Source organism: Lutzomyia longipalpis, chromosome 4 (assembly GCF_024334085.1).
Source record: "Lutzomyia longipalpis isolate SR_M1_2022 chromosome 4, ASM2433408v1".
Taxonomy (NCBI): Eukaryota; Metazoa; Arthropoda; class Insecta; order Diptera; family Psychodidae; genus Lutzomyia; species Lutzomyia longipalpis.
The window spans coordinates 6179596-6735395 of record NC_074710.1 but is presented as its reverse complement, the minus strand read 5'-3'; the positions used below and the strand labels follow the sequence as shown (position 1 = coordinate 6735395).

The following is a 555800-nucleotide window of genomic DNA, read 5'->3' as shown; positions in this document are numbered from 1 at the left end:
AAATTTCCTGGGAAAGTCATATGGGGATGGTGGTTGACATTCTAGGATGGTGAGAGTGATTTTGAATTCAACTTGGAGGAGAGTCGCTGGATCCTGACAGAATCATTTAGATGGGGATACTTTCATCATATTTCCTCTGCTTCCGTACACCTCCCTCTACGCTGCCCTTATGCTTCTACCCACTACCCCAGAGATTTCACCATTCTCGAAACAATTTGATGGTGGAGTTGCAATTGACAATGTATCACAACAATGGGACCTCACAGTGCAATCTCATGAGAGACTTTGAACTGGAGGACATGTCCGTGTGGTCATATTGCAACTTGCAAAAGGGAACGACGAATATTCATATCTGTTGCAGATATAACGTTTTGGACTAACTTTTCACTTGTCGCGGCAAAATGTGAATGGATGCCATGGAGCGCTCAAACTTTGTACTGCATAACAAAACATATTTCAATAGTCATTCAGCAATGCAAGTGAACATTGAGGATACTTCAACCCCTTCTCCGTGCATATACATACATATAAATTCCATGAATTGCAATTTTCTATTTAAATTGTACAACCTCCTTTCTCTCAAGTTCAAACTTTATGAAAATTCCTCAGTAAATTTCCTTTTAAACATTCTGTATTGATTGCTTTTCAGGGTATATTGTTGATAACGCTTAAAATGAAAATTTTTTTTGGGGAATTTCTTTCAAGAATGATTCGCGAAAAAAGATCAAAAATATTCCGCTGATAAACCCCTTTTGGTTTTTAGTCACGAAAAGGCTTATAATGAGAAGCGAAAGCTTATGAAACTCAATTCAAGCCTAAAAATTACTAAAATTAACCCTGAAAAGGACTATATTTATGCCTAAAAAATTATTTATTCAAGCATAATAGGGACTCAAATCAAACCTAAAAGTTCTAAATTCAAGCCTGAAGGGCACGCAATTCAAGTCTAAAAAAAATTATCTAGTTTTCAATCTCAAAAAGAATCAGTACCAAACCCCAAAAAGGATTAAATTCCAGCCTAGTAGATATACTAAATTCAAGCAGAAAAGCAATTAAATTTAAGCCTTAAAGGGCTAATTCAAGAATAAAAAGTATTAAATTCAAGCCTAAAAAGAATACTAAATTCAAGCAGAAAAGGGACTAAATTCAAGAAGAAAAAGGACTAATTTTAAGCCTGAAATTATTTAATTTAAGAATAAAAAGAATTAAATTCAAGTAGAAAAGCGATTAAAAAGCCTAAAAGATCTTAATTATGAAAAAAAAATTAAATTCAAGACAAAAATAAGTTTTACGGTGTCCAAAAAGAGCCATTTATATTAATTCGTATAAAAATAATTTTTAATCTTAAAATCAAATATTTAGCTTCATCATCAGGCAATCTTCTGTTTATATTTGCATAGTAATGAAATTTTTTTAACCATCAATTCAATTTCTCTTCTCTATCTTCCCTTATATGACTTTGAATTGCGTCTCTTGAGATGCTATTCTAAAGGTCATTGAATTGAAGTTGTCTCAGGAATGGGTTACATTTCCTTCAAAGAGGAATGTAATGAGGGTACGTTATTGTGGTAGATAAAGGGGAAGAATTTTAGAATAAAACTTGTCGCAAAGTGTCACTCCAATTGGGGAAAATGAAATTGGTGGATGCCCTTTTGCCCGTCGATGGGCAATCTTATGTATGGAACTAAAGGGCCGGGGTGTTATGTACTTGAGATAAAAGTTTCCACCCTGTGAATTAGTGTACATGACTCTGGGGGGCAACTCTATCACCCCCCACGCATTTCTAACACACAAAGCTCCACAAAATATTTGCCCTTTGACCCAAGGGGTGACGCAATGAAATCAGAAATTTATCTGCCATGGCAATTCACCACCACCCCATTCATTGTGACCATTCCAATCATTTCCAAGTGCGCCGTATCGATTCCTCCATCATATCGCATATCATCAATTTACGACTTCACCCAAAATGAGAATTTTTCCTTCATGTCTCTCCAGCTACAGGGATGGTTGGTTCATATCATCCCTTTTGCACGCCGTATCGTTTTCTTTGCCCGCGCTTTTTTTCTTCTTCTTTCCTTCAACCACTGAGGAGTAGAATGAAGAGAACTAACCCTGCAGAGGAATTTTGTGTATATATGTATGTGGATCGTCTCATTGGCAACATTTCGCTATAACATGGAAAAATAAGTACTACAGCAACTTTCTTAGTTAACGACTCTCATGCAGGAAGGATTTATATTGTCGTGAAGAATCACAATATGCTACACTCTGCACGACGGCAAAAGCATGGCGGAATTGATAAATGATAACGCTCCTCGAGATAATAAGCTTCACTCCCCAGCACAAGAGGAGCGCGCACGACTAAGGGTGAAATTTTCCCGTCTCTTTTACTATGTGGCTGGGAGGAGGGGGTGGGTGGAAAACCCACCACGTTGAACCCCCGCAGTGGGTGTGCCGTTTGTGGAAATTTCATGCGTTGGATGTATGAATTTTTCACACGAAACGACCCTCTATGATGGTCTCGCGCAAAGGGAAAAAAGCCACTCTGCCAATTTTCATCGTGAAATTTTAATCATTTCATCTAAACATTGTTGCTCCCCACACACACCCCCAATTTCATTTATTGCCACACGTCAGTTCAGCAGACATGGCAAAGTGGATGATCTCGAAGACAGCAATGAACTTAATTTGCCTTGTCCAATGTGATTGATTGAGTGCTCTTTTCACCCTGTTCGTGATTTTGCAGAATAAATCAAATTAAATTTTATAAGGATTCTCCCCATGGAGGAGATGAAAATGCGAGAGAAGTTTTTTCATGGCTATGTATTCTTGTAAAATTCTCAGGAAAACTTTCTTTACTCACGATTTTTTAGAGAATTCTTCATAAGAGAATCTCAACTATAATGCGATAAATTGAAGGGTGATTTATTGCTTAATTTTTTTCAATAGAATATTTATGATAATTGTGATTATTCGGAATATGAGTGAATTTTAGAGGAGAACAGATTTTTTTTGTTTTTTTTTTAAATGCTTTTGACTCTCTAAAATTTTATTTCATATAACCTCAATAAAAGTGAATAAACTTCTTTCATTTATTTATTGTATCAATTTTTCATTATGAAAGTAAATTCCCAGAATTTTAATTCTTTTATACAAAAAAAAAAACTTTTAACCCTTTGACGTACTTCAACATCCATTTCATATGTATATTGTTTTAGGACAGAATATAAATCAATTAATTCACATTGGAGGTAATCCTAAAGTTACAAAGCAACAAAATTCATGTTGCAAGTTGAAAGTGTCTCATCCACTTTGTATGTCCCAAAGTGAATTTAGGAGGAGAGCCGAGGGGTTAAATTGAAAATTGATTGACTCATCGTTTGGGGATCAAAAATATGTCTATGTTCAAGTGCTTAAGTTGGTTGAAGTGAAAATGAAATTGAAAGGAGTTCGCTTGGGGTAAGTTTTGAATTTAGGGGGTGATATAAATTTTGAATAAACATCCAAGTTTTAATGGGTACACCGAGGTGCAGCAAATATTCTTGTCATTCTCTGGAGTGGAAGATGAAATTTGCTTCGGAAACTTCCATCTCTTGTGATAAATTTGCAGTATTCTCTCTCATCTAATACTCAAAGCAAATACTGTGGTATATGGATGCAAAAGATTAAAGGAATTGGGATCGAGTGTAAAGTACATATTTATACTCTAAAATTTTAGCACTGATCTCTCAAGCTTCTGCATGAATCTTAAAGAAAAGATGACTCAAATGCGACAATTGGGAGTTTGTTATTTAAAAAATATTTTCTTAGAGGAAAAGATTCAATAAGCTTTTTCTCAGAAATATTTCTCTATAAATAGCTTTAGTCTTGAGTCAAATTCCTTCATCCAATTCTTCTTAAGGGTCATAGACAAAGTTAAGTAGAAAAGGTTCGACATGAGACATTCCTCCTACACATAAAACTCCTAAAATCTTTTTTTTTTTTGTAGAATTCAGTAAAATATGTCAGCAATTCATCTCCGCACATTGCATAATTCTTCTTTGTTATTTAATTTCTCATTTTAATATGCCTCACAATAACCATTTTCGTCATTAAGTAACACAGGGGTGGATGTGGAAAAAAGTCCTCAGTAGTACGGAAAACTCATTTATAAATAAAATATTACAACTTGCGAGAGCAATTGTGGCTCTCTTTAATGAAATTCACCTTTCCGCACAACATTTACATTTACCTTTCCACCTTCAAACAAAAAAAAAACGAGAACTCAGTTGAAAATTTTTAATGAAACCACCATATTGTCCAGTCTATGCACTGTCAAAGACACTTTATGATTTTTTATCTCCTCTTACACATCCCTTTTTCTATTTATTTTGTACTTTGTTTTATTCCTTTTATGCGCACAAAAAGTTCCATTGAGAATAATTTGTTTTAATGTGAGTACTCTATACTATATTTTATTGTTTTTAAAATAAAATATATTTCAAAAGGAAAAGTTTTAGGTATATAAAGATTTTAAAAACAAAAAATATTGTACATTATTCATGCTTAAATTTTTTATTGATTTCGAAAATGTAAGAAAACTTATTAAATTGCAGAAAATAATAAAATAGATGTTTAAATACATTTTTGGAAACTTTGCAGGAACAAAAAGCCTGAATGAGGACAAAAATTTGTTTTGAAAACTAAATAAAAGCTTAATTCTAATCAATAATAATACAGGAAAATTATATTTTTTTCACCATCTCTTAGGGTGAAATTTACTAGTCAGTCTTAAAATCTCTTAAGTTTTTATTTTAATTTTCATAAATTTTTTGAAATTTTCTGAAGGAAAAGTTAAAATTTCTTAAGCTTTCTTAAGAATTTCTTAAGAAAGGCCTAAAGTTTTTGAAGTATTCTTCAGGCTGAATCGGGCTAAATATTTCTCGAACTTTTCACGAATTTAGATGCCAGAGCACGATCAGGAAAAATCTTCGATAAATAAGCCTTTAGCTCGATTCTGTCCAACTTAAGAAATGCTAATTTTTGCTTAAAGAAAAACTTATGAAATCTTTAAAAAACTTGATTTTTTTTTAGAAATCTTTAGTTTAAAATCTTAAGCCTTTCTATGGAATCTTAAGACTGTCTGACCAGTGAATTTTACCCTTAGTTTGAAAATTCTTCCTCCAATTACCTTTTTAAAAAAAATTCTTGAAACTTTAGAAGTGAAAAGTTAAGATGAGCTTTCATGGTGCATTGATTGAAGAATTCCTTGTACGTCCAGCTAATATTAAAAGGAACTTTTATGAAAGAATTCTCGTGCTCCATCGAAGCGTAAGGGACGAGAATATTAGACGCTCCATTCGAAAGCTATACCAAGGAAATTCGATTGAATCGACATGTTGGAAGACTTGCAATATATTTTGGAAATGTTATTTTGCAAATAAATTCTTCATGCGAGATCAATCATCCACCTCCGCATTGGTTATCATTTTCGTGGTTGATTTCCCACCAAAAATGGTCTCTCCTAGTCTATTTGTTGAGGATCCATGTGGTGGATTGGATAGAGATATGAGTGATGTTGATGGATTGGCGGTGTGGGTGTATTTTGCCGTAACGTCTCAATCGACTTTTCCTTGCATCATCAATGGGATTATATTCCACTTAATTGACTAAGAGTTACCATTCTATGGGCAAAAGGAAAAACCCTCCCCCAGAAGCTCAAATTCACTGAGGGGATGAATGAGGGATGAATCTCTGTTTGGTGAAGAACTTGATGGTGGGATGGGGGAGAGGGGAGACAAGCAAAGGGGCTCACTTTTGATGGAATTCTCTCCAACACTTGATCAGCAAGTAATGACATTTTCGGGTGAAACTCCTCCAATATTCGTTACTTTCGTCTCATTAATTAATAGCTTGTTTTCCGCATGTTTGAGAATTAGAGGGTCATTAAGCAATGCCTAAACGGGGTGTTCAGAGCACCCAGAGAGAGCCCAAATAGGGAGTGCCTCCAAAAATAGATGCTGAAAGTACTCAAGAAGTCACCTCTCATCGTCTCATTGACTCATCAGTATTCAGAGGCTCGTTTTTCCATTCGAGCAGACGAGTGGGTGGTGTTGACTTGAAGTTTCTTTTGTGTGTCTAATGAGCCCGAAACAGGAGAGAGACCCTTCAACAGTACCCCCCTACGAGTTGCAGATAAGCCAACAATTTCCTCTAATTGCCATCATATATAGGCATAATTGTATCTTGAAACTTTTCCCTCACACCCATCAAATGAATCTATCGCTTTCCCATGGATACATGTGCCATCAAAATGACGAAGAAAAATCATTCAAAAGAATATCACAAAGTACCAATAAATTGTAGGTATCCATCTAGGTGAGATTGGTGAGGCAGGAGCTTTACAAAGCTTATTTTGCTCAAAAGATGCAAACAGACTCCTTTCCAATTTATTATTATGAATTAAATCACACAGATTACTGTTACAATAATTTAAAATTTCCCTAATAAAATTATGAAATAGCACAGAAAGCGTTAGAAAAGCTAAAATAGCATAGAAAACACATAATATTGATATTACGAAATTTCCAAGAATAAATTCAAAATGCTTCCAAAGGGATATTTTCCCGGAAAAGATATCATTTTCATCATGACTTTGAACTACCTACATGGTAACTATGTGCATTTTACTCTAAATGGGAAATTGGTTGTGTGTGCCCATATCGCTTTTCAGCTTGTTTTGCAAAACACGAGGTAGAGTTAAATCGTATCAGTGTGGAGTGTATCACATGAGAAACATCAATGGTATTGTCAACAAAAGCACAAAAGCTCTGTGACTATTTGCACAGTTCACACATAAATTATAAGGAAATTTTGATGGTACCATAAATGGGTGTGTGGGGGGCTTGGTGGAAAATTGAAACAGTTTACTCAAGTATCAGTTTCATCATCGTCCTCCCTCGCTCCATTCACGCAATTGTGGAAGAAGAAAAGCTTCCGGGAATGTGATGTGTGTTGTATACATTAAGTTAGGTTTGGGGTGGTTTCAAGGTAATTGGGACACATTTTATGAATGTTTTTGTCTGTTTTTCCTATAATTTTTTTTTGTAAAAAATTGAAGAGAAGTGAAATAAGTAATTGTTTGGGAAATTATCTTAATGAAAAAAAAATTCAAACGTCAGAAAAGTAACGTCAAACATATTAAGAACCTTAAAAATAATTATTAAAGTTTATAAAGAAAATATATTTAATTATTAGTAATTATTTGCTAGTATATAAAGGTCAGATGTTAATCGTAAAGCTTTTAATTTAAACGCAAAAGCCGTTAGTAATTATTTAAACTCTCTCAACGTTTTTAAAATTTAATTCTGCAATTTTGGGGATATTTTGTACATCTTGATGTGATGCCTTCCGGATATTTTGAAGCAAAACCGAGTGGGAAAACAAACAAATAATTTGCAATATGTGAGAACGTTTCATCCTACGGCACGTATGATTTTAAATATTCTATACAAGCGACCAATGTGCTTTGAACCACATTATGCGATACATAATAGTTGTCCAAATTAATTCCACGAAAACATTAATTAACTAGGTCATCGTTCGTAAATGAGATTCATATTTTAAAAGTTCTTTTAAAAATAATTTTATTTTGCAATAAAACAGATTCATGTGAAAAACAATTGATATATTGAATAATAACTTCTCATTTACAGCTCCAGAATATGGGAGAAAGCATAACAGGTGTGGGGGAAATTGGGGAAATCACATATTCAAAATCAATCTTTGCTATTCGGGAGGAATGGGGAGGGGGCAAAAGGGAAATCAGGGCAATTTCCACATCAGTAAATCATGTATCCCCAAAATGCAACATCTGTTTTGATTCCACAAGATTTTCCTCGGAAAAGCTTCCTCCTTTCTCTCCAAATGTTCTGGGGAAAGCTTTCATCGTGTGACTTTTTGCCTTTTTTTTTGTTTTTCATGGGGTGGTGTTTTGGTGTTGTCGCCCATGGATTTTTCTCCCAACCAAAAGGGACGCAAAATCGACAGATTTTTTTTTCTTTTTCATCTCTCCAGCAAAAATATTGACAGAATGACTTTGACAGAGAGGAAAAACACACTTCACCGATTTTCCCGAGAGAAAGACATACAAACCCCCAAAACTTTTCCACCCAAAAAATATTCCTGGGAAATCGATGCAATTTCGGTGCTTTGTACAGGGGGCAAGAGGAAAAAAACTAGAAGGTCCTTGTCTACACTCAGGTCCACTTTAGGGACATGAGATTTTTATTACGCTCAAATGGACAAAAGTTTTGGAGACTTGTGAATCATTTTTCATGCTTCACCAGCTCTTAACCCATCTGCCAAAGTGGGTAGGACTAAAATGCACGAAGGAACACAATGTATGGATCTACAAGCAATTTTGAATCCATTTAACGCACCATTTATCTTGTTTAAAACCATTTGTTCTCCACACAGTGCACTTGTAAAAGGAACTCACCGATATATTGTTAACCATTAATTTTTTTTCGCCGTCGTCGAACTTTTTTTCCTCACACGGACTGCAGCATTCCACCCCATTCACCGAGAAATGTTCTTTTGGGGGTGATATCCAGTGAAACTTTTGCGTCTTTTTCTATTTCCCACATACTTTACTATATAGGGGATGATGGTGGTATTTCTACCGCTAAAAGAAACACAAGTTTTATGAAGAAAACTTCAAGTTGTGTTGTGGCTAACTTTTATTGCTGCTGTGCGTACGGGGGGATTGCGTAGAAGACTTTTTTTCTCTTTCAATCCTACTTTGAGTTTTCTTCATACAAACTTACCGTTTAAAAACTTTTAGAAAAGCTCTAAATTGTACGGATAAAACGGACGAATTATAGCTTAAAGTGGGAAAAATTTGTTGGAAAAAAGAGATCTAAATTTTAGAATTCTTTACCTGATTTTTTTTTATTCTTGTCTGAGGAAATAAAAAGTTTCTAATTCCATCCTCGATTGAGGATTTTTTTTTCATAGAGAAATGAATTAGTTTCTTTTCTCAATATGTATTGCAAAATTTTCAAATTTCTTAGAATTCTACTCGTAAATAAAGCTCTTCTTTCCACAATTCTTAGAAAGCAAATAACCAAGAGGTACACACTGTTAAGAGCACAACTTCGTGTTGAAGGAGAGACAGTTTTCTATGAGAAATTGCTGGAAAAGTTGAATTAAAAAAAAATATAGAAGAACATAAAATGCATTTCACACGAAGCTTTTCGTCTTTTGTGTATTTTGTAAATCAATTTCCACGACATGCATTGACGTCCATTGAATAAACTCTGTGGGGGATGTTTTACATTAATTCTCATCCACATTCACGTACACATAGTGGGGGAGAGGTAGGGGTATAGGCAGAGCTTGATTCTATTATAAAACCATAGAACCCCATCCCATGTGGGGATGACAATGTGAAGACATGGAGGGATTCTTGAGACAAGCTCTTGCACATGATTGGATTTTTCAAAGTGTATCGATCGCGACACAAATTCACTTTTCCGCTCTTCTACATCATCCACCCTTAGTAAAGGAAGGGGTGTGTGACGGGGTGGAGTTTCAAAGGGAGTTTCTAAGGATGTTGGGCCCTTTAGCAGGGGAGGTGTGGGAAGGTGTATTGTTTCAATTTAGCTCAACACCTCGTCTCTTTGCGCGCTCAAGTGAGAAAAGCTCTCTCTTTCACCCCAAAATAAGGCCCGTATAAGGCGCGTTGTACGTTGAATCCAATTCTAATAATAAGGTAGAAATTTGAGCAGAAAGGCGGATGGAGGAAGTAGAATATTTTGTATTTTGTAAACACACATGTCTATCAAATTCATACCCTTCTTAATAATGGATTTTCTTTGGGGCTCCCAACACCAGATGAGGATGAGTGTTCATTTTCGCGTATTATCCCTCCACATCACTTTGGGTGTTGAGGGAAATGTAATATTACACACTTCATCGACAATGAATTTAATATTCCAATAAGACATTCTTTCATTTTCTCACCCTTCACACGCTGCCGCTCTTACGGGCATGTACCCATGACGAAAGTAAAGGAAAATAAAGGAATGTGCAAGAAAATTTCGTTGAAAAATTATTTTTCTTTCTTTTTTTTGGGATGGATTCAGCTGAAAATATTTTCTTTCCTATATCTATTTTTAGGGCGGAATATCAAAGATTTTCTTTTCTTTAGAGCGAATAAGGGATGAAAATGAAAAGATGTGAAAACTCTTGAGGAATGAGTTATTTAAAATGTTGAAAATTCAAATAAATTGATAAGAACATTATTTTCAAAAAAGAAAATACGAAATTTTTATAATTTTGATCAAAAAGAATTAAATTGTTTTTAAAAATTTAGTTTTAAAATTGATTTAAAAAAAGTAGAAGAAGCGCTCAAGCTTTCCTAATTATCCTCAATCCTTAATTTTTTTGTAAAAACTTTCCCAACTTCTATCCCCTCTTAATGAGCTTAAAGCTCTGTTTGGAAAATAGGTCAAAATAGCCATAAAAGTTATTTTAAAATACTTTGATAATATTTCTTAAATATTCATTAACTCTCCTTTTATCTTTCTTACATACATTTCATATCATACCGTATTCCTATTTAAAATTCATCCCATTCAATTTGAAAAACTTTCTTTTGAGCTTATCCGCTGCCATTTGCTTCTCTATCTTCAATGCAAATTCTCTTTGCCCTACAATTCCTTGTAAAATGTAATTTAATACTCTTTGAGGAAATTTCGAGGAAAAAGTACTTCGCATTTCCCTGATAAACCCCCAATGATTGCTGTGAGAATTATTATTCTTCTTTTTGTACAATTTATTGCTTTTCCTGCGTATGAAAATTTTTTACGCAATTTGCAAATTATCACAAATTTTTCAAAATAATTTCCCAAAGGACTTTCATTTTGTACATTTTATCCCCGTGCAACGTTGGCAATTATCTGCCTATGTATTGTGGATTTTTCACCCTTCCAATCGTCACACATCTATGTAAATTCCAGAGAAGATTATCACCCATTGTACACACACTCTGGGAGTTCTGTGGTGGAGAAGAAATTTATCCAGATGGAAGAAAATCCACACAGGAGGGTGTCATGTGGAAAGAGTGGAGTAAAATATGGGATTCCGCATGGGCTCTTCCGCTGTGTATATGTCCTTTTTCCCTCGCTGCCACACAGGAAGAGAAGTTTTCTATTAAAAGGATATAAGGGCATGGCACTCAATAGCCAATAAACACTCTGTCCGCCAAACAAACACACGAATAATACTTTTTCTCTCCTTTTTTTTTCAAAAGCAAAATACCATGAGGAAGTTGCGTTGGAAGACCTTTTTTGCAGACGGAGGTCCTTCCAAGTGCTATTGTTGAACCTCAAAAAGGACGAGGAGGGAGCGTTTTGGATGGGGTAGGTGTGCTAAGAAAGGCACCAGCCGATTATTATGTGAATTCATCCCTCGTTTTTCTCCCCCTTTTTGTCGTCCTCATGGTATTTCCTTTCACAACATCCCCCATTCAAGCCATAAGCTCTCCACATTCTCCCAAAGTTCTCTCTCCGCAGTTTTTCCCGGGGAGCTTTCCGCATTTGCTTATTTACTCCAACCATCTCCCTCCATCCAATCCTTTGGCGCCAGTAATCACTATGCATTGATTTCTCACACATAGTCCCACACACACGCCCTCTCACCCTTCTTTTGTTACCACCCCCTAAGCTGTACAATGGACGAAAGAACTGCTGGAAAAAAAATTGAATCCGCTTTCACGTACTTAATAAAAAAAAAGAAAATCATTTTTACCTTCCATTGAAGAACATTTCACAAAGAGTAAAAATATTATGAAGCTTAATGGGGCATTTCTTTATGGGTATACTACAATATGCATCCCCCCTAATGCTTCGCTGTGCAATTTGGCAAAAGAGATGGAAAAGCTCAAAGAAAATCGCATGAGTAAATAAATTTGCAAAAACGCTACAACTTTTAATGAGGATCAAAAATTTCTCATTTATTGCACTCTGAATGAGCTTTCCGGGGCAAAGGACCATTAGTTGGTAACTTTAGCTTTTTAGTCCGCTAATAAATGTTTCTTTGAGCATTTTCCAACATATTTGTAATTTTATTTTAATTTTTGAACTTATTCAAAGGGAAAATAATAATATTTATCTTGTAAAAGGGATCCTTTTCACAAAACTTTAATGAATTCCTTAGAATTATTTTGGAATTTATTATGAAGACGAAAATCTGTCCAAAGAGTCAAAGATCATAAATAATTTTTCAAATTTGAGAAATCAGGAGAAACAGTATAAATTAAGCTTAGATAAATATTTGATTGTTGAAGAATAAAAAAATATCTTTTCATAAAACCACTCAAAATGAACATCCAATGAAATGAACATCTCCCTCTCTCTGTGTACTTGCGTGTTAATTTTCCATGTAAAACCCATTCATGCGGTAAACCACCCCCACGGGACCTCATTCTTCACCAAAACGAAACAAAGTAAACAAACAAAATAAAGTAAACGCAGAAAAGCCAGCCGCAGAATAAAAGTGAATTGTTCTTTTTCACCGTGTCCATCGTGAATGTTTTTCTCATTTCCACAGGTGTAGTCTGGAAATTAAATAGAAAGCTCTCTCACTCTCTCTTACTCTCTCTAAAAGTTCACCTTGTCAGTTGTCGTGAAAGGTACATACCTACATATATAATTTATAGCTCCACTATAGGTATATTTGCGTCAACACGTAGGTATTCCCCCTAAAGAATATTCCTCAAATACCATGTAGTAGAAACTCTTCTCTTGCCAACCTCATGTTCTTTTCTCCCTACCCAACAATGCGGTTATCCGGCGCGAAATTGACTTGAAGGCATTTTTCCATCCTCCTTTTGCACACCAGTGTTGTGTAGGGGTAGGGGGGTCGAAGGTTGGGAAATTCAATGAAAAATCCCCATAAAACTTGCTCCATTTGAATGCGATCAATGTATATTGGGTGTTTTTTTCGGCAGAACGAAAAACTCACCAGGAAGTCGCATGTTTTCCAATGAAAAAGCACGAGCAAAAGGGATTTATTTACATGATTTCCGTGTTGCCGCCAAAGAAATGGGATCAATTTTGTTGCAAACATGAAGAGTGGAAAGCCAAACTTTAAATGAAACATTTTTTTTCATGTTGGAAAAAATTCTTTTTCATGAAAATTTGTTAATTATTTTCTGTTTTTTTTTTAATATTATAATTCAAAAGAAGAGTATTCATTATTGTTAGTGTCGCGACATTTCTCATTTGAAGAAATTAATCAGAGGAAATCTTGAAAAGGATTAAAAATTCCGTTAAAGAAAAGATTTCGAAAAAAAACTGAAATCACTCTTGTTTACTTTTTTTTCTGAACCAAAGAAGCATATGCATGAGTGATTCATTATATAATATTTTTATCATCAAAAGAGTCAGAAGATGTTAAGGAAAAATCATTTACATGGATCGTTAGAATAGAAGAGTATAAAAGAGCGTCAGTTGAAGCACTAACGCATATGTTTTATTCATTAAAAGGAAAAAAAAAAACTATGAACAATTAGTAAACAATAAGAGTGATTTTTGCATACTTTCTAGAACTTCAAATTCAGCTATTTTGAAGATTCACTGTAGGTTACAATTATTTTACCTTTTTATCATTATTTAGGAAGCTATTAAACCTAAGTAAACTGCATTGTTATCTCTCTTGTACCCCTGTAGTGGTTATGATTTTCCAAGCACTTGGAGCTTAAGTGTGATAGCTCAGTTTCTCACAAAATAATGAGCCTCTAGTCAGCAAAATAAAATCTCTGATAGACGTTATAAAGCATACGCTTTACAAGAAAAATGCCTTGAAGTGGAGGCGTGGTTTTGCCTTTTCAAGTAAATATTTTCCAGATGCTCTTGGTATTTATTGTGCAAAATATTTCATATTTTAGTTATCAAAAAAATCTTTAATGAATGAAGATAAATTATCATCGATAGTAGTAATGCAGCATATGCTTTATACATTAAAAAGTAAACTTCAAGTTAAATTGGAGGCGTGGTCCTTTTTTGTAAATGTTTTATGTAAATATTTTCACTTCTTTTTTTGACTGTTACAAAAACCTTTTTTTTCTATAAATTCATGATATGAATAAAAATGAATAGGCTCCTTAATAAAATAAGGAAAAGCTTAAATAAAGAAGGGGGAAATAACTAATAATTCAAAAATCTCTTGTGTAAAGTGAAAAGCATTATTAGTAAATGATAAGATTAGGTAAATCTCAGAGAGGCACTCTGAAAGGGGGAAGATCATTGTAAATTACAAGTTGTGGGAAAGTTTCTTCCGCGTGGGTGTTGTACCTATGTATGTATGTGCGGTGGGAATAAGCAGAGGTAAATTGCATGTGTGCCTAAATGTGGCGGGGGGGGGGAGCTTTGCGGGATGTCTCGTAATACAAGCTGAGTGTATAGGGGTGGGTTGGGATGGGGGTGGGTGTAAATTGAGTTTCTCAGCTTACACGGGTAGGGATGTGCAATCAGGACCACAAAAGTACCATAAATACGAAATAGAGCAAATTCGTGAATGCGAAATGGCATGGCGAAATTGTGTGACATCGTTCACATGGAACGTCTCTGTGAGCCCTGTAAATTGGACATCAAAATAAAACGGAGGGGCTTGGGGGATGGGGGAACTTTTGCATTATGAGCTTGCGATTCAAGCCACCCCCTCTCCGAATGGGGGAGGTCGAGAGAGGATTCCCTTTTGCTTCCAAAACCACAGCGAACAGCCGGTGACCTGAAAACTTCTCCTCACACAGAGCATTTTATGTGCTGAAGCACAACTAATTAAGAAGTTTTAGCTCAAGAGAAGAGGTGTGTATACTTCCTCCATGTAGCCGCACATTACTAAACTTTTGCACCAGGATATCAATTTAACTTGTGTTTCTATAATGATGATGTGCTCCCTCGTGAAATAAGTGAATAAATTAGGAGGAATTCCCAGTATTGAGCTCAATTTGGCAGGGATGTTGGTATCTCCACTTGCTTCTTCCTCTCCCACCCATCAAATGCTTCGATAGACGCAATGTGTAGGACGACAATTGCAGATGGTTTGATGAAGCGGGAAGAACTTGGGGAAGAAGGAAAAATCCACTATAGGGAGGAAATTTTCTAATTGATTTTGAGAACGAGAGGAAAAATTCTTTCCATCCTGTATGTACGGAAATCGAATATCGACAAAGACCATCTGGCAAAATTGTCTCTTCGGGGGGTGGATGAAGGGATCTCGTACACCGCACAAATGAATAATTTATGCTTTACAAACATTTACACTTTGTCTTACACATTTATACATGTTTTGGAGGAATTAAAACTTTAAGCATTAATTTTATGTTCACCCTCACCGTACAAAGTTGCTTCCAATAAGCCAAATTCCCACATATATAATAATGTACAATTTTCCTCATTTTGCCCTATTTTTGGTATAAAGCGCTTGCAAGATATTTGCTCTGCCACACCGCAGTACCGCCCACACACTGCCAAGATTAATATTGATAGATTTGTTGAATTTACGATGATCAAATATTGATTCGCCATGGAGAGAGGATATGGAAATGCCTTGAGAGCTAATATTGATATTTTTCACACGATCTTTTTGCAATTTGGCGTAATTAAATGGCAAGCAAATGATGCTTGTATGCTACATAAATAAACATCGTGAACGTTCTTATATAGATCAACTTTATTAATTTGCTTTTTAGGGCTATGAATCAAGTGGGGAAAATTGTAATATTTCTCAGGAAAATGCCGGAAAATCTATTTTTTCTATCGTCCTAATTACAATAAAGAATAAAACATAAAGTTCTCTAGAATTTTTCAAACTCGATTCTCTTTATCTAATCGATATTTTCCAACAATCATACAGTGGACGAAGTTTAAATAGGTCCGGTCAGTTTTAGGCCATTTTTCAGATTTTTGCCCAAAACTTCCCTAGGATAAAAATCCTGTATGGCTATACTTTTTGGTTGATTTTAGTTTAGGTTTCCCAATCATCTGACTAAAATCTAGCAAAAACTGACCAGACCTATTTAAACTTCGTCCACTGTATCAGGATTCCGAAATGTAAAATTTTTCTTCAGTGATTTTCTTATCATTTTTATTTCATTTTTCTTCCTCATTCCATTTCCGATTTAGCCCCACCCTATATTTCACTCACACTTCTTCATTAAATTGTATGATATTTTCATGTTCACAGCATACAACCATCTGGAGCTGAAATCGTGATGTTTTCCTCCCCCAAACTGTGTATGTGACTTTTCTTTCATTTCCCATCCATTTCTTCGTAATTTCTTACTAAAAACAATCCATCTGTGAATCATTATAATTTTGTGAAACTCTGGGTCTTAATTTTCACACATCACACACGCGTAAATCCCTCCAATTGTAGCAATTGCTTATGCTTGTGTCATGGGAGGTCGCATTTTGGGTGAAAATCAAATTGGTTTGAAGTGTACTTGGCACGTGAATTTCATCCGATTGTTAAAGATGCTTAACTCGTTGGGTTTGACAAGAACTTCTAAGGAGAAAGTATTGGGGTGTGGGATGTATGTTGTGAGAAGCCATAAGAAGCTTTCTCGTGCAGACGTGATAGATGAAATTGCAATGCAAGTATTATGTATTGATGGGGAAGCAAGAAAACTTTTCTATTTGTATTAGAAGCCCTCTCCAGAGAATATTTTCATATTTTAGTGCGGGAGTTAGGCAGGTGATATTTTTTTTTCTTTTATACCCACAACTAAAATGAATTCATGGGGTGTGTGTGGCTATAAAAGTTCCAGAAAGCTCCACAATTCCATTTGATTTATTGCGCTTTTTTATGCTCCTTATGTATATTAGTTGGTGTTCCACTTCGTGGCCAACACCAAGTATTGTAATCGTCGGAAAAACCGACCACCTCAGATCGGGCTTAAACTTGGTATGAGCACGTTTTAGACATCCCACATTACGAAAATGGTGGTGGAAAATTTTTGATCCGGCCGGCCTGCCGTCCTGCCGTCCTGCCGTCCTGCCGTCCTGCCGGTGCGCCAAACTTTGCCTTATAGCTCAAGAACGGTAATAGATAGAGACTTCCGGTTTGAAGTTTTCTATAGAAATGTGGGTGTAAAATTTCATTTTTTCGCATTTTCAAAATCCAAGATGGCCGCCGTCCGCCATTTTGAAATACCGTCAACCACTTCCCTTACCGCTAGAGATCTGAAATTTTAGTATGTTGTAGAGCTCAGTGAAACGTTTTCATCAACAAATCATACTTGAAAGTCGGTCAAGCGGTTTAGCAAATATGGCGGCCTAAAGCAAAAAGTGTTTTTTCGATATAACTCGAGAACGGCTTGACCGATTTTGATCATCTTGGTATCAAATGAAAGGTATTGAGAAGCCCTACAACTGTTTAGAACATTTCAAGTTTTAAAAACATCCGCAAGAGGCGCTAAAAACAAAAACAAAAATTGCCTAACTTTAAAGGGCTATATCTCCGAACATCTGTTATAGATTTCCTTTAAATTTTGATATGTTGTAGCCTGACTCAATATCTATCACCAGTCCGAAAATGAAGAAATTCTATGTCGCCGTTTAGAAGATATCGCAGTTTGAAAAATTCTTGAATTTGAAAAGTTCTAAGAGCCATATCTCCTGAACTACTTGTCTGATTTTGCTCAATTTGGTATCAAATTAAAGGTTTTGCAATTATCTACAACTTTCTAGAACATCAGAAACCTCTAGAACCATTCCTTCAAGACGAAAAATGCGAAAAACTCTTTTTGTGAAACAAAAATCCGCCACTTTGTGTTCTAGAGGTGACCTTGAAAATCATTGAGATATATGTCAAATTATAGCTTATTTCAAGACCTTTCTAGAACTAATCATGAAATTTCTGTAGGTGTTATAGAACTAGAGATATGAACATTTTTATGCATCAAATTGCTGAATTTCACAAAAAAAAATAAACTTTGCCTACTAATATTGCTCACAAATAGTATTACAACGCATAAACAAACTTCTACACGTTGTGGGACACCAACTCTTATAACTGGACGCGTTATGATTGACTTTCTCTAACGATACATAGACATCTCCTTCCAAAGCCTATGGAGGGGTTGAGGCATTTGTAGTTCTCTGTGTTTCTAAAAGTGCAGGCAAAAGTGAATTGGGTGGTGGTTAAAAGGGAAAGGGGAATGATATAGGAAGTGTCTCTGAATGAGTTGAAAGCACGCATGTTGATCAATGAAAAGGCACTCAAGTTTTTTCTCCATTTCCCATTTCTTTCATGATTTATTGCAAAGATTCTTTTTATTATATGCACCACATAAATAAAATATTGATTTGAAAATTTTCCAACTTCCCGTTTAAAGGATATTCTGCGTGTTCTCAAACGGACGCTTTTCATTGGTTTCTTGTAATTTTCATGTGTCTTTGACAATTTATGGTTTACAAGTGAACTTAAGGAATATGCTTATGTTTATGAATCTCTTCAACATTTCATTTGTCAGCGGATACGAGGAAAATAACGAGGAAATTCGGGCGACATTCAACTGCCCCGCAGCTCAATATAGTTTGTGAGTATTATCTTACATAAATAAACATATAGGCATTATGTTTAAGCGAAAAGCTCTCCTAACTATGTATGTAGTCGAGCGTATATAGCTATTGTGGAGAGCTTTCACTTTATTCAACATTATCCTCTTCTGTGGCTCAACTATTTCAACTCTCCCCCTCCCCATCCTCTATTTGTCGTTAATTTATGTACTTTCTCACAGTTTCCCCGCAGTGTGGTGCTTCATCTTCTCCACGAGTGCCTGAATTTTCATCATCCCATGGGGTACATATTCTTTGTACCCGCAGAAACCGAAGAGGTATATAGCACGATAGTGTAATAAGCATTCTCCTCGATAAGGCAAACCTCACATTGTGCTGCAATGCGTATAGTACCGTGGATTTGCACCTCTTGTTGTTGAATATTAGTTTGAGCTTCATATACTGTACCTAATTCTCAATTTTCGGAGAGAAAATCATCCTGTATAGAGACAATGACTCCAAAAGATAAGGAGACCTAGATCCTCAACTTATGTATATTGTATACACAAAACAGCAACTTGATGAATATTTATCGTGAAGGAGGAAAATTGTGAATCACAAAATGATAAATGACTTGTGATAATTTTATTGTAATCACAAACAGCACTAAATCCCTCCCAAAAGTAAGTTTCAAACACACCGAAGGGTTCAACGGAATTTTATCTACACGCTATCATTCACCCTTGAAAGGAACTTTGTAAGCTGAACACGCACACTGAAGCAGGTGCAAAGAAAATCCCTCCAAAACCCCTTTAAGGCTTTTGAAAGGAAAACCATTGATTTTGTATATTTTTTAAGTTATTAGATTGTTTTTCTTAAACGTTCGTGGTTAGAGATAAATTGAATTGAACCTACATGGATTTTTTTCAAAAGAAAACATTAGAAAATTTCCTACAAAAATAACTTAAATGATTTTCTTAATTAAAATTGAAAAGTTTCGTGGATGTCAAAGAAGTAGGATTACAAACAGAAGGCAAAGTAATATGGTGCAATAATGAAGTATAAAAGCATAAATTAAATTTCATTCCCACACAGCATTTAAAGGTTCCCTTCAGCCATATGTGGTGTGGTTGTGTAATTTTAATTGAAAGCCCTCTAGCTGAAAAGCTCGCCTGAACATACTGATGAAAAACTTTTAAAGCATGAGATTTTACTCTCTGTGTGTGTAAAGAAAACTAAAAGTTTTGCTTTCACAATTAATACTAGGTTTTCTTCTTTCGCTGAAAGCACATAGTCCGTAGAAAAGCTCTCAAGCTACCAAATAATTTTCTACTTCTTGCAAAATGGACGAAAATTTTCGGCACCAGCTATTACCTACTTTTTTACTCCTCGGCATTGCAAAGCACGATTAACAGTTGGTGAAAATGTTTATCTTCACCATCCCCATTCTGGGAGAAAAACCGCACTGAGCTGACAGAAAAAAGGGCGATGCAAGTTGGAATTTTCAGCCAGAGAATTTGAAATATTTGCATCAAAATGCTTTAGGATTTTGCATCACAAAGAATTATTTTTTTATGATGTTTATGAACAAATGGAAATGGCGTGTAGAAAATATATTTCTCCCACAAACTACCTCCTACATAGCTCTACTAAATATTAATGGAAGGATAATATTTTTTGACAGAGTGTGAGGCGTAGGAAAATAGTTCCATGATGGAGATATAAGAGAAGAAAAATTTTTATCTGTATCGTTTATTTTTTATTGTTTATAACGTGAAAAATCACTCAATTTAATGAAACGATTATGTTTGATTTATTAAAAGAAAAAAAATTAAAATTAGGGGCGTGTGAGCTCCTTGAGTATTTTCTATTAGACAATTTATGGTTCAATGTTGAATAGTGCTGAAAAAATTATGATTTAAGGGTTAAACCAAAAGAGAAACAAAAGCAAAATATTCTGTATTATATATACATAGTATTATGTACATATATAATGTATATAAAATGCTAAAGGATGAAATTGGTGAATGTTTAGAGAAGAAATAGCTCCGGGGACTCTCCCTATGTAGTCACAATTGTGTGTAGGGGCCAATTCAAAGCTTCAACAGCACTCTGTCGGTATGAAATATTTGGAAATGTGGCTTTGAATATTAGAAGATCATTTATAGATACTCAACATCTAACAAAAGTCGCATCTTCTGAATCCTCTTGGACCAAAATGAGATTTTTGGGAAGACTTCAGCAGAAGTTTTACTCTGTTTTGCGTATATTGGAATGCAAAGCTCACTTTGCTACGAAACCTACCCCCCCAACCCCTATTCTGTGGCAAGTATCCCTAGTAAAACAAGGGCTAACGCAACTTTTGCAATGGATAAATTCCCACAAAATTTATACCTCATTCGCCCTTTGGGTTAATTTAAACTTTTCGGTTCATTATCAACGAGGGACGATGGACTTATGGGTCTTTTGCATGGGAATAGGAGAAAGTTCAATCCGCAAAGAATGCAGCAATTTTCTCATTCTAAAATAATACGAATTCCCTATTAATTAAAATTAAAAGAATTTCATTGTGTGTTGAGTAAACTTTTAGGGAGCTTTTGAACTTTTTGCTCAATGCCTTTTAATTCAATATAATTTTATGGAGATTTAATTGATCAATTAAACTTGACCTTAAGCATAACAAAGAAGTAACAAATCGAGAGATAAACTGTTCTTTAGGGTTTAAATTATTTTAGTATTAGATTATAGCTTCATTTTGCAATTTAATTCTAATTATGCAAATATCAAAGGAACAGTTTATGAGATTTAAATCCCCAAAAACCATATTAAACCCAAAGTTGCTGATTTTGAACGAGAAAAGGGGTGAAAAGGGTAGTAAATTGAGTTGTAAATTATTTGGTTCAATTTATGGAATAGTTTTCAGAAGCAATATTCAATTAATGCACACACACACACATAATTCCCCGTTGGGGTATGCTTTTCACTTTGTACAATTCAACTGTATATGTTTTATGTTTACACTACCGCCAATCTGGCTTAATTACTACTATACTGTTTTGAAGATTTAATTGTCTGTATTTAAGTTTTCTGCCACACACTGCCCATTAATACAATTTCGGTTAAATATGAAATATAGCTCTGTTTGATACTAAAATATTCCTCATTCAATAATTAATAATCTATATTAAACCCATATTTATATTTTGCATACAATCGTTTGTAGTTAGTTTAAACTAAATTGACATTTAAGTATCGAAATTAGGGATTAGAACATTTTAGAAGTAAATAAGAGAAAACTCTCATTTAATGCTCCCGCCCTCCATCAATCAATTTTACGCAATGTTTTACGCTTTAATGTGAATTCCATTAATGAGAAAAATATACCCGAAGCGTTTGTGGCGTAAATAAATAAACTTCCAATTATTTCGGCTATTTTTGCATAAAATACATTTTTTATTTGCCACAAAATTCAGGTATTTGTGAGAGAAAAATTTTTTGTATATGTGCAATTGGGTCACAAAAGTATATACATATATTCAGCTGAAGAGTATAGGTGGGCAATGATGGTTGAAGTGTGGCAAATGGGGTGTGTTTTGTGGGTGATAACACCAAAAGCTCCTCTCATATATTTTTGGGTCAACATTTATCCACATCTGAAAGCCAAACCCGTCGATACTTTTTCCAAAGCTCTGCAAAATATTGACCATTATTGTTGAGGAAAACCACACAGAGGGTTGCTCAGTAATCGAATTGAATCCTCATCAACCCTTTGAGAGCTAAACTCTCTCTCTCTCTCTAAAAATTGATTTTCATATTGGGAACAAAAAAAACCACAAAGCTTTTAATGTGGAATCAGGTGTGGAATTTATGAAAGTCAAAATGGAAATTTGAGAGGTGGAGAACATGAAACGCGGGTTAACACATATTAATTTTAAAATAAATTCCACATAATCAGATTAAAAGGTTAATGCAAATCATATGCCAACATTATGCAAATAAACAAATTAATTTATAATAGGGTGTTTGGCATTTTCGAAAACATGACAGGGAGTTTTTTTTTGAACTCTCAGGGGTTTATTTGATTTATTTATGGATGAATTACGCATTATTCATCAATACAGAATCAAGGGAAAAATGTTGAAGAGTTCGAGAAAAATGCTTTTTGTTTTGTAAATTAATATGTTAAAAAGGCATTGTGCTGATTTTTGTTCTTTTTCGCTAAAATTGTAATTTTTATCATTTTTTTTACAAAAGGAGATTATTCAAGCCAATATGAGTCTAGCACACAATCTAGTATCGCCAAAGTGCAATCATTTTCCACTTTTTTTCCTCTAATCAGCTAAGAAAAGATGACGAAAATTTGTTAAAAAATATAGACAAAGATGCCATCATAGTGACCATTTTAAATGTTTGAAACATTCTCACTGATGTTTCATCAGTGATGTTTTGACAGGATATTCTCGAAATACTTTTTTTTTTTTTTTAAATATTTTTGTTTAGGAAAATGACTAGAAGAATTTCACAAGAAAATCTTTTTCAAACAAAAAAGTTTTTGAAAGTGCTTCAAAAATATTTCGACAAGTTTTATTGATGCAATTTTAGCGCGTATGTTTCACACATTTGAAGAAACAAAGAGCTCTTCAGTGGTGTGAGTTTTTGTACTTCTGAGTATGTCTTTGCTGGCTAGAAATTAGATTTTTTACGATTCTTCGCAGGTTCGAGTGTCTCGATTGTTACCTTGTAACAAGTCATGGCACAGACATAATTGAATAGGCTCCTTTTACTGAGGATTGAATTTTGCTCCTCTTCTTCAAGAATTTAGGAAGATTAAAAATTCACCAAAATTCATTCTATAATTGAGAAAATGTTTGCATTGGTAATTTGCTGATTTTCCCACAAAATTTATTTTTTTTTCAAATTACATGCAAAAGCGCTTTTACCCCACATTCCCCTATACATTGAAATGCCATCACTTTTCCCCTTTTTCATTAAATAAATATTCTTCCTTTCAGATTTTCTTTTTTTAATTTTTTCACCTTTTTCCGCTTTTCCCAAAAGTACGCACGTATTTATTCATCACAGTAAAGTTTCCAATTAAAAATCACCTTCCTATGGAAGGGGTGGAGAAAGAACTTCTATGTAATAAGGGGTTGGGATGATGTGCAATATTGTGTAATTACCAATGTAATTTTATCGTGGCTGAAATTCCCTCTCGAGAGTGAATCCCCATTGCTTCTTTTTTTGTGCCCTAATTGGATCCCATTGGGGGAAAACTTTTCATGCTGGCTTGGGAGGTGGGAGTGCTGAAAGTTTTCCCTTCATGAGCACACCGCCCCTCGTGAGGGGTGAGAAGAGATATGGGTTAATTTAGGGGAAATCAATTTTTTCGTGCCTTTTTTCCATTTCTTTTCCACCCATCAGCCAGCCCCGGAATACTCTAAATTGAGTTTGGCAAAAATTTTTGCTAATTTTTCAGTAAATCAATTAAGTGTAAACGACTTTGGGGACTTTTTGAGGGGTGGGTTCAGCTGGGAAAAACTCATCCCTCTAGTGGGGGTGTATTAAGTTTTTTCTTCCTGTCATTTTTGCACGCGGTTAGTCAGTTTTTTTCATCTTATTCTTCTCCAACAATCAAGCGGAGATGAGCAAAGATGAAGTATTCAAGGGAAATATGTTGAAATTATTTTTTACGTCGTACATCCTCATGGCCTTTGACTTCATTTTCTGCGATATTTTATTATTTATTCATTCAAGGTTCATGCAAATGAAATTTCACGGTACCTTTGGCGGGGAGTCACCGTCATTTTGAGAGTCCATGAAAAGACAAAAGGAGGGAAAGAGGAAGAATCGTAAAAATGAGAATCCAAAGAATGGTGCCGGGACATTTTGTTACTTGAGAATGCGGACAAAGTTGGAAGAGAGACTTTATTTCCTTCCATCTGTCTTATAAATCATTTGCGCCCGTACAATCTGGTGACTCATTTGAATACCTAATTGGCGATATAACATGGCTATACGTGGTGGGGGAGGGCATGAAGAGCGTGGGTGGATGCCCTCGTAAATTTGCAGAATTATTCTTGCAGAAAAAAATTTCAAGGGAAAAATTTTGCAAAGAGAACCTTCGGCTTGAATTGCGATTATGCTTGTCATCTATCTCGATTGGTGAGATAAATGTGAAAACTTGGAACTGTTTTGCCTAAGGGAGAATTTCTAAGTATAAATTATTAGTTTTTAACTCACATTTCGCATATTAAGTAGAAGAATTGTTGCCGAATTTGCAATTTTATGTGGACTTATAATTCATTCATTCATTTTCTATGATTTCTTTTCAAGAATATTGAGAAAATTTCATGAAAACCTTAATGAAAATTGGACGAACATTTAATTTTATTATTAAAAAGTTAGGCTTGAACCACAGCAATAGTTTTTCCAGAGCTTTCGGCTCTCTTAAGAGCTTTATTTAGAAAAATAAATCACTTCTTTACACAATTTTACAGAAAAATGTACATTTTGGCCCCCATCTAGGTACGAGATAAAACAATTACGTGCCATCACAATCCTTACCCATTGTCCTGTACAATTCAGCAGTTGGACGGCGTTGGCTGGAGAGAAAGCTTCCGTCATAAAACACCCCACGATGGACACTTGGTGGAAAAGCTCAACTTTTCGCCTCCAATTTATACGAGTGAATTTATATTTTATCGTTTCACTTGCGAACATTCCCAATGCAACCATCACATATAAATTTTACGATATTCCCTCCCCATTGGGGGGTGAAGGATGGTGGTAGCCCTTTTGTCTTGTCCTGAGAAAAAAGGGTGTCAACTCACGGTAATTAACCCATGAAGCTGTGGCCGTAAAATCTCATCCAAGTCCAAAGCTCCGGGGCGTAAGAAATCATTAGGGGGCTTTTATTGCTCAATTTTCCACTTCTTTCGCTTATAGCGTGACTGTCCAATCATACCCGTGGTCATCAATTTCATTCTACAAAAGAGATTTTCCACAACAAAATTCTGTCATTTTGCATGTGGAGCGATTTAAAATTTATGTGTTATATAGAGCTTTTAATCTGGGTGGAGTTTATTGTGGTGGAAATACGAAATGCAAATGATGCAAATAATGGAAATATAATGGCATTTCAAACACAATGAAATATTAATTAAAGTGAAAATGAGGGAAATTGAGGTGCGGCAAGCTTTGCAGAATAGTTTTCTCTTTGTGCCAGAAAATAGTTTGAGGGAATGATAGAATACATAACTCAAAAAGTTGCGTAAAATTCCTATTTATTTTAGAATTTTCAGGGGTCAAAATTTTCAGTCATTTCTCAATTGCCTGCCATTGTGTCAAAAAGATAGTTAAAAGTCTATTTCTAGTCATTGTTCTTAGCTGCTCACGAATTTGTTGTCAGTTTTCCAAAATCTTTAGCCGTTTTCATGCGGAGCCTATTTTCTGGCAATACAACATGTGGGGTAAAATGAATCACCAAGGATTTAAAGAGCGAAAATTGCGTTAAATGTTTTTGAAAGCAGTTTAAATATTTTAAATAAACCTCAAACTACATTTCTGTTTTCTTTAATACAATTTCAGAAATTATTTAAAGCAAAAGGTACCAACTTCTCCCCATTCTCCCCTATATCCACATCTCTCATAGAAAACTTATTTTACAATATTAAAAAAAAATAAAGGTTTGTGAAAAAATCATAAAAAGCTTTACTCTGTAAACTCTCATTTCAGTCCTTCTGCAACAAAACCACAACCACCCCCTGGGATATATCACTACACCACCACCCTCTTTTCAGCCCACATTTTTAGCGAACGATTAATAACAAAAAATGTCCCCTTTCTCAGTCTTATCAGGCAGTTTTTTTTTCATTCTCGTCTAGCTTATAGCCTGAAAAATGAGCCATCATCCACATTCTGGTGCAACGTCTGTCGTGCTGGTTTTGCTTGCCGCTTCCCCCAGATGGAAAGTACAAGACTTCGGACGTCATGTGACATTGGAGTTAAATTGTAAAGTTTTTTTGTCCACACGCCCTCGGTGTGGTATAAAATTTCAATCCTTTTTTTTCAGCTGTGATTTCTTCTTTTTTCCACCCGCAAAGAATGGGGAATTTCCGTGCGGGGCGGGGTGTGGGATGGGAAATTCAGACGGCGGGGGATGGTGCAACGAAGAGAGAAAGTATCGGGGAGATAAAGTTTTTGGCTCAATGCCCGGAAGAGCCAAAAAGAGATTCTATAGATGGTTGGATATTCTCGTTTTTTCTTCTCACCATAGAATCTATTTGGCGGGAAACAAAGTAAAACTGCCAACCACTTTGGATGGCCCTTTTTTGTGCTTCATTCTTTATTTTCCTTCTCGACTTTTTTAATGGATCATGGAAGAAGTAACGCCAGCGGGGGTTGAGAGGTGAAAGTCAAGCAAGACAACACTCTGGCAGAGTTGAGGCGAATAACAAAAAAAAAAACGAGAGAGAAACTTTTCGATTATGAGAGCTTTCATGCGAAGAGGTGACTGGGTGAGAAAGCTCTGTGGGAGCTTCTGTGGGGTGTTAATCGGTCATGTCTCTGGGTATATTTTTGCACACGGGGTCCACGGGTAAATCCGCCCCTCTTTAGAGAATTAATTGATGAGTGTGTCTTCATGTGGTTAAATTTGCTTGTTATGGAATGAGAAAGGACGAAAAGGCAGACTCAATTTACATAATAATAGTCTGCCGCCGTCGCCTGGGGTTTAATTAAATAAATAATAACTCCCCATGTTTTGGCGCTAAATCCTCACAGCCCATAGACAACTTTTAAAGCTCACGAGAAATCTCCATTTAGCCACATTTTAATTTATCATCTCTTCCCTCCTGGCAAAGGGGAATCTTTGGAGCCATTTTTACGGGGAATTTGTTCTACGAAAAATTAAGGAAAAAGAGTTTATTGTGAAAAGAATGTCAGAAATCTTCTATTTTCAACAGCTTTAGGGAGCTTTTTGTTGTTGTTACGTTACAACTTATTTTCGAAAGATGAAATAAGAGAAATTTCTTAACAGACGTTTTTTTTTTAATTTTTCTTTCATGAAAAATACAATTTTTAAGCTTATTTTACCTTTTTATTGATTTTTTTTTAATTGAAGAATTTTTATTTTTTTTGTAGTGCTCGTTTCTACATTTCGTTCAATTTTATCGCATATTTAATGCTTTTGTTGCAAATAATTGCATGTTGTACAATTTTCGTCGCATTTTGTACTCTTTTACGCATTCTCATAATATTTTTTTCACTTTAATTTCCATCCTTTTTTTTTAAAAGCTCTCTTCATAATTAGACAGTTTTTCCTAGCAAAAATTTTTTATTTCTCCTCTTGAACAATTTTTACGCATTTCATAGAGTGTTTTCGCATTCTTGCAATTTTGTAAATTTCATTCCCATTATAATGATTTTTATTTCACAAAAATCTTTGAAAATTTTTCCAAAAGAAAAGAAAATTTTCTGCTCAGAAGCCTTTTTAACCCACTTTGCTCTATCTCGAAGGATTAATATGAAATTTTTGGCTTTCCATTACCCTTAGAATTTAACTACGTTTACCTGTTGGGAAACTTAAGGTCGCAATCTAGTAAATGAAGAAGAAAATTGAATAAAAGCTTGAGAAAATTTAATAAAGTTTCCAATATGCTTCTGGGGGCGTGATATAGATTTGCGGTTAAATCATCTTTAACAAGTTAATTCCCTTTGCTGGATTATACCCTCTGGCGGCTTTTGCTCTCTCTCTCTCTCTCTCTCTTAACTCCCTGAAACACGTGCTTTCAATCCAATAATTTTAATCATTTCTACGAAACTTTTCCCCTCAAAGATGCGTTGGGGATGATTTTGGTTTTTATGCAAATTTAGATAAATTGAAAGCATTTCATCACAAGGAGAGAAGGTAATTTTCATGATTTTCATTGAGGTGGTTCATTGCAAACCAATATAGAGTGGTGAGAAAATTCCATAGAAGAGAATCCTTTTCTATAGTAGAAAGGAACTTGGGTGGAAAATTGAATTTCTCTGTTGAAGATTTTCAAAGAACGTTCAAAGCTCGCTTCAATGATGTATTTTTGAGGAATTCTGCTGAAGTACTTCTCGTGGCTTTTCACATTGCACTGCTAAACCACTCGATTTTGACTCTGAAAAGCTCTTGGAAATGTGTGAAGTTTTCTCCTAAATTTTTGGCGGAGAAAATGTAGTGGGAGGTATTTTGTGGGGTGCAAGAAAATTCCGCTTTTGCCATCTTGGCGCTACTTTTGTGGAATTCTTTTGGTAAATTCTCAAAGTTTCTTTGGAGCTTTCTATTTTACATAAATTAATATGAAATTTTGTTTAATTTTAAGAAAGAATTTTCAGAGAGGATTTTCCTAGAATCCTCGTGAACGTCGTGAAGAATATTTAATGCAGTACGCCAAATTTTCCAAAGCGGAAAATAATGAATTATTTTTCAATTGTATGTCATGTATTTTGGATTATGCGCACTCCGGGTGAGCTTTCCCCTCTGTATGTGCGAAGAAGCTCTTCGAGTTCTTCATGCTTGAAGCTCACTTTAGTATCGTGCGGGATTTAAGTTTGCTCACAACGCAGAGCCGCGTGGAAAAATCGCGGAGGATACCCATAAAAATTTCCTCTTTTGTGGAATATCAGTGTGGGATTAAATTAAACGTCACCACGAGACAGATATATGTGTAAAACATTATGCTATGTCCAAGTGCGATAACCCCCAAAGTTTATTTTTAGAACTTTTTCTACGTTGAAAGCTCATTTAACGTGTGAAAATTCCCCAACATCCGGTAGAAGTTTTCCCTCGAGCTTCGTGGGTTTTTTTTTCAAATTTATTATTACATTTTTTTTCGATATCAAATTTACGCTTCATTAGGCCCCTACACACGGCTGTCAAAGTGATTGAGTGCCGTAAATAAACTGGCAGGAAGCCTACATTGTGCAGAGACTCGTGCCATCATCACCATACCACCCCGTGTAGGATTTTATACGGGGGGTGCTTTCCCACTGTGGTACTGATGCGCGTTAGGGGAAGAAATAATAATAAAAAACAACCTCAATAGTGATTCAAGCGTTGAGTTTTAATGATTAAATAACCCCCAATAGAGCGATACCGGACTACGTGGGAGTTCTACTTCGACGAATTTGTTTGTTAATTGACAAGGGATAAATTCTAGGTGGGTGCAACAATTAAAGGAAAATTCTACTGTGGGTGTAGTGATGTAAAAGTGCAAGAAGGGTTTTAAATTCCCACAGAAAATAAATAAAGGAAAGTTTTACATGTGAAGAAGACTCCGCCAAAGAAGCAAAACTACGAGAAAAGCCCTCGAGAAACCCCGCGGATGTACGTTGGAAGAACTTTCATCAAAAGTATATAGATCATCATCGCTGTGAATGTGTGAGTCCTCAAATTCCTTTTAAGTATGTATCGCGCGCGCGGGAGAATTTGAGGGAAAAGTTTTCTTCTATGAGAGAGTTGAAGGATATACGATCCCCAACTCCACGTAACAATTCAAGCTATATAAGCGTGGGAATGTGTACAAGTGCGAGACTATAATACCATGAGACATTGTCTAAACTTCCCCCCTAAGGAAGCAACTTTCTGCATACTCTCCTTTCTTTCTACAACACATAGTTAGCTATACCTACGATTTTATTGCCAAACCATCCAAGGTCTCATTGTAATGTAAATTTATTGTGTGTCATGTGATCTAGTATTTCGCTTAAACTTTCTCTTAATACTCTAAATACTCAGACCTAAACTTTGTTTAACTTATGCATCCCCTAAGGCTACCTTTGTACCATCCCCCACTGGCATATTCAAATAAATTCCCACACATTTTCTTCAAACAAATACACCTCTTAGTTTCAGTTGGCAATCACCCAAAATATTTATATGCGGATTATCTCCTCCATGCACATAGAAGCGTAGCAAATAGGTAACCAGATGCTAAATACAGGATATTGATTTTCCATTGCATAACTCATACCTATGGCTCACACCCCGGAAGTCTTACAAGGGCGGGGGTGTATGGAATGGACACTCGAAGATTTCAAAATGCCCAAAACTCAATTATATAGCATCCCCACAGTACAATGCAAATACACTCACCGTTTGTGATTACATTTTGGGTGATGCAATGAAATTCATGGGTAGGGTTTGATCTAGTGCAAGAGAAAATCACCCCCGAATTCCCCCCTCAGCATGTGACCTGATTGGATTTTAATGAATTTCCCAATTTAATCCATCTTCCTAAATTCAACTTGGCACAAGTGTGGGAAAATCTGGCACATTTCGACAGAATCCAGTGAGAGATGGATGCATAATTGGCACTCGCTTTTCCGGAAATGTCTCCACTCTGGGGGGAACTGCAACAGGCTTTGAGGAATTAGAATGATTATCGGCCCCAAGGATGGGTTTGCATGTTCTTCAACTTAAAGTACTAATTCAAATTCATGTGAGATAAGACTTTAAGGTAAAGAGCTTGATATGAAGATGTGTTCAAACCTTTTTGGTGTTATAGGAAAATTCCTTCCGATTGCGTTAGCCAAGGGACGGTAGGTCAACCCAAACGTATCTTTTCAATTTTAGGGCCAAAGCTTTCGACGCTTCTGTGCGTCTTCCTCAGTGGTCAATTGTGTCTTTGTTTGGGAATCGTGAAACGTCTGATTTTGGTGATCATGCGGATTTTTATGCAGGGGGATTATCTTTTTTCAACAATTTTCTTTCACTTATCTATAACTGACTTTTCTTTGCGACTATCTGAGGCATAACTCAGCGTCGAAAGCTTTGGCCCTAAAATTGTAAGGATGCGTTTGGGTTGACCTACCGTCCCTTGGCTGACGCAATCGGAAGCAATTTTCCTATAACACCAAAAACTTAAAACATTCCGTCAGATTCCACTTGAGTGTTCAAACCATTAGGCAATTTCTCAGGATTTGGAGAAAGGAGTTTATTCATTTATGAATAGGAAAACCGCATTTTCAGGCATCTTTGCCGCCTTATCCGAGTTGATTGGAAAATGGTTAGTCTTTTTGGAGAATTCTGGCTCATATATCAGTTTAAATCCGATTAGAGTATTTTGATTATTGGTAGGTACTTAAAAACAAACAAAAAAATTGGTTAGGAGAGAACCATCTTCCGGTAGCGTAAATAGAATAGTTTGGTAACAAAAGGTGTGCTCCTAAATAAATTTTCATTTGAAATCCTTCGGAAAAACCAACGTATAGAAAATTATCTAAAAAATTAGTTACGGAACTAGAACCAAGTTGCAAGTAGTACTGTACTGACCCTTTAATCGAACAGGTAAAGAAAAGAGTAGAAAATCTTCAAACACTTTTCCCTCTCATCAGAAATGCTCACCTTGAATTAACAAGCAGATCAATTAGAAATGAATCAGACCGTCGATTAAGGGCCAGGAATTTTTGTTGGGAATGCTTCTCGTGGTCAATTAAAGGCATCACTTCTTGGCAGGGAAAATCTTGGGGATAGATGCGGCGACGGTAGGCAACTTTATTTTCTAAAATGAAATTTATCTACCACCCCATATTTTTTTTTTTAATACAAAGTCCTACTATAATTTTTCACAATATTTTTCAAGACATTTCTTTATTTCTTTTATTTTTTAATAATTTTTTCAAGATAGAATTATTTTCTTTTAGATTTAATGAAACGTCAAACGTTAGAATTGCACAAATATACCACAAATATAGAAATGTAGTCAAACCCTGCTAATTCAGGTTGTAAAATAAACGTTAAAAGGTGGAAGAAACGTCAAGCGTTAGAAAAGAAATGTCAAATATTACAAATAAATTGTTAACATCTCCTAATTTAGCTGTTACAATAAACGTCAAAAGTTTGAAAAAAATCGTCAATCTTTAGAAAATAAATTTCAAACTTCAAAAGAAGTAACGCCAATCGTTAGAAAAGAAACGTCCTACGTTAGAATTACTCAAATTGTCAAAAGTTGCTAATCTTATCTTTATACATTTTATTTCCTAAATCGGTCTTTTTGATCCAATTTTTGGCGTTAGACGCTATTTTAATAGAGCTGCTAAAAAATCGTTACAGATAAATTGAATTCCATTCCAATGTATGTATGTATGTATATTTGAAAGTTCTGCTTTCATGTGAAGAAAATCCCGTTTGGGAATGTAAAAGAAAATCTACCAAGAAAACCACAAGGAGTTCCTCACAACATGTCTTTGGGTGACAATGGAAGTGTCGTGTGGCGGTGAAAGTCCTCAAGTGTCTGAAAGGAAGCACAAGAGGAAATTGCTGGCAAAAGTGTGACGGGATGGGGGTGGTTTTGTGTGGTGAGAAATAAAAATTAACTTTGAGAAAAGAGGGAGTTCCGTGTGCACTTTTCCACGATTTTTCGCAAATGCTGTTATGAAAAGTACATCATTGTTCAAATTGTGAATTGAGTGGCTGGGTGGAAAGGAGGGGTTTTAAAGTGTGTGCGGACGGAGGAAATGATGATAGTCGCTCTGAGTGCGATAATCACGATCTTATCGCTGCAATATGGGAGATACTTAATTATGTGCACTGGAGAGGGTTAAATTGCTTCGTGTGAAAATCCATTGCTCGCGGGTGCTCCGGGAAAGGAGTTTTTTTTTCGGGGAAAAAGCGAATGGTTGAGCTTGGCTTGAGGGGTTGGGGGTGTTATAAAAAAATGGAGAAATTCTCAAAGAAACATGTAATTGCACATGGCGTTCGTCTATTCATTTCGCTCACCACCTCTTTTCATCATTTTTCCCGCCTAGCATTTTCATTTCTGCACCTCACCCCACCCGCACTTCATTCAGTACACTCGGGATTTTTATCGCAGCGAACTGTGCAACTCACTTCCGGCTGGAGGTTTTCTCCCATCGTCGCTCATTGAGGCGCTTTCCCCAACCCCCTCGCTACAAAAAAAGGAACGGAAATGAGCGAGGAATGGTGCGCTCCACGAAGGACGTTTCCCTCGATCTCTTATATTGCTTATGGGAAGCTGTGTGTATACAATTTTGAGCACTCTGTGGTTAAGATAATGGGAAAACTGTTGAAAGCGAAATAAGAAAGAATTATTACCCACTCCTGGTTGAGGATGCTTTTGCGAATGAAGTTGAAATTACAAGGGACTCCCCAAGCCAATGCGTCTTAACCACCCCCACAACCATCCCTCCCATTGTCGCGCCCATGAATTCACCATACAATCCCTTTTCATTCCCCTAGTCTTTGAGGACATAATTAAAATTCAGCATATTTTGCATTTAAATCCATACCGAGAACCAAGACAGTCGCAGTTTTCTTTTTTTCCAAGAGGATAGAAGTATTATTGCCTCGACTTTCTCTCGTTCTTTCAAATTTTCTTTTATTATACGTACAACTCGATAATTTCGCACCGGTGAACACGCGCAAGTGGGGGCGGTGGAGAAAATTTATGCTGTGAAAGTCATGCGACATTGCAGAATTAAATTATGAATTTTCGTATTTTGGGGAAAATGTAGGTATATCCCAGAAAATATGATGACATTTACTGATTCATTCATATTCCAAAAGGATATCTTTTCCCTCCCCGTAAGACGAGCTATTTTCATAAATACCAGAAAAAGAATCTTCCTCAAGGACATGCGGAACCATTTTCAGGAGGAAGCTTTTTCAGTGTGTAGCATCTTATCGCCATAATATTGATAATTTATTGTCCGACTCATTTGAAATGAAGCAAAGATGAACCCCACTGCATACGTAAATGTTTATAGGGGTGAATAGAATCAGCAATCATGAGAAAAAAGGGGTATAACTAGAAATTTATTCAACAACATGATGAAAATTATATATTTTTTTTATTTTAAGGCTTTATAAAATTAATTTTAAAAAATGTCATATCTTTACTATTGTTTGACATTTCTTTTCTAACGTTTGATGAAAACTTTTAACATTTGATATTTCTTTTGTAATATTGGACATATTTTTATCGTTTGACGTTTCATTTCCAATGCTTGACATTTTTTCTAATATTTTACGTTTGTTTTATCTTCTCATGCTTATTTTCTAACGTTTGACGTTTTTTCTGACTTAACCCTTTCGTGTTTATTTGGTCATACGTAGACCCAAACGTGAAACATTTAATTTTTCCAACTATTTATGAATTTAATTGTTTTTCCAAGTTTCAAATTCACGCAAAAGGGGTTAAAGAAGACGTTTTGACTTAGAAAAGTTCTCTCACAGCACCTAGACAATAAATATCGTGATTAAAAGAGCTCATGTTTCAATATTTCACGTGGACATGAAAGAGTTAATATTATTTGAAAATTTCCTTTTTAAATATTTTAACGTAATTTTCAATTTTCGACATCTAAAGAAAAGCCTGAACTTTCAGAAATTTTAGGGGGTGTTTAGACATCCAAAAACTCTCTCTCTCTATGTCCATAAAAAAACAAAAATAAGGGGCATCTGATAATGAAGGTAGTGGCCTTTTTCTTAAGAAGAATTAAGGTAAATTTCTAATTTAATAAATGTTTCAATAAATGAAACATTGTTTCATGAAACACGAACTTCGTTTAAAATTATTTGATAAAGGCGCGTATTTAAAATTAAAAAGCCCTTAATTAAAAAATCATGTATTTTCTACCGAAAATTCAGTAATGGAAGTAGTAATCATTTAAGTAGTGTTAAGACGATTGAATAAATCCCCGAAAAATCTTCTTAAAATAAACCAAACGTGATTTTAAAGTTTTCAAAAATATTGAAACTTTATCAATATTCTCCGAGCTTTTCTTTTACAACCCTCCCACTTACATTTTGTGGAACTTTTCTGTGGCTTTAGGCTTTATAATGTCTTACTACAAATATTGCGGTAAAATATCTTGAGGGTTAGGAAATGTGTTAAAGTTTGTGATGTAAAATATTCAATTATGTTTTCAGTATAATGGGGTATTTTTCAGTAAATTTAACACCCCCGCAGTGGCGATGAAAGTTAGTAACTTTCGTGGTGCATATAAAACTTATATTCAATGCAAAATCATATTTTTCATGCCATGGGAATTACATTCTCCACTATATAAGTTCATTGGTGGAAAATGTGGTTGAAAATATTTTCTTTGAATACCAAATGAGTTTCTTTTTGGGGGGTACATGAGTGGCGAGAGGGTGAGCTTGGGGACGAACATGTTGCGTTGCTTGAGGGGGAAGAGTATGTTTTCGCTCCCTATATATGGTAAAATGGGTGAATATTGCCATGAGAAATTGTACGAAAGGCAAGCCCGGGGGTGAGGCATCCCTGTGAAAAATGGTGCGTGAGTTGAATTCAAAAGGCAAATCATACACATGACTTTCTTATTCGCCATCCCATCTACCCCCATATGGGTTCAAAATTGTGAATTTTCCATGCTGGATGATAGTGATAGAGGGATATTTGCTTCCCATTGCTTTTTGGGAGAGGAAGAATGGAGGTGAATCCCCGTAAAAATGGAAATTCAACCCTCACATACATCCGGATATACAATTTGGGGCACTGGGGATCCCATCTTTGACATCACTTTAAGGTCACAACCAGCAATGATGATGAGGATATTTACATGAATATATTTTTAATGAATTTTACCGTTTCACCCATTCGCAAAAGGCACCCTCAACTACCACTTCCTATACATACATATATAAAAAAAAAATCCTCTCGCCAGGGCAAGCCGAAAATTTCCCCCTATTGGAGGCTTTCAGTGAAATTTTCACTCCATTTATCCCCATTAAGGGAACGATTGTGTGCGAAGGAGTGATGCTGAGAATATTTTACATGTGTCTCAATTGAATATCTCCCTTCCCCCCGTACTCTACTGACGAATAGAAGAAGAAGAAAAAATGGCACAATTTTACTACTTCACCATCGCGCCTAAGAACCCCATTTTCCTTCGCCACATCCACTGAATAGTATTACTTTCACTACACTAAATCCCCCAGATACAGCCCATAGTAGTAGCTCCCCAGCTCAAGTGGCGAAGCTTTCTCTCTCTCTAAGAAAATTGAGAATGATGCTGAATATGTAGTGGGGGGGGGGAATAATGCGATTTTTATGCGTAAGCTTTTGTAGAAACTTCAGTAAAAAATAACGAAAATAAATCTATAGTAGAGTATCGTTATTCATCAGTTTAACGATAAAAGTTTATGGTTTAAATTTAGGAGAAAAATTGAAAAAGTATTTTCTACTGAAACTATTTCAATTAATAAATTTGAATAGTAAGTAACAAAAAGATGAAACATAGAAAAACAATGTTTCATGAAACATCGTGTTTTTGTAGTTCTACAAAATAAGGAAATTTTTCTTGAAAAAAAAAAAAGGTTGTTGTGTTAAGAAATGTGGATGAAATTTTGAATTTTAAATATGTTTTTTTTTTTCATTTCTAAGGCAAAACTACATAAAACATAACATTGAGCGTTGTTTTTCATTTTAGTTTCCCAGAAGAATTTATCTGTTAAAAATCAATAATTTTCCAATGATAAAGAATAGGAGATACGGAGGCTATTTAAGCCGGATTTTTTACGCTATAGGCAAATTTTCTCTGCTGATTTTGGGCGCTATCAAAATGTAATAATTTTTTTTTCATAAAATTCGAATCGATTCAGTTTAATGAAAAGCTTTAGAACATATTAGGCAAAATTTCGAGACAACTGGTTTAGAATTGACTTTTCTGGATAGCTTTGAAGTAAAAAATCACGAAGATTTCCTAAAATACTTGGAAAATATTTAGGTTAAGCTTATTTGGATAGAATAAAAATTAAAATTTTATGTTAAAGCCAGTGCGCAGTAGTAAAGCTGAAGGAAAGCAACCTTTTTAGTAAAGAAAACCTATATAACACCATTTTCCTTACACTCTTTTATTAAAAAAAAACTTTCAAGTGGTAGTATACTGAGAAAATTCTTTTAGAATTTCAAAGAATTTATTCTTTTAGGAATTCCTTTAACTACAGTTTGTGCGATTATGGTGAATGTAAGTTCAAGAAATATTTATAAAGTAAAAAATGAATGTCTTTTCATGGAATCGATCCTCCCTATTCATTCGTATTCTACATTTTATTCTCTTGTGAAAGTTCCACTAACAATTTTCTTCAATCAACCGAGCAAATTGCTGGTATGATTGTACGTACATCTTGTACATGTACTGCTTTTGCGTTACTTTGGTGCATTTAATGGAATTTTTTCTATGAATTTGAGAGAGGGCGTATTCTTCTCATTCACTCCCACCACAATTGTAATAAATAAAATAAAATTCCTCTAAATCGAATACAGCCAACTCCCTCGTATAAGCACAAAACTCTATATATGTACGTATGTATATTTCATTCTATATAGTCTCCCGCTATTCATGCCTCAATTGCTATATGCTGCATACGCGCTCTACATATTCTATTCCCCACACACATACACAGCTCTTCACTATTTAAAGTCGATTATCTGGGAGATATTGAAGGGTTTTGGTGGAGCTTTTCAGCAGTGAAGGGATGAAATTGGGAACTTCACCAATGTGAAACGAGTACAAGGGAGAGAGTATAATCGAGAGAAAATTCATAGAAAATTATGGTGAAAGTGTCATGAGATTGGGAATTTATATGAGGTGGTGACCCTTGAATATAACGACTTCATGACCCTTTAAGAGCTGCAAAGGGGAGGAAGGACCCCATTTGAGATTGGTTTCCGCGCGTTATTCTTCTCTGTCTCCCCCTCAACACCCTACGCAGTCACTAACCCCCATCCATCACCCCTGTCTCCTTGCTATATACCTTCGTTTTAAGCGCACAGAGTCAAGGATGTGGTTGGGAAGCTTCCGTCCTCTTTTTTGGCTCAATTATATTCAAGCAAATTAAATAAATTATTTAACTTCCGTACAACGACGGGGTGTAGGATGAAAAGAGGAAATAAATTGAATTTTATTTCCACGAGACACCACAATACTGTTCCTTTTCCTTTTTTTTCCTTTTACATTTAAACCACACACAGGCCTCTTGTATTTTCTCAATTCCAAATTGAAGCTCTGCTGAACACTTTTGTGCTGTAAAAGGAGCTTCATTGCTGAGCTTTTTCCTTGCAATAGCCACACTCCCTGTTCTTTGTGTGACGCAATCCCAACTTCAAGTGAAAGATTTATTCATCTTACACGCACTCACGCGAAATTCAATACAAATCCCAAATCCCCCAATCCGATACTTTTTGACTTCTTTCCCAGGAAAATCCTCTCGTTTTTTTTTCTTTTCTTCGAATGGATTACAAACAGTGCCAGTGCTAAATTTTTTAAATTAAACACACATAAAATACATTATTATTTCGAATACACTCTCCTTGTGTCACCCCCATTGTTCTCTATGAGAAACTCTACGATGAGGGGCTGCAAGGGGGAGTGGAAAGAAATAAAATTTTCCCACTTGAATATTTTCTCATTATTCCACCCTCGCTTTACTTGTTCGCTGAGCAAGACATTAAAAAATCCTTTGGGTGTGAGACGTCAAATTAAAAAGGAAACGAGAAAGAAAACCTCGTGAAAGAAAAATCATTGGTAGGAGACGTGGGAGGGAGGGGGTAGATGGAGTGAAGAATCCCATGAATAAATTTAATTTGACCAACACTTGCATCCCCAATCATCCCCTCAATCCACCGGCAGCCCATCAACTCTTCCATATACAGTAGAAGTCCACATCAACGAACAATAGGATGTACTACTCTCGCGCATTATTTTTTAATACGCGAGAGTAGTACATCCGATTGTTCGTTGATGTGGACTTCTACTGTAATTTGAAAGCAAGTTGTGAGAGAGAAACGTTGCGCACGACCAAGGATTCCCTATAATTTTCTAATTAATTGCCTCGTTCTCATGGCAAAAGTACGTGACCATAGACCCATGGGTGGTGTTTCAGGTGAGGGCCAATATCGCAATTCACTTCTTGTGTACAACAACCCTCGGCAATTTACTCGGCACTCTGTTTGCACACAGTGAACTAAATAGCGGCTTAAGTGGAGAACCCATTGCGGCTTGTGCAAGACGACGAAGAGCTTTTTAGGCGAAGCTCTCTAGAAAGCTTTCTCAGGGAGAATGAAAAATGATGACTATAAACACGAAGTTTTGTTAGCTGAAGCTCTTATTAAATGTTATTTTGTTAAAACTCTCTAAAATGCTTTTCAAATCTGCAAGAAATTTTCTAAACATTTTGCATTCTACTGAGGTTACTTATGTAGTTAACACGTATCTCACGTAATTTAGAAATCTTTTTTTACGCCATGAAAATTTATTTATGTCAGCACGGTGGATAAATCTTACCCGACAGGACAAAAGTTTATTGCTTTCAAATAAGAGAAAAGTTTTAATATTTATTGTTTCCTTTACGATTTATTTTTAACCCTTTTGCGTCCGTATAATACATAAGTAGGTACCTAAAATTGTTAAATTTGTTTTTGTCAGTCAAAACGTCGTCTTGAGCCTCTTCTACAGAAAGGAATTGATGGCCGAATGTATGAAGGATGATCCTCTATCACAGAACAATTTTAACCCATTCCATCTTGTAGAGGATCAAAAAACATTGAAGAATCGCGAGAGAAACTCCCCAAAATCCACTGGGATCACATCGAAAAGTGCAAATAAAAATTGCCAAAAAATTCAAATATTGCGACGCCATTCGACGTTTTTTTCCCTATAAAAAATGTTTCAAAAGTTTTCTGTAGACTTGTCGCTCATTTTCTGTAGAGTTTTTTTCTAGTCAAAATAAATGTTTATTTTTTCGTTTCTGGAGTGATTTCTACATCTGAATCAAGTGATCCACAGCGAAATGAAGCTGAGGGAGGTTGATAGAACCAGCCCCTTGCAAATCAAAACAAATAATTTTTACATTTTTTTGGGCCTTTTTGGCAGTGAGAATTTAAGCAAATCTTACCGAGTTGAATCCCATCCAGCGCAATATACCTGATTCAGATGTAGAAATCAGTTTAGTAGTCAGTATCCGGAAACATTCGACGGAGTCATCAAGCAAATCATGACCAGCACGGAAGACATTTCTGAGAGTCGCAGAACTAACTGCCCTCAAAGCTATTCTGGGATTCCTCCGGAAAGTCTCCTTCCGCGGATTGTAACACTGAGGAAGTCCACAAAATCTTCATCACCGTCTTCCCATACATCTTTCCCAAGAGCAATGACTTCCTGGAGCTGACAAAAGTGATTCTCAACTCTCATTTTGCCTCTCAGAGTTCTTTTCTGCAGAATGCCCACGAGGTTTTGCTGTAGAAATTGGGACTTCCGAAAGCGAAAGATTTGCTCCGGCACATTGAAATTGAATTAATGGGCAGTGAACAGAAATTCCATGTCCTCCTCCTTGTTGCATCCACTCTCGAGGAGGCTGCAATGTCAAGACATCCGGAAGTCTCATGAAATTATTCACAGCAATAAACTCGCAATTAGTTTGTTTTCTCAGTGCTTTGAGAGTATCATTAGATGCACAGACTTCCAAGGAGCAGAAGATTTCACAGATTCAGATGTAGAAATCACTCCAGAAACGAAAAAATAAACATTTATTTTGACTAGAAAAAAACTCTACAGAAAATGAGCGACAAGTCTACAGAAAACTTTTGAAACATTTTTTATAGGGAAAAAAACGTCGAATGGCGTCGCAATATTTGAATTTTTTGGCAATTTTTATTTGCACTTTTCGATGTGATCCCAGTGGATTTTGGGGAGTTTCTCTCGCGATTCTTCAATGTTTTTTGATCCTCTACAAGATGGAATGGGTTAAAATTGTTCTGCGATAGAGGATCATCCTTCATACATTCCGCCATCAATTCCTTTAATACATTTTTAACTTGGGAAAAAATGAAATTAATTTAAATTCACTTAAAAGCAATTTTTCACTTTATGGTCAACATATGACCCAACAGACGCAGAAGAGTTAAGATGTAAATATTTTTTTCTTTTTTAAAATTATCGGATTTTTCATTTTCTGTGAAATTGTTTTCAAGTTTCTTATATTCTAGGAGACTTTATTTTTTTTCATTCTGGAGAATGTTTTTGGTGTTTCATGTTGTGCGAAACCTTTTAAAAATATTTATTACGGGGACTCTTCTCGTTTCTTGTGTTCCACGAAATGTTTATAGATTTGTTTATGTTCTGCTGATTTTTTCCGGTTTCTCGTGTTCCACGAAATAAAGCAATGAATTTTTCACATTATGCGAGATTCTTTTAGAATTTTTCGCAATTTGTTGTGTATTTTTGTGTTTCTCATGTGCAGCGAAACATTATTTTTTTTTATAATCTTGCATTTTTCTTTCTGGTTTTATGTGTTCATTGAAACTTTTATTATTCTTTGTTTTTTTTTTCTTTTTAATTTCGAGGATTCTTGTGTTCCGTTAAACCCTTTTTATATTTTTCAAAAATTTGCATTTTTTTTTTTAATATTTAGTCAAACGTTTTTTTTTTTGCTGTGATTTTACGTATTTCGCGAAACTTATTTACAATTTTCACATTCAGTTATTAATATCTCATTTTCAATTGTGGATATCAGTGGTGAAAATAATTGCAAAATAATGAAGAGAAGCAGAAAGAAATGCAAATTCCAAAATTTCTCAAAGTTCCATAAACTCGCTGTGAATATGTATATAACTCCTTGGCACATTACACTTCAACATTGCTTTCGTGATATTTCCACCAGTTTCTTTGGCATCGTCAGGGCTTGTCCTCAACCCCCCTCCCCCCTCTCACCACCCACTACACAACTTAATGCGTTGAGACGTACCATTTCCTTTTGCGTTTTGGATAAAATGAAAATTCCTAATGTTCTGCACAAGATCCTTTTGAGAAAATTGAAGCGGACGTATTGTTGAATTCTTAATTAGTGCAAGCACCGCAAAATGAATTGCGGTGAACATTTCTACTGTGAGGCACACACACGCCCACACTTCGTCCACAATCTCCACCCCAAAAGCTCAGGGTGTGTGGAATATTTTATACCAACATGATGGGTTGGGATTAACCAGTGAGGGGAAATTTATCCATTTGCACACAGTACTTTGAGCCTTTTGCCGCATAATTCGTCCATAATAATCTCAGAATGATTGAGAGTGAATGTGAGTGGGTCCATCATTTCCACCGAAGAGTTTTGCGCAAGATTTAGGCAAAGGAAAAAAAAGAGGTTTTCCCCCCACAAGTGCGGGGATGGAAGAAAATCCATGGCATAGCCATTTACCCTCGTTTAATTATTATGACATTATCTTATCTCCGCATCTCCGTAAGTTGTGTTTGGTTATAAAATATTTGTGTTGAGGCTTTTGCCCCTCTCAAATCCGTCATTGTTTGATGGGTTGACGCTCATTGCTATCCTTCCAAGATATCCATCGAGGCCATGGCTCCCATCCCTATCCCTCTGCGGGCAATCTCGCAGCACTTTCCATATGTGACCCCCAAATACAATTCATACATATGCGGCCAAATTTGAACAAATGACCAACTTCACTAATTGATGGGCCATCGTAAAAGTCCGACACACGATTTATCTCGAAGCTTTCGCTTTTTCGGAGAATGCTTGTCGCCATTTGGGTAGGATAGTCAAGGATTCGGTGGGATGGGATAGGGCTACCGGGCAATAAATTGAATATTGGCCATTTGCGGTGGAGTTAATTGTGCGGCAATTTGGGTATATGCGAATTGAGAACAATGGCGGAAAAGTGCTGAGGCACACTTTGGCCCATCTCCGAAAGGGACGATGGAAAATTGACCGATAGAACCTCGCTGAATTCCCTTCAAAGGCAATTGCTGCACATAAACTTTCTTCAACGACCCAACTGAGGGAATTTCAAAAGGGCTAATCATTTTGCCACGCATATCATCCTTCTGAGGAAGATTGTGAAGAAAGAGAGAAAAAAAGCGGAAAAACTATTAATTTTTATAAAGATTTTTTCAGTGTAACATGATTATTTTTGTTATTGTGCGCATTATGGAAAAAAAATATTTTATTTTTCCGGAAAATCAGAGAAGAAAATGAAGAAAAATGTCATTTCCCAAAAAATTCATCCAAGACTAATTTTGGCCAAAATCAGATATCTAACTATCTTATTTTATAGAATATGGAAAAAACGCAATTTTCCACACTTTTTCCATTGATCTGACTTTTTTATTTCATTTTTCCAAAGTTCTAAATACATTTTTTTACTGCACACACATTCTCGAATTTCTAAAACAAGTTCATTGAGGGTGAGCGGAGTAAAAATGTCATTAAAGGGTTTGGAAAAAGCTCAAAATATCATTTTTCCTAGCTAGATAAAAAATTATTAGAGAAGGAGTTGTAAAACAAAAAATGTCAAAATATGATATTTGAGCTCTTTCCAAACCCTTAAGTGACTTTTGCTTTACACCGCTTTCCCCTAAGCTTTTTTAATATATTGACAGCATTTCGTTAAATAACATAAGCTTCTGAAAGCTTCTTAAAGCTTTCAAAAGACCTCAAAAGTAAATTTTATCTGTCAATATTTTTTTTAAGATTATTTCTTAAGAACTTTCAAGGAATTTCTTCAATATATACTTTCTAGACAAGTTAGGCAAGTTAGCGTCTGATGGCTAAACTGGTGATGATGTAGGTACATTTCTGCTGTGAATGATACACCCCCTGCCCTTAGTTATTTTGTTCGTCCCATTTTATGGACAGTCAAAAAGTATACTGCCCTGAATTGGTGGGCGTCTCAAAGAAATGCCGACAAGTGCCCCACAAAGTGTCATCACCTTCCGCCTTCCATCCCCTCCCCGCCAAGATCATTCGTTGGGAGAAAATACTTCTGGGGAGCACCCGAATTTTCCCGCATGGTGGACAGAATCACTTTAACATCGAGTGGATAAGGGTAGAAAATCGTCGTGGGTGAATTTATGGATTTTTTTTCTTTTGAAGCACTTTAAGCCACCCCCATCTTATCGTTCCCTTTCTGACATGTTTACGCTAACACGAAAAGTCGCTCGAGGGTGAAAAAGTGATTCCATTTTAAATTGTCTCCGAGTCACCCTTGATTAAATTTCCTCGACAGGTTCTGTAGTCCGTAAATAAAATATGCAAGAAAAGACCTCTGTAAATCTTTTCCTCTTTTTTCTCCTTACCAAGGACTCATTCAATCTTTCATGCAGCAAGTAGATTATAAATAATGCATCGAGACTTCCGTTTTTTATGTACGTAGTAGTAGGTACGTACGTAGATTATCGGGTGCGTCAATTGAAAAATGTGTTTTATAGCTTCCTAAAGCTAGGCACAGAGAATTAATTAATTTCACAGCCATTCCTGCCTTTGGAATTCTCATCCACCTTGTTTTTTGCACACCAAGTGCTTTTAGTTAGATCAGAGAAAGCTTTCATGGTAATGAGAATTGGAGGAGAGCTCTGTGTGCCATTTCTTTTTTTTTCCTTTTTCTTTGCTGAATTTCACATTTAATTGACGCGCCAACGCGGCTGACATCTGAAGAAAAATGTTTGCAAAAAAGAGCTTTAATATTTTAATGTCATTCTCTTCAAGGATACATGCAGGATTATTAGTGGGGGTGTCTCAAAATGGGTATGAAAAATTGCTTGAAAAAGAATTTATTTTTCTTTCAATTTTAAGGACGAACTTTGGAAACTTTTGGGAGTGGGTGTTACGTGAACATTAAAAAAAAAACATTATTTCAAAAATTTATTTAAGAAGATTTTAGAAGTTTAAAAGCCAATAAGAGAGTTAATTTTTATGAGTAATCTAAGTCTTTGAATCTTGAAAGATTCTCTTACATAAAAGATCTTTAATAAAATCGAAGAAAGAAATTTTTCTATGCGAAAAATATTTTTTAGGGACATTCTAAAATTTTCCCAAATGATTTAAGAAAGATTCTTTAAAAAAAAACAAGATCCTTACGTTTTAATAAAATTTATAATTAAAAAAAATTTTTTTTTGAATGTGAATTAATACAAAAATATCAAAGTGAAGGAGCTTTTGAACTTCTCAACTGAAACCACCCCTTTTTTTTAATATTTTCTTTTCCATTTGTGTTTGCTTCGGCATTCCAAGCCCAATCAATTAAATGAAACGAAGATGGGAAACTCCGAAGGACGCATCGACAAAAAGTGGATTAATGAAATTCCGAAATACTCTCGATTTATTCAGCGACCTATTTGAACTCACGGATCTGTGGATGGATTCTTACGAGAGAAGGGGCACGCAACGAGATGAAAGCACTATTAAGCCTCCATTGAGCAATATATGAGAAAGTTTTGCTGACGCATCCACCCTACTCAAGATTTTGCCACCACCACTTCCCTTCTCTTTCCAAAATCATCCAAACTATATACACGAAATTAATTATTCCTTGATTGGGGATGGGGATGGGGATGAGGATAGAGGGGTCGAAGGTGCTGAAAGGGACCTGATGGTTTTGCTATGAGAATTAATTGATAGAAAAAACACTCGAAGGGTAAATGAGTTACAACCAATAGCATGATCAGAAGATTTTAGTGTAGATGAAACCCAAATAGGGGTAGTGGTTGAGGATGTTTCCGGGAGGTTTATGTTGGGAAATGGCATGCAAATAAAATGGACATGGATGGCAACAAATGCAATAGCATTCGGTGCAATTTGTGAAGTCTGGAGAAGAGGAAAATGTGTCGTATAATGCCAATGCTTCTTGTGCATGGAATGACACAAAACTCCAACCCTTCACCTCAGAAAATCACAGCTGAATCGGCATTCGGTGGGGTGAGTGTTGTATTTATCCAATCTGTTGGCAAACTCCACTGTAAATCCCCCCCCATCGAACATCCACCCCATCACATTTCTAGTTTCAAGTCCAATGGCCAGTGACTTGGAAAAAGCTAACGAAGCGGATCATGACGGAATTTTGTGTCTTGAATTTGTCTCGTTCCCAAACACAGAGACCCAATTTCAAGAGAATTTTTTGTTGGTGTTGCTTCTATTTATAAGTTAAAGCTTAAAAGGGAATTTTAAACAGGAGTCTTACATTTGTGGCACATAGTTGAAAGATATGGGAAGTGGCTTTTTTCTGTTTTTAATTTACGTGAAGTTTGGGAGATGTTTGCTTCCTTCTTCAGGTCTGTTGGAATTTTCTAATAAAAAAAACTTCTTCATGTTTGTTTCGTTGTTATTTTTTTAAAGAATAATAATTTTTTTTTAAATTTAAATAGGAAAGTTTATTTGAAATTTTCTTTCTTCATTTTCTCTTCATTCTCTTTTAATTTATATAAGCTTTTGAATATATACATATGTACCGCTATAGCTAAAAGCTTCTTTGCTATGTTGTAATATTTATTGGGATTTTTCGCAATTTATAATGAAAGATAGAGAGAAAGGGAATTGGCAAAAGGACCATCAATCAATGTAACGACTGCGGATTGAAGCATTGCGATGAAGTACCCCTTGGAAGTTGTTTCGTGTGTACTCACATTTCTCTTGGTGCCTATGTACGGAAACATATTTAATGAGCTTCATCTCCTGATGCTTCCCAGCACGATAAAATAGCAGCTGCTGGTGAAAAAGCGGTACATGCGGAAGCACTTCCACACGACAAACCTACCCCATCCCATCTTACCCAATTTACCTTTACGGACCAAATTATACTCCGAGGCTGCCACTGGAATTGCTATCCGGCACGATTTTGTGGTGTTTCGTCACATAACAAGGGGTGGGGTTGCTCTGGGGGTGAAGGCGATGAGTAAACAGGGAGGACCAAAATCACAGTACCACGGCAGATTTATATCCTTCACGTGCTCCAGCTTGTTTCTTCAATCTCCCATGGGCTCCCCAATGGGGGTGTTATTCTACTTTATTGACCACTTTATCGAGTCAACAGGGATGGCCATACGGCATGAGCCCCACCCGAAGAATTTATTGAACCACCCCTCCCAGCGACAAGGGGTGCTTTTTTTCAATTACACCAACCCCCACGATTATATCACTCCTTTTTCCTGCCCCATGGCGTCATTCTCGTGCCAATTTTCGACCCATTTTCCCCACACACATAGAAGACATTCCCATGAGAGAAACCCTTACCCACATACGATGGATAAATTAACGTGCAAACATTTGAACTCCATAAATTTTCCCAACACCTTCTTCTAAGCTCTTTCGAGGACACTCTTCTGTGCTGCAGCTTCAACCCCCAAAAATTCTCGCATGCCATGACACGAGGAATTCCAGAGACCTATATATGTTTCGAAATGTGGTCAAGTTCAGGGGAAAGGTCATCTAATGTGGTCAAAGTACACCAAACTCTTCCCACAAAACAACCCCTCAAAGTTTCTCAAAATATTCGGAAAATTTTGAAATCATGTTTCTTGAATAAAATAGAAAAGCTCAATACTTCTTGGGGAAAAAACAAACTTTGCTCTTCTGGGAAAAAGAGAACATTTTATGCGAGCTTTAATTGAGAAACTTTACTGTCCTTGTGGTTTTAAATTCCAACTTACCGCGCTCCTAAATCTCCAATCGAGTGGAAATACATCCAAGAGAACTTTGGAAATTCCCCTATTTTCTCCCACCCGAAACTTCTTAACGTGATATCTTTAACAAATTTCCCAATTTTCTCCTAAATCGCCTACCAAAATTCCCTTCCTGAATGGTGCAAAATCGTACACCATTTCCGGGAAATTTCCGCCCCTTGGTACCCATTTACGGATGTCAAAGAACGAGGTGGCATTTGAAATAGATTGCTAAACTTTCTCCACGGGCGCGTCGAAAGTGCTTTAGGGGGGTGGGTGAGTAAAATCAAAAGTTTTCGGGCAAACACTGAAGGGGATATTTGGCGCCCAATTTCATTCCACACACTGCCGCATAGACGTCCCCCGCAAGCCCCCGCATAAGTCACAACCCGAAAAAAGTGGGACAAAAGTTCCAACTTAAGAGCAATGTGATTAATAGAGTTTATCTCACACAGAAACTTGAGGATTGAGGAGCGAAGAAAAAAACGTCGTGGATTGAGGGTGAAAAATCAGAGTGTTTTTGAGAGATTTTCCAAACACGCGTTTGGTATTAAAATGGTGATGAGGGTTTGGATGTTCCTTAAGATTGTTGTGAACTTTTCTTTTTGAGTTATCTGACTAATTCGTCACGTATAGTATACCTGTTTGTTATTGGCAGGTGAGATAAATAAATAAAGAAAACATTGATCGAAAGAAACTTTAAAAGCAAACTTTAAAAAAAAATTATTTTCTTCTCTTGTAGAAAAAGCTTGAGAGCTTTAGATAAATGTTTCATTCCTAAAATTATAATAGGAAAATTTGCCTAAGTAGTTCTTATACAAATAACCTTTGCTGATGTTTTTTTCTTTATTTTAGGATTTCTTTTTGTCAAAATTAACATTAATAAATTAAGAAAAATGTTTGTAAAATTTAAGTCCGTGGACAAAGGGCGGAAACATTTCTTTAATGTTTTATAGAACGCCCCAAGAGAGGAAACAAAATCAGTACTTCAATGATATTCTAATTCTATATGAAACAATAAATAATTAACACTTTAACGTCCAACGTGAAACATAAAAACATTGAAACATGCCCTTTTTTGTCGCGATTTTTATTCTATGAATTTTTTTAGAGGACTTTTTTCAGTCAGGACGTCTTCTTTGACCCCTTATGCGTGAATTTGATGCATTTGTAACATGAAAAAACAATTACATTAATACATAATTGAAAAAATAAAATGTTTCACGTTTGGGTCAGCGTATGAACCAAAAAACGTTAAAGGGTTAAAATAATTAAATGCTTTCGCATGCACGTGAAACATTTTATTTTCCCAAAGTTTACTTAATATAATTGTTTTTCAAACTTACGTACAATTTTACATAAATTAGGCCAAAGAAGACGTTTCTGAGAGCATCCATAGAATAAATATCGCGATAAAAAGAGCGCATGTTTCAATGTTTCACGTGGACGCAAAGGGTTAATTTTAACAACAAAAATAAATAATAAAGAGTAACGAGTAATGTTCTTAGAATTATCTAAGGAGTATTTGTTCAAATTTTCATGACTAGCGTAAAACTTAATACATATTGAAGAATATCTTTAAAATCTAATGGAGCTTTTTAAAAGCTCTCTCTTTCATAGATTTCGTGACATAGTGCCAATATTTGCTTCACTTTTTTTTTTTCTATTTTGACTTCCATTCATCCATTTATTGCAAAGCTTTCGGTCTTATGTGACCATTAGACTGTGAATCTAATATTCCTCGCCACTGTATAATGGAGATTAGGAATATCATGACAGAATATTCCATAAACTTGACACATTTGTCGGAATTTCTTTCCGAACTATGTACAAATCTCAGTCAATCAATCAAAAAGCCACCCCTTCTGCCCCACCCCCTTCCACACTATGCTGTGAATTCATGTATTCGTCCCCAATATCTCCACCACCCCCCATTATTCCACTCAATTCACGCATTGTTGGCTTTTCCACCCACCACAAAAGAATCAAATTCCTACTCATGTCGTATCTGTGAGACATGGAATTTTATTTGAATTTTCTCCGTCAATCAGGTGGGTGGAATTTCATGTCTCTCTACCGTACCAATCCACAAATATACAGATTTTTCCACCCACCACTGTGCAATTTCCCAACGGAAGACGCAAGGAGGGAGAAAAGAATTCATCTAACCAGCCACAAAATGAACCATCCTCCTCACTGAATGATAGCGATGAAGGAACAGAAAAATTACACCTGTAGGGGAGGGCGGGGCTAATAAAGTCACTTAAGGGTTTGGAAAAAGCTTAAAATATCATATTTCCTAGCTAGATAGAACAAAATGATCTGAGAAAGAGTTATAGGGCAAGAAATATCCTAAAGAATTGAGCTATACATTTTGCTTTATCTGTTTGGGAAATATGATGTTTTGAGCTTTTTCTAAACCCTTAAGTGACTTTTTTAACCCCGCTCTCCCCTATTCTAAATGAAAAGCTCCATAACATGCTGGGGAGGAGGGATGAAACTAAAATGGGGGTAAAATGGTGGAAGTAGTGTTATGATTTCCAATCATATTCCCTATGTCGCCATATAGCACCTATGTACACACAGAGCTTTCTGTGTTGTAGGGGTAGTTCTTCTACCGCGAGCAACTCCTAGGGGGTGTTTTATGAGCAGATAGGATACCGTGTATTTACGACAACCTGTACAACGCACCCCCTATGCCTCTTTCCTTCCCATCTTACCCATTTATGTGTTCTCGAGGGCAATATTGAGGGTTTACACTCCACTTCACTTTATGAGTCCTCCGCTCTGTATATTTTCCCACATACACATCCCACACTCTTTTAGGAGACTTTCATCCACACACACTGTGTACCATTTATAGTGGTGAATCTTCTTGGTGTTGTATACGTCCTGAAAGATCCTTTGTCTGACAGAAGGAAGAAAAAAAAGTAAACTAAGAATATCCCCTTTCATCGCCAACAAACAGCTCAAGGATCTAAACTTCTTGTACCTCTCTCCGTGTACTGAGTTTTCTTTGAAAGCTCTAGAGCTTTCCAGCTTTCTATCCTTACTTCTGGAATATTTTTAAAAGATAAACTTACAGAGTTCTGAAGAAAAGATTGTGTTCCAATTTCATGAATTTTTTCCTTAAAACACCATCAAATGGTTAAAAGACTAGTTCTAAATTTGGGAAAAAGCACAAAAATGACTCCAAAATCTTAAATTATGAGCTCGTTATGTTCGATTAATGTAATCGGTTTAATGATTACGCAATGACTTCGTTAAAAACCAAATCCTTTCATATATTGCTGCAAACTTTTGCTATAAAATTTCATACAAAACGCAATTCAATCCAAAGTCCCCACATGAGACAAAGTTTTCTTCTTTTGCAATTTAATTTTCACGAGATCACCATGAAAATTGAGAAACTTTTCTGCAAATCGGCAAGAGAATCACCAAGTTTTCTTTGCAAAAGTTGCAACAGATTTTTCTTTTTTAAATTTTCGGATAAACTACACAATCAAATTCTCATGAGATTTCCCTGTGAAATCCCATTGAAAATTGCTTGGTAGAATAAAAAAAAAACTCTTCTAGTCCTGGATTAGAAAATATCCACATGGGAAAATTGAACGGGGGCTGTGCAGAAACTTGTTGAAAGTTATTCCTGTCTGTGTTAAACAATTAATTTGTTGGAGATTTTCCAAAGATCTTCATCTTAAAATATTTACTGAGGATTTGGTGAAATTGAATATTTTATAAGCCTTGTGGTTGCATGAATTATATTACAGCATATTAATTAGGTTACAATACGTTGCTTTTGGAGCTTATAGAACATCTTTAGAAGTTATCTTAAGATAAGTTTAACGTAGAAATTGATCAGGATGCCAATGTAACAAAACTCTTCTCTGAATGTAGTCTTTTGTGAAAAATATCTCTACCATTTGCGACACTTGCAGATATATTTGCATTGTCCTTTTGCCTCTTTTTGGTCGGGATTTTCGTTATTTTTTTTTGCCTTCCTCACAGCATCCTTCAGCTTGAAATGATACCCCCAAAAAGCATCCCACTGCTGGTGCTCAATATGTGCAAAAGTATACATAAATTCAGCCCAGAAAATCTGCTAGAGATGGCCCAGGGAGGATGCTATGGGGTGTGGAGTAGATAAGGAGAGAGAGGGAGTGAGCATTTGTCACGCCCATCGAATAATTCATGCACCGATTCCATTATCCACTTAGTAGAAATCAAAAATGAATGGTACTTTTGGACCCGATTGCACACTCAACCATAAGCTCATAAGTTTGAAGTTGGTGGGCGAAGGGTGCACACACCCATATTTCTCACCCACTGTCACAGCCATTCAATGAGAGCGCAACACACGAAAGGAAAAAGAAAGGAATAATTTATCATGCTCCCATGTGGCACACATATAGTCCCCTACCTTCTCTCAAACCCCTGCGTTGAAAGCTTCCCTTGAAATCAACCCCCATCGTACCCACGAAAGAGCTTTAGGGAAAAGCTTCCACCAAATGCCGAAGAGACTTTGTGAATAAATTGCAATTGGACGTTGAATGCAGAAAAAAAACACAAAGCTTTTCATTTTGCTTGCAGCTCTGTGTTTGCTGGGACACTCCTCAGGAGCTATAAAGTGGTGGTGTGGGGGTGTTGATTTTCCACAGCACCCCCTCTGTAATCACTGCAGCCACTGAGCTCCAATTAGCTGGTTACCTCTCGAGGGTAGTATTTTAGTTTGATATTGAAACACCACCAATCACCTGCCGCGGGATTAGGTGTAGTCTACCAGCCAAAATGACAACGTGATTGATGAATTCACCCTGCATGATTTAGTACTATCGACTTTTTCCACCAACACTCACTGACTCCATTCACCCCATAATACAAAATTCGATTGATTTCCATTCATTCAGAGCCGATTCACCCTCAATAGCGTGGCAAAGCATTCGATTGACGACCACGCCCTCGAGGTTGCACTACAATAAGTGCCGAAAGCACCCACTGTGTGTCCATTAAACATGCAACATTCTGCTTACGATGCGCTCAAGGGAGTCACACAACTACTACTTTGAAATATGTAATCCATAGAAATAAATAATTTTTTTTAAAAACTACTTTTGTCTGAATTTAATCCTTTCGCCTTTTACTTTCTCGAATTTGAATAAATTTAATTTTTTGTTCAAAGTTGTAGAAATACGTTGAATTTATGTACGTAAATGAAGCCAAATAAAACGTTCTAAGTGAGCGGATATTTAAATGTTTCAATGTTTCACGAGGACGCGAAAGGATTAAAGCTTTGCAGAAAACTGAATCAGTCCAACGATCGTGCTAGTTAATTGTTTTTCAACTTAATTTATATCCGTTCTATATACTTCTAAGTTGATTTATAATTATATAGAATTTAATTAATTAAAACTTATTAAGTCAAATATTTTGAATTATCAATATATTATACATTATAATGTTAAACGTTGAATTATAAAAAAATCAAACTTTAAAATTTTCATTAAATTACAATGGTTAAAAAAACAATATTAAATTTTTGAAAACTAAACGTTAGAAAAGTCAAATACTAAAAAAGAAAAGTCAAATGTAAGAAAAAAAAACTCCAAACTAAATTTTCAAAAAATTAGAAAAGAAATGTAAAATATTAAAAAAAAAACAAACGTCAAACATTAGAAAAGAATCGTAAAAATGTGGAAAAACTATCGACAAATATTAAAAAAAAAGAATAACTTTAAACATAAGAAACGAAATTTCAAGCGTACAAAACATTATGGTGAACGTCAAACGTTAGAAAAGAAACTTCTACATATTTGAAGAATGTTCTATGTATGTAATCATGGCGTAGCCCTAGCCTAATTTCAATTATTTATTTCTTTTTAAATGAATCTAAGATTTCTTCTAAAAAAAAATCTAAAACGTTTTCTTTTTCTATTTCAGATATTAAAGCAACAATGGAGGCTTACAAGAGATCACCACCCCTGAATGACACTCAAAGTTTCCATTAAGGAACACCCCAGCAACCCCTATCGATGGCATTGTGAGTGCAGTTCATGAACTGTGTGTATGTGGTGGGGGGAGCAAAGAAAAAGAAAAAGAGGAAAATAAGAAGAAAAAATTGAAGAAAAAAATTCCGACAAGTTGGAAATTTGCGTGACAACCATTCCATATGCTGGGGGCCAGTGATGATCCCCTCAGGACATTGTAGAGTACGATGCGGGCCCCAGTCGGGCCGATATCAGCTCACCTTGCCGGGGGGCTTCTGTTGCAGCTCCTGGGTCTCCTTGTAACATTGGCATCTGTGGTTGCTGGACCGCGATACAGTTCGCGCATCGTTGAGACCAAGTCCGGTGCCATTCGGGGTGTTATTCTCGAACTTAATTCTAAACATTTGGAACCCGTTGAGGTTTTCAAATCCGTACCGTACGCTGCAGCCCCTATTGGGCCCTATCGCTTTGCACCACCTCGCAAACTCATCCCGTGGTCGGGAACTAAACTCGCAGACACCTTTAGCCCTGTGTGTCCTCAGGTAAGAATTCATTTTGAATTAATTTTAAAAAAATGTCAATAAACCGATATTTCCGAATAATCGTTAAATGTGTTCTACAAGCTCCTAAAAACGGTAGAACTTTTACAAAAGAAGAAATCAATTTTTGCCACTTTGTTCTTTGCCAATTCGGTTAAATGGGGGAGATAAGTATAAAAGATCTAAATGGGACTATTTAATCGTAATTTTCCAAACTTGAATGATTCTACTGAAAATGGGCGAAGCTATTTGAAAAGACGAATAACCCGCAATAAAAGTTGAAAAAGTGTAATTTGTCTAATTTTATACGTTTTTTTTTCTTCCTTTCTTCCCTTCGAACACATTTTCAACTTTAAAGAATTATCCAGACGTTGCAAATCGAAGTGCCGCATTAATGTCGATGCCAAAGGGACGATATCAGTATCTGAAGAAAGTCATTCCACTTCTTATGAACCAGAGCGAAGATTGTCTCACACTCAACATCTATGTTCCTGGCAGTGGTGAGTACGACCGTCATATTTTCTGGCACAACCTTCCATTGGGGTAGGAACGTGAATTAAAATCCTCTGCAGAGGGTGATTTATGCCATTTATTCTGTGGTACATGCACTGTGAAAAATCGTACAGCTAAAATAGGGTGATTTTGTTGCAGAGATAGAAGGCAAATTATCTGCCTAATTAATGTCTATACATTTACTAAATTTTTAGAGAAAAAATTCAATCAGGTTACTTTACTAAAAAAAAACATTATTTATTAAAACTTTAAAATCAATGGATATTCTTAATAGAATTTAAGGAAATTCTTCAGAAATTCAAATTCTATAGTCAGTTAGATAATTTTTGACTCCAAAAGCAGCATTAGTAATTTTTAGGAATATATTCGTTTTTTTTTTTAATATTAATTTTAATATATTACGAATTACGCTGAAAATATTCTCAAATTATTATAAAAATTCTCAAAATATTTTGAGAATATTATTAAATATTGCGAATATTTCTTAGTGTTACGAATAATTTAAATATTCTCTTTTTTTTCATTATTCTTTTTCGGATGTACTTTCTGGTAAAACTACCTTAGAATTTTCCAAAAATAAGTCATACTTATTTTGAAAATGTTAGGAAATTTAAATATTTCAAATATTAGCCCAATTTCGGTCTCTTTTTTTAATCCGCTTTTATTTAAAACCGATGAAACTTTAAATGTAGAAAGTTGTGGCAGTTAAAAGAGCATTAAATGGGATTTAAAATGGTAACAACATTGTTGGGATGTTACCTTTAATTGTAATGATGAAGAGAATTAGTAAATCCTCCGGTTCGATGAAAGCCCGGGAGGATGTTGAAATCTCCGGATTGGCGCCAATTTGTTTGGGAACGAATGGGTCCGGATGTGGTGCACTTTGGAGAAGCACTTCCAAGAGGGGACAGCAATTGAAACTTAGGGAATTTCTCCTTAATTTCTATTTTATTTTAATTGAAATTGACTGCACAATTTTTCTTTGTCCGCACTCCTGGGGAATGATTTCTCTTCTCAACGGTTAAAAATAGTTTCTTTATGTGCTGCTGGGCAGCCTTTTCTATTTCCCGCTACTTATAAATTTGGCGCTTCAGTTGAGGGGAATTCAACTGGAATTCGCGCCAACAAACATTAAGAATATTGCTTTTTATTAAATACCATTATTTTCTCATTCTACATGGAAGTTTGAAGGTTGGAATTTATCCACCTTCTCCTGAATATTCCGAATAAATGCAATATATTACGAATATTTTTTAAATAACAGAATATTCACAAAGTATTACATTCAAATAAATATGTAATAAATATTTCATAATATTCGCAGAGAACTTACGTAATATTCTTCAAAAAGCTACTGAACTTTAAAAAAAATAAAGCTCCAACTGATTTCTATCAGTGTACCATGCTTCTATTTATTGCACTTTATACGATATTTTTTCTTTAAAATTGCACGAGATGGTGGCTTTTCTTGTTTATTCTTCCATATAGCATCTTCTCCGTGCTTTTGCAAACTTTTCATCATCTTGGGATGGTTTCTTTTTATATTGTTGAGCTGTAGTTAAATAAAGTAAAAGCCTGAGTCAGACCATGCGGAGAAAGTGGCTGTGGATGGAATTTAATATGATGTTGCTTCTTTTCCTTGAAAAAGCAAAAAAAAAAACGCTTCTGTGGGTTTCATTTATGTTAGCACTCTCTAGAAATGATTCTTCGTCTAATTGCTGTCCATTTGAAGTGACCAACTAATTTATATGGTATTACATTGAGTTTGTGTGTGTTAATAATTCCTTTGAAAATTCACCATGGAATTGTGGGGTATTATTGATGTGGTGCAGAGGGATGTTGTTGAGAGCATGCTCCCAGTGTGTGCTCCCCAATGAATCAAAGGGAGATGTAATTTGTTGGGCAAAAAGTCCCGTGACCTCTTGCTTTTTCACCACCCACCCCCACTCCCTCCTCGTCCCCTGCGGAAGATGGATGGGATCGATCAAGAAGATGCCCCAGACTCATATCTCTTCCTCCCCATCACCAATTCCATGCCAACAAAGTGCTACAATTTCGGATGAGAATGGCGTATAAACCATCAAGTGGTGCGGGAGGAATGGGGTGTGGGTGGGTTAGTGCAAGTTTTCTCTGCTGCGTTCGTAGGGATTTTTCGGGGGTGAGTTTTCCTTGGGAAACAAGTTAACTTTTGCAACATACCCATCGCGTAGATTCCCAGGTGGATGGTTTCGCCACGCTGGGATTGGCGGATGTACCATAAAAGTGAAACAAGAACCACCAGAGAAGTTACCGCAAGACTGCAGGAAAAAACCCCCAATGCGAAGATTTTCAGGATGATACATTCTCTTGAGGAACTTTTTGTCTCTTTGCCACCTTCTTTTCTTTATTTTTTTTTTACCCATTCTGCGATACACCTTTCCGTCTCTCTTGCTCTATCAACTTATACTACTTTCCTCCCGTGCTCATACCACCCGCGGGAATGGTACAAAATTCTCAACAAGTTTCCCCACACTATTCTTCACCAAGTTTCCTCTACTCGCACCAAGAAGAATATTTCGACATTTTTATCATCAAACAACTTTTGACGGAGCACACAAGCAGTGAAGCTCCTTCAAGATGTATCGGGAGCTTTCTTCGCTAGAAAAGCTTCAGGGTACATTGTCTGTATAATATTGCAATACGGAAAAGATATATAAAATTGCAGAAAGTTAAATATCAAACCATGAAAATCAATCTTGACATTTTCAGTGGGAAATTGTGAAAATTCAACACATTTTTATTGAACTTTGAACTGTATTATTTTAAAGTTGTGATGGCGTTTGAACAAAAAATCTAAATTCAGATAAACTTTGCACCAAAACTTTTAAAGGAAACTACAAGTAAAATTGCTTGAAGAAAAAGGAGTTTATTCACTTTTATTTACTCAATAAAATTATAAATAGATCTCATTATTCATTTCTTTTATTTCCCTTCTTCCCCATCAAAGACAGATCAAATTCTTTTACGGAGACTGTAAAAACAACCCCTTAAAAATTATCCAAAGAAAATAAATTCGATGGACTATGAGTAGAATATATCCCCGCAGTATATAAGTATATAAGTTATTGATAAAGTGTGCGAATTTTATTGAGAGATGGCAGAAACGAAACGATGTTTGGTGCCACATTTGATTGTGGGCACCAATAAATTTTGAGAATTAATATGTGATGAGGGTGAATGGGACTCGGGGAGTGTATCAATAATAAATTCAAAATGCGATTATTTTGAGCTTTTACGTCACCCTCAAAATGGTTAAAGCTCAACCCTATTGGATTTATTGCAAATACACACATAAAACATTGACTACATTTCCACACAAAATATTTCCCTATTGCCTTTTATTTATTACATACACGGACCATTTTGTGGTTTCAACCCCATGGTCTGGGGGAAATTGAATAAATCCACTGCGGCTAGATGAGACGTCTCTCACGGATAAATTCAAAAATTTCTCATGAAACATCAGTGTCTTTTTGAAAGTTTCCCTTTTTTTTCCTTTCTATATTTATGCATTTTGTGTGCAGATAAATTTTTCAAATAGTCAGTACATTAAAGTTTCAAGCAAGAGCTTATTTTTAGATATTCTATATAGTGCCTAAAGGCGGGACAAAAGTTTCTTTTTGAACTTTTCGTTGAAAAAATATGAGAGACACTGTGAAAGCTTTGGGGGACTCTGAGGTAGCATGAATAAAAGATTTTTCTCGGAAGAAATAATCAATTTCAAACCCGGTACACTGACCTAGCGTGCATAATGCTTTCAATTCTTTCTTCACCCTCAGGCACAATAAATCAGGTCATGTGGAGACCTTTTCCAGCACATAAGTATAAGGGGTGTTTATCTGGTGGAAAAAAACTCGTATACTTGTAATTTGTAAAGAATCTTCGGGAAAAAATACTTAAAATTCCATAAACTATGTTAGAAATTTGACTAAAACCAATAAAGTTAAATAAATACGATCAATGGCACATCAAATTTCGTTCAGAACAAATAGGGTTTATCGTTTCAGCAAAATTTTATTAAAATATACTATAAGCTTGTGTAGAATATTAAGAATATGATTCTTAATGGGAAATACTTTAAAATGATATTAAATTTTCACTACAAATTGTTCTTATTGACATACTTAGCGCTTAATTAATATTATAGTATTACATTTCTAGTTACCGGTCCTAATACCTATTAAATGTTTATCTCATATTTTAGGGACAAAATGTGATTTGAAAAATGCCAAATAGTTCAGTTAGTATTCAATAAAAATACGCAATATGCGTATAAAATTGTTGTAATGCTAATAAAATGCAATAGAATTGCGAAAGAATAGTTCAAAATGCAATAAACATGGTTAAATGTTTAAAATCTGGCTTATAAAAACGTATTAAAACACGTGGAATGAAGAAATTTTTTATAGGGCATTTTTAATTAAGATTTAAATGACTTTTGTATATGATTTTTTAATATTGAATAAAAAATCCTAATAAAAAAATATTTTTAATGGCTCTGACACATATGTATGTAAAATATAAATCACTTTTATTACATTTCTTGTTTCATTGTAATAGTTATTATTATTTAGTAATAGAAACTACCACACAAATCGATAATGTTCGGATTTACCTGCAAAATTCAATATAGAATATCCAAATTTTCATCAGGTAAACGCCTCTTTCTCACAAAATTGTCTTTGATTTACTTCAAAGAAGCACAAGTTCTGGGTCCTTGACTAAACTATATATGCGCTAACAGACAATGCCGATTCTTCAGAGAAGAAGCTTTAAGAATACCATGCATTAAGTTAAAATTTCCTTTCTATTCTTCGTTGCATTCACTTGTTGTATTCAATTGCATCTATGCGACTTCCTCCATTGAGAAGCTAATTGGTTCTTCTGCACTTTGGGGGGTACTTCCCTCAAGTAGATGGCAATTAGAATAATATTGTTTGCCAGCTTTGTCATTTTCACCATTAAGAGGTACACAGCAATATTAGGTTCTTAACAACTATTTATATATTTAGCAGAGGAGCTTAAAAGATATTTCTTTTTTTTAATTGTTTTTCAATTTTATTGAAAATTAATTTGAAAATTTTGTTTTGTGTGTGTTAAAATTTGATCTATTTAGCAAAATGAATTCACCCCTTTATTCCCTGTAGTAGTTAGCACCTTTATTCTCCATTGAATAATATTCGCAATAGTGATGAGGAAAATTTAAATATCATAAATGCAAATTAGTTGTTCCATGTAATGAAATGAAATTCACATGCACTGCTCCGAAATTAGTTCTATTTTACATGCATTATTCATTATGAAAACAGCAATTATGATTATGGCAATCTTCATTTAATATTACTCTCGAGGGAGGCGCGATCTCTCAGGGGAATCATGCGGGAGGACACAATCCACAAAATAGACCACGAAAAACTCCACGTATGCAATATTTTTGCTAAAACCCACAAAAAAAAAACCTCATAAAATTATTGTTTCAATAAAATAATTATTTTAAAAACAACACCACAGGGACTTCCTTTATCACATAAACCATCCGCATTTTGTTATTATTATTTGTATTAACCATCATATTGCTAAAGGTTTTGAAAAGGTGTATGTTTGTACAGTATACTATTGGAAGTTTTCCACGCGGAATAATTGCGAGAGTTCTGTGAGAAAATGTGAAATATTTGCATAATTGGATTGAATATGGTTGTCATTACGATGGATTTTCTATGGGCTGCATGTAATTTTGTGCGCATTTCAAAGGAATTATGTATAGTATCGGAAATTCATGTAGCTTCCGTCATCAAAGTAATATCTAAATATAGCAATTTCAATTGTTTCTTTTCATGAAATTATCCCACTTTTTTAATATTCAAAGGGCTATTCTCAATGAAATATATTCCATAGAACAACTTTCTTTTCCTGACTATTGGGAGCACTTTTCCTGACCGAAAGACTAAATTTCCAGATCAAAAAATACATAATATTCTGCTATTTAATTTATTATTTTAAAATATAAATTTATTCTCTTCTTTTATTCTATTGTTTTGTTAAAAATTGATGATGATTTCATTAAAATTCCCATTGTTCTAAAATCAATTGCAATTATGTACATTATGTAGGTACCATGGGAAATTCAAATTTTATCTCGCCAACAAAAAGCTACATAAAAGCTTAAAATCATAAATGTTTCTGACACTTTTTATTGGAATACTTTTAATATTAACCCGAATGTTTAAAAGTTTATTTTTTATGAGGATATTTTCATTTTTTTTATAAAAATTCTGATTATGTGAAATATCAATTATTAGAATTTGAAAGTAATATAAATTTATCTTCTTTTTTTTTTAAGTTTTTCAGGCCGCATGTCAATAAGGCTAATAAAAATCAATCGATAGGAAAGAAAAGAATGTCACAAATAAACGTCAAACGTTAGACATAATATGTCAAATGAGAAAAAAGAAATTTAAAAGGTTATAAAACAAATGTCAGAAAAGCTGTTAAAAGTTACAAATTTTAATACAAAAATAGTTAGTATGACTTTAGTAAGAAATATCTGACATTAACGATACAAAATAGACGTTACAAATATCTATTGCTCGAAACTGCAAACATCTGAATGAAACGTTAGAAAAGAACCCCAAAACGCTAAAAAATAGCAAAATTCTGGTAAAACATAAGACATCAATCAAACGTTAAAATTAATTTTAAAAAACTGCCAAAAGCCTAAGGCTATAATGCATCAGATGTTAATATAGTGTTAAAGTCTCAATTTAAATAAATATAGACTTTTAAATTGTTCTTTTAATCAATTCTAGCATTTCTTTTAAACTAAAGAAATATTCTAAAACCGACACTTAAACATTTAGCTACTTATCCTGGTGAATCTACAAAAAATAAAACGGAAGAAAATCTAGTTTTGGTCTCATCAGGGTTAAATGTTAACGTTGGATGTTTTCCAAAAAAGGAAAGTAAATATTTATTGTTTAATTTTGACCATTGAATAAATTTTGAATACAACACCAATCAGTTTAATTTATATGAATGTAAAATATATATTAATAAGCCCATATAGATATTTCGTGTATTCGCTGTAAAATTATGTTTATTTCACATAATAGGTCCTGTTTTGCTTTTGGGGCTTTACAATTACTCGTTTATATGGTTGTATATGTACATATATAACTTACATTACTATGTATGTAGTTTTATAGTTAGTTTATCAATTTGCGAATGGGTTTTTGGGGGAGTCTATATATGGTTTGGTGGGTGTTTTAACTTCATTCACAGTAGGTGGGTTTGATTTTACAATTATTAATTAGATTATTCGATAAATTTGCATTTTATGGAGTAGAGTGTATAGCGGGGAATACTGCTCTGTGCCACAGATGCCACACAAAAAATAAACATTGTACTGAAAAGTGTTGATTTTGCATACAAACATACATAAAACAATATAATATAAATTAATGAGGGTTTAAATTAAATTAGAATATTGTGTTGGTAATATAATGTTACCCTAAAATTTCAGGAAATCGTGGCCTGGAAGCACCATATTCGGTCTTCTTCTACATTCACGGTGAATCCTTTGAATGGGGCTCCGGAAATCCCTACGACGGCTCCGTGCTAGCCAGCTACGGTCACGTAATCGTGATTACAGTCAATTATCGCCTTGGAATTCTTGGTAAGTTCAACACACCCTCTGAAGACCCTTTTTTTTGTACCAGCCCCTAAACTTCCCTCAAATTCTCTTTTATTGCAATAAATTCTTTACCATTGAGCGATGTTTTTTCGTCCTTTAATTTTTGAGGGAAAATTTCTGCAATATGTTGAGCAATTGAACAGAATTTATGGTTTTGGGTAAGATTAAGAAAATTATCCGGCATTTTGTGCATCATGGCTGAACTTTGCAACTAAATGCAGCCACCTTGCACCAAGAATCTCCATTATGTTCTTGATTAAATTCAACCGCATTACTTCCTCGTGAATAGTTAAAAGTTTCCCATGAGGGGTAGCTTTTAAGCTCCCTTTTAGATCTCCAGGGGGTTTATGCTGCAAATTATATGCGCAAAGAATGAATTTATTCTATATAGTATAATCTCACAGTGATGGTCGTTTAAAATCCCTTTTATTTATTACACCTACATTTATTTTATTACTAAAGCACTTAAAATACTGAGACGTCTTTGAATATTTAAAGAAACAATTTGTAGTTTTATAACCTTAAGAATAAATTTAATACACGTTAATTGTTTTTTACGCGACATGGTAAAAAAGTTAATCACGCTGGATAATCCGCAAGACAGAAAAATACTTTGGTGTTCTTTCTATCTAATAATTCGCAATGAAAAATAAATTTCATTCAACGTCTTGAGGCGTTTAGTAACCCGAAATGTGATAGCATAATAAAAAAAATTTTATATTTTAATCACTCTTGGGCCTTTTTCAATATTGAAGAATCAATTTATAAATTAAAAAACCATAGATTATGCCTTGGATGTGGGTGGTTCAGCTCGTTCAGCTATATACAAAAGAGAGGTGAAAGGATGCAATTTTTATATGTAGTTAATTTTTTTATACACGGATTTCTCATATATTTCACTGGAAAAACTCCAATAAAAATGCAATGAAAACGGTAAAAAAAAACTACAAGAGGGCAAACATTGACATAATCGTGTTAAATGGTGTTATGGTTGCAGTGAATGGAGATTTTTTTAACAAAAAAAAATACGAATTCAAACAATATTCATTCTCTTCTGTGTGAGTGATATAAAATCATACAATTGAGTGAATTCTTTCATTTTTTCCAAACATAAATATGTACAATTCTATTTTTTTCCAATTCAGTTTTACTGGGGAAAGTCGTATCACGACAAAGCCAATTTGCACCCACCCGTGAACTCTTGAGATCCTCAGTTTGATATGCAATGCTCTTCTACCTGAGCTTTCGCTGTATTGGTTTGAATTTCAGGGGCGGGAAAACAAGCAGGGGTTCTCGTAATTTAATTCACTAATTAGTGGTGGAAACTGGCAAATTGAAATACTAAATGGTGAAAATTTCCAAATTGCTTCCACCACTGATTATCTCTAGAATTTTGAAAGCTTCGCGAGGTATGAGTGTCTTTCCGAGAACGGGTATATACCGTCGCTAGGAGCACAAACAATTAATATATTAGGTTATTATATACCATCCTTCTCGTGGCGTTTTAGCCACCCCTCCTAGCCACCCTTTTCGCTCTAACCCAAAAACTCAGCCTTATGCCAAGCAAACAGCATCGCTCAATGTCGTAGAAGATGATGAAGTGAAGGCAAACTCATATATGCTCTAATTGGTGTTTGGAGCATATTTGAAATTCCTTTTGAACTCGGTAATTTCTCATTACATCCCCCTACGCTATTTTCCCCACGCTCAAACCTCCCACAGCCCCACACACATCAACCACCCACCACATACAGCGTTCCAGAAATTCTCCAGCCTCTTCTGTGCATGCGGAGGGGGGGCGGAGGTTGTGGGGATTGGTTGTGGTATCCCGTCGCTAATTCCCTGTCTCATCGTTGCAGGTTTCATTAAACCAAAAGCCAGCGCCCCAGGGGGCAATTTTGCACTCTTGGACATCTTGGCTGCTCTCCAGTGGACACGTGACAACATTGCAGCCTTCGGTGGTGACCCCAGCCGCGTGACCATTGTAGGGCACGACACTGGAGCGGCTCTTGCAAATTTGGTGCTCATCTCTAAGGCATCCAAAGGTAAAAAAGGGATCCCATATAGCGGTGGTATTTGTGGAATTTCCATAAAAGAAGAAAATGGAATTTTTATGTTTCGTTTAACATCACAAACACACACACATGCCCCAAAAATTTCCTGAAAGGGAACGAAAAGTGAGACGAAGAATTTTTGCCCAAATGTAACCCTGTTGCTACATAGAAAAAGCCACCCACCCCCTGATATAGAGCGAGGGTCGTTTTGTGCTCAACAGGGGTGAAGAATTGGAATTCACGGTGACATTTCTCAGAAATTCATACAAAAAATGTGATATGAGAAACTATAAAAAAATCTCATTGAGAATTCATAATTCCTCCAGGTAAAGGCAATTTGACAATGAGAAAAAAAGAACAGGTAAAAGAACTAAAAAAAAACAGACACTAAAGTCAATGTAATGAAATTTTAACCCAGATTTTCCCATTATACTACATTTAGTTGACTTGAAAAATTTTCTTTGTTGACTTTGAATGCATAAAAATCGCATAAAGGTCTTTACTTTCCTCAAAACTTAAAAAAAGATTGTAGTAAAAAATGAGTTTGAAGAACTTTTTATGAGGAATTTAAAGAATTTTTGTTGAAAATTTAATTTTCTAGACAATTTTTAAAAAATCAAACTTAATGAAAATTTCAAAAAAAAATCCTAGAGATGGGCCATAATCAGCGATGCAGAAATCCTTGAAATTTCAAGATTTTCTTCTGAAATTTCAATGATTTCAAAGATTTCTTGTTTTCAGAATTTGACTCCATATCTGGGTTAATAATAATTTTATTTATTTATTTATTTGATGAAGGGGATGCCAACATTCCAGATGATTCCCCTCGAAGTAAAAATAAATATAAGTCGAAAGGAAAAAGGAGATTATTCATTTTTGCCGCATTTTATAATATAGTTTTAAAATCCATTTAAAATAAAGAAAATCTCGTAGATTTCGTGCAAAGACGAGATGAGTTGAAATTGAATTGTTGAAAGTAATTTAGAAGTCGCTTTAAGTGCCTGAAGATTATGTGGATGATTCTTGTTGGGGAAACTTTAAGAGTTATTTTACTGTTGTCTGTTTGAGGAGTATGTGTTAATTAAATTTATTCTATATGTGTATCTCAAAATGTCTTAAATATTTCATCTCATATAACCCCATTGGAAGTTTTCTGTGAGTTATATGAGTTTGGATTTTCCAGGAAAAATTTCTGAATCAGAAACTTTTTAATTGATTGAATTATGTGCAATTTGATGAGCCCCTCGAGAAAACCTCATCAAAATAATGAAAAAAAGTGTAGGATTTCTGCATTAAATTGAGAATCATGAATAGCTTAGAGGTCTATGAGGAAGCTTTAGATGAGTTTTAAAGGGAATCTCATTTCACATCCATGCTTAAGATACAAATTACAAAAGGACCCTCATTAGGCTTTCTCGAGCAAACAAGCAACATAACTTCCATTTTCTTCATCAAAATTAAATACTTTAAATACCCGTAGCACGTCTAAACGCCCGTTCTCCTCCCCCTCGTCTTTTTTGACAGGCCTGACCCATCGTGCCATCCTCCTAAGTGGGTCAGCACTGAGTCCATGGGCAATTATTCCCAACCCCGACAGAGTACGTGAAGAAGTATCGCAGCAAATGGCCTGCCATTTGGACACGAGTGGCGTGAAGAGGAATGCCAAGGACGTGACGGAGGATGTGAGTGAGTGTTTGAAATCGAAGCCCCTGGAGGCACTGATGGGTGTACGACTGGAGACGGTGAGGTAAGTAGCTCTGGTGGAAACTTTTCAATCAATCGCACCCCCATTCTTCCATTTACCACGCCACCCCCACCCAATTTGTCCTACCCGTGCGTCGCTTACGTGAGTGGGTGGGATCCTACGGCTGCCCCATTGTCATATTTTATCAGTCTGATGGGAATTATGACAAGGGTGGAACCACAACAGCTTGTTGAGGGGGTTTCTTGTGCCTCCGGGGGGTGTTTCAAAGAGAAATCAAAAGGCATGGAAATATATAGGTACATAAATATGCTAAAGGAATGTTATGTATTGTGTTCCTATTTCCTATATATGCTGAGCTTTAAAATGTCAATGCTCTTTTTAAAGTTTAAAATACGAATTTAATACAACTGATTTCAGTGCAAAAGTTCAACTAATGGGCCTTACTCAGCGACCAAGGAACCCTTAAACCTTTGAAAATTTAACTGAATTTTCAAGATTTGAAGCGAATTTCAAGAATTTCTTTGGCGCTGAATAACACCCGATATTTGATAAAAATTATGATTAACAAAATTCATATTTATTTGCTTCTAGATCATAGATTTATTTTAAATTAATTTAAGAAACAGATTAAAAATTAATAAATTAATAAGAAATATTAATCTGAGAGAATTATATTGAATTATTTATATTTTATATGCCTAGAGGGATAATCTCAATAATTATGAAAATTCTATCGGAGAAATTATCATATAATAGAAAAAATTCAACATTTTTTATCGAAGATTTGAAAATATTTTTCAAGAAAATAAAGAAAAACAATGGATTGGAGTACAACGCGTGCTAAATTTTTCAATTTTAAACAAGGTTTCAGTCAATATTAGATATTTCTGAAATCTCACATAAGAGGAGTTAAGGTAAAAAGCTTAATTAATAGCCCCTCGGATAAATTGAAAATCCCCATTTTTTGTCATACAGCGAGGCACTACTGCACGTAAAGCAAGTAGAAAGAAGAAAATAAGGAAAATCCTCAGCTGAACTTTCAGCTTAAAGTCCATTTAAGTTTGTAAAAAGGGCTGAAAGGAAAGGTCTTGGAAAAGCTAGAGCTTCGCGTGTTTCTGGAGCACACCCCCTAAATGTGAAGCAACAAGACTTGAATTAATCAAAAATCACATCAATACTTAATTACACAGTACTTCATTTGGGCTCCGTTTCCACCCCACTGTTCCATTGAATATAAAGAGGAGGTGGCATCTCCTTAATTTGCAATTTGTTGAGAATTTCTATTTATTTTTCATGAAACCAGCCTCCCTCCGGAGTTGGGTGCTGAAGAATGCCTTTTTGATGAAGGGAAACCTCCTCTTGGCTAGATAATTAATACAAAATTAGGTGCGCTTTAGTATTCTCTCGTTCAATGTAAGAGTGAGATTCCATGAGAAATTTGTATATCAATCTCGCTTTTGCCATTCCCAAAAGTTGAAATAAATTTCTTTTTAATGAATCAATCGACGTGGAAAAGGATGAATTTCACTCAAAAGAAAAGATAACATATAAATTGAAATTCAACAGAGATTCATCTGGAAATTTAATTAATGCTATTCCTTGTACACCGGACATCTTGCCCTGTGTTATGTGTATACCGAAATCTGTTGGAGTTCCCTAAATTGATTTCAACCCCCGACCTCTTTAGCTCCGGCTTTGGGGGATGGGGAAGGGGTTGTTTTGTTTGCCAATCTCCCCATAGAGCTGCTAGAGGGTTGGGGGATAAGAGGGTGTTTTGCTCACTGTAAAGCATCCGAGATTTCAATCAAGGGATTTTCATTAAGACGACCGTGCATTAATGAAAATTGACTCAACACATGTAAGCTAGGGGGTGGGGGTGGGGGAGTGTTATGGGAAAACGTGCCATAGGACTTATCTGCATCCTCAAGAGGCGTGACACATCTGATAGAAAATCTCACATCCCTTTTCTTATCCCCAATCCCTGGGGTAGGTTTATGCCATCATGGGGACCAACAATACCCCTCGATGATGCTCCTGATCCGGAATTTGCCATGGAGCATAGCAGTGAGAGCTTCATAACCAGCGAACTCATGATCGGCATGACCACAACTGAGAGCTACAATGATTTTAGTGCATCGGATATTCAGTACGGGCTTGAGGAGGAGCAAAGGAATCGCTTGTTGCGCACCTACATACGTAACGCCTTCACTTATCATCTCAATGAGATCTTCTCAGCCGTCCGGAATGAATACACCGACTGGGACAAACCCATACAACATCCAATTAATATCCGGTATGTATAAGATCTTATAATCTGCTACATATATACATATATTGTGTACAGAGATAATAACATACATACATACTTACCTATATACAAGACATTACATTGCTTATGGCATTCACGTGGCATCCAATGTAAATAAATTGTTTCAACGTAATATAATTCTGCAAAGCTCACCCCAAACATAACATCTTATTTCCTTAGAAAATAAATAAAAATATTTGTAAAGGAGTTTATGTATTTTTCATATTTTCATAGCATTATTGAAAATATGAATCAAATAAAATATTTGGGTTGATTCTGATAAAAATCTTTTCTTTCCAAAAAAGTTAAAAGTTGTAAGATTTTGATAGCCGATGTTTTTAAATTGTTGTATTGTCGTTCTATAAATGAAAAACAAAAAATTTGTTGTTTTAAGAAAACATTCAGTGTGATTCTTAAAGAGTCCTGGAAAAATAATTTTTCTTCAAAAACCCGCTTAAAGAAACAAATAATATGTCAAAATCTTATAAGTTTTTTCCCAGAATACCAAAAATCTTATAACTGAAGAGAAATTAAAGTTTATTATTTAACAATGTACCTATAAATGCTTTTTTGGAAGAAGTCTAGAAAATCAGGCAATTTTTTTAGTGGTGAAGAAAAGATTTTCTAGCGACGGTGAAGAAATGTCGTTTAAATACATTTGAAAGTTTAGAAAAAGAAATACCAATAGTTAGAAAATACGTTTGAACTTTTTAATAGAAATGGCAAACATTCGAAAATAAATGTCACAAAATAGAAAAGAGCGTCAAGTGCTTGAAATTAAATGTCAAACGTTAGAAAATATGTCCGATTTAAAAAGAACTGTCACACACTAGAAGAGAAATGTCAAATTTTGAAAAAAAATAACTTCAAATGTTTTGAAAAAAAAATGCCAATAATAAGAAAAACCTTAAATTTCCTAAATAAATGTTTAACGTTAGAATTACAGGTATTGTAGTAAGCCGACGTGAAGGAATGAATTGAATTTTGAAAATTTTTTAGAATTTTTAAAATACAATTCGTTAGAATTACACTAAGCTGGTAATTTTCAATTAAAAAAAAAACAATCGTAAACATTATAATTTTAATGTTCTTTAAATTAAAAAAAAAACTCTAGCATCCCTTTGAATAAATTTCTTTCTATGCCCCTGATTTTTAGAAAGAAAATCTAAGAGAAAAATCTTTTTTTTTTCGTCTATTAAAAGCTTTGGATAGAAAATTCAAATACATAATTCTCACCACATTTATACAAAATTCTAACAAGTTAAAAAGAAAAGAGTAATACAGAAATTCAACTTTCAAAAGATAGATAATCCTTTGAACTTTCTCAAGTTCACCTCATCGAACAGAATTCTTTTTTTTTTTTCTCCCTATAAATCCATTGCCAATAAAACTTGCAATTTTCAATAGAACTTCAAGACGCCTCTCCGTGAAAAAAAAAACTTGTACAACATTCAACAACCCTTCAGTGTGTGGAATTTTCACCCCGAAAACTCCACCACCCATTGAGTTATTGTCTCACACAGATATTTCTTTATGGGAAACTTTAATAATAAAAAAGAGAGTCTCAAGAGTAAAGTGATGCCACGAAGGAAGAACTTTCTCATGTCTTTTGTGACATTGAAAGTGATACGAGTAATACGAAGGGAGTATAATGTTATACTATGAGTGGTTTCTCCCAAAAGGGATTCAACAATGGAGGCACTAAGTGATGGGCATACAGTTGCACCACTCATAAAGACTGGCTACTTGCACGCACGCCGGGGCGCCAAGACGTACCTCTTTCACTTTGGCTACCAGACGAAGGATTCGGAGTATCCACAAGTGAGTAATTAGTCGTCTGTACACATTGTGCGTCCGGTTTGTAGAGTGGGGGGAATATGGAATTAGCATGCAACCCCCTTCCAGAAAGGGCGAACAATTTGAGGGAATGGGAGTGGTACCTAAATCGATTGAGCTCAATCACGCAAAACTGCCCAAGAGCCACTTGTTGCCACCATACCGTGTATATGTGTAGTATATATAGCAACTAATCAATCCTCTTTTGAATGTGCGGGAGGAGGTGAAACGATGAAAGCTCTCTGAGGCTTTTTGGACGAGCCGGCGAGTGGTCGGGAATGGAGATGGAAAAATCCCACCCAAATGGATACAATGGTCGTGTTCCTATTGGAAATTTCACCATTCGCATACAAATGAAGCAATTAAATCTCTTCAAATAGTAATTAAATTAAGCCTTGTTTGTGCTCAATTCTCTTGTTTGTTCACCTCCAAAAAGGCGCCGAAAGTACACAAAATTCCCGTCCTTTTTTAATTAATGACATGGCACAAGGCTTTTCACAGAATTTTCTTACATCTTGTAGAGCTGAATGAGAAAAAAAGGCTATCATGTGAAGAAAATTTGTAATTTCTCAATTTTCTGAGAAATTGTATGTATAATTTTATTTTTGAAAGAGATTTCCCATGTAATTTGTGTGAAAATATGCGTAGAGAAATAATTTATTTATTTATTTAGTTGATGAAGGGAATACCATTGTCCTTAATAATTTCCCCTGAGAGAAAAGAAAGAACTTTCAAAGCAAAGTATGGTGAGAATATTGAATTTAAGTAAAATGGTTTTTTTTTTAATGAATATAACGAATATTTTAAATATTCGATCCTATTCAGTGACTAATAAATACTAGAAATTCAAAACTTTCCATGATTTCTTAATCCATACAACCCATTTTCAATATATTTTATATTTTCCTAATATATTCTTCAATATATTCGTGATATTCTTCACATTTTTCTAAATTATTCTCAATACTATTCTATAAATATTCTTCAAATATTTGGTTCTATTCAAGGACCAGAAAATCTTTGAAATTTCAAGATTTTGTACTAAAACTTGAACGATTCCAGCGAATTTTTGATCACTGAATAGGATCAATTTTTAATATTTTCGGTATTTTTTTTTTAATATTTCGAGGTACCTGAGGAATATTGTCAATACTCCCCGAAACAATTCTAAATAAAACTTTAAAAAATTAGACCTTACGTCAATTCTTTGAAGGAAATATATGAAAATTCTTGAAATGATTGCTCAAAAAATACCCAAAATCCCAAATCTTCTTATCTCCAATTATTTTCTTAAATTTTATCTAGAATATTAACATCTCTGTTATAAGTGAACAACGCAATTTTCCTTTTAACTTTAATGTGAAAATTCAAATCCTTTTGCGTCTTTTATCCGTATGATCTCATAAAACCCTTTTGAATACAAAAGTTTTTAATTGAAAATCTTCACCAAAACCTTTATATAAAATTTCTTTCACAGAGATTGGGATCTGTTCGTGGTGAGGATATTCCGTACATTTTTGGGCTCCCCCTTGTTTTGGGGATGCCCAATTTTCCCCAAAACTACTCACGCCAAGATATGGGAGTGGCTGAAGCTGTTCTAAATTTTGTCACAAACTTCTGCAAAACCGGAGATCCCAACGAAGCTGGGCATCAACAGGTAAGAAAAAAAAGCTCTCACGTGTGGGAGGTGAATTTCCACCCATTTCCACGTACATGATCCCTTCCTCCCGCCGCATATACACATCTACGGGGTAAATAAGCACAATTCTCATTCCCCAAAGGCTATGCTCCATCCGGACTATGGGACAGCGCGCGAGAGGACACGCTACCGGGGACTCACCTGGGAAACGTACGAGACAACAACACAGCAGTACCTAAGCATATGTAAGTTGAATTTTCAATGTTGGCTTTTTTTGCCCCATCTTCATCCATGTCGGTTGCGGAATTTCACATGAATTAAAAACAAATTCATTGCGAAATAGGGACTTTTTTCTGCCCCTGGACGACTTTTTGGCATGGATGGCAAAAGTTGTGTTTACTCCGGGTGTATTCTCAAAATCTATTTATCTAAATCCCAATTGAGTCATGCATGAGGGAGGTTATGGCAGAATGAGGGTAGCACGGGGGAAAAAAGAATGAATTTTTCATGATACAATGAAAATATTTTATTGGTTTGTGGAGGCACCGAATGATTTTCTTTTCCTTTTAAAAACAAGAAGATAAACCCTGAAAGATGTGATTCATTCCACTGTGAAGGAGGTTGGAAATAAACAAGAGTATTTTTTTTCGTGTGCAGAAAATCGAATTATTTTATAACCCGAGCCCCCAGTCATGTGTGAGAAAATTTCATTAAAAAAGCTGTAATAGGGGAGCGAATATTAAAAGAGGGATGTGTAGGTAAAGTACCTCAAAATATTCCTTCAAAAAAGAAACCAATATCCTCCCATTTTTGTAGGTAAAATAGAGAAGTTTCACGATGAAATAGCAAATTTGTATGAAAGAGGGTTATTATTGCAGCATATTAGTGGACGTAGTGAAATATAAAAATTAAATTAAATTAAATTAAAATGCTTTAAAAAAAATTATTAGAACACGTTATCTGATCCTTTAGCAGGTTTAAAGTATAAGTTAAACGGTTTTAACATGGTGGCGGTATGAGGGAAGGAGAGGGCGGAATTTCATCACGATCGGCCTAGCCGTTTCGGAGGAGTTCATTTGCCACAGATAGACAGACGGACTTCCTTTCTATATTAGGATTCTACCCACAAAAAATATTTTGGTATTTACCATAAAATCAATAATTTTTAAAATAATTGAGCTTTCTCATATTTCATTAAATTAAATATTAATGCTTTCGACTATGACAAACCTGATAAATAAAGTATTAGATCTATCTGTTATGTCTGAACATCCAAATAATTCCCAAAAGATTTAATAATTTCAATGGTTTGTGTGTGAAAACATTGAAATTCAATTTTCTTACTCACCCTTTTGCATTTTCCGCCTTTTCTTTTGCCCTTCCGCAAATAAGTTTAAAAAAAAACAATTAAGAGACAAATTTTCCTTAAAGTGGAATGAAGTGCAAATGGTTCGAATGGTCTCTGAATTGGGGCGTGATTTATATTGTTTCCGTATTTAATGGTGAGACTCATTGGCAGCTTGCCAAGAAATCAGCACCATAAGGTTTTGGAAGAAGAATTGCATTTTTTCCCCTTCCCTCCAACCGAATCTTTTTGTTCTTGTCTGCCGGTCTGTGAGATATCTCAGAAGGAACGCTACATATCTCAGGGGTCAGAGGGTGATTCAATTCTCACTTTTTGCTACGACCCTCACACTCCTCTGGTGCACTCCAATGTGCACCGTACCTCTTCTGGAAAATCACTTTAGCACCACCATTGAATTGTTTAAAATATGTATGAAATGTAATGTGAAATATTGAATGTGCTGGAACGTGGGAATTATATGCACCACACCCTCTCATGCTGGAGTACATGTACCTACACTACCCCTGGTGATTTATTTAAATAAGCCACACAGTCTCAATTTGCTAGCGGAAATGCGCGCACGTTTTCCGGTACTATGGACAAACAACAGCAAAAAAAATACTCACACACACATTGATATTATTCCCAGAGCATACAAATATTCCAATCCAATACAATCAACAATATAATCCAATTAAGCAAAAAATGAGGATTTTTGCGTTCATGGAAAACAAATATGATTTTTCAATTTACTTTGGTGGGATTTAAAGGATGAAAAAAAATATTTAATACATCCTCTTTATGATATTTTTCTCGTTTATTAAAAAATGGATTTGAACAAAAATTTAGAAGGATTTTATGTTGTTTTATTATGAATTTAATTGAGAATCAAACCTCTCATTTGTGTACTTTTGGAAAAAAAAAAACAAAATAAAAAGTTTGAACAGAAAAAGAGAGCTTTTAGTGAATTATATATAATTTTTTAGATTTTTTTTAGAGAATAATCACACCCATTTCTACAGAAATCATGAAAAAAGCCACCAAAAATTAATTTAAAAATACAAACGATGACATCAATGTTATATTTATGTTTCTTTAAACATGTGAAACATTTGCGAGAATGTTTCTTGTGTGTTTTAATTGATTACAAGATATAGCGCAATTAATTAAAATTTTGAAAGAATATTAAGAAAAAGATTTAGTTTCTTTTCACAAGATTCATTTAAAACTATAAGGCTATAAGACTATAAGCTAGCATGGCTTAACCTTTTAACGTTCATATGAAACATTGAAACATGTAGGTAGTTTTTTGTTACCATATTTATTATCTAGATGCTTTCAGAGGCCATTTCTGAGACATAACGTCTTCTATGACATCTTCTACGTAAACTTAACGTAGTATTTCTAACTCAGAAAAATAATTAAATTCTTTTAAATTCGAAGAAATGAAATGTTTCACGTTTGGGGCAACGTATGACCCATTGGACGAGAAAGGGTTAACTTCCATTTCAAAAGCAAAAGAATATGTAATTCTTTACTTTCTTTTGCGGTTAAATATTTCAAGGAAGACACCTTTGTGGCTTCTTAACAAAATCACGTCGTTAAAAGCACCAAAGTACCCATCTCCCCTCATTTTGTGAGAAATCCCCATGACTTTGCCTAAAATGTGCTAAAAGGTAGATTATGACGTCACACACTGGCACATCCTGAGTCGTCACGGTCGTCATGCTTTCTAATTCAAATCACGCCATGTAGTGATTTCCAAGCGAGGGACTTTTCCGCATCTTCCTTTCGGGATGGGAGAAAATCCATGGGCGGCGATAAATTTTCCATGAAGAAGCAACTAAAGAAGAAAACTCCGTTCTCTCCCTTTGCAGCTCTCAAGCCGAAAATGAAGAGTCACTATCGTGGCCATAAAATGTCCGTGTGGCTGAATCTCATCCCTCAGCTCCATCAACCGGGTGATCCTGAAGTATCTATGCGTCATCACCACTTCAGGGAGCGTGATCCGAGTTACTATGCCGGTGAGTGTGTCAGCATAAATATTCATCTTATAGTATATAGGGAAAGAGGATTGAGGAGGGGTCAGAAGGATATTTGGACTGACTACGAATTGTCCCCCTTTGAATGCATTGGTAGGTGCCGTTCGTGCTGAATCCTTTACTCGTCCCAAAATCCTCTACCCGGCTGATCCAGTTAATGGTGTCCAGGAATCGCGTCAGGAAAACTATAATCCCGAATGTACGCCCGATCCCACCTTTGGGGAAGCACTCCAGGACACCGAAGATACAACACTCTCCGCCGATGAGGAGGAGGAATTACTCCAAAAGCTCGCCACACGACATTACTACAGGTATAGATCTCATAAGTTTTTTTTTCACATTCCATTTGTGATTCCTTCAGGAATTTCATCCCTTTGAGGAAGAAAAAAAAAAGAGCTTTGGACCTTTTTCCGCCCCGTTTTGTTCCACATCGACAAAAAAAGAAAATTCAGAGGATTATTCAATTTTATCTCCTTGCTACTCATTCTACGATTATGCAACAAAAAATGTTAACAAATCCAGAGAGTAAAATGCAAAAAAAAATTATTCGCATTCCTCACGAGATATTCACTAAATGTTCGTTTTTATTCACATTGTCTGAGGGGCTTACAAATACTTGTTATTATGTTAAATCTCGAGTTTTTCGTTAAGTTTTAATTTTTTTGCTAAGGTGTTTAATTTAAAATTAAAGTTTATTGAAATTATTTATTTCTTGAAGGAATATCGAAAGAAAAATCAATATTGTGGGTTTCGTTAAGTTTTCGTTAAGTCACAAAACAATGTTCTTTTTCACTTCATTTTAATAGGATACGAGAATTATTGTCTCTGTATGTAATATTAAAGAATTAGTCAATAAAAAAAGCTCTTGTTCATAAATTAAATATTTTTGCCTGACTTTTCGTTAACTTTTCTAGAATGTTTAGTGATTAATTTCACATCTGAAAATTTTTGACGAAATTTGTTGCTTGATGCGGAGAAATTAAAAAATAAAAACAATATATTATGAGATTAGTTAAATTTGTTGAGTTTTCGTTAAGTTGAATAATTTCTACCAAAAAAGATGTGGGTGAAATTGTTTTTATGGCAAGATTCAATGATTAATTAATTAACAAAGCTTTCGTTCAAAATTTAAAGACTTTCGTTAAGTTTTCACACAGTCTTCACATTTTTATATTAATTGTTTTCAAACCCCTTTTGAAAATATTAAGCAATTTTCATGACTTTTCATTTATATTTTTACCCTTTCAATTCTTTTGTACGAAAAAATCAATGAAACAAGTTTTAAGTAGTTACGTGCCCCTTGGACACAACAATAGCACTAAAGGTGGACAGGTGGAAGAGTTAAAAAAAAAATCATACAATTCCCTTGACCAATGTTGTACATGGAGAGAGAAAATCTCCCATTCAACGTCCACGAATCACCTCATTCAGAGTGACTAAAAAGGCCATTTGGTGAATTTTCCGGAATGCTGCAACACAATCTTCCCATTACATACAATATGACATTTTTTCTGTCTTCCTCCCTCATCCCGGAAGCAGCTACACTGCCGCCCTGGGCGTCACGGTGGGCGTGGGTTGTCTCCTGCTCATCCTCAACATGCTAATATTCGCGGGGATTTATTATCAACGGGACCGCTCTCGCCGAAAAAACCGAACACTCCGTCGCCATCAGAGCTCCAGCTCCGGACACGGGAGTCCCGTGGATGGAGGTGAGTTATGCCCACAGGACCCAACCCCTTTTCTGCAAAATCCCGCTGGCAATTGTTTCGCGCACGACCACAATTCCAATTTCTCCACCCCCCCTAAAGTTGGGGGAAAAGCACCACACGAAATATTCCATGAAATGCATATGAAAGTGACAATGCAAACATTTTCCCAGCGAGCTTTGTGGAATTAAAGATGCGGGACGCGCCCAGCTCATTCTCCCATTTGGGAGATAATTTGCAAAATTATTTGGCCAAATTTGCCTTCTGGGATGAATTGCATAATTTTGATAAAATCACTTGATTTGTTCACAACATAATGTATGTTGTGAGATCAGTTTTGCCTTTATGTTGTAACTGAATTTAATTTGATGAGAATTTTGGATTGGAAGCTTTGGGAGAACAGATGGATTTAAAAAAAAATAGTAAAATTATAAGAAAATTACAGAGAATCGCGAGTTAATAGACTTGGAAATAAGGGAGAATCAGCGAATCTAGAGGAATTCTAGAAAGAATCAGGCATACATAGAGAGAGAATCAGAACAAAATCAATGCAATTCTTTTCTAAAACTGCCTTTTCACCTTTTAAGTGTCCTAAATTATGCAATTCAATTATAAATTAAAAATAAATGAAAATTTTAAAATAATTGAATATATACCTTGTTGATTATAATAATTGATTTTAATATTCAAATTTTATGCATTAAGTTCCTTTCATATAATGTTTTTCATTGCGTAATTGTTGCTCAATTAGGGGAGACCGGGGTAAAAAAAGTCATTTTCGAATTTTCAAATGCCAATTTCTCCGAAGTTATTAATCGGAAAAATCGGAAAAAATTCTGGTGGAAAGCCCTACCAACCTATAATTTTTGACAGTAATTTGGAGGTTATGCGATCAGTACTTTAGGAGTTAAAAATGAAAATAGATTTTTGGCCTATTTCCCAAACTTTTGCGTATTGAGAAAAACGCGTTTTCCGATACTTTTCCCTTAGTAATTTTCCAATCTGATAATTTTTCTCACTACCTGGGTTAGTGCAGAAAACGTTGCCAAGGTGTATTTTTCATTAACTTTTAATGATTTTTCTGAACAATTATTTGAATCAAAACATACCTCTTGGGGTAGATCGGGTCAACCCATGTAAATCATATGGGAGTTCGAAAATCGCAAAATTCTCTATTTTAGTGCGTATAAAAGTGAAATTCCTTGTCGCGGATCAAAAGGTGAGAAGTTTAGCTATCAACTACTATCAATCTCTCAGGTGGAAAATCATTGGAAATGTCGGAAAATTCGACCGACTTTATTTAGCCAACTGGTGACTATATTTACCCGCCGCGTTTAAAAAAAGTCAGAAGCGGAAGGGTTCAGAAAAAGCTCGAAAACTCATATTTCCCGTGGAGATAGAGAAAAATGGTCTGAGATAAAGTTGTAGGCCAGGAAATTTCCTATAAGAATGACCTATCGAGGAAATTTTCTTGTCCTTGGGGAATCCTGCAAATAAGGATTTATGCAAATTGACTTTTTTTTACCCCGGTCTCCCCTAATCTGAATTCAATTAAATTCAAATTTGTGGAAATATTCTTTCAACTTTTCCATCTAAATTTTCAGTCATTACTTGACTTTTCTTTTTTTATATAACTACGAGGTAAATTGTCGCTTCGCTCCAATTTTCCTCGCCCCGCTTCGCGGGGGGTTTTGCGCTTCGCGCAAATTTTAGAGAGAAAAAAATTGTGATGATTTATACGTAGATTGGGGTTACTCATCAACCCCAAAAAAATTGCAAAGAGAAGAAATCATTTTCATACAACATTTCGGGCGCCAAATTCAAAAATTCGCAAAAAATACATGAGAGTTATATGGGGGCTACCTGAAGGGGGGCTTTGGGGGGAAAATGGATACGGCCACTCGAAAGCGCCTGATATAAGGAGCCTCTGTACCAAATTTCATCACGATCGGTCAAACGGTGTAGATTTGTATAGCTGTACAGACACGAAGATTACCAACAAACAGACCTTTCTTTATTATATAGATATGAACTATTGTGCATAACGTCCTTTATTTCCCTCCCATGTAATTCTTAACCTCTAGGCCGCCAAGCGGGGTCGTTGAACGACCCCAGCCCTATATTTCGTGCTATAACTTAATAAATATAAAAGATACCATTCCCATCTTTTGGAACTAAGTTCTTTGGTTATCTGAGGAGGTTGTGTAAAAATTTCAGCTCAATCCGTCCACCACAAGAAAAGTTATTAAGGAAAATGTAGAAGAAGGGAATTCAAAAATTGGTGTAACGGCCATGCTGCGGAAAATTTCTTAGAATGAAGTTAGTCACATCATAAATCATATGGTTGAAGGGGGTTGAAGGGTTGTGTTTACTTTCTCACTTTACCATCTCAGTGTCAGAATTATCGCGAATAAGTAACATAAACAACATAAAACATAATTAGAAGCATATAAATGTGCAAAACAATAAAGAATATTCGAGAAATATTGCCATTTATCACGGTGCGGGAAGTGAGGGGAATGTGGGGAAGTAGTGAAAAAAAATAGCAGTTGCGGTCAACTTCGTGGCAAATTTCTCACGAAGAAATTGTGAAAAATGAGTGAAAAATGTTTTTCCCTAATATCTTCTTCTGCGTGTTTCCGGATGGCGAATTTGTGATGCAAGGGGCAAGAGGACTATATAAGGAGTCTAAAGGTAGTGACCCGACAGTTCCCGGTTTTATAGTTTATGAGAAAATCGACTTCCTTCTTGGGGTCGTTCAACGACCCCACCTTGGCGCTCTAAGGAAGCTCCAAGGTCTTGGCGGCCAGCAGGTTAAAAGAAAACTCCACTTTCCTTTCGAATTGTCTTATCAAAATTTTATTTGAATTTTTCTTGAAAAAAAAATCAAATCAAATAAGATCTCAAAAGCTCTGCATTATTGCTTCCATATCGCGTTTATATTTTTTTTCTGCAAGACTAATAAAAATCAAATTCTACACACAGACAGGAGATTTAGTATTGTTGCATTTTTTTTTATTCAGCCCAATCCCGTGATTGCACATAAATTTTTTCTCAACAACAATAACCACAAAATATTATTCAGTGTGTATGCTGTGTGGGGAAAAAATGAAAGCTTTTTCCTACATTTTTCGCGCAATACCCAATATTTCTTCCTGATTCATTCTCTCAATATATCTCATTGTGTCATTGGTGCATGAAACAACTGCCGTGTACCATTCGAAACAAAAGGCGAAATGTTCATTTTGTACATTTTGAATGTGCCCCGTGTGGAAGGAAGGAGCATTGGGCATTAAATACGTGAAATTTCTTTTTATTTTTTTTGTACCTCCCCACCTTCGCTATGTATTTTTCACCTATTCTTGTTTTCTCGTCTATTGTTTAGAAATTCCATTAACAGTGCGCCCCAACAATTCGCCAAATGGGAAAAAACTGTCGGAGCCACCGCCCAACTATACAACCCTTCAGAAACGTAGCCCCAATACCCTCAGGAAGGACCAATGTGAAACACTAACGCGAAAAGGGCACTCGGAAAAATGCAAGCAGGTAATTACTGAAGCTTTTTTTTCATCTCTTCGTCTCTTTTTTTTTGTTAAATTTTTAGATCATTGATTGGGGAAGCTTTGTTGCTATATATAGTATATTTTTTTGGAGCTTCTCATGCACGCGAAAAACAACTAACTAGGTAGCAGAAGCAATGAAAGCTCTCAGAAAATACATTTGTTCTAATCTGACACGCGGGGTGTTTTTGTGAACGAATAAATTTGGGGATGCGCCAAAAAGCTCGAAAATGCTGCACACAAAGAAGCTTTCAACATAAATAAATTGCATTCATAAATTCGTGACATATGGTTATGAAAAATATATTAAAGATAATTTTTTAGCTGTCACGTTCAATGGGCATATTATTTCGATTCTTTGGGCTTTTTCTGAGGCCTCAAAAGTTGCGAATTTTCTTGTTTCTTTGTCTCCAATTTGAATAAAATTCAAAAATCGCGAAAATTCACAAATAAATTGAGATATTTTCTTTTAACTGAGAGATGAAACGGAAAAGCCAATGAAAGGGGCTTTAGAAATGTGCTTGCTTTCTTCACTTAAAAGGGCCACCATCACTCCGCATCGTGCCCAAATCAACATAAATGCTCATCAATGGCAAAATCTCACCATGGAGCTCCGCCACAGCCGCCAATTCGAACGTCCAGCAATCCAGATGGAAGTCAAGGTGGTGCGGGTGGGCCAAACATGATGGACATTGCCCACCTTCACGTACCCTCGGCAATGGCACCGAGTAGTAGTCCAACGGCGGGCGGTGGTGCAGGAAATACATCTACCCTGAAGAAGAGGGTGCAAATACAAGAGATAACCGTATAGCACAGGTACAGCACAGCCGATCTCAGAGAGGCTGTGTGAGACCCGATCAAACCCCTCCTCATACATATAAATTCATCCCCTCTACATACCCACATAAATACATATATATAGGACAGGTATAAACATAATTTTTATCATTTCATTTCATTCACATTACAAAATTTCACCCCTTTGGAGGTTTTTTGAAATGTTACGCAGGAGCCAATACACTGTGAGAAATCGTTTGAGAACACAATAATTTTGTTTTTTACAATATAGGCCGTGATATTTTAGCGTGTAAACTTTTGTAAAATTATATTTAAAGAAAAAAACTAAAACACATTAAGATTATAAACCACGTTTAGATAAAAAAAAATTTGAATAAATTCTTGTGACTCAAAAACACATTTATCATCGTGATATAGGAAGAAATAAAAAAGAAATGAAAATTTGTATATAAAGTATTTGAAGACTCTTTAACATTTTCATGGGGAGGTGTATGTACGTAAGACAGGGTGGCCATATACTATTAATCAAAATGAGGGAAGAACATTCAAAACTTTTTGATAAAGAAAAAACTTCTTGAACTGATGAAAATTGATTGATTTCTTTTAAAATGATTTAATTATCAATTCAAATTAAGAAAATAATAAGAAATTCTTTTTTTTTTTCTTTTTAAAAATCGATCAAAATATAATATCTAGGTAAAAAAAAGTTAATCTGTGTTTCCCTGAGAACATTTCTAATAGTTTTTCAAAAGGTCTTCTGTGCAAGAAATCTGCAAAATATTCATAATGATTTGAGAATAATATAAAAAAAGGAGCTTATTAATTTTTGTATGGAACAAAATATTTAACAATTGAAGAAATATCTAGGATACACGTTAGTCTTATGGATGAAATGAAGGAAAAAGAATAAAAAATCACTGAAGAGACTTTGCGTTTTCCACAGGGATTATCTGGGAAAAACAGACAAAGATTTGCCCAAAAATTCAAACAATGACGTCACCGTTGTATTAGTACGTACTAACTTTAATGCTAATGTTTCGACGTTGAGTTTTAACGTGATATTCAAATGATTCGAGCATTAAGAAAGATAAAAATCGCAATAGTGACGTCATTGTTTGTATTTTTGACCAAATATTTGTTTCCTTCTTCAGCTGATCTCACAATAGAATTAGAATAGATTTATTCTTCATTTATTTATATATTCTATAAGATTACGCGTATCTCTATTATTATTTGGAATATTGGATTTTTTCATACTAAAACGAATAAAATCCTTAGGGAATATTCGTAATCTTTATTACAAATATTTAAAAATATTTTTCTAAAATTTGAAAATATCGATATATCTTGCAAATATTACGAATATTTGAGGTAATATTTATTCTTAATTTCCTCTTTTTTTGTATAATAAATTCGTTTAATTGGTTTAATTACTCTCCTTTTTTTTTCTTTTTTTTATTGAACAACAACCAGCAATTAATTCAGTCCGGAAACATTTTTCATCAGACTTTTATCCTTTATAAAAAATATAGCTTTCAAAAAGTAAAATAAATTGCAAAAAAATAATTGATTGATGCATTTCGTGGTAAAAAAAAATTACATATTATTTCCCTAATTGTGGATGATGAGCTCAAAGGAAAATATTTATCATTTGCAAATATTTTTAATAATTCTCAGAAATTTTATTAAAATGTGGGAGAGACTAAAAGGCTACTTTCAGGGAAGCACAGAGAAATTCAATTTTATCATTTTTTTAATGAAACAATTTTCTGATAAAACAAACTACAACTATACATATTCAGTGTACTTTAAAAAGCATGACGAGTTGGTAAAAATGTGGCCACAAGACACAAAAATTACAATTAAATGAAATAAACGGAGGAGAGATACCTATAAATGAGAAAAACTCTGAAGAAAAAAAAATCAATGGACATGTTTAAATTCCATCGTTATGGCCAACGTGTATGAAATGGAATTGTTATCATGTAAATTAGTTTTGTGGGAGGAAAAAAGAAACAATGTGTACATAAATTCATATATATATATAATAGTTTTGGGTGGGAGCGAGAAGTGGGGTTGAAAAAAAAACATATAACAAGTAAATAAAAATTGTGAAAAACAAGATTAAATAGGAAACTTTGTTCATTTCATTTTACGATTATTCCGCACGCTTGTAGTTATCGCATCGGTGGGTGGTATGCTTTTCACAAAAGCTCCTCGTCATTTCCAGCCACCAGCATTTTCCAGCTATCGTGGGAGATTTTATTTTTATTTTTTTTTATTTAAGAGTGAGGGTGGATGAGATTATTTGCAGAGAAAAAATCCACCAACATATTGGGGGTGTAAAAATCAATAGGAAAATGATGAAAATATATTTGTCAATTTATCAGCGAAAATGTCTTATGGTATTATCCTTTCTGCGAAGAAATGAATTTTGTTGAATGGCTGGGGGTGGGAGTAATTTTCGCCTGCCGTAGGGTGGGATGACAATGCAGCAGCAGCCGTACCCTTTGCCACAACCTCATCAACTTTGAGGGGGAGAATTTCCTTTAATTAGTATCACTTTTTGCACTGGACTTTGCCAATTGTTTCAACCCCTGAATCCTTAACCCACCCCATCCCTGGAAAAACTTTTAAGTACACACCCCCTGCTCCCCGCCTTGAGAGAAAAGCAATTAAGCAAACTACCACCCCCGTATTGGATGGAAGACGAAGAGTTCACCAACAAGAAATCAACTTTCCTCACTCTCGGAAGGGACGTGGAAAAGAATCCCAAAATTGCCGGAGAATCAATCATAAATTTGCTTGTGAGAAAGTCTCTCTCTCCCGAGAAAGCTCCTTGATATCGATATTTTGCAATTCGCTAGTAAGTTCTTGGAAAATAAAGTGGTGGTGGTAGTGCAAAAGTTGCCAAGAGCGGTAATTGATTGCAAAATAAAAAGAGAATGTTTTTGTATTGAGTGCTTTACAAGCAATAAATCAATTATGGGAGCATTCAGGAAGGGCAGAGGGGGTGAGTCACAAGTGGCAAACTTCCTTCCCCCATGAGTTATGTTAAATGATTTGTAAGTCTTGAGTGCAGACAGATTGCAGCATCAATAGAATTATCGTGGAGATCCAACCAAAGTGGTTGGGGGAGATGTTGAAATAACATTATGTTTGCTCTGCATAGTACGGCGCATAGATTTTTATCCATTTTTTTTATATTCCTTCCTCTTAACTCATTTTTTTCACTCTTATATTTTTATTGAATGTAATTTTCCCTACTTTTCCCGTTTTTCTCAATTTTCTCAAATTAGGGATATTTTTAGATGAGATTTTTCATTATTATTAGATCTCGTCTTCAATAAGGAAAAGCTTCGATTTAATACTTATTAAAAAGATGTCTGTTTTGAAACAAATAATCAGTTTTAATTTACCTTAAGGAGAGAAAATTTATGCAAAGAAAATCGGAAACATTAATTTTTTTAACCAAATTTCCAAAATATTTCTCTTTTTTCAAGCATCTCAAAAGGACACCTCGTAACTGATAATTTATTTTTACGAAAAAAAATCTTCCTTTAACCATCAATTCATTTGATTTATTTGGAAAATATTAATTTTCCTTTTGAGTTTTTTCCTCAAAGCTTTTGAATTAAATCATCCTCTTCTACATGTGAGAATAATTGGGTATTGCTGTGAAAGTAACGTGGGATAACATCATCATGCCGAGAGCTGAGAGTGTAAAATATGTGGCATGTCATCATGAATAATTTTCCAGGATGCTCCGCGTGAAAGATGAAGGCTGTGTGTGTCTCTAATTAAATCCTTCAACTTGGCACATCCGCCGTTATATACATCTCACTGCGAAAATTCACATATTAATCCCTTTTCCGCTCAGATTATCCTCGCGTGGTAGCACGAGAGACTTTCCCGGAAACATCCAAAATGCAGGTACTCATCAGTCACACACTTATCTCATTCTGGGAAAAGCTTCGTTTCTACCCCCTCCCCAGAAAGAGGTAAATGCGAAGGGTTTATATAGAGAAACTTATTGATGACGAAATGAATCTCATTTTACAAATCCAATCTCTTGATATCTTGTGAATTTTATTGGATTTATTTCCTCAAAATTTATTCAATTTATTCTGGAAATTTTTGCAATTCTCATTACTTTATTCATCTGCCGAATCTAGAATTTTTTTAAATTTTAATCACATTTTCTATAGAATTTCTTTAAAAGCATTCTCTGCATTTTTATAGAGTTATACTCTCTTTTATTGCATAATGTGCCTAATATTTTGTTATTTATGTAAGATTGTGATTATTTTCAGGCTTATTTTTTAGGTATACCTATAAGTCTATAGACAAATTGAATTTGGTAATATAAAATCATATTTTACGCACTTTTATTGCCATTTTGTAACGTTTTGATTGTAATTTTATCCTACCTTAACACTTTCTTGCATTACGCGATTTTTATTGTACTTTTAGCACAATTTTGCAAATTTTTATCGTATTTGGCGATTTTTTGTGCAATTTTTACTCTAAAATATCCTCCTGGCAAATTCAACGTAACTTAATCGTTGGAAGTTTTTGCAATTCTCAATACTTCATTCATTTCCTTCCGAGTTTTGAAAAGAATTTTTTCCAGAATTTTTTGAATTCTTGTCACATATTTTAGAATTTTTTTAAAAGCATTTTCTGCATTTTTACTTAATTTCCTTATTTTTGATTACATTATGTGGATTTTAATTGGATTTTGTAATAAGAAAAATCGTACACACAAAAAAATGCGCGTAGTAATAAATACTGTTCCCATACAAAATTCCATTAGATTCTACTGCCTATAATGCATATTGTAGCTTCAAAAGCTATTGCATTTTAGAATCTACTATGTTAGCTTTTGAAAACGCGCCAATAATGCATAATGTAGTTTGTACTATGCACAGGTCAAATCAATCACAAGCATTTTTAATTTAACTACGTACAATGTTACATACATTGCGTGTACCATATTGATATTATTTCGTGTTGCTTTAGGTATTAAAATACATTGTTTTTCATTTCATTTCATTTATTTTATTTCCACCTCATTTTTTTAATACACTTTTTTCTACACACACGTAATTAAACACATCCTTTTTGGTTTCCTTGCTGCCAGGACTTGTGCTCATTTCTGTATCTTCCTTCTTTAGCCTTTCCAGCTTGATGATTTGGGGGAAATTGCAGCATTTTTTCCTGAAAAAAAAAGAAACAATGTTTTAATCAAATGATTGATCAAATGAAAATAAAATATTAATTATAATACATACCATCCACGTCATTCCAGGATAGATTTTTCAGTAATAGTTTGTCGACACCGCTATCCTTGTTGATTCACAGATCGCTCACTTTTCCGGAAAACTTTTTTCTCCATCATCCTGGCTATTGAAAAATTTTTGAAAAACAAATTCGTTTAATATACTGAACTGGAGAGCATTTATGTTGTATATGGAAAGTCTTACCTTTTTATCAAATTAAAAAGATTGAAAATTTTTACAATGGAGACGCCCGAGACGCCGCAATCCACTTTATACTTTTATTTTCCATTTTTTAAACTGTTTTCTTTTAACTTGTCTTCGTATTGAGTCGAATTAATTTTGCGTATGAGAAAAAGGGATTTCAATACCGAAAAAATTTAACAGTTAATATTCAGAATTAGGATCAAAAACAAATATTTTGAATCTATCTACGAAGAATTATACTTTTAAATATTTTACATAGTAGATTATTATTTGAATATGGAAGAAATTGAATCTAAACCTAAAAATATACTTTCAATATTTTACGTAGTAAATATTACTATATGAATCAATAATTTGGGTATAGTAGTTTTTAAATTGCTTAACTTTTGTTTCAATCGTTCTTATTTTTGAATCAAAAGCTTTTCATAATATACTTTACAATAATCGCGAATTTTCGTGATTGAATCAAAATTTTTACACATTTTAAAAACAAAACAGCATTTTTTTAGTATTCACTGCTAAAATTTTTTTGTGTGTATTTAATGCACTTCACTTGCACTTTTATTGCCATTTTCTAACGTTTTAATTGAAATTTCAGCGATTTTATCCTATCCTAACATTTTCATTAACTTAACACTTTATTAACTTTTCCAATTTTACGTCTTTTAATCGTATTTTGTGCGATTTCATCGCATTACGCGATTTTTATTGCATTTTTAGCACAATTCTGCACATTATAATCGCATTTGGCGCGTTTTTTGTGCAATTTGACTCAAAAATATCCTCCTGGCAAATTCAACGTAATTTAATCGTTTTCTTAAGAAAAGAATATCTTCAAAATATCCTTTCATTTCCATAACAAAAAAAGGAATATTGAACAATGCTGCCTACCCTCCCTTAAGCTTTTGCTGCATTTAGGACATTTAGTTGTGGGCGTGGGTAACGTCTTAGGAGAATGGCGATGTTCTTCATGTGATGTGATTTATCTAAAGCCGCCTCATTATGTCACAAATTTTCTTATCCTTCTCCCAAAAACCATCGTGTATTGTAAGCTGCACACTCGTACCACTTTCCGTGGACAAGGGATGACAAGGAAGGACCCGCTGTGTCAGTGCTTTGGGATGGATGGCTAAATAGAATAACATTTATCACATGCAGAGACGACCAAAAATGTCGCCCGTCGGAGGTCGTTTGTTAGCTCCCATGTCGTTTTTGGGTGCACAGACACACCCCCGAATGTTGGATTAATTCAATTCTGACGAGAGAACACTTGTGCTACATCTCCCTTTGGTGCTTGGGATTAACATTCATGCAATATATGATGGGTCTGGGTGGTTTGCCGCTGAAAAATCACCACCCATCACATAGCTTGATTATACACCAAACCACCCCCGCCGTCATACCACGGAGCTTTCTTTTTGATGAGCTTTGGGGGCGTGGGGGTGGTGTGCTTTCTGAGCACGCACGTGGAAGTTCAACAAGCACTTTGCAAATCTAATATACTTTGAAAATTACGTGGTTTCCGTTTCGATATTTGCGTGTAGAAGAAAAAAAATTGCGGTGTACATCATTCGACAAAATGTGATTTGCCATGTGCAAAATGAACATTACATCCTGCCAATTTGGGTATTTCTCTTCGCTTTTTAAACTTCAAAAGAATGTGAAAAGTGGGTGGTTGGAAAAATCTACAAAATCAAACTTTTAGAGATCCATCATCACCCTTCGAAGAAAAAAAATCATTGTATTTCCCCTTGATTTTTCCTGTGAGCAAATATTTGCTGAAAGGTGGATTTTTCCTTTCATTTGATATTCTAATGATAACATTTTCAGCAATTGGAATTCGTTTCTATCTCTCACTGAAATTGTCGTCCAAATTATAAGAATTATCGTGTGAAGGGAAAACTTTGGATGGGGGAAAACTTCCTTGTTCCCCATTTTCGGGGCAATTGGAATGAATCGCCCCTAAAAAGTTACCCTCAATTGATTTAGAAAGCCCTCCAGGAGGCAATTGGCAAGGCCCTCTGCTATATGGAATTCAATTGATACCTACTATGTGTAAGCCAATGAATGTTGAGTGTGCAATAAAATATCATGAAAATCTCCAACTGTAGAGATCACCATAATGATGATTCACAGTGGTGAGCATTAAGATAACACACGTCCTGGTTCCTGAAACTTCACCCTCTGTCTCTGTATGGGTGGCACAGCATAAATACCTTCTCCTGGATGTATTGAGTAGTGGGTGGGGGATCATTGGAGAAAGTTCGCGCCAAATGGCATCACATTTAGATGCGAAAGAGAGAAGTCATTTCGATCGATTTGTGAAACTCAACGAATCCCCAAATGGCCATCATCGTGTTCCCCCCTTTTCACTCGCTCATGCATCTCCCCTGGGGGGACGTTTTTTTTTTTTTTGCTCATGTTCATGGCATGAGTAGCACAAGGAAGGACCACACCATAGGGTCCGATATCCGAAATCCATTTGCGCGGAGACAGTCTATTTTTCCAACGGAGTGGGTTGAATGGTGTTTGGGATGAAAATCATCCCCCCAGTATAAGCCCAATGGATGGCCTCTGAGGGGGTTATTTTTCCACACTGTCATGTATATATATATATTTCGTGTGGACAACACTGATATTGATGGCCCTTCCGTATATATACTGTCCCACACCCAAATATTCAGCACTTTGCAATACTTTTGCGAGTTATTTATCATGAATGAAACTTGTGGAATTTATTTGAATCGTCATATTGACATATTTCCAAGTGCAATGCATTCGGATTTATTGCTCATGTGTGCTATATATAAATGTACATATACAAAGAAAAAGAATTTTAGAATATAATTTTTAGGAGAATCATCAGGGATGATGTCATCTTCTTAATCAAAGAAATTAATAAATAAATATTTTTAGAATGAAAAAAAATGTACTGGTAAGCTGACCAAGCTTACGAGAGCTATGTTTCTTTCAATGTATTGTGAGAGCCAACTAGAATGCAAATTAATTTAAATACGCGCAAAGTCGGGAAAAGTAGAAAAGTCATACCCTAAGAAATTTTTAGAAGGCCATATCTCGAGAACGGATCCAAAGATTTTCTTCATTTTTGGCATGAAGCTAGATAATATGGTCAGCTATAAATATCAAAAAATGACAAAAATTTATATCGCCGTTCTCGAAATATTCATCGAAAACTCATCGAAAATTTTGTTTTTGATTTTTGGCCCCATAGCGGTCACTTTTGAGATTTCGGATGTTCTAGAGAGTTGTAGGGTTTGTTGAAAGCTTTCATTTGAGCCCAAGTTGATCAAAATCGGTCAAGCCGTTTTCGAGTTATGGTCGATTTTCGATGAAAAATTGTGGCGGCCATATTGACTAAACGGCTTGACCGATTTTCGAAAATGAGGTATCGTTGGAAAGGTCTTAATGGCCTCTACAACATATCAAAATTTCAGATTTTTAACTATTACAGGGGCTGAGATATAGGCAAAACAAAATGTTGAGGTTATTCAAAATTGTGGACGGAGGGGTGGGGGGTAAAATTTGACGTCATACTCGGATGTCTTCCGGTCGATATTTAAACTGCCGTTTACCGCAAGTCTCTATCTATCACCGTTCTCTTGCAATTTAGGTTTGTACTACGGCCGGCCGGAAAAAAATTTTTTTGGCGCATACGTTTTTTTTTTTGGAATGTGGGGACCCTAATTCGTGCTCATCCCAAGTTTGAGCCTGATCTGACGACTTTCGATTTTGCTCGGTACACAAAAGCTGTGTCTGAAAGAAACACAGCTAAAACGTTAGAAAATAAATGTCAAATGTTAGAAAGAAAATGACAATTATCAGAAAAAAACTTAACATAAAGAACGTCAAATATTTGAAAATCAACGTAATATTCTATGTTAAAGATAATTAAATTAAAAAGTTGTCATAAGCTGCTAATTCATATGCTACAGTCTTTATTATGATTTATTAAATAATCCATCTTTAATTTAAAACAGATTTCAGCTTTTTTATAAAAACAACTTCTTTGCATTGATTAACGCTCCTGCATCTGATGGAGCCTCTATGTGCATTCTTGTTGTGAATATAGAAGTTAGAAATTAATTAATTAAGCCAACAAAAAAGAGATTTTTGTGTGCACGCGTTCATCCACTCACTGTGTTTTGCAACAAAGTTTGTGTGTGAAAGCTCAAGGCAAGACTCAAGGCATGAGGAGGTGAGCTTTTTTAATAAATTTTCCACAATGGAAACTGTGAGGAGTGGGTGTGAATGTCCCAACTTTTTTTTTATAATAAAGCGAAGAAAATGCGAAATTAAATTTTATTTTGAAAGTTTCTTAATTAACTGCTGACAGAGAAAACTTGAGGAACTTTTCTTTTCAATGAATTTTTATTATAATACAGGAACATTTTGTGAGCCCCCTTGTACAGCCACCCATACAATCTCCCCTTAAAGCTGGGAAAAGCGACCTCAACTTTGAGGAGGATGTGGAAAATTCGCCATACAATACGAATTATCTAGCAGTTTGCTGAAAACTTTCCCGCCAACCTTTCCACGTGTGTGTGTGTAGTCATGAAAATCTCGCCACGCAATCATCAAGCTATTTATTAAGCTTTTATGCGAAAACACCAACTGCCACTGGCAATAAAATCATGATTTATGCAAGGATAATGGAGTTTTCACAACAATTGTGTCATCCCCGCGGGGATAAATCGTTCAATTTTACCTTCCCCCCGTTACTCTGTGTCAACATATGGGGTAAAAGGGGAAAATGTCTCAAAAAGGTAATTTTGAGGTGTGTTAGAAAATTTTAAAACACGCGCCTACCTCACACCTTTTCATTTTTACAGGTAGCTAAGCTATGTTTACACCCTTTACTCCTGTTGGCGTTTTTTAAATATTTTCTTTTCATGTCACTCTGACAGCTAATTTAGGTGACAGCTAATTTACATGACAGCTCCACCTCGTCGGAAAATTTATACATTTCCCTGGGAAAAAAGATAAATTCAAGAGAAATTTCACAGCAATTTAGTAGAGTTGAATAGTAGAAAACATTTTTTAAGTGAATTCACGTGGAAATTCATGAATATCTCACGTGAATTTCATATGAAATGTTGAGGAAAAATACTTCACTGTCACAATCAGAAAGTTTCTGTCAAAAGATTTGTCACCACGTGTCACATATGGGGACAAAACCATTGCTACAAATATTATTTTCATCTAACACAGCACTATGCAGTGAAGCTTCTGGTGCGGAATCCATAAATCTATGTTGATGGAATATTAGTATCCTCCAACGATAGGCAGGAAGTCCCATCTATACCATAGCTCGATAATTGACACTTTTACCCCTAAAATGTGACATTGCACCCCTAAAATTCATTTTTTTTTTTTTGTAAAAGCTCTCTGCCTGCATGGAAGGTGAAAATTCACTTAATCTCATGTCGCATTATGTCAATTTGAGCGCGAAATGCTAAATCGATTACATATTTTGGAGAAATTTTCATTCATTTCCCAACAACATTTCCTCTTCATCCCAAATTTTCCCCACCCTACAGTACAAGAAGCGCAAAGATGGGAAAAATGTGGTACATCGATGAGTGTTGACGTGCAAAAATGATATGCATTGTTGAGATTCACCCTGTATATGTATGATAAAAAATTCCCATCGAAGCTGTTTTTTTATCCTCGCTGAAAAGTTCATTTTTCTCACACGCGCCACATTCACATACACAAAAGCGACGACCGGAAATACAATATGGAATGGTGTGGTATAAAAAGGCGCCACATGCGGGGGGCGGGAAAGGAAGAAAGAAAGTTTTACCTGCGTCAGACACCCTCATAATTACTTTTCCATTTCATGTATAGAAAAAAACCCGGGAGTAGCAGTGAAGCAAAAGGTGGAATGTTTTTCGCATATATACAAGAAGAAAATGCCAAATGTATTCATGAAAATGATGATTCGTCGAGAAGTTGAATCGAGGTTTTTTCACTGCTGTGAGAAAAAGCTTTAGAAAAGCTCACAGATATTGAAAGTAATAGAAATTTTTTAAAAAAAATCAGAAGTAAATAATTGCGACAGAAGTGCTCCGTTTAACGTATTTTTTTATTTTATTTTTTACATTAAATCATTTTTGGAACATTTATTTCTGCGATGATAGGAATATAAAAAATAAAATTAAATAAAGATAGTTGTTGTTGATGCTGTAGTTGATTGTTTTATAATACGCTTAAAAATCAAAAATTCCTTGTTCAGCTTATCAATTCAATTCCAGCTTTGATTCAAAGTGAAAATTGAAAATAAAACACGTTAATCAGAACTCTGCTGTATTTGTCTTCAATGCTATTTTTCTTGTCTTTCACGCTACTTTTTCCTATTTTGCTCATTTTCTGCAATTTATTGTGTTATGTTGAATACTTTCTACCCATTAACGTACTTTCTGTACTTTCCGTAATTTTCCTATCTTTTTTTTTGTCACCAAAAGGGGTGTTAATGTGAAAGAAAATATTTAGATTATTCGGGAAAAAAAAATAAAATATTCGGTATAGATAATCTTAATCGTAAATAAACTCAGATCAAGGAGAAAAAGCTCTTTAAAGCTTTAAATTTTTTTAACAACTCGATTTTTATATGACTGTAAATATTGGCATCTTCGGGATTATTTGTACATATTTATTTATTTATTCACCATTCTTCGTATGATTCGTCAAAAAAATTCAAAATATTCAGTAGGTAAAGACCCCTTATTTTAATAAAAATTTTCTATTTTTTTTATTTAAAGTGTTTTTCATCTTTTTTTTAATTTTTTATTTCTTTAATCATTTTTTAAGCATTTCCATTCACTTTTTCAATTTTTCTCACTCAATTTTGCTTAATAACAAATTTTGCATAATAAAGTTGCTGAGCTGACAGAGCTTTTTCATACTCATAATTGACCGCTCTAAATACAATTTTGTGTAACAAAAAATCATATTGAATAAAACTTTAAAAAAATCGCAGAAATTCGAAAAAAATATAAAAATTTTATATTCTCATTTAAAAATTAATCAATTTTTAATTTATTTAATCTACCTAATGATTATTTTTAAAGTTGAAATTTTTTCGTTTTAAAAAAAGCTTATAAAGTTTTTTTTTAAAGAATTTTCTTTGGCACACAATTGAATCCCAAATACAGCATGACTAAAAGGCAATTGCATGCGGATTGTGTAAGGATTTTTCCCTTTGCATTTTCAAGTTGTAAGAAAAATATAAAGAAAGAAAACACACAATCGATAAAATGTATTTTTATACATCTCCCACGATTCCTTTAGCTCTCATTCACACACAAAAATACCTATATATATTCCACATGAGCATTCCTTTATTTCACATGCTACCTGTATTGAAATATACATATAAATACAATTCTCAGGTGAAAAAGAAACACAAGTGAGACTTTTTATTGGTGGGTAAAAGGAACTTGTAAAAATTTTTAGAAGAATGCTATATTAGATTTCGAATTCTCCCAATATGCGGATGCAACAATTTTCTTCTGCATATTTGAATATTTTTGCTTGCAAAAGAAGTTCTTTTTGCCGTTAAAAGAGAATGCAAATAATAGAAATTTCCTTGGGGATATGCATGGGAAATTGTTGAAATATGTATGCAATGCATTCGCTCCATCCATCGGTCACCCCTAAGGAGGTCTCCGTGGGGGGAATTCCATCTCCTTGCACTGCCTGTGTGTGCTTGATGTACCCTCCCCCACTCCTCTTCCACCCGGAAAACTTCCATTGCAGCGGTGAAAGTTTGGCCAAACATGGTGAATTTTCCACGTCTTTTTCCACTCAATTTCCTTTTCTCTCGCGCGCGCGATGAAAAGTTTTCTCATTTGCGCACCCATTGCGATCAATTGTGAATGGGAAAATATATTGTCCATCCCATCAAATTGATTTGATGAAGCATCCAAGAGAAAATGGAGTCATCCACAAGGCGTGTAAATCTGCATTTGGGGCTCCATCCACCCCAAAGTAGGTCGTCTTCCTTGATGAGACACTACAATGGGGCGAATTCTCCCTCAAAAGAGGCCATATTATTGCCACATGTATCGTGGGGTTTCTTTTTTACGATTGATACTGTGTGGTCATATCAAATAAATCGAAAAGCTATATGTGGATTGGAAGCAGCATCCATTGAGTGGATGAGAAATGCGTGAAGATTCTTCGCCATGCTCCCAAAATGTATCGACTCCATGTAGGAGATGGTCAACAGCAACAATGGACACAAGCAATTTCAATCCTCTCCCATCCTCCATACTCTTTTGTCATCATTGTAACCATATAATATCATCCCTGAGCCCTAAGGGTGGAAAGTAGGGCACATCTCCTTGCATTTCCCAGCAAAATATTGTATATCGCATTTCAGACGCCATTGATGGACTTTTTTCTGTCCACACAGAGCATTAAGAAAGACCAACAAAAGTGACGTGACTTCCACAATAAAGAAAATTTGTAGCATAACTTTTGCCATGATGAAAACTTAATTAGCTGAAAACTATGAGAGTATAATTCGAAGGGAAGTTATTCATTTTGGGCCAGAAAATCCTTCGAAAAGAACACGCGAAACAGAACATAACAGTAGAAGATTAAAAAAAAAAAGAATACGAATTAGATCGTTAAGTAAATTGAGCTAAACTCCAAAAATTCAAAGAATGACGTCACTTTTGCGTTTTTCCTCTCTTTTTTTGTATGAAACTTTTTTTTTTACAATAAATCATTTAAAATCGTAAAATTGGCGTACCTACCTAGATTTTTTTAAGTCAGATTTTTTCTTAGACTTCCGGTTAAGAAAATTAAATTTTAAAATATTGTGAATGTGTAAGATCTGCGTGAGCTGTGGCCTATACTGAGTTTGAAAAATCCCCTCAGTGGCCAATTTCGTCGAAAAATACACTGGGTGTTCTTCGGGTGCGCCACCAACACAACCGCTTTAATTTGAATTTGATTTACAAAATGGCCGACTGTCAATCTATCGATCGATAGATTGACAGTTAGTCAGTCTCGTCATGGCCGCCATGCGGTGCGGACGTGTTGGTGGCTGTGGGTGGCCCGAAGTTCGGCCCACCCCCCTCCCACGCGTTTCTTACAAATGAAACAAAATGGCTGGTTTTATTAGAAAATTTTAATCAAAATCATTTCAAGTCTATGAATAAAATTTATTGTCCGGCTTAGTTTCTTTCATGAGCCAGACTTAAGTTTTTAAAACAAACTTTATGAAGTTTTTCAGGTCAGGCCTAGGTTTTTCAAAAGTCAGATTTTAAGGTTTTAAGTTAGAGTCAGTCTTTTTTAGGGTTTTAATGTAGGGTTAGTCTAAATGAAATAGAATTCATTTTTTGGATGATTTCTTACGAATTTTGATGCGCGAAGACGAACAATTTATGCATCAGACCGCACCTTATTCAGCTTAACCTAATCCTAAAACCTCAAAATCCTGACCCTAAAAAACACAAGTTTAGCTTGAAAACTAAAGCTTAGCTGATTAAAAAAAAAACTTGAGACTTACCTCAAAATCTTACAAATTGTTTAAAAGTTGTAACTTAAACATTAAAGAATGGTTCAAGAAAACTAAAATCTGGTTTAATAAACTTAAGAAAGGTTTAATTAGTGAATTTCTCATTATATCTCTCATTGCCATTTTTCATAAAAAGATTTTTTTTCCGAAAGTAGGGAAACTAATTCGTGCTTATTCCAAGTTTAATCCTAAATTGACGACTTTAGATTTAGCTCGGCACACAACTCAGCAACTCTAATCACTTTGTTTGAAAATTAATCAAAGAAAGAAAATCTATTCCATTAAAAAAATAGAAATGACTCTAAAACCTCAAAATAAGTCTTTTTCATCATTTTTTTTTATTAAAGAAATTATTTTGAGTAAAGATACGTTTTGTTTTCACGAATTTTTTAAACATAAATCAACTCAATAGAGGTTAAATATTAATGCCCACAAAATTATAGGAAATCGTTAGTCTTAGATGAAATTAAATTCAGGATTAAATCAATAGTTATTTAAACTTAAAGTATCTAAACGTACGTGCCCGTATTGCTGTGTTGAGATACAAAATGATGAATACAACCCTCCTGTGTGGGATAAGTGAACCAAATGTGGATGGAGATTTTGCGGTAACCCACCCACAGAATACTCGAGCATCTGCCCATGGCTCAAGTCAATTGTGTTTGTAATTTAATTTAAGATTCATAGAGATAATTTTGCCCCATTCGTATGTTCATGGATGTTTTGTTTTATTTTGATAAAAAAATATCCACCCATTTGATTGTCTTTTTTTTCCTCAAGTTTCAAGAGTTTTCTGGAATGAAAAAAAAAACGCACCAACCCCAATGTTGGGGGAAAATTGTCATGGAGAATAAGGAAGGGAAAAAGTTCTAAATTGAGAAAAATTTATTTCATTCCTCAAACCCTCCCTCTATTGTCGAGGGAGACGATTCTAAATTGTGGACTTTTTATTCTTTACCCCCGTTGAGAGGGTGAACTTTTTTTTCTTTACCACCTCAATGGGGTTCTTTTAATGAGGATTGCTCTATAAGAGCACCCCCGCAGAAGGGTGGAAAAAAGTCTTGGTAATTACATTTGGCATTAATTCATCATATTGTTCTGCTATCTTGCTGTGAGTTCTGAAATAAAATTTATGACTTTAAATTTAAATGAATATTTTAGAGAAAGTATCTAATTATTTAATGTCACTTCAAAACTAATCCTTCTGCGACAATATGGAGTAAAATATGATCAATTTTTATTCATAATTTATCTATTATTGTGGGGTTAATGGTTAAAATTTAAGAGGTGAAAATTTTTTATCCATCCTAAGGTGATTCTTTTAATTTTTCTCGGTTTTAAAAAAATTCAAAAATATTTTATTTTGCATAATTTTAATTAAAAAGTAAAAAAGAAAATTAGCTAGAGTTTATTGAGATTAATTGAAATTAATCCAATTTTTCTATTTTAAGTGAAACTTGAAGTGAAATAAAATTTCTTTAAATGAATTTTATAAGTTTTTCTTATCGAATGACCGTATATATAATACTTCATTTTCTTCCTACGGGGGTAGTAAAAGTTTTCAATGAATTTTTGACACGAAAAAGAGTTTTTTTTTGTACAAAAGTGCACTGACTTAGCGAGAAAGAGGGGGTAACGAGAGAAAAGAGAATTCTGTTTTTTTTTTCTGAAACACCGTCCACATGGATTTTCTTTTTAATATGACACCCATAACTTTATTTTATGAGCTTCTCCCCTGCGTGCTTCACTTCTTCTTTTCCCCCATTCTGCAGAAACTTTAATCACTCTAATTAATCCAGTGGTGGTCGTTCGAAGAGCCCAAGAAAAGTCTCCTTTTTGAGACTTTCACCAAGAGAGTGTCACATTTTTCCATGTCAGTAATTAAGATTTATTGCATATCCCATGAGGGTGGGCGGTGGGAGCTTTTTTTTTTTCTTTAACCCAATTTATATCCAACCCGTGGAAATGGAGAGCGACGTCTTCCATCGTCAATGCATAAAGATGTCAATTTTCATCCCTCAGACCTCAATATATCACCGAATATATCCTCATCCATTCTTCTCTTTAAACTTCCCCTCAATCACCCCCCAAAACACCCTCAAAGTTTGATAACATTAAATCGCATCTTTTTACTTTTTCCCCACTTCTTTTCCCAATTTTCAGAGTAAAGAAAAAAACCAGGATAAACTGGTGACGAACCAATTGTGTGGGGTGAGTGGAATTTTCTCATCTTTTCCCATCATTAATCCAAAGAAAAAAAAAACATTTATTTTATCTGTCACCTATTTTACATCCTTTGCACACTGCTTGTACTTCTATTTCCACCAGTTTTTCCGAAAAAAAAAGCTCTGCTCAGATGAAGCAATTTACAATTCGTGGAAACAAATTTTCTCTTGGGTTATGACACCCTCGTACTGCAGGTAGAATTGAATGCGACCCAGATGAGCTTATTCTTTCATTTTCCCTGCATGGATTTCCATGTGCTTTTGATATAAATTACATACACAACCACGACAGAGAGGATTTATATCGCAAAATGCTGATATCTCTGGAATCGCAATTGGAGCTTTCAAGCTTTGTTATTTGACTTTTTTTTTAAATATAATTTCGAAACAATATATGGTTTTGTTGGTTTGTGGAATTACCCTTCATTTGCAGAATAAATACAGTGTGAAGAAAAATATTAACAGCATTTTGGGGAAAAATTTGGATATTTTTAGAACAGGTGATTTTGCAGTAAAATGGAAAAAATATATAATAAAGGAAAATTCGGAACATCGCTTTTTTACACTGGATGGAAAAGAAATTTTCCTATATTTTTTAAGGGTTTGTAAAGTTTTTAACATACCTACAATATACAAGGTAACACTACATCCTCACACAAAAACTTCGCGTGAAGAGATTTTGGTAACAATCTCCAAATAGAAAGTTTGAGATGGGAGACTTTGTAAAGTTTCCTCTCCGTGTACCCACTTCCTTGAAAACTTTTGAACCGCATGACCTCTGTCACCAACACCAATTACGGGTTGTTTATTTAGGATTCAAGGTGCAAAAGGCATTGACATGTCATTATAAAATAATACCAAAAAGGGATCTGCCCCCCCCCCCTATACAGAGGTGAGATTAATTGCCAATGAATTTGACTAAACTAAAAAAGCTTGTGGGTTAAAATTGAATTTTGTGGTGCCTTTTGGGGGAGGGGAGCTATTGCCTTTAGCCTTTTGCATTTTGTGGATTAAAAGCAATTTGAATTTATGATTATCATGGACCTATTTTTTGTGCTAAATAAACCTTATACATAATGTATAACTAGGGGGTGGTGGGTGGGAGGTTTCTCCTTCAACCTCGAAAACATGCCTTTTCATATTTATTTCCCTCGTAGCGTGCGTAAATTATTCCATGATGCAGAAATAACGCACACAGGCACAGAGCTTTTTTGGAAGAAAAATTGCCTTCAATTTACTTTTTATGTTCACTCATCAAATACATAAAGAGAATTGAATACGCACCACCGCTCATAATGATGAGATTATGCAAATTGAATTGGCGGATGGCTTATGAGATTTGATGGTGGCAACATGACTCATCAACACTGGCTAAAGTTCACCAAGCAACTCCTCTTTGGGGTCAAAGAGCCAAAACCCACCCACCCTTGAAAGCTCTGTCCGCGCTCCAGGCCATGTGGCATTCGGGCGCTTCTACGAGGTGCGGGAGGTTGGATGAAATTAAAATTATTTTATTAATGCTCACTTTGGTGGTTTTTCTTCGGTAGATTCGTCAAAAAAATTTTTTTTTTTGGGAACGAGAAGCCATCAAACATTGCCCTGTTTCTGGGGCTTTCCTTTCAGGTCACCACAGCGATGATCTCTCTACAAATTTCACAATCTTCTACTAATTCAAATTCATGCAAATTTTCTCGCACCACCGCAGGCTTTCATCAACAATTCCCTTAATTTTGTGGATTTTTATGCGGAAAACTCTCTCTGTTTTCTTGAATATAGGAGAAAGTTTAAAAAAAGTGAAGAAAGAATGAAATTGAATGGATAATTCTGTGAAATTGATTAAAAGAGAATTGAAATTAATTTTACAATAAATTTGGTAAAATCTTATAAAATTAGAGGATTTTCCTTGAAATTTTCTAGTTTTCCTTTAGCCTTAGGTAGGTAATTAAATAAATCGGCAATTTTAAGAGCGATTTTCGAGCTAATCTTGAAATAAAAAAAAAATAGTAATTAGATTAGATTCTCTTTAAATGGCCAAATATTGATCAAAATTTAAAATTTTCACTTTAAGAAATAAATTTTTCTTTAAGAAATAAATTTATTTCCAAAATTACTTGAATACCCCTTGATTTTATTAAGTTAATTCCTAATTAAATCATTTACTATACAGTGGGGCTTCCCTAATTTTTTTTTTTTTAATTTTAACTTTTAGTTAATATCGTGACTTTCCGGAAAAGTTGAAAATGGGAAATTTATGTTAAACCATAATTATTAATTTCCGAATCTCGAGGAAGGTTCAATATTTATCTCACTGTCAGAACACTCAAAGGGATAAATTTTCTCATTGTACTATATTTAGATTGCTCGGAAAATTTTCTTTGATGGCTTTTTTAAGCGCATAAAAAGGCATAAAACATTTTTTAAGAAAATAAGTGTTTTATAATGTTTTTCTTAAAAATATTTGAAATTTTCATAATTTTAAATTCAAAGAAAAATTCTGGACATTATTTTAGGTTAATTTTTGCTTCTAACAACTAAACCTGAGAATTTATCAAACTATTTTTTGCACAATCTTAACGAATCCTTTTTTTAATTTTAAATAATTTAGTTTTTATTGACATTAGAACCCTTTGAAACAAACATCAATTGAATCACAACAAAGGTATGCAATAATCTTGATATTACATTATTGAAATAGTAGAATAATAGAGAAATTCATGAGATGTGCAGTAATCCGCTTCTGAAATTGATATTGAATGACATGAAGGAAATTCATAAATTTCCAATTTAAATTTTATATGTGTGTGCTGTATATACCTACATATATCTATAGATATTTGAGATGAATTTTCCGGGAAAACATTAAATTTCATGGGATGGAGATTAAAATTAAATTGCGATGGACGAGATTGTGTAACAATCAGATGAGATTCCCCTAGCTTGGAGAAAGGTGAAGAAATTCCCATGGGAGGGGAGGTATGCTTCACGTGCGCTCCTCCCGACGTGATGGTTCGCAACCACAAAAGGATGTGTGTCATAAATCATGTGCCTAAATCAAATTTCAAAAGTAAAGCGAAATCCATCCCACACCCCCTCGCAGGGGGCTTGCTAAATCAATGGCGTGGTGCCTTTTACCTCGACGTGCAAATCGAAATTGGGGAGGTGGGACGACCAGCCTATCCTGTGGAAAAACCACACACACACACACACACATCACCAAGTGATTTATGATCAATTGAACAAGACTCAACATCAATTTGTCATCGTATCCATGTTTATGCCCATTATTTATCCAAGAGGCTGCACATCACGAATCTGGCGGCAATGAAACTCCAGGGACCATGGCTCAACTGATGCGGAGAGAAGACTATGATTCATCCGCATCATTTCAACCAATAATCACGATGGATTTCCCATTTTCCGGTATAAACCACCATACAGCAATCAACCGCACCCACTTCCATGAATTTTCACATTACAGTGAACGTGGAGAAATTGCCGGATATATCGTCACATAAGAGGGATGAGCCTTACTTACTGAATTTCATCATCAGTACATGGCATTCTCATTTGAATTAGCTTCAATTTTAATCATTTATTTAACGCTTTCACGTCCATTAGGTCACATACTGGTTTAAACGTGAATATTATATTAACTCGAATTTAAAATAATTTAAGAAAAATTCAAAGTTGGAAATACAATAAATTTTCATAAAAGAGCCCAAACAAGGACGATTTGACAGAATCCTCTGAGTAACACCGTTCTTTAGGATACGTATCGTGGTAAGATCGTATGTTTTAATATTTCCAATATTTCTATGTTTCATGCGAACGCTAAAGGGTTAAACATTTAATTTTCGGATATTCACGTTAAATCTATGAAAAAAAATCTGATATTCATTAAGATTTTAAAAATTAAAGATATAAGTAAACTTCTCAGATTATTTCCAATCAGTGAACAGTTAGACGAAATTGAGAAAAAATCAGACTAACAACATAATCATGCGACGTTTTGCCAAATTCATTCGCATCTACTACAAGCTTTATCTATAGAATAAAATATATTAGAGTTTTTTTTTCATTTTCTTTTGATTGCTCACCGATTGGAAATAATTCAATATCTTGCAAGAGTCGTTAATTTCTCAACTTAAATATGTATTTCAACATTGAATAATTTTTTTAACTACCAAGAGGCTTTTATTAGTTTCCTGTCGCTAATTACAAAATTGGACAATGAAATAAACAACATATTTAGAGAAACCAAAATTAAGCAGCATATTGGCCAGTGCCTCCCCCTTCGAACATTGAATAATGAAAAAAAATGCAACGTTGTCAAAATACATCGATGAAACATCAACGCCAAAGTTTCATGCACTGATAGAAACAAGAAATACAATTGTGACGTCATTGCCTGTATTTTCCGATACTTTTCATCCATAGACATAAAAACAATCACGAAAAAAAATAATTAAAAGAATTAAAGAAAAAACTAAAAAGTCAATTAAATTATAATTGAAAAAAATCTCCAATGAAAAGTGTCCAAGTAAATTGATTGTGCTTTTTGCACTTCCAACTGAAGAATGTTGACGAACATCTTGAGCAAATTTCGCATTACTGCTGGAGAGGAAAGTTAATTCTTCGTACAGTTCTTTTTTTTTTCATCTTCCACTTCCACCCCCCTTTGGGCGAAGCATGTTGTGTGCTAATTTAAGAAATGTCACTTGCATTGCACTTATGCAAATGGGATTTAAATTATAGTTTTCTGGGTGAGAACCTGAGGTTCCTCTCTCTCTGGTACCACCCACACGGTCCCTATGCACCACACCAGAGTGTACAATGTGTCCCAGAGATTGGGGCTGGAACTGAGGGCACTATTAAGCATCCGTTCTGCATTCACGTACACCATCCTTCAACTCTCTCGCTCTCTCTTCTTGGCGAAATTCCCCCAACTTGGATGGGGCTGGTGGAGATGTTTGAACTGAAGCTCTTCTGGCACAATGGTGAGAGTGTGACTTGAATTTTCAATTACAGACACTGCTTTTTCAACCCAAACCCCCCCCCCCCCCTGGTTACTTCCTTCTCCCTCTGGACACCCTTTTTGCCCCGAATATCCCCATTCTGATTGCCAAATGGGGGCCAAGCGTTGTGGACGCAAGGAAATGAGATCACAGCGAGGTGGACTTGGGTGGACTATAGGCGTGGATTTTGTTGTAAGAAGAGGAAAAATTTGTCCCCAATATGCCACAAAATTCAAATGTAAACCAGCAAAGTTTGATGACACTTCAAAGAATCAAAGAATTTTTGTGCGGGAATTCACTCAAATAGCGAACAGATTGTGACAAATACTGCACATCATTTCCCTTTCCCCCATTTCAAATGATATTTCATTCTGCTCTCACTTGACGTCTCTGTGTGTGTGCCAGGAAAGATATCTTATACGTATTTGCCAAGGATATCACTGGAGCTTCTCATAATGACATATAAAGCAATTATTTGGCAAGCAAACATGCATTATCTTAAGCAAACTTTAATAGAATTGTCCAATAACTCTGTGTTTGTTTATAATTCTCTAGAAGTCCATCATTGTGAAACCGTCTTTCCTCTCAATTCCACTATTTGATGGATGATATTGTTAAGAAATATCAAAATATTTATAAAGAAAATTAAGTAAAAGTTTGTATGAGAACTAAAATTATTTAATTATATAAAAATTTTAGCAAACTTTGACAAACTTTTTACAAATCATTTTTTTTCTCATAGAGTTTTGCGGCTTAATTCAAAGAACTTTGAATGGATTTTGTCGACTTATCTCACATGATATTTTTAATTTTTCTTCCTTTTTCCAAAAGCTCTCACTCTTTCTTTCACAAATCTCATTCTTCTTCTCCTCAAAAAATTTTCCAATGCAATTTATTGGCTTAATTTTATCTATCTTAACCCAATAATTACCACCCTTAATTCTCAATTGCGGAGAAAAGGGGATAAAGTTTACAACGAATTTCCCATTATACTTTTTCTCCTTGTTTAATATTCTAACAAACAATGTCTCTATAAATCAATTGAAATGCCATAAAATGCTATTGCTTAAATCTATTGTTCTCCCTTGTAGAACCACACACTGCTAAAAGCTTTTCCCTCCGTCAACTTTTAATTCACTTCCGCATCCATTCATGGTATATAATGCAATTTCTACGCCTCAAAACACCAACAGGATTGAATATTTGAAACTCTTCCCCATCGCCCCCACGCCGCTCCCTCCCCTTTTCATGTGCAAAGGGTGTTTCCCGGTAGAGGGAAAAATAGTGATTTTAATGCAAAAAAATAAGTGAAGTGAATGTGCTGGGGCAAATTGAAAAAGTTCCACGTTTCTGGGACCATTTGTATTCACGAAAAGCAGGGTCTCCTCTCTATTGAATTAATTATTTTACGATTCACTAACTTTTTCCCACACAAAGACAAACAAAACACTCCAATTAGGGCTTTCACCGCAAAAGCTCTCAATCAATATTTCAGGTACCTTTCATAATACATATAGTTTGATATATAGAAATGTTTTCTTGTGTCCACAGAGGAATTGTGTAGAGACATCGTATGTGCCACACATTTTTGTTACTATACAAACCATCAACACCCTGCCTTAACCCCTCATTCCACCTAAACACCCCCAATCCCCCTTATAACTGTGCGGAGCTTTTTCTTTCTCACCGAGCTGTCTGCACGCGGGGAGGTTTTTGGCCCCAAGAGGGAGTAGTGTGGGATTAATAATGGTGCTTTCCGTATTATAATTTGAAATGTCTACGGGGCATAACACAAATATTAGGTGTAAGCCAAGAGACAAGCTGAGGAAACGTGGCGGAAGAGGGATGAAAAAAGCGACAAGAAGTTGTATGTTTGTATCTCATTATTCATTGTAATATCCCAGGTGAGAGACAGACAAGAAACACATATACACACAATTTATTATTAATCCAATGCCATGTGGGGGTTGTTTGAAGAGAAGGGTGTGTAGTATGTGTATATAGGAGGGGGCTAACAACTTTCAACACTCTTTTCACAGTGACTCAACTAATTGGACAAAATGTCACGTTGAGGGATTGAAAATTTCCCAGAAGCAAACCCAGTATTAGTCAGGCTAATCATTGCTTAAATTGTTTCAGGAAAATTCAGGGAAAAACTAATTGCAATGGGGGATTGTTTATTTATTTATTTTTTTTAACTCTTTCGCGTCCACGTGAAACACAGAAAAATGACCTCATTTCATCGCGATATTAATTCTGCAAATTCTTACAAAGGACATTTCTCAGAAAAACGTTCCCTTTGGCATTTTCTGCGTGAATTTCATACATTTTTAACCCTTTCGCGTCCACGTGACACATGGAAATATTGAAATACGGGCTCCTTTTGTCACGATATTTAATCTGTGGATGCTTTCAAATGACTTTTCACAGTCAAAACGTCTTATTTGGCCTCTTTTGTGTGAATTTGATGTATTTCTATATTGGAGAAACAATTCAATTCATTATTTGGAGAAATAAAATGATTTACATTTGGGTCAGCGTATGACCCAAAGAACACGAAAGGGTTATCGCCTTTTTTGGTGGTGGATTTGACGCTTTTTATCTGAAATTTTAAAGTAAATAATTAGTGCGATTTTACTTTAATTATTTTGAGCTTTTCACAAAATCTCAAGTAATTTTTTCACCCCTCTCTCCCCTAAGTAGAAAATTTCTCAATCTCTTGTCCAAATTGGTAAAAATCTTCATATTCTTAGCCACTTTTCTGAAAGACTTTTAGTTCATTTGAAAATTAATTTTAAAACTTTACTAGTTTTTTAATAAAAATTCCTTACTTTTATGAAGATTTTCCACACTGTGAGAGATGAAATGAAGCAACTTAGTCGCCTCTCTTTAGCACCACATTACACAATATATATATTGGATGGATGGATGGCTCGAAGCAAATGGTGAAATTCTCCTGTAACCACCCGCTGTGTGTGGATGGTTTGGTATAAAGAAAGTTTGAACGTGCGGTGAGTGAATTGAAGGTTTGTGAGTGAAATTCTGCGTGTCATTGGGATAGACGATGAGAGAGAAATTTCCCACTTATTTGTGTCTTTTGCCCAGGAAATTGGGACACAAACACCCCCGCTAGCAGATAACCCCGTCAGATGAATTCCTGAGGCGACTATCAACATTGCTTTCGTCCTGGAATCTGCTCATCATCACCCAAAAGGGAGTTGAGGGTTTTGTTTCACATTGAGCACATGTATGATGCGTGAGAGGGTGGGGGAGAGATGTATTTAATTAGACGGATGTTTCATAAACTTCATGTCCACTGGATGGGGATGGTGGTTCATGCATGGCTCCCCCAGCTCACAGTGAGCAAAGGTGGATGATGTAAAAGCTTCTGCAAAGTATTTAAAGGGGAATTTTTCTGCATGAGAAAGTTCACATTTTTCGCGAGGTGGTGGGTGGTGGTAACAACGAAAAAAAAAATAGCGAGTGATGTAATGAGGAGATGTGACAAATGTGAGAGCATAAATCAGTGGAATTATCCACCCTCACACTCGTCCAAAAACAAACTTAAGGGAGGGAAATGGCAGCAAAATTAAACCATTAAGCCGTTGTGTGGAAAAATTATACAAGAATTTATGAACATCATTTGCCACTTTAAAGCAATTAGGACTGGAGAGAGAGAGAGACCTTCTGACCCCTTTTTCTCACCTCAACCCCCGTGGGAACACATCATACAGCCCCCCACTTTGTTCCACCACCCACTCAATCTTTCCGCCCGGGAAGCATTTGAAATGACTTCATTCACATAATACCACCAAGCGGGTGTAGAATGAGGAAAATTTCTTGTTAAAATTATGATTAGAAACTTTCGAATTCATTCCACGATTTTAATCGCCATGGTGGAAAGCATTATTTCCGTTCGCAGTAACAACAAACTCCACTTAATTTTGATTGAGGCGCAGCAGAGGGTACACAAATGAGAATATCATCTCCGCATTTACAACCCCTTTACCACCCCCTAGGAGTCACCTAACTTTCGCATCATGTACATGGGGAAAGCAAGTACCATTTCTTCTTGTACAATTTCTAATTGTAATTCTTGAGTTACTTTTCAATTTTCTTATTTTCTTTATACTTTACATACAAACAGGGTGTTTCAATATATTTCCTTTTTGTGATTCTAAGGAGATTCCCTTAATCTCCGTACGTGAATTCCTATTTTTGAAAGAAAATTGCAAATTCAATTGCGGATTTATGATTGGCAGGAGCTTTTGTATCCTTCAGAAAGCATCGCGTGAGCTTTTTCCTCTTGACAGCTATATACGAGCCATCTACGATGATTTCTTCTGGATTAAGACATTGTTGATTTTTACCCTTTTGAAATAAAAATTGAAATTCTTTTAAAAAATCATTTTATGCTTTGTTCAATGTCTTTTATTTCAAAATTATCTTCAAAAATTTAATTAATTATCCGAGTTCTATCGCAAAACCATCAAATCTATTCTCATTAATCGTAGATGAGAGAAACAATGCGTGGAATTTGCCTAATTAAAAAATATTTTATTAATATTCAAATTTATATTTGGAGCACCCTGTATACATGAATATATTCATTCCAACCACCCGGCGGTTCCATCGAAAGCTTATTTCGAGATACATGAAGGAATTAAGATAATTTAGAATTGGAAAATAAGCTATGAAATAATTAAGAGAAATGGAAAATAATTGCAGGAATTCCGGCGCAATGTAGGAATATCATTTTCCACGAGACTGAACACAATGTATTAAATGTAAATTTAAACAAAGCGCGTAGTTCAATATGAAGCTCAATATTCACCATATATTGGAAAATCAAAGGTTTCGCAAAACCAAACAAAATATTTGTAAAGTTCAGCAGAAAATTCATTTCAAAACAATCTAAATAGAGAGAGGGGTGTAGTGTTGGAAAAATATGGGATTGATTCATTGGAATTGAGAGAAACATATTTTATCCTCTTTTGTAATTTAAGTTTTTAATCAAATTTTAATGCTACAATATAGAGAACAATATTTTTTGATAATAAATCAAATATAGGGAATATTTATAAAATATTGAGAACAAATTGAGAATAATTAAAAATGTGAGAATTCTCATATTTATTAAAAAAAAAAATAATATCGTGAACATTCGTAGTTGGAAGAATTGGTAGGTATTTCGAAATATTTGCCTGATTCGGGGAATATTTGTAACATATTGAGAGATACTTAACAAAAAATTAAGAATATTCATAACGTTCAGAAAATATTTAAAGTATATTCTTTAAGCTTTTTTGGAGGGAGTTGATAATAATAGCTGATCTTTAATATCTAGAGAATATTGTAATTATTAGAGGATACTTGGAGAATAAATTAAATTATCGTTATATTCAGTTTTTTTACCTGTGTTTTTATATTTCTATTCTTATCTATTCTTCTACATAATTTGAATAAAATTGATGAATTTATTAGTTGGTATACCACAATCGTGGCATACCAATTTTATTCTATAATGTATTTTACGAACATTGGGAATTTTTTACTTAAAATTTTAGAATAAACTAACTAAATAATAATTATATTAATTTAATAATTTAACTAATTTTCAACAAGTTGCAATGTTACTTTTTACGACAAGTTGTATGTTAGTAAAGCAGCCCTAACTTTTCCTACAGAAGTAACAATGTCAATTTGGTTGTAATCCAATGAATTTGCAGTTCTTCTCAGGTACAGCCACAAGTTGAATTGTGAAACCAATTTGTACTCAAAATAGTCTCAAAATATGTACATTGTTGCATTTAGTCTGCAGAATGCTTTTCCAACCATTGCTTTGGGGTGTTTATGAGCATTTTCTCTTCACATGAGCTTGCCCCATTTTGGCCGGAGAAATACTATTGCGCAAATATTTTTGCCCTCAACCCCCAAAACACTTGTGGGGCACACAGTCGTCTGCATAGCACCCCTCTCGTCCAATTCATCCCCGTTAAATAATTCACCCAATGGATTGCCATTTCATAGAGAGTGTGAGGAGGTGCAGTGAATTTTGGGTAATGTTTTGACATGGAGTTTATTGCCCGGGGCAGAAGTTGTTGTTGCACACATAAGTACAACGTGATGAACGACACCCTAAAAGCTCTCCATTTTATCCCCCGCCCGTTCTCCCCTTAAAATTGCCAGCCATCTTACCATTCTTTGGGTATATAGTGATGCACTACACAGAAAGACATGCAATTGCAGTTACAATTTCTGACGTCACCACCCCAAAAGAGGGGTGTGGTGGGCAACAGAGAACTTCACTTTGACCATGTTGCAATATACGATGGGTAGAGCACTTTTGCATAACCACACTCACCCCTCTTTTTTGGCTCGCTCAAGCTCAAGGAGAAACTTTAAAAGACACCACAAGATTGCAAAGAATCTTACTCTGATTCCTTCTTACTCTCTCCCTCCCACTTCCTCTCTGACAAGGCCTCACAAAGAGAAACACTTTAATTTGCACTTATCAAGTCATTCACAAGAGAGAGCTTTGGAAAGTTTTCAGATGAAGTATTTTTAGCTGTGTTTCTTTCAGACACAGCTTTTGTGTACCGAGCAAAATCGAAAGTCGTCAGATCGGGCTCAAACTTGGGATGAGCACGAATTAGGGTCCCCACATTCCAAAAAACATATGCGCCAAAAAAAAGATTTTTTCCGGCCGGCCGTCCGTCCGGCCGTAATTTGAATAACCTCAATATTTTGTTTTCGCTATATCTCAGCCCCTGCAATTGCTAAAATCTGAAATTTTTATATGTTGTAGGGGCCATCAAGAGCTTTCCAACGATACCTCATTTTCGAAAATCGGTCTAGCCGTTTAGTCAATATGGCCGCCACAATTTTTCATCGAAAATCGACCATAACTCGAAAACGGCTTGACCGATTTTGATCAACCCGGGCTCAAATGAAAGATCTCAACAAACCCTACAACTCTCTAGAACATCCGAAGTTTCAAAAGTGACCGCTAGGGGGCCAAAAATCAAAAACAAAATTTTCGATGAGTTTTCGATAAATATCTCGAAAACGACGACATAATTTTTTTTCATTTTTTGATATGTTATAGCTGATCATATTATCTAGCTTCATGCCAAAAATGAAGAAAATCTATGGATCCGTTTTCGAGATATAGCCTTCCAAAGTTGGCATGTCATATCTCGGGTTCTACAAGTCCGATCTTGATCAACTCAAGCGCAAATGAAAGGTTTCGAGAAACCCTACAAATGTCTAGAAAATTGCAACTTCGAGAAATGACCACAAGAGGCGCTAAAGTCAAAAACAAAGTTTTCGAAAATTTCGAACTCGAATTTTTCGAAAATGGCGACATAAATTTTTTTCATTTTTCGATATGTTATAGCTGACTTCAAGACCTTTCAAACAAAAAAAAATTATGAAAATCTATGGATCCGTTCTCGAGATATGGCCTTCCAAACATTTCTTAGGGTATGACTTTTCAACTTTTCCCGACTTTGCGCGTATTTAAATTAATTCGCGTTCTAGTTTGCTCTCACAAAATTGGTACACTGAAAGAAACACAGCTCCCGTAAGCTTGGTCAGTTTACCAGTACATTTAAATTTTTTTTTGAAAGGAAAATGCAAAAAAATTGTATATGTACATGGAGGGTGGGAAATTCTGCGAAATTTTAAAGTTTACTAACATATTTGTCTGCTTTGTATTGAGAAGTAATTGGGGGCTATCATTTGTTCAACAACGTGTGGGCATTTTCAGTGATGGGAATGCAATATTACTGTGCTCTTTAGTAGTCAAATTTTATTAATTCTTCAGTTGATTCTGAGACTTCTTTTTAATGAAAATTATACCTTGAGATGAAAAATGAAAAATCATTTTCTAAAATTTCACTTAGAAATTTCCTAAACAATCTTTGGAAAGTAGAGCTTTCGTTTTTCTTCTAGAGCATGACATATGAACGATTCAAAAATATGAATTGTCTTCAAAAATCTTACAAGAACTTTTTATTTGTAGGAAATGAAAAGATTTTTGGCAGAATCTTCCCCAATATTGAAGAATTAATAATTTTCCAAGAAACCCCATAAATTCAGTTATCACTACAAGTGGGTACGGAGGTACTCAAGCTCATGAAATTCCAATTAAATTCACAATCATTGCAAATTGGTCTTGTTTGTGAAATAATATCCTTACGAAGTAGGTGAGTGTATTGAAAATTACAAACGTACCTCTCTGCCATGAAAATTTGGGATTGAGAGATAAATTTGGGCACAACGAGTCAATATTTCCAAATGTCACCTAAATGCTCAAAGCTCACAGTGCGGAATTCATGCCAATTATTGCACGACAATGCCTCTCTATACAAGACTACAATATCCTATGCTATCCAATTTCACAGCTGGGTAAACATTCAAACCAAATTTGATGCTCAAGTGTGTACAAAGTTTCACAAGTAGACATGCAAAAGGTATATCGTACAGGTGAGAGAATTGATCTTTTACCTTTTTTCTCGTATTCTGTGGATGTTTTTCTTTCTTATTTTCAATTTACAATAAATGGTGGATTTTTTTCCCTGCAGAAAAAACCTTTTCTACCAATTAATTCAAATTCATTTGAATGCCGTTTATCTTTAGAATTTTCATTTTCTTCCCATATTGATTGCACAACCACACGGGAGAAACTTTCACACGAGATGTGGCTTTTAGTAAGAGAAAGTCGTTGGTTGGGGATTTTTTTCTTATCCTTCAAGTGCTCCTGAAGGCTGACACAAGCAGTGGAAGGTGTATTGTATGTAATTCGTGGGAAAACAACCTCGTGGAGATGTGACAGTGATTTAGAACCTTAGCGACATTCTGAAGATTTGCACTTCATCCCCTGGATATTCCCCCACCCCATTGTCACTATGTACAAATTGCGAAGATGAATGTCACTGAAATGCTTTCTTTTTCTTCTCCTCCTTCATCTCGAGCTCCATGTGCGAGGTGCAAAAAAGAAGAAGAACGATAAAAAACCTCCACACATGCCAGACAGAGATTTATATCGTGCACGAAAGTCTACGGAGAATTTTTCAGGTGCTGATTTTTCCAGTTTTGAAAAGAAATGTATATACCAGGCAACTCCATCGAATAACCCGGCCACCCCACGTCATTCTACCATTTCTTCTTAACCCACCAACATGTATAATAAACCGCAGAATCTCAAGATAAAAGCTTCCGCGTATAGAAAACTCCCACGAAGAAATCAACTTCAATCGCAAAGGTATTTGGAGTCAAAAGGACCATATATATGTATATAGTACCTACACCATTCTCCGTGCCAAATGCAAAGCCCCCATGCTGTGAAAAATGGCACAAAGCTTACGGAATAAACATGGAAATTGATGAATCAAACATGAATGATGAGAAATGTATACCGCGAGAGGGGGAGGGGTGGCTTTTGAATTTTGAGTGAATTGATTCCCAACACACCTTTGCCTAATGGATTTCACTTTTTCCACCATCACCAGCTGTTTTTATGCATGTCCCATGAATTTTCCTACAACCACCCACGAACCATCGGTAACAGTGAGCTTTTTCTCTGCGACATAAATCACGTGTCGTGGAACTTTTTTGCAGCGTGAGCAATGCCATCCTCTGAGAAATCCCACGAGGCACATTGCTAATGAAAAACCATCAACGTGCTTCATTCTCTCAGTGTTTACGCAAAAGTACCTACCAATGGGGAAGAAAATCTCAATTTTCAAATCATTTTCACGGATTTGTTTATAAAATAGGCATTAAAAATATAGAAATATTAATGATAAAAGGGAAAAAATAAAAGAATTTTAAAAGTTTATATTAGTTTTTAGTTTTTGGATGGAAATCAAAAATATATCAAGCTTATTTCAGAGAGGGAAGTTAATTCAAGATTAATAAAATTGCCCCTTGTTAGCTATATATAATGTTTCTCTGGGGAGCTTTAACGTTTATTTAACATGAGCCATTATACTAATATAGTAAAAAATTGTAATTTTTTTTGAATTTATAATTGAGTGTCATGCAGTCATATCACACATCTCCAACAACTCACAGGATCAGGAAGGACGAAAAACCAAAAATTAAAAAATCGTAGTTTTGGCCAAAAATGTCTCATTTAAGCCTAAAGAAACACCTAAAAAATATTTTCACGTTATTATCCGCGCTGGATTCTTTACGGTCCTTAAGGGGTTAATTCCCCAAGTCTATTTAATCCATTACTTAACTTTTCTACATTTTCCCTGTTTATCTTTCGCGGAGATTTTAATATTCCCACTTTTGTATCCAATCTAGAGCAATTCCAAAGCACTGGGAAAGAAAGCTGAAGAGCTGCGAAAGAAAATTTATAGACAACCAACTCCCACGCGTGCTTTCCATACTGTGTGGCAGTTTTGGATCCAAATGTCGCGCGCTGCGATTCTCAAAACCACATTTTGGGCGGAAAGCCACAAAGAGTGTGTTAAGTTCTTTATCATGGAAATTATTCACGCCGAAATAACGCAATGGTAATTCATGATTCCGCTTGGTGTGTGTGGGGAGTGGGCGGTGGGCAATTTATGGGTGGCACGATAACGGAGGGGCCACGGGATGGGGATGGCATAAATAAAAGCCACCAGAGCTTCCGGTGCACAGAACTTTAGCACTCAAACTTCCCATCCTGTGCAATATCAGCTTCTGGTTAGCCGCAATGTGGCCATTTCTCGTAATTCTGGCATTTCTTGCCTCAGCCACTCATGGTGAGTATATACCACTCTTGAGATTTCCTCTCGCAATGGCACCTCCTTATCTCCGGCACAAACCCCTTTTTTGCGCCGCTCGTGTGGCCCCCTCCGTCGCGCCGCCCAGCGCTTTCCCACGAAAAACCCAAATTTCCCAAGAGGATGCTCTCCACCGCATTCCTTCCGCCTTTTCGCAATTTAATCATTTGCATAATACCTCCCACTCCAGCGTGAAGATTAATTTCTTGTTTTTGTGCATTTTCATGCAAAAGAACCGCGTACTCAGTGCTTAATTTTCCCTCACACACACACCCGAAATCACTTATAATTCACATACAGTGAGGAAAATCTCATAATGATTCGTCCGTGTGTACACCAAATTGGATTTATTGAGCAGAGAGTGTTCTGAAATAAGTTTTTTTTGTGCATTTTTTAATCGGAAGGGATGGTGTGAAAAATTTAATAAAAATAATTGCGGAAACTCCAATTGCAATAATATAATTTTATCATATAGGTATGGGTTTTTAATGGGATTCCAGGAGGATATATCCCCCCTCCGGATCACATAAATGCCCCAATGATATTTTACAATTATTGCTTCGTCAATCGGGGTGGATGATTGATATGGGGTTTACCGCCTGAGTGTAATGGTGTGAGGTGAAGTACTTAAAACGATGTAACAGGAAGTCACGTGCGCCAATTACGTAAAACACAAATGGGCTTTTCCTGATGAAGCATAAAATTTAACGTTACAAAATCGATTTTAATGCATAGCGAGAATGTAGCATGGAAACTATGCCAATGCCTCTGTTTGTGTCAAATGAGTGATTTTATATTGAAATATTTAGTTTATGACTTTACGAGGGTTTTATAACGAAGTTTTACAGATTATATGTTTAAAATATTCAAAATTAAACCATTAGCCGGAAATGGGATCAATGCAGCTTCTATTATGGAAAACTGATAACCAAATTAGAAGATTAAATTTACATACTTAACGTTTTTTTTTTCAGTTTCAAATAATTTTCTTCCATTGAAAATGTGCTTAAAGAAATGTCTAAATTCATATTGAAGAAATTATTTATTCTTTGAAAAAATTAGTCTCAATTTAAACTTATAATTTCAATTATGAAAAAGCTTAATAAAATACTTTTTCAAATAAATTTTGAACAATTTTTTTTTAAATCATTTGCCATTAAAAGGAATTTTTTAAACATAGAAAAAAGGACGTAACATATGAAAAAAAAAGAATTTAAAGTTAACGTCAAAATTATCAGCTGAATTAGTTTTTTACTCGATATATTACATTAATTTAATTATCTACCCTTTGAAAATCAATGTAATAAATTATATAGTTAACAATTTTTGTATTTTGTGCGCCATTAATGAAAGTGCTTTGTGTGCAAAATCGACTATTTACATTAATTATATTACCTCATTTGTGAATTTTCATAATTATTCCCATTTCCTTATTACTTTAGGGGAGACCGGGGTTAAAAAAGTCACTTAAGGGTTTAGAAAAAGCTCAAAATATCATATTTCCCAAACAGATAAGGCGAAATGTATAGCTCATTTCTTTAGGAAATTTATTGCCCTACAACTCTTTCTCAGATCATTTTGTTCTATCTAGCTAGGAAATATGATATTTTAAGCTTTTTCCAAACCCTTAAGTGATTTTATTAGCCCCGGTCTCCCCTACAGCTTTCCCATTTTTAGGACTTGACAGTACTTTCAATTAAGGGACATTATTTGCGCGACTGGGATCCAGTTTAGTACCTCTTTTTTTTACATTTGCAATTTTTTTTCATTTTTTTTTCTTAATTATTAATTTTTTCTATTTTTTTTTCTTTTTTTGTAATTCTTTTTTCTTTTCGTTATTACTCACTTTCTTTTTTTTTAATTTCTCTTTCACAACAAAATATTGTAAGAGGGACAGACCCTAAATTTTTGTTGGAAAATAAATAATAATAATAATAATAATAATAATAATAATAAATTACAAAATTACTTTACGTTAAAATTTATCATTTTTTTTTAAAAGATTTTCCATTAAATTTTGCGCCTTTTTATCGCGTATTTGCCAACTTAAAAAATTTTACGTTTGGGTCAACGTATGATCTAAAGGACGTCAAAGTATTAAACGAATTTTTTTTTAAGTTTATTTGATTTTATTTAAAGAATTTAATTTATCAAACTGGAAAAGTTTATTAACCTACATAATTCTATAAACAACATAGAATAATCTTGACCCTCTTGGCACCTCGTGCGAGGTCGTGTACCCCGTTGATTAATGGTGTTACGGTAGGTAACTTCAAGTTTATTACTTTGAGTGTAAGATAAAGTGGAAAGGCTAAATTTTTATTTAATGAAAACACCTTCAAATGGGGTAATTAATTACTTACAAATTGATAGCGATTCTTTAAGAGGGTGTTGGATATTCCTAAATTAAAGCAAAATTGGTGTCATTCTGTTTATTAATTCTGTTTCAAAATAGACAAACCTCTTTATTTGGCACACTGAATCTGCTTTTGATTTTCTGTTTTAATTAGTTACTCTTTCTATCAACAGGTGCCAACTTAAATAGAGACATCTTAGATGGAGACTATCGTATTATCGGTGGGCAACCCTTCAATGGAACAAACTTTGTTGGCTACAGCATTTCACTGCGAATCGTTAAATTCAACTACCACGTTTGCGGTGGAGCCCTCATAGCGTCACACTGGGCGCTCACAGCTGCTCACTGTGGGTCAGCAACAATGCTGGGACCCCTGCAGATTGTGGTTGGTGTTCTGAAGCTTTCGGACTTGGGGGAGCGCTACGACGTGGCTAAATTTATAATTCATCCCCTCTTTAACAATGCCACCCTCCTCAATGATGTTGGCCTCATAAGGACGTCCACTGAAGTTAAATTCAGCCAAAAAGTTCAACCAATTCAAATGGCACCGGCTGACTTCTTTATAGGTCCTGGAATATGGCTTCAGCTCATTGGATGGGGATTAACAAAGGTTTGATTGAAAGAAATATCATATAAGAAATCATTAAGAAAAAGGAGTTTAATCATTTTTTAGTGTCTCATAAAATATTTTCGAAGGAAGATTTTGTAGAGTCTAAAAACCCATTTAAGAAAGTAGTAAAGACTTGATTTTTTTCACTAAGATTTTAAGGGAAAATTCTGTTAATATTTGTCTGAAAAAAAAAATAGAAAAAACCTCGCCTCAGAAACATTTTTCGCAACTTTTCCCATCAAACCCAAATGAAAAACTTTTTTGGGAATCAATTTTGTGTTTTCTCGAATATTTTATGACTCAGCAAAAATCAAGGCAAAAATAATATAACAGCATGAAAATGAATAAACTCCTTTGTAAAAGAAATTTTCTTAATTCCTTGACAAACCGAGAAGAAAAATTCTTTACCAAACGTCATCATTCATTCTCTACAGTTATAAAAAAAATATTCCAATGTATGATCTCACTGAAACAGCTCTAATTAAAGTTCTTAACTGATTTATAATCTTAACGTGCAAAATTGATCCTATACAATTCATAAATACGCCGTATTATGAAACGCTTTGATGTATTTTAGTAAACTTCGTCGAATTAGACGTACATTTTGCTCTTTTTAAGGACAAGGCTTATGCGAATGGGTATTTTCATTTCAAATGGGAAAAGGGTTGTTATGCCATTTAATATTTTGCTCATTAACATCGTATGATAAATTTAATGAGGACATCCCTTTGAAATTTAACCATTTAAAAGCCACGTTCGCATCTATTCGAATATCATGGCGCATTTCAAAAGAGCAGCCCAGCTTGCATACTAATTACGACGGAATGTTCATTGATTTTTCTATATATACACACGTTATATAGTACCCCGATGGAAAAGCTCCCGATCACGTGAACTACATTCAATTGCATTCAATCACAAATGCAGCGTGCCAAGTGAGGTACAAAGGGACACCAGTGCCAAAAATTCATATTTCTCAACTATGTACATTCAACAAAGCCGGTCAGGGGTCATGCAAAGGGGACTCTGGAGGTCCCCTTGTATCTCAGGGTATCCTCATGGGGATTATCTCGTGGGGTGTACCCTGTGGGAAGGGGTATCCTGACGTACATACACGCATTGCCTACCACAGAGCATGGATTGATCAAACTATGGCTGAAAGTGATAAAGAGGAGCACGAGGAATCATTGGATTTCGTCATTGGACCCAACGAGGAGAGAGTTGATGAAGTTTTTGGCGAAAGATACGATGGACTTTCATTTTTGTAAAGAAAAATAAAATGTTCTTTACCTGCCATACGACAAATTTGTAAAATAAATTTAAATAAAAATAATTTGCGATGGTTGATAAATTTTATTTTAATATCAAAGATTTCTTTTTAAATTTAATCGACTTTGAAAGTCTTTCTTTTTTTAAAGAATATTTTACAAAGAAAATCCTATATTGGGTCATGTTCAGCGACTAAAGAATCCTTGAAATCGTTGAAATTTTAGAACAAATTTTTGTTTTCAGGATTTGTTAGTTGCTGAAAACGACCCATTAATAAAGATAACGCGAATCTTCGATCGGATATTTTGGTTAATCTGCATTTCGCCTGTCCCATGGAAAAGTATAATAACTTCATAGAAAATACACAGTGGTTACTATAGTTTTCTTTGGGTGAAGCGATTCATTTTATCAATGACATTTCTCAAGAATTTTTTAATCAAGAATATTAACATTTGTATAAGAATTCCTTTGTCAGGGATACTTTTTAAAAATTCTTTTATCAAGAACAATTTAAAGAGTAATTCTTAATCAAGAATATTTTATAAAACTCCTATTATCAAGAATGCTTTTTTTTAAATTTCTTTATCAATTATATTTTATAGGAATTCCTTTATCGAGAATTTTTTTTAATTCCTTAATCAATTTTTACAAGAATTCCTTAGTCAAGAATATTTTTACTAAAAATTCGTTCATCAAGAATATACCCTACCCTTATTTTTTGAATTTCTTTAATTAAAATTAAATATGTATATGTAAAAAGAATTTTTTTTGAATGGATTCAAATTCATTTCAGAAGCTTCCCCAAAAAATTCAGAGAAAAACTATATTCATCGTCTCTATATTAAAAGAATAGTTCTGGAAGAACTTTACCAATGAAGCTCAAATTGCAACGATTTATTTCCGCGCATTTCAGTCAATTCAATTCCTTGAATGACCTGGAATGTTAAGTGCGGAAAGCTAAGAAAACCAGCGGCATGACTCAGCACAATGTCCCCCTTTATGCGTCTTTCCGTGCAATATGATTGTAATTACATTAGAAAGTGATAATCAGAATGAAATACAAAAAAAAAAAGAAAATTACTTCGAGTGATTGTAAAGAAATGCCGCTCAATGAGTGTTAGAATTCCTTCAACGTCTTGCCTTCGTTGTTCTTTCCTCAAATAGATTTTTTTCCCACAGCCACTCTTTGGCAAATAACCATTTTTTATTGACTTAATTGATAAATGTGTTTTGCTTGCACAGAAATAGTAAACTTTTCATTGAATTCACACCACTCACACAACACTATATTTAGCATTCAAAATGGGTTAAAGAAAATGTTTAATGTGCAAATTATTTACTTTAATTTTTGTGGAAATTTTCCATTGTTTTTGTGAGCTTTTTTTCTTATCCCAATAAAAACCAAATATTTCTGCATTGAATACCATTGAATAAAATTTTTCAAAAAAAAAAATCTTAAATATACTGATGGAGGTAAAATTGCAAAAAATGTATTCACGTGAGGCTTGGAAAATTCCGTGCTTTAAGAAAAGCTTCATCATTCGACTCTCATTGCATTTTGCCGGAGGAATTGCGACTTGAAGTTTCCCGGATAAATTGACATTACTCTCATCGGGAAATTTTAATTTGATGGAAAATGTGTAATTGAGCTTTTTTCTGTCTCGTCATACGATACTTCATTCATTTCAGCATGTCTGTATTTGCTGATAAAAGTAATTTCTTCCTCTGTCGCTAAAATGGAGCTTGGTGCGAGACAGGTGATACTCTCGACTGCAGTGCACTGCACTCGAATATTTTATTGCATTGCGATGATACTTGAATGACGAAGAGTTGTGGTTGGTTAAAGGCGGTACACACCCTTAGTACACACCGTTCAAGAGGCTTCAAAAATAAAAAGAAATGCAAAACAGGCAACTTTCAAAGTAATCTTCAGGTCTTGCATCATTCAACTCGGCTTTTGGTTGAACTATTTCCTTTAAAATCATATTCATGTGAAAATGTTTCCAAGGGATTTTTAACTGAAGAATTCTTGGTAGTTTTTCACGAATTTCTGGAGAAAAATTTTCAAGATTTTCCAAAAAATAAAGAAAATGAAAGCAAAATAAATTTTCTGAATATTTATGATTTTTTTATTCAAAATTTTTGCAAAATACATACAGCAAATCTTTTTCCAAGTTTCCTTTCTACGAACTTTCCTTCACACAGATGTAGAATTTAACACGAAATGTTTAATAGATTTTATTGCTATCACGAATAAAAAAAAAGTCAAATTGGCCACAGTGGTCAGTAACATCCTCCAAGGATTAAATAAATCATCCCTCGGATTGTTCAAAAAGAATAACAAATTGAAATTCCACATTAATTTATTTTTATTGACAACGTTTCAAAAGAAAACGAAGGAACACCAACTAATAAGAAATAAAATATTAATTTATTGAAAGGAATTCTTGACAAGTTTCTTTTTCTTACGATTAAATTATTTTTCCTACAGTATTCTAAAGAGAAAAACCTAGAAGTAATTGCAAAAATTCCTTTTTCTTGATGAAATGATTGCCATTGCGCTACTCGAGGTGATGCAAAAAGGATCTACGTGCTGTTTACGACAAAAAGGGATGTACACGCTGCGTTCCGGAATTAGTACTTTCATTATGCATGAGCCCAGGAGCTTGTTTGTGCTTTTGAACCATCCTATATTATATGTACCATGCTTGCAAATTCCCTGCAGAAAACAAAGCAAAAAGGTTCCTTGAAGCAAGAAATCAAAAGCTTCCTCCCTGGAATTCCATCCTCCCTTACGCCCCATGTCTCCCCCCTGTTCCTTTCGCTCTACGTATCACTTGTTCCCTGCCAGAGGGTTAGAATTACTTTCCCCTCACACTAGTATACGCATCGCTGGGATTATGTTGAAGAGAAGATGTTTATGTGGAAGAAAAAGGAAAGAAGGGCGCGCTGAACATTCGCAGATGGATCTCATTGGGTTTGTGTGTGTGTGTATGGGGGGTGCAGAAGAAGGGAAAAATGGGTGAGACCCAGAGATTGGGCCACATGAAATATTTATGACATCAACAATTGCCATAGGGAAAAACACTCCTAAAGCACGAATTCCGCGAGAAATCCATCGAATTGTAACCATAGAGAGGTGTGCTTAACATTCACTCTTAAGCAAATACTTCGGCGGTGGTAGGAAAAAAAAACGAGGGTAGTATAACACCGACAACTCCCACCCAGAGTGGATGCTGAAAGAGCTTTAATAATATTTGAATAATAAATCGCCTTATTCTTCCCTTTTTTTCTTTTTCGGTCCTCATTCCTTCTCTTGGCATCTCCTCTGGTGCTTTCAATTGAGCTCACAACCATTTTCAACATCAATTTATCACGTCAAAATTCTCACTGTTCTCATTGTTCCTCTAATCCCAAAGCTCTCTCCTGCACCCACCAGTCAATGCTGATCAATACATTCCTTTCCTTCGACGCCGCACAACTCAATATAACTTGTAATTTTTAATTTTGCCCACAGAAATTCCCAAAGGGGTAGTTCATTAGTTAATTTTAAAGTCAAATTTGATGTTTTTTATTCTTTCGAATTAGTAAAATTTCTCTTCAACCTTTTTATGATTGATAAAAATTGAAATAAAGATTTTTTTACCAAACGTAAAATATTCGACAAAAACAGTAGTTGGTAAAAGATGGTACCTAAATTTTGAATTAAAAAAGAAATTCATAAAGTTTAAGTTTTTTTTTTAAACAAAATTTGCCAAGGAGTTGTATATAAGTCACAAGGAAACTTTAAGTTAAATAAAAGATTACCTACTTTTATGAATCATTATTAAAATACCAAATTTTATTTTACCAACATTTTACCATTTACTTAAATATTTCTTAGAAGACTTTCAAGTTTTTTCACGAACATTGTAATGTATTTTTAAATAATATTTATAATAAGAAACCGGATCATTGACATTTGTTAAGTCAAAACATCGCCGGAAAGAAAATTTGAGAAGAGAAATTTTGTATCAGATAAAAAATTTGAGCTCTCGTTTTACCAACTTTTACCCAAACTAGTATTGGATTTTCTTTTCTATGTGAGTCACCAAATAACAATTTACCGAATTTACCGCTAATAGTAATATTTAACCACAAATACAGTTTAAGTAATGAATGTTGGTCACTTTTTTTTTTAAATACCATTAAAAACAAACATTAGTTTCCAATTAAGTACTAACATGTAAAGTTCTTTTCCTAAAGCAGTGAAGTTTTACCATTACTACCAATTTGTTGATATTTTTTTCAGTTTAAACATTTTTTACCAACTTCTGCTATTGCTAGTTATTTAAATGATGAACTTTCCAGCAACTCATTTCCAACTAATTGCTTGTTTCTTTAAAATACCTACCTAAGTTTTACCAACATTTACCAACATTTTGGTTTTATGACTAACCCTTTACAAAATCCAAGGGCAACTCTGAACTGAATCCCATTTTCCAGCATTTTTCCTCATGTTTAAATATAAATGATTTTTTTTGTTTAATAGTTTTCTTGATAAAGATACCTTCTTTACGATGTAATGATTACCCCCTTTACCCACCAGATTTTGCTGTAAATTTTTATGGCGTCTGATAAATGATTCCCGCGAGCTCTCTCTCCCTTTTTATACGTTTTGGGACTCAATTTTTCAATTATGCACAACACATTGGTTACATGATGGTGTACCCGTGTACCCCAAGGGCGTGCGACTTTCCTCCGCGAAGTTGTGCGCCCGCGGTGGTACAAGTGGGGATCGCTGTCGCTGCAATATTATACCCCCATACCCCTATACGAAATAGTGAATGTGTGTAATGTGTATTTTATTGCAAATGATGTGGCAATAAAGATTATTTATCGAATGTTGCAACTGCTACCCCTACGTACGCATGGTATGGACTATAGGGCACATTATTCCGTGTCGTTGGTGAGAAAAATGCCTGCAATTGCCGGATCAGCGGATGGTATGGAGTATCTCGGTGTTTTTGGTGGCTTTTGGAGTCACTCTCTATATTAGGCTCAATGCGGGGGAGTGGGATTGTGGACAAAATGGGGGGTGGGTAGCCACACAAGCCAGGGGTTCAACTTTCAGCGAAATTGTCAGCTAAATTGAAATTTATTCCCCATTTTGGGGTATTCAGTTCATTTAGTTGGATTCGCATTTAATGAAGCATCCCCACCCACCCACGAATGGTGATATTTATCACCAATTTTCAATGAGTGAGGCTCAATAAATGACGATATGCCATTTCCCAAATTTGCAAGGGTGACATTTCAATCCCACTTTATACGGGGATTTCATTGATTTTTTTTTCATTAGTTAGTTTGTAGATGTAATGAGAAATTGATTGAAAAAGCAAACCATATAATCTCCCTTTTTGAAACACGACAACATACAATGAGGAGCATAGTGACAAAATTTTGGCTACAAATGCTACTCAAACAAAATGTCCTACATAAATGCATTGAATGGTCTCAAAATAGCTGAGAAAGTCATCTCAGAATTCCCAGTCGTCCTGTCAAGTTCTCTGTTGGAATTTCCGCCCCAAAGGGCACTCCACACCCGTAAAATGTCTCCTCTTGATAATCAAAGTGAAATGGCGAGAGAAATGTCTCCGAAGAGCGTGTCGTAGCGGAAGGATGGCTATGAGAGAGCTTTTGTGATGAACTCCAAATGATGAAGAGTTTTCCTTCGTGAGGCGAGGGACTTTACACAGTGTCCTCACTTCTCTACATAGACACCAAAAGTAAGTACAAATATTTCAACTCAAAGATGGAATTTATTCCTTGAGAACTTGCCTCTCCGCAATGAAAGGAAACTCTCACATTAAAAGTGCCTCTATGGTTCTTTTTCTTGTCTTCAAGTGGATGCGAACTTCTTATGCGTTGTCATATCGTTTTCAGATCTTTCCTTTATCTCTTATATTGATTTTTTTCTTAGAGAGTCTCTTGAACTTCTTTGTACACTGGAAATTTTAGTAATTTTACCCAGAAAATTCTTGGATAGTAGGTCTGGGGGTGATGAGGGAGGAATAAAACCTTCGAAACGTCGCAGCCAACATTGTGTTTGAGAAACTGCTGAAGGTCGTCGTAAACCGTGCCCACACACCCTACAAAATGTTTTTTTTTTAATATGGACACAAATATCGATCAATATTTGATCAAAGCACAAAATTTTAACAAAACTCTTTCAAATTTTTATTTGTCAAAATTTAGTCAAACTAAGGGCAATATTGATTGACTAAAACATTACCCAACATTTTTTCTTGACTTAAAATAAATCATATATAATTTCAATAAAATATTTCAGCAATATTTGTTAAATTCTTCTATCAATAATTTTGAATCTTTTAACTAACCATATCACACCAAACTTTTTTTTTATGGGGGGGGGGAAGGTAAAAAAAAAACCAAACTTATTTACCAAAAATTAAGTGATTAGGCTTATACGGGTTGTAATGCTCAGGGGATGCAGACCCGTATACCCATCAATGAGTAACAGCCTAAAGTGCCAAATATTTGCCAAACTTTGCGCAAATTTTGGACAAACTTTGGCCAACAATAACTCAATAATTCCTCCAACTATTTGTCATTTATAACGGCTTCAGCACTTGCTGTAATAAACCGAAAACTTTTTTTTTAAACATCGTTCAGTCCGTAGTTTGCGATCCAAAGTTTGATCCATATTTGCTCAATTTTTTTTACTATGTACTCGATCTATTTTTTCGACAAAAAGAATCCTTATTAAATTCTTGTTCATCATTCTTTTTAGAGGATTATTTTGAAACTGACCTGTGTACAAAGATACTATCAATAGTTTCCGCGTATTTAGTCTCAAAATTTAACAATTCAAACTCCATTTCATCTCTGGAGAATCTAATTTTGTGGGGAAATTCAACTCTCTCTCTTGCAAACGCTACTGACCAAATAATAATCACTGTGAATTCCGGAATGCATTTATTGTATACTAAATTGCACGGTGAAGCTTCCCCGGAATTGTATTCCGAAATCCCCAAATTGGTGCTGCGGGGGTGGTCCTTACATAACGCCATGAACCTCCGTATATGGGGAATATAGCGAAAGGAAACAGGAAACAAAGTGAGGGCAATAACTCAGTGAATGATATGGAGGATTCATATAGGCACGCGGGTACAGGAAATCAATCTGCATCGACTTGAAAAGGGTCAACCAGCAGTGATTCACCATGAAAATCCAATTGAGAGGTTTCTCAATAAGAGGACATCTACGCTATGTACATACATAATATTCCCCAGTCTCTCTGACCTGGCACTGACCTTTGTAAGAAGCTTTGGAATTTTCTACTCTGTGTGTGTGTTTCCATTGAGCGGATAAACTACGGACAATATCATAATTTTACGTAGACATTCTGAAAGCACCGGGGAGGTTGCTGCTACAAAGACCCTTTGGACGATAAATTCGTAAAAAAGATTAATAAGAGAAATATTTTTAGACGAAGGGAAAGGAGTAGAGCGACCTTCTTAAATCACAAAATCTCCCCCAAGGTGAGTTAAGGAAAAACGTTTGTTGTACTTGTTATAAGTAAAGTTTAATGATCTATTTAAGGGGTTAAAATTTAACTTTAAATGTCTTAGTAATGTAGAAATAAATTAAAATTTACTGTAGATTTAAGAAATATTTTTAAGACAGACTTAATATATAAGTAACATCCTTGACTAATTTTATGTCCGTCTACTCATCACGTGAACTCATAAAAAGCCTGAAAAGTTTCGAAGTAAGTTTTAATTTGTTAAAAATAAAATTCATTTAATTCTAATCTTTTATAATAATTTCTTTTTTTTTTAATGTAGTACATAGTCTTTTCAAATAACTTTTCATTTGTTTTCTATAGTTTATATTTGAGAAAGCTTAAAAAGCCAATATCATGCATAATACTCGGTAAAGTACAACACCACACCGCATAAATATTCCTCACTTGTGCTTGTATAAAGGGTCCATTGTGGAAATCTCATTTGAAAATTCACTTCAAGGAGACGATAAGGATGTACAAAAGGAAGAATCAAGCTCACTTTACCCCCTCTCTCCTTCCCGGGTAAGAAATTTACTTTTCCATCGTCTCCATATCTCTTATCTTTTATTATTTATTTTTAGATAGTCAAATATATTGTTGAAGATTTTAATTTAACCCTTTCGTGACCACAATGTTTTCAATGCAATAAAGGAGTTTATGAATGTTTAAGAAAAAATAATAAATAACCAAACAGACCATTTTCTACTGTGAAGTTGAACCTGGATTAAATCCATAAAGACTGACCAAAAATGCAAAAATGAAGTCATATATTTTTTTTATTTTTTTAAAAAAAAATGAAAAAATCCATATTTGCATGAATTTAAAGAATTTAAAATCGTCCTTTTTTTTAGTTGAAATTAATTCTATTTATTTTATAAAATAGGAGAATTTGAGAACGCTGTTTGAGAGATTTATAATGAAATTGAGGTGGAAAGAGTTTATTAGTTACCTATTTTATCAGATTACCTTTATTAGCTTACATCGTTAAATACGTTAGAGTGAAGCCTCGAAATAATGATACCATTTTTCAATTAAAAGTTTTAAAATAAATGAAATTATATCACTTTGAGAGCTTTTCTAGTATTTTATATGGATAAAAGCTAATTAAATAAGGTCAAAATACATGAAAAAAATTAAAACATTTACGGATTTGTTAATTTAATTATATGTTAATTATATTTTGTATTCTCTGTCATTTCGATAAATTTCAGTGAAAAAGCCTTTATTTTTTATAAATTTCAAAAGGATTCATAAATCAGGAAGAGTTTTAGAATTATTCGTGCAAAGAATATTTGCTGAGAATTAACTCTTCTAGATGATTTAATTTAGAAAACCTCATGGGAATTCAAAAAAAAATTGGCAGAAATTTTCTTGTTAAAAAACATTTTCTGAATATTTTAATTTTTTTTTAAGAGTGGAAGTTGAGTTGTTATTCGAAAAATTTATATTTTCACTTGTGCAACTTTTCATATTCATATCTTTTATTCAACACTCGTGATTAATAGCAATGTGAATAGTTTGTCGCATGGACATTCCTACAGGGCTCACGTAGGGAGGAAAATTAATTTTCAAACTTCCACAAACGACAAAAGAGAAAAATTTTGTAATGTTTCACAATATACACTCAGAACAAAAAAAAAATATTGAAAATATCATTTGTTCCTTCTTATTTTAAAAATTTATTTTTCCTTTTACATTCAATTCTATAAAGTTGCAATGAAGCTTGAAGTTCATATGAATTTCATTTTAATTCAATGAAAATTATGATTTTGATAACAAAACTTTTCATTTTTACTAAAAAATAAAATTTTTATTTAAACAAAATTTCCAAAACTTGTTGCTCATTGAAAGGAAACCGATTCAAACTTTGTATTGGGCTGAGTACACACACTACTCGGTATTGCATATGGAGAGAAAAATGTCGTTGTAGCTGGGGGAGAGCTGTGAAAGCTCTCAATGTTCTGGACGTGTGCAAAAAGCTAACAATATTGCTGAGTAATTTGTGTTTTACATGCATTTCCAACTATAAAATTGCATTGTATTTTACTCGTATGCAATTTATATGAATTGTTGATGAAAGTTTGCCGAGGAGGGCCATAAAAATTCGATGCAGCACCATAAGGGTTGGCAGAGGGGTACGAGGGTGGCAAAAAACATCCAAAACACTCCCTGTAAAAGTGCATTGAATTTCCACGCCCCGTATGGCGGAGAAAATCATATATTGAGGAAGGTCTGATGGGGATGGGCAAAAGCTCATCCAGCTTGAAAGCTCTTCGGGTGATTTCTACCCTTAAACACCCCAATATCCCACGGAAAATCTCTGTTGTAATTTATTGAGCAACCATTGCGCCATCGCGAATTCTCCCGATGGTAGAGACTGGTGAAAAATATGAAAATAGCTCAAAGGTTTGCGAGGGAGGGTGTGAAGGGGTGAGTGTGGATAATTAAAAGACCTCTCAGCACCAATTTGGCAAAAATCCTCATGCATGCGATAAATTAGAAAGTTGTATGTACCTTTCCCCGCGAGACAACGCCAAAGACTAATAAGGTCGGGAGAAACTAATGGAATTTCTCATTCGCTATCCCCCATTTTCCATTTTTGGGACGGGGGTGAGTATACTATATTATACTACCGTGAGGTTGACATCGACAAAACACACGGTGCAGTACGTGAAAATTTAATAACCAATAAATTCCACGGCAGCGAGATAGGATCAACTTTGGCGAATATCGAATGGAAAAGTTGGTGGTGAATCTCATGAATATGCTTCGTTCCCACCGTTCGCGCACAAATGTTTGATTTTAATTCAATTCCACGACATATTCCGCTAAAACTTATGCCAACTTCCACCTTTTGCGCTTGTAAGTTCTTGTCTTCACTGCATACATAGCAGCACATCTCATGTAATGTGATGAGTACACCTTGGGAGGAACTTTAACGCTTTCAGGCCGAAAGGTAGGTTGGAGGTTGCAGTAAAGACTTATAAAACGATATACAGAGATTTCATTTTACTTGTATTAAGTCCTGAAAAATTTAGGACAAATGCATGTTTCATTAATCCTGATTAATATTGCATTAATTTCTGAAAGGTTCACGAAGGATGCATAAAGGATTCATCCAGAAAGTACGAAAGACTTATTAAGGATTAATTGCAGGTTTCATTAAACCTATAAGGAATTTAAGAGTGGATGCATGTATGATTAATTAAGTCAATCCTGAACTGATTCTCGAAGGATTCACACAGGATACGTGCAGGATTCATGAAGAACTTATTAAGGATGGAAACAGGCTTCATTATTCTTAAATTACGTTATGAAGAATCCATGGAGGATGAATATTTCATTAATCCTGATAAATTCTGAATGATTTTTTAAGGAATTCACTGAGAAAACGTACAGGATTTATGAAGTGAACGCACAAGATTTATAAATCAAAAGAGCGGACTTTCTAAGATCTGTAAAGAACTATGAAAAAATTGTTAACTGCTCTATTAATCCTGCATAACAATATGAAGAATTTCCTGAAGCATCTATGAAAAATGGAGCAGGCTTCATTCAGGATAGAGCAGACTTCATTAAGGATACAGCAGGCTTCATTTAGGATAGAGCAGACTTCATTAAGGATACAGCAGGCTTCTTTAAGGATACAGCAGGCTTCATTAAGGTTAGAGCAGGCTTCATTAAGAATAGAGCAGGCTTCATTAAGGATAGGAAATGGCAAACTAGCTTAATTAAAAAGGGCAAACAGTTCCATCATTAAGTTCATATTAGTTGTCCTTATATGAATCCCGCATATTCAAACAGAAAACATTGTTCCATTAAAATAGTAAAAGCAGTAAAAAAACGAAGAAAACATTCGAATAGAAAGAACGATCAGTGATCATTTTTCCTGGAATTCCATTGACGTAAATAAAATTTAAAAGCAAAACTCATATTTAAGCAGAAACAAAACTTTTCAAGTTTAGTTTCTTTCTCAATCAAAAGTTCCGAACAATGACTCAATGCAATAACGTTATAATGATCTTTCTTGCGGAATTATATTTGATCAGATGGTCCAGAGAAGAAGAAAACTCTCAAATATTTAGTCTTATCAATGGGAAGATAAATATTCTTATTTTTTCCAGGAAAATAGATGTTATTGAAATAAAAGGTAAATAGAAGAAAAAAATAATGGCACTAATGTAGGTAAATAAATAACTCTATTAATGTAAGATAGAGCATGAGACATATATTTTTAGTATCAACCGGAAACACGCGCAAATTATTCAGAATTCCTTTTACGCAATTTCTATTTTCAGTTAATAGTAAAAAGAAATAAATAGAAGATAAGACGAATTTATTCTGATTTTATGTATTGCGATTATATATAACAATTTATGGTAATTTATGCTACTTTCTAAGCTTTCACTAATACTATAAATTTTATTTTTTCCAGCACTTTTTTGCAGAAAAATTACAAGAAAATTCTATAAAAAATATCTAATTGATGAAAATGTCAAGAATCAGTTGAAGATGAAATGAGCTTTAGAACTATATATAATTTCAATGTAGGTATGAAATTGACGTACTCCCAAAAAAGAGTTCTTTAACATCAGAGCGCACCTGACAACCTCCCCCATTCGTAATGCCATCTCATGAGGTTTGTTTTAAGAGCAAACTGATGGCATGCCGTGGCAAGCAGACGCAGCCGTTCGCGCGTCAATAAATATTTAAGCTACATGTGCTGTTTATGCAGGTTTCTGCGTGAGCAGAGGCTCAGACTTTTCGGTGATCACAGCCAATTCTTGCAGCTTCTGGTTTCTCCTAGACAATCTGTACGCCTCACTGCGCATCCATGGGACAAGAAGTCGTTGATTCTCCAAATCACATCCACCCGTGAGGAGACTCACAGGGATGCCAACGAGGAAGACCAAGAGAATCCCAATGGGTGTGTTGTACCATGTGCTGATGCGGAAGAACCACGGCACGGTGCTCGGGGTTGGGTCCATGTGATAGACAATGGGTTCTGTTACATTCAAGAGTGATGCATCACATCCGTCTGTACTGAAGGGAAGTGGTGCAGTCGGGGTGCCGAACATCTGACTTCCAATGAGCATTACACCGAGAACGCAGAAGGAACAAATTGCTCCTGCAACAGCTCCCTGAAGGATAAATCCGAAAAAAATCGATCAAAACTTAGATGAAGATCAAAGAAAATGTGAAAACGAAAGAATAACAGCTAAAATTGATAAAGAAAAAATAAGGAAAAAAATCTCACCTTATTATTGGCTTTTGGAATGAACATTCCCAGCAGGAAGAGCCCAAGGAGAGGTCCTGTGGTAATTCCCGAAACAGTGTGGTAGATGTACATGATGGCATTGACTTTTTCAACCACAAAAACAAGTGCCACCTCAATAATCCCCACAATTAGCACAATAATCTTCATAATATTGCTGGATTTCTTCTCACTCATCTCCGGGAAGCATTTCTTGGCTAAATCTTCGTACACCGTAGCTGCTAGGGAGTTCAAACATCCCGCCATTGTGGACATTGCTGATGAGAAGATTGCAGCAATAAAGAGTCCCGGAAGTCCAGGGATTGCCGAACCCACATCCATTACAAAATAAGGAATAATTTGATCGACTTTCTTAATAATTCCCACACTCGATGGGTCACAGCTTTCGTACAAGGCGTACGCAATGAGACCAATAAAGGCGCAAATAATGAATTGAAAAATTATTCCAATTGTCGCCAAGAAGGCACAACGACGAGCAGCATTGATGTCGGGTACAGCAAGGCACCTCTGGATTGTTGTTTGATTGAGACCAATTGTGTAGGTGAAGAGGAAGGTAATACCGAAGAGGACACTCCAGAAGGATTGACGAATCAACGGATCTGGATCCATTCTGCGGAAGAGAAGGAAAAATTCAAGTTCAAAAATGTTTTTTTTTTGGAGAAAATTTTAACTTGATTCTGCCCACAGTCTATTCGCGTTCACTGATTGTTTTAATTTTTCTGCGTAAAAAAATCTCAAGGAACATTAATGAGAGCCCAAAGAAATATTCGCAGGAAGGAAATTCTTCTTGTAACGATTTCCATTTAATTTTTGTAGAAATAAAAATTATTATAAATCATTAATTTAATTTAATTCAATGGGTATTAAAGGGTTAACGTAGAATATTAATTAATTTTTGAAATATTAGTGAAGTTTGCTTTGAAAATTTTCAAGAAAAGTTAATTTTCAACCGAACTTCTTATTTGGCTAAAGAACCTATAAAATTCTTTCTTATACCGAATTTGTTCGATTTTTAATTAAAATAAAATCTTTTTATGCTACTTTTGTACTTTCAAAGCCAAAAAAGAACATTTTAAATGACCATCACTGTATTATAAGAAAAATTGAAGAAATTTCAAAGACTTACGTGAAAAATTGAAGACGATCCCCTCTGGAGGCTGCTTCCCAGACTCCTGAAAAGCCTCCAGTGAGTCTCAGGCCGAGAATTGAAATAGTAACCGTTGCCACGAGAATTGTGGTGAATTGGATGGTATCTGCCCAGCAGATAGCCCTCATCCCCCCGAAGAGGGTGTAAAAAATGCACACAGCACAAATAACTGGAGCAATCACATGAATACTAACGCCTGAGACTTGATTGAATGCCAATGCGGGTACGTAGATGTGAATGGGGGTGGTGATAATCACGAAGACCGTGTACACCACACTCGCCATCACGCGTGAGCTATTGCCAAAGCGCCGTTCGAGGTATGTGAATGTTGATGGCATTTGGAGATCACAGAAGAGTGGCAGGAGGACTTTGTACAGGAAGACACCCGTGAGCCCCATGCAGATCACCGCCATGGCAAATTGTGTCCCAAAGGCATACATCTCCGCTGGGACACCCAACATTGTGATCCCAGACACAAAGGTAACGACGAGGGACATGGAAACAGGAAGAATCTTCATCTGTTGACTCCCCAGCAGGTACTCCTCCGCATTGTTCTGCTTCCGTTTGGAAATGAACCCGTAGAAGACCCCAATGAGGGTGGAGAGGCAGAGAGCTGTGGTCAGGATGATGTAGTCCAACACCCCGAATCTCTTATCTTCAAGCAATTCACTGTGATGCGTTGTCATCTTTGCACGACTTCACCCACTCAGCGGTTGATTGATACTGATGACTTCCAGGCACAGTCTCACTTACTTAGTTTATCTCTCGTACCCCATCCCTAGCAGCCGTATAAAGGTGCAAAAGTACGCAATACCATCGCACGTGACGCGGTATCTTCGTAGAATTGAAGCTTCTTTACATTTTTGTTTGCGATATTGTTGCATCTTCCGCCAGACATTTTATTGGGAAAAATACAGAATTTTTTTACGTTCATTTACTCACTTTTTGCGTCCGCGACAATCCAGGTGGGGGAGAATCTTATTTATATGTATTTACGGTAACTACATATACTCCGTATTTGTGATCTCTATTTTAGGGCTCGAAAAAACATTTTTTGGAGTGAGTTTTCCGATGAGAATTTGTTGAGATAAAATAGTAAAATATGGAATAAAAATAATATTGTAGCAGGAATAGCAGAAAAATATATACATACATAGCAGGAAAAGAAAATTTTAGAGCAATATGGAAAGACGAAGCAAAAAATATGTTTAAAAAACCTGTTTAAGCCGAAGGAAGCAAATTTTCAGAAGGAAAATCAGGAAAACTTAAAGAAGAAAATTCACAAAAAAATTAAAGCTCAAAATTTGAAATAATCACAAAAAATGTTAGAGAATGAAATGCAAGGAAGTAGACTTAAGACTTTTTAGACAAGAAAACGGTAAAAATTAGAACAAAAAACAATGGAAAACATTTAAGTGAGAAAAAGTAAAGAAAACAAGCATATGCTGGTAGAAATTTTGAAAAAAATAAGAAAATTTTGAAAGGAGAAAAGCAGAGTTTGAAAGGAAAATTGAATCATGATTCACTGCAGATGGTAACTTGAATGGAAAAAGTAAAAGTTGGATTTTTTTAAAGTAGTAAAATTTTAAGAAGATAAAGAAAATTTTCTGAATCAGGACAAAAAGAAAAACAATTTTAATAAAAACAAGCAGAAAATTTGATACAGAAACAACAAAGAATCACAGATAAATAGGAAAAAGCATAGAAAATGTGCTGAAAGAATAGAAAATTTGGAACAGGAAAACAGAAGAGATTTTGGAACAGCAGAAAAAAAAGAAAATTTGTAGGCAGTACAAAAAAAATATAGCATAAAAATTAGAAAAATTATTAAGATTAGAAAAAGTAGAAATAAAGTATGAAAAGTATTAAATTCTGATGTCTGGAAAATTGTAGAAAGGAGAGCAGAAAAACTTTTAGAAAATATCAGAAAGAAAACTTCTAAACTGAAAGAAAAATTTGTCGAACGATTAAGCTGTCTCTTATGACCATTTAAATTTTCTGGCTCACCTTCTTTTCGTGTTAGCGAAACTTTAAATTAAACCCTTAACTTCTCTACAAAATAAATAACAGCTTAAACAAATAATTATTTTGAAGGCGAAAATCCACCCAAAATATACCTTTTAGGCACAAAACTGAAAGTTTTTTAAATGAATAAATCAATGTACAAAAAGAATATTATCTTTTACTTTCTCAAAGATAATTCTTCATAACGTCTGACAATGAGTGTTTTAAATTTTGTGCTTTCTTCTATTAAATTTATATTTTTAGCAAAGGATGGTTTACATCACTCTGCTATGAGATGAAATTGGTGCTTGCTTTAATTGTTTCCATCACCTGGACACTCTTTTTAGCCATCACCTGGTGTTTCCGCGTGCTTTTTCGCACACACACACACACACACTCAATCCCTCGCTGTACAACGCGCCTGGGGCTCTACAACCAATTCGTACGCGAGCTTTTCATTTTTACCCCTTTATGTATATGGAACTCTTGAAAACGTGCGCCAGAATTCATTTGCCATGGGGGGGGGGGGGGTGTTAGGTAGATGTGTGCATGAATGTAGTCTCACACTGTGCTACATCCATCAGCCATTTGTTTCTTTGATACAAGGGCATGTCGAGCTTGGCCTGGTGCGAAGACCATTTTACAATAGAGAACTTCAATGGGGTGTTTGCCTTCCAAACATCAGAGCAACACACCAAAAAGGGCCTTCACATCCAGTGCAAAAGTGTATTCATTTTGAAGAGAGCGCGTGTTTTCCCAAAAAACTTGATACATCCCAGAAAAAAAGCAAATAAAACGATGAACTATAAATCTTTTTATGGGGAACGGGAGGAGGAAATGCTGGGGTTGAATGGCGAATAAAAAAAATCCAATGATGCTTAGTGAAGCATCTTCAATTGGGATGCTGCAACGCGCAATGTTGATTGGAATTTTTGATTGGTGACCCAACGTTACGATCACAAATTCATTTCTTTCAACATTGTTTGATAAATTCGGCAATTTTCAACGAAAACTAACCTTCATATATTTTTCAATGCGATGATCTCGTGCTAAAGGGGATGAACATGGGGACACCGCTCTCTGAAATCCCCCATCCTCCACACCCAAAACTCCCCCACACGTTGGCAAATTGTTGGTGAAGGAGAAAAGCGTGGAAAATCGAATCAAGATGGAAAATATCCAATGACACTTATATTTCAAATTGACATGGAAATCGAATGCTATGTGCATGCTCTCGCGCAAAAGTAAAGCCATTCTCATCTTACGGATGGAATATCATATAAAATGGGATTTGAATTGTATTTCAAGCATGAATGCATGTGAAGGATTCGCCGCCCTTCTTAAAGACGTATGCAGAGAATTCTCTTGGAGAAAGAATTTGAAGAAAATTGAGCTTTGCACAATATACTGAAAAACGATATCTGAGGAAAATTGTAAACTATATAGCGAATAAAATGTAGTCATAAAGAGAAAAGAAAAGGAGTCTATTCACTTTTGTTCTTGCTATTATTATATCTCATTTCCCCTATGAAACATATGCATCATTGCTTCAAATGAATGATTATTATTAATTATTTAATATCAGTCGATGGCAAAATTGATCGAATCATTGACGCATATGCTTTATGCCCTTTTAAAAATGCTGAAAAGCTCGGGAAGATTCACCTACGCACTCTTAGAAGGCCAAAAGCCATGCCTCCATTGTATCTCAATTCTCTTTGTTAACATAATATGACATTACATTTGTTGACAATATTTTTTTTAATAATAGTATGAAATATAGATTATCAATAATAAAATCAACCATAAATGCATATGCTTTAAGCATTTTAAGGAAAAATAAGTTCTAAGAGGTGTGGCTTTAATATTTTCTAATGTAAATGTAAAGAAGAAAGTCAATTTGATTCTTAAGTGTTCTCTTTAAACCCTTTATAAAATTTTTTTAGTGATATTTCTTATCCAACATGTATCTTCACATAAAATCACAACACAAATAAAAGTGAATAACCTCCTTTTCAAGATAACACTATGAGAAAATGCAAAAAAAAATCCTTCTACAAATTTAATTCAAATTGAGTTAAATCTGCAGCTTAAAGCTCATTCTGTAAAAAAAAATGTTCGGATTAGTAGAAAATCCCCAAAAAAAAGTGATGAAAAGTGAAAAAGGGAAATTGGTATTGATATTAAAATATTCAGATGAACATACACCACCTATCTACACCCTCAACTCAGGAGAAATATTAACTTTTATTGAATTCACCCATGTGTTTCTCACTGTGTGAAATAATATGCAATAATGGGAGGCATGAATACAAGCATATATATTCAACATAAATCACTCAACACACATGGAAAAATCTTATGCAAAAAAGGGACGAATGATGCAAAAAAAGGGCGGAACCGAAGACAATGGAGGCGCCTGGTGATTGAATAAATATGAACCCCTGAGTGTGTTGAATTATTCAAGCGCTTCATGAGGCATTCCATTGGGGGTTGTTCCCATTTTTGATATCTCGCTCTTCCCGTGTTTGAAGTTATTCAAAATTCCAATATATTGTTTGATATTAGATAAAAGAATCCCATCTTCACCGGTATACAATGCTATTTTGGAATATCAATTGCAATTCAATGGAGAATTTACTTCAATTCAACTATTCGTTGCGTTTGAATTTTTTAAATTCTTGAAGAACCTTTTGGAATAAATTACTAAATATTTTTGGGAATAGAAATTTAAAAATAGCTTCTCGACTTCAAAAATTAACATAATTTTCTTTTATCAAAATTATTTGTTTATTAAAGTTTTGATCAAAAGAATTATTAAGAATGAATAGACTCCATTGGAAATTATATTTAAAAAAAATGTTTAAATTCTTTAATAGACTGTCAGAGTAAATGAAAGGAGCTTTCATTATATTTTTGTTAGGGTTTGAAACTAACATTGTTTATAAGGGTTACAGAACAATATTGAATATGAGAAGTATAAAGAGTCAGAAAAAATGTAGAAAATAATGTATAGATAACCTAAAAGCTCCATTCAGTTATTTATATTGAGAAATATGAAAAAGAAATACGCAAAAACGAATAGGGGAGAACAGCCTAAAGACGACCTATTCCACCCAATTCTTCATTAAGAATAAATTGAATTAAATTTTGTTAAAACAATATATTCAAAAAATAATTCTCAGGTCGATGAACATGTCTACGCAAAAAAAGATTAAATTTCTTTGCCAATAAATTTAAAGAAATCACACAGGGTCGGATTTGGGCTCCTTCCTCCCTTTTCATTGATGTGAGAAAAATTTGCGAATTGCGAAACACTTTCGCTGAGAGAGCTTTGAGTGACGCTGTTGATTATGACGGAGCTTTTCCTTTTTCAGAGGAATTTCGATGAATGAGCAAATGACTCAATGTTGAAGCTCCCTTCGCGCAAGGAGAGAAAACACTCCCCAAAAAATATACACAAATCAACACTCTAATCACGTTCCAATGGTAATATTGAGTCAAATACGTCGCAATTCTTCACGAATCCACTTGTATATCTTATAATAAGGAGGGGTAACAGCGAAGCATCTCCTAAGACTTTCCACACGCTGCTGTATATATAGCTCCTTCAAATAAAAAGCTCATCAAGACACTTTTCTTCTTTATTGGGGGAGGGTTTGGAAATTTTAGAAATTATGTAATTAGATACGGGGTAGGCGTTTTCATTGTTAGCAATGAAGAAAACCTCTGTAAATCATGGGGTAGAATGTAGAATATAGGGGGTGGAGGATGGCAAGGAAAAGGGTTATGTAAAATTACGGGGAACAATAAAAAAGAATCTTCTTAACTTCAAAGCTTCCACTTGAAGAACATAAAATACCCTCAATGCATTCTTTATGTTGAAATACTGAGAGACATGAGAAAAAAGCCCCCAAAGAAGGTTCGAAAGGAAAAAGAAATATGTATTTTTTTGTCTCTGCTGGAATTTCTTCTTTGCAGGGAATAATAAGATGGGAATCTCGAAGGAAATTGTGAACAAGAGAACCCTTTGCTGCTGAACAACAAAAAAATTATACTCTTTCCGTGGGCTTTTTTAATCGCTAAAGTGCTTCTTTTCATGTCAATTGACATTACTTAACAATCCCATCTGACCCTTTTGTCTTTTAAAAAATATGTATTAGCTTACGAGGTCACTCAAGTGGCTTTTCTTAGAGAAAATAGAGCTTCAAAGCTTTCTTTTCTTTAATTTTCTCAAACTAATTTCTTCGTTAAAAAATATATCAAAGATACCTCAATAAATCACTTTCTCTTGTTAATTAGTGTTCTTTTGAATTTTTTTAAAAGAATTTTCTACATTCTCGTAATTACATAAAGAACCCTAAAAACAAGCAAAATTCATCAAAAAAAAATGTACGTAGTAGCAAAAAAATCACACAAAAGGAATACCTAATTTTACAAACTAATATACAGAAAAAAAGCTCTAAAAAAATCATACAACTACTAAAAATCTCAACACCAACTGGGTATCCTGTGGATTGCATTCGTGCGATTCAAAATTGAATAAATTACCGAATTTGTGTGTGGGGGAGCAGGATCGGGGGGTTTATGTGCACAAATGCGCGAATAGGAAAAATCACGTACGGGAAACATTTATTTCCTCCCTAACACAGATACCAAGCGGATACTGCCAGAAAAAAGAGCATCAGCCGCGCAAGTTGAGGACGTGCCTCAAAATATTCCAGCATCACATTTTGATTTGACATCGTGTCATGGACCCAACGTGGTACACACACAAAAAAATAACCCACCACGATGACTAACAAGTGACTGAGGGGCTCTTTTATGGCTCAGCACCACCCACTCTAGAACTCTGGCGGTGTTGCAGAAAAAACATTGTATATTTGAATTGGAACGTTGCAATATTTGAGTGATGAACTCACTCAAAAATAAAGTAGAAACCACAAGGGTGGTACAAGTTGTGGTTTGGCGTGTACGCGCCACGCAACAATTGTTCCAGAGAGAATCGAGAGAATTCAAATTACGCGCGGAAAAGTCGCGTAATCAATTACTTTTTATCTATTTTTTTAAAACATATTTGCTTAATAAATCAATTTTAATTATTTTAATAATTTAATATAAATTTTGTTTAACAATTTCTAAAGGAGTCTATTCACTTTTGTGCCTTTTCGTACATAAACAATGTTAGAAATATTTGATTGCGGATGTTCTGATGTTAAAGCACATCCCATATAAATTCGGGAAGTTTATGCTTTTATTTAGAAGTTAAAAGAAAATATTTTTATGCTAAAAATTGAAAATTTAATTTTCAAACGTTAGAAAAAATTCAAGAAAAAACGACAAATATTTAAAAGAAACATTAAACGTTAAAAAAAGAAAAATAAAGCTTTTAATTCATGATGTTTGGAAAAGAAGCTTCAAGTTAAAACAAACGTTAAATGCTTGATAAGAATTGTTAAACGTTTAAAAAGAATCGTCTAACGTTTAAAATTAACATCGAGAAATGTCAAATGTTTACAAAGTAATGTCAGAACACCGTTTAACCCATTTTTAATGTCTGCAAAAGTAGAGAAAAAGAAAGCAAAAAGTTTCCTTAAATAGATGTCTGATTACGCTCCTGTGATGCATATACTTCATGCACTAAATAAAAAAATGAAACAAGTCAAAATTGAAGCCTCAAAATAAATAGACTCCTTTTCATTAAAATATATCACAAATTTTCACCTATAGAGGAACTTTTCAAGCTCTAAAATATAAGGCACTGTACACAATTTTTGAGAAACTCATCTCTGCCTTGATGTAGTGAAGCTTTCTTGGGTATGTTTTTCTTCGTCGCACTTTGCCTCTTCACCCTTTTCCTTGAGGAAAGAAAATCCACAAAAGTTGATTTTCTCATGGCGACAGCGCACCGAAAGAAGAACGAGATTGGATGATAAAAAAAAAACGAAAAAGCTTGTGGAAAATGTGCCATGTGCAAAAACAACGACAATCCTAAAGAATTAGGGAAAATGTCAAAAAGAAAAAGCTCTGTGCCGAGAGCTTTGAGTGTACTCCCCCAAATCCTCTTCTCATTGACAGGGGATTTAGTGTGCATAATATTTATTTAAATAACACCACCCCCACACACTTTGGTAATTTAATTAAAAACTTCCCTCGAAGAATGTGGAAAAGTCCAACAAAAAAATTACTGATGTTTATTGTGTGTGTTGTATTCATTTTGTTGGGAATTTGAGTGGCGGAGCGTCAATATTGGGAAATATTTCAATGGGTGAAAAATATTATATTTTCTATCTGCTTTTTGCCTCTCGTCAGAGGTTGTGGATTATTGGGGGACAAGGGGTGAAGAGGGAAATCCCTGTATTGGGCTTCAGTGTGTTATGTTGAGAGTGAATAAATTGGTGGGGGTGCCGTTTGTGTGAATATTTATGATTTTACACGAAAGTTAGTGGTGGAAAATTTATGAAAACTGTGAAGCTTTTAAGCTCCCCACGATTGCGAATGTTGCATATCAATGAAGATCAAACGGAGATGGGGGGGAAAAAGTTTTCATGATGGTGTGGAGAATGAAGTGCAAAGGAAAAGCGAGGGGGATTTACACACACACCTCTTATTACTAGAAAAAAATAACCACCCTTCTATACGTGTCGGAAACATCCCATATATATAGGTCTCTGTGTTATTGAAATATTTCATCCATTAGCAAAAAGTAGAGAGGCACAGACCGATGAACACTTTCAGCACTTTTCAGGAAAAAGGGGTTTGACCAAAAGCACACCCTCCTTTCGGACGTCAGAGGACGAGGCATCTCTGCAAAATATAGAGTGCCATTTAATTCGTCGGATGTTGGCAACACCAAAAATTTGCACATCAAAGCTTCATCCCCTATTTGCTTAGCAATTTAAATTGCGGTCCCACGCCCAAGTCTCGCAATATACATAATACACCACATGAAATTCACTTTGCTTCCAACAAAGAAACATCTCTGTGTGTCCACTTGTAACAATATTTGCAGGGGATGATGGATTAAAAACTTTATAAACTATGTGGTTTTTAATTTATATTTTTTGTGGATGGTGAAAAAAAAACATTGTCACCCGTTTGGGGATGAAAAATAGTCCCATCGTTGATATTATATGACAAAGCTGTTCATTGAGGGATTGAGCTGTTCATACGTCGGAAATCGGTACAATACTCTAAAATTACATTTTTTACATCACATGTAATAAATTGTGTAGGAAAAGTTTACCCAGCTAGACCATATTTAGCTGGAGCTCTTGTTACGTCTTAAAATTATTAAAAAATTATATTTTAAAAAATTAAATAATTTGTTTAATGAGTTTTTTTTACTTACGTAGGTCTCTCCTTATTTAGCAAATTAAAAAGCTATTTAGTTGAGTAAGAAAAACTGAAAAATGTTTGCAAGTACATTAGTTAGTCAATAACTCCCATTAATAATTTTAGAGACTTTTAAAATTAAGGGGGGTCTCTTTTGAGAGCTGGTGAAATTAAATATTTTAATTTTTCTTGAGGTTTTTCTTAAACTTGGTTTTCAAGTGTTGGTGACATTTAAAGACTTATCATTAAAGAGTAAGAAAATCACTTTCCGCCATCTTAGATGCGACGCCATCTTGAGATTTTCCTCAAAACACAAAGGTAGGTTTTTCTCAGGATCTACTGGATGGATTTTGATGGGGTAAAAAGCAAATGAAAGAGGAAATACCAATGCAGATTTTGATGTACCAGAATTTTGAATTTCCACTCTGGGGCTGAGAAAAGTGGAAAAATGTGACTTTTTTCAGAAATTTTTGACGTTTTTTCACTTTTCTCAGCCCCAGAACGGAAATTCAAAATTCCGCTACATCAAAATCTGCATTGGTATTTCCTCTTTCATTTGCTTTTTACCCCATCAAAATCTGTCTAGTAGATCCTGAGAAAAACCTACCTTTGTGTTTTAGGGCAGTTCTGCGGAAAAGTCGGAAAACCACAAGATGGCGTCGCACCTAAAATGGCGAAAAGTGATTTTCTTACACTTCAATAACTAGGCTACAAATGTAACCATAATCGGATATTCAAGTTTAAGAAAAACTCCAAGAAAATGACAACATTAAAAATGTGTAAATTCTAACAGATTTCCCAAGAGACCCCCCTTAATTGAATTTATTTAAAAATATTTTCCTAAAAATATCTACACTACCCGTCATAAGTTTACGGGCAAGCCAAATTGGTGTGTTTTTTAGGGCAAATTTCAAAGGGTTATATCTCAGGCTGTGATCTAGCGATTTTGAAAAATCCACCGGTTTTGAAAAGATACATTTATCACCTTTTCAAAATTGATAATTTTTTGGAAATCGATCAAATTTCAAAAAAAAATCTACAGAAAAATTTTAAAAATTCACAACACCATGGCCAGCTGGGTAATTTATTACACCGTGTATCGAAATAAAATAATAAAAAAAAACTTTTTGTGGAAGTTTACTGAGGAGTTCGCAAGCCCGAAATGTGCTAAGTAAATATCAATTAAAATTCTTACTTAAAACCCCTCAAAAGTAGAATAAAAAAAACTCCCTCAAATAAAATTAGAAATATTTATAATGATGTGAGTCAACGTAAAAACATTATTTTGATTTTTTTTACAATAATTTCCTTAAGTTGAATCAGAATGGCATGCACTGCACAGCAATAAAAAGTCGAAATGGAGTGAATTGGTGAAATTGTCACCATTGGAGTTATTAGCCATTTATGTTGCTGAATAACATAGGAGAAAGTAATGACAGCAAAGTATACACCTCTTGCAACTTTCTTTCAATTATTTCATCCCCATACAACACAATACTTCTTGCGCGATGAAGGTGCAAGAAGAATTCCAAGTGTTTCTCTCTTTATTTGCTATATTACATAAATGAATGTGAGGCTGAGGGTAGGTATATAGCTTCACTACGAATGTAAGACGAACGAGTAGAATAGGCTACCCTGAGGCGGGTAGGATGGGGGTGTGAGGCACAAGTTGAAGATGAGTTGTATGGGGGAAAAGTAGAGAGGAATTCATTGTGTAAAGTACCACAAAATGGAAAAGTTTCATTTCAACTGGTGTTAAACTCACCCCTTGTATTGTTACACATAAGTTGAGCTTTTAAATTCCGCGCCCCATCCCACCTCCATTGGATTATTGTTATACCTTTTTTATCCAGCCCCGCTTCGCAAACGCCACCACGTCGTCTTCTTGCCTGAGCTTTCGGCACCCAATGTCCTATTGTGTGTTACATTGTGCAACAACTACCCCATTGTTGGACTATTATCACTCACGAGTGTCCCCCGCTATTCATTTGAAATAGCGCACCAGTGCGAAAACTCTCAACTTTCCCACCCACACAAAGCCCTCCCACAAAAAAAAGCTCACACGATTGTCTCTTCAGGCATTGCCAATAAATTACTTCACACAAAGGGTAGAAAAATTTCGTTAATTCTCTTAAATTATAAATTATTTAAAGATGAGGGGATGTTTTGTCATTAAATTGAATTTTTATTAAATTTTGTTAAAAGAATAAATTAAAATGAACAGGAAGGAAAAATCTTCCTGACGATTTTTTACCGATTTCGACAATTTTTTGCCAATTCCGCTTTTCCACCAATACTTCCGGTTTTCTGCCGATCCAGCCAAATATTTTTATTTTTTTTATCGTTAAAATAAGGATTATTTGACTCAAACTAAAACATAACGTCCATAAAAAAAATTCCTTTTACTTACATAACTTCCTTTTCTTGCTCATAAATTCTCTTCAGCAGACTAAATGAGTCGATTTTTTTAGAAGCCTTTCTTACGCGTCGTAAAATGCCTAATTTGAGACCCTCCTCCCTGCAATTCATCCATCAAAGTGACCAAAAGTGTGAATGGGACATATTACAGTAGGATGTGAATCGAAAACTTTTCAAATGGATCCAACTTTCCCACCTTCCCACCAACATTGAGGACTCGACAAATTTCTAAGCCCACTTTTGGCCATTTCCATGCCAATTCCTCGAGTTTCGTTTCTGGAATTTGCATAGCTCTCATGGTGAGGCGCTCTGGTGGGGGTGGTTACATGCCAAACGGACACTAGTCAGTCACACAAATTAAAACACATTTGCACGAGTGTCACTTGCAGTGTGGGGTATAAGAGATGGGCTGGAGGAGGTACTTCATGCTGTGAGATGGATACCCAATATGGGCAGAACTGAAATTGCATTCCAAACTCCACATGGGAGCATCCACTCCCACACTCTATCGAATTTGGGAGCTTTTTGCAATGCTATATAACCTACATTGGCGCCTACTAAATTTTCTTTGTCTTATATGTAGTAAAGGGCAATTTAGGGAAAAAGCTCAAATATTATTAGGAGATTTTTAAAAAAAATAAGTCTCTCCAATGGAAGTTTGCGCTTCTTTAATGTATAATTATGTATAAGTATCAAAAGCTTTTACTATATATGTATCAGGCGTTTAATAAAGTTTAAAGTGTAATTAAATAATATTTGTTCAACAAAAAAAACACATAAATAAATAAAATGAATAAAGTATTATGAATGCATTTATGTTTTATGTTTTCTATCATATTACCCAGCTAAATAGTGGGAAAATATTACATTTTGAGCTTTTTCCAAACCCTTAATGTGACTTTTTTGCCCCGTTCTCCCCTAATATTTTTAATAAACTCTTATTGTAATAGAAATTATCATGATAATGTTCTTCTGTATCTTTTTAAGTCATTTATGCGGAGCTTTTGTGCGTAAATAAATCCCTTTAAATCAAATCAATTCCCCAACATTAAAGCTTTCCATAATCCCCGCAAGAGCTTATCCGGAAATGCTTTAAAATTTTACTACTCCCCCGGAAGGAGTTTCAATTCCCCACACACCCACTCTGGGGGGTTATCTTGGCGCCGTGTAATCTCCGTGTATCCCCCGATAGAGCAATCAGGTGTGTATTTATTGCTCCCGCGCGGTGATTAATCAGTCTTTTAGCTATTTTTGGAAAAGGAAAAAGCTACGATGGTTTTTCCCGCCAACTTTTATCTCATGTCGTAAATGGCTTCACATGGGGTCTCTAGAAATGTCTGACTGCAAAAAAACCCCAACTCCTTATCTAGAATGGATTTGTTTTGAAAATTTACAATTTTCACGATTAGATGAGATTATTTTTTTTTCATTGCAAATTTATTATGGCGCGTAGAGATTAAATTCGATTTGCAAATCCATCGATTGGAGCTGCGTTGGTATATAAGATGGAGGCTCGACGGCAGAATGCCATCAATTTGCGAAGCTCTAAGTGAGTTAGTCAAGTGTGTGAAGCAAAGATGAAAGTTTTCCTTCTTCTTGTTCTTGTGGGTGCCACATTTGGTGCTAGTAAGTATAAAAAAGCTTTCTAATACAGATTTAAAATTATTATTTAGACATAGAAAATATTGTAAAGGATCTAAAGGAATAATTCGGAAAATTGTGAGAACTTTCTTCAACACTTTTTGCGTTTTATAAATCCCTTCTATATTTTTTCGTCTTATTTTTAAAAACTTGTTAGTGTTTACGAAAAAACATTAATTAATAAATTAACACTTTTTCCGGAACAAAATCTTTTTACCTTCATTCTTGTTGCCTTCCTTATTCCACCTTTCGTTTTTACCGCCATAAATGTCTCTTTTCCCCACATTTCCCTTCTTCACCATTCGTATTCACCATCTTCCCTAATATCTCTCCTCGAATGCGCGCCAAATTTAAACTCATATTTTTTCATCACATTTCGTAATATTTGTATAATAAGAATATTTAACCATAAATTGACTAAACTCCTTTAATTTTTTTTTTTTTAATAAAATCTTCCTCAAAATTTCTCATTTCTTCCAGAAATTCCCGCACCATTGATTTTTGAGGAATGGGAAGGAAGAATTGTTGGCGGGTCAACAGCTTCTCCGGGACAATTCCCGTACCAAATTTCCCTGAGAAATGCCAATAACGCCCACTTTTGTGGTGGTTTCTTAGTCAACACCCGCTGGGTTGTGTCTGCAGCCCATTGCACACGTGGCCGTACAACTGGAAATACCTTCATCATTGCAGGGGCGCATTCTCGCGTTACGGGTGGTACGCGTTTTGGGACCTCCCGCATCGTCAATCATGGGCAATTCAATGCCAACACATTGGCCTTTGATGTGTCTGTGTTGCTGTCTTCGAGTACAATGAGTCAGACCAGCACAATTCGTCCCATTGGTCTCAGTTCCACACATCTCGGCGGTGGCGTGAATGCCGTGGTTACCGGATGGGGGCAGACATCGCACCCCGGAAGTGCAGCCAATACCCTACAATTCCTCCAGGTTCAAACTATAAGCAATCCCAATTGCGCCAGTGCTCATGGATCTAATGGGGGACGCATCTTTAGCCACAAAATTTGCACGCATGGCGTCAATGGCCGTGGAACCTGCATGGGGGATTCAGGTGAGCATCGAAGAAAAATAAATTCATTTCAAGAGCAAAAAATAATTAAAAACAAAAAAAACTTAAAATTAATCTTTCCTCAGGTGGCCCACTTGCTGTTGGAAATTCCTGCATTGGCATCGTCTCCTGGGGCGTTGCATGTGCTCGAGGCTTTCCTGATGTCTTTGATCGTGTCTCGTCGCACAGAAATTGGATTCTGGCTCAATTTTGAGATGCATTAAAACTTCCAGTCCCAATGGAATGAATTTGCAACGCCATTTGCTGTTGAGCATTTAAAATTGGATTGTTTCTTTTAAAAAGTGAAACACTTTTTTTGGCACGAGTCTGTATAATAAAAAGGCTTAAGAGTCTTAAAAAAATTCCTGGATGTCTAAAAAGTGTAAAATAAACTGAAAAAAAAAGAAAAATAAATAATTCTTTTCATAATTAAAATTTTTTTAAATTATTTTGAGAATTTTTAAAAAATGATAAGAGGAAGAGAAAAGAAGACTATTTCTTCAAAAAATAAAAACTTTTAAAAATAAATTGTAAAAATTTATTTTAGTGTTGTTATTTTTAAGTACTTGAAGGGTCCTTACGTAGCAGTACACTCGGAGAGCCCATGTAATAGCATTATTAGTAAAAACTAATAGTCCAGCCGGGTTATTTTTTTTCAACGTAACACTTTATTTGTAATTTAAGAAATGTATTTTTTTTTCAACAATATTTCTTAACGTATTAGGAAAAAGAAAGTTTTTTTTTAGTTTTTCATAAATTTTTTTTTAAACAATATAATTCTACATATTTTTAAGTAATATTCAATGATTAAATTACCTTTCAATAAATTCTGTCAATTTATATTATGTTCAAAGATTAATATTTTTAGTTCAAAATAAAAAAAATTAAAAAAAGTTAATAAGGAAAAAAAAACATAATTTACAAAAACAGAAAATAAATGCAAAATTTTACAAAATAATAAAGAGGAAGTAATGAAAAATATAGCATGGATGGAACAGTATAAAGCGAAAGAACGGTAAGTAAAACTTACGGGCTGTGATTCTTTCTTTGTCAGTGAAATGTGAAGATGGCTGAAAATTGAAGATGGGCAAATTTTGAGGAGAGAATTACTCGCGAGCCGAATCACAGCCAACGCGCAGAAATTTTAAAGAAATCCTTAATCGTGGCGGGCGTTGGCTGTGATTCGGCTCACGAGTAATTCTCTCCTCAAAATTTGCCCATCTTCAATTTTCAGCCATCTTCACATTTCACTGACAAAGAAAGAATCACAGCCCGTAAGTTTTACTTACCGTTCTTTCGCTTTATACTGTTCCATCCATGCTATATTTAATATTTATCTTTGCATTTTTATATGTATATATAATGTATATATCTATGCATTTATATATATTTTACTTTACTTTTATATATGTATATATATGTTTATACATATATATTTATACTGGTTTTATACAACTCAAGATATGACATGTTAACTTTGAAACGCGATATCTCCGAAACGGCTACATAGATTTTCTTCATTTTTGGCATGATAAAAGATATTATAGCCAGCTATAACATATAAAAATTTGAAGCAATTCTATAAAGCGGTGCTCGAGATATTCATCGAAAACTCATCGAAAATTTTGTTTTCGATTTTAGCGCCACTTGCGGTCATTTTTTGAACTTGCAATGTTCCGAGCAGTTGTAGGGCTCATTAATATCTTTCATTTGAGCCCGAGTTGATCAAAATCGGTCAAGCCGTTCTCGAGTTATGGCCGATTTTCGATGAAAAATTGTGGCGGCCATATTGGCTAAACGGCTTGGCCGATTTTCGAAAATGAGGTATCGTTGGAAAGGTCTTGATGGCCCCTACAACATATCAAAATTTCAGACCTCTAGCTATAATAGTGACTGAGATATAGCGAAAACAAAATTTGGGGGTTATTCAAAATGGCGGACGGGGGGGTGGGGGGTCGGATCTGACGTCATAATCGGATGTCTTCCACCCGATATATGAACTTTGCCGTTGACCGCAAGTTTCTATCTATTACCATTCTCTCACAATTTAGCGTTATATTCCGGCCGGCCGGCCAGCCGGCCGGCCGGCCGGCCGGACACATTTTTGGCGCATACGTTTTTTGGAATGTGGGGACCCTAATTCGTGCTCATCCCAAGTTTGAGCCCGATCTGACGACTTTGCATTTTAGAGTGTACACAGAAGCTGTGCTTCTTTCAAGAAAGAATCACAGCTAAAAAAAACACAAAGGTTGTTCTGTTTTTAATAGTAACGAGTAGTAATTGAAAATGATAATACTTGGTATGCCACGATTGTGGTTTACCAACTAATTACCTGAGGAATAATTTAGTTAAGAGTTCTAAATTAAATCATACTTTACCAAATTTTATAAATTCAAAACATGAATTTAGAAGACAAAAAAAAACTTTACAAACTTGCTGGATAAAGTTCTTTTTAGCGCGAATATTTGAAGAGTTTATGACCAAAAAGCTTTTCGAAAAAGCTCCTGCAATCTTTTACTAAGAGTTCCAGATCTAACTGGTAAAGTAAACTTCGAAGCTTCTGTATCAGTAGCAACCATATCATAGGCTTAGGTACTATCACAATCAATTCAAAAAGTACGTTCATTCTCACGCCAGGTCTTTGATTAAAATCATTTGTAAGGAAACCAAATGCGAAAATAGTAGAGCTGAAAAACCCCAGCCATTCATTTATATGATTTACAACCATCTCTGCCGAAAGTTGATGTCGAATGAGTTTCGCAACTGAGAATAAAGGTGGAAAACCCCAAAAAACTGAAAATATACTTTCGTCTCTATCAGTTTTCAATGGGAGCTAAAAGGTTAAATGATTAGATAATTTTTTTTAATTTCAAAACCCAAACATGGTTTCATATAAAAGGAGAAAGTTTTTCCGAGACGGTTAGTCAGTTTGATTTTGAAGCTAGAAGATGATTCGTCAGGTCTGCCTTGTTGTACTGTTGTGCAGTGTTGGAGTTTTCTCCAGGAGTAAGTAGTCTTTACATATAAAACTGAATGTTTTTTAAGATTTAAAAATTTGCTAACGTTTTTTTTTCTTTTAAACAGCTCTGGAAGCTCCAGATGATGATTGGGCTGCCAATTGGGAGGGTTTCATTGTTGGTGGACAGAATGCTGCTGCAGGACAGTTCCCTCATATGGCTTCTCTGAGATCTACTGCTAACTCCCACTTCTGCGGTGGATTCATCGTCAACACCCGCTGGGTTGTTTCAGCTGCTCACTGCACAATCAATCGCACACCTGCTAATACGTGGATTGTTGTTGGAGGTCTCCTTCTCAACAGCGGTGGAACCAATGTCTTCACAAGCGCTGTTGTAAATCATCCCAACTATGTTGGTAGCAGCCTGCAGAATGACATCTCCTGCCTCCAGACACGCGACACAATGACCTTCTCCGGTACCGTCAATGCTCTTCAAATGGGAGCTGACTTTGTTGGTGGTGGCGTTCAGGCTACTGCTGCCGGATGGGGACGTATTGGAGCTAACTTGCCCCTTGCCAACCACCTTCAGTGGCTCAATGTGTTCACCCTCACCAATGCTGACTGCCGCAGTCGCCACAGCGCTGGCAATGCTAACTTTGTCCACGACAACACCATCTGTACCTTCACCCAAGCTGGCCAGGGCATGTGCAACGGTGACTCCGGATCTGCCCTCTTTGTCGGCAACACTGCCATTGGTGTTGTTTCCTGGGGTATCCCATGCGCTCAGGGCTTCCCTGATAACTTTGCTCGTGTGTCTTCTCACCGCGCCTGGCTCGTTGGCCACACCGGATAAATTCCAGCATCAAAAGACTTTTGCATTCTGTTAAACATCGTCTCTTCAAGTACAATAAAATTGCTTTTAATATATTTTATCAATGACTGATATAGCTCCGACTATGACGAGCCGTTCGTATAAAAATGTTTAACAAAAATCATAATTTTCCACTTTTCTCAACCCCAGAATGAAAATTCAAAATTCTGTTCCAGTAAAGCCTGCATTGATATTTCCTCTTTCATTTGCTTCTAACTCCATCAAAATCCATTCAGTAGATCCTGAGAAAAACCTATTTTTGTGTTTAAAGGTAGTTCTATGAAAAATGTCGGAAAATTACAAGATGGCGTTGCATCTAAGATGGCGAAAGGTGATTTCGTTACTCTTCAATAAATAGACTTCACATCTGATCAATATCGGAAAAACTACTTATAAGACAAATCCCAAGAAAAATTAAAACATTTAAATGTATCAATACCAAAGATTCGTCCAAGAGAACCCCCTTAATTCTTCTGTAGCCCACTGAATTTCCCCGCAAAGGTATCCGTTCATGAAAATTATTTTGAAACTCCGTAGTCCGTAGCATTAATTTTTGATAAGGTTGTACGCCTCAATGTTATAATTACCAACAATGAAGATTGATGGATCTAATGATAAGAAATCAAGTATTGAAGCTACTCTAAATCGCTTTTAAGAAAATGAATGATATGACTTGATAAACTTTCAGATCGTCGCAAGATGTTAATAAATTTAAAGAATATCTACTTACCTTTTTCCTTGATTCGAATTTTTTCCAACGCGAAAACGAGAGTGGAGACGAACGAAAAACAAACAGAAAACAAGTGGAAATCAAAGAGAGGAGAAATACGAACAAAATTTGAAGATAGAGAGAAGAGAAAAGACATAATTTAAATTTAAAATAAATATACACAAAAAATAAAAGTTCGTAACATCGTTCGTCAAATTTCGTGAAAGGTTCGTAACTCCAATGCTTTTATATGGGAATATTCACCTCCAGGTTCATAAAAAGGGATCTCACTCCCAAGGAGGTTAACCCCATTTTACGAACCTGGAGGTGAATTTTCCTATGTAAAAGCATTGGAGTTACGAACCTTTCACGAAATTTGATGAACAATGCTACAAACTTTTATTTTCTGTGTATAAACATTTAATGAGACAATTTATGATTATGAACAAAAAAATGTACAACAAAATATGTATTTTACAATTTACTGAATCATATAGTCCAAAAGTTGAATTTATTAAAAAGATATGAAATTTAGCAAAAAATTAATCTAACCTTAATCTAATCTAATCTATTATCCTTGGCCCTGATATTCCCCCTTCTCAAATTCGTGAACTGGCTCGAGTATACAGTCGTGTCTACGTGGTAGGACGGACATCAAAAAGACTTCTCCGCGGTATAAGGGCTTCAGAATAAGGAAATTTGCCTCCAGAGTCGGACAATTAGTACCATTGAAAAGGCAGGATAATAATTGTCCAACTCTGGAGGCAAATTTCCTTATTCTAAAGCCGTTATACCGCGGAGAAGTCTTTTTGACGTCCGTCCTACCACGTAGACACGACTGTAGTCAAAAAGTTTAATTGATTAAAAAGATATGAATTTTAGCTATATATTAATCTAACCTTAATCTAATCTATCATCCTTGGCCCCAGATATCCCCTTGTCTTCTCAAATTCGTTAACTGGCTCGAATATATTCATTCAAAATCTCTATCTTAATGGATGGTTACATCCTCGTCCCTATCTTAACAGCCCTCGTTGTAGCAAAAAACTGGTTCTAACTCCGACTCTTCCGGCTCCTACTATACCAATTATTCCTCAAATATTTCATCCAGCTCCTCAGTGAACCTATCTAATTCTTCTAAAGCCGTTTCCATGAAAGATTTCTCCGCTTCCGTGTCAAACTCTTGAGATACATCGTCGACGTCCATTGCTTCGTTTCCGTTTTGGAGGAAATCGAAGTTAATGTTGTCGAATTCATCCCAAAAGTCTAACTCGATAGCGTCGTTGTCGTTCACGAAATCTCCCTCCTGATGCTCCCGCACGAACCCCTTACACAGCTCCTCGAATTCGTCAATTCGCCTTCCGATGCACATCTTGGATGTCTGAAAAATATAAAGAAAAAAAATATTAGTGAAAAAAATCGACTTGTGTGCAAAAAAAATTTTCTTCAGGCAAGAGGACTTATTCTTAAGATTGATGTTGCTCTGAGCAGTGCTGCGCAAAGAATGATTTAAATGCAGAAATGCAGCCCCTTTTATAGTCCACCGGAGTATATACCTGAGCAAGATGGCGCTGGTAAAAAGCAATTAGCATCCATTAATAGGCGTGGCCATTTTTTTTTACCTGCTGCGCGACCTAATCTCTTCGAGAAAGTTCTTAATGAGCTTTTGATTAGAAACTAATTACATATGTGCATTAAGAAGTATTTAAAAGATTTTTCCAGAACGGGTTCACGGATTTTAACCGAATTGAATTTAAACAGGTAAAAAGTTCATTTTCTTGGAATTTTTTTTATTTCTAAAATATTAAATAAAATGCCCAGAATTTTCCTAACGACCCTTCACTGTGATTTCTGTGAGTTCATTTGATCTTTCAAATTTCCCCATCTCTTGAGGAATTGCCCAATGAATGAAGTTTTCTTACGTTTCTTTCTGTCGTCAATGCGATAAAGCGACGGCATGGAGATACGCTGGAAACACCCACAATTTCACGAATTGATTGATTTATAATGCTTCTTAGTGAATGAAGTGACTTTTTGTGGGTAAAATCCTTTGATTAGGAAAATCTCATGACCATCAGATAAGGATGTTTGTTTTTCAATGGCAATCGGTATATAAGTACCCTGCCTTAGTGTAAAGACTTCAGTTCTTGCGAGAGTTCACACAAAATGATCCGCCAAGTTTGTCTTATTACTCTTCTCTTCGTTGCTGGAGTCTTCTCCAGGAGTAAGTTCAAATTACATTGGAGTTGTTGAAACGGGAAGAGTCTGAGTGACCTAGTTTTTAACTATAATTATTTTTTTTGTAGGCGTGATCGAGGAGGATCTTCCTGAGAATGACTGGGCTGCCAATTGGGAGGGCTTCATTGTTGGTGGTCAGAATGCCGCTGCTGGACAATTCCCCCATGTTGTCTCCTTGAGATCAACTGGAAATGCTCACTTCTGCGGTGCCTTCATCGTTAACAACCGCTGGGTTGTTTCAGCTGCTCACTGCACCATCAACCGCACACCTGCCAATACATGGATCATTGTTGGTGCTCTTACGCTCAATGCTGGTGGAACCAACGTCTTCACCAGCCGCATTGAGAACCACCCCAACTATTCTGGTGTCACCCTTGCCAATGATGTGTGTGCTCTTCAGACCACAAACACCATCACCTTCTCTGCCAATGTTCAAGCTCTGCAAATGGGATCTGTACACATTGGTGGCGGACAACAGGCTACAGCTGCTGGATGGGGACGTGTTGGAGCTAACTTGCCCCTTGCTAACCACCTTCAGTGGCTCAATGTTCAAACCATCACCAACGATGACTGCCGCAGCCGTCACAATGCCATCAATGCTCTCCGTGTTCACGACAACACCATCTGCACATTCACACGCCAGGGTGAAGGTATGTGCAACGGCGACTCCGGATCAGCTCTCTTCATTGGTAACAGCGCCATTGGTATTGTCTCCTGGGGTATCCCATGCGCTCAGGGCTTCCCTGATAACTTTGCTCGTGTGTCTTCTCACCGCAACTGGCTCATCGGCCACACCGGATAAGCGCCACAAACGATCATCCTTTCCAAGCTCCCTAATGAAAATATTTTAAAATAAAAATTCTATAGCATAAATATTTTTTTCTTTTATTAATTTTTTTACATTTTTGTAAATTTTGTTGTCGTTATTTTGTCTCTTGATGAAGAACTTTGCTCCATCTGCGTAAATATATGGATTATCATACGTTGTGAATATCTTCGTCAATAATAAACTTTTGAATGATTTACAACCGGAGCCTTCAACGAAATCTTCCTATGTGGGAAAACCAGAGGAGATAAGAGAATCTTTCTTAGGCCTTGATAAGATTACTCTTGTGAGCCTAAGAACAGGTATAAAAACCCACTGTTTTGCATCACATTCACTTTAGTCTTCCTGGAAGTGTTTAAGATGATTCGCGAAATCTGCCTTATTGGTCTTCTCTGTGTTGCTGGAGTTTTCTCCAGGTGTAAGTTTTCTTTTTTAAGTATTAACTCGAATTAATCAGGAGCAATTTTCACGATGTTTGAACTTTCTTGTCTTCCTATAGCTCTCGAGGATGATGTTCAAAAGGACGTCCCATCGTGGTCTGAAGGATGGGAGGGTTTCATTGTTGGTGGTCAGAATGCTGTTGCCGGACAGTTCCCCCATATGGCTTCCTTAAGATCAACAGCCAACAGTCATTTCTGCGGTGGCTTCATCATTAACAACCGCTGGGTTGTTTCAGCTGCTCACTGCACCATTAATCGCACACCTGCCAATACGTGGATTGTTGTTGGAGGTCTTCAGCTCAGCACTGGTGGCACCAATGTCTTCACAAGCGCTGTTGTGAATCATCCCAACTACGTCCCACAGACACTCGCCAATGACATCTCCCTCCTCCAAAGTCGTGACAACATTGCCTTCAGTAATTTAGTTCAAGCTATGGAAGTTGGATCCACCTTCATTGGTGGTGGTCTTCAAGCTACTGCTGCTGGATGGGGACGTCTAGGAGCTAATCTTCCTCTTGCCAATACTCTTCAGTGGTTGAATACACAGACTCTCACCAATGCTGAATGCCGCACCAGGATGCCAGCAGGACCTGCCAACAGTGTCTTCGACAATACCATTTGCGCCTTCACCCAATCTGGTCAGGGTATGTGCAACGGTGACTCCGGATCGGCTCTCTTCATCGGCAACAGTGCCATTGGTGTTGTTTCCTGGGGTATTGGGCCATGTGCTGGAGGTTTCCCCGACAACTTTGCCCGTGTCTCCTCCCACCGTGACTGGATTCTATCCCATGCTGGTTAAACCAACGACCATTTATGCTATCAGTTGATACGTGAATAAATTCAAATTTTATTAACAGATTAATTTGTTTGTTGTGCTGAGATATCTTAAAATTTCCAAGAAATATTTTTCTTTAATCTTAAAGTCTCTACGAATTCTAAGAAAGAACAACGATAAGATGTTCTAAAGCTTGATAATATTTCTTTATGCTTCATCTGGTATAAAAGTGCAGCCAAGTTGTTGTTTGTTTGTCAGTACTCTGCAATGCTTCATTTAAAGTTCTTCTGCATCCTTTTCGCCTTGTTGGGCCTTCATGGTGAAAGTAAAATATTTTTTACTTAATTTTGAATCATTTATTTAGGAAACAGTGATATTATTAATTTTTCTTCTTGATAAATACAGGGAATGTTGAAGGCAGTCCAGTTGCAGCAACTCAGTTTCCCTTCGTAGCATCTCTGAGATCTGCAGCAGCTGCACAATTTTGCTCCAGCTCCATTGTGTCCGATCGATGGGTCCTTACAACAGCGCATTGCATCGCAGGACGAACTCCTGAGAATACGAGAGTTTGGGTGGGAATTGAAGACCCCAGTGGCCATATCAACCACATCACAGTTGTCCTAGTTTTGCACCCAGCATATCAACCGTCTATCCTCATCAATGATATTGGCCTTATTCAAACTAGAGATCAAATCGTCTTCAATGACTTCGCTCAACCCATTGCACTTGGAACAGAAGAAATTCCCGGTGGTGTATCGGCTGTAAAAGTTGGAGCAGCCTTTGATGGAGCCCGCTGGGAGTTTTCATCAACTATAACTAATTCAGAATGCCTCCAAACCGCCGGTTCAGGTCAACCGATTTTTGATTCAACTGTCTGTTCGATGAGGTACGAAGAGGATAATTTTATCTTGACTGGAAGTGTTTTGGTTGTTGGCAATAAGGTTGTTGGTGTCTTTACGTGGAGAATCCCAAGACCATGGACTCCGGATATAAACTCCAGAATTTCCACATTCCACGAATGGATTCAGTCAGTTATTCAGTAAAAATTTAATAAGATGGAAACTATGGCAAAAATATAAATTTATTCTGCAAATTATTATTCTTGCTATATTTTTCGTGCTCATGTCTCATCAGCGGTATTTTTTTTTGATTTTTTTCTCATAGTCTATTGATTTTAAATATAATATTTAATATTATTAATTTTTAATGAAACATTTAATGAAACGTATTTCAATAATTTATTAAAGGTTAAAAAGGTTTGCTTAATATCAAGAAATAAATTTAAAAAAAAGGAATTTCAATTTTTAATATTTTCCTTTATAAATGACAAATTAATAAATAGACATTTGCCTGTTTTTTTCCTGGAGTGAGTTTTGAATTTATAATTAAAATTCATAAATTAAGACGTTTAATTAATTAATTAATTAAATTGAAAAATGTTCCAGCAATTTTCAGTCATTAGTTTTCCTGCCCTGAATCCCTGACGTACACAATCATCTTTTTTATCGCACCAAACTTGAGAAAGCCCTGATGAATTAAAGTCTCTATCAGATTTTCCAAAAGCCCCCGTACTTTGATAAGAAAATGTCCCCATCTTCGATAAGATTAGGTACGTTTTCAACGTTAAGGAGCTCCATTATAAAGTGTGTTAATTGTATGAATCAGTGTAATATTCCTCATAGAGCTTTCACGAGTTTTCCAAAGATGATTTTGAAAATTTTATTAGTTCTTATTCTTGGTTTATTGGGAGAAACTTCTTCCAAATGTAATAATTTTTCCAACGCAATATTCTATAAGAAAATGACAAAAATTTATTTTTATTCTTCCAAGATATTCCTGGTGGTGAAAATGCGATGATGAAGGAAAGTAATTTGGATGGATTTATTGTTGGTGGTCAGGATGCAGCTCTTGGACAATTTCCTCATACGGTTTCCATAAGGAATACTTCAAACGTCCATTTCTGCGGTGGATCCATCATTTCAGCTCGTTGGGTAATTTCTGCAGCACACTGCACCATGTTTCGTAATCCTGAGGATACATGGATGATTGTTGGAGCACTATATTTGAACTCTGGTGGTGTTAATGTCTTCACGGATCGCATACTAAATCATCCGGATTTCTATCCGGACGAACCTGGAGATATATCGCTTCTACAGTCGAGGGATGAGATAATCTTCTCAGCCACAGTCAGCCCCTTAAATCTCGGACAAGCTCACATTGATGCAGGAGTTGTGGGAACAGTTGCTGGTTGGGGTAGAACAGGACCACAGGATGACTTTCCCAACACCCTCCAGTGGATACATAAGAATACAATAAGCAACGAGGAGTGCTTCGAAAGATTGCCCGGAGCTGATGCAAACATTCTTCAGGATAATATGATTTGTACGGTAAATCAACCAGGTGAAGGGATGTGTTCTGGTGATTCAGGATCAGCGCTTTTCTTCGGAAATACAGCCATTGGGATTGTTTCCTGGGGTATTTGGCCATGTGGTGGTGGGCATCCTGATGTCTTTACGCGCATTTCCACCTACTACACCTGGTTAGTGGAGCAAATGAATTCTTAGAGCTTAACAAATTAAGGAATTATGATTCTCTTCCTGTGGAATTTTAATTGAGCTTCTCAAGTAGACAAGACAGTCGCAAGATAAGATCCAGACCCCTTGTAAATTATGGGAAGATAGTGGACAGGTGTCATCAGCGCTAGTCTATCATAAACAATTTGCGACTAATAAAATGTTACGTCTTTTAAGTTTAAAGGGCCTATTTTATTTCTTACACTTTTTTTATTTTTTAACATTTTTTTTAAAAAATTTTTAGTTACTTTTTAAATTCAGCTCGGTCTATCCTTTACGAAGATGATTTTTCGTACAAATCTAAGTATTGGAAGTAAGTAAGTAGGTACCTCAAATTAATCACTAAAATTCACTCCTAAGATCCTAAAAAAATCTTTTTATTTATAATTTAAAAATATACATGTGTAAGTAATAAAATATCAACATAAAACAGGAAAAAAGCAGATTTTTTCAATGGAATTAATTTGTTAATTACTACACGTTGCGTAAAATAAATCTCTAAGGAGAAATTAACGTCTTTAAATACTTATTGGATGATATTCACTAATAAGTCTGACTTCGTACCTTTTTCTTGTCTAGACTTAAGTTTTTATGCCAAATATTAGATTTTAAACCAAATAAAGTTTTTAAGATACATTCAGCCTAGTTAGACCTTAAAAAGCCTGACTTTATAGAACTTAAAAAATTGAAATCCAATTTAATATTCGAAAGAATCACAGCTAAAAATGTAAGCCAAGGCCAGTCCAGTTATTAGACAGTTCTACAATCCTGCTACTAGAGCTAAGTAATATCGATTTAATTATTTTAATAAAGTCTACCCCCTCCGCGAATTTTGCGGATAAGTTGAGACATTTTTCTTTTCGTATAGGACTATCTAAATAGCTAGTCTGTGGTCAAAGATAAACAAAAGTTGTTATAAAATAAGTCCTAAATCTAGCTTTTAAAAAACTTTTGCTTGGTCTAGAAAATTGTGAGTCTAATTAAGGAACTTAAGCCAGACATTTTATCACTAGAATCCGTTAAGAAGAAAAAGAATTTCCTGTCTTTAATTTTTCCGTCATTTTTGCGATATTTCTTGGAAAAATCTTTTATGAAATTCAATTGAGATAGGCGCGGTGTGTTAGCTTCTGAGGAAGTAGCCAATCTCAACTAAAGATCTCCTTTTGGGCAATAATGAAGAAGATTAGATAGACTGAAATTGTGGCTTTTATGTCTTAACAAGTGGAGAAACCCATTCATTGTTCGTTGTTCGCTCTTTAAGTTAATTCCTGAATTTACTTTGGACTGTCTCTCAGAAGTTAATCCAACCACTACCACAAAAACCCTCAAATAATGGGCACCCCATTTTTCTTTCTTCTTCTTGTTCCCTTAATTGCAGGTAAATTTTTTTACCTTATTAGTTTTAATTAAATCTTAAGGAAAGTTTTTCTTAAACTTTTTTTTGTGTAGAATGTGCCCTTATCCCATCGGCTTCAGATTTCGAGAGTAGAATTGTGGGTGGCTACAGTGCGGCTCCTGGTCAATTCCCATATCAAGCTTCAATCCAAACTCCTGATTTTGTTCACGACTGCGGTGGATCCATTGTTAGTGCTTCGTGGATTCTTTCATCTGCCCACTGTGCTAAGGATAAAGCACCTGGAGAAACAACAGCCCTTATTGGGAGTCACCTTGTTAGCCTCGGTGGGGTTCGGTATGGGATTGAGAAAATTGTCCCCCATCCCGATTACAATGCACAGAAATTCCTCAATGATCTTTCAATGATGAAGACAGACAGCCCAATCACCTTTACGGACCTCATTCAACCGATAAAGCTTCAAACAACCCCTGTGGGGAGTGATATTGAAGCTGTTGCTTCAGGATGGGGGACTCTAGCTGTGAGTACTTTTGCATGTACCCATATTCGCATTTTAAAAAAAAATCCTAATTTTATTTTAATTTTTAATTAATTTTATTTTCATTCAGTACCCAGGAGCTTTTGCCAATAATCTCCAATATCTTCCCGTCACGATAATTGACAATGATATCTGCAGCACCCTCCACACATCAACGAATGCAGCTAAGCTCTACCCCGGGGTTATGTGTGCTGAACCAATTAGGGGTACAGGGATGTGCGTTGGGGACACAGGATCACCCCTTGTGACGAAACTCGAGAGTACGGACATTGGATTTGTGCAAATCGGTGTAGTTGCCTGGGGGGTACCATGTGGGGCAAATTACCCCGATGTCTATACCCGCGTATCAGCCTACGTTCCGTGGATAGCACAAGTTTCCGATGCTTTCATCATAGAACGAGAATAAAGAAAAAAATGTGCCCGTGTATAAATTCCAGTGAAGAGTCAATAAAACAGAGTGGAGATTCTCTCAAAAGTACCTTTGAATGGAGAGTAGGAATTATACGGGTGGGTGGTGGGAAAAGAAAAGCAACAAACGAAAGCTTCTTATGGGCTTTCCAAATTGATAAACGAAAAAAATTGTTGAGCCTATCACACGACAATAAAAAATATCTTGTAAAGCATAAGCTAGAGTTACAGCAAGGGTGAGAAATTTTCGGTTTTAGTTGTACGTTGATTTTTCTTTTAATTTTCGAATTTACTTTAACGGGAAATTCTTAATTTTTATTTACTAAATTTGCTAAATTTGAATTACTTAGAAGAAAAAAAATTTCACCGTTTTTTAAATGAGAGATATTTAAAATGTCGCTCATCCACAAATTTTAAGCCCGATCTGAGGATTTTGAAAAATTTGTCAATTTGATTTACTGATCGGAAAAGCAGTTGAGTCAAAACTAACGCAAAATACAAGAAATCTGTACAAATCAATTTCTTCTAATTCTATTTGAATTTTCAGCCGTTAAAATATCCTGAATACATTTAAATTTTTATTCTTACATGTCAATATTATTTGGTCATTAGTAGATCATTAAATTGATTTAATGATCTATTAATTACCTATCTTATTTAATCTTTAATGCTAAATCTGCTTCTAGAAATTTCTAATAATAATAATGTTACCTAATTAATACCTGCTTTGGTTTGATCCCTTTTCCCTACTCCTTGAATTCTTGGATCCTTTTTACCTCAGCCATTCCTATAAATAGAGCGCTCTGTCTAGCAGAGAGTCATTCTTATTTAGTTCCTTGCTTTTGCAATAGTTTTCGCTTTGGAATAAAAAAAAGAAAGTATCTTGCATTAAAGATGAATACTTTGAATAGTTCTAATAGTTGGTACCAGAGGGATGGCAAGCTTATCTACGATACCTGCCTAGTTGTGAAGAATGTGCTGGAGCGTGTTATTGATGGTGATTGTGATTTATTCAAGAATTTGGGGTTTTCAATGCTTAGCGACACGCTTTCTCCCGAAGAACCATCCGTATGGGCAATGACGGAAGACGAGCGGATAGTTCTGGAAGCGAAAGCCAAAGCCTCGCATAAGCCAACGAAACTGGAGAAGATAAAAATGGAACTGGAGAAAGCTCGGAACAAGAGCTGCAACTTAGACCAGGAAACTAAACCAAATATGGAAGTAACTGAAATAGTTCAGGTCAAGAAGATTCCTAAAGAAGTAACTGAAATAGTTCAGATCAAGAGGATTCCTAAAGAAGTAACTGAAATAGTTCAGATCAAGAAGATTCCTAAAGAAGTAACTGAAATTGTTCAGATCAAGAAGATTCCTAAAAAGGTTAAGCGAACATACGCCGAAGTCTGCGCTCAAGGATTGGATACATCTTGCAAGAAGGACTCCAGCAAAATCAACGCGGAAATTCACCAGAAAAAGGCGCCATTGCTGAAGAATATAAAGCAGACGAGAAAATCAGGCCTGGAAGGCCTGGAACGACCCTATCAACAGCCTCCAACAAAGATGCAGATCACCATGCTTCCTGCCAACGCTTCTAATCTGATGCAACAACCGCAATTGGTGAACTTCAACATTCCTCCTCCTCCTCTTGGCTTTATTCCCTTTCTCAATGCTCCCGTGAAATCATGCATTCCTTTCAAATCCTACAGCATTCTTGCTGGAGTTGTTGGCGCAAATTAGAAATTTTCTTTCGTTCTGTAAAGTTTTAAACTATTTTGTCCATATGTACATATATATATTGTACATATTTCTAAAATGTCTCTATTTTTATGTATTTGAGTATGATTTTTTGTAATGAATAAAAAACATTTTTATGTAAAAAAATTTATGAATATCTTTTTTTTAATAATTTTTCTGGCGTATTATGTTGCTTAACATCGTTGACATCTTCTTCTTCTTCTTCATTTTAAATTATTACGGCTGTTGGATTCCTTCCGTATACATATAACCATCGTTGACATCAAGGATTTTTTTTTCTTTCAGCATTTACAGAGCAGCTTTTTTGAAGTAAAAAAACAAAATTAAAAAAAAAATAGAAAAAAAGTAAAAAAGAATAAAACAAAAAGGAAAATTAAAAAAAGAAAATAGTGAAAAACAGAACATATAATAGAGAATTAAAAAATAAAGAGTTAAAAGAAATGAAAGACAAAATAATTTTAAAAAAAAGAGCGCAACAAATAAACAAGACATGAATTAAAAAAATTAGGTACTTAATAATAAGACAAAATATAAAAAAAAGAAAAGAAACAGTCTAGATTGAAAAATCTATCAAGCTCAAAACTTTCAGACAGAGAACCTTTCAACTTTAGAATCATTCAGCACAAATTCATAAAAATAAGTTTTACAAATCTAATTATATTTCAAAGCAAATTCTTCCAGAGTTTTATGCTCAATTTTCATTAAAAGCCAGGTCAAAAGCTCTTGTACACGCCCAAAGAAAGTTACCACACCTTGCTTTAAAAGCTCCTACGTTGCATTTTGAAGTGGAACACCGTGCTACCAGCTCAAAAAAAAATCCGCTTCTGTGTAAGAAAAACCCAGGGAGATGTGAAAAAATTTATAGCCTCCCAACACATTGTTTTCGTGTCTTATCGGACGATTCAAATGTGTTCAATTCGATTAGGTTAAACGGCCAGATAAGCACGAAGTTTATCGTCTTTTTGGCAAATTTATATCATTCGATTGGGCATCGATTGTAATATAAAAGCACTCCAGCTGAGGCACGCTTTTCAGTATGGCCAAAGTGTGATGAGAATGCGATATCAGTGGAGTTTTTTTGTGTTCACTGCCCTCTTGGCACTCACGGTGGCGCGAAGTAGGATATACCCTCGTGTTGTGTAGTTCAAGACTATTTAATTTTGTTGATCAATGCAAATCCTTGCAGGTGTGCCAGAGGAGTATCGTGAACCAAATACAGGCTACATTGTTGGCGGTAGTAATGCTGCCAGGGGACAATTTCCCTATCAAGTCTCGCTGAGAACACTGCCTGGGATTCATTTCTGCGGTGGTGCCATTGTGGGTAGTAGGTGGATCCTAACGGCTGGCCTCTGCCTCTCCCGGCGTACCCCAACGAGTGTTAATGCCTTTGTGGGATCGCACCTTCTCTCGGACTCAACGCGGTACCTACTGAGTGATCTTGTGGTGCATCCGCAATTCAATGAGAACACCATGCTTAACGATGTGGGTCTAGCACGTACACAGGAAGCTATTGTGTACTCAGCTCTCATCCAACCCATTGCCCTCGGATCAAGCTACATCGGGGGATCTGTGATTGCCATTGCAACAGGATGGGGACGTATAACGGAGAACGGACCTACTCCCAATAATCTGCAGTGGGTCAACCTGGGTACCCTTACAAATGATGACTGCAAGAACAGGCTCCCTCCTCCGCATGTAGGTCTCATCTTCGACAGCACTCTCTGCACGTTTACACGCACCGATGAAGGGGTTTGCTACGGAGATACTGGAGGACCTCTCAATTCGGGAAATGTCGTTATTGGGATTGTTTCATGGGGTAAGAAGTTCTTCGCTAAAATTCTCCCTTCAAAATCCTAATATTTATTCTTTAAAAAATTCCTTCAATTCTTTCTTTAGGCGTTCGATGCGCTATTTCCTATCCCGATGTCTTCACGAGGGTTTCTTCGCATCGAACATGGATCATGGAAAATATAACTGATTAAAGGAAATCCAACTAAAAATCCATTAAGGATTTTTTCTAAACTTCAGTGTGACCTCTAAAAAATTAACAAATCATGACTTTTTTTTGGACAATTCTCTTTTGTACTTTTCTACTCAATAAATATGTGATTGAACATTAAAAAATCGATCTTGATTAATTTTTAATCCATATAATTTAGAGGAAATTTAACGATCTTACAATATTTTTAACGATTTTTAGCACTAAAAAATATAATTTTTTATTTTCCATGGATATAAGTTTATTTTCCTTTCATTATTTTCATTAAAATTGTGAAAAAAAAAATAAAAACCAAATATTTTAATAAAGATGGACGCGCTTGGTTATTATAAAAAAAAACTTTCTTAAACAGAGTACAAAAAACCAAAAAAAAATATTTTTATTTCCTTTTTTTTTAAATCGTGTTTTTAAAGACATAAAAAAATGATTAAAAAATATAATTATTATATTTAATTAATATTAATTTAATTAATGTAATCCAAATTATTATACATATTTATTATAATTTTAAAAATTGAAAGACAATTAATTTTTTAATTTATTGAAATAAAAGTAGTTTATATTTTTTTAATTTTCGTAAATCTTTTAAACTTTCAGAAGCTTATTCTAAAAAATAAAATTGTTCATTTTTAGTTTAAAATTTTACTTTTGAGACTTTACATGAAATATCTTATTTATTTTCTCTAAATTTTTTTTAAATCTTTTCAATCTTGACCATTCTTGTCGAAATTTTTATACCTTAGTTTTCAAAATTCTTTTTCATTTCTGATATTTTTGCAAGCATTTTTGCAATTTTTACAAATTCAGGATCATGAAATAATTTTTGGAACTGAGGAAAGTTTAAGACTGATTTTCGAGTCAGTTTTCAGGAAAACAATTAAAAATGTACTGGTAAGCTGACCAAGCTTACGAGAGCTGTGTTTCTTTCAGTGTACCAATTTTGTGAGAGCAAACTGGATTGCGAATTAATTTAAATACGCGCAAAGTCGGGAAAAGTAGAAAAGTCATACCCTAAGAAATCTTTAAAACGCCATATCTCGGGAACGGCTCCATAGATTTTCGAGTTTGAGCTATCGTTGGAAAGGTCTTAACCTCAACTATAATATATTAAAATATGAAGTAAATCGATAATGGCATTTTCGAAATATTCGAGTTCGAAATTTTCGAAAATTTTTTTTTGACTTTAGCGCCTCTTGCGGTCATTTCTCGAAGTTGCAATGTTCTAGACATTTGTAGGGTTTCACGAAACCTTTCATTTGCGCTTGAGTTGATCAAGATCGGACTTGTAGAACCCGAGATATGACATGCCAACTTTGGAAGGCTATATCTCGAGAACGGCGACATAAATTTTCTTCATTTTTGGCATGGAGCTAGATAATATAGTCAGCTATAACATATCAAAAAATGAAGCAAATCGACAATGGCGTTTTCGAGATATTCATCGAAAACTCATCGAAAATTTTGTTTTTGATTTTTGGCCCCCTAGCGGTCACTTTTGAAACTTCTGATGTTCTAGAGAGTTGTAGGGTTTGTTGAGATCTTTCATTTGACCACGGGTTGATCAAAATCGGTCAAGCCGTTTTCGAGTTATGGTCGATTTTCGATGAAAAATTGTGGAGGCCATATTGACTAAACGGCTTGACCGATTTTCGAAAATGAGGTATCGTTGGAAAGCTCTTGATGGCCCCTACAACATATCAAAATTTCAGCCCTCTAGCTATAATAGCGGCTGAGATATAGCGAAAACAAAATTTTGAGGTTATTCAAAATGGCGGACGGAGGGGTGGGGGGGTGGATTTGACCTCATAATCGGATTTCTTCAGGTCGATATTTAAACTTTGCCGTTTACCGCAAGTCTCTATCTATCACCGTTCTCTTGCAATTTAAGTTTATAATCCGGACGGACGGACGGCCGGACGGCCGGAAAAATTTTTTTTTTGGCGCATACGTTTTTTGGAATGTGGGGACCCTAATTCGTGCTCATCCCAAGTTTGAGCCCGATCTGACGACTTTCGATTTTGCTCGGTACACAAAAGCTGTGTCTGAAAGAAACACAGCTAAATTTCTTCCGTTCTCGTTAAATAAATTAAAATTTATTAATTTTATTTTTGAAAAAAATATTTCTCAAAGTTTTTAAAATTAATTGACTTTTACTTATTTTACCACTTTTAAATTAATAAAAAACCCATTTTCAAACATTTTCATTCGGGGAAATCATCTTTTACTTGAAACCCGCATATAAAATTTTAAAAAAATAAATAAAAGAAATTAAAAAACAACTTTTCATTTGATTATTTCTATGAGTGTTTTCAGTGTTCCCACACAAAACACTTAAGGAGAAAAAATTGTGATAAAATCTGGTTATTGATTTTAATTTTAGAAAATAATCACTCAACGCCGGGAAAATCCTCTGAAAGAATATTTTGAAATTTTTACGCAGCACCACTCAATGTCGAGATGTGAGAAATTGTGATAAAGTTGCATCACTCAACGTAGACGCCAATCATTCTACCGATAAAACATCGATGGGGGGTTTTGGGATTTTCCTCCCACTCTTATTCATCGCGATGTTATGTGCCAAAAATAAATCTCAAGACTGATAGCATATCGCCTTAATCAATTGCAATTAAAATTTTATTTATTTTTGTGATTTTCATTGCGGATGATACGCGAGGGGAGGGGAGGAGGCTCTGTGGACTCTTTAGTGGGTCGCAAATTAAATTTTCATGTTTGAATTTAATTGCAAAGTCTGGTAAGACATTCCTCATTAGATGGGCAGTGTGATAATGATGCGAAAGCGCGGTGATAAAAGGGCTTTTGGAGCTTCTTCGTGCTGCGAGTTAATTGAGAAAATAGAAAGAATGCGGCGGATAATTTGTGTGGTGATTTTCGTATTTGTGGCTGGAGTTTGTGGGAGGAAATTGGGGAGGATAATTGGTGGGGAGGATGCCGTTGTTGGTCAGGGAAAGTACCAGGTATCACTGAGAACACTCATGAATCAGCACTTCTGTGGCGGAGCCATCCTTACGAGCACTTGGGTCGTTACAGCTGGTCACTGTACGCTGGGCAGGAAGCCCGGGGAATTCCAGGCAGCTGTGGGATCTCTGTCAATCCACGAGGGTACTGGACATCGTGTTGGCTATGTCTTTCGGCATCCTGATTTTGATGCTCATTCCCTGACGGATGATATCGCCCTCCTGGAAACGGAGACTCCCATTGTCTTCAATGATCTCGTGCAACCAGCAGTGCTCAGTGAAAGGGTGATTCCCGAAGGGATGGAAGCTCTGCTCACTGGTTGGGGACAACTGGAGTATCCGGGGAGTGTTTCACGTACCCTCCAGGCCCTGAGGATGGTTACAATGACCAATGAGGAGTGTCACGAGAGGCACAGCATTGATGTCTATTCCCCACCCATTCGAGATTCCAATATTTGTGCCTTCCGGGAGAATGCTGGGGCGTGTATGGGAGACTCCGGATCACCCCTTGTGCTGGGCAATGAACTTGTTGGTATCGTAAGCTGGGGTGTTCCGTGTGCTAAGAATTTTGGGGATGTCTTCACGAGGATCTCTTCCTATCGCAGCTGGATTATCACCTCAATCAATTCAAAGGATCAACCGTAAATTCTTTCCCTTTGATCTCATGAATTTTATCACAAATTTTTGGGATTTTTCTTTAAAATAAATCCTCTCAAAAAAAAAATATTGTATGAAATTTTTAATAAAACGAACAATATTCAATAAATAATTACCTATTTATAAATTTTTCATTATTCTTCTGGAACTCTCAGTGGGAAACATGGAAAAAGGGCATTTTCCATTGCAGTATATTCAACAATTTTCAATTAATTTCCCTCATTTTAAATTCCACTGGACCAATTTGTAAAATGCAATTAATTCAATCAAACCCCTTTGCACCGTGTAAATAATAATGCATTAAATTTTTCTAAAGGCTATTGTGCTATGTATATTTTGAACGGTAAATGGGAGGAAATGGTAAAGTGTAGGAAATTAAATTGCATTGATGAAATAATGGGAAAAATTTATGATCTCATGGGAAAATCAACACAAGTCATCATATGGGGAAAAATGCTGTCATGAAGTTTTCCCGGATTGGAAGTATTTGAAGGGGAAAAATGAGGTGAAAATTTCATGAGAAAAATGTCATGACGTGGTAGATGTGGGGAAAAGGGAGAATTTTCTCAAGTCACGTCAACCCGCTGAGACACCTTGAATTTCTTCCGGGTGAGGTATAAATGAATTTTTCTCAATGATATCCACAAAGTAGGGCGGTGGCCACCTCATGGAATCATCTAATTTTTTCCCCCGTTTTAAGGAGGGAATTTTCATGAAACTGTGAGAACTACCCCTAATGTCACCCACATAGACACAAGCACAGTCTAAACTGTTGACCAAAGTTGAGGATATTTTTTGGTCAAGAGATAAACCTCAGACGACAGGACATTGAAATGGCACCCCATGTTGTTGAGTTGGTCATTCTGTGTGTTCTGTGAGGGAAACTCTGCTGAAAATCCCCATTTAATGATGCAAAAGCTGTATATCCCAGAGAGCTAGCGAGCGGGTGTGTTATTGCTACGGGAGATCTTTGCAACCATTTGTTGGACATGAGATGACCCATTGGGAAAGGAAAATGGGGTGAGAAAATCAACTGGCACATTGATGCCCCAACTGTTCGTAATTGACTCCATGGGATGGACGCAGAGTATCCTCCAGGACGTCATATAGAAGCATTTCCCACCCACTCGTCCATTTGAGAAACAACGAGAGACATTAAAAAATCCTGGGGAAATTTTCTCTCTCTCCGGAACTTTAAGCAAGAGACGGAAATTAATACTTTTAATTACTTTTAAACTTACCCACCACAAATATCACCTTTATACCCAGTTCCTATACAGCTTTAATTCCTATTTACTAAACACATCATTTCAGTGTAAACGAACAACTTTAAATTGGATGTTACTTTACCATGAAAAACTGCAGTGAAATGTTTGAAAATTAACCTGTTTACCTGGAATTTGTAGTTAAGTCTTATGGATAAGACAAATTGATAGGATTTTAGTTTGTAATTACCTGCAATGTGGACACACTACTTTTAGGAGGTTTTGGCATTACCCTGGGTATTACAACGTAAAGGAGTATATTCACTGTTGTTCATAACAGAAAAATTGTGAAAAAATCTTTTTTAAAAACAAATTCATTTATAAAAAAAGGGTCGAGTTTAAGAGAAATTAAAAATTATATTATGAATTATTTATTTGTTAAACAATCATATATACAAAAAACAATTTTTGCTAAAGAAAAAGGAGAAAAAACTTTATATTATTTTCAAAAAAAAAAAAATATTAATTTTAAATTATTTTTTCTTACAATAACTAATTTTTATTTATCTATACTATACTATTTTATTACTTCAAAATATTATTGTTTTATATTATTTTATGGGTTGCCAACCATATTATCAATCATAATTAAGATAGAACAATTTAATTCAAAAGAATCTCTAATTATCTGCCAAAACCACTTCAAATACCCCTTAAATGTGGTTCTGATTGCACTCTAACTCCGAGCATTCTATAAATTATGTCTTCACCACATAAATTTCTCGTGAATTGGTAGCTCTTGATTTGTGTTTTGGGGTACATTGTAGCAATCCTGTATCAAGTTGTAAAAGCTTCTACATACTCCTGTTAGTAAGTAATTTGATTCCTTTAAAAGAAATTTTCCAATAATTGATTGCATTTTATGCAACAAAGGAGAAATTTATGTGTTCCGAGAAAGAATAATTTAATTTATTGGTGTCAAAGGTTACCCATTTGAATTCACAATATTCGAATACTTTGAGGAAAAGCTCGCATTTCATTGGCCTTCGCAACTACAAAAGGGTGGAAAATAGAATATTGAGGAAAAATGTCAAAGTCAGGAATCGGTTTGTATATTATATGCACAATATTCCATTGAACTGCCAAGGGGTTTGAAGTTTCCTTCAAAATCTTGCTATTTTATTTATTTTTTTTGTTTATAAATTTAAATCTCATTCAGGTCCTTACGATTGCCATGAAATAATAATAATTTTCATGAAATAAAAAATCTTTCCAGCGAAAAAACATAAAGAAAATGGAAAAATAACCAAAATCATTAAAAGGAGTTTATTCATTTTCATGTGGATCATAAAAAAACATCATTTGATGCCACAGGACATGCATATATTTTGTAGAGAAAACAAGCTTAAAATTTGCCTTTCAGTTCAGCAGGAAAAGTTAAGAAAAGATTTTCCCAAAAAATATTTCTCAGTTCAATGGCTGGTTTGCAGCCCCTTGAGGTGCATAAATCGAAAACTTCTTCTCCAATTCACATCAATATTATACACCTTTAGAAAGCACTATTGTGGCATAGAAGCCAAAGCTCATATTTCGCACTGTTCACAATTTATAAGGTGATATTGAGAATAGTGTTCTGCACGCGATTTCCAACCTCATTTTCATCCCCCTCTGTAAGCTTCTTACGTAGATGGAGTGGGGTTGTATGTATATGTGTGTGGGGTACTAATGTATATCCATTCATCCCAAGCATCTCACCTCAATGAATGGGGGGAGCTTTTCATGGAAAATCCATGCCAAATGCACATAAAGGAAAAATGCAATCAAGTGAAAATGATGCGTATTTGGTACGTTGTACGTACATAAATCAATATAAAAGGAATCTCTCTAACAAACATTAATAGAGCATTGATTGGCCTATTTGCTTCAATTTACCCCAATAATTGCAACACAACAGCTTTGATAAATAGTCAATTAACTCCTAATTTTGTTAGGAAAAAACGGAGCGAATCAACAGAATTAAACAAAAAAGAGTTTTTGAAAATCTAAAGTTTGGATCACTTAGAAAATTTTAATTTACACTTTATTGCAAATAAATCTTGTAAATGCTACACACGCACAATTTTTAAAAGAATTGTCGGCAAATTGTCTGGATCGCAGGAAATTGGTGAGTAGCGACGGATGCCAACGTAAATTATTGTTCGATTAATTTCGAGTGGTCTACAGAAGGATCTCTCGATTAGAATGGAACCAGGACGAACTCTGTGTGCCTCTCGCCTCGGTGCGTAGTGATAGAAGTACCCACACACATGCCTGGCAAAGGGGACGACTGGCTTCAGGAAGATAACCCCCTGAATTGCTCCATATTCGTTGTACGTCGACAAGGTGTACGGCCGTCCAGGGGGCAATCTGCGTATGTGCGGATAGATCACGGAGTACTCCCAAGGTTGGACAACTGGATGCAAAAGCTCATCGGGGCTAAGTGGCAGAGTTTCCCGCATAGCTGGTTCATTTGGCAGAAATTCCATCATTCTTGTTCTCATGCACAGAGGTCTATTCATTCGTGGGCGAACAACATCTCTTCTCACCCTATGCCTTGGAAAATCTTCATTATCACTATCTGAGTCATCACGATCTTCCTTTGGATTCGCGCAAGATAGAAAGAATTTATTAGGAATTGGCATTTTATATTTTATAATAAGACTTAACACAGATATTTTAACAGCACAAGCAAAGAAACACAATTGACCTCTTCTTTTCTTCATGTCAACGTATATACCCTAAGAGATTTCACGTATAGGGGAGAGTGGGTCAAAGTCACATGCAAAAAGTCCTAAAGAAATGAACTATGTATACATTTTGCTCTATCTGTTTGAGTTATGATATGTTGATTTTATTTAATTTTATTACGGGTTCCATCCGTTTAGATGATTTCCCCGATGATATGTTGAGCTTATTCCGAACCCTTAAGTGATTTTCTTTGCCCCACTCTCCCCTACTTTGTCTCGTCTGCTGGCTGATGATGTCATTAAGAAAACATTTAAATCTTCTAATGACTTACATCTTAATGATTAAAAAATGTCTGACGGGATTAATTGATTTTGAATATTTTTTATATTGTCATTAAAAACTTACCTTTACATTATAAAGAGTGACGTCATATTTTGCATTTTTAGGTCAATCTTTGTTATCCCTTCACAGATTATTTCAGTGGAAAATAGAAAATTTCTCTGGCGATTTTATCCTTTGAATTTTTTTCCATATATCATTGATTAAACTCCTTTGCGATAAAGGTAAATTTAGCTTTAATTCACTGCAAATTAGATAAAATTATGCAATGAATTTGTTATTCTTACTCACTGTGACTCCTTTTTGGCATTTTGATTTACTCTATTGCGGGGAAAATGCATTGTCAGTTCTGGGAAAATTGAAATTTTCTCTGACCCATCATTTTGCGTGGGTCACTGCACAAAATTTCCACGTGAATTTGCAGAACAAAAGGCAATCGGTCTCTCAATAAATTTGTATTTTAAGGGAGTAACTGCGCGAAAATGGGTGAGTTCCACGAACAAAATCGCATCCTGTGGCAGGAACTTTCATATCACATCATATAATTGGTGAGCAAAAGGGATCAATTTGGTGGTCATTGGACCATTCTCGTGGCTTCCATATAATATTGCCGAAGATACATTCACTTTTGTGCCAAACACGGAGCCTCGAATGGCTTCAAATTTAAATTTATCGTCAGCCATTTACGCCACAATTTATGCCCTGTTTCACCAGTTAATTGTCACACTGGTTATGCTCATAATATTACATACTATTTTAACCTGCTATATACATTCCCTGGACTTATGAACATATACAATACAGTAGTTCCACGCATCCAGTCCCACAGCATGCGTGTGGGAGGTACATATGAGAATACAATTATTGTGAATCAACCACACGGAAATATTCAAAAGAAGCTCAAGTTGCAAAGTTACAAACAAATTATGCATTTAATGTTGGCGTCCTGCATAGGGGGGCGCCACAAGAGGGCTCTGGTCAACTCCCCCAGTAACCTCAACCCTCGTATTTTCATAAATATCCTTTTCAAAGTCAAGTACAACGAAAGTATGTTAAAAAAGAAAAGAAATGATAAATTGTGTACCTGAAAAACCACAAAGCTAATTTAGAAAGGACTTATTGTAAATAAAATTGGTGATAGACCCGTCCTTTTTGCAAAATACATACTGGTTGGGTTCTTAGCTTTCAGAGGTTAGTCGAGATTTCGTCCTCCCAACACACATTCCCAGACGCATCTTGAAGACCAAACCCTTAAGGCCTAACCAAAGGTTTTTGTAAAAAGATGGTGTTCGTTGTTTTTTCTCACTTGTGCCTTGTCAAATTGTATTGCGCTGTCACTGTCAAACAAGAAACGCGATTTCTATGTTTTATAACCGCGTTTCTTGTTTGACAGTGACAGCGCAATACAATTTGACAAGAAGCAAGTGAGAAAAAACAACGAACATCGTCTTTTTACGATGTTGTATGGTTACCGCTTTATTGTCTTTCTTTTCGTTTTGAATTTTCGTTTTTCGTTTAACCTGCTGGCCGCCAAGACCTTGGAGCTTCCTTAGAGCGCCAAGGTGGGGTCGTTGAACGACCCCAAGAAGGAAGTCGATTTTCTCATAAACTATAAAACCGGGAACTGTCGGGTCACTACCTTTAGACTCCTTATATAGTCCTCTTGCCCCTTGCATCACAAATTTTCCACCACAGAACACGCAGAAGAAGATATTAGGGAAAAACATTTTTCACTCATTTTTCACACTTTCTTCGTGAGAAATTTGCCACGAAGTTGACTGCAACTGCTATTTTTTTCACTACTTCCCCACATTCCCCTCACTTCCCGCACCGTGATAAATGGCAATATTTCTCGAATATTCTTTATTGTTTTGCACATTTATATGCTTCTAATTATGTTTTATGTTGTTTATGTTACTTATTCGCGATAATTCTGACACTGAGATGGTAAAGTGAGAAAGTAAACACAACCCTTCAACCCCCTTCAACCATATGATTTATGATGTGACTAACTTCATTCTAAGAAATTTTCCGCAGCATGGCCGTTACACCAATTTTTGAATTCCCTTCTTCTACATTTTCCTTAATAACTTTTCTTGTGGTGGTCGGATTGAGCTGAAATTTTTACACAACCTCCTCAGATAACCAAAAAACTTATTTCCAAAAGATGGGAATGGTATCTTTTATATTTATTAAGTTATAGCACGAAATATAGGGCTGGGGTCGTTCAACGACCCCGCTTGGCGGCCTAGAGGTTAAATAACCAAATTATTCTTTTTTTTTTAATTAAGAATCTGGTTGTATTTTATTTCATTCATAAATTCTGTTTCCAAAAAATGCAAACGTATTTATAAATTATCCAATAGAGATATATAGCTGTAGAAGTCTGTCAGATTTATCGAGATCGATTTAACCAAAAAATTTATAAAATTTAGAACAAAAAGTATTCTAATTGTAACTTTGATTAAATATTTTCAATTTTGAATAAAAATTGAAATAATTTAAATGCAATTTTCACGACAATAATTTGCACAGATAGATTCTGCAAGGGGTTAAAAGATGATATAGCCATCGTGAGAGTTACTACAATTGGATTGTTAATTCATGAAAAAGGAATAGAGAACCATTTCCATGGAAAATCACTTTACTTGGAAAAGCCAATGCCCCCCCCCACCCCGAATGGCAAAACCACTACCCCACATACGATTCACTCAACGGGTGGGCCCCTCGACGGACTCTCTATCTGGGACAGTGGTTGTGCAAAAATGAGTGAACCCGTAGTGCATCAGGCGGGAGAATTTAGCCACCCAAATTGGTATTGATTGTGGTTTGTGCTGGCAATTTCTTCCTTAGTGCATCTGAAATATTGCTGGTGTTAATTAAATGGCATGGGGGTGATGGAGACGGGGAGATGGGGGTGGCACTTGAGCGTACTTTCACTTCAAAGTTGCCAAAGGAGAAAATCTGTGCACCCACACACTGCACTATATATGGCATCTAATTGACTTTTTAATTAAATTTTCGAGAGAAATTTACGATCCTACCGACTGCATGGATGGGTGTGTGATGTAGGAGCATGAGGAATGGGGGCTGGTGGTGGATAGTCCCCAGGAATGACTAGGGGTACCCATTTGGAGGTGGATATAGAGTTGCATGGCAATAATAATTGAGCAACCACAGCACAATGAGGCGTGCTCTGTGGCAAAACACAATGGAGTCCACCTGTTCTCATTCTCACACACAACTCTCGAAATGGTCAAATAATCAGGAATTAGGGTTTGGAGCTTACGTAAATTTTGCCACAAATACCCCACACACTGGAGCTAGACAAGCGTACGAGGACGATTAATTGATGGGTAATCTTGTATGATAGAACTCCCTGTTGTTGCAATTGTAAAGGAAAAATAATACAATCAAGATGAGGTAGAATATGAGAAGCTTCAGTTGCCTGAATATTCAGATAAATTATCTAGTAGAGAGAAGACTGAAAAAAGTATTTTCTTGCAAAAAGAAAAGTTTATTCAAATAAAAAACAACTAATAGGGGTTAATAGGTCTTTAAAGGGTGAAGCCTGTAAACCAAACAATCGATCATCAAAACCTAATTTTCAGTATCTTTAACGCCCAATCCGTTGTAAGTTTTTGATTTTCTAATTTTTGAATTTAATGTAACGATTTTTGCTTCCAGCCTTGGACGTCGGGTACATGCCAGCTACGAGATACGAGTAATTTTGTAGATAGGATAACAAAAATTTGCCTAAAAATGTTAGCAATGACGTCACAACGATTGTCTTTCCTATATCAATGAACGTATTTTCTGTTAAAAATCATGATCTTTTCTGCAAATTTATGTAAAGTCAAGCTCTCCAGGCAGACTTGAAACTTCTCCCTTTATCTGATTTTCTTCTCATCAAAGCCCCATGGGAAACCCAAAGAAATATATTATAGGGAAGTTTTTTTTACTTCTTTTACTAAGAAAGTGAATATTAAGGCTCCATCTTAAATAAATCTTCTAATATGCTAATGAAGTGGAAAATTTTAATTAATCCACTTGAGAAATCTCGAGATGTTTACTCATGCCTGAAAGAGAACTTTCCTTTTGGCGGAAGCAGCTGCAAAAAGCTCCCAGCAGGGGGTGGGGGTTGAAGCTTAATTTATGAATGAAATGAAGTCAATTAATTGCACTTTGGTTTTTTTCTTTCTTTCGCTTCTTCTGGATAGGTCGCAACAATTGAAAGCCATGCCGAGAGGAAAACCATTTTTCTCCCATTGGCAGTCAATAAGTTCATTGAATTTTCCGTATGGTAGTGGGAAGTGGGACTTTAATCTATTTTTCCAAATGCCAAATAAATTTTCCAAGAGAAGATGGGTGGAAAAGTGAAAAAGGAAAACTTACCACTCCATTAAAAACACTGCACATTCCACATGGGAGGAATATTCATTCTATACAGCACACCCTTCACCCTCAACTCGTTTTCAAGTTTCTTTTCCTCTTACTGATTTGACGGCAAGACACCAGCGTCAGATTTTCCAATACTTTTCTCATTAAATTGCTTTAAATATTTTAATTAATTGAATGGTTTTTTTTAAATCGAAAATTTTTATTAATTAAATATTTGATATGAATTGTAAATTCTCTTTAAATTGTACGAGCATTAAAATAATTTATAAATTATTGCATAGCTATTTAACCAAAAAAAAACTTTCATTGAGGAATTTTTAAAATATGTATTTGCAATTGAGAATTTGCAGTGGGAACCTCAAAAAAAATTCAATGGAAATTTATCGTACAACCGCTATTGAATTTTCGACATTTTTTATTGCTCGGAAATTTTATGTATTATGCATAAAACTTGATATTTTACATAAATATTCATGCGGCTTTGAGTGAAACAGTTCCCAACATCAAAAAAAATTTAATGGTATTTAATTAATTGTCCCAAACTTTTCATCTACATATTTTACATTTAATATCAATTTGGTAAATAAATTAAATTTATGTATTCAGCGAGGAAAAACCAATAATATGAAAAAAAAATGGTTGAAAACTACCTTCATAAATAATATTGAAGAAAAGTTTAACATACGAGCTTTGCTTATTTTCTGCACATAAAAGTTCTATTCAAAAAGAGCATTGAATGCACTTATAAGTCTATAGAAACAACCCCTCAAAGTGCCCCTAAACATTTTCCTAATTTCAATTTGAGATTTTGGCCGTATGCCCAACATTTCCTCCACAAAACTTTTCACTAACCACAACACTTTTCAAATTGCTCCAACTAAGTTTCTCTTGCTGCAAAGTGAAGCTTTCGATGATCCCCAATGGATTGATTTGGGAAGACTTTTGCTATGTAGCTAAGAAAACATCTCTGGCGCAATTGAGATTAACTTAAAGGGTAAGGAGCAAAAAGCAAATTTTTAATTGATCTTTGGTGAATTTTTTTTAATTAGATGAAAAAGATAAAAAAAACTAAAATTTTAAAGGAAAGTTACAGACCAATTGAATTTTTTATATATAATTAGATAGACCGTAAATGAAAACAGAAATTAACTCATTGATCCGACGGTTTTCTAGACTTTAAAGTTTTTTTTTTACAAAAAGCTTCGACAAGATTATTATTTTCTCGATTTTTAAAAGCTTTGAAAAGCCATCCGATCCAGAAAATAGATCCGAAGTCTCCGAAGTAGATTAGGCCCAACCTAGGTTTAAGGATGAACTGCGTGTGGCCAGCACAGTTCACCCCGCACTCATTGATCTTCGCATAATTGGTATTCACCAATTAAGGTCCCAGCGGTCGCCCCTTGGAGGCGCCAATGAGCACTTGATGAGTCGCCCGCCCTCCACAACTAGCCAGACGCTCACCCTGTAACTTACATCCTCCTCTATAGAGGAGGATATAGTCACTCCCGCCAAAAAAGGTTTTTTGCCTTCCACGGCCATCATTCAGGAATTAATTAATTCCTTCGTCAGTTCTCCTCATCGTCATCCATGTTCTCAATTTGCTCGCTGTCGCAGCAGTTCTTGTTGCTTGGAAATGAAGAATTCCTCCAGTTCTCGTGTAACTCTGTCCGTCTCGTCCAGGATTTCTTTCATTAGCGGCACGTCTCTTGTCTCAATGGCTTCCTCAATCAGCTCTCGGTTCGTATCCAATGTAGTTGTAGGCAACTTCAATGGAGTCGAAATCCAGAGCTTCAAAAGCTAACCAGGTCGCTTCGTCTTCTTCCTCTACCACGTTGTCCTCGAACGGAATCCTCTCTGGGTACTGCTCCATAATGTCCCAGTACATCTCTTCGAACTCTTCAACAGTACGTCCAATGCACATCTTGAATTGTTGGCTTTTTTATTTCTTCAGGCAAAAGGACTTTTTTTCTAGATGTGTACTGCTTAGCGATGGGCAAGAGAATGATTTCAGTAGAGAACCACAGGCCCTTTTATAGTCAGTCGGAGTAGGTACCTGAGGCGGGCTCTAAAGTAATTAGCCTATAGAGGCAAAGGAAAGGGTAAGGAGGGTTGTGCGTTAATTAGCCTGTCTAGTTTTCTACCTGCTAAGCCATTAGCTGAAATCTTCTAGAAGGTTCGTTGCAAATAATTTATCCTCATTTTTCCCCTAATGTACCGTAAAGAATTTCCTTTAAACATATAGGTTTTGAAAAAATGCAAATTTTTGGTAAATTCATTTACCGACGGAGTTTTAATACTGATTTATGTATGTATATATTTTTTAAGATCATAGTGGTGAAAAGGATGAAAATTAAAATCCTTTAAATTTTTCTTTTCGTTTTCCGAAACAATACTGAAGACTTAAGAATAAGACAAAGTCAGAATTTTAATAAAAATCAGTAAAATTTTTCATTTAGCTTCGGTAGTTTTTCTAGAAAATTCTTCACAATTTTTTTTCACTACCGACGGTACTTAAAAAAAAATGTCAAACTTTTTGAAGAAAAAAATTAAATATTTTGCATAATCTTTCATAGAATCAGCTGGAAGAAAGTTTAATTAACTATAAATATAAAAAAAATATGATAAATTCAAGATTTTTTTTAGGTATGTCTTCGGGACTAAACTTCATTCTACAAACCGACGGGAAAATCTCTAGCAATTATCATGGAAAAATAATGAAGAAAGTCGCATGACAGGAAGATATTCAAATGAATTATTTAATGAAGCGGTGATAGTTGAGATTTTATGGCGGAAGCAAAACAGAATTTTCTTCATTTTCTCTCTTCTTGCACCACGAATACCCCCTTCACCGCACCCCTAGAGAGTTTCCTCGAGAACTATGGTGAGTTGCTGTCCTTCACCATGATTCCTCTGGAGGAGGCTACACAAAGTGCAATGAAAAGAATTAACTGTGACACTCGCGAAATTTTTCTTTTCGTTTAGAGCCATTTAAAAATGAGATGCAAGAGTCCCTTAAGAAGTTGCCGAGAGTTTTCCTCGTAAAACAATTTATCTACATTTTCCACTGTTGGGGAAGGCACAAAATTGAAATGATTTTCCCATTGTAGGACGATATTCCTACATGGGCTAATAACTACCCTTATTTGAAGAGCTAACGGGTCCCGAACTGAATCGGACGAGCAACAGTGGGCTACTGAACCTATGAGTGCCTGATGAGCGGCATAGAGCTAACGACTCATCTCACTCTTTCACCCAGAGCTGTCCAACCCTAGACACATATAGTGCCATAGCTCAACATTATATACGGTAGAAGGGTTTCTCTACCGGGGCACCTAGCATTGTTCTACACCATGAACTTTCCGATATCGAAAGATTTAACTTTTCAATTCAATGAATTTCCATTAGAAACATTGATACATTTCATTATTTAAATTAACAAATTGTACTCTATATTGATAAAATACATAGAACGAATTTCCCTCATTTTCCCGGCTTTCACTGCTAATGATTTTAGTTGTGCCGTTTTTGGTGGAAAACTTTCATTAAAACAAGTTGAAAAATTAATTGATAAATACATGGTTTTTGGGGAAATAGCCATCGCTGTAAATCTTTGTAAATCACTTCCATTTCCATCCCTAAACTAATCCCAAAATCATTCCTAATTGAATTTGTGTGCTCACATAGACTATTATGTAATCCACTCTATATGCCCATTGAAGTTGATTCAATTGAAATACCCCATTTAAATGAATTTAACTTTCTATTTGCTAAATTCAATAAATGGCGGGATTGGTTTTTTTTTCGCGACGATGAAAAGTATTTAAATTGCAAAACCAAATACATATATTGTTTTTTTTTAGTTTTGCTCTAAGCACAGCAAATGAATTGAATCATTGTATATGGAGTATTTTTCGAGGGTTGTGAATGGGGATTAAAATGTATGGGATTCTGTTAAGCAAAAAAAATATTAAAAAAAAACAGATTTGAGCATTTTATATCGCGAAAAATTAAATACATAGAACTTCCGGTGCTCATGAGAATTTCTAGGAATTCTCATTATGATTTTTCCCCGAGGCATCATCCATTTTCCTCGCACAGTGAAATGTTTAATTTGCCATTTCGGCGAAAATTCACTGCGACATCCCTACTTCCTGCCACTTTTGAGACACGCGCCAACTCTCCTAAGGCGCGTACCAGAGTTTTAAATTAATAAAATGACTACCTCCTGGACCTACCCACAGGAATTCCGTAAACAACCACTCGCGGTATCCCTCTTTCATCAATAAAAAGAAAACTCCCACACCCTCCGTGTGACACTTTAGCACACCCCCAAAAAACACCCCCGCCCATGCTACAAATATATCCCACAAGAAAATTGATGTAACGCACCATGAAAGCCCAATAATAGTCTAATTAATACGACTATGCGGAGAAAATCCACCGTTGTGTGCAAAATGCCCTCAGCAAATGTATCGCAAGTACTTAACTAAATTGACTTGAGTTAGGTATCCCAACGTACGAAGGAACTTTTGGGGTGCTCAAACATAAAATATTGGCTCATTTGTATGCCACCATATCGTATATGTGATTAGGTGATAATTAATTGATAGTTACTGCCTTAGCTTGCTCAGCAAATCCCCCCGGCCCCGTATTGCCCACATGGGGTGTGTATATGAACACAAGTCGGAGGCATTTTATTCCATTTGGCATCCTTAAACAGACAGCCGGATTTACCGAATTTATAGAGAAAACACAAATTTTCTATATAACTATATTCATACATACATATGTATTTTAACCACTATTCTACATACCTGGTTGGTGAGCTGTTTGCTTGTTCTCAGTCTCATTAGCATTGTTGATGAAATTCATCTAATCCCCGTAATTGCTCTTTGATGGGTCAAGATTATAGGGGAATCTCAATCTTTATGGGAAGAGGAAATTTTTAATCTTTTGGGAGAAAAATTCTTTTTAAGAATTCTAAAAAATTGACATTTGAATCAACGTCTAAGTACCTTTAGCATACGTCATTAAATTCTTTTTTATTAACCCTTTAAGGACCTTTTTCAAAGGCTTGATTTTGAAAATGTTTCATTTTGTATAGCTATTTTAAAATTAGTACAAGAATTATGTTTTATGACCACAAAAGGACATCCCCAAGGACTCACAGGATCAGAAAAGACAAAAAGACCGTAAATTTTTGAGTTCTGATTTTTTGCCAAAAATGTCTTATTTGAGCTCAAAACAACCCACAAAAATTATTTTTAGTTCAATCAGCTCGCTAGATTGATCACAATCCTTAAAAAAAAAAGTTAAATTCATAAAAAATTAATACGTGACTACCTGAGCTAATTAATTTTCCAAAGTCAGCTTACAGGTATAGGGATGAAAACCACAATACCTTTAAATGGAGTTCTTTAGAACAACTTATTAAAAATTAATTAAGAGGATTATCCTTTTCTAATATCCCATAAAAAAAATTTTAATGGGAATTTATTATCCTTGACAAATTTTTTTATTATTCTCTGAAATTCTCATGACTTTTGGAGAAAATTAGTTAAATTAAAAGTTTTTTTTTTTAAGTCTTAAATTTGACCGAAATTGTTAGAAAAAAACATTTTCATTTTCATAAAGAAATGAAAGAAAAAACTTTAAAATAACTTCTGATTCTTAAGGAATGCCTTTTATGCCTTCTTTTATCTTCAAGCTTCTCCTAAACTTTCCTCCGACTTTCATTACTTGAATTAGCAATTAAAATCAAATTTCAACTAAAGAAAAATTCTACCCATGCTAAATAATTAAAAACAAATATCTAATCTATCTATCTACTAATCTAAATTGTTTTTTAATGTCGTTGATTAATTTATATTTTTTGCTCTGAATAAAATAATTATTTTCTAGTTTGCTCTTCTGCTAATACAGCAAAATGATTGGGTTACTTACCTGCGATCCTTCCTTTTTGTGCCCAGCAAACCCATAAAAGGACTTTGTTTCTTTTGCATTCAAATCATTCCATCAGTGTCTATTGAGCAGTGCAGAACTAAAAGTATGAGTCCTTCTTGCCAAAGAAGCTTTTTTCTTGTGTAGTAAGAATTTGTGTTAAAGTTAATTTTAAATCTAAGAAAAAGAAAACATCCAAAATGTGCATCGGAAGACGTGTTGATGAATTTGATGAGCTGTATAATGAGTACATGGAGGAGTATCCGGAAAGGGATCCCGATAACAGTGACAACGAGATGGATTTAGAGTTTTGGAGCGAGCTTATCAGTGATGCAGAGGAAGACGAAGATTTATCTGACGAATTTTCTGCAGCACTTGAGGACTTGGAGGAAATAGCCTTCATAGAAAGTGTTCTGGAGAGACTACATAGAATCACTGAGCACCTAGAAGAGATTGTGGATCAACAGGAGAATCGGGCTGCAGGAGTAATCGAACAGCAAAAGTCAGATAATCAGGAGGTGCAAGAGCAGGAGTCAAAGGGAGTGATTCCGGAAGAACCAGAGCAAGAACAATTATATTTGGTCAAAGAGGAGTATTTTGTCATCGATGACTATTTTGTGGACGTCATTGACGAATCAACAGATAGCGACGCGGAGTCAATCATCGAAGACATAGAATTCGCGCAAATATGCTCGGGCCTCTACACAAATCCAGATCTAATGGACCTTGATGGGTATTGGGCAGACAATGAAGAAGAAGACAAGATCATTGATGTACCTCCAATGACAATACCTCTGAGGGAACCGCTTAAACCGATGGACTTGGAAGTATGTCGACCTCCCGAGACTTCAATCAGGCTCCGGAAGTTGGCACCAAATGGTATTGAACGGTCTGCGTGGCTCTTCTATCCTGATCCGGACAACGACCCAGCAGTACCAATGGATCTGCAGAAATTCATCCTAAGCTACTGTCGGCCAATCTACGAAGGTGACCAACTGTACTATGTGCCAGTCTTCAGAGTAGCCCACGAGCGATTCATCTTCAAGCAGGCGGATGGCAAACCCCGAGAAATCAGCACTCTTCTTGACGCATCGGTCTCTTCCGATCAGAGGAAGGGATTAATTTGCTCAATTCAACTTCCAATTAAAACTACATTTAATTAGCTTTCGATTAATCTTTATCTCATCATCCGGATTGACTTATTAATAAAAAAAGTTAAAGTGTTTCTCGAGAATCTGTCGAGATTGATCGAGATTCGAGAAATTCCTCATACATTTTGTTCCACAAAAAGTGACTTTTCTTCACAAAATAGAGATTATATACCATCTCCTTCTCTTCAAGCAGGGAAAATGCTACAGGAAGTAGTAGGAAGAGAGTGGGTAGTAGATTATATAGCGACTGAGAAGAATCACAAAATTATATAAAATCTGTTATTTTTCCTAATAAACTACAAGTTTATAAATTTATATGATTGTCTTTTCCATCCTCTTCTTTGACTTCCGCTCGTATTTCTCCTCTCATTGTTTTCCGCTTGTTTTTGTTTTCTACACATTTCTCTTTGTAACAAAAAAAAATACAAAAAGCAATTTAAAAAAATAATGAAAAAAAGATACAGAAAAGAAAGAAAAAATAATGAAAAAAAGATACAAATACAAAAAAGGAAGGAAAAATATTTAAAAAAAAAAAGATACAAAAAGGAAGAAAAAATAATAAAAAAAAATGAACAATTAAATATCAAAAAAAAAGTTTAATATGAGACTCTTCGTGTTTCATTCAAAATATTACTAAAGAATGAAGAAAAAAATTAAGAAAATTCAGACTTTTCAAAAAAAATATTTGAAAAAAATCGTGTAAATAATTGAGAAAAAATAGGATAAATAAAGCTTTCAAGAAAGGAATTTAAAAAAAAAACCATTTAGAAATTATTTTTAAAAGAAAGTCTTTTTTAAATATTTTTATAAAAAATAAAATATTTCTTTCTATAAATAAAAATTCGACATAATTTCCGGAGAAAATAGTTTTTCTTTTAGCAATAAAAAAACAGTCAGCCATTTTTTTTTCAAAAGCATTTCTTGTTAAAAAAAAAAAGTTGTTAACAAAATCGAGATATTTGTTAATTTTCTTCTTTCTTCTTCTTTATAATAATTTTTACTGAATCACCCATATTTGATCCCTCCCCCCATGTTTCGTTATTAATAAATAAATCCTCAAGGTTTAAATAGAGGGTGGTGTGACCATTAAAAAAATCTTCTACAACGAGGAAATCCCCAAGTTGATATTCGTCGTTGAACTTTTCATATCTTTCCCTCCTACGGGTCCTGTGTGCAGTGCATTTCCCTCTTGGGTGCCACAATTTGAGCCCCGATTGTGCAGCGCGCAAAGAGAGAAGATAGGGGTGAAACAACTGGGGGTAGATTTGCAGGAGAGTTGTCTTGTTGACTGACTATTAAAATGAAAGCGAAAGACGGCAAAAGCTCCGTGCAACATCCCCCTTCCCTGCAACTCCTAAATGGGGCTGACTCTGTCCCGGAGATTCATCTTGTGGGTGGTGGGGTTTTGGGTGACAAAAAACTAGGATTACGGTTGTCGTGACAATGGGGTTTGTACACAGTACTGTGATGCTCTTAAATTCATCCCCGACACTGAGGGGGAGGGTGAACTATCGCATGTTTTCTCTGGGAAATTCATATGAGTATAGGGGACACGTTGCATGAAATGCCCAGGATGTATGGTATCATGGGGGTGGGGGAGCTCTAACACACAGACAAAATAAACTCTTTAATCATATATAATACACACAACATACATCAGATAAGTGACACTTTGATAATGTTTTCCACCCGGACGACGAAATATAATGTGCATTTGCCAATGGCTATCCTGTTTCATATATAGCTTTCACACTATTCTGGGAATAATGTATTTTCTCACTAGCATAGCATAAAAGCGGAGCTTTTTTTCAAAAAGATAATTTAAAGAATGACTAAATTGTCTGCTAAATTTTAAAATTGAAAAAAAACTAAAAATGAAAGCTTCTCAGTATTTTAGAGTAAAAAATCTATGCTGTTCCAAATAATGCTGGAGCTTTTGCTGCTCCAATAAAATTAAAATAAATAAGTTTTAGTCCGACTCAAATTTTGCCAACTTAGGTCTCTACTTTATTGTATTAAAATATTCTTTCATCCCCTTAAGGGATATAAAAATCACCCGCTACGTTCTTTCAATTGAGCTTTCAGAGCTTTTCCTCAGAGCTTTGACTTGTTTGAAGTAAAATACAAAACATTCGCTTTTCCCGATAACCCATTGATGGCTTAGCACATTTCAATTCTTGTTGTTAAATTAATTTTCTCTGTTCAAAAATTCAACACAGCGTCACCCCTCGCCCCCCCACCCCAGATTTTTCCACTCTAACAATCATGTCAATTTGCCGCTTGTTAAATTAAAATGTATCGATGTGCCGAATTGTTCTCCTAAATCTTTCTCTACTATTATATTCAAAATGATTAATAGTCAAACCCTTTTTTTTTACGATGGAGGTGAGATCAGGGGTGCGCTATGTGTGGATTCTGAAAAATTTTTCCATGAAAAATGGGGGTGTGAATAGAAATTGCAGAAAAAAAATCTCCATCCGCCATATTTTGTCGATTGTGTGGAGACATGTGAGGCGGTATGAATTAAAAAGTGACAAATTTCTCTATGAGTTTCAATAAATTGCAAAAAACTCAATTTATTTCCTTCCTGGGGAGTCCCCGATAGTTTGTCCATCCCCCGCATATATCTCTCAATGGGACAATGGGGGTCAAAATAGACATCATACTGCCGGACTAACTTTTTTTTCGAATGGTTCAATAATCATTTTATATGTTGAATCCTTTTTTTGGCGTGAATGTGTCCGTATATTATATCCGTGTAACATTGGTACTATTATTGAGCACACCCCAGTGGGCATTCATACACGCTGAATGAGAGAAAAAAGTCCACCAAACCGATATCTGTCGATTATTATTTTCATATCCACAACATTTTATTCTCTTCACGTGCATTTATCCTTGTTAATAATAATAAAGCACCCCCCAATGAATGTTTATTTTGGTTACATCGGCGTCGATAAATCATTGTGGGACTTTTCTGGGCGGGGGCGGTGAAAAAACAACGCTGAACAAGGATTCCATTCGTGCGCAATTTTTCCGTGCAACATTTTGGCCAATTTTAAATGTGAATGCATTTTCATTTAATGCTGCACAGATAGTGGGGAAAAGAGGTGAAAATATTGCTGTTAAAATCAGTAAATTATATTCCTGAAACATCCCACTCACTGAGCGTGTGATTAATGGTCAATTGACCAGGGGTTGGAATGGGGGTCACAGTATCAGATGCATAGTTGAATTTATTTTGATTAGAGAATAAAATAAATAATCCCTCCACCTCTATTCATTAATACACGACGGATTATGCGTTGAAATAATGTTTTTCAGCAGACGTGATGCTGTTTTGTAAATTAGATATTTTAATCAGTTTTGCTTATTTTGCAAAATACATAATTACTTATTGCTTTACATAGATATATGTGAAAAATCAGAGGTTATAGAATTGTTTTTTTTTTTAAATTAATTTCATGCTCTGGACAATCATCTCTTGCAATACAAACTGTGTTTCCAGCTCAGACGGCTATAAATCACTTATACAATTAATACATAATTAGGAGAAACTTCTAAAGGAAGGAAAAAAAAATAATATTATGAAGTTGGAAGAGCCTTAACGCTACTTCACTATAATTACGGAGTTATGGAATTGCTAAAGAACTTTTTATTAAAGCTGAGACTAAAGCATATATCATAGTGGGAGCGAATTATAATAATTTTTTATCGAAGTTTTGAAAACTTTGTTTAAACGAGAAATTGAATTATTTAATTAATTTTTCGAATTTAGAACTTTGATATACCTATACAGCATTTTAGAGAATAAATTTGTATTTTTTAGTCCTATTCAGTGATCAAGAAATCCATGAAATCGTTGAAATTTCCTTACAAATTTCAAAGATAGCAAGGATTTCTTTGTCGTTGAATAGAACCCTTTAATGCTACAAATTTAAAAAATTCTTTTACCTCTGAATTAAATGAATTTCTTTCCCTTCAAGCAGGTACTGCTTCAGAGTGTCTTGATGAGAATAATTGATTATTACTTAAAAAGAAAATTTCAATTGAATATTACTCCGGCTGGTGGTTAATTGATTTTCAAAACTCTTACAGTTTTAGATATAGAGTAGTGAATTATTTTACCAATGATGATATTCTATTTGTCAAAATCGGTGCACTATTGGCCGAGATACAAGAAGTAGTAAAGAAAATTTACAAGAAAATGAAAAAAAAACAGATTCACAAAGGTTCATCAAAATGGTTGTAAAAAGAAAAAAATGAAGAATGAACCTTTCCAAAACAGTTGGATTTTTGAAAATCGTTTAATCACAGCCTGAGTAATTGATTAGATATTGAATTTTTCCTTAAAAAATCGTAATTTTTGCTCATTTGAAAAACCTTCTGCATTTAGTAAAGGTTATGTCTGTACTTTACTGTTAAGAATCTCACAAAACACATTTCTGTGAATTACAGAAAATCACTTTAACAAGAAATCATCTGTAAACAACCATCTTTGACACCTACAGCAACTTTTCATCTCAAAGTAAGTAGGTAAGAAAATTAATATAAATATCTCTATCTTTGAAGAAAGTTTTTTTAAACTTTCTTTTACATAATAAAGTGAGTTAAGTAAAGCCAGAAAAACTATTAAAGAACACAACTTTACCCATGAAAAGTAAACTTTTCAATGAGACAGATGTCCATTAATGGTAAATTATGGTTTGGAAATAATGAAAAAGAGAATGTTTATCATTCGTGGGATTTTCCCTTCGTCACATTTGACCCAAAGGACTAATCCATCGATTTAAGTAGAAAAGAATGAAAAGTAGTAGAATGGGAATCAACTTTTCGCTTCTATTTGCTATTCTTACTCTGCAGTACTCACAATGGCAACATTGTGCTAAAAATGCGGACGATGGGGTAATACATCAGGGGGATCATGCAAATTATCACTGAATTCAACAAATTTATTCAAAAGAAATAAATTTAAAAGATTGGAAATATATAAATAGATTTTTTAAGACATTTCCCAGTACGCTGTATACGTACATGCTCTTTACAAAAGAGAAATTAATTGAAAATGAGAAACGTGAATGATGATGGGGTGTGTCGTCTCAATGACACATTAATGGAATGATGATTTATGGTTATGAAACTATCAAGAGGTGTCGAGTGAAATGACAAAGATGGAAATGGTGTGATATATCTCAATGATCTCAATTGCATTCAGGAAGCATGTGGAGGTTGAGAAAGACATATAACATCAAAGCTCATTGTCTTGGCGTAAGAGGAGACTTAGAATCAACTACACGATGATTTTATATTCATTGCAGAGTCTTAAAGGGAAGAATAAAATGCAAAAGACATTAAAATTCCCATTAATAGCATCAAGGAACTCATTTTTGTTAAAGAATTTTCCTCCAAATATATTCAAATCAATTTTATACCGAAGTTTCAACAGCTAGAAAGAATAGAAACGGTCGTGAATTAATCAGAGAAAACTTCTTTCTATGTGCAAAATTGTATTGAGTTGAAAATCATTAACGTTAGGAAATTTCAATGGGAAACCCAAGGAAAGTGCATTAGGTTAATTGCAATGGTTCACAATAGTTTGAGCTAAAACTGTTTCCCCGGGAAACGCAGCTTTGGTTCTAACTGATACACTTATTCTCTCTTGATTGCTCCCACACTGCTGATGAATTCCCGCAGATCCCAATGTTTTATTTCCCTCCAATGGTGTGTGCACGAAAATTTCCCATTTCCCCCATCATCCACCCATCCATTCAAGAGCTCCCCACTGGACCATCTGTCTATTTGCAGATTCCTCACAGAGAATCGTTACTTTTTATTGTGATGAAAATGTTTCTCACACATCTTTCCCAATGATTACCACGAGATGCTTTCCACACACCCACTCCCTTCTCATGTTTGGTACATATACAAATTAATTTTCCAACTGCCCCCATTCCTTCATTTCTTTCCACAAAATTGCACAGAAAAGGTGGAAATTCACAAAATTTCTCTAACGAATTTCCACCATAATAATTGCAATGAATTTATTTTATGGCTATCGAATGAAGAAATAAGATTGATCAAGTCTGATACAATAAATTTTCCAATTTTCAGTGTATTGATTACTAACAACTTCTAAACAAAAGCCATAAAAATTGTGGAAATTCAAACCTCTTTTCTCTTGAATATAAATTCAAATTTATATCTAAATTCAAGGTCAAGAAAACTCATAAAAAATGATTTTCAAAAATTTTTAATTAAAATTCAACAATATCAATTTATCTGTCAGACTTCAGAAGAAAAACTATTAAGCATTTTCCTCAACATTAGAAGATAATTTAATTTCCTTCCTTATGTACTATTTTCTCAAAAACTTTTCTCCTTTCAAATGCACAAAAGAAAAGCAAATTAATAAATTAAGTAAGAAGAAAAAATATAATTTTCTCACCATATTCCGAAAGCTTTGTTTTTTTTCTCTCCCATCGAGACGATTTTTCTGAGAGAAAAATTGGCTTGAGGCAAAAAGAGTAATGCAAATGAAATTTAGATGGGGAGAGGGATGGAAGAGGCTGACAAAGGATGCTCATTTGCGGAATAATTGCAAAATTGAATTTTGCGTGTGCTAAAGGAAAACCACAAATTTATATACATCTCACACAATTTATCTGATTTTCCACAGAAGGAGTTCCATTTGAGCAATCTTGAAAATTCTCATCCATCGTGGTTATTTTCATAAATTTATCTCCATGGTGGGGTACCCCTTTTATTTATTTTTCAAATTCTCTCAAATTCAATTTGAATCTGATATTCATCCGCCACCCCTTTCTTCCCATGATGATGCAGCAAGAATAGGAAAATTTGTGGGGTAGATATGTATTTATTATTCCGAATGAATTAAATTTGAAATTTAGCAGATCTCACCGAAAAGGAAAAGGGGTTTCTATTAAATATTTCTTATCAATCTTTGTGGGGAGGGGGTAAAACGTTAAAATGACATTTTATACTAATTACGCTACGAGTACATTTTGTAGAGGAAAATTCAAGGAAAAGTCGTCAATAGACAAACAATAAAGCCAAATATTCGATTTTAAGTTCGATTTTTTGGGATTTGGAGGGAATTCGGTGCACTAAATCAACAAAAGAATAAATTTAACAAAAAAAATCCTTTCACCAAAAGAAAAGGAAAACCTCCCCAATGTTGGTTTTATTTATTTTCGTACAAAAACTTTTCAATCGTTTCGAAGTGAAAAAAAAACCTCCTAAATCACAAAAAAAAGCTTCCACTGACTTTCCCCATCACTTTGCACTCGAATGCGATTCCATTGAGTGTTTTTTCCTTGCTCCACATCCCTCCCCGTATCCTTATTTTATTTTCTTGTTGGTGTGAGAATAAATTTTCACGGAAGGAAGAAAAGTCTCTGTGTCATTGGAAATGTGGGTGCGTGACTTGAATTTGTGCTGGCGTGTGAGCGGAAAAGGTGAAATACTCAATTGGATCCTCCAGCACACACTCACACAAAATGAGACACCTTTCCGGTTTGCCAATTACCTCGTCATAAATGGAGGTGAGAAAATCAATCTCTTAACCATGAAGGAGTTCAAGGAGAGGAATTGAGCAAGGAGTCACTTCACCCAAGGAGAGTATGACTGTTTAACAAGCTTTTATACACCCTTCCATGGTATATATCGAAATGCTAATTTACTCGATTGATTGATCATAAATTTATGAAATCAATGAAATTCATTTATAAAGGTAAAAAAAAGTAATTTACGTAATTTACTCATTAAGGAATCTCTTTAATCGCTAAACTTCAAAGGATTTCTGGATCTTTCATTTAACTTATCCAACCGTGTGCTTTTTGTCGTGAGCTTTTCTTTAATTAACCCCAACAAGGGTGGAAAAATCATACGCTGTGATGTAGTAAATATTATAAGAACTTTTAACTAACAGAAAATTCATCGCCTTTTCCATCAATTTTCTCGGTTTTTAAAGCAATTTAAAAGAATTTAAGCTGATACACAGAGAGAAATACTTCCTTAAAACACACTTGAAAGAAGAATTTCTCAAAGAGTACAGTAGAGGCGCAGCAATCGAAGATTATACAAAATTCAAAAATTTCATTTTAGTTTAATCAAATTAGAATATTCATTAATTTATTAAGATAGATTGAAATAATGCTAAAAATGACAGAGATTTTTGACATTGGGATCAATTCTGTCAAAAATATTTTTTTGGTCGTGAAGATTTTGACAGTTTAGCAGAAAAAGCTTTATTTTTTCCAAAAATCCTTTAAAGGTCATAAAAAATTTAGGAAAAGTATTTTTCTTTTTTACATCATAACTAAGGAAAGAAATTAATTTTTCACAGCATATATAAAAAAAATTAACTCTAAAATTGTAAGAAAAGAAAAGGTTTTTCACAGTAACGCCCAGTTGAAATTTTGGCAGAATTCGTTAATTAGATAGCTGTTACATAAGTCAAAAAAAATTGTCGTTAGAATAAAGCTAGAAACATCTGCTTCCAATATGCTAAACTTTGAAAATCCACCACCATGGGCGTTTACGGAAGATGAGGGCGCTGGTTGTTCGTTTCTTATAGCAATTATGGTTGATCATAATATAACAAAATGTTAGAAATCAAAATCTTTTCTTCTTTTTTATTACTATTACTATTCTTTTTTTAGAAAAAAAAATCTACTATAACGTAAGTCTTCGCGTTTTTATCTAATTTTGTTTGCTTGTCTGTAAAATTTTCTCAATGTAGTAAGAAAAAGCGGAAATTAACCGTTAAATATTTAAATTTTTTGCACAATTATACCCGAATATTGGCGAATAATTCAAATATTTTAAAGGATCCGAATATTTTCATTCACACAAAAACTTCTTGTTTGTAAATTCCATTCTCATTTTACGCCTCTTATACTTCTTTAAAACTTACGCATTCTCTTACTTTCTAAAGTGATCCACCCTATACGATTTTAATCATATAGAGATGGAAATTTTACTGAAATTTTCTTTCAAAGAATTTTTAAAGCATTTCCCAGCAAATATGGTGAACATTATGAAAAATTTTCACTCCTTGGGCATTATTCAAATTCCAAAGTGTGACGGCAAAATTTTCCCCGGGGGTGTGAATTTAAATAGCGCCAAACTCACAGAATAATCAATTGAATGAAATCGACCACTTGTATAATGAAGGTGTGTGGGTGTACGCCGTCCCAAATTCACGCAAGATGTGAACGATGGTGTGAAGTTTTTTTTTTTTTCAGAGTTTCTGAATGTTGGAAAATTTCGGTGAAAATCCCCCTTCGCGCGTCTTTTCCTCCGCTGGTGGCGTGAAAATTATGATGACGTGAACGGTGGGCTCGCAAGAATTTTCCACCCAAGCTAATTCAATTACAAATTTCCCACACCACCAAGAACGGCGTTGACACCATTTTCCGGGGTGACGCTCCCTTGGTAGCGCGTTGGAAAATTTCCTGGATAGCACTCCGCCTGTCGTGTTTTCCGTACACTTCCTGGCCAAAAAAGGCTGCACAGCACACACTACAAGTGGGATAAGCTACCCAACTAAAATGGAAAAGCAATGCGGGGGAGAAGCATCAGCGGTGTATGAAAGTAATTTTAAAGACATTGATTTTTCAAAAGGATTTTTCAGAAGGTTTTCTCTTGCAATTCACAATGCACAGCACACCTCCCGTTGGAAATTTCCACGAACCCCCCTCAAATTGATTGGCTTGTTTGATGAAAAAAAATGAAGGAAAATTCGGAAAATCCGATGTAAATTTAATTAAATGACACCAAGAAAATGAAGTGAGGAATCGTGATTATTTCTACCACCACAATCGTCATTTTTCCATTCTTCTCCATCACGCATGGATGAGAAAAAAGAAAAAATTATGTGAGAACTGAAACCACGAAACTTTTCATGTAACAGAACATGCGGAAATTAGATTATCACAGAAATGTAATGAAATTCTTTTTCATATTCATGTGCAAATTAAATTCCCACCCTCACGTCCATCTTCCAATGAAAATCTACAGGGTTTGCTATATCGCATTAATTTCACGAGAAATTGTTAAGGAATAAGAGGGAGTGTGGGGGTGGGGTACGCCCAAAGGGGATGGATTCAATTTGATTGCAATACGTGAAGTCATGTAGTTTGAGCTGAGAAGCCAATTGGCAATCAGACACGAAGGGAATTTCATTCCATTCTTCACTCCAGCATTTCCCACCACCCACCACTCAGCCCCCATGGGGAACTTTATGCAAGATATGAATATCAGCATTAATCCCAGGCATTGCTAAGATTTTTCCTTTTTGGGCTCGTACATCCAAGATTTCCCGCGTGATTTCTGCACGAATTGAGAATGCTAATGAACGCTACAACCAAGGGATTTCCTTCCGATTGACGTAAGTTAAAGAAAATTCCAAGGAAGAATCGAAGAAAAATCATGAAGAGGTTGATGAATTTTCATTGCATTTTCAATGCTTCACATAATACAGTTTATTATAAATTTGTGAAACATAAACGCTAATGTTTCATCAGAGATTTTTTAATCTTTTACGTTATTTGGGTTACCAATCATTGAATTCAACCCTTTCAGGTTCTTTAGATCATACGTAGACCTAAACTCCAAACATTTTATTTTCCTATTTTTTTATGAATTGAATTATTTTTCCTAATTGGAAGAGGACGTTTGTTCTGAAAAATGTCCTGTGAGAGCATTCATAGAATAAATATCGCGATAGAAGAGCGCATGTTTCAATGTTTTTATGTTTCACGTTAGACGCGAAAGGGTTAATTGAGTTTTTGTAAGTTACAAATGCATTAATTTCATTATAATATCTTAACGTCATCGATCGTATTTTTGTGGCAAATCTCCGCCGCTTTTTCCAGTGTGGAAGTTTCTTTTATGATTTGTTATTTTTTTATCCTCTATAAGATTATGCGATGTCGACTATTTCTGCGAAAGAAAGCTTTTCTCTGAGAGAAACAAATAAATTCCTTTATCCAATTAAATGCACTTCCTTTGCATCCCAAAGCCACGTACACAGGAATAAAAAATAAAGACGAATTCCGATGAATTTCTTTTATTATCTTCATATCGTCTTTACAAAAAATTAAAGCTACTTAATTAAATCTTGTGATTAAAAGAAATTTTCCAATTAACTTCAGCCTTTATAATAGAAAATAAATTAACACGTGAAAGTCACGTATAATACTCAGAGAAAGCATGGATTTTATTACAGGACGTGTAGTAAATAATTTCGCTGAACTTCAGCAAAATCCGGTGGATAAAATGCAATTTCTACTTATCCTCCTTCATTGTCGACATAATCAAGCGCAAAAGAAGGCTTCGAGACACATAACAATCACCACACTCATCAGTTACAATTTGGTGGTCAAATTGAATTTAATGTGAAGCCTGTGAAGCAATGAGATTTTCCTCTCTATGACGCCTCCACCGAGCATTTCCCTTTGCCGGCATATTTTTTTTCCTTCCTCGCGCTCTATCGCATGATTGGGAATTAAATTTGCAGCACGTCAATTAGCGTAATTTCATTTAAATCCCTTTCAAATTTAATACCATTACATTTTGAGTCAATGAGTTGGGGAATTTATGGGGGTGGGATTCATCCGCGGAAAGGAATGCGATCAAATAGCTTTTAAGCTCACAGTCAGTCGCCCTCACGCAAAATGAGATGTGGCACGAGGGAGCTTAATCACGTATCTGGGGGGAGGAAGGCTGTGTGGGGATGGGAAATTTCACGAAAGAGTGAGTGGAAAACTTGAAAATTATTATCAAATTGAATTTAAGCATGACGTCATGGCAGCGATGGTGGACACCCGCTTTGAGCATCGTGTTTTTTCCGCAGTATCGGCAGTACGAGGTGGCTAAATGAGGGCATTTTCCCACCAAAATTGGCGCCTGTCACATCGCACTTTCGCACCACCTGTACTGGACGTGATTCAGACAACGAGGACTCCTCAAAATCACCCCGCAACAAGGACATTTAGCGCAGAAGAAAGTTTATCAGAGTTGAAAAGGTTTTTTTTTAATTCTGAATTATAGATAAAATCGCAAAAAGTGTTTAAATTTGTGAAATTTTTAAAGACTAAAATTTTATCTAAAATTTAATTTTTAGATTAAATTTATTTAGATTAAATTTATTAGTTTATCAAGTACCTTAAAAGTTCCAGCAATTTAGATCTTTTAGAAAAACGAAGCACAAGAAGAAATTTTAAATGTTTTATAAGAAACGTCATAAACCATATTAAACGTCAGAAAACGAACGTCAAATGTTAAAAATTAAACAAAAAAACATGTGAAATAAGTAACGTAAGAAAGAAAACGAGAAACTTAGGAAAGAAACATGAATCGTCAGAAAACTTGATCAAAAACTTAATAAGGAATGTCAATACAGTCAAACGTTAGAATTCTACAAATTAACTAAAAGCTGTCTGTTTCATAAACTTTTTAACAAAACTTTAGCTAAAAATATGAAATAAAAATCATTTTTTAACCCTTTAAGGTTTTTTGGGTCATACGCTGACCCAAACGTGAAACATTTGATTTTTTCAATTATTTATGAATGTAATTGTTTTTCCATATTACAAATGCATCAAATTCACGCATAAGGGGTCAAAGAAGACGTTCTGAGTGAGAAAAGTTCTCTAAAAAAATTCATAGAATAAAAATCGCGATAAAAGAGCGCATGTTTCAATGTTTTTATGTTTCACGTTGGACGTTAAAGGGTTAAAGTATTTTGAGAATCCTTCTGATTTCAAATTTATAAAAAAAAATATTCAAAAAGCCCATCAATTCTTCATTAAAAATAATCTTTAATCTGTTTCCTTTGCAATTCTGTGTGTAAAAGAAATTGTAGGACGTGCTCAGGAGTTAATTGAATCTGTGTCAACTGCGGCAAATCGATTCGGCAGATTTTTCTCTCTTACAAAACTCCCTTCAATGTAATTTTCCCTGCATCGGCATGTCCTTCGCCCCCCTCCCATTCTTTACCAAAATAAAAATGCTAAATAATGTCAAATTTTATCCCCAAATTGGCATTACTAATTTGGAGACTTTGAAGATGTGTTAAAAATAAAATTTGATTGGAAACTTCGCAATTTTTGTGGTTGATTGGAAAATGCTGAATTCAATTTGATTATAATTTGCTGCTGGTGAAAATATTTTTCAGGGGTTTTAGCGGTTTGTTGTGCGTTTTGGTCCGTAAACAAATAAATGAATTGCAATGAGGTTTTTCAATTAAATGCTGTGGAATTTCTGCGTGTTGCATTTCAAACAGTTTAAAATGGACACCACACAGTTTTACAATTTGAGGAGAGATAGATTTTCCACAATTTTCCCGAAAAGGGGTATGAGGTGAAAATATTCAATGAAGTACAACTTTTTTTTAAAGAATTTATTTATTTTGTTTTGTAGTTATTGTTAAATTTTTGTACATACAATATCTAGGTATAAAATTATAGTTTTTTTATTTAATTAATATTTTGCTTATTTTTTAAGATTTTTCCATGACTATACAATGTGGCAAATATATTGGACTTTGCTCTAATCACTCTTATCAAATTTAAAGGCAAATTAACCTACCTTATTTATTATTATTATTATTTAGTATTTAATTAAAAGGAATTAAATTAGTTTTAAATAAGATGAAAAACCGTTAAATTCCGTTAAAAACTTTGATTTCAAACAATCCCTCAAGCATCAATTTTTATAACTAAATCCGTTTTGTTGAACTTATATGCCCCTTAAGTGTAAAGTAGCGACCTCATCCTCCATTGAAATTAATGTGGTGACTTCCGTAAGCTTACGTTGGAAACTTACCATTAAATACACGTATTTTTTAGATTTATTTAGTGAACAAAAACAACTTGAAAAGAGCTCAAAACTTTTAGTTTAGCAGTTGATAAATTTCTCCATTTATTTGGTAAGTCTATATTCTAAGTTTCCTCTTAAAATTCCCTCCCATTTTGTACAAAAAACTTACATTATACAGTTAAAACTGATGAGAAATTTTTCCGGGAGTTTTCCCTCATTTTGACGGAATTTCCGTATGAATTCTCAATCCGTGCATATCCTTAATTTGTTCCTTGAGTGTCTCAGTTATTAGTCGGTGCTGCTTAACGGTTGTGAGTCCCTTGAATTCCTTTGAACGAACGAAAATTTCAAACATAGCTCCACAACCTCCGGAAATATCCTCAACGGCTATTTCCTCAGCAGCTGGAAATTTCTGGCTGAGAGTTTTCTTCAAATCACTCTCTGTGAACTTTACTGGATTCACCCCACTTGTTCCTGACCACATCCGTGAAAGAAACTGCCAAAGAATAACCACAAAATGATAAGAAATTATAAAATAATTCTTAAGGTAATTTTCACAAGAAGACATTAATGAATTTTATTAAAATTATCATGAAATACTCACGGAAGTGTACTCCTTGGTATTTTTCGTGAAAATCCTCTTCATTTCTTGTGGGAAATTATGTTTTCACCTAAGAAAAATTACACAACGAAAATACCGCAAAAAGTGCGGTTAAGAACTTCGAAGTAATGGCGGAAGGTTATCGAAAAGAAAATCGAAGATGGACGTCAAAATAAAACGTTTGGTTGTTTTGAATGAAAGCTTCGGGAGCTTTTTGAGCTTTTGCGCTATATATAATCTTGTTCCAATTGTTCTACATTTTCATGTACCGTAAAGAAGGGCAATTTTAACCAAAAAAAACTTGATTTTTTGCTCTGTTTTAATTACTTATCTTTTTTTATAATTATGTCACTTTTGATACTTAATTAAAAAAAAATGTATATAATTACGCTATGTACATAATATTCTCAAAGTATGTTTACGATCCACGTGCAAGTTATTTTTAAAAAATAAATTGCAATAATTTAGAGAGAGTTCACCAAATATTTCCCACCCAAAATGTATTCCAAAGATTCCAAAATTCTCTCATAAAGAACTCCGAAATATCTCAAAAGAGAAGCGGCAGGTGTTTCTTTTGTTCCCTTCTCCTTAATTTTCTTTCTCTGGTGTAAGACTTTGTAAGAAGAAAGACAAAACCTCATAACGCAGTCGATGCAGAAAAAAAGACAAAAACTAAAGCGCTTTTTTGTTGGTATTTTAGCGCACAAAACGAGCGTTAATTGCATGTAGGAGATAAAAAAAAAATGAGAACAACTTCAATGTGTTTATTAATATCTTTGTACACGAGTAAAATTAAATTACATACTAACACAAATGAACGTATATTTACCAACAAACCCGGTGTTTTTAATCAACATCAATGGTGTGTATGAGTGGGAAAGCAAAACGTGCAAAATGCCAGAGACGTGGCATGAGCGTATAGTTGATGTTTAGGCTATATCCGCAGATTGAAATGAATAATACTTTGTTTTTCTTTAAAATTAAGAAAATCGTCAAGAGGGTCAGAAAACATTTAAAATATGTTAAATGTTTTTTTTTCTACTGAATACAAATGATGATTATTACATGTTTGACATTTCTTTTCTAGCGTTTAACATTTGTTTCAATAGCCATCAATTTTTAGAGATCGACGTTTTATTTTTAACTTTTGTCTTGGTTTGACGTTTTTTTCTAATATTTAAAATCGTATTTTTTAAGCTTAATTAGAAGTTTTTGACAATTTGTACAATTATGACGTTTGAGAAGATTTTGACTTAACGTTTGACGTTTAATGATTAATCGTTTGCTTTTTATTTTCGAATGTTTAACATTCTTTTCTAATGTTTAACATTATTTGTAAATAAATTTAAATAGAATTAGAAGTTTTCGACAATTTGTGCAATTATGACGTTTGAGAACATTTTGACCGTTTATGACGTTTCATTCCTAAATGTTTAAACTGTTTATTTTTAAATGCTTGACATTTTTTGTCTTGTTTAACATTTATATTTAAAATATGAAATAGAATTTTATGACATTTTCTGCAATTCTAACGTTTGACAAATCTTATCTTACGTTTAAATTTTTTACAAATTTGAACCATTTTTAAACTTCTCATAAATTTTTTTTGTCGAAAAATAATTTTATTTATCTTTTACAAAACGTGATCACGATCTATCTCGATTTAAGCATAACGTTAAAATGAATAAACTCCCTTTCTTCGAGGGAAAATAATAAGAATGATTAAAAACGAATGTTTGTGTTTTTGAAACAATTTTAAAATCAATAAAACAGCTCAAAATCATTATATTAAACACATCAAAATAATTCAGAATAAAGTTAAAGATTGGCCAATTAGGCACAGATTTATTCAGGTCCATTGAAAGATTTTGACCCAAAGAGCCAGAAAAAAACGAACATTTTATGATGCATTTTACAACAAAAATGCGGCTTAGCCGTTGTGTGAACCATTTCTTAGGAATCTGCGCTTTCTTACCGTTTCTTGGGAAGATGCTTGTTGTTAGCCATTCTTTGTGTTCAACCTCCTGGCCACATACTCGAATTCCCAATATGTGTTGCCGTTTTGTGTTGCTATCTGAGAAACTCGTTGTTTGATTTTTATGTATGAGTCACTCCATATTGGCATTTCTTCCCGCATGCCCTCCGTGGTTATACTCTTTTGCAACAATGTAATGCTAAGGAACAAAATATACATAACATACAGCAAACATTGTGGCCTCTTGGGATGGTGAGGTGGGGGGGGGGGCAACAAAGTAATGGAATGATGATGACTTTCATTCACACAAATCACTCAACAATTCTTCAAAGCTCCTACATCATTTAGCTTGTTCGCCGTCAGAGAATTCGCAAAGAAAATGCGACTTTGCGCAAAATGGCCAAACAAAGGCGGGGAGAGCGCAAAACAATGTAATATTATATGTGGAATCGTGTGTGAGAAAGCGCGAAAAAAAGAGAGAGGGACTAATAATGATGCATTAATATTCCTTCATGTTTTTCTTTGCCATTTATTCGATACCTTTCCATCATTATATACAGAACATTCTTGTATGGACTTTATTCTAGATTTTATACTGATGAGAATGTTTTTTAATGAGATGAGAATCGTGTATTTAATTGGCTTTGTAATTGATTTTGCCTTGTTTTCTTGACCACACACTTGACACAATTTTCACTGACACTTTTTGTTCATCATTGAGGCAAACTTTATTATTATATTGTGTGTACCGCGATGTATATTCTCTGTTATGCCATTCAATTCACATATATACACGAGATTTTCACTCCAGCACCAATAGAGAAAATGTTTTTCTTACAAATTATCAACGTATACACAAAATACACGCGCTATTTGACTTTTGTTGAGGCTTTTTTTTATTATTTCAAAGAAGGTGATTTCATAGTTGGAAAAAAATGAATAAAAAGTTTCGAGGATCACCTTCAATATCTCGAGATGTTTGACTATTTGTCCCTTGCAAGGGCACAACATAGTACAATGTAACCATGTAACATATCAATTTGCAAACATCCTGTCGATGACATTCCAGCATCCAAGATAAAAAGCAAATATTTGTATTGCTATTTGTGGGTAAACATTCAGGTGGAATTCAGATTCTTTTTCAATAGTTCTTATCAATAATTCACAGCTTTTGCTTGGGAAAATATCACAAACTGCAAACAGAAAATATTTACATGGTCTGGAAAATATTTTTCCAGCTTATCTGAAAATATTTTTACGTTGATAGATTTTTTTTTATGAATTTTTTATTTAAGAATCGATATTTTTAATCTCAAAACTTTGAAGGAACTTAATTGTCTCTCAATAAGAAAAGATTTTTCCAAATTTTCTTTCGATAAACTTGAAGTAATTGAACTTTTGAATTAAAAGTCGAATTGGCCACGATGGTCAGCTACATATATCCTCAAAGGGTTAAAATAAATTGAATCAATTGCTTCGTTGTGGAAGAAAATCATAGATAATTAGAATTTTCTCCATGATTATGTTGTAGGAGGATAAAAACACATATTATGAAGGTGAAATTGGTCATTAGTATTGAATAATTTCTTTTTCATCCTCTGAAGCACGAGGAAATATTTTAAATGACTGTTTTTTTATGGAAAATTTTCTACCCAAATTACTGAATTAAAAATTTTTATTCAACACATGCCAATCAACCATCAAGAGCAGTAAATTGAATTCTCATTAAACGTGTAATTTGTTGAAAAATATTTGTAACTTTTAACCTCCAGAGGCGCATTTTCATGAATTAAAAGAATTTCTCTTGAGAATGCTGCCAAACCTCATTCTTCAGCAAAATAAATAACTAGAAAAAATACCCCACAAAACTTCATTACATAAGACAGAACATGAAAAAATAAATAAATAAAATGCATTTAGTTCAATGAACGTTGTACTAGAAATGTCGTTTTGTTGTGTCTCACACGCGAAAGGAAGACATTTTATGTTTTGAAAGAAACTACAAAAAAAACGGAACAAGAGGTAATTCCATTTAATTGGACGGAGAAAACATGACAAAAATGAATATAATATGTGTGAAAAATAATTAACAATTATCCCGTTTATATTTTTTTCATTTTTTTCTCCACCCATCATGCGCGTTGTTTCGCATCCATAAATAATATTGGGTTTGTTGTATATACATTGCTTTTTTGGCGTTCACTCTGTGCCCGAAAGTTCAAAGCTCCCAACAAAATAAAAATGCGAGATGGCTGATTCTTGGCCCCCTTGTCTTGGTTTGTCTCACTCCGTGATTATGGCGGTTGTATGAAAAAAAAAAAAACTTAAGAAAACATCTCGTGGTGTGTTGAGAAACCGTTGAATTTGATTAAAGAAAGAGTCAACTTCTTCAGGAGGAAATGCTCATGAAATACCAACGCAATCAGGCAATATAATGAAATAATTGTTGCAATATTTCGTAATGAGAGATGAAGTAGAAAAAAAAACTCGCTGTTGACATTTTCAGTGTGATTTAAATGTCTAGGCTTTGTGGTAAAAGGTGGTTGAATCTACGTCATTACCAACTTGGATGCAAGAAAGTATCACAAACTCTTTATTTGCCTAATTTGTTACTGTCTGGTGGAAGAAAACTATTTTTGCTGCTCTCTCAGCTTTTTTTGCCTGAAAAAATTAATGAATTTTTGCACATTTTCTCAGAGAATGTTTTTCTTTGTTTTTAGTGAGACACATTTTGAGGAGTCTCTTGAAAAAAAAATTAAAAATCATTTTAACCTGCCTTGTAAACCATCTTTGCTTAGAAACTCCAACCTTACAGGTAAAAACTTATGAATTTCAAGTAATGAAGGTAACTTTTAGTATGTAGGTATTACAATAACGATTACACTGAAAAACAGCCCATTAGGAAACATTGTCCTACCAGAAATTAACTTTAATAGTTTTTCGTCCCCAGAAGAAAATTTTAATTGCTATAAAATTAAAATGAGGATGTTTCACTTAAATAAACGGAAAATTCCTAAGAGACGATTTAAATGTGGTAAGAAATACATTTGAAAATAATTCTGATTAAATCAGTTATCTGGAGAACATTTTACTTTTTTGTAGAATATTTTCAGAATATTCTTCATACTTATTAACGATTTGATAGAATAAAATTAATTGTTATCATGTAAGTAGTTTTTTTTCTTAAATCGGTTTGATCAATTCTGACCAATTTGTCTGTGATTTCCTAAGAATTTTACATAAGTTTTCTTTTCGAGGGCTCCGAACCGACTTAGCCGTTTTTACAATGTAGCCCTCGTTTTACAAAGTTAATGTTATGAAAACATTTAATAAATTAAAAATATTCCCTTAAACAAAGTAAAGGGATTAAACCTTTTAACGTTCTGAAGAAGTAAACAATCACCTTCGAAACGTCGTACAAAAAAACGAAAATGGGAAAGTTTCTATGTCTAAATTAGAGACTTAGAAATCTTTCCAAGGAAGTGCTTTTGAATATTTTTTAATTAAAAAAATGTTGAAATCTGATTAAAATTTTTTTGACATTTCTTTATAAACGTTTGACATTTTTTTTCTTATCTAAAAATTTATAAGATTTATTTTCAACGTTTGACTTTTCAAAAGTTCAATGTTGCTTTTCTTACGTTAAAGTTTTTTTTTAAAACAATTGTCGTTCGTTTCAATGTCATCTCTTTTCTAACGTTTGACATACTTTTTAATGTTTGACGTCTAATATTTTACTGTTATCTTTTATGTTTGAAGTTTCTATGACAGTTGAAAATTCCATTTCTAAATTAAAAATGTTAATTTTTATTTTTATTATGAAAATATTTTCTTTTAACATGTAAAGAAAAGGCTGAACCTCTTGAACTTTTAAAGGGCGTTTATAACACCTTCCCTACACACCTGCTAAATTAACTTTAATAACTAAGAAGAGTAAACTTTGTGTTTAGGATAAGAAGAGTAAATACTAAAAAGCAAGTTCAAAATAAATCCCTAATTTCCATGTTTTAAATGATAAATTCTTCGTGTGAGTTTTGGAATTAATTTTTAAACAATTCACCGTACTCTGCTGGTGGTAAAGTCGAATCATCGGAAACATAAATAAGCCCTCGAGAAGTTTGTATTGTGAAATTGTGCGGTGCCGTCAAAATGTACACACAACTACCTACATTTTGTGTATACATAGCACAGTATGTACTGTACATACATATAGATGAATGGTGGGTATACAACATTTTAAAGTGCATTGGAATGATGAATTTGAGAATGGATACATAAAGTTGAGGGCATCCTCTATCCCACTCTCCCATGCCCCAATGCATTTGCGGCATTTCATGTGCACGACAAACGTTTGCTCTTTACATTTGTGGGAAAGGAATGCAGTGCATTTCCAAGAAAAATTGACAGCCAAAGGTGGTGGAGAGGGTGTCATTGCCACAGTATACAAGTGGGAGCGAGATGGCGCCTTATTTATTTTTTATTATTATTATTGTTGTTTGGATTTTTAATGATGTGGCTGGGGTTGTATTATGTACACATGCATTTTATATATAAATGTTATTTTGAAATTTGAAGACAAAAAAAGGTGCGCGCGTTATTCAACCGTTTTGCCACATTGAAACGCTAATAGCATTGTAATGAATTTTCCACGGTATATTTGCTGAAATTATTTAGAAAGAGTTGGTCGATGAGGGAGAAAAAACACGACCACACGTTATATAATGCCCGTTTGAAGGAGATTTATGTTGTACAACATCCCAATTGCACTCCCTTGGCAAATGCCATGGTTTTCTCAAAGCTTACGCAATGGCGACAATGTGATTATGATGACGACGAATGAAGTGCAAATTGTAGGTGGGGGTGTGCTCAAGGGGGTTGTTCTATGTAACTGAAAACGTGACATTGTGGTCTGTTGATATAAATATAGATATATGAGCCATTTATGGAAACAATGAGGTTGCGGAAGTAAATATGGAGCAATCAAGCTTGATTACAGAGCGAGGAGTTTTTTTGTTGTTGGTGAAATCGCTTTCTTCATTTAAAGGTGTCATCGTTGATAAGATGTTGGCGTCGTAGTTTATTAGGTATTTCTTAGAATTCCCGTGACAGCCCATTCGGTTTTGTCGCATGTAAGTCATTGAGTTTTAGTGGAGATAAGTAACTTTACTTGCAGCGGTACACGAATGTTGGTCCTATTTTGATAGCTTTAAACTGTTTAACCCTTTCGCGTCCACGTGAAACATAGAAACATTGAAACTTGGGTTTTTTTTTATTACAATACTTATTCTGGGGATGCTCTCAGAGGACTTTTCTCAGCCAAATCGTAATTCTTTGGTCTCTATTGCGTGAATTTGTTGCATTTCTAACTTGGAAAACTCATTAAATTCTTAAAAGTCCGGGAAAATAAAATTTTTCACGTTTAGAGTTCTACGTATGACGCAAGGAATGCAAAAGGTTAAGAAATAAAAACATAAAATTCTTATTTTTCACATTTGAAACTTTCCTTTGATATATAGTGCTCAGAAAAATAATAAAATCACTGATATTATAATAAAGGTAGGGGAGGACGGGGTAATTTGGCCACTTTGGCGGTTTTTGGGATATATCAAGCAAGTATGGTAGTATGAAGAAAACCAAATAACTCTATTTTGTAGGAAATTTTCCGGCCTACAACTTTCCCATATAACATTTTTCTCTATCTCGATGAGAAATGGGTGAATTTTCCATTTTCCTGAACCCTTAGCTTAGCGGCCAAATTACCCCGAGCACGGGTAATTTGGACAGCGCACAAATTGTTAAATATGAAAATTTTTGGACAATAACAAATTTTTATTTTTTCGATTATTTTATTGGCAGATAGGATATTTATCTAAGATTCGTTTCCAGTAATTTGCCAAAAAGGCCATTTTTCAAATTATCCTATATTTCTTTTTTTAGCTAAAATTTTTTATCCTATTTTGCTTATAATCTTTAAGAAAACATTAAAAGGCACAACCACAATGAATATCTTGAACGTGCGTCGGAAAATAGTGCCGGAAAAACTCAAGTGGCCAAATTACCCCACTCCAATTTTCCGGATAAAACCATTTCCACGGGAAAATCTGTTTGTGATATCGGAAAATGGATGTGACTATCGTGTTTATGAGGGATCAATGACCCTTAATGGCTTAAAAGTTAATTTTTAGGTTTTAAAAATTTTTCGAAAATGACGAATTCCCAAAATGCCAAAAGCACTTGAAAAAGTGAAAAAATGATTTTTCTTAAACAAAAGAAAATCAAATGATCGGATTTTCCTCAAACATGGTACAATTGAATATTTCTATGGGGAGTATAAACTGTAGAGAAATGGATTTTCTAGCATTTACCATTCTTGAGATATTGCCATAAATGACTTTGCCAAAGTAGCCAAATTACCCCGTCTTCCCCTACCCTTGATTTCAATTGTTAATATCTCAGGCAATGGGCTACCGATTTTTAAAAATAGCATAGATTCTGAAAGCTACATTTATCCACTTTCCAACGGTGGTGGTAAACTTTCGAAAATCAATCAATCTGTTCAATTTTATTATTCAGTTGAATCGGAATTGGCATTTTTGTTATGGGCTTCCTTAAACGACTGTCAAAAATCAGCCCGTCAACCGATTTTGATCACCCCGGCAGTTTTGGACAGGGGAATTTCAGAGTTTTTTTTTGAGATTTTAAAAATCGGACACCTAGAAAAAAATTTAGGTGGATTTTTGTAAGTAGTTCTACTTTAATAAATCAATGGTAAAAATGCCTAATAATTTATCTAAAAAATTCCAAAACAGTTTAAGGGCCAATAAGCTATAGCTTTTCATAATAAAAATGTTAAAAAAAAATTAAAATTTACAAAAATTGTTATAAGACTTTGTGTAGGTAAATTAATAAGCATTTTCACCCTTAATTTATTAAAATAGAACTACTCACAAAAACCATTATTTTTCTCGGCACTGTGTATGGATATCTTTATAAGTTGATGATCTTTTAAAGTAATTTTTTCAACATTTACTTTTTTTTTAAATGTTGTGCATAGCATACACTACTTACGGTATTAACCCTTTCGCGCCCATTTAGTCACACACTGACCAAAACGTCTTCATCTTTTAGCTGTGATTCTCTCGAAGAAAAGAATAGAACAGCTCATACCAGGTTTGAGATCGGGCTCAAACTTGGTATGAGTACGAAAAAAATGTTCCGGCCGTCCGGATCACAATTGTTTTTTATTTGATTAGTTTTTTCCACTTGAAGAAGTCACTTAATTTTCTTATCAGATGCCAAGAAAGGCGTTTAGAACGAAGAATCATTTCTGAGAGCATCCGCGCATTAAAAAAAATTGTGAATGAAAGGTCAAATATTTTTTGGATTATGTGAATGCAAAAGGGTTAACGAGAATTCAAAATAAATTCAATTTTCCATGAATTTTACATACTTTTCGTGTACCGCTGCAACTTGGCATCCCTTTGAATTTCACTTCCAAGAAGAAGGGACCCTTTTTTTTAAAAAAAAAAAAAGCAAAATGCGCCTCTTGGAAGGCTTTTGTTTTGTAACCTTCTAGAGCCGTCTTATGTTTTATTTTTATTGTTGTTTTTATCCAACTTCCTCTGAAGCATCTCTTTTCTCATTACTTCCATTCTCCCATAGCCTCAGTCTGACCCGAATGTTGTCTTCTTTTTTTTTTCGGGGCGTATGTATAAGAAAAGATTTTAGCTGCCATGCGTAAATATGATGCGGGTGTGTGCGTGCTAACCTTGAATATTCTTCATATACATGAGAATATATTAAAACAACACGCCACATCGAGCCATAAAGCATAAGTGGGAGCCATATTGAATTATAAAAACACACCGTGGCATCTTGAATCCGTTGCGAATTGATGGCTCCCCTCTTTGTATGGAGCATTGGGTGTCTGGTTTTTTAAACTATGTGCCAACTTTTTTTTTCTTCTTCCATCATACTTCCCACATGACATAAGCTTCTAGACATGATTCTTTTGCTATGTAGTTTTTTTGTGGGTGAATGGGGTGGTTTTTGGAGGGGTAGGAGAATATTATGTATAGAAGGAACTTGGAAAAAGGAAACTTCCAGAATGTTTCTGTTGCAGGAAGCTTCCACCCACAACTAGCATAAACTACATAGCATGTCTAATTTGGGAATATTACTAAATGACTCATAGTTTAATATCTTGTTTTACCAACCACGCACTATGTCTGTGCAACATATATAATTTTTTTTCACGTATAGACAAAACAGTTTACAAGAAATTGTTGAAGGTATGCTCGATGTACGGTATTACTTGCAGAAGCAATGCCGTCATAGCCTCGATACTCGCTGATTTCTCTTTGTTGAATTCATTGAGTGGTTTGTCGGTTGTGTCGAGTTCCAATTTGGCCAATTGCCATGTTGGGTGAGACTTGCGAATTTTTTTTTGCAACAACCCAAATGATGCAAATTCCCAACAAACTCATAATGCTAAAATGCTCCTCATAGCATTCTTTCTCACGTTATTTTCAACATTAATATGGTATGACATCTTATGTTCTAACACTTGCCTCCACATTTGTCATTTTCTTGTGAGAAAAACTCACATTTCTTCTCGTTTTTTGTTCTTTCGCACAGAAACATTTTCTCATATTGTAATAAAATTCTAATAAAAAAAACCTAGTGCTATATATGCTGTAAATTCGAGAAAATGGGTATAGTAGGTATGTATTTGTGATGTTTTTATATATATGGCTATGTAAAAAACATAGCTGATGCTAATGTATGTGTGCGCGTGTCTATTTAATCAAAACAATAACAATACCACGTCATCTTGCTATACCGCAGTCTCCTTCACAAAATATAATATATAAAAACCAACACCATTCTCTTTCACATTGAGGGCATCGAATTACGTGAGAGGCGCTCCTATGTATTAGGTCGAAAGCCCCAGAATTTGGGGTTGCCACGCGTACGAGAAAATTCCCACAACACCATGATGTTTACATAACAAAGGCAACCAGTCATGAGTGGGAAATTTACTTTTTTTGCAAATTTAATGCCTTTCCTGCACATTTTCCACGTCTCCCCGTGAAAATTGCCGTCTAGGCGTCAAAACTTAATGACTTTTCTTTTGGGAAAGTAATTAAAATTCCATAAATATTAGACTCTGGATGCAATCAGGTAACCCTGTTAGGGGAAAATTCAATTCAACACAACAATGCTGATTATATGTATTTCCTATATATACACATTCAGCCATTTTGAAAGTAAGACAGTATGCGTATGTTTGAGGGTACATTTGGTGGGAAATCGGCTGCTTCTTGTTGACGATTGAGTAAAGTCGGTTCAGTCGGTTAGAAGATCTTGTGACGGTTGGACCTCAGCGCAAATCGGCTCCGCTGTTACAACAACAACAATACCAATCTATTTGCAAAACATACGGAGCAAAGATTGTGTGGTATATTTGTGGCTCAAAATTTAACGACTTTTTGAGGATATTTAATACCAAAATTTAATTTAAAAAGAAAAAAGAAAACCCCAAATAGAGGTTTTCCAAAAAAAAAAAGTGAAAAGTTCGTTAATTATTTTCAAAAATTGTGAAGTGAAGAGGAAATTTTCCAACACTTGTGCATTTATAGCTGTTTATTTCCGGATCAAAGACCGACCGATACCATTTATGCTCTTATATCAACATTGTTGGGTGTGGTAGTTAGCAGAGACTGTAGAATTGTTTTTGCTTTTTGGCGTAAATCGACCGACATTGTGGTGTTTGTGTTAGTGCGCGTGTTTCTCGTTAAAATACGAAAAAAAAGAAGGACAGCGATAGCTTGGCTGGCTTGTAGTACGACAGAGCTGGGTGAAAACTTATAAATAAACTCAACGATTTTTTCGGTGGATACAAACAAACCCAATATACGTGAGAAAGACAAACAAAGCCGCTGCGGAGTTAGCTGAAGTGAGACGGAGATTGATGTTTAGTTTTCAACTATAAGGGCACCTATATTGAAGCAAGAGCTAAAGTGTGTGCACCATTGGATAAATTCTTTCGTTATATTTATACAACATCGTCTTCTGAGAGCTACAACACACTGTGTACAAATACCTCATTTATTCTACTGAACGAGGTGAAAATACTTTCTTGGTGGGTAACAAAGCAAGCTTGACTACGAAACCAGCTACAAGTCTACATTACTTTGTACATCATTACTTAGAAGAACTTCTAATAGATTTTTGAGGATCTTTAAAAATAAATTCATAAGGAAAGGAACTCACCGGGAAAAACAAGGAAAACAAGTAGGAAAACCAAAAAACGGAAGATTCACAAGGACGATTTTAAAGGAAGATAAAAATTAAAAAGGAAAACGCTAACATAGGGGACGAAAAGGAGCCAAAAATGCCCAGCAAGCAGGCAAATGATGTGTTGGCTGTTGAGGAATTAGTGCATGAAATAAAGGAGAACCTTCGGCTTAAAGCAAGACCATCACATCATCCAAATCGTAGCTCAAGACCATCACCATACCACATCCCGTGTCGGTCGTGGAGTGATGGTTGCAACGATAAAAATCACCATCATTCCACGGGGAAGAAGGAGGTTGATCCTGCCAATATTGATGACCCCTATGAACTCCTTCAGGCTCTCATAAAGAGCAACAATTTAGTTAAAGAAGCCGTACGGCGTCTTCAGCTCAATCTCTCACCCAAGCAACGATACTTCTACGAAAGTGACGATGAATCGAGATCACCCCTACTTAGGATGTGTCACCTTGAAATATAAATACAAGGAGTCTTGCGGGGTCATACCCACATTCTCCCACAGTTCACCCCACCTCTTTGGATCTATCATGTCATGGCAGGAAGACGTTAATGTGTTTAATTTAAAAACAAATTGTGTGTGTTAAGTGTCTTTCTGAACTTGTATCACCAATTGATTGCCCCCCAAAACTGCAGTGCTGTTGACTATTTAAAAGTTAAGAAGAAAACTAAGATGAAGAACAAAACCTCCCTCAAACGTGCTTACATCTGCTAAAAACATTAAAACATCCCACCAAACAAACAAAAATATTAACGTGTGAATGAAGAAGCAAGTTGAGTCTACAACACTGTACTTCAGACACAACATCCAGTGTTTGTTGCCGTTGGGGAAAAAACCCCAAAAATAAGAACAAGAAATGATAATATCAAAATTTTCATACCTGACAAACAACATGGATAATAAAGCGGCGATGTGGAAAACAAGTGGTGACCAAGATGGGGAAAACAACACGATGTGGTGTGAGTGTAGCCAAAATGGCCGTCATGGAAAGTTGAAAACAAGACGGAAAAAATATGTTGCTCCACGCAGCATAGATTTTTCCAGGAAATGGGTCAAAACATCATGATCTTCTCAAGTATTTCGTGTTGTGGATTGGATGACATCCGGAATGGCAGGATGAAATGGTCTGGAAGAGGCTCAAATAATTTACCACAGACATAGAGGGCAGCAATAATCATAAGGTGCGATTTCTGTTAAGTATAAAAATTTGTATATGGCAACCCTAGCGATAGTTTGAGGAGGATGAAAATAGCTGCAAAAAAACAAAGAATTATGTTGCACTCAATTGATTTCCATTACTCATTGCCTAACACCCCATAAAGACAACGATAAATGATAAAAGTCACTAAATGTTGATGATGCAATCGTGGTGGAAGTTTAACTATATAGGAAAAAAAATATGGCGTAAGATGTGTTCTTTTGAATGTTTATTTTGCAAATTTACAGTGGGTGGGGTGCGATATAAATGTCTCCTTCACTTTGTTTTGACTCATTTCCTCTCGTCCGCTGCTTTTTTTTTCGACTGCATGAGTCAAAACACAAGATGGCACCCCATCCCCAACATAACCCAACTTTTTCTCAATTTACAAAAACAAAAGAAAAATTACAAAATGAATCAAATCTCTCACAGAGCGACGTGGCTGAGAAAAGATGTTGTTTTTATTTAAAATCACGAGTAAAATGAACATTATATTGTTACCTATAGTTGTACATGACAGTCATTTATTTATCGCATCGCATGACGTCAGAAACGGCGCATTGGAGGCGCACTTTTGTTTTGTAAACACCACACACACACGTGCATACATAGCTATATGTGTGTGTATGTTGTGTTTGCATTAAAAATAAGGCGAAATGTTTTCTCAAGAAAACAACATACAAAAGAGGCTTTCTACCAACGAATATTTAGTTGAATTGGAAGAAAGAGACGGAAATTGAAAGAAAGATGGTGAATTGCAAAATACCCATCGATTTATTCTTACCTTGCTTTTGTATTTAATACTGTTTTTGTCTCTTCGTGACGCCATTTCGGGTGAAAATATGTCGGGCAATAAACTCATCTCCGACATTTCACAACGCTTGCATCATTCAACATTCTCTGTGGAAGTTTTTCAATTCAAATTAACTCTTTTTCTGTTGTTTAAATTTTAATTTTCTTTTCTCCTCAAACAAAGGTAAACCTCAATCGAATATTAGATTTACTTTCCAAGAAAACAAAGAATAAAAAATTCAAATAAAATGAAAGATTTCGAAATCATTTCAATTTCGACATTTTTTAATTTAATTTAAACAAAAAATATTTGAGGAATGGAAACAAAATCTGCTTTTGTGATATAGTTTTATATAATTATGAGAGAGAAATTTTTAAAAAAAAAAAAATGAAGTATACTTATCGACAAGAAATTCTATATATAAAAAAGAATAACTTTATAAAAAATATAAACAGAATTTGGTAAATTTTAGTAAATCACTATTAAAACAATAATAAAATTGAAAAAAAATGTAAATATATAACATTTTTAATATAAAAAAATGCAAATCAGTCGCAAATAGTCAACAGCATGGATAGTTTTTCTCAATCAATAAACTTTCCTAAACATAAAGTTTCTTTGAGGTTCTTTATTTTTTAGTTATTTCCATTAAATAATAATTTATAGGAAAACATAATATTAATAAATTTATAAATCAGTATGTAAATTTCCAAAAAAAAATCGTAGTTGATTGAATGGTAATTATTTAATTACTACATACTACATATATATAATACTACCTACTATATATTCAAGATCTTTAGCAATTAGATAGTTTTTTTTTGTAATATGAAATTTGAAAAAAAAATGAAAACAACAAAATGTGAAATATAATCTAATCGGATATTGCCGAATATATTTGTGAAAATTTTCGAGGGTGAAATGGATGTGGAGAAAGGAAAAAAAAAGAAATGAAATATTGGAATATTTTTCCATACGACTGCAGTAACAAAATATTAAATTTAATAATAATAAATTTTCAATTTATTCATTAAACTTGTACGCGATTATTTTCTTTAAATCTTTTGTATATTTTCCAAATTGCCCCTCTCACTGCAAAGAAAATAATATTTTCCAAATAATGCTTAAGTAACTTTTTTTTGATGCGAAAGGAGATGAAAAAGAATGATAGACTGCAATAAAAGAATAAAAAAAACTTTAGAATTTAACTAGAAATCAAAGTAAATTTGTAGGTAGGTTCTGTATGAAATGGATTTAGGAATTGGGTGTAGGAGATGATACCAAGAAATTGTTTAAAAAGAAAAGGAGGCATAGATCGGCTTAAAAAATATTTTTAACCTCAATCTCTGTGTGGTGGAGCTTACGTTAGGCAGAATGGCTTATGTCAAAATTAAACATCTGTCAAATTTTTGACTTCTAACTTATGTCAGTTATCTGTCAAACGTTTCCCGTAACATAGTAGATAATATCAATGGAAAAATATGATAAAAAGAAGTGAAAAATCCTCATTTTAAACAACTTGAAATTTTACGCTTAACATTTAGATTTTATCTTGGATTTCAATCACAAAACTATCTAAATGGACAAAAAAAAACTTTCAAAATTCTTTAATTATTGACATTGTAAAAGAAATCACTAGTAAATGATAAGATTTCCAAATGATAATAAAAAAAAACATTTTTATGTGTGTATTTGTGTAATGCATGCAAATGATACAATTTTTAAAGAATTATTATAAAAGATCTACATGAAATTTATCATATTTAATGATAAAGAATTAGACATTAAAAAAACATTCAGGAAAGTCACATTATAAAATATAATAGTGATGAAACGTAAATGATAACAAGGGGTTAACGTAAGCTGGGAAATTTTCTATTCTATAGTTTTTTTCTTCTAGATACAAAAAAAAATATTCCCAAAATTATCATTTTCTTTATTGAAAACCTGTCATGTTCACATAACCCTAAAATGCTTTAGGACATAACCTCATTTGTGAAAAATTAAATTTCTCAGTTTACGTTTACGTAACCTTACAACTTACCCCCTTCTTTTACATTTCAATGTGATTTTCCTAATTGAAAAAAAAATCTTACAACTTGTACAATGTTTACAGATGATATTTCAAATAAGTGTCTGAAATAAGATCACTTTGATCACGCCCCTATCTGAAAAAAAATTAAATAAAAAAAAAACAAAAAAATAGAAGGAAATTCATGTAAATTTCTAAATGGAAAACTTTTCGGAAAATACGGTTTGGGAGTAAGAGGATACGATGTAGTAAAAAGAATGTTCCTTTGTACCTAATTAAAATTAAACTACAATAAATGGCAAGGATGGAAGTGTTTGAAAAAAAAAAGAAAGATTTGATGATTTACAGGGTGAAAAAAATAGAATTTTTATGAAAACATAAAACAAACTGGAAAAGATAAATTTTGTAAGTTTTAGTTTTGAAGAAAGAGAAAAACAAAAAAGTAATTTTTTATAATTCTTAGACTTATTGTTTTTACAAATCTTTCTCTAAAAATTATTTGATTTATAGGTAATTTAGACGAATAATTTTTTTACGCTTTATTTCTTTCATTTTATGCTAAACTGTCTTTTTTATAACATTCGTAGGTACTTTTATATTAAATCAATTCACTCCCACTCGGAACACTCACAAAACTCCATAATTATTCAATATAAGATGCGAAATAGAGATGAAAATGAATTATAAAATTTTCAGTAGGAATGTTAGTGAAAATATTTAAATAGCTTAACGATAGTTTATTCAAAACAACAATACACGTCCAATATATTACACAACATTTTTTGCAGAAGAAATCGACTTTTTTCATTCATTTAGGAAACACACAAACCATTAAATAAAAGAGATGGAGAAATTAAAATCCAAGAAAATGCAATAACATGAGAAGAAAATACAAAAATTAAATGAAAAAAATGTGAATTTAGCGTGTTTGCGTGATTGTGGAAGAAAGAAAATCCAAATAGGGTTTTTTTTTATTTAAATAATATTTTCAATTGAAAGAAATATTTTTTTCTCCCTCTGTTTATTACTGTGTATCCACTATACGCGCTAGTGGCTATATATTTTCGAAACACCGCGATTTTTGCTTTATTGTATTACCCCTTTTCGCTTTTGCTCCCCGCTATTTGCATACAAGCAAAATATTTAAGAAAAACAACAGAGAAGTAAATCAATAAGGAAACTCTTACCATATTGTTGGTTTTAATTAACATTTTGGCATAAGTATTCGTGTTACCGTGCAACAATCCACATACAGTTCACGCAAAGGTCATAGAAGAATAATAAAATGAAAAATTTACTAAAAGAGACCTTTCATAAATTTTCCTGCATTTAGAGCTCGATATAGTGGAGTTAGAATTTTTGTTTTAATTATTTCACAGCTTACGCTGCCATTGGCTTGCTGCTACTACCATAGGTAGGGTAATACCCTAAAGAATAAAATTTTGGGGCTTAAAAAAAGGCTCCTTCTTGGTTTAAACCTTTATCAAACCTTTAACAAAGCTTAATAAGCTATCGGCTTTTAAGGACCGAGTAAAAGTGCAAATCTTGCCTTATCAGAATTCTAGGTCTGCAATGTAGGCTGACTTCTGAAAGGATATTAGTTGGTTTTTATAATTACTTAGCATTTATACCAGAATTCCTTGCGTGCTACTGATTGGATTGTTTTTACGAAATACTTAAAAATTAAAAGAAATATACCTGTATTTATTGCCTAGACTGATGCGCCATCTGTGCAAGAAGCTACAAAACTCTGGTTAATTTTTAACTATTAATTTCAACACAACTATGCCAATATTATTTAATTTCAACATAAATCTTTTAACAAAGATTTTCAATTCCAAAACCTAGAGCATCTTATGTTAATCATTACACAAATGCCATCAATTTTCACCCCATAAAGCATTAAAAATAATTAATAAATAAAAAAATATCGATTTGGTGAAGCAAAAGGAAAGAAATAAAGTAAATATAACTCACATAATGTACCTACAGTAATAACATGGAGATAAAAAAAGTAAACAATATGTCTTTCTGTGTGTATAGGAAAAAAATAGTAAGAGAAAGTGAAGATGTGCGACAATTTGATGATGAAAAAAATATCCTGCATGAACGGCAAAAAATAGTGAATCATTTAAACAAATAGAGAAGAAATAATAATTATAGATATATATTAAATTTAATAGAAAGTTTCTTCTAATTTACTCCTCCAAATATCCCCAGCCCATATATTTTTTTTTCTTAGTAACCGTGCATGTTTTAATGCATATTTAATTACAAAATATATATTTTATGGCAAAAAAAAAGTTTCTTTTAATTTAGAAGATTTAACAAAGGAAAAAAGAAACAATGAATTCTTTTTGGAATGAAACCTTATTGGTTTTTAATATCCAAGAGGTTATACCCCAAAATATAATATAGATATATATGGAATGATATAGAAATGAAGAAATTGTAATATGAAATAATTGAACTGTATTATTTAGTGATAAAGATGAAAAAAAAACTAATTAATATGAGAAAAAAATTGAAGAAAACTATTAAACACAGTTCTCTAAAGTGGTAAAAATTGGTGTTTTATTTCAATGGTCTTCTACTTGTTCTTAAGTTTGGTTCTATAACGTCTTCTATCGGATGTTTCTGCTCAGGGGAGGTTCCATTCTTTCAGCAGAAATTCAGCTTTAAAAACTTTTTATTGTGGTTCAAAAGGTAAGAATTGCTCTTCAAACTGAATTAAACTGCTCGTTCTGGCTCACCCCACCGCTAACATCACGAGAGCCCCCTATTACTCAATAATACAGAATAGACACAACATGATTTATTTTTAAAATATAAATATTGATATTTTCCCAATGAAGTCACTTTAAGTAAGCAATAAGCGCCATATATCTGTCCTCATCTTGAGTTTCAAAAGCTAAAGCTATTGGAATTTCAGAGCTGTTGTCATGCCTGAATGGTCAGATAATCTCTCTTCTTGTCACACTCCAAATATACAACGTTCACCGCGATAAATCGATTGGCAATCATGGTATTCCGCCCCTCCTTGACTCAACATTTTTATAAATATTGTCTTATCTCCCTTTTTCTGTGGGATTTCAACAGACTACAGAGGAAAATTTCTCATCAGTTTCCCACAAAAACCCATCAGTGTAGTGTCTCTCTTTCTCAATTTTAACATCAAGCGTTTTATTTTTATCCTTTTCCGTGAAGCCATATTCCTTTTTGAATTCTGAACCATGTCTGGATATTTCCGTATGGGACCCGAGACTCACGCCATCTCCATGGAGATGTATCGGGAAAATCGTGAGCGTACAATGAAGGCCCTCAAAACTGCCACACCAGGTATCAAGGAGGGTTCTGTGGTTCTCCTTCAGGGTGGTCAGGATAAGAGTCTCTACGATACGGATGTGGATTATGTATTCCGACAGGTGCTGGCTCTTTAATTTCTATTTCTTTTTGTGAGGAATTTTGGTGGAAAATGTAATTTATTTTAGGAATCATACTTCACTTACCTCTTTGGTGTCACTGAACCTGGATGCTACGGTTGCGTGGATGTCTTTACGTGTCGTAGTCTCCTCTTTGTACCACGTCTCCCGGAAGAGTATGCAGTATGGATGGGACGTCTTCTAACCAAGGAGGACTTTAAGCTCAAGTATCAAGTTGATGAAGTTTACTACGCTGATGAGGTAAGTTCAGAAAGATTTTATAGAGATTTCTTTTTATTGAAAAATGTTCCATCTGAGCTATGATTAAGGGTTATAAAATTTTTAACGAATATCTCTCATTATTCCGAATATTTGTGGAAAATTTGAATAACATCGATTTGATAAAGAATTATTCTCAGTTAACCCTTTAACGTCCAACGTGAAACATAAAAACATTGAAACATGCGCTCTTTTATCGCAATTTTTATTCTAAGAATTATTTTAAAGGACTTTTCTCACTCAGAACGTCTTATTTGACCCCTTATGCGTCAATTTGATGCATTTGTAACATGGAAAAACAATTACATTCATAAATAATTGAAAAAATCAAATGTTTCACGTTTGGGTCAGCGTATGACCCAAAAAACGTTAAAGGGTTAATGTGAATTTCTTTGATCTTTCAAACAATCTTTAAATTTAATTACGGGAAAAACATGTTTGCTGAAGTAAAATCAGTTTTTCCTTCAATCTAAAACCCTTTCTTCAGCTAAATCGCTAAGGGGGCTACATTTAGGTCATATGTTGTTATTTTTATTTTCCTTTCAAAATGAAAACATCCTGCTCAGCAAAACAACTTTTATGTAGGAAAATTTTAATGGGGAACCTCGTAAAAAAATGAATGGAGGAAAAAAGCTGTTGAATGAACCACAAAACTCTTGAGACTTGTATAAATTCTTCTTCACCTTCATAAGCAGTGGTATCAACGCAGAGTACTCACCAAGTCCATTGACCGTCGTCAATTCTTATGAAGGGGGGCAACATACAGAAAGAATGATCCCTCCCGATAAATTCTTTGAGTTCTAAAGAACAGAGACGTTCTGTGAGAACGAAAATAAAAAGAATAATTTTTCCTAGAGCGTGATCTTCTAGTGCGTGGGGATCAATTGAAGCTCCGCCAACATTTTGTGGATAAAAAGGCGGAAGCAGTGGAGCGCGGAGTTTCCGAGAGGGTCAATACACATCCAGTGTCTATGAACAAATTTATTGTTAATTGGCCACGGTCTCTGAAATTTGAAGGTTAAATAGAAATCTCGCGGTTCTTTGCCCCCATCAAAAAACTTTAAAAAAGAATCTCACATGACTTTTTGTTTTCTCGCGATTTCTTGCCGGAGAATAAACTCCGTTCAAAGTGTTTTGGGAACATGAAATTAATAAATGAACATCGGGTAAATGGATATTTTACGGCCAAATACAAAAATGTGAAGCAAATGAAGTAATAAAATTAAAGGAAGTTTGACGTAAATCATTTTATTTGGTCTATCTGGAATCTCTTCAGCTAATATTAAATTTTAAAATTCATCTAGAAAAGGGAAAAAGATTGTTAAAAAGACTATTCAAAACATTTTGAGAATATTCGTTAGATTTCGAAACAAAATATTTGTCAAATATTCGGAATATTTAAATATGGGGTCAATTCTATTAAAAATCTTTTCTATTCTTTTTTTACAACTTAAAAGTTGTTGTTAAATTTCCACAGCTGATGTTTTTAAATCGTTCTATCGTGGTTCCATATAAGATAAATAAAAAAAGAATTTATTGTTCCACGAAACAGTCAGAAAGATTTATAAAAAAGCTCTGTATGTTTAAAAGTAATTTTCCTAAACACTCCTAAATCGTACTGTTTGTTAGACAAGTACTTCGATTATTTTAAGAATTGATCCTGTTCGGGAATCAAGAAATCCTTGAAATTTCCTATAGTCGCTGAAACGGCTCAATATTTGAAATAATTTATAAATAATTAAAATCTTTGAAACATTTTCAAAATATTCCATCAATGACCCCTATTCAGCGACCAAGAAACTCTTAAAGTCTTGGAAATTTGTAATGAAATTTCAAGACTTCAAGCGAATATCGGGTTTCTTGCTCGCTCAATAGGGCCCATATTTGAGTTATTTAAGGAATATTTTAATAACTTAACGAATACTCCCCTAACATTATTATTTAAAGCATTTTAAGAAGATTTTCAGTCAATTTTTCCAATAAATATTTTTATTCATAACCCAATTTCCGTTTAATTATGGAAAATATTGAAATTCCAACACCTAAAATTTTTATTTCGATTCCAAACATCGAAATAATTAATATTTCTTATTAAATAATACAGCAATGTAGTTTATAAAATTTTAAACAAAGAGTAAAAGCTTTCTTTCTGCAAATCAAACTACATCACTTTCAAAATGGCTCTCCAACTCCAACACAATTGTGACCTTTTTGTTACTTTTATTCCACCATTTGTGGGTTTTGTTGTGAGCACTTTAATAACATTGTGAAAGGTAAACATGCCAGTGATTTATTTGAGTGGGAAAAATATAATTTTACAAACGCAAATTCGTTCACTTCACTCCTAATACAGCCAATACACGAAGAGGCGAAGATGTGAGAAAGAAAAATATTTCCGCAATTTCCTCCGCATGGTATTTATATATTTATGCAAATACATGAGAGAATTTTAATATTCCATTTGCAATTTTCTTTGCAAAACTTTGAGGAAGAAATGCAGCGATTTCTTTATAATTTTAATCAATTTTATTTTAAATGTAATTCGCAAAACGCTTAATCTTAGATGGTAATTGTTTAATTTTTTTCAATGCTTATCATTTTTTTTAAAAAAAGTATTTTTATGACAAGCCTTAGGCGACCTATTACATTATTTTTCAAGAGAATATTATTTTGAAATCTGTTGTTTTGATATTTTTCAATTGGAATCCACCTTTTTTTTATTTCAGGTAAACACGGTGCTTGCGTCAAGAAATCCAGCCGTTATTTATGTTTTGGTGAGTTTTATTTTTCTTTTCGTATTTTTTCTTCGCGGAATTTTATTCTCTCTCTTCTGTTTACTCGACGGTTTTGGCATGACTAAGCCATAGTTCCATGAACTGTGTAAAGAGCCAGCAATAAATATAAGCAGGAAAAACACAAAAAAAAAATTGAACTTGCTTGCGGGTGTTCGAAGAAAACAATAAACCTTCCCGAAAAAAAAATAATGATAAATTGTATTGGTGTTGGGAATTCATAGAAAAGTATTTTTTTTATTATTTGTACACAAAACATTGCAAAATCTAAAGCCATGTGGCTGAGAAAAAATTTGGGGAGAGGCTGAGAAACTATATAGAGGAGGGAGTAAAGAAATGGCAGAGCAATAAAATGGAGGCAAATCTAATAAAGAGACTTTTGAGCAATTTATATAAAACAACAAAAGTTCACGTAGCTTTCACCACACCATCGTGTTTTTGTTATTTTTTCTGACTTGTCCCGCAGTTTACTTCTCATTATGTATACCTTAATAAACTGACGAGATTCACGTACAAAATGTGAAAGAGATATGCTATTTCTGTGCTATATATTTAATTTGCTCATACGACTCCCCAAAACATCTTGTTCTTTGTATATCATTTTTGCCGTTGAAGATCTTTTATTTTTCTTACCTGTGTGAGTACTTGATGACCGCAATTCTCCTCAAATAATGTTATTCATTGTTTCATGCTAGAAGTTTCATTTATTTTCTGAGAAAATTCATAAAGAAAAGTTTCTCTAATATTCACCCAAAATTTTTTTATAGAAACCAACAAAAAATCACAACGAACGTCTCAATAGTTTGTCGAGGGTGTTAACTTTTTCACGCAATTAATACATAAGCTTGCTTCTATAAATAACACCTCAAAGAATTTTCTTCGGACTATTTTCATTATAGTTTAGTTTGAAGACATGGGTAAGGAAGAAAAATTTCCGGCACATAATGGTAGATGACGTGAAAGAAATGATAAAGCTCTTTCGTTTTTGAGGATTTTCCATTAACACGATAAAGACGCGAGAATTGATTTTTATGCAAAGTGTAATAAATAAAATGAAAACTGTAGAAAAATTCAACCCAGCTGTTTTACGTTTGCTAAATTTTGTTAACTTAACCCTTTAAGGTTTTTTGGGTCATACGCTGACCCAAACGTGAAACATTTAATTTTTTTAATTATTTATGAATGTAAGGGGTCAAAGAAGACGTTCTAAGTGAGAAAAGTCCTCTAAAAAAATCATAGAATAAAAATCGCGATAAAAGAGCGCATGTTTCAATGTTTTTATGTTTCACGATGGACGTTAAAGGGTTAAATTACAAGAAAAAACGATTTTGAGCTTTCTATGACTATAAGTGAAAAGCTCCCGAAGACATTTTGTAGGGCGGGAGTTTATTACGGGAGTTTTTCACTCTTGTTACAAAGTAAAGCCCCTAATGATTTTTCTTGTCATCCTTTTACACGTTTCTCGTGTTTTCTTGTTTTTTGTTTGTTTCAAAATCACGTTTTGCTGCTTTTACCGAATCATTTTCCTGATTTTAAAGGATTATTTTCTGCTTTCTAAATGTTTATTTGTTAAAGACGTTCTGAATGAGAAATGTTTTCTGAGAGCATCCATAGAATAAATATAGCGATAAAAACAGCGCATGTTTCAATGTTTCTGTGTTTCACGTGGACGTGAAAGGGTTAAAAAAAAAGCTTTCAAAAGTTTTGCATCTTGCACAATGTTTTCAAAAATAGAGATTCCTAAAAGTAGGAGAATTATCTCCCAATTTTGCTACAAAATCAATTTCTATTTATAAACAACTTAATATGTACATAACATTTATGTATACATTGTATACGACACTTTTATTATCATATCGTGGTGTATATAATATAAAGTTTACTTTGTCAAGACGCTCAGATGTCTAGTGGAAGCTCCGCATTAAAATTAAATGTACAATGTGGGCTTTTTTCGTGCTTCTCTTTTCTTCAAGTTTGAATTGGAAAAATTTTCCACACAAATATGAATCATTTTATCCAAAAAAAGAGGTTTTATACACACAAAAAAAACACGCCATAAATTCTCATGATAATCGGATGAGTCAGATGAGGAAGAGAATTTATATAGGTGGGAAAATATCGATGGGTTGGGATGTTTTCGGGGAGGGCGTTCAGGGCTGCAAAGCACGCAACAAATGAGCTTTTACGGCGCCTCCACTGCCAAATATTTACATCTCTCCGAAATTCAGCGTTGTAATTTCGCAATTTTTCACACTATTTCCCATCAATTCTCGCATTTTTTTTTGCCTCCAACTTCTGTGTCATCTAACATGGAATTTTTATTACTTTTTTGTCTTCTTCAACACTCTGTAAATTCTCTTTTCATCTCTCAAATATATCACCATGGTTTTCTTGAATATATAAAAAAAAACAAATAAGAATTGAGTCAATTCCTTCAAAACAACAAAAAAAAAGTCTCAATTGTGGAGGTTTTTCGTTGAATTAGAGAGTCAAATTGTAGAAATTTTATATGCAAAAATACAAGAGAAGTCCTCTGAATAATGGAATTTGAAGGAAATGACATAAAAAAGCAACACTTTTCAATATAAACATACAATGTGGGTACATTTTCTTCTATCTCGTCTGGGTTTTATGTTTTTTTTTTCACTGTACGGAGGAGAGATAAAAAATACACACACACACATAGCTCAAGAGCTCGACCCAAATATTAAAATAAAAACATTGCGCAACACCGTGTCTTGTGCATCGATCATGGACTAGAAATATTCATTGCGCGTAAAAGATGAGTGATTGGTGTTCTCGCCAAGACACATAACACCTTTCCCCACTTTACTTTATCCACGTCAATTAATTTCATTTAGCAACTTTTCCGACTTTTCCTGACCATATTTGTGTGGTGTATATGAAAAACATGCGGCAATCTCAAAAATTAAACATCACGTGCTACATATGTTGATGATCTTTGCGCGTGATTTTCGTCATTTCCTCAAAATTTCCCCCAAATTCTCATCCAGACTTTCAACAGGGTCATTAGGATTTTTTTTCTTGTGGATTTCCCAAGAAGAAATCATAATTAAAATAGACAGAGATGTGAATATGGGTGGAAAGAAATAATTTTGTGTTGAAAGAAATTCGTTTTTGTTGAGCAGATAACATAGAGAAATCGTAAAATGTTTCACGGAACTCAAGAAACCAGAAAAAATGAGTTCAATTGAATATAAAAAATCTGAAACTAGTTCCACAAAACACAAGAAACCAAAAAAAAAAAGAGTTCCACAAATATACATTTTCACAAAACACAAGAAACCAACAAAAGTTCCACAGAACATGTAAATTCGATACTAATTCCTCTAAACAGAAAAAAAGCAACAAAGGTTCCACAGAATGAAAAATATAATACTAGTTCCACAAAACACAAGAAACCAATAAAGATTGTACGGAACGTGAAGATCTGATACTAGTTCCACAAAACACGAGTAACCAAAAGAGGTTCCACAGAATTCAAAAAAATGTTACTATTTCCACAAAACACAAGAAACCAATAAAGGTTGTACAGAACATGAAAATCAAGCACTGTGCACTGGTCCCACAGAACACAAGAAAGTTTTCAACAAAACACAAGAAACGAACATAGGTTCCACAGAACGTTAAAAATCTGTTAAATTTGGAAATATCTGATTTAGATAAAGAATTAAAACATATTTCTTAATTTACTGAATCATTTTCAGAATAAACATTTTTATTAAAGACCTAAAGTAATATTTAGAACTCAATGGATATCACAAGAATCATATCATGATGAATTTGAAAACAAATTAAATGTTTGTCAGGAAAAGCACTTTTGTAAAGTAACTCTCTCTGTGAAAATCCATTTTCCCATCCACACAAAGCATTTTCATATCAAAATTCTAGGAAAATGAAATTCAATAAACAGAAATGAAATTGAAGGAGAACCCACAGCTTTTATTATTCTGGAACTCGTGCTGAAAACATTTCTACTTTGATGTGAATTTACAGAATTATATAGGAATGTGCAAAAACATATAGTCACAAAAGCTTTTATGTACATTCTTATCAATAAGCGAATTACTTCTCTCAGAAAGATCCCCACAACATGTGTTCAGTGGATAGATAGCAAACTTGATATTAAATCGTATTCATGGGCAAAATGCAAAGCAATAAGTATTAGAAATCACTTTGTGTTTAAACTTAATGCTTTATGGAGGTCTTTTTGCTAATTTAATGCTCTGTATTTTTTTGCATGTCCCCACTGTCATTGCAAATCGAAGACATTGTGAATGTCGCAAATTATGTATTTTTTTTTCCTTCGTTATTTGAATGATTATTTTTTTTGCATTTTTGAGGGACTCCCATGACCCAAAAGCACGTGAATGTGTGAATGTGTGTGTCTCATTGAGAAAGCGCAGGTACGGTGAAAGAATATCCACCTGTCCTCCTCCTGTGTGTGACTATTAATAGAAATCCTTCATTCATGTCATTCTATTGAATCTCCCCCACGGGGAGCCCTTATCTACCTCTCTACAATGTCCCAAAGAAAGGAGCCATGGATGGTGATTTTTTTCAAACACCCCGCTAAATCATTTCATATAAAAACCCATCTTTTGATGCAGATTTATGGGGGAAGGAAAAAAAAAGAGAGCGGAAGAAAAATAAATTACTTTTCTGCAAGTCACTTCAATTCAATTAAAAGAAGAAAACTGGAACATAAAAAAATAGCATAATTTTGTTGTAAGGTATGAAGCTTGTACCGTTGCGTGGGATTCACTAAAATTTAATGATTCTGTTTTATAAAAGCATAAAAATCATAAAAACATAACTATATTGAAGAGAGAAAATTAATTCTTTATATTCTGAATGAGTTAGAATAGTATTACCGGGATTACCATGCAATTTATGCTTCATCTGCATATGCTGCAAAACTTGCTTCAAACCCTTCAAACAGTATTTTATGTATGGTAAAAATTAAGAAAATTTGTTTGTGTAAACAAATTATATTTGTTTAAGCTTTCTAGAATATTTTTATACTCTGAACAATCCCAAATTGACAACAATAAAAACATTTTATTCATTTACATTAGTTGTAACTCAATAACAATCCCATAGAGTTTGATTTTTGTACCTAAAATTAGCACATTTGATACCACAGCAGAAGAATAAAAAATGGATTTTTTCCACATTATTTACATGGCATAAAAATTCATTGAGAGAGTATAGAAAGAATGGGAGACGCAAATGGCTCGTAATCGATATCGACGCAATTTTTCTTTTTGGAGTCGTAGCTTTTGCTTTGCAAACTTTTCTTTCCGATAAGCCTCACAAAGAAGTGAGAGAGAAAATGAATGAACATCACGCGTCAATCCCTATAGCGTCATGGCAAGACAATAATAATGTGATTTGATGAGAAAATGTGGTTCAACATGAAAATATTGACAAAAAAGTTTGCGATGATACAACGCAATCACTTGTGGAAAATGCTTGGGGAAAACTTTTCCCTGAGAGTGAGAAAAGCATGACGTGCGAGAAATTTACATAAGAGAAAATTATGAAGATGTTTGGAATCCTTCAAATGCCCCCCGCTCCAGCTGAGATTTCTCATTCTGTGAGACATTATTCTTGCAAATGAATTGAGAAAAGTGCCCTATTTTCGCAAGGCAAGCAAAAACAATCATCAAGGTGAAGACTGCTAATGCTCAAGCACTACAAGTACGCAAAATTAATCAATTGCGCATTTATTTCTCCTCTATACCACCGCAATTTGTTTTTGCAGGGAGTGGGAGGGGGTTTTTGATGTTTATTTTTTTTCGGGTACATTATGGTCCAGTAATTTGGGATTCAAATTCGATTGGGGTAGAGGCGAGACGTTTTAATTAATTTTGTCTCACAGGAAAAATTGACTAATTGTACGGAATCTAATTTTTATTATCAAAAACAAAAAAAACTGAATTATGTTAATTTAATTTAAATTTCAACGGAAATAATTGATAACGATACAAAAGCCACGCCCCCATTGTAAATAAGAAAATAATGTAATATAAAAAAACAGCATGAAAAATTTTTTCAAATGAATCTCCAAACAATATTTTGAAAAGGAAACAGAATAATAAGCATAGGGGTTGATGCATTAAACATATGCTTCATTGCTTCAATATATTAATTTTTAACTTTGAAAAACAGAAGATCATTGATGCATATGCCTTATGAAACTTTCTCTATTCTACATGAAGCATAAAAATACTTTAGCCAAAATTTTCCAATGAAATATTAGCTTGAATATTTCATACATTTTGTAAGGGTTTAAAAAACACGATAGTGACGTCATTTCATGCATTATTTTGGCAAATTTTTGCTGGCTTTTCTCAGTTGATTGGAAATTTGTAATTTTTTTCTTCGGTGAATTCTTATTCTTTTGATTCTCTACAAAATCCGGCATATCCTGATTGTTTCTTGAAGTGAGGATTTTTTTCATATAGAAATGAATGGACTCCTTTGACTTTGTCATTTTAATGCTTTTAATATTTTTCCTTCTTCTACGTTATCTTCAGTAAATTAAATATTCGCTCAATAATCATGCCGGAAATTAGAAAATTGAGTTTGTATTTTCTACTATTTTATGAGAAAAATCAACGTTAGCTTTTTTTGTTAGTTTTTTCCAGGAAGCTCCCCCAAAAAAGAAGCTCATGAAGGAATTTCCTCTTTGCAAATTGCTTCATGATTGAATTTTATATTGCGAGTGAATAAAAAATGCATTTTCTGCACTCTCTGATGCAGTTCAAAAGGTCAAATATTTTCTGATATTGATGTTCGCTGTTCGAGGAAATTTTAAATTGATTTTTCCACATTTATGTGACTCTACATATTTCCGGATGTAGCGTTTATATGTGCTACAGCCATACACAAAGTATTATAAATCGCCTAAGGCACGAGGCCTGATTCACATTCGATGATAAGAAATATGTGTGAGATACCTCATAAAAGGCGTTCTAAAAATTCTCCTATCGTTATTTGTTTTCTGGATGTATTATCTTTGTGCGCGGAAAAAAAACAAACATTCAGCCCCAAATTCTTCCTCTGCGTTTATTTATGCTGAGAGGCTTCATGGAAAATTTTCTCACACATATCTCGCTGATTTTTTTCACTTCACTTCGCTTTGAGAAATAATTCTTCTAAAAATAATATTTCTGTATTAATGGACAACTTGAACTTTCGGACGTTGTGCGCGCGATAGCCCACACCGCGAGAGATTTCGTGTACACGGCGAAATGTGTGCTGTCTCTTGACCTCTGACCTCTTTCGCGATCACGCGGCTTTTTTTTTCCTTTGTTGTGTTTGGCAACAAAAGAATTTTCAATTTATAATTGAAAGTGTGTTCCATTTTTTTTTTTGCGTGTGTGCCTCCCATGTGTTCGTTCAATCTGGCGAAATTGTACCATGGCAAGGCAAAAATTTTCTTCATTGTGAGCAATTTGTTGTGCCTCTTTTTTGTTGTTACATGCGGGGGTATTGTGTGCAAATGCGGGAGAAAAGTCGCTGACTTGGCGAACGAATGGTGCTTTTACATAGGGGAGACCGGGGTAAAAATAGTCAATTTGCATAAATCCTTATCTGCAGGATTCCCCAAGGGCAAGAAAATTTCCTGGATAGGTCTTTCTCATAGGAAATTTCCTGGCCTACAACTTTGTCTCAGACCACTTTTCTCTATCTCCACGGGAAATATGAGTTTTCGAGCTTTTCCTAAACCCTTCCGCTTCTGACTTTTTTTAGACGCGGCGGGTAAATATAGTCACCAGTTGGCTAAATAAAGTCGGTCGAATTTTCCGACATTTCCAATGATTTTCCACCTGAGAGATTGATAGTAGTTGATAGCTAAACTTCTCACCTTTTGATTCGCGACAAGGAATTTCACTTTTATACGCACTAAAACAGAGAATTTTGCGATTTTCTCAAACACGCCATTTTGCAACAAATGAATAGAAAATATGCCAAAAATTTCGATCTCCCATATGATTTACATGGGATGACTAGATCTACCCCAAGGGGTATGTTTTGATTCAAAAAATTGTAGAGAAAAATCATTAAAAGTTATTGAAGAATACACCTTGGCAACGTTTTCTGCACTAACCCAGGTATTGAGAAAAATTATCAGATTGGAAAATTGCTGAAGGAAAACTTCGGAAAACGCGTTTTTCTCAATACGCAAAAGTTTGGGAAATGGGCCAAAAATCTATTTTCATTTTTAACTCCTAAAGTACTGATCGGATAACCTCCAAATTACTGTCAAAAATTATAGGTTAGTAAGGCTTTGCACCCTAATTTTTTTCCGATTTTTCCGATTTATATTTTGGGAGAAATTGGCATTTGAAAATTCCAAAATGACTATTTTTACCCCGGTCTCCCCTACCCACCAAAAAAAAATTAAGTGAGAACAGACATCAAAAATTGCGCTATTTTCCTTCAATTTTCTCTCCACGATTTTCTTTTATTTTTTTTTTCTTTCAAAATTTCTCAATGAAAAAATGAATAATTTTGTAAATAATTTTATCGGCAATATTTAACCTTTTCTTGTGCAATTTTCATATGTAAAGATGAATTCCCAAGTTTATTATTCTGATAATTATTTAAATTTCACAGAGAAAAGCTTTCAATGTGCCACAGAATAAATAATTTCTTTGAGCCATTTATTTGCTTATTTTTATTGCAGAGGTTTATAAAGTTTATCGCTCCACGATTAACCCTTTGACGACCAATAATTTTAAAATTTTGCACATTAAATAAATATTTAAATGATTTAAAATTTATGGCCAGGCTAAGGACTATCTTTATCAAATCATTCCAGAAAGGCAAGAATTCCGATAGTGGTCTGATTGCTCAACCCGCTGATTTCGAAGGAATCGATAAGTAAGTGCTATAAAGCTTTTCTTGCAATAATTCAGAAATTACTTATCTTTTATCTGTTGTAGATTCAATGTGGATTACGATGCTCTGTTCCCAGTCATTGCTGAATGGTAAATTTTTTTTTTTAACTATTTCTAGGACTTAACCCATTATCAGCCATTTTTGTAATATCGATTTATTTAAAAACCATTTTTTAAGACTTTAAATGTTTTATTTTTGCAAATCTGTTTGACAATTTTCTTTATGAATTAAATACTTTACTAACGAAACAAACAATAATTCCATTTTTATTCACTAAAAAATCTTTACAAACTATTAAAAATTATTGTTTACGTTTTGCAAAATGGCGCCCAATGTAAACATTTTTTTCTTAATTTGTAAATCATCAGCTAAACCGAACGAAGAAAGATTAGAAATAGAGTTTGTACAAATCGGATTTATTTTCTTATAATTATTGAAGAACATTGGAAAATTCTACCAAACATTATCTCAAAAACTGTTTAACCTAAAAATTCCTAGTTGATACACAAAGCTTCCTTAAAGCCCAAAACTATCATTCCGGAAAATTTCAAATTCATGAAATTAATCATATTTTTGGAGCACACATAAATGGGTTAAAAAGCATTTTAAATTAAGAAATTAACTCTCAAAAATAGACGCTTTAAGATGAATTTTCTAAGGAAACTTTTTGGCGGGAATTTTCATACACCCCAACACTGTTGCAACATATTTCAAGTGATAATAAATTCACCTTGACATTGTTTATCAACTACAATGTTATAATTATGCAAATAATGTGGTACTTGTGGCGCATTTTGCAATTTAATTTGAGCTCAAAAAACCCAAGAAATGTTTTTATTTTTACCAAATGTGTTCTATAAGTTCCACACATGGTCCTGATGTTTCATTGATGCATCCCAAATCTCTCTCTCTCTTTCTTGCGCAGCAAAAAATTCATTTTGCATCTTTTTCTTAAGCTGAGATTTGAATGGTTTGAATGCTTTATGATTCGTTATAACGAACTTTAAAGAACTAAAAAGACAATTTTAATTTTTTTATTGAAAATTTTATTATTTTAATGAAAAATATAAATTTATTTAATTCTTTTAATTTTAAAATCAATACTAATTTAATTTTCACCTCTAGTCGAGTCATTAAATCACCGAAGGAAATTGAAGTCCTTCGCTATGTCTGCAAAGTATCTTCTGACGCTCATAAGAAGGTCATGAAGTACGTCAGGTGAGTCCTTAAGAAAAATAAAACTCATTTCAAATGATTTTTATTCATTTTTAATGATTGATTAATGCTTTAGAGACGGTGTGTCTGAGTATGAGGCCGAAGCTGTCTTTCTGGAGCATTCCTATCGCGTCGGCGGTTGCCGCCATGTTTCGTACACGTGCATTTGCGGGTCTGGCGAAAATTCCGCCATCTTGCATTATGGCCATGCAGCAGCGCCAAATGATAAAATCCTCCGCGATGGGGATATGTGTTTATTTGACATGGGTGCTAACTATGGGGGCTATGCTGCTGACATTACATGCTCCTTCCCGGCTAATGGACGCTTCACAGCGGATCAGAAGATCATCTATGAAGCTGTTCTTGATGCACGCAATGCTGTTCTTGAAGCTGCACGCCCTGGAGTTTCCTGGGTTGAGATGCATCGTCTGGCCAATCGTACAATGCTGAAGAAACTCACCGAGGGAGGTCTTCTGAAAGGTTAGAGAGGCTCAGAATTAACAACAGAGCATATTTTTACTGAGAAGTTTTCTTTTTTCTTCTAACTCAGGTGACGTCGATGAGATGATGCGTGCTGGAATTAATGGCGTCTTCCAACCACATGGTCTTGGGCATCTTATTGGTCTCGACGTTCACGATGTTGGGGGCTATTTGTCGCACTGCCCTCCGCGTCCAACGGAGCCAGGCTTCAAGAGCCTTCGCTTTGCTAGACCTCTTCAAGCTGGAATGTACGTAACCGTCGAACCCGGTTGCTACTTCATCGACATCCTCTTGGACCGTGCTCTCAAGGATCCCCAGCAAAGTCGCTTCCTCATTCCGGAGGCTATTGCCCGTTTCCGCGGATTTGGAGGTGTCCGAATTGAAGATGATGTCCTCATAACGGAAAATGGTTGTGAGAACTTCACCAAAGTGCCAAGAACGTGAGTTTTATAACCTCAAAAAAATCAAGAGTATTACTAAAATTTTATTTTTCTCCCAAAGTGTTGCTGAAATTGAAGCCTGGATGTCTTCCAAGTAATCCAACTACATCAAGGATAAAATTACAAATACACGGTGCAAGAATTAAGATGAATTAAATATATAAATTTGATGAATTATCTGTGAGAAATTTCATGACAACGCCCAAATTCTCCATGGCTGTTCTCTTGAGATCGGCGTAGTTGAACTCCTTGCGATTTTCCTCAACGGCTCCACGGAGCATTTTACTTTCTTTCCTCAAATCTGTTAGTTTTTCCTCCAAATGAGCAATTTGACGGTAAGTTTCATTGCTGCGGAGGCTCTCTTTTATCTCACGAGAACGCTTCCTTGACTCCTCAAGGACGCCTTCTGTTACGCGTTTTTTGTTACGCAACTCCTCTAAACGTGACGTTAACTCCGACATATTTTCCGCTGCCTCACTGCGAAGGCTCTAAAAAAAACAAAATGTCTTCCCTTCAAGTAAATATTAAATGAAAATAATTGTCTTTGCTCACATCTAAATTAGAGAATTTTGATATCTCCTCAGAAAGCTCCATCTCTTCCTTCTTCAGTGCGCCATGTTGATCTTGAGTTCTCTTCTCAAGAATCTGAAGTTGACGAAGCTGAATACTGAGCTTTTTGTATTCCTTCAGTAGTCCTCCTTGCGATGTTAGATCATTCCTTTCTCCAAATATATCGCCACGTCCATCGCGGGCTAAACCTCTCAGATTAATCCCTTGCAGAGTCATTTGTTCAATGGCATAAGCAATCTGATTCTTCAGGGTCTCAATTTCTTAGGAATAAAAAATAAAGACATTTTCAATTTGAATTTTGAATAATTTTCCGTTAACTTACTTTGCTTCTGCTGCGACATAGCCTGAGGGAAGGTGTCAAGGAAAGCCGTCATTGTTTCATCGCGTCTCTTTAGTTCGCGATACTTGGCGTGCCTGTCGCTATTTCCTTCCTCAAGATCATGCTCAACTTGCAAAAGAAGTTCCCGTTTCTCATTCAGCTGATCTTCCGTCAACTTCAGTTGACGCGAAAGGCTTGTCAGGGCTTGATTGTTGGCTCTTACCTCCGTAATGAGTTTCTCCCTTTCCTGTGCAGGAGATAGCCTCGTTGCCTCTTCATCACGAAGACTAGCCCGTTTGGCCAGCAATCCCGCCAATTTGCTTTGGAGCCTAAAAGCTTCCAAACGTGGTTGTGATGATGCCAAACTAGCCATCATTCGATCACGTTGTTTCGTTACAGCTTCAATATCATCATGCAGTGCTGCTGTCTTACCCTTAAGCTCCTCAGATAGTGACTGCAGCTCCCGGTACTGCTGCTGCTCCGCCGGAGCCAATGCGTAGATCATCTCGGTCACTTTGTGACGCTCCCGTGCGATATCTTCCTCCAAGCGACGATTAGCCTCCTCCCTGGCCTGTCGCTGTGTAAAAAGTCCCTCAAGCTGCGTCTGGACGCTTTCATTGCGCTCCCGTATTCCAGATGCTTCACTCTGCATCTGCTGCCGAGAAAATCCCGAACTATAGCCATCCAGGGCGAGATTCATATCCGTTAGCTGAGCTTGGAGATTTGAGAGCTCTTTCGCGGATTCCTTGATGCGCTTTTCGTACATCTTCCTCGCCGATTGATCCCTTTCGAGGGTTTTCTTATCGCGCGCAAGTCTCTCAGCTTCCAGGGAGATTTCCTGAATTTTCATCTGCACAACTCCCTGCCAGTAGCGGCGATCTTTAACTTGTCGCTGCCCTGCAGCTGTACCCACGCGTCCACTTGCTGTTGAGAGACCACTTAGGCCATGTTGTGTAATTGGACGCTCCAACATGGCGGCTCCAGCTACTCCAAGAGCTAGAATAAATCAAGAAATCATTGGCCGCCATATTGATTTTGACACCATTTTCTGTGAAAAGCATATTTTTATCTCACCAAGAGCACTTCCAATCCTCTGAGCACTTGCAGTTGGTGGTGGCCCCATTGAACTAGCAGCTGCTGCCAATCTACTTGCAGTTCCACTACGAATTGACGATGGGGGCCTTGTTGAGCCTCCGCTAAAACACAAAATTGTGATTTTGTCTTTTCTTTATGAAAAATTAAAGAAAAAACTCACCGGAAAGCTGTTCCAGGACGAAGGGGCCCCAAGGGAGTCCCCGTGGGCACTGCACTTGATGGTGGACGTGAGAAATCTTCCATAATTAGGAAAAATTGAAAGAGCTTTGCGGAAAAAGATTTGAAAATGAGGAAAATTCCCTATTTACTGCTTAACGGTCACCATGGAAACAGACGTTATTTTGAAAATATTCAAATTTGGCGCTCAGACGATTAACGGCCGTTAAATGCAAGTAAAGAATTGGATTTGGAGAAAGAAGAAGACTTTCATAGGACGTGTCTGATATTACCTCAAAAAATCTACTTTATTTCTTTTATTTTAGTTCATTTGAAACAGTTTGAATAGAATAATTAATTAAATATTTTGACTTTTCTGAACAATTTTTCAACATTTCCGTTAAATTAAATTTATTCTTGATTTAAAAGTTTCAAATTAAACAAAGTTTAGATTTTTGTACAAAAGTCGCAAACCTCCAATGAGGCATCCTTGGAAAATCGTCGGAAATGTCCAACAACACGACGAAATTTCAATGGGGCACAAGAAGTTGGTTTTTTTGTCAGTTGCATGCGATTGCGTGAGGTGAATGGGTGCGTTTGTTGCTTTGTTAGGTGCTCCTTATTGTTAACAGGCAGAAGGATATCTTGAGAATTCCCGGAAGTGCTTGAGAGAGTGCAGAAGTGTGAAAATTTGCATGAAAATTGAGAAAATCGGGTGAAATTCAAGTGAATTTCTTGAATGCAACATCAAAGCGTCATTGTTTTGTTTTTCTTTTTTGCCGAGCGTCATGTTCTAAATTTAAATTACAAACTTTTTGCATCTGGCGACAACTAAAGTGCTGTGAACTTCCCAGAGGGAGACCTCAGCTACATCCCAAAGGATACGTGTGGAAGTGCAACAAATTGTGCCAGAATGAATGGACTTTCGGCAATGGATGAAACAGGGGAGATTAAGGAGTTCAGGAGTCCCATGAGACGTCTGGGATCAACAAGGAAGCTAATGCTGTTCAATAGTAAGTCGCCAAATGATTATTAATTGTCCAGACGCACTCAAGTGCCCCAATAGAGCGCCATGTCTGGTGTGGTTGTTGCTGTGAAGTCGGTCTATTCTTAAGAGGTTGCGCGCTCGGTTTCTTGAGTCAATTTGCAGAGGCCAAGTTGTTCAAACACAGCCACACACACACAAATCATTCTCCGGCTTCTCAAGCAAAAGATTCGATGAACCAAAGAATCCCCTGAATGAAGTGCGAGATCTTCCCATCCGGAGATGGCTTCAATTGCCACCAATTAAACCGGACGCGTGGGAGGATACGCAGCAGCTTCGTGTGGCAGGAAGAGCATTACTGCTGCTGCTGCACAGAAGCCCCCCAGGCGACCGCGAAAAAGGTATTCATGGGCATGGGGAGAGAAGGTGCGGAGAAACGTGAAAGCAGGTGGTGTGTGTGTGCCTGTCTGACATTGAGAATGCGCCTCTTATGCCCACTCCCATCCATGAGATAGAGAAGCAGATGTTTTCATTGTTTCCATGCCACAAATGGCACTGTTCTGACACTTCCTTCCCATCCCACCATCGTGATGTTAGAACACTCTGTACAAGAACTTCTGTGAGCTGCACAGGAAGTTCCATTCCAGGGGAAAATGCGAGAGAATAAACGAAAGACTTCGACGAAAGTTTTGGCGCCAATTTTCTCTCGTGAAAATTGAACAGAGCTGAGATTCTATAGATGAAAAATTTGGATATTTCTTTTTCTAAGAATTTGTTATAAGATCTTGTATTCAAGGAAAAATAAATGAAGTGTGAAATGTTCTAAAAATTTAGTACTTTTAAATTTTATATGAGACATTTAGGCTGCTCAGAGAAGCATTTTGCAAAAAAACAATCTTCCCTATTTTTTTATTACTATAAGATTTGATAGTTCTAAAAAAATTAGTACTTGTTTAGATTTCATAACTAAACACACTAGCGACGTTTTACTTTAGATAATTTACAGTTTTAACCGCTTAAGGAACGTAAGGATTCCAGCGGGTGGAAACAAATAAAAATAATTTTTGGATGTTGATCTTGTAGCTCAAGAAAACACTTTTTTGGCAAAATTTCACAAAGAATTTTTGAGTTTTCATCATTCCTGATCGGCTGAGTCCTTGACTGATGTTTTTTGTATTAACAAAATGTTCAATGGCTAAATGTAACCCTGTATAGGTTTAGGGTTTTAAAAAACAAATAATCTAAAATGAAAAAAAATGTCCCAGCAGCGGTCATAAGGTTATGCTACACATCTTAATATATAAAGCTGAAAAGTCTGTCTGTCTGTTTGTGGCACATGAACTCCTCCGAAACGGCTGGGCCGATCTTGATGAAATTTGGTATGGGGGTAGAGGGAGTCAATACGAGTTGCAAGCGCTATATGGGATTCCACTCCAACCCCCCTTTATAGCGCCCCCACAGAAAAATTGATTTTTTGTCAATTTTTACCTGCTGAAGGGTCAGATAACGGGATTTTTTTATTCTAAAAATTTTTCGGGGAACCGTATTATTCTTTCCCCCTATACTAATATACGCCCCCCTTTTATAGTTTAGAATGGAGTTTGTTCACACGTGATTGGGGGCTCGGGTTGACTAGTAAGAAAATATTTATAATTTGTCAGATATTTATGGGCTAAAAAGAAGAATTTTTTCTTGTGGTGTCTTAGCTAGAATGTCTAACTAGTTCTAATTTTCTTTAGAACTGCCGGATCTTTTAATTAAAATACCAAAAAAAATCACAATTTGCGAATTATTTAAAAGAAACTACAAGATTTTCTATAAAATAAACTTCTTGGAAATGAAATCGTTCATTGGTAACTTTATTTATTCAACCATTGCCTATAATACGATATCCCAAAAAAAAACATTGATATCCTGATAATTGATTCAATATCCATTTAATTCCATAAAATATCGGCATAGGGCTTTCGTGTGACTTCACCATATCCTTGAATTTTCAAAAATTTCTTATTATCCTTGCTATTTGTAACTGTTACATCAACACGATACATTCCCGATGGGACTCCGGGAGGAAAGTTGGTCACATCATGCATGATAAAATCTTTCAGGAAATACGTTTTATCCTTGGAAAAAAAATTAGGATAAAATGAATAAATTTTCAATGTCAAATTACTACAAAAAATATTACCTTAATAAATGGACAGCCATCCATTATGTTAGTTTCAATATCTTTATATTGTTCTTTAATATTATTCCATGCCAAACTCGTCATTGTGGACATTGATTTATTTTTTCCTTTTATTGCTCTAAATATTTTGCATGGATTTTCCGTGACATGAATAAGGAATTGTCTGTAGGTTACAAATTTCTTAAATAATGTAATTGTAACCACGGGATCTACTATGTCTGACACCAAAGCACTCCCCTGTGCATTAATGACAGATGATGTTCTATTTAATAAGTTAATTGTACATGATACATTGATGTAGTTTTCTATTAATCCAACACATTCTGCCCTCTTTGGAACAATATCATACATAGTCTTGAATTAGAAAATACATAAAAAAGTTAGGAAAAGGAGAAAAAAATGTCAAAAATAATAGGTTTTCCTTAGTTTTATCGAATTACTCACAGAAGTCATTGAAAAGCTAATAAATGAGTATGCAACTAACACTGCTAATGCAAAATTTTTAATCATATTGAATTTTATAACTGCCTTCAGCGACTTCTCTTTAGATTGAATATGTATATATTATTTTTAGCAAATAAATAACGAATGCAAAAATTACCGTCGTCGTTGAGACACAAAACCGTAATAAGATGGAGTTTTTGAATTTTGGTAATGAACTTTTATATTTAGTTTTAATATGTGATTTAGTTGATCTGATATCACCATAATGACTTACAAACGATCACAATTAAAGTTGAGTGATTGACATTACGTTTAAAACAATTCTTAAAATTTTTTTATGCAGTTCATTTTGAGCCAGTAAACTATTCGTTTTACTTAACTGAGAAAAACTATTATCAAGATTATTTAATTGACAACATTAGAATGAAACAAAATGTATTCCCATATATAAATTCAAGACTACCTTAATAGCAAAAGAATTGGATAGTGATTAACCAAAAAAAATTGACAAAGATCTCACACATCGTCAATTGTAAAAAAAGATTTTTTTCCAAAATTACTACAATTTTAAGTAGTGATCATTTAAAACCAATTTCTACAATTGGTTATCACACTGTGACTGTACAATATCAATATCCCTTTTAATTCCATAAAATATCTGCATGTGGCTTCCGTGTGACTTCACCAAATGCTTGAATTTTCAAAATTTTCTTATTATCCTTGCTGTTTGTAACTGTTATATCAGCGCGATACAGTCCCGATGGAATTCCAGGAGGAAAGTCATTTAAACCGCTTACTATGAAATCTTTTAAATAGTACGTTTTATTCTTTAAAAAATATGAAATATAATCATTTTAAAGTCAAATTATATAATAAAAAAAATCTTACCTTAATAAATGGACATCCATCCAGTATATTTGTTTGAATATCCAGACGATCTTTGACTTGATTCCATGCAAAACCTGTCATTGTGGAAATTGATTTATTTTCCCCTTTTATTGCTCTAAATATTTTGCATGGATTTTCGGTAACATGAATAAGGAATTGTCTGTAGGTTACAAATTTCTTAAATAATGTAATTGTAACCACGGGTTCTACTATGTCTACCACCAATGCACTCGCCTGTGCATTAATGACAGATGATGTTCTATTTAATAAATTCATTGTACATGATACATTGATGTAATTTTTAAATAATTCAATGCATTCAATTCTTTTTGGCACAATATCATACATAGGCTGGAATTAGAAATTATAAGAAAAATAAAAAGGATTTTTAACCTTTTTTTTTTTTAAATTCTTCTAATTACTCACAGAAGTCGTTGCGAAGCTAAGAAATAAGTATGCAACTAGCACTGATAATCCAAAACTTTTAATCATTTTAAATCGAATAATGTCTTTCTGTAGAAAAATCTATTAAATTTATAGCAAAAATATAACAAATAATATTCGAAATTATTACAGCACTGTCGCTCATTGAAACCAAATTCGTAATGTGGTGAAGTTTTCAACTTGTTAATGTACTTTTATAATAAGTTTCTGGGAAATTTTAAATGATTTTGTTCATCTGATATCACCATAATGACTTGCAAATGATCGCAATTGAAGTACATTACAATACTTTACAAATTTTATTTTATATCCAAAAATGTCCCAAATATCTTAAACAGCATACCTTATGCCAGCAAACTATTCGTTTTTCCTTAATTGGAAATATCATTATCCAGTTTACTAAATCGGCCAACAAAAAATACTTTTGTGTGATTTAAGTGCAAAAACTTTATTTAATGTTTTACGAATTTAGCAACTCTGTGATAAATCCCACATTAAATCGTAAAATGAAAAGATTCTTCAGTATTTTACTGGTGTTTCCTCAATCCATATAACTTCGCTTGTAATGCTAAATAAAGCTCCCATTAGGCTTTCTATTTGTTGATAAATGTTAATTCTACAAAAGATAAACGAATACTTGTGAAGGCTCTCATAGTTCAGTCAAGCACATCAATATTTTCATTTATATAGGAAAAAGTGTCTTGACTAAAAATCAGCCCACATTTGCTATAAAATTGAAAAACAGCGCCATCATCTTTTGTAAAAACATATTGTGATAAATTTCTAAACTTAAGAATTTACTTACATTTAATTCCATAAAATATCTGCATGTGACTTTCGTGTGATTTCACCATATCCTTGAATTTTCAAAAATCTCTTATTATCCTTGCCATTTGTAACTATTACATCAACACGATAGTTTCCCGATGGGACTCCAGGAGGAATATTAGTTACACCACTTAAGATAAAATCTTTCATATAGTACATTTTACCCTTTAAAGAAAAATATAGAATAAAATTGTTTCCGATTCTGAACTTATAACAAATTTTACCTTAATATATGGACATCCATCCAGTATGTTTGCTTGAGCATTAAAATATCCATCTTTTATTTGACTCAATGCAAAACTCGTCATTGAATTAATTGGTTTATTATCATTTTGAATGGTTTGAAGCAATTTACATGGATTTTCAGTGACATGAAGAAGGAATTGTCTGTAGGTTATGAATTTTTTAAATAAAGTAATTGTAACCACGGGATCAACTATATCAATCACTGAAGCACTCGCATTTATATTAATCAGAGATGATGTTCTATTCAGTAAGTTAATTGTGCATGACACATTGATGTACTTTTCTATTAATTCTTTACATTCAAACCTCTTTGGGACAATATCATACATAATCTAAATAAGAAAGTAGATCAAAGATTAAGAAGAAGAATAAATTGTTAAACTTCGTAACATTTCTTAACTGTATTAAAATACTCACAGAAGTTGATCCAAAGCTGCAATATAAATATGCAACTAACACTGTTAATCCAAAACTTTTAATCATATTGAAATAGTAGGTATATAATTTATAGCAGAAGAGAAACAAATTCCAAAATCACCGTCATCGTTGAGACATAAAACCGTAATGAGATAGAGTTTTTGAATTTCGGTAATGAACATTCATAATTCGTTTCAATGTGTGATTTAGTTGATCTGATATCACCATAATGGCATGCAAACGATCACAGTTTAAGTACACTAATCGTTATTACTTTTAAGCCTATATCCTAAATTTCTTAGTCAGTTTTTTTGTGCCAGCAAACTATCCGTTTTACTTGACTGAAAAACCAGAGTTAAGATTCAATTTTATAAATTCAATATTAACTTAATCGCGATAATTTCGAGAGACTTTAATAGTTATTAAAACAAAAAGTTTAAAAAGATCTCACAAATCGTGAATTGTAAAACTTTTTATTTCCAACATTGCTACAATTTTAGCTATTAGTGATTATTCAAACCAATTTTTTAAACACTCTGTGACTGTAAAAATATCCGTTTAATTCCATAAAATATCTGCATCTGGCTTTCGTGTGATTTCACCATATCCTTGAATTTTCAAAAATCTCTTATTATCCTTGCTGTTTGTAACTGTGGCATCAACGCGATACATTCCCGATGGGACTCCAGGAGGAATATTAGTTACACCACTTAAGATAAAATCTTTCACATAGTACATTTTACCCTTTAAAGAAAAATATAGAATAAAATCGTTTCCGATTCTGAACTTATAACAAATTTTACCTTAATATATGGACATCCATCCAGTATGTTTGCTTGAGCATTAAAATATCCATCTTTTATTTGACTCAATGCAAAACTCGTCATTGAATTAATTGGTTTATTATCATTTTGAATGGTTTGAAGCAATTTACATGGATTTTCAGTGACATGAAGAAGGAATTGTCTGTAGGTTATGAATTTTTTAAATAAAGTAATTGTAACCACGGGATCAACTATATCAATCACTGAAGCACTCGCATTTATATTAATCAGAGATGATGTTCTATTCAGTAAGATAATTGTGCATGACACATTGATGTACTTTTCTATTAATTCTTTACATTCAAACCTCTTTGGGACAATATCATACATAATCTAAATAAGAAAGTAGATCAAAGATTAAGAAGAAGAATAAATTGTTAAACTTCGTAACATTTCTTAACTGTATTAAAATACTCACAGAAGTTGATCCAAAGCTACAATATAAATATGCAACTAACACTGATAATCCAAAACTTTTAATCATATTGATATTGAAAACTGTCTTTTCCTCTTCCTTTTGTAAACTTATAAAATTTTCAACACTAAAAGAACAATAATAGGAAAAAAATCACCGTCCTCATTGAAACACGAATTCGTAATGTTGTGGAGTTTTCTACTTGTTAATGTAGCATTTATATTAAGTTTCTGTGTGATTCAGTTCAACTGATATCACTAATAATGACTTGCTAACGATTGCAAGTACAATGAACGATTTTTTTTACGAAAATAAAAAAATGTGCACGTTTTTTCAATTTACATTTTTTTGCAATTCGATTTAACTCCTAATTTTAATCTTTAATCTTGAAAATTTATTAACTCTGTGGATGATTCCATATTCAGTCACAAACTGAGGATTTATTCTTTTTTCCAAGTGCTTTCCCTGCATACACTTTAATTCAATATTTCTCCCCTTGTTCGAAGTTCTCATTAAGCTTTCTCGCACACTGTGAAAGGGGTTTCCATAAAAGGGGGATGCCACACTATCAACCCTTGACCTTTACAAACAAAGTACTTCATTCACGAAATTCTCCTCGATTCTCCTCACCTGAGATATTCCTGAGGTCATGGAGAAATGCGACATGTGGCTCACAGAGAAATTTTCAATAAGCAATTCGAGTTAATTTCTTCAACAATTTTCACAAATTAGTGAATGTGTTAATTTAATTGCCATGCTCTTCATGAATTTCCAATGCAACGAAAGACCACAGACTGAATACTCTGCTGAACATTACCCCGCAGCAGATGATGATTTTTATTATAAATTACAATCTTGACCGATTGTTTGGTCTTTTTTTGTGTTTGTATTTTGGAGTGGTTCAGCAGACAAACAGATGTTTCTTTTTTTCTCAGCTCAAATTGCAGCTGGAAACCCTTAAGGGAGACCCTTCGCGTGTCAGGCCAATTGTGAGGGATGGGCTAGGAGTGTATTGTCGTGAGGAAGTATGTTCTGGGAGACTCCTCTGCACATATTTTATTTATAGAACATCGTTTTGATTCTTAATCTGATTTTGTGGAAATCCGAAGAGATTTTCACGTGATGACATTTTATCTGCGAGATTATTTTCGTGGGCGATTCTTTTCTTCATTTTATTTCCCAATTCCATCTCATTCCATAGTTATGCCCACGTTTTGGTTGGAATGTAAAGGAAGAGATGAAACTGAAATGAATCGTCAATTCAGAAATCTGCAATGGAATTTTGACAATGAATTCCTCTTCTCTTTGATTTTTTTTAGAGAGAATTAGTTTAGAGAGGAAAATTCCAATGAATTTCTTTTTCAAATTGATTCACAGGAATGTTCGAAAAAACAGAAGTTATGAAATATAACAGAAAAGCTAAAAATAAAAAAATAAAAAATCGATTTGGCATAAAATCTTCTTTCTTTTTATCTTAATTGTATTGTGTAGGGGGCGTTCTGCGAATAAGCAGGGATAACACAACTAAGGAACTATTCAAATGGCCTCCGCAAATTTCGAAGTACTACTCGAGAATCGTCAAAATTGTAAACAAACATGACAATTCTCGAGAAGTTCGAAAAGGCCATTTGAATAGTTCCTTAGTTGTGTTTTCCCTGGAATAATAAATGAAAGAATTGAATGGTCTAAAAAATTAGTACATCTTTTAGATCTCTCAGGGGAGACACATTTCGTTCTGCCAAAGCATAATTCTGTTATATTTCGTGAAAAAAATTTATTTTCTTTACTTTATGACTAAACTTAGCCTTAAGGATTGTAAAAATGTAATTTTAATCTATTTACAAATTATAATAAAAAAAAAAACAAAAATAGAATTTTAGATAAATCTAAAATTATGTATTCAAGTCTTAAGATCTTATGTTCTTTCTTAAAGTTTTTCGAATCTCAACAAGACTTTTTTTTTCTTAAATAATATTCTTAAAATTCTTATGACTTTTTTACAAATTCTTCGTCTATATATTGTAGAAGGTTATTGTACAAATATTGAGTTATGTCTAGACTAAAGTTTGTACGTTTAAAAAATTATATGTATAGAAAGAGTGAAATAACTCAATAAAGCCTTTCTATTTAGGTATTTGTCTTCTTAAAATTCATAAATTATGAGATTTCTGTCAGTTAATGATTTGCTCCTCTGTGAAAAAATTGAAAGATTTGACAGATCTAAAAAAAAATGACACATTCTTTTAGACCTCATAGCCGAGACACATTTCGCTCTGTAAGATAGCTTTGATTTTTTTTTAAGTTATGAGACTGAAGATGTTGAAAAATGAAGATTTTCAATATATACATAACAGTTCTATGTATTTAAATATTTTATTTCAGTCATATTCTACACGCAATATTTTGGCAATCTAACCTAGTGTAATCCTAGTTAGATATCTTATCATAATTCCCAAACATTCTAAACTCAAAGAAGTTTGTAACAAAGCCATAATGCTGTTTCTTAGCACAAACTTGCATAACCATTTTGCTTTCACCCCCATTAAAATTATTTTAAAAGGTTAATTAAAAAATATATATTTATTTCAAAATCCTCCAGGTATGTACCTATATAATATTTCTCACCATTAATAATTTTTACTGTAATGTATAAAATTTTCCGTGAGATATGACGCGTTCTCTTTTTTTGTTTTGTACTTACATTACTCTTCTCTTCTGAAGAAGTTTGCTGTAGTAAATGTACCCACAACACAAATTATGTTAATTATGGTGCAATTATCGAGGTATTTCTCCACTGATCTTTTTTTTCTCTCCCTGATTCTTTTTGTTTTGCAAGCTAAATACTCGTTGTATTTATTCTATGACTCAATAATCTTTTCTGCCAGAGGCTCAGCGTGTGCATACTTAATGAGTTTTATGATGGAAATTTATCCGCGTGTTAGTGGTTGATCGTGTCATGATCGAAATTTCCCTTTCGCCGTTGTAACGTTAATAAATCGGAAATTGTCAAAGGGAAGTGGAAATGGATTTTAATATGCCATAAGAACGTGCAGAACCTTTAAAAGAAGATTTACTTTTGTGGATTAAGAGGGTGAAGACAATTCAACCTTCATTTTCAATTGAATGTAATTTTCATACACAAAACAATTGGCTGGAATTAGGTGGATTTTTTGTTGTTGATGTCATTGTGGGTGCTGTTCAGCTGGGTTGCCGGGAGAGCAATAATGTTTTAGCCACAAACAGTTGGAGGACGGAAACAGGCGGGAAAGTTCCCTCCAACATGGAAATTAGATGGATAAAATTGCAGTGTATTTTATCATTTGTGATCACGACCTCAATTTACGTTCTCTCGGACATGAGATCACATCGGCAAAGATGGCGCGAAAAGAGCGTGAAAGATGTCGATTTACAATATAGAATAAATTGTAAATTGACATGCAATTTTCTTACTAATTTTCCGGCATTTTCTTCTTATTTATTTATTTTTTCAACTGTCTCTCCCCTTCTTTTCGAGAGAGCCTCGTGGTTTGTGCTAATTGCCACGTGATTTATTGATCTACAATGTGTGTGTGTTGCGAAAGAACAATCGCGCAGAGCAATTGGGGGGCAATTCATTCTCAATCACAATGTACAATATCATTCTCCCCTCGAGCATACCAATTGATGATGATTCTGTTTTATATTTTTACTTTATGTACAGAAGTTTATTAATGGACTTGGGGTTAATTGCTCTTCACCCAAAATATATAAGTACAACAAACCCGAAAAAGAGGCCCATGAGAGTGAAAGAAAGATGAAGCATGTCAAGCCACCAAGAGAGTTTTATTTGACTTTTGATTTATTAATATTGCCTTGAGGTACGGGTAAATCCAATTATTCTCAATTTGTGGTGTAAACATCATAAGAAGTGAGAGTAAAATGATGTCAAATGCCATTTTGAGTGTTTTGATTATATCAACCCACCAAAAGAGATTCCAGAGTGAAAGTAATTTGGACTTTTTTTTTCTTACATTTTGTTGATGTTTAAATGAAATTGAAATGAATCCCAAACAGTGTGTTGTTTTGACTTCTTTCAATGTCAAAATATCATTTAAGTAAGTTAGATGATTGTTTTTTTTGTGATGAGAGAAATGGGATTGGAGTTGATATGTCAGGAAAGGCCGAATTATGCAAAAATTTTTTTCTTAATATCTGTCAAAAGGAATGAGCTTTTGTAAGAAATTTCTTTAATATATTAAATTGTTTTGAAAATTAGGATCATAAAAAAACCTAATTTTTTATATGAAAATGCAAAAGGAACAAAAGGAATTTTCCTAAACTTAGTTCCGGGAAGATATAATTAAGGCTTCCGGAAAATCTTTAAGAAAAATGTAAAGATGTTTTCCTTTATAAAAGATCTTTGCACAACATTTCCATTTACTTTTTTACAACAATTTTTTAAAAAGTAATTGATGTTTTTCTTCGAAAAAGACCTAATTTTACATTGAAATGAAATTAAAGAAGAAGAAGTATGTTTCTTAGAAGTATCCCCTAATTGGTCTAAATAATTCAAATACACATATCATTCATTGGCTAACTTGAGTCCAGCTCCTCATAGTTCTTATTTTATTGCTGGAATCTCAGTGTAATGTGCTTGTGAATAGAAATAAATTAATAAATTAATTTTAAGTCTGTCAAAATTCTCAATAGCAACCCCTTTTCTTTTTCAAAGGAATGAAACCAATGAAACCTCAATCCAAATCGTCTGTGGTTCTTGATGTCTTATTGATTTGCAATTGAAGAGAGTCTTTGAGAAATAAATCAACCGTTAGAATACTTAAGCAGTACCTATATATATTATTTGTATGGGTTTATTTTTTTTTCCTCGAACGTGCCCCTTTTGTTGGAGAAAAGAAAAAAGAAGCATCTTTTGGAAACTCATCAGCACCCAAAGAATGGGCTGTAAAGAATTCTTCTCTCGGTTCGTGCTTTTTTTTTATTTGAACATTTCTTCATGTTTTGTTGGCTAAAGTGGGGAGGCTATTTCTAAGCGTGTTTCATGCTAGTTGGGGCTTTTTTTTTGGCCAGAGATTTATGTGAAACGAAATACTTATTTCAGTTTTGTGTGTGACTTGGGATTTGTTGGTTGCTTTAGGGGGAACTGCCGTGTGCAATCTTCTGTGATTTTTTTATTTGCCTCATGAGAGAGAAAAAAAACTTTTCAAAAAGTGAAAGTTTTCGTTTATCTTTGCAAATTAAAAAATTCAAAACGATCAATCTTCCCAAATCTCGTCTAATCTTATTTTTTTTTATTTCTGTGTTTTTTGGTGATGTTTTGATTTTGGAACCGGTAGACTTGATCGCGATCGTAGCATCTTCGAGGTGCGCGATCGAAGACGATCGTTTTTTTCTTTACGCTTTTGTGAACGTCTGAAATGTGAATTAAAATCTCTGCTGTCTCTCTGGAAAGAGAGAAATTATAATGTATGACGATGCCATTTGCCTCTCTCCTCTCTGAATTGTAATATATACGTTTTATTTGTGATTTTTGTGCAAAGGAACGATATATACGATGGAAAGGAAGGAGAGTGAGATAGGGAGATTCCGATAGTTGAAATCAAGCGCATGAGCAGATGTGAGGAATCGTCATGAATGTATGTTTCGTCACCTACAATACTATATGTAGAGTCCTAAGCCGTGCTAGTTTTAAGCGGCTGGCATCTTATAGCTGCTTTTATTACAACTTAAAGGAATTTATGATGAATTTGATGAAGTTTTGAGACAATTATAACTTTATTTTAAAATGGTTGTTTATGAGAAATTGTCAAGGTATTCGTATTTTGTAACAATTACAGTCGTGCTCTCGTGGTAGGACCGTCGTCAAAATGACTTCTCCGCGGTAAAACGGCTTCAGAATGAAGTATTTTGCCTTCGCAGTGGGACAATTAGTACTATTGGAAAGGTAGGATACTAATTGTCCCACTGCGAAGGCAAAATTCCTCATTCTGAAGCCGTTTTACCGCGGAGAAGTCATTTTGACGACGGTCCTACCACGAGAGCACGACTGTACTCAAATTTGGTATATTGTAATAAAATATTCTCATCAGTCCGATTTCTGTCATACGTCTATCTGTTTGTCTGCCTGTCTGTATATGTTTCTGTCATTGTATGCCAGTTTCCTTCTCTGTTTGTCATTCTTTCACTCTGGCCGTCTGAGGCAAATGCAGTTTGTTTCGCGCTGTCACTGTCAAACGCGTTTTATATTTGACAGTGACAGCGCGACATAATTTGACAAGGTGCGAGTTTTTTTAAGACGTTAAGACGTTTTAAAACGCGTTTTTTTTTTAAGAAAAGGTATGAATTGGGCCTTAAAGTTTTAAGATCGGTTAGTAAACGCCAAAAACGTAAGTTTGCGTATTAATAGACAAACAAACTGCGTTCCGCCGCGATTTTTTGTAAAATCAAACCGTTGCTGCGTCGCTATAACTTACCACGGCTTAGGGCTCTACTACAAGTTGCTTTTAGCATCGTTTGGAGCAATTCCTCTACGAAACGCCACACTCACACACATTTTCTCAATCACCTATCTCTTTTTTTTCCATATCTCCTTCTCACTTACACTTTAATTGTGTTCCAAATGTTTTCTCGTGAGTTTTGTAATTCTCTCGAACATGCCTGTCTCGTTCTTTTTAATTCATTAAATTGCGAACACACAGGGGGGCCCTCCTTGTCCCACCAGCGGGACTTTATGGCCGCGAGAAGCGCAATATTGGGAGAGAGAGAGAAAGAGCGTAAGGCAGCAGATGGAAAAGTAAAGAGAAATAATAGTAAGAATATAATATGGCGGTTGTGTGTGGAAACGCGTTGTGTATTGTTGAATTTCCTGCGGGAAAATTTCATGGATTTCTTACCAAGAACATTGCAAAAGAGTGCTAAGTGTGTGCATGAAGTGCTTCATAATTAACTAGCTCAAGTGAATTAAATCAACGAAGGACAGAATTAACGAATTTTTCACGAAAAACGAAATTAAATATGATTTCTTCGCATTATAATTCCTCCATCGAAGATGTGTGTGGAGTTTTTTTTTTAATTCATCTCTTGTATTTTATACTTTTTTCTGCAGACCTTCCCTTCGATTTTGCACACAAAATTAATCATTTGTGAAGAATAAATAATTAAAGGAAAAAATAAAAATTTGAATTCAACATAAAAGAACTCCAGAAAAAAATTTTAAAATCTTCTCCAAAAAATATGGATAAAATAAGATTTCGAGCATAAGCTTTATTGCTTCAATAAGGACAATAAAAGTGAATTATTTGTGTATTCCATAACGACTATCTTCCTCTTCCTGCCCGGTTATGGGTGTGGACTCCAATCTTACGGGGTTATCGCGGTCTATTTGATTTATTTCACAGTGATTTCCCAAAAGGAACCCAACTGTAGACGTTCTTTTTTTGTTATTTAAATTAATTCCACGCTAGACGGTTTTATTGCTTATCAAGTTAAATATTTTCTTTTTTTGCCTCTTTGCTTTTCTTTCATACAGACACACACACACAAAAATCGATTTATTTTCTTCCTTCATGTAAAATAATGGACATTGAGTTTGAGAATGGAGGGACTCTGGGTAGAAGCCCTTGGGGTGAGTCATCGGGAAGTGAGAGAGCGTTGAGGAAATGAAAAAGGGGAAAACAAACTTATGTGAGGGAAGATGGGCTGTGCAAATGCTTCTATGTGGGTGGAATGCTTCACAACTCTCACCCTTGAGAAAATTTTTGAAATACATTTACCATGTCGAAGATGAATGGTGTCGTTATTCTCGGTCTGGAATAAAAGAAAAACAAAAAAAAGCGATAGTCATCTTTCTCTTGCTTCATTTAGTTCTTCCAATAGAATCATAAAAAGTATCGTGAACAAATATTTCTTTTACTTTAAGAAGAATTTTCTTTACTCTTCATTCCAAAAGAAGACGATTTTTTTCAAAATATTAAATTTATTTCCTGCAGCATATGCAGGAGAAGCATAAATCTTATGAAACTCCCTGCATAACTATTGTAACTCAATTATAACAGCACAAAAAATTCAACTACTTTAGGATATTTTTATGGATATCTTTCCTTATAAACTAAGACATTTTTCTTCCCTTGAGCTTTCCCAAAAGCATAAGAAAAATTCCTCAATGAATCCCCATAGAATCACTAACAATTTACAATGTAATATTTCACAAGAAACATAAGCCTATATTTCCGAATTGAAGATGATTTTTGTTTGTAAACACGAGCAAGTTGAATGGGCTGAGTCATTCAGTTGGGAAATCTGTCGCTATATTTTCTTATTTTTCTCCCACAGTGTATTTTTTCTTCATCAAAAATAAATTTCACATGAGAAGATTTGAGGATTTATATTGTGAAAGTGTTGACAAATATTTGAGAGATAAATTTTGTATGAGAATATTGCAAAGATTTAGAAAAGAAAATATTTTTCTTCAATTCAAGTGGAAAATCTTTACATTCCTTACCGTCTTATCTATCGCATTTATCATTTTTTCCCTTGTTTATTTTGAATGTTTTTTTATCATTGTTATGTTTTCACAATCATATCGCAAAGGAAAGAATGATAATAGGATTATTTTTTTCATGGTTTTAGTTGAGTTTGAAAAACCAGGTGAAACTATTTTAAAAATTGATAGAAAAAATATTCTTTTGAAATAATAATTAATATTTTTCGATTGGTGAATTATTTCGCATGTAAATATTCTCAATAGATGGCGCTTTCATCATCCGTTTTTATGCATAGGTGGCGCCTCAATACAAGATTTTTTTCACAATCTTAGAGCTTATGATTCATGCGAAAATCAGCTTCAAAGATTTTTTAGTTTTAATTAAAAAATCAGCAATATAAATCTTTCTAACCGGAAGCTGTTGCACATATTTATGGAGCGTCTGTCTATGTTCTATGTACTCTCAAAAGTAACGACAATTCATATTTTTTATTGGAATAAATCATTTGTAATTCAGTGTAATGTGTAACACTAATTTAATTCAATTACTTTGGTTGTATTTTATAATATATTATGGTTTTATTTCTTTGCTGGGAAAAGGGGAGAAGCATGAGAGTGAGCATAGAGTGAGAGAGGAAGCATAAAGAGGAAGAATCTTTTAAAATATCGCTGTGATTTGACACATGGAGTTTGTGGATGTGAAAATGTAATATTCAGGGGTGTACGAAGGGGGGCAACGCAAGGAGAATATAAAACGACATGCTATAAATTTTAATGTTTTTAACCACAAGAGAGAAGCTCAAATGACTCTGAAAAAAAGGCATTACAATGATTTTTACCTCACAGTCTGTCTCCATGGTATTCTCATTTTATTCTCTTTCTCTCCCTCTCATCGTCTATATTGTATTTTATTTATTTAAAATGCTTTTTAATGTTGATTCCAGTGCGTGCATTTATGATTGCATCCTGTCTCTCTTTTTTTTTCCTACGTAGCTGTCTTACAATTCTGATTATGGATGGAATATTAGAAATTGAGCAGAATGCTAAATATTTTACTCTTTTTTTTTTTCTTTTTAAATGAAATGAATTTTCTGCATATAATTTCCTTTTCAATGTTTTATTCCTCTCTGTTGGTGGAAATTTCACTCTGAATCAATTGAATTTCAAATTACTAACTGACGGGAAAGACTTTCTCATTTTTTTTTGTGTGTTATTTCTCCTCCTTGAAAGAGATCATCCAGTAGAAGTAATCGTCACGGTGAAGATCATTCTGCGATCACTTTCTGCTGCGATCTATATTTGCAGAAAACACTATGGGTTGGATGTTTGTTTTTAAGACGACAGATAAGATAGGAAGAGAGACATGTTAGCGATCTTTAGTGATCTCTCATCACGATCGCTACCATTTTGAGCGATCGAGCGACTTTTTGTGTTGCGTTTTGCTGTGTTTCTCTTTTTGGTGTTCCCTTAAAAAGACGTCGCGCACAAAATGATTAATGGAAATTAATTACAATAACAAATTCACAAGAAAATTGTCTTATGTCTGTCTTATCTGTTGTGGGGCTCTCCTGTAAACCCTCTCGTCTCTCGATCAATGATCTTTCTCATCAATCGTTTAACACGAGTCATCCAACATGTTTCATGAGAAACATTGCAAATGGAAGTGAAATGATAATTATCGTGCACTCAAAAAAACATTCAATATGTGGCTAAATAGAGTTGCGAGGCGGCTTTTCAATGATACACAGCAGAAAGTGAAAATAAATGCGTGACTCTCTGCGCGCATTGCTTCGATATAAAAATGTCATAATATAATGAAGAAAAAAAATCAAACTCCACGAAGAAAATAAAAAAAATATTAATTAGGAGAAAGAGAAGAGTGGAGATTAGATTGAATTGGGAATTTTATGTTTCTCTTCCTCATGTTGATTTTGTTTTCAACTCAATCGACACTAGTTGACAACAAAATAGAGCCATATTAATTAGTGATGGTTGAATGTAGTTTATGTTGCTGTTTATTGACATGTTTTATGCTAATTTTTCGCATATTTTGTTGCAATTTTGTCTCAATAAAATTAATTATTTTGATGAATTTATTAAAATTATATGAATATTCAGGAGCAGTTCAAGTACTTCAATTACTTCAAATATTAAAGAATACTTCAAATAATTAACATTTTCATAAATACTTCAATTACTTTAAATACCTATCCATGGATATTTTAAATACCTACTTTGAATACCCACGAATACTTTAAGTACTTTGAATATTCACGAATCCTTCAATTACTTCAAATATTACAAATACTTCAATTACTTGGAATATTCACAAATACTTCAAATGCTCTGAATATTACCAAAAAAATCCCAAAAGTTTCCCATAATGGTGCGACTTTATTTTTCTGCCAGCTTATGTAAACTTCTTGGCGGCGTCTATGAGTGAAAGATTAAGGAGAGACGAAAAAAAGCGGAGAAATATTCAAAACAGATGGTCTCTGTCACATCAAGTTGTGCTCCAATTGCATTTCTTTGACTCCAACAATCAACCGAAGAACATTATTATGGCAATTGACTTGCCTTTTCATATTAATTCTTGTCAATTTTCTTCCTTTCTTCAATTCACATAAAAATATTGCTTATGCCGCAATACACGCCGTGCAAGAAGAAATTATTACCACATCAATATGTTATTTTTATAAATTGCTTTTTTGACACCTAAATTGATGATAAAACTGCTTGGGAGTTTATTATCTTTTGTCTTTTTTTTTCCTCCGACAACGTTGGAAAATAAAAGAAGTTGTGTTGTGTGCGCAAGGAAAGAAAATAAAACAAAGACTCTTTTAACTTTCACCTTTCGCGATTCCCAACATAAAGAAATTGTTGTATATTTATAACATTAATATATTTATATCATCAACTGAAGTGTTAAGTTTATTCTTATTTTACCATTATGCAAAAATAATAATTATAAAATGATTTTGTGTGCAAAAAAGCGATGAAGAAATTGCTCATCGAAGGTTTGAAGAATATCTGCAGAAAGTATAAATGTTCCAACATAAATTCCTCCATAAAATCATAATGTATTTGCAGATGAAATAAAAATGGCAATAATGATGAATTAAATGTGAATGAAAAATTGCTCTAAAAATCTCAATAAAGTGTGTGTGTTCAGTGATGAATTTTCCGGTAAAATGGAAAATACATAAAGGTCTAAATTAGCGAAAAAAAGAAAAGAGTCTCAAAACACAAAGAAGCAACTTATGGTTGTGAATTTGCACAAAGTCCAAACTCAGTGAAATTTTCCATAAAAAAGCACAACTTTAAAAAAAATTAAAAAGTTTTCCCAACAAGAAAGCACGTGAAAATGTTCCAGTGTATCATACAGCAACGAAATGGGTGGATTCATGCACCAAATCCTGAAATGCGAGATGTTTTTCCAGGTATATCTTTTTCACTTTTTTGTACCATAAATAGCATATAAGCTCTGCATTTTCTCCGGAAGACCATTGCTTGAATAAAGGAGACTATTCATTTTTTAGTTATTGATGTACATGGAGAAATATTTAGAGACGTTAAAATAGTTATTTAATTTTTTTAAGCAGTCTGTGTTGAAATTTCCTTTAAAGGCTCAAATACACTCAAAAACGTTAAGAGGAGGATTTTTAGATGATTGAAAAATGTCAAACGTTAGGAAAGAATAGTCAAACGTTAAAAAAATGATAAAAATTTGAAAAAAAAAACATCAAAAGTTGGGAAAAGAACGTTAAATGTATGAAAAAATATCAAACGTGTCAAATATTTGTAAAAAAAAACTTAGTTGGTCAGACGTTAGCCAAGAAACGTCAAATTCAGAAAAAAATGTCAAAAACGTCAGACGTTAAAGAGAATGCTAAAAGTCAGGAAAGAAACATCAAACGTTAGAAAAATATTGGTAAGCGTTAAAAAAGAAATATCAAATTTCAAAGAATTATATTGTAATTTACTGACATTTCTAAGAATTCGAAGAGAATTATAAATGACGTCATAGGAACAAATGTCAAACGTTTGAAAAGAAATGTCAAACGCTATAAAATTACCCCCACATGTTAATTGTAAGCTTTTAAATTCAATACAACAGCGAATTCTCAGTCATTCTTTAATGCAGTTTCAACGCTTTTAAATTTATTTTTTGATTCTAAAAATACTTTACCCAAATTAAACCAATTGACCAAATCGATTGACCAATTTTTTCAGCTTATCTTAATTGAAAATAAAAAAAAATCTGTTTGAATTTTCTGCAAGAATGTTTTCTCGTTTATTCTGCAAGATATTCATCTTGATATTCATACTCTAGTATGTTTATTGAACTGAGGGGGTATAAAATTGATTAGACTACTTCACTATCGGAAGAACTTTCTGTTTGCAAATCACTGGGAAGTTGAGGAAGACGAACAAATTGATATTAGAATCTTATCAGTTTATTGATGACATTTAATTTAGTTTATTGATGTTTGCCAATTAAATGATTAAGGTAAATAAATGTTTATAAATAAATCTTCAGCGTAAATAGCAAACATCATCGGCTCGAGGGGTTCAATGTCAAGTTTGCGTGCTTTTGAGTAGTTTCTCAAAAGGTATATAACTATATGTATGTAGGTACAGTGTATTCCTTCGTAATGTGGATAAAGTGCAGATAATCCACCCACGATGTCAATACGTAAAGGTTCTTGTAATGATTGTGGGTGGATTTTGCTGCTGAACATTATAGAGGTTTTCTTGCAAATATAAAAGAAGTCTCGAATGATGTGCAAAAAAAAAAACAATCCAAAGTTTTTATTGCAATATCACGACGTTTAAATGACCGTCACTGCTGCGTGGCAGGAAATCTCTCTCATTTTCTCTCTCCATGTGATTCTCCTCAAGGCATCCCATCTAATGAGGAGGATGACGATGATGTGAAGAATAGACGTCTATACTTATTTGTCTTCTATATTTGTAACACTTTGTCCTGAGTATTTTTCTTTTTTTTTATTTTACTTACCATCTCTCTATAGCTAAAGTGTATTGAAGAAATGTTATATATAGTTATGTTAGAAATTTTTGTGTGGGTGTAAAAAAAATACTTAACATGAGGGGGAGAAAAAATAGTGAAGAAAATACATCGTTTGCTGAATCATCCACACTTGGATGTAATCTCTTGGAGGAAAATCCAAGGAAATGGATGTTGGTTTTTTTAAATTATTAAGTTAAATTCCTGTTACATTTTCTTCAGAGAGAACTATGAGAATAATTTAATTTTCCCAACATGTCCTGAATTCAAACTTTCAATGTTAAATTGAAAATTTTCGCCTCAATTTCCTCCTTTTTCCTTCACTGCAAACTTGCCGAATATTATCCGAAATTGCCTGTTGTATGAAGTAAGAAAAAAAACTCGTTAACAGACACCTAGGGTACACTTGAGTGGTTCTAAAAGAGTTTTCGCCACTCTGCGCCCAATATTGCACGAGGAAGAGCAATATGTGATTTTTTTAAAGACGTCAGTAAACACTCTCTTGTGAGCACATTTTCCACTTGATCATGTCAGATGCAATCATACTGTGAAATATACCAGAATATGCATGAAAGTCTGTATGGCCTATAGAGCATAAAATTGTCTTATAAAGTCTCTCATGGAAGAAGGAAGATTTCTTGGAAAGGATTGATGCTCTCTGTTGCAAAAAATCATCCCACAAGATTCCTCATATAATCCACTTAATCATGATGATCTTTTATGTGAATCTCATCTGTTTCTCACATGTGCTAGTTCACTTTTATATTCCCAGAATTTCCCCATCAATTAATCTTCACAAACATACTAAAGGGGAATTTTTTTATGTATGTTGTACCAACAAATTTGGCGTGATTCTTCATCATCATACAATACAATGTACTGAACCTACTGCAAAATGCATTAGGAGGTAGAGAATGAAGGAAAAGCTCTCGTGCACATCTATTTTTGTCCCCTATATACTCCACAGAGTAGCAACAAATATTCATTTTGGGGGTAATTGCTCATTCCATGTCGAATTCTCTGTTTTCATACCTATTTTCACTGTAAGACAGAGAGAGTGTGTGAGAAGAGTGCTTGTCAGGGTATGAGTAATCTCATGGGGCTCCGTAAATCAGCATCCGGACACTTTGGGTGGTTATTTGTGATATTGTTGTTCTTGTTGCCTATTTTTAGCCATTTTCTTTGGCCCCTCCATCGTGGAAGAGAGGATGTTCCATTCCACATGATGGAAATTTTCCAAATGCTTTTCCGCGGGTACAATGAAATCCAGAAGAAAATTAAATCTAAAATCAGAAAACTGAAAGAAATTTTGTCTAAGCTATAACGCTAATACGGCGATGACCGCATGGACAAATTCCAACAGAAATATGCTTTTTTCCCCCAACTAACTCTCAATTCTAATGAGAAGTTTTTATCATGAAGCAAATTCATAAGAAGGATGCTTTCAAGAAGAAACTAATATGAAAATTTCTTCTATTTTATCGCATATCCGGTGCTTGTAATGAAAGAAAAAAATCTTTAATCCGAGATAAATTGAGTTTTGTCGTTGAATTCCTTGATAATGCAACCACAATAACTAGATTCATGTAGTTTTATGTCGTGAATAGAGATGCTTTGTTTGGGGGGATTTGCAAATTTAAGCCTTTCTCCATGCCAAAAATTAAAGCATAGAACCCATTTAAACTTCTGTTGTATTCATATCTTTGGGCATGATTAATTTTCCACGCTAAATGTCCTTTGGGCAAGTGTCCCCTTTTAAATTTGCCAACCCTTTTGGCCTGGATTAAGGATATTAATGCAAAATATAATTGTGTTTTAGTTATAAACGTTGTGAGAAGCTCACACATTCAGTAGTCAGATTAAAGTAAGATATTCCCCTTTTGAACTAATGTAGTTCTCTATGTCGCTTCATCTTGTTTGCCAATTTCTCTGCTTTGTTTCAAGCTCCATGCGTGGGTGAAATTGATTGAGTGCCCGGGATTGCCGTGTGGTGACTCCAAGGAGCTTAATATACACACATTCAATGATGCAATACGCTGCCCATAATTGCATTCTGTTTTCCTTGTTTCTCCTCTCGGAGAACCTTGTGTTGGCAAGGGGGGTGTTTTAGGGGGCGGGACACCGCAATGTGGTGTTGATGATGCACTTTGTCTCATGTCCAATTTAATAGAACCAAATGCACACGAAGATCAAGACAGTGCTGTGTTGTAAATCATTCGATTCTGAGACTCATCGTGTGTCTTGTCTTCTTGCTGCAAAATCTAATCTGTATAGAATTTTGCACAACTTTAATTGCCATAAGGGAATTTTGCGTCTGCCAGATGACGATGGCTCCTGCAGAAGATTGAACAGAGATTCTCAACTCTGTGTAGAAGTGATCAGACCGATGTGTTTATGACATAAATTATATGTCATAAAGTTGAGTAAATAAATCAAAAATAGGGGTAATCTAATCAATAATTTGGGAATTTATTATTTTAAGGGGTAAAATGAGATTTGAAATGATCACAATGTGCAGCTGTGGCATATTAAGGGTGGTTTTTCGTATATCTCAATGTACTAAAATTTAGAGCAAAGGAGATTTCTTTAAACGTCTAAAGAAATTATTCAAAAGTTAAAAATTCAATGGAATTTAAAGAAAAGAAAAAAACGTTAGAATAAACGTATAACGTTAGAAATAAATTAAGCTTTAAGTTCGTCAGACGTTATGAATGTCAGATGTTAGAAAAGAAACGTTAAACAAAAAAAAGAAACCTCTAACGTAAGAAATGTAACATCTAACGTAAGAAAAAAACGTTAAATCTTATTTTAAAATATTGTCAAACGTAAGAAAAGTGAAGAAACGTTAAAATAAACGTAAAATTTTTAATAAAAAAAGTCAGACTAAGAAAAGAAACGTCTAATGGAAGAAAAGAAATATCAATCATTTGAATGAACGTAAAATGTCAAAAATTAGAAAATGAGAAAATAATATAAAAAGTGGAGAATGTAAAAAGAGCGAAACGTTAAACATTACAAAATGTCAAAATGACAAATAAATTGTCAAAAGCTGCTAATTCGAATGCAAAAGCCGTTAATAACGTTTAGTAATCTAAATCGCCATAGACCTTGACTCCTAAATCGATTTTCTACATTCCTTTTAACATTTCACACAGAGGAAAAGTATTTAAGAGAACAACCCCTTGAATAGATAAAGTAATGAAAGGGTAAAAAAAGTGCGCAAAATGCAGTGAAAAAGCACAAAATGCCGATGAAAGTGCAGAAAATGCAATTTTCTTTTAGAAAAATTACACAAAGAACATTTATTAAAGTAATAAGGTTGCACCGTGTAAACAAAGTGATGTTCAAACACATCTCTTTACTTCTTTTTTTACTTCTTGCAACCCATGTAAAGAACTGCCTTGTTTCTCTTCAATACACTCCCCCGGCTGGAGTGAGAGATGAGAATGGATCAAAAGACCGGTATGGGGAGAACCGGGAGAACCTCAACGTGGAAAAACTCTTTTGGGGTAAATGACATACAAAGAGAGGAAGCAAAATGACTCAGAAAATATGGGTGTGTGTTTGGCAGCAAATATGTATTATTTCACATCACAAAGTGTCGTCGTTGGGGGTGGAGTGGGGTGTAGAAAAAAAAAGAGAAAACAGGAAAACTTTCATGTTGGTAACAAGAGCAGTTGGCAACGTTTTAAAAATAAAGCTCTCGTGGACAAGAATCATAGATTGGCGGGGTTATTTTAAAATTCTCCAGAGGGGTTGAAACAACCCCTTTTTGCGAATTTTAATCCACACGGAATTGTCGTGCCACCCTATTTAATGCAAATTACTCACGAATCAATGCCCCGGTAGACACCCTCGATGCATTTTAACCCCCCATGTTTTTTACAAGCCAATTATTTGGGGATCTGAACACAATTTTGTCCTTGATTTTGAACTTTTGGTTGCTAAGGGGGATACAGGTACGCCTGAATTTTTCCGGGAATATTGATATTACTTTTATTGGTGAGATATATTGCACGGATTCCTGGTAAGGGTTGACAAAAGGATATTAACGCGTTATATTGCAATATTATTAAATTGCATTGAATTGCAATTTAAAGGATATTCTCAGAAATGAAAATTCATTCAATTTAATACGATTATTTGCAGAGAGCTTTTAAGCAGAAATTTCCTCATTGATTTATTGGATTAAATTTTGTGCAATTGAAATAAATGTCGTCAATAGCTAATCTCAAACCGTTAGAATTTTGTGGAAATTTCGCAAATGAATGAATTATTTAGCAGAGCTTACGTCAATAAATGGTTCTATGTAGGTAGCAAGCAATAGAATAAGAATCCTTAAACTAATGATGAAATAGTCCCAATATTCTACGAAAAAGCTTTCCATTTGCATCGCATGTTATTGTCCACGTTAATATCGCTACAAATGCTCCAATAAAATGCCTTTGAACCACTAATTATGCCAAATTTACTTGAGAAAATGATGAATCATTTTTTCTCTTTGATATTTCGGGGAATTTTATTTGCAAAATTAAAAGTTTTAAGTGCTTATTCAGCAGCATTTTACCAGCCTATTTTTAATTATTGAGAATCTTGTACAGTGCGTGTGTGGGTGGAAACAATTTATTAGAATTTTGTGAAATTAGACGAAACAACCAAAACGGCAGAAATGAATCGAAAATGTGAATGACGAAAATCAAAAATAAATTGCATGTGCATATATACAGAGCTTTTCACGGTCAATAAACAAAGTTTAATGTTTATTTGGGCATTGCATTTTGTGAAAATGCGGTACACAGAATCAATAAACATTGACCATGATTCATGATGACTTCTCTTTATTAATTAATTTTCAAAATGAAATATATTTTATTTACAAATTCTCATTTGTACAAATTAAAATTCCAAATGCTTGTTAGGTATATTATGCATCAATTGAAGAATTTTTTCGTTGAAATTTATGACAATTTATTCAATTGAAAATCAATGAAAATTCCACCTTACTCTCCCTCTCAATTTTTCTCTTTAATTTCATTTTCTTCAGTTATTTTCAGTGCAAAAAGAAGAAAAATAAATCATGAAACGTGAGAAGATTTCTTTTGTTGAGATATTTAAAAAAAAAATGTTGCAATTATTTAAGCATAATGACTTGTATGAGGGAGAGAGAAAGAGATAAAATAATAAATGTTGAATGAAATTAACTTGGCATTTATTGGAATCTCTACTCATGTACCTACACTCTCACCATGCGTTTGAGATAGCAAAAATTTAATGTGGGAATTGCATTTTGTTGTCCCAACGCGGTTTTTTTTTCTCTTTAAACTCTTCAACCCACGCTCACACCGGCAATTTTTTTGTTATTCTCGTATAAATATTGTTTTAGATTCTTTTATAGCGCCACAGTGCATATAGAATAGAACAGCAATAGAGGGAAATGTTGGCAGAATTGCCAGAGAGGAAAGAATGTGCAGTAATAATTCTTTTTAAATGCTGCAAAAATACTTTTCAGAATTCTACAAAAATTCTCTAAATATTTTCAGAGTGATTCGAATATTTTAGATTTTTAAAGAAGATTCTTTAAATAACGACGAATATTCTCAAAATTTTTACAAATATTTTCCAAAAAATCTAATATTCATCACATATCACGAAAAGGAGGCTATTCAGGCATATATACCTCGTTCAGGAACGAGAGAGAATCAAAAAGAATACGAAATCGCTAAAGAAACTCCCCATTTTCCAATGGAATTACATTAAAAAAAATCATATGTAGCTAATTTTGTCCCTTTAAATGTTTCAAAACATTCACTGCAATGTTTCTTCGATGAGTTTGTCGCTATGAAACATTAACGCGAATGTTTTAAAACATTTAAATTAAATGGGTTGAATTCAGCGACCAAAAAATCCTTTGAACTTCAAGAATTTCTAGAATTTGCAGTACATATTTCACACTTTACCCTATTGACAGTTTCCCAATCAAAAGGGATAGAAGATTCCTCCGGAGATTAAAACCCAAATTGATCAGCTTGAGAAGAAAATTGAAGTGTAAAATTAGTTTGTATAAATCAAGAAGACAATCACCAATTGTGTGGCAATTGAATGGATATTTCGTGCATTTTGTTAAACCATCAATTGCCACACACGAGCCGTTGTGAATTAATCGATAGCCGAAGAGTTGAAGGGGGTGACAATGCGACTGTCGTGTGTTATGTCCTTTTCCCCGCGCGTGGTGTCTCCCACCCTGGCCAGACACTTGGATGGGGACACACAATGCCTGAATTTCAATGTATGCTGGAATAAATAAACACATTGGCAGTGAGGCTAACAGAATTTATGTCTGCATGTCTCTCCCATTCTCCGTGATTCTCCCGGAACACAGGGAAGCCCCAAATAATCTTAAACTATTAGTTTACTTGTAGTATATTGGGATTCATTTGATTGCAACGGAACTCTGGAAAAACTTCTGAAAAACCTCAGCAACGTTTAGTTTGCAGGCTCGTAAACTATCTAAATCAATGTTGAAAATTTTTTCGGTAAAAAAAAATCATAAATTGCACTGAATTATTTAAAAATCAATGAAAATCTGTGTCAAACATGCAATAAAATTGGGGGTTAATCATTGTTTTATTTTCGGAACTGTAAGTGAACGCTGACGTGGCAGTTGACGCCAGTAAAATGAGAATGCCAATTAAATAAAATACAAACCTAATTAACTATAAAAAAAAAACTTTTTGGAAAAAAAATCTGATCACACTGAGAATCGAACCCAAGAAGATTAGTTTGATAAGAAACAACCCTAGCACCACTAAGAAGGAAATCAAGCATAAGTTATTACTTTTTAAAACTACCTTGAAGTCATAAAAAATGTCATTTAAGTGTTTTTTGAAATGAAAACTAACCAACCTAACGTTAGAAAATACCTTAACCTATTCAATAAAGCTCTTTTAATCAAAATTTGTCTTTCACAGCTCTAGTAATTGATCGAATAAAAACTTTTCTATAAATTATTACTCGGCATTAATTTAAAGAACTCTTAATAGCAATAAAGTTAAGCAGAAAAGATCTAGTTAGAGACTTTTCTGCTCTTTAATAAAATAGAACAGAAATTCAATCAATTACAATATCAGTGACATTTCAAAATGCACGGTAATTGAAGCGAGACGAGACAACGATTAAAAAAGGAGTCTCAATGCATAAGCCAAAATACATCAGTTGGTTGATTTTTTTTTGTGTGTGGCGCATGTAAAACCCACGAGATTCAGGGGCGTTTTTAATTCAATAGAATTCAATTATTTTTCACACAGGGCTTGGTCACAGAATGAGCAATGATTTATGAATCTTTCTTATGAAGTCTTTTACGGAAACTCTCTCGGAAAGTTTTTTTTTAAATAGAGAAGAGAAACTTTTGGAAGGAATTTTGTTAATTAAATAGTGTTCGTAATTTGTGAGGCCGTTACTGTGTGACAATGTTCCACAGGCAAATTTGGGCAGAATTAATTGAATGATGTCACGAAATGATGATTTAATTAATTAATTAATTGAATCCCTTTGTTTGCTACACTTGCAGACATTAGATTGCAACTTAATGAGCAACTGAGGTGTCTCGATGTGAGGGTTGAATCTCAGGTGTCACTCATTCAGGAGTTGCAGGATTTTTTCCGGAGACGCGGTGAATTGGAGCTGGATTACAGCAAGAGTCTCGAAAAGATGGCAAAGAGTCTCCTACTTCGGCACAAAGAACAAAAGCAAAAGTGAGTGTATTTTTGGGAAGGAATTTAATTTAATTTTGAAATAATTAAATTTTTGCATTGGTGGGTAACTTGCGTAGACGAGAGCAGTGGCCGCTCTTTTCATCTTATGCCTGCTGGCAGCAGATGATCAATCACACAAAGTCCCTGTCAAAAGATCACGCAACACTCGCTGAGATCTACTCCACGCACCTTGTGACGCGTCTTCAGAGTGTAATTGATGATATTCAGCGCATCTACCGGCGCTGCCGGGAAATTGGCTATGAGACACATGAGGAAATCCTTCGTGTCCTTCAGGAGTTGCATACAACAATGAAGACATATCACAGCTATCAGACTGAATGCAAGGCGGCTGAGACAAAATTGCGCACAGCTGAGAATCAACGGACCAAATTGCAACAGACAATTCCCAAGGAGAAGCTCGAGAGGAGCAAAAAGTACAGACTGATTGAGAAGGAGGTGCTAAAGAGGCGCAATAAATACACAGATGCACGTCTCAAGGCGCTCAAAGCCAAAAATGAATATCAACTATGTCTCGAAGCGTCCAATACGACAATACACAAGTACTTTGTTGAGGACCTCAGTGATCTCATTGATGTGAGTACAAAATACTCTTTTTTTCTCTTTATTCTTTCTTTAAGACATTGTCTTGCAACCTTTATTTTATTTTCTTTATTTAGTTATTTTTATGTGAAATAATCTTGTTCTTGTTAAATAAAAAAAAAAATATGTGCAAAACATTTCTCTTTACTCTATAGAAAAGAAAACAAAGATAAAACAAAAATAATAGTAATCTGAAAATAGATAATTGAAACTTTAATTAATAACTGAATCTTTATGTAAAAAAAATATTTAAGAATTTATATTTAAAAAATGTAAAGTCAAATTTTCAAATTTTAGTGCCAAAAAATCTTTTCAGGGTCATAATTAAAAAAAAATATAAACTTTGAAAAACATCCCAAATAAATTCAAAGTCCAAATTAGAAAAATTATCTCAACTATTGTTACGCGCGTTTATTTCTTATCTATTTTTTTTTATTAAACCTTTCTCTAGATGACTTAAAATAATTCTAGAATCAAAATCGAAAAAAAAATTTATTCTAAAAATAATTTTTGAAGTCACTTTATTTCCTTTTTTCTGATCGCACGCCCCTCTTAGACACTCTTATCATATTTATAAAAATTTTTCTTGTATAGTCATACATTAGTTGTTCTATACTTCTGGGCATTAATTCGAAAAATAAATTTAAAAAAATCCTATTTAAAAATAAATCTAATATTGGGCCTTATTCAGCGACCACGAAACCCTTGAAATTCGCTTGAAATCTTGAAATTTCAATACAAAATTCAAAGATTTCAAGGGTTTCTTGGTCGCTGAATTAGGCCCATTGGGCCTTATTCAACGACCAAGAAATCCTTGAAATCCTTAATTTTTTTTACATATTTGAAATTTCTAGATTTCAAGCGAATTTCAAGGGTTTCTCGGTCGCTGAATAAGACCCATTGGTCAAACTATTCTTAATGTCAATCAATTTTAAAAATTACTGCTCAAAAAAAATATTTTTTTAAATTGTTTTTAATAAAAAGAAATTCTTGTTTCCTTCAATTATTTTTTATATTTATTGTTTATTATTATTAATTATTATTTTTTTTCATATTTTCAAAAATTTAATTCTAGTTCATTTTTTCATGAAACTTTCATTAAAATCTCGGTTACAAAGTTTAACAAGATTTTCCAGTTTAAATTCTTTTCTGTTAAAAATTTAAAATTCCGCCCTCATTTTATGCTAGGCAATCGTTACTTTGTAATAAATTAATTCTCAAGTGTTTTCCATTCGATAAAACGGATAAAACTCATTTTATTTTGAATTTACTCTAAATTGTGCATAAGAGATTTTTCCTATCATATCAGCGCAACATTTCCCTTTCCATCTGTGCAAAATAAAAAGAAAAAAAAACTTGACGAGCGGAAATTGACCTTCTGTGGATAAATTATTGTAATTTCAAACTCACATCAATCCCTTTTTGCTGTACGAGAGGAAGTAAATGATGCTTCGGCGTCTAATTTGTACCTGCCGGCTATTTTTGCACTCTCCCGCATCACTTTTAATTACCCCAACGTTGGGGGATCATCATTAATGTAATTCTCATGTCTCACATGTCTCTTTCACTGTGGATAGGTGTATTCTGATACAAACTTTATTACTTAAAATGTTGTGGTTTGATGTAAAGAAAATTAAAGAAATTTATTAATTAATTTTTGCGGAAAAATTTGAAAGAAAAAAAATGAAAATTTTCCATTTCAGTGCATGGATTTGGGATTCCATTCAGTTGTTTCAAGGGCACTCCTTATGCACGTTACCGCTGATCAGGGTAGATGCCGTTCAATGCTAAATAATGCCGAAAATCTCTCCCACATCGTTCACTCAATGGATAGCCGGGCGGATAAGCAGAAATTCCTGGAACAGCACCACAGTGCTTTCATGATACCCAAGAGATTGGAATTTCAGGGGCAGCATCTCGTTGAGGTAAGTTCAATACAATATATTCTATTCATTCATGCGTTTGAATTTAATTTTCCTCCACAATATTGGCATATATGGTGTATTATATTGCAGAAAATTAAAATTAAACTTTATGAAATCTCATCCTCCCATTTTGCTGTGTTCGCATACAGAGAATAGAAAATTAAATAATATGCTCGAGATGCGCCATTGAAAGTTTTTCAAGGTTAATTTTGTGAAGCTTCCACATCAATGCAATATAAGCTCTATTTTCAACCCTTTTGTACACCTATCTAGGCATCCCCGTAGGTGGATGTATGTATTTCACTGTGAAGGAGTTTTTCATGGAATTACTTTTCAAAATGCATCTGCAATTTTATCCATTTTGCAATGAAATGTTTTATTTGCTTCAGGCAGCTTGGAAAATTCTCCACACACACATTTATCCCTAAAAGCTTTTTCCCTTTTGAATAAATCCCCATTTAATCAACATTTCAAGTGCAAACATCGGTGAATGTTTTATTTGAAGAATTTTGTAAATAGAAACGAATAATACGTTAGATGGGGTAAAGCGGATAAGATTGTTTATGAAAAATAATCTCTATATCCTCCCTGAAGTCTTCCTTTTCTAAAAGGATACATTTTCTTTTGTTGTGGTTACAAAAAAAAACAAATAGTCGATTGAACCAGAACTGCAGAAAGCTCTGCATCAGGAGATGGAGGCAAGACTGCAGCATTTGGAGCAGCGTGTTAGTAATCTTCGGACAGAGTCTGAGGAAATCTGGAAGACCCTGGAGACGGCTGAGATAAATTTGTTGGAGATCCTAAATACAAAAGACTACGATTTGACGTCATTCTTCGGTGATCCAGCCCTACATGGGGCATCGAAGGAGCTGACAAAGCAAAAAGCAGACAAGCAGGAGATTGAGGAGTTCTACATCACAAAAATTCGTGAATATATTTTGGGAACATCGCGTATTGCGCGCTTAGATGCAAAGGCGGAATTCTTGCGGACATCGCTGACCAAAGATGGAGCTGGGGGTGCTGTAGGGCATCCCATGGTGAAGACAAATGTGCCAAAGCGAAAGCGCATTGGGCGAATGAATATCTCGGGGCAGCCAAAGTTATTTGGGGGGTCACTCGAGGAATACCTCGAGGCAACTAATGAGGAGATTCCCCTCATAATGCGAAGCTGTATACGTGTCATTAATCTCTATGGGCTCCATCATCAGGGTATTTTCCGTGTGTCTGGCTCACAGGTGGAAATTTCAAATTTCCGTGAAGGCTTCGAAAGGGGTGAAGATCCCCTGGCAGACACAACAGATGCATCGGATATTAATTCCGTCTGTGGAGTACTGAAGCTGTACCTTCGTGAACTCCGGGAGCCTCTCTTTCCCATCATCTACTTCGATCACTTTGTTTCACTTGCACGTGAGTACTTTTCCTCTGCTTTTCAAGCTTTTTTTTCCTTTTCAGACGTTTTTCTTTCAATTTAACTATTAACTTTATTTCATTTCTTAACACAGAATTGGAATCAAAACAGGAAATTGTGAATGGAATTAGGAAATTCCTTCAGAGCTTACCACGCTCTGTGATTATTGTGATTCGATATCTCTTTGCATTTCTCAACCAGTAAGTTCTTTGGGAATTCTTTTTCTGGTTTCTTTTAAGAAGTTTCAAAATGTTTTCCTTGTAGTCTTTCAGAGTATTCAGATGAAAATATGATGGATGCATACAACTTGGCCATTTGCTTTGGACCAACACTAATGCCAGCCCCGGAGGATAAGGATCAGGTGCAGTTTCAGAATCAAGTGAATGAACTCATCAAAAATATGATTGTTTTCCACGAAGAGCTCTTCCCTCGAGATCTCGGTGGGACGCAATATGAGAAGTACATTTCCCAGGAGCCATATATTGATATGTAGGTGTTTTCTCATTAATTTTAGTTCTTGTTTTGAAAAATTAATATTTAATTACATTTTTCAGTGAGGTTGGTGACTCTCCAACGGAACAAGTTGCTGAAGACCCAGACTCAGAGGTTTATCCATCAGAAGATGGTGAGTTTTGTTGTTCTTTTTTTTTGGGAAAGAATTTGTGATTCTTATTCATTTCTTTTTGTGCAATTATAACAGAATCCGATACACTTGAAGCGACAGTTCAGTTTGACTTCTCAGCTCGATCCAACCGTGAATTGAGTCTCCGAAAGGGTGAGACGGTTATTCTTCGGAAGCAAGTGTCCAATGATTGGTGGCAGGGTACGGTTAATGGGAAGGAAGGTCTCGTCCCGGACAAATATATTTCGTTGAAAATCAAGTAAGTTTATCAAACTTCTGTCTTTCCCCAATCCTAAGATTTTTTTCTCTCCAATTTTATTAACCCTAATTTAAAGACAGCGAACCAAAAAAGCGACAGGAAAAATTATTTCAAAACGACCTAATTAAAATTAGACGTGTTGTTAAATTAACGCATTGAGGACAATTGAGTTATTAGCTGATGGAAACTCTCAATTTAAAAAATTTTTTTTTGCATCCGAAAGTAGACAAAAATTGACCACCGAAGAAGGCGAGGTGATTCGTCGAAAGCTCTGGTAAAAATTGTGTTTTTCTTGGATTGACACGCATCCTTGACGCCTCCGGAGGGAGCATCTCAGCTCTTTTAACAAAAATTTGTCACAAATTTTAGTTAGTTAATTTTAATTTATTAATCCAAAAGCAATGCAGGACTATGTCTTTATGGACCCAGAACATTTTGAGATCACAAAAGGACATCCCCAAGAAATCACAGGATCAAAAACCACGAAAAACTGAATATTTTTAAATTGGAAATTTTTGCTAAAAATGTCTTATTTGAGCTCAAAGAAACCCACAAAAATTATTTTTAGTTCAATCAGCTCGTTAGCTTGCCTGCAGTCCTCAAAGGAGTAAATATATCCCCTAAGTAGTCCCCAAATTTTTGTTTTCACTTTTACCATATACTTCGGTTCGGCAACACTTTTAGTGCAACTACAAGTAACTTTTTTTTAATTCCTCAAAATTTTTGCAATTTTTATCTTTAAAATTTTAATATATTACTTTAGAACTTTAGATTAACTTTATAAGAATTGAGCAGGGATAATAGAAGGTCATTGGTAGGGCCTTATTAACGTGGCAATATTTTAATTGACACAGAGACGAAGATCGTGATCGAGGGAGTGATCACATGAAGTCCTCAAGTTCAGAAGAATCAGTCCGAAAGCGTCGACCGAGTGGCTCAATTGTCATTCCCAGTCAACTGACTGTCTACACGGTGAGCCAATCAGCTCCCGCGCAGGCACCAAAGTCAGCAAATACCACGGAAAATGCACCACAAAGTGAGGAAGTTAGCCAACAGCAGCCAACGGCACAGCAGCTTCAAATAGGGATTCCAATGGTGGAGCCAAAGAGGCCACCTGAGGATTTCTTGCACTACGACACAGTGGACACAGTTAAGTCCAAGTACAGCTACCACGATGAGCCGCATTCCTTTGAGAATTCCATGGACTTCCTGGAGGACTTCAATCACTTCCAATTTGAGGTACTGGAAACTACAGTTTAGCTCTCATTTTTTTTTTCATTTATTTTTCACTCATTTTTTTTTTTTAAATTACGTTTAGTTCGTGCCTGAATCTCCCTTTTTTCATTAAAAAAAAATCATTTTTTAAAATTATTTTTTCTTATTCTCTTTATGTCTCCAAAAAAAGTGATGATGAATATTTTTTTCCCGGAAGAGACAGAGAGAGTTGGAAAAAAATGTGAGATTTTATCTGATTTGTTTTTCTAAGATAATTTATTTTCCTCGTGAAAACTAATTGCTCTTTTTTTCTTTTTTTTGTGTTAATTTTATTTTTAAAAACAAAAAATGTGCCACTTTTCGCCTTTTCTTGCGACTAAACATGAAAATAGGAAAGAAAAAAAAATTAAAAACAATTCTCTAGAAGAGAATCTCAAGAGGGAGATGTTACAAATGAAAATAGAATATAAAATTATTGAGAAAAATAGTAAATTAATGAAAGAGAAATATGACAAAGAAGCAGTATTTAGCATGTAGATCTTTTTTTCTAAATATTATATAATTTTTTTTTTACAAAATACTTTTTGGTATCTAAACAAATAAAGCATGTTTATATTAGTTTTATTATTATTTTTTTTTAATTTTTTTGAATGTATGTGTTGTATTTTTTTTTATTTTAGCATAGTTTTTTATACAATAAATAAAACAAAACATTTTTTTGCAAATTAAAATTAATTAATTTTTTCTTTTTAAAATGTTTGTTTTATCTCAATTTTCGTGCTATTGTCGGAAGCTTTGCTAAATGCATTTTTTTACAATTTATTTTTATTGTTTTTTTGCCTTTAAATGAAAAAAAAAAACTTTTTTCAATGTGTTTGTGAGTGATAAATTTGCGAGAGATAAGAAAATGGGTAGATATGTGAAAGAGAGAGGGGAGAGATGCTAAAGGTGAGATGCTTTTTGTTGACCATTATCGCCCCCCTCTGTTGTTTTTTTTTTATTTTTATAACTGCAGAAAATTAGCATCTTCATTTAATTGGGAATATTTAACTCTATTTTTTTTAATATTAAATTGTTTGTATTTCTTAACCCTTTGATGCTTTTTTTTCGAAAAAGAAAAAAACTGACAAGCAAAATAGAATTGGTTGTAGAAAAAAAGGGATTTAAACAAACAAAAAATTTTAAAAGAAAAATCCTTAAAAAAAATTCGCAAAAATTAATGAAATTTTTTTTTGAAAACTTTTTATACTTTTAAGTATTAACCCTTGGAGGATAGGATATTTCTAACCTCAAAACTTTGTCCTAAACAAGGGATGTTTATTTGAACAAAAATATTCGGATGATTCACAGAAGGAAATCAAAATATTCTGCATTAGATGAAAGTGCTAAAAAGTACTAAATTTCAGCCTAAGAAGTACTAAATTCAAACGTAGAAAAGCATTAAATTCAAGCTGAAAAAAATTATTCGGATTTTAGTTCTAAAAAGGCTCAGATTAAGAAAAAGAAAGCTTAAATAAGTACTAAATTCAAGCCTGAGAAGTACTAGTTCTAAAAAGATTCAAATTGATGAGAAAAGTCTTTAATAATTCCAATTAATTGAAGCTCAATAAGTATTGAAAAGCCGAAGAAAGTTATTCGGTTGATTCGCCAACAAAATCAAAATATTCAGCAGTTAAACACCCCTTGTCCTTAATTTTCTCTCAAGAAGAGAAAAGTTTCTTTCAACAAACTTAAAGTTATTGAATTTTCCAACTAATATAGATATTTTATCACGTTAGATTAAAAAAAATATTTTTTAATAACTTTTAAAAAAATCTAATTAGTCGCAATAGCCAAAAAAATCCTTCAAGGGTTAAAGGAGTTTACCAACTTTCTATGTGAAAGACCTTTTAATGAAAGAAATAATCAGAAATTTCTGAGATTAAATTGGGAAAAAGCCGACAAAAATATGAATAAAAATGCAAATAATGACGTCATTTTTATGCTTTTTGTCTCTTTGTGTCCTTCACAATGAAAATATGAATATAATTATCAACTAATTTTTGCTTGTCAGTGTTAATTTTTTTTTGCCTCACACTAACCACCAATAAATGTGCTTAAAATGCTTTTTTTTATTAAATATTTCTCTCACCCTTTCCATCTCTCTCTCTCTCCCTCTCTCTAATGCACTAATATAGCTTCCCCCACTAATTTTTTTTTTAATTTTTGTTGTTGTTAAATTAATAAATAAAATAGATTAAAAATCTTAATTTTGAAGGGAAAATAATTTTTCATTATTCCTTCATTTTGATATTTTCCCTAAATTCTTTAACTCTGTCTTTTCAGGGTGCCCGAAAGAATGAACCAATTTATGCTGAACCCAGCAAACCACCACAACCTGTGGCCTCCGGAAGTAGCACGGAGGTGGGCACAAATGGCGATGTGGCGGACGTGGTGGGAGAAGAGGATGTGGATGAGGTGGAAGTGCGCCAAAAGGGGGAGCATGATGGGCAATTGGAGAAGATTGGGGTGAGGCATTCGGATACGGATGTCCTCAAGCATCGTGGGGATGATGAGGTGGTTAAGGCACCGCGTAAATTTCACTCAAAAAGCTTCAGTTTATCCGAAAATCGCGTGTGCAACATGTTCCAGCAGAATCGTGAGCTGTGGGAGAAGAGGGCAGAGCTGAGTTCACAGCATAGCTTGACAACACCGCGAATTCTCTCGCGGAATCGCATTGCACCGGATTTAGTGATGGATTTGCCAGCAATGGCCAATCATTCGGGTGAGGTGAAGCGTGAGGGTTCACGGGAGAGTCTCGATCAAGATGTGGAGGTGGATTTGTCATCAGCTGAGCGCTTTGCCACGCAGAATCAGTGTACGCTGAAGAAGAATGAGCGTTTCAGTGCTGAGGGGCAATTTGACGGGGGTGGTGGTGTTCCGCCGGGGAAGAAGGAAGTAAAACTTCCCTTTCAGAAGGTGGAAAAACCCAAAGCGGAAGTGAAGCCACAGGAGAAGGAACCCCCGGAGGAGGCAGTGGAGGTAAGTTTGCACATTACTGAAGACAACACAACTGAATGTGAGGATGGTGGTGCGACTGTTGTCCACAAGAGCCCCATTCCGGCAAGAAATACCCAAAAATTCGTTTCTCAATTTGCTGATCTCAAACTCACGGGTGGCTGCCTCCAAGGGGGTGGTGCTGGGAGTGCCAGTAGTACAGCTGCAGAAGCCAGTACGAGCACAAATCCCCCAACATTGTCCTCCTTTAAGCCCGTAAAGCCGGTTAAGCCGCAATTCCTCAAAAAAGCCCTCGTCCTTCCCCCCTCAACACCCGAAATGACCAGAAGGGCGCATCCTGAGTAAAGAAAAAAAGAAAGCCCCTTATCCATTCTCATAAACTTTCCATGAAAAATTAAAAGAAAAAAAGACAGAACAGTGCAGAAAATTGTGTAGCAAAACCATAAAGTTTTTCATTTAAATTCAGTGGAAATTATTCTTTAAATGGTTAAATGGAAAAGCTTTTAAGGTTTTTCTTTGCATTTAATCAGTCAATTTTTGTCTAACGTTCTTTTAACTCGCAGAATTTTTTTTAAAGATATTTATTAATTTTTTACGTTAATCTGAAAACTCATTTTCTAAAAAAAATATATTTAAAATATTGAAATATTAGTTTGTCCAATATTTACACGAATTTCTAACCTAAGATATTCACATAAATTCATTACAATTTTTATTTTCTGACTCATTCATCCCCATTGAATGTAATCGTAAAAATGTTAGGTTAGAATCCGGATCTAACCGAATAAATATTCGACAACCCAATAGATACATTTTCTTTTATGAAATCGGGAGAGTTTCTGAATTTTAAAGGACGTTTTTCATGAATCATTAAACCTTTTGAGAAAAAAGAAGTGATTTTCCGGCGTGTAGACAATAATAATTTTCTGGGTTTTTCGTCGGTTAAATGGGGGTTCTCACCCAGAATAACTCACATTTTCCGGAGCTTTCGGCTCCATTTGGAGCCTTTTTCAGTGATTACAGTGAGAAGGAATTTATTTACAAACATTTTCTACAAAAACAGTGAGTGGAAAATTGTTTTGTTTTTGTAGAAAATGTTTATAAATAAATTCCTTCTCTCTGTAGCCACTGAAGAAGGCTCTGAACGGAGCCGAAAGCTCTGGATAACGTGAGTTTTTCTGGGTGGGTACACCCATTTAGCCCATGAAAAACCCGGAAACTTATTACTTTTGAGGAAACAATAATGGGGTAGGTCCCGGAATAGCCAAACAGATTTTCCATTTTTTATTCAATTCTGGATTTTTAATCTGAAAATTAGGATTTTTTCAAAAAATCCTCCTTGATATCAGGAGAATTTTCCGTTTTGGCCAGGAAAATGCTAATTTTGGTTAGAAAAATGTTCCAATTTCATGAGGAATGTTCCATTTTGACGAAAAAGTCTGTCATTAGGCAAAATTAGCATTCTCCAGATCAAAAGGATTTTTTTTAATTAAAATCCTAATTTTCTGATCAAAAGAAATTTTTTAATCCTCAAATCTTCTGCAAGAAATCAGCAAAGATTCGCTCAGAGAGATAAGCAATGACTGGCTGCAGCAAAAAAAAACTCATTAATCGTTAGAATAGCAAAATCTAACGTTAGAAAAAAACGTTAGGGGTTAGAAATGGACTGACAAACTTTCAAAATGTATAATCAGAATAAACAAGGTCTAAATTCGATTCAGTTGGTTTAGTAATCACAATTTTTATAAATTAAAGATTATAAAATTATACTTTTTAATTCATTTTAAACGTTCTTTTAACCCTTTCACGTCAATTTAATTATACACTGACTCATAAATGCATTAGTTTCCATAGAAGAAGCCAAAGAAAACGTTTAAATTGAGAAATGTCTTCGTAAAGTTTCAAAAAAAAATTCAAAAAAGTTTCAAACGATCGCGAAAGGGTTAATTGAAAAATCTATTTTTATCTCCTTATTCGTTCTTTACTCGTCTTAAATGTTTCCTGTTTGCTCCAATGGTTAAGGTAGATTTTTTTTCTCTTGAAACATTGATAAAATATTCACGCAAATGTTTCATGGATGTTTTTTTTTGCATTTCTAAATCTCTGTTAAATTGCTACACTATTTTCAATTAACTTCTCTGTCTTCTTTGCCACAAATAATAGAACATCACTGTTAGCTGGATTAAATGTGCAACATTGGTGCTCAAACATATTTGATATTATCTGAAAAAAAAATCCAATTTATGACGTCCCAACATTATACTTTTATCCTTGAGAGAATAATGCTCAAAAAATATCATGTTTAATCCCACAAGAATTCTTATAGGAAATATTAACCCTTTAAGGTTTTTTGGGTCATACGCTGACCCAAACGTGAAACATTTTATTTTTTCAATTATTTATGAATGTAATTGTTTTTGCATGTTACAAATGCATCAAATTCACGCATAAGGGGTCAAAGAAGACGTTCTGAGTGAGAAAAGTCCTCTAAAAAAATTCATAGAATAAAAATCACGATAAAAGAGCGCATGTTTCAATGTTTTTATGTTTCACGTTGGACGTTAAAGGGTTAAAGAAAAAAAAAGAGTATACAATGTAGGTGAAAAATATAATATAAAATAAAAATAAATAAAATATCAACATAGATGTGCAGACAGAAATAAAAGAAAAAGTAAAAGTTAAACCAAAGGAAAGACTGTTTAAGAATTTATAGAAAGCAAAAAAAAGATTAATGTGAAGTGAAATAGCTCTAGAATTTTTTTTTCTAATTTCTAGATTTTCTTTTTAATTTCTCTGAAACTTTGAAAAATACTATTTTTACTTTAATAAGAAAAATAAGCGATATTTTTCTTTTTGTGATTGTTGAGTTTGTATTTTTCATCGCGAAAGAGGAAGAATATTCTCTGATCTCAAGTCTTTCTTACATTTTCTTCTTGAAGAATTCTTTTTCTTTTTGAAGAAATTTGATGAAAATTTAATAAAAAAAAAACAGCTGATTAGCACAGATTAGAAAGATTAAAAAAAGGGATTTTAAAATCGTTGGAAAAAAGATTTTTATTTTGTTAAAAATTATTCTCCATCATAGTGTTGGAAAGACAAAATAACTAAAAGCATTGTTTTTGAAAGAAAAAAACATTGAAAAAAATAAAGAAAAACAGAGAAATATTTAATAGAAATTGGACCAGAAATTTTTAATTAATAATATTTAGGAGAGTGTTTTAAAAAATTTATGTAGAAATTTTCGTAGAGAGAAAAAATAATAATTTATTGCGATAAAACTTTTCTGAGAGACTGAAAAAATGCACATAAAATTTTATCTCACACACAAACCAAGTTTTTTAGGACATTAATCCTTCAATACTAAAAGCACATTTCTAGAAGACATTTTAGATGAGAAAGAAAAAAATCCTAAAAGAAATATTTAGTATCGATCCTACAACGGCAAATTTTGCACAAAATGAAAAAGAAAATAAAAGACTATTGATAAAAAAAGATACATGAGAAGACAAACTCGTGCCAATTCTTGGAGTCTCTCGAAGATTTATTTATTTATTCTTTTAAAAATATTTTTGAAGAAAATTTTCTTTTTCTATTGAATCTCTTAAAACTCTAGAATTTTTATAGGTAAATGCAATGAAAGTCTTTAGAACTATTTAGAATTTAAATTGAATTTTTAAAATCTTCCTCTTATAGATCTTTTTTTTTTTTAAATATTTTATGAAATGAAAAAAAAATTATCTCGAAAGATAATATTTATTTACAAACATTTATAAATATTTCTTTTCTTTTAAATGATTTGGGAAAATCTTTTCAATTTTCCTTGAAAACTTTTGACTTTAATTTACCCAAAATTAACCATTAAAAAAACTTTTCAAAAAGTAAAATATACCTAAACTGTCTTTTTGGATGCATTTTATAGCATTATACCTAAACTATTTCCTACTACTGGCTAAAAACTAAACTTAAAAAAACAAGCATCACAAAATCCGTATATTATGTAGAATTTATATTAAAAAAAATCCAACTAATATTTATCTACACAACAATGTCCCTAAAAAATCAAAAAATTAAAGAAACCAACCTAATCATTAAATTTAGAAAATTATAACTAAAAAAACATTTCAAAAATGATGTGCTACATTTTACAGGTATCTAAAAGAGATTTAAAAAATAAAAGGCCAGAACAGGAGGGTGGGAGTCATGAATGAAAAAAACACGATAACGAAACAAGAAACAATAATATATTCACATAAAAGAAAGAAATAATCAAAGAAAAAAATATCGATGTCCATGGAATTAATGAAGATAAAACAAAATATAGTAATCTCATAATCAATTTTATCAATGTTCAACCAAAAATAAATAAATAAATAAAACAAACATGATAAAGAAAGAAAGCCCAAGGGAAGAGAAAAAGATACTCAAGAGGGAACTTTTAGAAGTTATATAAGTTTTCACAAAACTTTCCTAAAAAAAATAATAAGGAAATGAGGGAAAAAATAAGAAGAAAAAATAGCGGAAACGGCGGTAAAATGGATCAAAGAAAATATATTTTAATAGTGTTGTTTGATAAAAAAAATGGAAAAATTTTTAAACGAGTGAGAGCAAAAATAAACGGACAATTCTTGTCCGTGTAAAACGGCTTCTCCTTTCTTTACTCCAAAATAAGGAAGAAGAAAAATACATTTTGAGTGAGAAAAAAAATTTATTGAATGAAGTTCTCTCTCAATTGAATTAATTATGTTACATTTAAAATAATTTTATTGTAAGATTTATTTTATGGAGGTCAAAAAACATTTAAAAATAAAAATGTATAATCGTCTCAAAGTGTTGGCATTTTCTTTTATTTATTTTTTACTTTTACTTCTCTGCAGCGCCGCAAGTTACTTTATTTAGCTAGAGTGCATTAAAATGGCAAAAGAAGATGTTAAACAATCTTCAGAGTGGCCCAGAGATTAAACCACGATTTTACCAATTTAAAACCTTTTATTAAATTGAGATTAAATGAAAACTTCAAGTGAATATTATAAGAATTGTAGCTGCTAGAGCAAAAAAAATGTGAAAGTTAACTTTTATGTAGATACATATATGGAAAGCGATGAAATATTCTTGGCTCCATGTCTGCTGATTTTCTCAAAACAATTCGAAAGTTATTAACAAATCAAATATTTGACTTAATTTACTTGAAAGATGCTTTTTTCGAAGGAGAAAAATGCTACTTTTAACACTTGAATTAAAAAAAAAACATTCAGAGTTAGATATCTCAATCAAAGTTATAAGATACTAAAATCATGATCTATCATCCTGGCCACCTTGTATTTACAAAAATTAAACGGATTAAGTTACAGGAAGAGTCTTAGAACTTCTTGTGCATTTCTGGTTGAGAATTGACTTTTCTAGATATTCTTTTTAAAGTCAGACTTAACAAAAATTTCCTCAAATAATCTGGGTTCTACCCTTAAAAAGACTTGAAAAATTTACGGGACTTTTGGTAAGAATTATATGTTGTATTAGAATAGATGAAAATACTTGGTGTTGGCCACGAAGTGGAACACCAACTAATAGAATATTTATTATAACATTAACAGAATTTATTTTTGTTAATGTTGGAGATTCGGTCAATTTACAAATGTTGTGGGAGTCAAAACGTGGGATCTGACCTTTAGAAAATACTCTTTTATTACTTCTGCGACGTTTCGGAGCTTTATTTCTCCTTCCTCAGGCATTAATAATTGAGGGTATTTTTGTCAAATTGATTTTCACTTTCTGCATCCACTTTGCACCAATTACGGTTCTCTTCACCATGGCTTTTTGACTTGGACTTGAATTTATTGAATTTATTAATTTAATTTAATTTCGAATTGAATTTTTTTTTATTACATTTATATTCCTGAGCCCCTACAATAAATCCTATAAAATTCTTTTTTTTTTAATATTTTACCTCTTTTTAATTATTCCGGTAGTAGAAAAATAAAATATTTTATTTTCTTGAATTTATATTATTTATTTTGTTTTAGTTGAGATTATCTCGACGTTTTTTTTTTTTATTTAACTTACTTGATTCTATATATGAGGAAATTCCATAGTCCAAATACACAATCGGCACATTATGTAATTTTGTAGAAAATATATTAAAATAATAAGAAATCGACGAAGAAACTTTCTGTTTTCCACTGGAATCAGCTGAGAGAAACTAGCAAATTTTTTTCTAGAAATATAATCAATGACGTCATATTCTTTTTTACATCTCTGTCAATGCATAAAGCATAAAATAGACTTGTCATGAATCATTGACAAATTGCATTAATGATTCATTCGTTAAAAAATAAAAAATCTACAAACATCTCAACGTTGACGTCATTACATTCATTTTTGGACAAATCTTTCCCGGGGATTCTTCTGATTCTTCTAGTTTTTTCCAGAGAGGAAAATTAAAAGTTTCTTTGGTTCCTTTGATCTTTTGATCTTCTTTGAGATCAAATAATATTTACTGAATAGTTCTTGAGGTCATGGCCTATGACCGATAAATAGGCTTTTCTGTTTGAAATTCGCTCACACTTGCCCGAAGGTATGACTAAAGCTAAAAAAAAACTATTAAAAAAAATTACATTTTTACTGGAAGAAGATTTAACGACTAAAACCTATGAAAAAAAGTTTTAGGATGTTTTTAATGGGTAGTAAAAATGTTTATTATTAACAATGTAATTTCTTAGTAACTTCCTCTTTTAGATTTTTCTATAAATTCAGCGACAATCTTATATTTTGATTTATTCCAAGTACACCATTCTGGAAGAGAGCTGAAGGCAAGGAAACTTTTTTTAAGCTGAATTTCGCTTTTTTTGCACAAAAAGTTGTTTATTTTGAAATTTTATTTGAAAAATAGATCATTTGAACTAAATCGAGGGTTGGAAAATCATCGAAAAAACGTGAAAAGTGATAAATTATTTTTTATTGAATATTAAGAATGTGAAATTAGTTTTTTACTAAAAGAAAATTCGTCTATTTGGCTGCTGATAAAAGGAATTTTCTCAGCTCATTGAAAAGGCTTTTCTGTGCTTAAAACAAGAAAATAAGAAAAGGATTTAAAGAAAAATCGAGATAGAGATAAGTAAAGAAGGACGAAACATCAGCACGCAAAAGTTGGTGTGAAGAAGATTTAAAGAAAAAAAATTAAGTCTGTGAACGTGAGAAGAAGAAGGAAGTTTTCGTGCCTGTAAAGAAAAGAAAAGAAAGAGAAGAAAAGAGAAAATGAAGCTGCAACTGGAAAACAGCGAGATCAGCCTGTTTGAGGGGCCCTTTGACGCTGAGCGGATCTTCCGGGAGAAGCTGTACGAGCTCGATGGGGGCCAGGATGAGGCGCTCTTCGTGTGCAATCTCACCGATGTGGCGCACAAGTTTGTCAATTGGTGCACAAAGATGCCCCGCGTGCGCCCCTTCTACGCCGTCAAGTGCAACGACGACGACAACGTCATCCGGCTGCTGGCGCGTCTCGGTGCGGGCTTCGATTGTGCCTCACGCGCCGAAATTAATGCCGTCCTCAAGCATGGCGTCACCCCCGACAGGATTATCTTTGCCAATCCGGCGAAACCCGCGTCGCACATTCGCCACGCCGCTGCCACCAATACGCGCCTCATGACATTCGATTCCACCGTTGAGCTCGAGAAGATTCGCCAAATTTACCCCGATGCACAGTAAGTTTTTCACATTTTACGTTTTCTATGTTTCTTTTAAGTTAAATAGTGCAGTGGTTAAGTCATTCTACTCATATCGTTAACATCACTGGTTCAAGTACAGAATGTAGTTAAAGTTATTGCAACTTTTATTTTTTTTAATCTTCATTTCTTCAAGGATTCTTTTTTTAACAACTTCCTTCCTTTAATGAATCATCAAAACATACTCCCTCATAAAAAAATCATTTAGAGACTCTTTCTCATCGTCCAGACTTGTCCTTCGTATTCGTTATGACGCCAAGAAGGCTCTATGTAAGCTCGGTGAGAAATTCGGATGTGATCCAAAAGTAGAAGCTCCACGATTACTCCTTCATGCGAAGAATTTGGGTTTATCCGTGGTGGGAGTGAGCTTCCACGTGGGTAGTACCTGCATGGATCCTCCTGCCTATGGGAAGGCTATTGCAGCAGCTCGAGATGTCTTCAACTACGCAGACACAATTGGCACTCAAATGACTCTTCTGGACATTGGTGGGGGTTTTCCGGGAAATTCAGGAACAGATTTTGGGGTATTTGCAGACATTGTCAATGTTGCCCTTGAGGAATACTTTCCAGACCCGAGCATCAGAGTGATTGCCGAGCCTGGGGCGTACTTTGTGGCATCAGCTTGTACCATTGGTGTGACGGTGCACTCAAAGACGGAAATTCTGGATGAAGATGGAACTATTCAGCAGGTAAAGTACTACATAAATGATGGGATCTACGGATGCTTCTGTGATGTAGCTTATGGACGTGATGTCGGCATTCCCAAGATTCTATCGCAAAGACAAACTTCTACAGAAGATTCAGAAATTCCTGAAAATCTTCTCAAGTGTTCAATTTGGGGTGAATCATGTGATGGAATCGACAAAATCTGCAATAATCTGCTACTGCCGAATATTAATCTCGGTGATATCCTTCTCTTCCCCAACATGGGGGCTTACTCCATTGTCTTAGCGTGCAACTTCAATGGCTTCCCCATTGCGAATGTCCTGCATTATGCTGATCATGAGACACTGAAGATTCTCAATGGATGAGAAATATATACATGGAAAAGCATAAAAATGTACATAAATCTAGACATTAAAAACTAAAAGTAATTAACTCAGATTTTTCCTGAATTGTTTTATTAATTTTTAGTGAATGTAACAAGAAATGGTAGAATAATGTGAATTCTAAACCTAAAAAAATATATTAAAATTGAAATAAAAAGATTTTATGCTATATATTTCTACACTCAATGTTAACGAATGAAAAGGAGGGTATTCACAAGTATATGGGTGTTGCCCTAGGTCGAGAAAATAATTTGAAACCACACGATCATTAAGAGAACCATAAAAAATTGTTGTAGAGTTATTTCTTCACCGCTTTCTTAATTTCTTTTGTTCAAATTGTTATTCAATTGAACCTGAAGAAGGCCGAAAAGGTGGCCGAAACGTTGTTCATGTGATAAATAAAAGCACCTGAAAACTCAAAGACTGCTTCCGAATTTTCTTAACATATGAATAATAAACTATAAAGAAAAACTTAGGGGAACCTGTGGTAAAATGGAGAATTTTTCGGAAATATCTTATAGGAAATTTTCCGGACTTCAACTCTATCTCAGACGATTCGTTTCTATCTCTACGGGAAAATGCATTTTCGGTACACTTTCCGAACCCTTGCACATTTATCTTTTTGCCCCAATCATGGGGTAAAATGGTAAATTGCGCTTATTGTTTTCGAATCTTAATTTTCTGAAATTATTTCAGCTAGACGCTGTGAAAGCTAATGAGAGTTTTGTGTAACAATTACAACTTTTTTCTGAGTGAGAATTTCTTTTCAAAACAAACCATTATTTTCTCACAGCTTTTAGCTCTATTCAGGCTATTCAGAGACGAAGTACAGATAGCCAGGAAATTAGGGTATGATTTTAATCGCGAATAACTTTTGATTGGATTGAGATATCTGAAAACTTCGTCCACCAAAAGATGCGTAAACTCAAAAAGTTTTGTTAGATTTTTATTTGAACAAGAAAATTCAAATATTGGGGCTAATTCTGGCAAAAATATTTTCTTTTCTTTTCTTACAATTCGTGAGTTATAAGGTTTTTTGGCATTCTCACAAAAAAAACTTATAAATTTGTAAGATCTAAAAAGTTTCACAGTTCAACTTTTAGACCACGTCGCGTGAAACATTTTTGCTATAATAGAAAAGAAAAGATTTTGGTATTCCGGCTGACTTTTTTCTTATAACTTGTAAGAAAATCTTACAAAATCATATGATTTATAAGGACCTGCCGAGGTGCTTTTTCAATCTTTTTGTGATTTTTGTGACCGCTAAAGCATGATTCATCGTCATGATAGGCAGCAATTAACTACTTTGACGGATATTTTACATGAATCTGAGTGTTTGGAATTGTTTTAGGTTGTTTTTAAACAAAAACTATTGTGAAATATGTGGAAAAATTCTGACCATTTTTTAGGAATTATGCCAACGAATGTCAATACTTTCCAGAGACTTAGCCTTGAGGAAGATGATTAGATTATTCATTCACACAGGCTGCATTGAAAGATATTTAGTGTAGAATTAACACACTGACGACGGGTAAAATACTTCCCAAAGGTTTTTTACACGACATGTAACAATTAGTCACTGGCGTCCAGAAATGTTACCCGGTGGGACCATGGTGTTCTTATGTTCTTCGCACGTTATCAGAAAATATTTATTTGACACAATATTCAGTTATGTGTAACACAATTTTTTTTTAATATAAAATTATCGCAAAGGAAACACAATTTAGTTTTCAAAAATCTTTGGACATATGTATATGGCATTTTTTCTCATGCCAACATAACCGCACTTTTATATTCATGTGGAAAAAAGTCAGATTTATGGGATAATTTCAGTGAAAATCTCTCAGACGAGTTTCCTTTTTGCTATTAAACATTATGAAGCATTTTTTTTATCACAAAAATTAAATTGAGGTTATGTAAGAGGAAAATTTTCTTTTCGTAAAATATATAACCTAAATCACCTGATGATAACGTCAACAAGCAGGTTGACTTTTTTATTCTAAAAATTCTGAAAACTTCATAATACATGTATTTAGCTAATATCTACTCTGTGACAGTGTGATTTAAAAAAATCTAGAATATTCTAAATTCTTAGTCTGTTATTTCTATTTCCTTCATAGGATAATAATATCCAGAATTATCATTATCTAGAATATTCTAGATAATTCCTTTTTCTTGTCACAACTTATTTGAAATCTTTTAAATGCTGATTTCAAATCATTTCATAAATTTAATAAATAATAGATTTATTAATCATATATGAATACCTTACGAGTCAGCAATCAAAATTGGCTGAAAAAATGTTGGAGAAGTTTTCCTACCGGGTAAATGTCAAACGCAAAAAGAGTGGCAAATTGTTACAGCGTACAGAATTGAGAACTGTCAGTGGACGCCGATGTGCGTCAAGCCGTCCAGGATGTGTTAAAAGCAAAAAGATAGAGTAATAAAAAACGTTTTATTTAAGAATATTCTTTTAGATTCACGACTTCATCTCTTTATGGCCACTCTGTAGAGCTGGTCCCAACAATTTCTATTCTTTCACAAATGCTTCCAGCATCGACGGATGAGATTTTCTTATTGAATAAACATTTCATGCTGCCTGGGAGTTGTCCGGGTATCTCTTCCCGGAATCCGTGGATGCCACAGATGTCCAAAGGTTCTGGATGATTCAATTTTTTCACATCACATAGATAAAAAAATTTAAAAAAAAACTATCATATAAAATGCAAAAATACTTTAATAGGGTTAAATTTTTACCAAAAATCCCGAATAATCCATTGTGTTTTGTTGATAAATTCACTTAACTTTAACCTCATTTTATTTGTTTACATTAACTTTATTCACTTCGTCTATTTTCGGCATTTTAGGTTTCATTTCGTTTTTCAACGTTAACAGCGACATCTGTTTTCGATTTCCAGTTTCGGAGGTCTGTTACTATAAAAGAATGAAAAAGAAATTTTTGCTGGAACAGCAAACCTTAATAAATCCCTTGTAAGACGAAATAAATAGAAAATAAACGTCCCTTTTCAATAAATTTCCTGTAATAAAGTTCGATCCGAATTAATTTTATTTATTTTCTCAATGTCAAACGTCACAAATAGCGACATCTAGTTATGTTTTGCTGTTTTGAGGGGAATGTTCTAAAAAGGTGCTATAAAAGATTTTTTTTGCTGGAATACCAAATCTTACAAAATCCCTTGTAAGACGAAATAGATAGAAAAGAAAATATTTTTGTGAGAATAAGCTCCATTTTCTATTTTTAATTAATTCAAAAGATTCAAAAATATCAAAACAGATCTTTTTCTTGAATCTTTTTTTTATTAGACTCTTTGTTGTCAATTTTTACTTACCTACTCTTTTTCTCCAACTTGATAACTTATTGTTGATGATGAAAAAACGAAGAAAACGATGAATTAAGTTACGTTCTTTTTAGTATTGTTTATTTCCTCTTACCATTGAAGTGTGCAAAAATGAATATATATAATGATTCATTTTTTTTTTAACATTTTAACACTTCCAAGATCGTTAAGAATTGAAATTTCAGCAAAACAAGTAAAACAAAACCATCAGAATTTTCCTTTTTTTATCCTTTCTCAAAATTCTTCAAACTCTGCTTTCAAAAAGAAAAATAAACTAACTTTTGATTCATTCTCATTTTATTTATTTTTATAAAATGTCAACCCCTTTCGTTTGGAAAAACAAAACCCCCGGAAAATAAAAGGTTTTCATTACAAAAAAAAGACAACAACCCCCAATGGCAAAGGTGTGGGGGTTGCTTAAAAAAAAAGAGAATAAAAATGAATAAAATGTTTTAAAAATTGGTCCTCAGGGATGGATAGGCCAATGTTGCTGGACCCCCAGTTCTTGATAACCTGCCGGTTACTCCATAATGGCGCATGTGTCGTGTTGGGCAAAATAGAGAACCTTCGGAATGGGGAAACCATTGAAGGGGCTCGCGATGGCAATGGTGTAAGCACCCATATTGGGGAAGAGTATGGCATCACCAATTGCGAGATTTGGCAATTGCAAATTGTCGCAAATCTTATCCAAACCATCGCACGAAGGGCCCCAGATGGAGCACTTCACCAATGGTTGAGCTTCTGCTGCTGCTGCCTCCTCATCTGCCGCTTTACGCGCCAGGACATGCGGTGTGACCACCTGATGATCGTACAGGATGCAATTGAAAGACCCATAGACGCCATCATTGACAAAGAACTTCACATGCGCCACATTCCCATCGGATTCCAAATGTTCATTCTTCGAGTGCACCGTCACCCCAATGGTGTACGCCGAGGAGACAAAGTACCTTCCGGGTTCAGCAATAACCTCCACAAAATCCCCTCCTTCAGCCCCCACTTCCGGGAAGTAATCATCAAGTGCTGCATTCACAACGTCCGCAATGACCCCAATGTCCGTCCCCGTGTCCCCCGGGAAGCCACCACCAATGTCCAGGAGGGACATTCGGTAGCCCAAAGTACGGGCATAGTCAAAGAGCTCACGTGCCTGGGCAATGGCTTTCCTGTAGACCGGTGGATCACGGCATCCACTGCCCACGTGGAAACTAATCCCTGCAACGGACATACCGAGATTCTTCGCATTAACAAGCAGCAGTGGTGCCTCCACTTTGGGATCACACCCAAATTTATCCCCCAACGGACACTGAGCCTTCTTTGCATCGCAACGAATGCGTAAAACAAGTCTGGAATGAACGGAAAAAAATGAATGAAAAAAGAATTTTTCAAATTTTCTTTTAAATCTAGTAGTCGTAGAACAGCAGTTATTAAATTCAAAATTGGAACTTCTGACAGGTTTTTTTTTGCAAAATTCTAACCTTTGAAGTTTCTTTTTCGATATTTCATCAAGTTCTCAAACTTACTTAACTTTTAACGTTAAAAATTCTATAAGTTTTATGTTTGATTAACCCTTTCGCGTCTCTTGTGTCGTACATAGACAAAAGCAAGAAATATTAGATTTTTCCGAATTTTAATGAATTAAGCGTTGAATTTGTACCATTTTGGGCTAAACAAGTCGTTTCCACTTAGAAATATCAGAAATGTTCTCTGGGATCATCCATAGAATAAAAAATAGTGATAAAAGAAAAGCGCATGTTTCAATGTTTCACGTAGACGCTAAAGTTAAAAGACATTCGCGTCCATATGAAACATGAAAATATTGAAACATTCATTCTTTGTATCACGAGTAACGATATTTATTCAATGGATGCTCTCTGAGGACACTTTTTTTTAAATGTCTTTTTTAGCTTCTAACCTTTCACGTTTTGATCAGCATATGACCCAATGGATGCAAAAGGGGTATATACGCATATAGAGCATATGCTGTAGTGCTTTAATCAATGATCATTATTTAACACTTGAAGGATCGAGGTTTCTAACCTCAAAAGTTTGACTTCAATTTTTTCTCAAGAGAAAATGTTTTTTCTAAGTTTTCTTTCAACGAAATTAAATTAATGCAACTTCCCTATACACAGATGTAGAATTTATCACGAAATATTAAATATTAAAGTCGATTTGATGCTTAAGCTTTATTTTAAAGGAAAAGTTTTTTTTTGAAGTGCAAAAAGCAGCGATTTTGCTGTAAGTCTTTAATGATTTTTGTGCAATTAATCCTATGTAGAAAATAAAGTTTTTATCTCTCCATTGTTTTTCTCCTAAATTCCTACATATTTTATTTAATTGTTGCGGTTACTTAAAATTAATTTAAATTAGTTCATGTCGTGAAGAAAAATGAATAAACTCCTTCAGAAGTATTTGAAAAAAAAATTAAATAACGAATTACATTCTTGTGTAAATTAATCAAATAATTAATGGAAACACGAATAACATAAAACATCCTCATAAAATAATTTCTTGGCAACAGATTCAGCATGAAAAAAAAAACTTAATTTCGTGAAAAAAGCAATAAATCTTCTTATCGCACACCAACTGCTAATAAACTCTCATATTGTGGCTTATATACTCGTGAATTGGTCTAGTCTAAAAATTTTCCGCCACAATAAAAAAAAGAACGTGCGACAATTTTTCAGTCTTATCAGTCGATGGGAAAAAAAAAGTGAAAAACTTACTGTGCATCGGGGTAAATTTGGCGAATCTTCTCGAGCTCAACGGTGGAATCGAATGTCATGAGGCGCGTATTGGTGGCAGCGGCGTGGCGAATGTGCGACGCGGGTTTCGCCGGATTGGCAAAGATAATCCTGTCGGGGGTGACGCCATGCTTGAGGACGGCATTAATTTCGGCGCGTGAGGCACAATCGAAGCCCGCACCGAGACGCGCCAGCAGCCGGATGACGTTGTCGTCGTCGTTGCACTTGACGGCGTAGAAGGGGCGCACGCGGGGCATCTTTGTGCACCAATTGACAAACTTGTGCGCCACATCGGTGAGATTGCACACGAAGAGCGCCTCATCCTGGCCCCCATCGAGCTCGTACAGCTTCTCCCGGAAGATCCGCTCAGCGTCAAAGGGCCCTTCAAACAGGCTGATCTCACTGTTTTCCAGTTGCAGCTTCATTTTCTCTTTTCTTCTCTTTCCTTTCTTTTCTTTACAGGCACGAAAACTTCCTTCTTCTTCTCACGTTCACAGACTTAATTTTTTTCTTTAAATCTTCTTCACACCAACTTTTACGTGCTGATGTTTCGTCCTTCTTTACTTATCTTTATCTCGATTTTTCTTTAAATCCTTTTCTTATTTTCTTGTTTTAAGCACAGAAAAGCCTTTTCAATGAGCTGAGAAAATTCCTTTTGACGCCTTTAGTGGCAGTTTGATGATTTATAAAACACAATTCTTTTTTTCAATACGGAATCCACCTTACCACGGTGGTTCGCCGTTCAATTTCAGCTGCCACGTGATGAAGAATAGGCCAGAGCCCTCAGTTAAGAAGGGCAACTGACCCTTCAAAGAAACCTACAAGGGAAAAGAGAAAGAAAAATTAAGTAATTTAAATTTCCCATTTCAGCTTTAATTCAGTTTTGAATTTTTATTTTTTAAATTGATTTTCTCAACGGGCATGATCTAGTTAAAAGCAATGTTATTAAAGACTTGTTTATTGCTCCCTTTCATATCGCTTTATGCTCATTTTTCATTGAATAACATTCATCACAGTGAGTCAGAGAATGTGTGGTCAGAATGCTCACAGAGAAATCTATGTTGAAAAATATTTACTTTATTGCATTTCACAAGAGAATTATCACCCCTTGCTCGGGGGAGATAGCTTTAAATCTGACGCGTGGGCTATTTAATTTAATTGTTTTTTTTTATCATTTTTGGTGTGGATTATTCAAGTCAACTATGCACTGAAGCTACACCTAGTAGAAATGTAGACTCGTGAGAGAATTAACCAATAAAAGCTCTCCTTCAATCAAGGAACCAATCAGATCTTTCAAATCTTTTAGGGGCGTAGTTAGAAATATTCAAGAGGGCGTTTATAGAAATTAATTTTATTGAAAATTAATTCTAACGTTCTAACGAAATTCCAACATTTCCCTTCCTTTTTTCAACGTCTGATTATTCCAATTTAAAACGTTTAACAAATGCAATTACTTTTCCAACATTTGACGTTTCTTTTTAACATTTGACATTTTTTCTAACATTTGACATTTCTTTTCTAGAGCTTGACATTTATTTTAACAATTTGACCAAACTTACTTACACTTTTGCCAAAACTACCGACAAAAAGGATTATTCCCTTAAATTAGCAGCTTTTTTCATTTCATCACTTCCTACACTTTAGGTTTAGTTCCTGAACTTTGAAAATTATTCTAACGTCATTTACGATTCATTTCTAGAGTCTAGCGTTTTATTTATAACGTTTGAATGATAAAACATTTTTAAAATCATGTAATTTTTAGCAAAAAACCTGAACTTCCTTAACGTTAAGGCCACTGAATTCTTCTTCTTATTTTATGAAATTTCAAGAAAAGACTTTAGGCTTTGATTTAATTGTGCTGCAATAAACTAATCTCCACCACAGCTCGATATAAACTAATGGAGCACAGAGCCCCCAGCCGCACACAGTATCGGCTGCTGCGGCTTGATTTGATAAGTGCCTCGGCGGCGGCGGCTTGAAAAATAAAAAAAAATCCGAGCCTCGGCTGCTGCGGCTTGATTTGATATGAGCTTCGGCTGCTGCGGCTTGGAAAAAAAATTTTTTTTTCGAGCCTCGGCGGCGGTGGCTTAAAAAATCGGCTCGGCTGCTGACTCAAGCGGCTTGAAATTTCGGCGCATTATAATTTACTGGATTATTTAAGCCCATTAAAAAGAATCCCTTGGGACTGTTTTAAGGAAAAGCGTCCAAGTAAAATGACATGAAAATTTTGTTTACATTTATGCGCGCCATATAGATTTTTAATAAGAAGAAATCGATAATTTTACTTTTCATATTTTCCAATACAAATTGAGTTGAAAAAGTGGAAAATTCCCGAATTTTCTTATCTTTTATGAATATTTTCCACAGATTTGACCATTTCGCTTTATTTATTTGGGAAATAAGTATGATATTTTGAGCTTTTTCTAAACCCTTAAGTGACTTTTTTAACCCCGGTGTTCCCTATTATTTTTTTATTTCGATATTCTGATTTGAAAGAAAATGTTTCAAATCACAAGGAATTATAATGGCCGGTATAATATTTCTTAAGAATTAATTAATTAAAAAAGATTTTATGTGATTTATTGCCCTTTTTAGTGTTTAGTGCGCTTAGGGTAAGATTTTAGTATTTTCATTATGAAAATTCTTTTATTTATTAGAGCGAATTAAATAAACATAATTAATTATCTAATTAAACTTGTCAAAAATCGGCAAAAGAAAAAAGAAGAAAAAAACAATGTGAAAAAAAAATTTCATTGACAAGATTTGATCCCGAGGCCAAAAGCTATAAAACCACTACGCTATACGTCATCTAGGCGACCGATACTGGCGTATGAGCAAAAGTCCCATATGAAGTTTTACACACCACGCTTGCAGCAGGAAGGAGCAAATACACACATATGTAGCATGCGTACATGTGTGAGTACTCACCGGCGTACGCAGCAATAAGATAAATAAATTCTCCAGAGATTTATGTTGCAGTTTTTTGTGTATGAAAATTGTGTGTGAAAATTACCGAGAAAATTACAGTTACTCGAAGATATCAATAAAGGAAAACTTATTTTTCCTGACCAAGAAAATGATTCGGTTGCTATGAAATTTTCAAAAAGGAAGTCTTTTACATAATATAAAATGTTTTTTTTGTAAATAAGTGTATGAATATTTCAGTGAGATTTTCATGGAAATTTTGTGAAAATTCATAACATCGAAGAGGATAAAAGTCACGAAGTAGGAAAATTCCTTCATATTTTGAGAAAGAAAATTATCAAATCCGCGGAAAAGGACTACAAAAGACAAGAGTACATATTTTCTTATCAAACTTTCCTTGATACCTCCTTGGTTAAGAAATAATTTTGTTCGAATTTGATTAATTTGCTTAGAATTAATATTGCGAAAGGTTCGGCGGCTTGATTTTTTTTTCAACAAAACCTCGGCGGCTTGAATTTTTTTTTGGCAAAGCCTCGGCGGCGGCGGCTTGAATTTTTTTTTATTTTGCAAAGCCTCGGCGGCGGCGGCTTGAAAATCGGCTCGGCTGCCGGCTCAAGCGGCTTGAAATTTCGGCGGCTGGGGGCTCTGGCACACAGAACTGTAGGTATACTACAAAGATTTTCTGAATGAGCTACGTAGAAATTAAAGACTAAATGGACTAAATGACTTAACTAATAATCTCCATCAGTAGTAAAAAATAAGATTTCAAATACTCTATTAAACGCTTTTTTTTCTTCCACAAAAAATTCATCTTTCTTAGGAATTTTGTAATTTATCTGCCATTAAACTATTTATTTAAAAAATCTTTTTGTTTTCAAGCACATTTATAGTCATCTTACAATTAATTCCAGTTTATTTTATGTAAAAAAAATTTATTGCCATCATACTCTTCCGGTAGTTTTGTTTAATTTGTAGAAAAGAAGGTAAAAAAATGTCTATTAAATCTATTTATTTTCGCACATTTTATTTATTATGTCTAAGAAACTTAATTAAAATTAAATTTAGCAGTATCACATGATTACGTAGTAAGAAACGGATGTTTCTGCTAAAACGTATGGTCAATCGGGTAGTATTTTTTTAATACTATATCCTATACTTTGCTAAATTATTTTAATTTCTTTAAAATCTTTGAAAATTATCGAATTCTTAAGATTGATAAAAGAATTAAATTAACAATAAATATTTAAACTTAATGAAGTATTTATAAACATATTTTATAAGCTTATCTGGGTAAAAAAAAACGTGAAAAAATGTAATAAATTCAACAATATAGTCCATTTAATTTATGAAAGAAAGATAATTCAAAAAATTATCTCAATTTTTTATGATTTCCTTCTTAAAAGAGAATATTCATGTAATTTGGAGCATTCGAGAGAGACAAAATTCATGTGACTTTATCGCCAAAAGGGCGCCTTTTTGTGGCTTTTTCTTACTTGAAATTCCTTATCAATTTGAAATGGAGCTCAAACTACTTGAATAAACATTTTATAATACAGCTCTGTTGAAGTTATTGAAACTCAATAACATTTGTTGAGAATATAAGCTGAATTAACAGGAATTGAAAAAGAATCGAAAATATTGATAAAATTCTTTTAATTCTAATTCTTTTCTTTAAATTTTTAGAGAATTTTTATTTAAAATTATCTCACCAAGTGATGAATTTTTTTAAAAGAACTTTCCACTAAATTCTCCTCACAGCACAAATTCCTTCTACTTCACGAACTAAACGTTCAATCTTCCGAGAGATCACTCATAAAACTGAGAGATCTCCACCACCTGATCACACTGAAAAGCTCCAAAAACCCTCAAAGTGTGAGTAAACTGCTAACACACAAAGCAATCTCGGGGGAGAGATCACTTCACGATCTCTGCTCTATTATGGAGGGGACAAAGATCACTTTTTTGGAACTTTGATCATGATCTTACAGAGACATTTTCAATAGATTTTCGTTAATTCTAGAGCAACTCATCACAGGAGTTTATTCATATAGATTCATTTTAAATTATTTCAACGAATTTAACGGCTTAAAAAACGAATTTAAAAAGTTTTCTTTTCACTCACCTGATCGGGAATTCTCGAAATTTTTGGAATTGTTGAAAAAAATACTCTCCCATCCAACAAAACGTCCGGAATATCACTTTGGAAGCTCAGTATGTTGATTGCCTGGTGGGCTCACAGATAAATCCAGGAGGATCGAGAAGCACTGAAAATGTGTAAAAATCCAGAAAGGTTCGCGTCAAAAATGGGATGATCTTCGAACTTTGATCACGATCAGGGGAGAAAGGCCAGTCAGTAGTACTGTGTGAATGCCAAGAAAGCCACAAGAAGACTGGTGTAGGGGGAAAATTCGAGTTGTGACCAGGCTGATAGTGAGATTCCAGAGCATTGGGTGACGTCAATATATGGGTTCCAGGCCTACAGTCGACAACCCCACAGGGTATTGTTGTCTCTTTCTACAGATTTAACCCTTTGAGGACAGACTTTTAATTTTTTTTTCAAATACTAATAAGATTATATAAACAAAAAGTTCTAGATTAATTTCTAATATTTAAATAAAAATTTTTATTTTGCAAAAAGAATCAATTTTTTCTTTAATGTCTTATATACGTAGGGGAGACCGGGGTTAAAAAAGTCACTTAAGGGTTTAGAAAAAGCTCAAAATATCATATTTCCCAAACAGATAAAGCGAAATGTATAGCTCATTTCTTTAGGAAATTTACTGCCCTACAACTCGTTCTCAGATCATTTTGTTCTATCTAGCTAGGAAATATGATATTTTAAGCTTTTTCCAAACCCATAAGTGACTATATTAGCCCCGGTCTCCCCTAATAATTTCTTGATCCGGAAGCTTTTATTTGCACATTCCGGAAGACAAAAATTGAATAATTAGAAAGCTCTTGATATCCTAATGATAATAAATTATTTGATATCATTTCGGTCAAAAAAACCATAAAAAATTGAAAATTATGCTCAAATTTCAAAATTTCTCACCACATTTCTTTGAGAAAGATGAGGGCGCTGATTGTCGTAAATTTTATAACAATTGAAGGCAAATCAAAGCAGGAAATATTTTTCACTCTACTTTAGTTTTAATACTGGAGGTCCAAAACTCCTTTCTTCAAGATTTGACCTTAATTTTCTCAGTAGAGGAAAACGTTTTTCAAAATTTTCTTTTAATCTGAAGTAATCGAATTTCCCTACACAAAGATGTAGAATTTATCACAATAAATCTGTTAGATTAGATTCTGTGACGTTTTAAAAATAATCAAACTGGCAGCGAGTACCAGTTTTGTCCTCCAAGTATTAAAATCTACCTTCAATTTTTAAAATGACAATTAGCGCTCTCATTTCTCGTTATGGTGGTGATTTCAGGAAGCTTTTAGCATTTTACAGTAAACCAACATTTAAACAAAAATTGATTGTTTTTTAGTTTTTATTGATTATTTTTCTAATTAAAATCCAAATAAGTACACAACATTGAAACTTTTGGATTAAAATCAATTATAAAGTTAAACGAAAAAGTGATCTTGAGAGTTTTTAAGAAGAAAACCTCCTCAATTTTCCGTTAAAAAATTCTTTTCAAATCAAAGAAACCTAAAAAGTTAATTTTACTAAATTCTGTTATTTTGGATATTTTTTTGGCAAATTGAGGAGTCAAGACTATTAAAATTTTTATATTTTAATAATACTTTTGACTCTCCTTCAATAATTTTCCTGATATTCCACTGTTTTCTCATTAAATACCCTTTAAAATCCCCTTCAATCATAGTAGTCTTCAAAGGGTTAATTTGTCTTTTTCTTCTGAAGCCTCAATGCCCAATTTTTGGGTGACTCATGCTGTGCAAAAGGGATTAAAAAGGTGCTTTTTTTCTCTACCACCTGCTGCGGGTAGGTATCCCCTACCTTGATGGATTATGAGGAAGAGATCTTGAAAACTTTTTGCAATTTATTTTTACACCCAAAATCTTTATTTTCTTCCAATCCTTTCAGACAATTTTTACCTCTTTGCGAAGACAAAATCAGTAAACGACTGCTAAGAATAATCAGGGCAAAATCCACAAGACAAGTTTTCTCTATTTTCTTTGTGCAATTATGGGAAAATCCCATGAAAACCCTTAAAATTCCAAGAAATTGGGAATGAGTCATGCCCCGATGGAAGGAAAATCTCCCGCCATTACGCAAGAAGTGATGGCGCTGCAGTCGCACAAAAAGTTTCACGCAACATGTGAATGTTTCATGGGCGATGTTTTGGAAGTGATAAGATTTTTCTTTCGAGACTTTCGGGGATTTTCCATGCACGTAAAAGACACCCATCGTGAGGTGAAAAGTGACCATGTATCGTCTCAATTGGCATCTTAAGTGCCTCAAGCAGCTGACGGGGTACGTCCGACCGGTCAATAATGCGGGAATATTGGGGTATGCCACGAAGAAGAATGCTGCGGATGATGTGACAGCCACAGCAGGGGAGAAAGTGGACAAAGGGCAGAAGAATCAGGATAAATTGAAGCCCAAGATTACCCTCCTTGGCCCAGATAGTTCCACGACAATTGTAACACTCGAGGAGGCACAGAAAATCTCCAAGAGGCGCGAAATGAAGCTCATCAAGGTGATGAACTTTGACACGAAAACCCAGAGACCCACTTACAGGTACGAATTTTCCAGGAGAATTCCCCCGCGAGTGATTGCGGTGCGTGATCACGCTCCTCAGCGTGATTGGGTGGGATTAGGTAATAATTTCGTAATGTGATACTCACGCAGATTGATGACGAATGCTGAATTCAAGGAGGAGCAGCTGAAATCCCACGTTGGCAGTGATTCCGATGAGAAAAATGAACGGAGGTGAGTCAATTCCCGTTGTCACAGCACCACAATGTTCCCCACGAAGGCCACAAAATGCCCAAAAAGCACAGAGGGAGACGCAAAAATGCGAATAATCCCGAAATGGAGGACCGGAAAGGTTGAGAAAACTCACGCCAAAGAGACTTGTTCTATTTCCACAGAGACCCACATGGCACATGTGGCGCTAGTTGGCTGAATGACGATATTTTCCCGCGAAGGCAAAAGAAAATATAGAATTGCGCGGGCGCGCGAAAATTTAAAAATCTTGCTGGGAAATCAATAAATCAATTATTTCTCCAATTTTCTTTCTAATTTTTCTACATTTTGTCGGATTTTTATGTGATTTTATGCGTTTTTTCGGTATTTTTACATAACAGCGTATCCCCGGATAATCCTGCAAGCATAAATTATTTTTTTTTAGTGAGACAGAATGAATTTTGTTTAAAGTTTGAACACTCGAATCACTGGAATCGTTTAAATTCTTCTCAGGCGACGTTTCGATCTTTACGCGTTCCTTCTTCAGGTCCTTCAGAGTTTTCAAAGTTTATTTAATTATTTTATAAAGTAATTATTTTTTTTTAATATTTCAAGTTCTTTAAAGAATATCCAAAGAATTCTTCAAATATTTGAAGAACATTCAAATTTTTAAAAGAAAATTCAAAATACTTTAGCTAAAATTGAAAGAAATAAAGAAATTGTGAGGAATAAGTTTGAACATTCGATTTGTTTTTTTTTTCTTCGACGACGTTTCGTTCTTTACGCGTACCTTCTTCAGCTCCTTCAAAGTTTATTTAAGTATTTTATAAGTTATTAAGTAATCTTTGAAGATCTTGAAATATTTCAAGACTTTTTTAAAGAATATTTAAGGAATTCTTCAAATATTTGAAGAACATTCAACAATCTCAAAATAAAATTCAAAAAATTTGCTAAAATTGATGGAATTTCAAAAAATATTTCAATTCTATGAACGAATTTTCCTTTACATTTCCAGAGACCCCCCAAAGGGGGAGAAACTCCTTCAGGTGAACAATAAAATTGGCGATCATGACCTTCAGGCACGCATAAAGAACGTCACAAAGTGGCTTTCAAAGAATAATCGTGTTGTTGTCGTTATTTCCGGTGCTGGCGCCGATGCCGCTTCCTCCGAGAAGATTTTCCGGGAGATTGAAAATGCAACAAAATCCGCTGGGAAAATTGTCCAGAAACGTGGAAAGGGAAGTGATATTCGCTTCCAAATTAATCCTACCCCGTCTGCCAGGACGGAAGATGACATAAAGGCAGCTAAAATTTCATGACTAGCCCTTCTGATGCTCAAATACTCCATTTGGTCCATTATTCTGTATCATTTCCTCATCCGATGATGCGTCCAATGAAGCCAGAAAAACATTTTATCCATTTTATTTTATTATCTCTAAACTAGATTTGTTTTTTTTATTAAATTGTACATTTTCTTTGGGGAATAGCTCAGGAAATTTCGAAATAATTCAATAAAATTGACTGAAATTAAATAAGTTTCTTTTTTTTTTGTTAAGAAAATATAAATCTCCATCGTGCACTCTAGGTAGACTCTAGGCTAGAGCACGAAGGTCTATCCAGGCTGTTCAGCCACCTAAGGGACAGGGCATTACATTGCATCGCCTCTCTTCAATGCGATCCATGCAGGGGACTCCGGGAGTGGGATTGATGACATACCGCGTGCGCTGCTGCACGGAAAAACTCCCACAAGTTGCACTACAGGGTGACCAATTGCTCCACACGGAGTAGGTGCAGGGATCCTGTGACGTATTGCACGGCACGTCACAACGTTCGTACCGCACAAGTTTCCTCGGGCAGGGTTTCCCCCCATTTTGGGGCATTCGCAGAATCCTGCGTGTCTTTATGCGATGCCCATAGCCGCATGTTACATTGCACGGTCCACGCTCCCAGTGGGATACTTTGCAATCTCGCGGTGTTTCAGCACGCTTCTGATCCCTTATGGGGATACTACTGATTGCCTGATACCCTTGGGGTTCTTCCTGAATATCATGGGAGGGTTTGCACGACGTCATGCAATCCTCGCGGGATTCAAAGTTATTCTCATTCCCATCGCATCCCGTGTAGGCGAAGACAGCACATTCCCCTCGACGGTAGTCGTAGAACCAACGATTCCGGATGGTTTTGCACGACCCTGGAGTTGGTGGGAGGAGGCACCGCGCTGGGACATCATCACATGCCGGCTGATTCTGTCCACACATCACTATTTCCAGCATTGATTCCCCATAGCAGGGATCATCGGGTTCCAGGCATAAGATCTCATTGCAATTCTCATCTTCCTGCTGCTCCGCCGCCGCTGGATCTTCTTCTTCAGGCTCCTCCATTGGGTTGGTGTTGAATCCCGAATCGTACGGATCCTCAATGGGTTCCAGAGGGGGTTTACGATTGAAGAAATCAATTGCCTTACTCTGAACATCCATTGGGTCAATACCCCGACGAATGGGATAGCGATAGCGCATCCTTCGCCCTAGGCCACAGGATGTATTGCAGGGGCTAAATTGTGACCATGGAACCATTTTGCATTCCCTATTCTCACGTTCTCGTCCCACTTCCGGACGCTGACGCGGCCGGAAGGCAAAATTATCTTCTTCCTCCTCCTCATCTTCATCCAAATCCCCCCCATCTATGGGGTATCCTCCACGTGGTGGTGGTGCATATTCATCATCAATGTCTCCGGAACAATTCCTCCCGAGACATTCAACCGTCTGCTCAAGCTGGGGCGGATTTGGGGATGCTTTCTGGCATTTTTTCATTGCACTCCTCACCACGTAGGTACGTGTGCGTGTTCGCACCCCTTTCCCACATGCATTGCTGCACTCACTCCACTCCGACCAATCCGTCAGGGCACAATCGGGGAAGACTTCATTGGTACTTTCGGGTTGATTTGGTTGGAATTCCCCACCACCGCCAAGGCGACAGTGACGCTCCGTGCCGTAGCACGTGCCACTTTGCTGCAACTTCCGGTTGCAGCGATTCTGACTGGCTGCAATGGGATTAATGTAGTTCCTCTGCCGGAATCTCTCACCTCTCCCACAGGAGACAGAACACGTACTCCATGTACTCCAGGGAGTTGTTTCGCATGCCCTAGACCCCCCGCCGAATGCCCCAAAATCCTCCTCACTTGTTGCTTCGCAATTCTTATCGTAGAGTCTCTGCCGGGAGATGTGTATCCTCGCCATTGCCTTCATTTCCCCCCCACTTGGATCATAGAATGGCGATCGCGGATCATTCGGGAAATTTGATTTAATCCTCCGAATAACATCACGTGGATTTGTTGGTTGATCCGGAGACGTATATGATGGACCACTATCCGTCCCCGCATCCCATGGGTACAAATTCAAAACTTTATTCTCAATCCACGAACAATTAGGCAAGCAAAGCTCCAACCCAGAAACCCCCACAATCCAATCAGGCGAGGGATCAATCATCGATACCATGGAGACAAGATGATGACGAGCATCAACGCGGAAGACAGCAAAGGTTTTTCCCGTAACGTTCGGATAGGAAATCCCCCGTGCCTTGATGATTGTTCGAATATTCTCACTTTGTGCCTTCAGCTCACCCTCCAGCATCCGCGTAGAACCATGTTCAGCCACCTGCTGCAGCCCCTCACTTGCCTGCTGCCCATACTCCCAGAATCTGTAGTCAGCCGTATGGGAGGCACCAATGATGTCACTGAAGCGCGTCAGCCAGCGATTTGAGGGGAAATCCTTCGGGTGCGTATGCCTGGACCACAATCCCTCGAAAGTCAACTCATACTTTGCCTCCTGGCACGCACAGCAGGGATCCTCAATGATGGGCTGCACATCAATGGTATCCTGCTCATCTTCACAGAACATCTTACTTAATGGACCATCATCCATGTACCAAACATCCCGATGCTCAATCACCGTAGCCCTGAAGACGACACATCCACTTCCCGGTGGAGGAGCTGTCCACAAGACCTAGAGAATTGATTAGAGGGGATCATCATTGATCATTGAAAAAGGAGTTTATTCACTTTTAGGCATTCTTAGCATGGAAAGTCTTTCGTATTTCACATGAAAAGTATTTAATTTTTTAGTCATAAAAAACGTGAATTTAATATCAATTAAATTGAAAACTTTGTTAAAATGAAATTTCCAAAAATAAAAAAAAATCTTCATAAAATTCTTTAAAAGATTTATAATATATTTTTGCAAGAAAAATAAACATTTTTGCAATATATCTTTGAAAACTTCATAAATCACTCCCCCTTAATAAGTCTTCTTTTAATTTTTTCTACATGACGCAAACCTGCATATGCTCCAATCGTAAGGGAGTTATCACACTTAAGCTCTAAGCGCTTGATGCTTAAGATTTTACATGTGACAAAACGAGAAAAAACAGCATTGTTGTCTCTCTCTTACTCACATAGAGGTTATGATGCTCAAGCACTTGGAGCTTAAGTGTGATAGCCCCGTAAGGAAGCCATCACACTTAAGCTCTAAGCACTTGACGCTTAAGATTTTACATGTGAAAGAAAGAGAAAAAACAGAATTGTCGTCTCTTTCGTACTCACTTAGGGGTTATGATGCGCAAGCACTTGGAGCTTAAGTGTGATCTGACCCGTAAATCTGTTCAAAGCTTTCTAGCTGTGAACTAAAACCGAAGATTTAGGCTTGTAAGAAAATGCTTAAACCGGCAAAATCTCAGGTTCTTGTAGACTGAGGAAGTCAAATGATCTAATATCTTCTTTTTGCCCAAAGAAGCACCATTTTAAAAATTAGCCGCCATTTGCTTTTAAGTTTACTGTTCCAAATGGCGCTTTTTACGTTTTTCTTCTTTATATTCCTTAAGGGACATTCAGGTAAATTTTCAAGACTCCTGCTGAATTTTGCAGCGGATTTACTCATCCAATGACTCTCTGAAGCATATGCATTATCCACAAAACAAACCATGATGGAAATGCGTATATTCTGCAGTCGTTAATCTGACTAATTCATCTTAAGTTCCTGCATATGACCTATACTAATGGCGCCCTGAAGCATATGCTTCCTTCACAAAACAAATAGCTTAAATCGGCTAAAACTGTCTAAGATACAATAAGGACGTAATTCGTCCATGGATTTTATTTAATGATTTTCTTCCACTAAAATGAAGTTAATAAATGAAATGTATAAATTTTCAATATCTTGTTTAATATTCTTCCCAATTATTTAGAACCTCTCAAAATGAATAAATGCCTTTGCAAAATATTAAATAAATCGTCATTGAATGTAATCGTCGTGATCATTACAAATGGCTTTTCTGGGAATTTCATTCACATTATGCGCCATCAAGTACCAAATGAATTAATCTTTTATCTCTCAAATTATTTGCATTTTCTGCAACGGAAAAGTAGGAAAAGCCTTGATCGAGAGAGATCGCGATCATATTCTTTGCAAATTGTCGCATTTGAAAGCAATTTCCCTCCGAAACAGTGCGGATCATTTGATTGCAAATGCGTCAAGATGCCTATAAATAGAACATCCTCCAGACTACTAGAACACTCCACATATTCACTGTGTGATCTTTGATCTTTGTAAAAGTTCTAGAAATTATGATCATTTCGCGATCTCAAGTGCGATCTTTTCTATTATTTTGATTGATTGATATTTTCTTTTTAAAAAAAAAGATAATTTTCATAAAATCTCAATGATCTTTCTTACCTGGATATCAGACTTGGGTAGTGAGCTGGTGTGTGTAACAACATTTGGGCATTTATCACTGAACTTTGCCAAGGTGTCGCCGAGTAGTTGAAAATGCCCCGCAATCCCAATGCCTCCAATATCGCGTATTGGATCGAAGGTTTCCTTCTCAACGGTCAACATAAATCCTGAGAATTTATGCGCCACCCCCATGGATCGAATGCCCGCCAGGGACACCGTGTACATCTCCCCAGGGGTGTACCTTTCGGGATTTCCGGAAATCTTTATGCGATACCTCCCATCTGCGGGTGATTTACTTGCACCCGATCCTTCGGGTACCCTATCGCATCTCCCCACAACACCCACCGGTAGCAGAAGAAGGGCAGCAGTGAGTGTTATGATCACGCCAGCCACTCCATGGCAAATCATTTCCCCGCACGCCTGTTGTGGAGATGAGAAAGTTTTGTGTTTTGTGAGAATCACGTGATAGAATCTTCAGACTCTGGGCACACACGCTCCCTCATTATTCTCTCAGCTTCTGCTGATTCTGCTGCTAAATTGTGGGTAAAGGATAAAATGATAACCAATTGACCTTTTTTTTAACACCACAATCCGGCGCCATGATCAACAGAGCAGCTGAGAATACATGAGAGCGTGCTGGATGAGAAGAGATTTTGCAAATCTTCACTGAGAAAAAAAAACTAATAAGGGGGTATTTATCTGACGAATATTTTAGTTATGAACGCGAATCATTTGAATATTTAGGTAGATCTAAATATTTTAATTCACCATAAACATCCCTTGATAAAAGCCGAATCACACGAAAAAGAATAAAAATAAAAGAAGAGTTAACCCTTTCTGGCTTGAATTTACTACTTTTTAGGGCTGAAAATCAAATAATACTTTTAGGCTTGAATTTAGCACGTTTCGAGTTGAATTTACTACTTTTTAGGCTTAATTTAAATATGTTTTTAAAACATTTTGTGCTTGAAGACTCTGCTTTTTAGGGCTGAAAATCAAGTAATACTTTTAGGCTTGAATTAAGCACGATTCGAGTTGAATTTACTACTTTTTGACTTGAATTTACTACCTTTTGTTCTTTCTAGGTCTGAATGAAATATTTTTTTTTAAGTTTTGTTCCTCAATCTCTGCCTTTTTAGGGACTGAAAAAATATTTTTAGGTTTGAATTAAATATTTCTTATAGGCCAGTAGAATTAGCGGAAAATGACCCCAAACTTTTAAATAATTAGGCCAGTAGAATTAGCGGAAAATGACCCCAAACTTTTAAATAATTTCGGACTAGCCAAATTTTGCACCATTTGATTCATAAAAATATAAGAAATTTTTTAATATTTACGTGCATGTTCTAAAACGTATGCTCATTTCAGAAAATGCGTTTGAAAAATTTTTCATACATTTTTTTTCCATAGAAGCCATTGAAGCCATTGAACGAACATGCGACGTCGCTGAATTTCGTATTCCGCCGAAGTATGATTTGACAGTTGAGAATTTTCGAGTAAATATTTTCATTTTACTGGGGAATTTTTTTGTGAAATAATGTGTGTTTTACTAATTATTTCTGCATTATCTCACGTAGGAAGTACTTTCTTTTAATCCTCGTTATAATCTGTTGAGTGGAAATTGTAAAAACTAAAGTATTTTATGTGGTTTGTGTGAGCAGTTTCTTGGAACACTCCAGTGACGTCACTTGTTCGTTCAATGGCTTTGATGGATTTTATGGGAAAATGTATGGGAATATTTAAACGCATTTTCTGAAACGAGCATAAGTTTTAGAGCATTCTAGTAAGTATAAAAAAGGTTTCTTATAATTCTCTGAATCAAATGGTGCAAAATTTGGTTAGTCCCGATTTATTTGTAGGTAATTTTACATCTCAGCTGGCCTATTAGGCTTCTGTTCCTCAATCTAAGCCAATAATTTCAATCAAATAGACACCCCCTTTGATAAAACAAAAAGAGGTTTAAAAATCTAATTGCACGTGGTTATTTCTATGGAAATTGTTTCTTTTCCCGCATTACTTTATGACTCAAACAAAAATGCATAAACTCCTTTTAAAATAGGATCGTTTGACTTTGAATTTTCTATTCATCTATTTCCGCATTATTGATAAAATTATTTCTTTTTTAATAAAAAAAAAATATTTTTTTTCTGGTTATTCCTCAAAGACAAGAAGCAAGATCGCATGGATTGCCCATTGATTGAGCACCAGCGTGGTCCCAATTGATCTGTTGCTCCACTCAAATGAAAATTCATTCATCAACTTGATCAATTTTAGCAATCTTCCTTCTCAACCACGACGAGCACACTCACAAAAAAAAAATCAATTCCAATTGAAATTCACCAAAACAACTCCCAAAGTGACATGCACTTGACCTTTCCCCGATCTCTCTCTCTCTCTCTCCTAGCTCACTGTGAGGGAATTTTCTGGAGTCTATCTCTCATCTCAACTCAAGTAAAATGAACAATAAACAAGGAACGCATTTTGTTAACGACGTAATTTGTAGAAAATTCTTTTTAATTTTCGCGGAAAAAATAAAATTTATCGGCTTGGAAATGTGAGAAGAATCGGAAGTCCCGCACCGAATGCAGAGCGCAGCTTCCGATGCTCCTCCATCAAGTTGGTTGAATTGAATTACAATTTGTCTCCTCGCGGGCAACACACATGATAATCCCATTATAGCTTTGGAGTATCCCTCGCGCACACAGTATGGCACTCTCTTGTAATTTATCTCAATTGAATTGAATTGAAAATTGCAACAAGCCACACTTACTTCTCTCTTTAGGCGCGATCTCTCTATGGCCTCTCTATCCTCTGTCCTCAATGGGACACAAACACAAAATCTCCTCCCAAATCCTTTTTCCTTCCTTTGTTTTTAGAAGAAGGATTAATCCAAGAATTTGTGCACACAATCACTAACTTTTAAACTCTCGAATATTCTTCACTTTCAAATGAAAACTCTTCCCAATGCGCGGAGGATCTTCCTTTTGGAATTTTAAGTCTGTATCCCACGAAAGTGCGATCGTAACTGAAATGATCGCACAGCATTAATGGGAGGCTGCGTGGTGTAGTGATGATCGTTAAACGGCTCAATGGATGCTTCCAGAGCTGCAGTCAGTGATTGGGGAAGTTGAGAAATGATCTTTTGATCAGGAAAATTGATATTTTAATCAGGAAAATCTTCTAAATGATCGGAAAAATGCTCCATTTGATCAGAAGAACGTTCAATTTGACCATGAGAACGTTTAATTTAATGAGAAAAATATTCTTTTTCGGTCATCCGAAAAAGTAAAACGAAATAGAATGTTTTTCTGAACAAAAAGAAACATTTTATTGAGTAAAATGGAATATTTTCCTGACCAAAAGACAAATTTTCTAGTCAAAAACATTAATCCTCATGGATTTGTGGCAAATATGAAACAAATTCTGAGGTGGAACCACGAAAAATCAATAATTTACTTTGTCAAAGCTTTATCAATACTCATGAAAATTTTAAATAAATTTTTTAAAAAGTAAAACTTATAAAAAATATTGAAAAAGATTGAAATTCATCAAAGTTTATTAATAATTAATTAAACTTTAATACAAAATCATTGATAGGGTTAAGAAAAAATCATAAAAGGATTTTAAAATATTACTTTCTGAAAATCTTTAAATTATTCAAAATTATTTTGCATTTTTTCAAATTCGTTCCAATAAAATTTGCTTTTTATAAAGATTGTTTAATAAATAATCAAATTCGGTTCAAAAACATTTCAAAAACTTAGATGCAAAAAATTAAAGAAGAATGTTTAAAAAGTCATCAAAAAATCATTAAAAAATCTATTTTTAATCCATCAAACTCTTAAAAATTTAATGAAAATCGTGAAAATCAAACAAAATTCGTTCAAAACATTCAAAATCATTTTCAATATTATAGACCAATCACAATTTGATCAAATCGAACAAAATTTGATCTAAATAATCTTAAATTTAAATAAGATTTTCCCAATTTGATCAAATTCATAAAAATATATTTAAAAAAAAATGATGAGATTGATCAGTTTGATCAAAATCGAATATAATTTGATCAAGATCATCCCAATTTGGTCAAACTTGTCAAAATCGACAAAGAAATAATGAAACTGGTCACAAATTAAACAAAATTGAATAAAATTCTTCCAAAATTAATTAAATTCAATAAAAATCTTGCATTTTTTTTGCACAATAAATTCTTTTTAAAAGATTTTATTAACAAAGAAAAACTTCCCGAAGAATGGGAATGTTCCGGAATCATCCTCAAACAGCAGCTTACCTTGATTGAAGTGAATGTGGGATGAAAGCTGTTGCAGAAATCAATCAGAGTTGGATTCACTGTCAGAGTACGCAGAAAGGAGACTCAAACCACCCGTTGAGGCGGGTTTCTTTGCTTCCGGACCTGGAGTTTCTTTCCTTCGAATGAGATTTTGCATTTTGAGACGATTCCCAGTGGCTGGGGGGGCTTTTGGTGGCTCAACTCGGCGTTCTTCGTGCTTCGGAAGTGACTGCTTGGCGAGATCAATTGTCTCCACAACTTCCTCTTGCGCAACAACTTTTGCAGCGGACGATGAGGAGCCAAAGCTGACTGTTTTGATGTATTCCTCATCGAGACGCGCAAGACGTTCTTCCCTCTCCCTGGCTGTCTCTGTTGTATCATACTGCTGGAGCATTTGATCGTAGTCAATTGTCTGTTGTCTCCTATTGAGATCCCGAAGCTCCTCCAGGGATTCCAGCAATTCAATTTCATTCCTTGACTGTTGCGTGCGATTCTCAAGCAATTTCATTGGGTTATTTGCCTCCTCTTCACGCTGTTCTTCCTCCTCCTTCCGTGCCTGCTCCTCCGCTAGCTTGAGAGCCATGAAATTCCTCGTGGCACCCGCTTCAATTTCATAATCAGTGTTCTTTGGGTCTGTCTTGAAGGAAATCTCCTGGAGGCATCGTGTACACTTTATGTAGAATCTGTAGATTCGTATTCCCAGGTACGTCTCATTCTCAACATCCTCCTTCCGGGCATTGAATTTCTTCCCTTTGTAGATGTATTCCCCACATGTGACGCAGCGCATATTGAAGGGGGCCATCAATCGGACAGTGTACTGCCGATTCTTGGCCAGCTTCATTCGCGGAATCTTCGACGGATCGAAGTCCGGTGGGTAGTATTTCTATCCGGAAGAACAAACAAATAAAATCATTTCAGTTTGATTTCTTGAGAGAATTAAATTTTATCTTTCTACTTACATTAAGAACCTTCCGTTCAGACATTTTTCCTGGTTATTTACTCTTCTGGGAGGATCTGGAACAGCGAGAAGCAGGAACTTAGAGAGATTTTCTTATCCACGATTGGAAACGTCAATGCGAAAAGGAGTTTATGCACGCAAGTCAGAAGTTTTCAACTCATTTTATTATTTTTTTTTAAGGTTTTTAAACTATTTATCAATTGAAGGAATCCTTAAACGTTCCCTTATTGTTCTCAAATGGTTTAAAATATCCCTAAAATACTCCCTGTGTGATAAGAGGAATAATTGATTCGTAGAATATCTCTGTAAAATGAATATCCTCCTTTTCCTCCCGAGATCAAACAATCCACAAGAAAAAGATGAAACAACAGATGGCGCTAGAGGCGGTTTTTCAAAATGCAACTGTATTTTCATATAAAACATTATTTCCATCGGCTTTCCTGGCTTTTCCCGCTTTCCCGGAACTGCAGGGCTTCCCAGGTTTCACTGTCCAGGAAGACGATGGTCTTTAGACAACACTGTCGGCATTTGGAGCACCATTTTGGTGTCCTTCTGCCTTCAGTATGGCACTATGTGTGGGAATTTCCCGCCCAAGGGATTGGATACTGGAATTTGAGGGTGTCTGCTGGATGCGCGACATCCTCCTGCTCAGCACACTCTTCTTACTCCATCGCATACTACTTGTCTTATTGACTAAAATGTACGCACACTGATACAGGAGGCAGTACTGATGGAATGTCTGCACCATCTTCATCCTCTCGCACCGGAGGCGTCGAACAATCTCATAGATATTGATACTCTTCCTCGTCCTCAAGGTCTGCATGATGATATCCAATGCTATGAAGGTTCCCGTACGCCCAACTCCTGCACTACAGTGCACAACTGTCGGTGAAGTTGAATTCTTCTTCTCAATCTGATAAGTTCGGGTGAATTCTATCAAATCCGACGGATTCTGCGGACATCCATGATCTGGCCACTTTGTAAAGTGATACTGGGCTATTTTCTTCTCAACATCCCCCTGAAAAAAGTATCCGGAAACACCGAAAATCAAAGGAGTTATCTAATCTTGAAATACTGTTAAGGATCTTCATAAAATTTACCTTTTTGACCACAAAAATTCTCTTTTTGTAAATTGGAAATTCCGCTTCACTCTCAAGTTGAATGTGAATGTCTCTAAATTGGATACTCCTATTCTTCATGTTACTCATCGGGTAGTATCCGTAGCATTTTACCTTCTCATCCTCCCGCAAAAGGGTCAGCATTACAATTCGCTTAACATTGCACTGCAGGCACATGCGCCAAAAGTCGTAGCATGTCTCCAATTTAGGTCCTTGCGTTGCAATGTAGTCCTTACTGCGCTTAAAACCCTAAGAATTAAGTCAAATTTAATGTCTTTTATCTTATATTTTTCCCTCAATTTGTGGAAAATTGAATTTTAACGGAAAATTCAGGCGGCCATATTAGATTGATTAGCTTGACTAATTTTCAAATTTCTTTTATTGAAAAGGTATCTTAGTCACCTCTAAAATATTCTAATATTTGATCCTTCTAACTGCTACAGGAAGTGTGATCAAGAAAAATAAATATTGGTTGTTTCTGAATTAGGAAATTACAAAACTTTCAAGCGCCATTTTGAATTTTTACAAGGACGCTCAGAGAACGAACAAAACTTCTATTACTCACCTAGATAATGAGCCATAGCATAGATACTAATGGACTGAGGTTGTTATAGATTTGCAACAATGAAAATTATTGAGTGATATAAAGTCAAGACAAAGTCTGGATATTAAGCCTTATTCAACGACCAAGAAACTCTTAAAATCTTTGAATATTGTACTGAAATTTCAAGATTTCAAGCGAATTTCAAGTGTTTCTTGGACGCTAAATTAGGCCCATTATTAGATAAAACTTTCGGGCGCCATTTTGAATTTTTTAAAGGACGCCCAAAGAAAACTCCTATTACTTACCAAGATAAGAGCAATATAGAAGCAATAACATAGGTAATTTTTCAGCTTTTTAGAGGCTTTGAAACAAGAATTTCCGGCGCCATTTTGAATTTTTTAAAGGACGCCAAGAGAAAAGCATTCTAACCTATAACTTACCGTGATATATGAGGCATTAATGTACTCCGTCTCACCATCTTCTGTACTCAGGAGAACCCTATTCATGTCGTCTGAAAGATTTTAATTTTCAAATAAAAAAAATCCTTCAATTCTAAAGCAATTTTTCCTTAAAACAAATAAGAATTTCCCACCAAGAAAACAACTCACATGGAACAATGTTAACGTAGCGATTCTTTGTCTCATTGTGCTTTGCTGCAGCCATTGAGAAATCCTTTTCCATTGTCACAGCATTGAGAAGTTTAAATTCCTTCGTGAGATTCTCCTTGGAGTTCCGCATCATGCCAATGTAGTGATCAGAGAACTTCTTGAGCTCCACATCCGGAACTCCATCGTCACTACTCATCATATCATCGGTGCTCCACTTGAGCAGAGAATTGCTACGTTTTGCAATGAACAAGCCCACAATGAAGGCAACCAAAAGGCATCCCGTGACAATACCAATAATCACAGCAAGAGCCACAAGAGCATCCGTCCGGAAGTGCATTACGGCGGAATCACTGAAACCATGCCTTGTGAATGTTCGTATAACCACGGAGTACTCTGTGTTTGGCCTGAGGTGCCCATTGCAGAATCCCTCAGCATCCTCACAGTCATCCTGCCCAATTGTAAAGATAAATTCTCCCGCTTCGGATTTTTCAAAATTCGGTGGCCATCTGATGCATGTTGTCTGATACTGCGGGATACACGCAAAATCTATCGCTTCCTGCCATCGCATTACAGCCATTGAGCAACTGTCACTCTCAACAACCCCATACAGGGGTTTCGGATCATCCTGGCAGCCACACTCAGACACAAGTAGGGCAACGGAGATAATTTCTCCAGCCGAAGAATTAAAAAGTTTCTCCGAAATGGCAACATCGGCACTTCTTGTGGGATTTGGTGATGAGAAAACATTAATTGTTGCCCAATTTTCAATGCCAAATGTATCCGGAACTGAACAAAAAATAAATAAAGATGGATTTAAAAAAAATCCTTAAAATATTCCTGATTTTCCGGAACTTACTTCCAGCTGGTGAATAAAATTCCTTCATGGTGCTATCGCTGGAGATTGCAATTTCCCTAACTCTAGCCCTTATTGTCACCTTGTACTGATATTCAGGACGAAGGTCATCATAGCTGAATGTGTAGTTCTCCCTCACAGATCCCCTGACGACATATTCCCACGTTGCTTCGTGCTTCTCCTCGCCTTTTGTCCCAAAGAATTCCCCCTCAAACGCCTCAAGGGCCCCATTTGAGACACACGGAATAGTCCAGCCAATGGTCACGGTGGCATTGTAGAGGAATGGCGTATATGGTCCATCAATGGACTGAACAGCAAATCCTGACACTGGGTCCGGTTTATCTGACAACGTCCTTATCACAATTGGTCGCGTGTACACCCCAACCCCAGCCCCATTCACCGCAGCCACCTGGACAAAGTAGACAAATGACGGGGCTCCACGATCAAAGACAAAATCATACAAATGTGTCTCCTCCGTGAAATTGACCAAGGAGATTCGTGGGCAGGAGCTGGGTACGAGATAGAGGGGCTCAACTTGCTGAATTTCCAGCCGATAGGCATTAACTATACCATTTTGATTGAGTGGCCTTAACCAGTTAACGTGGAAACCTTTGTTCGATATCTCCATGATTTTTAAAGCCATTGGTGCTCCCGGATCTTATTAGAAAAACCAAGAAAGAATTGAGTTAAAATGATCATTAATAGAGAATTAAGGACCTTAACTCTTTAAGGATTGATGAGACGTTTTGTTAATTTTGGACAAAAGTTTCTTAAGAAAAGGAGGAAAAGGATGATAAATGGAAAATTTCAAAGTCAGGATTTTTGCCAAACTTTTGAGCTTAAAGCATCATCGTAAAAATATTTTTACTTTATTTGGCCCGTTCTAGCCAGTGGAATGAAGTAAAAATGTACAGGTAAGCTGACCAAGCTTACGAGAGCTGTGTTTCTTTCAGTGAACGAATTTTGTGAGAGCAAACTAGAACGCAAATTAATTTAAATACGCGCAAAGTCGGGGAAAGTAGAAAAGTCATACGCTAACAAATCTTTAAAAGGCCATATCTCGAGAACGGATCCATAGATTTTCATAAATTTTTTTTTGTTTTAAAGGTCTCGAAGTCAGCTATAACATATCGAAAACTGAAAAAAATTTATGTCGCCATTTTCGAAAAATTCGAGTTCGAAATTTACGAAAACTTTGTTTTCGATTTTAGCGCCTCTTGCGGTCATTTCTCGAAGTTGCAATGTTCTAGACATTTGTAGGGTTTCTCGAAACCTTTCATTTGCGCTTGAGTTGATCAAGATCGGACTTGTAGAGTCCGAGATATGATATGCCAACTTTGGAAGGCTATATCTCGAGAACGGATCCATAGATTTTCTTCATTTTTGGCATGAAGCTAGATAATATGGTCAGCTACAATATATCAAAAAATGAAAAAAATTTATGTCGCCGTTTTCGAGATATTCATCGAAAACTAATCGAAAATTTTGTTTTCGATTTTTGGCCCCCTAGCGGTCACTTTTGAAACTTCGGATGTTCTAGAGAGTTGTAGGGTTTGTTGAGATCTTTCATTTGACCCCGGGTTGATCAAAATCGGTCAAGCCGTTTTCGAGTTATGGTCGATTTTCGATGAAAAATTGTGGCGGTCATATTGACTAAACGACTTGACCGATTTTCGAAAATGAGGTATCGTTGGAAAGGTCTTGATGGCTCCTACAACATATCAAAATTTCAACCCTCTAGCTATAATAGCGGCTGAGATATAGGTAAAACAAAATTTTGAGGTTATTCAAAATGGCGGACGGAGGGGTGGGGGGTAAAATTTGACATCATAATCGGATGTCTTCCGGTCGATATTTAAACTTTGCCGTTTACCGCAAGTCTCTATCTATTACCGTTCTCTTGTAATTTAACGTTGTACTACGGACGGCCGGACGGACGGCCGGACGGACGGCCGGACAGACGGCCGGACGGACGGCCGGCCGGAAAAAATTTTTTTTTGGCGCATAAGTTTTTTGGAATGTGGGGACCCTAATTCGTGCTCATCCCAAGTTTGAGCCCGATCTGACGACTTTCGATTTTGCTCGGTACACAAAAGCTGTGTCTGAAAGAAACACAGCTAATAATTTCTGAGAGTTCTGAGAGGGCTAGAATTTTTAGGTCAATCTTTTCGGAATAAACTTCCGATTGAGGATTAAAATGAATCCAGCTGGTAAAAAAAAGTAAAAATAGTTTTGTTATGATACTTTAAGCTCGAAAGATATTTTTGGCAAAAATCCTGACTTTGAAATTTTCTATTTATCATCTATTTATATAAATTCATGTAATATTAAATGTAAATGTAATGAGATTGTAAAGGAATCGGCATATACGACCTATGATCCGAGCTTTCTGCCGTTTACTCGGGGAGGTCGGTAATGAAGACGGCGGCAGCCGCAGTTTGGAAACGAAATAAAATATCTTATCTTATCTTATCTATCCTTCCTGATCCTGTGAATCTATGACGAAAACACTTCATCGGTCCTCAAAGGAGTTAAAGGACAAATGATCTCTAAGGCTTCCTTGTTCGTAATAAATTTGGAGTCTACACCCTGACAAGTGCTCCGAAAATCTTTAACTGGATTAACGAAACTACTAATGGTAACATTACAGTTTTCAATGGTTTACAACCCATGAAAAGTCAATAAAATAAAACGCTGCAGGTATGGGAGTAAGTTCAAGTCATTAAGTTGTAAAAAAAAACTTGAAAAGATCAATAAAGAACACATTTAGACTATCATATTCAGGATTCCTTAAGGAAATTCCTTCGTCTTTTATAATTAAGACTTCCTTATTTGGATTACCTTAAAAATGCATTCTTACTATGATTTTTTTCTCAAAATTCCTTGATAAGGTTTCTTCATTCAATTTTTTTTTTTATTTAGGATTCCTTACCCTGACTTTCTTAACTAATGCTTCTGACACAGATTTTCTTATCTAGGATTTATTAAAGGGAATCATCAATGAAATAAATTAAATTAAATAGGATATCTTAGTCAGGCTTAATTTTTACCTTCATTACTTAGGCTTCCCGAGTCAGATATCCCAAATTATGCCTTCTCAGTCAAGCCTCCATACTAAGCATATTTTTTTAAACTTTTTTTTAAATCAGGTTTCATCGGAAAATTTGTTTTCCTGCCTATTACCAAAACCTAGGCTCGCTGAATCTTTGAGTCTCATAATAGAAGTAAGAATTACTGACATTTCTGACCATAAGTAGTTACAAAATTTGTGAGAATTATGCCTGAATTCAATACTTTAAGCTTTGGAAGCTTTCAAGGTATTTTCCCATGTTAGAGAAATAGAAAATTTATAAAAGAGTTCAATTCATAAATCTTGGACCCAGTAATTTTTAAATTGATTAATAAAAATTTTCCATTTGACTACTTACAATCTTCCTCAGTTAGAAAAGACGCCACAGCAGCATCTGACCATCCTGCACTGGTGAGGACCCGAACTGAGCAATTAAAATTCGTATATGGCGGCAAATGTTCAATTGTTGCGGAAAAATCCGTAAAATTATCCGCAAGTGGAGCAATATTGTCATCAAATGCTTCCATTGTAATTTCATTTTCCTGCGAAATACAAAGGAATTTTGCTTTCACAAGTTCGCAGTCAATGAAGGAATCCGTGAGAGATGCTTTGAGTTCGAGGGATGATTTGGTCCTTTTCACAAGTTGTGGACTACTGGGGGTTGCTGTTACTCTGTCTGGGATGCGTGTAGTGAGAATTTTTGGGAGACTTTCCTTCTCAGTGGCCGTGCGAGCATAAATCCGCACGGAAATCTTCCTACAGGCTGTCATTCGTTGGAATGTGTACGACACATCGGTGCCAATGTGATCATGATCACCATGATGCGTCGCATCACCAACAATCTGTAGCCGGTAGTTTACTACGCAGTGCCTCGCATAGGTGGGTCGTTGCCATGACACAAGGAGCTCTGATGGGGTTGCTTGGACGTGAGCCTCGGGAATTTCTCCCGGATAATCTTCGGGCATTTGAACTTCTATTGTCAGCGGACGTCCCTCATTACCCTGGATGTCCACCACGAAAACATTCACAACGTAAGTAAAGCAGGGTTCAAGATCATCGAGAATTATCTCGAGATCTGTTGTATTTCTCGTCTGATCTCTGAATGTGATGACGTAGTGATCGATACAGTGAGCATTCTCCACTGGAGGCTCCCAGAAAACCTTCAATTGAGATGGGCTGAGAATGGTGAAGTTGAGACTCTCAAGAACTCCCGGAGCAATGAAATCCGTGTCGAAAGTTAAGGAACTATTGGCCCCGTCTTCTTGGCCATTTGTGTACACGACAACAGTGTACCTTGTGCAGGCTTCAACGTCATCAAATTCACCTTTGAGGGATTTACTCGTATTCATGTACCTCCATAGGCAAGATTCCGTATCCAGGCAGGAATCTTCACTCAACTTCACCGTGTAATCACTGACACACTCAACACCATCCACAGGAGCCTCCCATGCAACTTCCAACCCCCCATCGGGCCCACTGTGCACATGGAGCTCCTCAACAGGACCCGGATCCACAAAGGATGTCTCCTCTTTCACCTTCACCACACCCACAGACTCCCGGAAAATATTAACAGTTTCAATGGAAATCTCATAAGACGTACATGGCGCCAAACTGTCCAAACTCCAATCTAACCGTGTTGTGTTCACTTCATAATCAAATTGCCCCGAAGTGACTTTGAGGTGATAGTAAGCCACACAATCGCTATTTGATGTATTCCACTGAAGCTCAATGGAATCCCCAAATGGTATCGCCCACGAGATTGTGGTCACTGGCAATGCGTAGTCCGTTGCAATGGGTTGTGTGTGGTTGAATGTATGATTTGTAGCTAAATTCTTCATCTCCCCAAAGACACTGTAGAGACTACAGGGCGCCAAGCCAGTTAGCCTGTTCCCCACATTCAAGTTGAAAAAAAAAGAAAGAGAAGAAGGCAAATGATAAGATTTTACAGCCACCATTAGGAACTACTTGACAATATATTTTGTGACTTTTCCATGAAATCAGGCACTCAATGGTGATAAAATATAAGCTTATTCCTATCCCACCAGATTGTACATAATATGTAATATAAAATTTATTATTATCTACTTTATACTTTTTTTTTGCTGATAAAAAGCAATGCATCATCATTCATTGTTGCGATGAAAGCAAGAAATATAAATTATGTAGATAGGTATGGGTAAATGAATAATATAAAGTTTTCTTCTTTGTGAAAATTCAGACATTTAAACACGTCCAAGTGTTTATTTTGATGTAAGTTTTTCTTTCTTTTTAGAGCATTTAACATAAAAACCATAAAAAAGTATTTTATGTTTTGGCGTTGATACTTAATTCGACAAAGCACAAAAGATAGCGGTTCTTTTATGCGGAAAAGCTTTGCACTGATACTCAATTAATCAAAAAAAAAAACTAATTCTTCTTTTAAAATTTTCATTTATTGTTTTAAACAAAAAGCAGTTTTAAACAAAACGATTTAATTGAATTAATAATAAAGTTCTTTTTAAAACTTCTTCGGAGTTTACCACGTTTTAAGAAAGGATAATGATTGCTAAGAAATTAAGGTTTGAGAAAGGCTCAATAGTCCTCAAAGGGTTAATATTGTCACGCAGAGAAACCAGTGTAATTTCCAACAACTCCACAGTTTGAATCAGCAATATCTTCTAATTAAAATCTAAAGCACTTACGATAAGTCTTGTTTAATATATTGGCAAATCTTGATAAAACTGACGTATTTGACACTTAATCGTACTATTGAAGTTCAAATAAAAATCAAAATCTTAGAAAGAACACTGAGCAATTGAAATTACCGAGTTTGTTGACCGTTTTTTTTTTAACCTCTAGGCCGCCAAGCGGGGTCGTTGAACGACCCCAGCCCTATATTTCGTGCTATAACTTAATAAATATAAAAGTTAGCGTTCCCATCTTTTGGAAATAAGTTCCTTGGTTATCTGAGGAGGTTGTGTAAAAATTTCAGCTCAATCCGACTACCACAAGAAAAGTTATTAAGGAAAATGTAGAAGAAGGGAATTCAAAAATTGGTGTAACGGCCATGCTGCGGAAAATTTCTTAGAATGAAGTTAGTCACATCATAAATCATATGGTTGAAGGGGTTTGAAGGGTTGTGTTTACTTTCTCACTTTACCTTCTCAGTGTCAGAATTATCGCGAATAAGTAACATAAACAACATAAAACATAATTAGAAGCATATAAATGTGCAAAACAATAAAGAATATTCGAGAAATATTGCCATTTATCACGGTGCGGGAAGTGAGGGGAATGTGGGGAAGTAGTGAAAAAAAATAGCAGTTGCGGTAAACTTCGTGGCAAATTTCTCACGAAGAAAGTGTGAAAAATGAGTGAAAAATGTTTTTCCCTAATATCTTCTTCTGCGTGTTTCCGGGTGGCGAATTTGTGATGCAAGGGGCAAGAGGACTATATAAGGAGTCTAAAGGTAGTGACCCGACAGTTCCCGGTTTTATAGTTTATAAGAAAATCGACTTCCTTCTTGGGGTCGTTCAACAACCCCACCTTGGCGCTCTAAGGAAGCTCCAAGGTCTTGGCGGCCAGCAGGTTAAATATTCTTTTGTAAGAATAATAATGCGTTTCCTTTTAAATTTTCTTCTTTATTTTTTATATTAAAGCTTCCTAAAGAAATATTTGTTAAATATTCTTCCATCAACCAACCACAGAATTGAAAATAGAAATAATGCTAAATAATTCTGTGAATGATTTTTTTTTATTAAAACCGCAAAGACAATTTTTATACAAACTTAATTTGAGAAAAAAATCAATTAAAATCATCCTTAAAGGGTTAAAAGCATCCAACAGCTCAGAATGTGTTAACAATTTAAAAAGTAACTGCAATTAATAATTTTTCTGCCGTTTAATCTTCTCAAAATATCGTGATGTTGCCCTTCAACATAATCTATAGCTAAATAAAAATCCAACTTTGACCTTTCATTTTCGAGTACCCAAATGATTGCCAAATGTTTGGGAAAAAAAGCCACCATCTGATGCTTTTATAGGTCACTGTCTGTGCGGAAAAATTGGGTCTTGTGCTTATCACACGATTTACCCCCCCCCCCCAATCTCTCCCCGCGATTACTCACGCTTTTTTTCCAGGATCAAACATAACGAAATTATTGCCAAATTCCGTGGCATTGCTCTCGATGCGCGTGTAATTGAAGTAGATGAATTTCACTGGGGGCTCCTCAATGAACTCAATACTGAATGGTGTTGTGGTGTAGTTGAATTCAAAGGCACTATCTGCAGAGGAAGTCGGGAAGAGAAAGAGAGAGAGTGTGTTTTTTTGTGAGAAGTGCTGCGTCTGAGAGATTTCTTTTGCTGCCTCCGAAAAACTCACTTGTTTGGCGCCTTTCGAGGCTCATCTTGCGAATTTGCCCAGCATTGTTCTCCGTAATCACCAACGGCGAATGCACTTCCTCTCCACACCCTATCGCTGCCAAGGAGATGATGAAGAGGAATGCCGCCAAGAAGACAGTCATCGGTGAGAGCATGGAAATTCCTGGGTGTTTCCGGACACTTCCGGCCATTTTAGCATAAAATCATCTCGCAGTTGAGAAGCAATTCGTTTTTTTTTTTGGCACGCACAGCAATTCACGTATCAATTAATACTGATTGCGACAATACTCTTCACAACATGAGGGTTGCTCATCGACCCACACACACACTCTCTTTCACTTTTTTTTATCTTTATCGCTGTACTATCACTAATATTTTCTACTGTCTTATCGAGAGGGCTTCACTTATTGTCCCCTAGGATTTTTTTTAATATTTTAATTTCACATTGATTCCTTCATCACACTCCTCAATAAACATTATTCCCTGGCACGATACTCTTTATTTTTAGCGCCACACATCTGATCCCATAACACTCCTCAACAACTCATCACGGATACCACCAACAAAAAACACATGCGATGGGCAATTAAATGAAGAAGGCAGCACAAAAAAAAGCGAAGTTTATTCCGCAATATCGCGCGGGATGTGATGAAAAGTGATCTCTTCTGGGATTAAATTGCAAAGTCAGCTTTTCCGCGAGCACTACGTCCACTTTGTGAGAATGACGATCATCAACTAAAGCCCCAAATGTTCTGCTTTTCATCGGACATATCGCAATACGTTAATTTTTTTTTCGCTTCTTTCATTTTCATCACACACACTGCCCGCCCCCCTTTCCCCTTGCACACATTTTCTCAATGGGATACCCACAACCACTCAAACATTAACACTCCGCCAATGCGCCAAGAGTGTGTTGTTATCACTCAACAAGTGACCAAGTGCGATAAGGATAAAGGAGTTTTATGGCAACACTTTCTCCTCTTGTCATGCTTTATGTGATTAGAGTTTGTTCTATTTATTCACAAAACAATCATAAAGGGTCTCGAAAGAATTGCAAGAAAAGAATGAATTTGTAATTCTTCAATTAAGGATGACTTTATTACCTCCTAATTAAGTTCTTCAATGAGAACTTCTCGTTCTTTTCTATTTATGAAGATTTTTATTAAATTGTATTTATTTGAATTGAATTTAATGATTTTTTTTACTTAAATTTTTTATTAAAACTCGGGAAGTTATATAATTTTGTTCTTATTCTTTGCAGAAAAAATCTTCTTTTTGTTTTTCAACTAATAACATGAACATAAGATAAAATATCCATGATTAGATATCGCTGTAGTGCAATCAACCTTTTAAAGGTCAATTCTTTCAAAAAGAATCGTAAAATATTGTAGATCAAAATTAAAAATAAATAAATAAATTAGTCATTTCCCAAACCTCATAGCCAAGACACAATTCGTGCTATAAAAGTTTAGGGTATTCCAGTAAAGAAACTTAACAATGAATGTAGATTTTCTTTGCTTAAAAATATTTATAAAAAGAACTTTATGAAGACAATTAATCAATACATAAATTGTAGAATAAGTTCAAAAGGAGGTTATTCAGCTATGAGCTTCTCTGGGTCAAGAAAATAATAATCATTATTAATAGCGTCAATGATTCTAAGAACTTAAAAGGAGGCTTTTTACTTATCCATAATTCTTAGATTATTTTAAATGGTTTAAGATAAAATTATTCATCCTTTCTGCATCCAATTAATGAATCTTTTAAGTTTTATAGTATGTGTCTTGGGTGCCATATAATTTTTGATCGAATAAATTGAGAAGAAAAAAATGTTATCATCCACAGAAGACTAGGACTTAAGGGTTAGATAGAATTCAATTTCTTACAATAGCCTTTATGTAGGTCATACTCCCGGATAGCTATAAAACGTTGAACTTTAAAAAATCACATTTTTTAAAGATGAGGGCGCTGGTTGTAAATTTTATAGCAAGTGGCAGTGAAAGATAAAACGCAAAACGTAGGAAATAAATATTTTGGATAGGAGTCTATTTTTAGATTAAAACCATAAAATTGAGTCGGAAGTCGTGTCTTAAGCTTTAAAGAAATATTTAAAGAAACGAGGTAAATTGTCGCTTCGCTCCAATTTACCTCGCCCCGCTTCGCGGGGATTTGTTGCGCTTCGCGCAAATTTCAGAGAGAAAATAAATTATGATGGTTTAAAGGCAGATTTGGGCCACTTATCGATCCCAAAAGAAAAAATTTGCAAAGAGAAGAAATCATTTTCATACAACATTTCGGGCGCGAAATTCAAAAATTTGCAAAAAATGCATGACTTTTATATGGGGGCTACCTGAAGGGGGGCTTTGGGGGGAAAATGAATACGGCCACTCGAAAGCGCCTGATATAAGGAGTCTCTGTACCAAATTTCATCGCGATTGGTCAAACGGTGTAGATTTGTATAGCTGTACAGACACGAAATCCTTTCTTTATTATATAGATTTTCACTCAGAGAAATATTTTTTTGATAAAACAACATTTATTTAACACACTAAAATATTTTAAACTTTGCTTTTAACTTTAGATTGTAATTCGAATCCCAGAGAAAATCCCTTACTAAATGTTTTGAGGCTTTATCTTGCTATTCGTCATTTAAATTAATCTTTAATGCGATTTTTGGCAAGAGAATAAAATGATTTTTATTAACCCTACGACGACAAATTTCTAAAAATTATTTGTTTCTTTAATCTTTATTCAAAAACTTCTTCAAAAAATTCTCTCAAATCTTACCTTTAGCCTCAAAATCCGCATACCAGGCGATTTGAGAGTCAGTTAGCGATGGTTTTGTCCCCTTGAGGGCTTCAAGGAAGTCATCCTGCGTCAGGAAGGCCGAAGATAGATCCTGAGTAAGCCGATGGAGAGCTGCTTCACGACAAATACTCTTCAAATCAGCTCCTGAGAAGTTTCTTGTCCTCTCAGCAATCACACTGAGATCGACGTCTTTCAGGGGCATATTTTCGGTGATTTTCATGAGAATTTCCCGTCGTGCTTCCACACTATCCGGTGGTGGGACGTGAATTAATTTATCGAACCTTCCGGGACGCATTAGGGCATCATCAATGACATCCGGACGATTTGTTGCTGCAACAGCGAGGACATTCCCTTCGGGAGCACCATCAATACGTCGTCCAATCCCATCGAGGGCAGTCAGGAGAACAGCAAGAATTCGCGATTGAACGTCACTCGTGCCACGCTGTCGGCATCCCACAAGGGCGTCCAATTCGTCAATGAAGAGTATCGAGGGAGCACACATCCTTGCTTCGTGGAAGGCGCGGGCAAGGAAACGCTCTGAATCACCAACGTATGGGGAATAAACTTGTGCCGGAGAGACCGCCAGGAGGGGCATGTGAGTTCTCTTGGCTAGAGCTCGTACAATTGTTGTCTTGGCACATCCAGGAGGACCGTAGAAGAGGATTCCTTTTGTTCTCTCAATGCCCATCCTTTTGAAGGCTGATGGATCCCTCAGGGGGCTCACAATTGATACCTCAATTGTCCTCTTGAGTGCCTCAATCCCACCGAGATCGTCAAAATTCACCGAATCCACATCCACAAGGAGATTGCTGGACTTTATTGATGACGAACGCATGGATTTCAATTGGATTGCGAGGGATTCAACGAAATTCTCCCTATTCCCATCTATTGCTCTCTCAATGAGCATCCGCAGGTCTCCAGCAACAAATCCGGAAGTTCTATCAGCAATCCACCCGGATATTTCCATTGCATTGGGAATATTTTGATTTTGGAGGAAAATTTGAGAGATCTCTTGACGTTGCTTTCTGCTTGGATTTTTGAGGAAGATCTCAACTTCCAGACGACCCTTGCGCCGGGCATTTCCACTCAAATTTGTCACATCTTTTGCCGTAGCCACAACAAGCACCCCTCTAACTCCGGAAAGCATCTCGAGAAAGTTCAAGAGGGATGCTGAGAATGTCTCAGAATCCTTTGGGCAGAGAACATCAATGTCTTCAATGGAAACTATTGACAAGCAATCTTCCTGATTTCTACTAATTTCCCGGATATTCTTTGAGAATTTTTCCAAGAGTTCCATGGATTCCCCCGGATACTGTCCTTGGAAATCAATAGGATCAATGGGAAAAATATTGCAATTGAATTTCCTGGCTATGTGTGATATGAGAGTTGTTTTCCCAACTCCAGAAGATCCCACTAAGAGAATTTCATTCGGTGGAGGGAATTTCTGGGTGGGATTGCTCAAATATTCCTTATTCTTCTGCACAATATCACTCAAAGTTTCCTCAATTTCGCAATATCCCGGAAAGAAATCTTTCCGGATAGCCAGGGCGTTTCGGAAGATGAGATTTGTTACTCTAACTTGTGTTTTGGGCGTCACAGAGCCAATTCCTTCACTTCCTGTTGATATTATCTTAACGGAAGTTATGGGGAGGGCACAAATTCCTTCGAGATTAATAACACAACCCACGGAGAAGGTGTAAAGCTCCAAGAACTTCTGAAGAATCTCCTCTAGGATGTCTTTCTGTGTTGCTTCCGGAAATGAAATATTACTCACATGAACCTCCAGGGAAATCGTGTCTAGGAAGTCTTCTGTTTGTTCCACAATGCTCAAGTCCAGGATTTGTGGATCAGGAATTCGGGAAGACTCCTTCCTCATCACACTCTGGTCCAGATAGACGAGATTTTGCATAAAGATCCGGTGAGGATGCATGAAGGCCCGGGAAATAACCTCACTTCCATCGGAGAGATGACAAATTAACCATTTTCCGGGCTTTAATTTCCCACAGAAATACTCATCGGGTAGGTAGCATCTCTGGATTCTTCGATACCATTCATCTTTTAAAGGAATCACATCCATTTTCCCCATTTTCCTGCACAAAATTCACCGGAAGGAAAAAAAAACATTCAGGAAAACAAAAACACTAACCACGCTGAAGTTTTTACTTTAACCCTTTGAGGATTTTGCTGGACAAAGTTGCCAATTTGACTTTTTTTCAGGCGCCATAGAATTAAAACCTACTTAATATTACGTGATTAATTCTACATTTTTATGTAGGAAAGTTCCATTACTTCAAGTTCGCCGAAAGAAAACTTAGAAAAATATTTTCTTTTGAGAGAAAATCAAAGACAAAGTTTAGAGGTTAGAATAATTTTTGGCGCGAATTTCCAACACCCATAAAAATATATTTGGTAAAACAATCAAATAAAAATTTCACCAATTTCAAAAAGACAAAATCAGCAAAAGAAAAGAAAACATTTTTCATAAATAGGTTCATTTGCATGATTTTATTTTTTTTCCATTATGTCACAACACTCACTCATTCTTCTGCAACTATTTTTTAAACTATTTTGTTTTTCAGTTTTTTGAAATAGGTAGATATAACCTTTTTTTACGCTTAAACATTTTTTTTTGAATTGAACTTTCTGCAAAAAAGTTATTTACATTAAACTCTCTTTTTTTAGTAATTCCTTTCATTTTATTTTCTCTTCTTGACCATCTTGATACTGTTTTGGGTTTGTTTTTGATAAATTGAGAAAATTGAACAATAAAAGAAAATTCATTCCTAAAAACATTGAATTTGACTTGAATAATTTTTCTTTGGAGAACATTTAAAGACTTTTCAAGAGAATAAACTTTGTTTTTTTGATGATGAATATTGAGAAAAAGTTACATTGAAAGAAAATGAGAAAAAATATTTTCTATAAATTCATACACACATTCATTTTTTTTAAATATCATATAATTATATTGTTTATATATAGAAAATATTAAATATCTTCGTCATACAATAATTTGTTTCACTAAATATTTTGTTTCTTCTTTATGTACAAGTATAAAAGCTAACTTGAGTATATAAATTTTTTCTTTTATTTATTTTTTCTCACGGTACATACGTTTCTACGTCGATATATAGTTTTTTGTTCTCACATTTTTTTCTTTTTAGTAATATATATTTTTATATGCATCGTAATTTGATATTGAGATGAAAAAAGAAGATAAATAATCTCCTTTATCATCATTATCATGACTAAACGTTCAAAATGATTTCATAAGAAGATTTCGTGTCACATTTAATCGAATGATTTTTTTTTATAATATTATATCTCAAAAAACCTTTAACACTCACGTCCTTCCTATACTCCACACCCTTCACACTCCCATTCCAATGCATGATTTTATTTTTCACAACAGACAACATTAATATTATTCATCAAATATATAATTTCTATTATGTCTACCACTGTAATATTTTTTTTCTTTCAATTTTCCATATAACGTCTACCAACATGTCACCCTGTATATAATGAATATATCAAACTATGTTCTAAATTTCACTTTTTTCTCTTCACATTTTTTTTAAAATAACATCTAGGAAAAATTTCTTATCTTACATCCTATCTTCTTGCTTCATTTAATAGTTGCTTTTTTAACGAACTACGAGAGAAAATACATTATATATAATTTCCTCTTTGATTTTTTTCTACATTGTGTATTTACCAAACACCCTATTTCCTCGTTAACTGTACCTACTAAATTCCATCCTATTATACGATATACAACCTGAATGAGAAAATGCAATTTCCTCATGCTTGTGATAATAAATTAAAAGTTCTTAAGAAGAAAAAAAGAAAAGATGCAAAATTGATAAGATGCTGTCAGTTAAAGCGGAAATTCTCGGTGCTTTCCTACAATGCGGAGAATCATTTAATTTTAGATTGATTTTCCAGGAAAATCTTCCTCAGTGGAGTACTCAGAAAAATTACAGCTCACATAGCGATAGTGGATATGTAGAAAATTACATAAACCTTGATACAACAAAAATAGATAAAATTGTATAAATCTATTTGCCTTTTCACTGAAGTATTGGAGTTAGGTGCTTCTTTCACTATCCTCAATGAGTTTTTCTTGGTATGAGTATTTATCAATTATTTTTCAATGAATGAATAACTTCTGAGGGTTCCGAGAATTCAATAATCGCAGCCAAAGTCGAAATTGTCCATAGTGGACAAAAGTGGTCACAGTGGCCATGTCATATTTAATGGATTTTTGCAAAAAGTTTGAGGTTATGTAATGTTATTTCTACGTCCGGTTTAAAATTATTCTTTGACTGTAAGTTATGCTGAAATTTGTATTAATCCTTTCGCGTTCAATTCTCCCGAATTGTAATGAATTTTATTATTTTTCCAAATTAGAAATGAGTTTAATTAATTTACGTAAATGAGACTAAAAGACGTTTGAGCTGAGAAATGTTCTCTGAGAATATTAACAGAATAAATATAGTGATAAATAAATCGAATATTTCAATATTTCATGTGGACGCGAAAGGGTTAAAATTCACAATCTTTTGATTTTTCTGAGTGTCTTACTGAGAAAGAATCTTACAAAATTCACAAGACAAATAAAGGCGTTTATTTCTCCACAATTCCTTAAAATTAAAGGATAGAAGAGAGAAATAAATGAATATTTTAGTAAATTTTCAATGAAATTTCTTGCCTAATCTTGCGCGTATCTCTCCTTTGAGTTTAAGAAAATTAAGTATATTATTAAGACTTTTATTTGTATTGGATATACTTTGTAAGATCCTCATAGATGAATTTAATTAATTAAAGTAAAGAATTTAATAAAATTTAATAGCAGACTGATTGTTCTTCGCACCAACTTTCTATTCAATTTTTTTTTCTTTGGCACATTGTTTAGATAAAATCTAATTAAAGAATTTAAAGAACAGATTTTAATGAAAAGCAAAAGAATTCTCTTTCTTCGATTCGCTGACTTAATGTACACGATTGGAAGACTACCCGTGCTATATATATTTTTTTTCATTTCTTGTTAAAAAGAAGCTTAAAATTTATTTCTTTTAAAAAAAGAAAATGAACAATTAATTAAAAACTTCTTCGCTGAAGGATGAATTATCGTTTAAAATGAGATTTATTAATAAAATTTCATTTAAAATGTGATTCGATTTTGCATTTTTTTACGTCATCACTTGAAAACTCCTTAATTGGGTTATTGTACTAATTTCTTATTATCGTAAGTCAGTTCCATTTGAAGAATTTCAACTTCGAAATGTTCACCTCTTTTGCTTGATATCAGATCTAAAAATATTTTTTTCTTCTTCGATATATCTTTTCATGCCGTGTTTTCGCAAATGAAAACAATCCTTCTGTATCTTTTCTGAGAATTTTTCCCATCAAAAAGGAGCTTTTCCTGTTGCACAGAAAATTATCTTCTTGAAGCTCTAATTCCCTGCGGAAATTTGTGTTGCTTTCTTGACTTTTCTTTTAAGCTTTAGAAAAGAAGAAAGGACACACGTGTCCGCCTTGCGTCTCCTTTGGCTCTTCGAGCCATCCCGTACTGTCACATGCCCCCCTCAGTGCTTGTCGTGGCTCCCTTGGAATCACCAACACCTCCTGATCCGCCCTCATCATCCCTCGAAGTACCAGCTGCAGCTCTACCCGATAATCCACTAAAGTCCAGCTTGTACTGCAAAGATGAATTAAATTTCTTTCTCAATCAAACAATTCAATCAACATTTATCATTTGATGCTTGTTAAAAAAAATATTTTGCATAAAATTAATCCAGATTTGTCCATTCTATTATTTTTAGTACACTCGAAAATTTATCTGGCATAAAAGATTTCAATTTCCATAAAATTCAAATGGATACGACGTTTAAGAAAGAGTTCTAGAACATTTTACGCAAAATTTTAAGAGTTTGCGTTGATAATTGTTTATTTTAGACAATTTTTAAGACATTTCGCGTAAATTGTTTAGAAACTCTCGGGCATATCTGGGTTAAACTGTAAATAGAGCCAAAGAAATAGGAAAAAAAAAGACTCCATGATGTGAATTTATTTAAAAAAATTAATTTGACTTGAAATAAAATTTTAAAAATACGTCATAATGTAACGTTTTTCTCAATATTTATCAATAGTTTTCAAAGATTTTCATTTACTTTCCTCAGTTCTGCCGTATTATGAGATAATTTTCAATTTTCTAATCATGATTAAATTGAAAAACTAAACTCATAAATAAAAATATTTTAATTAAACATTTTCCATAATATTGAGGACCTGATGAAGCAGGAAAAAATTATCAAAAAGTCGTCCAAAATAAAACAAAAAAATATAACATTTTGTCTTCTATTTATATCCTTTACTAGACCGAAATAATTTAAAATAAATGTAATTTTGATAATGAAATTTTTGCTGCATGAATTAACTTTTTGGTTTTGCTTATTTTTCATGAGCATGAAAGAGCATGATGCATCTTCTTATGCAATTCAACCATTTATATCATTTATATCCCCTTTTTTCCCTTCCTTAACTCAAAGCTTCGTCAAAAAAAGTTGCTTTTAGTTGTTAGTGACAGACTAAAAAAAAACTTGGCATGAATCATCACAGAAAACTTTTAAAAAACTTCAAAGAAGAACATGATAAATTGTTGCGAAGGAACAACAGGAAGTTCTTTTTGGCTCTGTTGTTGGAAAGAACAGCAAAAAAGCATTAATTTTCCAATTTATTTTAGAAGTTGTTTTTTTTTTAGTGATAAAACTCATTTTATTTGCCCAATAGTGCATTTAGTGTTTTCTTGTTAATATTTAGTGTTAATGATGGCAAATAGCAGCAGCAGCAGTAGCAGGAGCATTATTTTGGTGGTTAATTGGCCGATGGTTTGCAGACAATTTGCATAAAGCACTCATTGATCCTTACTTCATTACCGTGTAACGATGATGCCGATGCCATTCATCTCCTCCTGTGCATTCAATCACGTCCATTTTGCTCCTTTTATAAATACAAAAGGTTCGGTGGTTGGGGGTGTATGCTATATGTGCTATATATAGTGTAGGTGGAGGTCTGTCTGTGTGATTGATTTTCTTTCCGTTTTTTTTTCTTTACAAAAATAGAAAATGTTCACCCTTCTCTCGCAGATTATTTTCTTATGTTCTTTCAATGCGAGATAAAGAAATAGATTTAGCACGAGAAAAAAATCTCATCGGTGGTGAAGGATTCCATTGTCTCTACATTTTTTGTCCCTTTTTTTGAGCCTCTCTTAAGTCCGCTCATGGCGCAAAAGTGAAAGGAAACAGTGTAAATAATTGAGATTGCTTGACTGTGTCTTTTATTCGGTTGAGCAAAGACCCGGGGAATCGTCATCACTTGAAAGAGACACTTGAGGAATGGGCAAAAGGCACTTGTTGGGGCATACAGAGCCCGTGCTGGGGATTAAAAATTCAACAACTTTTTTTTAGTCATACGGAGTTGGGGCGTGCCATCCTCTCCCCTTTTAGATTAATATTTATCCTTGAATGTCCCGCCAATAGGCTTCCCCATTCAGCTCATATCTTTTGTGCATCCCTGGGAAAAATCCCATCCCTTGGACTCACCTTATTGGCACAGTCAAAGCACGTGGTGACGACTTTATTGATGACGTTCATGAGATTCTTGGTCTCTTGGATGACGTGGTCCACTTTAACGAAGGTAGCTGCCTTCCCAACAGTTGGGTCCTTTACAGTGAATTGCAGTGTCTGCACAAATGTTGGTACTTTATCCACATTCTCCAGCAGTTCCTTCTTCGGCTGCCCAGCGGGAACCTAAAGCAGAAATTGATTTAATTGGTTTTCTTTTTAATGCTCTTTTCCCTCCCTCTTTTATATAAAATTTAAGGAGTCTATTCATTTTGTTGTTGTTATAGTATCGGGACCTCTTCGAAGAAGTAGATGCGAAGGAAAAGAAAAAATTTTAATAAAAGCCAAACAGACTTTTTATTTTCCAATGTGAAATATCTAGGAAAGAATTTTCATAAAAAAGTTAAGCCACGCCTCTAATTTATTTCACCACCATCTTTCCTAATAAAAAAAAATGTGACGTCAGTACTTTGATTATCCTTCTTTTTGTTTAAATAATTTTTAATAGTTTTGTTTATTTTTTAAATAATTTTTAAAAGTTTTGTTTAAAGAACCTCGGTTTTAAGCATCGAAGCATAGGTATGTTAATACGTTAGTAAAAAAGCTTCAATAAAAGAAAGCAGCATTTTTTCTCCTTTACTTACACAAAAATTAGATAGTTATAGCACCTGAAACTTGGATGTAATAAGTCCCTATATAATTATAAAATAAAATATGATCCGTCGCCTTTATATGTATTTTTAACAATGGAGGCCAAAACTGGTAATCACTGCCAATTTGACTTTTTTAAACCGCGCCATAGATTAAAATCGATCCAACTTATCTTGATAAATTCTAAATCTACGTGTAGATGATTTCAAATAATAGAAGTTTATCAAAAGAAAATCTGTAAAAACGTTTTCTTTATAATAAGAAATTAAGCTTAAAATTTGAGTTTAGAAATTCGTGTCCTCCAAGTGTTAAGGAAACATTTTCGGGCTTTCACAACTTCTCATTTTCTTTAAATACAAAACATTACAATTCTTCTCAAATGTTTCAGACATTTTAGAACTTTTTTTCCCGAAACATTCATAAAAATGAATAAACTCCTTTACAACAAGGAATAAATTAAAAGAAAAATTCATACCTGATATGAAAATTGCCGAACAACTTTGTAAAGACGATTTGCTTCCTCGGCAAAGTATTCAGCCTGCGTAAAAAGATCCTGTGTGGTCCTCAATGTTCCCTCCCCTTTTGTGAATTGGTACATTGAGAAGGCCATTGATGACATATTCTTGGCCCTCTTAACGATATCATTGTTCTCATCACTTGCCCCATTCCACTTATCCGTCTCGGCGTCCATCTCATTCGTCAGCATCTTCATCTCCAGCCCGGCTTTTGCGATCTTCTCCTGCTCCTCCTGATCGAGTCTCGTTGGTTTTAGTGGCTTCGATGTTGTTCCGTGTTTCTGCGATGAAAAATAATTAATTTTACAACAATTTATCAAATAATTTCGTTCCTTCAATCCTTACTCCAGGTCGCGGTAAACTGAGGTACTCCGTTTTATCAGGTTTCGTTTGAGCTTGAGCCATTTCGATGATCTCCTTCGATACTGTTGACACATCACTCGCCAACCACTGCCACATATCAACGAAAACTTCGAGATTTTCCTTTGCAATCTTACTTGTGGGATGCGCCGATAGAGCCCTTGCTGCTGTGATCACCTGCGGTGCATAGATCTTCAGATTTATCTCCATAAACTTAGCCTGTACTTGCAGTGTTTCTGATAAAGCAATATGACGCAGTAGTTTGCAAACCTAAAAGATTAAACAAACAAGAAAAGTTAAATCTTGCAACATTGATGAGATTTCCTTCAACTCACTTCCAGGATATGATCAATGTAGTCATGGAAGCGATCAGCGCATTCCTGTAATCGATCAAGCTCCTGATTTAAGGCAATATTCCTGAGGGAGTTGACAACATCGATGCCCGCCTTGATCACGTGCGCCAGTTCCGTGACCTGATCACTTACAGCGAGTACGAGTTGCTGACTAAGATCCTGCCCGGCACTCTGAACACTCTCAATTGCCCCATCAATCTCCGTTGTATTACTAATGAAGGGTTCAGTATTCACGGCTATTCTTAGTAACTGATTCAATTCAAGTTTGGCACGATCGCACAGTAGGAGGATATTTTCACGATGCTCATGTGTTGTGTAGGCAGAATCCGTAAAATCCTGCGTCTTCTCGACGACTTTATCGAGAGCCGCCAGCAGTTGATCGCGCGTTTCAGGAACAAGAACCGATGAGAGACCAAGCATGGCTGCTTCAGCACTTCGACTAGCCGGTGGTAGGAGTTCCCGCTCGAGGCTGGCATACGTCCTATTCTTCGTTCTCTGCCCATCAATACGCCGATCACGAACACTACTACTACGGGTCAGTTCACGTGGGGCTGGTGCTTCTTCGACAATTTCACTATTCCCAATTACTTTGGGCGTCGTCTCGGTCACCTGAGGTCGCGATAGTTCAACAAGGCGCGAAAAGTGCTTGAGACTCGTAAAGGCGGATGCACGCTCTGAATCCCAATCCACCTGACCACCTCCACGGGGTGATAGGCGCTCAGCTACCGTCTCCAGTACACCATCCTTCACCACGTAGTGTATGAGATCCATGGCTCGGCGCATCTGGCAGAAGACAGTATCGCGATTTTCACGAGAGTCTGGGCACTCTGGGTGACGAAGGCATGTCTTGGATGATGTCAGCAGCATCATCGTTGATCGTTCCAGTACTTGACGAGCTGCAGCCATTTGGGCTCTCCGTCGTTCCTCCTTCAAGTCTGCTTGTCTATCACCTTTAAAAGCAAAGAAAAAAAAACGTTTTTTTTCTGTTAAAATAATTCAAAAATATATTTTTAAAAAAAAGTTTTTCCATATTTTCTTATGCGACTCCGGTAGTTAATACTGAGACGGCGGCAGCCGCATAAGTTGAGATTTAAATAAACTGATTAAGTTTTCCTTCTCAAAATTACTTATTAGACATTAATTTAAACTTAAATAATAATTTTAAACAGAAATTGACTTTAAAAATTATTTTGGTGCTTTTGCGCTTCTTCTCCCTCCTGCCAAATGTATTTTCATTAATGTGGAATAATAAACTTTTTCTATAACAGCAAGCACAAACTGCAAATTCAATTTAAATTTCTATTTTAATAGTAAATGTGTGGTGAATGTAAATTGTCAACTTTTAATAATGCTTAACAATGGAAGAGTATGTCCTGCACAGCAAGCATGGATAGAATGGCACAAAATGAGATAAGTTTAAATTTATTTATTAATTTTTAATAAAATTTCTCTAAAATTCGTATCATATCACATGTTTCCTTGATAAGTCATTTAAAAACGATTTTTATTTAGATTTTAACGTTTATTTTAATAATTTTAGGAAAAAAAGACAATTTTTGATTAAACTGTCATCGCATTTTTGACAAGATATTCTTTTAAATGTCAAATGATAACTGTCAAAAGAAGAAATGTCATCTAACCTGTCACATGAGCGAGTTCCACCATTTCGGCGCCAAAAACGGAAAAGGCTTTAACGAATTCAGTAAAATTAGCCACTTGCTCCATCCGACACAGAGACCTGGCAACACGATCCTTGGCCAGAAGTAGCTGCTTCACCACAACAATATCAGCTAGCAGAAGAACTCTCGTTACGGAACTTAAGAGGGCCCTGGCGGCCCTAATCATGGCACTTCGGTCACTAAGAGGTCCATCCGGAGGTGGGTATCCGAGTGGATCTGTTGCTGTAATTTCGCACAGTCGTTCAATTGAGGAACCTGAAAAGAAAAAAAAGAATGGCCACCATGTAACATTCTGTATGGAAACGAAAACATGCCAGAATATATTTTCTGTGCCAAGAAAAATCTCCGAGGACAATAAAGTGGCATAATCCATGAGTAATAAAAATCAGTAAAGGAACTTCCATTGGGGATGAGGAAATATAGGTATATGGGCACGGAAAACTCATGCATTTCTTATTACGGTAGGAAAACATGTAACATTTATTGGATTTGAGAAGGTGTCCTGTTTGTGGGAGAAACACGAAGGACACCTTCAATGGACTTTTTTCCACGCAGAAAACTGTCACATTTCCAAGAAATATCATCAAGTGTAACCAACATGAATGAGGATGGAGAGATTTTCTCAATAAAATTGTGAAATTTAAATGTTTAAAAATAAAAATGGCTAAAAGTCTGTCATATGCAATATTTAAAGTAGTTTTATTGCATCCAGAAGCATAGTATTGACAAGAAAGTATTTATATAAGAATCTTTGATGAAGAGCAAAAAGCTTGAAATGCAATTTTAAAAGCAAATATTAATTATTTGCCAGGAAATCTGTGAAATAGTTAAAAATTCTATGTGTTGACATCATTGACACAAGCGGAAGTGACGTTGACATCTGTCAATCTCACTGATGAATTTTTCATGTGAAAATAAATGTAATTTAAAGTTTTTGAACTCAACAATTTAAATAAATTTTTAACTTTGCAACATTTTTTTCTTCTGTAAATGATTTTTAAACTCCTTCTTATCCAATGTGCTTTTATATAATATGTACTTCTATCTACACACTATTCCCCATGCTTACCCCGGAAGAAGCACAAGTAGTGAAAATTGCACAAACATCACTCTTTCATAGTGTGGCGGAAATGACGCAATAGTGTTAGCTTGAATTACCATTTTTCACAGTAGTGAAGAACTTGTGCAAGGAGGATTTTCCCATGGCAAAGTGAATGAGATTTGCACCCAAAGTGTCTCATTAGGGATGGTTTTGTGACGCTTGAATGTGCTCCATTGGAAGAAATGAGATATTTCAAGAATTTCATCTCTGAAGAAATAAATTTTCTCTTGATGAATTTTAATTTGCGGCTTTTCTTGGAAAATATTCCACACGCCTAGCTTATATAAAATTTAATGTTTGCGGAAAAATCCTTCTTTATGATTCCATTGACTTTTCCATGCGGAAAGATAATAGCAAAATTGAGATGAAGAGGGCAAACGCAGCTATATTTCTCAAGGTATATAGTACAGTTAGTTGATTGAGTTTAGGGACAACTCGTGAAAAAAAAATAAAAATTCTTAATGGATATTGAGTCAAATATTGCTCAATTATTGGTCAAATCATTTTTACCAGAGTTTGCTCTAAAGTTTAACAAACCAGATTTATTTCTTCTCATTCATCTAAACCGAAGTTTGAGCACATTCTTTTTAACTAATTGTCTCCTACAGTTGTTGCCATCATAAACGTAAAAATTAATTAGAAAAAAAGAAAATATCAAACAATTTTTTTTTTTAAACAAACATTGCCTAAAATGTTACGCAAATATTGATCAAAATTTCTTCAATGTTTGCTCAAACGTTTGATTCATTTAATCAATAAAAAAAATCTTAAAAGTTCCTTTACATTTGTTTAAATTACTCAAATCAAACGTTTGGTCAAGAATTGAGCAAATATTGATCAATTTTTTAAAAATTAAATTGAATAAAATATTAAACATAAACTTTGATCAGATTTTGCTCAAACCAAATTGCTTTATCAAAAAATTGTGTTCATAAATTCAAATTAATTATACATCAATGCCAAACATTTGCCAAATATTGCTTAAAATTTGATTAAAGTCTATTATTCTATTATTAAGAGTGAAGAAATAAAACAAATCTTTACAGAATTTTCTTTACAAAACTTTCTGCAGAGCAAGATTGCCTCAAATCTCATGTTTGCTCAAATATTGTGTAGCAGACGTAGATTGGCCAAATGTTGACCTCAATGTTTTATCAAATTTTAATCAATATTTTTTTATTAGGATATTTTCCAAGGACCTTCTTTGAAGAACAAAGACTTTTCTAACATTGAGTAACTTTTAATCATGATTTATTGTCTGGTCTCTAATAGCCTGTTGCCTAAGCAGCTCTCGTGTTATATAAATTCTATGTAGATTCGAAAATTGTTGTTGCAGCTGACGCAAAGATGAGAGCATGAAAAATATAAAGTAAACTTTCTTAAAGAAAGGACAAGCACGAAGAACTCATTGTGCATTCCAGAAGAATTTCTGACAAATTAAACTCTTCACAAAGTTTTCCTCTTTTTTTTGCTATTGAAAGAAAAGTTAATGGGATATTATTTTTAATATACATAGCATCTGCTATATATATTGTAGCTTGTATGTAGTACATTATGTGTATTTTTATCATCTGCTCAAAGCAGAGATGTTTTGTCCAATAAATGGCTACCATTTTCCCATGAACGAATGTTGATATGATTTTATCTCATCAGTTGCTCAATTTCCTCTTTGAGTTATCTGCCACTCACATCCGGTGAAATCTACCAACTCCCCCACCATCCCCCATCCAGCCCCCCTTTGAAAAGTCATCGAGAGTCACCTTCAAAATATTTCCTCCAGCTGAGAGCTTCATGGAGCAACCCATGTTGCCTGTCTGACGTGTCTAATGCGAGGCGGGGGAGGGTTTTTTGGGGATTTTAATTGCAAAAGTGGGGGATGTGAAAATTGAGAAAGATACCAAAAGAGACAATTTCCCGGGGATTTTCACTCCCTTCTCACCCACACAAATCACATCGTCATTTTGGATGTGGCAAACTCAAAATTTCCACTCACACAAAATTAATAAATTTCACCCGCAAAAGTACCATCTTGACAGTGTCAACGATGATGGTGGAAAACGTGGGCCTCTTCACGGGAAAATTGTATTTCTCCAAGCTCACGGAAAATGTGGTTTCTTTGAGGAAAAAAGAAAGAGAGAGGAAATGTAACGGGGATGTGAAAGAAGGTGCCCAGAGGGTGAAAAGAAAATAAATTGTGGAAAATTTTCATTTCAACGTACGCATTCTTTTTTTTGCCACTAGCACTCCATTCGCAGTCAAATAACAGTTTCCGGAGGGTTATTCCTTTCAATTTCTCTCCATTTTCATATCGCGACATTTCCCATACACTACCTTGAAGAATGTTTGAGACAGGGGGATTTATTATGAAAAGTTTACCACAAAGGACAGGATATTGAAAAAATTCTTCGAATTCTTCTGTTACGAATAATACAGCTTGGAGTTTTTGATAGTTCTTTTGCAATAGTATTTTTAATAAATTTCTTTTTTTTTGACAAATCTCATCTGTAGGAAATTACATTTCAGTTGAACACATGGGTGATGAACAATATCATGTTGAAGAAAACATAGCATGAAAATGAAATTTTTCTTTTTCAAATTTTTAAGCGTTAACCATACTTCAGCGTCGCTAAAGAAAAAGCCGGGTTTTTTTGTTTTCTCCCTCGCACCAATTTCAAAATGTATAGCGTCCTCTCCCTCATTTTTAAAACCGCGTTTACATCTACACACAAATGTTTAAGCAACGTTGTTTCAGTTCCACAATTTTCACACAGTTTCTTCCCATTTGGCACCTCGGGATCTTTCCTAGAGCTTTTATATGAACTATTTTGTGCCACAGGAGGAGTAGTTTGAAGGAAATGCGGAAGATTTTGATAAAAAAACACCGTATTTACTTACCTGATTTCACACCACACACAAATGACATGTCACAATTTGCCGACATTCTCCGACTACAATACGATGTCAAAATCAGGTGAGTGAAACAAAAATTTTTTTCATGGAAATTCCCCACATTTTCCTCCAGATACTCTTCCTGAGGCACAAAATAGTTCATAAAAAAGCCCTAGGAAAGGTCCTGTGAAGCCAAATGGGAAGAAAGTATGTGAAAATTATGTAAATAAGAAAGGAACTAAAACAACGTTGCTTAAACATTTGTGTGTAGATGTAAACGCGGTTTTAAAAATGACAGAGAGGACGCTATATAATTTGAAGTGGGTGCGAGGGAGAAAACAAAAAACCCGGCTTTTTCTTTAGCGACGCTGAAGTATGGTTACCGCTTTAAGCTCAACGTTTCCCTTTCCCCAAAAAAGGAGATAATCCACTTTCAATACAAAAAACATTTCTTTCTAGGAAATAATCATGAAAAACATAATCTTTCGTCATTAATAAAAAAAATCAGAAGAATAATTATATATAATTAAGATCAATCATTTTCCAATGAGATAAAGGAGATAAATAAAGAAAAGACAGCACAGTTTTATCAAAAATAGCAGCAATGACGTCATAATTTTGTTTTTCTTTCATCTCTTTAATGTGTGAAATGTAAATGATGAATTGCTGATGCATTGCCGATGATATTTACAAGATATTACGCTCCATGTAATTAAAAGGATAAAAAAACACACTAATGACGTTACTGTTTACATTTTTTGATAATTTTTTGCTAATCCCAGTGGAATATATTAAGGATTTTTGATATTTTTTTTTATTCTTTTCTCATCATTTACTAAATTAAGCGTCTCCTGATTATTTTTTATGAACGAAGGATTAGTCTGTATTAATGAATAAACTCCTTTAGAGTTTGATTTCTTTTTCTAACTCCCAAATAGGTATAATGTTATGCATTTAAACTGATTAACGTGATGTAATTTCCATCGAGTGTTTCATAAAATATTCCACACACCTTTGTAAGATTTAAGTGGTTTACATGATCTATAATGGTGAAACGTGGGAGGCATGGTAAATCTAAAGCATCTTCTATGTGCAATTTATACCTACAATATCATGCAGAAGGATTAATTTGAGGATTGAAGCTTTCAAAGGAATCTTCTTGTGTACCTATTTCTATTCTCCTGCCATTCTCTATTTGGAATTCCTGTGAGAAACTTTATATCTGTATAATTTAATCCAACTATGCAATTTATGCTATGATTGCATGTTTTAATAGTGAGTAGTAACTCACAGGAGGAGTATTGTTGACCAAGAGTCTTTTACGAACATTATTTATCATAGACAGTGTTTTCAATTAAATTCACAAGAACTTCACACACAGAGAATATTCTTCCTCAATTCATTCATTCATTTATTCCTCTTACAAAGATTGAAAAGTTGTAGGAAATTCTTGGAAATTTTTGATAGAGTTGTTTGTTAGGTAAAGACTGTAGTACCAATAAACTTTACTGAAGCTTTACCTAGAAATAGAAGTGATTGCATAACAAATGAATTGAATTGATCTCGATAAATAAATACGTTTTCTGTGTCTTTCCTTTTTTTTTCAACGTTGTCCTCTCAATTGATCCTTTCTTTCTTAAATTTTCCTAATTTTTTCGATATTTTCTTAATTTTTAACGGTTTTAGTAAATTCTTTTGTGCATATTTTCCTTAAAATTCTACATAATTATGTACTCAGAGAAAGGGTTACAAAACAACCCCAAGGGTCTCATTGATTTTGTGAAGTTTAACTCCCTGTGCCTGCCTGCTCCTATGCTGGGTTTCCCTGATGAATCGTCAAGAGAGGCTGTAAAATTAAATTGGCAAACGTTCCCCAATGTGGGTGGAGTGTGGGGCAGAAAATGGCGCCAAAGTGATTGCAATTAGGCGAGAAAATCAATAAGTGCATGTGACACGGTAGCAATTAAGAGTGCAACACCGGGTGGAAATTAAGTTTATCAGCCTGGGCGGGTGGGCTTCGTTTAGAGCCATGGAAAAGAAGCCCAATCAGGTACGAACCAAGGGCAGTTTGTGCGGGGATGGAGTGCAAAAAAAACACGATAGAATCACCAACTAATTGCTAAAATGGGTGGAAGCTCCCAATATGGACGGGGGTTGTGACTATCGAATGCGTCACACTTTCAAATTAATAAATTGGCTCACCAGATCGAAGATGTGAGTTTGGATAAAAAAAAATAATGCCACGGAGAGTGGTTGTGGAGCTAATTTAATCCCGATGCGAGAGAGCTTTTCCACCCATGATTAATGGCATACAATTTTGTTCCCTATCCGTGGGTGGGTGCTTTTGTGAAATTCATGTGAATAATTCAATTACCTCTCACCCACTTAATTTCCATCGTGCGGGTGACAATAACTGTGGTGGTTTTTCGGCGAATGCAATAAAAAGCCAAATATAAATTGTGATAGAGGCGCGGGGGAGGTTTGGGGGCGATGGATCTCTGCACCACAGTAGAGAGCTTTTTGCAGAGGAATTCAGCCTCAATGCTATTTTTGGAACATTATGCAAATGTTTTGTGTCTTAAAATGTGCTTTTAGCTTTTAGTTTTCTACTTTTTTTTTGAATTTCTAACGCTTTTAAGTTAATTCTTTTAGATCCTACTTAGGGGGGACTTTTTAATGGGAAAAGCTTGATTTAAAATCTGTCTTAATCCCTCTCTAATTCACTTCAAACTTATAAAATCTCAGTTTTTATGTGAATTAGGGGAAAGAAGGGCTACGTGGGCACAACAAAAGTGAATTCTAAACCAAAATTCTTGATATTTTGTATAAGAAATTACGAAACTTTAATCATGTCTATTTTAAACATTTTATGCACTCAAAGCAAATAAAGTAATATTTGCATCAAAAAAAGTAATTTATCACAATAATTCTCACGAATTTAACTTAACAAAATTCAACATTCTTAATCTTAACACGAAGAAAAGATGCAGCATGGTGTCTCCTGAGTGAAAAATAGCGTCTACGTTTTGTGAAAAAGGTGCAAAGTAGTTTGACGTGATAGGACGTACAGAGATATATTTTATAGGAGATACTAGAGAGACTAGAATATAACCATAGAAAAGTGGGTGCTGCCTCTATAGTCTTGTGGAGAATAACCCATGAGGAGCAATAATAGGGACGACACCCTCGCGCACTACCCATCTTATCATCAGGCGGCAGCCTCAACGCCATTAGCAACGCTCCAACGTCTTCAATGGAGTGCTGCACATCGATTTTGTCGTATGAGAAATATAACTTTTATAGGCCTCCCATAGAATGAGTTGTGGGTGGGTGGGAGGCGGGTAAGGTGAAACTCCTCCATTCACCCAAAGTTCAGTCAGACGAAGGAAAACTGGGAAAACTTACACATAACAACTCGAATAGAAATTTCTCTCACCAGAGTGAGATGCTTTTCAAATTGACGCCATACCCCCACGTATGTGTAATTTGTCGTCAAAAGAGGTGGAAGAAAAGACTTTCACTCTTCATATTACACTTCAACAACCCCATTTTCACCTCCCCTTTGAAAATACATTTTCCATCTAGAATTCTGAAAGGAAATCAAATTTTCTCAATTTGTACTTTTTTGGTTAGAAATCTTTGTTAAAATGGTTAAAGAGAAGCGTTGATTTTTGAATTAAATTCAGTTAAAGTGGCCATTTTGAACTAAAACAAACCATATTGAACCTTTTTCAAACTCTTTAAACGCCCTAAAAAAATATTGATGTAAAAATATGTCACTCATGCGGCTCAAATCCAATTTAAATACCTACCTACATTTTTTTTAAAGTCAAAGATTCCAAATTCACGTCGTGAAGACTGGACAGAATGTGTACGTACATGGTGTGGGATTTGTAATGCAAAATCGATAGCACAAATAGTATGGGACAATTGTGTGAAATTTTCGTTGACCTATTTTGTGACCATTTTCAAGTGTGGTGGAAAAGTTGAAAATAATGCATCTACACACACCCCCCAGCAGCACCCGCACAAAATAGGTAGCTCTTGTCGTGTTGTCTTTTACGAGCGATGAATAAAAATTAAATCCTAAAAAGAACTTTTTGTTCACGAGTTTCTTTTTTTTTAAGGAGGGTGGGGGTTACATTGGGGAAACCATGGGAAACCTTATGGGAAAAGATGAGAAAATGCAATTAAAGAGAAAAAAGAAAAGTTTTTCCGTCTCATTTTTGTAAAGACTTCTACTTGCCCTGCTTTATTTCCCACAGGAGGATAAAAGTTTTGCGAATCAAGAGTACGAAATAGATATGTGAATAAGGTACATAGTTCTATGTTGGAACATACACCATGATATAATCTAATTGACCCTTTTCTACAGTATTTCTCACAAAGTGGACACTACACACAATGGCCCTTCGTTATTATTGCCATGTACCTACTCTATATATGGTTTCAGTGGTAGAGTTGAAATTACACGAAAGTTCTTTTAAAAGGATAAAAACTTCAGCAGAAAAATTTATAGCAGGAATGAAGCCAGAAATTTATTAAAAATGTTTTGAGATTTTTTTTAAATATTGAAAATTTATGTTTCTTTCTAACTTTTGACATATTTTTACAGCTTGACGTATCTTTATTAACCCTTTATGGTTTTTTGGGTCATACGCTGACCCAAACGTGAAACATTTTATTTTTTCAATTATTTATTAATGTAATTGTTTTTCCATGTTACAAATGCATCAAATTCACGCATAAGGGGTCAAAGAAGACTTTCTGACTGAGAAAAGTCCTCTAAAAAAATTCATAGAATAAAAATTGCGATAAAAGAGCGCATGTTTCAATGTTTTTATGTTTCACGTTGGACGTTAAAGGGTTAACGTTTGACATATTTTCTAGACTTGTCATCGCTTTTCTAACGTTCAAAGGTTTTTTTTCCAACGTTTGACATAATGTTTTATAATCGCTTTTATAATGTTTTAAGGTTCTTTTTAAACGTTCGAAATATTATTATGCTTTTTGACGTCGTTTTTCTAACGTTTAATATATTTTTTTATTATTGACATTATCCTCTCTTAACGTTTAACGCTTCTTTTTTAACGTTGAAATTTTCTTTTCTAACGTTTGTCATAGTTTTCAAAGCAAGACGTTTTTTTCTTAACGTTTGACATACATTTTATAGATTTGAATTTTTTTTTAATTATTTGTCTTCTTTCTAACGTTTGAAAACTCTCTTAATTTTTTCTTAATTATTAATATTTTAACAAAACAAATTTCCTGCAAATTAATTGGACTTTATTTGTGTTGCCAATAAATTAAAATTGTTCTCAATAGAGCCTGAAGACGACAGTAAATTTATCGAAACGTCGCTGGAAAAACATGATTTAGTAAGATATTAGCGGAACATCACCAATTTAATCTAAATAATTTTGCAGCTCTGTTTATGTGAAATTTTGTAAAACTTTCAACCGTCCCGAAGGAATTATTCCCTATCACCTAACTACCATCTGTTTTATTGAGGCCTCCGCCCCCCGTTGCGTGTGTCCCAATTGAAGGGTTGGTCTTTAGTACAAGTACCCCCTGAGGGGTGTATTTAAGTGCGCCCGAAGAAGTCAATTACTGTAATTTGCATTTGGCACCCATATATAGCATGGATGCTGTGTAGCTTCAAATTAATGACCCACTGAGGTCCGTATCGTGGCATTTTACTTCCAAACACGGGGGTGGGTTGCCCAGCTGACGCAATGTGGCGCCCAAAACTAACGGCGAAAGGGATGTGAATTGTGGAACACGAAAATCTGCAGTGTTGGTGAACCCACCCCCATTGACGGGAAGGAGCGATGTGTATAGTGAGCCCCCTATATGTAGGTACACCCTCATTGAAAACCCCCATTATGAATGCACAAGTGCATGTGTGAAATTGCAGCATAAAAAGCTTCATTGCAGCACATTGTATCTCTTTGAGATTTCACCAAGGAAAATTAATTGAATTTCCTATGAGACTCAGAGGAATGTCCTGTATTTTGCAAACCTCTTCACGAAACTAAAGTGATGAAGTTTGCAAAGGAATTTTCGGGTAGGAATTTTACCATCCTACACCCCTATAGTTGCAAGAAAAACCACATATAAACATTTCACTTGCTATATAGACTTTGATACAAGGGGGGAGTCTCTATGGGGAACATTCCTTCTTTTTTTTCTTCAACTTTAATTGCTTTGCCTCTGTGAAAATGTGGTGCATTATGCATTTAAGGCATTTAACATACATTGAATTCCATGTTATTGTATTTCAAGTGTTTCGTAGAATTAATTTGCTAAAACAAACAAATACCCTAAATTAAAATTATGCTAAGCATCATAAATCTTTTTGGTCGGAATGTTGTGCAATATTTTCAAAAATTGCATTCTTTCTTAGAAATAACACAAATTAAGTTATTAATAAAAGTTACGTACCTACGGAATTTAATCAATAAATTCACAAATTACTTAACCTTTGGAATGCGGAGGCCTTGGTAGTTACGTAGAATGCGAAGGTGGGGTCGTTGAACGACCCCAAAAAGAAGGCCAATTTTCTCCAAAACTATACAACCTGGAGTTGTCGGGTTAGTGCCTATAGATTCCTTATATAGTCCTCTTGCCCCTTGCATCACAAATTCGCCACCCGGAAACACGCAGAAGAAGATATTAGGGAAAAACTTTTTTCACTCCTTTTTCACACTTTCTTCGTGAGAAATTTGCCACGAAGTTGACCGCGACTGCTATTTTTTTCACTCTTCCCCATCATTCCCCTCACTTCCCGCACCGTGATAAATGGCAATATTTCTCGAATATTCTTTATTGTTTTGCACACTTATATGCTTCTAATTATGTTTTATGTTGTTTATGTTACTTATTCGCGATAATTCTGACACTGAGAAGGTAAAGTGAGAAAGTAAACACAACCCTTCAACCCCCTTCAACCATATGATTTATGATGTGACTAACTTCATTCTGAGAAATTTTCCGCAGCATGGCCGTTACACCAATTTTTGAATTCCCTTCTTCTACATTTTCCTTAATAACTTTTCTTGTGGTGAACGGATTGCGCTGAAATTTTTACACAACCTCCTCAGATAACCAAGGAACTTATTTCCAAAAGATGGGAATGGTATCTTTTATATTTATGGAGATATAACACGAAATATAGCGCTGGGGTCGTTCAACGACCCCGCTCCGCATTCCAAGGGTTAAGGGAGGAAGTTCCTTACCTTCAGGTTTAAAAATATATAATTCTTTTGCACAAACATCTACCTTTCCCGAATGATTATGATGTATTTTCGGTACAAATTCTATCAAATATTTTGCATTTCAGTAGATTTTTTAACACGTAAAATATTAGTAAAAATATAAATAGAAATATTTGTGGAAAAAAACGAAAATTTTGTGGCCTGACGCGGGGGTAGAAATGAATTTAGGTTGGTGCTGTAATGCATCTTCCGGGGGCGTCGTGTTACAGCTTCCACCAAAATTTATTAATTGTGAAAAATTGAAAAGATTCTGTAAAATAAACGCAGAGATAATTCGAAATTCAAAATATTGAAAATAACTCAATAAAAAAAATGCAAATACTTATTTGTCCCAAAAATACACCCCTTTGTAGTAATTCATGATGAGACTAAAAATGCTACCAGAATTATATTTTTTAAGGTATAGGATCGAAGTTCATTAATAAAATAACCTAAAGTACATTATGCGAAATATTGGGAGCAACCAATTGGCACAGTATGAATTTTTTAATTCCTTAATTTTATCTATTCATGACTATAATTAGCGTTAGAATAAAAGGGAAAAGATTATAAATAATTTTCTTTTATATAATAAAAATTAGCTATAACTAAACAATTTTTCATTATTTGTTTGTAATTTATCTGTGGGAATAAAATTGCCTCTATATTTTTACTTTTCGACATGCGGGGGGCAATAAAAAATCGTGTTGTTGCGATATAAACCAACGAACTCGTGCAGACATTCCGTATTGCTTTCCATACAAAAATTTTCATGTACTTTTGCATCATTTTTTCCTCCATCAGCAGTTAAGGGGATGGGGTGGCGTCAAATGCTTTACACACCACCACCACCCACAATTGCTTCATTGTTTTTTATCCTCTACCTACGTACCCTGAGAGACTGGGTGGATTGGGGGTGGGACAAGGGGGGTGGGGGTGTGTTTGAAAGGTGGTGATTTCGGAGGAGGTTGTGGGGGTGGCGTGGGAAATGTATGCGAGACACGCAATGAGATTAATTGAAATGGGGAACTTTTAGTCACCTGCAGCGCGAGCTTCCTTGCATGCTTCGTACATGTCTTGCTTAATTTCCGGATTGTCGTCAGCGATTGTCTCACCCACGGTCACGAATCTCTCCACAGCGAGGTTCACAGCCTGACCCACCCGACCGATCGCCCGGAGGGTGCGTTCTGAGCTCACCGAGGGCGATCTTTCTGACCTATGCTGCACCAGCGTTGACACCTGTAAAATTAATCCAAAAAAAATCATTTTTATTACTTTAAAAATATTTAATTAAATTCTTTTGAATATTTTTAACATCAACCATAGGAAGGATTCCAACAAACTATTTCTCACAGTGTTGACGCACACCGGTGGGAGATGAAATTTGATTTTTCGAGTTGTTGAGCACATAACACTTTGGAGAAAATTTAGTGAATTGCTATGAGTGAGGTTTGGGTGAAGGATTCAATTAAATATATCTCATTTGCCGTGGTAGTACCTCATTTTCAACCCCAAATCCCATCATCCTATGGTTAAGCCTCCCACCCACACACCTGACCAACTTTCTCCACATAACGAGACTGATTATAAATAACAAAAGAGAAATTTCAGTTAATGCCATGTCTCATGGGAAAATTCCTACAGAGTCTGCAAAAATTTTCCTCCTCGTTATACCTTCTCTCTCTTCTTTTCTTCTTTTTTTTCGTTACCATCAGGACATAATTGCAAATTCGGCCTCTCTTTTATTATTATTTTCAAGGGATCTCATTAGTGATGAGTGCTAGACTTTATGCTTAGCGTGGATGGGGAGCTCGTTATTTTTTATTTAGGATAGAAAAATGGGAAAAGCGTACTCATTTTTTTCTATCCTAATTCGCATTTTTAAGGACATTTTATTCTTCCAAAGTAATTTTTGAAAAGATTAATAATTTTGCAAAAGAAAGAACCTTTTCAACGAATCGGCATAACAGTCAAAGAAAAATTCTTTAACACATCTAATTTTCAATGAAAATTCGAATAAATAGTTTCAAAATTAATTCACAACATTTCCCTCTCAAAAATGTATCCGTGACGCTATTTACAATGGAATAGAAGGTATTTTTCATTATAAGAATACTTGCATTTCTTAACAATATTCTTTGTGACAAGAAATGATATTGGAGGAGTTTCTCTCTGCAAATATCAATGGGGAACTTTCTGAGAAAATTCAATAAATTAAGCTGGATAACCTTGATGGGAAAGCTTATTGAAAGAGACTCCCAGAGACTCCCATTTAAAGGAATTTAATCGAAAAAAAATTTATTAATAAAATTGAGAAGAAATTGATTTATACTTGGAGCTTTCCTCTCGCTCTTTTCAACTTAATTTTGAAAGCTCTATTTCCCCGTAAATTCCAACACACCCCCAAAGTGAGAAGAAAGGAGCTGCTAGAAGGTCGTCTCCTTGCCAAATTCGTCGCTATTCAGACAAATTTCTGTGAGAGGGTATGGAATTTATGGGATTCCCAGCTTGGACTTTCTTTACTGCAGACACTCAATTGATGCTGGTCAGCAAAATATGCTCTCATCCTTCCAATATACATATGTATACATATATAGTCTGTGACATTCTGCACCAAAGAGGCCACAGCGTGTCCGTATATTTCTGACACACTCTCTTTCTCTACCCCAAAAACCATTTACCCACCCACATACACACCTTCCTTTCGGTATATTTGCTGAGCTTTCTTGAAGCGGAAAAGGCTGCTTTTTCCAGCAACGAAATCAATATTTGTTACCTTTCGTCGATGGAACAATTTATTGCGAAACACGGAATCTCTTTCCAAGAAGCCTCCCAATTTTCAACATTCAATTTTAAATTTACAAAATGTATTTGACTTCCATACCTACATTTATATACCAATATCACCGCTAAGCATACCTTCATGTCACGAATAAATGCATTTTCTTTTTCTTTTCCCATAAAACTCATCAAATTGTAGATGAGAAAAATTATAAAATCAATTCAGTACAACGTTTGTGATGCCTATAATGTAGGTAATGTATACCTATATCATTATATAAAATAAAAGAAGAAATTGAGGAAAATTATAAAAATTGGTAGTTATTTCTATACAACAGGGTGGCCAGCCGCTGCTCTCTAAGAGTGAAAAACTCTCGTGATAAACTTCCGAAGGCTTTTTGCTAGGAAAAAGTGAGGAAAACTTCACATGAGCATGATCCTTTAAGAAAAATAATGCATCCGTGATAAACTCCCGTAAAATTTTCCCAGTTTTCACGTTTCTTTTAAAGCGCTAAAATCTTCAGGAGTTTATCACGGGAGTTTTTCACTCTTAGAGAATTCATGCCCAGGAAATTAGGGCTTTATTTTAACCGCGAATAACTTTTGTTTGGATTGAGATATCTGAAAACTTCTGCCACAAAAAGATGCGTAAACTAAAAAAGTTTTATTTGCTTTTTATTTCAAGTCAATATCTTAAAAATTAAGGAAAATTAAGGAAAAATCATTTTAACAAATTTTTAATACTGTAGAAAAAGTTTACCCGGTTGGACTAAAGACTGTTATGCTATTTTTTTTTCTTTTATTCGGCAGAATTATTTTTTTATTATTACTTTCTTCTTCTTTTTTCTGTTTTCTCTTATTTTACAGATTTAGCTTCTCCTTCTATTTCTCACAGTGTATTATACTAGAAAATAAATGGAACATCGAGACAATAAAATCCCCTGAAGCATAAAAGATCATTCAGCATAAATGGCCTCTTTTTGTCCGACTTCTGTAGTTCAGAATATATTTTAAAAACAACAAAAAAAAGATTTAAAGGAGGAAGAAACAAAGAATTCTTCTTTGGTCACATTCATCGCATAAAATAGCTTTAGAGAGAAGCAACATGACGGCTGAAAGGAGAGAATTCTAATAAGACAGCAGGGAGAGATTGCGAATCACCCTCCTGGATTTATTGCTATATGTGGAAGTGGGTTCTGAGATAGTGGAATTATTTCCACCTCACAGGAGCTCCCCATCTTCTCTCACGGTCCATCATCAGTCATTTGAGGAAAGCACAAGAGAGAGACGTGTACCCTTCGTATCGTGAAAAGTCACCCCAAGATGCCTTCAGCAGCACACACACGTCACACTGTGTGTACCACCCCATGGAAGATTGGCCCCCGAAAAATCCTCCCTCGTGGATTTTCCTATGCTGCGGGAAAATTGAACGACTCAGACATTCTTGGAATTTCCCCGGAGCTTTTCTCCCTCGACGAATGCTTGTGAAATATTAAATCCCATCAATAATCACCCAAATTCCATTTCCTTTCACATAAACTCCACTTCAATATGCGGCTAAAGTGACGATTTATCGCACTTATAATTAAAATACAAGTGCGGCAAAATTTTTAATTAAATTTTCAATATTTTAGCATAAAAAACAAAAGTCCATTATATGGTGATAAATTGGGGTAATACAAATTATTTTCCCTTGATATTGACGCTTTTATTAAAATTAACATTGAAATTGAAAAAAAAGACTTTCCTTTAAAGCTTTTCCATACTTTAAAAACAATTGAGAAAAATCAACATATTGCTTCTTTACCTGTCTTCCATATGTTGTGGCCATTTTTCTTCTGAACTTCACAATTTTGGCTCTTCACTAAAACACCTCTTCACTTTTCATTCACAAAAAATCCCCAATTTCTTGCTGCACTTCACCATTTTATCATTTTTCATGCAAAATCACTCCATAATATCTAAAAATATTATATACTATTACATATATTTATATTCACAGAGAAGAGTCTCCCCTTGAAAGGATTTCGGAGGAATTTTATGCGGCAGCTTTTGACGTGAGTAGATACAATTTAAATGACTTGGAAAGTTTTACAAATTGAAAATTTTTGGAAGGGAATTTCAAGGATTTTCTAACTTTTTTTTAGATCGTAAAATATTTTAACACAGATAAAAAAAAGAATGTTGGTATTTACCAATAGAAGCAAATGACACCCCCCTGGCAATAAAATTATTAAGCTTTTATTGAAGGAGTTTATCCGTTTTTTGCATTGGTTGGAGAATCCCTCATTCGAGGAAGCATTCAGGATACGCGTAATCTTGTAGAGAATCAGTAAAAAAGACAAAAAGAGATTTCCTATTTTCCACTGGGAGAAGCAGGGAAGAGCCGATAAATGTCTTACCAAATATGCAAACAATGCATTTTTATTCCCTTTTAAAAGAATGAAGCATTATTGTATTGATGTTTCATCCATGATTTTTGACATGGTATTTTTTTCATCATAAAATAATAAATAAAATGATGACCTCATTGTTCTCATTTTTCGGACAATTTTTTCAAGAAATTTCCCAGGTGAATCTGATAGAAAAATAAAGTCTCTTTTTGACGATTTATGAATCAATTTCTTTCCTCTACAAGTTTACTCGTATCCAGATTCTTTCCGTGAAAAAGGGATTTGTCTATACAAAACAGAATAAACTCCTTTTAATGAGACATTTTTCTACTAAAATATTTTTTTTCCTTTTAACAAATTTAACATAAAAAAATTGTGCACGTCATCTCCTTCGCTCTTTGAAAGAAAAATCACCAACCACCCCCATTCCACTCACAAATTACGACACTTGTTGAGATTATTTTTCATACATATATATGTATGTATATTGGACATAGCATAGAGGTAAAATACAGAACAGAGGGAAATTATGGTGCAAATTTAAAATATCTGACCATTTGTTATGCTTTTACTTTTTATTTGAGTTTGTCATGAAGTAAAAAAAAAAGTTTTCCTTTCTGCCATTTCCACGTTATTATGGAGATTTTCATGATAAAACGAAATGATTTGCGGTATAAAAAAAAACGACGAAAGTTTTCAAATCGATAAAATGAAAAATGATTGCTTGTTCGTGTTGGTCGGTAAAAAGTCATTGTTTTCATTTTAAATATTCAATAAAATTGAATTCCATGAGTGAACAATATAATTAAGCTTTATGATCTGCATGATTGTATGAATAAAACAAAAATTCTCTATTTGGATAGGGCATTAATTTTCCACAATAATATTTTCCTCCCTTTATTCATATAAATTTATAATAAATAATACGATAAATTTTGCACGACAGACTAAGAGGCTTTCCAATAAAGTTTTCTGGAACTGTTGTATAAAATAAACAGAAAACAAGAAGGATGGTATAAGCTCATGTGTGAGATAAATCGATATTTCATGTATTTCTGAGCCCCTTCAGGATATAAAGAATGTGGGAAGAGGGACAAATTTTCTCTAAAGTTTTCCTCAACTTCACAAAATATATACATATGTATGTAGAAAATCTCTTGGGAGTATTCATTGTAAAGTTTCTCATGCGAAAACAAATATTCTGCAAAATCTCCTTAATCGACAAATCAGCAAAATTATTCAGCAAACGTCAATATATCTGCCATAACTTGTAAAAGTTTTCTATTCTATAATTGGAAAACTCAATGGAAGGAAAATATTTCAATATAACTTAGGAAAAATACACCGAAGAAGCTGAAGAAAGTTTACGGTGCAACTTGTATTACAGATATGAAACATTGGTGCTGATGTTTCAATGGTGAAAACTGACAAAGTATTTGCATGTTGTGACGCCATTTGCTTAACGATTTGAAACATTTTAAAAGTTAGATACGGTAAAAAAACAGTTTTCCCTTTAATAAACATTTTCCCTGTAAAATTAGAAATATGTTTCACCTCATGTTTCACAGTGAAAAAAATCGGGGCACGTATACGGACTAAAATGTGCGAGAAAAAGAGCCCACGGAAGTGCTGTGAAAGCCCACAAATCACATGTAAAACAATTGGATAATTGTTGCAAACACACATTGTACGGCGCCCACCCTGGGCTCCAACTAGACCCCATTGGAATTTCATTAGCAATGGGGTTTCTTGAATAAAAATCACCCAATGGTCAGCCGCTCCCTTTTGGTTCAATAAATGCGGTGGTATGAACATAACACACCCCACCGCATTTGCCGTTCCTATCATGATAAGATTTTCATGCCATGGCGATATTTATTGTGGAAATTTCTCAAGAAAACGAGGCGGAAATGGAATTTTATCGGGTTGTTTAGTGTCCACAGCCGCATTGTCAAATCCCCCTATACACACACACCCCCAATTCACCCCTAAGCCACAGAATTCAGACATAATTCAGGAAGCGAGTGATATATAGCATGGACAGTGGCTATAAAGTTTTTTTTTTCTTTTACATCTCTCTTAGAGATTATTGCTTCTATCCTGAATGAGTTTAAGTTGATTTTATTTTTCAAGGACTTTTTTTGTGAATTAGGGGAGACTGAGGCTTAAGCTTTTTTGCCTTTATGTGAGAAGTTTCAAAAATGTTTCAAAACTGTACAAAAGGTGTATAAAGAAGAAAATTTAAATAGTTTTTTATATATCGTCAGATTCTAATAAATTATAGGGGAGATTGTGGCTAAAAAGATTAACCTTTTCGCTTTTTTTTGGATCATACGTTGAAACATACAAAACATTGAAACATGCGCTCTTTTTTTATCACGTTTTTTATTCTATGGATGTTCTTAGGGCACATTTCTTTGTCAGAATGTCATCTTTGGCCTCTTCTGCGTTTTAAGGTTTTTCTAATTCGGAAAACTGATAAATAAAATAAAAAAAAATAGGAAAATAATATTTATCACATTTAAGTCTACGTGACCCAAAGGACGGGAATGGGTTAAATCCACAAAGAAAAAGCTAAAGACAATATTTTGAATGAGAAAAATTCTCTGAGAACACCTACAGATTGTGATAGAAATAGCACATGTTTCAATGTTTCCATATTTTATGCGGACACGAAAGGGTTAATGTTAAAAATTCAGAAATGTAATTAGTATGTGAAAAAAAGATATAAATTGTGTCTACAAAACACATTAAAAATATCCTAATTGATTGAACGATCTAAAAAATGCCATTTGGACACGAATGGGTTAATTTATTAACACAAAACTCTTAAAAAATTGAATAGGGTGTTAAATGATGCCAAAAAACGTCGTCGTTTTTGCAACAATTAATCCCAGATAAATTCGTTAATGTTTTGTGCAAAGCCTGGAGCCAGATGGCCCTTTTATCCTGCTTAAGCTCTTCTTCAAATACTTCTGGAGAAGTCGTTTAATCGTGTGGGATGAAGGCGAATGGCCACATAAGAACATGCGACGCATCGATAAATGCAAGAAGAGGTCTCGGCAATTTGTCAGGGATATTGGCTATAAAATTGGGTGGATTTATCTCGTCATATTTTCACCCTCTTACCCCCATATCTTGCTATCAAATTCGTGCAGCAGTGCTGTAATTGGGTGGTGCGGGAAGATGGTAAAGTGGCGAAAGAACGAAACGTGCCCATTATTCCGTTCATTTTTGCTATGAAACTATCTGTTAAAGTAATTTATCTCCCGCATCCGGGACTCAACACTGAATGCTTCAACATGGAGGGTGGTTTGAGTGGAAAATTCGTGGGAATTTAGCGGTAGTATGGGGGTGGTTGAGGGGGGTTTATAAATAAATTTTAGCTTTACGTAACTGGAAATCGACTATTTATGGACTATTGTGCCACACACCACCGTGTGTGCTTGTGAAATGACTTGCAGTCTGCGTTTCCGTTTCCGTGAGCTTCACGTCATATTACAAAATTTCGTCCATGCTTGCCTCCCTCTCCCCCATAGCATTCCTACCATATTTCTTCCCTCGCCATTCACTATATGTGATGTTTTTTTTTCTCCAAAATCTATCCTTTCAACACACCCCATCGTCCTATTTCTCTGTCTTTTTCCCGCCCTATATCATCATCATTTATATAAATACACTAAATAGCTGACACGAGGGCGTAGGAATTTACGAATGTAAAAAAAAATGACGACGCCTGATAAAAGATTTCGCTTTTGGCGCTTTTCATGGGTGAAATGTATCAATTTCACATAAAATTTCACGACTTTTGCTTTTCAAAGCTCGCGCATCGTCATTTGTGGCCATTTGTAGCGTAACGGAATGTTTCCCTCCATCCCTTCTGTTTTAGTTTTCCCCTCGCAATTTGGAATAGTTTTTCTTTACACCCACCCACCCCCTATACGCACTTGATGGTTTGAGTGGCTTTTGTTATACAAATGGGGTTGGTCATGGTCTCATGGCGTTTTTCATGATCGTCTTTTGTGTCTTATTGTTATTGTTTAGCGAGAAAAAAACGAGGAAATGTCACATTTTTCTTGTCAGTTTTTTTTTTGCACAATTTAGGGGATAATAAGTGATTGTCATGATGCTGCGTCAACTGGAAAATTCAGAAAATTAATCATAGATATATCATTCAAAGAGCTTTTCTTGGGTAACTACTTAATGTCAGTTATATATAATACAGTTTGTGACATTGAAATTTGACAACTGACCATTAACTGTCATATTTGGATCTGTCAAAAGTGTCATTAAAATACATACATAGACAGGGAATCGTGAACCTCTCAAGAAGATGTCTTTTGAGAAAGTAATGTCTTTTCATGGCTTTCACGGACTTCACGGAATAAATTTGTAATAAAAAGACCGAAAGTTTCACGCGGTCGGGAAAGGGTTAATAAAAAAAAGTATTTTTTAAACCGATGTAAGAATTTAACGAAAATTTAAGAAAAATCCTTTTTTCTGGTTAGTATTGAAGGAAAAATGTACTGGTAAGCTGACCAAGCTTACGGGAGCTGTGTTTCTTTCAGTGTACCAATTTTGTGAGAGCAAACTAGAACGCGAATTAATTTAAATACGCGCAAAGTCGGGAAAAGTTGAAGTCATACCCTAAGAAATGTTTGGAAGGCCATATCTCGAGAACGGATCCATAGATTTTCATAAATTATTTTTTGTTTGAAAGGTCTTGAAGTCAGCTATAACATATCGAAAAATGAAAAAAATTTATGTCGCCATTTTCGAAAAATTCGAGTTCGAAATTTTCGAAAACTTTGTTTTTGACTTTAGTGCCTCTTGCGGTCATTTCTCGAAGTTGCAATGTTCTAGACATTTGTAGGGTTTCTCGAAACCTTTCATTTGCGCTTGAGTTGATCAAGATCGGACTTGTAGAACCCGAGATATGACATGCCAAATTTGGAAGGCTATATCTCGAGAACGGATCCATAGATTTTCTTCATTTTTGGCATGAAGCTAGATAATATGGTCAGCTACAACATATCAAAAAATGAAGAAAATTTATGTCGCCGTTTTCGAGATATTCATCGAAAACTCATCGAAAAATTTGTTTTTGATTTTTGGCCCCCTAGCGGTCACTTTTGAAACTTCGGATGTTCTAGAGAGTTGTAGGGTTTGCTGAGATCTTTCATTTGACCCCGAATTGATCAAAATCGGTCAAGCCGTTTTCGAGTTATGGTCGATTTTCGATGAAAAATTGTGGCGGCCATATTGACTAAACGGCTTGACCGATTTTCGAAAATGAGATATCGTTGGAAAGCTCTTGATGGCCCCTACAACATATCAAAATTTCAGCCCTCTAGCTATAATAGCGGCTGAGATGTAGCGAAAACAAAATTTTGAGGTTATTCAAAATGGCGGACGGGGGGGTGGGGGGTTAAAATTTACGTCATAATCGGACGTCTTCCAGTCGACTTTTAAACTTTGCCGTTTACCGCAAGTCTCTATCTATCACCGTTCTCTTGCAATTAGGCGATAGGTTCCGGCCGGACGGCCGGCCGGAAAAATTTTTTTTTGGCGCATACGTTTTTTGGAATGTGGGGACCCTAATTCGTGCTCATCCCAAGTTTGAGCCCGATCTGACGACTTTCGATTTTGCTCGGTACACAAAAGCTGTGTCTGAAAGAAACACAGCTAAAAATAATATTCTACATTTTCACTGAACAAAAATCAATGAAAAAAAAACGAGAAAATTTAAACAAGATGAAATTTAAGCTAATTTCTTCTTATCAAAATAGTTACATAAACTTTGTTCAAAAGAACTTTGCACTAAGACTGTCATTTTATAAAATTAAACTCGTTAGCATTTTAATAAATAAGAAGAAGAATTACAAGTTCTCTCTTATTGGTCGAAGAATATAATCAGAGATTTTATTGGTTGATTCGGTTGATTCTCATAAAAAAAAACTTTCTCCAGTTTTAGTGCAAAGTTATTTTGAACAATTTATATTTACTTTGTGAGATATTTTATTTGATAAATATTTCTTCAACTTCTTCAATGTATTTTATGCTACTCTTTTGATAAATCCCCCAATTAGGCTCCCCTTATGTTAAGTATTCTCGACAGTCATCCTAGGGAATATCTTATGCTATATAGTCTAGCCAAACAACCACATGATTGTGGAGTGGATATATAGCTTTACATGTCCATGCGCCATCCCCCCTCCCCCGCTATTCCCTCCTTTATTTTTCTGGCTTTCTAGGAAAAATAGCGGTCAGGCGTGACACGAGGAAAAAGAGGAGATATTGCTAATGAGGGTAAATGGTGGTGCTTGCCATCCATGACTGATGGAATGGATTGAGAGTCCGTCACTGTCAAAATCCACCCAATGTAGCCACCACAAGAGAAGCTTCTTTGCAGAGTCAAACATGGAAAGCATGTAATACCTCAAACCCCTTTGGGACGTCTTCTGTGGTCGCGTGGGGGAATGGTGGTAGATCTCACGATGGTGAAAGTAAAAGTCACGAGAAAATGGAAATTCGATACTTTTCTCCCACAGCATGTTGAATTAAAGGAGTGTGGGAGCTCGAGGGAGACAGGAGGTGTTCAACAGGGCGAAAGGATGGATGATTTCGGGTGAACAAGATACGAGGCAAGAAGAACTTTTATGTATATAGCATACCCACCCAGGTCTTGACGCCATTGTGATGGTACCATTCACAAAAGAGGTTAATCTGACATGCTAAGAAGATAATTCAATAATAGAGTTTGAATTTGTGTGCCAATTGAATTTGTTGCGTCACACCTTCCGTCGCCATTCCCTTTTTCCCACACAAAAAGGTTTCTCGCGCAAAAAAAATCCACATATTCAACCACATGGAATATATTCTCACGATGAATTAACAAATGGATGGAATACCCTCCTTCCCATTCTATGTTTTTTATTTTATTTTATTCTACAACCCCACATATTGTTTATTGTTTACACGTACACGAGATATTTTGCAGGATGGCAAAGAATATTGCAAAAATGGAGATTCAGGAGGATTTCCTGCAAATCCCATCATCAGATTTGTTTTCTGCAACAAAATCCCCCCTAATCAATTTTCTCGCACGAGTCTGGAAAAATATGTTACAAGACTTTTGTGTGGTGATTTTTTTATGCTTACAAGAATAAAATGCTTTATGCGCAATATATATGACTGTCTTTGTACTCAAAGGATTTAGTAGTTTGTTTATCAATTTTGTTTTAAAATCAGAAACTCTGTTAACCCTTTCACGTCCGCATAACACATTGAAACATTAAAACATTCGATCTTTTCACAACGATTTTTATTTTATGGACGCTCTTGACGCTCTTAGAAGACATTTCTCAATTAGAACGTCTTCTTTGGGCTCATTTACGCTAATTTAATGCATTTCTATCTCTAGAAAACAATAAAATTTATTAAAATTCCATAAAATCTAATGTTTCACGTTTTGCTCTACGTATAACCTAAAAAATGCGAAAGGGGTAAATTGGATAAATTAATTTCCGTAGAGTCTCTATAAAAGACTCTACGAAAGTTAAAAGTTTTCTGCGAATTTAAGAAAAACCTACATGACCCCAGTCTACAAAGTGGAGCCCTGTGTTATAAAAAGTTTCAAACAAACTCAGAAAAAAAAGATTTTTTTTGCATCTCTCATAGCAAAGTTTATGCAAAAATTTTCTTTGACAGAGTTATGTTATTTTCTGGTAATTGATTTCTATAGAAAAGATGATTAAAAAGCCATATAATGCTTTTGAAAGTTTTCGAGAGCATTAAAGAACATTGAATACTTTATTAAAAGTTTCTTTTACTCCACATTTTGACCTTCTCGTTAGTATACAACTTGCAAAAAGTTAATAATAAATCTCTTAAAGGGAACTAAAAGTTCCATTTTGCGGGAAGTTACATAATTTTCTTAGAATTTTCCTTTAAATACTTATATTTTTTTAATCTCTTCCCTTTGTGGTTTTCGGAGCTTTTTAAACTGATATGTATTTTTAGTTCATGCGAAGAAAAGCTTTCCGCCACTATGGTCAGATGCTGAACGTTTCCTGGTACTGCAGAACAATTTTACTTCATTCCCCGAATTTACTTTTGCTCAATATTTCACTCATTCATATAGTAAAATTCATAAAGAGGGTTTTCCAGGGAAGAATTTATTAATATTAGTCAGAAATGTAATTTTCAAGGTCAAATTTCGCCTAATTCATGATTGCCAGCATTATCTGGTGGCAAATTTTAGCAAGATTCAAATTTGATAATTTTTTTATCATTAAAACAGAGAAGATTTCCTTCCCGTTTTAATTTTTTCCTTCATCGTGAATTTCTTTGTGCAGGCACATTCATTAAATAATTGATTTCAAGAACAAGAAAATTACATTTTACCTGTAAAATGTGTCAAATTATCTGCATAAAATGTCACATTATGTCACCTATGGGCTTCAAACCAACCCCTATACTCATTTAATATTTAACTTATCAATAAACCAAACCCTTATACCCACCCACTGGTAGCTTTACTATATACCCGGAAATAAGGGAGAACTTCTGTTGTCGTTTACTTCGCATAAAGCATATATAGAGAATACTAAATAATTGTTGCAGAGCTCTAAATAAAATTTTATTCCTTCCACCATTAGCGTTATGGCTAAAGCTATAAAAATTTCTCATGCGGTGGCATTATTTTGTAATGCTTATGCTCCTAGGCATGTTAGTTCCATTTGCATTTTTCACCGCCAATTTTGGGAAAAAATTTTAATGATTTTTTTTGAGAAGTAGAAACTAATAAATACTCATACAAAGTTTAAGTTTGATCTAGAGATTGCTGAACAGTTTTTTTTTCCAAGAATCACAGTTGCACGTAGAAAATAATGTTTCATTCTTCATGTTTCATAGACGCACTCGAAGCACACATGAAACAAAGAGCCAGCCTTCCGAGTAGAACTATCCTAAGTGGATTATTTTCATTTTAATGCTGCATTTCCAAGTCATTTCTTTAATATTTTTTCAGAACTATAAAAAGCTTATGGCTTTGCAAATTTACCTGAAAATCAGATAAATTATCCAATTTTGGTGTTTTATTAAATCTTGCAGAGAAGCTTCTATTCTTTCTTAAGTTAGTTATCTTCGAATGGATATATCGCCCCATAGTTATGTATAGAATTTAATTTAATCTAGAACATAATAGAGAATTTGTTATCTCACTAAAAGCTCTCTATCCACAGGAATGGGCTAAGAGAAATTTTTGGTGAGTTTGTGGGTTCCTTTATATGGAGTTTATGACTTTGTCACTGACATTTTTGGCCGCAAATATTTTCTCCCTTTCAGTGGGTGGGATACCGAGCGTCTTTGTGTGTGCTATTTTTGGGGAAAATTGCACGAGCAAATGGTTAGTGGTTTTTTTTCTTCTTTTTACTGGGGGCTTGCCACCCTCATGACGGAGAAAAGATATACGGTGTGTGCATGAAAAATGGGAAAAGGCAGTCATATGAAAAAATCACTCCATAAACCAAACCCCTTTCATACACACACAAATACACCCCTGAGCCCTTTTAGCTATATATGTATGTGTCGCGCTTTAAGCTCGCCAAAAGCTGCCGACGTGGGAGACTACTTGGGGTGGGTTTTTTCATCTTCTCGCAGATCACAAAGGTGAATCCACAGATTGAGAGACAGAGAGAATTTTTCACATTTTCAATTAGACCTTTCACTCACACATTTTTCCATCAATTTCATGCACTTTTCTTCACTATACTTTCTTCAACCCCCACAAATTCACCACCACAGTGCCCTTCACCAAAAATTATGTGAAAAAAGAAAGTAGAGAAAGCTCCAGAATCCACTAAAATGGAGCCTGTAGGGGAATTTTTTTTGTGATATTTGATATAAATATAAATCCCCGCGTGATGTGGAGTGGAAAATCCGCACAGTAGTGAATTCCAGGTGTTCGGGGGGAGGAAGAAATCAAAGCAGGAGCACTGCCTGAGGGTGAATACTGTACACAAATTTATTAATTAAACTGCAATCGGTGACGGATAGAGCGACGCGATCGGAAGACAGTGTGCAACTGGAAGAAAATTTCGCTCTATGCTATCAGCAGCCCCGGACAATGTTGGGGGTGCTCCTATGGTGGGGGAAAATGATGGTGGAAAAGCTTCGACAAAATTTCCCCAGGCTCCAAGGGGTGCGCATCCTTATTTCTCTCATTTTCCCTTCGAAAAGCTTACCCTATATATGTAGTACTCAATGGTTAATAGGGAAATTCCTCACAGGAGCTTCAGGGGATAAATTAATTTACAAAGAGATTTAATTAATTGTTTATCACTCCTAAAGATAAAGCTTAAAAAATCTTTTAAAAAATATTCAAAAGAAAATTAATTTGTCTCTCAATCAGATTTTCTGCTATTTTCCCGAGAAAACATTGAGGGCTTACGAAGACTGCGGTAGATGTAGTAAGAATTAGGGGAGTATAGGGTTGAGTTACTGAGAGAAGTTTGAATTTTAATTTAAACGTGTAAAATTATTTCCCAAAAATTGTTTAAGTAATCTATTTAATTAAAAATAAAAAAATGCTTTGAACTGCTAATTAAATTAAATTGAGACTCAAAAATTGTCTAAATCAGACTCGAATGTCTAATTGAGACTCAAAAAAAAAACATCAAATATCAATTCAAAAAATCCCTCAAATTTTTGAGGAAGAACTAGCGAGCATAAGAAGAAGGATTTTGCCCGCTATGCTGCTCCATAATGTGGCAATTTGCCGAATACTCCGTGAGATGGTGGTCAAATATCTCTGGGACGTAAATCCCCCACCTACCTGCTTATAGAGAAAAAGGGGAAGGTAGTCTTGGTGATTTCATTGCTCCCAGAGCTGGAGCGCCACGGAGAGTTCTTTGTGTGACGCGTGAGAGGAGCTCTCCCCACCCCCCCGCGGAATCCAATCAATATCGAACCCAGGAGTTCCCGTCGCAAGGGACGCCGTGGTGCAACAGTTTGGTAGTCTCTTCGTATGCCACCCATATGGATCGCATGCGCGCTCTTTTCCACCCATCCTCGCGTACTCACTGTGTGAACCCACCCCCGCGTGCGCCACCAGTCGAGGAGAAACTATTTTGTTGTAGTTTTAGCACCACGTGGACCTCTCGAGATGGCAATCACAGTGTGTGGTGGGTTACACCAGCTGGTGCGGTGTCCGGAGGATGGGGGCACAGCGGCGTGCTTAAAAATAGTCACAGACTGGCGGTTGGAAGAAAATGGGCAATGAGGGCAATGAGGGACGGGCAGTGCGGTTTCATCTAGATGCGAGATAATTAATTCTCATCCAATTGAAAATCAATTCCGCTAATTAATTCTCTATATAAACCCCCCGAAGCGGGATTAGTTTCAAAGTCTCACCCCGCCTTGGAGTATCCAATTAGGAATTTCTGCGGAGGTGTGCTCAAGGAGACATTCTGCCGCCAAGGCTTTTCTCCATGTAACAAATGACGATAGTATAGATAGAGCATAATCCTGCATAGGATTTAAAGTTTCTTGAATATTTTTTTCTAAGGGAGAATGTGTTTTACTTTCAATTAATTAAACTAGAAAGGAGATGAAAAAATAAATTATCGTTTTTTAAATAATTATTTAGTTATTTTAAACTAATGCAGAATTTAAATATATTTTTTTAAGTAAAAAACAAGATTTCTTAACGTTTCTTTTCTGACATTTCACATTTCTTTAATATTTTATGCTCTTTTTTCTAACGTTTGTTGTTTTTTTTATATTATCTAACGTCTGAAGTTTGACGTTTCTTTTCCAAACATTTGTTTTTTTTTTGTTTTTGCAATATATCGAGTTTTTTCAAATATTTGACTTCTTTCTCTATTTCTCAACGTTAGAGAACGCGTTATTCTATCAATCCGTTTTTGACAATAGACTTATAATGTTTGACGTTTTTCTTCTACCGTTCATTGTTTCTTCTCTAACGGTAGATATTACTTTCAAATATTTGACGTTTTAAGTTTGACATTCCTGTTTCTAACGTTTGACGTTTCGTCTCAAACCTTCAACGTTTCTTTAGCAGAATTTGATGCCTTTTATTATATTGCGGAATTTCTTTCCAAACCTTTGACATTTTATTTCTAACGTTTAAATTTTTTGTCATTTTTTTACGTGTAATTTATAATTTAGAAATATTTTTTTTGCATTAAAAGATAAATTAAAACTATATAAACTCTTACTGTATTTAAGCACTCAAACACTCTCTGACTATGTCCACTACGTCAATGGTGTAATAGAGAATATTTTTTACGTGACGTGTCTGACGTGTAATAAATTAATCCCGTCAAAAAGACCTAACCCGGCTGGCCCATTCACCCATCACATTTTTTTACGTTAGAATGATATTTTACTAGCTGATCAGATTAATCTAAAATCTAATAAGATGATCAACTCAATTTTCTCTCTCTATAGCGCGTGAAGCTCAACAAACGGCAACAAAAATAAATCCATGTCGGATAATTTGAAAACTTTTAGATGAGGGAAGCAAATGTCAAGATTGCGGTTCAATATTTGTGGCTATTTGTCGTTTTTTCCTCAACCACAAATCATATAAACCATTTTCCATTTAACTGAATCAATTTTCCGCGACAGAGATCGACACTCTATCACCATCACTGACACTATTTGGTAAATAAACATTTTCAAAGGAATTTCCTCACGACGCGCCTTGCGTCATAAATCATTTTTCTTTGGCAGGGAAGTTGTGTAGATTTAAATATATTTCTATAGTTTTTATATTATTTACTTCATTGAAAAATTCCAAATGAATTTTCTTACCTGTTTTATGAGCGGCAGGAGGGTCCTTTCAATTGATTTCACTTTTATCACGAGCTCTTGGCTCTTCTTGGTCGCCATCGCGATGAAAACTGTGTGGAGCCGAAGTCGATCTCCACACACACAGAATAATGGATGATCAAGTGATCACTATGGCGGAAAAGTCACGACTGACGAACAGTTTTTTCGTGAAAAATCTCTCTGCAGCTTCGGGAGGAAAATGCGTGCGGGAAAATACAGCATAACATCCATGCAGTCGTCGCACGAATATTTTCGACATTGACTTGGCGCATTCGAGTGTTGTCGCGTGACGTAATCTTTGGACTTTTTACCACGATTAATCCGGAGGAGACCCCAACCCAACTAACATGGGGAAAAGTGTTTGAAAATTCGCCCACGAAAATAGCAATAAAGTCCAGAAATAGAACATCGAGGCAAAGTGAGTTTATGCTTTATGCTTTCTTTCAAGCACATTTTGTGAATTTTTAACATTCACAAAGCTCACCCAACTGCATCAATTGTCCCCCAAAAGCTCAATTGAATCTACACAAACTTCAAATGGAAAGCTCTTTCAAATAAACCATCCAGGCGTTATTGTCTAAATTCAACACAATACATAATGACTTGTATGTATTCATGAATTTCAATTGATATGGAAAACTATGTAGGTATATATGTACATATGGGTATATATATGCATATTAGGCCAGCGGAGATGTAAAATAACCTAAAATAAATTCTGATAAAGCCAAATTTTGCACGATTTGATTCATAAAATTATAAGCAACATTTTTATGTTCATAAGCATACTCTAAAACGTGTGCTAATTTCAGAAGATGAGTTTTAATATTTCCATACATTTTTCACATAAGAATCCATTTTTTGAACAGGTGGCGCCGCGAGTAGTTCAACGAAGAAGTTCAATTTAACATTTAAGGCAAAGTAAATATTTACCTTTTTTATTTTTGTATTGGCATCTGCTCTGTACGTCCAGAATACGTGTGTTTTCGGTGGTGCCCCACGCTTTGGGCGGGCAAGCAGTCTCAAGCGCGTCTGTGAGATTGTCATTGCCCACCGGAACGCTTGAAAATGATGACCTCTCCGGATTCACGATTGATTAATCTGCTTCAGGATTTATTTAAGTTTGTCCTTTTCAAACCAGAATTCAATAATTTGGTGAACGTTGTGACTGATAGGGAGCTTCAAGGATCCAATATTATTTTGCAGATAGACATTGCCAAGAAAATTCAAAGCCAGCCGGCGCACCCTCTTTCTGATGTATCCATGCCACCCTCGAGCTCATAGGACATATCACAGACTGAATTCAATGCCACTCGAAGATAAATTTGTTTATCATCGTCATCTTCACCTGACGAATCCATTGTAAATTGAGTTACAAGAACAATTAAAAGAAAAAACACACATTGTCTTGCCCGAAACCAGGATCTCAATCAAGCGTTCCGGTGGACAATGACAATCTCACAGACGCGCTTGAGACTGCTTGCCCGCCCAAAGCGTGGGGCACCACCGAAAACACACGTATTCTGGACGTACAGAGCAGATGCCAATACTAAAATAAAAAAGGTAAATATTTACTTTGCCTTAAATGTTAAATTGAACTTCTTCGTTGAACTACTCGCGGCGCCACCTGTTCAAAAAATGGATTCTTATGTGAAAAATGTATGGAAATATTAAAACTCATCTTCTGAAATTAGCACACGTTTTAGAGTATGCTTATGAACATAAAAAATATTGCTTATAATTTTATGAATCAAATCGTGCAAAATTTGGCTTTATCAGAATTTATTTTAGGTTTGGGGTCATTTTCCGCTAATTCTACTGGCCTATATCGGTATATGTATTTAGGGGCTAAGAATAGCGTTGCTCTTCTTTGTTTTGCAGCGTATTTCTCATGCGAAACTCTTGGGGGTGTTTTTCCAATTTTCCAACACCAACACACACACATACTTTAGCGACTTCTCAAGAAACTTTTCTTTGTTTTTGCATAATAAATATTTAACTTGAACGTTATGTACACAATGTTGTTCTAGTTCTAGGAAAATTGATTAGAAATATGGTCGATATTGTTGAATTGATATTTTAATTAAAAGTTTCAAAGAATCGTCTTAAAGCTTACAAAATTGAGAAATAAAATAAATATTTTAATGAAAAAAAACTTTTAGATAAATTGATCGAATTTTTCGGAACTTTAATTTAATTCTTTACCAAAGAAACATATATAATTAAAATAAAATATTGATTTTGATTGTTTAGTGCATTTTGTGATAAAAATTCACATTTTTTCCTGATTAAAAGATTTTCTTGATTAAAATTAAACATTGGGTTCGATTCTGATTAAAATCTTTTCGTTTTTAGCAACTTAAAGAACTTTAAAGTTGTTATAAGATTTTGACAGTTGATGTTGTGAAAAGAAAATTATAGAATCAGTCTGAGAGATCTTAAAAGCACTCTGAAAAAACAATTTTCTTTAAAAAAAATACGATTAAAGACATAGTGTCAAAATCATATAAGATTTTTCTCAGAATACCAAAAATCTTATAACTTATGAATTGTAAGAAAAGATTCTTATCAGAATCTACCCCATTCTCTTGACAAATGAAAATTAAATCAACAAAAGATTTTTGCAACATTTTTAAGCCAGATTTGAATGTATAAAAAGCATAAAAATTACATAACGTTTTTTTATTTGTTCACAAAAGTTGAAAGGATTTAATTAAAGATGGAGTTTAGAACTTCTGGTTAAAGAATTTTCTGGTTAATTTTGAAGTCAAACTTCGGTGAAATTTCTAAAGAATTTCTGGACCAATCTGAATTGTAAATGCAGAAGATTTTAGAAATTAATTAATTTAAAAATGTACATACCTACATACCTAGAATTTGATTTATTTCATTGAATAATTAACAAACAAAAAGCAAAGATTAAAAAAAAAAGATTTTTGTTCAGTTAAAAAGTAAAATCGAACAAAATATTCAATAAAATGAGACATATTTTATTTCTCGAAACAATTCCATTTTGTAAAGACAATATACGAGATGGATGTATGAGGAAGGGTAGATCGAGGGCCCTCAGGAATTTGGTTCAGTTGAAGCTGCGCCCCCGCTGTGGGGGTGGTAGTGTCGGCGGACTGAGACACTTGCGCTTCCGCAGACTCTCCGTGGGACCCTGCGTGGGACGCAGCAATTGGCGAAAGTTAAAGGGACCAAGGTAGGAGGCGGGTTCCGTATTCTCCGGTTCCAGGGAGCCCGAGGATTTGGCCGATGAATTGGTGGACATGGTGAGATTGGGCGATGATTCCCGCGACGACGAGACTTTGCTGCGTGGCCCCTTCACATCGATGTTCAGGTACTTGGATATGCTGAAGTTGGAGTACTTGTGCTGTGGTGACGTGGACTCCGGCAGCGGTGGGCTCCTCTCCATTTGGGCAAAGGACGTTATATTTGGCCGGTAGACACCATTGAATTTTGCACCGCATGCCACATTATTCATGCAGAGATTTTTGCGATTCTTCACGAGAATATTTGTATCCCCGAACTTCCTGAAGACTGGAATTTTCAGCACTTTATTCTGCTTTGCCTCCTCATTCACATTTTGGTATTCGTGTGTCTGAAGGATGCGTCGTGATGCCACCTTCTGTGCCGGAAGTTCGGGGGTCTTTTTGTCCCGTTTCTCCTTTTTCGGTCGCTGATGCGTGGACTTATTGAGAAAAACCAATCCCAGGACATTCTTCATGTGTGTCTGCTCCATGGCCACATTGGTATTCTTGAGCTTTGTTGGTGCCTCCGTGGCTGCGGATGGGGGTGAATGGCGGAGAAGTTGCTTGAGGTCCGTGACAACGGGATTGGTGTTTGTATTGGGGCTCAAATAGCTGAATGCTGGTACAGCCTTAAGGTTGCTGTTGGAGATAAATTAAGAGAGAGAGAGAGAGAGAGAGAGAGAGCTTAAATTAGAAAACTTTTCCCTTTATGTCATTCACTATGTGTAAATTCTAAATTTTACCATCTCGCCAAATTTCCCAGCAGCCAATTTGGCTCTTTTGTGCAAGCGCATCATTAAAATTAATCATTCAGAATATTTTACAGAGAGTAACTATAGTAGAAGACTTTGCCATGAACTTACCTCACAATCCCCTTTAGCTTTCTATCTGCATCCGTTTGGAGTGCCTGCTGCCAACCTGGTGAGATCTTCCTCTCATTCCGCACCATCAGCACATCATTGGGTGGACTCTGAGCTTCACGGCTGTAGCTACGGCGTCTATAGGTGACAAAGAAAATTAAAGAATTTCATTATAAATGCAATTAAAATCATCCCAACATCGTCATTCCCACCACACCTATAGCATAAATGTTCCATTAAAGGGTGGAAATGATGTTAAAATTTAATAAATTGAATGCAAATTACAATCTCAACTTAGTTGAGCAATCGATACGCAATCCTTGTTACTAATTCCTTACAATTACTTCTAATTATCTTACAATTTTCCTCAATAGTATTTCCACAAAGCCAATAAATCATTAAATTTTAATAAAAAGAAACGAATTTAATGGAGACATAAACATGGAATTAAATTATTTATTCTATTTAATTGATCAGTTATTTAATTTTTATTTAATAGAATAGTTTATTTAAAACTTTTTCAAAGCTGCAGCAATAAGGTTTTGCACAGTTTATAAAGAAAAATCATAAAATTTTTTCCCCGGCGCCTCCATCTTGATTATTCTACTAGAAAATCTTGAAAGCTACACTGAGAAAAAATTTCAATATAATAAAATAATTCTTAGGGTTTCATTCTGCTAAAAATTTCATGTTTTCCTTAATTAAAATTCGAGAGTTGTTAGATTTTTGACATTCTGTGAAAAAATATTGTTAGAAATGAATTACAAAAGAAAGAAAAATACTTTTCAAAAATTTGTTTAAGAACATTGTAGTAGATTTTTTGAAAATCAAACTTTTATATTTTTTTCTTGAATTTTCTATTTGTAAGAAAAAGATAGGAAAATATTTTTAATAGAATTTCAATTTAACATTTTGTCAAAAAACGTTTGTTTTCTTACAACAAAATCAAAATATTTTGCTTTGAATTTTGACTCAAATTAAAACATCATAAAATGAAATAAATATTTTGACATCTTCCTATTTTACTGAAATGAAAGGAAAACACACGATTATATTTTCCATAAATCTGTGAAAAGATACTTAAGAGATTTTTAGAAAATTATTTTTTTTATTTTTTTGCACAATTTAGAAAAAAAAATAAAACTGTCAAAATCTTTCAATCTATTTTAGAGAATACCAAAAATCTTACAACTCTCAAATTGTAAGATAAGAAATGATTTTTGTCAGAATAAACCTTCAATCAATTTCATCCAATTTCATAATTTTTAAACTTCAATTACTTACTTTCCGAAATTTCCAAAATTAAAATTAAGATTATTGAAGCTCCACCACTTTTTGCGCATGTTTACTAAATTTTCTTTCAGTGAATTGTGCAAAATTAATTCTTTTAATTTTATCAAAGATTATTTTTATAATCTTTAACGTATAAATATTAACAAAAAAATTATAAAGAAAAATTTAATATAAAGAGTGAAAAAATCCCCTAAAAATAAGTAGGTATTAACCTGAAATTCCTAAGTTTTTGTTCCATACGGTAGAAAGGTAAGTCCCAATCTCCGTTCATATCATCCTCAAGCCAGACACTTTTCCCAAATTAAGCAAAATATTTAAAAATTTACTAACAAAACCGTTTAAAAAGAAATTTAAAAACAAACTTACTTGGTTGCGTCTTCACTTGTTGATCCATTGGATCGATTCTCCCGTGAGGGACGCCGATAGCGACTAGGTGCATCATCCCCACCCGGTACGGCTCCTAGGAGTCCTGGCACAAGTACAAATCCCGGTGGACGCTTGTAGTCTGGCGGGAATTTGTCAACTTCCTCAAGTCGAACAGGTGGCTTGTTGCGACGCAAATTCTTATGTATCTCCTGATTGAGTAGATGTACATTTTGCGAAAAGGAAATCAACTCCAATTGCTGATCTCTCGGCGTCAGGGGTTTCTTAGTGCGCACGCATTCGGCTTCGGTTCTTTGGCTGTGTTTCTTTAGTGTCCTGTAGAAGCGCTGCACAACACGTGATGCTTCATTCATGGACAATCCCTCACGCTGCAGGAGTTTCTGCGCTTCAATGCGACTCTTTGCATTGTTGAGAGCATGGCGTGTTTTGGACTCCATTTCGGCACACCAACGCTTCTTGCGGATGGTGTAGCCACGGAAGTAGCTCTGAATTACAACTGCTGCCTGCTCCTGATTCTCCTTCCCACTTTCGACGTCGTGTCGCTTCAATGGGCGCACATCACGCGTTTCCATGCGCTCACGGCGTTCCTTGTTGCGTCGTTCGCGCAACAGGGAAATCCGTCGTCGTGTTAGCCACCCACGCACGTGCTTCTGTAGCATTACTGCACTCGCAGACATTCGGCTCCGTGTCCGAAGGAAGCGAGTACGTGCTAACCAGCGTCTTACGCACGCTTGAACAATTATGATTTTCCTCACCTGGAATTAGTGCAAATTTTAATATCAACCATTTGGTGGGTTTAGGCTGAGAAATCTCACCTGTTCCTCATAGAGTTTCGAAAGAAACTCAACGTGATAGTATTTGAGGAAAACCTTAGATTTCCCGAGTGCCCATCCATCCATTTTCAGCCGTACCAGCAACAAGCGGCAATTCTCACGATTTGCAACGACTTTTTCATCATAGCCAAAAGCTAGGAAGCAGTAGCGCTTGAGAAATTCCGCAAAGGGGAAACGATGACTGAATCCATGCTGACGAATACGGATGGTTTCCAGGACTCCAGTATACCTGAGCTGTTTGATAACTTTAGGTGCTTCGAAGCGTTTTGACTCCTTTGCATCATTTGGTTTAATGCACCGAACAAATTGCGGGGATCCTGCTACCATTTTCTGCAGTAGATCCATCAAGGAGTACCGGAAGTAGGTGGAGACTGTTTGCTGAGCCCTCGACTGAGATGCCAATCCTCGTGAATTACAACGTTCCTGTGGGAAAAAATTCATCTCAAAACTTTGATCTCAAGACTTTAACAAAAGCAAGCTTACTTTAGTATCAGACTTGACGACACTTTGCTTGGATCCAGTATCCTGTAGTGCAGAGTAAAGATTCCCAGTCTTCGTAATCGGGCACTGGAAAAGGAATCTAACCATATCATAGGAGCTCTGTCGCACAAGCTGAATTACTTCAGACGGTAGGAAGTTCCTATTCTTCTCTAGGAACCCATCAGCTTGGTACACAACGCGTCCGGCAAAGTGATGAATTGCAAAACAAACTGCATCCGATTTTGGGCGGATGTAGTACTTATTCTTGACATTCTGATGGAATTTCTCAATCAGGGATCTATCCGTGGCACGTGGGAAACGACTCTCCTCATCCAGGAGAGCGAGCAGGCCAAGTGGACGACATAGAAGCATATCGAGGATGGGTCTATTGTCCGAGAATTCCACCAGATCAACCGGAATTCCCTCAGCCATGTACTCCTGTTGTTCCCACGTGAAGATGTGCTGATTGAAGTAGTACTGAATCTGCTCATTTGCAATGTTAATACAAAGCTGCTCATATGAGTTCTTAGGGAAGTTTTCAAAACCGAAAATATCCAAAAGACCAACAGCTAGTTGTTCGGGTCTAAAACAAAACGGAAGGTTTATCATTTAAGGTTCTTCATGGAAGAGGAAGAAGGAGATCAAATTGAAAAAGAGATGCTTTACCCATTAGGACGATGGTAGACAAGGAGCAGATTAATTTGGTTAACAATCCAGTCAAATAGGCGACCATAGAGCCCCTTAGCCATGGCATCCCTAGCAGCTGCTGCTTCTAGAACAGTATTGTTCCTCGTTATGGTCTCCCCTCGAGTTACAACGGAATTAGAAGTTAGAGCCTCCAGAAGATCGCTCGGTTCAACCCCAAGTAATTTCGATACTGTAAAGAAGATTACATTAATATCCGTTCGACAGGGTCTCCTAGGGCAACCACATTACCTCGATGCATTGGAGCAACATCAATAACTCGAGCTTTGTTGTCTGTGTTATCATTGGTGGCTACTTCACCAAATTCAAGATCACCCAAGTTGAGTATAGCTGCAAGGACGCGATTTACAGTGTCCAGTTCGTCGTCTCGAAATCCCAGGACCTTAAAGCTACCCTTAAGTTGCCTCCAGCGTTCAATATTCGTCTGAGCGGGTGCACATGTGTCTGCCAGGTACTTGTGTTGTCGCCGAAAAGCCTCATCTAAATGGTACTCAGCTAATCGTCCATCTGCATGGAGCCCATCGTAGAGGTAGTAGAAAATATGGAAGTTCCCCTCACCATCTGCCTGCTGTACAACGCGACTCTGTTCAAGGAGGTACACAGATATCCTTGCTCCTGTCACCCTCCCGCTGCGTGTCATTGTAAGTTCCAGGTACTTTCCGAAGCGCGAACTATTGCTATTAATACCCGTCCGGGCATTCCCGAAGGCCTCCATTAGGGGGTTAACCTGAAGAATTCTCTCCTCCAAATTCCTATTGGGTGCCTTACCCAGGAAGACGAGTTGCTTTAGCAGCAAATTTGCACTCTCCGTCTTCCCCGATCCACTCTCACCACTTATAACGATGGCCTGATTTTGCTTCTGATGCACCAATGCCTGATGAGCCGCATCGGCAATTGCATAGATATGCGGGGGATTCTCCGATCGTACGCTACCCATATAGCGCTTCTGGTAGCTACTACCGTACAAGCCTACATTTGCAAAAGGATTCACCGCAAGGAGAATATCCCCAATGTAGGTGTAGATTTGGTTGCATTCGAAGCGTTTCTGTATTTGCTCCGCAATTGCATCCTCCGTGAGGATCTCCAAGCCCGCAAGATCATCCATGTACATTTTTTGTGGTCTAGATTTGCGATCACTGCGCAAACGACCGTGTTTCGTGGTAACCTCCACACGACGGGGGGTCCTTCCATCGCGACGCTGACGTTGGATCTCCTGTTGCAGCTCTAGCCGGACTTTATCTTCGAAATTTGCAACAGCCTGAAAAAAAATGTTTTTAAAAAGAAATCATTTGTTAGTTTATTTAGCATAAAGAAATTATAATAAAAGATATATTTTCTCAAATATTTCCATAAGCAAACGTTTAGGAAGAAAATGATCACAGAAAGTGAAATTAATTAAAAAGAGAAAGGGCTTCCAATCTTCCCCCAACAACAGCAGCGAAAAAAAAATATTATAATAACCTCTTAAAAGGAATTAAATATAAAAACTAATTCCATATAAAGGCAGCATCATTTTTTTTGTTGATTTGTGAAGTCTAATCTATTAATGAATTAAATAATAATTATTCGAATTAATGGGCACTAATATGATATGGCAATTGTTATTATTATTTATGCTCTTTCGTGATGATCACACTGACTGAAGTAATATATAATTAACTTTCAGTGAAATTTCTTTACATGCAATAATTCACAGCAATTTCTTGATTGCACTTAATCGCAATTATATACTCTTTAGCAGATACTTGAAGATCCTTTACTTTTGCAAAAATATCTACCCCAAATTGCTATAAATTGTCGAAAATTTTCTATTATAGCAATTGGGTGATGATCTTTGAAATTATAGATAAATAGTGTCTTGGATGCCATATTTCTTATGCTAATTCCATGTGAAATTTTACGAGAATTCAATCAATCAATCCCAAAGACTCACCTTGAGAAAGGGATGTGCAAGAAGTTGCCGAGAGAAGGGTCTCTGTTCGAGATCCTTAACAAGGCACTCAGCAATAAAATCCACCAGCATTGGTGAATATTGTTCAGGTCTCGAGAGTTTTGGCGGTGGATTGCGTGGGATTTGGAAGAGTGCTCGCATGGGATGAAGATCACAGAGTGGCGGATCACCTTCAGCCAGCTCAATTGCCGTGATCCCAATTGACCACACATCGCAACGTGCATCGTAGGATTGATCGAGTTGCTGTTCGCACGCAATGACTTCCGGTGCCATCCAGTATGGGGTACCCACACTCGTATTCCTCCTGGCCATTGTGGCAGCCAAGTGGGAGCTCACCCCGAAATCAACAACCTTCACACGCGCATCCTCCGTTAGAAGGATATTATGCCCCTTCACGTCGCGATGCATGCAGTGATTTTCATGGAGGTAGATCAGCGCCTTCACTGTTTCACGCAGAATGTAGGCAATCTGCTGATCTGTGAGCTTAGCCCCGCGACTCCGCAATCCCTGAACGAGATCCGTCACAGAACCACCCGTGCACAGCTCCATTATAAACCACAGTTGATCATCTTCAATTGTAGCACCGCGACGCAGAAAGATCCCCGTGAAGGTGGGCAAATTGGGATGTTGAGACAGGTCGCGGAAGACAAGGAATTCCTCCTCAATCTCCTCAACATTGTCCGGAATATTTTCGAGCACCTTCACAGCCACCAATTGCCCGGTTTGTCTGTCTCTTGCACTGTACACCTCACCATACGTGCCCTCCCCAATTAAATCCAAGAGATCAAACCGATCTCCCGGAGATGGTAGCCGCGATATGTCCAAATGCTGTGAGAGTCCTGCATAAGACATCCTCTGGAAGAAGGAAAACAAAAAAAAATCAATAAAATACAGAAGAGCAGTTAAAAAGTCTAATAGAAATAAAATTTTTAGAAAACGATTCTTTTTTTTTAAATAGAAGATAAAATAAAATGGCTTAAGAATCGAATTTGATGAAGATTGAGATTAACAAATTAATTAAATTATCTAATGACTGTTGAATATTAAATTGTTTTGTTTTTAACGTTTTATACAATTCTAACGTTAGATATTTTATCCTTTCCTAACTTCTGCGGTTTCTCCTGTTTTTTTTTCTCCTCAAGCTTTTGTAGGCCTGATGAAGAAGGAACAAAACCGTTTGAAGCTTATTTTCTAACGTTCTAATGTCCCTTTTCTATAATATTTAACGTTTCTTCCCTGACATTTAAAGCGCATTTTCTAACATTTGACGTTCTTTTTACAAACGTCTGAAACTTAATTTTCTAATGTTTGACATTTCTTCTCCAACGTTTGTTGTTTATTCTTTTACATTTTAGGTTCCTTTATCAAACGTTTAATAGGTTTAATATCTTCTTTATGAATGATTTGACGGTTTTGCTGTTTTTTTTCTAATATTTGACGTTCATTTTTTAACGTTTGATGTTCTCCTCTAACGTTTAACGTTCATTCTCTAACTTTTAGCTTAACAACTATTTCCAAAATATGAATTACTTAGATCAAGCTCACTAATCCTATTCACCCTGTGCTTAATTCGCAATTATTTAATTACCTTCTAATGCTATAAAATTAATTTATTTTCAAAATAAAATACAAATAGAATTGCTTATCATAGAAACATTAGCATTTTTTATGCTCGTTTCGTGCTACAATTATGAAAAAAAAATCATGCATCTATTAACACAAAAACTCACGGATTTTTTTTTTTCAAATTACTTCTGTTTCCTATAAAATCATTCAGATTAAACCAATAAATCTTATTAAAAACCGCTTGAATTTATTTTTTTCAAATTTGGACCCTTATGTATAATTTTTTTGCTATATGTTTATGTGGAGTGTGCAGTTAAATGAGATGGAATAAAACACAGAGTTGCAAATGCGATGAAACTTAATAAATCAATTAGCTCATAATTCTCAAGATGATCAAGATGAGTGTGGTGGTATAAAGAAATCGAACAGTGGTATAATTCCATATACAATGAATGGAAAGAAGAAGAAAACCTTCTTTCCGCACTGAAAACTCCCGCGCGGAGTCTTTTCGAGAAAGAAAAAAAGAGTACAAATCAAGACGCATTTTGACGCTTTTCTCGCACTCACCGGTTGGAAAACTCTCCAAGATTTTTTTAAACTTGAAAATAAACTTCAAATCTTGAAAGAAAATTTTTAGGAAAAACTAATCAAAAAAATGGCTACAATGCCCTAAAGATAATGACCGATCCATGGTAAGGTTCACGTAGCACTGCCATTTGTCGCCAAACCCTCCATTGCAGCTTCTTCGATTTTTATTGGACAAGAAGAAGATCATTGGGTGAAAATTGGAATTATATATGTACAAGTGAAATTTGGAAACTTTCCTCAAGGCGCAGAGAGTGAGAGAGAGTAAATTTTTTTGCATTAATTCGCAACGTTTAAGATAAGGAAATCCGATACTTTTGCCTGATCCTTGGAATTCAAAGGTGAAATTTCAATGCAAATGCCCATGAATTTACCATTTAGAGGTGATTTCGATGAAATTTTTAAACCACAAAATGGTTTTTTGATTAAAATATGGGTGAATTTTTGGTGTTCTCGTGGGGTTCGTACACTCAGAGAAATTTATGTGCGAAATTTGTATATAATTTGCACACAAAAATTACAATTTTTCAGCTATAAAACACGCCTTTTAGGAGACGAACCAACAATATGAAATTTATTATACGAGTGAGAGAGATGCTTGGCAATTTTATAGCATTTAGAAGGCGATTTTTTTAGCAAGAGTTTAATATTTGGCACATAGTCTATGTTTATTTTTTTGCTAAAGGAGTTTATTCGTTTCAGTATGGGTCAAATATAATAATTTAAAATGCTTTTCATTTTGCAAAATAAGGGTTTAATTCTTCAAAATATAAACTGAAATTGAGATAAAAGATTAAATATTGCGTAGTTAAGACCAAAAGAGTTTATTTAACTCTCATGGACGTAGCCAGGAAGGTATTTTGGGCGTATGAACACTCCCTAATAAAAAATATAGGAAATTCATCCTTTTCAATTTATGCCAAAAAAAAATTATTTTCATGCTAAAAAAAACATTTAAAATTGAGATAAAGTATGTATTTTAAAACTTTGTAAATACGTTAGAAAAAAGAACAACAAACATCAATCATCAGAAGGAAAGATCACGTTAGAAAAGAAATGTCAAAGGAAAGCACAAAAGCAAACCTTTAAAAAGTCAAACGTTAAAAACGAAACGTCAAACTTAAAAAAAAAGAATTGTTAAACGTTAGAAGGAATCATCAAGCGTTAGAAAATAAACGTTAAATGGTAAAAAAGAATATCAAACGTTAAAAATATGTCAAGTTTTAAAAAAGAAGCGCTGCAGATGTTAAAAAGAACGTCAAGTGTTAGAAAAGGAACGTCTTAAATTAAAAAAGAATCATCAAATGTTTAAAGAAAAATTTTGAAACATATTTTAAATAAATCTTTAATTTTCTAAAAAATAAAAATAAAAAAAATAAAAATAAAAAATAAAAAAAATTGTAAATAAATAAAAATAAATATAAATCTTTAACTCATGTAAATGCCGCTATTTTATCGAACCTCATTGTAAAAACATTTCACCTTTTGACTCTCAAGACTTTCCTAAGAGAAGGTTTTTATTCATCGGGATTCTTTCACAGAGATAAGACTAAAATTATGCATAAATTGAATGATTTTTTCGGTGTTGAAAATATACCGCGTGTGTGGTATAAGAAAAAGTAAATTTAAATTAAAGTCTTGCATCCAGTATTAATAATAAATTAACAAAACCTTTCGCCTTTTCCCCATCTTCTTGCATTTAGCGTGTCTTTGACCGAAAAAAAGAGCTTTCAGTATGTTAAACTTAATGCCATACATGCATATTATACACAGCTTTTATAATTAAAGACATTTTCATGTTATGGCTAGAAGCAATTGAATTACATATTAGCGATTAATTTATGCAATGTTTTCTTTTCTATATTTTCCACCTCTCAAAATAAAACTTTTCACTCCCCAACAGCTAATCTACCATCACACAAAGTTAAGGTATTTGAGCAAAAGAACTTTCTCGCATTCGAATAATTTTCTTGTGCGCCAATCCTTGATGATATGGATGGAGGGGAGAATTTGCAAAAATATTGTGCTCCATCGCAAAATTGTATGTAATTTCTATGCAAATCAATCATGGTGTGTCTTCGTCAATAAAATTCCAATAAAATTTCCAATTGATTTATAAATTAGGTTTATAATTTACACCAAATGTGATTTTTCACTTTGACGGAGGCATTATCATATTTTATAGAAACCTTTTAATTCATGCACCAATGAAATTTATTAGCAAATTCATTTCTGTCTCAATAGCTTTTATCGTTCACATTAAGCTTCTTTGCATGGGAAAATACGGTTGAAAAAAAAAGATTTATTGATTTGAAAAATGTTCCAAAATGCAAATTAAATGTAATTTTTATGATTCCGTTGAAAAGGGAAGACAGTTTTTGCATAAAATTAGAAACATTAATTTGCCACTGATGCAGTAAATTGTTGGTATTTAAAAGAGCCACCATTTAGTAGAAACCTCTAAATCAATTAGAAGTTCATGAGCACATTAATTGTCTGGAAAATTCAACTTCAAGGGGGAAATGCACTCAAAATGAGCAATTAAAATTAAATTAATTGAGAAAACTGAGAAAACTACTTCCCAGGAGGATCTCTTCTGTCTCTCACTCTCTAATTATGCCTGATTGTCAATCAATATTCCAGAGAAACTTTTATTTTCCCCACAAATATCGGTTGTGGATTTCATTAAAATACCTTTTTTGCTTCTAAAAATTCGTGAATTACATTAAAATCCTTATCTTGGATATTTTTTTAATGTGAATATTCGTTAATTTGAATTTATAAAATTTTGTTTTTTTCCTCCTTCTCCGTGAGTCCCATTTCGGGCTCCAAAATTTCGCATTAAAATTAATTTGGATACGTGACTGATAACACAGTATCACATTAACGCTGATCATTAAAAAAACATAAAGATTTTTTTGCAATTAAATTGGAAACTAATGAATTAATGAAATATTTAAACATTATAGGTATCAATCAACAAATTCATCGAATTGGAGGTATTTGTGGAATTAATAGAGGTATTTAATTGAAAAGAAAAATGAAAGAGAATTTTTTAATGGATTTTTTTTTCAGAAGAATCAATTGCAAAGAAAACCTTTACGAGGGAAAGGGAAATGTTGTGCTCAGAAAATGCAAAAAAATATATTAAATTTATTACTTTTCTTTCCCCCTTGATAGTGTTCTTCATCACCCATGGAATGCAGATTACTTGCGGCGGGGAAGATGGAAAGAAAATGCAAATAAATCCTCAGCTAAATAGACCAAATTTTCTTTAATCAACTTAACGCTTGCTTACCCCTTTGATTGATGATTAATTTCTCACAATGAATATCCATCCGAAAAGTAAACAGATGAAAGAAATTTTTTTTGCATGTACCAAATATTCATTTGGTCAGTTTATGCAAAAATAAATAATAAATTCATAAAGCCTTCAACCTCATACAATTCGCATCAATTGTGATGAGGCGTCGTTGCTTTCTTTCAATATTGCTTTTCTTTCTTTCTTCACCTCATGGCTTTTGGGAGAATTAGATGGGTGTAATTAATTAAAAAAAAAGAAACACGTGGAGTCTTACCTGAAGCACCTGCACGTGACAAGGGGATTGCAAGGGGGAGAATGAGGCGTACATATGAGCTTACACTTGAATGCATTCTTGGGACTTCCTCGTGCTTGCTAAATTCACTTCACAAATGACCGTGAAATGGTCTCTGAGGTGCAGATAAGATGGTTAAAATTTTTCAACAGATTGGGGACGAATTTATTTTAAAAAAAAATTTTTCTTGAGAATTGTGCTTTATAGTTGCATGGAGCTGTCCAAAAAATTTTCTCCCAAAGATATTAATCAACATAGGGGAACTAGGGGTTAATTGAAAATGTTACCTCACAATAATTGGAATAATTTTGCCAAAAAATGCATTTTAAAACAATGAAGGATACAAATTTAACCCTTTAAGGACCATTAGATTATATACTGACCAAACGTGAAACATGAATTTTCTTTAACCCTATAGAGAATCTTTGACCTTTGACTTTAATTTTTTCTCAAAAAGAAAATGATTTTTCCAAGTTCTCTTTCAAAGAACTTAAAGTAATGGAACTTCTCTGCATAAAGAATGTAAAATTTATCAGGAAATGTTAAATTCATTTCAATTCTGTAACTATTAAAAAGGCGCAAAAGTCAAGCTGAAGGGTTAAAAAATCTGATTATAAGCATGAAAAATTTTCTTTGAAACCTTTTAAGAAAATTCAAAATTAATTTAATATGAAAAAAAAACTTAATCTAAAACTCGGCTTGCATTATTCCATCCTCATAGTGTACACTTATTTTGTAATTTAACTATTCATCCAGGTTATGCATGAATTTCTCTGTACCTTTGCGCAACAATTTCTTTGTAACATAAAGTGAATATTATTTTAATTTGATGAGGACAATGCCACCGAAAAAAAGAGTTCCCATTCAATTGACACGTCTTCCTGCTTCATTTCCACATCTTTTCGGCCCACGACGGACAAAACGAAGAAGAAAAAATTAAACAAAACGTAATCTTCTCCGGGTGGTGGTTGAGAAATTCAATGAGGGTCTCCATCATTAATTGAATAACACCCATCAAATGGGAAATGATGTAAGAAGAGATGGAATATCATTTAGCTTATATCACATTTTGGGGGCAATTTGTTTTAAAGACACTGAAATGGAATGATGAGAGAACGTTCAAAAGGGTATAAGTGTCTCCAGTCCCTTTTAAAAAGGGTTCTGAAATGGGACCTGAGGTGAAACCTGACCAACCTCCTTTTTCTCACGTGAAAATACTCCCACTTAAAAAGGTGCTTTTGTGGCTCCATCCTCTGTAAAGGTGCCAAACGTTGGATTTGGGCCGATAAAAATTCCCTCGCATTCGGCCGTGACATTCAATTTATATATTTTGTTCTGCACGAAATAAAAATGTTTGTAGGGCATTCCGGGGGGCCTCACCCATTTCTATTTTCCGTTTTGACTTCTCATACAACATAAGCACCCCCTTCTTCGTGTTTTTGGGCGCGCACACTGAATATGTGTGAAATGATGAAGAAATTGAGGAAGTTATTAATTTCCGACTCGCATTTTGGAGGAAATATTTTCAACACGCGCTGATAACAAGTCCAAATACAGATATTTAATACACAAACCTAAATCATTCGCTTTGGAATTCCATCGAGTGGAAAATTCGCCTGAATTGCGATTTTGCATCAATTAAGAATGTGTTAACGATAGGCATATAATAAGCAAACTTCCCATGTTCCATTGAAGTCCGCAGGTGTAAAAAACACCAAAAATATTGAGCTGAATAGAACTAAAGCCACGCCCCCATTTTAGTTTTTTTTCGTTTTTTGTTAAAGCACGAAACATATGCTTCACTGCTTTGGTCTATAAATTTTAATTTTCAAAAAGGGTATAGATAGAAACACTAATGCATGTATTCAGCTTAAAGGGAAATTGAAGTACAATATGGGCGTGGTTCTTTGTAGTTTTGTATAAAATTGAAATCTCAGTGAAACATGCAATCTTTTTATTTTAACCCTTTCGCGTTCACATATGAAACTTTGAAACATTGAAATAATCTGTCTATTTATCACGATATTTTTTTTCTTTGGATTCTCCTATAGGATACTTTTTAGATAAAAAGTATTCTATGAATTTTTCGAACTAAAGAGAATAAAAAAAGAATTTCAACGTAAAAAAACAGTTTATAAAACATGGAACATAGAAACATTGAAACATAAGATCGTTTTATCATGAAATTTATTCTCCAGATGTTTTCAGAAGGCATTTCTCAGCCAAAACATCTTCTTGACCTCACCTTAACGTATTTCCAGTTTAGAAAAATAATTAAATTTCATTCGAGAAAATGAAATAATTTCAAGTTCGTATCAGCTTAACTCAATGAATGCGAAAGGGTTAATATGTATTCGTTGATCCCAAAGGTTCTCAAGATGAATTTTCTATACTCCAGTTAATGATTGAAAAGCCACGTTTATTTTTTTCGTCAGATAAGCTTTATTTATTAGAAAAAAAACTATTTTAACTCTTCCCATATAGAGTTACAGTCGTGTCTGCGTAGTAGGACCGTCGTTAAAAAAAGTTCTCCGCGGTAAAACGGCTTCAGAATAAGGAAATTTTCTTCCAGAGTGGGACAATTAGTACTATTGGGAAGGCAGGAAACTAATTGTCCCACTCTGGAGGCTAATTTTCTTATTCTGAAGCCGTTTTACCGCGGAGAACTTTTTTTGACGACGGTCCTACTACGCAGACACGACTGTATATGTTATATATTTTTCTTCCCATGAAACATAAAATCATTGAAACATTGAAAACTTCTTTTCTGATCTCTTTTACACTCAAAATCATTATTTTTATTCGTTTATGTTGCATGTTATTTTATATGACTCAATGTCTCTTTAAGGGTTAACCATTTAAGAACATTTGAGTTAAAAATGATCTAAAATTGAAACATTATATTTTCAAGAATTTTTTATTTCAACTAAATTATCCAACTAAAAGCTCGTTAAAAATTGTTATAGAATAATCAAACGTTTCAATGTCATTTTTATGTTATTTCTCGGTCGTGAAAGGGTTAAATTCCGCCAAAAGTAATTGCTTAATAAGTTAGGCATCCATTTATAGTTAAACTAACATTAACCATCAACTCATCTTCATCAAATAATTAAGCGTGCTGTCCTTCAAAGTGTCAAAAAATAGTGCTATGATCATGGTTTTTAGCTGTTATTCTTTCATTTTTTTTTCGAGCGAACTTTCACGTTGATCTTCACCAGCTTAATTTGCAAAACCATTCTCAATATCAGGGCCTCCCATTTCGTTAGTTTGCGTGAGTGCAAAAAAATAGCGTCGTGATTTGCGAGAGACGGGAGTAATGGTTCAGCTCGTTAAATTTTCATCGCACACATTAAAGAGGTAACGAAAGGGAATTAAAAGCAAATCTTATGGCTGTGTAATTTCTTCATTAGCCCCAGTCGCGATGTGGAGTTTGGGATGCAAATGTATATGGAGTTTCCAAATTGAATTAAATTGCAAATTATTATTTACTTATTAAGCATCAAAAGGGAAAGAAAAGCACCGGAAATGGGACACAAACACGAAGATGGACAGATGAATGGGCAGCATCACGTATGGGTTTCTCTCTTCTGCAACATTATTCCTCACAAACCGCTCGGACTTTTCAATCTGACTCACAATTGCGCAACGGTCACCATTTTTCTTTAAATTAAATTTTGAAATGTCCACAATAATGGTGGAGAGAGAAAAAAACATGAGAAGGAGATGGTTCCGCTTTTGGGTGCGCAAATGATTAAATAATTGATTGAGATGGTTTAAGTAAAAAAAAAATTGGAATTGCAATTGGTGGTTAATTTAGCATCAAATGGGTGGATTCATTAGTTTGCCTGACAACAACCATTAATAAATTGAAGAGAAAAAAAAAAGAATTGCGCGACTTGAACTCATTTCACTGCAACAGAAAAAACTTGCATTTTCAAGAAAGATCATTATATTATATTATTTTTTTGCAGGGATTCATTTACAACAATTTGTCGCATTTATTCCATTTATTTTCCCTGGTAAACGTCACAGAGACATTTTCTTTTGCTTCTGCAATGGATTTCAATGGAAGGTGCTAAAAGTGTCAATTACCTAGCATGAACGTGAGATCAGAAAAGTGTAACGAAATGTGAAATTTATCCAATTTTTCTTTCTTCACCGTAACACTCGAGGGCAAACACCAATTTCCACTCAAAAATATACTTTATACTCAATTTTTGTAATTGGATTTCCCTACAAAATTACCCATGACGATGGTATATATGAGAGATTTCTCAGTGACAGTTAATGATTACAGTTTTTTTTTTTTGAATCTGGGGACAACAAACTACATAAATTATGCGTGATCTATGTGCAAATCATTGGGGGATCAGTGAGGTTTTTCTTTGAAAATTTTCATGTTAATTTCGAAGCTTCAAAAATGCGCTTGAAAAATAATATTTAAAATAAAATAATTAACCCTTCGTATGCCAAGCGCAAAATTCTCACTCATTACTTAAGAAGGTCCGATGACCTACCTCAGAGATCTTTTGCAAATATAGAATAAGTATAATTATGGGTGTAAAGTAATTTTTATTGACCCTTTACTAAACTCTCTTTGATGAGTCTCCTGTCCATGTCATTACAAAATTTAATTTGTAAAATGTTAAACGATTTTTTAGAAAACATGTTTTTATTCATTTTATTTAGGGCACTGCTTGAATTGTAACGTCTCAGAAAGTTTCAAAGAATCAAAGAACTCATTTCTAAATAAGAGAGTAGAACACCTCGTACCGAGTTATTGAGTAACGATTCAATACATAAGTCTGGCTTACAGAGGGTTAACTTTCAAAAATTAAGAACAATCCTTCAAGAAAAGAAAATTGATATACTTTCAAGAAGTTTTTAATATTATATTTATTTTAGTTTCTTTAGTTTATCATAACATTTCCTTCATGCCTCATCAACTTTCCACATTCTTCATCTTCAAGAACATCTCGTTGATTGACTTTTATGTGTTTTTGAGATCTCGAATACTGCCAAATAAGCTTTGAATCCACTTCTTCATTACCTCCAAGAAAAATTCTTGCAATGAAAGCAATGAAAATTGTTGTGAGAATTCCCAGAGGAAGATAGTACAGGAAGGATATTCTAAACAAGAACATTACGTCTGATCTGTAAAGAAAATTCCGCAAATTCATTTACCTGGCGCTAAATCGTGAAGAATTCGTTGAATTTTAATTTACAAACCCTTCAGTTTCTTTAGTTAGATGAGTTAGATTTTGATTAAGTTCTAAATTATCCAAATTCATGGTGATGTTAAATATTTCGGAACATCCTCTGTATTCAATTGGCTTTATATCAAATGCTAAGCTTCCATCAGCAATGGCCTTACTTGCTGAGAAACAAATCCATCCCACAAGGAAGATACAGGAAATACCTCCAATAAGAGCACACTGAAAGAGACAATCCCATTTTTTTTAAAGACTTTAACCCTTTAAGGATCTTTGAGAAGTAAACTAATACCGTTCCATTGATAGAAGGGCAGAAGATACCAAGAACGAAGATCCCAAGAATTGATGAACCTGTGATACTTTCAATTCGCACGGCAAATTGTCCGATTGTATCAGTTTTTTCGGCAATTGTTATCAAAGGAATCGTACTGAGACCAAAGGCAACAACAACGCATCTCATGATTAAACCCTTTGCACGATTTGATAGCCTTACGAAGGGTTTGCAGAAGTCTTCGAGAACAACAGCTGCCAGGGAATTTAGAAAGGTCGAAATGGAGCTGAGTGAGGCACAGAACATCCCACCCATGTAGATTCCCATAAGACTGGGAAGTGTATGCGATAAAAGCAGGACAAGCAAAGGAAAGAGTTGATCGTATTCATCAACAATTCCTGCAATTTTTGGATCACAATGCCTGAAGACTGTTACAAGGAGACTCCCCCCGAATACTCCAATGACGAATATCATACAGAAGAGCACAATGTAAATCCATGTAGCTCTTCTTGCCTTCTCAAGGGTGGGAAGAGCAAGGCATCGCTGTACAACAAGTTGATTGCAACAGGAGGTAATACACATGCCTCCAATAAATATAGACCAAATTGATTGACGAAGTGTAGGATCGGGATTAAGTCTGTAAAGATATTTAACTTTTAATCTATAGCAGAGGTTTGATCAGGGATTGATTTAAAAAAAATACGTTGGAAAAATATAACGGTCTGTGTTGTAGTTCAGTTGGAAGATAGCTTTGGCTCCTACTTCCTTCACCAGATCTACGTATCCTTTAACAAGGACAATGAAAATTGCGCCAAACATGGCGATACTTTGGAAGACATCTGTCCAGACTGTTGCCCTGAAGCCTCCCTTTTGGAGGAAAAAAGTTTTTTAATTTTTGTTTTAAATTTAGAACTCTGAGTAAATAATTACAATGCAAGTGTAGGTTATGACTACGACGACTAAGACTGTACCAGTGATTTTAACATCAATCCCTGTGACTGAAATTAAGAATTAAATAATAAAGTTTTGTGAAAAAAAGAAAACAGCGGAATAAAAAATATAAAATTTACATTGTTTGAAGGATAGGCACGGCATGTAAAGCAGGATAGGCATGTAGAGTACAGCAAGAAGAATAAATGATGCCGATCCGAATATCCTAACACGTCGATCAAAACGCTTCTCCAAGTAATGGTAAAGTGATGTAATTTTGAGTCCATGAAAAATTGGTAACATGAATTTGTTGAAAAACCAAACAGCTGCAAATTGGGGGAAAATGTAGAAGAAAAAGCCCGATCCATAGAGGTACATTTCCGTTGAAAAAATCAAAAGACCCAAACTGCTCAGAGAACTGGCCAAGATGCTCAAGCTTACAGGAATCACCGTCATTCTAAAATGAATTTTTACGGTTTTATTCGTTCGATTGATGGAATTCGATTGCCACATAGAGGGCGTTTTCTTTGAACTTTTCTACCGTGGCATTTCGATGGCTCAATTCGTGCTTCATCAGGCATTTTATCTTGAAAATCTTTGTCAATATAAGTTAACAAAAATGATGAAGAAAATAAGGAAAACCATCAAAGTGTCGCGCAAGAAAAGTATTCTTTGATTTCTCCATGTTGCAAATCGTGTCAAAGTACAAATCTTTAAAAAATATATATTTACTTTCTTCCCGCCATTAAATATTCCAATTCATCACTTGTCATTCCTCTTCTTTTCCAACTATGGTACAAACCGATGCCCATCGATGTAAGAAGCATTGCAATCACTACACTGTAATCAACTGCAGAAAATACATTTTGAAGATTATTTAACTCATTTAACTCAATCATTTTGCAAGGAAGACACGTAAAGGTTAAAGTAAAACAGAATAATGAGAGCAAATGCTTCAATGTTTTTTTTTTCGTTTCATCATTGAATTATACTCACAATTTCATTCACATGTGGTTCACGTATTTGTCATAAATTCTTATCAATGCATTTTGAGTTTTAGAACTTCAGCACGATTTTTCTTTTTACTAAATAATATTTATTGGTTTTTCTTCCTTTTTCGACATTTATTCGGATTAAGACTCAAAAGAAAAATGAAAATATACTGGAAAATATCCGGAGCTTTATGAGACAACCCAATATATGATTTAGAATAGAATAGCCGGGACATACACGTTACGGAATAGGTATTATGCTTCATCTGCATATGCTTCAAAGAAAATTAATTTACTGATTAATTTACTTTTATTTAACAATTCTGACCCTTTTCTTAATAACGAACATTGGATAATACATAAATTATATATACAAACAGTGTTACACAAAAAATAGCTCGCACATATTAACACATTTAGCAGCATATAACAGCATTTTTTTGATAAAAGTTGCGCAAACATTTGGGTGCATCAAAATGGCAAAATTATTATAATGCTTTGTGTCCCATATTGTTCCGGGTATTCATAAGAAATTCGGAAGATTTCGTAAGGAACTGAAAAAGCTAACAAGAAAGCGGAATTATTCATTTTCAATTTTTATGATAAAATAAAAAGCTTCTTAACCCATTTATGGCGAATGTTCCATTTAAACATGGGAGATTAATTTTCTAGGGCATCTTTATTTTGCAATTCTTTTCGGCTATTTCATTCCTTTTTTTCTTTAATAAATATACGCGAACTAAAAGAAATTAAAAAATATTATATACAGTTTCTACAAGATGTTGGAAATGGGTTAATGAAATCAATATCAATGTTGCTCTTCAAAATATTCTCAAAGTAAAGTCAATTTGCGTTAAAAATTGAGCTTTTAAGGCCCACAGAGTTATTTAGATTATGCAAATAATGGGTTAATTTCCCTTTGAGAACCATTAAAGACTGATGAGCTTTACCTTTACACAGATAAGTAAGAAAATGTGACACTTTTGCAAAGTTTAAAAAAAAAGAAAAAAAATTCCATAAAACTTTCATTCACGATGGATCATTTTTTTTCTTATTTTGGCCAATAAAAAAACACACTCAAGCTATCTCCCAATGTTTGTTTTCTTTCACATAGCAATTAATTTAAAGGCGTTTCACTAAATTCTCCCAAAAAAGCCATGAGAAATGGCATTTGCACAAATAATTTGCACAAGTTGATAACAAACGATAAGGTTTTGTGTATTTTAAACGACAAATTACTCCTCATCTTGCTTTCGATTGAGAAATTTTCCATTCAATTTATTTGTATACATTTCATTTTACTTCTTTTTTTTTTGCATCACCGCATGGGAGTCACTCTCCTAACTAACAATAATAAACCATCATGTTGCCACATAGAGAATCATCGCATTGCTATTGTTCTCGTGGTCAGAAAAATGTTTCCAAGAGAGCAAATCGCGTTCCATCAGCATAAAATGATCCATTTTTTTCACCGTGCACCAGCCCATCGTGCACAATGAAAATGCTAATTCCCATTATTTTCTACCATCAGCATCAGTTTTTCCCTTTGCGCTTATTTTGTTCTTTTTTTCGTATTACCTTTTTTCTACGCGGAATGTGAGTGGCAGCGAAAACAATGCTAAACTCCAGAGATGCTGCGAGGAAAAAAATTGGTGGATGATGAAACTGGAGAATGAAGACTTTGAGGGATTTTTGTTAGACAAAGGCATTATTTTACAAGGTCCGACATTTCCTCCCAGTTTTTTTCTCCATTAATTGCATGAAGCATATGCGTCTTTGACAGTGGAGACTAATTATCAGTTTCTAGAGTATAAGTAGAGTATAGCCCGACTTTGCATAGATATGTGATATCTATCTTATCATAATAATCACAGCCATTATACCATTGACGCACATGCTGCGAACGAATACAAGAACAAACAGCACCAAACAAGTCAACGAACTTCGGTGCTGTGTATATCTTCCAGTATATCAATTATTGTATCGAATAGAATTTGATTGTAATTAGGTATAATGGAATGAATAAAATAATTAATAATAATAAAAAAAAAAGTATAATATAACAGCATTATTATACAATTTTCAATGGCAATCTATTAAAATTATCACAGATAATCGCAGTGAAAGAACTAAAGAAATCATTTGCTTCTTATTTTAATATCAATCAAAACATTGACGCACATGCTGCATACGGATACAAGAACAATGATATACAGTAGGGGCGTGGTCTTGAATTCTCAAGAACTAAGCGCTAATCGTAATGAAAAATAAAGAGTCTTTTGCTTCAAAAGATAATACCTATCGAAGCAATGATGCATATGCTACATATGGATAAGAAAATGATAACATTCAATATGGGCGTGTTCTTTTTATTGTACTTAAGCCAATCTATTTATGAAAGAAAAAGAAGTTTGATTGATTTTTAATTAAATGTTTCTTTGCATCTTTATCTCTTTTAAATAAATTAGGTTTTGCATAATGATTTTCATGAGATAATGAAGATGAATAATCTCCTTTCCAATTAGAATAATCGAAATAAATCTAATGTAATTTCAGAATTTTTCCACATGAAATAATTGATGCAATAATTAACTAACTCCACTCCACCCTTTCTCAGTTCACTTGAACCACGAAGAGCATTATTCTTCTTCCTCAATAAAATGCATTTTTTTTACATTCTAATCGTATAATCAGAATGAATTGAAACATAAAATAATTCTTCTACTCAAAGCATAATAAATCTTTAAAGTAAAAAAATCGGAAGAATGAAAATTAAGTGTAGAGTGTAGAATGTTCAGTGCGAATGCACTAAAATTAAAATAAATGGTTAGTGAATTGGTTATGAAGAGATTGGAGAAGCTTTAAATAAGTATATGTGATTAAGTTGAAGAAATGATTGCTTCACATTCTCAGGTAATTCATCATGTTTCTCCCTCCGAAGATGTTTATTTGGTGTTTGAATTTATTAATTTAATAATTTTATAGCCAACAATATGCCGAGTGAGAAGTTCATTGGTCTAGTTTTTCTCTTCTTCATTTTATTTTATTATCTATATAATAAAGAAAGGTCTGTTTGTTGGTAATCTTCCGTCGTGTTCGGCTATACAAATCTACACCGTTTGACCGATCGCGATGAAATTTGGCACAGAGGCTCCTTATAACAGGCGGTTTCGAGTGGCCGTATCCATTTTCCCCCCGAAGCCCCCCTTCAGGTAGCCTCCATATAACTCTCATGCAGTTTTTGCGAATTTTTGAATTTGGCGCCGGAAATGTTGTATGAAAATGATTTCTTCTCTTTGCAAATTTTTCTTTGGGATTGATAGGTGTGCCCAATCATACTTATAAATCATCACAATTTTTTCTCTCTAAAATTTGCGCGAAGCGCAAAACCCCCCGCGAAGCGGGGCGAGGAAAATTGGAGCGAAGCGACAATTTACCTCGTTATTATTATATTCGAGAAGCATCTTTTGTGCGGCAGCCAAAGAATTATCTTTCAAAGCAATAAATACAATAAAAAAGAAGATGAGTGAAAAAATCTCTCAGCCTGCAATTAATGTGTCTTTGGGAGCATTTTTTTATTATTGTAGAGCTATGTATAGAGAGACCCTCCATGCCCACCTTCATTGCTGTGCGCGCATCTCATTTATATTGGTGCCCGCGTACAACATAAGATTGGTGCAAGATATGGCGGAGAGAATAAAATCTTTTGATTGTACAACGAAAAAAAAAAAGAGCACAAAATGAAAAAAAAAAGCTTTTCTTCACTAAATTTCATTCTTCGCACTACTTGACGCTTTAATTCCAATTTAAATCACGCCGAGGAGAAAACATCTTCCAATTAATTTTCTTCCAATTGTATAGGGTCGCATGGAAATGAAGATCTCCCTCGAGGATGGAGATAAAGTAATTTTGATATTATCGTCATTTAATCACAGGTTTTTTGTTTTCAAGGTGAGATCACAACATGTAATGCCTAATCAAAGGCAAATTAGTTGAGAATTTTCACACTCAAACAACCCAGAGATGCAATGAGAGTGTCATGACGAAAATTCCCCCAATATCTGCGGGATTGCATGTAAAAATCCATTAACGTTTGTTTTCTGAAAATACTTTACATTCACATTTTGCACTAATTTTTTTTATATTACACACTTCTTTCATTTTGATGAAAAAGACTTTCTTCGTGGCACGCCATCATACGAGATTCTGCAATTAAAATCATTTGGTATTGTATGGTAAAATGCCACAATACTATGACTTTTTTTAAATAATAAAACTCTTCATTTTATGGATTTTTTTGGACAAATAAATTCTTTTTTAAATCTCTTGAGATTCAAGAAATCCGTGTAAAAGCTTCAGAAAATTCTTAAAATTCAATAGAAAATAAACTCATAGCTCTTAAATCATGCTATGTTAACCCTGACAAGCGTATTGGAATTTTATTTCACTTTTATGAGAAATTGAATTTCATTTTTGATTCTTTTCAATCTTTTCTACAATTTAATGTGACTGGGATGAAAAATCTTGGTCTTTTAACCAAGATTTTATTTATTATGTTTTTTAGGACAAAACTGGACACACTAGCAAATTCCTATTGAAAATTTAAGCAAAAATAAGTTAAAAAATTAAATTAAATGTCAAATGCAAAAAAGAAACAAAACTTCCTTTGAATTTTGATTGGTAATTGAATTTAAACTATAATTTACACATGCGGGACTAAATTGGCCAATGGGACCACATGATTCCATTCATTTTAGCTTTTTTGCCAGAGTTTTGAAGCTATAAAAGCTATAAAAGCAACTTTATCACTATTCTTCTGTGAAACCTTTAAAGATTTTGATCATTTAAAATTAATTTCACTAAAATGGAAATAATAGAAAAATTTGTTGTCCTTAAAGGGTTAAGAAAAAACGTTTGAGTTTGAATTAACTAATAAACCTCTATGTAACCTATATCGTTTTTCTTTCTCCGTTCCTTTAAACAAAATAAAAAAATATATATTTCAATTATAGGTACTAAATAATTTGAAACTTACGCTACAAAGCCACGCTAATGTCTCTATATCGAGTAAAAAAAATATAATTTTATGTGATTTTATTAATAAAATCATAAGCCTCCCACTGAAAAAGATTTAACGCTACGCTATTATCTCCTCATGTGGCTTTAATTTAATCATTTTTTCATGGAATGTTGCCATCAATCTCATTATACATTTTTTTTGAGAAATTGTACAAAAAATGCCGAAAGGAGAATATAAAAAATATTAACGAAAAAAATCATTTCCAATGCTAATGGCAAAAGGGTGAAATCCATATCATATGTTTCAAAAAAAAATTGAAAGGCGCAAATTCCATGAGAATTTTGTAATTATTTCCCTCAAAACATAAATTTTGTGTCAGAAAAGTATTTGAATTATGTTGTTGACGTCATTTAGGAATTGAGAGGTATTTTGCAAATTAAATGGATGTCCCCTTGATGATTTAACCCGGAAATGTTCATTCAAATTAACTTCATTAAAAAGCGAGTAAAAAATATTCTTTCTACAAAAGTAGGAGAATAAGTAATTTTTCCGTTAAAAATTCTAATCTTAAAATAACGTTTCAATCTTCAATTTGAAGCATTTTTAACAAATTAGGCTTAGACTAATAATTTAATTAGTAAAAAATATTGATTTTTATACATCACAAAATTAATACAATATTAATTTACAATTCTTAACATAACAAAAGCCAAAAATTGGGCCTTATTCAAACCCTTGAAATTCGCTTAAAATCTTGAAATTTCAAAAGAAAATTCCAAGATTTCAAGGTTTTCTTGGTCGCTAATTAGGCCCATTTTTTAAAAATTAATTTTACTAATTAACTTTATTAACTCGATTTAACGCTGACCTTAAACTAATAATTAAGATTTAAGGTAAATAACAAAAATATTCTTAGGCATATCCCGCATATCCGGGTTAATATTCTTCAATTTAAATTAATCCATTTTCTACGAATTTAATATGATACCCCGTTGAGCGTAAATTAATCGAGTATATTTTACCTAATTCATCTCTTTCTTTGGTAAATTATGTTTGGATTTTTTTCTTCTTTTTATTTGGTACAACGAAAATAACCAACCATTTTTATTTTAAATCAAAGATTCTATTGTCGGCAATGGGTTAATAAAACAAATTTGTACTAAAGCAAATAAATTCTAAATGTGCGTTCCAATTCACTCGTGGCGAGACTTTCTGCACCACGCCTTAGAAAAGAATCTTATTGCAGCAGCCAGACCATCTCAAAGAATATGGCTCGTGGAACATTCTTGGACGCTCTGGAGTGAAAAATTTTTACTTCTTTCGTTGCACTTCATGGTCAAAAATTGGATTGAGAGATTTTTTTCTTCTCAATCGCTCGCTTCCGCTGAATTGAATCATTTGCGAGATTTATGGTTAAATTCCTTCTTGCACCTTATGCAATGGAAATTTAGAGAGTTGAGTGCACGCAGAGAGGTGTCATTGACCAAAAACAGCAAATAAATGTATAAAGAAATATTTCCCAAGCGCGATCTTAAGACAATATTGTGAAAAAGACTTCTCAAAGTCACAACATGAAGGTGGTCTTTACACCGAGAAGTCTTCCATTGAGAGATAAGAACCCGTGCTAACGGGAAGAGTGGTTTTCATTCGCGTGACGTCTCACGGGGAAGACGAAGAAAATCTTGATCTTGAGAACATTTGCAAGAAGTAAAGAATTTTATTTATTTAAAATGCCAAAGAACATGCAACGAATTAGAACTCTCACAGTTGCAGTTATTTGTTTTTCCTTATTTTCATAAAAAAAAAAAACAAATAAAGAAAATCCACGCATTAAGCAAAAAAAAATTCAAAATAAAAAATTTAACCGAAAAAACACCAAAAAAAAGTCTTGAGACCTCATTAAATAAATCACTTCGGTGGTCTTCTATCGAGGTTAAAGTAGTTTCGGACTTGTAACTCACGTTTTGAGTGCAGGTGAGTCGAGTAAAAAAAAGAAAATTAATTAACAATATTTTCAGGCACCAATTAATCTCTTACCGCGGCAAATAATTCCAGGTGTGAGCTCGTAAATTTTTTTCTTTTCGGGGTGTTAGCACAAGAACGCAGAAAATTTGACGATACTGGAGTACTTCCAGAATCCTTCTATAGGCGCACTATCCTGAGCACAGGAATTCAATCACATGAATCACTCTGCATTTTTGCCACGAGCACCAGTCACAAGAATTTTTTTTTCGTTTTAATTCCTCTTTTGAAATTTTCTTCTTACAAACTTTACGAAGGAAAAAAAAATATTCACTTTCTTTAGTTAGAGGATTTTATGTAGAGGCACTTCTGAAGCCCTACAAATGATTTACTTGACCACGAAATGAAATCTTGCAAACGACTCGAGAGACTTTTTTCAACTAAAAACCATCGCCAAGCGATCGTTGGGTTTCTCATGCCCCCCAGAGCAAAACTCCGCGGTAGAGTTGATGCATTATTCACAATGTAATCGTGCATAGATAAAGATAAAAAAAATAATCTTTAATTTTAAAATTCTTTTTTTAAAGAAAATTTAATAAATACATAAGACAATGAAGAAAAAAAACAAAAAGAATAAGTTATCCACAGAAAAAAAGTTTTATTTAACACTGGAGGACTAAACTGGCAATCACTGCCAATTGAACTTATGTAGGTATTTAAATTCAAGGTCATAGAGTTAAATCTATGGAAGTTATGGTGAAAAATTCTATATTTATGTATTAGGAAGTTCAATTACTTTGTCGCTATATAGAAGAAAATTAGAACAAATATTTTCTTTTTATTTAAAAGAAAACGTTTGTTTGAATGTGAGGTTATGATATTTTGTTATCCCCCACGCGTCCATTGATTCTTACGCTAATCCAAGAATAAATCTTGTGTGATAACTCTGCTGTAACTCCGAGATGAGATCTGTTAAATTATGTATATCAAACTCTTGCAAAAGGAAAAAGGAATTAAAAAAAAGTATTTTCCACAAGAACGAATATTTTATTGATTTTAAAATTGCAAAATAATTTTTCTCACCGCTGTGGTAAAACGTTACAAATTACCATTTTTCTAACACACTGAAAATGATGAAAATAGACCAATTAATGTGATCGATATAAAATATTCTATAAACTCTTGTTCTTCAATGCAGACGAGCAGCTCTAATAGCTCTGATTCAATATAGTTTGCATTATGGCGCAGTAAGTGAAAGCCAATTTGATGATCTGAAAGTTGGAGTAACATTTAAAAAAAAAATCAATTTTTCAAAAGATTCTTAACACTACACACCTGCAGAAACATATTGAGATCAATATTGTAGATTCCTCCAGCTCTGAGCCCGTAATTTCTCTGAGCCATTTGCAGACATAGAAGGAAATGCTTCTGATCTGCAATGCTCATCTCGTACCAATTTGTTTGGCAGAAATCATTGTAAATATCTTCAGTTTTCATCGCAACAATTTGTCCAAGGAAACAAATCATAAAAATTTCACAAACAGCACAGAGAAGGGCTACTTTTAAAATTAAAGTATTTGATAGTTCATTTGTCCCATAGAGAAGAAGAAGTAGAAAAAGGAAACTGGTGGTAAGTTGAATTAAAGCCAACATAGAGAAGACATCGCAGAAGCGATTGAGCTGAATGAGAAACTCACAATGAAGCATATGGATGACTTTTAGAAGTCTCGAGTTCTTTTCTCTCGATACTTCCTCTTCTGCTTCTGTCGCTCTGAAAATTTTCAACTCCTTAACGCCCTCTCTTATGGTAAAAGACATACAGATAAAATATAGGCCGGTCAGAAGAGGTAATATGTCGTAAAATATCATGAAACAAATGGCAAATGTTGAAATGGAAATCTGAATAAAATATGAATAAACGTTATAAGAAGGGTTGGACGTTGGTATAAATGGTACAATTTCAACTGGATTATAGATTAGGCAATCCACTGTAACGGATAATCCCGCAAAAGAATAGAGTAAGACAATGTATCTAGAAAAAGAAAATATTTTCGTTAATAAATAAATAATTCAAATTTTTAAGGAAATTCGTCTTTAAAGTTTCTTACCTTAATAACTTTTGACTGTACTCATTAGCCATAGATGTATACTTCTTCACCTGATCTTGCAGTAAAGCATCAAATTCTCGATGTTGTAAGTTCTTCATCCAATCTAGTAATTCATAAAATTCATCACGGTAAAGAAAAATGTAAAATCCCTTCAAAATCACATGACCAACGGCAATAATATATAATTCAGTGATCAATTTCACTCTCATATTCTCCTCAATGGAGAAATGTTCGTTAGTGTTAAGAAGGGAGTAACTTGGATTTGGTAAACTCAAAATTAACGACAAGAAAGCAAAAATCAAAATACGATTAAAAAATCTATTGATACGCAAATAATTTGGGTTTAGCGAAACGATTTTGACGAAAAGCTCAAAAATTTTCCACAATTTCTCCATGGCTGCAACGAAGCTAACGAACAACTACAACGATGCTTGGGTAAGAAAGAACTGCAACGAAACTTGGATAATAAAAGAATTGAAAGGCCTTGTTGCATCATCGAAGTAGAATTACTTTTCATTTTAATTGCACTTTTATTGATTGATTTTCTGCACTTGTTGCCTAGTAGGATTCCTTCTAAATAAACAAAGAAATTATAGGAACTTTGAACCGTTTAGGATATCCAACTATAGCTTTTAGCCACATGTGTAATTAAAAAAATAAAATCATTAGAATTTTTTCTATATAATTTCCTCTTTCTAGAATTTCTTTGACATCAAAACTTCATCTAATGAGATTTTTTTGATGAAAAATACCCCAAAATTTTATATAAACCTGTAATTTTTTATCAAACCTTCTTACCTGATAAAGAAAATATACGTTTTCGCTTAAAAATTGACTCTTTGTCCTTCTAATTGCGTTAGCTAAGTGAATGGAACTGTGTAAAAAAAATGTAAGGCTTCGTCTTGTCTGATGATTTATTAATCCTTTATCACTTCCGGAAGAACAAGATCTTAAAAAAAGATCAATAAAATATTTTTTTAAATTATTTTGCTTTTAAGGATATAGAAGGAAAAGAACTCTCAACGTCTTAAGTTTTTGAAAAATATCAGTAATTTTTTGTGATCATGATTTTAAAAATCTATTGAGTTTTCAACTCTGTTCTACCTCTCCCGTTTCTACAAAATAATCCCACATTTCTCTCACATTCTCTCTCGCGATTGTATGACGCAAATGGGAGAGTAGAGAGAGCGGGGCTTTTACTAGGTGAAGATCACACCGCGAAGATCAAGAAGATCGCGCGGTGTTCGTCCATCGGCATCCACCGAATGAGATCACAAACAAACCGCTAACCAGCATCTGTCCCACTGATTTCGGTGTCCAGATGATCTCGCACCCAGACTTGCGGAAAATCCCACTCAATGCACAATGGCGGAAGTGGCGAGAAGCCATTTTTTCGGGAGGGAAAGTTCTGCATTCGCGAGAATTTAGAGGAAGTCGCGCGATTGTGATCGAGACAAAACGGTTGGCGTTTGTTTGGATCGTTTTTTTGTGTGTAGTTACGGTGCGAGGCTATCGAGTTCATGGGGTCATTAATATTTTTGTTGCACAAATAATATAGCCAGATGGGAAGAACATCTCACTTGTTGCTTTTACCAGAAAAAGCAAACTAAACGCACCTTTTCTGTTTTATTTTTCTCTTAAAGACTCATCTCAGTAATTGCTCTTGCACTTCAACATGTTAAATAAAAAAGAAGAAAATCAAATTAATCAAAAAAAAATGAGAATAAGAAGGTCCTGTCTTGCGCTCGCGCAATTTTTTTAATGCTTGAATTGTATAATTTATCGCTATAATGAAAGATCTAGCAAAAGGTGGTAACTTTTACACCTCAATGGTTTTTATTTTGCAGGTAAAACCGAATGAAAAAAAAATCAATTTGTTTTTGATTCACCTACATGGAAAAAATGGTGTATTTTACGAAATAAATTTATTTTATAGCTTGTCTTCCAACGAGGTAACAAGTACATTTTTAAGCGAATAAATTATGTATCAAAGTGATTAGACGTTTTCATATTACATTTAATGCAATATTTTCTCCATTATGCGGAAAATAAAAATATATGTGTAAGGCATATCATCAGAACGGTGCATGTTGTGCGTTATAGAGACTCAACAATCAAAAAAGAATTATTTCGCAGAATACTACGCATGGTTATGCAGAGAATCGTGAAGTTATAATTAAAAGAAAAAATAATAAACTAAATAATTAATTATTCTTTCATAATGAATTTTTTTACAAGAGTTTAAGGGAATTGTTCCTGTTATCAAATTCAACAATATTTTTTTCTTTTATAATATAATATTTTCCTCGGAAGTGGGATAACTTTGGTAATTGCTGCTAAAAATCTAAAATCAAATGTTAGAATTTTTCAGTAAATTAGTCAAAATTTGATCAAAGTTTGAGCCGTTTGAGCTGAATCAATTTACAAGCAATTAATGGGTGGTATTTGATCAAAACATTTGCAAATAATTTATGAAAAGAAGGAAGACATTGATTTATACTGAGGAACACCGGAAGACAGGAAAAGTAAAAATTGATATCATCAGGGGCAGAAGAAAATGATGAAAACAAGGTTTGTCGAAGGAGTTTTTGTTTTTAACTTTTTTAGAACGTTTGACGTTTCTAATCAAATATTTGGCATTGGTTTTCCTGCTTTTTGGCATTTCTTTGCTAGTATTTGACTTTAGTTTTCTAACGTTTGACATTTCATCTATGTTTCTATGATCTTTAATCTATTTCTCAGCTAGGAAATAAATTTATTTTCATCACGTTAATAAAAATACCTTGAACCTCCTGATTTTTAAGGTGTTAAATCACGCCATTGATTTTTGATCGATTACTAAATCACTCTTTCTCATCAATTTTTAACATTCTAAGAATGAAACGAAAAAGTATAAAAATTGAGGTTAGGAAAACTTAAACCTGATGATATCAAACTCCGTCATTTTTGATTACTGCTCATGAATTTGTTAAAATCAATTGAACAGAATTTCCCCAAAAACGATTAAATGTTCAACAAACAGAATTCATCAAGATTCCGCGTTTTTTTGGGTCATACGTAGACTCAAACGTGAAACATTTTATTTTCCCAAATTTTTAAGAATTAAATGCTTTATTCAAGTTAGAAATGCATCATATTAACGCAAAAGAGGCCAAAGAAGACGTTTTGACGGAAAAGAGTCCTCTGAAAGCTTCCACAGAATAAATATCGTTATAAAAAAGAACGCATGTTTCAATGTTTCACGTAAACACAAAAAGGTTAATGTTTCTGCAACACTTGAACAAATGTTTCATCAAAATTTCACCAATTTTGTTTAATGTTTCTTTTGCGAATTTGGCCGATTTGTGCGTTCAATCTTTGCTCAACCTGGGAAGAACAATTGCTCAAACTTTGCTCAAACATATTGAGTGTTATTTGACACAATCAAAGGAATCAAATATTTACTGGGGTACGAATAAAAAATTCGTGGAAGGTGGAATGAAAAGAAAATTCTGAAAGTATAAGAACTTTCTCCATCAATTCAATACAAAAAAAAGTATTTTTTATTCTTTGTGTAAAGATTCTTTATTCGATAATATGCTTACATCAATGCAATCATCCTTCACAACGATCTTATTTTACTTCAATATAGCTTTGTATATAAAATCAATAATAAAAGCCGCGATTCTTCCATTTCCTTTTATTCTTTTAAGTTTCGGGTGGTTTTAAAACAGACTTGATGCCATTTTTTATTCTTTGTTTAAAAAAGGGATCTTTGTAAAAAAAAACTTATGGCACAAATGGATGATTTTTCTTTTTCTTATTTTTCTTCTTCACTTTTCTTTTAAAAAATTGTTTGTTTTCCTGGAATTGACAGACTTTTGTTCCTTGAAAATTGGCTTTATATAATGAAAAAAAATTGAATTTCCTTTTTTTTTTAATTCATCGGAAGAATTTTGATTAAACTTAGGCTCATTTTAGGATTATTTCTTGATTTACTTTTTTCTTTAAATTGTTTTCTTCATTTTATATCTCTCTTCTCAGTTTTTTTTTGTAAATTCCTTTTCTGGGGAAATTATTTCAGAAAAAAATTACGCATCTTGTAAAAATAAAAAATTAAAAACAAAATGTTTAAAGAAAATTCAAAATATAAATTCTAGTTCAGCAATATAAGTTGTAATTATACATTATTTTAATTAATAAAGGTACAAAGTAGATATTTATATTTTGTTTATTTTTATTTTAAATGAAATTAATAAAAAAAAACTCTTTTATGTATCTCTGTGAATCTCATTTAGTTGCTAATTAAAAAAAAACACAAAATTGTAAGAAAATGATTGAGTTGTTATTTTTTCACGTAAAAAAAAAACATTTTTAAAAGATTCTTTATAAAGAGAATTAAATGTGTTGGAGATATAAATGAAAAAGTAATAATTCTATAAGAGATAGGTTGCTCATTAATATATCTTTTCACTTCTTTTACTCTTTAGTAGAAAAAATAATATTTTTTATATTGAACAAGAAATTAAAAAAAAAGACTTGTAAAAATTAATTTCGGTGCTCGATGCTTTAAAGGCGTATGACCCCGCGCAGACTTTTCTTTTTTTTTCTTCCTTCGAACGGGATCGACAATTCAATCCTTTTCGATTTTTTTTTCTTTTAAATTTGTGTACTGAAACGCGGCCGTGGGAGATCCCCAAAGACAGCATCCCCATGAACACTCTTTGCAAGGGCCTTGATACTCGCCGCAATGTCCACCTTCTCATCCACAGGTTGATCATCAAAGTCATCCTCAATGGAACGATCCATGATGGCGGGCATTGAAATTGGCAAACTCTTTGCCATGTTCAAGCTTCCCTGTCTTGCCATTTGTCGTGGAATGCACATTGTCTGCTGATCATCATCCCCATAATCTGTGGAACAAAGTAGAATCCCCCAGAAAAATCATTAATTTTTATTCTTTTCTTAAAGAAAGTCAATCATAACGCGTCCAGTTATAAGAGTTGGTGTCCCACAACGTGCAAAAGTTTGTTTATGCGTTGCAATGCGATTTGTGAGCCAAATTAGTAGGCAAAGTTGAGTTATTTTGTGAAATTCAGCAATTTGAAAGATAAAAAATGCTCATATCTTAAATTCTATAAGACCTACAGAAATTTCTTGAATATTTTTGGAAAGGTCTTGAAACAAGCTATAATCTGACATATATTTCAATGATTTTCAAGGTCACCTCTAGAACACAAAATGGCGGATTTTTGTTTCACCAAAACAGTTTTTGGCATTTTTTATCCTGAAGAAATAGTTCTAGAGGTTTCTAATATTCTAGAAAGTTGTAGATAATTGCAAAACCTTTAATTTGATACCAAGTTGAGCACAATCGGACAAGCCGTTCAAGAGATATGACTCGTAGAACTTTTCAAATTCAAGAATTTTTCAAATGGCCATATCTTCTAAACGGCGTCATAGATTTTTTTCATTTTCGGGCTGGTGAAAGATATTGAGTCAGGCTACAACATATCAAAATTTAAAAGAGTTGCCTAATGGGGATTCGGAGATATTGCCCCTTGAAGTTAGGCAATTTTTGTTTTTGTTTTTCGCGCCTCTTGCGGATGTTTTTGGAACTTAGAATGTTCTAGACATTTGTAGGGCTTCTTGAAACCTTTCATTTGATACCAAGATGGTCAAAATCGATCAAGCCGTTCTCGAGTTATATCGAAAAAACACTTTTTGCTTTAGGCCGCCATATTTGCTAAACCGCTTGACCGATTTCCAAGTATGAATTATCGATGAAAACATCTCACTGAGCTCTACAACATACTAAAATTTCAGATCCCTAGCTGTAAGGGAAGTGGTTGACGGTAGTTCAAAATGGCGGACGGCGGCCATCTTGGATTTCGAAAATGCGAAAAAATGAAATTTTACAGCCACATTTCTATAGAAAACTTCAAACCGGAAGTCTCTATCTGTTACCGTTCTCGAGCTACAAGGCAAAGTTTGGACCACCGGCAAGCCTGCCGGATCAAAAATTTTCCACCACCATTTTCGTAATGTGGGATGTCTAAAACGTGCTCATACCAAGTTTGAGCCCGATCTGAGGTGGTCGGTTTTTCCGACGATTACAATACTTGGTGTTGGCCACGAAGTGGAACACCAACTAATTAAAAAAAAAATTTTATTTAAATTTTCCTCACTTTCCGAATCTGATTCATCGAGATCAGACATATCCTGTGGCCCCGTGGCCATGTCATTCTCCATGCCCTCAATCTGGAAGAAGCATTCCGCGTCAGCGTCCACATTATGTCGCATCCTCGATGACGTATCCATGGCCGTACGATTGCCCGAATGACGCCTCGCGCCGCGCATTGGCATTGGGGAGCTAGCACCCGAGGAGGACGTCGACATCGCCGGCGCCTGGGATGACACCCTAACAGCCATCGGTGGACTCGAACCAATCGTCATTGGGGTATCCGGCGTCGACGGTGGCGTCTCCAAGTTGCTACTCATCTGCTGATGCTGCTGCCTCGTTTGCGTATCCGTGAGTAATGTCAAATTCTCCGGTAGACGACACACGAGACTCATGAGAATCTGCAATTCTTGCTCCGTACGCTCCCGGAACATCTTCAGCAATGTAAATTGGTGCTCCGTGAAGCGCTGAATGCGCTCATCCGTAGCTGCTGTCTCACGTTGAAGATGCTGCTGGAATTGCTGCGTCAAGTTCTTCACTTTTGGGTGATTTTGCACTAGAAATGAAACATTTTTTTTTGTTGAAACAACATTGTTGTACACAATGTACATACTTTTTATATTAAAAAAAAAAACAATTATAGAGATAATTTTATGTAAAGAATAAGAAAGAAAAAAAAAGAAGAGAATTCTGCAAAGAAAATAATCTCCCACGATACCGCTATGATGAGCAATCTCATTGCAATTTATGCACTTCTTTCATCTCTCTTTACGCTCTTTACTTAACGCCACACACACACAAAATGATAAACATCTCATTCGAGAAAAAATATTTGTTTTGCATATTTAAATAGTTTTTCTATTATATTGATAAAATAAACAAATCAAAATATTTTTGCATTAAGAAAGTTTACCGGATGTGCAATTTAATCTGCTCTGAAACCTCAGAAGATTCTCAAATAAATATCCGTTAAGTTCAAAATACAACAAAAGGTGAAATTTTGAATGTTTCCAGAGGCTAAAATAGCAATTTTCGGCCTAAAAATATTTTTTGTGTCGCTGAAATTTTAGATTTATTCACTTAAATATTAAATTCAATCACTTACAGATTAAATTTCTCATTTTAAAATCATTTTTGGGCGCTGACAACTAAAATAAGGCGCTGAATTTAAAATTCTAAACATTTAACTTAAAAATTTTGAGCCTGAACTGTCTAAAAATGTCTTTAAAAGGTATTGAAATTTAAAGCTCAAGTGTTGAAAATAAAACTTTTGCTCTGAAACACTTTTATATGTTCTTTAGCTGCTGAATGTAGCGATTCAGGCTCTGAAATTAACAAATTAAACGCTGAAATTCAACACTTTCCAGTTAAAATGACTTTTTAAACACGAAATTCAAAGCTTAATAGGGGAGACCGGGGTTAAAAAAGTCACTTAAGGGTTTAGAAAAAACTCAAAACATCATATTTCCCAAAAAGATAAAACGAAATGTATAGATCATTTCTTTAGGAAATTTACTGCCCTACAACTCTTTCTCAGATCTTTTTGTTCTATCTAGCTAGGAAATATGATATTTTTGGCTTTTTCCAAACCCATAAGTGACTTTATTAGCCCCGGTCTCCCCTATATTTTTCGAATGCTAAAATTTTAAATTTTATCCTTTAAGAATTTTTCAGGTGTTGACGAGGGCAAATTTTTCTTTGAAATGTTTTTTACAAAATGAAATTCAAAATTAAAGTGCTGACATAAAAAATTTAGGAGCTGTTTAACAATGCGAAGCTAAAATGATTTTTCAGACGCTAACACTTAAAATTCGATGCTGAATTCGAAAATTTTCTCTCTGAAATCAAAAATTCAGCTTCTGAAATGTTTTTCAGGTCATTAAACATATAAATTTAAGCGCTGACATTCAAGATTAAGTAGGCTGTTTAACAATCAATAGCTAATCAAGGATTTTTCAGACGCTGACAATTGAAATTTAAAACACATAAGAATTTTTTTTAAATGCTGAAATTAAAAATTCAATCGCTGAAATTTACAATTCAGAATCTGAATTTTAGAATTTTCAACCCTTAAGAATTGTTTTTCAAACGACTTTAAGTACAAAATAGCTTATTCTGAAATGTTCTTCAGCTACTAAATTTAAAAATTCTAAAGCTTAGCTGATTTTTTCATGCACCTTAAAATACTTCAAAAGCACTGAAATATAAAGTTTTGACGTTAAAATGATTCTTAGACATACAAATACAGTTGAAACCATAAAATAAATAAAATAAACATAAAATTCAAATGCTGAAATTTAAAATTCTGTTCTTAAACAGATTTTTCAGGCGTCTAAAGGAACATTCAAGCGCTGAAATTGTAAATTCAAACGCTGAAACATTGAAATTTAAATCTTGAAATGTTTTACAAACACTACAGTTTAAAATTCAAGGAATGAAACTTAAGACTGAAAGCCTAAAATTAAAAAAAAATAAACTTAAATTAGCTTTGAAATTTAAGTCATGTTGTGAAATTTAAAATTCATATGATGAAATATTTTTGTGTACAAGATGAATTTTTTTTTGGCTTTGATCTATTTTTTTCTGAGGTGTGAAATTAAAAACGAATACAGATATTGAAATTTTCCTTTCTGTGTTGAAACTTTGCACTGAACCCTAATTTTTAAATCCCTTCAATTTCATTAGACATTTTAATTTTTTTTTTTTTGAAAGAAAATCAGAAAATAATCATTATGAAATTTTCAAAATTCTTTACTTACATAATTTGTTGGTCTTGAAGACTTCCTCATCGGGAAATTGTTGGTCCATTAGAATACCAAAGACGGAGGAATAGCTGTTGCTGGCCTTAAGTGCATTAATCTCCTCTTGATTGGTCTATCAACAAAATGTGCATTGAGAGTTATTCCATCAAATGAACATTTTTGTAAATTAAAGATAAATAAAATTAATTCAAATAGAAAGACTCACCATAAGTTTAGAGTTGCAAATGATGGCTCCATCCTTCTCGAGTAGAGCAAAAACACAGAGATGCCTACAGTTGATGCACTGATGTATGGACCAATTGCCCAAACTGATTACGTGCACTAAATCAGGTTGCTCCTTCTTCAGCGAGACCTGCTGCGCATGGAAAGGGCCCAGAGCCTAAAAAAATTGAAGAATAAACGACCGATAAAATTTAACTTTAAAGTCAATGACACACTGCTGTTGGAATCATTCCTGATAGCGCCTCATAATTTTTTTTATCGCTCATTTCGTGAATTTGATTCATTGATTAGACGAATAACAAAAAAAAACCACAACAACATTTTATTCGGAAATAATCATTAAAAAAATCTCATCGAGAAATTAAAAATCTTGTGCAATTCATGAAAAATATTTAGTCAGTAACAAAATGACGAAGAGAAAAAAATGAAAATTGCTGACCAATGCGAAAAAAAAACCGGCATCTAACTAATAAACTCTACACCGAGTGAGCTTATCTAAATTTGGTGTAAATTGACGCAATTATCTTATTAAAATGAAGATGACGTTCAAACGATGGAGGTTTTACTTTTACACTCTACTAAAAAACAAAACTCCTCTTCAATAAATAAAACTCTTACGTTGACAAACACTGTAAATTTTTAATTGTCATTTAACTTTTAATTAGATAAAATAATTAAATTGTGGTTGACAACAATTTTATGGGTGAATCTCTATTAACGGTAATGATTCAATTAACAAACTTAATTACATTTTGCTAATAATTTATTTGCATTAAGTGTTATTACGTTAAAATCTAGTAAAATACGTAGAATTGTTTTTTTTTTACGTGTAACGTAATAAAAAATTTGTTCTGTAGAAAAAACATTATTGGCATCATTTGAAAGAAAAACAATTTTCCGGTTTTTTGAAGTTTCGGATATTTTCAGGTTTTGCGTTTTTTGGGTTTCTCATGTTTCAATGAACTAAGTTTCGATTTTTTTCTTCTATTTTTTGTGTTCTGTCGAAATGAAACTTTAGTGCAACATCACTGTAGTTTCGGTTTGTGCTGGTTTCTCGTGTTTTACGGAATTCGTTTCGATTTTTTTTGTTTTACTCGGCGGAACATATGTATAAACTTTTGGTTTCTGTTGCACGTGTCTTACGAAACTAGCTATGAATGTTTCATGTTTAGAACCTTTTTTTAATTTCTCACATTCAGCGAAACTATTTTTAAATTTTTTAATTACAGGAATTTTCTTTTTCTTTAAGTTTCACGTGTTTTGTCGAGTTTGTTTCGAAAGTTTTAAGTCCTGAGGTTTTTTTTTCTAGTTTCTCGTGTTCTGTGAAACTACTTTGAGAATTTTTATTATTGTTTCTGATGTTTTTGTTAAACGTAACTTGTTTTTCTTTCCGCTTTCTTGTGTTCTACAAAACTAGGGAGCTTATTCTGGCAAAAATATTTTCTTTTCTATCTATTTCGTCTTACAAGGGATTTTGTAAGATTTGGCATTCCCACAAAAATTTCTTTTTCATTCTTTTATAGTAACACATACACAAACCTCCGAAATTAGAACACGAAAACAGATGTCGCTGTTAAAATTCAAGTTTTATCAAACGAAGTGAAACCGAAGATAGACGAAGTGAAATAAGTTAATGTAAATAAAGAAAATGAGGTTAAAGTTAAGTGAATTTATCAACAAAACACAATGAATTATTCGATTTTTGGTAAAAATTTAATTCTTTTAAAGTATTTTTGCATTTTCCATGATAGATAAAGAGTTTATTTCTTAAATTTTTTTTATCTAGACTGTAATGGAAAAAAATTGAATCATCCGCATCATCCGGAACTTTTGGACATTCTGTAGCATCCACAAATTCTGGGAAGAGATACCCGGACAAGTCCCAGGCAGCATGAAATGTTTATTTAATAAGCAGAATCCCATCCTGGGATGCTGGAAGCATTTGTGAAAGAATAGAGCTTTACAGAATGGCCATAAAGGCATGAAGTCGGGAATCTAATATTCTTAAATAAAAAGGCTTTTCGTACTCTAACTTTTTGCTTTTTAATCTACACTACAGAAATATCTTTCAATGCAGCCTGCGTGAAGGCATAATCTATATCTTCCTCAAGGCCAAGTCTCTGGAAATGATTGACATTCGTTGGCATAATTCCCAAAAAAATGGTCAGACTTTTTCCACATATTTCACAAAAGTTTTTGTTAAAAAACAACCCAAAACAATTCCAAACACTCATATTCATGTAAAGTATCCATCAAAGTAGTCAATTGTTGCCTATGATGATAAGGAATCATGCTTTGGTGGTCACAAAATTCACAAAAAGATTGAAAAAGCACCTCGGCAGGTCCTTATAAAACACATGATTTTGTAAGATTTTCTTACAAGTTATAAGAAAAAATTCAGCCGGAATACCAAAACCTTTTCTTTTCTATTATAGCAAAAATGTTTCTCGCGACGTGGTCTAAAAGTTGAACTGTGAAACTTTTTAGATCTTACAAATTTATAAGTTTTTTTTTGTGAGAATGCCAAAAAACCTTATAACTCACGAATTGTAAGAAAAGAAAAGAAAATATTTTTGCCAGAATTAGCTCCTAGGTTCAATATTTTCATATTCTTCCCCGAATTCTCAGATTAAGTCTCGATTTTCTAATGTTTAGCGAATGTTTTAGCTGTGATTTTCTGTAATTCTACACAGTTTTGCCAATTTTTCTTGTTTCTAGTGTTCCATAAAATGTTTTTTTTTAGCATCAAAGCCGATACGAATCAAATGTAAAAAAATACTAATTTTAAATAGAATAAATGCGTTTTTCATGCCTATTTATATTTAATTACATGAGTGTGTATAAAAAGAAATATACAGGTATAAAATACAAAATTTACATCCTTTTTTTCGACATTTGTTCCGAAGGGGTTAAAAATGTGAAACAAAGTAAAAAAATAATAAAGCTAACAGAAAACAAAAAAAATACATCATGATTTTCAAACAGCAAAAAAGTCTTTTAGGACCACAGAGAGATCTTCCAATGTCTTGAAAGGGTTAAGGAAAATGTTAAGGAAATTTTTAGAAATTTCCACGCATTTTTTTGCTATAAAATATTACTCTAGAGGTCTCAATGAGAGCTTCCCATGACCCCTTGAACTTGCGACAAATAAACAAAATTGATAAGCCCCCCGTTTTGCTGCAAAAGAAAATTCAACAAGGAGTGCCAATACTTTCTGCCGAAAATCCCACAGAAGAAGGAAAAGAAAGACAAGATCAGGGACAAAGAGACACCTTCCTGGGTAGATGGACTCTCTGAGAGAAGTGGAGGACAGTGTGGTCTTGAAAATTTTCGCGGAAAACAAGTGAGACGTGATTAGAGTCGAGAAAAAAAATCATTTTCCCCAATTTTCTCATCAGAGATGAAAAGAGAAAAATTCCTCTCTGCTGGGCATCCTGCGTCACTGGCAGTGTGCCCATTGTGTATGTAGGGGGGTGGGTATGGACAGCTGATGAGAGAGAAGTGAGGTTGGGGGCGGAAGTAGAGAGTCCCATCAAGTGGATGAGTGTTTGTGATTTTTTTGGCCACCTTCTGCGCCGCTGCAGAAGTCACCGAGAGAGCGAGAGAGGTGGAGGCATGAACGCACACAGATCGCATTGTGGTTCTGTATTGAGCATCTCTCAGCTGGTTGTTTTCTTCACGGTCGGATGGTTGAGAAAATGAAGGAACCAGCGGGTGGGCGAGAGGAGAGACTAAACCATTCTTACCACCCTCCCAGACTTCCGTTTTTCCTTCATCTTCGTATTTTCATAAAGCAAATTAGGGAAAATCTAATTGGGGTTCTTACCTCCCTGAAGAAGATACTCAAGTCGGTCTTCCCTTCGGTTTGCAGAAAGTTCTCCGCGGCCCCCTTGGAGTCGACAATTTGTTGGGAGTCCAGCACCTGGACGGCATCCGAAATGCCAATCACAATATTGAGGCAGTTGCATGCGACAATCATCTCGGTCCCCGTCTAAAGCTACACCACCCGTTTAATGCGGAAGTGACCACCAAAAGAGACGCCTTCCCGTTGAATTCCTTCGGCTTTTTCTTTCCCCTTTTTTTCAGCTTCTCTTCGTTCCTGTAGGAAATCACAATGGACGCAGAGTTTTTGTCCACCAAAAACCACTTGAGGTGATATCTCGCAAATTTCCCGCTGTCACTAACTCCACTCACGCACAATCACACCACTGGCATACGCGTCTTTCGGCTAATGCAACAAAAAGCGGGTTCTGACTTCCAAAATCCAACCAAATGGCTCGGGAAAATCTTTTGCGTGATTTCTCAACAAAGAACTTCTCCTTTCTTTAAGGGCCGGACGTCATACCATTTGACATTTACCCCGTCCGCTAAATTGTCCCAAATTGACCCGCAATGTGACATTGATGTGCCCCATCAAGGCCGCCAAAGGGCCATTGGATTTTTCCGAGGATTTTTCAATGTTTCCTTCCATTAAATTGCATTGAATAAAAAAAAAATAATAAGAAAACGCCAAGGAAATCAAATACTTTCCAGAATTTCTTTCTATTTTTCCTATTTTTCCATATAAAATTATTATTTATTATGTGAAACCTGTGAAACACAATCTTCGTGAAACATGAAACATCCTTAAAACACTCGGAGGACTTTACTGGTAATTGGTACCAATTGAAACCTTAATATTGTCACAGAATAAAATCTATTGGACTTATCTCGATGAATTTAGCATCTATGTGTAGGGAATTTTAATTACTTTAAGATAGCAGAAAGAAAATCTCGAGAAAAGTCTTTTCTTTGGAGGATAATTGAGGTCAAAGTCAGAATCCAACGCGGAGGATCAAATTGGTAATCATTACCAGTCAAATTCCCATACATTTTTGGCATGGTTTTGAGGTTATGTTTCCCCACATTTCCCAAATAAAGTACTCTTGTTCACTTTTCCTCGGTAAAAAAACATTAATGTGGACTAATTTTATTGCCGGAAGTGATTAAAAAGTTACTTAAAGAATCAAAGTTTGTGATTATTTAGGCGCAATAATAAATTATGTAAAATTGTAGCTAAAAAAGTCGTTTCAATTGGCAATTTTGCATCGATTCTACGTAATTTTTTTTCAGTGACGATTTTCTAAATTAAATATTTAGTAATTCGGTGTAGGAATGCTTGAAGGAGATTGAGAATTAGTGAAACTTTCGATCCTTGTTCATTAAACTGATTAATAATTAATTATTGAGCATATTTTATCAGCTTGTACTTATTACCAATTTGATCCTCCGCGTTGTGCCAAATGTTGGGTCCTCCAAGTGTTAAACATCTGGTACATGTTGAATGTGTGTATTACTTTCAGGGACAATCTAACGAGGGAGAAAAAGTGAAAGAAAAACTTTACGTGTGTTTCGAGCGAGTGCATTTTTGTGCAAAATAAGCGCATTTTCAGGGCTTGAATGCAGTGGAAAAGGTGAAAAATGGCATCAATGGTTGACGCTAGTGGTGAACGTGAAGAGGGAGAAATTGTTGAGAACACCGAATACGAGGATATTTCGTCCGATGAGGAATTTTCCCTGCGTCTCCGGATTGAGGAGCTCGAAGCGAGAAATTTTGAATTGGAACAAATTGCAAATATCTCGGGATTTGCAACTGATCCCTATGATTTGAGTGAGTACATTGCATTGTTTTGGGCTATTAATTTTGGGAGGGCTCTGGGAGACTTTCCCGGAGAAGCTTATGTCCGTGAGAAATGTGATTGGGGTGTCCAAACACACACACGCGCAAAAATTCAAGGGAAAGCGTTGATTGACATTGTGCGTACACCACGCTTACTTAGATTTGTTTTTGTACTGAAGGATAATTTCTCCACTAGAGGGCTAAAAGAAGATTTGGCGCCATCTAGATTCCAGATCATTTAAGGGAAAGAGAACAATTTTAAGAATTTTCCTCTGCTAAAGGGCAATTGGAAACATTCTTTTAGAATATTTTGCAACAATTTCTATACTTTTCCTTTTCTTATGCAAAGAAATTGCAGGAATAAAGAATAATTTTGAGTTTTTTCTCCGCTAGAGGGCTTTAAAGTTGATATGGCGCCATCTAGATTATTTTTTCTATATAAGAATTTTTAAAAATTTTCTCCGCTAGAGGGCAATAGAAGCAGCTTTTGAATGTTTTGCATCAATTTTTTTTATTACTTTCAATCCTCTTTATGTCCTTTTCTTTACTTATGTATAAGAAGCAAAACAAAAGAACAATTTAAAGATTTGTTTTTACCGCTAGATGGCAATAATATTTCTTAATAATAAAGATGGGGTCGTCTTAGAATATTTTGCAACATTTTCTTTCTTTACTGTTGTTTCTTTTCTTCATTTATGTAAATGATAAGCAAAAAAAAACGGTTTGGAGTTTTTTTTTCTCCGCTAGAGGGCTAATTTAAAGTCATGGCGCCATCTAGATTATTTTGCTACATTTCTTTTTTTAATCTTTATTTAATTTAATGATAAATGCGTGGGAAAGACAACAAATTATTGTCCACTAGAGGACAATAGTGAAGGTTTAGAGCTATCTTAGAATATTTGTCGTATTTTGCCATTTAACAACAATTTATTTCCGTATACTATTTTTCCTTTTCTTCATTTTTGTAAATGATAAGCAAGAAAAAAACGTTTTGGAGTTTTTTTTCTCCGATAGAGGGCTTGCAACAAGATCTGGCGCCATCTACATTGTTTTCTAATGACTTTTTCATTTACTTTTCTTTATTTTAAATTTAATATAAAGTAAGAAAACAAATCAATGATTAATTTTCTCCGCTAGAGGGCTAAAAAACAAGATACGCCATCTAGTTTTAAAAAAATATTTCAACTTTTGACAAATTTTATTCTGCACGTTTTTTTTTCACGTTGAGAGCACATTGTTGAATTTTAGCTCTGTTTTTTTGTGTGATAAAGTTCATGGACACTTGTCACGACTCACGGTCATGGCACGACGTGCTGTACTGATATGACAGGGAAGGGAATGGGGAATGGGGGGGGAGAACTAATTCTCTTGCACTCTCTATGTGTTTGAGTTTGTATTGTTGGCATTTTGTGGGAAAGATGCAGGAAAGGGTGCAGATCACGTGGGCAAGGAGAATCTCCAGAAGCATCGAAGTCGCTCAAATGAGGAACTCAGGACCCCCCGGAGGACGCATCGGACAGCAATGCGGAGCATACGGACGCATCCGGTGTCAAAGAGGAAGCGCGACAAGTCGCAAAAGTCAACGAAGCGACGCAAAAAGCGTCGTCCATCGGTGTCAAGTAGTGACAGTGGGAGTTTCTTGGATCGCGAACAACTGGATAGGGCACTAAATCGTTCCGTGGACTCGAGTAATGATGTCATTGAGATCCCCGTGGAGATTCCCGTGATAACCATTGATGATGATGACAATGATGAGGATGAGGATGTGCTGAAGCTGCGCCTGGAAGCACTTCAGTCAAAGCAGGAGATTAAGGATGTTCTGCCGGAGGTGATTGCAACGCAGACAACGCCTGTGGAGCCGGATGAGCAGGAGCTACGTTTGATTGCCCTCAAATCAGCCGTGGTGAATAAGCACGAAGCACGGAAGAAGCGTCGTGCCCAGGAGTGTCCGTATTCACCCACAGATGACCTAGAATGCCTTCCTGTTGAATCACCGGCTGTGGTGAAGGTGGATGATTGCAGTATGGATATAAGTCCATTGGAATCTCCCGTGATTATCTTGGATAACTCCTGTGTGGAGGTTGACATGGAGATTTCCAGTGATACACAGGAAATTCCTCCACAAAAGATTCAGCCACCTGCCGGCAATGCAATCCCGGAATTCATTGTGCCAGATGTTGGGGAGTCTGAGGATGAAATGACCCTTCGGAATCTTCTTTTGTCCGAAATGAAGAAACCCCCGGAAGATCCAGAATCTCCGGCGGATGGGAATCTGGAGGAGGATTGCCTCAGGAGCCTTCTGTTGTCATCAATAAAGAAACCAAAAACCCCACCAGCTATCTCCGATGGGGAAGAACCCATCAAAGCTGATGCACTGCAGCCAAAGGGTGATGCTGAAAAACAACCCAAAGATGCACCAGAAAAAAAACTTCCGGAAGCCCCCAAAAAGTCAGAAAATGTGCCATTGGAGAAGATTGAAAAGACTACGGGGAGACGATCAGCTCTCGTGACGGATTTCCCGGCATTTAAAGTCACCCCGTTGATCATTAAATTGGGGGAAAGTGAGTCCGAAGCGGAAGAATTGGGTGAAGGTGAAGGAGATGGGAAAGATTTTGATGTGGACAACAAAAGCCCATCAAGTCTAGTCATGGAGAGTCCATGTGATTCCCCTGCTAGTCCAGCTGCTGCAGCACCTCCTACAGCAGCAGCAGCAACGCAAAATGAAGAAGAAGCAACAGCAGCAGCAGCTCCAGGGCATGTCTTCCAAGATAAACTTGATCTCTTCTTAAAGCAAGCACGGAGTAATGTGGAGAAGAATAGTCCTCCGCAGAAGACAAAGCCAGCAAAGCTTCCCAAGACGCCATTAGTAAGTAGTTGATGTGAAGGTGGATAAACTAAAAAAATAAAAATAAAGCTTAAAAGGGGTTGATTTTTAAGGGATGTTTGATGAAGTAAAATTATGTTTTTTGCTGAAATTTATTTATTTTGAAGCTGAATGAATTTTAAAATATCCAGCGACGTTTCGATTTTTTTGCATTTAAAAAAAAAATTCAAACCAATAAAATAAAATCAATATTTTTTAAAAATCTTTGAAGAATCACTAAAAAATGACGTGAAAAAAATCTTTCCAGAAACATATTTGACAAAAGGACATCACTTTAATTGTTTTAAAGCGTGATGTTTCGATTTTGATGTTTTCTTTAAACCCTTAGGTTTGTTTACATTTTTACATGCTTTTTTACGTAAACAATTCCTTTCTTCACATGCTTTTTTCTTTACATACTTTTCTTTACATTTTTATTTTACATAAATACCTAATGTAAAGAAAAATTAGTAGCAGAATATTTCTTTAATTGAAAAAAAAATGTAATGTTTTTGTAAAATTATGTAAAGAATTATTTTATTCATTCAGACAAAAAAATGTTGATCAGAGACAAAATTGTAATGTAAATTTTTATGCATTTATGATTTTATTAACGTTATTCAAATGTTTTAAAAAATACAGATAAAATTAATTTGTTAAACGTTCGTAAATTCTCATACTTTTATGGGAAAATTCATTTCTAGTTTTTGTAAAAATTATTTTCAGCTCCAATTTGTTGAAATTAAACATCCCTTTCTTCACCCCATTCACAGCATATATGTATGTACACTTTTACCTTTAAAGGGTGTATTTTCTACATGAAAAATATATAAGTATTTGAGCTTTAAAATTCAAAAATACTTACGTTAAAGAAAGCTTTAATGAACGCGCATAATGAAAGAAAAATTTTTTATCGAAATAAAAAAAATATCAATTTTAAAATCATTTATGTAGTGGGCTTTAAGAACATCAATAGAATGAAATCAAGGATATTTCATCGATTTCTTTACAAAAAGGAAATTTCTACATATTAATATTGACCTAAGTTTCTTTAATTTTTTTAATTTTTTTATAAATATTTTAACGGGTTTCATTCCAAAGATGATTTCCCACCTAAGTTTCTGACCAATCAGTAATTTTCCATACATATTAAGAAATTAAAAATATTTTATTAAAATTGACAAACTTTTTACAAATTAATTTTTCCGTTAATGTAAAACAACTTTTTGATTTAAAGACTTTAAATTAATTTTAACAAAGAAAAATCAAACTTTAGGTTTTTCTACTCATTTCTCTCTCAAATATTGTTTATACAAATTTTTTACATATTTTTTACATTTTTGTATACTTTACATATAAATGTAATATGTATGTAAAATGTAAACAAACAATTTTACATGAAATTGCCCAACTCTGCCCTTAAGAATAAAATAAAATTTTTTCCGGGACCTTCATTCATTTAATTTAAATGAAAAACATTTTTAAAAAAAATTGGAGCATAAAATCTGATTAATTTTGTATTAATTTTTTTTAAAGAATGAAAATGACAAAATTTTGTCAAAACGTCGCTAGATAAAATGAAAAGTTATTTCTTCTCTTTTCGGACAGCTGTTTAGACGATTTTAATGAAAAAAAAATAAACAAGAATCGTCAAAGATTTGTTAACAAAGTTCTTTAAAATTTTGGGGTAGATTCTGATACAAATCTTTTCTTTTCTTTCCTTACAATTCTTCAGTTATAAGATTTTTGGTATTCTGGGAAAAATCTTATAAGATTTTGACATTTTATTTCTTTCTTTAAACGGGCTCTGAAAGAAAATTACTTTTCCAGTGCTCCTTAAAGTTCTTTCTGACTGATTTCTGGAAAAACTTATTCTTTGTTTTTCTTTTAATGAACGACAACAGAATCTGTCAAAATCTTACAACTTTTCAGTTGTTAGAAAAGAAAAGAAAAGATTTTTATCAGAATCTACCCCTTTGATTAATAATTGTCTTTAAAAAAAAATTAAAATATTCATCAAAAACTTTTAAAAAAATCTTCTGAATTTTTTCTCTTAATTCTAAATTATAGTTGGAAAATTCAGAAAATAAAAAATCTAAATCATAAAAAGACAGAAATATAACAATACTTAATAAAAGAAAGATCAGCATTAAAAATGGGAAAACTTCAGCAAAAGGAAATGCTTTAAAAAATATCAAACAAAAAACAAACAAAAAATTTTGTGGTTTTGTGAAAAGAAAAGAAGATGAGAAAATACATAAAATCATGGATTTTATCCATCTTCCTCATCACATTTAGGCTCTCTCGCACCTGCCAATGTCATCGCAATTGGAATATCGACGCTTAGTGGCACGAATGAATTTACTTGAGAAGCAAAAGAAGCGACAACTTCAGCAAAAAACTCTTCCAGCCACAAAGAAAGTCTGCCAAGAGGCAGTTGCAAGTGGAAATGATTCAGACAAGACTGTCCTGAAGACGTCCAATAACATTAAAGTAATTGTGCAGACTGAAAGCACCACAGATGGGGTGACAAATAATAATGATTCAGGGGATATGACGGTGATGGTGCGGAAGGATGAACCACTGCGGAAGAAAGTTCTCATGAAGAGTGCAACATCTGCAGTTGCGGGAATGAAGAATGGTCTCAAATCACCGGTTAAGGTGGGAAAGAAGAAACCCCCGCCGGCTCCTAAATTAACTGGAAGTCCACCAAAGGTGCCAAAGGAAGAGGAGCTCCTTGAGAAATTCCTAAAAAAGGTTGCAAAGCTCTCGGAGGAGAAGAAGAAGAAAACTCTGGAACTCTATGAGAATCATTTTGCAGCAACAAGGTTTGTTTCCACTAAAAGAAGTTTGAAAGGAGAAAAAAAAATTTTTTCTTTGGATTTCTTTTCAACAGTTCAACATTCCTCGAGGGGCTCGATGATCTCCTTGTGATGGTAAAGAATATACAGGCGGAGAAAATTGAGCAGTATCGCCTTCAGGATGAGCTGATGCGCCTTCAGAAGCAAATGCGTGCCACAGAGGAGGCTCTTGCCCAGAAAAAGGGAATTATCCAGAAGTTGACGCCAAAGATGACGTCGCAGCACAAAGATATACTCAAGCATCGCAATAAATGCGTCACATTGAATAAAATGTGCCTCAAATTGGGGCAAATGGTGCAAGGTACAAAGTACATGTGAGTTTCTAATGCCCAAAACTTTCCTGAATTTTGCAGAGAAATTAAATAAATTCTCTTTAATAGACTTCCAAACAACACAAAGAAGAAATTAATGGATAAATTCAAAATTTTGGCCGCAGAGACAAAACGTCTCAAGGAAATTCAATCCAATGATGGGGCAAAGGGAGGGAGTTCCGATGAAGCACCGAAAGATGTTGCAAAGGTAAATGTTCCCAAAGATCCCAAAGAGAAGCAGCAGCAAGTGCAGGATGGGACCATATCAGGAGGACAAGCTGAAAAGACGCATAATTCCTACAAATCACCGCTGGATCATATGAATTCCAAACCGTAAGTGAACTTGTTGATAACTTCTTTTGCTTCTTTTACTTTCTTATTTAAAAAAAATACTTTGTGAAAGGTTTGTAGAAGTTTTTCAATTTTTTTGCATCTTGTAATTTTCTACTGGTTAAACGGGTAATAAATTCTTTTTTTTTATTCAAAAAATTCTTTGTTAAAAGCTTGTGGAAGTTTTTTTTAAAAAGTTTTTTGCGTCTTGTAATGTTCTAAATCCAATTAAAGGGGTTAAACCTACATAAATAGGTTAAAATAAAAGAAGAAAATCGCGATCTGCAGGCACACAACACGATAAAATATACAGAAAATTTTGAAAGGCACCAAAAATGCTCAAATGCAGAATGAAATTACATTAAGTCCATAAAAAGCAAAAAAAAAAAAAAAACAACTGAGTATTAAAAGTAAAACACGGTTTCTTAAAAAAAATATGGTTTCATTGTTTTATCTCACTTGCTCCTTGTCAAATTGTATCGCGCTGTCACTGTCACACAAGAAACGCGTTTAGGAAACATAGCAATCGTGTTTCTTGTTTGACAGTGACAGTGCGACACAATTAGACAAGGTGCGAATGAGAAAAAAAACAATGAAGATGCAGTTTTTAAGAAAAGGTATGGTTTGGGCCTTATGGAATAAGTAAATGGACGATAATTTTCACAAATGAACGTTATTATTATTATTTAGAGAGCAATGAAAATTTTAATAAAGAAAAAAGCACGAAAAATGCAAGAAGTGTGAAAAAAGACCATTGAAAAAAATCTTAACGAGCTATCACACTGAAGCTCAAAGTGCTTGAGCATCATAACATCTATGTGAGTACGAGAGACATAAAAATGCTGTTTTTTCTCGTTTTTTAACATGCAAAATCTTAAGCATCAAGTGCTTAGAGCTTAGGTGTTTTAACTCCTTAAAACATTCAAAATACGATAAAATTCCTTTATGTTACTTCTAATGATCCATTCCAGGTTTTATTTATCAATTAGAATACATGAAGATTGAGATTAATTTTTATTTTTAATGATTTTAGTGAATAATATTCAAAACAAAAGTAGGTACTTCGGATGAATTGTTTCTCTTCATTTTACCAAGAATTCATTAAATTATGCTTTAAGGTGTAAATTCTTACTTTGATATAAACTAATCCGAATTATCTTAATATATAAAGCTGAAAAGTTTGTCTGTCTGTGGCACATGAACTCCTCCTAAACGGCTGGGCCGATTTTGATGAAATTTGGTATGGGGGTAGAGGGGTTCAATACGAGTTGCAAGCGCTATATGGGATTCCGCCCCAACCCCCCTTTATAGCGCCCCCACAGAAAAATTGATTTTTTCCCATTTTCTACCTGCTGAAGGGTCAGATAACAGGATTTTTTTATTTTAAAATTTTTTCGGGTACCGTATTATTCATCCCCCCTACTAATATACGCCCCCCTTTTATAGTTTAAAATGGAGTTTGCTCACACGTGATTGGGGGCTCGGGTTGACTAGTTTTATCTAAAAGAGAAAAAAATGAATATTTTGCAAAATGAATTTGTTTTTTCTCTAAAAACATGATTATTGGCATTTTTTTGAATTTCTTCAATGACGTCTTTATACGGGAATTTTACTTTTATTACCCGGAAATGCTATTGAAAACGATTACAAATATTTTAAAAATTTCTTCAATTAAATGTTCTTTTTTGCTTCATTTTTACCTTATAAAAACTTTAACAAATGATTTTTAAAATTCCTTTGAAAGCTTTGTTTTCACACTAAGAGATCCTTCAGTTTTTAGTTTACTCGTAAAAAAAGGAACATTTTTCGAAAATTTTTAGACAAACTTTTACAAACTTACTAACAAATTATTTTTTTTCATTTTGAACGTTTCAAGCGTTTTAAACATTTGAAAAAAAAATTTTAGGAAAAAAATATTATTTTGAGACCTTCTTAATGTTTCTCCGCAGAACTGCCAATCCGGACGCTGTGGTGTGTCCTTTTGATCTCATGGGTAAATGCGAGGATCCCGAGTGCCGCTTTAGCCATTTGAATGGTATTGGACAGACTTCAGGTAGATGATGAGAGCGCGTGATGTGCCGAGGTAAGTCCTTTTTACCAAATTCTATTCACAACAAAAAATCTTCCCCAAAAAAAGAAGAATAAATTCCTATTAAATGAAAATTGAAGAGATGGTCCGTTGGAGGACAATAAAATTCGTTAAAAAAAATAAAAGACTTCTAACTTTTAAGTGAAGCGTGAAGATCGTACAAAAAGTGAACCATTTCTTACATTTTCTTTTTAACAAAAAAAAAATACCTTAATATTAATTTTTGGAAATATTTTAAGTGAAGTTGAAGTAGAATAAGAATATTTTTTTGATGAAGACCATTGTTACCAAAAAAAAAGAAGAGATTTTATCGAAAATAAAGAAGAAATGAAAGGAAGAGAAAATTCTTTTATTTGGTCAGAACATTCCACAAGCAGAGTTTTCGATCGTACGCAGCAGCTACGTGTCGATTGAGCCACCCCAGGCCCCCAAAGAGCTTCAATGGGGCTGTAATTTGGGGCAGTTGAGCCTTGGAGTGGATTACTTTGAGTGTGAGATCAGGACGTCCAATGCTGGCGGTTAGATTCTCATTTGCAGGAGAGATTCGTACCATGAGGCCTCCATCTTCGTGCAGTTGCTTCGTATTCACGGGGCGACTGGGCTTCCGGAGGTCCCAAACAAAGAGTTCCCCACCAGCAAGGGCGGCGATGCAGTGGCGATTCTTTGTGGACCAATCAGCACTCATGAGCGGGGATTTGGGTGCTTCAATGGACAAGATGACTTGATCACTCTTGACGCTGTACATGCTGATTATGCCATTCTTGGCAGCCACCATGAGCTTATCCTTCACCTCCGGATGCCATTTGACACACATTCCAGCTGCCGTGAGGAAGAAACGCGTGACAATCTCAAAGGAATTCCGGCAATCCCACAAAATGCACGAGTAGTCATCTCCCGTGGAGGCGAGTAGTTCCCCATCGGGTTCCCAGGAGACGGCATTAATGTAGCTTGTGTGCCCCTTGAGCATACGCACCCCATGACATTCCTCCAAGTCCGTCTGGAAGATGCGAATGTTGAAATCTCCCCCCGCAGCAGCAATCACGACATTCTTTGGGAATACCGCAAGGGATGTCTCAGGGGAGATGGTGAGACTATAGCAACGAGTTTCATGGTGAATTTCCTTGAGGATTTGCCATTCAAAACCACTCTGGGACTCCTCTTCAGGTAGCCGGATGATGCCGACTATGATGCGATTCGATAGGGCGACACAGCAGAGATTTTGTGACCAATCATGGCTTGAGAGCTCAAAGCAGGAGATTTGATCGTCAAAATTGATAAAATGTGATGGGGCTGAGTGCTCCATTGGGGTGATTTTGCTTCCGGAACGTCCAGGAAAGTCTTCTTTACAAAATTCACGCGCGCTGGGTCAGCTGGGATTGTTTTCCTCTAAAGAAGTGAGGTTAGAATGTGATGATAACCTCCTAACCTCACTTTCTTACAAAATTGATAACAGAGAGCTTATGCATTTTGACCCTTTTTGGTGAGGAATTTCTCCATCACAGCGAGATTACACATCCAGATGGAAGTGAATCCACTGAGTGTTATCCTCGTAAAGTCCGACAGTAAGGGGGATCGTCTCCTCTTTCGCTATCCCTACAATGTCCTTCCACCGTGTGAGACAAATCGCCAAAAAGTGAGGAAATCCCCGTATTCCCTGCCATCAAATGCGGAGGATCTACAATCAACTGCATCACAGACATCAAACATCTATCAGGGGAATCTCTCGGGCTTCACCGATGATGTCCTGTCGACGTTGTTTGCGGTGAAGCAGGAACTGTGTAACCGGAAGTTTGAGCTGAAAGTCAATGATGTGCGTTTTGTGTCGCATCCAACACTTATGCAACCCAAGAAGGATGAACAGAAGTCCTTTATCCTGGTTAACATTGTCTTTGCACTACATGCTCAGGCTAGTTACTCCATTGGTAAGGAATGACTTCCGGAACTTCCGGGGATTTCCTGGATGGAGGAAATTTTCAGAGAGAGAAAGCTCAAAGTTCATCTTGTTTTGTTTTTTTTTTCAGTTAAGTGCTACTATGAGCTGAGTAAGAGATTGGGCATTGCTCTGTTCTACGAAGAAAATCGCGCTGGCTACCTGTCGGATGAGATGAAGCTGATGGTGAAGACGCACGATGAGGTAGCCACGATTGCTGAGCAGGGCGGTAGCAATGGGATTACCCCAAAGGTACCATCTGTGTTTGATCTTGTACTCGAACGTTCCTCACTGGCGCAATGCTTGAAGACAATCTACCATGATCTCTGCACTACGGGACTCCTCAATGTGACCATAAATCAGTGGGTAACATTGAGTTTCTGCCTGCCGCAGAAGGCACATCAATTCCACAAGAAGGGCTTCATTGTTGAACCCGAGGCGATTGATCGATGCTTGGAGTCTCTAAAACCCTACCACGGGATGCTTTTGCTTGTGGATCCATCGGAATTGCTCGATTGCTTCCCCCCGTCCGGTGCGAGGATGCTAATTCAGCTGATTGAGGTGTACAATCCGCTGAAAAGTTTGCAGAACATGGCAACGGACGCCGATCTGGCCATTGAGCATGTCTATCAGTTGGTTGGGCATCTTGTCTACTGGGCAAAAGCGACGATCATCTACCCATTGTGCGAAACAAATGTCTACGTGATCGCCCCGGATGCCCCACTTCACATCCATTCGCCCCTCGTGGAGAAGTTTAAGCTCAAGTTCCCGCGGATGTCACTCTTTGAGGTAATCAGTGACTTCTCCCTGCCCACATCAATTGGCCATCTAACCACCCCCCTGCAGCCACCAGCACGTCAAGGGAGACTCGCAGAGATGGTTTTGTGGATGTTGCAGCATCATCTCCTCATGCAACTCCACACGTACGTCCAATTCATGCCAACGGAGCACGGAGAGCCCCCGGAGGAGGTCCCCGAGGATCAACAAACGGAATTCGACGCGGCAGACAATTCCATTTCACCCGATGATGATCTCCACGCAGGGAGCCTTCTCAGTATGAGTAGCCAACCGATGCCAGTGCCCAATACCAGTCGACGTTCCCTCACGGATGAACATTTCTCCGAAAGTATCCTCGATGATTCCACAGTCTTTGAGAATATCGCAGCACCCCCGAGTTCAAGTCACAAATCCAACTACAGCACCACACAGAGTGTCTCCCTCAGCACAGACGCGGGGGAGAGTCTCGGCTCGGCGGAGGATGAGGAGAAGATCAAGGAACTCCTCATGGCATTCAATGAACCCGAAAGATCAGCCGTACGGCAAGTTCCAGCTTCGGCGAATATTGAAGATCTCGCCCTGATGGTTAAACTCTATCAAGCGGGCTACTTCAAGGGGAATCACCATCTCGAGGAGATTATCTACTTTGAGAACTTGAGACGATCACAGCTCCTTCAGCTGCTGGATAAATTTAAAGATGTTCTCATTATTTACGAAACGGAAGATCCCGCAATTGCGAATCTCTACACGCAGACCTAGAACAAAGGAGTATATGTTCCTCCTGATCCTCCTGATTTGCCGGAAAAACTTCCTGGAATCCTTCGGAGGAATCATTTATTTCTGTATTTTAATGCATAATTTTTTTTCTTTGTTGTCTTATTAAATTTTTTTGTAAAAAAAAACTTAAAAGATTTTTAATGAAAAGAGATTTTTTAACCCTTTAAGGACGAGTGGGAATTGCAATTAGGAGTTAATCCAGTTTTTCAGGGGCGTAGTTAAAACATTTTTATTTAGAAAAGAAGTTTTAACAATTTACGCAATTCTCATATTTATCTAACGTGGAGGATTTTGCTGGCCAAAGTGGCCAATTCGACTTTTTTCAATCGCCCCAGAATTAAAATCTATTTAACATTTCGTGATAAATTCCACGTCTGTGTATAGGGGAGTTTCATTACTTCAATATAGTTGAAAGAAAATTTGGAAAAATATTTTCTTTTGGAGAGAAAATTAAGGTTAAATTTTTTGAGGTTAGAAACCTCGATCCTCCAAGTGTTAACGTTAAATTTTCCATAATCTTTTGTTAATCCGGTCTTCATCAGTGGGGGCTTTTCTTCTTAATCAGGAGTTAAAAGGAAAAACTTAATTTTTCTTCCAGAGCTTTCGGCACCCTCACATTCCTTATGAAAACTCCTGGAAACGCCCAAGACTATCACTATCAAAATAGTTAAATTTTCCTCTAATGTTTGTTATTTATTTTCTAACGTTTAATGTTTCTATTCAAGGCGCTTAAGGTTTCCTCCATAATTATTTTATTCCTTTTTATTATTTTATTCCATAATTGTTTTATTTCTCCATAATTTGACATTTCTTTCTAACTGTTTTATATATTTTTTCCAACGTTTAATGTTCTCACTAACGTTTACCGTTCCTATTCAAAACGATTCTTCTTTAACATGTTTTTTATGTTTCTTATCCAACGTTTGACGTTCTTTTCCTTATACTTTGACGTATTTTTCTTCAGTTTGGTTCTAATTTTTAAAGTTTAAAATTTATTTTAACCCTCATTTCTACATTTTGATGCTTCTTTTCTAAGTTTTCTAACGTTTGACGTCTTTTTTCTCAAAAACATTTGAAAATCATGTCGGTTTTAGCAAAAAAAATCATTTTGACTTCTAAATGAAAAAGAACTGAATTGTTTAAACTTTTAGGGTGTTTAGACACCCAAAAACTCTCCCTGGCACCAAGTGCGTTAACCAATTATTTCTAATTCAATGTATCAAATTAAAAGTGTTGAAAAACGAATATTTTTAACTCTAAAAAAATAATTTGATTTAGAAATTAGTTATTTGTATTTTTTCAACCTTTTGAAAACAGATTTAAAGGATTTTTTCTTTCATTTTAGCACTTTTTATGACCGTAAACTTGACGTCCTTAAGACCTAAGACACCTAAGAATTAAGTAGGTACTGTTATTTCCTAATCTTTTTTATTCTATAGACTTTAATTTAATAAGCGCCCAGAGAACAGGAACTTTAAGGATTTTTTTCATTAACAAATTAGAAAATTAAATTGATTTTACTAACCCTTTGAGGACAGATTTTATCACACTTTAAGAAGTCTTAAAATGTTTCATAATAATTTAATCCTTCCATAACATCCACAAAGGGCACCCTTTTGGTCCTTGCAGGGTTAAGGGGCAAATAACTAAATAAATTTGCGACACTTCTTCACTTTAAAAATAAATAATAAAACTCATTTTATCCTGTAATCTCAAACCCATTTTTATTAACTTCTTTTAATAATAAAAAAACAAAGTAAATTCAAAGATGCCAAAAAGTTCAACAAAAAAGAAGAAATTTTGCAAGAAATTCAGATTTTTTTTCAAGTCTAAATTGCTTAATTTTATATGCTAAAATCGGGTTTCCCATCGAATGTACATCCGGAATTCCTGATAATCTTCTGTGCGGCCCAAATGCCACACTTGACACACACATCCAGTGATTTATTTAGCACCAATTGACTGAGGAAGCCACCCACAAAGGCATCACCAGCACCATTCGTGTCCACCACTTCCGCCATATCGAGCTTCGTCACGGGAAATTCGTGCATCACCCCCTTTTCCACAATCAACACCGGCTTGGCGCCCTGTGTGATGATCACAACACGCGATCGTTTCGTGTTAACCTTGTGGCACCCTGTGCGGTTGCCACCAAAGTTTTTGAATTTTTAAGTGGGAGATGAGCGAGTTTTGGAAATCTCTCGGTCACTTCTATCTCGACCAGCAGTGAATTCGGAAGCATTCTGTGGTGTTGCAATTTATCTGATATATTTTTACTGAGAAATATTGTGAAAAAATTTTTTTTTGATTTATAAATATTGTTCTGGAGCCTGAGAAGATCTTCTAAGATTATTTTGGAATATTTGTAAGTCATAATCATTAATTATTTCTTTTCTTTAAATCCTCGTGGGATAGTCCTTGTTCCATGGACTATCTGGCGCCCTTTTAAGATTTTCATTTTAAATAAAACCACGCGGATTTTTTTCTTACTAAAATTTTTTTTTCTATTTTTAATGTACAAAAGTGATTTTTCTTTTTAATAAATCCAAATTGTTAAAAATTATGTTTTTGGAATTAATTTTGGTTTAATATAATTTTTTTTTTATGAGTGAAATTTAAATTTTTCTTTTATTTCTTTGCTCAAATTTATGAAGACCCTTTTTATACGCTACATAAATTTTTGGCGCCCAACAAGCGGCTTGATAACATAAATCTCATGTTTTTTGCCGCCTTCGCTAGCGGGCGAATTTATTTTTGATGTTGAATTATATATAATTAATTTTTCAAGTCTCATTTTGAGATCAAATTTTGTGCATTTTGCAGCACAAAATCATTTCGTTATCTCATTGTACCGTTTTCAATCCGGTTTTTATGACTCGGTTGACATCGAGTATTGTATCTAATTAATTCCTTTTCAGAGTGATTGAAGAGAGTGAGTAAAATTGTTTGTTGCAGCTTGTCTCTTATCTTTAGAGCGCTCTCCCTTTTTGCTTCTCTCTACGTTGTGCTCTACGCCACCTCACTCTACATTGATACATTACTCTAGATACCCTGCTCTACTCTAGATTGCATCGGTACTCATTTCTCTCAATCTATTCACCTCTCTCTACGTTGCTCTTCCCAATTTTTCTTGTCTCTGATCTTTTTCTCCCTGAATAAAAATGGCTAGTGGGGGGAACCTGAGTAAACTGGGAGATTTTGCTCTCCTCACCGATGAGGATGTGATGTTTGAGCTCACTCTCCGCGGTTTTGGAGCTCCTGGAGAAATTAAAGAGCTGAGGGAAGATCTTATCAATGCGTGGGAGGATAAATCGCGTTCTAATGTTGAGACAGGTGCTTCTGTTGATACTCTCTTGAAAAAGATCGCGGAATTTGAGTTGGTGCTGTTTGATGCAACCCTTGCGAATGCAATTCCTGTGAGGGTTCTCCATCTTCATTTGCTTCACCGAGTGGAACATGAAGTGTTCATTGATGATCCTGGCAGGGAAAAGTCCAAGAGAATCGGCAACATTCTGCAGAAGCATATGAAGACTTTTGAGGCATCCATTGAGTCGATGAAAATCCAACTTCAGGCCATGACCAAAGGTGCAATTCCCAAGCAGCCACGCGCGAGTGATGTTGTTGCACCCATCGAACAGCGCGAAAATACTGTGGTTGATTTGACCTCAACACCCACAGGTCCCAAAGACGCCCCGATTGTTTCAGAAAATCCTTTGAGTCGATATTATGCGTCTAAATATACCCGGAGTGTACATCCAAATCCTGCTCCTCAGCCTGTGGCAAATAATCCGGAGTGGAGTATGGAGTATGATACTCCCAATCTGACTACACATCAGACACCGATTTTTGAAGGCAATCCATTGCCACCTCCACCTCGTGCCCCTGATTTCTTTTCAGCAATGCGCCCAGCTCCATACAAAGATTGGGGTATTTCTTTTACAGGCCAACGCGGTGGTGGAGATAAGAAAGTCTCTCGATTTTTGAGGGAAATTGAACGAATGAGTGCTGCACAGGGAGTTCCACTTCCGGTGTTGAATCGTGCAGTGCGTTTGTTTTTGAAAGATGATGCGTTGTTGTGGTACGATGCTGTTTACCACAATTTGACCTCTTGGCAGGCATTTTCTACTGCGATTCGTTCTGCTTTTCAGGATGTTGAGAGCGATTTTTCCATTCGTCAGCGTATTGAGGAGCGAAAGCAAAAATCTGGCGAAGCTGTTGAGGTTTTTATTGCAGCGATGGTGACGTTGTTTGAGGATCTTGAACAGGGAATTTCTGAGCAGGAGAAGATCCGTCTTATTCGCCGAAATCTTCTTCCCTCATTCTCTAATGCCTTGGCACTCACAAACATCGTGTCCATTCCACAGCTCGTTGAATTGCTCAAGCAGATTGAGAGAAATCGTCTTTATTGTCCTCCTGCAAATAAATCGCGAAATAATTCTCGGGGAAATCGTGAGGATATTCAGGAAGTTTCTGCTCCATCAGAGTCCCAGAATAGTTCTCAACAGTCTCAGCAGAATTCCCAGCAGCAGAAACAGCGAAATTCACAATCTCAGAACACGCAGAAGAATGCTACTCAGGGTCAGAACAATAAAAATTTGAAGGTGAAGAAGAATCGTGATTCTCAATCAGGTCCATTGATTTGCGTGAATTGTGCAGGAGAGCACAACATTCGTGACTGTACACAGCCGCGAAAGTGTAATGTGATGTGCTACAGGTGTGGTCTTGAAAATACCATCACATCAAAATGTCCTGTGTGTAACAGCTCACAGGGGGAAGGAGCCGCGGCCCAGTAAGGAAGGGAATTGGGCGCGCGAAAAAGAATAAAGCCTTCCCAACGCGAGTATTTACCAATTCAGCTTCTCAATCCCAAAATGTGTCACGGAGTCCTGTGAATTCCGTATTTCCTCTCAACAATTTTTCAGATTCCCCAATTACAGCTACAGTTGATATCCAGCAATTTTCACCACCAATTGAGGAATCATCCGATTTTTCCATTTCATTGCTCTCTGAAAATCATCCGGTAGAGGTGATTGAAGAGAATTCTCTCCTTTTATCCCCATCAGGTGTACCTGTGCATTTAATGAGCTCCGTTGCTAAAGGTCCAGTGGAGGTGGACAATGATGATAGAGTTTATTGCAACATTAATATTGGGAATGTTTCACTCCGTGGGCTCCTTGATACAGGTGCCACCTGTACAATGTTGGGAAAAGGGGGATTAAAATTGTTGAAAGGTTTGGGAATTCCAGTTATTTCCGAATCTAGTTTTTTGCGTACTGCTGATGGGACTGTGCATAAAACCTCCTATATAGCAAAAGTTCCTATTACCTTTAATAATACTACCAATGTTATGAATGTCCTGGTTTAGAGGGTCTTGCAAATCAATTGTATTTGGGGGTTGATTTTTGTCGCTTTTTTGGGTGGAGACTTATGTATCCCAATTCTGAAAATAGTGCTGAGGGGTTGGTACAAGGAAAGCTCTCCGAAGAAGACCAAGAGCAGCTTCGGAATACCATTGCCAAATTTTTGGTCACTAAGGAAGGTGAGTTGGGTTGTACCAGTGTGCTGAAGCATACCATCAACACGGGAGATAGTCCTCCACTCAGGCAAAAATCATATCCAATCCCATTTCACAAACAAAAGCTCGTAGACCAGGAGCTACAGAGACTCCTGAGGATGGGAATTATAAGCGAATGCCGGGGGAGCCCTTGGTCGAATCCCATCACTGTTGTGGAAAAGGCCAATGGGAAAGTAAGAATATGTTTGGATGCCAGGAAGCTAAATTCAGTAACCATAAGGGATACGTTTGCACTCCCAAATATAGACAGCATTTTAGCAAAGCTCGTGGGAACCAAATTCTTGTCCTCCTTGGACTTGTCGGACGCTTTCTTTCAAATTGAGCTTGATGATAGTTCCAAAATTAAAACTGCTTTTTCTATCCCAGGTAGACCTATGTATCATTATAACAGGATGCCCTTTGGGTGCACCAATTCAGCGCAAGAGATGGCCCGTCTGATGTCTATGGTGATAGGCGTCGATTTGGAACCGAGGGTGTTTTGCTTCATTGATGACATCATCATCGCCACCGACACTTTTGAAGACCATCTGAGATGCCTCACCGAAGTCTCCCGTCGGTTGCGAGAAGCAAATCTGTCAATTAACATCCTGAAGTCCAAGTTCTGTGTGCCGGAACTCATCTACCTCGGATACACAGTCAACGCTGAGGGTGTCAGCCCAAATCGTGAGAAGGTCAAAGCCATTCAAGATCTCTCACCACCGTCTTCTGTGAAGCAAGTGCGCCAGCTGATGGGGATGCTCTCCTGGTTTAGACGTTTCATCCCGAACTTCAGCAGCATCGCAGCACCCATCACAGAACTTCTCAAGGGTAAACCCACCAACATCGTATGGACAACGGAGGCAGATGATGCTCTACAGCAGCTGAAGTTGCTTCTCACCTCTGCACCCATTCTTGCGACACCGGATTATAGTCTTCCATTCATCGTGAAGTGCGACAGCTCAGACTTAGGGGCTGGTGGATGTCTCTTGCAGTCAGTGGATGGACAGGAGAGGATCATCTCATATTTTTCCCACAAATACACTGTAAGTCAGAGAAATTATACCACCACTGAAAAAGAATGCCTTGCGGTCGTGCTCTCGATTGATAAATTTAGAGATTATATTGAAGGGTCTGTTTTTACCGTAGAGACTGACCATTCTGCCCTTTTGTGGCTATTAAAATCAAAAGAGGTCAAGGGTAGATTAGCCCGCTGGGCTATGAAACTCCAATCTCATAATTTTAATATTGTACACCGACCTGGTAAAGATCACGTGCTTCCTGATTTTTTATCGCGTGTTGAGGCAATAGATGAAATTTTGGATCGGTGGTACACAAATTTGTTTGATAAAGTAAATTCTCAGCCTCAGAATTTTCCTGATTTTATGATAAAGGATGGGCGGTTGTTCAAGAACTGTCGGTTCTTGAATGAGCACTCAATCCCAGATCATCGTTGGAAAATGGTAATTCCTAAAGAACAACGTGATCTATTGATTTCAAGATACCATGATGATCCAATGGGAGGACACATGGGGTTTTTTAAGACTTTCCATCGGGTTTGTGAGTTTTATTTTTGGCCAAAGATGAGGCAAGATGTTGCGCAGTATGTTAAAAATTGCAACATTTGTAAAGCTGTTAAAGCCCCAAATTACTCTCTTGTGCCACCAATGGGATCACAAATTAATGTTGAACGTCCATGGGAATTTATTTCCGCGGATTTTATTGGACCATTGATTAGATCAAGGCACGGGTACACTTGTATTCTTGTTTTGGTCGATAAATTGACAAAATTCGTGCTCATTTATCCCCTTAGAAATATGCAATCCTCTGGGATTATTAAAATTCTCAGAGATCATGTTTTTTCTATTTTTGGGTGTCCACGAATTTTCATGACCGATTCGGGGCCCAGTTTTGTCAGTAGTGATTTTAAGAACTATCTCTCAAGTCTTAACATACAACACTGGACAACCCCTGCCTACCATCCCCAATCCAATGCTACCGAACGCTACAATCGCAGTATCATCACCTCAATCAAAGCATATATTCGCGAGAATCATGCAGATTGGGATGAAAAATTGCCGGAGATTGCGGTTTCCATGCGAGCTGCAGTTAATGAGGGCACTAGATACAGTCCTTATTACCTCAATTTCGGGCAAAACATGATCACCGATGCTCGAGAGTATTGCGTATCCACCTTGAACAGACCTCCTGAAGATAGACTGTCTGTAATTCAGATTTGTCGTTCGAATGCCATGATTAACTTAAGAAAAGCCCATGAGCATGGCTCCAATCAATATAATAAAGCACATCATGCTGTAGAACGCAAATTCACAGTAGGTGAAACAATTTGGAGAAGGAATTTTCGCCTCTCGAATGCAGCCCAGGGAATACAGGCTAAGTTCCTCCCTGCGTGGATTAAAGCTAAAATAATAGCGATCCACAACAATATTTACACAGTTCAAGATGTAGATGATCCCAGCAGAAAGGGAGTCTACCATAAGAAAGATCTAAAAGCAGATTAATTAGTTTTTTTTTCCTCCTTCGCTAATTTCTATCTTCAATTTCGCGATCAATTAATTTCACAAATGGTATGATCCATTAGGTGAATTTGGATGTTCTTTTTCCCAAAAACACCCCTCGACTGGCCAGCGAGAATTTTTATTTATTGATCTGCATTTGTCTTATTTTTGATCTCGAGCAGTGATAAGCGAGGAGTTTTTCTTGATTTCTTATATGATGTATATTATTTTTCTTAAATTTATCTCGGGTGTCGGACTTGCGGATCTACATTCGATAAAGTATATTTTATTTGACTTCCGTATTTCTGTGGTGGTGCTCATTTTCAAATTTTCCCACTTGACGCATTTCACCGTGGTATCGATTATGGCCACTGGCTAAATTCCTAACCCTCCGCAGCCATAGCTGCATATGCTATTTCGCTGGGCGAGGCTATGCATGGCAAGATCGGCATTATATTGAAACACTGAAATTTGGTCGCCGCACCATGTACATGGCACAAAGTCGGAGTAGCGTAGGAGCCAAACAGGGAATAATGAAAAATCATTTTCCCAGGGGAATGCGGTGAATGGGGAGTTTGGGAGTGGGATCATTGCTACGGGAGTATTGTCAAGTAGAGTATCGCCTTCGGATGGATTTCTGTAACTTCGATCATTCGAGCAAAATTTAAGATATTTGATTTCCTCTTCATTATGCTGTATATACAAAATATGTATATATATATTTTTTTTTTCGCTCCTCGTGAATTACTATTTTTTTTCTCCTTAATTTTTGGGCGATATCATTTTTTTTTCTTTTTCTTTTTCTTTTCGATGGGGTGTCAATATTGAAGTAGGGTAGGATTTTCAAGGTGGACGCACAATGAGTTTCCTCCCCTCAGTCATATTTTCTCCTTATCCTTCCTTTTTTCCCCAAGTTAAGACATTTTTTTTTCTTTTTATCCTTTTTCTTTTTTTTTATTAAGTTTTGAATAGTGTGGCACCCTGTGCGGTTGCCACCAAAGTTTTTGAATTTTTAAGTGGGAGATGAGCGAGTTTTGGAAATCTCTCGGTCACTTCTATCTCGACCAGCAGTGAATTCGGAAGCATTCTGTGGTGTTGCAATTTATCTGATATATTTTTACTGAGAAATATTGTGAAAAAATTTTTTTTTGATTTATAAATATTGTTCTGGAGCCTGAGAAGATCTTCTAAGATTATTTTGGAATATTTGTAAGTCATAATCATTAATTATTTCTTTTCTTTAAATCCTCGTGGGATAGTCCTTGTTCCATGGACTATCTGGCGCCCTTTTAAGATTTTCATTTTAAATAAAACCACGCGGATTTTTTTCTTACTAAAATTTTTTTTTCTATTTTTAATGTACAAAAGTGATTTTTCTTTTTAATAAATCCAAATTGTTAAAAATTATGTTTTTGGAATTAATTTTGGTTTAATATAATTTTTTTTTTATGAGTGAAATTTAAATTTTTCTTTTATTTCTTTGCTCAAATTTATGAAGACCCTTTTTATACGCTACAACCTTTGGCAGGGCCGCCATGAGCATTGCAATCTCCCGGACATCGCATGTCCCGAGATTCTGTTCCTCCGCAAATGTTTCTGCCTCCTGCAATGAAGGAAAGGCACATCACGTGAGGGAGGAAGCTTTTAGCTAATTTATTTATTTATTTTTTGCGTTAATCCCATGCTCATTGCCTCCAGCACGGGATGCGCGCTTCATTGAGATGCAAAATTGTGCTAAATGGCGTAAATGAGATAATTCATGTGAAGACTTCTTTTTTAGATAAAAATTAATGTTCTTTATAGGAGAGGAGGGAAAAAGCTTTAAATTAACGCAAGTTTAGTACGATAGAAAAGTTCTCTAAAAACTCTAAAGAAATAAATCAAAGGTTAAAAATTTAAAAAGAAATTAAAGATACAAAAATTCACAGATTGAATGTATAAATTGTGAAAATTGATATTCCACAATGTGAGCAATGATTATGAGTTGAAATTTGATTAATCAGCGTTTTACTAGAGTTTTAGCGATTCTAAAATTAAATTGTTTTTCAATCTATAGAAGATAAAAAGGCTTGATAAAAAGATAATATAAAATTAAATGTATTTTTTGCGATTTCTTCTACTTTAATTATGTTTGAGGAACAAATATCTCCTTCATCAGGCTCACAATAATTTTGAAATATTTTCTAAAGAAAAATGTTTAAAATATCAGTTTTAAGATTTGTTTTAATTATTCCAATACATTTATCGAAGAAATAAAAAAAAATAATCAATTAATCAACCCAATATAATTAATTTTTAGGTCATGCAACATATGCTGCATTCAGGGGGTAGACAAAGTCCTTTTTGACCCGAACACAGCAAATAATGGCGGACGGTTTGCAGAGAAATGAAAGGGAGAAAATGACGTCACTTTATTTCCAAAAAGTGCATCAAAATTTTTAAAATCAGTTTTAGTGCATTAATCTTTGTGAGACACCCCTCAAAAGCTATCAATCGATAGAATATTAAATTATCTATCCAGTGGTGGTGGATTTTTTCAGATTGAAGCATTTTCCTGGGTGTCTCAGCGAGTGAGCAGTAAATTCCTATGGAAATAGAGTCTTTGTCTACCCCCTGGCTGCATTGCATAACAGAAAAATATTTCTGTGGGAATTTTGCTAAATATTTTTTTTATAGATTTAAATCAATAAATTATATGTAACTTTTAAAATTCAATATTAAATAAAAAGACCATTTTATGTAAAATAATGAAAAATGTCGACTTTCATCGTATAATTGGAGTTAAGCTCATTATACATGGAATCGGAAAATATCGCTTCTCGGCCTAATGGCTAAGATCAAAGTGTAGGAATAGGAAAATTTAAAATTCTCTATATGCTTGAAATTCCAACTCCAAAAAGAAAAGAATCTTAATCTTTGAGGTTGTTAAAATTTTTATTCCTAATTAATTCAAAAGTCGTAAAAGTAGAGATACAAAACATTTAAAAAATCAAGGTCAAATCAGGTAAACTTAATACACAAAAATATGTAATTAAAACCGTAATTGAATTCTGAGAAAAAAAACTTTAATTCTTGAGAAAAGATAATAATTAAATCTTTATGTCTTTTGAAAGGGGAGTCAGTGTGTGCAATGGATAAGGTATTCACTTCATATCTAAAAGATCACCGGTTCGAGTACACATCGGTCTTAAAGAAAATTCGTTTTTTTTCACGATCTTGCCGACTTAGCTAAAATATTAATTTGTTGGAGTAGTTATTCCCCATTTTTCTACACCTTTCCATAAAGTTCTATAAGGTGAATTCATTATAGAATAATCTTCTGTGCTATTATTAAGTTATTTTTTCTTTACTCATTGTTTTCTTTAACCTCTAGGCCGCCAAGCGGGGTCGTTGAACGACCCCAGCCCTATATTTCGTGCTATAACTTAATAAATATAAAAGATACCATTCCCATCTTTTGGAAATAAGTTCTTTGGTTATCTGAGGAGGTTGTGTAAAAATTTCAGCTCAATCCGTCCACCACAAGAAAAGTTATTAAGGAAAATGTAGAAGAAGGGAATTCAAAAATTGGTGTAACGGCCATGCTGCGGAAAATTTCTTAGAATGAAGTTGGTCACATCATAAATCATATGGTTGAAGGGGGTTGAAGGGTTGTGTTTACTTTCTCACTTTACCGTCTCAGTGTCAGAATTATCGCGAATAAGTAACATAAACAACATAAAACAGAATTAGAAGCATATAAATGTGCAAAACAATAAAGAATATTCGAGAAATATTGCCATTTATCACGGTGCGGGAAGTGAGGGGAATGTGGGGAAGCAGTGAAAAAAAATAGCAGTTGCGGTCAACTTCGTGGCAAATTTCTCACGAAGAAAGTGTGAAAAATGAGTGAAAAATGTTTTTCCCTAATATCTTCTTCTACGTGTTTCCGGGTGGCGAATTTGTGATGCAAGGCACAAAAGGACTATATAAGGAGTCTAAAGGTAGTGACCCGACAGTTCCCGGTTTTATAGTTTATGAGAAAATCGACTTCCTTCTTGGGGTCGTTCAACGACCCCACCTTGGCGCTCTAAGGAAGCTCCAAGGTCTTGGCGGCCAGCAGGTTAATAGAGTTTGTCCTCATATTCTTGACCCTTTCTGCAATCCCTAAAATTGCCCTTACGTTGCTCTGTATCCCAAAAGCCCCCAATTACTTTTCCAAAAGCAGAATTCGTGCGATTTTCTTCTGCATAAAAATTTGAGAAAAATCTATTTCTCACAGAGATAATAAACCAACAAAAATCAATGTTGTTTAGTTGGAAAATTTTAAGGTAGGACTTCAAAAAAAAATTGGGCTTATCGGGTTGTTATTGAGTGGATGATTATGATTCGCTTAGACGCTCTTTACATCATCATAAAGATAACGCACGCTTTGGCTGTGATTTGGCATATTTTCCTTATCACAAAGTGTTTTCAGCTTTTTCCGGCGAAACCCATAGCGACAGATTTAGCTACTTCAACGCAATGAAAAGGGATGAAAATTGAAAGGAAAGAACTCACCGTTTCATTGCCAAAGAGAACATCCACGTAGGGAAGAACCTGCATGAGGGGCTCCTTGAAGAATTGCGACAGGAAGGGCGCACTGAGGTTGAAGAGGAACATCTTGTTGCATTCGAGGGCATGATTGGCTACAGCAAGAATCGACGGTGGGCTAACGGTGAGGAAGAAGCCGGAAACGTAGAAGAAATCAGCATTTCGCATATGCTGCTGATTCTCCGGCTTCTGCAGGTGATCAATGGTGAAATGATTGGCTGCTGCAAGATTTGCGCACAGGGAGCGATGATGCCCCGTAATGAGGACACCACATGTCCCCGTTGGGGCATCTTTGGTGTACTGAAATTGGACATTTAAGCCCGCTGCGTGGGCACGTTCCTCGAGAATCTTCGCATACTTATCCTGGCCGACACAGCCAAAGAACACAGCCACATTGCCACGCTGCAGGATCCACTCGGCTACTCTTAGGGTGTTCTGTACGGAACCACCGGCAATAAATTCGGCATTATATTTTTCTATTAATTCGTTGTACCTGAAAAAATTTCCTTTAGTGGTTTTTTTCCTTCATTTTCTTCTTTTTTTTGCAACTTACATGGGCTTGTGCTTCTCTTCCGCGAGGATGGCATTGTCCGGCAGGAGATCGTACTTCTTCAGGAAGGCCTCATCGACAACAGCTGAAATGTCCAGAAGGGGATTCCCCATGCCCAGCAGGATACCATCTCTGTGTAGCGAGGAGAAAAGAGAAGATTCATTGACAGGGGGTCACAATCACGTGTGTAGGAGCCCCCGGAGAGGAGAGAGAGCCACAAAAACAAAGCCACGAAACGTGTTAATTGGGATTAATTGGTGTTAATTAAAAGAAAAGTCAATCATAACGCGTCCAGTTATAAGAGTTGGTGTCCCACAACGTGTAGAAGTTTGTTTATGCGTTGTAATACTATTTGTGAGCAGAATTAGTAGGCAAAATTGATTTTTTTTGTAAAATTCGGCAATTTGATGGGTTTGATGGATAAAAATGGTCATATCTCTGGTTCTATAAGACCTACAGAAATTTCTTGATCAGTTTTGGAAAGGTATTAAAACAGGCTATAAATTGACATAAATTTCAATAATTATCAAGGTCATCTCCAGAACACAAAATGGCGGCTTTTTGTTTTACTAAAACAGTTTTTGGCATTTTTTGTCTCGTTGAAGTGGTTCGAGAGGGTTCGGATGTTCTAGAAAGTTGTAGAGAATTCTAAAACCTTTAATTTGATACTAAGATGAGCAAAATCGGTCAAGCGGTTCAAGAGATATAGCTCTTAGAACTTTTCAAATTCAATAATTTTTCAAATGGCTATATCTTCTAAACGGTGACATAGATTTTCTTCATTTTCGGACTGGTGAAAGATATTGAGTCAGGCCACAACATATCAAAATTTAAAGGAAATCGATAATGGGGATTCGGAGATATTGCCCCTTAAAGTTATGCAATTTTTGTTTTTGATTTTAGTGCCTCTTGCGGCCATTTTTGGAACTTAGAATGTTCGAGACAGTTGTAGGGCTTCTTGAAACCTTTCATTTGATACCAGGATGATTAAAATCGGTCAAGCCGTTCTCGAGTTATATTGTAAAAACACTTTTTGCTTTAGGCCGCCATATTTACTAAACCGCTTAACCGATTTTCAAGTATGAATTATCGATGTAAACGTCTCACTGAGCTCTACAACATACTAAAATTTCAGATCTCTAGCTATGAAGGAAATGATTGACGGTATTTCAAAATGGCGGATGGCGGCCATCTTGGATTTTGAAAATGCGAAAAAATGAAAATTTACACCCACATTTCTATAGAAAACTTCAAACCGGAAGTCTCTATCTGTTACCGTTCTCGAGCTATAAGGCAAAGTTTGGCGCACCGGCCGGCCGGCAGGCCGGCCGGCCGGATCAAAAATTTTCCACCACCATTTTCGTAATCTGGGATGCCTAAAACGTGCTCATACCAAGTTTGAGCCCGATCTGAGGTGGTCGGTTTTTCCGACGATTACAATACTTGGTATGCCACGATTGTGGTATACCAACTAATTCTCTATTTAGTCTACCTTAACGACATGTTTTCAATTTTTTTTCTTTCTTAAAACAAAACACCGTGCGGAGAGGCAATTAAGATGTGATGGCTGTGCTGGGGCCCACGTCTCGTGCTTCACTGAGAATCTTCGTTCCTTTGAAGTGATCTTCGCGAGAGAAGCCCAAAAATAAATGCGGCCTTTTGACCTCGTGTTGTGAGAAAAGTATCTCTTCTTATCTCCCCCAAAGCCTTCACGAAGGCTTCTCACGCTTCTCAGTGTTTGATGCTTCCACTCCTGGACAACCACAACCACCGGATCATTGCTTTTCTACGAGGAAAACTCTACGATTGAGGAAAAGCCAGGAAGCTCACAGATCTAATACTTCAGCAGGAAAGACGCAGGGAGGATTATTTGTTAGACCAAGGCGGGAATTAGTGTTAGATAACTTTCCACCAAGATTAATTTCCTTTCCCCACAATTACCGAACATTGCTCATTTTTTTTTTAAATTAAATTCTGGGATTTTGTGAATTTCACGTGGAAAACTGATATTTTTACTGCTCCTCAAAACAAATTTCCTACCCCACTAAACATTTTTCTTGTTATCTTGGAAATTCCTTGGAATTTCTTATGAATTTCTACGGAATGTTTTGGTGCGATCTCTGGAAATCAAACGGCTGCATGATTTTGTATTTTCTCAGAATTTTCCGCTTTTCAAATAATTCTTCAGTATTTTTCTTGGTTCTTATGATCTAGGAAGGCCTTGTGGCTTGAAAAGGCTGGGGCCGTAAAGCTTTAAAATAAAAAAAAAAAAGGATCTAGGAACGCTTTTCTGGAAGCTTTCCATTAAGAAAATGCAAATTTTCACATTGTTTTTGAGGTTATTGTATTAGTCGCATTAACGCCTGAAAATAGGCAAAAGTGCGAAGTTTTCCAATTTTCTCTGTTTTTTAGGCGATTTTAAGCTTCAGAACCCGTTTTTATGCTTTTCAGCAGACCCATAAGAGGATTTTCCAGAATTTTTATTTGTCTTTTTCAAGCAAAAAAACGGATTTTCCATATTTTTCAAAACGCCGCGGCCAAGAAGATCAGAGTACTTCGGCGAAAATTTGGCGGCTAGAGGAAAAGAAATTTCCTCCGCTTTGGTGCATTTTTCGGGTTTTCCTTGTGCTAGAGAGCTAGAGTGTTTGTGGAAAAGTGAAAGAAATATTCCATGCGGGGAGTTTTTAGGGATTTTTCCGATTTTTCAGACTTTTTCGGGCTAATGGAAAATTGAAGATTCGTCCGCCGGCGGTTTGAGGAATGTACACACGACTTTTTTTTCTTACAAAATGAGCAATTATTTTGCCCATCGTCGAGGCCTCCCATGCTTTGAAAACTCAATTTTACCCGGAAAATGCGAGAAAATTGCAAGAAAAGACAAAAAATTAATTCTTATTTTTGAATTTTTGAATTCTAGCGCCTTTTATAACCTCCCAAAAATTCTTGGTTGAAAAAAAAAACAAAACTTTATGCGAAAACCGATGTGTCTAGATGGGACATCTCAATGAATTTCAAAATGGCCGCCATTACGGTTTAGTGAATGTTTTTCAATTTGAAGAGGCAATTTTGAGGTCTGCAAACGCAATGATATTCATTCAAATTGTGAAGAAATAGTGAGAAAAGTGCTGGAGATTGTGGAGAAGCATCAAGAACGGCAATTCTTCCGTGTCTACTGTGAAATTTTCATCAAAGTGAGTGAGTTGGTGTTTATTCCCATTTGATACTTTTTCGCCAACTTTTCCAATGACCCTTTTCCCCGTTATCCACATACATTGGGGCTCCGTGGGGCTTTGCTCGCAACTCCCCGGCTTCGCCGCTACGTACTTTTCAGCTTTTCCACACGGGGAAATGTATTTTCACGGGAATTTACCAGTGTTTTCCATCTCAACGTTCTGGGACTTGGGAATTTGGGACATATTTTCACCCATTTGCGGTCATTTCGCCACCTCCGGAATACTTTTAAACATCCCGTGTGAGCTCAGGGGGAGCATTTTCGTTGATTTTAAGGTGGAAAAGTGTGGGGGAAGGGATTTTTCGGGCATCTTTGCGAGTCTCCTCCTAGAATTGAACGCTTCTCAATAGGAAAACGTACGCCGCCATTGCGCTTACACACACACACGCACGCGTAAAAGAGGTGGCTCCTGGGCTAATTTGGCAAGGAGATGAAAAAACCTCTCGGAACATTTCTCTGGATTTCCCATTTTCCAATTTGCCTTTGTGAGAAAATCCCCAAAAATTCGCAAAAGCTGAAAAGTCTCATAAAAAAAATTGGAATTTCCAGAAATGGAAAATAATTCACAACAAACTAGTGCAGAGTGAGATGCCAAATACATTTTAGTGTGAGCAAGAATGAGAGACAAATAGATTTTTCACGGATTGATTTTAGACGCTAAAGTTTCATGTTGGCTTCTTTGATTCATTTGTCCCAAATTGACTTCAAGGGGTTCACACAAACATATTGTATGGGGAAATATGTGGGTTCATTTGGGAATATGTTACATGTTTCACATTTTTCCAATGGAAAAGGAAGAAACATGAATTTCATGAATTTTTATTGGAAACCTTGGAAATATTGGAAGGCAAGAAGAAAACTCAAAGGGTTTTTCTTCTGATTTTCATGGAAAATACTGCTCTTCATACCTAATTTTCTCTACTGAAATTTTCCTCATTAATTTGTTTTAAAATTCCTCGAAATTCATTTTATTATAAAGAAAGGAATTTGAATGTTTTCTTTGGGTAGTTTTTTGTGAATTTATTAACCCCTTTTTTGCACATAAGAACAAAACTCACACAGACTTGATATATTGCTCTCTCTTTCCCATCACACATGTAAACTATCTTGCTTCCCTTTCATTATTCTATTATTATTTTGTTTTTATATTAAAAACGTTTTTCATTGTACGAAAAATTAAAAGTTTGTAATAATTTTTTTTTTATTTTTAAAGGATAATAAATTAAAGATTTAATTTTTTAGTGTATTTATTAATTACTTATTTACAAATAAGAAGGCAAAATAAATAATTACGAGATTATTTTTGTAATTGAAATCATAAAAAATATAAATAACGATTTTTCAAATCCGATTTATCAAAAATCTCTCTGATAGCTGATCCATCGGATCCATCGATTGAATTAATATTTTAGTCCATCCTTCACAATAAATCTGGATTAACCTATATGCTATTTAATTGATTTTCTCCACCAAAAGTTGGAATGTTAAAAATTTTAGAAAAATAAGATAAAAAGAAAGTAAAAATAAAATCTAATGAATGAAATTCTCAAGGAGCTTCTTACATTAAAGCCATTGAATGACTAGTTTTTACGTGAAACATGATATTTCATCTAAGGAAACATGCTTAATGGTCTTTGAAACATTTGATAAAGGCGCGTATTTGAAATAAAGAAGATAAAAACTTGGTAGAAAAGGTTCTAAAATGATCCTTTTCGTCAAAAACCTTCCTGAATGTTTATAATATTTAGAAACTAATAATTCAATGGTCAAAATACACAAAATTTGCATTTCTTTACCACAAAAAACATCATGTTTCACTAATTAAAAGACCTTAAACTTTTATTTTCCTTCTGAAACATTCCTTCTACTTTTTAGAGCCACATAATTCTTAACTTTTACAACTAAAAAGACTTCAGAAACTTCTATTTAATTCCACTCCAACTTCTCTACCTACCTTTTGCCAAGGAATAAAATTCATCTTGTCGTTTTATTCACAATTTGTTGTGAATTTCTTCTTTTCTTCTCTTTGGTATGTAATTAAAAGTGCGATGTTGGTTTTTTCTTCTTCTCAATTTGTCACCACGAGAGAATTTATTTTAAGACACACTGCTGGCTAGTTAATGAGGCTGTATTGTATTTATTTTAATACTTGTAGTGTATAAAAGTACCTACCCACAAAATGCTCTCACATCAGAAGTAAATAGTCACACTAATTTCCGTGGTGTGAAAAAAAAACGCACAACGGATGCGCTTCAATTGGCAGGGTGAGAATTTTCAGATAACGAACATTCTTTTTTTTTCAATTTTTCGTCGTTGATAACGTTGTCATACAATGTTTGTTTTTTCATTCTTCTTCTACCATTTGCTACTAAGCTGTGTAGCTGAGTGATAGAGCCCCAAAATGAATATAATATAAATACAACTTCCTTCCTTTTCCATTCAACACACGCACATTGGACCAAAACACAAATGGTCGGTAATACGCATTTATTTGCATTTAATTGTATTAAGAGATTTTTTTTTACTTTTCTCTCTCTCATTTCCTAGTTTTTGGGGCTACTGGGGGAACTTGCCATTGAAGTAACATTCACATTATTCAAAAAAAAAGGTCTACATGTGTTGGAAATAATTTAAATATTTTTTGTAGTTCAATGAAATTTTCATTAGGGCCAAATTGACCTTCTATGAAGTTTTTTTTTACCAACTTTATTACCGTCTTTCGCTTAAGTCTTATAAGAAGATAAGAAACTAAAGAAGTTAATGGGATATAATAAATTGCTTAACGTGTTACTGATTGGTAATTTGCACGGAAAATGTATTTTTTACGTGAGGTGTAATAAAATAATTCATGTGGTAGAAAAAGTTTACCCGGCTGGCCTGTACTTACCTCTTTTTGAAGACATTTTTTACGCTTTTAATTACATGATGGTGCTTTATAAATAAAATTGAAAGAAAAAGCGTTAGATTGGATTTAAAAAGAAAGTTTTATAGTAAAAGCAAAGTCGGCCGAGAATTATTATATCTACAATTTATTTAAAACTTATCAATTCAAATTATTAGCCAAAAAGAGAATCACAGCTTAAGAGCTGAAAGAAAGTATTTTCTTTTGAAGTTTAATAAGAGTTCAATTCTCAATTTTATTAGGTTAATTCTATAATTAAAATCTGCTTTATTCTTTTTTAATGTTTTTCTCGTTTTTTAATTTTTCTGATTTAAATTTTTAAAAGTGGTAAAAAAAGAAATTTTATATTTAGAAAAATAAATTAATTTAGAATGCCAAAATAAGAATTTTTCCTGACTTAGTTAGTATGTACGTAAAACAATGCCTCAAGGCATTCACTGTTAGTTATGATTTTTATACCCCTGTAAGAAATTATCATGGCAATGAGGTACCCGGCTGGCACATAAGTATTTGACAAATATTTATTGATATCTAAAGTTGTTTTTTGGAGAAATTTTCGTATTTTCCTAATCATTCGGCCTAGAAAAACTGAAAAATAAATTAGAAATATTTTATTAAAAAAAATTTTATAACAAAATTTACTAAAAAAAAGTCTACACATATTTTGATTAATTTTTAATACAAAATATTCAACTCTAAACCATCATGTAAGAATAAGATAACTTTGATAGGTCAATGAAATTTACACTTGTAAATTATTTGTTCATATTTTCTTTTGTGTTTGAATATGTAAATTGTGGGAGATGATACAGCAGTGCAAGTGTAGAAATGTTATCTTATCAATTTCATAATATTTATGCATTTTATATACTTTATTTTCCTTTTATCATCGTGTTAAAGAGGAGATGCACACGATGAAATGCTTTTTTTTTTAATTTAATAAACATATTCTTTTAATAAAACTTCTTTAATAATCATCCAATTCTCCTTACAACAATTCGTTTATATATGTTTGGATGGCTCTGGTGGGGCTAATTAACAAGAGGGGATGGCCCCACCAGGCCATCGAAGGGGGGGCACTACACTCCTCACCCCTTAGAGAAAGGACGAGTAAGTCCTTTTTTTATAGTTTTCTTTTTTTTTGTATATTTGTATATTGCTTATTGTATATTTGAATATTGTTTTCGTAGTCTATTTTATTCAAATGATTCTTATAAATTTATTTAGTTATTTTTTTTTTATTACTTATCGATTTTCATTTAAATTTGTTCATTTATATTTGTTTTTATAGATAGATTCATAAATTAAATTTCATTTTAAGCTATTTATTATTTGAAGTTTACAGTTTTATCTTTCTCTATTTTAATTATTTACTTATCACACATTTTCAATTTTTTTTTTAATAAGGGGTTTTATTTATTTATTTTATTTTATTTTTTTATAAGAAGTGGTTTCCCCTCACCCCTTAGAAAAAGGAGTGAATGAGGAAGTTAAGAGGAAATTAGATTTTTTTTTGTATATTTTTTTTCTTTATAAGATATTTTTATTTCGGCATATACACTATTTCAAATAGCCTGAATCTATTTGAAAAGTGTTTATTGAAATTTTTATATAATGTACATAACAAATGAACGAAATTGTATTGAACAATTTCAGAACATTGTTCTTGAACTTATCATGGCAATTCTTGCAACATAATCAATTTTAAGTGGGCACAAGTTCATATTTTGTATTTTTGATTAATAAGCAAAAAATTTTTAATTGTTTTCTTTTCCGTATTGAATTTAAAGGTTGACCAATTTTTTGTTTAAGTAAGCAAATTTTAAATTTATATTTTTTTTTGTTATTTACCATTGATTTGAGGCTGACCGAGTTTTCTTTTGTTTTTGTTTCTTTTTTGACTTGTTCTAGTTATTTTTTCATTAACGCGAACTTTGCAACATCAACGATTTCCGCATTGCCAAATGTTTTAAAAATTTGCACTTGATTTCTCCTTCAGTTCTTTCACTTCTTAAATTTTAATTATTTTACAGGGTGGCGAAACTCATCACAACTTTTTCTTCATCACTTTTCAGCATCTTCAGCACTTTCAGCACTTTATTTTTATTTTTATTAATTAATTAATTTTTTTTTTAACAGCTTGGAGGATCAACGAGGGTTTTCCTCGTTGTCCTCCCGGGCGAAAACACCAGTGAAATACTTTTTTTTTTAATTTAATAAACATATTCTTTTAATAAAACTTCTTTAATAATCATCCAATTCTCCTTACAACAATTCGTTTATATATGTTTGGATGGCTCTGGTGGGGCTAATTAACAAGAGGGGATGGCCCCACCAGGCCATCGAAGGGGGGGCACTACAACGAGAGTAATAAAATAACAACAAAAAATGTTGTTTTGTATTTTAATTTTTTTTTTAAAAAGATTCATTCTCTTTATGAGTGAGAGAAACGTATTTAAATGTCCAACAACACATACTCCAACAACCATGAAAAGACCTCTTATAGGAGGCGCATGAGAAATAGTAGCATAAAACTTAATGACAATTGGCAAAAAGAAAAACATACACACGGTACAAAATAAATAGGAAGAAATGGGTGTTGTGTGTGGTCAATAACCTGAATTTGAAAGAGAGTGAAGTGCATGAGAAAATAGACAAAAATATTTTCTTTTTCAGCCCGGTGTGCAATGACTCTTTCAAAAATATATTTTCCATCTAAAACCACAACACTTACATAGAGTAGAGGTGTGTAAAATGCCGTAGATTTTTCGGTGCAGAATCTATTCTTGGGTGATGTGCCCTTAAAATCCAAAATGGGATGATGCGCGCGTGTGTAGAACTTTCTCCTATTCATCACACCAAAAAAAAATAACCAATAGATAAATAAATAAGATTAAGGAAAGAAAGAAAGAAAAGGTTTACGTGATGCCAAAGAAATCAATGGTCTCAATTAAAATGCAATGAAAATGCAACAGTAACAAAAATAAAAAGAAAGATAGGAAAAAAAATATACATAATTTGTACAATGTTCCAACATACTACATTAGTTGAGAATGCACTATTTTTGTGGTTGTATTTAAATTTAGAAAATTTCTACTACTCTCATATAACCACACATGTTAAAATTTATATAGAGACAGACACACACACACACATCGTGTTATGTAGAGAAAATCTGTCAGTCGATAAAATGCACAATGCGCATGATTCGACTTATGCGTCCAATGTGAAAAGTAGTTGGGTCAGGAAGTTTATACCACATTTTGAATTAAGCGCATTTGATTGGGGGAAGGGAAGTATGGATAGACATTAAGTCCGGGGCTTATAATGCCGAAGAATGCAATGTCATAAACTAAAAAAAAAAATGGAGCCTTAATCATAGTTTCGATGTTTTGTCGATGTTTTAGAAAAGGACGCTGACGCCATATTTTCCGTTAAACGGCTTTTTGTTTGATTTTAAAATGTGGAAGTGGGAATATTTTTTAAACAATGACAGTTGATTGAATTTTTGGCTTTCTGTTAAACTTGAAGGCTTTTTCGTGTTCAATATGGGCCTGAGGAAGATCCCTTCTGGATCGGAACGTCAGCAAAATAAATAAAGACATGAGAAAAAAACCGACGTATGTACATTTAACGTCAAAGGTTTTAAGAGTGACGTAAAATTAAGTAAAAAAAAACCGTCAAACAGTAAAAATTAAGATTAAATGTTAGAAGAAAACAAATGTCAATCGTTTGTTAAGAATTGTCAAGTCGTCCTTTATTTTATTTTCTACATCATAGTCTCGAATAAATCTCAAAAGTATTTATGACTACGCTACATCACTGACATACAGAACAAATATGAAAGAAAATACATAGAAAAAGTTAATTTCGAATATTGGGCCTAATTCAGCGACCAAGAAACCCTTGAAATCTTTGAATTTTGTACTGAAATTTCAAGATTTGAAGCGAATTTCAAGGGTTTCTTGGTCGCTGAATAAGGCCCAATATGAGGAAATTACGTTTGATGGAATGGTTGGAACCTTTGAAAATGCGATAAAAATTTATCTCCGTAATATTAGACCAATTTTGATGTTTCAAGTAGGTAACGAATAAATGCCTGAAACTGACATTTCGGTTACTCAATCAACTTTCATTCTTCTTCTTCTTCTTCTTCTTTTTAAATTTTTTAGGGCCGGACGTCATTTCGACATCCACACAGCCCCTTTCATTCTTCTAACGGCCATTTTTTAACGGCCATTTTTTGTTAAATCACATATTTTCGATGTTTTTCAGATTCTATTAATTCAGTTTTATTAGTGTTATCTGTCTTTTATAAAAATTAATCAATAACCAAGAATAATTACAAATAAATCGCACATAAATATGGTTTTGAAGGATTCTGCGGAAGCGTCCTTTTTTAATACTTAATTCGATGTTCTCCATTTTTGTTCTATGTTTTCAAAATGTCGATTTCTATGTATTTTCTATCAAATGAGCCCCTGGAACTACCTATTCTATGTATAAAATGATAGAATAATTCTCTTTAACAAAATAGACACTAATTTCTCGAAATGAAAAACCCTTCATCGCAATGGATGAGAGAGATTTTCAGCAGTAGCTCCCCGATATTGATGATTGTGTGTCTGTTATGTTGCTATGTGGTGGTAGTTGTGTACACGCGTATGTACAAGATTTTTGCACACATGCTCAGAGGAAGAGTCGCAAAAAAAAAGAGCGAAGCACGAGAGGCAGCGCGATGTTTTTATTTCGATCAATAGAACGGCGACAATTCAAACGCAACGATTGGTTCAACCGTGCGAAAGGGATGAATTGAAGACGGAGGAATTGCATATTTTTTTATGCTGCTCATCCATATATTTTTGTACAATACAAAACCACTTCTTATGTTAACTCAAATGGAGTTTCAGACACTCTGTACTGTGGAATAAATAAGCAGAAAATATGGCGAATCCTTCTCAAGAAACAGCCAATTTCTTGATATTTTTTTTTTCTCTTAGTTTCTTCTTCGTATGAAATTTTATTAAAAATCAATACTATGACTTAAAAATAATTTGTAAAAGGAGGTTAGAAAATTATGCAAATTGCAATGAAAATAAAAATCAATGCGACATAAAAAAGAACTTTTAGCGAATATAGTGTGTGTCACTACCAACATAATAAAATATTCCACTTCTATTTTGCGTCACAAAATCAGAAAATGTAGATAGGTAAGGTATTTGTAGGTAGTGTTGTATAAAAAAAAAAGAGCTGTCTCTGTAAAATTCCACACAAAATGTATTCTCCGTTGGCTCTCTGTGTGCGATAAAAAAATATGTATACAACACATCAAAGCTTGGAGATTCAATAAAATACATTTTTCTTTTATGCGATGTTGTACTTCAGCAGTCATCTCTCTCTCTGTGTGTTGGTTTTAAAATATAAAAACTAAACAAACGACAACTTGGAAAATTTTATAAATGAATGTGTTGATGGTGTTGAGAGAAAAAAAAACTACATGTTGGCCTTGAGGGAAAAAAATCATTCAATTCAGGGAGCGGGAGTATCCACGAGCGCAATGCTTACACACAACTTTCTGTGTATATGGAGTTGGTTGTGAATGTGAAGCTATTGGGGGAGCTTTGAAAGCTCTCTTAGATCATTGATGAGTTGTAAATGTACATAGCTAAAGGGATGAGTGGGTGGGTGGTTGGTTGGATGGATTATTAATTCAATGCTCTTCATCAATTGGCACAAATGCAAGGTCATAAAATATTTTCATTCTGTACCCTGGCGTAATGTTTACTGAATATTACAAATCAACAACCAAAGAAGTAAAAATAATTTGTAGAATGACAGAGAAAATGCAAAGAAATGAGATTTTTAAGGTTATGTGGAAGCGTCCTTTCGATATTCTAAATTCGATGTTCTTCATCTTTAGTCTATGTTTTCAAAATGGCGAATCAAGGGGTATTATTTATTTGAATGAAAATCTCTGAATTATTCGTCGAAATTTTGATGATTCTCAAAAAATTCGTCAAGATTCGGATTTTTGTCAAAATTCGAATAATTAACCAGGTTCGTCAACATTCAGATGATTTGTTAAAATAATCGAAATATTCGACAGATACAAACCTCTTGTGGCGAACACAAATTACTTACTAAGCATTGAATAATAAAATATAAATGAAATTCTTCTTATCAAATAATAACTAAAATTAAAATTGTAAATGAAGAGTAAGAAAATAAAAAGAAAAGTTAAGAAAAGTATAATTTCTCGTCAAAAGGATCATCTTTTATTTTCGATGTTTCTACAAGATTCGTAGTCTTTTTAAAAGAAATCAATGAAGTTAAAAAAAAAGAACATAAGTTATGAATTTTTTGTTTTGTTTTATTTTCGGGGATTTAAAGAGGTTTCTAAGTGACCTATTCTGATCCTTTTCACATTATTTTTGAATACAACAAAAATCAATTGAGAGAGACATGATTTTAATGGGAAAATATAGCAAACTTCTAAAAATTTATCACTTTGCAATATATCCGCCTTAATGGCATTAAATAAAAGAAATTTTTAAAATAATTTCAATAAGAAATTTATTAATCTTAAACTCTTACATACAAAAGTATTTTTTTTATCTAAAAATTAATGAATTTTTCCAATTTCTTCAATCTTGTGATGAAATTCTTTAAAATTCATCCATTCTATCAATTATTAGGCATGAAAAAAGGTAAAAAAAAATCTTCCAGTTCTGGACTCGAACTCACTTCATTTGCTATTTGAATTGTGCTCTAACCAACTGACCTACAGAGGTCCTTTGATTTTTCAATAAGACTTCATAAAATCATTTTATTTACGAAATAATTGCAGAAAAAAACTAATTTCTATCTTTTCTCTCTATTTCTTTTCAGTCAAAGAACATTTCTTCTGTTATTTTGCAGAATATTTGAAATTCTTGCAAATTCTCGAAGGAGTTTCGTGGTGTTGAGAGGATGTTCTTAGAGGCAATGGATTTAGTAGTTTTAGCAGCAAAAGAAGGTAAATAAACACAAACAAATGAAAGAAAGGAAAATAAAGAAATTCTTTCATTTTTTTTCAGAACTATTTTATGCAAATTGTGAACAAAAGACATAGAAAAGAAGAGAGAGAAAGAGAAAAGTAGTGGATTAGTTAGTGGACTCTGTAGAGGTGAGATTTACCTCCCTCAAAAGGAGATTCAGTAATTAGAATTTCTTTGTTGTGTTCTCTGTGTTTTAACGTGAGAGTATTTAACAACAAAAAGAAGAAAAAAAAGGAAAGGAAAGGAGAAGATAAAGATAAACGAGAGAGGAGAAAGGAGGAGGTTTTTTTTTGGGGTTTCTTTAATATTTGTGGAGTTTATGAGGAATTCAGCAATCGTGGCGCAAAAGGATTGAATTCCGTGTGTGTGTGTGAAGAGGGAAAAAAAAGAATCAAATAAAGATCATCAAAAAAGAAGGCAATGTCAGCCACACTTCATATTCCATCATCTGGGGGTGGAATTGTTGTTGATAGTGGTCAAGGTGGTGGTGGTGGAGCTGCTGCTGTTGCTGCCGGTGATGGGTATCATCAGCAAGGACAGGCAGGAGATGCTGGAACAGTACCGGATGCCACTCAGGAGGTTGGAGCTGTGGTTAGTGCTGGAAATGGGTCAAATCTCACGGGGAGTGTTATAAATTTGGCAACAAATGAAATTATAGCAGCTCCACAGATAATAAAACTCGTTAGTTCCGATGATGGTGGGGAGCATCATCAAATGGCTGTTGGACAGGAGATTTCGGGGACAATTCGTGGGATGAGTAGTGCTGTGACAACATCACAGGGGCAGGTGATTAATAATAGTCAGAGTAGCGGCTCGAAGGTGCATGTTATAAGCAATGTGACGCTCGTGTCGAAAGCTCCGGTGGCAACGCAACAAACCATCAATTTTGTCAATACAACGAGCAATAAAACTCTCAATTCCAGTGCAAATAGTGGGGGTGGCTACATTAATGCATTTGTCTCCAAAACAATTCCACAAAGTGGGAAAATTGTTAATCTCGTGAATCCCATTAAGGGTACGGCGGGAGGTCAAATGATCCCAAAATCAACGCCAAATGTTCAAAAAGTCTCCGTGCCACGCAATGTGCAGGTTCTCACGCGTGTACAGACACTCACGCATGCCACCCTCGGGGGGAATATTATAATGTCACGTCTCACGCAACCGCAGCAATTTCAGCAAGCCACGAAGCAGGCTGCAGTGAAGGCTGCTGCTACAACGGTGGCGTACAATAGCAGTGGGGGTGGCATGGGGAAAGCCCCAAAGATTGTTAGTGGGACAACACAGCAGATTTTTCAGCCGGGAATGAAAATTTACACAGCAGGTAGTGTTGCGGGGCACAAATTGGCACAAAGTGTGAAGACAGTGACAAAAGCAACTCCCCTGAAGGCAGCCCCGCAGCCCGTACAGATGAATAAGATGATGAAGCAGGTATTTACGACAAATTCACCAGCTCCCAATCTTGCATCGCTCACGCAGCAGTATCCAACGACAAATATACCAAAATCACCGGGAATTCAAATTCAATCAACCCCCAATTCGGGTGTTCCCGTGAAGTTTAGCAGCTTAGCGCCTGGGCAGCAAATTAGCAGTGGGGGAACAGCTCAGGTGAGAGCTTTGTCAAATATGGGGAATTTGGTGATACAGAGTGGTGGTGCACAGAAGAATTGGAAGGCAACAAATAAGATAATTCAGGTGCAACAACCCAATTCCCCGATTGTGTCGCAAACACAGCAAATAACCCCGGTGGGGAATCAAATAAAGATGCTGCAGAATGTCACGACGGTGCCGTCATTTAATATCATTCAAGGGGGTACGATTAAGTATGTGAATGCACAGGGGAATGTTACGCAACCCCCAGCAACGAAGCTACGAACAAATTCCACCTCAAGTATGGTGGGGCATCAACTAACGCCCGTGTCGACGGCCGCATTCATCAACAATGCAACAACGGATGTGGCAGCAACAATTACCGCCGCCCCCATGGAGGTGTCAAGCAATACAACAGTCGATGATATGATGTACATGAATGGGATGTCAATGGATGAGGAGATTTCCGCACGAATACTCCAAAGTCTCTCCCAGAAGGCTGTAATAAATAACAATCGCTACGTACAGCAGCAAAAGTACTTAATTTCATCAACACCGAATACAGTTCAAACGTCAATGGAACCCGTGCAAATACAACAATACCCCGTGCCACAGTATCAAGGAAGTGCCGATGTGAAGCACGGTCCGGAGTATTTCCGGGTAAATACGTCGGATTTGCAAACAACAACAACAACATTCATTGATAATATACCCCTTGTGGCGACAAATGAGGAATACTATCAGAGAGATCAGAACTACGATCAAGATGACTACACAGATGGCGAGGAGCAGATTACAGCGAAAGACACAAAGTTTATAATGCAACATCCAGCTCTGCAGGATCATACGTACGCTGCACCAATGCCAGAAGGGATGACAACGCAAGAGGCACCTCAGGAGAATTTTCAGCAAACAAGTGTGGCAAATGCAACGGATACAAGTCTTGCTCACATCCTCATGGGATATTCATGCAATCAACAAAGTAAGTTTAACAAGGAAAAAATACTTTTTTTAATGAATTTTTCAGGGATTGTGTGATTTGACATGTATTGGGGGGCTTTCTGGGTACACAACAACGTGAGGGCGGTTTTCATTGCGAGTTAAGAGTAAAGGAAAAATCTGAGATTACTGGTGCAGTAGAGAAAATTTTGTTTTAAACACATTTTATAAATTAATAGAGTTTTCATATAAATTAAAAAAAAAAAAAAATTTTTAGAGAAAAACCTTTTTTTTTTTTAAATGAACAATTATGCGGAATTTCTCAGAAGTAAATGAGATTTAAAATTACAAAAAAAAGGTTTATATGAACGAAGCGTTAATTTAAAGGCATGATAATGCAAATTTTTTTAGTGAAAAAATTTTAATTAACGAAACAAATTTTTAAGCAGACGAAACGCAAATTTTAAATAAACGAAACGTGAATTTTTTTTGAAAAAAAGGAAATTTTTATTTAGTGAGACATATATTTTAAAATCAACGTAACATAAGTTTGTTTGACGAAAAGTAAATTTTAATGAACGAAACGTTTGAAGGATAAAAATGCAATTTTTTTTGACGAAACGTAAAATATTAATTGACGAAAGAAAATTTGAAGCAAACAAAATTCAATTTTAAACGAAAGAAATTCAATTTTAACTGAACGAAACGTGCATTTTAACGAAGGAAACGTAAGTTTGTTTAACGAAACGTAAAATCTTAATTGACGAAACAGTATTTTAAGCAAACAAAATGCTATTTTAAACGAAAAAAAATTAACTGAACGAAGGAAACGTAAGTTTGTTCAACGAAACGTTAATTTTATTTGACGAAACAGAATTTAATGCAAACAAAATGCAATTTGAAATGAAAAAAAATACAGTTTTAACTGAACGAAACGTGAATTTTAATGAAGGAAAAGTAAGTTTGTTCAATGAAACGTTAATTTAATTTGACGAAACAGAATTTAATGCAAACAAAATTCAATTTTAAACGAAAGAAACACAATTTTTACTGAACGAAACGTGAATTTTAATGAAGGAAACGTAAGTTTGTTTAACGAAACATAAAATTTTAATTGACGAAACAGAAATTTAAGCAAAGTACAATTTTAAACGAAAAAAAATTAACAACGAAACGTGAATTTTAACGAAGGAAACGTCAGTTTGTTTAACGAAACTTTAATTTTATTGAACGAATCTCATTTTTTTTATCGAAACGTGCATTCTCCATACATTTTTTATGGACGAAATGTAAATTTTATTGTAAATAAAAACAAAAAAAAAACGATTTTTTCAAAAAATTGCAATTAAAAAAAATTATTGTTTTTCAGCACAACGGCTAAATTCAAAGTTATAGTAAATTCAAATTAAAAAAACACGTTCTTAATAAAATTGATTAAAAGACTTAATTAACAGTCATTTATAAAGCAAAAAAGTTATTATTTTTTATCACAACCTTTGCTAAAGAATTATTAATAAAATTTAAAGGGAATTTCGCTCAAAACACTTCAAAAGTTTGAAGAAATTTTAAAGAGGATCTCTTCATTACAACTGCAATTGGTCATTAGAATGCAATTACCGCATGTACCTTTTAGTGGATGTAATACGTATAGGTATACACTCAGCCCTCGCAATAAATACTTAATTTGGAATCAATCAATGAAATTAAATTTATTTACTTGAAATAAAATGATGAATATTTTACATGATTATCAACATTTCATCGTACACGGTGGTGGTGCTCTGTTGTAATCAATAGAACACCATTGCCCTGTTTTTTTTTAATTTTTTTTTGCCCTCTTTCTGATTAAAATACCAAATAGAGAAGAAAGCCAGTTTTCCCTTAACTTAAGCGCTGCGTACCGTTCAGTCTCTTTACTGAATTCTCAGAATCCCCCTCAGAGTTGTGTTGATGATATAGAAAATTTGTATATTTGCCAAAAAATGATTTTTTGGAGCTAAATCAGTTTTGTAGTAGTTTCTGCTGTGGAAAAATGTGTGAGAATAGTGATGAAGAAATGGAGGGAATAAAGTTTATTTCTCATTGGTTTCCTGCAGAACAAGATGATGACAACAATTCGGTGATAAGCAATGATTCGAGAAATGGAAAGAATCCCCTTGATAATGATTTAGGGGAAGAAACGGAGACAGCACCTGAAGGGGAAGGTGAAGATGATTCTGTAACAAGATGTATTTGTGATTTAACTCATGACGATGGATATATGATCTGCTGCGATAAATGCAGGTGAGTTTTATTTTATTTTATTATTTTTTTTTTGAAAGTCTCAGAGAGATTTTAAATAAAGAAAAATTTTCCTAAAAAAAATCGAAGAAATGGGAAGGAGGAAAAGAAAATAATATAAATATTATTTAAAGTAAACTTTGCATAAAAGTTCCACCAGTTAATGAAATTAACCAATAAACACTCAGCAAAGAATTTTGTTAACCAATCAGGAGAATTTGTTATTCTTCTTCTTATTTATTTATGTGTTAAAATAGAGAATTAGGCAGAAATCTAATTGAAACATTTTTAGATTTTGATTTGTTTGAACGAAGTAAGAAATTGGTTTAGGAAACAACATGAAACTTTTAAAACGTTTGACATTTTTCTTCTAACGTTTGATGTTATTTTTCATAGAGGAATCATAAAAAAATTATGACAACCCCTCTATCAATTTAATAAATAAATAAATAAATAATTTTTCAACGTTTTGATAAATCTTTTTTGAATCCTAACATTTCTTTTCCAACACTTATTGTTCTGATTAATGTCTGACACTTCTTTTGTCATATGTTGACATATTTTTAACGTTTGATAATTTCTTTTCTAACATTTTAACGATTTTTTTCTAACGTTTGAGGTTTCTTTTAAAATGTTTGATTATCAAATTGCATTAATTTTTTTGTCCATTATTCTGTGCAAAGCTGTTTAAAATATGAGTTTTTGATCATAGAATAAAACATTTTTATTATATTGTTTTTTTTAACCAATCAGGAGAACTTACTATTCTTCTTCTTATTTATTTACATTTCACATAGCAGAAATTTATATAAAATGTTTTTTTTTTTTCAAAATCTTTATTTTGTTTAAAATTAAACAATGGAAAAAAAAGAAACATAAAAATTATTTATAAATGTTTGTCATTTTTCCTCTAACGTTTGATGTAAATTTTTAACGTTTGACGTTTCTTTTCCAACACTTGTCGTTTAATTTGACGTCTGACACTTCTTCTGTCATACGTTGACAGATTTTTAACATTTGATATTTCTTTTCTAACATTTTAACGATTATTTTCTAACGTTTAACAATTTTTTTTTTTTAATCTTAACGTTTCTTTTCCAACACTTGTCGTTAAGATTAACGTTTGAGGCTTCTTTTGCCATATTTTTCAACGTTTCATAATTCTTTTCTAACGTTTGACGTTTCTTTAAAAATGCTTGATTTACCACGCTTAATTTAAAGTTTTTTATTCAATTTAAAAATTACCCTTTTTTAATGTAGTAGCATGAAAAAGAAACATTTTTTTCATAAAAGAAAACGTTGAATTTTCTAAATGTTTAGGGGGTGTTAAAACATCCCAAAACCTCCCTCTGTCTTCGTTCCTATTTTACAAAATTGAAAAATAGAGTAAATTATGAGTTTTTAAACTCCATTAAAATTGTTTTTAATAGATTCTCTGTGCAAAGTTGTTTAAAAAATAAGATAAAAGATCGAAGAATATTTTATTGTAATGACATTTCGGTGGAGCAAAAAACCTCCTTCATCAGGTCTTTAGAGAGATAATTTTAGCATATAAAAAAAATATATTTTTCTCTCAATTTCTGTGTGCGCGCAACAGTGCTTGGCAACATGTGGACTGCATGGGTATCGATAGGCAAAACATTCCGGATGAGTACAATTGCGAAATGTGTCAACCACGTCCTGTGGATAAAGCACGTGCGCGGAATTTGCAATTGATTAAGCGCAAAGAGCAGCAAGCATTGATGATGCTCAATACATTGCCACAGCAGACAATCCCCCTCGATGGGGGGGTGCACTTGATTAGTAGCCCCGTAATGGAGGCACAGCGCGGTGTGGGTGGGGTACCGTTGAATAGCCTTTCGCCGGGATCGACGAAGAAGCAGCGGAGTGTCCGGAAGAAGGGTGAGAGCTTTGTGGCGGCTAAACGGCAAAAGCGTGAAAGTAGTGGTGGGGGACGGGCAAATGGGAAGAGGAAGGAAACGAAGAAGGTGACAAAGAGAAAGGGGAAGCAGCAGCAGATGCAAAATGTTGAAAATGGTGGTGGTGGTGGTTTGGGGGAGAAGACGGTGATGAATTTACGAGCATGGATTGAGAATTATGAGCAAGCTGTAACGAATCACTACTCCCCGGAATTGAGGGCACGTCTACAGGCGCTGGGGAAGCAGCAGAGTCATCAGCAGTTGAATAGTCAGCAATATAATTTACGGAATGTTGGGAATTTGGATGGGAAGTGTGGAACAGTGCCACATGCAGGTGGAAAAATATTGATAAGTAGTCATGAGATGACACCAAATACACCAATTGTGGAGATTCGGGGGAAGTATATGCTTTCGGGGCAGTACAAACAGCAATTGATAACATCGAGCAATAGTACGAGGAATTATGGGTTAAATAGGAATCCGGGGCCATTTATTTTCTTCTATCGCCTACCCAATGATGGCCCAGAGATATGCGTTGATACACGCACGTATGGGAATGAGGCGAGATTTGTAAGGAGATCCTGTAGACCAAATGCAGAAGTTGTGCATTTTATTGAGAAGGGAACAATTCATTTGTACATTGTTTCCATGTTGAATATCAAGGAGAGTACGGAGATAACAATAAGGCATGAACCACATGATCTCATTGGGGTCACACAGGGGAGTGTTTTGGCGCCAACATCAACGGTTTGTGCGTGTGGTTTGACAAAAGATTGTCTCTTCCCCAATTCCGGGGCACCACCACTACCCCAACCTGCTGGAGGAGGAAGTGGTGGCAGTACAAAGCCATCCGGGAAGCGTGTCAATGGCACGTATCATGGAAAGAATTCAAAGGAAGGTGGATACAAACGGAGTAAAGCTCTTAGTCGCAATCGTTCAACTTCATCGTCTGGGGAGAGCAATGTTGGGGGACTTTTATCCCCAAATGGACAAGTTTTCGTACCCAATCAATTGTCAACAACAGCCCTTGCTCCTCCGAGTATTCAACCACAGCTGTTGGAAGCAGCTGCTGCTGCATTGTCATCCCCACAAGCAAGTTTACCGCCAACAGTGACACAAATGTTGAATCAATACCCTCCATCACCAACGAGGAATCATCTAAATATCTCAGCAGCTTCCTCGGCAACAACGATGAGTATCCCCGAGACTCCGACACTTTTATCACCCAATTTGGAGCAGGTGGCATCCCCAAAAGAACCCATAAATGTTGCCATGTTATCCCCAATACTTCCCCCACAAGTTACACCCGAATCTCCCGTGAAGATTCCAAAGCCCCCAGAGCTACAGCAACCGGAGAATCCACAGCAAACTAACGCGCAACCGCCGCCGCTGCAACAACCTGCAAATCCTCCACCAGCAACAACGACAAATCCCCCAAAAGTTCCAACAAAGAGGGTACAGAAGCAAAAATCAGCCCCAACAACGCCACTAATTCAGGAGGAATGTGAAAAGAAATCCCCAATAAAGGTTGCAGAGCAAGAAAAGCAATTGGAACAGGGGGCAAAGGAAGCGCCGGAGCAGAGAAAATTAACGAGAGAAGAGAGAAAAATGGAAGCAATCCTCAAGGCGTTTGAGAAGATGGAGAAAACATCGCAGAGGAAGCAAGAGTTGAAGCAACAGAAGACAAGTGATAGAGCAAGCACAAGTGGGGCATCAAGTTCAGTGTCTCGGAGGAGGAATAGTTTCTCCCCATTTGGTGGGGGTGTTGCACAGAAGATGGGGAAGGATGAGGATGACAGGAAAGTATTGAATAATCATCAGGGGAAGAAGAAGAAGCGCAAAGGGAGTAAATCGTATCAGCAAACGAATACGCAGCGGAAGAGACGTCGTAGTCGGGTTAATTCAAATGATTCAGATAATGCAACTTCGGAGGAATCTGGGGCGATGCTTTCACCACCACTTCCGGGGCATTCGCTCTATCGGCACAGTGAACCAGTTAAGGTGCAACCGGGTGAGGATAATGTAGCTGGAATGCTGTTGGCGCTGGCAAAGCCACCAGGTGAGAGTAAGATGGAACCATTGCATATTGCAGCTGATGGGACGGATGTTTCAGCAACGGGGCCATTCCATGGGAGCCCATTGAGTAGTGTTTGTATGCTTGTGGAGGCAGCTGTGGCACCGCTTGAGAATCAATGTGCTGAGAATGATTTTAAGCTGCCCCCAAAGACAAAGACGAAGAAGACAATAATGAATGAATGGCTAAATCAAGCTGATGCAGGAATTTATCCGGGAAGTGAAGCATTTGGGGCACCAGCATCGAAGAATTTGGAGACTCTCGTCCAAGCGGCTGTCTCAATACACGCCCCACAGCACTACAGAGGTGTAGCCATGCAGGAGGAGCCACAAAATTTGAGTATGATGGCAAAGAAGGTGGAGGAATTTATTACGTTGAATGATACAAAAGCCCCGCAGGAACAGAGCTTTGGCACGTCAGAGGATGAGGAGGTTTTGCAGCAGCAGAGGACACAGCAACAGACGGAAGGAACGGCTGTCCTTCAGATCCCTCCGCCACTTCCAACACCACCAATGGCTGGTGGGAGTGAGAGTGCAGTGAAGAAGCGTTGGCTGCGGCAGGCAATCTCCGAGGAGTGCCTCGATGAGATGGTTCCATCGCCACCAAATGGCTTTATGACGCCACTGAAGAAGAGACGCTTCACAAGGCAATATTCCGATCATCCCGAAGATCTTTCCCCCACACAAACGGGCTTCTTTGCAATGACACCACAGAGTGAGGATTCAACGAAGATTGAATTCCCCGAAACACCGGAAACGACAGAAACAACAGAAACCCCAGAAATTGTGGGAACAACTGAAACGGTTGAAATAAAGACGGAAGAAGAAGTCAAAACTGAAGAGAATCCCGAAGAAGCAGCATTTGAAATTAAATCAGAAGCCCAGGAAATGCCCAAGAATGAGATTGAAGTAAAGGAAAATGTCGAAGAAGTCATTAAAGTCGAAGAGGAGGAGAAGAAACCAATTGAAGAAGGAATTAAAGAAGAAATAATTGACAAAGCGCCTCATTCTTCAGGGGAAATTGAATCAGAAGTCTTTGACATTGAACCATTAAATGCATCAAAAGACATGAAGGAAGACGATGGGAATCTTGCTGACATTGAAGATGTCAATAATGATGAAATTGCTGATCTTCAGAAGAAAATTCATTCATTTCATGCGGAAAATATTCAAATACTCAAATCACGGAATCGCAAAGCAAAACAACGGGCAGCTTCGGAAGAGAAATGCGAGAGGAAGCTCCTGAAAGTACGAAAGAAGCGTCTGAGTTCCGATACAGATGAGCATGCAATGAAGACAAAAGTGAAGAAGATTAAATCAAGATCAGCATCAAGATCGCCAAAATATGAAGCGAAAGATGATGCAAAAGAAGCTGAAGCAGTTGCACAGCCATCAGTACCATCCATTGAACTTCCCCCGAGCTTCAATTCAAGCATTCCACCACCAACAACAGTTCCAACGTACTCCTCCTACTTGCTGAATAATGCAACAAATCTCATGACAAATGTCCCCCCGCCAAATACCTTCACAATGCCATCGATGTTCAATGCAAATTACCCTCCACCACAAATGGATGACTTCCATCGGGGACCAGGGATGGAAATGCGTCTTGCAGCGACGAATGTTCCACCCCCACCACCGCCACAATTGTCAGACTATCTCGATAAATCAACAACATTCCGGGATATCTTTGCAACGGCCACAAATCTCCCTCAAGGCGGTGCACCTCCAGTTGCCACGAGATCACCGTATTTTGCAACCCTCAATACGGTTCCCCCGCAACCGGTACCCCCACCAGCTGTACCACCCGTTGCCCCCACAGGATTCCTCCCGAAGGCAACATTCACAACACTTGATCCCATTCCGGCGGGACCAACACCAGTGGCGGCAGTGCCAACACCGAGAATTTATCAAAGGACAGCAAGTGCTGATCCACGACTCAATCCAAATATCAGTGTACCAGAACCACCACCAGCTCCAAAGAGAAAGGTTAGTTTTTTCTTTCTTTTTATCCATTTTTTCCAAAATAATTAACTTAAGCTAGTTATACATGGAGTCTTTAATGAAAGCATAAGCTGCTTATGACAATATTCCATTGATATGTGTGCAAATGTTGAACTTTAGAATTATGGAATTATGTTTAAAATCCTTTTCCATTATAATCGACTTAAGCTAGTTATACATGGAGTCTTTAATGAAAGCATATGCTGCTTATGACACTATTCCATTGATATGTGTGCAAATGTTGAACTTTAGAATTATGGAATTATGTTTAGAGACATTGAATCACCATTTAAAGACAAAACAAAAGGATCTGAGTTGTGTTTAACACCTTTAATGATCGCATAAAACATTAAAACATTTGGGCGTTTCGACTAGTCGTCGTAAAATCTTCTTTGGCAAATTATAAGAAAACCTATAATGCTTTATTCTCTTGGAAAAATAATTTATTTAATTTAAATTTAAATAAATACAATGTTTTTGAGTTTGGGATAGCGTATGCTTCAATGGACGCGAAAGGGTTATGAACTCACTCTAACTTTGAAACATTTTATTTTATTGAATTTCCAGTGAGGTGAATTTATTTTAAAAAGGATTAAAAAGAACATTTTTACAGTGATTAGTTCTCGGAGTTTACCAATAGAATTAATATTGCAACAAATAGTCCAATGTTTCAATGTTTATTAAATGTTTCATGCTCAATGCGAAAAGGTTATAATTACAGTTATAAAAGAGAGTTAAAGGGCATTTTGTAAATCTTCTGAACAATATAATAATTTTATTGCAATATATTGCTATGTATACATGTAAAAACAGAAGCATTTTTTCTATGTTTCACCATTTCAGCAGAACACTTGAAACATGATTTGTATTTCAATTGTGATTCTTTTCGATTTTTTTATCTAAATAATTTTCTCAAATATCTGAAAAAATTTAATTTTTTTAAAATGAAACAAATAAACATGTTTCATAAATAGAAAGACATGATGCAAGGATTAAACATCAAAAAACAAAACTCCAGAACAAGACTATCCTAACTTGACTCTATTGTATTTTTTTAAATTTATTTTTGTTAAAAAAAATTAATTTCCGAATGAATTTGATTTATTTTCTTCCCAAACGAATGAATAGCTCTCAATAACGGAGTATAGAAAGCGAAAGCAACAATCGACAGATTCATCAACAGCCAATGACTCAAAATCCCCACCCGATACGGCAGATCAAAAGGATCTCGATGGTGATTTTGGGATTACAAAGAATCCCGATGGGCTGTCGGATTGCAAAGATGACAGCAGTAGCAGTGCGAGTGCTACGAAAACTCCATCAACTCCTGAAGAAAATGGTAAATACTGTTGTATGAATTGTAAACTTACAATAGGAAATCTACAAAATCAATAAGTTTTCAGTTTAAGCTATGCAGGATATTTAAAAATTGTTCACAATTTCCTTGTTCTATTCATTTATTGTTTTTTAAAATATTGCAGAATTAATATTTTTTTTTGTAGGAAAAAAAAGAAAATTTTAGCTGAATTTTATCAATTTCGAATAATTGACTAAAATGTGAAATTTGGAAAGAAAAATATACGCAAAAAACATTTAGTTTTTATTTATTTAGATTGAATTTTTATTTAGTGGAAGTGAATTTATTTTTTTTTTTATATTGAAACACCCAAAGGAAGTCGTAAAAAAAGATGAAGAAAATGGAAAGAGTCAAGTCTTGAACCCTTGACTTCTTGCTTGCTGCGTCAGGTGCTTAACCACTTGGCAAAATACTTTACTCATTTCAATGAAATGGAATTTATTTATTTTTTCTAATTTTCGCGTGAATATTTAAGCCTAAATGCTGAATGAAATAGTTTTAAGTCTTCAATCATTTAAGGATTTAAACTTAAGTGTATTTTAAGGAGCTTTTTTATTAAAAATGTGCTTCAAATAATATAAATTAATTAAGGAAATAAAAAAAAAACATACAGATAAGTATAAAAATTAATTTTAAGATTACAAATTAAATTATTAATATATTTTTTTGAATGCAAATTGAGTAAAAAAAAAATGAATAATATATTTTTTATGTTAATCTCTTGCAGTTCCATTTAGTCCAACACCAACACTTCTTGAGCTTCAGCAGGAGTCCCTGTCGGAGCGACTGAAGAACTATAAAAGCCTTCAGGAGCTCTCTGGTGGTCCTTCTGCAAGGGGTGAGCCTTTTTTTTTCTATTACTTACTTGAAAAGAAGATAAAGGAGTTTATTCAGGAAAGAAAAATCTCCTTAAGATTTATATTTAAAAAAAAAACCTTAAAGAAACAAGAAAATCATCATTGGAAAATGTTGGAATATATTTACCTAAATAATTGAATAAACCACGCCCCCATTTTTCATTCTCATTTTCAAATGCATAAAGCATATGCTTCTATGTTTGTAGAAAACATGAGACAACCACTCATAATACTACCTGTTTGCCATATTAATCTAATGAAATTTTTATTAGCTTTGTTTTGCTGCTCAAATTAAGTAGAAGCACTGAAGCATGTGTTTTATGCTTTTACATGAAAAAAAGGAAATAATTATCATTTTAAAAAAATAGACAGATTTTTAATTTTCCATGACCTAGTAAAAAAAGAGAAATATGCCAAAGAAATACAAAAATCACGTTCCCTGTTTCATTTTCATTCTTTCCCCCGTAACTAGATGAAGCATATGCATCAATTGTATTTTATTTTTTAAAAAAATCAATTTTAAAGTTTTTTTTGCTTGAAAATATCTGTTAAAGCTTTGACTGGAATGTAGTAACATCTCAAATTATTGATCTTCTTTAAAAAAAAAAAAGCGTGAAGCATATGCATGTTGATTTCATTCCAGTGAAAAATGAGGCTGGCAGTGCTTTGATCAATGATAATTTATCTTAAAAAAAAACTGTTGCGTTAAAAATTTGAGATTAAAGCACAAGATGCATATGCTTCAAAGCGAAAATTTTATTCAATTCGAGGCGTTATTTTTTTCGTTTTTCTAACAAAAACTTATCTCAAATATTCCTTAGGCTATTTTTTTTTTTTCAAATAATCTACAATTTTTCTTTGCCCATCATGCATTTTCCGAATTCTTTAGAGACACAAAGCAAAAGTGAATAGACTCCTTTTAGAAATGAAATTTTGAGCAAAATGTTATATTAATAATTTTGTTGTTGTTGCTTTATTAGAATCATTCAGCAATCAGGATGGTTTAGAAGAGAATCCCAGTGTTTCCAGTACAACGTGTGATGCCGTAATCTCATCCACAGTTGTTGCCACAACAGCAACAACAGACCCAGGTGAGGAGAAGGTGTGTGAGGATGCTCAAGAAGAAATAACGACAACAAGTGAAATTGGGGTGTGTGATGTGAAAGTTCCCGAAGAGAATCCCTAAAAAATAAAATAAGGATTCTCTTCTTTTTGTTCCTTCCATTGAACCCTATTGGAATAGTACAAACAATTCATGAAGAAAAATGCGCATACAAAACAAGGTGAGAAATCTTACAGATTTGTATGATTTTTTTTAATAGTGCCATAGGCCCAACAAATCAATGTAATTGCCCAGAGATAAACAAACAAACAAACAAAAAAAGGATATAAAAGAAAGGAAAGAAATTCAATACATGACATGCTTTTAAGGCAAGCGTTTATTTTATTTTTTTGTGTAATTTTTTTATTTAACCAGAACTTTTGAATAAATAAAAAAAAGAAAATCTTCAAGGAAGATTAATTAATAAATTAACTCATTTTGAGGAGCAAAGTATAAATGAATTAAAATGAAAATAAAGAGAATGTACAGAGGAAAATATTTTGAATGATTTTGGGAAGAAAGCCTAAAGGGAGATTGAAAAAAATTATTTTAATGTACAGATTTTATTTAAATAATTAAGAATGAAATAGTGTTGTATATAAAGGTATTTTTAATAATTAATACATATTTCTTTTTTTTTATTCTTCCCAGTTAAATAGAAATATTTTTTGCTACATTATATACGTAGGTACGTTAGAATAGAATATTCACAGCAGAACAAAAAGAAAATAATCTTGAAAATATTAATTATAATTCTAAAATTTATATGATAAGAAAAAACAAAACTTTGTACATAAATTTGATAAATTTTCATGTAAATATCAATGGGAATGTATAGAAACGTGGAAATTCTTCATAAGAATTTTCTTTCAGATGAAAATGGAAGGTTACTATAAAGAAAAAAATGTGAAATTTTGTAAATAAATAATTAATATAAAAAATTACTAAACTTTGTAGCTTAAAAAGATTCTTTTTTTTATTATTATTAACAATAATATTAGAATTAGAATTTAATATTTTTTTTTATTGTATAGAAGATTACGAAAAACTTTCTGATAGAGAGAGAAAGAAATTATTCCAGTACAAAAAATTTTTAAAGAACTAATCATTAATTTATTTTTCAAGTTTTTGGATACGTACTACAGTGAGTTTTACTTTTTCTTTATCACCTTAAGACTTTATCACATGTTTATGTTGTGAATTTTATCCATTTTGTTAGAAGGAATTAGAAAAGGTTCAAAACATAAGAATTCGAAGGGGAAGAATGCGAAGGAGTCTATTCACTCTTATTCGTATTATACAAAACCTTGTAGAGGGTCGAAAAACATTCACTAAGGCTGCATTCATCCCTTCCAATTGGCAAGACGATCGCCCGATGAGCAAAAGACGATTGACCGATGAAGAAAAGACGATCGGTAAATGAAGCTTCCGTTTTTTGCCGCTGTGGCGCTGCCATGCTATTTTGCAAAAATAATATCAATTTTTTGGTATTATTCTGGTGAATTTGGCTAAAATTCTCATTTGTTTATGCATTATAAATAAAATCAAAGTGTTTTGTAACAATATTTGCAAAAATAGACACTTATAAAAATAATTTTTATCAAAAAGAAAACTCGGCCGATCAGAAAGGGGCTGGCTGCATTTTGAATATTCAACTGCCATGAAAACGGAAAGTCCAGCATTTTCTGATCGGCCGATTTTTTTTAAATGTGTATTTTTGCAAATTTTATTATATAAAATGCTTTGCTAATATTTATGAAGTCTAAAAAATGCGAATTTTAGCTAAATTCGGCCAAATAATAACAAAAAATTGATATTATTTGCGCAAAATGGCATGGCAGCGCCACAGCGGCAAAAAAGAAAAACTTCATTTACCGATCGTCTTTTGCTCATCGGCCGATCGTCTTGCCGTTCGAAAGGGCTGAATGCAGCCAAATAAACTTAATTTTTTCATTGGAATTTACGAGAAAAAGCAAAATCAATGCTCTTGTTCAATATTTTTCCCATAAAACATATGCGTCTTTGCTTCTATTGATTTTTTTTGTCATCTTCAGTTGAAACTTTGACCATCTCGTGTAGACTAATAAAAGTTTCAAAAAAGGTACGGGAGGTGGGTAAAAACATCAGTGCAGCACTGACGCAAATGCTTCATTTTAAAAAGGAAAATAAATACAATGGGGGCGTGTCTTATTGCGAAATTTTTTTTTAATCATTTTTTCAGCAGATCCCATTAAAAGTTTTGAATGAAAAGTTTGACTTCTCTTTAATGTTTTCTTTACCATCAAAAGAAATTGTTTTCTCTTTTTGGGTGAATTTTCTAATGATGTTTGTGATACGCAGAAAAGTGAATAGACTCATTTTCTCCCTTTTAGAGGTTCTCAGCTAAAATATTTTTATTTTTTAATTCCTTATCTCAAAATTATTTATTATTTTAAGAATTTTCCCGCCCCATGTGATGAAGCCTTTAGCTGCTTTTCTCTTTCTTTTTTTATTCATATTTCTCCTTCATTTTTTGTTTTTCCCCTAAAAAAATCTTCAGAAGATATTAAAAGAAAATTCTCTTTAAAAGAAAAGTGCAAGAGATATTTTTTCATTAATTTTATATTTTTAAAAGAATAAAATAAAACAGTAAGAAAATCAACTTAAATTACAGAAATCAACAAAGAAATTTTAAATAAATTAGCAAGAATTAATAATTCAAGAAATAATATTAAAAAAAAAAAAGCAAGAAAACACGTAGATCAAGTTACTAAATTTTAATGTAAATAAGATGAAGAAAAAAGAAACTATTTTAACTTATTAATAAAGAAAATTACATAAATATATATTTGAAGAGAATGAAAAGCAAAAGAAAAGTGAAAATTAGTGCATTAAGTACATTTTAGTGAAAAATAGTGAAGAGAAAATTGAGAAAAATGAAAAACTTTTAAGTGAATAAATGTAAAAATGATTTTAGTACACTGATAAAATTGATAAATATCCAGGGAGGCTCTTCCGGGTGGGATTGAGGGAATTTCTTCCGGGAGAAGGTTCTTTCAGCGTTGGGGGAAGGCTCAGTAGGCAACTTGAGTGGGTGAGTAGTAGGCTGAATCTCGGGCAGCTGCAGGAAGCTCCATGTAACCGTCAAAGATGGAAACTGAATCACTCCCAGTACAGCAAACGAGCTTCTTCATCACCTTCCGGATCTTGTGACGTTTTCCGCGACGTTTAAGCAGAGAACTTTGGGAACTTGTCTCCAGGGAATTTTCACTTTCAGCGGGATGTTCAACGAAGCGCTTCCTGATGCCACCACCATTTTCCGGCTCCTGCATGTGGACCGTTTCCGAAGGAATAAGCACAGCTGGGGCTTGAGAATTCTTCATTGCCTCCATTTCACTTTGCATCTGTTCAATCTTCCGCGTTAGCTGGTGATTGGTGTCCAGCACTTCCTCAAGCTTTTCACACGTCTTCTCGTATTTTCTTTCAATTTCATGGAGATTCTCGTGCAATGCTTCAGTGTGGGATTCTTGCTTGTGGGTCCACAGCTTCTCCGGGAGAGTTTGCTGCTTTACAAGGCGCTTCACGGGTCCTCTGGGCTGGGGCAAAGATGAAATGTACTGCCTCACCTTGCTGGGAACATCCCTGTACTGAGAATTTCGACGTCCTACCAGCTCATTTGTGGACTTTGAGCGGGATTTGAGATTCTCCTCCGTCGTGGTGACCTTGCTGACGTCTGATGTACTCTTGTAGGTCCTCCCACCCATCAGGGAGGAAGCTCTCATGTCCTTCACATCATCTTCAGAGCTGGATGAATCGGTGATTATTATATCCGGAAAGCTCTCATCCGCAATATTCATTTCTTCTGCAATTTTTCCTTTCAACAAACGAACAACGTAAATTGACGGCACTAACGTATATAACGGGATTGGCCAGGAAGATTTGCTCATGGAAGGAAGTCTCCAAACTCTCCAAAAAAAAATTCGTTAGTGATTCAAAAATGAATGCTCTGTCGCGCCATCTTTGCTAATTTCCATTAAAGTTCAAAGGAGGCGTTATTGTTTATTTTCCTCACAAAAAGTGCAGAGTTTTCCATGAAAATGACCCGATTTTCCTCAAAATTCTTCACAATTGCAATCTCTATGGTTATCTTGATAAATCTGAGTAGGAGTGAACTGATTGATATTGATCTCAATGGTTATTTAGCGTATTGTCCGTGCATGGGTAAGTAACATAACCTCACTTCTTCTCCCCCCATCCCGGAACGCTGGGAAATCTCACAAATTGCCGGTGAAAATTGCTAATGAGTTTTCTTTACACCAAATAGGACGCTTTGGGAATCAGGCAGATCACTTTTTGGGTGCTTTTGCATTTGCAAAGCATCTCAATAGAACCCTCATTCTCCCACCGTGGGTGGAATATCGGCAGGGGCAGATGAAATCCATTCAGGTACCCTTCAACAGGTACTTCCAAGTGGAACCCCTGAAGGAGTATCACAGGGTGATACTAATGCATGAATTTATGGAGAAAATTGGCACAGCTGTGTGGCCGGAAGGGAAGAGAATTGCCTTTTGCTACATGGCCAGGAAGGCGCTGAATGGGAGTGAGACAAATAGCTGCAATGCAAAGGATGGGAATCCTTTTGGGCCATTTTGGGATGAATTTCGTGTGAATTTTGTCGATTCTGTCTTCTATGGGCCACTGAATTATGACGTCCATCATGGAGATGTGGCTGAGAAGTGGAAGGAACAATATCCGGCTAAAAGGTATCCAGTTCTTGCTTTTAGTGGAGCACCAGCGTCATTTCCGGTGCAACAGGAGAATGTTGGGTTGCAGCGATATCTTCGCTTTAGCACGAGTTTAATGGAGAAGGCTCAGGAATTCCGGAAGCAGCACCTTCCACGGGGTGCTTTTATGGGAATTCACTTGCGGAATGGCATTGATTGGGTACGAACGTGTGAGCACAGCAAGGATAGCCCGAATCTCTTTGCCGTAGCCCAGTGTATTGGGTATCGTGGGGAGAAGGGAAGCTTAACGCGGGAAATGTGCTTCCCATCGCAGGAGGGCATTATTCAGCAGCTAAAGCGTGAGATGAAGAAGTACAAGGAAAATCATCATGGAGATGAAATTCGTGGGCTCTTTGTGGCATCGGATAGTAATCACATGATTGGAGAATTGACGGATGCCTTCCGGAGGATGGATGTGAGTGTCCATAAGCTCCCTGAGAATGATCCTCATCTCGATTTAGCCATTCTGGAGATGGCAAATCACTTTATTGGGAATTGTGTGTCCTCCTACACGGCCTTCGTGAAGCGTTCACGTGACGTAAGGGGACTTCCATCATCCTTCTGGGCATTCCCACCACGTCACAAGGGCAGCGGTGGACGGAGAAATCCCACACATGAGGAACTCTAGAGAGAGAAAAAAAGCAATGAAGGAATGCGCTATGAGTGGCGACGTGCGACATTCACCGTGTCGCGCATCACCCCAATCCGGACCCGGTGATTCACACCAAAAGCACAAAATTGAAACGATTTGCGCGATCAGCAGTGGAATGTTGGATGAGATCATTTTAGCTGTGTATGCGTCGTTGTCTGTGGTGGGGACAAAGACATTGTGGTGAAGTTATTGGAGAGAAATTCAGCAGAGTCTGACCCGCAGATGACCCCGCGTTGGAGAGGGAGACAACACCTGGCGCTTATGTGTGTTGAAGGCAAGTTCTCTTTTCTTTTCTTTTTCTTCATTTCATTTCTTACACATCTCAAAGTTCGGACCAAACGGTGAGCGGTTGTGCTCTTTCGCATAAAACATCGCTTTATTGTCTCTTCTCTATGCACTGTGTGTGAGATCATTTTGCAAAACTCACTCGACGCTCTGCTTCGTCGCTATCTCATCCATTCTCCATGCTCACCACCGCACATTCCATTCAATAGCACAACAATCAGTATCTTGTCCTTCTTCCTTCTTTCATTTTCCTTCTTCAACTCACTAAAATGAGAAGAAAAAAATTGTAAATTCCTCGTGGAAATTGCGGGAATTTCGTTTTTTCATTTCTTATCTTTTGCATGAAGAATCATTGAGAAAATGTAGGTCATTTCATTGTGTATATGAGTCAACACTAGAAGGCGCCCATGAGGGATACTCAAAGCCGCTCAAAACTGTCCCAGAGATACAGCTAATAAGTAATTTAATCTAGATTAATTTTTTGTGATATTTGAAGAATGATATTTCAATAAAAAATTGATTTAATTCTAAAGAAAATCTTTCTTTGAGTCCTAAAAGGTTTTTTAAAAAAAGTAATACCTTCAACACAATATCTGACTATTTTAGTAGAAAATTATTTAGAATATTTTGCTTTTACTCCTCTTATTGCAATTCAGTAATTGGAGGTTCCTTTTCAATAATCAATAAATCAGTTTTGTTGAGCATTTCATTAGATTTTCAATTCAGGAGTATTTTGTACACAGAAAAATCAATAAATAGAAAATTTGTTTTTTTTTTACATGAAATTCTAGACAAAATTTTAAATTTCAGCACATAAAAGATGATTCCAAAGGAAGATTCGCAATTTTCAGCATCTCAAAAATATTTCAGAAAGAAAATTTTCAATTTCAGCGCTTAAAAAATATTTTAGGTAAAGAAATGCAATTTTCAGCGCTTCAACAACTCTTATGGATTAATATTTTTTTTATTTTCAGCGCCTGAAAAATATTTTAAGGTTAGAAAATCAAGTTTTGAAGCGTCTGACAAATCATTTTAGCTGCATTTTCAAGCTCAATGCCTGAAAAATGTTTGAAAATCTTTTTTTTCTTACATAAAATTCTTAAAGATTGAAATCTTTAATTCAGCATCTGAATTTTGTACGTCAACGTCTGAATTTCAAAATTTAGCGACTTAAAAACATTTTAGAGACAGAATATTAAAGATTGCTTCAAAAACCTTTCAGGGAGAGATTTAAAATTCTAATTTCAGCGCTTAAAACGTTTCAGATAAATAATTGCAATTTTAAGCGAATAAAAAATATTCTTCAAGGAGATTTTAAATTTCAGCGCTTAAAAAGTTTCAGAGAAAGATTCACAAACTTCTTTAACATTTTTAGAGGAATCTTCGTAGTATCCAGCGCATAAAAAACTCAAAAGGATAAAAATTTTAAATTTTAGCGCCTGACAAATCGTTTTATTTGCTGAATTTTTAAGCTTAGTACCTGAAAAACTTTCTAGGCTCATTATTATTTTTCTTTTCGCCGTTTGGTAAAATACTTCAATGTTGGAATTTTGAAATTCAGTACCTGAATCTTGTATATAAGCACTTGTATTTTAAAATTCAGCAATTAAAAAAAAAACATTTAAGAGAAAGATTCGCAAAATTTCAGAGTCTATGATTGAAATTTAAAATTTTAGCATCTGAAAATATTTTAGGCTTTGTAATTTATCTTCTAAGGGTTGAAAAAATAATTTAGCTTCAAAGTCCTCAAAGTTTTGAATTTCAGCACATGAATTGTTTTAAGTGCTTGATTTTTGGAATTAAGTGACTGAAAACATTTCAGAGGCAGAAATTTAGGATTTCACTGTCCTATAAAACATTTTGAAAAGAATTTAGAATTTCAGCACCTCGAAAAACATTCTGTAAGCAGAATTCTCTCACAAAATTTTAAGTTTTAGCTTTTGAAAAACATTTAAGAGATAGATTCGCAAACTTCTGTGAATGAAAAACTTATATGTAAGGGATTGAATTTAAAACATTTAAAATTTTAATTTCAGAAAATCGAATTGAAAATTTCAAATTTTTGCGTTATAAAAAGTCATTATCAGCTTCAAAATATTAAATTTCAGCCCCTGAATCTTAAATTTCCGGGCTTGAATTGGAGAATTCAAATAGGTACTTTTCAATCGGTTAACCCCTTCACGTCCAACGTGAAACATAAAAACATTGAAACATGCGCTCTTTTATCGCGATTTTTATTCTATGAATTTTTTTAGAGGACTTTTCTCACTCAGAACGTCTTCTTTGAACCCTTATGCGTGAATTTGATGCATTTGTAACATGGAAAAACAATTACATTCATAAATAATTAAAAAAAAATAAAATGTTTCACGTTTGGGTCAGCGTATGACCCAAAAAACCTTAAAGGGTTAAATAAAAAATGAATCTAAAAAACTATGAGCAAAGAACTGATTTAAGAATGAGAAAATATTTAATTTGCCTTCGTTTTTTTTGTTAGAATAATTATATTAATGAAATGCAAAAGAGGGGGAAATTAGCATTAAAGGCATTAAAGTGTTGTAAAAGGAAGGAGTAAAAGACAAATTTTAACGCGCTATGTGTGTCTGTTGTTAACATGCATTGAAAAATTTGTAAACACAAACCCCTATTTGCATTTTATATGATACCAAACATGGTGCCAAGAAACGGGAAGATCAAAATAATAAATAAAATAAAAGATGAAGAAAAGCAGAGATTTAGTTTTTTTTCTCAATGAAAATGATAATTTGTAGGTTTGTAATTAAATCAAAACCGCGTAATCCTATTCAATGGGAGGTGCGAATTCCAACTATAATACAGAGATGTGGTGTGATTGTATGGCATTCACGTGTACGGGAGAATGGATGAGCTACTACACCGTGCGCGTCTCTTTGGCAATTTTGTAGTTCCCCTCATACACACAGTTGGTGGACAGGACAGTGTGTGGAGTGGAGTCCACGTCTGGTTGTACACCTTGTGTATGATGCGAATTTGTGGGGCAGGTGGGCGGTGGGACGGGGTGGGGTACACGGGTTGCGCGGCAGAGAGACATTCTCATGGCAATTTTGTGGAATTCAAACCGCGTTGTATGTGGTGTGTGTATGTGTCTCCCTCACATTGGGGAGACTTGGGGAGAGCGAGATGTATTGTACGAGGAGAGGTGTAGAAGCTCAAGCAAAGCGACTGTATGATTTTCTTTCCTTTTAGCCCAAAGTATATTTTACTTGATAAATTGCTATACGTTTTGCTGGAGGGGACCTGGCGGGGGGAAGTTGGGGAATGAATTGTATGGAATAGAGAGCAAAACTGTACGTATATATAATGACAATTATAGTTCCATATAGGACAGAGTCTTTCTCACTCATTCACACAATTCCTCCATATGTTGCATTTCAATTATTATAACTATACGTAGATACATAGGTATGTAATGATTTGTCGGATGTGGGTGATGCGGAGAGTGAGACGCGCATTTTATATGTATATCATTGTGGCCTAAGGGGACAATGTGGGCGCAGAGAGAGAGGTGAAGAATGCGATTATATTGACTCTGTGTGGCGCACAATCAATTCTTCCATCTCCTTGAGTACACACATCCCTCCTCCGTTTGAGGTGCAGAAGGGAACACTGAAACATTTAAAAAAAGAAAAAAAAAAAAGTACAACTCTGTTGTCTTTTTTTTTCTTCCACCAATTGATTATTTTTTTATTATACCTACATATCTACATATGTATGTTTAACTTCTCTCGCTCTCTCGCGATATTAACGATGTTTTGTCTCCGCGATGGAGTTTCAATGTGACTGATACATACAAACATACATGGAAAATGTGAAAATGCACACGCGGGGTCACAGTTATAGCTATTGAGCCAGAGGGGAAGAAAAAGTCAAAGTTCATCATGATTGAATTGGATCAACCATTTATTGAGAAGTAAATTATTCATGTGAAATGGGGGGGGAAATCAATAAAAGGAGAAAATTTTCCAAGAAGTTTTTTTCTATTAAAAATTTTTTGTATCCTCTATCAGAATTCTCGAGGGAAAATGAACTTGTAAAGGAAAAATTCCTACAGATTGGCCACCAATGATAGGAGATAGAGAAAGTTGTGTTGTGGATGTAGTGATTTTTGATTATTTCTTGACATGGTTAATTTTGTCCATTGATTGCCCTGAGGAAGGACTAAAATAGTCCGAAACGTTGGCCAGAAATAAAAATTAATTAGCCGAGCGTAAGATCGAAAATCCGTTTTTTAAAAAATCCCATTCATCACCCACGGTCGTCCCTCTACGAATGGAAAAATTCCTTTTCATTTAAAAAGAAAAAAGGACAATTTTTGGAAAGATTTTCTTCTGCCTTATTGAGCACTGATACGCACTTAGCCCAATTTAGCCTGACTTAAGAAAAGTTAAGTCTCTTAGAAAAGCTGTTGGAATTGACACATTTTCAATGTTTTCATTTTTTGGGGTTTTTCTTAAACTTCTAACATTTGTAGCCTAATTTTTGAAAAGTAAAAAAATCACTTTTCGCCATCTTGAGATTTTCTGACTTGCAAAGAACTACTCTAAAACACAAAGGGAGGTTTTTCTCAGGATCTACTGGATGGATTTTGATGGGGTAAAAATCAAATGGAAGAGGAAACACCAATGCAGACTTTGATGTACCAGAATTTCGAATTTCCATTCTGGGGCTAAGAAAAGTGGAAAAATGTGACTTTTGTTCACAATTTTTGACATTTTTTCACTTTTCCCCCTTAAGGAAATAAAAGAAATCTTAATATTTTTTTTTTTAAGAAAGCCTAAATCTTAAGGCTGTCTTACTGGTAAATTTCCCCCAAAGACTACAAAATCGTATTAAAAACAATTTGATATTCATTGAATACATACTTTTTTTATTGATCTTCTTAATTCAAGCTCTAGTTAATCTTAACTCCTTGAACTTACTCCAATAACTACAACGTTTTATCTCTTAAATGACCTCTCACGGGTTTATGACAACAACGTTACCATTAGTAGTTTCGTTGATCCAGTTGAAGATTCTGGGAGCACTTGTCAGGGTATAAACACCAGGATAACCGATATTGCCACAAATAGGATAACTAAAGGACATAATACCGTATTGGATGGGATTGTTAGAGGTACTTGTTAGTATTAGAGGTCCTCCACTATCGCCTGGGCACATAGTATATTGATAAGACTGTGCACAGATCATGCTGAAATTAGCAACGAGTCATTAGTCAAAAGGAAAAGTATATTTTTCTTATAAAAGTATTAGTACATAATAAAAAAAACATACTTATCGGTAATATAATCACCGTAATAAAGTCTGCACGTATTTTTGCTTATTACTTGAAAGTTCCCTTTACGAAGTGTATAAGAAAAGGTAAGATCAAGTTCCTAGAAAAGTTAGAGAGTTTACGAGAAACTTTAAAATCCGGGAATCCTTGTGAATAAGAAAGAACTTACTGAAGTAACTCCCCAACCGACTGAAGTAGCTTCTATCCCAGTTGCAGGTATTCCACTACTAGGCAATGCTATAAAGTTCACTAAATACGAGTTGGGAGCAACTTCAATTAACCCAGCATCGTACTCATATGGATTTATACCACTCTCATATTCCGGATGAGTTAAAAGTCTTACTGCATTAATGAAATATCCTGCATTTGGATTTAAATCAACACTGCCACCGTATAGGCCAATACTAGATGGTAAACCTGGAAATATGCATTGTGCAGCTGTAAGAACCCACGTATTGGTTAATGATGTGGCAGCGCACACATGAGATCCAAAAAACGCAACAGACAAGACGTAGGGAAACTCTCCGTTAACGGTTTTAACTCCATTGTAGATCCTGCCTTCAAAATTAGCAGCAGATGCTGAAAGAATTCTTTAATTAGAACTAGAAGACAATCTTCACTAAGAACTTGCCTTCTTACCTGATACAACAGCAAAGAATAAACTCAGTACGATCACTTTCATTATGTAGCCTGTGTAGTCTTTAAGAACCAACTACAAGGAGTTCTCAAAAACTTCTGGCCTTTTAAAGTCATTCCTCCCCAGTTATATCGCGCTGTACTTTTTATTATTTTTGAAGAAATTCTTATCAAAGTTGGTGGCATATAATGAATTTATTGCACCATTTTTACATGAAAAAAAAAACAATTGTCAAGACATCTGTATATGTATTAGCTTGCTTTTTATTTTATATACATATTTCTTTGAGATAAGTTACAAAATTAATTGGAGCATGAACAGTTGATACCTTTTCCACGTGAAGACTCTAAAAATATAAAGCAACGTTACATAACTACAAAAATTAATAAAACATATTTTGTGCCTGATGAAGAGAGAGAAAAACTCTCGAAATGTCGTGTAAAATTTTATTGCGAAAATTAATTTTAAAATACTACATATTCTAATGCCCCAGAAGATTTTAAAATTATCCTTCATGCAAAGTAAATATTTGAAAGAAAATTTGGCATAATTTCTGGAATTTCCCCAAAATTATCATATTAACTACATTTATCCTAATGAAGAAATATCAATGAACAAAAAATAATAAACAATAAAAAAAAGTTGTAAAAGGTAATACGATGATGGTTTATTTATGAATCACATCAACGATAAACCTTCACAATCATACACAAGCAAGATATTTCTTCTTCTTCTTCATCATAATCACAATGAATATAGCGAAGAGTTCACATGAATGTGAATATTAAGTGTATTGGAGAGTGAGAGAGATATTTCGTAAAGTATGTAGGCCGTGACGTCAAGTGAAGAGGGAGAAAGATTGATGCAAAGTTTATAAGTAGGGGCCACTCACGGGCAGAAGTCTCAATCCAGTTTCAGCGGTTAACGACTTGAGACTCTCTTTGGTTTTAACACAGCTCACTGTAATTCCGCGCGCAATATTAATCAACATACATACATTTATATATATATAGATATTGTGTCTATACTATATGTATAGATATATAGTGAGTGAAAGAGAGGGAAGAAGCAGCAGCAATTGTAGTGCGAATTAGTGTAATGCTGAATGGAGTAGAGTGAGAGAAAAGAAGAGGGAGAGAGGAATAAGTGAGACAGTCCAACTATACTCTTGAGGAATTGGATGATGTATCGAGTTTGGATTTGAGAGGCACCTTCTTATGAGTTTTTTTTTAATGTCTTCAACATCAATTGAACCGTTGCTGATGTTTGTGTATTTGTGAAAAGTTTTTTTCATCTTTGAATAAGAAAACATTTTCACACAACCTACAATAGATTGTCGTGGATTTTTTTTTGGACAGAGTAGAGTAAAGAAATAATCGTGGTGGAAGTTGCACAGAGAGTCAAAGATAGAAGAGAAAAAAAAAGTGTGAGCGGAGGTGGAAACTATATATGTGGCGTCAGGAAAAGAGACAAAGGAAGTACATAAGAAGGAATAAGGAGTAAAGCAGCACAATTACACACCAGCAGTGAGTGGTGGACAGATGAGAGTGCGCATGAAAGAGAATAATATAAAGTGGCGGGAAAAGGAATAAAAATAGAGTGAGGACTTTATATGTGAAGGGGCGACGTACCAACAAAAAAAGGTGGAAAAGAGATCAATGGACATATTTTTTGGATCACCCAATTGAAGACGTATACAACCAAATACAAACGTATTTAAAAAAAAAAAACTCCAGATGGTGACTTTGATGTGGAGCAAGTGAAATGCAAAATAAATTCATATAGAGACTTGAAGGAGTGACAAGTCAAGGTGCACCGAGAAATACAATAGGAGTGAAAAAGAAGGCTTCATTGTTCAACGTTGTGTTATTGAGAAATTATCACCAAACACGTAGACAATATTTTTTTGTGTTCTTGTGTGAAATATACGCCAACTTAGTCATTTTCTTCGGAGGATTATATTTATAAATTTTTTTTTAAAGACGACGGTGCTGCTCAAAAAAAAACTCGAGAGATATGCAAGTGTGTGAGAGACTGAAAATTTTCCTCTGACTCATTCTTATCGCGTTGACGTCCTCGAATAGAGAAGCATTTACCAACGAAAAAAAAAGTGACGAAGAGCAGTGTGATTGCTCAAATACACATACTCCGAGAAATTTTATGTAATGCCTGGATATACTTTGGAGGAAAAATTTGTGATTCACAACTAAGTTGGGTAAAGCGATAAAATCAATAAGTTGGAAGAACAAGAAAAAATTGGAATTACATCACATTGGATCAGTTTGCATTTGGATTGCAGTGTAAAAGGATATTTAATTAACAATTTAAATTAATTTATAAAGGAAAAAAATAAGGAGAAGGTGCATTTAGAGAAGCTAAAACAAATACAGGAAGATTTAGATTCCTTAAAGTATAAACAAAACTAAGATTTTTTAAACAAAAAATCTGAGATTCCTGACGAAAGGATCGTCCTGAGAAAAAAAGAAAAACAGAAGAATTTCAACGAAAACAGATTAAGTGAACGAAAGAACAATTCTGGCGGGTAATACCATGGCAGCCGAAGCACAAAGATTGATTGGGATATCGCTGAGTAAGATTGCTCAGTCGCGTATGGAACGCGGTGGTATTTCACTGCATAAGAACCTGTTAGTGGCTACAGTACTGCAGAAGGCGCGAATAATATTCATGGAGGAGGCGTATCACATGGTACACGGACATTACCCCCATGAGCAGGCGGCGGCGGCAGCAGCGGCCATTTCAGCGGCGGCAGCACAAATGCGTAATCGCTACTTCTGTGAACAACAGGAAGCACTATGTCGTAGCTACAAGGAGCAACATCAACTAATTATACGACGTGATGGGGAAATGATGGAAAGGGATGATGATGCCGATGAGGAGCACGAGGATGATGATGAGGATGCAGAAGAGGACACCGAAAGGACATGTGCCACCGAGGAGGATGATGGAACACCCAATGATGATGTTGATGACAAAGAGAATGAGGCACCAATTGAACTAACATACTATGACCTCGATAATCACATTAAAATCCGCGATAATCCCAAAAGGAGACGTGATATAGCTGAGTGGGAAACAGAAGAAGCCGTCTTGTCCATTCTACCGAAAAAAGTGTGCCGTAGCGAGGAAAAAAATGTGGATTTGTCGACGTCATGTACGACCCCAGAGGCGGAAAGTACGTCAACACCGTCATTTTTGGATGATGATGAAGGGGAACAAAGTGCAGTGGGGGAACCCATGGAAATAAGTCGAATAACATCACTTGTATCCATCTTTAGTTTTGGTAGTCTCACAAGGCAATCACCTGTGGTGTCCCCAGCAACAGCGGATTTGCACACATTTTGCACAAAGAATGCCACAAATACATCGAGTGTTGCGATGACGGCATGAAGAAGGCTGCTCATTCGCGAGATTCTAATTTCAATGGGATATACCGTTAGCACCAGAGCGGTATTAGATGATGATTTCGCGGCAAGAAATGGATCTACATTTTGGCGCGAAATGTGGGGAGAATTGTGCTACAAGAATCTTGTAATGTTGAACTCTGTTTTAGGAGTTACTCCAGAGGGGGGAGAAACAACTTTGCCACATGAGATATAGAAACAATTGTGAATGTGTGAGAAAGTCTCATTGTATTTAAATTATATATACATAAATATATATATACAATATTGTAGGTATACAAAAAAAGAGAAACATAAAATAGTAATGTTGTCCAATGTCTCAAGAAAACTTGCAACAGAGGGCTTTTTTTAAATGAAAAAATAAATTAATTGTCTCTTTTTAGAATTAATATAAAATGCACACACACAAATTAGGCAGAAAAAAAAAGAATTCTTGTGTAAATGTTTTGTGAGACAAAATTTGTGAAAGCAAGAATAAAAAAAATGTATTTTCTATAATTCGTGTCTTTCAATTTTGTGGTTTTTTCTTGCAGATGATTTTGGGGTGATTGCATAAAAGTAACGCGCGCCAGAGAGAAAGTAACGCAAAGGCAGATGAGAGGATAGGTGTAAAAATCAACTGGAAACCATATCGATGTGCTTTATGGAATACCCTGTTGCAGTTTTTTTAATACACAGAGATGAACTATTCGGGAAATCATCACAAACACAGGCTTATGCTTTTTACAGCAAGTATGTGAGTGAACAGAGGTGGATTAGAAGGTCTAGGGGGGAGTCTATTGCGCGGAGTTTGTGACCGTCTCAATGATGGAACATGCATTGCATCATCCCACAAAATTGGTGGAAGGGATTTTTGTATTTTATTTATGGGTACAGAGATGATTAATTGGGTTGCTGGAAGTACGTGAGGCACGCGACAATGTTTCTCCCGGTGAGCATTTTTCGATTCAACTATCAATGGGAATCTCGGGCTTTAGTCATTTTCTTGTAAAAAAAAAAAAATTCTATTCAGAGAACTTTGATCAGTTATAGTCGATGAATGAATGATTCAATTGATTCAATGAACTGGTTAACAGAATAGATTAATAGTTTAGGCATAAAACGTTAAAACAATTAGCAGAAGGGCTTTAAAAATGTTTACTAAAAGGAGGGATACTCTTTTGGGAGTATTGATGTATTTCTATTGCTCTAAAATATGTTCTGATACCTATTTTATAACATAAATAGCAAATAAAAAAATCATAAAGCTTAGAAAAAAAAGTACATCGTCTGTACTTGAACCGAAGACTTTATGCATAGAAGCTCAGTTCTCTACCTATTGTACTACGAGGTTTCTTTAAAAGCATTTCTACTTACTTCTAGAAATTGTTGACAGATTGAAAGGAAAGCTTTCAGAAATTACATTTCTTGTTCAATGTTTTCGAATCCACCAGGAATTTTTAGATTATGCCTATCTGAGATATCTGAAGGTTAGGATTTTTTATAATTGCTCAATTACTTATAGAAAAAAAAATTAAATTCAAACAAAATTATTGTTTAAACTTTCTTTGTTCTTTGAAGATGATTTATAATAAATTTTTTCTTCAAAATCGATCAAGTAGATATTTTTAAAGATGGCGTCATTTTTTCAAAACAAAAATATTGATAAACAATTTTTTAAAACAATTCTCACTGAAATAAAATGAATGAATGCTTTTCCTGGATAAAGCATTCAATAAAGTCGAGCAGATTCCAAAAAAAATAAATTAAGCATAATTTTTCCAATTTTTATAGCATGAAAAGTGTCTCAGCTAAATAATCTCATTTCAACTAAAAAAAATCGTTAAATTCATAGAAATTCAAGAATTGCGAGACAAGATTTTCTTGCAATTTTTCTGAAAGAACATAAATCAAATAGAAATGTACTTTTTTTGTGTAGTTCGACTCTGGAGGATCATGCATGAAGGAAGAGAGAAAAAAATGATCTTGTGGAGTCCAATTGCCCACACAGACTTTTGTCAAGAAGTCACATTTTGATAAACTTCCCCAGCACATTTTTCAAGTGAATTTTCTGTGAAAATTTAAGTAAGAAATCTCATGAATTTCCCGTGAAAATTGTAATTTTCCTCCTGCCACAAACAACATGAGGACATCAATCGTTTTTGTAGGCATCACTGTGATTTCTATGTTGTACATAAATTCAGCCTTTGGGAGGAATTCGGGCAATTCCATCACCAATCGATTGGACTATGTGCTGCAGGAGGTTTTCCTGAAAGTACCGGAAAAGCCGGGAAAGGTTCGTGAAAAAGATCCTCCGGATGCTGCAGAAAGTGGAGATGTTGGGGATGATCAGGGAACATTTGTGGATTACTATCTTGTGGGGAATACAGCATATCTCCAGAATGATTATTCAATATGTTCGTACTTCTTTGAGAAAGCCATTATGGAGTATCGTGATTACGCCAATGTGGTGGCAACATGTCGCATTGGTTGTGTCTACGAGACTAACGATGGGAAGCCGCTCTATGAGGAAAATCCGGAGAATCTTCATTTTTTCGATTGGATTGTGCGGAAGACACTCTGCCTGAAGAAATGCCTCTTTCGGGATCTCCCGAAAAAGTATAGATTCTTCGAAGTAAATGATGCTTTCCGGGAAATTTTTCACAGCAGGAAACCCTATGAGTACCTCCAGTTGTGCCACTACAAGAATAATGAGATCGAGAAGGCTGTAGCAGCTGCAGCAACAGTCCTCGCCATGTTCCCAGAGCACAAATTGAGCCTCAGCAATCTAAAGTACTACACAACACTCCCGGAATTCCATGTGGATTTCCTAAAGGATGAGGAAGCAAAGAAATTTGTTGCATTCTACCAGAAGGGAATGGATTTGTACAGAGAATCACGATGGATGGAGTCAATTGAGCAACTGGAGATGTCACTGAAGATGTTCCTCAGAGAGGAAAACATGTGCAGGGCCTTCTGCGAGGGTTCCTTCAATCAGGGATGGTATCCGGACTTTATCACATCAACTGCCAACCATTTCACATATAGCCTGCGTTGCAAGAAGAATTGCACGATAGACATGAGCATTGTGGGAACGCAAAAGTATCCGGATGTTCTTCCAAGTCACTACGAATACCTGCAGTTTGCATACTTCAATGTGGGTAACATTGAGGAAGCCATAAAATGCACCGTGACCTATTTAATGTTCTTCCCGGACAACCAAATGATGCAAGAGAATCTCAACTTCTACAGGAATCATCCAGAAGCCAAAGAAGAATTCTTCATTGAGAGAAATGTGAGTTTTTGTGCTCTGATGTGCATATTTTTAACCATTCAGAAGCCAGGTTGGAGGGTCTGGCTGTGACCTCAGAATTGTTTTTTAGATGGAGAACATTTTTTCTAACTTAAAAAGACAAAACATTGAGCTTAATTAAAGGGTAGTCTAGCAAAGTTTGGGCTCAGTTTTGATAAATATTTTATTGATCAATATTTGACCTACGTTTGACAAAAGTTTGACGAAACAACATGTCAAAATTTTACATTTAATACATTGTTCACAGTTACAAATGAAATTCAATATTATTCTCTAGCTAAATCCCCGTTGATGTGTCACCTTTCATTTGGTTTTTACTCGATTAAAGCCAATTCAGTAGATCCTGAAAAAGCGGAAAACAATGTTTCATCACCGCGTGAAACATTGAAACATTTGTTTTTGATGTTTTTTTCCTTACGATCACAATATTTATTTATTATGAATGTTCTTAGACGGAATTTCTTAGCTAAAAAATAAAATAAAGCCAAAGGACACGCTTTATTTACGTAATTTCAACAGATTTATAACTTTAAAAAAGCAATAAAAATCGTTATAAATCAATAAATAATTGAAATCATTAAATCGTTTGGGTCACGGTGAGATCCAAAGAACACGAAATGGTTAAGAAAATATTCAATAAAAATGAAAACATTCAAAATGTGTCCAATCCACCAACACTTTAAAGAGACCCCCAAAATTTTCAAAGTCTTGGCTTCTGAAGGGTTGAAAATTTAAAAAAATTCTTGCTCGCAAAATTATTAAGTCAATTTAAATTATTAATTATATTTTTATCCAATTAATTTCTCATAAATAGGAAGCCCTCGAGTACTACCAAAGAGCACGCTATGAGAAAAGTCTAATGCAGTTCATCAATGAAGAATTTGCAAAAAGTGTTGTGGAGATAAATACCAAAGACGAAAAAACGCAAAATATCTGATTAAATTGATTTAATTGCAAAAAAGTCATTCCAATGCGGAGTCTCCTTGTTGAGTTTACTTACCCCATTTGAGAATTTGAATAATTCTTTTTTTACCCGCCACATGTCTCCACGGAGTTAACGACACAGTTCATAAGTTTTCTACTGGCATACGTAGTCAAAACAACATTTTCAATGGAAAAATTATTGAAAAAAAAATTATATTAGGTGCCTATTGGAATTCAATGAAAATGGGGTTCAATTGCGTGGCTTTATTGAATAATTAGATGGGAAGAAAATTAATGAAATGCAATAAGTTCTTTTTTTGTAAATATGCTACGCTCCGCTCAGGAACTTTTTGCAGAATTATTTGAATATATGCAAAATTTGTGCAAAGAAATGGATTATATAAAGGGAACGTCTTGCAAAAATCAACCTCAGTTGTTCACTTTCTTTCGGATTTGTAAGACACAAAGGGGTGTAAAAGTGTTAAATATATAGGGAGTGGTTGAGTGATTTTTAGTGGACTAAGAAACTTTTTTTTTATGGGAGTGTAAGAGATTGGGGATAAAACGTAGAAAAAATGGTTCTCAGTAAGGAATCTTCCGATCTCAACGCGAGGTGTTGTGCTCTGGATCCAGGGGATGAAATTGTGATATCAGGAATAGCTGGACAATTCCCAAATTCAGATAGTATGAATGAATTTGCAAAGAATTTGTACGAAAAGGCGGAACTTCTCGAGGATATAGAGTCCCTGTGGAAGGAGCTCTTCCCCGAAATGCCCGAAAAGTTTGGACAGACGAGCAATGTCCGAAAATTCGATGCAACCTTCTTTGGGGTTCACTACAAACAAGCCCATTTAATGGATCCATCCCTGAGATTCATTCTCGAATGTGCCTACGAGACAATCCTAGATGCTGGTATTCATCCATCAATGTTCCGTGGTAGCCGAACGGGAGTTTTCATTGGATCAACCTTCTTGGATATGGATAAAATATTTTACATTGATAAAATCGTCGGTGGAGGTTTTGCCATTACGGGGTGAGTAATAAAGTCTCCAACATAATTGGAAACATAATGTATTCCCTCAGTCAAAAATCCAAAAATGTAAATTTGTATTAATTCAGTTTAGTTGGAATTTAATTAGAATTTCTAATAAGTAATTGAGTGGAGAATGGTATTTAATTAACCTTGTTGGGGTCATTTTTCTTTCTTTTAAAAGAGATATGACGTTGGTTTATCATTTAATTCGGTTAATTTTCCTCCGGAGTTTTTTATATTGCAAAAGAAAATTTTTATGGCACCCTAGACACATGACAAATTTTTAATCTAAAATGATGGAAAAATTCAATAAAAAGAAATCTTGATTCTTTAAAATATTCCTTAAAAGAAACCTAATTATTACCAAAAAATTTATAGTATTATGGCACCATAGACACATCCCAAGAATATGAAATTCTTGCAATACGTATGTTAATTTTACACTATCGATGCGAAAGCAATTCAGAAAGTTGAAGCAAAAATGCAAAAAAAAATCAATTCAGAACTGATTCTTTTGGAAATTCTAATGAAACCCCTTATAACGTGTTGCAATTATGGCGAAAAATACTTTATGGCACCTTAGACATAATAGTGAATTTGACGCTTTCTCACAATAAATTAATATAAAATGTTGTTTAAAATGCAATCACGAATGTCGAAATTCAAAAAAATAAGAGCTTATGACTTTTTAACACTGGAGGACAAAACTGATAATCTCGGCTAATTTGACTCTTTTTTTAAACCGCCATAGAATACAATCTATCCAACTTATCTTGATAAATTCTACATCTATGTGTAGGTAACTTCAAAAAATTGCTTCAAGAAGTTCGTCCAGGAGTTCGTCTAAAGAAAATGTGGAAAAACGTTTTCTTTACAATTATAGAAATTTATGCTCAAAGATTAAGGTTAGAAATTCGTGTCCTCCATTTTTTGCATTCTTTACATAAATCTTGTCTATAATATTGTGGAATCGATTAGGATTTTATTATTTCAATAGCCTATATTAAAGGTTTTCAAGAACCCACTCTTAAAATTCAATAAATCTTTGACGTCCTTTTTTATAGCACAAATTGTGTCTTGGCTAAAACCTAAAAAATTATTCAATTTTAAAGATTTATAAAATTTTTAATGTATTTTTTTACATAATACACCAAGAAATCTTAAACTTCTTAAAATATTCATTTAAAGAATTTATTCAAACAGTCGTTTGTTTTGACGAAAGTGCGTATATGCACCTAAGTAAATAGTTTTAAATAATTATTCTGAACTACCGATAAACAATTGAAAATTATTCAATATCCAACTGTGGCTATGAAATAGAATTTAAACTTATTTTATATTCCGGAAATACTTATTTGGGTTCAAAAGTGATGGAATTCTAAATTTTTCCTAATGCTACTGAGAGCATATAAAAAGGGCAGCATTGCCCAAATTGTCTTTAGTTTCGCGGGGGATTCGTCTTTCAGTCGTTGTGCTTAAGTTTTGTGGGGTTTTGTGTTAATCTTAAGTGATTAGAAGATTTTGGGGGGTTTTGTGTGTGTTTTTTCTTTACCAAAAAATGGATAAAATTGTGTCGCCGAAGGAACCGATGGATTTATCCATGAGGAGTCGTGCAAATTCTCCTGAAGATGAAATTGTGATTTCCGGTATATCAGGGCAATTTCCCAAAACACGAAATTTGCGGGAATTTGCAAAGAATTTGTATGAGAAAAAAGATCTTCTAACTGATACTGAATCTCTATGGAAGAGCATTTATCCGGAATTTCCTGAAAAGTTGGGAAGATCGAGGGATTCGCGAAAATTCGATGCAACCTTCTTTGGGGTTCACTACAAACAGGCTGATTTAATGGATATAGCTGTGAGATTTATGATTGAATGTGCCTACGAGGCAATTCTAGATGCTGGAATTCATCCGTCTGGTCTCCGGGGTACAAGGACGGCAGTTATTGTTGCATCATCTTACCTGGATATGGATAAAATATTTTACATTGATAAACTCGTCGGTGGAGGTTTTGCTATTACTGGGTGAGAATTTAATTTTCAAAATAAATCGTACGTTGCTATAAAATTTTACAGTTGTGATAAAACGAACAAACAGCGCCCTCATCTTTCGTAAAGCGTCTATAGTAATCGCGATGGTGAATTTTAAGAATTTAACACAAGAAGAAACAATTATGATATTTAGGGTAAAGTTAGTAATGACGCATCCGCAATTTTCTTTAAAATTGAGTTAAAATGTATTTCAAAAAGTGAAATATACAATGAAAGGGTCGTCACATGCTATAAATATTAAAAAAAGTGCAAAAGAGGTGAAAATAGAATTACTTGAATATGTAAAATACACAAACTAACTCTCTAGATCCCCTTTAAACTTATCTATACATTTAATTGGCTCAGAATAGACGGAATTCGGGCTTTTGTTTCAACTCATATTTTTTCCCCATCAGATGCAATCGCGCCATGTTGGCCAATAGAATTTCCTATTCGTTTGGCCTCCAAGGACCATCAATGCACCTCGATACTCTCTCAAGTGCTACCCTAACTACCCTAGATGTGGCATATTCAGCAATAAGGAATGGACAATGCGATGCTGCCATTGTGGGTGGTTCGAATGTCATCCTGCATCCCTACATTACAGCCCAGTACGCCCAAATGGGTACTCTCTCACCGGATGGCATCACGAGAACTTTTGACAAGGACGTCAATGGCTCCACACATAGTGAAGTCACATGCTGTATCCTCTTGCAGAAGGCGAAGGATGCAAAGAGGATCTACGCAAAGGTAGTACATTCAAAAGTCTCCCATTCTGGGTATGTTGAGGGTGACATTACACAACCCAGCAAGGAGCAGCAGGTGAAACTTTTGCAGCAATTCTATCGGGAAATTAATCTAAGTCCCACTGAGGTGGACTACGTGGAAACACACTGTGAGGGAACCCTCAAGTATGATACAGTGGAAATTGATGCACTCGATGAGGTGATGACACCTGGTAGAAAGACACCCCTTAAGATTGGATGTGTCAAGTCGAACATTGGCAATTCACAACCATGTGGTGGAATTTCGGGCATTGCAAAGATTATCATTGCAATGGAGAATAATTCTATACCGCCAAATATGAATTTAACCACACCCCATCCGGCATTTAAGGCCATCACCGAAGGGCGTATGCAGGTGGTTACAGAACCTGAGACAATTAGCGGGAAGAATCTCATGGCGGTGCAAGCAATGAGCTTCACAGGAGGGAATTCTCATGTTCTCCTTGAGAGTGTGGCAAAGGATAAAGTGAACAAAGGTATACCGGATGATGATCTTCCGCGTGTCATCACGTGGTCTGGAAGAACAGAAGATGGGGTCAATGAGATTTTTGACTATATGTGCTCTCAACCACTTGATGCGGAATTTGTGGCACTTGTGCATGAAACACAAGTGGAGACAGCCTCGAATAACATCTTCCGTGGCTATGGGGTGTTTCAGAAGGGTGCCGATGGTGGAAATGCTGTATCTCTCAGCCGTGAAGCTCAACATTTTCCAGGCATTAAAAGACCAGTTGTGTGGGTTTTCAGCGGCATGGGAAGTCAGTGGACACAGATGGGGAGCTCCATGATGAGTATTCCCATCTTCAGGAAGTCCATTGAGTTTTGTCATGAGGTTTTGCGTCCTAAAAATTTGGATCTCATTCATTTGCTCACATCAGACGATCCAACAATCTACGATAATATTCTGCATTCATTTGTTGGAATTGCCGCCATTCAAATTGCCATTGTTGACGTCCTCAGGGCTCTTGATATGCAACCGGATGTTATTATTGGTAAATATTCTGTTTTTTGTGTTCCTTACGAGTAGTTTTCATATCACTCCTTCATGTTTATTACCAAATTATGCCTAAAAATTAGTAAGATTGGAGAATTTCATCCGGCTCAAAGGACCAAAATTTCTGTGACAACACTTTTTCAGTTTTCAGTTTTTATCTTAGTAATGCACGAGAAATTGGGGCTTTCTCCAACATTTTTTCCATTGAGAAACTACGAATAACTATTATGTTCTATTTTGCGATTTTCAGCTCCTTCTTCCTTGTATTATACCTATTATTTTTTCTTCCTAATCGCCTCGTATCCTTTTTATCAACATCCTGGGTTGATTTTAGTGACATCTAATCATGTTTCTTTAATGTTTCAAGCTAGAAAAGTTTCATTTTAATTTCTAAAATCCGCGGGATAACCTCAAATTTTAAATTTTAACAGTTAATTAACGGCGGAAATGAATTAAATAAATTCTTACTAGGCCATTCCGTGGGAGAACTAGGCTGTGCCTATGCGGATGGATGTTTCACAGCTGAAGAAATGATCTTGGCAGCCTATTCACGTGGCAAAGTGAGTGTGGAAACAGAAAAAATCTTTGGTTCAATGGCAGCCGTTGGGTTGAGCTATAAGAAAGTCCGCAATCTCCTGCCAGCGGATATTGAAGTAGCCTGCCGCAATAGCTCAATCTCTTCCACTATTTCCGGTCCGGCAAAATCCGTTGAGACCTTCGTTGAGGAGCTCAAGAAGCAGGGGATATTTGCAAAGGAAGTTCCCTGCTCAAATATTGCCTACCATTCGCGCTATATTGCCGATATGGGACCAAAATTGCTAGAATTGCTCACAGAGGTGATCAAGGAGCCGAAGAAGAGGTCGTCAAAGTGGTTGAGTACGAGTGTGCCACAATCGCAGTGGGAAATTGAGGCGAATCAGTACAGTTCAGCTCGCTACCATACAAATAATCTCCTCAATCCAGTACTATTTGAGGATACATTCGCCATGATTCCCAATAATGCGGTTACAATTGAAATTGCTCCCCATGGGCTTCTTCAGGCCATCATTAAGAAGTCTAAAACTCAAGCAATTCATATTCCACTAACACAGCGTGGGAATCGCGATAATGCTCTGTTCTTCCTCTCAGCACTTGGAAAGTGAGTTTAAAAAAGCTCCAAAGTTGGTTTTCTGGTTCTTACTGAAATTTATTTCTTCCTCTTAGAATTTTCATGAATGGAATTGATTTCCGCATGCAGAATCTCTATCCTCCTGTTGAATTCCCCGTGTCACGTGGTACCCCAATGATTGCACCACATATTCATTGGGATCACACAACAGATTGGTATGTTCCACCATTTAGCTATGAGTATGGTTTCAAATCAGGACGACGCTTTGTGAAAGTTAATCCGGAACTTCCTGAATTTTCCTTTATTTCTCATCACGTTATTGATGGTAAGGATTCTTCTCTTAAAGGATCTTTTGTAATCTTTTGCCTGAAAAATCCTTTATTTTTTTTAGGGAAACTCTTATTCCCTTCAATGGGATTCATTTTCTCCATTTGGGAAACATTCTCCCTCATCAACGAGGGTTTCTTCTACGACACTGATGTTGAATTCTCCGATTTAAGATTCCATGAAGACTTAAACTTGAGCACTGAATCAGAGAGGAATCTTCTTATTCTCATACAGCAGGGAACGGGATATTTTCAGGTAAGTTTATTGAAATAATGGGTCTTATTCAGCTACCAAGAAATCCTTGAAATTAAAAAAAGTTTAAAAAATTTATTATATAAAATTTATTTATTTTTACAATATTCTTTTCCCGGAATAAAAAGGTTTGCGATGCCAATACACCTTTAGTTTCCGGGTATATAAAGAGTCTCGAACCAGAGACAACTCTCATAGATTTCCCGGAAGAATCCAACTTGGACTTCCCTATTCTGCAAAAAAAAGAATTCTATAGGGAGCTCTACCTTCGTGGGTATCAATACCGAGAAACATTTCAACTTGTTTCCGAGGGTAGAAGTGACGGAAGTGAGGGGAAGGTGATGTTCCGGAATAACTGGACAGCTGCATTTGAGAGTCTTTTGCAAATTTTCACCATTGGCCAAGACACCAGGGATTTGCTTGTACCGAAGTTCATTAAGAGTATCCGAATTAGGCCTCAAGACTTCCTCAAAGCTGTCAATGAGAATGCGGGGAAGATCAATGTGAAAGTTTCCAAGGCACTGAAGGTGATTACGGGGGATGGGATTGAGGTGGCCGATGTGAGAATGAAGATGCTGCGAAAGAGCCAACATGAAGGGGTGGCTGTGTCGGAATACACCAAATTCATCCCACATCTTCCAACACCGGAAATGTCCACTCTCAATGCTGCCCGTGTGTGTGTTCAGAGCTTCCTCGATAGTTCCATTCGGGGGAAATTGAAAATTGTCGAAGTTGACGCATGCGAGGGATCCAATGAGATTCTCTCGCATTTTGCTGCAGCTGTAAATGATTTACCCAATGTTTCGGGGCTGCTTGTCTTCCTCTCTGCACGCCCACTCACAATTCGTGGGGTTCACGTGGAAGCTGGGAAGTTGTCCTCAATGCAGAAATGCAGCATTATCATTGGGAAACGTTGCTTCCACGCTGGGGGTTTTCTCGAGGATGCCCTGAGGTGCCTAGTTGATGGGGGTTATCTCATTTCGCGTGAGGAAAAGTGCTTCGATGTGAAAACAATTATTCCCCCATCGGAGCTCAGTATGATCCTCTATTTTCCAACTGAATGCGAAACTCTCGTTGTCTGGAGGAAATCTTCCCGGAAGATTCTCCCCAATACAACAGTGCTGGAAGTTACGGGGAATTTGGATGAAGATTGGTTACACAAGGTGCATGATTCGGCAAAACATGGCCAGGTGACATTGGTATCACCGCGTGATTCCAATTTTGGCATCACAGGACTCGTGAATATGCTGCGCAAGAAAATTCCTCATCAGACAATTAGTTGCTTCTCAATTGAGGATCGAAAGTTTGGGGATTCAACGTACAGGAAACAGGTGAAACTATCACTGGCAACGAATGTCTACAGCGATGGAAGATGGGGAAGTTTCCGGCAGTTGAAACTCATTGAGAAAGTAAACCAGGAAGCAACGTCCAAGGCGAGTTTTGTTGAATTCATTGCTCCAAATGCAGAACTAAAGTGGACTATGGGAAATGTTGGGGACACGTGTCCGGGAAAGAGGATGATTAAGGTGATGTACTGTGGCCTTAATGTGCGCGACAGGGAGATTCTCAAGGGAGAGTACCCAGTGGAAGAGATGAAATTACCCCGACATGAGACTGGAATGGTTTTGGGATCGGAATTTGTTGGGATTGATGAGAATGGAAAACGTTGGATGGGTGTGGTACATCATGGTGCAATGGCAACACAAATTCATGCCGATGAACACTTCACATTCCCCATCCCACAGCAATGGACACTCGAGGAAGCAGCCACCGTCCCAATGGCCTATCTCACCGTCTACACGGCATTCTTCTCGAGGATCAATATAAAGGTGAAAAAATCCATCCTCATTCATGCAGCCACCGATGAAGTGGGAATTGCAGCAATAACCGTAGCTCAAGCCTACGGGTTGGAAGTTTTTGCAACTGTGGATTCGCAGCCAAAGAAGGAATTCCTCCAAAATATTTTCCCCAATTTCCCCGAAGATCACATTGGATGGTGCTCAGATATTAGCTTTGAAAGCATGATAAAGCATAAAACAAATAACTCTGGTGTACATTGTGTCCTTAATACACTCACAGGGGATAAATTCACAGCATCCTTGAGATGTCTAGGACTTACGGGGAAATTCCTTCAAATTGGAAAATTGGATATGGTTGAGGACAAGGGACTCGGTATGGGTTTCTTCCTTGGGGAAATTGATTTTCAAGCTGTGGAAATTGATGGAATCTTCAGGGATGACTACGAAGATCGAGAGGTGAGGAAGATTTTTTTTTAAAAATTTATTCAAGAGAAAATCCTTGGCTGAAATAAATTCTAGAAATCAAAGGCTTGGACCTTCATACAAAAGTCCCGGAAAGCCCATCCCGTCCCAAGAATCAAGAAAGAGTTTAATTGAATTTTGTACTTAAGATTAGAAAAGAATGTTTCAAGGAGAAACTTGAAGTTTGTTCACTATTTGAATTAACTTTTCTTCCCGGAAAGATTTGATGTGTTCCCGGAAAGTACCATAAGTGGCTGAAAGTTGTGCAGGCAACCTTCTCATTGCATTAAGATGTTTCTAAGGGATCTGAGGAACTTTCTTTTCAACACCTGGCTGATCCTTGATTACATCTTTGTGTCAAAATTGGAATCTTTAAAAATACTTCACGTAATTGAAAAAGGGACTTCCTAAATGGACAGATTTTGACCCAAAAATTAAATAAAGGATCAGCTGGGTGTTGAAAAGAAAGTTCCTCAGATCTCTTAGAAACATCCTGATGCAATGAGCGGGATGGCTACACAAGCTCCAGCCATTAATAGCACTTTCCGGGAAGCACATCCAACTGTTTTAAGGATCAAACTTCATCTCAATTTACCTGTTCTGTGCCATTAGATTCGTCTTGCCAAGTATTAAATTAACGGCATAATTTAAATTTTAAATCCCCAACAGAATTATAAAATAAAAAAAAATCCTTTTTTACAGGACATCATTAAACTAATGCAGCAGGATATTGAAAGGGGTATCGTTCAACCAATTTCATCGACAATTTTCAAAGCAAACAACGTAAATGAGGCATTTGATTTTTACATGGGCAACAGTCGCATGGGGAAGGTCCTTTTGAAGGTCAGGGAGAGAGAAACATCCAAAGTTAGCCTCCCAATTACCATCTCGCCACGCTTCAGTGCCAACGAAGGGAGTTCCTACATTATCTTCTGTGGACTCGATGGGTTTGGATTTGAATTTGCCGATTGGTTGGTCATTCGGGGCGCTATGAAGTTGGTCCTAACATCCCATGGAGGGAATCTAACAAACTATCAACTCTACCGCATGAGGTAAGGATTTCATTTTTGATCCTGAATAGTTTTTTTTTGGTTTAGTTTTTGGTGCAAAATGTGAGATTTTGAGAGGAAAAATGAGAATTTTTAGATCATTGAAACTTCATAAGATCCCCACAAGTAGCGCTAAGATCAGAAAAAATGCAAAATTTAAAATTTAACGGAAAACATTTTAATTTTTCATTTTTTTTCCTATAAAATTCTTTCCCACAGACTGTGGCAAAGCTATGGCGTACAAATTCTCTACAAATTAGAAAATCAAGGCACAAGAAGTGAATGCTTGGAATTGATTGAATTAGCTGGAAAATTGGGTCCCGTGGCTGGGATCTTCAATGCATCCCTGTGCAGGGAGTACGACAGAGATGACTACTTTGACGGCACAGAGGCGGAAATAAGTGTTCATCCAGTGAAGAATTTTGATGAATTATCTCGGAAATTCTGTCAAAATCTCCTCTATTTTGTCATCTTTGTGCGTAGATCGCAAGATGGGGCGGAGATTGAGCTGTGTCGGGCAGAGATGACAATATCGGCCATTGAGAAAATCACCGAGGAGCGTTGTGAGCACGGACTACCGGGGAAAGTAATTCATTGGGGTTCGCTTGAGGGAAAAAATCCCCCAGCAGGTGTTCTCAAGCAGAAAACCTTCTCATGTCTTGCGGAAATTGATAAGCTTCTCTTCTCACGCGAAACCATCCTCAAGCACACAATACTGGACAAGATGAGTCCGAGAGAATTGAATATTCTCGACACGGTGAAACGTGGAATGGATATTACGGAAATTAAATGCCTCGACGTTCCCGTGCGGAGTCTAGCGTACAATTATGATATGATTCTCAATCTTAAACGTCAAATCCTCAAAGATTTCGATTTGTCCTTCACAACGCTCAATTTCCAGACACTCACATGCCGGCAACTTCTTGCAATTGAACGCGAGAGAGCGCGCGAAAATGAGGGACACCTCATCCTGGCCAATGATACAAAACCCCGAGGGTTGGAGATGCTCCTTCAACATCTTATGGACGTAAATTCAACGACTGAGCGGAGAATTACGCGAATTCCCAGTAGGGACAGGAGTACAGAGTACAAATCATGCGTTGTCTTCATTCCGGGACTTGTGGAGATACTTGAAACTGATTTAGCCTATCTCAGTCTCAACATTGCTCTTCCGGTGTTCTCCCTGCACATTACCGAAGACATTGGGTTGTTGAGCATTCCTGAACTCGCCAAGGCAATCTATCCGGTAATGATGAAAGATTTTCCTTAATTTTTTTTCAATGAAAATTCAGTAAAGATTGACTCAACATTTAGTCAATGTGGGATTGCATAGATTATCAATTACACATTAATTTGATTGATTGACAAGAGTTGTTCAATTATTGATCAATTTGATTGAAAAACAAGAATTGTTCAATTATTGATCAATTTGATTGAAAAACAAGAATTGTTCAATTATTGATCAATTTGATTGAAAAACAAGAATTGTTCAATTGTTGATCAATCTAATTGACAGTCAATAATTGCTGAATTATTGATCAATTTGAATGAAAGACATGAATCCCTTGGCTGACGCAATCGGAAGGAATTTTCCTAGAAAACCAAAAACTTAAAACATTCCGTCAGATTCTACTTGAGAAAGACAATAATTGCTCAATCGTTAATTAGTCAGATTGATAGACAATAATTTTTCAATTATTGATCAATTTAATTCAAGCATAATAATTGCTGAATTATTGATCAATTTGATTGAGAGACAATATTTGCTGAATTATTGATCAAATTAGTTAAGAGACAATAATTGTTCAATTGTTAATCAATCTAATTGACGAACCTAATTGCTCAATCGTTGATTAATCAGATTGATAGACAATAATTGCTCAATCGTTGATCAAGTTGAATGATAAACAATAATTGCTCAATTCGGGATCAATCAGTTAAAACCAGCGAAGAGATAGAATGAAAATTGAGATGCACCTCTTGGTTAAAAAAAAGTATTTCTGTGGATTTTGCTTTTAATAAAATAATCCGTTGTATTCAACAGCCATGAAATCCTTGAAATCGTGGAAATTTTCAGTAGAAATTCTTGAAATTTAAAAGATTTCTTGGTCATTGAAAACGACTCAGAATTAGAAAAAAACTGAAATTGTGATTGATCAATGATGATTGAACATTAATTAACCAATAATATATTGATGAAGAATATTTTGTAAACAATTTATCAATCAATTATCTAAAAAAGATTGAGTTAAAATTGACTCAAAATTGATAGTGTTAATATTGAGTTAATGTAAGTCCACACAGTCACTTATTGAGCAATCAGATTTGACCTGGGATTGGTCAATCCATGATCAATAAAGAGCAATTAATTAATCCACATGATTTGACTCTATTTCTCAACGATTAATCAATTCTAGAGCAATATGATTGATTCAATCATAATTGAGCATTTGTTGGCTCAATTCAAATGCTTCCCAGAAAGTTCTTGATTTCTTGTTTAATTAAACAGGACATCAAAAGAGATGCCTTGAAGACATCAGAAGCCTTCTACCTCGTCAGCTACTCCTTCGGAGTGTACTTGACCCTTGAGTTGGCTACTCTGCTGGAAGCCGATGGGATTCCTGGGCAAATTCTCCTAATTGATGGTGCTCCGGACTTCTTCCGGCAACTCCTCACTGATCAACTTGAAGATGAGTACACCGATGAAGATGTTGAGGTTCTCATTGTGCGGAATGTTCTCCGAATTGTCTTTCCGGATGAGAATCCACGGGAATTGTGGCCCAAGTGTGATGTACTGAGTTGGCGGGAACGCGTTGAGAAGCTCGTGGATGTGTGTAGGAATCAGTATGTGTACACAGATGTGTACATCCGGTACATTGCGGACTTCCTGCACCAAGGAATACGCCACATTCTCAATGGAACAGGTAAAATTGCACCAATTTCCACGCCTATCACCCTCGTACGTCCCACAGATGTCTCCGTAGTGGACATTGAACGAGACTACGGGATGGCTAAGCTGACAAAGGGGAAGTTCCAACTAAGATTCATTGATGGGGATCATGCAACAATGCTGCGGAATAGGAGTCTCATGAAGATTATCAATGAATTCGATCCACGCCTAAAGGCAAATCGAGACTTTGAGGACTACATGGATATCTAAATGGGGAGGGGGTAAGAAATTTACGGGGAGGGTGGATTTTTTTTTCTTTAACAAATTCTCTTTTTTTAGGGGCAGGGTTTTCTTTCTTGAATAAAATCGCGCATCTTGTATTTTATTGCTTTCCAATTTTATCACAATGCCTCTCAATGTCCTTTAGTTTTGCAATGAGTGCCTGTAGTTCCTCTGTGTTGCACGTGAAGTTAGCTATTGATTTTGTACTGCCCAATGTGCTGTCAACATCCTCCAGGGATATCTTGTAGAGCAACTCTCCGTGAGTGTTTAGTGATGTGTGCGATTGAATGCTACAGGACATCTTCCAGTTGGCATCAGCAACAAAGGGCTCCGTGTAGCCGTACGTTGAGAGTTTGGCGAGTAGATCAGGCAGGGATAATTCATATTTCCGGGCTATTTGGCCAGATAGGGACTCCCCGGCACCGTGATGATTCACCAAATGCCTCAATTCATTGCTGGTGAGGTTGTTTTTAGCCGCAATCACCACAAGACTCACCAAAGCGTATTCAATTAAAGCTACTGAAGCTTCCACTGATGCATCAGGAGCATCTTCTGCAACTCTTCTATCATCTTCATCCCCTAAAATTGCAAAAAACAAGACCATTTAGTAATGAAAAATCTCTATAAAGCATCCAGGAAACTCACCAACAACCCTCCGGAAGCTCTTCTCAATGATCCTGTGAGCTACCTCATTGTCTGAAACATCTCTCAAGGACTGGATCCCCTTGATAACCACTGGGGATAATTTAATAGGGTCTCTCTCACAATCCCCAGAATCTTTTTCCATCAAAAGAATTTATTTTGTCTTGTCGTCTCAGCTTTTTGAAGCTTCTCCGCCGCATTTGGCTCACACCACTTGAATGATTAATTTATTACGCGTAGTGAAAATTTACACAAACTGGGGTATGATTTTAGCTGTGTTTCTTTCAGACACAGCTTTTGTGTACCGAGCAAAATCGAAAGTCGTCAGATCGGGCTCAAACTTGGGATGAGCACGAATTAGGGTCCCCACATTCCAAAAAACGTATGCGCCAAAAAATTTTTTTTCCGGCCGGCCGTCCGTCCGTCCGGCCGTCCGTAGTACAACACTAATTTACACTCCGTGTAAAAAATGTCTGAGTGCTGTAAAAAAGTCTTCCCGGCTGGTACAAAAGTGATTTTTACTAAATATTTTACGGATTATTAAAAATACAAAAAATAGAACAAAAAAATCCGAAATTGAACCAATAATCAGACAAGAAAAAAAGATTTCGTTCAACCTCAAACTTTTCTTAAAAAATTGAAAAACGTGAAAATCTTAACTAATTCTATGGAACACGAGAAATCATAAAATGTTTCGCAGAACATTTTGAATCAGAAACTAGATACACAGAACATAGGTAAATGAGTAAAATGTTTTGCTAAACTCAACTAAATGTGAAATTAGTTCCATAGACCATAAGAAAATATAAAAAAGACAGAACGACTTAAATGCGAAACTAGATCTACGGAACATAAGAAACCACGGAAAAAATTTGACAGATCGTAAAAAAATTATAAAAATTAGCTTCACAGAACATAAGTTACTTCAAAATGTTTTTCAGAACGTTTTATATTCGAGACTAAATCCACAGAACATTAAGAAACCAGGAAAAAGTTTCACTAAACCTTTCAAAAACCCGTACCTAACTCTACGGAACATTATAAACCAGAAGACTATAATTCCGTTTATTACGAGATATTAAAAATTTTGCAGATAATGAACAAAATGGGAACCATATCGTTAAGAATTTAAAATTAGTTTTCAATGAATTTGTAAAAAGATTTCAGCTAATATTTTACTTTAGCTCTTGCCGGGTTATAAAATTACATGACTTTTTATTACATCGTGTAAAAAAAGAAAATTTCACATAAATGTTAAAATAAATTCTAACGATTACTCTTTAGTGATTCAAAGGATAAGCCCAAGGATTTAAAATTTGGCATTAAATTTTTCAAGCAGTCTTAAAGGTCTAAAAAACACAAAAAAGAAAAAATCTTATAAAAATGAAAAACAAAAATAGAAGAAAATTTAAAAAGAAATCAAAAGCTCTTAAAACATCTCCTTGGCATAAATAAATACTCACAAAATCAGATATCTTGGATAGGTACTTCCTGCTCAGAAACTAGTTAGCAAAAAAAAAAAAATTCTCCAAATCTCCCCACTTTGTGTGCCTTCCAAGCGCACGATGCTGTGAAGAAAAATCTCGGAAAAAATCTCTCTCATGAAGATATTCAGCTTTTCCATGGACACGCAGCTGTTGCGTCAATTGGGGGCGTTGGAAGTGTTCTATATTGGTTTTTACTATTTTTCTTACAAAATGCTAAACCCCATTGCGATGCATTTTGGCTAAGTGAGAGAGAGAGAGGCAATGTAGAGTGGGGTCCTACGTCACGAGATTGCAGGCGCGCGCGTGTATTAGATAAATCTTCTCGCGCGGCATTTGATGCATTGACCCCGTGCCTTTTGGTGCCACAGACACAATCGCCGTCTGTTAGCATAACTCGCTGATTCCGCGCCAGAGCTCAACTCACGCACACACGAGATTGCCCCATCTTTCGGGTACACCAACCACGGATCTTGCTGTTGTTGCAAGCACAACATCAGGAAAATCAACAACATGATGCTGTGGTGGCGTTGTGGAGAAAAATTGAGCAGAATTAGAGGCTGTAGTGGATGGAAGAAAGATTTTTAAATGATAAAATAAAGTTTTTAAAACCCTTTTTATGTTTGAAGCCCTTCAATACAATCATATTTGATCGATTTAAACAAATTTGAAAGGAAGTTATTTATTTAAAAGATTTTTAAAATGTTTATTAATTTTTAAAATATTAGTTCGTTCAAATATTACAAAGAAATAAGAAGAAAATAATGAAAATTGGGGGAATTTGGATTGTACGATTATTAATCGATTATCTTTAATCCGTTTGTGATAATTGGTACAAGAGACGAGATCCCAACATTTTTTTTTCAATTCAGATTCTTTTTTTTTTTTAGAAATCTTTGTATCAGTTTAAAAGATTTTTTAAATAATTTTTTGCACTCTTACAGTTTTTAGATCTTCACGATTTACGCGACATTTAAATAATTTTAATATTTATGCAATACCTACAGATACGACTTTTAAGAGGTAGAAGATCAGACAATTTTTAACCATTTTTACCATTTAAGATTTACGTGATTGGAATGATTTTGATCATTCTAACATGTTCTAAAAGTTCTAAATGATTTTAACGAATCTTTCTAATTTCATTTTAATTAATTTGTAAGATTTGATTAAAAATTATAAATTCTAGGCATCTTCGACGGTTTAAGAGATCTTAACCATTTTTGCGATATTAACGATTTATACGTTCTAAGAACGATTTTGACAATTTTAGCAATTATTTGAATTTGGGCGATCTTAACGATTTCGAAGAATACAATGATCTTGCATTTATGCGTTCTTTGCAATTTCAAGCGTTTTAAACGATTTTAACATTTCTAGTTCCCGAATTTGCACGATTTTAGTAATTCTTTCTTGTAGTTTCTGCAAGTTTTGCGATCATTGCAATTTGGGTAATTTAGAAAATTAAACACGTTGCAGAGCAGACCGACAATTTTTTTTTACGATCCTTAGTTCCTTAAGGCGTCTACTGATCATTAAAAAGTTAAAGAGTTTCTGCCTGCTTTTGTAATAAAAATGGTTCTAAGTGATCTTAAAGACTTTTTAAGGTTCTTACTACTTCTATAGTTTTTTTTTGCAATTTTGAATAAATTTCATTGATTTTTTTTAAAATGATTTATGTGTTCTGAACGATTTTGAAATTATTTTAATTCCTAATGATTTCCACGGTTTAAAACATTTTAATAATTACTTGATCCGTTTCGATCGCTCTAATTTACACAATTTGAACAATTTTAGCATTTTTTTTTCTGCAATCTTGAGAGATCTGAAAGATCAGGAGAGAGATCTTAAAGATCTTCAGGAACTAACAAATTGATCTCTTCAATCCCAATCCATTGCAATTCAATACATATTTCGCTTGGCCCATTCATTATGAACCTATCTCAAAAACGCAACTTTTCAGGAGAGCCGATTTTCTAAAATGTATGAGAAACTTACATGTTTTGCCTTTTTTCTGGCTCCAACTTAGCAATTATCACACGCAAATGATGGTATTCACTCACTATTACCATTTAGAAAGCACTGGCACCCCAAATTATGTAAAATAATTAGCAAAAAGTGCGAAAATATTGCAAAATATGCAGAGAAAATACTTTGGAGGTTCTTCTTGCACGGATTTTGAGAAAAAAATTATGTGCCGGAGTGTTCGGCAAAGCTCGGGTCGACCGTCCTTCAACGCAAGCACTAGGTCTCTCTTTCTTTCCTGTGCGCGCCGATAGATTCGTGTGCATCTTGTATGTGTGTGTGTGTTTCTCCACCCCGTGAGCGTGGTGGTAGGCAGCTCAAATAGAAGTTTTGCTTATTCGATTGCAACGCATGTTTGGCAGACGTGTAGAGTAGCCGTTTTCGTATATTATGGTCGGCGGGGGTCGCGGTATCAAATCTTACCAATGTCAATGATTTATTTTTTTTTTCGACTAAATATTTTTTTTTTTATTTTCCCAATCATTTTAAATAAATCTTTTGATGTTAAACTACCCTTTTCGTGGACAATTAGGGGGGGCTGGGGCAAAATTTTTTGTTTTTCGCCGGAATTGTGGTTACTCCTCATTGGTAATGATGGAGTGACCTCCGGATTGGGGATCTCATCCCAGGAATATCAACTCCTGGACAATTAGGAGAGGCTGGGGCAAATTGATGGGTTTTTCGCCGGATTTGTGGTCACTCCTCATTGGTAATGATGGAGTGATTTCCGGATTGGTGATCTCATCCCAGGAATATCAAGTTCTGGACAAATAGAGGATGTTGGAGCAAATTGTAGGGTTTTGCGCCGAAGTTGTGGTCACTTTTTATTTACAATGATGAAGTGACTAAAATATTTTATAAAATATTATTTTCAATAAAAAAGAATATTTACAAGCAGCTTCCGCAGAAAATCAAACTGCCTATTAATAACTTCTCTTAATTAAAAAAAAATATTGTTGAGCCCGTAGAGCCTTCGGTAATAACCACACCGAATAAAAATATTTATAATCAAGGAAAATGATTCTTTATTAAAGAAGGAATTAAAGAGAGAAATGCCTTTTCTTCTAAATAAACTCACTCATTATTCTTAAAGAGTTCTTTCCTTTTTCCTTGAAGATTCCCGAAAATTCTTTAAAAGAACAAAATGATTCTTTATTAAAGAAGGAATTAAAGAGAGAAATGCCTTTTCTTCTAAATAAACTCACTCATTATTCTTAAAGAGTTCTTTCCTTTTTCCTTGAAGATTCCCGAAAATTCTTTAAAACAACAAAATGATTCTTTATTAAAAAATGAATTAAAGAAAGAAAGAACTTTTCTTCTAAATAAATTCACTAAATATTCTTAAAGAGTTCTTTCCTTTTTCCTTGAAGATTCCCAAAAATTCTTTAAAAGAACAAAATGATTCTTTATTAAAAAATGAATTAAAGAAAGAAAGAACTTTTCTTCTAAATAAATTCACTAAATATTCTTAAAGAGTTCTTTTCTTTTTCCTTGAAGATTCCCGAAAATTCTTTAAAAGAACAAAATGATTCTTTATTAAAAAACGAGGTAAATTGTCGCTTCGCTCCAATTTACCTCGCCCCGCTTCGCGGGGATTTGTTGCGCTTCGCGCAAATTTTATATAGAGAAAATAATTGAGATGAAAAAAGTCCAATAGAAAATGTATTCGTTGGTAAAAACCGCCTGGTATCAGGAGTCTCTGTACCAAATTTCATCGCGATCGGACCAACGGTGTAGAAATGCATAGATGAACAGGAACGAAATTTTAGAGAGACCTTTCTTTATTATATAGAAGATAGATGGGCCACGCAAAAACCTCCAACAGATATTTCAAAGGGAAAAAGTGAATTTCACACAACATTTATGGCGCCAGATTCAAAAAGTAGTCAAAAAAGCGTGATTTTTATATGGGGGCTATGTGAAGGGGGGCTCTGGGGGGAAAATGAATGTCGTTGGTAAAAACCGCCTGGTATCAGGAGTCTCTGTACCAAATTTCATCGCGATCGGACCAACGGTGTAGAAATGCATAGATGAACAGGAACGAAATTTTAGAGAGACCTTTCTTTATTATATAGAAGATGAATTAAAGAAAGAAAGAACTTTTCTTCTAAATAAATTCACTAAATATTCTTAAAGAGTTCTTTCCTTTTTCCTTGAAGATTCCCAAAAATTCTTTAAAAGAACAAAATGATTCTTTATTAAAAAATGAATTAAAGAAAGAAAGAACTTTTCTTCTAAATAAATTCACTAAATATTCTTAAAGAGTTCTTTTCTTTTTCCTTGAAGATTCCCGAAAATTCTTTAAAAGAACAAAATGATTCTTTATTAAAAAATGAATTAAAGAAAGAAAGAACTTTTCTTCTAAATAAATTCACTCATTATTCTTAAAGAGTTCTTTCCTTTTTCCTTGAAGATTCCCAAAAATTCTTTAAAAGAACAAAATGATTCTTTATTAAAAAATGAATTAAAGAAAGAAAGAACTTTTCTTCTAAATAAACTCACTCATTATTCTTAAAGAGTTCTTTCCTTTTTCCTTGAAGATTCCCGAAAATTCTTTAAAAGAACAAAATGATTCTTTATTAAAAAATTAATTAAAGAAAGAAAGAACTTTTCTTCTCAACAAATTCACTAAATATTCTTAAAGAGTTCTTTTCTTTTTCCTTGAAGATTCCCGAAAATTCTTTAAAAGAACAAAATGATTCTTTATTAAAAAATGAATTAAAGAAAGAAAGAACTTTTCTTCTAAATAAATTCACTAAATATTCTTAAAGAGTTCTTTCCTTTTTCCTTGAAGATTCCCGAAAATTCTTTAAAAGAACAAAATGATTCTTTATTAAAAAATGAATTAAAGAAAGAAAGAACTTTTCTTCTAAATAAATTCACTAAATATTCTTAAAGAGTTCTTTTCTTTTTCCTTGAAGATTCCCGAAAATTCTTTAAAAGAACAAAATGATTCTTAATTAAAGAAAGAAATACCTTTTTCTTAACAAATTCAGTAATTGTTCTTAAAGGGTTCTTTTTTCATTTTTTTTAATACCCCAATTTTTTTTACAAGAACAAAATGATTCTAAAAAACTTTGGATATTGAAAAAAAATAGTGAATTTTCTAAGAACAAAAGGCATTTCTTTCTTTAATCCCTTCTTTAATAAAAAATCATTTTGTTCTTCTAATTTTTCTTTATTTTTCTATTAAAATTAAAATGGTTTCGTTCTTCTAAAGACTTTTCAGATACCTATTTTGATAAAAATTAAAAGGGAAGGTTCTCTTTAAGAATAAGTCAATAATAACGCGTCCAGTTATTTGAGTTGGTATACCACAACGCGGATGGGTCAGTCTATGCGTTGTAATTTAATTTGTGAGAAGTATTAGAGTAGACAAAGTCGATTTTTTGTAAAATTTAGCAATTTGACAGATTAAAATGCTTATATCCTAAGTTTTATTAGACCTACAGAAATTTCTTGACTAATTATGGAAAGGTCCTGAAATAAGCTATAATCTGACTTATATTTCGAAACATTTCAAGGTCACCTCAAGAACACAAAATGGCGGATTTTTGTTCTACTAAAACAGTTTTTTGCACTTTTTGTCCTAAAGGAATGGTTCTAGAGGTTTCTGATGTTTTAAAAAGTTGTAGAGTTTTGCAAAACCTTTAATTTGATACCAAATTAAGCAAAATCGGACAGACCGTTCAAGAGATGTGGGTCTTAGAACTTTTCAAATTCAAGAATTTTTCAAATGACCAAATCTTCTAAACGGCGACATAGATTTTCTTCAGATTTTCGGGCTGGTGAAAGATTATTAGTCCTGCTAAAACATATCAAAAATTCAAAGAAATCTATGATCGGGATTCGGAGATATTGCCCCTTAAAGTTAGCCAATTTTTGTTTTCGTTTTTAGCGCCTCTTGCGGATGTTTTTGAAACTTGAAATGTTCTAAACAGTTGTAGGGCTTCTCAATACCTTTCATTTGATACCAAGATGGTCAAAATCGGTCAAGCCGTTCTCGAGATATATCGAAAAAACACTTTTTGTTTTAGGCCGCCATATTTGCTAAACGGCTTGACCGATTTTCAAGTATTATTTATCGATGAAAACGTCTCACTGAGCTTTGCAACATACTAAAATTTCAGATCTCTAGCTATAAGGGAAGTGGTTGACGGTGTTTCAAAATGTGCGGATGGTGGCCATCTTGGATTTTGAAAATGCGAAAAAATGAAAATTTACACCCAGATTTCTATAGAAAACTTCAAACCGTAAGTTTCTATCTCTTAACGTTCTCGAATTATAAGGCAAAGTTTAGACGACCGGAAGGCCGGCCGGCCTTATCAAAAATTTTCCACCACCATTTTTGTAATGTGGGATGTCTAAAACGTGCTCATACCAAGTTTGAGCCCGATCTGAGGTGGTCGGTTTTTCCGATGATTACAATACTTGGTATGCCACGATTGTGGTATACCAACTGTTGAGAAAAAATGGGATTTCTTTCTTTAATTCCGTATTACAGTTAAAACAACTTTTTTCTTTTTAAGATTTTTAAGGTACTTTGATAAAATTTAAAATAAAATAACTCTTTAAGAATAATTAGTGAATTTGTTGAGAAAAAAGGGGATTTCATTCTTTAAATCCTTCCTTGATTAAAAATTATTTTTTTATTCAGGCTTTAGAATATTTTTCTATTACAAAAGTAGTGTGGTTATTACCGAAGGCTCTACGGAAGCTGCTTGTAAATATTCTTTTTTATTGAAAATAATATTTTATAAAAGTCAATCATAACGCGTCCAGTTATTAGAGTTGGTATACCACATCGCGGATGGGTCAGTCTATGCGTTGTAATTTAATTTGTAAGTAGGATTAGTAGGCAAAGTTGATTTTTTTTATGAAATTCATCAATTCGAAAGACAAAAATGGTTATATCTCAAGTTCCACAAGACCTACAAAAATTTCGAGACTAGTTCTGGAAAGGTATTGAAATAAGCTATAATCTGACATATATTTCGATACATTTCAAGGTCACCTCCAGAACACAAAATGGCAGATTTTTGTTCAACAAAAACAGTTTTTTTCACTTTTCGTTCTGAAGGAATGGTCCTAGAGGTTTTTGATGTTCTAGAAAGTTGTAGAGTTTTGCATAACCTTTAATTTGATACCAAATTGAGCAAAATCGGACAAGCGGTTCAAGAGATATGGCTCTTAGAACTTTTCAAATTTAAGAATTTTTCAAATTGCCATATCTTCTAAACGGCGACATAGATTTTCTTCATTTTCGGACTGGTGATAGATATTGAGTCAGGCTACAACATATCAAAAATTCAAGGAAATCTATGATGGGGATTCGGAGATATAGCTCCTTAAAGTTAGGCAATTTTTGTTTTTGTTTTTAGCGCCTCTTGCGGATGTTTTTAAAACTTGAAATGTTCTAAACAGTTGTAGGGCTTCTCAATACCTTTCATTTGATATCAAGATGATCAAAATCGGTCAAGCCGTTCTCGAGTTATATCGAAAAAACACTTTTTGCTTTAGGCCGCCATATTTGCTAAACCGCTTGACCGATTTTCAAGTGTGAATTGTTGATGAAAACATCTCACTAAGCCCTACAACATACTAAAATTTCAGACCTCTAGCTACAAAGGAAGTGGTTAACGGTATTTCAAAATGGCGGACGGCGGCCATCTTGGATTTTGAAAATGCGAAAAAATGAAAATTTACACCCACATTTCTATAGAAAACTTCAAACCCGAAGTCTCTATCTCTTACCGTTCTTGAGCTATAAGGTAAAGTTTGGCGCACCGGCCGGCAGGCCGGCCGGCCGGATCAAAAATTTTCCACCACCATTTTCGTAATGTGGGATGTCTAAAACGTGCTCATACCAAGTTTGAGCCCGATCTGAAGTGGTCGGTTTTTCCGATGATTACAATACTTGGTATGCCACGATTGTGGTATACCAACTAATATTTTAGTCACTTCATCATTGTAAATAAAAAGTGACCACAACTTCGGCGCAAAACCCTACAATTTGCTCCAACATCCTCTATTTGTCCAGAACTTGATATTCCTGGGATGAGATCACCAATCCGGAAATCACTCCATCATTACCAATGAGGAGTGACCACAATTCCGGCGAAAAACAAAAATTTTTGCCCCAGCCAGGGGGGGCAAAATAGGGGGATTTTTCCAGAATTTTATATTTCTGGGATGAGATCCCCAATCCGGAGGTCATTCCATAATTACCAATGAGGAGTGACCACAAATCCGGCGAAAAACCCATCAATTTGCCCCAGCCTCTCCTAATTGTCCAGGAGTTGATATTCCTGGGATGAGATCCCCAATCCGGAGGTCACTCCATCATTACCAATGAAGAGTGACCACAATTCCGGCGAAAAACAAAAATTTTTGCCCCAGCCCCCCCTATTTTTCCAGAATTTTATATTTCTGGGATGAGATCCCCAATCCGGAGGTCACTCCATCATTACCAATGAGGAGTAACCACAATTCCGGCGAAAAACAAAAAATTTTGCCCCAGCCCCCCCTAATTGTCCATGAAAAGGGTAGTTTAACATCAAAAGATTTATTTAAAATGATTGGGAAAATAAAAAAAAAATATTTAGTCGAAAAAAAAAATAAATCATTGACATTGGTAAGATTTGATACCGCGACCCCCGCCGACCATAATATACGAAAACGGCTACTCTACACGTCTGCCAAACATGCGTTGCAATCGAATAAGCAAAACTTCTATTTGAGCTGCCTACCACCACGCTCACGGGGTGGAGAAACACACACACACATAAGCATGCGCGCCCGGATAGGGTGCCTTACAGGCAGCGTGAAAGAAAAAACCGCTGCGAACAATCTTGCGCGCTATTCTTTTCTCGCATGAAAATCTCCGGTGCCGAGCCGAACATTTGAGGTTTTTAATGCCCGGAGATTTATAAAAATTTTTCGACTCCTTTCAGTAAAATCCTTATAACTCCATGGGGACATTAAATATTTGCGTAATATTTTATGGGGTGATAGAGGGATAGTTGGAGCACTGAAATACACAAAAAAGCATTATAAGCCTAAGTCGACTTAGGTTCAAAATGAATGGGCCAAGCGATTTGTATTTCTTTTGCAAGTGGTAGCAATGCGATCGTTGTTGCTGGAACGATCTCCAGAGCTGTACGATCATCATTTTTGTGTGTTGGTAAACATGCAGCTGAGGAGAGGAGGGTGCGGCCAATTGGGGGGGCTCTGTGAGTGCACGATCGCACACTACTGACACGATCACTCACCTCCCATACCCAATTGCTCCGTCTCACTCGCGGGAACGTTTTCTCACTGTATGCTATGTATGTGGTTAGGAAAATGTTCCCCCCACGATGCTCTCTGTGTGCGGCGATCGTGAAACGGGTTTTTGAGTCACCCAAAGAGATTCAAGCACCCAGTTCATGTGGCGCTCTTGGAACATTCACACTCGCGAAGAATCGTTGTTTGGCTCTTTTGGTTCTTTTTTTTCTTCATTCTCTCTCACTCCTAAATTTGGACAAATATCCTACAAAAGTTCTAGTTAGAGAAGGTTCCTTTTTTTTGTAGCAAAATAGGAGTGCAGTGCGGTGCGAAAGAAAAGATGCACAGAGAGCGCCAAGGGTGTGAAAAATCAGAAGTGGGATAGGGTATAGAGTTGTGCAGAAAAGTGCAAAAGAAAAAAAAAAGAGTGAAAAGTTGTGGAGATTTCTCTCAAAGAATCAGTGCTCTCTCAGTGTGCAAAAGTTGTGGCGGAGACAGCAAAAGAAGTGGTTAGTTGGCAAAAGAACGGTTTCTAAACCATCTTCCAGAGAAAATGTATAAATGTACCTACCTATGCTACCTACATGTATAAATGTATAATTTGGCACATAAGACATAAGCCCGAACGAAACACTTGATCATGTACCGGTTGAGAAGTGATCGCAAACTGTGGGGAGACTTTGAGGTGTGCAATCAAAAATTTCCACCTTACACTCACGTAATTACATATTTCTTTATGCTGTGCAAGAGAAAGAACAACAAAAAAGATTATTTACGTAGAGGGTTTTTTTTTCGTTCGTTACGCACCTACTGACTTAGCGGGAGCTTTAAGCAACCAAAAAGCATTTAGTGGAGTGCCTAAAAAGATTAAATTAGTCAAGAGGAGGATTGGATAGAGGAAAAAAAAGATGTATTAACCCATTTACGACGACAAGTGTCCCATTTTACAATACACCTGAATGATTTCTTTTAACACTTATAAAGGTAATTTAGTGCTTTTTATTGGGGGAAATTCTGCTCGTTGTTTTCTTTTTCTTAATAGGTAGGTACTTTAATAGATAAAAACAATCATTAAGAATCATTCAATTTTGTTTTTAATTCTTTAAGAACCAGAGAAGTATAAGAACAGATTCTTTTTTTATTTTAAAGCTTTTACGACCCCAGCCTTTTCAAGCCACAAGGCCAAGAACAGATTTAAGACTTTTCTCAATTTTTTTTAATATTTTGGCGCAAAATGTTGTTCATTTTTAAATCATTTTGAAAACAAAATTTAGTTCTTTATTTAATCCTCAATTACGGTTTTCATGGTTAAAGGGTTTTTAATAAGTCCTCCGTAATGTGAAGAATGTAGGGGAACGTGGCCCAATTCGGACCTCCAAAGGTCCGCGCAAAGTGAGAAAAAGTGGTATAAAATAAAAAGTTTTTTTCTTAAATTTGGTACCATTTTAAAGCCCATTTAATGCTCTTTTTCTTCCATATTTTACTTACATTTAACGTTTTATCAGTTTTAAGTAATAGCGGACTGAAAAAAAAGGGCATTAAGAGGTCCGAATTGAGACACGTTCCCCTATATTTTTTTAATTCTATTTGAATAAATTTTAGTTCACTCGTCTTAGAATTTTTCTCATTCTTTACCCGAATTTGTCTATTTAAGTTAATCAAAACAATATTTTTTTTGGCAAAAATCAAAAGATGTAATGAAAAAAAAATGAAAAAAGTGTCGATTCTGATAAAAATATTTTCTTTTTTTAACAACATAAAAGTTGTAAGATTTTGACAGATGGTGTTTTTTTAAATCGTTGTACTGTCGATTGAAAATTGTCGATCATATAAAGGAAAAACGAAGAATTTGTCATTCCAGAAAATATTCAGAAAGATTTTTAAAGAGCATCGGAAAAGTAATTTTCCTTCAAAAACCCGCTTAAAGAAACAAATAAAATGTCAAAATCTTAAAAGATTTTTCCCAGAATACCAAAAATCTTACAACTGACGAATTGTAAAAAACAAAGAAAAGAAAAGACCCCAAAATCGGATTTTTGGTCCTTCTTTTTTTTTCATTCCATCTTCAAATACGGTCGCCTTTTATTGGTCCATGATATTCTATGAATATCATAAAAGATTTTGACAAATTTTTTCTTTCTTCATTTGTGTTTTAAAAGGAAAATTACTTTTCATTTAAATGGGCTTTAAAGGTGATCTTTAAAGGTCTTTTTGACTATTTAATGGAAAAATAAATCGTTTGTTTCTCTTTCATGGAATGACAATTAAACGAATTTAAAATTGTCAACTTTCAAAATTTTACATCTTTTATGTTATGATAAAAAAAAGATTTTTAACAGAATCGATCCAATATGTTCTTCCCATGTTTCTTTGATTAGTTTTTTTTTAAAAATAAATTTAGTTAAATTAAACGAACGTTCTTCAATAATAAGAACAATCAGTTCTCTCAAAATAGTTCAAAGCATTATTATAATTAAGATAATTTCAACAGATCCTTCCCCGAAGGTTTAATTGACTTTGAAAAAAGAATCCAAGTAATATCCGTCATAAATGGGTTAAGTGATTGCTTTTTCACAATGACAATAAAACCGCTATAATTGCACAATTTTAAAATTTATTTTAGCATTTTGTTTTCTTCTTCGTGATGAATTGAATTACATTAAAGAAACACACAAATATGATAAAAAGTTTGTCTTTTGTGAAATAATTTAAAATTTTAATTAAAAACCAAAAGATCAAGTGATGGTGTGTGTCTTTTGTAGAAGAAAAAAAATTAATAAATATATATTTTGTGTGTAAGAGTAGATAATGTAGTTAATATTAAAATGCCTTTTGCCGCCTCGCTCTCTTAGAAGGTCAATGTGATTTTTAACAAGAAACCGTCGAGTGTTCAAGGTTTCCCTCTTCTTTTTTTTCGGACTGCACACACAAACAGATCGCGCCCCATCCGCAATCACGCAATCACGATCATTTACTACATTCTCTACTGCACCACTAATTTTTATGCAGAAGCATATTTGCGGTTTTTTCTTGTCTTTCACATAAACATTTTATTATCAGTTTAGTGCGATTGTCCGTGAAATGATCGCGATTGTGTTGCAACACGATCAATATGGAGGTGACAATCGTAAAGAAAAAAAAAAACAATTAATAAATAAAACATTAAAGAACATTGTAAACATTTTCCCTGGAAGTTTTTCTTTTAATAAATATTTCTTTTATAAATATCTTTTTGTAAAAACATTAATAGCGGAATTAATAAACCCAACAGATAGACACTTAATTACATTTTTTTCTCTCTAATAAAAATTATTTTTCCTTTCGAGCGCGCATAAACAGATCAAATATTGCGACAAAAATATTTAAAAGTTAGTCAGAAAGTAATTTTTAAATATGTTTTGCAAAAGGTGCGATGGGGCAAGACTTTTTTGGGTCACGTGACAAATAAAATGCAAAAAAAAAGCCAAAGTGGAAGAGCATCCACTTAGACAATTTGTGAATACAAAATGCGATGCTCGTGCAAGTATTGGAAATTTTCTTTCTCCCCACGATGAGTCTCTCAAGTACATATTGCCAAGTGATTGGTTTTTTCTTATTTCTTTATACTTCTTCTTTCAATGGTGGTGGAGTTGAATTGTGTGAGAGGGACACTCCAAAGATATGGGATTTTAGCACAAAGAAGTGATATTTGCGCATAAAATGATCATGAAGTGGAAAAAAAAGAGTGATCTTTGTGGCATTAAAATTGATCTTTTCGAATTCAATTTGAGCCAATAAAATGAATTCAAACTCCCATTTTGATTCTCTATAGATTAGTTTAATCTTTAGAGTGATCTGAAGTGATCTTTACTTAATCTTTAAAAATATTTAAAAAAAAAAATCTTGTATGAAATAAATTTTAAGATAAAGATCATTTTCTTAATGATTTAATTTAATTTACTGTTAAATGGAGCTGTTTTGCACAAGGGGTGTTCATTTTATTTAAAGACCTGTTCGATTTATTTTTATGTGATCATAGTCTTCGTCAATACTAAACTTTACAGAAAATCAAAAAAAAAAAAAACAAATAAACGTTCTTCGGGAGCTTTAGTCTGTAGTGACGAAGCCAAGAAGGTTGTTTGTATCCTTTGAACATTCTTCTAATAAGTCAGATCAAATTTTTCTTGGAGATGTTAAGGAAATAATATTGCCAGACATCTCAAGAAAAGCGGATTTTCGGTTAATTTTTCAGTTTAAATTAACTAAAAAATACTTTAAAAGATGTAAAAAAGAAATCTGCAAACGTTTAAAATCGTAAACGTTCAAAGAATAAATGTCAAACATCAACAAGGAAATGTCAACCTTAAGAAAAACAACGTTTGAACGTCAGTCTATACGTCAAATGTTAACATAAAATACGTAAAATGATAGAATAAATGAACGTAGATACATCGTTTAAATAAAAAGAAATATTTCACGTCAAAAAAGTTACCGTTACCTTTCGAAAAGAAACTTAAAACGTTATAGAATAAATGTCAAGATCGCAAAGAGCATGTCAAACGCTAAAAAGAAATCGTCAAGCGACGAAATGTCTAAACGTCTATTGATCTTTTAACGTTACAACAAACGCCAAATGTTACAGTAAACAACGAACTACAAACGTCAAACGATAAAACTTGTCAAACGTTAGAAGAAAAGACAATGGCAATCATTAGAAATGGAACGTAAAACGTTAGAATTGTAGAAAAATATTAAAATCTGCCAACTCGAAAATTACTGCTGTTAGATTCAGTAATTTCTTTACTCATAAACCAAGCTTTAAACTTAAATTGTTCTTTTAATCTATTTTTAATATTTATTAAAAGAAATTAAATTCGGAAACACCCCCTAAAATAGATTCCTGACTACGCCCCTGGTTTTAGCCGTTTTAGGAAGGGATTTTACAAATTATGCAACAAATTATTGAAAGAAAAACTAATTTAACAAGATTTTAGACGAAATTGTTATTTTTTTGCTCAAATAAAACAAAAATTAATAAAAAGTTCAAAGAGAAAAATGATCAATATGTAAAAAAGATCGATCAGGTAGACCCTCAAATAATATCTTCCTGAATCATTGGGGATCAGTGGCAATATGCACCAGGAAAAGCAATTCTCACAGACACACGAAAGATAAACGCGATCTTTGAGGAATTAACACAGTCAAGGAGCAATTTAATATTCATAAAAAAATCCAATAAAGTGATCTCTATCAAATTAAAAAAACTTGTACCTTTTGCAGTGATCTCCAGGGAGAAAAAAAAGATTCGCAATCGTGGCTTTGGAGAGAAAATTAAAATTATTAGAAAAAAACCTCGCGCGGAAGTGATTGATCGAGAATGGGGTCAATAGACAGTCACACGAGTTACACGGAAATACGGAGGCAGAGCTTAGATGAGGAGTGTGTGGGTCAGACAAATCGTTGGACTCTACCACGACGTCGTGTGCTGAATGTGGTGGATAATGAGAAGATTGTAGGTGGTTTCTGCACGATTGGCAGGCATCGTGGTGCCACTGAGTTCCCGCAATCGCAGCAAGAATTGCTACAGACTCATGTGAACACCATGCAACACAGCTCCAGTGCTCAGGACACACAGGGTGAGACATTTATGACACAATCCCAATCAATCACGGAGACGGATCAAGCGGTGACGCCAGACATTGCGGATACTCTTATGGAGCTGGATGCATATCTTGAGGAGGTTGAGCAAAAGTGTGAAAGGCAGTGGGAGCCAGGTGAGAGCTCCACAAGTGGTGCAACATTGCCAAAAGTAGCTGGTAGAAGGACAACTAGCCTGGAGAATGTTCCGCGTGGGCATCCATACAGATGTACAATTGCCTTCTCACCAAATCGTGCCACTTCCGGACCACCTGGTGAGTACTTCTACTTACTTATAAAAAAAATACCCCTTTTCCGATTCATGTTCCGGGTCATTTCATCCGGCTGTGGATTCGTTTTCATAGATATTATATAGGTACCTCTAGTTATTGCCTCACCCACAGCACCCCTCATTTTTTTAAAAATTTTACGTGATCAGCAGCAGATGTTCCCAAAATGATAAGTTTATTAATAATATTCCAAATGGAATAAAAACTATTTATCATTAAAAAATAATTAAGTTTAAAAAGGATTTTCAGTTTAACTTGAATTAATTTTTTTTTTAATTAGTGAATGAGTAATTAACCCCTTATTAGTTTTGACTTATTTTACCCTAGCTAGGTTTTTAGATTAATCTTTGGCAGATCTTACTTAAATAGCAAACTATAATAGAATTCTTTAGTTAACCCTTTCCCGTTTTTTTTTGGTCATACGTTGACCTAAACATGATACATTTTATTTTCCCAAATTTTTTTTTTATGAATTAAATTGTTTTTCCTAGTTAGAAATACATAAAATTCACGCAGAAGAAGTGGAAAAAGACGTTTCGTCTGAAAAATGCCGTCAGAGCAGGGCCCTGGTGTAAAGCCTTGTGCAGTACTATTTTATGCTTTTACACCGGCGCCCCCGGCTCATGGAGGCGGAAATATTTTGAACTAAATTATGTTCTTTGAAACGCTGAAACTATTGAAACATATACCCCACCAAAAAAACACAGTATGACATTTCCGCGGAAAGTCGTTGGAAAATTCCATCAAATTAAAAATTTTATTTTTATGAAAAAAAAATTATAAATAAATTGAACATAAATTAATTTCTGAGTAATAATATCCCATCTCAAGTGCCAGAATTTTCATTTTTAAACAATACGTGAGAATTAGTGGGAAATTTTTTAGGAATTTTGAAAAATTTTTTGGTCACTTTTTTTTCCTAATAATGAAGTGATTCTTATATGTTCTGGCGGTCCTGACTACAAAAATTTTTATCTCTTGATTTCATCCCAAAGAGTCAGAAATTCCAATTCCAGCCAGAAATTTTTTAATGAAAAAAAAAATGGTTTTTTTATGTCAGATTTGTGGTCACTTTGCCAATGATAAAGTGACCTTAAAATTAATGATCTTATCTATTGATTGTTACATCCTAGACAAATTAGGGATCCTAATGTAAAACAAAACTATTTTTTTAATATTTAAAAAATAATTTAAAAAATCTTTTTCTTAATAATTAATTTCAGTTTTTCACGCCGTCACAAAAATCAAATTATTTTTCTTTTAAATAATTTCAAATGAAAAGAATAATAATCAGGAAAACAAAATTTAACTCATTCATAAAGTTTTTCTTTCCCTTTGACACCGTCTTAAAATTCCTTAAGGACACAGAATAAAAGGAAAAAAATTATTTTTCTTTTAAATGAATTATTCATTCTTTAAGAATGTTTCTTTCACTTTGACACCATCTCAAAATTCCTTAAGGAAAACAGACTTTAATCATTTTTAATAAGACAGAAAACACACCTGCGAATTATCAACTTTTTTTAAAATAGTTTTTATTAAAAATTATTTTAACTCTGGCTATTTGAAGGAATGAACAAATTTTTATTCTGGTAAATTATATTTAGTTACCGGTAGAGATAGGTAATCATGGAAAAAGATGAAAGAATAACTTCCGAGTCCTGAGAATGTACTCCATAATTCCGAAATTGTCTTTATTAATACCTTTTTAATTACAGATTATGGATTATTATCGAAACGAAAAGTACATGAATAAATTTCTGATGAGGTATGCGTTCAAACAATTGGAACTTAAATTCAAATAAAGCTCTGTATTTGTGCCGAATTTTTTTTACATGGTTTTTCCAGACCAAATTCTTTCATTCGCTATAGCTTATTATTACTTGAATTTTACATATGTTGAAAAATAATTGAGCGATTGAGAAAACTCCGTATTGACACTTTCTCATTGCATTTCCTCTCGAAAAAGGTCATTCTCTTTTTAGAGAAGAGTTTGATCAACATGGAGACCAAATTGAGAAAATGATCAATATTATTTATAAAATGATGAATTTGATCATCAAAAGGTACATTATCAAAATGAGATATTACCTCCCTTATTACTTTTGCTTGATCAAATCTATCAACCTTTATTTGATCATTCTTCTTGTCAAAAATCATTTGTCTGATTTCTCTCTCTGCATCCATACAGATATTGACGAGCAGTGGTGATGGTGTAAATGCGAATTTTTCGCAATTTTTGAGGAGGTTTGGGTCATGGATGTGCTTTGGAGTATCAATTATAATTGATAGACATTCCAAACATTTCAATTTATGTTTTAGTACGTTGCTCAGAATATCTGCGGCGATGAATATAATACTCTCTTGGAAAATTTGAGAGAAATCTTCTTCGTCATCTATTTTTTCATTTTCGCTATCTGGCTCTTGTAGTTTGGACTCGTTCATCCGGCATCTGTTGTCATCCGGCAAAATCGTGTCAGTCGTCTCATGCTTAATGTTTAAATTGTAATAAAAAGATATATAGTGGATATGAAATTACATAGTAAAGTAAGTAAATGCAATTGGATTTACTCACGTATTGTTAATTAAATTAGTTTAAGGAAATAGTTAAAGAACTTCTACATTCTACACGTTTCATGAATTTTGATTATTTTAAGAAAAATTTGAAATTGGCTTTCGTGAAAATGAAAAATAAAAAAAATACGTGACATATCCAAGATAAGTTATTTCGAAATTTCCTAATGCGTGAAATTCAAGAAAAAGAAAGGATGATAGCTAGTACCTGTATTACATCTCCATTCAAAACTGAAAGATTTTGCAAAGGAGGCACTTTCAGTATCTCAACATGAGCCAAGTTCGCAAGGCAATTACCTCCCTCAGGGCCATCCATTTCTACGTGTGAAATGAGCTTTTTATAGATAGCACGAAACTGTATCACTGAGGGGTTATTATTGCATCCCAGTCCTCTGCGAACGCAGCCAAAAAAAATCTCAATGTGATCTTGACTTAGAGGGTACGTGCACATTCCCCATGGACCAATATGGCTCCTGACTTTTTCATAAATGTGTGGAATATTCGCCAGGATCGCCCTGAATCCAATAAATCCAGCTTTATTGGCTGATTCTACAACCAGTTGCGTCTTCAGCGTACCTTTATTCTTATTGTTGCGCAGTTGTCCTTTATTTTTGGTGGATTTGCTAGACAGGGATTTCTTATTTTTCACCTCTTTCACAATTCTCAAAGAATTTATATATTCAATTGTTTCTTTGCAAAATTGCTTAACTTCTGCAATATTCGTGTCCCGTATTGGAGTCTTAAACCTGAAAACATAGTAGTTATTGCAAAAAAATGATAGTAAAAAATTTAAGTCTTTAAATTTATCAGGACATTTTCGGTCGTTCGCTCATAATGATCGTCTAATTTTGTTTGTAACTCTTAAATCTATACAAATTAGTCGGTAAAAAAATCTTATAAAAAATTAATGAAATTACTTTAAATATATAACATAATTAACATGTTCTTCTAATATTATTTTACTGAATATAAAAAAACAATTAAACTTTAAAAAATAATAATTTTAAAAAGAACATTTTTTTCATAGTAATTTACATTTTATAATTGACACAAATTGCATAAATTATATACATATTATATAATAATTATGTAATATAGCATAGAGGAACCCGGGGTAAAAAAGTCAGTGGAAAATTTTCAAATATCAATTTCTCTTAGCTTATAAATTGGAAAAAATCGGAAAAATTGGAAAAATTGGAAAAAAATATGATGGAAAGCCCTACCAATCTCCAATAATTGACTGAAATTTAGAAGTTATCCGAACAATAGTTTAGGAGTAAAAAAAAACAAAAAGAATTTTGGGTTCCCCAAACTTTTGCGAATTGAGAAAACTCATTTTCCGATACTTTTCCTTTAAGAATTTTCCAATCTGATAATATTTCTCAGTAGCTGGGTTGCTGTAGAAAACGTTACTAATATGTATTTTTCACTAGCTTTTAATGATTTTTTCTGTACAATTATTTGAATCAAAACATGCCCCTTAGGGTAAATCGTGTCAACCCATGTAAATCTTATGGGATTTTGAACTTTTGACTATATATTCTAACCAATTGTCGCAAAATTGCGTGATTGAGAAAATCGCAAAATTCTCCGTTTTAGTGGGTCTAAATGTGAAATTCCTTGTTGCGGATCAAAAGGTGTGAAGTTTAGCTATCAACTACTATTAATCTCTCAGGTGGAAAATCCTTGGAAATGTTGGAAAATTCGACCAACTTTATTACCCCGCTAGTGACTATATTTACCGCCGAGTCTAAAAAATAAAGTCAGAAGCGGAAGGGTTTAGGAAAAGCTCGAAAACTCATATTTCCTGGGGAGATAGAGAAAAGCAGTCTGAAACAAAGTTGTAGGTCAGAAAATTTCCTATAAGAATGATCTATCGAGAAAATTTTCTTGGTCTTGGGGATTCCTGCAGATAAGGATTTATGCAAATTGACTTTTTTACCCCGGTCTCCCCTACATAATTATTATATATATAGGTACTTAATATGTATAATATTTACCCATGGTTTGTGGATTCTCGGCTATCGGAAAGATCAAACGCGTTGTTTATACGCCGTATAAAGTCAATTGTGCCCTGTGCGTCTTCAAAGAATTTAAAGCCCAGCTCACGGCAACGCTCTATTGCGTTGGCAACCGAATTGCTTAGAAGCTGGGCTGCTAGGACCACCTTCATTTTTTTCTTATCATAATTGATGTGCTCAATCCTCAATTTGGTTCCCATATCAATATGAAGGACTTGCTGCAGTCTAAACACTTCAATGCAGTACTTAAAATCAATCGGACGATTCTGCCCATCAATCATTTTATAGCGACCAAATGTATTGCGTATATTTTTCAACATATGGCATGGATCAGGATATGCAAAAATTTCTGCAGAGGAGTCCTGATCCATGCCTTTGTCGCCACTGCTGTTTATGGTGAATGCGTATTTATCCATATTAGCCTCTGCATTGGTTCCAAGGTGAGTTATGGTGGAAAAATTGACGTTTGCGCCATCAAAAGTGCAGCCTATAAATCATATGCAAGCCAACTTGAACAACGAGAACAAAGTACTTACAACTAATAAGGGTCATATTCAACATAACATTTTTTTTATTTTTTTATTTTTGGAGATTTTATTAAATTTAGCAAAATAGACTTTTATAGTTAATACCAAAAATCTTTTATCTTTTATTATAAATACCAGTTGACTTGTTATTTTAAAATTTAAAGAAAATCACTAAATCGCTCAAAAAATAGCTAAATCACTTACCCAATACTTCCGCTCCAATTTCTTCAATTTTGTAAATGGCCTTCTCCACAAGATTCATTCTCTGAATATGATCTAGACCATTTATGGGAAAATACCCAAAAGGACATTTAATCTTTCCGTCAAGAGTCACAAACATAAAGACTAGAATCTCATTAGCCTTTTTTGTTACATCGGTGTCTTCAAAATTTTTTACAACAGGATAACCATATACTTGGTCCTTCACCTGTTGAACCGCCTGATATGTATGAATCTCGTCCATGATAAGTTGCCCAATCACTTTTTTACCTTCAATGCGTTGTTTCTCAACATGGGCTTTGAGTGAGAGCAATATTTCCCATGTAAAACCGGGGAAGCAATCCAACGATTGATACCAAGTTGTGATGGTTCTTGGGTGTGGGAGACAATTATTGAACTCTTTCCTCACGTATCTTTAAAAATATAAAGAAGGATATAAACATATTTGTTACACTTAAAAAAAAAAAAAACTTTCTGCAGTTTTAATACTTTACCTCAACGCTTTCGCTGAAATAAAGTCAAGATTTGTGGCAAAATTCTTGAGCGTTTCGCAGTACTTTCGTTTCGGTTCCAAGGTCTGCTCCAATAGTGCTTTTAGGACCTCTGGCAATGCTTTATATTTTTCCTCATCTAGTGAGAAAAAGCTCTTCTTACTCAATTCCTTGACGTTCTCCTCAAGTTTTTTGATCTTTTTTAGAGATCTATCAAGCTTATTTTTAATTGAAATTCTCTCTTTCTCTTTTGCATCAAGACTGCTCACAAGTTTGTTAATCTTTTCTCGTAGCTTGATATTTTCGGTCATGAGATCCGCTTTATCAAAAAACTGAAAAAATAAGGTATTTAAATGTATCATAAAATCTATAATATATTCAAATTAAAAAAAATGATTATCAGGATTACGCGTATAACGCGACGTAGACTTCAAAAAAGAAAAAAAATATTTTTCCTTGTGGCTTTTTCAAAATTACAATGTTAGAGTCCAATTTTCTCGAAATCAGTTAAGACACACTCGTATTATATTAAAAAAAAAACTTTCGAGATGAGACGACTTTATCGGTTAAAAGGACTTATAAAAAAACACATTCTTTTTCAAAAGAAATACGCGTTTAAAGATACCTAATTAATTAACAGCAGTAGTTTAGTTTTAGGAAGATACTACGCCTTAACAATTAATTCATTTTATAAGGAAAAATTATTACATCATTATCATCAAAATGGGTAAAACGCATATTTTTTTTCAAATGGGGGCGCTATGACGGGGATTAGGCTAGACCTCCACTAGCGCTTTAAATTCGTATTCGCCTCCTCTATCGCCATACCAAATGTTATCAGGAGTTGTTTTAAAGGAAACAGACAACTAATAAACTAAATTCACTTACCTTGATTTCTTTCTTTTCATCCTTTTTGGCATTTTTCGCCTTAATTACCTTATGACTTGATTCATTCGTTCCACTTTCACTTAGAGTGTTTGTAACTTTCCTTTTTGCATAAGTGTGATCAATAGGATCAAAAAGATCACCGGGAGGTATAAGCCTCTTCATCGTAAGAATAAAATGTTCACGCGTTATGTACCAATCACAATGAATATGAGATCCTCCAGATCCTTAAACTTGTTGTGACTCTTGTGACTTGATTATTAACACGGTGAAGTGACCACAAATCTGACATAAAAAAACCATTTTTTTTTTTCATTAAAAAATTTCTGGCTGGAATTGGAATTTCTGACTCTTTGGGATGAAATCAAGAGATAAAAATTTTTGTAGTCAGGACCGCCAGAACATATAAGAATCACTTCATTATTAGGAAAAAAAAAAAAGTGACCAAAAAATTTTTCAAAATTCCTAAAAATTTTCCCACTAATTCTCACGTAATGTTTAAAAATGAAAATTCTGGCACTTGAGATGGGATATTATTACTCAGAAATTAATTTATGTTCAATTTATTTATAATTTTTTTTTCATAAAAATAAAATTTTTAATTTGATGGAATTTTCCAACGACTTTCCGCGGAAATGTCATACTGTGTTTTTTTGGTGGGGTATATGTTTCAATAGTTTCAGCGTTTCAAAGAACATAATTTAGTTCAAAATATTTCCGCCTCCATGAGCCGAGGTCGCCGGCGTCTGAAGATGGAATTTGCGATATCTCGGGGCCCTGCGTCAGAGTTTGTTTGTAGAATAAATATCGAAATAAAAACGCGCATGTTTCAATGTTTTTATGTTTCACGTTGAACGAGAAAGGAAGGATATAATTTTAAACATTTTAAATTAACTCCAGTCATCCTTAAGTGTTAAAAAAGTATCCCTAATTTGTTTTTTTTCTGTACTCAAATTCTCATAATTTAGACTAAAATTATATATTTTTATCATTTTTATCTTCTAAAATAAGAGCACATTATGCCTCAATAAATGAAGCAAGTTCTACTTCTTGTACGTTTCCCAACGATATTTTCTCACCAAAAACCAAACAGACAAAACCTTTGAAAAAATTAACCTTTTTTGCGACCATTTACAAAATAATTTCATTCAAACATTTTTTGCACCGTAATGAACTAATGATTCGTGAATCGTGCTTTTTTTTGCTTCTCCACTCAACGTTAGGGCAAAAAAATCATACCAAGAAGCTATTATTTGGTAGGAAACTATTTAACAATGAGCTCCGCAACTTTGATAAATCCTCCCGCAATAAATTATTCAATATTCAAATTGGCCAATTGAAAGAAAAACGCGCATGTCTTTAAGCTGCCGCCAAAGGAGTTTATTCATTTTTGCACGTGTTGTGATGTCATTCGAAGAGCAACAACAAATGGAGAAAATCTTGATGAGGTTAAAAGAATGTTTAGGAAAAGTTAAAATGGCGTTACATTTTCCACTGCAAAAGTCAGATTTTGCATGAAAATTGAATAATTCACGTGTGGTAATCTTTTGCTTCAAAGTTACTTTCATAAGCTTGAAGCATATGCTTCATTGTTTTGATAAATAATTTTTTATGTTAAAATGTTGATCTTTTTGACGTTGAGGGTATAAAACAATAACTTAGGATTTGTACAGTACACCCTTTGACTAGATTTATGAAAAATATTTGAGGAAGGAAGCATATGCCTTTGAAACACAGTACTTATTTATAAACCCTTTCGCGGCCACATGAAACATTGAAACATGTGATCTTTGTAATTTGCTCTCCAAAAGCCTTTAGAGGACATATTTTCAGTCAAAACGACTTTTTTTAGCCTCTTTTACGTAAATTCAGATCATTATTATAACTTTGAAAAATTATTAAACCCAGTAAAATTAGTGAGCATTGAATGTTTAATTCATAGGTTAACGTATGATTCTAAAAACTCTAAAGGATTAAAAGCGAAGAAGTTCTAATGGGTAGTCTCGTCTTTTTTTCTCCTCCATAATTTCTTTATTATTTTTAGTTTCATTCATCCCTTTGAATTGTTAAAGAGATGTTAAAGATCATCATTCGGAGCATTGAAGCTTATGTTTTATACATTAAAAGTGCAAAAAAGCGTACAAAAAGCTTTTGCATTTTTGTGAATATCTTGCTTAGCGAATCTCGAATCTTTGATTTGTGATATTTTATCTTGAAAGAAATACAATTCATCAATTTTATCATTCGCAGCAGAGATGCATAGGTAATGTTGTAAATGAGAAATATGAGGGCGTGGTTTATGAATGATTTAACAAAGCCTTTTCCTTAGATGTTTTTTTTAAGAAAATGGAAAGTTTTTTAGCTTCATTTAAATTAATTTTTTATTTTATCTTTTGGTCTTATCAGTATCTCTGAATGATGTCATAAAAGCCTCAAATTGCATAAACTCCTTTACATAGTACAAAACAAATGTTTGTATTCATGTATTTTATTTGCGGAAAATGATTTTAGCCTTAAGGGAGTTTTTTTTACTAACAACTTCTCGCAGTTTGTTAAATATAAATTCATATTTTTGCAAATATTTCTATTGAGCATTTTTTATATCTCTGTGTCTTTTTTTATTACATTTAAAAATGTGTCAATGCGGTCGGTGGTTTTTGTGTCTATCTCAACACGGGCGCTAATCAATGCCTATTTGCACATTTTGAAATATTTATCATAAATTTTTGGGTGGCAAAAAATTGCCAAATTGACACGGTGAGATGTCATTTGGGAGATTTTTTTTAATAAAGTATTTTTGGGAGTGTTTTTCAGAGGGGGGAGTAAGTTTTTTTTCGCACGAAATGAATTTCTCAATCATCCAATTTTTTTCAAATCTCTCGCGGTGATTTTGTCGTGATTTTTCCGCGCAAAAAGACAAAGAGTCGAGTTTCGCTCTACAAGAAGTTCCATGGCGCGCGGACCTTCCAATTGAAAAGATCATTTCCTATTTTTTTTTTTAGCTTTGTGAAGAGAGAAGAGAATGACTCACACGTATAATTTTCTATTGCTCAATTCCACCAACAACATGGCAATTTATGGGCATGTTGGTGGTGCGATTTTGTACCTCCTGCAGGAGAATGACATTTCCCTCTACCATTTCTTAAGTAAATAATCATTTTCTCAGCTCTTTCTTAGTTCACCAGCAGTGTGTGGTGAGTAATCCAGTGGGGAGGGCCCCTTAATGACTTTTTTTTTGTCTTGTCTCCTCTCAATTCCAGAGAGAGAGAGAGAGGAAGGGATTATGCCATTGATTTGCTATATATTGATTTCTTTTACCAGTCGTGCAATTTCTTGCAATTTTAATGATTTTGCCCCCTCTTTGGCGGGGAACTCTGTGGCGCGATTGTTTCCAATTGAAGAGAGAAAAAAAACTTTTTTTGCCACACAAATCCCATCCCGGGGAATCTTGTGCCTGGTCAGTGGAAAGGAGAGACACTCAACCGTGTAGAAGACAATGTGCAATTTCCATTAAACTGACCATAAATTCTACGCTCAAATTCTCCTCAATTGAAATTATATTCTTGCTTGATCTCTCCTCTTTTAACTCATCTTCGTTTGGTAATCCAGCGCGAAAAGCCGCAGATTTCATTTTTACCCAAGAAACGTAATTTTATATTAAAAAAAAATCATCATTGAATGACAAAAAAAAATAATACTTTGATGGGATTTGAACTTGCAACTCTAGGCTAAATGAAACACTTAAAGGGATGCCATTGTCTTGCAGGTTAGACTAAATATTGTTCTTCCTTTGAAGTAGCGAAATTTGATTTTTAAAGATATTTTCTAATCAATTGGGATCGATTCTGTTAAAAATCTTTAAACAATTCGTCAGTTAGGGTTAACTGGGGCAAAAAGTAAAAAGAAGAAGAAGAATTAATTGGAATATCTCAGTAAATATTTTTCCGTAATTATTCTAATTTACTCAAAATGAATTTTTATACTTCCTACTAAAATTAGAGAGTTTCATGCAAATTAAACAATTGGGTCGTATTCTGCGATCAAAAAAACCCATAAAATTCTTAAAATTTCAGAACAAAAAAATCGTTTTTGGATTGAAATCGTTCAAGGATTTGTTGATCGCTAAATATGACACAATATTTGAGTTTTTATTTAAAGAAAAATTTTAACGCTTCAAGGGTTTGGAAAATTGTCCGAAAATGCATTTTCCCATTCAGACAGATACAAATCTTCTGAGAAAAAGTTGTAGCCCGGAAAATTTCCTAGAAGATAGTTATTATTGCCAAATTCAAATAATATTTTCACAAAATTCAGGAAAAGATTTCTCCCAAAAAATTTATAATACAAGAAATCTTAAAAGATTTTGACATTTTGTTTCTTTCATTAATCGTATTTTTCAAGGAAAATTACTTTTCCATGGCTCTCTAAAGATCCTTTTGATTTTTTCCGGAAAAGCAAATCCTCTGTTTTTCTTTCATTGAACGACATTAGAATGATTTAAAAATATCAAGTGTCAAAATCTTATAAAAGCCTTTAAGGTTTTAAGAAAATAAAAGATTTTTGACAGAATCGTCTCCAAAAAACTGACAAAAAAATCCTTTTAATCACTAATTATGCCCCAGTCCACTCTATTCAGCGGAACTTTCTTCCTAGAATAATTAAAAATTATTACAATCAATCTTACCCACTTTTTGGCGCGAAAACTCAACTCTCGATTTCTTTTATTTTACGTACCTCCTCCTGCATCCGAAAAAAGAAATAAAAATAAATTGATTTAGCTCAGTGTATTTGCAATTTAGCCCCATTGTCTCATTCATCAAAATGTTTCTTTTTTTTTGTTATTTTCACTTTTCGTCATTTTTCCGCTCTTTCTTGCCCCTTCAACGTGTGTTTTTTCGGTGAAAATGAAATTTCGTCGTTTTATTTCCAATACAACTCGCTATACATTTTCTTCTTCTACCACAATAAAATGGAAATCGATAGTTTTTATTCGATGAATTTTAGCTAAAAAACTATTCAGGTATTCATATTTAGTTTTCTTTTCGTGCTGGTTGCGTTGAAAATTTAGGTGGGAGAGTGTTGTTTTTTTTTTAACGACCTACCTGTAGCTTCTCGTCCAAAATGATTATCATTGGGGAACCTTCAGAAAATCACGGAGTACACACGATATGCATTTTTCTCAAAGTGCTAGGTCAATAGGCACACACTTGAACCAGTTGAAATTTTTCCTTCAACCACTTTCCCGGCTTTGTGAATTTTATTAGAGGCTTAAGCTCCGGGTGGGAGAATTTTTGGGTAAAAATCTCTTCAAGCTCCCTAATGAGGGTTTTATGTGTGCGATATTTGGGTTTGAAAATAAAACGAATAATAGATTTTGCTTCCGTCATGGCAAAAGTTGAATGAATTTATGGAATATCCATAAATGAGCTAAATGAGTGGGTTTAGATTTATAAAAAATATTGTAGATGAATCATACTTTGAGAGAAAAAACTAAGCAGAAAAAATATTTATTCTTTTTTCTGATTATAAGAATTTTTCAATAATGCCACTCATGTTTTATTGCAAAAAAAATCTTTTATAGCACCCTTGACAAGACCCAAAAGGAGGTTACATTTAACAATAAATCAAGTGTTGTCGTCTAATCGATTAAAGATTGAAGAGCAAAAAAGTTTTGGAAGAAGATCAAGTCTCGGTTCTTTAGAGCAATTAAAGCCTCAATGACTTTTACAAAAATCGTTTCTAGCACCTTAGGCAAGAACCAAAGAACGTGCTAACAATAAATCATGTGTGTTTTCATAAAATCAGTTTAGAATTCATGTGCAAAAGACGATTAAAAAAAAAGAACAGCATTGATTGTGTCAATTTAGGCTTCAGGATTTGGTGTAAAAGACATTTTTTTATAGCATCATGAACTCTTGGTTATAAAAAAAAAACATCAAGCGATAAATCAAGTGTTGCAATAAAAGAAGTTTAGAACAATTTAAGTTTTAATAATTAATTAAGTTTTGTAAAATATTTTGAGGATTTAAGAGCTAAAAGATAGATTAAAAAAAACAAGCTTGATTTCTTTAATACTGTAGGACAATTTAAATCAGAAATGCAGAAAGAGAAGAATTTTATAGCAGGGCCTAAACATAAACCAAATAATTGTCATTTTGAGTTACGGCTTTATGACCCAATAGATTATTTATTTATAGAAATGCCATTTATTCGTTCTGATTAGGAACATCTGCTTATTTAATTGTTTTGAGCTTCTGAAATAATCTTTTATAGCATGAAATGTGTCTTGGCTAAAAAAGTCTAGTAATTGGAAAAAATTCTGATCTTTCGAAATTTCCTATCATAATTCCTTATGGAAAATAAAAGTGTTGTTCATCAATTTATAGCAATTAAGGGTTAGTTTCAAAAGAAGCGAAATGTGTCTTGGCTAAGACCGCTAAGACACTAAAAATTAATTTTAAAAAAAAGACTCTTTCCACCCACACCTTAAGAAGACGCAAGTTAACAAAAGATTCTCTACAGAATCATTTAAAAAAACTTATTTTAATTCGAAAAGAAAATTTTTCCGAGAAAGGTAAATGTTGTGTTCAAAAATATTTAGAGAAAAGATTTATGGTAGGACTCTGACTCAGAGGTAAACGAAAAAATTTCTCCGTGAATTCAAAAAGAGGACAAACACAGCTTAAAAGGCTTAGAGAAAAATATGATTTAGTAGGTAATTTAGGCCAGGTGATTTGCAAAATGACCCAAAACGGGGAAATTTGAGTTTGGAATACCAAATGGTGTGTCCCGCATTTTTTGACTTCCTCTCTGCGGGTACTCGAGCGAATGTCCACCAACATCGTGCCCTCCATCACAACACCTCACAACACCTGAACACCACTGCGAAGAGTCACGCAAGAGTGGAGGGAATTTTTTGATTTTAGGAGAATCAGTCTATGTGTGGCACTCGTGAGTGCTGGAAGCGAACTTAATCCGGGTGCAAATATACAACAGCAAAAAATAAAGTTGATGACACTGAAGTAGATATCTGGGTTGGGGCAGATTTTTTTCGTTTCTCATTCATTGCTATTTTTGGGTGAGGAGAAACCTTCAGTTGAGTATTTAATTGTTTCTTATGCATTTTCTTGTCTTCTGTGCAGGTGCTGAGGAGCAACCTGAGAGACGATGGAGGCGTACTTCAATGCGAAAAACCCGTCCAATTGTTCTGCCTGAGAGACACCCAACTGAGGAGACTGAGATGCAGGAAACTGCATCAACCACAGTGGCAGCTGAGGGGGATTTGAGAGATTTTTTAGCGTACAACAGTGTCCGATTGACTGATACGCGTGATCCCGTGGTGGTGCTGCGTGAACCACAATTGTGCCCCGTACGACCAGCCCCACTACCACCCACACACAGCCTCCCAATTACCCCAAGTCACGTCGCTCTACCAACGGCAACGGAAGAGCAGCGTCCACGGCAGTTGGGACGTCGCGCTGAGATGCAACCGCGTGTTGTGGCCATAAATGCCGAAAGTGCGGGAAACCCTCAGATTATTGTGTCCCACCAGCGTCCAAATAGTGCCCCGGCGAGAGTCCCATCGACGTCAGAAGTCAGCTCAGTGGTCACATCACGCAATCCCAGCCCAACTGCGTCAACAATCTCCAGTTCAGCGTCAAGCTCAATAGGTTCCACAGCAGCTACGCCACAGAGGTGAGTTTATGTACAAGAACAACCCCCATCCACACCCCCACACCCCCCCCCCCATGGTGACCGGAAGTGTGGCCCAATTGCCAGAGGGCGTTCTCAGAAGCGTGTCTGATGCGTTGTCCTGACAACGGATCAGCCAAACACATGCCACACAGTACATTTGCCCATGCGATCAATATAGCACCACCAAAAGCAAAAATTATCAGACACGGTTCTTTCATTTTCCCTCTCCCGGAGGGTGCGTCCTTCACCACGTACGATTTAGTAGCTCTATTAGTCAGTTAGAAGTGATAATGCTAGTGCTGGTGGCCACAAGTTCCCTCCATGTCAGGTTAGTGAGTGTGTGAGAAAGTCCTTCAACCCACCATTTGCCACCCTTGAATTGCTAAAAAGGATTATTTTTCATTTCTCCTCGCAAAAGATTATTCTTTCGAATGCAAAGTGGCTGAAGGGGCTACTCATTTGTTTACAAAAGAGTTAAATTCATTTTTAAATGTCTCAATTGAATTTACATGAAGGAGCTCCCATTTAGTGGAAGGATTAAGCATGTGGTAAAAGGCAATGATGCAAATAAATAGGGAAACATGGGGTAACACCATTAATACGTGCGGAGAATCGAGGTTTCTTACCTGAATAGTTTGATTTTCATTTTCTCTCAAAAGAAAATATTTTTCCAAGTTTTCAAGTGACGATCTTGAAGAAATGAAACTTCCCTGCACACAGATGTATTCTATGACGATTTAAAAAATGTCGAATTGGCCACGGTGACCAGCAAAATCCTCCAAGAGTTAACCTATTATTTTTTTCATTTCAGATTCTGTTAATCTATTAGTTCTCGCCCCTAGATCCTAGATAGTTAAAGAGGATTCGTTTCCTAGCCCTCAGAACTATTTTTTGTTGAATTTTTTCAAACTTGTCGTTCTCGAGATGTTCTACTCCCGGAAAAAAAAACCTATTTTGGTCTCTAACGGATGTCCTGGAAAGGATCATGTCTAATCTTTTGTATATTCCGGGAGCTACAATAGTGCCAAATAAGATTTCACTGTCAAAATATTTAAAGATTTTCATAATTTTCCACAATTTCATATTTCATAATTTTGTAAGAATTTTCATTGAAAATTAATTTTTCGAGACAATTTTGAAGTCAGATTTTATAAATTGTTTAGGTTAACCCCTTAAGGACCAATGGAACATTTTTTACCCATAACTCGTTTTTGAAAATGTCTAATTTTGGCAAAGTTAATTTTTATTTATTGATCCAAAACTAATGCAGAATTATGTCTTTGTAATGAAAGCCCCAAAAGTTTATTCTTACTTCATTCAACTAGCTGCACGGAAAGAAAAAAGTTGAGGCGGCGCAAAAATTCAGTTCTTGTTAAAATAGCAAGTTATAATGTTATTGTACCCGCCACTGTCCATTTGCACTAGCCGGAGACTCCAGCTGTGCCAACTAGAAAATCCTGTAGAATCAAATGAAATTTTCTGCTCTTCTCACACATTTGTCACTTTGGCTTTTCGTCGACTGCGCAACCTTGTCTCGTATTTGTTTTATAAATCTTGTGCAGATGCGTGACATGCTACTTCAGTCGACGGCTTTGCCGACTTTGAAAAGATGAGATATATAATTTTAAAGATGTAGATGTCTCTTTTTCTCCAATTATAGCATACAAAAATCAAAACGAATGAGACAAAATGTGTGTGCATATATGCCATTTCCTTCTGACTCATTGGCGACATAGCCAGTTTGTAGTTGAGTTAGAAGCAAACTCCAGCTCTGCCAACAATGTAACAATTCTGACGCCAAACTGTTGGCATAGCAAGAGTTTCCAGCTAGTATTAGTAGTTATTTTTCTCCGTGTGAATTCCTTATGATCCTTAAGAGTTAATATCTTTGTGTGCCAATTTTAAGCACTTAAACATTGTAAACTAAAGTATCTAAAACTGGCCCTAAGCACTAGTTTGCAAAGGGCATAATAAAATTTTATTCTATTCTAAAGTATCTAAATAAAACTTTGTTGCATTAATTTCTATATTGTTGGAAGAAGCCGAAATATCTTGTTAAAAACGTGTACGTTAAAAGAGATAAAAAATTACAAAAATGACGTCATTTTCCACATTTTTAGATAAATCCTTGACGATTTTTTTGGGGTTTTTCTTAACTGGTTTTATGTAAAAAAAAAATATAAGAGGTTTTTGTGGCAATTTCTTATCATTTTTTCTGCAAGATTCAGTCCCGATTTATTATTCTCGATAGATCAATTTAGTTTAGCCTATGAATAAACTTCTTTAGCTTAAGTATTTCCTGAGGAAAGACCTTGTTTTATGTCAAACTCTTAGTCTTTTCAAAGGATTAAAAATTATTAAACTTTCTCAAAATTTTGTACTTCAACCCCAGCAATGATTACCCCCTTAAAAGTTCTAACAACGAAAACTTTCTTTATGAATAAAGAGAATTCTTACTTTTCAGACCTCGCCGGAGTCGTTCGAGTTCAGAGGAGGAGGATACACAGGCACAGACGGGAGACACAGATGATACGCATTTAGATGGTGGAAATAGGAATACGTGGCCGCATAATTTGAGTCGCGCCCTGGCTACCCTGGGATGCACTCTGGGGCTCTTCAATGTATCCCGTTTTGCAATAATGAGCGTCCACTTTGGTGCCAACTTCATCCTCCAGTTCCTCATACTCTCCGTCATCTTCGGCATTCCCATGCTGTGGCTGCAGATGAGTCTCGGGGCAAAGATGCGTGCTGGATGTGTTTCCATGTGGCGCATTAGCCCCATTAGTCGTGGAGTTGGTGTAACATTGCTGCTAGTCCAGGGATTGGTGACACTGTACTCTGCTGTGTCGGTTGGCTGGCTTCTGGTCTACTTTCGGGACTCCTTCGTCTCCAGGGATGATCGGTATCGCTGGGAGGAGCCATTTGAGCTCTTCCGCGGCAGTGTATCCAATGATTCCCGCCTCTCGGACACCGTTGCGGACTACTTCAGTGGTGTTGTCCTGCAGCGATGGCACCTTGGACCAGCTGGACGTGTTGGGAGTACATCCGGATTGGGAGCTGTGCGCTTTCAAGTTGCCTTCAATTTATCCATCTTCTGGACACTCGTCTTCATTGTCCTCTGCCGGGGACTTCGATCGTACGGGAAGTTTGTCTACGTGCTGGCAATTCTTCCCACACTGGGGATCACGGTGTTGTGCACAAAACTCCTCACAATGATTGACTTTACGAGTTTCCAGAGTATTTTCCCCGCAACCGATTGGCAGGATTTCTTTATGAATTCCCAAAGTTGGATGTCAGCTGCGCAGGAGACATTCCTCACGTGGTGCCTTGCTGGGGCATCCATTCTGACCATCTATAGTCGCGGTACGGCGCCCAAAAGTGGTGGGAGTTCGCGTGATTTGCGTCGAGATGCCCTCCTTGTGGCACTCTTTACAATTTATGGGCTCATGATGGCTGCCCTCATGGGGAATAGCTGTGTGCAGATCCTCTTTAACTACGGCTACCTCTACTTTCCGGGATCGTATGAGAATATTGGGACGAATGTTTTTCTCTACCCCCGCGATGGGCCTCTGTTGCCGCCGCAGATTGTCAGTGTGCCATCCAAGTGGTTGCCACGGTACTCCTCCGTCGTTGGGGAGTCCTTCCGTCGTCCGGGGATGGTGCCATCGCGTGAAAGTGGCTACCAAGTGTTGCGGCTCGTCACGGAACTCTTCCCAGCCACCCTTGCAGCTGCCAGCAGGGCCAATATATCAGCTGTTTGGAGCCTCCTGGGGTTCCTGGTGCTCCTTCTCTTTGCTCTGGCACAACTGAGTGCAATGTGGAAGCCAATTGCAATTTCCCTCGGTGAATCCCCAAGTTGTGTCCTCCTCAGCTGCGTCACGGGCCTCCTTCTGGCCATCCCACTTGCCACTGAGAGCGGCATCAGTGTCATTCACTTCCTTGATGTCATTCTCGGCGGCGCCTGGTGGTTGATGCTCGTGTGGCTGGCTCAACTCATTGCCATCTTCCTCATTCGTGGGCGTCCCTACAGTGCTGACCTCCTTGTGTCGGATCTTCATCTCACGCAAACCTTTTCGGCTTTCATTGCATTCGCGTGGAACGTCCTCATCCCCATTGGACTGATCGTTCTCGCCATTTTTGAGTACAAACTCTCCAATGCCAGGGAATTCTTTCACTGGCGCGGCACCAACTACTGGCCACTGTGGGTACGCAAAGTCGGTGGATTCCTTCAGGTGGCCATCATCCAGATAATACCCGTTGTGGCCATCATACAAATCTACAGGTACATCACCAAGGGACCACCAGATATTCTCGATGTGAGTAAATCTTCCGGAGGAAATCCGAGAAATCTCTTAATCTCTTCATTTCAACTCATTTTTCCTGCAGAGAATTCAACTCCTCTATCGTCCGGAAGTTGATTCAGGTGGGCGTGTGAGGAACTTCCCGAGTCCGGAGGCGCAACGTCCACCAACATCTCCCGCAGCTGCAACAACCATCACACTGGAGACACATCCAAATGTTCAGGATGATGCTCCACCCAAGTACACACCCCCACCGTCCTATACAACAGCCACAGGGGCGAGAATAGCTAAATTGCTCCGACAGAGCATCCGACGAAGTGTCCGGAGGTTGGTCAAATTGCAGCAAAAATGATTTTTCTGATTTTTTTTTTAAATTTTCTATTTTCTTTGAAGGATTCTTGGCGAATCAAGTGGCAATAGGCGACAAAATGAAGCATCCCCATCACGTCCACCCCCTGATTACTCCACCGTCGTTGTCGATCCGAGTGGGGAATCCGGGGAAATGGGGCCACGGGTGCTGTACAATAGTCACACAAATAGACGCTCAGAACCACCACCAGCTGCCACGTGTCAACGTCTCACGGCTCAGGATGTGGCACAATTGCTACGTCCACGACGCACCAATTTCCATCGTGCCAGTTCCCTCGGGGGATGCGTTGAGCAGGTGCTGAGAGCATCCCTTAGGCATGCTCAATCGCGCTCAGTGGAGAATTTAGTACTAAATGCAGCCCCAGCTGGCCAGAGTAGCTGCATAGATTTGGATAAGAGTAAATCCGAGGACTCCTTCTCTGTGATATGAGAGAGAATTTTTCAAAATGAACAACGATCTGATGGAACTGACCAGGAATCTCCCGGAATTTAGAGATTTTCAATTTAGAGATCTTAAAACAAATACATTTTAATCGAAATTCTATAAAAGATTTTTTTTCTTTGATTTTTAAAGGTATTTTGGGATGATTTTTAAATAACAGAAATCTTCCAAAAATCAAATTAGCTACTGACTGTGGCCACTTGTTTAACCCTTTCAGGTAGGAGTGTAGCTAGAAATTTATTCAAAAAGGTGGTTTGATTATTTTTCTTTTAAATACGTTGAAAATTTATCAAAAAAGGACGAATGTTTTAAATTTATTTTCTAACGTTTAAAGTGTTCAAAGGTTTTTCTTTTTAACGTAAGACGTTACAAGGACGTTTTTTAAACTCTGACGTTTTCTTTCTAACAGTTGACATTTGGTTTCGCGTTTGACATTTCTTTATCAACATTTGCCGTTTTTTCTGACGTTCGAGAATGTCCTTTTTAATTTTTTTTAATGTAATTTGACTTAATTTTTTGATTTTTTAGGAGGTGTTTAGACACAAAATACCCTTTTTTCTAGTCCCTGATTAAGGACAATATCTTTTCTATTTAATATTATTTTGCATTTAAAAGTGAAAGTTTTTGGGGTAAAATATGATTTTGTAATTTTTTAGAATGAAAAAATCAGATGAAAACGTCTTTCCAGGGTTAAGTGAGTTTACCCATTTTTAGCTCTTAGAAATGATTTTTTTTAGATCTTCTTGGACGGTGAGTAACTAAAAAAAAAAATCTTTGATTCAAAAAGATTTGTATAATTTTTCTCTTAGAATTCATAGATCGATACAAATTAGTTAACCCTTTCGCGTTTTTTTGGTTGTACGCTAACTTAAACACTTAAATAGTATTTTTTCCGAACTTATTTGCTCCTGTTTATTGAAAACCTTAAAAACACGTTAAAACTTAGACAAAAGAAATAAAAGTATAAATCATAGAAAAGTTTATTTTGTAAATCTCTTCGCGATTTTTATCAGTTTCTTTCATTATTTACTTTCTTAATTTTTACTGTCAATTGTAAAACTACCGGAAAAGCTACTTTTTGACCTAATTGAGAGTTAACTCAAGAAAACTGTTACATTTCCTCTTAACCCTAATAAAATAATCAGAGAAAAGGAATTTTTTAGGCCAGTTGTAGAAACTTTTTCTACACAACCAAATGTATTTATTACACATGAAGCGTAGAAAAATACTTTCAGTGTATTTTAATGATATTTTAACGTGTTAAAATGGAGAAACGTCATGGGCTGTGCGTGTATAGAACACACACACCCACATCATCTGACCACCCAGTTGTAGCAAGAGACGGGACCTTCTTCTTGGTGCAAATTGTGCTGTAATATTTACCATTTAGGAAGCAAATTTCCAGCTCACCTGTAACTTAGTCCACCGTGTGACGTGGTGCGTGATTAAATACATTGGGACGGTGTGTGATTTGGTGAAGAAAATCCCGTGAAAAAATGGAAGGAGCTTATGGTGGCTCCAAAGCTGGAGGTGCATTTGATCCCATTGCATTCGTGCAGAGACCCCAGGTGATCCTGCGGGCTGTTTGTTGGGTAAGTTGCCTCAATGATTTTTCCCTTTTCCACATCCCATCTCCCCCGGGCAAGGAATCAAAGGCAATTCTTGGGGGCAAGAAAAAAAGGAATTGAAAAGTCAATTGAGGAAGTCCCAGTGTCACTCGAGATCGATTTTTCTTCGCGCAGACTCACATGCTTCCGCAATCCTCACAGCCACGGCACATACCTACATAGACTACGTGATTTGCTTGTGCCTGAGATTTCCCAGAGATGGACAATTTGGCCTGAGGATGACAAGGAACTCATCTTTAGAAAGTTTCTTTGGCAAAGAGAGTTGAAATTGAAAATTAAGGGAAAAGTTTGCTCTGTATGTCATACAAGGGTTAATAAATTTCACTCAAAGGGTTCTCCTTGTTGTGAAGAAGATCCTTGAGCTCCTTGAGACATATTTGTGAGTGAATTAAAATCACAAATTCAACAACTTCAACAATTAGATTGCTTTACAGGAAATTCCTTCAAAACTAAATCACATTTAGGGGCATAATTCTCATTTTTCTTCTAGAAAAATCATTAAAAAAATTCTCTAGAAGTCTTTTAATTGTTTTTTGTTAACCGTGATGTGCCTTGAAATTTTTATCAAAATTAATTCAAATTGTAGCGCCCGACTCACTATCCAGCGAATATTAACCTGCTCATAGAGTGAGTACCCTTAGATTGGCGGTAACTGTAACGGCTGCCCTTCCCTCGGCAACGGCTTCTGCCTCTAGGTTACAAACTCTGAAATAGACGAGAGAGAATATGAGAATCCACAAGAGAATGTAGGAGAGCACTGAGAGAGTAATTAGATGAGAGAATGGCAGAGTGCTGATTAGTGTAGAACGGCAAAGAGTGCTGATGTGTGTAGAGCTGTAGAGAGAGTTAGTTGGAGCTCAGCCTTGTGCGGGTATGGCTGCAAGCTCAAAGTGCTCTGTAGTTTAGCTTGAAGACTACGAGGGTTGAGGTTACTAGAGGAGTTGACCAAAGCCCTGTGGCGCCCCCTATTCAGGGCGCCACAAAATATTAATCATAAACATAATTATGAAGCATTCATCTAAAAATAAATTAATACCACCAATTAAGGTGAATTTGGAATACATTTCCACTCATATTGATCATTCCTTTGGAGATCATTATCCTAAAAAAAACTTTAAATTGAGATTAATAGCCCTAAAGGCCATAAAGCTTATGCTTCTTCTGTTTACTTACTAAACTTTCCCACAATGTAATTAATGGGAAATCCATTGAGGGAAAATTCTACTTTTTCTTTTGCAAAGAAAAACTCCTCTTTCTCTCACAAGGACTATCCTCAAGGGATTTTTGCTGTTTTTTTTTTTTTGCAACGCATTCATGACATTTCTCCCTTTCCTCCATGCTTTTCGTCCTTTCTGAGGAATTTTTCCTTTTTAATTGGAACGTGCCACGAGCATTGCAAAAGATCCAGCGCACTTTCACCCCATCATTTTTCTTTTGTTTTCCCTTCCACTAAAGAGGATTCTCATGGCGCCATAAAGTGGAGATTATTTTTGTTGTTGTTCTAGAGGATAAGAATACTTGGAATTTTTTTTCAATATAAAATGAGTTTATCATGAAGTTTGGAAGAAAAAACCTTCAAGGAGACATTCTCAATTTTTATTAGGGGCAAGAGAATGCAAGAAAAAGAATGTTTGGTGTCGTAGAAAAATTTAAAGTATACACCACAAAAAATAACTTGTAAAGATGTTGGTGAAAGTTTGACAAACCCAAATACAAATTATTTCAGATAGAGGCGACAATTTTATTCAATGTCGATTCCGGCATTGAAATAAGTATTAATTGAAAGCTAATTAAATTAACTTTTGAATGGGGTGGATTTTTGCAAATTAATCCCTTTCTCTGTTCGGAAACGATTGTATAGCTTCACAATTTTTGGGGTATGCCATCCCCCTGATTTCGAACTAGAAGCCGGCATAAAAGGGTTAATGAAAAATTTATAATCGTTTTCATTGCGACTCTTCTCAGACTTCTCCAAATCTTTAAAATGAGTCACAACTCACAAGTCAGATTTTTCTACATTTAAAATTGATTTTTCTCTGTGTATTTATTATCAAACGATTTTTTACATAACGTACACTACCCGTTAAAAGTTTCGGGGCAAGCGAAAATGGCGTATTTTTGAAGGCAAATTTCAAGTGGCTATATCTCCGACTCTGGTTAACTGAATTTCAAAAATTTATTAGGTTTGGAAAGGTACATTTCTTATCTTTCCAAAATTGCTAAATATTTGAAAATCGGTCAACCCGTTATTTCTTGGCAGCCATTTTGGTAAACCTAGGCAAAAGCATTTTTTCACGATTTCAAAAATTTATTTTTTTACGCATAGTGTATAAAAATGGCGACTGATGGAGGATATTTTTAGGCGTCCTTTCGAAGCATTTGAATAAAATATTGTTACGAATACTTACTCAGTATTTGAAGTCTCCATAGCCCTTTAAAAGAACTCTTGAATTGCCTCCTAAGCATCCTTAAATTCTCTTTGGCATCCTCGGTGTCCTTTCCCCCAAAACCTCATCCCAATGAAAGATTTTTTATAGCACAATGTTAATTTGTTTTTTACAGCTGTTCGCCATAATTGTCTTTGGTTGTATCTCATCGCAAGGATGGCGCGTTGATGAGGCAACGGGAAAGGATGTCTGCCTGTACAATAATGATGCAAATGCGTGCAACTACGGTGTTGGCATTGGCGTTATTGCCTTCCTAGCATCAATGGGCTTCATTGTGGGGGAATATTTGTTTGAGCAAATGTCCTCCGTAAAGACACGCAAGCACTACGTACTGGGTGATTTGGCCTTCTCTGCCTTTTGGTCCTTTCTCTTCTTCATCGGCTTCTGCTACCTCGCAAATCAATGGGGGAAAGCAGAGGAGCCACCATTGGGGTATGGTGTCAACAATGTTCAAGCGGCTATCGCCTTTTCCTTTTTCTCAATCATAACTTGGGTGAGTTATGGAATGAATTTCTTCTATTTATGTATTCGCCTATTAATTTGCTATAAAATTGCCAAGCAGCGCTCTTATTTTCCATAAACGCTTGCGGTGGTGATTTCTAAAAGCTTGACGGTTTATAATTGTTTAAAGCTTCCGGAATTTATCACCAAATGCGTTTAGAAGGTCCAAACCGTTAATCTTTATAGCAATTGCAAGCTCACCGTTATGACTTACCCCATTTGCTATAAAATTAATAAACAGCGCCGTCATCCTATGGTGGTGTATTCTGGAAAAAAAGATCAATAGAAAGAGCTTTCGGAATTCACCACCAGGGGCTGTATTCTCTAAGAGTGAAAAACTCTCGTGATAAACTCCCTAAGGCTTTTTGTCGGGGAAAAAGTGAGGAAAACTTCATGAGGCATGAATTCTCTAAGAGTGAAAAACTCCCGTGTTTAAATTCCTGAAGGCTTTAGCGCTTTAAAACAAACGTGAAAACCGGGAAAATCTTTCGGGAGTTTATCACAGATGCCTTATTTTTCTAAGAGGATCAAGCTCACGGAGTAAATTATGATCTGAAACAGGAAAATCTGCATTTTACAAAAATCTTCCCACAGACGCGTTTATAAAGAAGATCCAATCCATAGATCAATTTTATAGCAATATGGCCGGCCTCGGCTAATGGATTGTTATAATTGCTATAAAATTATTCAACAGCGCCCTCACTTAATAAACATTTAAAGCAGTTTTCGAAAGACTTAAAAAATTTCAAAGCTTGTAGAATTCACCCCACAATGTTTTTATAGAAGAGGAGGGCGCTGTTCGTCAATTTTATAGCAATTGCCCATCAATCTTTACAAACATTTATAAACATATTTTTCAAATCATTTTTTTTAGGCGGGCTGCGCTTTCTTTGCATATCAACGATTCAAACAAGGCGTCGATGCGGCTTTCGCTGCATACGACGCTGATCCCACCGGTGGAAATGCCTATTCAAGCTATCCCGTGGGCAATGATACGGAGCAGTATCATGAACCTCCGTTCTCTGGACAACAGCAACGTGGTATGTTATAAATATTCTTTATTTTACTGCCCTAAAATCTTATATTTACTCTCTTTTTTTTTCTACGCTGATATATACTCTCTTTCACCATAAAGGCCCAAATGAGTTTCAAGCTCCAACATACTAAAAAAACAAACAACATGAAAATCGTGCAACGTTGATAAGGGGAAGTAATATTTATCTTGGCTGAAAATTGATATTACAGCGGGATGAGATTGTGCAAGAAACAAAAAGAAAAATCTCTCCCACCCACAAATTGTTTTTTTTTTGCAAAAATGCCGAGTGAATTTACATTTAAAAAAAGGGAGTTGTGTATAAAAATGGTGGACGGTACCATCTTACAAAAGTATTGCTAAAATACTCACAAAAAATGAGAATAAATAATAAAAAAACAAAACTAATAGAGAATAATGTGGGAGATATTTTAAACGAATTGATGGTGTTAATGTTAAATGCATTAAAAAAAAGATTATAAAGAACAAATAGATTTGAGAATATAAAAGATTTATTGTTGTTTGCCGAAAGACATTTAGTGAGAAACAAAATACAAAAATTAACGACTTTTTGTTAATTTGCAATTTGAGGTTAGGTTCACTTATTTAGAGATTTTTATTTAGATAGTATTTTATGGTTGACTTTACCTTCATTTTCACACTAAACAAAAAAAAACTTCAAGCACCTTAAAATCAAATACAAATTGAGGGACTCGTGAGGGTGGATTTAAAAGAAAATTTAAAAAAAAAAAAACTATGAATGAATCATATCGATGGTCCGCATTTTGGCGGTTTTTTCGCTCAAGCACATTCCCATCGGAGTTGATTTTCCTCAAAAGGACCAAAAAGAAAGACAAGAAGAAAAAAAATCTCGAATATGTATCCTCCGCATCAATATCATTCCCTTTCCCACCACATTTTTCTCAATCCCCATCTTTTTCTATGAAAAAAAAATCTTTTCTACTAAAAAGAAAATGAAGAAAATTTTCTCGAGAATTTTTGAAAATGACCGCGCGTCCTTTTTAACGATCATTTTGCATGAAGGAAAAGAAAGAAACGATCCCACTTGCCAGAGGCTCGGGCCTACACATTTTGCCCATTTTGCCATCTTCATTTTTACGTAGTCTTTACTTTTTTTTCACACATTAAAGCAAACAAACAGAAGAATAAATAAAATGTAAAATGCAATAAAGTTGACTTAAGACATGTTGAACATTAAAAAAAGAATGAAAGACACTCTGCTTTATAGAAAAAAAAATAACTTGAATAAATTGTAATAAAGGAGATTATTGTAATCTCTAAATATTTATAAAAAAAAATGCATAACGTGTAAAATTATTATTGTTTAAAAAAATAATATAAAAGGAGTAGTTAAACTAAAAAAAAAAAAAAGAAAACTATATTCTATATTTAGATGAAGATTTCACAGGGTGTGACAAATGAAAACATTGTGACAAATGATCTGAATTTAAATAGCTGACAGCTGTCAAAATTAAGAAATGTCAGGGTTATGTCAAATGTGTCTATGTCGTAATGACATTTGATACAAAAATTAAACAAATTGACAAAAAAACAGAAAACATTTCAAACTTTTCTTTTACTTATGAAAAGCAAAACTGTTTAAAAAAAATGACAGGTTAAGTTTTTTTTTAAATTTCCAATTCTTTTGACAGCTAGAGTTCAGAAAAGCAACTTTCGCGTAAAATCAGATCCAAAACTAAACTTTTAAATTTCCTGTGGATTTTTTTTTAAAAAACTAAAGGGTCGATTTTGTATTTTTTTTTCTTGTTATTTATTTACAATTAAGGTTAAGTAAGATCTAGGGAATTCTTTGAAAAATATTATAAGATTTTCACAGTTTGTTTTTTTCCTCTAGCCGTATTTTAAAAGGAAAAAGACTTTTCCAGAATCTTTTAAAAATCTTTCTAAAAGAAACTTCTAAAAGAAGTCTGGGAAAACACTTCTTTTTTTTTTAATTTTTCTTTGACAATGAGACTATAGAACAATTAAAAAAAAGAAAATGTCAAAATTTTATAACACCTTTAAAATTGCAAGAAAAGAAAATAAAAGATATTTGACAGAATTGAACCCTTATTTTGAATCTCATTTGGAAAAACTATTAAAAAAAGAAAATTCTCTTCTCTTTCCCTAAACATTGAATACTTTTGCAGATCAATTGTCACACCCTGTTAATTTTAAAGTGGAGCTAAATGAAAAAAAAAGCGTTAATAATTCATATATTATAAATTCTAGTCGCTGAAAATGGAAAGAATAAAAATTAAAATTAAGTATAAATATATAAAATTGATTTGTAAAATTGAATGTAAATTATTAAGGAAGATTGGAGTGTTTATTGAGGGATTTTCTTTAAGGGGCATAACAAAAATCACACCGAAAAGGTCCAAGGCAACATTTTGAGGATTTTGTGGAACAAAAATAAAAAGAAATAAGAAATTAAATAAACTTGTCGAAATAACCTTTTTGGTGTTGATAAAAAGGTAAAAAAAAAGAACAATAACTTGGTAAATAGTAAATCAACTAAAAGTATAAACTTCACCCACCAAACACTTTTTTAGAGAGAAATTTTAAATGAATTTTTCGTTTTTTTTCTTTATTCTTTGTATTATAATTTCTCCGCTCTACAAATAAATGATAAAGGTTTGTCGGCTAGTTAATCACTTAACAAAAAAAAAAAAACACGACAAAATTAATAAATTTGCGTATAAACTATGTGTTCCCATTGAAGTTACAACTTAATTAAATTAAAAAGTGAGAAATACAAAAAATAAAAAATAAAATAATTGTAGAATGTTTGTAGTTATATTTAGTAGGAATGTGAATGAAGAAGAAAATCACAGAAAGGAGACGCTTAAAGTTGAGCAAAAGGAAACAATAAAATTACTTAAAAAAGAGAATATTAATTGTGCGATAAGAAGAAACAAAGACTTTGTTTAATACGTTAATTTTAACAAATTATTTTTCTTTCCTTTTTGTGATAAACACCTTGTTGATATTTTCACGTATTTTTAATGAAAAAAATTAAGTTTTCCACCACCACCATTTTTTTTTAAATAATTTTTCTTTGAATAAAAAAAACCTCACACCCACCCACCCACTCTGTAGAAGAAGAAACAAAATGAAAAGAAGAAAATTAAATAAAAAAATGATTCAATAAAGCCCAGCAGGAAGTAAATGAATAAAAAAACTCATGCCAAAATTATATACAATAAAAAACTGTTTTAAAAATATATACACAGAGGATATACTAAAAGAAAAAAAAAGAAAGAAAATAATTAAAATAAAAGATTTGCAGTGTTACCCACAAATTCTCCCGGAAATTGCGCGGGAGATTTGTGTGGGAGAGCTTTTTGTGGAATGTAAAATTGGACAGGAAACACAGTATTTTTGTGATAAATGCAAAAATATAGTAAAAAACACACACACTAACAAACAAACAACACGGTAGAATTGCAAAAGTAAAGAAGAAAAAAAAACTTTAAAGAACTAGCGCAAAAGGTTCCCTCTTGCGAGTTTGTGACGTAAAATGGTGGTGCAGAGGAGATACCAACAAAATAAGAAAAAAAAGAAACTAATGTACGTTTATAAATAACTTATTGTGAATAATAAAGTATATTCCCTCGATGGTAAGATAAAAATTCTTGTTTTCTCTTTGTAATGCACTTTATAATTTCTTAATTACAATAGAAAGGAGTTTATTCACTGGCTGATGTATTGAAAAATTCCTCATTTCATAAAAAAAATCCTTGGAAAAATCAGGACAGGATTAATCTTATTGTTATTTAAAAAGAATAAGAAATCGTAAAAGAAAAATTCCCATTTTTTCCACTAGAAACAACTGGGAAAAGCTGCTACAGATTTGCCTAAAAATGCAAACAATGACGTCATTATTGTACTTTTTGTCTCTTCAAATATTCCGAATTGCAGGATCGTTGGAACTTTTGCAATTTCTTATTTCCTTTAGATCTTTTACAAGATTAACTGTTTGTGCTTTAAGATTTTGGTTCTTTTTTCTAAAGACGCTAAAAATGGTTAAAAGGGCCAAAATACGATTCTCGACGCTTATAAAAATCATGAAAATGGAAATGAATAAATTCTCTAAAAAATATTGTTTTATATTAGCGACTTATGACAAATTGTTTGTGCCATTTAAACGTTTGAGATGTCTTTTCTAGTCTTGATTGTTTCTATTCTAACGTTTGACGTTTATTTTCTAATATATTTATTTAATCGTTTGATATTTCTTTTGATGCCTCTCTACGCCCACCAATATTATTTTATTTATTTTGTAGTTTTAATTTTTTTATTTTAAACGTTTCAAGTCTCTTTTCTTACGTTTGATGTTTCATTTTCAAAGTTTTTCATTTAACTTTGACGTTTAACATTTATTTTCTAACGTTTGTCATTTTCAATATTTTAAATTTTTTTCTAAGATTTTTGATTTATTTATTTCTGTAGAATTTGATGCTTTTCCCCACCCAACGTTTAGCTCTTATTTTTTTTTAAATGTGAAGTTTATTTTCTAACGTTGGATGTTTTATAAAAATCACTACTTTCTGTAAACGTTTAAAAAATCTTTCTCTATCCTTTTTACGTTACTTTATCTAACAGTTTCACGTTTTTTTCTAAACTTTTGACATTTCTTTTCTAATCTGTCTATCTAATCTTGACGTTTATCCTAACATTTAACGTTTGAATGTCCCCTTATTAATTTTTTAATGTAATTTTTACTTAAAAAATAGTTTAACTTTGATTTTAAATTTAAAATTATTATTAGAATGTTTAGGCACCTAAACACAATCCCTAACTACGTATCTGTTTACTAACTATGTCTCTAACATTCGCTCAGGATAATAAGCTATAAATCAAGATAATTAACGATAAAATGGATTATTCTTCTGATCAAAACGGAATAATCTCTTGATCAAAAGCAGATTTTTCTGATCAAAAGAGCATTCAGGAAAGTTAAAGATCTACTAAAATCAGGTAAGAAAGGCTGTAAAAGTCTCATTGAATATGCTAACTGTCCTATTTCTCCATGACTGAATATCTGTGAATAAACTTCTTTCTCTAAATTTTTTCAATAAAAAAAATCATCCAATTTTTCCCTAATTGTGCATAAAATCCTTTTTTATTTGTTTTACAATTTATTAAACAAAAAATATTCAAAAAGCATTAAACTTTGCCCGTTAAATGTGCTTTTTAGGCAATATATTCTCCCCGTAAGAACTCTATTTGTAAAAGAAAAAATTGGGCCACATTCTGGGTCAATAAAAAATGCTCAAGAATCAGCATAAAAATTAATTAATTCCCCATTGAGAGCTCATCGTGATGGGATTTCGTGTTAATTTAAGTATTTTCTTACTTATTTTCTCTGTTAATCCCTTGTGGGGATGGTGTTTGAAGAATTTGGGGATGCAGGAGGGTGACTATGAGCTCCTGCATTTATCCCTCTACAAATTCCGTGCATTCCTCTCAATTCGGAGTAACAGTGAGGGGCGTATTGCTACACTCATTGAGGCTCCATGGCCTGAGAATTCCCTTTCATTTGCTACACGTCCCTTCCCGGGAAGTGTTAATGGAGAAGGAGAGGAAGGAGTTTGTCAGGGGATTGTTCAGAGCTGGAGAACTGCTGTGGATACGAAGGGAAGATTGTGGGTTGTGGATAGAGGTGATGCTGATGGTGTTTGCCCACCCAAAATTGTTATTTTCAACCTCCGGAAAACGTGGAAAAGTGAAGTCCATCGACATGTCTTCACCAATGCCACTGAGGGGCTCATTACATCCCTGACCATTGATCCTCAGCCCCATGGAAGTTTCACACGAGCCTACCTCACTCTACGTGGGAGTAATTGTATTGCCGTGTATTCACTTGAGGAGAAAAAATTCTGGACTTTGTGCACAAAATCCACCCCTCTGCAATTCACGGAAACCATCATCTTGCCCACGGGTATCCTCTATCTCTACGACGGCACCCAAAATATCCTTCATGCAACGGATCTGCACACATTGCGCAAGAAGGAATTCCACGTCAATGAGGCATTTCTCATTCAAACTGTTCCTATTGGGAATCTCTTGGGACACGCTCGTTCCCTCCTCATTGATACCCAAAATTCCCTTTACTACATCATCCCCCGCTTTGGGGCTGTTGTTAAATGGAATATAGAGTAAGTTTGTAAAAAGAAAAAAATAAGAAGAAGACTCACAAAAAAAACTCTTCCACAGAAAAGATCTCATTGCGGAAAATCAGGAAATCCTTCATATTCAATCCCCGGAGATGGTTGGACTTGTCTTCAGTCACCACGAATCCCTTTGGATTGTCAATTCCATGGCAAATGAGGATAAACACACACATCGATTAAATTGAAGCTTCATTTCCTTTACTTTTGAGATCACGAACTTAAAATAATAAATAAGAAACTTCCTGCCTTTTGTTATACTCTTTAACCAAAAGGAGTTGTTTCAATTTTTAACAAGAGAGCCGTTATAATACAAGCTCCTGCCTCTTTGGTTGTCCACAGCTGATACGATCGATCCCCCGGAGGTTTTTCCTCATCCTCTGGCGTTGCTGACGCATCATCATCTTCCTCCTTGTACCCACAGAGACTCTGTGTCCGAACTCTCACCTCAAAGCTCGTTGCAACACGTGAATTTCCAATTGAAAATCTAAACGAAAAAAATGCTCAATTTTCCCTTCAGAAGAATTTTTTCTTCTTAGGCATTTGCCCCTTACGTGTGTTTGGCAAACATGGGATGAATATTTGGTGAGAGGCTCAGTAAAATATGCTTCCCCGGTGCTGAATCATCTTTCTGTGATTGCAACGATGTGACTTCATTGGAATCTGGTTGAAGAGAAAATTTATTTGAAGAAAAGTTAAGTCTTTTACCGATTTTCTATGCAAAAAAATACAAAATTAAGAACAAAAATGATTTACCGTAAATCGGGGTAATTTTGGTATATTTTTGAGGGTTTGAATATAAAAAATTTAGGGAATATTATTATTTTTTAATTAGTTGAAATCAAGGGTTAATGTAAAAAAAACACATTTTTTAAGGTCTAAAGCTTTCTTTTTAAATTTATATATAAAATAAAATTAAAATTTACAAAACAGAAAATTTCCGGAACATCCGGAAACTTCGTAATATTTTTAAACAAAATAGTAACTACACTAGCGCAAGGTACACGTGACTTTTGAAGCATTTTTATTGGTTTTTAGTCGAAAAAATTAATAAAGATAATAACAAAATTATCCGGAAAATGACCTTATTTTCTTTTTAAAAGAATTCCGGAACAATAGAAATCTCCTTTAACCCTTTCTCTGCAATTTTGAGTCAGTTTTCAATTGGAAATCTTAAGAAAATATAAATCCAGAACTTCTCAATATTAATTAAAAATATCCTGAAACTTCCTGAAATTAGTAGGAAGAATTTAAGAAACTTCGGAAACTTTTAATTTATCTTTTTTTGTGGTGGAATTGGCGTAAATAGATGACAGAAGAGGGGAATCCGGTGAGCGCCAAAAGTTTTTCTCCCACGGGAAGGAAAAACAGATTTTCTTACCCAACGTTTCGCCTCACACCGAGGCTTCCTCAGGGGCTGATGTGAAAATTTATTGGAAAAATTACAAGGACAATTCTACCTAAAGCATTTTTCTCACACAATTCTCTTAAAATTTTACAAAATTAACTTACTGAATCTTATCAAAGTTCCCATGAGAACGTCAAAAATAATTTCGACGCCTCCACAATGGGGATTTAATTTACCTTTACTTAAAATAAGACTAACTAGAAAATTAAGGTTTTACTGTAAAATCCTCAAGTACAAAGTGACTTCGTCATGGAAATTCAAAGAAATCACTAATAAATTTCTAAATTTATTTTCTGAAACAATCAGAAAATAATAATTTCTTTATTAGGTATTTTTACTAGTTAATTCTTCATTATAAAAAAAATTTTCATGAGAAGTTCATCTATTTATCCCCAAAAGATCCGGAAAATGACCAAGAGATGAAATTTTCGGGCTTGTAATAGAATTTTTCTTCCCGGAAAGTGCCATAAGTGGTTGAAAGTAGTACATTCATCCTGCCCAATGCATCAGGAAGTTTCTAAAGAATCTTAGGAACATCCCTTTCAATACCCGGCTGATCCTTGATTTCTTCTTTTGGTTTAAATCTGTTCATTTTTGGAATTGCGTGAAGCGTTTTTATAGTCTCAGATTTTGTCCTGAAGATGACATCAAGGATCCGGGTGTTGAAAAGGAAGTTCCTAAGATCCCTTAGAAACTTCCTAATGCAATGGGCAGGATCACTGCACAACTTCCAGTCAATTATGGCACTTTCCGGGAACATATCAAACCGTTCCGGGAAGAAAAGTGTACAAACTTCAAGTTGCTAAGAACCTTATTTCTTGATAAGATTTTATTCTTCTTGGAAAAGAATAAATCTTTTTCAATTTTTAAACCTTTTAAAATAATAATTTATGCTTTCAAATTAATTACCTAATTGATGGTATAAAATACCCACTGTTACCAAAAACTCACCCCATTCTACGGTATTTAATAAAATATTATTCCTTTCATCGATTTTAGCTTTTTTTATTGTTTTCTCATGAAGATCAATGAATAAATAAATTAATTAAATGATAAAGAAACTCACCTAATGGGAGAAGCTGCCCACGATCGAGAATCGGTCGAATTCTATCCACACGACTGAGGTAGAAAGCTGTTGTCCAGTCTGTGCATTCTGTGCTCAAACCACCTGAGTTGCACGTCTCCTGATTCAGCTTGAATCTCACCCATCCGGAGATGAGGAGTGCCCTCTGATTCACAGCACATTCGAGGCAGTAGCACGTTGGGTAGTCATAGCTGAAGAATGCATCCGGAAGGACGAGAGTCTTCTTGAAATCACTCACCACCTTTCGATATTCACAATCACGATTATCCGTTGTTGGTAAACTATCAAAGTCCACATGCCCCAGATCACCTCCTACTGCTCCTCCATCCTCCATCTGCCCATTAGCCTCAGCTGCTTCGTCCTCTGTGCGATTTTCCTCAACCTCCACTTCGAGGTAATTTGAATCATTATTAATTTCCGATGCTACAGCTGCTTCCGGTGTTTCCACGTACGTTCTCGCGTCATCTTGATTATTGAATCTCTGCGTACTCTGACTCCGCTGAATGTTGAGATTTGTCGAATGTTGCAGCTGAAGAGATTCCCGGAGACAGCAGGAGTTTGATAGCTCATTCCTAGCTTCCATTGAGCGATTCTTAATTGAGATATTCATGAGAAGATTCTCCGAGACACTCTCCATGACTGAACGTGTCATTGAGGATGTTCCGGGTGTACATAGTGGTGGCAGGGATGTCTCTGTCTCCTTCTCATGCACCTCCAGATCGGCTTTCTCGCATTGTGGGACATTTGATTCAGATTCCGGACCCGTTGCCTCCAGGGTATTCTGCAGGGAAGCCTCCTCATTGAAGGGACTCCCATTCCGGAGGACATCCGAACTGACCAGGGAGATTTTCTCGCATTTCCCATAAATATCAAACATTGGATAGACATGATGGGGCAAGCCCGTTGCCAATTCTTCCAGCGTTGTTGAATTAATCATCAAAATGAGACTCCCCGCGTGATTTAGAAGCGTTATAATTGTTCCCTTCTGGATGTCATCCAGGGCAGCTGCATACGTGGATTGCACACGATTCTCATTGATATTTATGTAGTCCTCAGCAAAGACCCAACAGGGACGTCGCATGTTGATTGCACTTGCGGGAAATTGAAGATGATTCATTGTGGGGTACGTGCCAACAACTCCCACGACGATTGTTCCCTTCCAATTGGGCGTAATCTCATCAATGCGTATGCTAATACTTTGCCCCTTGCACAGGGGCTTTGTCACGAAGACCACACCATTGTTGTAGCCCTGCGTGCGCCAGGCTACCTTCCGATCCTCAGACAATTGAACATTCTTCCCGTGAATATCGCTAAATTCAAACGCCAGAAGATCCGAATCGAGTGACTCCAGCATTGAATCTTGCTTATTGAGGGGATCAACACCAAATTCCAGCGAATCCTGCAGGCGTAAGCTGCACGGACGCAGCGGGGAAGCAGCTCCTTGAGAACGAGAAATCACCTGAGCTGCCATCGTTGACCCAATCAACTCCACAACGGCATAAACATCAGCCGAAACCCCGTGGAAGGTGATATTCATATCTTCGGAATTAAGGAGGATATGAAGGGTACGTGCTGGTGTGAGATCCAACGCCGAATTTCAAGCATCCCGCGTACATTTGATTAATCTCTGTGATTTTTATCTCAAACTGCTCACCCACAACGAGCGGATGCTCCGAGAAGGCTAACCCATGGCTAAGAGCAGCCGCTGAATTGACACAACGATTGACCATTGTCCAATTCTGCGAGAGAGAAATATTCCCGGAAATACACGACCATCGATGCTTTGCCTCAAGTGCCGGCTGAATAACTGACGTAGCCTGGAGGCTCTGGGAATTCTCACTTGTTGCATACGGCGCCCTAATGTCCAGTTGTGGTGCAACAATGCTTACCTGAGCGCACTGCCCGTACAAATCGATCACAGCATATAAATTTGGGGTACGCAACTCATACGCCGGACCCTGATCCACCCCATCGATGACAAAGTGAATTGAATCCCCATTGCGCATCACCCCAATCTTCGCTCCCGTCCCCAAAGTATCCAAATCAAAGGGAATCAAACCATTACGTACAATCGCCCCATTGTAGATCAATGAACTCCCCGACAGCATAAGCGTATCATTACTGAGATCTGTTGCCGTACTCGGGAGGATCACCTCATCGGGACGTGCTCCCGTCACACCAATCTCAATACTTCCCGTCCAGTGATCAATCATATTCTCCAGCACCACCTCAAACAACTCCCTCTGCCTCAGTGGACGATTACTGAACACAATTGACCCATTAAACTCCGCCAGTGCCTTTGGCCGGCTCGCCGTGAAGCCCCCATTGGATATCCTTGCATTCCTCCCGTGCACCTGATGGAAGCGCAATCGTGGCTCACTGCTGTACAGTGTTGTATTGGAAATGGTTGAATTCCCCGTATCGGGACTCCCGCATTCCGACGTATCGACAATACTAGCCTGTGCCGCCTGCCCATACAGATCAATCACCCCATAAACCTTCTCCGGAACACCCGTTGCCGCTGGCCCCTGATCCATTCCGTTCACATAGAAATGCAACACACCATCATCCTTCCGGACAACACCCACGCGATCGCCCACCTGCAGACGATCCAAATTCTGCCCATACTGCTCAATCACCGTCGTCCCATTTTGCATTACCCCATTCCCCGTCATCATCCACGTGCCCGAACGTACATTTGTCATTGTGAAGGGAAACTCCAGCTCCGTGGGGATGTGCGTGGTGACACCCATTTCAATTGAACCCGCCCATTTGCTCACAACACGCTCAAGGCGAACCTACAGAGAAGGAAAAATCTTTCCTAAAAAATTGGAAATATTTTTCTTCTTTGAGGAGATCTCTTTTTTGGGGAGCTAAGGGTAGGTACATTTATCAATATTTTGTTGAATTATTCTGAATATTTGTAGATGTATTCGGAATGTTTGTTGCAGTATTCTGAAGAATTGTTGAAGTATTCTGAATATTTATTAAAGTATTCTAAATACTTTTTTATGTATTCTGAATATTTATTGAAGTATTCTGAATATTTATTGAAGAATTCTGAATATTTATTAAAGTATTCTGAATATTTGTAGATGTATTCGGAATATTTGTTGAAGTATTCTGAATATTTATTAAAGTACTCTGAATATTTGTAGATGTATTCGGAATATTTGTTGCAGTATTCTAAATACTTTTTGATGTATTCTAAATATTTATTGAAGTATTCTGAATATTTATTAAAGTACTCTGAAGAATTGTTGAAGTATTCTGAATATTTATTAAAGTATTCTAAATACTTTTTTATGTATTCTGAATATTTATTGAAGTATTCAAAATACTTTATGATGTATTCTGAATATTTTTAGATGTATTCGGAATGTTTGTTGCAGTATTCTGAATATTTATTGAAGAATTCTGAATATTTATTGAAGAATTCTGAATATTTTATTGAAGTATTCTAAATACTTTTTGATGTATTCTGAATATTTATTAAAGTATTCCAAATACTTTTTGGTGTATTCTAAATATTTATTGAAGTATTCTGAATATTTATTGAACAATTCTGAATATTTATTGAAGAATTTTGAATATTTTATTGAAGAATTCTGAGAATTTATTGAAGTATTCTGAATATTTATTGAAGTATTCCAAATACTTTTTGGTGTATTCTGAATATTTATTGAAGTACAGAATATTCATCAAAATATTTTTTGAAGTATTATTTAAATCGTAGAATAGTGTTCAGAAATTTTATTTAATTACAAATCAGAAAATCAGAATATTTGCCAAAGTACTTGGAATATTTGTAGAAGTATTCGGAATATTTCCTACAACTAATATTTCAAATATTTCTATAATTCGCAAAATTTCTTAAAGATCACGTCGATCACGTAAATCGTACAATATTCTAATGTTTTTCATTTGTTACGAATATTAGAATATACAATAAAATTGAGATAAAATAAAATACATAAAAGAGAAATTTTTCAATGTATAAATTTTTTAAAAAATATTAAACATAACTTATTCGATAATTATTCCGCATATTTTGAGCTTTTTTTTTATAATATTCATCAATAAAAATTCAGTTTATTCTTAAAGTATTTAAAACATTTCTTTTATTAAATCGGAATCCGCTTAAAAGATAATTTTCTAGATAAAAAAATTTTATAAGATTAAAAAAATAATTTATTCGACGAATATTTTTAATATCCGCTACATTCAGTATAGGTACAATAAATATTCCGAATAATTACTAAATATTCGCAGAAGAGGCTCGCAGTATTTTTTCAAAGTAAGGTAAGTTAACGAATGAAGAAAATGCAATGGGAGACAATCATACGAATATCTCCAGGTTCCCCTATTTGCATTTTTTTTAAAAATATTTCTCAAACAGATAATCCGAATATTCATCAGGTATGTTGACAGACAAAATACAAAATAAATACTTTCTAAATATTCCGAATATTTAATGTACTTTTTTTTCTGTCAATAAAAATAAATATTTAGGAACGGAATATTTAAAATTATAAGAACATTCTCTAAATATTCCGAATATTTAAAATAATGAGAATATCCCATAAATATTCCGAATATTTGCGAATTATTCTTTACTTTCAATAGGAAATAAATACAAAATAAATGTTTAGGAAGGGAATATTAGAAATCTCTTAATATTCATTCTTCTAGTTCTTCCTAATTATTCCGAATATTTATGAATCATGCAATAATTCTCCCTGATCTCTATAGATTTTTTTCCAATTGACTATGGATGGATACATGAGACACTTGAGACTTTTTACCTGGAAGAGCTCATTGGGGCGCAGTGGTCGCCTGGTGAGGACAACCCCATTGTTGAAGTCATCAGAGGCATTGGGACGCAACGCGGTACGTCCACTGTGCGTGACTGTTGCGTGAGATCCGCAAATTGGATGGAAGGTCAACCTATCCGAGGGTAGAGATTCAAGATCCAGCGCCGTCACGACAGGAGTCTCAGTGAGATTCGAGATAGTTTCGTGCGTGACATTCCCAGCTGCGGCCGCATTGGAATTTTGCGCTGCAATATTGTTCCGGCGTGTCACGAGATTCTGCTGCTCACGCTCATCACGATCCACAATGGTCACCTTGATGGTCATCCCGTAGAGATCGATGACACCCCAGAGAATTTGAGCCACCTTCGTGGCAGCACATCCCTGATCGCGCCCATTAATGAAGTAGTGGAGATTCCCATTGGATTTGCGCATCATCCCCACCCGATCACCCTCCCGGAGCTCGTCGAGGTTGAATTCTCCATACTCCCTGCGGGTGCCTTTGCCATTGGTGAGGATCCCACAGCCGGACATCATGATGGTACCACTGCGCATGTTGGTCATCGTTGCGGGGAAGTGCAGTGCTGCGGGATTGTGTGTTGTCACACCAACTTCAATGGACCCGGACCACTTGTCCACGAGCTTATCGATGCGAATCTCAAAGAGCTCATTATCCCGCAGTGGCCGGTGCGTCATGACCACCCCATTGTTGAACTCATCCAGTGGACGACGGCGCTCAGCTGTGCGGGAGTTGGAGCTGAGCTTCACGAGACTCCCACAGCGTGTGTGGAAGCGCAGCCGGTCGTTCATGTCCACAAAGTCCGTTGCGCCCGGCGGGGGGCTCACGCACACATCCACGGACATGGGGATGTCAATATTCTGTGGTAGCGAAGGAATTGCAACTTTTTCCGGGGGGTACAGGATGATGGTCTAACACAGCAGCCTTTTCCTGCTGCCCTTCTCGTCCAGCTCTGAATCCAACACTCACAATCACCGGAAGGATTATTCCTGCACCTCCTTGGAGCCTTTTTAGGGTACTTTGGGGCACAAGAATTGATTTTTCTGAGTATTTTTGCAAATTCAGGAGCACAAAAATCGATTCTCCACTCTTCTTGTTTTCTTTTGATGACATCAATGACGCCAATGACACCCAGTGGGCAACATGGTTTGCTGTCAAAAATATATCGTATACGGGTAAGGGGTTTTAACGAGAAAAATACCTTCGTCTCTTTCTTCGTTTTGTTGTAGTGTGCGTGTGGAACATGTGGAATTCACCACTACATGTGCATGTTGTGTGGAATGTGTGGAAAACATTTTTAAAAAATTAATTTTTCATAGAAAAACTCATTTTTGGGGCGCCAAAAGTTGGCGGGTGGCTCAGGAGGGCCCAAAGTACGTTCAGTAAAAATTTGGGGGCGCAATTCCCCGGATTTTTTTGGGGAATTTGCACGACTTTTTCTGGCGCGGATTTTGAGAGTTTTGAACTGGGGACGCCAATCGACGCAGCGTCGCTTCCTGGTCACAAAAAACGTAATTTTGCTGGGAAATTCAGCGGAAAACGCGAGAAAATTGCGAAAAACTTAAAGTGTGAGGGAGACAGTATCAGTGACGTGCACCGTCTCATTTTCTCTTGAACAAAATGTACCAAAAAATAGCAGTGGCGGCTTTTGGAACTAAATTTAGGGCGCCAATTTCAAAAAGTAGTCAAAAAACAAGTAAAACGCCATTTTTATTGTTTTTCTATAAATAAATCTATATATTTTACGATTTTTTTCATTTTGATTAAATATTTATACATACATAAAAGGGCAAAAATTATTATAGAGGGGATGAGGGGTTGTTTTAGCATCACATTTAAAAAGGAAAAAAAAAAGAATCAACAATGCGCCAAGACCTACATTGCATCAAAGTGAAATCTGTGTGCTTCCTGAAGTTTCTCCAATTTATCCTCACGCTTCTCCTTGATGTACAGCCCCAGGATGATGAGCATGATAACAATACACGTCCCCCCGAGAGCCACCATACTCATGAGAATTAATTTACTCGGCGTCACAAAGAGTTGCGCCTTCCAGCGCCATGGCTCCTTAATGGGCCACGGGATAACAATCACCTGTGAATTTGGGATGAGTTGTGTCCACGTTCGGGAACGATTCGCCAAACCCACTGTGATGGAATCAACGAAATTCGGTGTTCTGCCCAAGCCAAAAATCGTATAGGGCAAATGCAGGGCAAAATATGCTGATTGGGGGATTTGCGGAGACGTCCCGTACTGCGGATACCCATCCTGGGTTATTGTATAGTAAGCAATTCGTGGTCCAGGGAGATTTGTTCCTGAATCAATGTGAAAGAAGATGAAATTTTACGTTAGGTTAGGTATTTTAGAACAAAACTAATTTTAGTACTAAAATTTTAAATCAAATAATTCTTTCAAAATGATTTAATTTCTTATTTGAATTGTCGACAGTACAATTTTGAAAAAAAAACTAGTAATAAATCTGTACTAAAATCTTCACAAAATTTGTACTAAAACTTCAACTAAATTAATGATAAAAATCTGCAGTACAATTTCTACAAAATTAGTTATAAATCTGTACTAAAAGTATAATGTCTTTGATATAAATTGGTTATACAATAAATATGTACTAAACCTTGTAGGAAATAGGGAAAAAATCCATTAAATTTCGAAAATATTAGTGACAAATCCCTACTAAAATTATTTATGAGTCTGTACTAAAAAATGAAAAAAATCTGTACCGATAATAAATTTGTACTAAAATTTGGATAAAACACAATAAGAGATTAGGTACTAAATTAGTACAATTTTAGTACTAAAATTCATACAAAAATAGTAAAAAAATCCTTGATTTAACACTGTAAAATATCAATACTAAATCTGTACTAAATTTTGGAAAAATTACCAATCTAATTTTTTCACAAAACTTTAAATAAATCTTTATTAGAGTTTGTACGAAATTAGCAAAAAGATATGTACTAAAATAAAAAAAAAGTAATAAATCTGCTGAATTTTAACTAAATTGGTAATAATTTTGTACTAAAATGTGTGCAAAATACAGTAAAAGTTGTACTAAAATAGAAACATTTCAGTAGGTACTAAATTTTCTAATAAATATTTGCTAAAAAACTACTATTTCAGTACTAAAGCTGTACTAAAAATTGTTCAAAACTAATTTTACGAAATATTTGAACTTGGAAAAAATTAAATGAATGAAATGGGTTAACTCACCGTAAGTTTTCTTTGTCCTCCCGAGGGGGGTCTTTGTCGTCGGCACATCCTTATTCATTAATCCCGTGAGAACGATAACCTTGACGAAATTCGCATCGTAGTCCAGAGAATTCCGGAAGGCCTTCGTTCTGTACTTCCCATTTGCCTTTTCCACCAGCACCACATCAAGAATGCCATCCTGGTAGAAGTCGTAAAAGGCTCCGGCAACTGTTCCATTGGCAAAAGGTGCGAGAGCCTTCCAACGTACCACAAATGTCCTGGACAGGGGATTAGGTTTCCTATCCATTGGAACATTCTCAAGGAGGAAGGTCTGAATGATGCCGCCGGGATGTTGCTGCAGCGTAGCCAGAAGATCCGGATAGCCGTCCATGTTGAAGTCACCCCCACGAAGGGTGATGGCATTCGTGAAGAGATCATCATCTGGCACCACAAAGCCCCATTGTTTGTTGTCCGGATCCTTGAAATTTATCTCGAGATCGTGGAATTTGTGACCGTTGTGCACGAGAATGGTGGAATTGCTGCATTTGCTGTCGAAGCAAATGGGCAGGACGACGTTTATGTTCCCCTTGAGTTCGACATCTAAGAAAATTGCCTGACCCACGTGCTTATTGAGTCCTGTTGGCAGATCAATGGTATGACTGAAGAGGAAGCCATTGTGAAGATCTGTTCCGTTCCACACTTCAAAATTCCCTTCAGCCGTGAGGAAGAGATCAGCTGTGAAGTCATGGTTGAGATCCAAGAAAGCGTGGGAGTGGGGCAATCTGAGGCTGGCACTGTGAAGCATTGGCATCTGCCGTACTTCCGGTGCAGAACGATCCTTCTTGAACAGCCAGAAGGTTCTCTTCTCCACGCCAGACGGTAAACGTTCCAACCCAAAGAGATCCATCACCATGTCATCATTGTAATCCAGCACCATTGGCTCTCCGTGAACTTCCAGGATTTTCTCCTCTTCACTCGTGCAATTTATATACGACTGCCCACCCCAATTAACATACACACCCAACTTCCCGTCTTCCGTCTTAGCCGTTATCATCACATCCATCAGGGCATCCCCATCAAAATCTCCCGGAACAACATTGGAAATCTTCAAGGATTTAAAGCTACATTTGGGACCCTCCTTCAGCAGTGGCTCCGTGTCTGATCCAAGGAAAATTTGCACTGTCCGGAAGTCATCACGCAGCATAAACATATCCGTCAGTTCGTCCGAATTGAAGTCCCCAAAAGCCGCTGGGACCCCATCAGTCCCGTAGGAACCAAAAACAGTCTGTGTAAAGTCCAGGCATGCCCCCAAATCCACCAGAAGCACAATAGTTAGAATCCTCAGGCGCCACTTCATCCTCATTGCATGGATTTAGTGTGGAAAAGTCACGGGAAATTGTGAAATTTACGCTTTTTCACTCACAACGAAAAATATTCTTTCTTCTGCGAATTGCAAAATTTTGACATTTCACCGACCCAGTAAAACTTCCGTCGACACATGGATAAGTCGTAGGACAAATTCCACTTTTGAGTTTGTTGGAAAATTTTATTTTTCAAGATTTAAGAGAAACTTAAAATAATAAAGAAAATCAGAAATTCCTTAAAATTGTTTATTTCGAATCAATGAGTTGATGTGAAGAAGTTAAAAGTGTGAAGAACAGCTTAAAGATGATTTTTTTCTTCCTTTCCTTCTTTGGCGTGAATATCTAACCAGTTTTTCTATGAAAAATATTTTAAAAGAGCTGAAAAATAACTACAATATTAAGTACTTAATATTTTATGCTAATTTACTTACTGTTTTGTTGATATTTTTTCTATAGAGAGATTCCGGGATCCTTGACTAAACTTTTTATACTATTTCTTGAGGAAAATGTGTCTTTCGACTCATGCAGTTTATTCTTTATATTCTGAAATTATTAAAATATTTCAAACAAACTAACCGGACACTAAAAACACTTCCTTACGATTAATTGTTTTTCCTCAATTCAATAAGAAGCAAAAACATTGCAATTTTGTCAGTTTTTGTGTAATAAAATGAAGAAAAAAATGTTTTATGTACATTTTCTAAAACTCAATGAATGAGTAATGATTTAAGAAACAAAGTTTCCTAAATCCGGCAAATTGAGACCACTAGTCACATATTAGGCAGTTCAAGCTCTGATGTTTGGAATTATTCCTTTTAAACCTTTTAGTTTGATACTAAGGAGTTAATTTTCAAAAAGAAAATGACTTTAAATGATTTTTTTTTACAGAACTGACATTATGAAACATCTGAAACAAAGTTTCATTAAAAGTCAAAATTAGAAATGTTTAGTGACTGTGATTTCGTGTAATTTTTTTTTTGGAAGCAGAGTGGTAGTTAAAATCGCATACAGCTTCTTTGATTTTACTAGCGACGTTTTGCTTTTTTTATAAGGTAAAATAAACTTTTAAATAAAGCAAAACATCGATGAAACATCAATTTAAAAAAATCTTTAACTGTTTTGACTATATACAAAAAAAAAGTTCTCGGTCTTCGCGTGTTTTCGAACCTAATCCGGCAAGAAGTTCAGTACGAATTGAACTGAATACAAAAATAATATTACTAACCGTCGCCTAACAATTAAACTTTGGTTTAAAAATCACTAAAACACGACACCCAAAACAGTCCACGAGAAACGAAAAGAGAAACAAAACAATTTGGTGCAATAGAAGAATTACATTTTTATTTATTTTTTCATTGAAATTCTGGAGCCTTTGTGGTTCCATAATTATAGTAGAAGATACCAATATGCATGAAAAACAGCTTTGAGATTTATCTGTTTAAAATCTACGGAAATCAGATGAAGGTGCTACAATGTACGATGACTGCGGTGCCTGTCGTATCTGCGAAAACATATTTTTGGGTAAATCCTGAAGACGAGACGTTAGAGTGCTAACATGGTAGGGCGTCACATAGTCCGGACGCTCAATTAAGCGCATAAAATAGATTAGAATATCCCGTTGCTGTTGCCCAAAGCGCCTCATCATATTAATAGCCATATCATCATAGTCGGGAAGTAGATCCTTAATTGTCGGCGTTGCTGGAAGTGGTTCAGTTTGAGCGGCAGAATCCCAGAATGTTGTTAGATCCCTCTTCAAGCATTTCGGGCACTCAAAACCTTCCGTTTGAATGGCCACTGTATTTTGGGCAACCAGGCCCACATCTGCATCTTTCTGGGCGCTCGTATTGGATATCTTATCCTGGACATCTTGGACTTTGAGTTTATTGAGAATTCGTGCAGCACTCATACCCAACTTCAGGGCAACCTCACGACTACGGGCACTGGAGAGGGTGACGAAGTGCTTTTCAACTTCGCACTTACCTGCTGTCCATGGGAATGTAAGATGATGAAACTTTCCCACCGGGGATCCATCTACAACATCCTTGGGCATCATCATTGGCACATAGATGAAGGCATTTGTGGTCTTGGAATCCCCACGCATTGCATCAATGGCCTTCTTGCATCGCAACAAAATACTATCTCTCGACGTCAATTCAGCAATCTTCTCTTTTACCTCCACATAGTTGTCCTCAAGCATTTGCGCCAGGCCCAATTGGAAACGCTCAGGTGCCCGTCGAATGGGGCTCATCTGTCTCACCGGCTCCGGTGGCTCTGGATTCGTACCCGGAATTGGTGGTTCTCGTTCCCGTGGCTGCGGTTCCATGTTCATCTGTTGCAACCCCTGCGGCATCATGTTCATATTAATAGCATTGGGGAAGCTAACTGGTGGTCCTGGCCATGGAGCTCCATTGAAATCCGGGGCCGGAACTCCCTGGTACTGCGGCAAATTCGGGTAGCTAACCAATGGCATCTGCTGCTGATACGGTGGCATCACCATCGTAGGTGCCGGTGGATTCACCGGGTACGGATACCTAGTACAGTTTCATGAAATTATTTCTTTTAATTTCATGAAATATTACCCTAAAATACTTTCTTTTAATTCTAGGAGACCTAACTACACTACATTATACTCTATCTAGCACAAATACACCAAATAAATCTCACTTAACGATGAAGGAAGACGTCTAGAACAAAATTTTTCCTAGTAGAAGTTGGCGGCAGACGAAATTAGTGAAAATAAACGTCTATCTAGCTATCCTATCTATCTATAACTGTCTATTTCAAAATAGGAAAGTCCGGAAATTTCGAGTAAAATGTTTTGATGAAAGAGAACTCGAAGACAACATTATACCAATGTTTTCAATAAAAGTATCAGAGGAACAAAGATTTCAACAAAAACCTTGAGACCAAGAAGACGACAATGACATTGAAATCAACAGAAGACTTTCCTAGTTCTTATAAAAACTTTCAATTTGTAACCATTTCTGTGGAAGTCAGAATATTGAACTGAATGAACAACAGAAAAGATTCAAAATAACCTTTTGGACTGAAACATGAAACATTACCCCAAAATTTCAAGTTTCAAAGAAATAATTGAAAGAATCATTATTAGGTCAGACTTTAACCTAAAAATATAAAAGAAGGAAATTCTTCTCAAGTTCTTGAAGAAGAATCTACAATTAAATCGAGACGTAGTCGATTCAAGTGAATAAATGTCTGCTTAATCCAGTAATTATCAGAACAAAAGAATAATCACAAATAAAAAGCATAAGAAAAAAAGAATAGACAATCAGATTTTTCGTAAAATAAAGAAAAAATATAGATTTCAAGAACACACATGGAGAATCAGAAGACATTTCCGTGGATTATTCACAAGGATAAAAAGGAGAATTTCCAACGAACAATCCTGCTTTTGCGGGGATGTGTTTTTGTAGGGCTCGACTGGTTCGTCCTTTACAAAGACTTTGATGGGAAATTGCTAAATCTTACAAAATTCAATG

The 555800-nt window shown here is 35.0% G+C and overlaps 46 protein-coding genes across 65 annotated transcripts in view; 27 read left to right on the top strand and 19 right to left on the bottom strand.

The window, feature by feature from the left end:
• Positions 1–29111: 29111 nt before the first annotated feature.
• LOC129795924 (neuroligin-4, X-linked-like) lies at positions 29112–83905 on the top strand. Of its 2 annotated transcripts, none has more exons than XM_055837475.1 (15): positions 29112–29961; positions 53949–54537; positions 54893–55034; positions 62606–62758; positions 64636–64821; positions 66355–66577; positions 68526–68828; positions 70526–70664; positions 72157–72336; positions 72461–72563; positions 75541–75687; positions 75803–76016; positions 77242–77414; positions 80797–80957; positions 81513–83905. In XM_055837475.1, the coding sequence occupies exons 2-15, from the start codon at positions 54223–54225 to the stop codon at positions 81780–81782; spliced, it is 2709 nt and encodes a 902-aa protein (XP_055693450.1). In that variant the 5' UTR covers positions 29112–29961; positions 53949–54222; the 3' UTR covers positions 81783–83905. The 2 variants fall into 2 exon arrangements, with proteins under 2 accessions (XP_055693450.1, XP_055693451.1); XM_055837476.1 differs by having other exon boundaries at positions 29127–29961; positions 77245–77414.
• Positions 83906–114706: 30801 nt separating this feature from the next.
• On the top strand, positions 114707–119143 carry LOC129795923 (chymotrypsin-2-like). Its single transcript, XM_055837474.1, has 3 exons — positions 114707–114805; positions 117356–117792; positions 118656–119143. Exons 1-3 carry the CDS (start codon positions 114757–114759, stop codon positions 119058–119060), a joined length of 891 nt encoding a protein of 296 aa, XP_055693449.1. The 5' UTR covers positions 114707–114756; the 3' UTR covers positions 119061–119143.
• Positions 119144–130950: 11807 nt separating this feature from the next.
• On the bottom strand, positions 130951–133827 carry LOC129795922 (sodium-coupled monocarboxylate transporter 2-like). The gene is made up of 3 exons (XM_055837472.1): positions 133033–133827; positions 131889–132516; positions 130951–131772 (listed from the first exon to the last, which is right to left on the bottom strand). Exons 1-3 carry the CDS (start codon positions 133737–133739, stop codon positions 131359–131361), a joined length of 1749 nt encoding a protein of 582 aa, XP_055693447.1. The 5' UTR covers positions 133740–133827; the 3' UTR covers positions 130951–131358.
• A 12507-nt stretch (positions 133828–146334) lies between these two features.
• On the top strand, positions 146335–147727 carry LOC129794484 (trypsin alpha-3-like). Its single transcript, XM_055835235.1, has 3 exons — positions 146335–146359; positions 146932–147516; positions 147600–147727. The coding sequence occupies exons 1-3, from the start codon at positions 146335–146337 to the stop codon at positions 147725–147727; spliced, it is 738 nt and encodes a 245-aa protein (XP_055691210.1).
• A 2707-nt stretch (positions 147728–150434) lies between these two features.
• On the top strand, positions 150435–151401 carry LOC129795921 (chymotrypsin-2-like). Its single transcript, XM_055837471.1, has 2 exons — positions 150435–150519; positions 150598–151401. The coding sequence occupies exons 1-2, from the start codon at positions 150462–150464 to the stop codon at positions 151320–151322; spliced, it is 783 nt and encodes a 260-aa protein (XP_055693446.1). The 5' UTR covers positions 150435–150461; the 3' UTR covers positions 151323–151401.
• A 2793-nt stretch (positions 151402–154194) lies between these two features.
• Positions 154195–155160, top strand: LOC129795920 (chymotrypsin-2-like). Its single transcript, XM_055837470.1, has 2 exons — positions 154195–154273; positions 154356–155160. The coding sequence occupies exons 1-2, from the start codon at positions 154216–154218 to the stop codon at positions 155087–155089; spliced, it is 792 nt and encodes a 263-aa protein (XP_055693445.1). The 5' UTR covers positions 154195–154215; the 3' UTR covers positions 155090–155160.
• A 226-nt stretch (positions 155161–155386) lies between these two features.
• LOC129795919 (chymotrypsin-2-like) lies at positions 155387–156411 on the top strand. Its single transcript, XM_055837469.1, has 2 exons — positions 155387–155531; positions 155613–156411. Exons 1-2 carry the CDS (start codon positions 155474–155476, stop codon positions 156350–156352), a joined length of 798 nt encoding a protein of 265 aa, XP_055693444.1. The 5' UTR covers positions 155387–155473; the 3' UTR covers positions 156353–156411.
• A 184-nt stretch (positions 156412–156595) lies between these two features.
• On the top strand, positions 156596–157371 carry LOC129794483 (trypsin-1-like). The gene is made up of 2 exons (XM_055835234.1): positions 156596–156653; positions 156734–157371. The coding sequence occupies exons 1-2, from the start codon at positions 156596–156598 to the stop codon at positions 157369–157371; spliced, it is 696 nt and encodes a 231-aa protein (XP_055691209.1).
• Positions 157372–157991: 620 nt separating this feature from the next.
• Positions 157992–159410, top strand: LOC129795918 (chymotrypsin-2-like). Its single transcript, XM_055837468.1, has 2 exons — positions 157992–158093; positions 158159–159410. The coding sequence occupies exons 1-2, from the start codon at positions 158033–158035 to the stop codon at positions 158890–158892; spliced, it is 795 nt and encodes a 264-aa protein (XP_055693443.1). The 5' UTR covers positions 157992–158032; the 3' UTR covers positions 158893–159410.
• A 725-nt stretch (positions 159411–160135) lies between these two features.
• Positions 160136–161268, top strand: LOC129795916 (chymotrypsin-2-like). Its single transcript, XM_055837466.1, has 3 exons — positions 160136–160279; positions 160351–160775; positions 160864–161268. Exons 1-3 carry the CDS (start codon positions 160234–160236, stop codon positions 161197–161199), a joined length of 807 nt encoding a protein of 268 aa, XP_055693441.1. The 5' UTR covers positions 160136–160233; the 3' UTR covers positions 161200–161268.
• A 2610-nt stretch (positions 161269–163878) lies between these two features.
• Positions 163879–165075, top strand: LOC129795917 (chymotrypsin-2-like). Its single transcript, XM_055837467.1, has 3 exons — positions 163879–164070; positions 164140–164769; positions 164850–165075. Exons 1-3 carry the CDS (start codon positions 164004–164006, stop codon positions 164933–164935), a joined length of 783 nt encoding a protein of 260 aa, XP_055693442.1. The 5' UTR covers positions 163879–164003; the 3' UTR covers positions 164936–165075.
• A 2738-nt stretch (positions 165076–167813) lies between these two features.
• LOC129794482 (chymotrypsin-1-like) lies at positions 167814–168705 on the top strand. The gene has a single exon (XM_055835233.1). The coding sequence runs from the start codon at positions 167814–167816 to the stop codon at positions 168570–168572; it is 759 nt and encodes a 252-aa protein (XP_055691208.1). The 3' UTR covers positions 168573–168705.
• A 3001-nt stretch (positions 168706–171706) lies between these two features.
• Positions 171707–173483, bottom strand: LOC129795915 (uncharacterized). The gene is made up of 2 exons (XM_055837464.1): positions 172922–173483; positions 171707–172425 (listed from the first exon to the last, which is right to left on the bottom strand). Exon 2 carries the CDS (start codon positions 172345–172347, stop codon positions 171895–171897), a length of 453 nt encoding a protein of 150 aa, XP_055693439.1. The 5' UTR covers positions 172348–172425; positions 172922–173483; the 3' UTR covers positions 171707–171894.
• A 24660-nt stretch (positions 173484–198143) lies between these two features.
• Positions 198144–232843, top strand: LOC129795871 (xaa-Pro dipeptidase). 2 transcript variants are annotated; one of them, XM_055837388.1, is made up of 10 exons: positions 198144–198301; positions 218314–218531; positions 218598–218789; positions 221534–221581; positions 230454–230515; positions 230578–230622; positions 231659–231751; positions 231825–232228; positions 232299–232668; positions 232730–232843. In XM_055837388.1, exons 2-10 carry the CDS (start codon positions 218340–218342, stop codon positions 232764–232766), a joined length of 1443 nt encoding a protein of 480 aa, XP_055693363.1. In that variant the 5' UTR covers positions 198144–198301; positions 218314–218339; the 3' UTR covers positions 232767–232843. The 2 variants fall into 2 exon arrangements, with proteins under 2 accessions (XP_055693363.1, XP_055693364.1); XM_055837389.1 differs by lacking the exon at positions 198144–198301 and having other exon boundaries at positions 218206–218531.
• Positions 198264–198929, bottom strand: LOC129795911 (bolA-like protein 3). Its single transcript, XM_055837461.1, has 2 exons — positions 198797–198929; positions 198264–198688 (listed from the first exon to the last, which is right to left on the bottom strand). The coding sequence occupies exons 1-2, from the start codon at positions 198836–198838 to the stop codon at positions 198407–198409; spliced, it is 324 nt and encodes a 107-aa protein (XP_055693436.1). The 5' UTR covers positions 198839–198929; the 3' UTR covers positions 198264–198406.
• LOC129794481 (proto-oncogene FRAT1-like) lies at positions 211165–211545 on the top strand. The gene has a single exon (XM_055835232.1). It carries the CDS (start codon positions 211165–211167, stop codon positions 211543–211545), a length of 381 nt encoding a protein of 126 aa, XP_055691207.1.
• Positions 219497–360364, bottom strand: LOC129795849 (alpha-catulin). Of its 3 annotated transcripts, XR_008751156.1 has the most exons (10): positions 357101–357465; positions 346791–346944; positions 343243–343441; positions 330917–331210; positions 329259–330226; positions 328909–329193; positions 328524–328844; positions 327377–327583; positions 325065–325473; positions 219497–219520 (listed from the first exon to the last, which is right to left on the bottom strand). XR_008751156.1 is itself a non-coding variant. In XM_055837363.1 (8 exons), the coding sequence occupies exons 1-8, from the start codon at positions 360292–360294 to the stop codon at positions 325348–325350; spliced, it is 2478 nt and encodes an 825-aa protein (XP_055693338.1). In that variant the 5' UTR covers positions 360295–360364; the 3' UTR covers positions 322256–325347. The 3 variants fall into 3 exon arrangements, 2 of the variants coding, with proteins under 2 accessions (XP_055693338.1, XP_055693339.1); XM_055837363.1 differs by lacking the exons at positions 219497–219520; positions 346791–346944; positions 357101–357465 and adding an exon at positions 360217–360364 and having other exon boundaries at positions 322256–325473; XM_055837364.1 differs by lacking the exons at positions 219497–219520; positions 325065–325473; positions 346791–346944; positions 357101–357465 and adding exons at positions 327149–327230; positions 360217–360364.
• On the bottom strand, positions 232727–234895 carry LOC129794480 (intraflagellar transport protein 74 homolog). Its single transcript, XM_055835231.1, has 5 exons — positions 234813–234895; positions 234641–234738; positions 233561–234553; positions 233221–233498; positions 232727–233156 (listed from the first exon to the last, which is right to left on the bottom strand). The coding sequence occupies exons 1-5, from the start codon at positions 234893–234895 to the stop codon at positions 232821–232823; spliced, it is 1788 nt and encodes a 595-aa protein (XP_055691206.1). The 3' UTR covers positions 232727–232820.
• LOC129795837 (SLIT-ROBO Rho GTPase-activating protein 1-like) lies at positions 235369–277599 on the top strand. Of its 4 annotated transcripts, none has more exons than XM_055837342.1 (12): positions 235370–235821; positions 263563–263746; positions 263824–264340; positions 266050–266271; positions 266925–267678; positions 267774–267879; positions 267944–268168; positions 268234–268304; positions 268380–268560; positions 269415–269799; positions 272101–272796; positions 274936–277599. In XM_055837342.1, the coding sequence occupies exons 1-12, from the start codon at positions 235722–235724 to the stop codon at positions 274987–274989; spliced, it is 3495 nt and encodes a 1164-aa protein (XP_055693317.1). In that variant the 5' UTR covers positions 235370–235721; the 3' UTR covers positions 274990–277599. The 4 variants fall into 4 exon arrangements, with proteins under 4 accessions (XP_055693314.1, XP_055693317.1, XP_055693315.1 ...); XM_055837340.1 differs by lacking the exon at positions 235370–235821 and adding exons at positions 249291–249534; positions 254057–254406 and having other exon boundaries at positions 272101–277599; XM_055837341.1 differs by lacking the exon at positions 235370–235821 and adding exons at positions 249291–249566; positions 254057–254406 and having other exon boundaries at positions 272101–277599.
• On the top strand, positions 280021–282075 carry LOC129794479 (ornithine decarboxylase 1-like). The gene is made up of 2 exons (XM_055835230.1): positions 280021–280463; positions 280681–282075. Exons 1-2 carry the CDS (start codon positions 280021–280023, stop codon positions 281513–281515), a joined length of 1278 nt encoding a protein of 425 aa, XP_055691205.1. The 3' UTR covers positions 281516–282075.
• LOC129795878 (ornithine decarboxylase 1-like) lies at positions 285172–295623 on the bottom strand. Its single transcript, XM_055837400.1, has 4 exons — positions 295374–295623; positions 292681–292822; positions 287616–288451; positions 285172–286232 (listed from the first exon to the last, which is right to left on the bottom strand). Exons 3-4 carry the CDS (start codon positions 288056–288058, stop codon positions 285413–285415), a joined length of 1263 nt encoding a protein of 420 aa, XP_055693375.1. The 5' UTR covers positions 288059–288451; positions 292681–292822; positions 295374–295623; the 3' UTR covers positions 285172–285412.
• On the top strand, positions 294847–296966 carry LOC129795902 (uncharacterized). Its single transcript, XM_055837449.1, has 3 exons — positions 294847–295266; positions 295378–295458; positions 296450–296966. The coding sequence occupies exons 1-3, from the start codon at positions 294953–294955 to the stop codon at positions 296751–296753; spliced, it is 699 nt and encodes a 232-aa protein (XP_055693424.1). The 5' UTR covers positions 294847–294952; the 3' UTR covers positions 296754–296966.
• Positions 296957–305566, bottom strand: LOC129795846 (spondin-1). 2 transcript variants are annotated; one of them, XM_055837357.1, is made up of 3 exons: positions 305452–305566; positions 301161–301580; positions 296957–299435 (listed from the first exon to the last, which is right to left on the bottom strand). In XM_055837357.1, exons 2-3 carry the CDS (start codon positions 301566–301568, stop codon positions 297060–297062), a joined length of 2784 nt encoding a protein of 927 aa, XP_055693332.1. In that variant the 5' UTR covers positions 301569–301580; positions 305452–305566; the 3' UTR covers positions 296957–297059. The 2 variants fall into 2 exon arrangements, with proteins under 2 accessions (XP_055693332.1, XP_055693331.1); XM_055837356.1 differs by lacking the exon at positions 305452–305566 and adding an exon at positions 303931–304182.
• On the bottom strand, positions 305308–306545 carry LOC129795894 (splicing factor YJU2). Its single transcript, XM_055837431.1, has 2 exons — positions 306411–306545; positions 305308–306334 (listed from the first exon to the last, which is right to left on the bottom strand). Exons 1-2 carry the CDS (start codon positions 306432–306434, stop codon positions 305492–305494), a joined length of 867 nt encoding a protein of 288 aa, XP_055693406.1. The 5' UTR covers positions 306435–306545; the 3' UTR covers positions 305308–305491.
• Positions 306788–319836, bottom strand: LOC129795834 (receptor-type tyrosine-protein phosphatase beta). Of its 2 annotated transcripts, XM_055837329.1 has the most exons (8): positions 316963–317983; positions 316709–316865; positions 312961–314486; positions 309536–310189; positions 308680–309465; positions 308512–308582; positions 307510–307776; positions 306788–307427 (listed from the first exon to the last, which is right to left on the bottom strand). In XM_055837329.1, the coding sequence occupies exons 1-8, from the start codon at positions 317150–317152 to the stop codon at positions 306918–306920; spliced, it is 4161 nt and encodes a 1386-aa protein (XP_055693304.1). In that variant the 5' UTR covers positions 317153–317983; the 3' UTR covers positions 306788–306917. The 2 variants fall into 2 exon arrangements, with proteins under 2 accessions (XP_055693304.1, XP_055693305.1); XM_055837330.1 differs by lacking the exons at positions 316709–316865; positions 316963–317983 and adding an exon at positions 319749–319836.
• On the bottom strand, positions 319738–321846 carry LOC129794478 (uncharacterized). The gene has a single exon (XM_055835229.1). It carries the CDS (start codon positions 321844–321846, stop codon positions 319738–319740), a length of 2109 nt encoding a protein of 702 aa, XP_055691204.1.
• Positions 360365–363197: 2833 nt separating the features above from the next.
• On the bottom strand, positions 363198–390557 carry LOC129795832 (myosin-IIIb-like). 3 transcript variants are annotated; one of them, XM_055837327.1, is made up of 11 exons: positions 390205–390557; positions 369977–370849; positions 368275–369301; positions 368005–368215; positions 367342–367921; positions 366841–367281; positions 366008–366780; positions 365854–365931; positions 364352–364486; positions 364232–364265; positions 364036–364127 (listed from the first exon to the last, which is right to left on the bottom strand). In XM_055837327.1, the coding sequence occupies exons 2-11, from the start codon at positions 370844–370846 to the stop codon at positions 364119–364121; spliced, it is 4158 nt and encodes a 1385-aa protein (XP_055693302.1). In that variant the 5' UTR covers positions 370847–370849; positions 390205–390557; the 3' UTR covers positions 364036–364118. The 3 variants fall into 3 exon arrangements, with proteins under 3 accessions (XP_055693301.1, XP_055693300.1, XP_055693302.1); XM_055837325.1 differs by lacking the exon at positions 364232–364265 and having other exon boundaries at positions 363210–364127; XM_055837326.1 differs by lacking the exons at positions 364232–364265; positions 365854–365931 and having other exon boundaries at positions 363198–364127.
• Positions 380652–383101, bottom strand: LOC129794477 (sodium-coupled monocarboxylate transporter 1-like). Its single transcript, XM_055835228.1, has 7 exons — positions 382888–383101; positions 382296–382612; positions 382156–382223; positions 381929–382092; positions 381247–381862; positions 380971–381176; positions 380652–380895 (listed from the first exon to the last, which is right to left on the bottom strand). Exons 1-7 carry the CDS (start codon positions 383052–383054, stop codon positions 380652–380654), a joined length of 1782 nt encoding a protein of 593 aa, XP_055691203.1. The 5' UTR covers positions 383055–383101.
• Positions 390558–395775: 5218 nt separating the features above from the next.
• Positions 395776–405734, bottom strand: LOC129795880 (uncharacterized). The gene is made up of 5 exons (XM_055837403.1): positions 405208–405734; positions 401365–401538; positions 401157–401271; positions 398405–398953; positions 395776–397129 (listed from the first exon to the last, which is right to left on the bottom strand). Exons 1-5 carry the CDS (start codon positions 405358–405360, stop codon positions 396876–396878), a joined length of 1245 nt encoding a protein of 414 aa, XP_055693378.1. The 5' UTR covers positions 405361–405734; the 3' UTR covers positions 395776–396875.
• Positions 405735–406721: 987 nt separating this feature from the next.
• LOC129795844 (titin) lies at positions 406722–415838 on the top strand. 2 transcript variants are annotated; one of them, XM_055837355.1, is made up of 6 exons: positions 406722–407031; positions 408465–409906; positions 412202–412731; positions 412800–413078; positions 413145–413408; positions 415355–415838. In XM_055837355.1, exons 1-6 carry the CDS (start codon positions 406842–406844, stop codon positions 415464–415466), a joined length of 2817 nt encoding a protein of 938 aa, XP_055693330.1. In that variant the 5' UTR covers positions 406722–406841; the 3' UTR covers positions 415467–415838. The 2 variants fall into 2 exon arrangements, with proteins under 2 accessions (XP_055693330.1, XP_055693329.1); XM_055837354.1 differs by having other exon boundaries at positions 408459–409906.
• Positions 415823–416883, bottom strand: LOC129795891 (nucleoporin Nup37). Its single transcript, XM_055837428.1, has one exon. The coding sequence runs from the start codon at positions 416795–416797 to the stop codon at positions 415844–415846; it is 954 nt and encodes a 317-aa protein (XP_055693403.1). The 5' UTR covers positions 416798–416883; the 3' UTR covers positions 415823–415843.
• A 66-nt stretch (positions 416884–416949) lies between these two features.
• LOC129795858 (GATOR complex protein NPRL3) lies at positions 416950–419103 on the top strand. Its single transcript, XM_055837374.1, has 2 exons — positions 416950–417416; positions 417516–419103. Exons 1-2 carry the CDS (start codon positions 417014–417016, stop codon positions 418958–418960), a joined length of 1848 nt encoding a protein of 615 aa, XP_055693349.1. The 5' UTR covers positions 416950–417013; the 3' UTR covers positions 418961–419103.
• A 1572-nt stretch (positions 419104–420675) lies between these two features.
• LOC129795887 (uncharacterized) lies at positions 420676–434219 on the bottom strand. Of its 2 annotated transcripts, none has more exons than XM_055837415.1 (5): positions 433663–434219; positions 432174–432302; positions 431588–432113; positions 428568–428651; positions 420676–421104 (listed from the first exon to the last, which is right to left on the bottom strand). In XM_055837415.1, exons 1-5 carry the CDS (start codon positions 433671–433673, stop codon positions 420823–420825), a joined length of 1032 nt encoding a protein of 343 aa, XP_055693390.1. In that variant the 5' UTR covers positions 433674–434219; the 3' UTR covers positions 420676–420822. The 2 variants fall into 2 exon arrangements, with proteins under 2 accessions (XP_055693390.1, XP_055693389.1); XM_055837414.1 differs by having other exon boundaries at positions 434112–434219.
• On the top strand, positions 421114–424330 carry LOC129795869 (uncharacterized). Its single transcript, XM_055837386.1, has one exon. The coding sequence runs from the start codon at positions 422140–422142 to the stop codon at positions 423769–423771; it is 1632 nt and encodes a 543-aa protein (XP_055693361.1). The 5' UTR covers positions 421114–422139; the 3' UTR covers positions 423772–424330.
• Positions 434220–435173: 954 nt separating the features above from the next.
• On the top strand, positions 435174–460147 carry LOC129795830 (uncharacterized). 2 transcript variants are annotated; one of them, XM_055837321.1, is made up of 8 exons: positions 435174–435361; positions 445193–445319; positions 445381–447910; positions 449964–450150; positions 451745–456128; positions 457272–457482; positions 458228–458338; positions 459338–460147. In XM_055837321.1, the coding sequence occupies exons 3-8, from the start codon at positions 445762–445764 to the stop codon at positions 459541–459543; spliced, it is 7248 nt and encodes a 2415-aa protein (XP_055693296.1). In that variant the 5' UTR covers positions 435174–435361; positions 445193–445319; positions 445381–445761; the 3' UTR covers positions 459544–460147. The 2 variants fall into 2 exon arrangements, with proteins under 2 accessions (XP_055693296.1, XP_055693297.1); XM_055837322.1 differs by having other exon boundaries at positions 435174–435365.
• Positions 460148–463460: 3313 nt separating this feature from the next.
• LOC129795882 (GDP-fucose protein O-fucosyltransferase 1) lies at positions 463461–465697 on the top strand. Its single transcript, XM_055837406.1, has 2 exons — positions 463461–463659; positions 463763–465697. The coding sequence occupies exons 1-2, from the start codon at positions 463530–463532 to the stop codon at positions 464848–464850; spliced, it is 1218 nt and encodes a 405-aa protein (XP_055693381.1). The 5' UTR covers positions 463461–463529; the 3' UTR covers positions 464851–465697.
• A 4359-nt stretch (positions 465698–470056) lies between these two features.
• LOC129795901 (trypsin-2-like) lies at positions 470057–472041 on the bottom strand. Its single transcript, XM_055837448.1, has 5 exons — positions 472000–472041; positions 471110–471453; positions 470640–471049; positions 470470–470570; positions 470057–470386 (listed from the first exon to the last, which is right to left on the bottom strand). The coding sequence occupies exons 2-5, from the start codon at positions 471150–471152 to the stop codon at positions 470155–470157; spliced, it is 786 nt and encodes a 261-aa protein (XP_055693423.1). The 5' UTR covers positions 471153–471453; positions 472000–472041; the 3' UTR covers positions 470057–470154.
• Positions 471860–475027, top strand: LOC129795897 (immediate early response gene 5-like protein). The gene has a single exon (XM_055837440.1). The coding sequence runs from the start codon at positions 473658–473660 to the stop codon at positions 474513–474515; it is 858 nt and encodes a 285-aa protein (XP_055693415.1). The 5' UTR covers positions 471860–473657; the 3' UTR covers positions 474516–475027.
• Positions 475028–475123: 96 nt separating this feature from the next.
• LOC129795874 (prolyl 3-hydroxylase 1-like) lies at positions 475124–478786 on the top strand. 2 transcript variants are annotated; one of them, XM_055837395.1, is made up of 3 exons: positions 475124–475261; positions 476448–477803; positions 478636–478786. In XM_055837395.1, the coding sequence occupies exons 2-3, from the start codon at positions 476652–476654 to the stop codon at positions 478756–478758; spliced, it is 1275 nt and encodes a 424-aa protein (XP_055693370.1). In that variant the 5' UTR covers positions 475124–475261; positions 476448–476651; the 3' UTR covers positions 478759–478786. The 2 variants fall into 2 exon arrangements, with proteins under 2 accessions (XP_055693370.1, XP_055693369.1); XM_055837394.1 differs by having other exon boundaries at positions 475124–475460.
• A 115-nt stretch (positions 478787–478901) lies between these two features.
• LOC129795831 (fatty acid synthase-like) lies at positions 478902–491855 on the top strand. The gene is made up of 9 exons (XM_055837323.1): positions 478902–479778; positions 482226–483586; positions 484060–484726; positions 484792–485021; positions 485088–485278; positions 485404–487530; positions 488239–488588; positions 488805–489831; positions 491095–491855. The coding sequence occupies exons 1-9, from the start codon at positions 479321–479323 to the stop codon at positions 491743–491745; spliced, it is 7062 nt and encodes a 2353-aa protein (XP_055693298.1). The 5' UTR covers positions 478902–479320; the 3' UTR covers positions 491746–491855.
• Positions 491837–492646, bottom strand: LOC129795906 (COMM domain-containing protein 3). Its single transcript, XM_055837455.1, has 2 exons — positions 492403–492646; positions 491837–492336 (listed from the first exon to the last, which is right to left on the bottom strand). Exons 1-2 carry the CDS (start codon positions 492542–492544, stop codon positions 491858–491860), a joined length of 621 nt encoding a protein of 206 aa, XP_055693430.1. The 5' UTR covers positions 492545–492646; the 3' UTR covers positions 491837–491857.
• A 9238-nt stretch (positions 492647–501884) lies between these two features.
• LOC129795840 (sodium-dependent transporter bedraggled) lies at positions 501885–528711 on the top strand. Of its 5 annotated transcripts, XM_055837347.1 has the most exons (7): positions 503331–503390; positions 503481–503683; positions 508434–509065; positions 522940–523492; positions 525957–527808; positions 527879–528120; positions 528187–528711. In XM_055837347.1, exons 3-7 carry the CDS (start codon positions 508531–508533, stop codon positions 528590–528592), a joined length of 3588 nt encoding a protein of 1195 aa, XP_055693322.1. In that variant the 5' UTR covers positions 503331–503390; positions 503481–503683; positions 508434–508530; the 3' UTR covers positions 528593–528711. The 5 variants fall into 5 exon arrangements, with proteins under 5 accessions (XP_055693319.1, XP_055693321.1, XP_055693322.1 ...); XM_055837344.1 differs by having other exon boundaries at positions 501885–503683; XM_055837346.1 differs by having other exon boundaries at positions 501885–503737.
• Positions 528712–529882: 1171 nt separating this feature from the next.
• LOC129795905 (synaptogyrin) lies at positions 529883–537869 on the top strand. Its single transcript, XM_055837454.1, has 4 exons — positions 529883–530196; positions 532795–533172; positions 534055–534220; positions 534316–537869. Exons 1-4 carry the CDS (start codon positions 530101–530103, stop codon positions 534345–534347), a joined length of 672 nt encoding a protein of 223 aa, XP_055693429.1. The 5' UTR covers positions 529883–530100; the 3' UTR covers positions 534348–537869.
• Positions 537870–539196: 1327 nt separating this feature from the next.
• On the top strand, positions 539197–540508 carry LOC129795899 (uncharacterized). Its single transcript, XM_055837446.1, has one exon. The coding sequence runs from the start codon at positions 539563–539565 to the stop codon at positions 540400–540402; it is 840 nt and encodes a 279-aa protein (XP_055693421.1). The 5' UTR covers positions 539197–539562; the 3' UTR covers positions 540403–540508.
• Positions 540509–540585: 77 nt separating this feature from the next.
• The window catches only part of LOC129795913 (neuralized-like protein 4), a 20053-nt gene continuing 4838 nt past the window's right edge, over positions 540586–555800 (bottom strand). Inside the window, 6 exon segments of the mRNA XM_055837463.1 lie at positions 540586–540897; positions 540965–541073; positions 542885–544488; positions 544490–545700; positions 547708–548643; positions 552877–552882. Of these exon segments, the coding sequence (XP_055693438.1) occupies positions 540675–540897; positions 540965–541073; positions 542885–544488; positions 544490–545700; positions 547708–548643; positions 552877–552882 (4089 nt within the window). The 3' untranslated portion in view covers positions 540586–540674.
• On the bottom strand, positions 549440–552426 carry LOC129795861 (T-cell immunomodulatory protein). Its single transcript, XM_055837377.1, has 2 exons — positions 550958–552426; positions 549440–550044 (listed from the first exon to the last, which is right to left on the bottom strand). Exons 1-2 carry the CDS (start codon positions 552297–552299, stop codon positions 549608–549610), a joined length of 1779 nt encoding a protein of 592 aa, XP_055693352.1. The 5' UTR covers positions 552300–552426; the 3' UTR covers positions 549440–549607.

Excerpts from the sequence above, each read along its gene's own strand:
- LOC129795924 (XM_055837475.1), top strand. The coding sequence starts at position 54,223 with ATGCGGGCCCCAGTCGGGCCGATATCAGCTCACCTTGCCGGGGGGCTT. Across the intron at positions 68,829-70,525 it reads CAACATCCAATTAATATCCG|GGATTCAACAATGGAGGCAC; the intron begins GTATGTATAAGA and ends TTCTCCCAAAAG. Across the intron at positions 72,564-75,540 it reads ACAGCAGTACCTAAGCATAT|CTCTCAAGCCGAAAATGAAG; the intron begins GTAAGTTGAATT and ends CTCCCTTTGCAG.
- LOC129795923 (XM_055837474.1), top strand. The coding sequence starts at position 114,757 with ATGTGGCCATTTCTCGTAATTCTGGCATTTCTTGCCTCAGCCACTCAT. Across the intron at positions 114,806-117,355 it reads TCTTGCCTCAGCCACTCATG|GTGCCAACTTAAATAGAGAC; the intron begins GTGAGTATATAC and ends TTCTATCAACAG. Across the intron at positions 117,793-118,655 it reads TTGGATGGGGATTAACAAAG|TACCCCGATGGAAAAGCTCC; the intron begins GTTTGATTGAAA and ends CACGTTATATAG.
- LOC129795922 (XM_055837472.1), bottom strand. The coding sequence starts at position 133,739 with ATGACAACGCATCACAGTGAATTGCTTGAAGATAAGAGATTCGGGGTG. Across the intron at positions 132,517-133,032 it reads GATCGTCTTCAATTTTTCAC|AATGGATCCAGATCCGTTGA; the intron begins GTAAGTCTTTGA and ends TCTCTTCCGCAG. Across the intron at positions 131,773-131,888 it reads TTCCAAAAGCCAATAATAAG|GGAGCTGTTGCAGGAGCAAT; the intron begins GTGAGATTTTTT and ends TTTATCCTTCAG.
- LOC129794484 (XM_055835235.1), top strand. The coding sequence starts at position 146,335 with ATGCCATCAATTTGCGAAGCTCTAA. Across the intron at positions 146,360-146,931 it reads ATCAATTTGCGAAGCTCTAA|AAATTCCCGCACCATTGATT; the intron begins GTGAGTTAGTCA and ends CATTTCTTCCAG. Across the intron at positions 147,517-147,599 it reads AACCTGCATGGGGGATTCAG|GTGGCCCACTTGCTGTTGGA; the intron begins GTGAGCATCGAA and ends ATCTTTCCTCAG.
- LOC129795921 (XM_055837471.1), top strand. The coding sequence starts at position 150,462 with ATGATTCGTCAGGTCTGCCTTGTTGTACTGTTGTGCAGTGTTGGAGTT. Across the intron at positions 150,520-150,597 it reads TGTTGGAGTTTTCTCCAGGA|CTCTGGAAGCTCCAGATGAT; the intron begins GTAAGTAGTCTT and ends TCTTTTAAACAG.
- LOC129795920 (XM_055837470.1), top strand. The coding sequence starts at position 154,216 with ATGATCCGCCAAGTTTGTCTTATTACTCTTCTCTTCGTTGCTGGAGTC. Across the intron at positions 154,274-154,355 it reads TGCTGGAGTCTTCTCCAGGA|GCGTGATCGAGGAGGATCTT; the intron begins GTAAGTTCAAAT and ends TTTTTTTTGTAG.
- LOC129795919 (XM_055837469.1), top strand. The coding sequence starts at position 155,474 with ATGATTCGCGAAATCTGCCTTATTGGTCTTCTCTGTGTTGCTGGAGTT. Across the intron at positions 155,532-155,612 it reads TGCTGGAGTTTTCTCCAGGT|CTCTCGAGGATGATGTTCAA; the intron begins GTAAGTTTTCTT and ends GTCTTCCTATAG.
- LOC129794483 (XM_055835234.1), top strand. The coding sequence starts at position 156,596 with ATGCTTCATTTAAAGTTCTTCTGCATCCTTTTCGCCTTGTTGGGCCTT. Across the intron at positions 156,654-156,733 it reads GTTGGGCCTTCATGGTGAAA|GGAATGTTGAAGGCAGTCCA; the intron begins GTAAAATATTTT and ends TGATAAATACAG.
- LOC129795918 (XM_055837468.1), top strand. The coding sequence starts at position 158,033 with ATGATTTTGAAAATTTTATTAGTTCTTATTCTTGGTTTATTGGGAGAA. Across the intron at positions 158,094-158,158 it reads GGGAGAAACTTCTTCCAAAT|ATATTCCTGGTGGTGAAAAT; the intron begins GTAATAATTTTT and ends TATTCTTCCAAG.
- LOC129795916 (XM_055837466.1), top strand. The coding sequence starts at position 160,234 with ATGGGCACCCCATTTTTCTTTCTTCTTCTTGTTCCCTTAATTGCAG. Across the intron at positions 160,280-160,350 it reads TCTTGTTCCCTTAATTGCAG|AATGTGCCCTTATCCCATCG; the intron begins GTAAATTTTTTT and ends TTTTTTGTGTAG. Across the intron at positions 160,776-160,863 it reads CAGGATGGGGGACTCTAGCT|TACCCAGGAGCTTTTGCCAA; the intron begins GTGAGTACTTTT and ends ATTTTCATTCAG.
- LOC129795917 (XM_055837467.1), top strand. The coding sequence starts at position 164,004 with ATGAGAATGCGATATCAGTGGAGTTTTTTTGTGTTCACTGCCCTCTTG. Across the intron at positions 164,071-164,139 it reads GGCACTCACGGTGGCGCGAA|GTGTGCCAGAGGAGTATCGT; the intron begins GTAGGATATACC and ends AAATCCTTGCAG. Across the intron at positions 164,770-164,849 it reads TATTGGGATTGTTTCATGGG|GCGTTCGATGCGCTATTTCC; the intron begins GTAAGAAGTTCT and ends TTCTTTCTTTAG.
- LOC129794482 (XM_055835233.1), top strand. The coding sequence starts at position 167,814 with ATGCGGCGGATAATTTGTGTGGTGATTTTCGTATTTGTGGCTGGAGTT.
- LOC129795915 (XM_055837464.1), bottom strand. The coding sequence starts at position 172,347 with ATGAATAGACCTCTGTGCATGAGAACAAGAATGATGGAATTTCTGCCA.
- LOC129795911 (XM_055837461.1), bottom strand. The coding sequence starts at position 198,838 with ATGAAGAGGATTTTCACGAAAAATACCAAGGAGTACACTTCC. Across the intron at positions 198,689-198,796 it reads ATACCAAGGAGTACACTTCC|TTTCTTTCACGGATGTGGTC; the intron begins GTGAGTATTTCA and ends ATTCTTTGGCAG.
- LOC129794481 (XM_055835232.1), top strand. The coding sequence starts at position 211,165 with ATGCCCAGCAAGCAGGCAAATGATGTGTTGGCTGTTGAGGAATTAGTG.
- LOC129795871 (XM_055837388.1), top strand. The coding sequence starts at position 218,340 with ATGTCTGGATATTTCCGTATGGGACCCGAGACTCACGCCATCTCCATG. Across the intron at positions 230,623-231,658 it reads TTCCCAGTCATTGCTGAATG|TCGAGTCATTAAATCACCGA; the intron begins GTAAATTTTTTT and ends TTTCACCTCTAG. Across the intron at positions 232,669-232,729 it reads TTCACCAAAGTGCCAAGAAC|TGTTGCTGAAATTGAAGCCT; the intron begins GTGAGTTTTATA and ends TTTCTCCCAAAG.
- LOC129794480 (XM_055835231.1), bottom strand. The coding sequence starts at position 234,895 with ATGGAAGATTTCTCACGTCCACCATCAAGTGCAGTGCCCACGGGGACT. Across the intron at positions 234,739-234,812 it reads CGTCCTGGAACAGCTTTCCG|GCCCCCATCGTCAATTCGTA; the intron begins GTGAGTTTTTTC and ends AGGCTCAACAAG. Across the intron at positions 233,499-233,560 it reads TATGTCGCAGCAGAAGCAAA|AAATTGAGACCCTGAAGAAT; the intron begins GTAAGTTAACGG and ends TTTATTCCTAAG.
- LOC129795837 (XM_055837339.1), top strand. The coding sequence starts at position 235,722 with ATGAATGGACTTTCGGCAATGGATGAAACAGGGGAGATTAAGGAGTTC. Across the intron at positions 266,272-266,924 it reads AGGGGCAGCATCTCGTTGAG|TCGATTGAACCAGAACTGCA; the intron begins GTAAGTTCAATA and ends AAAAACAAATAG. Across the intron at positions 268,305-268,379 it reads GGTTTATCCATCAGAAGATG|AATCCGATACACTTGAAGCG; the intron begins GTGAGTTTTGTT and ends CAATTATAACAG.
- LOC129794479 (XM_055835230.1), top strand. The coding sequence starts at position 280,021 with ATGAAGCTGCAACTGGAAAACAGCGAGATCAGCCTGTTTGAGGGGCCC. Across the intron at positions 280,464-280,680 it reads CAAATTTACCCCGATGCACA|AAAATCATTTAGAGACTCTT; the intron begins GTAAGTTTTTCA and ends CTCCCTCATAAA.
- LOC129795878 (XM_055837400.1), bottom strand. The coding sequence starts at position 288,058 with ATGAAGCTGCAACTGGAAAACAGTGAGATCAGCCTGTTTGAAGGGCCC. Across the intron at positions 286,233-287,615 it reads CAAATTTACCCCGATGCACA|ACTTGTTTTACGCATTCGTT; the intron begins GTAAGTTTTTCA and ends CGTTCATTCCAG.
- LOC129795902 (XM_055837449.1), top strand. The coding sequence starts at position 294,953 with ATGTATCGTCTCAATTGGCATCTTAAGTGCCTCAAGCAGCTGACGGGG. Across the intron at positions 295,267-295,377 it reads ACCCAGAGACCCACTTACAG|ATTGATGACGAATGCTGAAT; the intron begins GTACGAATTTTC and ends ATACTCACGCAG. Across the intron at positions 295,459-296,449 it reads GATGAGAAAAATGAACGGAG|AGACCCCCCAAAGGGGGAGA; the intron begins GTGAGTCAATTC and ends TTACATTTCCAG.
- LOC129795846 (XM_055837357.1), bottom strand. The coding sequence starts at position 301,568 with ATGATTTGCCATGGAGTGGCTGGCGTGATCATAACACTCACTGCTGCC. Across the intron at positions 299,436-301,160 it reads TACCCAAGTCTGATATCCAG|GTCTTGTGGACAGCTCCTCC; the intron begins GTAAGAAAGATC and ends TCAATTCTCTAG.
- LOC129795894 (XM_055837431.1), bottom strand. The coding sequence starts at position 306,434 with ATGTCTGAACGGAAGGTTCTTAAT. Across the intron at positions 306,335-306,410 it reads CTGAACGGAAGGTTCTTAAT|AAATACTACCCACCGGACTT; the intron begins GTAAGTAGAAAG and ends TCTTCCGGATAG.
- LOC129795834 (XM_055837329.1), bottom strand. The coding sequence starts at position 317,152 with ATGGCCGGAAGTGTCCGGAAACACCCAGGAATTTCCATGCTCTCACCG. Across the intron at positions 309,466-309,535 it reads ATTTTATTCACCAGCTGGAA|TTCCGGATACATTTGGCATT; the intron begins GTAAGTTCCGGA and ends TTTTTTGTTCAG. Across the intron at positions 308,583-308,679 it reads CTACGTTAACATTGTTCCAT|ACGACATGAATAGGGTTCTC; the intron begins GTGAGTTGTTTT and ends AAAATCTTTCAG.
- LOC129794478 (XM_055835229.1), bottom strand. The coding sequence starts at position 321,846 with ATGGATGTGATTCCTTTAAAAGATGAATGGTATCGAAGAATCCAGAGA.
- LOC129795849 (XM_055837363.1), bottom strand. The coding sequence starts at position 360,294 with ATGGCGACCAAGAAGAGCCAAGAGCTCGTGATAAAAGTGAAATCAATT. Across the intron at positions 343,442-360,216 it reads TCCTGCCGCTCATAAAACAG|GTGTCAACGCTGGTGCAGCA; the intron begins GTAAGAAAATTC and ends TTAATTTTACAG. Across the intron at positions 325,474-327,376 it reads GCTTTGACTGTGCCAATAAG|TACAAGCTGGACTTTAGTGG; the intron begins GTGAGTCCAAGG and ends TCATCTTTGCAG.
- LOC129795832 (XM_055837325.1), bottom strand. The coding sequence starts at position 370,846 with ATGTCTTATGCAGGACTCTCACAGCATTTGGACATATCGCGGCTACCA. Across the intron at positions 369,302-369,976 it reads TTGCACATCCCTTTCTCAAG|GCTGTTGCAAATTTCGAAGA; the intron begins GTGAGTCTTTGG and ends ATTTTTTTTCAG. Across the intron at positions 368,216-368,274 it reads TGTTGCTCCAATGCATCGAG|TATCGAAATTACTTGGGGTT; the intron begins GTAATGTGGTTG and ends TCTTCTTTACAG.
- LOC129794477 (XM_055835228.1), bottom strand. The coding sequence starts at position 383,054 with ATGATTGAGTTAAATGAGTTAAATAATCTTCAAAATGTATTTTCTGCA. Across the intron at positions 381,863-381,928 it reads GACCGTTATATTTTTCCAAC|ACTTAATCCCGATCCTACAC; the intron begins GTATTTTTTTTA and ends ATATCTTTACAG. Across the intron at positions 380,896-380,970 it reads CTAACTAAAGAAACTGAAGG|ATCAGACGTAATGTTCTTGT; the intron begins GTTTGTAAATTA and ends TTTTCTTTACAG.
- LOC129795880 (XM_055837403.1), bottom strand. The coding sequence starts at position 405,360 with ATGATTGTCGCATGCAACTGCCTCAATATTGTGATTGGCATTTCGGAT. Across the intron at positions 401,272-401,364 it reads TTTGCAACTCTAAACTTATG|ACCAATCAAGAGGAGATTAA; the intron begins GTGAGTCTTTCT and ends TTTTGTTGATAG. Across the intron at positions 397,130-398,404 it reads CGATGAATCAGATTCGGAAA|ATTATGGGGATGATGATCAG; the intron begins GTGAGGAAAATT and ends TTTGTTCCACAG.
- LOC129795844 (XM_055837354.1), top strand. The coding sequence starts at position 406,842 with ATGGCATCAATGGTTGACGCTAGTGGTGAACGTGAAGAGGGAGAAATT. Across the intron at positions 413,079-413,144 it reads GTGCAAGGTACAAAGTACAT|ACTTCCAAACAACACAAAGA; the intron begins GTGAGTTTCTAA and ends TCTCTTTAATAG. Across the intron at positions 413,409-415,354 it reads GATCATATGAATTCCAAACC|AACTGCCAATCCGGACGCTG; the intron begins GTAAGTGAACTT and ends GTTTCTCCGCAG.
- LOC129795891 (XM_055837428.1), bottom strand. The coding sequence starts at position 416,797 with ATGGAGCACTCAGCCCCATCACATTTTATCAATTTTGACGATCAAATC.
- LOC129795858 (XM_055837374.1), top strand. The coding sequence starts at position 417,014 with ATGGAAGTGAATCCACTGAGTGTTATCCTCGTAAAGTCCGACAGTAAG. Across the intron at positions 417,417-417,515 it reads TCAGGCTAGTTACTCCATTG|TTAAGTGCTACTATGAGCTG; the intron begins GTAAGGAATGAC and ends TTTTTTTTTCAG.
- LOC129795869 (XM_055837386.1), top strand. The coding sequence starts at position 422,140 with ATGGCTAGTGGGGGGAACCTGAGTAAACTGGGAGATTTTGCTCTCCTC.
- LOC129795887 (XM_055837414.1), bottom strand. Across the intron at positions 432,114-432,173 it reads GAAGAGAAGCACAAGCCCAT|GTACAACGAATTAATAGAAA; the intron begins GTAAGTTGCAAA and ends AAATTTTTTCAG. Across the intron at positions 428,652-431,587 it reads TTCTCTTTGGCAATGAAACG|GAGGCAGAAACATTTGCGGA; the intron begins GTGAGTTCTTTC and ends CCTTCATTGCAG.
- LOC129795830 (XM_055837321.1), top strand. The coding sequence starts at position 445,762 with ATGTCAGCCACACTTCATATTCCATCATCTGGGGGTGGAATTGTTGTT. Across the intron at positions 450,151-451,744 it reads ATCTGCTGCGATAAATGCAG|TGCTTGGCAACATGTGGACT; the intron begins GTGAGTTTTATT and ends TGCGCGCAACAG. Across the intron at positions 458,339-459,337 it reads TGGTGGTCCTTCTGCAAGGG|AATCATTCAGCAATCAGGAT; the intron begins GTGAGCCTTTTT and ends TTGCTTTATTAG.
- LOC129795882 (XM_055837406.1), top strand. The coding sequence starts at position 463,530 with ATGAAAATGACCCGATTTTCCTCAAAATTCTTCACAATTGCAATCTCT. Across the intron at positions 463,660-463,762 it reads AGCGTATTGTCCGTGCATGG|GACGCTTTGGGAATCAGGCA; the intron begins GTAAGTAACATA and ends TACACCAAATAG.
- LOC129795901 (XM_055837448.1), bottom strand. The coding sequence starts at position 471,152 with ATGAAAGTGATCGTACTGAGTTTATTCTTTGCTGTTGTATCAG. Across the intron at positions 471,050-471,109 it reads ATTCTTTGCTGTTGTATCAG|CATCTGCTGCTAATTTTGAA; the intron begins GTAAGAAGGCAA and ends GAATTCTTTCAG. Across the intron at positions 470,571-470,639 it reads TCGGTTGGGGAGTTACTTCA|GAACTTGATCTTACCTTTTC; the intron begins GTAAGTTCTTTC and ends TAACTTTTCTAG.
- LOC129795897 (XM_055837440.1), top strand. The coding sequence starts at position 473,658 with ATGGCAGCCGAAGCACAAAGATTGATTGGGATATCGCTGAGTAAGATT.
- LOC129795874 (XM_055837395.1), top strand. The coding sequence starts at position 476,652 with ATGAGGACATCAATCGTTTTTGTAGGCATCACTGTGATTTCTATGTTG. Across the intron at positions 477,804-478,635 it reads AATTCTTCATTGAGAGAAAT|GAAGCCCTCGAGTACTACCA; the intron begins GTGAGTTTTTGT and ends TCTCATAAATAG.
- LOC129795831 (XM_055837323.1), top strand. The coding sequence starts at position 479,321 with ATGGTTCTCAGTAAGGAATCTTCCGATCTCAACGCGAGGTGTTGTGCT. Across the intron at positions 485,022-485,087 it reads TTCTCATCACGTTATTGATG|GGAAACTCTTATTCCCTTCA; the intron begins GTAAGGATTCTT and ends TATTTTTTTTAG. Across the intron at positions 485,279-485,403 it reads AGGGAACGGGATATTTTCAG|GTTTGCGATGCCAATACACC; the intron begins GTAAGTTTATTG and ends CGGAATAAAAAG.
- LOC129795906 (XM_055837455.1), bottom strand. The coding sequence starts at position 492,544 with ATGGAAAAAGATTCTGGGGATTGTGAGAGAGACCCTATTAAATTATCC. Across the intron at positions 492,337-492,402 it reads GAGCTTCCGGAGGGTTGTTG|GGGATGAAGATGATAGAAGA; the intron begins GTGAGTTTCCTG and ends TTGCAATTTTAG.
- LOC129795840 (XM_055837344.1), top strand. The coding sequence starts at position 508,531 with ATGGGGTCAATAGACAGTCACACGAGTTACACGGAAATACGGAGGCAG. Across the intron at positions 509,066-522,939 it reads TGCCACTTCCGGACCACCTG|GTGCTGAGGAGCAACCTGAG; the intron begins GTGAGTACTTCT and ends TCTTCTGTGCAG. Across the intron at positions 523,493-525,956 it reads ACAGCAGCTACGCCACAGAG|ACCTCGCCGGAGTCGTTCGA; the intron begins GTGAGTTTATGT and ends CTTACTTTTCAG.
- LOC129795905 (XM_055837454.1), top strand. The coding sequence starts at position 530,101 with ATGGAAGGAGCTTATGGTGGCTCCAAAGCTGGAGGTGCATTTGATCCC. Across the intron at positions 530,197-532,794 it reads TCCTGCGGGCTGTTTGTTGG|CTGTTCGCCATAATTGTCTT; the intron begins GTAAGTTGCCTC and ends TGTTTTTTACAG. Across the intron at positions 534,221-534,315 it reads CTCTGGACAACAGCAACGTG|GCCCAAATGAGTTTCAAGCT; the intron begins GTATGTTATAAA and ends TTCACCATAAAG.
- LOC129795899 (XM_055837446.1), top strand. The coding sequence starts at position 539,563 with ATGGGATTTCGTGTTAATTTAAGTATTTTCTTACTTATTTTCTCTGTT.
- LOC129795861 (XM_055837377.1), bottom strand. The coding sequence starts at position 552,299 with ATGAGGATGAAGTGGCGCCTGAGGATTCTAACTATTGTGCTTCTGGTG. Across the intron at positions 550,045-550,957 it reads GAGGACAAAGAAAACTTACG|GAACAAATCTCCCTGGACCA; the intron begins GTGAGTTAACCC and ends ACATTGATTCAG.